The 576,716-nt window shown below is 44.9% G+C and overlaps 1 protein-coding gene across 1 annotated transcript; it reads right to left on the reverse strand.

Moving 5' to 3' along the window:
- Positions 1–183,962: 183,962 nt before the first annotated feature.
- glra3 (glycine receptor, alpha 3) lies at positions 183,963–436,722 on the reverse strand. The gene is made up of 11 exons (XM_078557604.1): positions 436,443–436,722; positions 364,556–364,683; positions 352,848–352,915; positions 320,650–320,873; positions 314,525–314,607; positions 250,534–250,671; positions 223,266–223,480; positions 208,274–208,414; positions 208,120–208,128; positions 207,744–207,863; positions 183,963–184,842 (listed from the first exon to the last, which is right to left on the reverse strand). Exons 1-11 carry the CDS (start codon positions 436,511–436,513, stop codon positions 184,567–184,569), a joined length of 1,473 nt encoding a protein of 490 aa, XP_078413730.1. The 5' UTR covers positions 436,514–436,722; the 3' UTR covers positions 183,963–184,566.
- Between the last annotated feature and the right edge of the window lie 139,994 nt (positions 436,723–576,716).

Below are 576,716 nucleotides of genomic sequence, written 5' to 3' on the forward strand. Positions count from 1 at the left end.
CTTAACATAAATTGCCAGTTCACTTTTGCTCACTCTGCTTTCATGCCCTAATAATTCCCCTCATTTAAGTTAAAATGCTAGCCTTAGACCCAGTTTTCTCTCCCTCAAACTGAATGTAAAATTCAATCGTATTATGATCACTGCTATCTAGGGGCACCTTCACTATGAGGTTATTAGTTAACCATATCTCAATGCATAATACCAGGTCTAGTACAGCCTGCCCCCTGGTTGGCTCCAGAACATGCTGATCTAAGAAATTATCCTGAAAACGTTCTATGAATTCATCATCTATGCTACATTTGCCCACCTGATTGTTCCAATCTGCATGTTGATTGAAATTCCCCCATGATAATTGCTGTACCTGTCTGACAAGCTCCCACTATTTCTTCTTTGACACCCTGTCCTACTGTGTGATTACTGTTAGGGAGCCTGTGCACAACTCCCACCAGCGACTTCTTGCCCTTATCATTCCTCATCTCTACCAAAGTCGTTTCTGTATCCTGGTTTCCTGAACTTAGGCCAGCAATCTCTATTGTGTTAACTTCCTATCCTTCCTAAAAGTCACATACCCTGCAATGTTCAGGTTCCAACTGATGCCATCTTGTGTCCATGTCTCTGTAATGGCTATTGGATCATACTTACTTATCTCTATTTGCACTATCAGTTCGTCTGTTTAGTTTCAAATACTACATGCATTCAGATACCGAACCTTAAGTTTTGTCTTTTTGGTATTTAGAAACATAGAAACATAGAAAAATAGAAGCAGGAGTAGGTCATTCGGCCCTTTGAGCCGCTCCACCATTCAATATGATCGTGGCTGATTCTCTATCTCAACGCCTTACTCCCACAGTCTCCCCATACCCCTTGATGCCTTTAGAGTCTAGAAACTTATCTATTTTCTTCTGAAATATATTCAGTGGCTTGGCCTCCACAGCCCCCTATGGTAGGGACTTCCACAGGTTCATCACCCTCTGAGTGAAGAAGTTTCACCGCATCTCAGCCCTAAATGGTCTACCCTGTATCTTGAGATTGTGACCCCATGCTCCAGACCACCCAGCCAGAGGAAATATCATCCCTGCATTCAGTTTGTCCATCCCTGTCAGAATTTTATATGTTTTAATGAGATCCTCTCTCATTCTTCTAAACTCCAGTGAATACAGGCCTAGTCGGCCCAACCTCTCCTCATACAACAATCCTGCCATCCCAGGAATCAGTCTGGTGAACCTTTGCTGCACTCGTTCTATGGCAAGTATATCCTTTCAGGTAAGAAGGCCAAAACTGTACACAATACTCCAGGTCTCACCTAGGCCCTGTACAGTTGCAGTAAGATATTTTTGTTCCTGTACTCAAGTCCTCTTGCAATAAAGGCCAATGTACCATTTACCTTCTTCACTGCTTGCTGCACCTGCTTGCTTTTGCTTTCAGTGATTGGTGTACAAGGACACCCAGGTTCCTTTGTACATCAACATTTCCCAATCTATCACCATTTAAATAATATTCTGCCATTCTGTTTTTCCTACCAAAGTGGATAACTTTACACTTATCCACATTATACTGCATCTGCCATGTATTTGCCCACTCACTCAACTTGTCTTGCCTTGAAGCCTCTTAACATCCTCCTCATCATTCACATTCCCACCTAGTTTTGTGTCATCAGGAAACTTGGAAATATTACATTTGGTTCCCTCATCCAAATCATTGTTATATATTGTGAATAGCTGGGGCCCAAGCACTGATCCCTGCGGTACACCACTAGTCACCACTCTAAAAAAGACCTATTTACTCCTCCTCTGTTTCCTGTCTGCTAACCAATTCGCAATCCATGCCAATATATTACCCCCAATCCGAAGTGCTTTAATTTTACACACTAACCTCTTATGTGGGACTTTATCAGAAGCTTTCTGAAAATCTAAATACACCACATCCACTGGTTCTCCCTTATTTGTTCTGTTGGTTGCACCTTCAAAAAAACTCCAGCAGGTTTGTCAGCTTGATTTCCCTTTCATAAAGCCATGTTGATTCTGTCTAATCCCGCTGATATTTTATTAGTGTCCTGTTATCACATCCTTTATAATAGACTCTAACATTTTCCCTATCACTGCTGTTAGGCTAACCGGTCTGTAATTCACTGTTTTTTTCCCTCCCTCCTTTTTAAAATAATGGAGTTGCATTTGTCACCCTCCAATCTGCTGGGACTGTTCCAGAATCTATAGAGTTTTGGAAGATGACAACCAACGCAGCCACTATTTCCATGGCCACCTCCTTTAGTACCCTGGGATGTAGATTATCAGACCCTGGGGATTTATTGGCTTTCAGTCCCATTAATTTCACCAGCACTCTTTTTTTAGTAATACTCATTTCCTTCAATTCCTCCTTCTCACTGGATCTTTGCTTCCCTTGTATTTCTGGGAAGTTATCTGTGTCTTCCTCCGTGAAGACAGAACTAAAGTCGTTGTTTAATTGCTCTCTCATTTCCTTGTTCTCTATTACAAATTCTCCTGTTTTGGACTGTAAGGGACCTGCATTTGTCTTCACTAATCTTTTTCTTTTTACATACGTATAGAAGCTTCTACAGTCCTCTTTTATGTTCCTTGCAAGTTTACTCTCATACTCTATTTTTCCTCTCAATCAATCTTTTGGTCCTCCTTTGCTGAATTTTAAACTGCTCCCTATCCTCCCAAAGGCTTGCTACTTTTTCTGGCAACTTTATATGACTCCTCTTTGGATCTAATACTATCCTTAATTTCCACCTCTAGCCTTATCTGTTGGTTTACGCATACACTCTCTCTGATCCTTCCTGCCATGGTCTGCTGCCTTGTCTCTGCTCTTTCATATACCACATCTTCCCACATTTGATCCCTTGCCCCCACATTTTAGTTTTAAACTCTTTCTACTTCCCTAGTTTTGCGATTCGCAAGAACACACATTCCAGCACGGTTCAGGTATAAACCGTCCCAACAGTACAGCCCCCACTTTCCCCAGCACTAGTGCCAATGCCCCACGAACCGGAACCCTCTTAGCCAACAACATTCCTTGAGCCACACATTCATCCCCCTAATCTCATTTGCCCTGTGCCAATTTGCACATGGTTCAGGTAATAATTTGTTATCTAGCTCTTCATACTGAATATGCAGAACCTCTTTTCTTGTCCTGCCTATGTTCACCAATGCCATGTTCAAAAGGGCTGTTTCATTTGTGACGTTCACCACAGACCCTGAAAGCCAGGCACCCAGAGCTGTTGGATTCGGCTTCACATAGCTGGATTTCATCAAGTACAAGGGACAATTGATTGTTCAAATGTGGCATTGAGAGCACCCTGGGAGCAGCCAGCAGCATTCATAAACTGAAAGGGGATTCATTCCAACAATGTTTGTTTGTGACCATCGCAAACAAATTCTCCAGGTGTGTGCTCACTTCCTAGGGAGCTGTGATGACCTTTACATTCTCAGTCACTCTCAGGTGCCACAACTGTTTGCTCCCCCTAGCAGCTTCAGGGGTGGCTCCTGGGTGATAGAGATATCCGCAGAAGACCTGAATGATGACACCTGCGGAACCCACATAGCCCAGCAGAGCAGAGTTATAATGCTGCCCGTGCCTCAATGAGGACAACAATAGAACAGACATTTAGACTGGTGAAGATGAGGCTTTGCTATCTGGACTGCCCAGTCAGAATGCTGCAATACATGTCACAGAAAGCCTCCTGGATCACTATGTCCTGCTGCACCCTACACAACCTCGCACAGCACAGAGGTGAAGAATTGTCAACTGAGGAGATGGGGGAGCCGGATTCAACCTCAAATAAAGATGAAGGGGAAAAATCAGGAGACCCTGAGGTGCAGCTCCTGCTGCAGATGCCAGGGCAGTGGGATGACATGCCAGAGAGGCCCATGATACACTCATTGAATTCTGATTTCAGTCAGATTGAGGCCACTCAAGATCTCTTGACCACCGGCTCAAGAACATCGCTGTTGAAGTAACACCAGATTGAGCACGCTCCCTCTATACTAATGTCTGGCAACTAGAAGGGAAATGGCTGTAGACCCTTAGTATAAATATGCCCAAATTCCTGGTCCCGTCAAAGCCACACACACTTCTGACATGTCCGTGAATGCTTCAGTCTCACAAGCTCCAAATCCTGGAAAGACCTCCTTAGGAACTCCATGCGTGCGCCTGCAAATGATGGAATGAAAGTGTTATTTTCAGATAACACCTTCTGAGGGGTGAGAAGGGGGTGGATACCATATGCTCACTTGCCACCAAGTCTCCAGACTTAATAAAGGTTTGACAAACAGAAAAATCTCCATCTCTCAATGAACGCAGACTTGCCATTACTTCCAAGGCACCAGAAAAAATGCTGTGTTCATAAACCCCAACTCAACAATCATTGATTGTCAATGATTTGGCAAGACCTTGCACGCCACTGTCTGTCTGGAAATTTCCCAATATGACCATTCAACACATAAATAGGGGAGGCGGTGGTGCAGTGGTATTGTCAATGAAGTAGTAATCCAGAGACCCAGGGTGATGCTCTGGGGACCAGGGTTCAAATCCCATGATGACAGATGGTGAAATTTAAATCCAATAAAAATCTGGAATTAAGAATCTAAGGATGACCATGAAACCATTATCAATTGTCGTAAAAACCCATCTGGTTCTTTAGGGAAGGAAATCTGCCCTTACCTGGTCTGGTCTACATGTGACTCCAGACCCACAGCAATGTGATTGGCTGTTAAATGCCCTCTGAAATGGCTTAGCACTCAGTTGTATAAAACCGTTACGAAGCCTATGAGGAATGAAACCGGACGGACCACCCAGCATCGACTTAGGCACTGGAAACAACAATGGCAAACTCAGCCAGCCCTGTCAACCCTGCAAAGTCCTCCTTACTAATATCTGGGGGTGAGTGCCAAAACTGGGAGAGCTGTCTCACAAACTAATCAAACAATAGCCTGACATAATCATCCTCACATACCTTACAGATAATGCCCTAGAAAAAAGCATCACCATCCCTGGGAATGCCCTATTCCACCACCAGAGGTGGTGGCACACTGGTATATAATTGGGAGAGGGTTGCCCTGCGAGTCCTCAATACTTTTTTTTTATTCATTCATGGGATGTGGGCTTTGCTGGCTGGGCTAGCATTTAATGCCCATTCCCAGTTGCCCTTGAGAAGATGGTGGTGAGCTGCCTTCTTGAACCGCTGCAGTCCATGTGGTGTAGGTACACCCACAGTGCTGTTAGGAAGGGAGTTCCAGGATTTTGACCCAGCGACAGTGAAGGAATGGCAATATATTTCCAAGTCAGGATGGTGGGTGACTTGGAGGGGAACTTCCAGGTGGTGGTGTTCTCATCTATCTGCTGCCCTTGTCCTTCTAGATGGTAGTGATCATGGGTTTGGAAGGTGCTGTCTAAGGAGCCTTGGTGAGTTCCTACAGTGCATCTTGTAGATGGTATACTCTGGTGCTACTGTGCGCTGGAGGTGGAGGGAGTGAATGTTTGTGGATGTGTTGCCAATCAAGTGGACTGCTTTGTCCTGGACGGTGTCCAGCTTCCTCAGTGTTGTAGGAGCTGCACTCATCCAGGCAAGTGGGGAGTATTCCATCACACTCCTGACTTGTGCCTTGTAGATGGTGGGCAGGCTTTGGGGAGTCAGGAGGTGAGTTACTTGTCGCACGATTCCTAGCCTCTGACCTGCTCTTGTAGCCATAGTATTTATATGGCTAGTCCAGTTCAGTTTCTGGTCAATGGTAACCACCAGGATGTTGATAGTGGGAGATTCATTGATGGTAATACCATTGCACATCAAGGGCCGATGGTTGGATTCTCTCTTGTTGGAGATGGTCATTGCCTGACACTTGTGTGGCACAAATGTTACTTACCACTTGTCAGCCCAAGCCTGGATATTATCCAGGTCTTGCTGCATTTGGACATGGACTGCTTCAGTATCTGAGGAGTTGCAAATGGTGCTGAACATTGTTCAATCATCAGCGAACATCCCCACTTCTGACCTTATGATGGTAGGAAGGCCATTGATGGAGCAGCTGAAGATGGTTGGGCCGAGGACTCTACCCTGAGCAACTGCTGCAGTGATGTCCTGGAGCTGAGATGACTGACCTCCAACAACCCCAACCATATCTTCCTTTGTGCTAAGTATGACTCCAACCAGCGGAGAGATTACCCCCTGATTCCCATTGACTCCAGTTTTGCTAGGGCTCCTTGATGCCACACTCTGTCAAATGCTGCCTTGATATCAAGGGCAGTCACTCTCACCTCACCTCGGGAGTTCCGCTCTTTTGTCCATGTTTGAACCAAGGCTGTAACGAGGTCAGGAGCTGAGTGGCCCTGACGAAACCCAAACTGGATATCAGTGAGCAGGTTATTGCTAAGTAAGTGCCGCTTGATAGCACTGTTGATTACTTTCTATTACCCTTTCTATTACTTAACTGATGAAGGAGAGTAGACTGATGAGGCAGTAATCGGCCGGGTTGGATTTGTCCTGCTTTTTGTGTACAGGACATAACTGGGCAATTTTACACTTAGCCGGGTAGATGCCAATGTTGTAGCTGTACTGGAACAGCTTGGCTAGGGGCGCAGCAAGTTCTGGAGCACAAGTCTTCAGTACTATTGCCGGAATGTTGTCAGGGCCCATAACCTTTGCAGTATCCAGCGCCTTCAGCCGTTTCTTGATATCACGTGGAGCGAATCAAATTGGCTGAAGACTGGCATCTGTGATGCTGGGGACCTCTGGAGGAGACTGAGATGGATCATCCACTCGGCACTTCTGGCTGAAGATTGTTGCCAATGCTTCAGCCTTATCTTTTGCACTGCTATGCTGGGCACCTCCATCATTGAGGATGGGGATATTTGTGGAAGCACCTCCTCCAATGAGTTGTTTCATTGTCCACCACCATACATGATTGGATGTGGCAGGACTGCAGAGCTTAGATCTGATTCGTTGGTTGTGGGATCGCTTAGCTCTGTCTATCACTTGCTGCTTATGCTTATGCAAGTAGTCTTGTGTTATAGCTTCACTAGGTTGACACCTCATTTTTAGGTATGCCTGGTGCTGCTCCTGGCATGGCCTCCTGCACTCTTCATTGAACCAGGGTTGATCCCCTGGCTTGATGGCAATGGTAGAGTGGGGGATATGCTGGGCCATGAGGTTACTGATTGTATTTGAGTACAATTCTGCTGCTGCTGATGGCCCACAGCACCTCATGGATGCCCAGCCTTGAGTTGCTAGGTTTGTACGAAATCTATCCCATTTAGCACGGTGGTAGTGCCACACAACATAATGGAGGTTACCTCAATGTGAAGGTGGGACTTCGTCTCCACAATGACTGTGCAGTGGTCACTCCTACTGATACTGTCATGGACAGATATATCTGCGGCAGGCAGGTTGATGAGGATGAGGTCAAGTATGTTTTTCCCTCTTGTTGGTTCCCTCACCACCTGCCGCAGACCCAATCTAGCAGCTGTGTCCTTTGGGGCTCGGTCAGTTCGGTCAGTAGTGGTGCTACCAAGCCACTCTTGGTGATGGACATTGAAGTCCCCCACTCAGAGCACATTCTGCGCCCTTGCCATCCTCAGTCCTTCCTCCAAGTGATGTTCAACATGGAGGAGCATTGATTCATTAACTGAGAGAGGACGGTATGTGGTAATCAGCAGGAGCTTTCCTTGCCCATGTTTGACCTGATGCCATGAGACTTCATGGGGTCCAGAGTCGATGTTGAGGGCAACTCCCTCCCGACTGTATACCACTGTGCCCACGCCTCCACTGTCTTGCCGGTAGGACAGGACATACCCAGGGATGATGATGGTGGAGTCCGGGACATTATCTGTACGGTATGATTCAGTGAGAATGACTATGTCAGGCTGTTGCTTTACTAGTCTGTGAGACAGCTCTCTTAATTTTGGCACTAGCCCCCAGATGTTAGCAAGGAGGACTTTGCAGGGTCAACCGGGCTGATATTGCTATTGTCGTTTCTGGTGCCTAGGTCGATGCCGGGTGGTCTGTCTGGTTTCATTCCTTTTTTGTGTCTTTGTAGTGGTGTGTTACAACTGAGTGGCTTGCTAGGCCATTTCAGAGGGCATTTAAGAGTCAACCACATTGCTATGGGTCTGGAGTCACATGTAGGCCAGACCAGGTAAGGACGACAGATTTCCTTCCCTAAAGGACACTAGTGAACCAGATGGGTTTTTACAACAATTGACAACGGTTTCATGGTCATCATTAGACTTTCAATTCAGATTTTTATTGAATTCAAATTCCACCATCTGCTGTGGCGGGATTCGAACCCGAGTCCTAAATATCGACTTCGGACCTCATGAAGTCTCATTGCATCAGGTCAAAATGGGCAAGGAAATGTCCTGCTGATTACTACGTACCATCGCTCCTCAGTTGCTGAGTCAGTACTCCTCCATGTGACAATGATGAAGCTACAACACATGGCTACTTGTTTGCCAAACAGCGTAGGCAGCATGCGATAGACAGAGCTAAGCGATTCAACAACCAATGGATCAGACCTAAGCTCTGCAGTCCTGTCACATCCAGTCATGAATGGTGGTGGTGAACAATAAAACAACTCACTGGAGGAGGAGGAAGCTCCCAAAATATCCCGATCCTCAATGATGGGGGAGCCCAGCACATCAGTGCAAAAGATAAGGCTGAAGCATTTGTAACAATCTTCAGCCAGAAGTGTCAAGTGGATGATCCATCTCGGCCTCCTCTGGAGGTTCCCAGCATCACAGATGCTAGCCTTCAGCCAATTCAATTCACTCCACGTGATATCAAGAAATGGCTGAAGGCACTGAATACTGCAAAGGCTATGGGCCCTGACAATATCCCAGCAGCAATGCTGAAGACTTGTGCTCCAGAACTTGCTGCACCCCTAGCCAAGTTGTTCCAGTACAGCTACAAGACTGGCATCTACCGGCTATGTGGAAAATTGCCCAGGTATGATGTTATGTGTTTTTTCTGCCTTGCAGGTAGATAGAATGATTAAGTGTCATCTTAATGAGCACCTGACCCCTTTATGAGCATGCAGCCCTAGTGCTAATGGCTTCTGCCTGATAAGTGATCTGTGCATGCACTGTTCTGTAACTGGTACAACATTCTCAACATGAACTGGCTCCCATACATTCAGTCTACCTGCCTGGCATACCTCTCCAATCGCTCATGTACATTGATTGATGCTACCTTGAGAGCTACTTTGCAGAAAATTCAGCCTTGTGGAATGCAAGACCTTGGTGAACCTTTTCCATCATTGCGCCAGTTTCGCTTGTGGACTCCACAGTTGCTCACCTCCTTTGCAATCTCCGTCCAGGCCCCCTTGGTCAGGCGGGAGGGTCTCTTGCTGCCATCACTGGGAAACAGGACATCCTGCCGTTCCTGGACAGCCTGGGGGAGAACCTGCACTGAGAAATTTGTGACATCCTGGTGATCGGGATGGGTAGTGGCTGGCAGCAGCTCCAGGGATCCTGAGGGTGGCGGATGGGGAGGGTGGGTGGGTGGGTATTCGATGCTTACACAGAATTCCCCCTGTTGTGACAGGAATAGTTAAACAAGGATAGGCTAGTATTACAGAGGACCAGGCTAATATACTGCGGACATGGGTTCAAACCAATGGCAGCTGGTGGAATTTAAATTCAATTGATAAATCTGGAATATTTAGCTAGTGTTAGAAATGGTGACCATGAAATTATCATTGATGGTTGGAAAAAAAAAATTGATTCACTAATGTCCTTTAGGGAATGAAATCTGTCTGGTCTACATGTGACTCCAGACCCACAGCAATGTAGTTGACCCTTAAATGCCCTCTGAAATGGCCCATCAAGCCACTCAGTTTCAAGGGCAATTAGGGATGGGCAACAAATGCTGGCCTTGCCAGTGACAGCCAAAACTCATGAAAGAAATAAAGAAAAACTTCTGGGGCCTTTGAAAGTTTTTGAAGAGGCCCAGAGAAAACCTCCTGATGTGAGGTGCTGAAGAACCATGATCGCACCACTCAATAGCGTGCAATCAATGAACAGGTTCTTTTACACTGTCTGAAATCCTATCTTGGTTAGTGGAACTAGTTTACCATACTTCCTCTTTTACACCCCATTAGGTGCCTGTCTCTGTGACGCTGCTCTCAATGCTCAAAGCTTCTTAAATAGGGTTCTCACATCTTTGAACAAATGAAAATGATGGGCTGGAAAAGACCAGTTGGCCCATCAATCCTGCTCTTTGCTCATGGTGGCTGCAGCATTATGACTGGACCCTCCTACCACCTGCCAACCCCAAAGAACCCCACACCCCAACCCTCAACCCTCAGGAACTCAATCACCTGTGAGAATGAAAGGAAACCTGTGAAAAAAGGAACGAGCACCCTTAACCTGGCAGCCGTTATAGAGTCACATTTTCAGTCATCTGTAGTTCTGGGCCATTTACACAAACAAGTGCAAAGAGAAAGTATTTGTCTTTACGTAGCACCTTTCACACCCTTGGGATATTCCAAATCCATTAAAGTACTTTTGAAGTGTAATCACTTATTGTAATGTAGGAAACACAGAATCATGGAATTACAGAATCACAGAATTGTTACAGTGTAGAAGGAAGCCATTCGACTCTGTGTCTGCACCAGCTCTCCAAATGAGCAAGTCACTTAGTGCCATTCTCCCTTGCACGTTCTCCCCTTTCAGATAACAGTCTAATTCTATTTTCGATGCTTCAGTTGAACCTGCCTCCACCACCCTTTCAGGCAGTGCATTTCAGACCTTCACCACTGGCTGTGTGAAAAAGTTTTCCTCATGTTGCTTTTGCTTCTTGTGCCAATTATTTTAAATCTGTGCCCCCTCATTCTCAATCCTTTCAGAAGCGGGAACAGTTTCTCCCTAATCATTTTGTCCAGACCCTCATGATTTGAATACCTCTTTCAAATCTCCTCTCAGCCTTCTCTTCTCCAAGGGAAACTGCCCTAATTTTTCTAATCTATCTTCATAATTGTAGTTCCTCATCCCTGGAGCCATTCTCATGAATCTTTTCTGTGCTCTCTGTAATGCCTTCATATCTTTCCTAAAGTGTGATGCCCAGAAGTGGACACAGTACTCTAGAAGAGACCAAACACGACAGCCAATTTGTGCACAGCAAACTCCCACAAACAGCAATGTGATAATAACCAGTTAAATCTGTTTTTGTGATGTTGATTGAGGGATGAGTATTTGGTCAGGTCACAGAGGATAAGTCCCTTGCTCTTCTCCATGGGATCTTTTAAATCCATGTGAGGCCTCTGTTTAACATCACACTTGAGAGGCAACACCTCCAACAGTGCTCGCCTCCCTCAGTACTGCAGTGGATAGTCAGCCTTGATTTTTTTTTGTGCTCAAGTCAAGGAGTGGGACTCAAACCCACCGCGTTCTGACTCAGCAGTGAAAAGTGCAGTCATCAGAAAGTCCACACTCCTTTAACATAGGTGTGATTAAGCACCCAGAACTGATCTCTACTCCATCAAGAAACAAAGATGACATCATTTATGTTGGTGTACACCATGGAGAGAAATACTGTGAGTGCTGTACAGTTATGTTGAGCTTTCTTACTGATTGAGTGACACAATAAATGAAAGCTACATTTAAAGATCTTAAAGGGGGAAGATTTTCCACACTTCATAGCAGAGGTGCTGGTGCAGAATGGATGGAAAATTGTAGGTCCACCTGGTTGGATCTTTGCCCACTTCACACATTGCAAGATGCCTGGCCATATAGAACACACCTTGTTAACATGGTGCCTTGTACAACACTGCAGTCTATATGAAACCTTCAGTGTAAAGCCAAGTTCTTAGTTTGCGGGAAATAGAGACAGTAGAGATAGTAAACTGTAAGGGTTTATGAGCAGAATCCAAGTAGATCACAGGATCATCAGGTTTATGTCCATTTTTCAAATGCCTGTCATTTTTCTGCATTAATTCTCGGGATTACAACCCCATTAGCAAGGCCAGTGTTCATTGCCTGCTCCGGTGCATCTTGAACCCCTGCAGTTCGTGTTGTGAAAGCGCTTTCATGGCGCTGTTGGGTAGGGATTTCCAGAATTTTGTCTCAGTGATGATGAAGAGCATCTCTGACTGCTTCCAGATCAGATGAAAGGTCATCGACCTGAAATATTAACTTTGTTTTTCTCTCCACAGATATTGCCAGACCTGCTCGGTGTTCCCAGCATTTCCTGTTTCTGTTTCAGACTTCCAGTATCCATTATATTTTTGCTTTTGGGAATGTGTTGTTTCTGCTGCTGTTTACCGTACTAGGGGGAAAAAAAGAATCTGTTTTGGCAATGGCGGCTTGGTAAATTTGGAGAGTGTTCCCAAATGGCATTATGCAGTTGCTGAATTTTGCCACTTGATGGTGTGTAATCTGGATTAACATTTCCAACCACACTCAAAATCCAATTGGAGGAATCCCAGACACTCCATGTTTTTCTGATTTAATTTTTCTTTTCATGTTGCAGGCAGTTGGCAGTGTAATAAGTGATCCACATGCGAAATCATCGTATGCAACTGGCAGATTAATCTGACGTGAATTCTGAATTATTTTATAGTTAGCAACATGTTCTAAAAATATAATCAATACGATAGTGATAATAATTCATTTGATGATGATAGCTTTGGGTCTATATTTTTATAAGCAAAAGCTTTTCAGGGTTATGGGGAAAAGACCAGGGACGTGGGGCTAATTGGATAGCGCTTTCAAAGAACCAGCACCAGCACGATGGGCCGATTGGCCTCCTGTAGAGCTACAGGCTGTAGGAAGGAAACCATTGCCCTTTTCTCTCTTTTGTTTGTTTCTGTTTAAATTTTACATCAACTATTTGCATTTCCATAATGCACAGCAGAATGTCCCCAAACACCCTACAACAGGAGAATGGCACGAGCAAGAACTAAGCAGGAGGACTTGAAGGAAAACTGGAGAACATGAGGGAGGAAACTGAGGACAAAGCTAGGTGTTTTGAGGAGGTTTTTACATAGAAGAGAGGTGGCAAGGCAAAATGAGCAAACATATGTACAGAGAGTTCCATAGGGCAGGAACGAGTGTTTTATCCAGGTTTAATCATAACGTCTTCGCCCTATTTATAAACCCCTGGATCTTGTATGCTTTTTTGACCACTTTCTCAGCTTGCCCTCCCCCCCACCCCACCCCCCCACCCCCCCCAACAGTTTGTGCGCATATCCATGTCCCCCACCCCTCCAGCAACCCTTTAGAATTGTACACTTTGTTTTCTACTGCCTCTCCTCATTCTTCGTGCTTCTCGACATTAAATTTAATCTGCCACATTTACTCATCTCTGTGTCACAATACATCCAAGCTTTGTGCCATCAGCAAATTTTGGAATTGTGCCCTGTCCAAGGTTTTTTAAAATTTGTTCGTGTGGGCATCATGTCAGTATTTATTGCCCTTGTTCAGAGTCAACCACATTGTTGTTATATGTCGGCTAGCCGATTTCCTTCTCTAAAGGACATTAGTGGACCAGATGGGTTTTTACATTATCAGACTTTTAATTCCAGATTTTTATTGAATTCAAATTTCACCATCTACCATGGTGGAATTCAAACCCAGGTCCCCAGAGCATTACTCTTGGTCTCTAGAACACTAGTCCAGTGACAATACCACTATACCACCACCTCCCCATTAACGTAGATCAAGAAAAGTGGTCATGTGTAGGCCAGGCCAGGAAAGGATGGCAGATTTCTTTCCCTAAAGGGCATTAGTACATCAGATGGGATTTTACAACAATCAATAACTGTTTCATGGCTGCCATTATTGAGACTAACTTTATATTCCAGATTTTTATTAATTAAATGAATTTAAACATCAACCAGCTGCCATGTGTTTTAAGCCCACATGATTTCTTCAGAGCTCCGAAGAAGAGTCATACGGACTCGAAACATTAACTCTGTTTATCTCTCCACAGATGTTGCCAGATCTGCTGAGTTTTTCCAGTATTTTCTGTTTCTATTTCAGTTTTCCAGTATCCACAGTATTTTGTTTTTATCTTATTGTAGATAGTACACACTGCTGTGTCACTGTGAGCTGGTAGTGGAGGGAGTGAATGTTTAAAGTGGTGGATGGGGTGCCAATCAAGTGGCTGCTTTGCTCTGGATGGTGTCAAGCTTCTTGAGTGTTTTTGGAGCTGTATTCATTCAGGCAAGCAGAGAGTGACTTGTGCATTGTAGATGGTGGACAGGCCATGCGAAGTTAGGTGGTGAGTTATCTGGTGCAGAATTCCCAGCCTCTAATCTAATCTTGTAGCCACTGTATTTATATGGATGGTCCAGTTAAGTTTCTGAGCACTGGTAATCACCAGGAAGTTGATAGTGGGGGATTCAGTGATGGTCAAGAGGAGGTGGTTAGATTCTCTCCTGCTGGAGATGGTCATTGCCTGACACTTGTGCAGTGCAATTGTCACTTGCAACAAAAAGCAGGACAAATTCAACCCAGCCAATTACCGCCCCATTAGTCTACTCTCAATCATAAGAAAAGTGATGGAAGGGGTCATCAACAATGCTATCGAGGGCAATTACTCAGAAATAACCTGCTCACTGATGCTCTGTTTGGGTTCTGCCAGGGCCACTCAGGCAATTCTGCAGTGAGTAACTCACCTCTCCATGCCCCAAAACCTGTCCATTATCTCCAAGGCACAAGTCAGGAATGCGATGGAATACTCTTCATTTGCCTGGATGAGTGCAGCTCCAACAACACTCAAGAAGCTTGACACCATCCAGGACAAAGCAGCCCGCATGATTTGCACCCTATCCACCACCTTAAACGTTCAATTCCTCCACCACCACCGCACAGTGACAGCTGCCTGTACCATCTTCAAGATGCACTGCAATAACTCACCAAGGCTCCTTCAACAGTACATTCCAAACCCACAAACTCTATTACCTAGAGGGACAAGGGCAGCAGATGCATGGTAACACCACCACCTGCAACTTCCCCTCAAAGCCGCATACCATTCTGACTTGGAACTATATCGCTGTTCCTTCACTGTCGCTGGGTTAAAATCCTGGAACCCCCTTCCTAACAGCACTGTGGATGTACCTACACCACATGGACTGCAGCAGTTGAAGAAGGCAGTGCACCACCACTTTTTGAAGGGCAACTAGGAATGGGCAATAAATTGTGGCCGAGCCAGCGAAGCCCACATCCCATGAAAGAATAAAAAAATCATCTTATCAGTCCAAGTCTGAATGTTGTCCAGGCCTTGTTGTATGTGGACATGGACTGCTTCATTATCTGTAGAATTACAAATGGTAGGAAAATTGTGTAGTCTTTGGCAAACATTCCCACTTCTGACCTTGTGATGGAGTGAAGATCATTGGTGAAGCAGCTGAAGGTGGTTGGACCTCGGACACTACCCTGAGGAACTCCTCCAGCGATACTCTGGAGCTGAGATGATTGGCTTCCCACAATCACAACCTTTGCAGATGCTCTCTTTCAGATGAGATGCTAAACTAAGACTCTGCCTACTCCTTTAGGTGGGTTTAAATGTGGCTTGGTACTATCCAAAGAAGAGCAGTGGAGATCTTCTTGGGTGTCCAGACCAATATTTATCGCTCAATCTACATCACTAAAACAGATTGTATGCTCATTATCATATTGCTGTTTGTGGGATATTTGTGGGAGTTTGTTTTGTGTAAATTGGCTGGTGCATTGCCAACATTACAACAGTGGCTTCACTAAAAAAAGTACTTCATTGATTCTCAAACTTTTTTCAACATCCTGAGGTCCTGAAATGCCCAATAGAACTGATGTTTTATCTTCATTCTATTTTTGCTCTATGTGAAGGTAAGGATGAAAGGGCTTCCCTTTGCTCTTTATATGTGAGAGTAAGCCATTCTTTGTACACTCTTCCCTTCACTTTTATTCTTAGCGTTTCCTTTTTAAAAGCTTTAGCAGCAGCTCTGTTAATAAATGCTAATGCATCTCAGAGAATTCTGCTGCTCGTCATCGCCAATTGGCAGCCTGCCTGAGTTGGATTGATTAATAGCATTTGTGAGCACTTTTAGATCAAGGTCTTCTCCAGTTGCTGCTGCCTACTCCCCCCATCATATTTCCCCCACACCCTTGGCCTTCAGCTAGATGGGGGTTAGTGAAGGACAACCCTTGACGCAGGACATCAGTCAAGCAAATACAGCTGTTGATCGTAAGGAATGCCTTTGGGCAGGATTTCATTATGCTGTGTTTGTGATAATGTCTGCTCTGATTATGTAATAAGGGTAGCAGTTTGCCAACTTTATCTCTTTTCGCATCACAACATGCATGTTCACGCCTTATAAGGAGCAAAGTCTGTCTTAGCAGCATCGACCCCATTAATTTTATTGTTTTGGCTGAATGATTAATGAAGGACGTTTTGATCTCCCATCATGGTGTCTTATTTTGTTCTCATTCATTTTCTCTTCGTTTTAACCACCTCCAAAATGAAAGGCTACACAAAAAGATCATCGCAAATACATCCAATAAAGAATTTGGGAGGCACTTGAAGGCCTGATTTTAACTCATTCAAAACCCATTCGCTGCCAGAGAGAGTGGTTAGAATGAAGAGCCTGCAACCCTACGGAGGAATGGATGCCTTTAGAGGGAAGCTAGATAACTAAACGTGGGATAAAACAATAGAAGGATATGTTGATAGGTTTAGGTGAAGTAGGGTGGGCAGGTGCTCTTGTGGGACATAAAGACTTGTTCAGGACTGTTGGGTAAAAGGGCCTGTTTCTGTGCTGGAAATTCTATGTAACTTTAAAAAAAAATTCATGTGGCTGTCACTAACAAGGCCAGCATTTATTGCCCTGATGGCCCTTCAGAAGGCTGCAACCTTGAACCACAGCAGTCAGTGTGGCAAAGGTACTGGTGCAATTATGTAGGGAGTGCCAGGTATTGATCCAGTGATAATGAAAGAATAGCTCCAAGTCGGGATAGTGTGTGACTTAGAGGGGAATTTGCAGCTGGCGGTGTTTCCACGCATCTGTTACTCTTGTTCTTCAAGGTGGTGGAGGTCACGGGTTTGGAAGGTGGTGAAGGGAGTGAATGTTGAAGATGGTGGATGGGGTGCCAATCAAGCGGGCTGCTTTGCCCTGGACGGGGTTGAGCATCTTGAGTGTTGTTGAAGCTGCACTCAACCAGGCAAAAGGAGAGTATTCCATCACACTCCTGACTTTTGCCTTATAGATGGAACAGAACAGGCTTTGGGGAGGTAATTCAGCCTCTTGCATCTGCTCTGCCATTCAATAAGATCAAGGCTAATGATTTTCTACTTCACTTTCCCATCCTATACCTGTGAAATAATTTGTATTATAGTCACTGTTGCTATGTACACCGATGTGACAACATTTCACATCCACCAAGAACCCTCTGACAGCATTGACCAATTAACTTGGTTTAGTTAGTGTTGGATGGAGGAGAAATCATGCCCTGGGCATGAGATGAACTCCCTGCTCTTCTTTGGCTTGCACTATGAGACCTTGAACATGGATCTGATTACAAAGTTTTAGGTCAGGCCTCCAAGAAAATCTTCCACCAGAGGCCTACATCTCCAACATTGCTGCACTCAAATGTCATCTCGGTTATGCATTGAAGTTTGGGAGTAAGGCCTGAAGTTACAATGTTCTGACTCAAAATAAAAAAAGACTTACATTGATATTGAACCTTTCACAACCTCAGCGAGTTCCAAAGCAGTTTACTGCCAATGAAGTACCTTTGAGGTTTTGCCAAATGATGTAGCCAATTTGCACAAAGCAAGAACCACAAACAGCAACAAGATCACATGTTCTAGTGATGTTGTTGCATGGACAGATGTTGGCCAGGCACTGGTGATAACTCTGCCATTTTACTTCGTATAGTGCCGTGGGATCTTTAATATCCAAATGAGAAGGTAGATTCGGCTTAATGACTCATCCAGAAGATGGCACCTCTAGCGGTGCAAAACACCTCAGCACTGCAATGGAATGTCTGCCTGGATTTTGTGCTCAAGCCCCTGGAGCGGGACTTGAACTCAGACCTTTTCGACCCAGGTGTGAGAGTGCTACCATTGTGTAATTGCTCCAGCATTCAGAGGAGCTAGAAGCAGATGAAGAAGCTAATTATCGGCTTGGGGATATAAAGGCAGAAATAAGAATGTACAGATGTTCTCTATATGAAATAGAATGCAAAATATCAATATCTTTTATAGAATCTGTGAAGGGAGGTAGAGAAGGGTTCAGCAGTAACTTATAAAAGGGAATTGCATATATACTTGAATAGCAAATTTTTGCAAGACTATTTCCATCCCTGTTGGCGTCGGGCGTCATGGCGGGCATGAGCGAACAATAAGGCGAGAAGGCCAAAAATCGGTTTCACGGCTTCGTTAAACCAATTTGCGACTGTCCGCTCCGCCCGTCAATGGCAGGCCACGTTTCTCGCCCCTGCACATCTGGAAAGTCATATGAACACGTCTGCGTCTAATTAAAAGCCCTGCTTGGCGGAATCATCCCTCTACGTCAAATTTACCCCCCACCCCCCGCTGTCCCAGAACACGTCTTTACAAGTATGACGTACAGAAGTTGGGACTTACCACCAGGGCCTTGCTCACACTGCGGATATCCAAGGAGCAGAAGATGCTGGAGCCCGACAGCAATGCAACCCTGGAAGAACGTCCATCGCATGCTGGGTGGATTCTTATGGACAGGGCTCGGCCGTGAAGCAGCCCGAGGAAGGTGGGAGGTCTCCTTTGATGTCTGGGGTCTGCTTCGGGACCTCACGGTCTTGGCCATGGGCTGCTATGGATGATTGGTGAAACGGGGGTTGGGAGGTGGGGGGGGTGGCGAGGGAGGTCCAGCTGTGAGTGGGAGAGGAAGGTGTACCAGGGTGGGGGTGAGGGGGAACGGTGGGGGAAGGAAATGTTTGACTGGGAGAGGAATTTGCACAAGGTACAAGGTGGGGGTAGGTGGCGGGGTGGTGAGGTTGGGAGAGGGGGGACAAAGGTGTAGGGTTGGGGGTGAGGTTGCAGGGGGTACCAAGGGTATTGGGAGGGCAGACGTTGGAAGGCGGAGAAGGAGTGCGGGGAGAAGGAGGGTGTAATGGGCGGAGAATACCTCAACTGGGGAGGTAGGTGTAAGGGGGGAGGGAGGTGTAAGGGAAGGAGTTCAGAGGGGGCAAGGAGTTTAAAGGGGGCAGGACTTCAGGTGGAGGAAGGAGTTTGGAGGGGGAAAGGACTTTGGGGGGGAGGAAGGAGTTCGGAGGGGGAATACATTTTCAGATTATAAAGTGACAAAATGTGTGCACCTGTGCAATCACGTGATCAGAAATTCTTAACTTTTCTAGTCTCACCACTTCTTCTAGGTGCTGCCCTGACATCCGCAGCAGGGGTGGAGACAGCCTGTGCAATGGTTGGCCCTGTTGCCTCTGATGAGTTTGGCGTGGGTCCTCTGGGGATCCAAGGCCTTGAGGGCCCCGGCTTGCTTTGGCTGTCCTCCTGTGGGCCAACTGTAGTCTCTGCAGCAACAGAGGATGAGGTTGAAGGGGTCACAGGCAAAGGGGACTTGGAGGGAGAGGACAGCCTCTGAGGTTCCTGAGTGGATGGCCCAGGGGTGTCCAGCTGCCGCTCCTCCTCCCTGTGGTTGCCCAAGGGCCCCTGCCTGACTCCTGGAAGGAGCACCTGGAGGGACGTCAAGCTGCCCCATTTCCCTCTTGCATTGCCACTGCAGGAACTCACTCATGGCTACCGCGATGGAGTGCAGGTCTGCACGCATCTTCGCTTTCTGCTGGACCAGTGTCTCCGTGGTGTCTGCCGTCCTTCCCATGGAGGCCTCCATAAACGCACATGTGGGCACCACTTCATCAGAGAGCAGGCGGATGCACTCCTCCGAGTCACGTGCAACTTTTTCGAGGGCTTCCAACAGCTCTACGTGACTCTCCACAATGAGTTGGAAGGCTGAATCTGGAGGTTTGTCATCTGGCTTGGACCTCACAGATGCCTCTTCCCCGGCAGTCCTCCGAGTGTCAGGGAGCTCGGCTGAACCTGCCTCCTCCTGCTGCGGACACGTGTCCGTGTGATGACCACCAGATTGTGAGCCTGCTCTAGATCTAGGTCCCACTGAGCTGTGTATCTCTGTGCTGGTGGAGGGTGTGGGTAAGCGCTGTGACAGGCCTTCCAGGTCACTTATTTCCAACTCTTTGATGGAGGAGGTGTCCTCTTGGCTGGAGGCGAGGACCTGGATGGAGCTGAGGGACCGGCTGGCTGAGGTTGTTCGTCACTTCGCAGAGTTCTCTGTGAACCAAAGTAGGGATAATTAGTGCATGGCAGCAGAGTTAAAAGCAGGAGAGAGAGCACTCACATTTACGTTGAGGGATGGATGATGTAGTACAGGATCCTCACATGGATGTTCGCTGCTGACCTCGTCGTCACCACAGGCAGGGTCCACACCCTCAGCAGTCAGCGTGATGGCACACTCCTCAAAATGAATGAGGGGCCTAATGTGGGCAATTCCACCCTTGGTCTTAGACCTCTCCCTGCTGTTGTGAGCCAGCTTCTCCTGCATGAAAACAGGTGGAGAGGATGTGACCAGGATGCATGTCACTATGTGGAATGTTTGTGTGGTGAGCAGAGCCACAGATAGCTTGAGGAGATGAGCCTGATGGAGATGTGAGGGTGTGTGTGAGAGTTAGTGGTGTTGTCTCTTGAATGTGTGAGATCCCTGTGGATGTGTGATGGGTTTGTGAGTGTGAGAGTTGAGAATGATGAGAAGAGTGACTTACCCTGGTGGAATGGATGAGAGCATTCATCCTCTTCCTGCACTGGATGGCTGTCCTCTTTAACAGGGCGTTGGCACTAACCACTGGTGCTGCCATTGACTCCCATGCTGGATTGGTGACTTTGCTTGCTGGTATTCATCCACAGCAATGGTAGAGGACATTGTGGCAGGCCTCCACTGCATTCAATAGGCACTCGAAGAAGGCATTGCTAAATTTGGAGCCAGCATGTTTCCTCCCTGGGGCAGCCAGCGACTTCCTATCCCTTGGAGAATGCTTGCTCTGTGCAGGGGCGACCTTTAAATATGGTGCCTGGTTGACTGAAGGCCTGAGGTGATGGAGGGATGGGAAAATCAGGGGCCAGCAACCCGGCGTGTTTTCTGGGAATGAATTATTAATAAGGTGGGACACGCCAGGAATGGGATGAAAGTTAAAACTATAAATATCGGCGTAAAGCTAGACTCAGTAATGGTGGCCATGATAACTACCATCGATTGTCATAAAATGAACTCATCTGGTTCACTAATATCCTTTAGGGAAGGAAATCTGTCATCTACTTGCTTGGTAGTACAGAGCTTGACTATTGCTGAAAAAAGAGGCATGCTTTCGAAGCTTTTCATCTTACACTCCTCAGGACAATTCATAAGAATACCAATTGTAAAGGGAACAACAATTTATACTGCTTGAGAAGGGAGTGCTGATTGGTTGGCATGTGGTCCCTGATTGGTAGAGGCATTTCCGTGAAGAATGCACCAGGGAACAGTTAACTGCCAAGTTTTTTGTTTAAATTCAAACCAGGCAGGTTGACTCTGATTGATCAAGGTTCTGCCTTGGGTAATGGACCAGGAAAAGAACCAGGGAATGGTTGTCTCCCAAGCTTTTGTTTAGTTGAAAAAGGCGCAATGCATGAGCATGCTCCTTCTGTTTGCAAAGGGCAGGGCCTCGTGTGTGAACATATGCATCTTCTAGCACGTGTTAAGTGAGCCACACTCCAAACCCACCTGATAATCTTACATTGATTGTCAGTGTAATTCTTAGCATATTCAGAGTTGTTTATCAAGTGCTATCTAAGATTGGTAAATCCAAGCACTATCTGAAAATTATTGGTACAGAGGGATCTGGGAATCCTGGTACATGAATCACACAAGGTTAGTATGCAGACACAGCAAGTGATTTGGAAGGCAAATGGAATGTTGGTGTTTATTGCAAGGGGGATGGAATAGAAAAGTAGGGAAGTTTTACTGCAGCTGTACATGGTCTGGGTGAAACCACATCTGGAGCACTGTGTACAGTTTTGGCCTCCTCATTTGGAAAAAAAAAGGTATAATTTTGTTAGAAGCAGTTCAGAAAAGGTTCACCTGACTCATTCCTGGGATGAACAGCTTATCTTGTGATAAGGGGGTAAGAATAAGGTCTCCCTTTTAAGGTGGGGATAAGGGGAAATTTTTTCTTTCAGACGGTCGTTAGTCCGTGGAATTCTCTTCCTTAGAAAGCCATGAAGGCTGGGTCATTGAATTTATTTAAGACTGAGTTAGATAGAATTTTGATAGACAAGGAAGTCAAGGGTTATAGGGGACAGACAGAAAAATGGAGTTGAGACCACAACCACTGGTGTTCAACCACAACCACATCAGCCATCATCTAATTGAATGATCAAGCAGGCTTGAAGGGCTGAATGGCCTACTCCTGCTCCTAAGTCCTATGTTCCTATGCTTAGAGGCAATGGGAAGAGTGCAGCCCATTCTGCAATAATATCACCCTTCTCTTGTTATTTTTTTGTCTTACTCACTCTCGCACAAGCATACATGCCAACACAATCCCATGACACATTGTACATTGTCATGTAATCACTATTTGATAGGGTAGTCAGCATTCAAACATGTCCATCTTCTGTTTCTATTAGCAATCCCACAAAGCAAATACAAGGTGTGTGTGCATTTATTGTATGTGCTGGGTTGGATGTACATTTAGGTGGTAACAATAATTTCGAAGGTCATCCCAAGGCCGTATTGTATTGCCAATCTTGATTTGTCAGAAATATAAAGTTTTGCTTCAAGACAGTTCAAATATGCACAATAATAGTCTCATTGGTCAAATGGACCTCGGTATATCTGTGTTCGCCTGGTATATGTGCCTTCTGGAAGGGTTTCATGCTACTGGGCTTTAGAGTGTTCTAATTTCCTTCCTGTTTCAAATAACCCAACTCTGTCAGTGTATGAACACACAGTATACTCTTATCAAATTCCTATAGTAACTATGATAAATATGTTAACCTCTCTGCTATAAATAGTTGGGGGAGGAACGTGAGGTTAACCTTCAAGTGTTCTCTGACTACAATCTCACAGCATAATTTCAAGGCTATAGTGGGTCTGATTCAATAAAAGGGGTGGCTGCTATTCTGATATCTAGTTGGTGAAATTGACTTGCTCTCCCCTTCAGCTCTTCAACTGGGATATATTTAGAGCATGGTTTAATTACAAAGACAGACCCATTTCTGTTTATCAGATCATGCCAGCCAGTTGTAAGTGCTCAAGTTGAGCTTTTAAGTTCATGGTTTCACTCACAGGGAGAATTTGCAGGGAGGATTGACTCCTTCATTACATTGTGATATTATAGCCAATATGCATTTTTTTAATATTAAGAAATTTCATGGATTTAATGTTGACCCTCAGGGGCAGGCAGAGTTGAAAGAAAGAGAATAGGGAACACCTTGATGTGGCAGACCATAAGACCATAGGACCATCAGACGTAGGAACAGAAGGAAGCCACTCGGCCCATCGCGTCTGCTCCGCCATTCAATGAGATCATTGCTGATCAAATAATCCTGAACTCCACTTCCCTGCCTTTTCCCCTCGGCCCTTGATGCCCTTACTGATTAAAAATCTGTCTATCTCAGCATTGAATATACCAAACAACCCAGCCTCTACAGCTCTCTGTGGTAAAGAAATCCACAAATTGACTATCCTCTGAGAGAAGAAATTCCTCCTCATCTCTGTTTTAAATGGGTGCCCCTTTACCCTGAGATTATGCCCTCTGGCCCTAGACTCTCCCACAAGGGGAAACAACATCTCAGCACCTACCCTGTCAAGCCGCCTAAGAATCGTATATGTTTCATTCTCATTCTTCTAAACTCCAATGAGTACAGGCCCAACCTGCTCAACCTTTATTACTTTTTTGGTCATCTTTTGTTGGTTTTTAAAACTTTCCCAATCCTCTGGCTTACCACTAATCCTTGCCACATTATCTGTTTTTTCTTTCAATTTGCTACTGCCCTTAACTTTCTTGGTTAACCATGGTTGGCTTATTCCCTTCCTTGAATCCTTCTTCCACACTGGGATATATCTTTGTTGACAGTCATGAACAATTTTCTTAAACGTCTGCCATTGGCCATCAACCGTCTTTTCTGCTAAACTGCTTTCCCAGTCCACTCCAGCCAACTCTGCCCTCATTTCTTTGTAATTACCCTTATTTAAGTTTAGCACAGTTGTTTCCGACCCAAGTTTCTCACTCTCAAACTGAATGCTAAATTCTACCATGTTATGATCATTGTTTCCTAGGGGATCCTTTACTCTGAGATCATTTATTAAACCTGCCTCATTACACATTTCCAGATCCAGAATAGCCTGATCCCTGGTTGGATTCACAACATATTGGCTTAAGAAACTGTCCTGAATATAATCTATGAATTCTTGCTCATGTCAACCTCTGCCAATTTGATTTCCCAATCTAAATGTAGATTGAAGTCGCCCATGATTAATGTACTGCCTTTTTTACATGTCCTCATTATCTCCTGATTTGTCCTCTGTCCTAAATTATAGCTACTGGCGGGGGGCCTATAGACTACTCCCACCAATGTCTTCTTCCCCTTATTATTTCTTACCTCCACCCATATGGATTCTACATCTCCCGATCCAAGATCCTTTCTTGCTGATAACTCTGAAATTTGCGGCGGAATTTTATGGCCATGTTGTGGCAGGAGTGGGGTTGTAAAATGTGGTGAGCCGTTCAAAGGTCCATTGTCTTCGGCGGGATTGTAAAATCATGCCGCTGTAAAATTCCGTCCTTGGAAAATCACCACAAATGAACATGTGTTTGTGTGTGTGTGCATTTGTACATGTGTGCATTCATGTGTGTGTGTTTGTGTGTGTACACATGTGTGTGAGTGTGTGTGTGTGTGTGTGTGTGAGTGTGTGGGTCTGTGAGTGTGTGTGAGTGTTTGTGTGTGTGTATGCATGTGTGTGTGTGTGTGTGGGTATGTGAGTGTGTGTGTGTGTGTGTGTGTGTGTGTGTGGGTATGTGAGTGTGTGTGTGTGAGTGTGTGTGGGTATGTGAGTGTGTGTTCCCTACTCCTGCCACAACATGGCCGTAAAATTTCGCCGCAAATTTCAGAGTTATCAGCAAGAAAGGATCTTGGATCGGGAGATGTAGAATCCATATGGGTGGAGATAAGAAATAATAAGGGGAAGAAGACACTGGTGGGGGCAGTCTATAGGCCCCCTGACAGTAGCTATAATGTAGGACAGAGAACAAATCAGGAGATAATGAGGACATGTAAAAAAGGCAGTACATTAATGTATGTGTGTTTGTTTGTGCATGTGTATTTGTGCGTGTGTGTGTGTGTGCATCTGTCTGTGTTTGTGTGTGTGTGTTTGTGCTTGTCTGTGTGTGTATGCGTGTGTGTGTGAGATGAGAGGAGCCTAGCCGATGCTGCCTGTGAGATTCATTATTTGATTCGAACTGACAAATTATAGAGCCAAACTCACAGGCAGCATCGTCTAGGCTCCTCTCTAACATTTGACACTCCAGAGTGACGCTAGTTCTGGAAAATGGAGCAAAGTGTTAATATGAAATGATAATTGCAGTTGTTTTGAGTGCTCTTGAAGTAAATTGGCTGAACACCGATGTTCAAAGAAGTCATATTATCACCAGAAGGAAGAGTTACATTTATAACACATTCATGAGCACTAGACACCTCAAAGCGCCTTAAAGCCAATTAAGTGCTTTTGAAGTGTAATCACTGTTATATGGAATGTGGGAGGACCCTGGAGATAATTCCCCTGCTCTTCTTTGAATTAGTCCCATGGAATCTTTTACATCAACCTGAGAGAGCAGACAGGGCCATGGCTTAACATTTCATCCGAAAGGCATCACCTCCGATAGTGCTGCACTCCCTCAGTACTGCACTGGAGTGTCAGCCTTGATCTTTGTGCCAAGCCCTAGAGTGGATTTGAACCTGGAACCTTGTAATTCAGAGGGGAGAATGATGGCAACTGAGCCACACCTCCACAAAACCAAGGCTGCTCATTGGTTTCTGCCTCATTTACTCCAATGGGATGCCAATTTGGTTGAATCTTTTTACAAAGTTTGTTGACCGCTTTAAGCCCCATTAATGATTTTAACTCGAGCCTTATTTGATTTCCCATTCTGGATTTCTCCAATGTCCTTTTGCTAAGCTTTCCACTTTGCATCTTCCATAAACCTGAGCTCGTCCAAAGCTCTGCTCATCCCTACTTGCACCATTTCATTTACCCACTGGCTCCATGTTCTAGGTTGTTTTCAAACCCCTTCATGGCCTCGACGCTCCTTATCTCTGCAACCTCCTCCAGCCTGCAACCCTCTGAGATATCTTTTATTCCACCATGTGATGTGGGAGTCACTGGCTAGGCCAGCGTTTATTGCCCATCCATAACTATCTTTGTTCAGAGGCCATTTAAGAGTCAACCACATTGCTGTGGGTCTGGAGACACATGTAAGCCAGACCAGGTAAAGATGGCAGATTTCCTTTCCTGAAGGCCATTAGTGAATCAGATGGGTTTTTGCGACAATCGGCAATGGTTTTGTGGACATCACCAGACTTTTAATTCCAGATTTTTATTGAACTCAAATTTCGCCATCTGCCATGGTGGGATTCGAATCCAGGCCCCCGGAGCATTACTCCGGGTTGCAAGAATACTAGTCCAGTGACAATACCACTAGTGTGCTCCACTAATTCTGACCCCTTCCCAATGTCTAATTTAATCACCCTATCATTGGCAGTCGTGACTTTGGCTGCTTAACTCTGTCTACCTTTCTCACTATCAAATAGTGTCTGATAATGGTACAGTGACGCACTTTGGCACATTTTGCTACATTATGTTGTACTGTGCATTTCAGGATTTAAGGGATAGCAGCATGACATCACTAGAAGGGAAGTGTGTCATGCGATCCGGTCTTAGTTTCACTTTTGCCTGTGAGCAGCACACAGCACAACTCTGATGTCTTCAAGCTTTCCCCCTTTATATACATATTCTCAAATGCCTAGTCTCAATAAGTGAGCCCACAACATGTTTACCCAAACTCTAATGAGTGATTGGTGTTTCGTATCATTATAACAACACAACATGGTGCTCAGCGGAGGTCAAACAGCCTGGCAGCAGAATTAAGCACAAGTACAAAACATGTCAGTTTTTCCTGTTGTTATATTATCACATATAGTTCATCAGTACATGGGGAAAGAAACTGTTACAATAAAGCAATGCTGTACCTTTAAGTGAATTGAGGTCTTAAGGTCCCATCAGCTTCAACATGCTGGAAATGTGATTGTGTAACCAACTTGCCTAAAGCACAATGCAGCCAATAGGAGTTAAAAACAAAAAGCTAAAAGCTACTGCGGATGCTGGAAATCCAGAACAAAAACAGAATTACCTGGAAAAACTCAGTTGAGTAGGAGTTGCTACTTAAAAACAAAAAGCTAAAAGGGCCATGAAGGCTCGAAACGTTAACTGATTTCTTCTCCGCCGATGCTGCCAGACCTGCTGAGTTTTTCCAGGTAATTCTGTTTTTGTTTAGGAGTTGCTACTTGTTCTGCCATATTGCACAATTGAAAGCGGTGGTGACAACACAGGGCATGACTGAAACTTCTGCTTTATAGTATAAATTTTCCATACTCCGAAGAGTACCTGCAATAGTTTCACTTTCACAATGTGAGCCTGATCCAGCAGCTTGCCTTGCTTTGGTAGCATTTTGTTAAATTGATGCCCATTGTTGCTTTGCTGAAGATTCTTCAATTTACATGGAGACAGTTACGATGAGCATTTGCAGCTCTGCAATTGTGTTAATGCCTTGTAAAGGTGTTGCAACCTTTTGAGCTCTACTGCTGCTGCATTGACAAGTGGGAACGAGACCAGAGCCTTTGATTACTTAAAAATAAAATAACCTATTTGAAGGGACAAGCTCCATTATAAAGGTTGAAAAGTGTCAGATGTGAAATGTTTACTGTCAGGAAATAATGGTTAAAAGCTTGTAGATTGTAGGTGGAAAGGCACTTGGGGGTTTGGTAGATTAGTTGACTCAATGGCTAGACTATAGTGCAAAATAACACCAACATCATGGGTTCGTGATCGCTCCTGAAAATACTCAAGCAAGTTAGTTAAACGTGACATTAAAGATCCCATTGGTTGTGAAAAATTTATAACACACTGAACAGGCTACATAAATTAAATGTTATTTTATTCACTCATAAGATGTGAGCATCAGTAGCAAAGGCAGCATTTATGGCCCATCACTCACGTTATTTTGTTCTAGACGGTGTCGAGCTTCGCGAATGTTGTTGAAGCTACACATTCTGTTTTTGGAGACAGAGTATTTATATGACTGGTTCAGTTGATTTTCTGGTCAATGGTAACTCCTAGAATGTTGATAGTGGGGGATTCAGCAATAATGATGCCATTGAATGGCAAGAGAAAGTGGTTAGATTTTTTTTCTTTTTTGGAGAGCATCTTTGCCTGGGTCCTGTGTGGTGTGAATATTGCTTGCCACTTACCAGCCCAGGCCTGAATGTTGTCCCAGTCTTGCTGCATATGAAAATGGGCTGCTTCACCATCTGAAAAGCTGTGAAATATACTGATCACTGGGCAATCACCAGTGAACATCCCCACTTCTGACTTTATTTGGAGGGTTGAAGCAGTTGAAGATGGTTGAGTTGACGATGCTACCCAGAGGAACTCCTGCAGTGATGTCCTGGGACTGAGATGATTGACCTCCAACAACCACAATCATCTTCCTTTGTTCTAGGTATGTCTGCAACCAGTGGAGACTATTTCCTCTAATTCCCATTATATTCAATTTTGCTAGGGCTCCTTGAAGCCACACTCAGCCAAATGCTGCTTTGATATCAAAGGCAGTCACTCCCACTCAGCTTGTAATTCAGCTCTTGTCTATGTTTGGACCAAGGCTGTAATGAGCTTTGGAGGTGAGTGGTCCTGTCAGAACCCAAACTGAGCATTTATGAGCAGGTTATTGCTGAGTAAGTGCTGCTTGATAGCTCTGTCAATGAAACCTTTCATCACTTTGCTGATGATTGAGAATAGACTGATGGGGTGGTGACTGGATGGCTTGGATTTCTCCTGCTTTTTGTGAATAGGATGCCCCGGGCAAATTTCCACATTGCTGAATCGGTTCCAGCGTTGTAGATGTGCTGAAACAGCTTAGCTATGGGTGCAGCTAGTTCTGGAGGACATGTCTTCAATGTTGCAGATGGGATAATGTCAGAGCCCATATCCTTTGCTATATTCAGTGCAATTAGTCATTTCTTGATATCACGTGAAGTGGCTGAAGACTGGTATCTATGATGCTGGGGGCCTCAGGAGGAATCATTCACTTGGCACCTCTGGCTGAAGATGGTTGCAAATGCTTCATCCTTGTCTTTTGCACATCAGTGCACTGGGTTTTGCCATCCTTGAGGCTGGGGATGTTTGTGGAGTCTCCAGTTAGTTGTTTAATTAGAACATAAGAAATAGGAGCAGGAGTTGGCCATTCAGCCCTTCGAGCCCACTCCACCATTCAATGAGATCATGTCCGATTTTTTACTTCAACACCATTTTCCTGCACTATCCCTGTATCCCTTGATGTTTTTTAATATGTAGAAACCTATTGATCTCAGTCTTGAACGTACTCAATGACTGAGCCTCCACAGCCCTCTGGGGCAGAGAATTCCAAAGATTCACCACCCTCTGTGTGATGAAATTCCTCCTCATCTCAGTCCTAAGTGGCCTACCCTTATTCTGAGACTGTGTCCCGTGGTTCTTGACTCCCCAGCCAGGGAAACACCCTTCCTGCATCTACCCTATTGAGTCCTGTAAGAATTTGGTATGTTTGAATGAGGTCACCTCTCACTCTTCTAAACTCCAGAGAATAAAGGTCCATTCTATTTAATCTTTTCTCATAGGACAATCCCTCCAGCCCAGGAATTGGTCTGGTGAACCTTCATTGCATTCCCCCTATGGTAAGTATATCTTTCCTTAGATAAGAACAGAACTGTACAGAATACTCCAGGTGCAGTCTTAACAAGACTCTATATAACTGCAGTAAGACATCTTTACTGCTATAATAAAATCCTCTAGTAATGGTCCACCCCAGCAATCACTCTTGAATGATTGTAGATGACACAAAGCTGGGTGGGAGGGTGAGCTGTGAGGAGGGTGCAGGGATGCTTCAGTGCAATTCCGACAAGCTGAGTGAGTGGGCAAATGCATGACAGATGTAGTACAATGTGGATAAATGTGAGGTTGTCCACTTTGGTAGCAAAAACAGGAAGGCAGATTATTATCTGAATGGCTATAAATTGAGAGACGGGAATGTGCAACGAGACCTGGGTGTCCTTGTACACCAGTTGCTGAAGGTAAGCATGCAGGTGCAGCAGGAGGCAAAGAAGGCAAATAGTATGTTGGCCTTCATAGCCAGAGGATTCGAGTACAGGAGCAGGGGCGGCTATACAGGGCTTTGGTGAGACCACACTTGGAATGTTGTGTGCAGTTTTGGTCTCCTTATCTGAGGAAGGATGTTCTTGCTATAGAGGGAGTGCAGTGAAGGTTTACCAGACTGATTCCTGGGATGGCGGGACTGATATATGAGGAGAGATTGAGTTGGTTAGGATTATATTCGCTGGAGTTCAGAAGAATGAGGGGAGATCTCATAGAAACCTATAAAATTCTAACAGGCTAGACAGGGTATATGCTGGAAGGATGTTCCCGATGGTGGGGGAGTTCAGAACCAGGGGTCACAGTCTGAGGATATGGGGTAGACCATTTAGGACTGAGAAGAGGAGAAATTTCTTCACCCAGAGAGTGGTGAGCCTGTGGAATTCACTACCACAGAAAGTAGTTGAGGCCAAAACCTTGTATGTTTTCAAGAAGGAGTTAGATATAGCTCTTGGGGCGAAAGGGATGAAAGGCTATGTGGAGAAAGCGGGAGCAGGCTATTGAGTTGGATGATCAGCCATGACCATAATGTATGGCGGAGCAGGCTCGAAGGGCCGAATTGCCCACTCCTGCTCCTATTTTCTATGTGTCCATGAGGCAGAACTGCTGAGCTTTGATCTGACCTGTTGGTTTTGGGATTACTAAACTCTGTCAACAGCATGATGCTTCCACTGCCCAACCTACATGTGTTGTCACTTCACCTCATTCTTACGTATGCCCTCTATTCTTTTTTTCTCTTTGTTTCTTTCTTTTTCTCCTTCTTTCTCTCTTTTCTTTCTTGTGACCGCACTTCAATCGTAGTGCATTGGCTAGTGAAGTTCTTTTGAGATGTCCTGAGAACATGATAGCAAGTTATAAAATCAGTCCTTCCTACATAGAATCTTTATACCTGTAGCTGCTTAACCTTTGACTGCTGGCAAAGGAATTCTTCCCTAGAGCCATCTTGGAATGGATCAGGAAGGAAATAGTTAAACCAGCTTCTTGAAATCAAGGCAAAGTGCCTTGTTATTTAGGCCTTGTTCTGCTTGCAGGCTGCCGAATTTGGTTGTTTTTACCACATCAGATTATCCATCCAGAAAGTCCACCACCGTCTGTTTTCAATAAGACTTCCTTGTCAAGTCTGCCAAATGTTATCAACACAAAATGGTTCCTGAAGCAATTAGTCCTCAGAAGTAAATGTGTTTGTCTTTATAGACGCATGTTCCAGTGATGCTATTTATTATTATTGGTAGGGTTTATTTACTTTGTTTAATCACTGAAGACTTTTGTCGATTAATTATTCCTTTTACAACAGGGTGCTTGGGTCAAAGGGCAACTTTACTTCTGAATATACTTCTCCAGGGTAGACAAACATGTTGGAAGCACTTTGCCAGTCTATTTATGTTAACCAGCTGTAAACGTTCCCTTCCTTCTGCCTTTCAATTTGGCCTCCTAAAATATTTGCATTGGCATTGGCAATATGTACATGTCACGTAAAGATTGACACCAGGCCAAATGGTGGCTGCTTTAAAACATGAAGGTTTTATCTTTGAGCATCTGAAGTGAACGGAAGCCCGATGCATAATTTTACGGCCCCTTCCGCCGAAACTGGGAAATAAGAGCACTGGTCTGAACTGTTTTTTCCTTCTGGGATTATAAAGGGATTAATGTCTATGCAAAACAAAAGCACAAACGGGATTGCTGTGCTGGGTGTTAAGCATTTGAACATGAGGCTTTCTTGATCAGAAGTTCCGATGTGTGTTCATGTACTGAGCAGCGGTGCCATTTGCCAACCTGACAATTCCAACTGTATTCACAAAGGATCTGCTGAGTGAGTTGTTACCAATCACAGAGAGTGACAGTATTGAAATGATGATTCAACTTGCCTGTGGCAATTCATAAGAAAGATATCAGTGTCCTTCAAAGGGTATGCAAGTGAAGGCGGATACAAGATGCCTGTTCAAAGCTTCCATGTCTCCCATTATTAGTTCCCTGTTGGGGATTTCCTTCTCACACCTTCACTGCAGCCCATCCAGAATGCGGACCCCCTTCAAATCCAATCAATACCATTGTCACCTTAAAACATTCTTATTTCCTTATGTCTGAGAGGATTCTAACCTCTTTTTTTATATATCAAAGCTGCATAACTGTCAGTAATTGTTATTTTGAAGTTAAAGTAGAAATGAGAACAATGACTCATTCAAGAAGTGTCTGAATGCTGTTATGTGACAGCAGCAAGTAGAGTTGATCTTCCGGGCGATCCCAAAAGGGACAGAAAGACATTTTTCATCTAACCTCATCTTTTCATTCTGTAAAAATTTAGAGGAAAATTTTGGGACTGTGCTACAATGATTGAATAGCCACCTCAATAAAACAGATGACAGCAACTTCCCAGAAGGAAACACCAATAAAACTAGGAAATAAGAATACTGGTCCAAGCTTGTACACAAAAAGCAGAGCAAATCCAACCCGGCACTTGTTTAGCAATAACCTGTTCTCTAAACCCCAGTTTGGGTTCCGCTCAGCCCCTGACCTCGTTACAGCCTTGATTCAAACACGGACAAAAGAGCTGAACTCCTGATGTGAGGTGAGAGTGACTGCCCTTGACATCAAGGCAGCATTTGACTGAATGGGTCATCTAGGAGTCCGAGCAAAACTGGAGTCAATGGGAATCAGGGGGAAAACTCTCCACTGGTTGGAGTCATACCGAGCACAAAGGAAAATGGTTGGGGTTGTTGGAGGTCAGTCATCTCAGCTCCAGGACATCACTGCAGGAGTTCCTCAGGGTAGTGTCCTCAGCCCAACCATCTTCAGCTGCTTCATCAATGACCTTCCTTCCATCGTAATGTTAAAAGTGGGGATGTTTGCTGATGATTGCATGATGTTCAGCACCATTTGCAGCTCCTCAGATACTGAAGCAGTCCATACCCAAATGCAGCAAGACCAGGACAATATCCAGGCTTGAGCTGACAAGTGGTAAGTAACATTTGTGCCACACAAGAATCAGGCAATGACCATCTCCAACAGGAGAGTATCGAACCATCGCCCACTTATGGCACCTCCCCATGCCCACGCAGAAGATGCAACACCTGCCCCTTCACTTCCTCTCTCCTCACCGTCCAAGGGCCCAAACACTCCTTTCGAGTGAAGCAGCATTTCACTTGCATTTCCCCTAACTTAGTCTACTGCATTCGTTGCTCCCAATGCGGTCTCCTCTACATTGGAGAGACCAAACGCAAACTGGGCGACCGCTTTGCAGAACACCTGCGGTCTGTCCGCAAGAAAGACCCAAACCTCCCTGTCGCTTGCCATTTTAACACTCCACCCTGCTCCCTTGCCCACATGTCTGCTGCATTGTTCCAGTGAAGCCCAACGCAAACTGGAGGAACAGAACCTCATCTTCCGACTAGGAACTTTACAGCCTTCCGGGCTGAATATTGAATTCAACAACTTTAGATCTTAAACTCCCCCTCCCCCCATCCCCACCCTGTTTCTTCCCCCTCCCTTTTTTTTTCAATAATTTATATAGATTTTTCTTTTCCCACCTATTTCCATTATTTTTAAATCTACAACTAATACCTTGTTAGTCTTTCCACCCCACCCCCACTAGAGCTGTACCTTGAGTATCCTGCCATCCATTCTTAATTAGCACTTTTCTTAGATAATATCACCACCTTCAACACCTCTTTGATCCTTTTGTCTGTGACATCTTTTGATTATCTGCTCCTACCACTGCTTGCTTGTCCCCACAACCACCCCACCCTCAACTTCTCTCTCCCCCCACCCCCCACCTTAAACCATCTTATATTTCACCCCTCTCCTAACTACCCTTCAGTTCTGTTGAAGGGTCATGTTGGACTCGAAACGTCAACTCTTTTCTTCTCCGCCGATGCTGCCAGACCTGCTGAGTTTTTCCAGGTAATTCTGTTTTTGTTTTGGATTTCCAGCATCTGCAGTAGCTTTTTGTTTTTACCTAAATAACATGTCCTGACATGTCTTTGTGTGTGTGGATCTCTGTTCAGTTAAACTGTATTTTTAAAAGGTCCAACGATGATGTCTTTGGTCAGGATGCTTCTCCTTTTGTCTCAATGTCCTCCTCACTCCATGTTCGTACCAGCCGGTGAGCTCCACAAGCTGGTCCACACTACAACTGGGTTACGTTTTACTTACAAACAGAAATACAAGGAACATTACCAATGCCTTATAGCATAACATAGATACAGGAGGTATCAAAATGCCTTCCACTGCTTAACTGTTAAACCATCAAGTTGGCCATTATGTCAAGTCTGAAGGTTGAGCAAGAAAAAGTCACCTCAATATGCATTTTGGGTATCATATGATATAACTCACAAAGAAAGGGTACCCTAAATATTTTTTTGTTATTTGTTCATGGGATGTGGATGTTGCTGGCTAGGCCAGCATTTATTACCTATCCCTAATTGCCCTCGTACAGAGGGCATTTGAGAGTCAACCACATTGCTGTGGGTCTGGAGTCACATGTAGGCCAGACCAGGTAAGGACGACAGATTTCCTTCCCTAAAGGACATTAGTGAACCAGATGGGTTTTTAACAACAATTAGACTTTTTAATTCCACCATCTGCTGTGGCAGGATTCAAACCTGGGTCCCCAAAAAATTACCCTGGGTCTCTGGATTACTAGTCCAACAACAATGCCATTACACCATCGCCTCCCCTAGGGAGAAGCTCCTCTAATGTCAGAACTTCAACATCACCTTGGGTCTGAAAGAAACCAGGTTGTATGAATCTATTATATAACCATAATATCTATTATACTATTGATGCCTGAGTGATAAACTTGCCTTTGGACAACACACTCGAGCATGAATCACAAGGAATCATTTAATTGAGTTTACGAGATTTCCCAACAGCCACACTTCCAGAAGTGTAGCACTCTCTCAGTGCAGTACTGAAGTATTAGCCTCAAGTCTCTGGCGTAGAATTTGAGCCCAAAGGCATTTTACCTCAGAGATGAGAATGCTACCAACAGACCAAGGTTGATACTGTGCCATCACATAAACCACATACTCAGTGAGTATCTGACTATTTGGCCTCTGTTGGCTGTTGTTACTTAAAAATCGTACTGTAACACTTGTCACTCTTTCTCTATTATCAGCCTGGAACTGAAGGTTGCCGGCAGTGTTAGCATGTCAGAACAACTCACTGCCTCACAATGCCTTGCCTCTCTCTTCCTAGCAGGTGTAAACAACCACACTGCTGTTGAGGGTGCAATCGGTGAGCATCAGAAGATAGCACAGAATAAGTCACAGGTGAAGAGGAGCAAGTGGCAGAGAAGTGATTGGAATCATCACGGTTACCCCACCCTCCCTACCCTGTACTTTGGGAAATGATATCCCTGTGGCAACCCTGGGGAGCAATGGATGGAACGAGGAAACTTGTGTACAGCAGATGGGGACAGAAGGTCAGAGGCAGCTGCAGCAAAGGTGAGTGAAGCAGCAAAATGATGCGTATGACAGATACCAGGTTGGCAATAGAAGTAGGAACCAGACTGAATGTAGAAAATTCAGAGGGGAATTGAGAACAGTCGAGAGGGCGGAATTTTCTGTGCCCGCTGGTGTCAGGCGTTGTTCAGCGTCATGAGCTGACAATTTGTCAAGAAGGCCAAAAATCGGTTGCACAACGTCGTGAAACCAGTTTACGATCGTCCGCTTAGCCCGTCAGTGGTGGGCCGCGTCTTCCGCCATCGGATGTCGGGAACCTCATTGTAATAAGCCTGCATATCATTATAAGGCCAGCCCACCGGAATCATCCCCCTGACGCTGGATTACCTGCCCTTTCATGTCGACGTATATATAAGGCGTGCACTTGGCAGGCTGCACTTTGCTTGGGACTTCAAGTTTTTTTTGCCTACTTTGCTTGGGGCAGCACTAACGGTCATCAGCGCCAGGCTTCACAGGCAGCACCACATCACTTTTAGGGGGGCTCACGGGCAGGTCTTTAGCTACCAGACCAGCTGTAAAGCGGAAGTGGCTTTTCAATGGCTGCTGGGCTAGGACTGGCTTGGGGAAGGGGCAGAAATGGCCTCAGGCAAGGGAAGAGGCTGCAGGGCAAGGGCTTTACTGGGGAAGGAGGGTATCCCAGGGTGTGTGTGGGGGCACATGTTGATCTGTGCATGTGGCCCCAAGATGGTGAGGGCTGAGGAGGCAGTCTCCAGAGGAGATGAGGCCAGATAGAGATGTGAGGGCGTGTTTGAGAGAGTGAATGATGATGTCCCTTGATCTGGCAGTGAGTGAGATGCCAGTGAATGTGTGTTGGGCTTGAGTGTGAGAGTTTAGAGTGATGAGATGGTTGCCTTACCCTGGCAGCATGGATGAGATCATTCATCCTCTTTCTGCACTGGATAGTGAACCTCTTCTGTGCAATATTGGCACTGATCATCACTACCATCGCCTACCAAGCCAGAGTGGTAATGTAGCTGCCCTCCTGCAGCCAGAGTGGGGGTAGAGGATATCACGGTGGGCCTCCACGGCATCCAAAAGGCGCTCAAGGGACGCGTCACTAAACCTGGGGGCTTGCAGTCTTTTTGCCTTTTGTGGACACCTTCCCTGCAGTAGTCCTGGGCTGGAAGCACTGAGAGGCACAGCTGGACTTTAAATGTGGTGCCCGGTGTGATGAAGCGGTGAGGTGACAGCTTGGCAGGCGAATCGGAGCCCACCCGCCATCCCCAGGAATGTATAGTTAATGCGGTGGGATTGGGATGATATGGCGTGAGAAGCTGCCATTGCAGTCGGGTAAAATGTCATTTTTCCTGCCCGCTGCCGCATTTAATACAAATCTGAGACGTTCTGCCCAGAGTATGAGAAGATACTGGAAGCTAACATTCAGGTAATCCAAAAGTCTTCTATAGGCATATTAATTAGTAACTGGATAGTAAAAGGAGGGGTGGGGCTAATTAGGGATCAAAAAGCAGAGTTATACTTGGAGACTGAGGTAATAAATGACTACTTTCTGTCTTTACCAAGGAAGAAGGTGTTGCATAGTCTTAGTGAAAGTCAAGATCGTTCAGCCAAAATTTGTCTAAAAGCTGATGAAGAGGAGGTATTAGAAAGACTGGATATACTTAAAAGTTGATAAGTCACCAGGATTGGATGGAATGCATCTGAGGATACTGAGGGAAATAAGGGTGGAAAATGTAGAGGCTCTGGCCATAATCTTCCAATCCTACTTCGATACTGTGGTGGTGCCAGAGGACTGGAGAATTGCAAATGTTACACCCTTGTTTGAAAAACAGTGTAACGATAAGCCCAGTAAGCCCAGGATCAGTCAGTTGGTGGTGGGAAAGCTTTTCAAGATGGTAATTCAGAGCAAAAAGAGCAGTCACTTGTACAAATGTTGATTAAGGAAAATCAGCACAGAATTTTTTTCAATAGCAAAGTGTTTGCTGATGAGGGAAAAGAGAGTTGATGAGGATAATGCAGTTGGATTGCGTTGTATGTTGATTTCCAAAAAGCTTTACTAAAGTGACACATAACCGGCTTGTCAGCAAAGTCAAAGTCTATAGAATAAAATGGACAGTGGCAGCATGGATATGAAGTTGGCTGAGTGACAGGAAATGGAGTAATGATGAATGTTTTTTTTTCCCAGACTGCAGGGAGTGGGTCTCCCCAGTGGTCAATACTAGGACCACTGCTTTTCTTGATGTATGTGAATGACCTGCACTGGGGTGCACAGGGCACAATTTCACACTGTGCAGATGTCACAAATCTTGGAAGTGTTGTGAACTGTGGGGAAGATAGTGATCGACTTTACGAGGACATAGACAGGAGAGTGGAATGGCAGATGAAATTTAATGCAGAGAAGTGTGAAGTGATGTATTTTGGCAGGAAGAAAATGGTGAGACTAAATAGAATAAACGATGCAATTTTAAAAGGGCTGCAGGAGCAGGGGTACCTGGGGTGAATGTTAAAGTGGCAGGGCATGTTGAGAAAATAGTTAACAAGGCATATGGGATCATGGGATTTATAAACAGAGGCACAGAGTACAAAAGCAAGGAAGCATTGGGGATTTTTTTCAAACACCGGTTCAGCCTCAAATGGACTATTGTGTTCAATTCTGGGCACTATCACCTTAGGAAGAATGTGAAGGGATGGGAGAGGTTGCAAAGAATGGTCCCAAGGATAAAGGACTTCAGTTGCATAGATAGATTGGAAAAGCTGAGACTGTCCTCCTTAGAGAAGAGAAGGTTGAGAGAAGGTGTTCAAAATCTTGAGGGGTCTGGACAGAACAGATTGGGAGAAACTGTTCCCATTGGCAGAAGCATAGGACACCGATTTAAGGTGATTGGCAAAAGAACCATAGGTGACATGAGGAAAAACATTTCTACCCAGCGAGTGGTTAGGATCTGGAATGCGCTGCCTGAGACTATGGTGGAGGCAGAGTCAATCGTGGTTTTCAAAAGGGAACCGGATCATTATCTGAAGAGGAAAATCTGCAGGACAGGAGGAAAAGGCAGAGAGTGGGATTAGCTGAGTTACTCTTGCAGAGAGCCTTCATGGACACGACAGGACAAATGCCTTCCTTCTGTGCCACAATCATTCTATGATTCAATGATAAATCACAGACTGGGAGGTAGACTAATCTTAGGGCCGCAATGCCCCGTTTTTCCACTGCGACCAGACAGAATCTTAAAGGAAAATCCTTCTCCGTGCTTAAACTGAAGGTGGTATCATTCTCCGATTACAAGTGAATAAGACATGCGATGGAATAGCTGCTGACAATACATTTTGAGCATGGGTAGCAGTGGAAGTGACAATAGCACTAGATTTGAAGGACACAGCCTGAAGATGTTGAAGGCACAGATAACCTTGTCTGCCACTCACAATGACATATTCCCTGTGACACAGATTAGTGGGTGATATAGTGACTTTAGAATACGTCTAGAGAGAGCAAGATGCATGGCTTCCAGCTTTGTATTAAAAATTCTCTTCCTTGTTTTCAAATCCCTCATTGGCTTTGAATCTCCCCATACAGTAACCTCCTGCAGCCCTATAATCCTCTGAAATCCCAATTTTGGACGCTTGCGCATCCCTGATTTTAATTGCCCTGTCAGTGGCGGTTGTGCCTTTAGCTGCCCAGGCCCTAAGCTCTGGAAATCTCTCCCTAAACCTCTTTATCTCTCCTCTTAAAATAACTCCTCATAATCTACCTCTTTGATCAAGCTTTTGGTCATCTCTTTATGTGGCTCAGGGTCAAATTTTATCTGATGAGGCTCCTGCGGAAAGACTTGGGATGTCTTTGCAGCATTAAAGATGCTGAACAAATACAAATTGATGTTGTTAAAGAGCCTTAGTTGATTAGTTTTACAATTATGAGCTTTATGAGATTGTTATTTTTTGGGACTGTGAATTTATTTTGAGGTAAAATGAAGAGGGTCAAGTGGCTTGGCCTGAAGTCTGTCTGACAGCCAGTCTGGGTGGTTTTGTTGTTAGATATTAAAAAGGGCATGGATTGTTTTCCTGGGAAAAAAGGTGCGAGATGTTTACATTTGAAGATAATGGCAGCAGCCTGGGTGTTAACAGTGGATAGGCTATGAGTCACCAAATTCCCAGAAAAATGTTGAAAAGGTTGAGTTGTAAACAGTTATGTTTTAAACTGTCCAGTTACTTCCAAGATAGAGAGCTGGGGTCTCAAGGATAACTATCAGCATTTCTACCTGGATACAAGGCCCTGTTATTCACATTACCATGGAGATGGGCTTTGAGAGGGGAAGGGTCTAAGATATCCCTGCAAACTTACAGACAAAGTCAGTCTGCCACAATCCAGGAGGGAGAGAGCAGCTGGAGGACGAAAGTCTTTATGGTTAACTGGGCAGAAATGCAAATGGGAATTTGCACTCGAATTGGAAAGACCAAATTCATTAAGTGTTAAAGTGAGGCTGGAAGATTCACCTAGCTTGCACTAGAAGAGGGGTCTCCAGGTAAAAACCCTCAGTGTGAGAGATAGTTCTGAGTTTCTAGGCTGAGAAAGGAAAAGAATAGAAATAAACCCTTGGGAGCTAAGAATTCTGGCAGAATTGAATGCCTACCTAAAGGACAGTGTAATGTCAATCTGTGAAGTGTGTTTTTTGGTTGTGTTAAAAGTTCTGTTCTGTAGTTTAATGTATAAGTTGCCTACAAAAATAGCATTTAGTCAATCTGAACATAAGCAACTGCTATACCTACAACTCACCAGTTTTATTAAAGAACACATGGAAATCACTGAATGGAGAGAATTCTGCTGGTGTGTATGGACACAGAGGTGCTGAGAGAGGCCTATGGAACTGTGCTCAGGCAATAGTCCGATCCTGAGAGTGGGAGCAGGGGATTGGTTAAGGCTATCCAATGGTCCTATATGCCTGCACCAACATGAAACCATTTCCACTTGAAAATAAATGCCGCAAACGTGGAGTGCCACAAGTTTTATTTGTGAAGACTGATAACTATAGTGACACGATTGTAGAGGTTTTGAACATTCACACAGATACCGCACTCTGCTCCTTAAACTCCACTTGCTCTGCACCAAGGAGAACCACACATCATTTCTATTCTGCGATTGCTGATGGTGTCTTCTTTTTAGATCTCAGTTTGAAGAGCGACCAAATTGCCACATTCCCTGTATATGTAGTTTTCATATAATTCGTCCTACCAGTGATGCTGTAGGCATTGAAGTACTTCGGAAAGCCAGTGGACTGGTGCTGACTCCCAGCAGCATGTCCTGTTATTCTCACTCCTCACACAAACCTCACTCCGCTGCTCACCGGATCCTTCAGAGGCCTTTGATCTTGTGTTACAGTGGAAGTCTTAAAATGTGAAACCTTGGAATCCTGTTGTGTTATCCTTTCAGCTATTAATTGCAAGTTTCATTTCTCTTTTTAAAAGTTATCGGTCTCTAGGGGGGATAGTAACTTAAGATAGGTTTAAAGAGCTGGGTCTATTTACTCCAGAGCAGATTAGGTTTAAAGGTATATAAAGGGCAGGATTGCATGTTTATTGACAGGTTATTCCAGTTTGACAGATTGGGGAGGACCAGGGGATATTTATTGTTCATTTGTTCTCACCATAGCATTAGTGGGGCCACTGACATTATCTTGCTTTCTTCCAGCCTCCCTCAGATGTGAGTCCACGTCTCAATGTTATCCACCATTCTGATATTTCTTCTTCTTCTGTTTTTACCCTCAATTTCTCCTCCACTTGTTGACAGGAAAAGGCTGTTGGGTCTTCCTTTCCAATGTCCGTATTTAGCTATCTTCCTGTTTTTAACTGTACATAGCAACCCTTTTAATTCCTGAACTCACATAAGAACATAAGAAATTGAAACAGGCCATTCAGCCCCTCAACCTGCTCTGCTGTTGGATATGACCATTGCTAATCTGATTGTGGGCTCAACTCCACTTTCTTGTCTGCACCCCACCAAAACCCTTGACTCCCTTGACAATCAAAAATCTATCTAACTTAGCCTTGAACATGTTGAACAACCCAACCTCTACTGCTCCCTGGGGAGCAGTAGACGAACAGCCTTCTGAGTGGAAAAAACATCCTCCTTATATTAGTTTAGGGGTCTCTTATTTGAGATTATGTCACCTGGTTCTAGACTCCCCGACAAGGGGGAATGTCCTCCCAGCAACCACCCTGTCAAGTCTCCTGAGGATCTTATATGTTTCAATCAGGTCACCTCTCATTCTTCTAAACTCCAATGGGTATAGGCCCAACCTACTCAACCTTTTCTCATCAGATAACCTTTTCAACCCAGGAATCAGTTGAGTGAACCTTCTCTGAACTGCTTCTAATGCAATTATATCCTTTCTTAAATAAGGAGACCAAAACTGTACATAGTATTCCAGATGTGGTCTCACCAACACCCTGTACAACTGTAGCATGACTTCTATTCTATTCTGCTTACAATAAATGCCAACATTCCATTTACCTTCTTAATCACTTGCTGCACCTGTATACCAACTTTCTGTGATTCATGTACCAGGACACCAGATCCCTCTGTACAGTGGAGTTCTGAAGTCCCTCCATTTACATAATTTGCTGTTTGTCTATTCTTCCTGCCAAAATGGACAAGTTCACATTTTTCCCATATTATACTGCGTCTGCCAAATTTTTTGCCCATTCACTTAACCTGTCTAAATTGCCTGTGGACTCTTTATATTCTCTTGACAACTTACTCTCTTACCTATCTTTGCATCATCAGCAAATTTAGATGTTATACGTTTGGTTGATGATATAGATTGCAAAAAGTTGATGCTCCAACACTGATCCCTGTGGAACTCTACTAATAATATCTTGCCAACCCATTTATCCTTGCTCTCTGTGTCCTGTGTGCTCCTCAATCCAGTGCTGGGACCTCAACTATTCTAGATCAATGGTTTAGATAAAGGGATTGAATGTCTGGTAGCTAAATTGCTGATGACACTAAATTTGCTAATGACTCAAAGATGGTAGGATTTATGTTGTCAAGAGGACAGTCTACAGAGGGATTTAGAAAAGTTAACTGAGTGCGCAAAAATTTGGCAGATGGAGTTTAATGTGGGAAATTGTGAGCTTGTCCACTTTGGCGGGAAGAATAGAAAAGCATTATGTTATTTGAATGAAGGTAGACTTCAGAACTCTATGACATAGAGGTATCTGGGTGTTCTGGTACATGCTCATATGTTACCCTCTACACCATGAGCTCTGTACTTTGAAGCTTCAGCTCACAGTCTGCAGACAGTAATCCTTATCGGGCCTGCAGCTTTCCGGAGGCCTCCATTTAGCCTGGGGGTATGGGTTCTGAGATCTCCACTGGAGGCAGCTCCTCTGAAGAGGAAGGCAGGACTAGAATAAGGAGGAGGCCAGGAATGGACGATCAAACTCCAGGGGAGCCACCTTTGGGAGGACAGGTACAGGCACAAGGGGTGCAGGGCCAAGAGGTAGTCCAAGGTGGAAGGGGCCGCATAAGACACCACTATCCTGCTGCCAGGGTATACAGGCGGCGAAGCAGCTACCTCAATATGACTCAGTAAGAGGTGCAGTGATGGAGGAGGCTCCGACTGTCAAGGCGGACAGTGAACTATATCTGTCAGATGATTGGCCCTGAGATCTCCCCTAACTGTGTGTGTGGACACCCCATGCCAGCAGCTCTGAAGGTCACAGTTGCCCTCAACTTCTATGCATCTGGATCCTTCCAGGGCTTGGTGGGTGATCTTTGCAGTGTCTCCCAATCAGCTGTCCACACTTGTGTCAAGCAGGTTACAGACGCTCTGTTCAGATGTGCATTGACCTTTATCCACTTCCGCTGTGACCAGGCAAGTCAGGCACAGCGAGCCAGAGGCTTCGTGGCCATTGCTGGCTTCCCCCGTGTCCAGGGTGCTATAGACTGTACACATGTGGCCATCAAGGCGCCAGCAGGTGAGCCCGGTGCCTTCGTCAACAGGAAGGGCTTCCACTCCATGAACGTGCAGATAGTGTGTGATCACAGGATGCTGATTCTACAAGTCTGTGCAAGGTACCCAGGCAGCTCCCACGATGCCTACATCCTCAGACACTCCCAGGTGCTGGGGCTCTTCAGTGCTCCGGCTCGGCTGGATGGTTGGCTGCTGGGTGACAAGGGCTATCCCCTCAGAAGGTGGCTCATGACGCCTCTCCGCCATCCAAGGACAGAAGCTGAGCAGCGGTACAATAGGAGCCACGCCTCCACAAGGGCTGTGGTGGAGAGAGTCATCGGTCTTCTCAAGATGCACCTCCAATGCTTGGACTGCTCAGGGGCCGCACTCCAGTACCCCCCAGATCGCGTCTCTGTGATAGTGGTTGCATGCTGCGCTCTGCACAATCTTGCGCTGGAAAGGGGGGACGCAGTTGACGATGAAGACTTTGATGCAGTGGATGAGGCTGCACATGGTGAATCCAGCAGTGGCTCAGAGGATGAGGAAGCACAGGGCGATGATGAGGGGCAGCACGCAGACCCGCTATTACACCAAGGAGGCAGGGACACTCGGGACACTTTAAACCTACGAACCTTCAGCTAGCTCCACACACATGGGTCAGCAGGACCAGCATTGCCTGGCGCTTCCACACGTGGCACTTTGGTGCCACATCTTCCACCTTATCAGTTGCAACTAAAGGCTTAGTGCATAAATATCAATGTCCACTCAAACACTCATGATATGTCTGTGAAACAGACAAATGCAGCACAAAGAAAACACCCTCAGCCATGGACACAAATGTGGACTTTATTGCCACCAAAAACATGACAAACGTCACTCTGACATTGACAAACAAACATTCCCTAATCTAGGGCCAACACAAAAGCACCAGTGACAAACCCGTGGAGTGCCTAACATGCCTTATGTTTACGTTTGCGGGTGCTACGTCTAGGTGCCGCCCCATCACTTGGAGTGGTAGCTGTGTGAGCTTGTGAGACAGCCTGCTGACTCTGCTGTCCTATTGGCCTGGATGACCTTGGTGGACGTCCTCTGGCCTGTGGAGCCTGTGCTGGCCCCGCCTGGGAGGGAGTGGCCAGTTCCAGAACTGGCACCTCCCCAATCGTCGCAGCCTCAACGGATGCAATGGTCACTGGCAGAGGGGCAGAGGAGCTGCTGCCCTCATCCGGTGCGCCCTGAGAGGAGCCCGCAGAGACAACAGGTAGCTGCTGCGCCAATGTGAGGTCACTTTGGACCTCCCTGCTCACCGTAGATGGATGGGTATTGAGCTGGGACACTTGGTGCCCAGAACATCTCCCACATTGCCAATGACCACCTGTGGCCATTAGCGCTGTGAGGGCTTGCAGGTCCGAGCGTAACCCAATCAGAAGAGTCTCAATCTGCTGGAAGCCCCTCTCCATGAGAGTCGCCAATCTCTCAATGGAGGAAGCCTGAAGCTCTGTGCTGAGGTTCATGCCTTCACTGACACTCTGCCTGGACTCCTCCACCCTCATGCAACCCTGCCAGATGCTCCTGCGCACCCGGCCGCTTGTCCTGCAGCTGCTGCATTGCTGACACCTCCAGAGGCACATCAACATGGCCCAACTCAGCATGTGCCTGGTCCCCTGCAATCCTCCGGCTGCTGGCACCACCAGCACTCTCTGTCCATGCCATCTCCTCCAGCAATTGTGAAGTTCCCTCTCCATTTTGCCCCGGGACACTAGTCGATGTTATATTCCCCACCGATGTGGTAGTCGCTGTGCTGGTGCCTGGCTCGCTGAAATGATGTGACGCTCATGCCAATTGACGTCCCTCAGGTGTGGAGGGGGGACTCTGGACGTCCTCCTGGCGGCCATGCGGTGGTGATGCTGAAATTAACAACAAGGACAGTGGATCAGTTAGTGTTCAGTCAGTAACACAATTCATCCCTTTCCCCCCCAGCCTCATAATGCTCTCAACCTTCAAGAACCTAAGGAGACCAACATTGGTGGTGTGGTAAGCAGTCAAGAGGAGGCCCAAACATTACATGCGCCTACAGACAGGCTGGTCAGATGGCCTAAGGAATGCCACATGGAATGTTATGTGGATAAGTGTGAGGTTATGCATTTGGACAAGACAAACAAGGTACGGGAATACAGGAGAAATGGTAGGACCGTGGTAAGTCAGAACAATTACAGGGACCTTGCTGGGCAGACCTGTTAAGGTAGCAGAATAGGAACATAAGGCATTTAACAAGGTAAAAGCCAGACGTGTCTTTATTACCCGAGGAATAGAATGTAGGAAAATGGAGGTCATTTTGCAAGTGCAGAAAATGCTGTCGAGGCCACAGCTACACTTCTGTGTTCAGTTGTGACCTGCGCTTCATGGGAGGGATGGCATTGGAGTGGGGAGAGTGCAGAGGTTCCTGACCAGGATGCATGCTGGCCTGGAGAGTTGGAGTGATGAGGAAACATTGTATACACTGGCGACTTTTGCCGTGGAGCACAGGAGATTGACAGGTCACATTATTGACCTTCATATCGTTATGAGGGGCAAAGACCAGGTGGGCAGAAGGCAACATTTCCCCTTGGCGCAGGGATGACTAACGTGGTGGCATTTATTTAAGTGCCATGAGGTTGACAGGTGAGGTGCTGAGGACCTTTTGGACAGAGTAATGTGGGACGCACTGGCTGAAAGGGTGGTGGAGGTACAAACTCTCTTAAGATGCAATAAGTATTTGAATATGCAGCAGCGATGCCATGGCATGTTAGGCCATGGGGATTGTGGTCAGAAATGTGATAAGGCGACTTTGGAAGGTGCTAGAGACGCGCATTCTCAAGGGGCCAAGGGACCTTTGTATATGACCCACACGTCTGACTGTATCAGTCTGTGAATGAGCAGTGTTGCTACATTAACCATTGCAGCAACCATCAGCGCTTTGGATGGTGGGGAGACAGAGTGGATGGGACTGTGAGCCTCAAATACCTGGCCGCTGCACCCCAGCTTCACCGACACCTGCTGACCTGGCCACTTGGCTCCTCCCCAACTCCATGGCCTGTTCCTCAAACTTGGTGACATGCTGCAGCATGGCCTGGCCACCACCAGTCCCCAAATGCTCCCGGCTATTGTGTTCTGTTTTTGCCTGCAGAACAGAGAACGCCGTTTATTGGGGCTGATCACTCATGTACTCTGCACGTGCACGCCGTACCCCAACCACAGTGGCCCATCTGAGGCCTCCAGCGGCTCCTGTCCACACTATTGGTGATCAGACACCAGAAGGTAGTACGGCTGCTCCCAACCCCCTCCCCCAACGGACACCTTGGACACATTCAGCGTCCATCACTTTCAATAACACATGGGTCTTAGTGCCCATGGCAAGGAGGCGCAACTAGGTGCGGCGCCGAGGCCAGCAGATGGCTCTTGGTCACGGCACCTTGAGGCTCCCCTTTCACCATCTCATCACCATCAATAAGACATGTGTTGGAGTTCTGAGTATGTGTCGAGCTGCCTCTCCTGAAGGTTGCCCCCAGAGTACTCAAATGCGCCAAACACCAACATATGCTGTGGGGAGAACCCATCTTCTCCTCAACCACGAAGGCTGATGTAAGCATGGTCACTATCTGTTTGCCCACCCAGCGTGTGCCAAATGCCCATTGCAGTAATGACACTAAGACATGGTGAGGGGGCCTCAAAGGCTAAGGCTACCTGCTGGGTTAAATGGCCAAGGCCGACATGGTACTCACCCTCCCAGAGCGCAACAAATTATTGAAGCGCTTGTGGCACTGAGTCCCTGTGCGCTGCACAGCATCTTGAGAGCTGATGACCTCCACCACCTCCTGCCAGGCTTGCTTCGTGACGTGGGGGGCCCTCCTCCTCCCATCCTCCAGAAACAAGTCCTCCTGACGTTCTGCCACCTCTTCGAGGAGGGCAGCAAGGCAGGCATCAGAGAACCAAGGGGCACATTAGCCCCCCCTGCTGGCCTACCCTGCAGCCTGCCCCCCTCCTCCTCTGTCCTGCCATCCTCTAGAGCCCGCTGTGCAGACTGGTCACTGGTCATGGCAAACAGCCTGAAGGAGGCTGCCTGGCCTTTCTTTATACGGACTGCTGGCTCCCCATTGGAACCGGCGGTCTGTACACGCCCGCCGCAGACTTGAAATTCCAGCTGTGCACGGGAGTCTGCAATGCGCTGGGCCTTAATTGGCCCGCCCGCGCAAAATGGCGGCGCGGCCCATTTCACCAGCAGAGATCAGCTACGCGCCCGCCGCTGATTGGGTTGGGCCCGCCCGCCCGACAAACATAAAATTCTGTCCGTTAGGTTTACTGGCCTAGCGTTTCCCGCTTTCCATCTCCCTTCTTTCTTGAACAGAGGTGTTACATTAGCAATTTCCCAATTCACTGGCACATTTCCAGGACCTCGGGAATTTTGGAAGATTGCAACAAATGCATCTACTATAAGCACTTCTTTTGAGACCCTAGAATGAAAGCCACCAGGTACAGGGGATTTGTCAACCTTTAGTTAGCTTCCCCAGTACCTTTTCCCTCGTTATTGTTTTATGTTCCTCCCTCCCTGTTACCTCTTGATTTTCAAACATTCTTGGGGCGTTTTTTGTGACTTCTGCAGTGAAGACAGACACAAAATATCTGTTCAACACTTCTGCTATTTCCTTTCTTCCCATTATTAATTCTACAGTCTTACCCTATAAGGACCAATGCTCACTCTTGATCTAACCCAATCGATTGTCTTTCTGTCCATCCATTTGTTCTGAGCATCCTCCATCATAGTCACATTTCAAAAACTGTCATCCTCCTCTCATCCTTTTTCATCAGTGTCCAACTCTTGCATGCATAGAGTACAACACCCCACACTAGCAAATATACTAGATGTTTTTTCAGCTTCATGTTGATGCTTTTGGATTTCCAGACACTACTTAAGTCACGGGTCACTCCTCTTGCCGTAGCTAATCTAATCTGGATTTCATTCTTGGATGTAACATTGGTGTTTATCATCGAGCCAATGTACTTGAAATGGTCCACTGTCTCTATCCTGATGCTTCAAATATTGACCTTTCCATGACTTAAAAAGAATTAGTAATAAGCCAGATGTTGTTAATTTCCTGGAGAGCAGTGAGCCTCTGGGTTGTAGTGATCATTGGTGTGGTGGGTGCTGACTATGTTGGCCTCCAAGACTGAGCTGGGCTGGTTCTTGGCTAGAGCAGCAGTCATGTCATGCCATGTCATATCATATCATGAAAGAATAAAATAAATTATAGATTAATAATAGATTATTTGAGAGATGACACTTGACCCCTGTGACCTCTTGAACCAGTTTTGAAAATAATTTTCCTCAGGGTTTTTTTTTCACTGCCTGTCCTCGGGTTTTTCTCTGTGTTCCTTGTTCCCTCTTCCAATCACTGCTAGAAGCCGCTTGGGCCACATTTGCTGTGAGGGGACTCAGATATTTATAATAATATTACGTCCATAAATGGTATTGAAGAGGAAGAGAGAAGACAGAGGTTATTCTCATATCTTCATTTTGCTTTTTGTTATGGAAATATCATCCTAGGAATCAATGCTGCTGATAGCACATAAGAACATAAAGAATAGGAGCAGGAGTAGGCCATTCAGCCCCTCAAGCCTGCCCTGCCATTCAATAAAATCATGGCTGATCTGCCCCAGGCCTTAACTCCTCTTTTGTGACAGCTCCTCATAGCCCTCAACTCCCCGATATTTCAAAAATCTATCTACCCCCCCCTTCAAATGCTTTCAGTGATTTAGCTTCCAAAACTCCTTGGAGTAGAGAATTCCAGGCATTCACTACACTCTGAGAGGGTACACAGTACTCCAGGTACAGCCTCACCAACACCCTGTACAGTTGTAACAAGACTTCCCTATTTTTAAATTCCAACCCACTAGCAATACAGAGCAAAATTCCATTTGCCTTCTTAATTACTTGCTGCACCTGCATGATAACTTTTTTGTTTCATGCACAAGAACACCCAGATCCTCAGATCCTTCTGTGCTGTACTTTTTTGGAGTCTCTCTCCATTTAAGTAATAGTCTGCCTTTTGATTTTTTCTTCCAAAGTGCATGACCTCACATTTATCTACATTGAACTCCATCTGCCAAACTTTTGCCCACTCACTCAACCTATCTATATCTCCTTGCAGATTCCTTATGTCTTCATCACAACATGCCCTCCCACCTATTTTTGTATCATTAGCAAATTTGGATACATTACACTCTGCCCCCTCCTCCAAGTCATTAATATAGATAGTAAATAATTGAGGCCCTAGGACTGATCCTTGTGGCACTCCACTAGTTACGTCTTTCCAACCTGAAAAAGGCCCATTAATCCTGACTCTCTGTCTTCTGTGTGTTAACCAATCCTCAATCCATGCTAATACATTACACCCAATACTATGAGCTCTTGTGCAGTAACCTTTTCTGTGGCACCTTATCAAATGCTTTCTGGAAATCCAAATACACTACATCTACCAGTTCTCCTTTATCAACTCTGCTTGTTATATCTTCAAAGAACTCTAGCAAATTTGTCAAACATGATTTCATTTTCACAAAGCCATGTTGGCTCTGTTTGATTGTGTTAAGCTTTCCTAAATGTCTTGCTATTTCTTCCTTAATAATGGGCTCTAGCATTTCCCCAACAACAAATGTTAGGCTGTTTGGCCTCTAGTTTCCTGCTTTTTGTCTCCTTCCCTTCTTGAACAGGGCCGTCACATTAACAGCTTTCCAATCTGGTTGGACCCTCCCGGAATCCAGTCCTGGAATATTTCGACCAATGCCTCCACTATCTCTGCAGCCACTTCCTTTAATACCCTTGGATGCAGGTCATCAAGTCCTGGTGACTTGTCTGCCTTTAGTCCAATTAGTTTGTCAAACACTTTGTCTCTCATGATAAAGGCTGTTACAAGGTCTTTCCTTCCATTAGCTCCTTGCTTATCTGATATCTTTGAGATGTTTATTGTGTCCTCCACCATGAAGACCAATACAAAATATTGGTTTAAATTATTTGCCATTTCCCTGCTCCCCGTTATCAATTCTCCAGTCGCATCCTCCAAGGGTCCCACTCTCACTTTAGCCACTCTCTTTTTATATACCCACAGAAGCTCTTGCCGTTTGTTTTTATATTTCTTGCCAATTTACTTTTACAATCAATTTTCTCCCTCTTGTCATGAAGCTATTAATGTATATAATATTGTTGAAAAATATTTTTCTTTTAAAATAGAGATTTAGCCTGTGGTGTGTCTTAATTGGATTAAAGCCAGCTAGTCTGGGTGCTTTGATGTGTACTAGTTTTGATATGTGGGAGAAATAGCAAAAGATTTTTTGAATAGAGCATTCAAGAACTGAGGTGAAAACTGACACCTAACTAACAGAGACCAAGCAATATGTTTATATTACTAATAAAATTGGTACTATGAAAGGGGTTTTATTGATAGAGAGGTTTAGTTCAGAGGTTATTGATACAATGAGAATTTTCATTCAATGGGCTGGGCGAGGTATAACTTCAGCAGTGTTGTGTGTGCAAGGCATAGGCAATGTGAGATAAAAAGGAAGCTGTAAGCCTCCAACTGTCTGCACAGGAACCAAAGTGAAAAGAACCTCATTTTGAATCCGTAAGGTGAAAATGCTTTGCCTGGTATCTGGTTAAGTTTATAGGTTGCTGTTGCCTTAATGGAGATTAGTTTGGGAATTTGTTAAAAGTTACGATAGTAGTAAATTGGTAGCCATGTGTATATACATTTTAGCCTGTGTAAATTAATACAATGTTTCATTTAGTTTAATGTAAAACCTCTGATTCCGGAATTTAGAGTTGTTTCTCAAACATAACACTTAAAATTATAGGCTGTGACAGTTGTTTAAAGTTTCCCTCTGGGAATTTTAAATAACTCAGCTGTACCAACTGTACCAGTCATAGCACTCTTTATTAGCTTTTTAGTCATTGGCTGCTGGTTCCTAAAACATTCACAATCCTCTGGCCTGCCACTAGTTTTCGCCACTTTGTATGCCTTAGTTTTTGATTGGATTCTCTCCTTGACCACCTTTGTTAACCATGTGTGGTTCATCCTTCTCATCAAGTCCTTCTTTTTGACGGGGATTAATTTTTGCTGAGTGTTATGAAATACCTGCTTAAATGTCTGCCAGTGCTCATCCACTGACCTTAGTCTATTTTCCCAGTCCACTTTAGACAGGTCTTTGTTCATACCTCTGTAATTGCCCTTATTTAAGTTGAGGACACTGGTTTGAGACTCGAGTCGCTCGCCTTCAAACTGAATTTGAAATTCTACCATGTTGTGATTGCTACTCCCTAGAGAATCCTTAACTACAATATCTCTTATTAATCCCACCTCATTACACATTACTAGATCTAAAACAGCCTGTTCCCAGGTAGGTTCTGCAACGTATTGCTCTAAGAAACAATCCCTGATGCCCTCTACAAATTTGTCTTCCTTGTTACCCCTGCCAATCTGATTTGTCCAGTCAATGTGCAGATTAAAATCGCCCATGACAATTGTAGTGCCCTTCTTACATGCCTACGTTATTTCCCGATTTATACTTTGTCCTACAGAGAGGCAACTCTTCGGGGGCCTATAGACGACTCCCACCTGTGACTTCTCCCCCTTGCTATTCTTTATTTCCACCCAAACTGATTCCACATCATGGTCTATTGCACCTACATCGCTACTCACCACCGCCGTGATATCTTCCTTTATTAACAAAACTACCCTACCTCCTTTTCCTTTTTGCCTATTTTTCTGGAATGTCGAATACCCTTGAATATTGAGTTCCCAGTCTTGGTTGCCCTGCAACCACATCTCTGTAACAGTTAGCAAGTCATATCCATTTCCTTCTATTTCTGCGGTCAACTCATCTATCTTGTTATCTGAGTGCATGCAGCATTTGGAAAGAGCCTTAAGCTTTGACTTTTTACCATTATTACTCAGTCTGGTTCTAACGTCTGCTGCACTCTTTTGCTTATATATTCTGTCCCTTCCTGCCACACTTTGATTATCAATCGCCTCTTCACTACCCTATACCTCTGCTCTCTTGTTTCCTTTTGATTTTTAAAATTTCCCTTCAATTGAACTCTCCCCCGGCTAATTAGTTTAAAGTCCTATATACAAACCTAGTTATGTGATTCACCAGGACATTGGCCCCAGCTTGGTTCAAATGAAGCTTGTTCCAATAGATCAGCTCTCTCCTTCCCCAGTACTGGTGCCAGTGCCCCATAAATCGGAACCCATTTCTCCCACACCAATCTTTGAGCCCCGCAATTACCTCTCTAACCTTATTTACCCTATGCCACTTTGCATGTGGCTCAGGTAGTAATCCAGAGATTAATACCTTTGTGGTTCTGCTTTTTAATTTAGCCCCGAGCTGCTCGTAGACCCTCAGCAGAACTTCTTTCCTAGTCTTACCTATGCCATTGGTAAGTACGTGGACCACAACAACTGAATCCTTCCCTTTCCACTCTAAGTTCCTCTCCCACCTAGAAGAGATGTCCTTAACCTTGGCACCAGATAGGCAACACAGCCTTCGGGTCTGTCTGTCTTTGCTGCAGAGAACATTATCTATTCCCCTAACTATGCTATCCCCTATTACTACTACATTTCTCTTTTCTTCCCCTACTTGAATAGTGCTCTGTACCATGGTGCTGTGGTCAGTTCGGTCACCCTCCATGTAGTCTGTGACCTCATCCACACTGGGAGCAGGAACCCCATACCCATTGGCCAACGGCACTGGCTGAGGTTCCTCCAAAGCTAAATTCTGGATCCCTATACCTGCCTCACTCACAGTCACACCCTCCTGTCCCTGACAACGGTCCAAATTTGATGTAATTAATCTAAGGGGTGTGAATGTTTCCTGAAACAAAGTGTCCAGGTAACTCTCTCCCTCCCTGATGTGTCTCAGTGTCTGCAGCTCGGACTCCAGCTCATCAACTCTGAGCTGAAGTTTCTCGAGCAGCCAACACTTGCTGCAGATGTGATCACCATGGATCGCACCGATGCCCACCAGCTCCCACATACTACAATTGCAGCACATTGCCCGCCCAGCCATCTCTATTCTATTTAACTAATTAATTTGGATGTTAAATATTTTAAAAAGTGAATTTATTAACAGTACTCTTCAGCTGTAATAACGTCTCCTGATTTAAACCACTTGGCCAATCAAAAGAGACACAGAAGAGATACCCACCAATTACCTACCTGTTTTCCTTTGACGTCACACTTTGACTCTGACAGGTAGAAACAGGGTGAAGGGGCTCTCTGCTGCTGGCTTTTATCTCCCGCTACCACGGCCCTTCTCACGCAGTTCCGCTCTCCTCTAGGTGCCACTGACTGCCCTGTCCAAGGGACCCGATTAATGGGACACATTTCTGCACACTACTCATGTACATAAGCGATTTCCTTTTGTAAACCGAGAATTCATTTGTTCGTTAACTTTAGGTATCCTTACTAGTCTGGTCCATGAGACATTGGACTCTAATGGTGGGTCTCCGTTCACTGTTTTTTTAGAATCGTACAACAAAGAAGGAGGTCATTCAGCCCATCTTGCCTGTGCCAGCTCTTTGAAAAAGCTATCCGATTACTTTCACACCCCTGCTCTTTCCCCATAGCCTGGACAATTTTAATACTGGCATCAATCTCTTCCTTCCAAACTAGTCCATTTCTCGACTGTACTGGCAGGCAGTGGAAAGTCAGATGGGAGCACTTATCTTTTGCCCACAAACTGCTCACAGCTACACATGGGCTTGTGTGAAGTGAAAACATGCAACACTGGCTTGAGGTGCAGGCTAAGGGTGACTTATGTGAAGTCTTTAAAATCATGAGGGGTAAACAGAGAGAAGATATTTCCACTTGTGGCGGAGACCAAAGTCATGGGCCATTAATCAGATAGTCTCCAATAAACACAACAGGGATGTCTGAAGAAGCTTCCTTTACCCAAAGGGTGGTGAGAATATGAAACTCACTTCCTGACGGAGTCGTTGAGACGAATAGCATGGGTGCACTTAAGGGGAAGCTAGGTAAGCACTTGGAGAAGAAAGGGATAGAAGGATATGTAGTGAGGGTGAGATGAAGCGGAATGGTTGGGGATTCATGTGGAGCATCAGCTCAGGTATGTTGAGCAGATTAGCCTGTTCCTGTGCTGTAAATTCTATGTAATTCTATGTAACTCCCTTCCCATTTGCTTTCTTGGGCTGTTGAGGGTTAGAAAAATATTTGGGGCTTTATGGTATTTTAGCTGCCTTACTTACCACCAGCAGACAAGAGCCAAAATGCACAACTCCTGAGTAGTTGAACGGTAATTCAGAACCACATAACTTCTGTTTGTTCCTAAAAGAAATCATTCATACACACTGAATTCTACTGAAGTCATTGTATGAAATCGTCTGGGGCCTAGAAAATGGCACAATCTGTTTTTCAGGCACTATCTGGCCTAGTGAGCCAGTAATAGCAGCCAGGAAGTACACGCACATAATGAGCTGGAACTCCATTGACTATCATATCACAGGCTTTGGAGACTGTTTAGGGCCAGAAAAATACTTTAACACATGGCCAAATATCTAAGCACCAGACTGCTTCAGACAGTTAGTACACTTCTAACACCCCTAGGGCAGAATTTTCGGTGGGGACGGGGCTGTAAAATGCGGTGAGACATTATAAACCCCATTGACTTGAGTGGGAATGTAAAATCCCACTGCCGTAAAATTCTGCCCCTAATGTCACAGGGCAGTTGGAGAGAGAAGGTCATGTGACAAACCAACCATGTGTGTGCTTAAGCACCTTTGCAGAACAGGACAAGCAACTGAGACGCTGAAGGAATGTGACCCTGAGTGGGTTCCTTCCCTCTCTCTTGCTCCACCCAACTTGTAAGTTCTGAACCATATCTGCTGATTTTGATATCTAGGTGCCGCGGACAGAGATTTTAAAAAGAACTCAACCCAGCACCCAACCCAACCCAGAAGAACAGCTAAATCATCTGTCTACATCTTTAAACTGCCTCGATGCTGAAAGCAGCAGGACCACCAAATTCAGCCTGAAGCCAGCCAGGTCACCAACCTTCATGAGTCGTATACCTTTAATTTTACTGGCCTCAAAATTACTTAATCTATTCCCCCCACTCTGCAATCTATTTGTATGTGTGTGTGTATGAGTGTGTGTGTGTGTGTGTTTGTGTGTGTACCAGTGTGTGTGTGTGTTGTGTGTGTGTGACTGTGTGAGTGTCTGTGTGTGTGTGTTTGTGTGTGTGTGTTTGTGTGTGTGTATGAGTGTGTGTGTGTGTTTGTGTGTATGCGTGTGTGTGTGACTGTGTGAGTGTCTGTGTGTTGTGTTTGTGTATGTTGTGTGTGTGTTTGTGTGTGTAAACAGTTAAACAATCACAGAATTGGCAAGTATATCCATTTTAAAAAAAATACCTTTTGTAGTCAAAACGAGGAGAGGCAAAAAAAAGAGCCATTTGACCCCCTCCTCACCTGATGATAACAACTAGCTGGGTAAAAACCGACATGGGAATAAATAGCTGTTTCACCTGTTTTTATTCTTTCACGGGATGTGGGCATCGCTAGCTATGTCAGTATTTATTCCCTATCCCTAATTGCACTTGTGAAGGTGGTGGTGAGCTGCCTTCTTGAACTGCTGTAGTCTATGTGGTGTAGGTACATCCAAAGTACGAATAGGCAGGGAGTTCCAGGATTTTGTCCCAGCGACAATGAAGGAATGGCGATATATTTCCAAGTCAGGATGGTGAGTGTTTTGGGGAGCATTTATAGGTGGTGGCGTTCCCATGTGTCTGCTGCCCTTGTCCTTCTAGATGTTAGCGGTCGTGGGCTTTGAAGATGCTGCCTAAGGAGCCTTGGTGAATTCCTGCAGTGCATCTTGTAGATGGTACACACTGCTGCTACTGTGCATCGGTGGTGGAGGGAGTGAACGTTGAAGATGCTGGATGGGGTGTATCCCATCACACTCCTGACTTATACATTGTAGATGGTTGACAGGCTTTGGGGAGTCAGGAGGTGAGTTACTCACCACAGAATTCCTAGCCTCTGACCTGCTCTTGTAGCCACAGTGTTTATATTGCTGGCCGAGTTCAGTTTCTGGTCAATGGTAACCCCAAGGACATTGATAGTTGGTGATGTTAATACCATTGAATGTCAAGGAGAGATGGTTGGATTTTCACAGGTTGGAGATGGTCATTGCCTGGCACTTGTGTGGCACGAATGTTACTTGCTGCTTAACGGCCAAGCCTAAATATTGTCCAGGTCTTGCTGCATTTGGACATGGACTGCTTCAGCATCTGAGGAGTCATGAATGGTGCTGAACATTGTGTAATCATCAGTGAATGTATGAACATACAAACTAGGAGCAGGAGTAGGCCACTTGGCCCTTCAAGCCTGCTCCGCCATTCAATAAGATCATGGCTGATCTGATTGTAACCTCCTACCTACCGCCGATAACCTTTCACCACTTTGTTAATCTAGCTCTATCTTAAAAGTAGAATATCCCCCCTGAATATCCTCTGACAGAATCATCCAATCAGATGTTGAGACAATTATTTGTTCCAATTGGCATTGGTAAAGCAAGGCATTATAAGGTGGAATACCTTGGATGATTAATAGCTGGCTTGTGGGCGCAGGGCAGTTGGAGGTTTGAAGTCAATAATGACCCCTTCAGGAATGCACTTGACCACAATTACATTATACTTTACGTAATGTCAAATTTGAAGTGTCATGTAATGTGCTTTTACAAATTTTCTGAACAAAGTATACTTTTGGGAAAAAAAAAATGTCAGTCTTGCCACATCCCGAGAATGAATTTTAAGAAAAGAATCTGAGTTAAATTAGACAGGGGGTTCCTTCCAGGGTGCCAGGCACTTCCTCAGGGTGCCCCAACCACAGGAGTCCCTACCGGAAATCTGACTGTTTGCTGTGTGAGGTTTTCTAACCACAGCCAGTATGTTGGGCACAGTGCTGCATGAATTTCTATTATGCATCTCCTGTTGTTGGGTCTCCATGCCAGAATCAGGAAGTCAGAAAATTACTAGATATAGCCTATATTTCCCTCGCAGATTTCAGCTTCATGGAAATTCAAGGTTTTTTTTTTTATCTTGCTTCAAACATAAGCCAAATAAATTCTGTACAAAAACTCTCACACACCAGCTGTACTGATTCCTGGAATCCACAAATGCACACGTTGACCATGTCCCAGAACTTCACGCACCGATTGTGTTCCAGTCTTTTGTATACTGAGCATGTCACAGGCCCTCAATTACTGAGCATGTCACAGGCCCTTGCGCACTGAGCGTGTCACAGGCCCTTGCGCACTGAGCGTGTCACAGACCCTTGCACACTGAGCGTGTCACAGATCCTTGCACACTGAGCGTGTCACAGGCCCTTGCGCACTGAGCGTGTCACAGACCCTTGCGCACTGAGCGTGTCACAGACCCTTGCGCACTGAGCGTGTCACAGGCCCTTGCGCACTGAGCGTGTCACAGGCCCTTGCGCACTGAGCGTGTCATAGGCCCTGGTATACTGAGTGTGTAACTGGCACTCGCCCACTGAGTGTGTCACAGGCCTTCCTCCACTTTAAGATCAGTAAAGAATGGGGACAGAATCGGCCTGGCTTGTGGTGCCCCTTGCAGTCACACAACCTGGTGACGCTCATTATCTGGACTCACACTGGGCCAAATGAACACAAGGGGCAGAATGTTTCGCTCGACGTGCGGGCCCGGCATGCTCGAGTGTAAAATAGCGTGCAATGACGTTGGGCGAGCATTCGCACAATGTTTCAGTGGGCGGGCGCACGCTGAACTCGGAAGCGTGCCCGCCAACAATTAAAAGGGCTGTTAAGCATGTGCTTAATTAACTGTGCAATTAACGGGGACTTTTCACTGCCCGTCCAATGTTAAAGTTGTTGGGCAGGAGAATCGGCCAGGCGGCCTTTGCATTTTTCAGGAAACCTCATCCAAGGGCGGGATGAGGTTTCCGATATTAACTTCAAAAAAATAAAAATACTCGGACAGAATTTTCATCATCCATATGTTCCGGTGACGGAGTCTGATGCATGGCCATTTTTTTCCCAGTTTTTAAACTCTTTATTTTTTTTGTATTTAAAGTCTTCAGCTCCCTGAGGCAGTTCTCCGCCTTCAGGGATCTTTCATCCCGCACACCTTCGCGCCCGCACTGACTTCAGTGCTCGCCTTCCTCCCGCGCCCCCCACCACCAGCCCCGGCAGAGCTGAGCTTTTCAACCTGCGCTTCATGCTGGCTGACCGTTAATTGACTAACCAGCGCGAAATCGCGGTTGGAGGCTGATCGTGGTCGGTGGTCCGTTTCCCAACTGCTCTCGGGCCTGCCGATTGCGCCCCGCCCACCGAGCTGAAAATTGAGGCCTAGGGTGAGTACTAAAGAGCTGTCGCTGCTACAGAGCTGTGTCGTATGGTCTCCACAGTAACTTCAGGAAAGCAGAAAGACGCTGATATTTCAGGCTGTAGGGCTATGGGTATCTTTTTAAGGGCGATTTGGCCTAATCCTGGATATTCCCCAAGGAATATTTTGCAGTTTGGCGGACAGCATTCATTCCTTTAATGCTGAATGCTGCGTCAAAGCTGTCTCCAGCTTCTCTCAGTAACACATTGTGAAACAGCGATGGCACGGCACGTGATTCAGGTCACATGCCGTGTTACAAAGTACATTTATTTAGTTTGTAATATTCAACTCAAATACCTCTTGTCATTCTTGAAACCAAAACAGAATTTAGCCTTTGGAAAATATCATGAGTCACAGTTCTTGTTGCTATAGAAAATGTACCTGTATCAAAAAGCAAACACTTCAAGACATTAATTGCTTTCAATTTTTAATCTTTGTTTACAATGAAGGACATTTTTGAAAATGCCTAACCTGATGGACCACTTTTTGGAGATGATCCAACTCCTGTTCCATTTGCCCTTTCATTGCGTCAGGACCTTCCTATGCCTTTGAGTGGAATATTTTCAAATTCTTTCATGGGATGTGGGTGTTGCTGGTGGGGCTAGCATTTGTTGCCCATCCCTAATTAATTTCCCTTCAACTGAGTGGCGTGGCAGAGAAATTCAGAAAGCGTTTAAGAGTCAACTACATTTTGTAGGTCTGGAGTCACATGTAGGCCAGGCCAGGTAAGGATGGCTGATTTCCTCCCTAAAGGGTGTTAGTGAACCAGACTTCTTTTTACAACCAATGAGAGTTTCATGGTCATCATTACTGAGATTAGCTTTCAATATTTATTTTCAATGCTCCAATGACTTTTTCACAGTCACCTTTGCCCTGACCTGCAGGAGTGTAGCCAATTTCCTGTTGAAAAACTTGGAATGCTTCCCCAATACATACTCACTTAGCCTATATAGTTCTCCCTTCAACATGGACCTCATATCTGCTAAGCTGCCTAGAGACTCCCACTTTAAAGGAATTAGAGTCATGGGGGAGGATTTTCCCCTCGCCGGGCGGGCGGGCGTGGCGGGCAGGCCCGGGAGCAGCTGCGCAACGGTCCACCGCCTGCGATCGGGCCTCAACCACGATTTCACACTGGCTGGTCAATTAACGGCCAGCCCCAGCGTAAACCCACACGCCGAAACGCTCAGCGCTGCCTGGGCTGGGGGGGTGGTGCGGGCGGAGGATGGCAAGCAGAGAGGTCAGCGCCTGCACACTGGTGCACCCAGTGAAAGCTCCCCAATGGCACAGAGCTGCCCTCAGGGAGCTGAAGATTTTCCACCTTAAAAACAAAGTTTTTAAAAGTGAGGAAAACATGTCTCCGCTCACGTGACTCTGTCACACGAGCGGGGACGTGTTGAAAATGTGTTTTAAAAATGTATATTTTACTTTTAATTAACATTTGGAAACCTCATCCCGCCCATGGAGGAGGCTGCCTCGAAAATCCAAAGGCCACTTGGCCTTTTCGCCTGCCCGCCAGCCGTAAGGTTGGACGGGCAGGGAAAAATTCATTTTAATTAATTTATTAATGGGGTTAACAGCCCTCTTAATTGTCGGCAGGCGCACTGCCAGCTCCCGCGCACACCCGCCAACCAAACTATGGTGCGAGTGCAAACGCCCGCACGCTGAGCTGAAAATGCAGCCCATAGAGAAGTGAGGGTGCAGAAAGAGGCCATTCAGCTCATTGTATCTGCGCTGGCCAAAAATGGAGAAAAATTAATACTGAACAATCTCTGCCTGGTAATATGTACTTTGTATGCTCTACAACATATAAACCAAGTTTACCTATTAAGTTAGCATATTGAACCTTGAGCTTCACCTGTCCAGTGGTTTGGTGCTTTCCCCGATTAACTGATAAATGACTTGCCTGCTTCGCCCATATGTAAATGAGCTGAGTTCACCTCATAGAAAGCCAAAGGTACTGTTGTTACATTGGATCTAGCGCCAACTTCCATAGAAACAACTTTACTCTCTATCTCTATTGGAGCAACTGTTGCCCCTTTGTTGAAACTTGCATCATCATACAACTTCAATATGGTATGGGCGTATTCATATGAACATACAAACAAGGAGCAGAGAAGGCCATTCGGCCTCTCGAGCCTGCTCCGTCATTTAATAATATCGTGGCTGACCCGGATAGTAACATCAAATCTGCATCCCGCCTACCCCCAATAACCTATCGCCCCCTTGCTTACCAAGAATCTATCCACCTCTGCCTTAAAAATGTTCAAAGACTCTGCTTCCACCACCTTTTCAGGAAGAGAGTTCAAAAGACTCACAACCCTCTGAGAGAAAAAATTTCATTGTTATCCTCAATCTCCCTCTCATTACCACCTGTACCTTCTTCTGAATGTATTTATTTGTATTTTTCTTCAATCTGTCTTTGTCCCTGATTACTTGCGTGATTCTGTTGTCTCTGTGAATCTTTCCTTGGGCTTCAGCATTTCCTCTCATTGTATCCAGTTTTTGAGCACCATCTGCAAGTGGCTGATTTAAACCAACACACGTCAGTGTGGTGATTCTTTCCACATTGAAAACGTGATTTTGTTTCGTCACTGCTCTTCTCCACGTCCTGCGAATTCTTTCACGGTTTTCCATGTAGAGTGTTTATCATGACACCTGATCCTCCCTGCTCGAACGCAAATCCCATCTGCAGTGGTCCAGTTCTCCAGTTCTCATCGCCCATGTCTCCACCGTTAATTCACTTGCGAGTATGTGGTTCATTGCTTCACAAGTCCTCACTACTCTGAGTTCCTCAGGCTGGTGTCCTAGGCCCAACCACCTTCAGCTGCTTCATCAATGACCTTCCTTCCATCATAAGGTCAGACTTGGGGATGTTCGCTGATGATTGCACAATGTTCAGCACAATTCGCAACTCCTCAGATACTGAAGCAGTCCATATCCAAATGTAGCGAAACCTGGACAATATTCAGGCTTGGGCTGACAAGTGGCAAATGCCATTCGCGCCACACAAGGGACAGGCAATGACCATCTCCAACAAGAAAGAATCCAACCATCGCCCCTTGATGTTCAATGGCATTACCATCACTGAATCCCCCACTATCAACATCCTGGAAGTTACTATTGACCAGTAACTGAACTGGACTGTGGCTACAAATATAAATACTGTGGCTACAAGTGCACGTCAAAGGCTAGGAATAGCGCAATGAATAACCCAACTCCTGACTCCCCAAAGCCTGTCCACCATCTACAAGGCACAAGTCAGGAGTGTGATGGAATACTCCCCACTTGCCTGGATGAGTGCAGCTCCCACAACACTCAAGAAGCTTGACACCATCCAGTACAAAGCAGCCCACTTGATTGACACCACATCCACAAACATTCACTCCCTCCACCACCATTGCACAGTACCAACAGTGTGTACAATGTACAAGATGCACCACAGGGATTCACCAAGACTCCTTAGGCAGCACCTTCCAACCCCACAATCACTACCATTTAGAAGGACAAGGGCAGCAGATAGATGGGGACACCACCACCTGGAAGTTCCCCTCCAAGTCACTCGCCAACCTGATTTGGAAATACCTCGCCGTTCCTTCACTGTCGCTGGGTCAAAATCCTGGAACTCCCTCTCTAACAGCACTGTGGGTGTGCCTACAGCACATGGACTGCAGCAGTTCAAGAAGGCAGCTCACCACCACCTTCTCAAGGGCAGCTAGGGATGGGCAATAAATGCTGGCCCAGCCAGCGAAGCCCACATCCCGTGAACGAATAAAAAAAAACAACCAATTGAGCACTGTTGTAATGAGGGGAAAGACAGCAGCCAATTTACACATAACAAAATCCCACAATGACCTGATAATCTGTTTTTGTGACATTGATTGCAAGGTAAACATTTGATAGAATAAACCCTCCACTGTTTTTCGAAATAGTGGTAGATGGGATCTTTTACATTTAGCAGAGAGGGGAGACAGGGCCTCAGTTTAACACCTCATCCCAAAGATGGCACCTCCAACAGTGAAACGCTCACTAAGCACTGGAAATGAGTTCAAGTCTTGGAACTTAAATCCACAACCATATGACTCAGGCGAGAGTGCTGAGTCACAGCTGACACATTGGGCTCTTTTTGTGCCGTCAATGCTGTAAATGTGGAATGAGCTATGGCCATTATAGCTTTAAGTGTTTTTTTTATATACACAACACATGGAAGCATGAATCAATCGTTTTGTAAAATAAAAATGCTTAGGGCTCACCCTGGTTACGTCAACAATCAAGTCCAGTCTCTGGCCCATATTTACCTCTTAGTCGCACCATGTGAGAACCCATTCAAATGAAGATCCATTTTACTGATCACAGCGTCATTTGCTAAGTTGCGGCTCTGGGTCAGAAAGGCATGGGCTTGCATTGCCATTCCAGAGTCTTGATTCAACATCTAGCCTGATTCTCCAGTGCAGTACTGAGGGAACCAGAGATTTTAGCTCATTGTCAGAATATAGCTGAGAATAGGGTGAGAGAAACCCTGAAAAAAAATGGTGCTGTTGGTGGTGGCACTGAAAATACTTGGAAGAGAATACATTAGCATTTTGAGGAGAAAACCCTCTCAACGTGTGAAGAGTAGAAAATATTGCGAGGGTAGGGCTGAAGGGGTATTTGTTCCTGGTGGGAATGAGAGATGCACCTTGCAGAATCTGGTATGCGTTGGTGGGAAAATGAAGAAACAGCTGCCTTTACCCCAAGGTCAGACTTGAGTTTGAACTTTGGTGACCGAACAAGACATTTCCTGTGTGTGTGTGTGTGTGTGTGTTTAATTTTAACTAGTGGTCCAGTCACAAGAGACCTTACAACATTGCCTAGTCAGGCTATGTGGTTTAACAAGTTTCTTATTTTCGATTCTCATGTGGTCTCAGAGACTGATGCTTTATGAGATCCCCACAGCACAATTCAATTAACTTTGCAGAGACAGCAGGAAGGGTTGTGACATGCCTGCTGCAGAGGGCCACACCACAGAAAATATTATGCAGTGGAATTACGTTCGTTTCGGCACACCGGCCTGAGATCTACTTCCTTGTTTGAAGTCTGGTCTTGGTGGATATATTTGTAAGAATCATCATATTCATAGTTCCAATCTTCATCATTCCAACCTTATGTCTGCGTTAATGGAGTGAATGCTGCTTCCCTCCAGTATTGAGTGAGTGGGCAAACGCATGGCAGATGCAGTATAATGTGGATAAATGTGAGGTTATCCACTTTGGTAGCAAAAACAGGAAGGCAGATTATTACCTGAATGGCTATAAATTAAGAGAGGGGAATGTGCGACGAGACCTGGGTGCCCTCGTACACCAGTCGCTGAAGGTAAACATGCAGGTGCAGCAGGTGGTAAAGAAGGCAAATGGTATGTTGGCCTTCATAGCCAGAGGATTCAAGTACAGGAACAGGGATGTCTTGCTGCAATTATACAGGGCTTTTGTGAGACCACATCTGGAATATTGTGTGCAGTTTTGGTCTCCTTATCTGAGGAAGGATGTTCTTGCTATAGAGGGAGTGCAGCGAAGGTTTACCTGGGATGCCGGGACTGACATATGAAGAGAGATTGAGTCGGTTAGGAGGGGTCACAGTCTTAGGATATGGGGTAGACCATTTAGGACTGAGATGAGGAGAAATTTCTTCATCGAGAGAGTGGAATTCACTACCACAGAAAGTAGTTGAGGCCAAAACATTGTATGTTTTCAAGTGGGAGTTAGATATAGCTCTTGGGCGAAAGGGATCAAAGGATATGGGGAGAAAGCGGGAGCAGGTTATTGAATTGGATGATCAGCCATTATCATGGTGAATGACGGAGCAGGCTCGAAGGGCCGAACGGCCTACTCCTGCTTCTATTTTCTATGTATGTTTCTATGACATATTAACAGGATTGACTTTGTGCGATGGTGTAACTATGACTTCTATGACACTATCTGAAGTAGGGCAGAAAGCCCTCCCCCTGTTCTGATTACGAATTCTCCCTCCATCAATGTCCTCCCCCCACCCCCTCCTGAAACAGATGAATTGGCCATCAATATTGTTTACTATTTGCAGGAACTTGCAATGTACCAAATGCCTGTCACCTTTGCGGGTGCAATAACCTCAGTAGTATTTCACTTGGAGCATCCTGAATGTGTAGTAAGGTGCTATATAAGTAAAATTTCTGTCAGTTAGTACATGAATCAGTATTGGAAAGACACTAGTGTCACATCCTTGATCAAAGATTTGGAATGGGAATCACTACAGCAAAGGAGGGAGAAAAATAGATTGATTGTGTTTTATAAAATATGGAACAGACTGGTGGGAATTGACAGAAACAAGAACCTGGTGCCCTCCAGGAATGACAAAATACGAGGTAGCCATCCACACAAATTACAAAGGCCATGGCCTGAATTTCACGCTCCCCTCCCAATGGATTTTTAGGGGGAGGGGGAGGATGAAATTGAAGGAACGGGATTCCCTCTGGACTCTCACCCACTCCCAGCCTTGCAGCCATTTTACACTGGGATGCGCAAGGCCTCAGATGGGATGCCTGCCCTTGCCCCTTAAGCTGAGGCCCTTAAGCAGCGACTTAATGGCCACTTAAGGGCTGTTTCCCACCTAGCCTCAATTTCTAGGCCGGCTGGAACATTTACCCAATCTGGGGAAGCCTGAAAATGAACAGGCTTAGACCTCGGCCAGGAAGGGGAGTGGCACCTCCATCAGAAGCCCCCTTCACCTCCCACCCCCCCACTTAAGGTCCGGAGGCTGCTGAGCCTCCCTTCCCCGCACCGGCCTCTCCCCTGACACCTCAATCACCCGCTTTCCAACCCTACCTTCCTAGCCTTCCCAACCCTCCCCACACTGGGACTCCTAAAACTTAGCTAAACCAGTCCCGGGACTTAGGTTCTGATGTGTTGAAGCTCTTCCTTTTCTGTCCACTGCAGCTCCTGTCAATCAGATTGGCCGGCAGCTCTCTAAGGCGGGACTTGTCCCGAGTGAGGAGTGGAAGTCCTGCCTGCAGCCAATTGACGCTCATTCGAGTGTGAAATGGCTGCAGAGGACTCGGAGCCGGAGAGGATGTGTTCCCTGTCGACTCTTTGGCCGACGGAATGGAAAACCCCGCCATCCAAAATATTCAGGCCCATTTGTTTCGAAGACGCCGAATCAACAATCTTTCTTCCCAAGGACAATCCCACAGTGGAACCAGCTATCAAATGAAATAGTCACAGCCCCATCACTTGAAATCTTCAAGACCCATCTTTAGCTTATTTCCATTTTTAAGTTTTCATTATCTGGTCTATCATCTCAGCAGGTCATGTCTGGTTTAGCTACCACCAACGATGTAAATATTGGTGGAATACGAATCTTTGTTGGCGATGCTGACACAACGAAAGCAGAAGATGAAACGGAAGAGAGGGAGCCACAGCACAGTATTTGATGACAGGGCCCTGTCGCTTTATCTGATTTGCACAGCCGACAGCTCAGACATTGGCACTGCAATCATATTGTTGGGATCTGCATGTGGTGAGTCACTGGGCATGAGTGACCTGCGACCAGGCCAGGGGTAAAGGATGGTTTGTGTGCCAGTTCAACCAGAGGGTGAGGTCACAGATGTGTTCTGCTTCAGGGGACTCAGATGAGATCTACATTGCGGCAGCCTACAAGGGAATGCTGTTTAACAAGCGCACTGAGATGCTCAGTGCATTGGCTGGCCTACGAGACAGCCTCCTGTCATTGTCAAGGGGGAGTCTGGCTCCAACTTGGCAGAGGGCATCGCGAAGAGTGTCCTCTCTACAATCTCTGCTCCATCTCCCTATAGGGCTGCAGGTTCTGAGGCGTTACATCTGCAGCCTTAACACCTGTTGCGGCCTATGTTTTGGGCAGGTTACAAAACCTTCAGCTCCCCCCCTCCCCGTGAGGATGCAGCAACACTCCCTGCCAAATACAGGAACTCATCACAGCACACCCAAAAGGACTCCACAGTACTTTCAGAGGGTTTGCAATAACAGAAGTTATTCTAAGTTACCTTACCTGAGATAAAAGCAATGATGGAAATACTTAAAAATAATGGATCTAGTGGGATAGAAAAATCTATATAGTGGTGGAGGAGGGTCTAAAATTGTTGAACTCAATATTCAGTCTGGAACAACAATTTAGTAGGGGTGGGGTAGGGTGAAGGAGTCGAAAAAGGCTAAAAGGTAGAGGTAAAACAATGTTGAACTTTTTAAAATTGTTGTTCCAGACTGAATATTGAGTTCAACAATTTTAGATCATGAACTCTCTCCTCCATCCCCACCCCCTTTCCGATTTCCCCCCTCCTTTTTGTTTTTTCCAATAATTTATATAGATTTTTCTTTTCCCACCTAGATCCATTATTTTTAAAAGTATTTCCATCCATTGTTTTATCTCTACCTTTTAGCCTTTTTCCATTCCTTCACCCCACCCCACCCCCACTAGGGCAATCTGTACCTTGCTCGTCCTGCTTTCCACCCTTAATTAGCACATTCCTTTAGATAATATCACCACCTTCAACACCTCTTTGACCTTTTGTCTGTGACATCTTTTGGTTATCTCCACCTATCACTGGCCCTCTATCGAGCTCTTCTTGTCCCAGCACCCCCCCACCCACCCCCCCCACCCCTTAAACCAGCTTATATTTCACCCCTTTTCTATTTTTCCTTAGTTCTGTTGAAGAGTCATGCGGACTCGAAACGTTAACTGTGTTCCTCTCCGCAGATGCTGCCAGACCTGCTGAGTTTTTTCAGGTATTTTTGTTTTTGTTTTACCGTACCTGAGAGTTGGTGATTGGACAGAGTGGATACTGAAGTCAGGTAGATAGTGAAAGAAAGATCAATACAAAGTAATGTCATTTCAGTGGTGCGTAGACACATTCCTGAACCATCCCTAGACCACAATGTTTAAACTGAGCGGCTTTATCCTTCCTCAGACATCCAGTGATCTATTCCAAAAAACTTTGATTTAGAAAGGTCACCATCCAACTTAAACGATGCCAATCAAACCTTGTGTCATACTTCACCATATTATGATCCTTCCGTCAATACTTTAAAATTTTGAACACAGGCAGTCAATTAAAATGGCCACAGCAAATCATGTAAAACTTTTGGCATTCTGAGCCAGACAGACCTGACCCTCAAGCAAATAATTAAATACAGGCATTTGTAGCCATCTGGGGAATTCACAAATCCCTTTGTTTAAGGATGGGCTGTCAACAAAAGAACTTTTGCATTCCAGCTGGCTTGTTTTTCTGTTTCAGCAGGGGAAAAGAATAATTGAAACAGAATTTTCCGGCTGACGTGCGGATGGTGGAGCCCGCACGTCAATGCATAAAATGTCGCGGGCTGACGTCGCGCGAGCGTGCCGACATCAGCGCGCGGCATCGCGATATTCCGGTGGGCGGGAGCGCTCAGTTCGCCCTGCCATTAATTGAAGGGCTCGTTAAGGCCCTTAACTTGCCAATTGTCCAGGATTTTGAGGTGCCCGTGCGAACTTCGGGTCGGCGCACGGGCCCAACGGGCAGGCGGGGAGGAGATTATTTAAGAAAACTTTTGCAATGTTGGGATATGTGTACTCAGAGGGGTTGTTCATGTTTTACATGAAGTTATAATTGATGAAAGTGTTTAAAACTTGTCTGTGTGATTGTTAGCAGTTCTCATCGATGTCCAAGAGGTTTTTGTGTAATTTGAAACCAGATTGCAGACAGCATTCTTTTTCAGCCTTGCAGCTGTCCGGAGGCCTCCATTTAGCCTGGGGGTATGGGTTCTGACTTCTCCACTGGAGGCAGTGCCCCTGAGGAGGAAGGGAGGGATAGAATCAGGAGGAGGCCAGGACTGGACAATCCGCCTCCAGGGGAGCCACCTTTGGGTGTCCAGGCACAGGCACAAGGGGCACAGGGCCCAGAGGTTGTCCAAGGTGGAAGTGGCCGCAGACGACGCCACTATCCTGCTGCCAGGGTATACAGGCGGCGAAGCAGCTAACTCAATATGTCTGAGGTGCAGTGCCGAAGGAGGCTCCAACTCTCAAGGGAAACAGTCAGCTATATCTGCCAGATGATTGGGCCTGAGATCTCCGTGAACTGTGTGGGTGGACACCCCATGCCAGTGGCTCTAAAGGTCACAGCTGTCCTCTACTTCTATGCATCTGGCTCCTTCCAGGGCTCGGTGGGTGATCTTTGCGGTGTCTCCCAATCAGCTGTCCACACTTGTGTCAAGCAGGTTACAGACACTCTGTTCAGACGGGTATCCACCTTCATCCACTTCCGCTGTGACCAGGCAAGTCAGGCACAGCGAGCCAGAGGCTTCATAGCCATTGCTGGCTTCCCCCACGTCCAGGGTGCTATAGACTGTACACATGTGGCCATCAAGGCGCCAGCAGGTGAGCCCGGTGCCTTTGTCAACAGGAAGGGCTTCCACTCCATGAACATGCAGATAGTGTGTGATCACAGGATGCTGATTCTACAAGTCTGTGCAAGGTACCCAGGCAGCTCCCACGATGCCTACATCCTCAGACACTCCCAGGTGCCGGGGCTCTTCAGTGCTCCAGCCCGGCTGGATGGATGGCTTCTGGGTGACAAGAGCTATCCCCTCAGAAGGTGGCTCATGACGTCTCTCCACCATCCAAGAACAGAAGCTGAGCAGCGGTACAATAGGAGCCATAGCTCCACAAGGGCTGTGGTGGAGAGAGTCATCGGTCTTCTCAAAGTACGCCTCCGTTGCCTGGACCGCTCAGGGGGCGCACTCCAGTACCCCCCCAGATCGCGTCTCTCTGATAGTGGTAGCATGCTGCGCTCTGCACAATCTTGCGCTGGAAAGGGGGGATGGAATTGATGATGAAAACCTTGACACCCTGGATGAGGCTGCACATGATGAATCCAGCAGTGGCTCAGAGGATGAGGAAACACAGGGCGATGATGAGGGGTAGCACGCCGACCCGCTACTACACCAAGGAGGCAGGGACACCTGGGACAATTTAATCCAAAGAACCTTCAGCTAGCTCCACACACATGGATCAGCAGGACCAGCATTGCCTGGCGCATCCACACGTGGCACTTAGGTGCTACATCTTCCACCTCATCAGCTGCAAACAAGGCCTTAGTGCATAAACATCAATGTCCACTCAAACACTCATGATAATTATGTGAAAAAGAAAAAAGCACCACAATGAAAAGACGCTTAGCCATGGTAACAAAGGTGGACTTTATTGTGTCCAAAATTAAAGCACACATGATTATTTCACAATGACAGAAAAACGAGTCCCTATTCTAAGGCCAAAACAAAATCACCAGTGACATAGTGTCTGGGGGGTGTGTAAGGTGCGTTATGTTTACGTTTGCGGGTGCTAAGTCTTGGTGCCGCCCCATTGCTCAGAGTGGCTTGTGAGACAGCCTGCTAACTCTGCTGTCCTATTGGCCTGGATGACCTTGGCGGGTGTCCTCTGGCCCATGGAGCCTCTGATGGCCCCGCCTGGGAGGGAGTGGCCAGTTCCAGAACTGGCACCTCCCCAGTTGTCACAGCCTCAACGGAAGAAACGTTGACTGGCAGAGGGGCGGAGGAGCTGCTGCCCTCATCTGGAGCACCATGAGAGGAGCCCGCAGAGACGACAAGCGTGAGGTCCACTTCGACCTCCCTGCTCACCGCAGATGCATGGGCTCCGAGTGCCGGCGCTTGGTGTCCACAACATCTCCCACAATGGGAAAGACCACCTGTGGCCAGAACCGCTGTGAGGGCTTGCAGGTCAAAGCGTAACCCAATCATATTTTGATCCATTTGGTGGAAGCCCCTCTCTATGAGAGTCACCAATCTCTCATTGAAGGAATCCTGATGCTCTGCCCTGAGGGCAGATTCTTCGCATGCTCTCTGCCTAGAATCCTCCGTCGCAGAGAGCAACTGAACCATTCCCTCATGCAACCATGCCAGATGCAAACACACTTCCTTCTGCCTGTCCTGCAGCTGCTGCAATTGGGACAACTCCAGAGCCACGTCATCAGTGCCGGACTCAGCATGTGCCTCGTCCCCTGCAGCCATCCGACTGCTGGAGCCATCGGCACTCTCTACCATCTCCTCCAGCGATTGTGATGTGCCCTCTCCACTGTGACCCGGGACACTAGCCAACGGTAAAGTCCCCACCGAGGTGTGTGTCTGCGCTGGTGCCTGGCTGGCTGAAATGGCAAGTTGCACATGTTGGCCCTCAGGTGTGGACGGGGGGCTGCGGTGCGGACGTGTTGGTTGCCCTGGTGGTGATGCTGAAATTAACAACAAGGACAGTGCATCAGTTAGTGTACAGTCAGTTCAACCTTTGATCCCTTTCCCCCCCCAGCCTCATAAGTCACTCACCCTTAAAGACCCTAAGGAGAAGAACATTTATGAGGTGGAAATGAGTCAAGATGAGCCCCAAACATTAAACGCACATGCAGACAGGCTGGTCAGATGGCCTCAGGAATGCCACATGGCTTGTTATGAACCATAGGAGTGGGGAGAGTGCAGGGGTACCTGATGTGGATGCATTGTTGCCTGGATAGTTGTGGGGCTGAAGAAACATCTCAAACAGTTGTGACATTTTCCGCCAAACACAGGAGATTGAGAGGTCATATTATTGCCCTTCATTCCGTAAGGAGGGGCATAGACCGGGTGGGCAGAAGGCAACATTTCCCCTTGGTGCAGGGATGAGTAACGTGGTGGCATTTATCTAAGTTGAGTGCCATGATGTTCACAGCTGAGGTGCTGAGGACCTTCTGGATAAAGTAATGTGGGGCGCACTGGCTGAAAGGGTGCAGGAGGTCCCAAACCCCCTAGAATGGAATAAGTCTTTGGCTGTACAGCAGCGATCTAATGGCATGTTAGACCATGGTGATAGTGGTCACAAATGGGATAAGGTGACTTTGGAAGGTGGTGAAAACGCTATTCCTCAAGGGGACGAGGGTCCCTTCTGTATGACCCACGTGTCAGAGTGTCTCGGTCTGTGAATGAGCAGTGTTGTAGCATTAATGATTGCAGCAACCATCAGTGGTTTGGATGGTGGGCAGACAGAGTGGATGGGTCTGTGGACCTCAAATACCTGCCCGCTGAACCCCAGCCTTGCCGCCCCCGGCCGCCCTGGCCTCCTGACTCCTGCCCAGCTCCAAGGCCTGCTCCTCGAAGGGTGTGAGGCGCTGGAGGAGGGCATGCCCACCACCAGTCCTCAGGTGCTCCCGGGTATTGTGGTGACTTTTTGCCTGCAAAACAGAGAAGAGGGTTTATGGGGCTGATCGCTCATGTAGTCTGCACGCACACGCCGCACCCCAACCACAGTGGCCCATCTGAGGCCTCCAGTGGTTCCTGTCCACACTACTGGTGATCAGTCACCAGAAGGTAGTACGGCTGCTCCCAACCCCCTCCCCCAACGGTCCCCGTGGGTTCGGCTCCCATCACTTTGAATAGCACACGGGTCCTAGCGCCCAATGCAAGGAGGAGCAAATAGGTGTGGCGCCGATGCCAGCAGATGAGACTTGCCAAAAAGACCTTGAGGCACCCCTTGGACCATCTCATTACCATCAATATGACATGTGTTGGAGTTCTGAGTATGTGTCTAGCTGCCTCCCCTGCAGGTTGCCCCCAAACTACTGAAATGTCACAGAAACCAACGTATGCTGCGGGGAAAGCCCTTCTTCTCCTCAACCACTAAGACTGATGGAAGCATTGTCAGTACCCATTTGCCCACCCAGCGTGCGACAGATGCCCTATGCAGTAATGACAGCCATACATGGTGGGGGTGGGGGAGGGGGGGCAAAGGCTAAGGCTGCCTTCTGGAACAAATGGCCAAGACAGACATGGTACTCACCTGTCCGGAGCGCAGCAAATCATTGAATTGTTTCCTGCACTGTGTGCCAGTGCACTGGACGTCATCATGGGTGCTTACAGCTTCACGCACCTCCTCCCACGCCTGGCTGGTGACATGGGGGGGTGCCCTCCTCCTCCCATCCACAGGATACAGAATCTGACTCCGGTTTCCCACCTCTTGCAGGAGGACAGCAAAGCATGCATCCGAAAATCTGGGGGCACAGTGGCCCCTTCACTGGCCTCTCCTGCAGCCTACCCCCCTCCTCCTCCACCTCCTCCTCTGCCCTCCATGCAACCTCTCTGAGTGGCCATGGTGCACTGCCTCAAGTAGGCTGCCTGGCCACTCTTTATACAGGCTGCTGTCTCCCCATTGGAACCGGCAGTCTGAGGCCGCCCGCCCCTGTGACTATTTTCCCGTTCTCCACGGGAGTCGCTTACCCACGGGGGGGGGCCTTAATTGGCCCACCGGCGGAAAATGGCGGCGCAGCCCGTTTCGCCAGCGGCAATCGGCCGTCCGCCCAACAAACGTAAAATCCTGGCCAATATGTATTCAACAAAAGTGAAATGGATCCCATCGATTTTTCGTTGTGTTATGATGACCTCACATCCAAACCAGGCTATGTGCATCTCCAGATGTCAAACAACAACACAGGATGTAGAATCAACACACCAGCCTTATTTGGGAAAAGGACTTTGGATTTGAAAAAAAGGTGACATGATGAGAAGGCCATACTTTCTGTCTAAAAATTCAGCAGGAAGCTCCCTGCAGATAGAGTTCCAAGGCAGGTCCATCGGAAGACCATCAGATCAACTGCAAGTCAACAAACCAGCCAAAGTAATAAACAGCAATACCCTTGGAATTTGGAGAAGAATTCTCCCCACACTATTCCAGCTTCATGTTCAGTTGAGAATCAACCTCCTGGAAGTTCAACTACAAGAAACCTCGCCACTTACTGAGAATCCTCTGCTTTGCAAGACCTTCACTTTAACTTAGGCATCAACTCATCTAAAAAAACTACAGGCCGGCCATGAAAGAGACTGAGATAACCCCAAACTATAACTGCATTCTTTTTTCTTCATCTGTATCTAATCTTTGCACATGAATAGCGTGTGAGTCGTGTGAATATTTTTTAAACATCACAAATGTTTGATAATAAAACAACTTTATTTTTAAACTCACAAAAAAGCTTGCTGCTGGAATTATTTAAATTGGGGCAATCACTCTGAGGGTAAGAAAACACACACTCTTCACAAACAAAACACACTGATCACAACCAGTAAGAAAGCATATAAATTCTGTCCGTGATACATGCATATCAGGACCTTCTTGGCCTGGGTGTTAGTCATGGCTTGTCAGAAGGCAATGGGTTCAAGTCCTACTTCAAATACTGGAACACAAAATCTAAGTTGAATGTCCACTGCAGGGCTGAGGGGGTGCTACACTGTTGGAGGCGCCATCTTTTGGGTAAGCCATTGAACTGAGGCCCTGTCTATCCTCTCAGGTGGATGTGCAAAATCACATGGCACTATTTCAAAGAAGAATAGGGAAGTTCTTCCCGGTGCTTTGGTCAATATTTACCCCTTGACTAACATCACTAAAACAGGCCATTGTCACTGCCTTGTTTGTGGAACCTTGTTGTGTGCAAATTAGCTACCACGTTACTTATATTAAAACAGTTCCTACTCTTCAAAAGTGCTCCATTGGCTGTAAAGCCCTTCGGGATGAACTGAAGCTGTGCATAATGCTGCAAAGATGTATATTTTTCTTAATATGCCTGTCCACACCAATGTCCAGTCTGTCAGATTGTAATGTAACTTGAAAAATCAGCTCATTAACACTTAGGGCAGAATTTTGCCGTCGGTGAGCAGGGGGCGGGGCCCGCTCTCCGCCGCGTAAAATGATGTGGGATGACATCGGGCGGAACCCCAACCTCATCCCGCCCCATTTAAATTTTCAGGAAGGCAGGTGCGCAGCAAAGTCAGCTGCGGGCCCGCTGACCTGTCAATGGGCAATTGAGGCCATTGACAGGATCATTTAAACAATTAAAGGAGCTCTCCGTCCAGCCTTAAGGTTGGCGGGCAGGCCAGGAGCCCCAGCGACTAATAGATAAAACATGAAACCTCATCCAGCGGCGGGATGATGTTTCATGCAGGGATTTAAAAAAATTAATAAAGTTTTACTGTAATTTATGAACATGTCCCATCTCATGTGACATTGTCACATGAGGGGGACATGTTAGGGAATTTTTTTTTTCTACTCTTAATCTTTTCAAAACCGTCAGTGATCTCCCTCAGGCATCACTTAGCCTCAGGGAGATGTGCGCTCTTTCGTGTGCATGTGCGAAAGAGCGCCCTCTTACATTTGGGGAATCCCCCCCCCCTCCCCAGCCGCACAGGAAGCACATAGCGCTCCCCGCCAGATGTTACACTAAAATGGCGGCGGGGCCCACTTCTCTGGCGAAAATCGGCTCCCCGCCCGCCCGGCAGGCAGAAAATTCTGCCCTTAGTATGAGCCTTATGAATGTTGTGGCTACACAAATGAATTATTGGTCATAGACAAAATGTTCCTTTCTGTCACAGGGTCTCTGGCTGATGGCCACTCCCACTGCATTTTTTGCTGATGATATATCATCGCATTCATGTTGAAAGGTTAGTTACTGCAAGCTTATCAAAGCTTAATTTGCAATTGATTGCTGGAAAGTCCTACTAGTTGTGTATATTGCAAGCGCTGCAATTATTTTTCTTTCCTTCCACAGGCAGCTATCAAGTTGTTGAGTGCACTTTTCATGCTTTACTGAAGACTTGTTGGTAGAGGAACTTATATTTTCCTAGCAAAGCTTTTAGTCATGAAAGGACTCATTCAGGAATTACAATCTATTAGAGTGAATACAAGTGCAATGACATGTGAATTTACACTCAACACTTACCTAATACACCTGTTGTACACTTCAAAAGGGGATGGGGTGAAACCTACCACTTGTATCTTTTTAGAGATAATTTCTATATCATTTGTATGACACCCTTGTGGGGTTAAGCCTACTAAAATCGATTTTACATTTCCTGTTTGATTTTTAAAAATAGACTTTCTATTACAGCCAGAGAAAGACATTTCAAACACGTGACTTTTGAACAAATTCAGTCTCAGCAGCAAGTGTAAATGTTCCTATAGTCTTCAACCTAGTGACAGTGGTGGTAAGTTGTGCTTTGCGGCAAAGAACCTGGACTCTGAACAGTGTTAGTTCATTTCTCCTTTATTTTGCATTGTGAACTGTGCCTCTCCATGGAATCTGCTGATTCTCTGTGTGCCTTCAAGGGGAAGTTGAACCAGCTCTGAACTGAGATAGCGAGCACATCATATAGGAAGCAAGTGTGTTTATCGATAGCACAGTCCATGTGACCTTCTTTTCTGTTTTTGATATTGAGTGAAGGCCAGAGAGAAATCTTGCAGAGTATTTTTTCCCTTACTGCCCTTGGATTTTTCCTTTGGTTTCCTGGCAGGAGATCACATGGCCGGATGGGGGCTGATTGGTTATAAAGGGAAGAAGTGTCTAATCATGACGTTTTGGCTATCCTGCTGTAGGGCAGGCTTTATGAACCAGCTCACTTTTTCTGTCATTTCAATTTTGTATATTTCTATGCTTGTAGTAATTAACTACATACAAGCAGCGTTGTAATTCAGAGCGTGCCTCCATTGTTCATTGAATAATCTATCTATAAAAAAAAAGGGCCTATCTAACTCTGTAATTATGGCTTTATCAGCCTCTTCCCGATTGCCAGTAATGCGATGATCGCAGTCAATGTGGACTTCTCACTGATATTTAGTTTAGGTTCTGCTAGCGCTTAGTTCCAAATTTCATTATAGCCATGATCCGGGTGTAAATACAAGAGCTGAATTCCAGAGGAGAGGTGAGACTAACTCCCTTTAACATCAAGGTAGAATTCGATCAGATATGGCACTAAAGAGCTTTGGTAAAACTGAGTTCAATGGCTAGATCAAATAGCAAACTCTCCAGTGGCTACAGTCATAGCTGACACAAGTGAAGATAGTCATGGTTGTTAGAGGTCAAACATCACAGTCCTAGGATGTCTCTACAGGAGTTCCTCAGGACGGCATCGTTTTTCTAACCATCTTCAGCTATTTCACCAGTGACCTTTTCTCCATCATTAGGTCAGGAATGGGCTGCTTACTGACAACTCCACGGTATTCAGCTGCATTCACAACCACTCCAATAAGGAATCAGTTCATGGCAGCCTACAGCATCTAAGATTGGGTCTATAAATGGCAGGTAACATTAGTGCAGAATAAATGACAGGCAATGACCAGCTCTAATAAGAAAGAGTCCAGTGATATTCCAATGATCTTCAATGGTATTACCATTATGGGCACTCCCCTCATCAACATTCTAGGTTTCACCCTTTACCAGAAGTTTAACTCGACCAGCCATAATAACAACATGGCTACATGAGCAGGGCAGAGGCACCAATGAGTGGCTCACCTTTCCACACCTCAAAGCTGCTGCGTCATCTACAAAACTTGTGAGGTGTATGATGAAGCTCTCAGCATTCAACTAATGGGTTCAGCTACACCAACATTCAAGAAGCTTGACACCATTCAGGACAGAACAGTTTTCCTGATCAGGCCCCAGCCAATGTACTCAATGCCCAGCCCTCTTGTTATCGGTACACTGTAGCTGCAGTGCATCCAATCTGCAGGGTGCACTTTAGTACCTCGTCAATGTTACTTCACTGGCTCCTTCCTTCCTTGAGACCTCTAACATAGACCAGGATAAAGGCTGCAATAAACACCATCACATCTGGGTTTCCCTCCAATTAACGTGTCAAATTAATTTTGTTGTCTATTGCTGTTCTTTCTCACCGCTGGGTCACAATCCTTGAACTGTCCAATTGACATCATTGCGGGAACACCATCACAACAGTGACAACAGCAGTTCAAGGTGAAAACAAACCCACACCACTTCCTCAGGATAAGGAGAGATGGCCAACAAATGCAACCTTGAAGGTATCAACCACACCCAACAAGCATTTTTTTTAGAAGAATAAAACACATGCAGTTTATGCTTGTTGGAATCATTTTTTAATCTGACCTGTGATGCACAGCCTACAGGGTGAACTCATTATGAACTCCTTGTGTGTAACATTTGTGTAACTTAGCTGTATAAAGTCAAATTCATCATAAAATATCATAAGAATTTGGTTAATCATCAACTGCTTTCATGACCAGAACGTCAACCAGGCTGCTTAAGTATTGAATTATTTCGTTGTGACGTCGTGAAAGCTAAAAGGGATGGATCAAGGTGTGCAGGGTGACACATGTTAAATATGTATTAAAGTGCTCAGAGAATTGTTTTGGATTATTGATAATCCTGTATCACATTCGTTCAAAAGCTGCTGTGTGAATCTGGTTAACTCTTTGCAACAAAATTAAAGAGGAGTTTAAGGAAGAAAGGATTTTATAGAGTGCCTTTCATGACTTCAGGATGTCTCAAAGCATTTTACAGCCATTGAATTCCTTTTGAAGTATACAGAAAGTGAACAGAATTACTGTTGTAATGTGGGGTGTTATCAGTGCACATTTTTCACAAGGAAAAGAGGAAACAAAAGCATGTGGCAGCACAAGGAAGAGACTGAAAATACTTTGCAAAGGACTTATTGCAAGGATCCTCTGAAGTATCTGGGGAAGATAATTATAAAATACGGAATGGGTGGGTGAGGTGGGGGTAGGGGTGTGGTGGGGAGCATCTTTTAAACATAGCCTGCACAGCAGGAGCAAGACAGGTTCACATTAGTCGCCTGCTTTACACCTTACCCAAATCTACTTTCCACTGACCTTTTAACTTACGACCTCTAGTCCTGGTTTACATTTAAACGGGTACCGATTTAATAGGAGCCTTCAAAAGGATATTGGATAAATACTTGATGAAGAGAATATGCCAGAGTTATGGGGAAAGAGCACAGAGTGGGATTAACTAGATTTCTCTTAGAAAAGAACCTGGTACAAGCTCGATGGGCCGAATGGTTTTATGATTCAAAATAGTAAAATAAATCCACATTATTTATGTTCTAACCATTTTAAACACACTGTTTACAGGAATCTGAGTCTGAGACTGGCAGGTTAAATGTTCTTTGGGTAGGAAGGAATTTCAACATGAATGCCTGGAATTGTTCACGGAGGCATGGGTCTGGCCTCCCTTGGCTGAAAAGTCGGGGGTGAACCTGCCTCTGCAGGACCTGGAAGTCATGATCTGATTTTATAGCCATCAGACTTCCATTGGTAAATGGATCTCTCCATTAGCCAGTACTTTTGATTAACCGGCACCCTCCATACCTTGTTCATGCCTGATAATAAAAATTTTAGTCTAATTTAGTTGGATTACACAGTTTGCACTCTTCCCCAGATACTTCAGAGGATCCTTGCAATAAGTCATTTGCAAAGTATTTTCAATCTCTTCCTTGTGCTGCCACATGCTTTTATTTCCTCTTTTTCTTGTGAAAAATGTGCACTGATAACATCCCCTTGTGTGTATTCATGAGTCTTGTATACCCTGCCAGCTGTGAACAACTTTTATATGTCCAGTCCTCCTGTGTTTGTATCTTAAAGCTGATCATTGATCTTGATTTCAGCTCAAATATCTTGAAACGGAGCCATTTGTATATTACTGCGTGAAAGGCCCAATATGTTCTCATCAAATTTGTGATGTTTTTCTGGCTTCACTACCTCAGAACGCCCCAAAGCACTCTGCAGACAATGCAGTGGTTTTGAAAGGCTGGCACTGTTTTATTGCAGGATACATGACACCCAAATCACACGCAGCAAGTCTGACAAACGACAACGTGGTACTGTCAGAAAATCAATTTTTTAATGAATGTTCCTTTATTCTTTCATGGGATGTGGGCATCACTGGCAAGGCCAGCATTTGTTGCCCATCCCATCTCTAATTGCCCTTGAACTGAGTGGCTTGCTAGGTCATTTCAGAATCAACCACATTGCTGTGGGTCTGGAGTCACATGTGGGCCAGGTCAGGTAGGGATGACAAATTTCTTTCCTTAGAGGAATTTTATGATAATCAACAATGGTTTCATGGTCACCTTTACTGAGACTAGCTTTTAATTCCAGATGTATTCATTGAATTTAAATTCCACCAGCTGCCATGGTGGGCTTTGAACCCATGTCCCCATAGCATTACCCTGAACCTCTAGATGACTAGTCCAATGACATTATCACTACACCATTGTCTCCCCCTGCTAGTTGAGGAGCAGTTATTCGCTAGGAATGGGGAGAACTTGATCTTCTTCCAACAGAGCCATGGTGTCTTTTATATCTGTCTAAGAAAGACCTTGTTTAGAATCTCATCCAAAAGGATGGAGGAGACTGTTGATGTTCTGGGAGAGGTAAATAGTTCGGAAAAATGTCTCCTCATTAATTCAATAACAGCAGCTCATAGCACTACCGGGCCATATTCTTCCTCTTCATTCCTCAGCTCTTCATTCATTTCTTCATCTTCCACCTCCAATTCCTCCCCCTCACGAAGTTCCAAGGCAACTCTCCTCCGTACTGCAATATTGTGGAGCTTGCAGAAAATGATTACAAATCTTAGCGTTCATACTGGGCTGGCCAAAAAGATCCTTCCCGATCTGTCCAGTCAGCAGAACAATTGTTTCAGGATGCTAAAAATACCTGGAGAAACTCAGCAGGTCTGACAGCATCTGCGGAGAGGAACACAGTTAACGTTTCGAGTCCGTATGACTCTTCAACAGAACTGTTCTGTTGAAGAGTCATACAGACTCGAAACGTTAACTGTGTTCCTCTCCGCAGATGCTGTCAGACCTGCTGAGTTTTTCCAGGTATTTTTATTTTTGTTTTGGATTTCCAGCATCCGCTTTTTTTTGCTTTTATCTTGTTTCAAGATGCTAATAGTTGATCAGTCAGAATGGTTGATGTTGCATGGTTCTCATTACATTGTCACTCTGCATCTGTGGCCAGGTTCCTGACAACAGGTACGAGCGGGCACCTTTGTTCCCCCCCCACCAGCAGCCTGCCTAACAACAGACTATGCAGATGGAACTGAAGTAGCTCTGAAGTCGCTGCAGAATATGAATGGCGCCAGGGCTGAGGGCCTTCACTTATATGGATAGATTGGAGAAGCTGGAGTTTCTCTTCTTAGAGAAGAGAAGATTGAGAGGTTGGTCTGATAGAGGTGTTGAAAATATTGAGGGGTTTTGACAGAGTAATAGGGGGAAACTTTTCCCATTGGTGGAAGAGTTGAAAACCAGAAGACACCGATTTAATGGCAAAAGAACCAAAAGTGACCTGAGGAAAACTATTTTTTTATGCAGCAAGTGGTTAGGACCTAAAATGCACTGCCTGACATTGTGATGGAAGCAGATTTAATCATGGCTTTCTATAGTAAATTGGATAGTTGCCTGAAGAAATAAAAAATTGTAGGGTCATGCGGAAAAGGTGGGAGAGTGAGACTGGATGAGCTGGAAATGAATGGCCACCTTCTATGCTGTAACCATTTTATGATTCGATGAAAGCATCATGACTACAGCCAGGAAACTGGGCACAGAACTGTGGCCACAAACAAGTTGTAAGGAACATCCCACTGGCGTGAGAGGCTGGAAAATTCTGGCCTTAGTCTCTTTATTATTGTTATCCTGTCTTAAGAACACAGCCTTTCCTGTTGATAAATAGTCTTTGGTTCTTTGATGTTGCAGTTTATCACACTTTGCACCTTTGCTATTCCAATAATGTGGTAAACCTCAGCCTTCTTTCTTCTTGCTTCTCCATGGGAAGGCTAATGAATAGCTATCCTCTTCATCAATGACCTGCCAGATGACTGTGCGCACAGCAAGCTGACTGATGTTGCTGAAGGCCCTCGAAGCAGCTTGGAAGGAGTCCACATATTTATGCCATTGTTAAGTTCTCCTATTTCCACCTATGTAACATTACCCATCACCAGCCGTGCCTCAGCTCATCTGCTGCTGAAATCCCTCTGCCTCCAATCCCTCATACCTCGAGACTTGACTAGCCCAAAGCTGGCTAACATCCCATCTTCTACCCTCCATACACTTGAGGTCACCTAGATCCCTGTGTTCTAACTCATAGCAAGTCCTGTTCACTGTCATCCCTGTGCTGGTTGACCTACATTGTGACCTCTTGAAGCAGCATCTGGATTTTAAAGTTCTCATCTTTATTTTCAAATCCACCCCCCCAGGGCCTTGCCCCTCCCTATTTCTGTAACCTCCTCCAGCTCCACAACCCTAGAGGGTTGTGCAAGATCAGGACTCATGGGGTTGGAGGTCATATATTAGAATGGATAGATAATTAATTAATGAACATCAGATGCCTAGGGGAAAGGATGTAACTTCTGACATGTTGGCCAATGTTCAGTTGTACAGCAAGGACAAAGGAAAGGTATGCCTTTCTTATATCCCTCTGGACATGTGTTCAGAACCTGTGGTGATCAGGGATACTCCCTGCAAAGTTAGCTGTGTGAGCGATCAAAGGGTGATGTAACCCCTCATGATCAGAGTCCCTATGAACTGTTTCAAAATGTTCTCTTTGACTCTTCGAAGACCCCCAAACATTCCACATGGTTGATACACATCACACCGGTGCACCTTCACACTGTTTAAAGGTTTCCCACTCCCCTTCCCACAATGATAACTGCGTGAAATCAGAGGCAGTTTCAAGATTTCCTTAATGTGATTCTTCCTGTCAGTGCCTTGATTTTCATATGTTTAGATGTCATTGGCATACTTCATGACCTTTGATAAATACAGACCTTTAGGCCAGAACTTTCCAGACCCCTGCAGTAGGTGGGGAATGCCAGTGAGGCATTGAAATCTCCATTCACATCAACAGGACCAGAAGATCCCACCAGTGTGAGGCGCTGGAAAATTCTGGCCTTAGTCATTTTATTACCTCTACCCTGTCTTACGAAAACAGCACACACAGGATACAAACATATACATGCATATGAGCATTCGAATTAGGAGCAGGAGTAGGCCACTCGGCACCTTGAGCCTGCTCTGCCATTCAATAAGATCATGGCTGATCTGATTGTAACTCAACTCTATATTCCCAAGTACCCCCGATAACCTTTCATCCCCTTGCTTATCAGGAATCTATACAGCTCTGCTTCCACCGCCTGTTGAAGAAGAGAATTCCAACGACTCACAACGCTCTGAGTGAAAAAAAAATTCACCTCACCTATGTCTTAAATGGCGACCTCTTATTTTTAAACAGTGACCCCTAGTTCTAGATTCTCACACAAGAGAAAACATCCTTTCCACACCCATCCTGTCAAGACCCCTCAGGATCTTATATGTTTCAATCAAGTCACCTCTTACTCTTCAAAACTCCAGTGGATACAAGCCTAGCCTGTCCAACCTTTCCTCATAAGGCAACCCTCACTAGGTATTAACCTAGTAAACCTTCTCTGAACTACTTCCAATTCATTTTTTTTTAACTTTCATGGAATGTGGGCATTGCTGGCCAGGCAAGCATTTATTGCCCATCCCTAATTGCACTTGAGGAGGTAGTGGTGAGCTGCCTTCTTGAACTGCTGCAGTCCATGTAGCATGGGTACACCCACAGTGGTGTTAGAGAGGGAGTTCCAGGATTTTGACCCAATGGCAGTGAAGGAATGGCAATATATTTCCAAGTCAGGATGGTGATGGGCTTGGAGGGGAACTTCCAGGTGGTGGTGTTCCCATGTGTATGCTGCCCTTGTCCTTCTATATGATAATGGTTGTGGGTTTGGAAGGTGCTGTCTAAGGAGTCTTGGTGAGTTCCTTCAGTGCATCTTGTGGATGGTACACACTGCTGCCACTGTGCAGCGGTGAAGGAGGCAGTGATTACAAATGGGGTGCCAATCAAATGGGCTGCTTTGCTCTGGACGGTGTCAAGCTTCTTGAGTGTTGTTGGAGCTGCACTCATCCAGGCAAGTGGAGAGTATTCCAGCACACCCCTGACCTATGCCTTGCAGATGGTGCACAGGATTTGGGGAATCATGAGGTAAGATACTTGCTGCAGGGTTCCTAGCCTCTGACTTGCTCTTGTTGCCACAGTATTTATATGGCTAGTCCAGTTCAGTTTCTGATCAATGGTAACACAGGAGGCTGAGATGGATCATCCACTTGGCCTGTAGCAGATGCATCTATCCATGAGAGAGTTGGTAGGAGTGACCACCACACAGATCTTGTGGAGACCAAGCCCTATCTCCACACTGAAGATACCCTCAATTGTGCTCTGTGGCATTACCACTATGTTAATTGGAATAGATTTCAAACAGATCTAGCAGCTCAAGACTGGGCAACCAAACAGGAGGCTCTGTGGACCATCAGCAGCAGCAGAATTGTACTCAAACACAATATATAACCTCATGGCCCAGCATATCTCCCACTCTACCACTTGCACCAAGCTAGGGGATCAACCCCTGTTCAATGAAGAGTGCAGGAGGGCATGCCAGGAGCAGCACCGGGCACACCTAAATTGAGGTGTCAACCTGGTGGAGCGACAACACAGCATAAGCAGCAAGCGATAGACAGAGCAAAGCAATCCCACAACCAATGGATCAGATCTAAGCTCTGCTGTCCTGACACATCCATTCGTGAATGGTGTTGGATGATTAAACAACTCATTGCAGGAAGAGTCTCAATAAATTGCCCAACCTCAATGATGGGTTAGCCCAGCTCATCAATGCAAAAGATAAGGCTGAAGCATTTGCAACAATCTTCAGTCAGTAGTGCCGAGTAGATGAACTCCTTTTGATAATTTCAAGCTTGTAGTCTAGCTGACTCCAATTTCAGTCATTTATGTCCAGTGTTGAAGTCTTAAATGTCCAGTTTCCTTTGAGCTTTAAGCTCCCGACAGTGTACCTGCAATTAGATTTTATTGCCCAGCACATGTACAATCTGTAAGTTAAACGGTTGCAGTAATAAACTCCATCTGAACAGTCTTGCACTTCCATCTCGAAATTTGTCTGAAAATTTCAAAAGATTGTGGTCTGCATGAGCAATCATTTCTGAAGAATTGCTTGAAACATAAACCTCAAAATGCTGCAATGCTAACACCAGACCCAGAGTTTCCTTTTCAATGGTTGAATATCTTCTCTGATATACATTCAGCTTTTGTGAAAAATATCCTATTGGTTTCTCAATTCCAGTGTCACCTTCCTCCAACAGTACAGCACTAATGCCTACATTGCTTGCATCAACTGCTAACTTAAATTGCTTGGCGTAATTAGGTGCTGCCAAAACTGGTGTCATAGTCAATACTTTTTTAAACTGTCAAATGCCTTCTGACACTCCTGTCTCCATTTAAACTTATTGTTCTTTTTTAATAGTTCAGTCAAAGGAGCAACCACACTGCTAAAATTTGGTACAAATTTTTGGTAAAATCCACTAATGCCCAGAAATCTCAAAACTTCTCATTTTGTTGTAGGCATGGAAACATTCATGATGGCTTTTACTTTCGTCTCTCTCTCTGTTCTACCTTACCATGTCCAATGTTATGGCCTAGATATGTAACTGGTGCTTTTGCAAACTCACTCTTAGCTAAGTTCACCACAAATTAGCTTCTTGCAGTCGGCAAACAGTTCTTTCAATGTTATAAATGCTCCTCCCACATTTGACTGAAAACTATCAAGTTGTCAATATAAACAGCACAATTGCACAGCCCTGCAATTACTTGGTTAGTCTTTGAAATATTGCTGGTGCATTTTTCATACCAAATGACATAACTTTAAACTGTCTATCTGGTGTTACAAAAGCCGATATCTCCTTTGCTCTCCCCGTTAATGGTACTTGCCAATATCCTCACAGCAAGTCAATCTTCATGATAAACTTTGATTGTCTCACTTTCTCAATGCAATCTTCCAACCGTGGTATTGGATATGAATCCGCTTTTGGCACTGCATTTACTTTTCGATAACCCACACACAGTCTTTGGGTTCCATCCAGTTTCAGTACCATCACAATAGGCAAACTCCAGTTACTGCAACTAGACTCAATAATGTCATTTTGATGCATGAATTTGATTTATTTCTGCACTTGTGATCATGTTGCTGGACTTAATTTATAAGGATGTTGCCTTATTGAAACTGAATCCTCCGCATGTACATCATGTGCAGCTAAATTTGTCCCCCCCCCTTCCCCCCCCCCGCCAGCTTATTCCCACAAATAGCTTGGTGTGACTGCAATAGCTTTTCCAAATCACTTTGAAATAAAAACAGAAAATTCTGGGAAAACCCAACAGGTCTGACGGCATCTGTGGGGAGAGAAACAGAGCAAACATTTGCTCTGAAGATGAGTCATACGGACTCGAAACATTGGGCAGGATTTTTCCTTCACAGGCGGGCCCAGGAGTGTCCACGAAACGGACTGCCGCCCGCGACCAGACCCCGACCGCGATATCATGCTAGCTGTCCAGTTAATGGCCAGCCAGTGTCAAACACGCGCTGAGAATCTCAGCGCTGCCGGGGTGGGGCATGGGGCGAGATGTGCACGAGTGCTAAAAGTGAGCGCACGCTGAAAGCTCCAGAAAGCACAGAGTTGCCTCAGGGAGATGAAGAATTTTACAATCTAAAATAGCGATTTTAAAAATAAGGGAAACATGTCCACACATGTGACTCAGTCACATGAACAGGGACATATTTAAAATGCTGTTTAAAAATTTTTATATTTTAAAATTACTGTTGGTCCCGCTCGTGGATGAGGTTTCCTAAAAAACCCAATGGCTGCTTGGCCGATTCACCTGCCTGCCAATCATAAAGTTGGACGGGCAGTGAAAAATATTACTTAATTAGTTGATTAATGGGCCAAATAGCTCTCTTAATTGTTGGCGGTATGACTTTCAGGCCCCTGTAAAATCCTGCCCATTAACTCTGTTTCTTGCTCCACAGATGTTTTTCAAGCATTTTCTGTTTTTATTTCAGATTTCCAGCATCTGCAGTGTTTTGCTTTTACCCGAATCACTTTGACACTTGCCTAGAAGATAACAATATGACATTTACATTTTTAAGTATGCCTTCTTTATCCAATTTGATTAGAGGAAAATTAATTTCAGAATATTGCATTTCTATCTCTTTTTCCTTTTCTACTACCACTAATACCTCTTTTTGGTCATCATCCCTGTCAACGTACTTTTTAAACATATTCACATGACCCTCTGCTTCTTTCTTCTATCTGGAGAACTTATTAATAAATTTACTTCAGTCAATTTCTTTTCAATCCAATAAGGCCCACAAAACATTGATTTAGCGGTTTACCTAATGCTGGTAATAAAACTAATATTTTTCTCACAGCAACAAAAATACGAATTTTGGCTCCCTTATCTGCTTTTGCCTTCATCGCCTACTGTGATATCATGAAATGTTCCTCACATGCCCTGTTCAATCTTTCTCTGAAGTTTTTCACATAATCCAGGAGAGTGGTTTCTGAGTTCTGATCCGTTAACTTCTCTTGCATCAGCTTAAGTGGTCCCCTTACCTTATGACCATCGACTATTTCAAAAAGACTAAATCTTTTTGGTGCATTAGGAGCATCCCTAATAGCAAATAACAAGAATGCAATTCCCCATCCCAATCCTGTGGACAATCTTGACTATAAGCCCTCATCATAGCTTTCAAAGTTTGATGCCATCTTTACAAAGCTCCTTATGACTCCGGATGATAAGCTGATGGCTTAAACTGTTTTATCCCCAAACTGTTCATTACTTCCTTAAACAGCTGTGACATGAAATTTGTATCTTGGTCCGATTGTATTTCTTTTGAGAAACCATATTTGGTAAAGAATTGAGTCAACTCTTCTACAACTCTCTTTGCTGTACTATTTCACAAAGGTATCACTTCCAGAAACCTTGTAGACACATCCATTATCATCAGCAAGTACTGATTTTCACTTTTAGTCTTAGGAACCAATTAGGACCCTCGTAAAAGGATTCTCAAATGTTTGAATTGGAATTAAGAGTGCTGGTTTAATCACTGCTTGAGGTTTCTCTGCCACCTGAAATGTGTGACACGCTCTACAGAATTTGACTACATTTTGTATTTTCGCCTGAGTCTTCTTAATTCCTAAATGTCCCCTTTTGGAATTTCATGAGCTACTCTCAATAACTCATTTCTGTATCCAGATGGTATAACTTTCTGATGCTCTTCCATCCATTTTTCATGTACTGAAGTATGAGCTGGTTTCCACTTCCTCATTAACACATTGCCTTTAAGGTAATAACATTCTGGAATACATTCTGCCTCTGTTTCTGAGTAAGCTGTCTGATATAACTGCTTTATTCATGGATCCTTCTGTTCCTTGATCTAAACACTTCAGCTTTATTCTCCTCCATTCTCTCTCCCTGGATAATCTTATCAAAGATGGTGTCAGCTAATTGGATATCAGCATCTTTTCCCATTCCTCCTCTTCCTGTTTTAATCTGTGAGTTTGTGATCTTGTTGCTACACAATCTGGAAACAATCAAGGTGTTCTTTCTGCAACACCTCTGTTGAATGCACCTACGCAGGCTGCTCGACTACAGTGGGCAATATCAACATCTGCGACCCAGTTATATCATTACTTAAAATAAATGTAGCCCCTGTAATTGGAAATTTTTCCACCACTCCAACAATCACCTCACCTGTTTTCTTACTTACTACTTACTCTTTAAATTCACCTTCCACAGTGGAGTACTTTTGTTTCTCCATGAATTCCCTTTATTATCACTTTTCCCTGCAATACTCCCTCTGAACAACAAATATCACTATCCCATAACATTAAGATTGACATTCCCACCTCTTTACTTATCACTGAATCTTCTTGCTTCACTTGTACACAAACCATTGGTTTTTCCTGTGCCTGGACCTCAGAACCCACAGTACCCTTATTTCCAGAACTTTTCTGCATTCCAATTACTGTAACAGATTTTCACTGTAACTTCCAGCATATTGACGTTGTGTGCCCAACCTTATTATAATGAAAACATTTAAGCTTTCTTACATCCCTTCCACTCTCAGCACCTTCCTTTCTGGCTTGAGAGAAAAAAAAACTTGCTGAGCATTTTTAACTGCTCCTTCTCCTCCTTGACTACCTACCTTCTTTTCACCTCCCCACTTTCTATCTTTACTCGAATTTAAAAGGGTGATAAAAAAGGCTTAGATCTATGAACTAACTCATAATTATCAGCTATCTCTGTTGCTTGTCTAGCTGTTTTAACCCTCTGTTCCTCCACATGAGTTCTCATTACTAAAGGAGTTGAACCTTTAAATCCTTCCAAAAGAATTACTTCTCTAAGAGCTGCATATGTTGTCTCTACTTTTAGTGCCATATCCACAAGTCAAAATTATTTTGTTTTACTCTCTCAAAATCAATATAAATTTGACCAGGCTGTTTCCTTATATTCCTAAATTTCTGCCTGTACTCCTCAGGAACCAAATCATATGCACTCAAAATATATTTTTTTACTGCACCATAATCCACCAATTCTTCTGCTTACAGTGAAGCATAAGCCTCATGAGCTCTACCTACCAACCTAAACTGCAACAGCAATGTCCAGTTTTCTTGTGGCCGTTTCGTCTGCTTAGCTATCTTCTCAGGGGAAATAAAGAATGCCTCTAGATCTCTTTCCTCAAACTTCAGAAGAACCTACACAAATTTAAACATCTCCCCACTGGGCATTAGATTTGAAGTGGTCATTTCATCCTCAGAACCTCCCTCAGCCTCTGAGATCTCTTTTTAACTTCCAGCCTTTTAAGTTGATATTCTCGCTCCCTCTCCTTCTCTCTTTCCTCCCTTCCTAATTTCCACAGTGCCAATTCCCTTTCCTGTTTTATGTTTTTCTCTTGCCTTTCTGCTTGCTCCCTTTGAAATGCCTTTTCCCTTTCCTTTCCTTTTTCCTCTGCCTCTAATTCCAGTTTTTTCAAAATTTCCATTGCTTGGTTATGTTCAAGCTTCTTCATTGGTAACTGAAGTCTCACTACCTCCAGCTGTGACTCACTAGTTTCAGGTATCCCTTTCAATTTCAAATGCTGTGCTATTACTTCAATTATGTCTGCTTTCTTTGCCCCCTACAGTTAACCTCAACTGCAATTTATCTACCAATTCTGCTAACTTGCCCTTAGATACTTTTTGTAGACCAATCAGAGTTATGTCTTCTACTCCCAGAAAAGTTTTAATTAAGGATAAAGCCATTTTCTGCAGTCTCACCACTTTAAAATCCCCCAACACCAACTCCTGAGTTCAATGTTCTTCTCGTACTCATAGCCTTAAGATTTACCAACTCCAAACCAATCAAGGAATTTCAAACATCCTGCAAAGAGCCCACAATTTTGTTATGACATGGCAGGTGATGTGTGCCAGGTGGACCAAATCCACAAGGGAAACTTGGCCACGCTATCACAATGATTTTGCAATTTGTATTTATTACGAAAAGATGTGTGCATTGGATTCAGAAGTGATGAGTCCGCTAAGATCTTTAGAGATTTAAAAAATTGAATTAATACATTTATCAACAAAAGAAAAGATTTCAAGCACATACATAAGATTACAATTACTTAACGCTATAACAAATCCTAAAATTCTTAATTAGCCAAACTCTCAACTACACACCCTCTTTAAGGCAACAGTCCAAAATAGATTTTAAATTTAAAAATCAAGCCAGCAAGTTACCATAGCAGCCACTCGCCAATGGAATTCCAAAGGCTTTCCTCCAACTTTAGTTACTGGACACAGCAAACTTTTGCAAAAATGGTTGGAGGCTTTCTGAAGGTTGTTTCACACACTTCTTTTATGTTATTTGCAAGTTTGCTCTCATACTATATTTTTCTCCTCTTAATTGATCTCTTGGTGCTCCTTTGCTGAATTCTAAACTGTTCCCAATCCTCAGGCTTGCTACATTTTCTAGCAACTTTATGTGACTCCTCTTTGGATCTAATAATATCCTTAATTTCTTTTGTTAGCCATGGTTGGACTGCTTTTCCTGTCTTTTATTCCTCTTTACATATGTTTCTCTCTATTTAATCTGTAAATTCCATTGTTCCATATGTCTTTGCAAATTTCTTTTCTGTATAATATAAAAATCTTTCATGTTACCAATAGGACCTCTTTACTTTCGGGAAAAATAAACACACTGCTTGGCCTTGCTTATCTTACCAGTTGTAAACATCATACCATCCCTTTGAAAGCCAAACAACTCCTTCACTTATCTAAAACTGCAAATTTCCTTCACACCTTATATGCCTCATCGATGTTTACTCATTAGCATTTCAAGTACCCTTCCACACTTAACTTCTTTTGATAATTTCAAGCTTGTAGTCTCGCTGACTCCAATTCAGCTAAAACACACACAAACAGAATCATCCATACTCCCCCCTGTAAACCTACTTTACAGTAACCCACAATAATATTATGAAAATTATTATATTTTCATAACGGTTGTCATTTCCGGTACCTAGTAGATGCTGGGCGGTCCATCTAGTTTCATTCCTTCTTGACTTTCTGGCGGTTTGATGGCTGCTAGGCTGTTTCAGAGGTCATTTAAGGGCATTTATGAGTTAACCACATTGCTGTAGGCCAGACCAGGTAAGGATTGGAAAGTGAAGTAGTCCTATCTGAAACTAGGGTCCTAAATTTTAACAAAGGAAACTACGAAGGTATGAGGCATGAGTTGGCTAAGACAGATTGGTGAACTTTATTAATAGACAATGGCTAATACTTAAGGAACGTATGAGTGAATTGTAACAGATATATATATTCCTTTGTGGTACAAAACCCACAAGGAAATGCAGCCCAATCATTGCTAACAAAAGAAATTAAGGATAGAATGAGATCCAAAGAGGAGTCATATAAAGTTGCTAGACAAGGTAGCAAGCCTGAGGATTGGGAGCAGTTTAGAATTCAGCAAAGGAGGACCAAGAGATTGATTTAGAGGGGAAAAATAGAGTATGACAGTAAACTTGCTAGGGACAGAAAAGTGGACTGTAAAATCTTCTATCAGTATGTATAAAGAAAAAGGTTAGTAAAGACAAATGTAGGTCCCTTACAGGCTGAAATGGGCAAGTTTGTAATAGAGAACAAGGAAATGGCAGAGCAATTAAACAACTACTTTTGTTCTGTCTTCATGGAGGGAGACACAAATAACTTCCCAGAAGTACTAGGGAACCAAGGGTCTAGTGAGAAGGAAGAATTGAAGGAAATTAGTATTACTAAAACAGTAGTGCTGGAGAAATTACTGGGACTGAAAGCCGATAAATCCCCAGGGCCCGGTAACCTACATCCCAGGGTACTAAGGGAGGTGGCCGTGGAAATAATGGATGCGTTGGTTGTCATCTTCCAAGATTCTGTAGGTTCTGGAACAGTCCCGGCAGATTGGAGGGTGGCAAATGTGATCTCACTATTTAAAAAAGGAGGGAGGGGACAAAACAGCGAATTACAGACCGGTTAGCCTAACCTCAGTAGTAGGGAAAATGTTAGTCTATTATAAAGGATGTGATAACAGGGCACTTAGAAAATATCAACGGAATTAGACAAAGTCAATGTGGATTTATGAAAGGGAAATCATGTTTAACAAACCTACTGGAGTTTTTTGAGGATGTAACTAGCAGAATGGATAAGGGAGAATCAGTGGATGTGGTGTATTTGGACTTTTGGAAAGCTTTTGATAAAGTCCCACATAAGAGGTTTGTGTGCAAAATTAAAGCCCATGGGATTGTGGGTAATATATTGGCATGGATTTAGAATTGGTTAGCAGACAGGAAACAGAGAATAGGAATAAATGAGTCTTTTTCGGAGTGGCAGGCAGTGACTAGTGGGGTACTGCAGGGATCAGTACTTGGGCCCCAGCTGTTTACAACATATATCAATGATTTGGATGAGGGAACTTAATGTAATATTTCCATGTTTGCTGATGACAACTTGGTGATATTGTGAGCGATGCAGAGGGCATTAAGATGCTTCAAGGTGATTTAGACAGGTTGAGTGAGTGGGCAAATACATGGCAGATGCAGTACAATGTGGATAAGTATGAAGTTATCAAAAACAAAAACAGAATTACCTGGAAAAACTCAGCAGGTCTGGCAGCATCGGCGGAGAAGAAAAGAGTCGACAGTTCTGTTGAAGGGTCGTGAGGACTCGAAACGTCGACTCTTTTCTTCTCCGCCGATGCTGCCAGACCTGCTGAGTTTTTCCAGGTAATTCTGTTTTTATTTTAGATTTCCAGCATCCGTAGTAGTTTTTTGTTTTTATCTCTATGAAGTTATCAACTTTTGTGGGAAAAACAGAATGGCAGAGTATTATTTAAATGGTGATAGATTGGGAAATGTTGATGTACAAAGGGACTGGGGTGTCCTTGTACACCAATCACTGAAAGCAAGCATGCAGGTGCAGCAAGCAGTTAGGAAGGTAAATGGTATGTTGGCCTTCATTGCAAGAGGACTTGAGTACAGGAGCAAGGATGCCATACTGCAGCTGTACAGAGCCTTGGTGAGACCACACCTGGAGTATTGTGTGTAGTTTTTGTCTCCTTGCCTAAGAAAGGATATACTTGCCATAGAGGTAGTGCAGTGAAGGTTCGCCAGACTGATTCCTGGGATGGCAGGATTGTTGTATGAGGAGCGATTGGGCCGACTAGGCCTGTATTCACTGGAGTTTAGAAGAATGAGAGAGGATCTTGTTGAAACGTATAAACTCCTGACAGGGATCGACAGGCTGGATAGGAAGGTCGCGAACAAGGGGTCACATTCTCAGGATATGGGGTAGACCATTTAGGGCTGAGATGAGGAGAAATATCTTCACTCAGAGGGTTGTGAACCTATGGAATTCTCGACCACAGGAGGCTGTGAAGGCCAAGTCATTGAATATAATTTAAGAAGGAAATAGATAGATTTCTGGACTCTAAAGACATCAAGGGGTATGGGGAGAGATAAGGAATATGGCGTTGAGATAGAGGATCAGCCATGACCATATTGAATGGTGGAGCAGGCTTGAAGGGCCAAATGACCTATTCTTGTTCCTATTTTCTATGGCAAATTTCCTTCCCTCAAGGGCATTAATGAACTAGGTGGGTTTTTATGGCAATTGAATTTAAATTCCACTAGGTGCCATAGTGTCATTCGAACCTGGGAGCATTGCACTGGGTCTCTCGATTACTTGTTCAATGACAATGACTTTGCCACCACCTCCCAATTCTTCTTTTTCATCCTTCTTTAAATACTGTAGTACTCCGGATGTGGTCTCACCAATGCCCTCTGTAACCAAAGCATAACCTCTACTTTTGCATTCAATTCCCCTTTCAATGAACTATAACGTTCTATTAGCTTTCCTAATTACTTTCTTTACCTGTACAGTCACCTTATTAACATTGGTCAATCGAATTTAATTTATCGTGCCTTTTGTGTAATCTCATAGCATAACAAGCAGAACTAAAGTCATAATATGCAAGCAAAAATTAATCAGTTACATCATCATTCCAATTTTTTTTAGTCCATGTTACAAAGCTTATAAGCTTTTGAAGGGGTTTGAAAGAGTAGATATTGACAGGTTGTTTCTCATGGCTGATGAGCCTAGAAAAATCGGGCGCAGGCTCAGGATAAACAGTCGATCATTTAAGACTGAAATGAGGAGCAATTTTTTCACTCAGAAAGTTGTTAACTTTGGTAAAATGGAGTGCTATGCACCTTTAAGAGAACGTAATTAGCTGACCATGTGACTGGATTGACCAATCGCTACACAGTGTGGGGATCTTGGAAAACTGGGAAGTTGAGAGCTGGAGGTGATTGAAGAAGCACACATGGTGTTAGCGCTCTGTTCTTAGTTCCAATAAACCACCAGTGTTTGCTCAGTTAATCGGTCTCTCTCTGCCTATGTTGTTTCAAGCACCAGCCTACGTGTTAATGTCAGGGGCGCAGCTAGTGTCCGTCAGACAAAGTGAGCCTGATAACCAACAATATAAAAGTAACCTTTGAAAGTATCTGCCCCAAGGCTGAGGTAGACAAAAATTTGAACTTAAGGTGAATCAAGGGATATGGGGAGCAGGCAGGAAAGTGAAGCTGAGGTCAAAGATCAGCCATAATCTTATTGAATGGCGAAGCAGGCTTGAGGGGCAGAGTGGTGCACTCCTGCTCCTATTTCTTAAGTCCTTGCGCTCTTACCTTAACCTTCCAACTCATCTGTGCCTCTCTAATTCTGGCCTTTTGAGCATTTCTGAATTTAATTGCCCCACTATTGGTAGCCGTGCCTTCAGCTGCCAAGGTCCGAAGGTCTGGAATTCCCTTTCTGAACCTCTCTCCCTCTCTACCTCTTTTTCTTCCTTTAGGACACTCTTTCAGATTTACCTCTTTGACCCTCATTGACCTGATATCTCCTCATGAGGCTCTGCGTCAAATTTTGTCCGATAAGGCTCCTGTAAAGCGCATTGGGATGTTTTTACGACCTTAAAAGCGGTATGTAATTGCAAGCTATTGCTGTTGACAAACACTTGGAAAAACAGCCGAAAACCTGGGCCGAAAAGATGTTCAGAAGGAGTCAGCTGCGTGAGAATTTAGAGCCACAATGCCCTTCACCGGCCAAAAGGCAGCTGAGAAACCGTCAATACCCAGCCAGAGAGTTACCCGAACGGAGGTAGAGATCACTTTAAAACTGCCTTTGAAGGCTGCTTGTTGACTATTCCTGCCAGGATTTACTGGGTGGGTTCAAGGGTTCAAGCACGTACGGATATTAACTTCACAAAAAATGTCCTGGTTCAGGCACAGTGCCCTCATTTAATTAACGCTTGCATCTTATTTAAAGTGGCGACTAGGAAAGCCATCAAGCCCCCAAAGCCATGTAGTATCGGATGCAGACCTGGTGCTATTCTAACACTGAGAAATTTGATTTCACCGCGGCCATTTTATATATGTAAAATGCAAACCAATTTCTATTCCCTTGTCTCTTTCAAAGGGGAAATGGTTAATTACGTGAAAAGGAAAAAACGCAGGACTGTAGGGAAAAGGCAGGAGCGTGGGACTAGCTAGGTTGCACTTGCAGGGAGTCAACGTGGACACGATTGGCTGAATGGCCTCCTTCTGCCCTGTAACCATTTTAGGATTCCACGACCGGGATTTCCTGGTTCCGCCAGCAGCGGGCATCGTCGCAGGTGAGACGGGAAAATTTGGGTAGCGGCCGAATGGACCTGCCGCTGGCGGGACCAGAAATTGCCGCTGTGTGATTCGAGGCAAAAATGCCTCCCACTGTGACAGCAATTCTAAATTGTTTTTAGTGCTTTAGGAGCAATTTGATTTTTAAATCTTCAGCCAGTGTGCAGACTTGTCCTTACGATTTGTCTGAGAAACAAAGAGAGATTGCAGCAAAACAATGGAAGAGGTCCAGCTGCCTCTCTCAGCATTTTTGTCTGTCCTGCGTATGTCACATATGACTAGGCACTTTACAGCCTTCCAGACTGAATATTGAGTTCAACAATTTTAGATCATGAACTCTCTCCTCCATCCCCACCCCCTTTCCGATTTTCCCCCTCCTTTTTGTTTTTTCCAATAATTTATATAGATTTTTCTTTTCCCACCTATTTCCATTATTTTTAAATGTATTTCCATCCATTGTTTTATCTCTACCTTTTAGCCTTTTTCCATTCCTTCCCCCCACCCCACCCCCACTAGGGCTATCTGTACCTTGCTCGTCCTGCTTTCTACCCTTAATTAGCACATTCCTTAGATAATATCACCACCTTCAACACCTCTTTGACCTTTTGTCTGTGACATCTTTTGGTTATCTCCACCTATCACTGGCCCTTTACCTAGCTCTTCTTGTCCCAACTACCCCCCCTCTTAAACCAGCTTATTTTCACCCCTTTCCTATTTTTAATTAGTTCTGTTGAAGGGTCATGAGGACTCGAAACGTTAACTGTGTTCCTCTCCACAAATGCTGCCAGACCTGCTGAGTTTTTCCAGGTATTTTTGTTTTTGTTATGTCACATATGTTTTGGGGACCGGGAAAATCAGCAAGTAAAGGATGAATAACTGCATTAATTAACATGTCATGAGTGGTCTAGAGGAAAAATGACCCCGTAGTGTGAAAAGGGAAGGTGATCAAAGGGACAAGTATAGAAGCATGCAGGAACATATTCAAAGTACCTTCAGAGTAGGAGAGGGAGCTCAGAGGTGAAAAACAACAGGAAACCTTTTTTTCAATCCTTTAAACATTGGTAGGGCTGTCAGAAAAAAGGTGGGAACTGTAAAACCAGCCCCACAAACAGCCCCTCTCAGGCACTAAGCGCCTTCACAACTCAAGGCTCCCACTGCCCCTACCCTCAAATCTTCTGCATCTCCCCCTCCCCACCATCGGGCCCCAATCTCTGCTCAACGTGAGGCTTTAGCTCTCCCCCTGCAACCACCCCTCCACCCCCCCACCTCTCCACCCATCCCACCCCCAGGCCTCCGATCCACCTCCCGGTATCAGCAACCTATCTGATCACCCCCCTCCTTCTCTCCTGCTTATTGACCTCCCCTCTTCTACCCCACCAAACTTCCCCCGCCCCCACCCCAATTAACCACCTCATGCTCTCCTCCCCCACTAGTAGACCCCACTACCCGCTCCCTGGCACAGATTTCACTCCTCCTGCAGCCTTCACTGACTGACTGGATGCCTAAACCTTGTCAGCTCGGCTGGCCTTCAGGCCAGGACATCATTATGCTCACTCTGAGGAGTTAAACCTCTGAATTCTTGGCTTCTCTGCGACTTTCTGACCAACCCGCTTCTTGCTGGTCAGGTAAGCAAAAATTCAACCCATTAATTTTATTTCCATTCCATGGGCAGGATTTTCAGGGTGACATGCAGGGGGCGGGCCCCCCACGTTCAGCGCATAAAATGATGCGCGGTGATGTCGGGCGAGCGTCCCGACGTCACCGCGCGCCATCGCGATATTTAGTTGGGCGGGCGCGCGATGAAGTGCGACGCGCGCCCGCCATTAATTAACGGGCTAGTTAAAGCCCTTAACTCGGCAATTGGTGCCGATTTCGAGGCGCCCGTGCGACCTTCGGCTTGGTGCACGGGCGCAACGGGGAGGCGGGTAAGCGACTTTTTAATAAAACTCATCCACGGGGTGGGGGGTGGGAAGAGGGCACAGTGGGGTTGTCAATCTGGCCTGTGAAGTAATTATTGCAGAAAGTTTTTTAAACTTGCCTGTGTGATCTGTAGCAGAACGAATTCTAACAGCTTTCTGCGTACTTTTAACCTTCAGTTCAGCACTCTGCAGTCAGGAATCTTTATCGGGCCTGCAGTTTTCCAGAGGCCTCCCTTTAGCCTGGGTATGGATTCTGACATGTCCACTGGAGGCAGCTCCTCTGAAGAGGAAGGGAGGGCTAGAATGAGGAAGAGGCCAGGAATGGACAATCAGCCTCCAGGGGAGCCACCTTTGGGAAAACAGGCGCAGGCATAAGGGGTGCAGGGTCAAGAGGTAGTCCAAGGTGGAAGGGGCCGCAGAAGATGCCACTATCCTGCTGCCAGGGTATACAGGCGGTGAAGCAGCTACCTCAATATGACTGAGGTGCAGTGCCGAAGGAGGCTCTGACTGTCAAGGGAGACAGTCAACTATATCTGTCAGATGATTGGCTCTGAGATCTCTCCTAACTGTGTGGATGGACACCCCATGCCAGAGGCTCTGAAGGTCACAGTTTCCCTCAATTTCTATGCCTCTGGCTCATTCCAGGGCTAGGTGGGTGATTTTTGCGGTGTCTCCCAATCAGCTGTCCACACTTGTGTCAAGCAGGTTACAGACGCTCTGTTCAGACGTGCATTGACCTTCATCCACTTCCGCTGCGACCAGGCAAGTCAGGCACAGCGAACCAGAGGCTTCGCGGCCATTGCTGGCTTCCCCCGTGTCCAGGGTGCTATAGACTGTACACATGTGGCCATCAAGGCGCCAGCAGGTGAGCCCGGTGCCTTCATCAACAGGAAGGGCTTCCACGTGTAGATAGTGTGTGATCACAGGATGCTGATTCTACAAGTCTGTGTAAGGGACCCAGGCAGCTCCCATGACGCCTACATCCTCAGACACTCCCAGGTGCCGGGGCTCTTCAGTGCTCCAGCCCGGCTGGATGGATGGCTGCTGGGTGACAAGGACTATCCCCTCAGAAGGTGGCTCATGACGCCTCTCCGCCATCCAAGAACAGAAGCTGAGCAGCAGTACAAAGGAGCCACGGCTCCACAAGGGCTGTGGTGGAGAGAGCCATCGGTCTTCTCAAGATGCACTTCCAATGCCTGGACCGCTAAGGGGGCCGCATTCCAGTACCCCCCAGATCGTGTCTCGGTGATAGTGGTTGCATGCTGCGCTCTGCACAATCTTGTGCTGGAAAGGGGGGATGCAGTGGATGATGAAGACCTTGACGCAGTGGATGTGGCTGCACACGATGAGTCCAGCACTGATTCTGAGGATGAGAAAGCACAGGGGAATGCTGAGGGGCTGAACAATGACTTGGCACTACACCAAGGAGGCAGGGAAACCCGGGAGACTTTAATCCAATGAACCTTCAGCTAGCTCCACACAAATGGATCAGGAGGACCAGCCTTGCCTGGCATTTCCATACTCAGCACTTAAGTGCTAAATCTGCCACTTCATCAGCTGCAACTAAGGGCTTTGGACATAAACCTCAATGTCCACTCAAACACTCATGACATGTCTGTAAAACATACAAATGCAGCACAAAGGAGACACCCTCAGCCATGGTAACACATGTGGATTTTCTTTTGATGCATCATATGGTCCAACAAAATGAATCCAAAACGTTTTTACAACTGCAAAAAATAATTATTCCCTAATCTAGGGCCAACACAAAAGCACCAGTGAGAAACCCGTGGAGTGCCTAAGGTGCTTTGTGCTTACGTTTACAGGTGCTACATCTTGGTGCTGCCCCATCGCTCGGAGTGGCATCTGAGACAGCCTGCTGACTCTGCTGTCCTATTGGCCACGATGACCTTGGCAGACGTCCTCTGGCCCATGGAGCCTGTGCTGGGTCTTCCTGGGAGGGAGTGGCCAGTTCCACAACTGGCATCTCCTCAGTCATCACAGCCTCAACGGATGCAACGGTCACTGGCAGGGGTGTGGAGGAGCTGCTGCCCTCATCTGGAGCGCCCTGAGAGGAGCCCACAGATCACAGGCAGCTGCTGCGCCAACGTGAGGTCACTTTGGACCTCCCTTCTCACCATAGATGGATGGGCACCAAGCTGGGACACTTGGTGCCCAGACAATCTCCCATATTGCCAATGACCAGCTGTGGCCACTGGCACTGTGCGGGCTTGCAGCTCCGAGCATATTCTCAGGAGGAGCTGGTTGTTCTCCTGGAAGCCTCCTCTCCAGGAGCGTCGCCACTCTCTCCATGGAGGAAGCATGGTGCTCTGACATAAGGCTCATGGCATCACTCATGCTCCGTGTGGACTCCTCCACCACAGACACCAAGCGGAGCATCATCTCATGTATCACTCCCAGATGTTCCCGCACACCTGGCCGCATTTCCTGCAGCTGCCGCCTCACGGACGACTCCAAAAGCACATCATCATGGCCCGAATCAGCATGTGCCTGGTCCCCTTCAGTCCTACGGCTGCTGGTGCCATCGGCACTCTCTGTCTCTGCCAGCTGCTCCAGCGACTGTGAAGTGCCCTCTCCACTGTGCCCCGGGACACTAGCCGATGTTCCAATTCCCACCGATGTGCTAGTATCTGTGCTGGTGCCTGCCTTGCCGAAAGGGCACAACGCAGGTGACAGTTCAGGGCCCTCAGGTGTGAGGGGGGGGGCATCTGCAATTGCTCCTGGCAGCCATGCTCTGATGATGCTGAAAATAACAAAAAGGATAGTGGATCAGTTAGCGTCCACACAGTGACACACTTCATCCCTTTCTCCCAGGCTCATAATGCACTCAACCTTCCAGGACCTAAGGAGACGAACATTGGTGGGGTGGCAAATAATCAGGAGGAGGCCCAAACATTATAGGCGGATACAGACGGGCTGGTCAGATGGCCTCAGGAGTGCCAAATGGAATGTGTGAGGTGATGTACTTGGGCAGGACAAACAAGGTACGGGAATACACGAGGAATGGTAGGACCGTGGAAAGTAAGGACAATTAGAGGGACCTTGCTGGGCATGTCGACAGGCCCGTTAAAGTCGCGGGACAGGTACATTAGGCATTTAAGAAGGTAAGTGCCATACTTGCCTTTATTAGCTGAGGACTAGAATGTAGGAACAGGAAGGTCATGTTGCAAGTGCAGAAAACACTGTCAATACCACAACTATACTTCTGCATTCAGTTGTGATCAGCGCTTCATGGGAGGGATGTGATTGGAGTGCAGAGGTCGCTGACCAGAATGCATGCTGGCCTGGAGAGTTGGAGTTATGAGGACACATAGCATATACTGGTGATATTTGCCGTGGAGCAGAGGAGATTGAGGGGTGGCATTATTGAGCTTCATGGCATTATGAGGGGCATAGATAGGGTGGACAGAAAGCAACTTTTCCCCTTGCCGGAGGGATGACTAACCTGATGGCATTTATTTAAGGTAAGGGGCATGAGGTTGACAGGTGAGGTGATGAGGAACTCTTGCACACAGTAATGTGGGATGCACTGGCTGAAAGGGTGGTGGAGCCAGAAACCCTCCTAACATGTAATAAGTATTTGGATGTGCAGTTGTGATGCCATGGCATACAAGGCCATGGGGAAAGCGGTCAGAAATGGGATAAGGCGACTCTGGAAGGCGCTGGACATGCGCATCTTCGAAGGGCTGAGGGACCATTGTCTATGACCCAGACCTCTGACTCTATCAGTCTGTGAATGAGCAGTGTTGCTACATTAACGATTCCAAAAATCATCAGCGCTTTGGATGGTGGGAAGACAGAGCGGATGTGACAGTGGACCTCAAATACCTTTATATATATTTTCATGACTCTTCCCGGTAGCCACTTCAATCGTAAATAAAAACAAAATGCTGGAATTAACAGCCAGCCAGCGTGAAAGGCACGCTGAAAAGCTCAGCGCTGCCAGGGTGGGGGCGGGAAGAGGGCGCGCGCTGACATCAGCGCGAGCGCGGGGTGTGTGTGCAACAAAATGGACAGCTTTCATAAGGCCACGATAAACTCTCCAATGTCCTCAACAGGCAACTGACTCCTTGTTCCAAACCAATAAATTTCTGCAATCTCCAACAGTTTTGGGTTGAAAAGCTGTTCAAGATTACACAAACTGTCCAACACTGGCATGTCTTTTAGCTTTACTATAGCAAGCAAATTCTTAAGCATTTCATACATTTCTGGGCCTCCTTCAGTCAAAAATATTGCCCTTTTCCTCCCCCTCTCCCATTACCCGATTGACAACTGGATTATCAGGATCCTTGAGGATATTGTTAGCAGTGAAAAACATCTCTAATCTCTCTTCATATAGACTCTCGGTCACGTCTGTACTCGCCCAGTCACCTGATAACACCTGTTGCCGTAGCCATCTTCGAAAGTCTGTACAACAGACTTTTATCTAGATCGGATTTTTAAGTTTTTCTCTCGCAGCAAGAAGCTCACAAGGTCCCCTGCTGGTGTGCTGGAAGCTTCTCCAATCCAAATTTATTTGGCTAGACAATCCTCAATCCCATCCTCATTGCCAGACTGTGATATCTTCACAGAACAAAAGCAATCGTGCGTACAGCATGAAGTCTGGTACAAAAGTGAAACTAGTTTAATCTGGTCGGATTTATGTACATACATACATGGATGGCCACAAGAGGTTGGTATTAAAGTCTCCTGGTTCCAGTAAGTTAGAAATAATCACATGTTAGAGTCAAAGTGCTGGAGATTTATCTAGTGTATTTCTTTTTGCATTCCATGTTGCTGGTAAACTGATATATAGTTATGGATCACAAGACTGCAATGCAGCAGTAAATGTTTCAGCCTGGGATATAATTCATCTAACAATCAGTCCCTATTTCTTTATGGATAATATAACAATATAACAGTCCCCCCTTTCGCCTCATGAGTAAACCACCCCTCTCCTTTTCTCAAGTGAACCACCCCTCCTTGCCCAATCGATCCCCTCCTTCCAACCTTCTCCCCACTTCTCCTCTTCTCCCCAAGCCCCCACCCCGGTGTAAGCTTATCTGCTTCTGTGGCCTACACCAACAGGCTTCTCACCTGACTGGAGGCCAAACCTGCCAATCAGGTGGGTCACCGATCAGAGTTGACATGCAGAAATGTGAGGGAATTTCGAATTGTGCGATCCCCTGTGCTCTGGTCAGTAAAACTTCAGCCAGTTAGTGCTATTTCAACCCATGTAAGATAATTGTCAGGAGCAACCAGTAATTGAATAAACAACAGGCAATAATGGGTTGGGAGGGGAAGATTTAAATGGTACAAATCATCTTCCTTATCAGCACTGATCTTGTGATTCTCAAAATTCATATCCTGAATGTGATTAGACCAAACATTGCGTCATTTCATGCAAATGTTGACATCTTAAATGGAGATACTATGGTTACCAGTGTCTATTCAATGCTCATTGAAAGCATCATGTAAAAACAGAATATTCAAAATACATGGAAAATTATGGAAATCCCTTTAACAACTGACAAACTGAGACAAAGCAGGCACAGAATTCTCCTACACAAACAATTGTGTTTGGATGGGTAGATAATTGAATCTGTGTCTTTTAACTGATACCCGTGAGTCAACAGCCCTCTGTGGCAAAGTGTTCCCTGGCCTAATAACTCTTTATTCTTCTAGTGAGAATCCTGAACCTGTACCCACTTTCTTACTGGTCCAACAGCTGGCAGAAATCCTCTTTCGTTTTTCACCTTCTCAGAATCATTCGTTGCTTTGAAAACCTCCACAAGGTTTCCCCCCTCTTAACCCTCTCTTCTCCAATGATAAAAGCTCAATTTTTGAGTCTGTCATAACCATAACCCGGTTATGTCCAATATTCTCATGAACATCCACTGTGTGCATTCCTTGGCACTAATTTTCTTCCTTTAATTGATACTTCTCTATGCAATATTCCATATCTGCCCCAATCAATGCCTTGTATAAATTCACTGTTGCTTCCCTGTTTTTACATTCAAGAACCCATTGCTGCAACTGAGTCAAGGCTGGTAACTAAGTGAATTGTAGGAGCTGCCGAGCCCTGCTTCAGGGGTGCCATCCTCTCCATCCTATTGTACTCTCTATACTCTGCCCAGTTGATGTCTTATGCGCCAATGAAGTCGAAAATTTACCCCATTGTCCCTGCATCTAATGGAACTCAATGGATGAACTAATGGATTAATATCTGCAGAGGTGTATTCAATATGCCAGAGTGCTTCAACAGTTTGCTGTAAAAGATTGGTGAGAGGTTGAACTGTACGCCAGTAGTAATGACTGCATTTACACATTCTTATTAAATTCCAGCATCAGACAAAGGAATTGCACATGTTTATTTCTAACATCACATGATGGGGTTCTAACCCCGTTAAAACTCTGAGGGAGAGTCACATGGACTCTGTTTCTCTCTCTCCACAGGTGCTGCCAAACCTGCTGAGTTTTTCCAGCAGTTTCTGTTTCTAGTTCAGATTTTCAGCATCTGCAGTATGTTGCCTTTATTTTAATCCTGTTAATTCAGGTCTCCTCACATTGTTGGGCTCAGTAGGAGCTGATTGGTACAGCTCCATCATCCCGCTGTCGTGTTGAACCGAGCAAGGGAGAATGGATAGAGAATCATCGGCTCCATCATCGGCTGCTGTAGCCTTATTCCCGTCCATCCCCACCCATCCTGTCACTGAAATGTGTTTTTACTACAAGCAACTGGGCTGAATGGTTTGTTTGTATGCCCTAAATTCTATGATGCCATTGTGTGCCCTGATTGTAACATAAATGCCTTTTTTGAATATTTTATCGAAAGAAACTTTGAAATTTTTGAATTAAGCATAACCTTGAATGCTTTTGCCTTACTTTAAGTTTCATTTTTGCATGGCATCACAACTTATAATACCACGAAAGGGACCAGAGAGAATGCTGAAAATTCTTTCTATGATATGTACACATTGTCCTGGGTCAAACTGATAACTCACTGTGGAACATATTCACAGACCATAAGACGTAGGAGCAGATTTAGGCCATTCAGCCCATCGAGCCTGTTCCGCCATTCAATGAGATCATGGCTGATCTGATAATTCTCAACTCCACTTTCCTGCCTTTTTCCCATAACCCTTGATTCCCTTACTGATTGAAAATCTATCTCAGCCTTGAATATACCTAACAACCCAGCCTCTACAGCCCTCTGCAGTACAGAATTCCACAGATTGACTACCCTCTGAGAGAAGAAATTCCTCCTCATCTCTGTCTTAAATGGGCGCCCCCTCATTCTGAGATTATGCCCTCTGTCCATAGACTCTTCCACAAGGGGAAACAACCTCTCAGCATCTACCCTATCAAGTTGTCTAAGAATCTTATATGTTTCAATAAGGCCGCCTCTCATTCTTCTAAACTCCAATGAGTACAGGCCCAACCTACTCAACCTCTCCTCATAAGAAAATTCCTCCATCCCCGGGATCGGCCCAGTGAACTTTCTCTGGACTGATTCCAAAGCCAGTATATATTTCCTCAGTTAAGGGACCAAAACTGTTCACAGTATTCTAGGTGTGGTCTAACTAGTGCCTTGTATAGTTTTAGCAAGACTTCCCTATTTTTATACTTCATCCCCTTTGAAATAAAGGCCAACATTCCATTTGCCTTACCTATTACCTGCTGAACTTGTATGCTAGTTTTTTGGGATTCATGCACAAGGACCCCAAATCCCTCTGTGCTGCAGCTTTCTGCAGTCTTTCTCAATTTAAGTAATATTCAGCCCCTCTATTCTTCCTGCCAAAGTGCATAACCTCACATTTTCCCACATAATATTCCATCTGCCACATTTTTGCCCACTCACTTAACCTGTCTATCCCTCTGTAGACTCCTTGTGTCATCCTCATCACTTGCCTTCCCACCTATTTTTATGTCATCCGCAAACTTGGCGATAATACATTCATTTCCCTCATCCAATTCATTAATATATGTTGTAAATAATTCTGGCCCCAGCACTGATCCCTGTGACACTCCACTAGTTACAGGTTGCCATCCTGAAAATTCCCCCCCTTATTCCAAATCTCCGCCTTCTATAGTTAGCCAGTCCTCTATCCATGCTAATATACTACCTCCAACACCATGGACGCTTATCTTATTGAGTAGCCTTATGTGTGGTACCTTAATGAATACCCTTTGGAAATCCAAATATAGTACATCTACTAGTTCCCCTTTATCTATCCTGCTTGTTACCTCCTCAAAGAATTCTAATAAATTTGTCAGGCATGATTTCCCCTTCATGAAGCCATGCTGACTCTGCTTGATTAGAGTATGCATTTCTAAATGCTCTGCTATTACATCCTTTATAATAGATGCTAACATTTTCCCAATGACAGATGTTAATTTAACTGGCCTATAGTTAACAAAAACAAAAATAGCTGGAATAACTCAGCAGGTCTGACAGCATCTGTGGAGAGGAAGACAGAGTTATTGGCCTTTAGTTACCTGTTTTTGCCTCCCTCCCTTTTTGAATAAGGCATTGGCAGTTTTCCAATCCTCTGGGACTATTCCAGAATCTAAGGATTCTTGGAAGATTACTACCAGTCCAGCCACTATCTCTGCAGCTACTTCCTTTAATATCCTAGGACGCAACCCATCAGGTCCAGGTGACTTATCGGCCTTTAGGCCCATTAGTTTCCCTGGTATTTTTTCTCTAGTGATAGTTATTGTATTTATTCCCCCCCCCCGACTTTTGCTCCATGTTTATTTAATATTTTTGGTATGCTATTAATGTTTTCTACTGTGAAGACTGATGCAAAGTATTTATTCAACTCCTCTGCCATTTCCTGGTTCCCCATTATTATTTCTCCAGCCTCATTCTCTAAGGGACCTTTGTTCACTTTGGCCTCTCTCTTCCTTTTTACATATTTAAAGAAGCTCTTCCTGTCCATTTTTATATTACTTGCTAGTTTACCCTCAACATTTATTTTCTCCCTCTTTATTATTTTTTTGGTCACCTTCTGTTAGTTTTTAAAACTTTCCCAATCCTCTGGCTTACCACTAATCTTTGCCACATTGTATGTTTTTTCTTTCACTTTGATACTACATTAACTTCTTTGGTTAACCAAGGGTTGTTCTATCCCCTCCCTAAAATCCTTCTTCCTCACTGGATATATCTTTGTTGTGAGTCATTAACTATTTTCTTAACCATCTGCCATTATTCAACCAACTTTTCTTGCTAAATTCCTTTCCCAGTCCACTCCAGCCAGCTCTGCCCTCATTCCTTTGTAATTACCCTTATTTACATTGAGCACAGTTGTTTCCAAACTATGCTTCTCACTCTCAAACTGAATGCGAAATTCCGCCATGTTTTGGTCACTGTTTCCCAGGGGATCTTTCACTCTGAGATCATTTATTAAACATGCGTCATTACACATTACCAGATCCAACATAGCCTGGTCCCTGGTTGGATCCACAACATATTGTTCTAGGAAACAGTTCTAAATACACTGTATGAATTCTTGCTCGCAGTTACCTCTGCCAATTTGATTTTCCCAATCTACATGTAGATTAAAGTCATCCATGATTAATATACTGCCTTTATCACAGTTCACATTAATGTCACCAACAAGCTGTTCTCCAAAGCGAACTTGGATGATATATATGAGTGTTCATTTGACCTTTTCATGCACCAGGTAACTGACCCACACTTCACTGTGCAGTGGGACTTCAAAGATTTTCCTTCACTCCCCATCTTTCTACAAGAAGTATTTGTTACCTTGCCCTAGTACTTACTTAGCCTGGCGCATTAGGAACATCACAACAGGAGTAGGCCATAGAGCCCCTTGAGCCTGTATCAGATGAAGACAAATCTGTGTCTTAACTCCATTTACTCATTTTGGTTCTGTCATGTTCTTTTTGTCGACCAGAAGTTTATCAATCTTTGTTTCAAAACTTTGAATTCACCAAACCACAACAGCTCTTGGGGAGAGAGTTCCTGTTCTTCACTTACCTCAGTATGAAAAAGTGCTCCCTGACGTCAACTCTGAACAGCCTACCTCTAATTTTAAGGTTATGCCCCCTTGTCCTGGATTCCCCACCATAGGAAATTGTTTTCCTCTAAATATACTAGCAAACCCTCGAATCATCTTAAAGTCCTCAAGCACACCCCTTACTCTCTTGTGCTCAAGCCTAGCCAATGCAATCTGCCCTCAAAAGTTAGCCCTTCAGCTGTGGCTCAGTTGGTAGCATTCCTGCCCATGTGTCAGGAGGCTATGAGCTCAACTACTCCCCCAGGATTTGCTGAAAAGGATTGCTGACATTGGAGTGCTCACTGTTGGAGATGCTGCCTTTTGGTGAGGCATGAAACCCAGGCCCCTTCGGCCCTCTGAGGTGGATATAAAAAAGATCCCATGGCGCTTTTTGAAGAGGAGCAGGGGAGTTCTCCCCAGTGTCCTGGTCAATGTTAATTCCTCAATCAATGTCACAGAAATACATTATCTGGTCATTATCACATTGCAAAGCACACATGTACTAACAAGGTCTGTATCAGAAACGTTGCCTAATTTTATCTTCCCATAACCCAGGGAAAAATTTAGCTCCCAATGAGCTTCCCTGACTGAGATCAACTGACTAACCTGGGATATCCCTGGTCCGCATTGGCTCAGTTATTAATCTGATTCCTTTGCGGCATCATCGTGTTGTAACAATTGCCCTCTGGCTGTGATAGGATGTGTTGCTGCCAGTGGAAACTCATAACCGACAATAATTAAGCTACAATAATAAATATTTTGCTACACTGTTTAACCCATAAAGATAAAAGTTTCAGCTCTGGTCAAATTTCATTTTGTGATAAGGTCAATGAACAAATCGTTGGAAGCTGGAGTCCGGCAGTCACTGTAACTATAAGATACCTTATCAAATAGGTAATTCACATTTCAACACTGATGTGTGAAAATGCAACCACTACATACGAACATATGAATTAGGAGCAGGAGTAGGCCACTCGCCCCTTGACCCTGCTCCGCCCTTCACTAAGATCATGACTGACCCGATTGTAACCTCAGCTCTATATTCCCACCTACCCCCGAAAACCTTTCACCCCCTTGGTTATCAAGAATTTATCTACTGCTACCTTAAAAATATTCAAAGACTGTTTCCACTGCCTTTCGAGGAAGAGGGTTCCAAAGACTGACAGCCCTCTGAGAGAAACAAATTCTTCTCATGTCTGTCTTAAATGGGCGACCTCTTATTTTTAAACAGTGGCCCCTAGTTCTACATTCTCCCACAAGAGGAAACATCTTTTCCACATCCATCCTGTCAAGACCCCTCAAGATCTTATATGTTTTAATCAAGTCACCTCTCACTTTTCTAAACTTCAGTGGATACAAGCCTAGCCTATCCAACCTCTCCTCATAAGACAACCTGCCCATTGCAGTATAGTGTAATAAAAATATAGTGGCTAGGGTGTCATGAGCATAACAACAATTTGCATTTATATAGTGCCTATATTAGTCATAGAGACATAGAGTTTTATGGCACGGAAAGGAGTCCTTTCGTGTCCATGCTGGTTATCAAGCCCCCATCTACTCTAATCCCATTTTCCAGCACTTGGCCCGTAGCCTTGTATGCTATGGCGTTTCAAGTGTTCATCTAAATACTTCATAAATGTTGTGAGGGTTCCCACCTCTACCACCCTTTCAGGCAGTGAATTCCAGAGACCTCCCCACCCTCTGGGTGAAAACATTTTTCCTCAAATCCCCTCTAAATCTCCTGTCCCTTACCTTAAACCTATGACCTCTGGTTATTGACCCCTCCACTAGTTTCTTCCTATCTACCCTATCTATGCCCCTCATAATTTTGTGCACCTCAATCAGGTCCCCCCTCAGCCTTCTCTGCTCTAAGGGAAACAATCCCAGCCTATCTAGTCTCTCTTCATAGCTGAAATATTCCAGCCCAGGCGACATACTTCTGAATCTCCTCTGCACCCTCTCCAGTGCAATTACATCCTTCCTGTTGTGTGGCAATCAGAACTGCACACAGTACTCCACACGTGACCTAACTAACGCTTTATGCAGCTCCATCATAACCTCCCTGCTCTTGTATTCAATGCCTTGACTTAATAAAGGCAAGCACCCCATATGCCTTCTTAACCACCTTATCTACCTGCCCTGCTGCCTTCAAGGAGCTATAGACATTGCCCATCCCCAATTGCCCTTGGGAAGGTGGTGGCAAGTTGCCTTCTTGAACTGCTGCAGTCGATGTGGTGTGGGTACAACCACAGCACTGTTAGGAAGGGAGTTCAGGGTTTTGACCCAGCGATAGTGAAGGAATTTCCAAGTCAGGATGGTGAGTGACTTGGAGGGGAACTTCCAGATGGCGGTGTTCCCATCTATCTGCTGCCTTTGTCCTTCTAGATGGTAGCGGTCGTGGGTTTGGAAGATGCTGTCTAAGGAGTCTTGGTGAGTTCCTGCAGTGCATCTTGTGGATGGTACACGCTGCTGCCACTGTGCAGCGGTGAAGGAGGCAGTGATTGTTTACAAATGGGGTGCCAATCAAATGGGCTGCTTTGCCCTGGACAGTGTCAAGCTTCTTGAGTGTTGTTGGAGCTGCGCTCATCCAGGCAAGTGGAGAGTATTCCAGCACACCCCTGACCTATGCCTTGCAGATGGTGCACAGGATTTGGGGAATCATGAGGTAAGATACTCGCTGCAGGGTTCCTAGCCTCTGACTTGCTCTTGTTGCCACAGTATTTATATGGCTAGTCCAGTTCAGTTTCTGATCAATGGTAACACGCAGAGGAGGCTGAGATGCATCATCCACTTGGCCTGTAGCAGATGCATCTATCCATGAGAGAGTTGGTAGGAGTGACCACCACACAGATCTTGTGGAGACCAAGCCCCATCTCCACATTGAAGATACCCTCCATTGTGCTCTGTGGCATTACCACTATGTTAATTGGAATAGATTTCAAACAGATCTAGCAGCTCAAGACTGGGCAACCAAACAGGAGGCTCTGTGGACCATCAGCAGCAGCAGAATTGTACTCGAACACAATATATAACCTCATGGCCCAGCATATCTCCCACTCTACCACTTGCACCAAGCTAGGGGATCAACCCCGGTTCAATGGAGAGTGCAGGAGGGCATGCCAGGAGCAGCACCGGGCACACCTAAATTGAGGTGTCAACCTGGTGGAGCTACAACACAGCATAAGCAGCAAGCGATAGACAGAGCTAAGCAATCCCACAACCAATGGATCAGATCTAAGCTCTGCTGTCCTGACACATCCATTCGTGAATGGTGATGGATGATTAAACAACTCATTGCAGGAAGAGTCTCAATAAATTGCCCAACCTCAATGATGGGTTAGCCCAGCTCATCAATGCAAAAGATAAGGCTGAAGCATTTGCAACAATCTTCAGTCAGAAGTGCCGAGTAGATGAACTCCTTTTGATAATTTCAAGCTTGTAGTCTAGCTGACTCCAATTTCAGTCATTTATGTCCAGTGTTGAAGTCTTAAATGTCCAGTTTCCTTTGAGCTTTAAGCTCCCGACAGTGTATCTGCAATTAGATTTTATTGCCCAGCACATGTACAATCTGTAAGTTAAACGGTTGCAGTAATAAACTCCATCTGAACAGTCTTGCACTTCCGTCTCGAAATTTGTCTGGAAATTTCAAAAGATTGTGGTCTGTATGAGCAATCGTTTCTGAAGAATTGCTTGAAACATAAACCTCAAAATGCTGCAATGCTAACACCAGACCCAGAGTTTCCTTTTCAATGGTTGAATATCTTCTCTGATATACATTCAGCTTTTGTGAAAAATATCCTATTGGTTTCTCAATTCCAGTGTCACCTTCCTCCAACAGTACAGCACTAATGCCTACATCGCTTGCATCAACTGCTAACTTAAATTGCTTGGCGTAATTAGGTGTTGCCAAAACTGGTGTCATAGTCAATACTTTTTTAAACTGTCAAATGCCTTCTGACACTCCTGTCTCCATTTAAACTTATTGTTCTTTTTTAATAGTTCAGTCAAAGGAGCAACCACACTGCTAAAATTTGGTACAAATTTTTGGTAAAATCCACTAATGCCCAGAAATCTCAAAACTTCTCATTTTGTTGTAGGCATGGAAACATTCATGATGGCTTTTACTTTCGTCTCTCTCTGTTCTACCTTACCATGTCCAATGTTATGGCCTAGATATGTAACTGGTGCTTTTGCAAACTCACTCTTAGCTAATTTCACCACCAAATTGGCTTCTTGCAGTCGGCAAACAGTTCTTTCAATGTTATAAATGCTCCTCCCACATTTGACTGAAAACTATCAAGTTGTCAATATAAACAGCACAATTGCACAGCCCTGCAATTACTTGGTTAGTCTTTGAAATATTGCTGGTGCATTTTTCATACCAAATGACATAACTTTAAACTGTCCATCTGGTGTTACAAAAGCCGATATCTCCTTTGCTCTCCCCGTTAATGGTACTTGCCAATATCCTCACAGCAAGTCAATCTTCATGATAAACTTTGATTGTCTCACTTTCTCAATGCAATCTTCCAACCATGGTATTGGATATGAATTCGCTTTTGTCACTGCATTTACTTTTCGATAACCCACACACAGTCTTTGGGTTCCATCCAGTTTCAGTACCATCACAATAGGCAAACTCCAGTTACTGCAACTAGACTCAATAATGTCATTTTGATGCATGAATTTGATTTATTTCTGCACTTGTGATCATGTTGCTGGACTTAATTTATAAGGATGTTGCCTTATTGAAACTGAATCCTCCACATGTACATCATGTGCAGCTAAATTTGTCCCCCCCCCCCCCCCCCCCCCCCGCCAGCTTATTCCCACAAATAGCTTGGTGTGACTGCAATAGCTTCTCCAAATCACTTTGAAATAAAAACAGAAAATTCTGGGAAAACCCAACAGGTCTGACGGCATCTGTGGGGAGAGAAACAGAGCAAACATTTGCTCTGAAGATGAGTCATACGGACTCGAAACATTGGGCAGGATTTTTCCTTCGCAGGCGGGCCCAGGAGTGTCCACGAAACGGACTGCCGCCCGCGACCAGACCCCGACCGCGATATCATGCTGGCTGTCCAATTAATGGCCAGCCAGTGTCAAACACGCGCTGAGAATCTCAGCGCTGCCGGGGTGGGGGGCGAGATGTGCACGAGTGCTAAAAGTGAGCGCACGCTGAAAGCTCCAGAAAGCACAGAGTTGCCTCAGGGAGATGAAGAATTTTACAATCTAAAATAGCGCTTTTAAAAATAAGGGAAACATGTCCACACACGTGACTCAGTCACATGAACAGGGACATATTTAAAGTGCTGTTTAAGAATTTTTATTTTTTAAAATGACTGTTGGAAACCTCATCCCGCTCGTGGATGAGGTTTCCTAAAAAACCCAATGGCTGCTTGGCCGATTCACCTGCCTGCCAATCATAAAGTTGGACGGGCAGCCAAAAATATTACTTAATTAATTGATTAATGGGCCAAATAGCTCTCTTAATTGTTGGCGGTCTGACTTTCAGGCCCCTGTAAAATCCTGCCCATTAACTCTGTTTCTCGCTCCACAGATGTTTTTCAAGCATTTTATGTTTTTATTTCAGATTTCCAGCATCTGCAGTGTTTTGCTTTTACCCAAATCACTTTGACACTTGCCTAGAAGATAACAATATGACATTTACATTTTTAAGTATGCCTTCTTTATCCAATTTGATTAGAGGAAAATTTTGACCCAGTGATAGTGAAGGAATTTCCAAGTCAGGATGGTGAGTGACTTGGAGGTGAACTTCCAGATGGTGGTGTTCCCATCTATCTGCTGCCCTTGTCCTTCTAGATGGTAGCGGTCGTGGGTTTGGAAGATGCTGTCTAAGGAGCCTTGGTAAATTCCTGCAGTGCACCTTGTAGATGGTACACACTGCTGCTACTGTGCATCAGTGGTGGAGGGAGTGAATGTTTGTGGATGTGGTGCCAATCAATCAGGTTGCTTTGTTCTGGATGGTGTCAAGCTTCTTGAGTGTTGTGGGAGCTGCACTCACCCAGGCAAGTGGAAAGTATTCCATCACACTCCTGACTTGTGCCTTGTAGATTGTGGACAGGCTTTGGGAGTCAGGAGGTGAGTTACTCATCACAGGGTTCCTAGCCTCTGATCTGCTCTTGTGGCCACATTATTTATCTGGCTAGTCCAGTTCAGTTTATGGTCAATGGTAACCCCCAGGATGTTGATAGTGGGAGATTCAATGATGGTAATGCCATTGAACATTGAGGGGTGATGTTTGGATTCTCTCTTGCTGGAGATGGTCATTGCTTGGCACTTGTATGGCGCAAATGTTGCTTGCCACTTGTCAGCCCAAGCCTGGACATTGTCCAGGTCTTGCTGCATTTGGACATGGACTGCTTCAGTATCTGAGGAGTCGAAAATAGTGCTGAACATTATGTAATCATCAACGAACATTCCCATTTTTGACCTTATGATGGAAGGAGGTTCATTGATGAAACAGTTGAAGATGGTTGGGCCTCGGACACTACCCTGAGGAACTCTAGCAGTGATCTCAAGGAGCTGAGATGACTGACCTCCAACAACCACAATCATCTTCCTTTGTGCTAGGTGTGGACAGATGCATCTGTGGCAGGCAGGTTGGTGAGGATGAAGTCAAGTATGTTTTTCCTTCTTGTTGGTTCCCTTACCACCTGCCGCAGACCCAGTCTAGCAGCTGTGTCCTTTAGGACTCGGCCAGCTCAGTCAGTAGTGGAGTGGTGCTACTGAGCCACTCTTGGTGATCGGCATTGAAGTCCCCCAACATTCTGAGCCCTTGCAACCCTCAGTACTTCCTCCAAGTGATGTTCTACACGGAGGAGCACTGATTCATCAGCTGAGGAAGGGCAGTATGTGGTAACAGCAGGATGCTTCCTTGCCCATGTTTGACCTGATGCTGGGGGCGACTTCACAGGGTCCGGAATCGATGTTGAGGATTCCCAGGGCAACTCCCTCCCAAGTGTATACCGCTGTACCGCCACCTCTGCTAGGTCTGTCCTGTCGGTGGAACAGGACATACCCAGGGATGGTGATGGTGGTGTCTGGAACATTATCTAAACATTGAACATGCTCACTGATTGATCTTCCATAGTCCTCTGGGGTAGAGGATTCCAAAGATCCACCCCACTCTGTGTAAAGAAATCCCTCCTCATCTCCATCTTAAATTGCCTGCCCCTTATTCTGAGACTGTGTTCTCTGGTTCTATACTCACCCAGCTAGGGGGAATATCCTATCTACATGCACCCTGTCATGCTTTGTAAGAATTTTGTAAGTTTCAATGAGATTACCTCTCATTCTTCAAAACTGGAGAGAATATAGGCCCAGGCTCCTCAATCTTTCTGCTTAAGGCAATCTTGCCATCCCAGGGATTGGTCTGGTGAGCCTCTGTTGCATTTCCTCCTGGGCAAATATATCCTTCCTCAGATAAGGAAGAGATTTGGAGTTATTTGAGATCAAAACTGTACACAATATTCTAGATGCGGTCTCATCGAAGGAGATGCCATGTTCTTGCCCATTTACTTAGCCTGTCCAGGTCCCCTTGAAGCTTCCTTGCATCCACCTCTCAACTTATAATCCCACCTAGTTTTGTGTCACCCAGAGAGTGGTGAGCCTGTGGAATTCATTACCACAGAAAGTAGTTGAGGCCAAAACATTGTATGCTTTCAAGAAGGAGTTAGATATAGCTCTTGCGGTGAAAGGGACCAAAGGGTATGGGGAGAAAGCGGGTGCAGGCTATTGAGTTGGATGATCAGCCATGATCATAATGAATGGTGGAGCAGGCTCGAAGGGCCGAATGGTCTACTCCTGCTCCTAGTTTCTATGTTTCTATGTGTCATCAGTAAATTTGGAAATATTAGGTTTGATCCCCACATGCAAATCATTTATAGTGATTGCACACAGTATGAGAATGGATGTTAAAATTTTAGAATTTAAAAAATATATTTTTGGGAATATTGTATTATTTTGCAAAGAAGGCTTTTTTTGTGTGTGTGTGTGTGTTTTTGATTTAATTAAGCTGGGCAAGAGATTGGTAGAGATCCGGTTGTCTGGGCTGGGGGTGGGGGGCTGGGATATGAAATATGAAAAGGATAGAGGTGTTAAGTTTGAGGTACAAGTAAATAGTTGAGATCTAATGTTTGCATTTTTAGATAAGTGGAGAGTTTGAATATCAAAGGGGAGTCAGAGGTACCAAGAAATGTTTGCATCTTGCAGGAGCTCCATAGGTAAATAGTAATGGGGTTATTATATCTTGTTGACCTGAAAACAAAGACAAGTTAGAGGCATAAAAGATTTCATATTTGGAAGAATTTGGATTTCAAAGGGGTGTAAGAACAATGGAACTGGAGATGAACGGGGGAAAAAGGTTATTTAGAGTTATTGTGGAGAACTTAGGATAGAGAAAGCTGGAGCTCTGGGCTGGGAGCTATTTGCTCTGGGCTTGGAGAAGGTGCAGTTTGAATCAACCATCTAGTCAAGCCCAAAAAGTCTTGGTCTGCAACAAGCAGTTTTATTCCATAGTGGATTCCACTGCAGAATGGATGAGGGTAGAGGTCATGCAGTATACCTTTATTGAAACTACAGTAGTTTGCCTCGTGCAATATTACTGGATTTCTTTGATAGTTAACATTTGTAAGAGAATGTTGCCTGAAGGTGTTTACTTGTGGTTCTGACCAAGTAGAGAGTCTTTTTGGGGAATGTTTGTAAGACTAACCTTACTTGTGTAGCTGTAATCTTGTGTGCATAAGTTTTCTTTAACTCTTGTTAATAAAGCTTTTATTTTTAATTTTTAAAATCCCAAAAGTGTCACTGGACCTCTTACTGCTGAGATCGGTATGTCTTCTTCTTGTTTTCAGAATGAAGGAAAAGGGTATGGCCTGTGAGCCAAGTTTCCCTCTGGGGTTTGGTTTGCACAGCAACTAACATCGGCTGTGGTCATAACAACAGCTGTGGCCCCAGCACTGATCCTTACGGCACTCAACTAGTAACAGCCTGCCAACCTAAGAATGACCTGTTATTTCCTACTCTCTGTTTTCTGTCTGTTAACCAATTCTCAAACTATAGCAGTAAATTACCCCCAATCCCATGTGATCTAATTTTATTTACTGACCCCCCTGTGTGCTACCTTATCAAAAACCTTCTGAAAATCTAAATACACCACATCCACTGGTTCTCTTTTATGTATACTATAAGTAACATCCTCAAAAAACTCCAACAGGTTTGTCAAGCATGATTTCCCTTTCATTAAACCATGTTGACTCTGCCCAATCATATCATTATTTACTGCTGACATCAAACTAACAGGTCTGTAATTCTCTATTTTCTCTCTCTTTCCCTTCTTAAGCCGTAGGGTTACATTTGCTACTTTCCAGCCTGCAGGAACCTTTCCAGGATCTATAGAATTTGAAAGATAACCATCCAACATCTCCATAGCCACTTCACACTCTGGTATGTAGCTCATCAGGTCCAGAAGATTTATCAACCTTCAATCCAATTAATTTTTTGAGTGCTATCCCTTTATTAATGCTAATTTCTTTTAGTTCCTTAGCTTCACAAGCCCCTTGGTTCTCTAATATTCCTGGGAGATTTTCTGTGACTTCTTCTGTGAAGACAAACACAAAGTGATTGTTTAGTGTTTCTGCAATTTCCCTATTCATCACTATAAGTTATCTTGTAATGATAATTATTATCTATAATGAACTGACATTTGTCCTTGCTAACCTTGTTCTGTTCATAAAACTCAAGGAGCTTTTACAGTCCGCCTTTATGTTTCTTGCTAGCTTGCATTCATATTCTCTTTTCCCTTTCTTTACAGTTTCCTGGTCCTCCTTTGCTGGGTTCTAAATTGCCCCCAGTCCTTGGGCTTACCAGTTTTTCTGGTAACCATATAACCCACTTCCTTTGATCGAATGCGATCTTTAACTTCTTTTGTTAGCCACGGTTGATGCGCCTTTCCCCTTTCCTTTTGGGCTTTTCTGTCTTAGAAGAATGTATTTTTTAGATCATGTAATACTTCTTTAAATACTAACTGTTGCCTTTTTACTATCAAATTTTTTAGTGTATATTCCCAGCCCACTATAGCCAACTTGCCCCTCATGCATTTATGGTTTCCTTTGTTCAGATTTAAAATCCTAAAATTCAGAATGAACCAAACCACTTTCAAACTTAATGTAAAATTCTATCATATTATGGTCACTATTTTCTAAAGGGCCCTTGACAGTGATGTTATCAATTAGCCCTTTCTTATTACATAATACTAAATCTAAAATAGCCAGATCCCTAGTTGGTTCTTCAATGTACTGCTCCAGAAGCACATTTCCTACACACTCCAAGAATTCATCCTCTACAGCATTAGTGCTAATTAGGTTTATGCAGTCTATATGTAAATTTAAGCTGCTCATTATTACTGTATTACCCATGTTACATGTAGCTCTAATTTCCTGATTAATACTATGCCCAATGTTACAGCTACATTTTGGTGGCCTATAAACAACTCACACCAATGTTTGCTGCCCCTTGGTGTTTCTTAGCTCCAAACTGATTCTACATCTTGATCCTTTGATCTAAGATTCTCTCTCACTAATGCACTGATCTTGTCCCTTATTAGCAGCATTACCCCATCACCTTTTCCTTTTTACCTATCCTTCCCAAATGACAAATGTCCTTGAATATTCAGTTCCCAGCCTCTGTCATCCAGTAACCACTTCTCCACAATAGCAATTCAATCATACCTATTCATCTCTATTTATGCCTTAAATCATCTACCTTATTGCAAATGCTGCAGGCATTCAGATAGAGAGCCCTTAACTTTGTCTTTTTAACATTATTCTGCATTCTGATCCTATTTGATAACTGCTTTTGCTTCATCTGCCTTTTAGTTTTGCTTATGCCTCCTCCACTTCCAGATGCCAGTTTTTCTTCCCCCTAATCTGAGCTCCTTGTCAGGTCCCCCCCCGCCACCCCCACCCCACCAATCTACTTTAAACCCTCCCCAACAGCGCTAGCACAGTCCCGGACCTGTTAAGGTGCAATCCGTCCATCTTGTCCAGGCCCCACCCGCCCCAAAACTGGTCCCAATGCCTCAGAAATCTGATGCCCTCCCTCCTACACCAATCCCCCAGCCACGTGTTCAAATGGTCAATCCTCCTGTTCCTATGCTCACTAACATGTGGCACTGAGAGTAATCCTGAGATTACTGCTTTTGGGATCCTGCTTTTTAATTTCTTTCCGGACTCTCTAAAATCTGCTTTCAGAATCTTATCCCTCTTCATACCTATGCATTGGATGGCTGTTCACCCTCCCCTTCAGAATGTCCTGCAGCCACTCTGTGACACCCTTGACCCTGGCACCAGGGAGGTCACACACCATCCTGGACTCATATCTACATCAGCAGAAACACCTGCCTGTTCCCCTAACTATTGAATTCCCTATCACTATTGCTCTTCCACTCTACTTTCTCCCTTCCTGTGCAGCTGAGCCATCTATGGTACAATGGACTTGGCTCTTGTTGTACTCCCCTGAGGAACCATCACCCTCGCCAGTATCCAAAATGGAAAACCGGTCAGCGAGTGAGACCGATTCAGAGGACACCTGGTGGTCACCCATTCTCCCTCTGTCTGCCTGCTGCTAATCTGTGGTGTGACCAACTCCCTAAACATGCTATCAAAGTAACTCTCTGCCTGGCAGATGCATCATAGTCACTCTGGCCGCCGCTTGAGTCCCGAAACCTGGAGCTCAAGCTTTTGAGAGCCGGGGGAATTCCTGAGCTTGGGGCTTAGATGCACTAAATGCACAGGAAGTAGATGATAAATAGGAGGCTTGAACTGGAGGAGTGCCAAGTTCTTGGCTTTTTTTAGAGCGGTAGGAGGTTACAGGTATAGAGTGAAGCAATATAGCAGTATAGAGGAATTTGAATACAAAGTTCAGCATTTTTGAAGTGTTTTTAATTCATTCACGGGGATGTGGGTTTTGCTGGTTGGGCCAGCCTTAATGGCCCATCCATAGTTGCCCCTGAGAAGGTGTTGGTGAGCTGCCTTCTTGAACCGCTGCAGTCCATGTGGTGTAGGTACACCCACAGTGCTGTTAGGAAGGGAGTTCCAGGATTTTGACCCAGCGACAGTGAAGGAACAGCGATACATTTCCAAGTGAAGATGGTTTGCGGCTTTCAGGGGAACCTCCAGGTGGTGGTGTCCCCATGCACCTGCGGCCCTTGTTCTTCTAGATGGTTTTGTAAGGGGGACTTTGCAGGGTCAACAGGAGTGAGTTTGCCATTGTTGTTTCCAGTGCCCAAGTCGATGCCAGGTGGTCCATCCAGTTTTGTTTCTTATGGACTTTGTAGCAGTTTGATACAACTGAATGGCTTCCTAGGCCATTTCAGAAGACACTTAAGAGTCAACCACATTGCAGTGGGCCTGGAGTCACATGTAGGCCAAACCAGGTAAGAACGGCAGATTTCCTTCTCTAAAGTGAACCAGATGGGTTTTTACAACAATCACATGGTCACCATTAGACTTTTAATTCCAGATGTTTATTAAATTCAAATTCCACCATCTGCCATGGTGGGATTCAAACCCAGGTCCCCAGAGCATTACCCTGGGCCTCCGGAATACTAGTCAGTGACAATACCACCTCTCCCATTGTTTTGAGGCATTATGGATTGGAATCCAATATAGGCCAGTGAGCAGAGGGTTGACGGGTGAATGGAACTCGGTGAGAGTTAGGATATGGCAGTAGAGTTTTGGTTGAGCTCATGTTTACATAGGATGGAACTTGGGAGGCCAAGAGAACTGGAAGAGTAAAGATGATGATTTCATTGAAGGATCACCATAATATCCTAAACCCTGACGGCAAAGGCTACAATCTTCAAATGCATTGTCTGAGGTTGCATTATAAACCTGTAATTAGTTCTTTCCCCATTAATTACCATATAAATAACAATCTTTGTGAATTCCCCATTCTGCTGCATGTACACATGTGGGCTTGGGAAACCCAACTTGTGCACTTTTGTGCCCCCTAAAATGTACACTCAACCCATGTGTGACTTTGCTTGGGATTTCTTGTCTTTTCACATATGAGACAGGATCTCAATGCATTTTGCAAGCTGCGATGGAGTGTGGGCGTAGAGGCTGACCAGTTAGTAGACCTGTCTTGGTTCTCTAACACAGCAGCCCAGCTACAAACATCATTTATAGGCCCCTAAACCTCACCCCTAACATTGCCACCGACCGCCCCATGCCATCTCATGCCCCCTCAGTTTGCCCATGCCACTCTAAGCTCTTCACCCTCCACCCAGCCCCATGCCACTCTGTGCCTCTCAGATGCCTATGCCACTTCCATGCCCCTCAGCTATCCCATGCCACCCTATGTCTCCTCAGACCCCCACACCACCCCTATGCCCCCATATCTCCTCCATGGCCATTCACCAAGTATCCACTATACAGAACTCTCATGAGTCATGCAATGGCAATGGGAATTTTCGTAAAAGCATTGGAAAAAAATAATTTAAACTTCTAATAACCTTATAAAGCCCTGAATTCCACACACCATTATTGATACTCGAAAAAAAAACTACTACTACAGTGTGTAAAAATGTAATGTTTTAAGTACCTGTTAGGAAACGGAAAGGGAATCTACATCAAAGGCATATTCTGTTATTACAACCTCTTAAAAGTGTCAATCATTCTAGGATAAATAGATTACCTGCTGAGCTGAAGCTATTATTAGCTTTTGAATTCCAGCTAAGCATTCATAATGGCTACAGCTGTCATAACAAAAGTTTCTAGCTGCATTGCCTGAAACTGGCAGAACAGAATGGTGTCCCATTTCGATTTCAAAGCAGAGTGGCTGTCAATGAATGGAGGGGAGCAGATCAGGGACTTTTGCCAACTTTCAAAACCAGGGTTTAAAAAAAAATGTCAGAGCTGTCAGTCAATTTAAATTACACCACAAAACATGAGAGCAGAAGCTGACAGGACTTCATGCATTAGGGCATTTTTGACAATTGGAAAAGTTTTGTAATGCATGACAACACTGGTTAATGTAAGGGTCAGCATACTTTGCAGGACAGGTCTCTGTGATGGATCACAGCATTAAAAACATATGTACATTACAATACAAGATCTAACAGTGACATTTGAAAATGTGTTAAGCCATGCTATCCTTTATTATGAGAGGGATTGAACGTAAAAGTAAGGATGTCATGCTTCAGTTATATAGGGCATTGGTGAGACCAATACTGTGTGCAGTTTTGGGCCCCTTAGTCAAGGAAGGATGCAAATGCATTGGAGGCAGTTCAGAGGAGGCTTACTAGATTGATACTGGAATGAGTGAGTTGTCTTATTAGGAAAGGTTGGACAAACTGGGCTTGTTTCCACTGGAGTTTAGAAGGGTGTGGGGTGATTTGATTGAAGTATACAAGGTCCTGAACGGCCTTGACAAGGTGGATGTCGAGAGGATGTTTCTTTTTGTGGGTGAGTGGAGAACTAGGAGGCACTGTTTTAAAATTAGGGGTTGCCCTTTAAGGACAGAGATGAGGAGAATTTTTATCTCTCAGAGGGTTATACGACTTTGGAACTCTCTGCTTTAGAAGGTGGTGGAGGCGGGGCCATTGATTATTTTTAAGGCAGAGGTAGATAGATTCTTGTTAGGCAAGGGAATCAAAGGTTATCGGGGGTAGATGGGAATGTGGAAATCGAAACACAAGAAGATCAGCCATGATCTTATTGAATGGTGGAGCAGGCTCAAGGGGCCAAATGGTCTATTCCTGTTCTTGTTTCTTATGTTCTTATTTTACGCTTACCTATTATAATGTCCCAGCTCCTCATTAGGCTTCCCCACTGGTCACGATCTCTCGAAAGAGATTTCTTTTAGAACTTCCAAAACCCCACACCACCGGCAGAAAATGGTGTGCAGTAGAGAAAACTATTTTCCTGTGGTCCTCATAATGGGCACCCCAAACTCGGAAGAGGTGCACGTTCCACTTCAGGCCTTCTTGACCCGCAAAAAGCCACAGAAAAATGGCACGGGATCGTGAAGGCGGGGGAAAATTCCTTTGCTCCCTGATTCCCACCCCCATTTCGAGGCGAAAATCCGGCCCACGGTGTCTATCGCACTTCCTGCGAGGCTACATGGAACAGGGGCAGCCCCAGGGAAATTCACCCTAAGTTCTTTTCACATCAAAACGATCTCAAGTCACTTTAATTCCTTTTTGCAGAACTGTGATCCTTGAAAAGCAGACAAACATGGCAGACATTCTGTGTCAGCAGAGTGCCACAAGCAAACACTGAAATAAATCTTAAATCTGCTCAAAGTGATATTAGCTGAGGGAGAAGGTTTCTATTGTGACTTCAGGGCATCACAAAACACCTGATAACCAATCAAGCACTGTTTCTGAAGGTTAGTCAGTGTTGTATTGTAGAAACCGTGGCAGCCAATTTGCACAGAGCCAGGTCCCACAAGCAGCAATGTGACAATGATCAGATAAATCTGCCTCTAAATGATGTTGGCTGAGGGAAAATTGTTGGTCAGGTCATCAGGGATAATTCTCCTGCTCTTCATCGAATAATGCCATCGCAATTTCTGCATCCACCTGAGAGGACCAACAAGGCCTTGTTTTAATGCCCCATCCAAAAGGCATCACCTCCAGCGTTGTAGCCCTCCCTTAGTACTGCACCGGAGTATCAAGATGGATTATGTGTCCGTGTCTCTAGGGCAGTTCTTGAACCCATAACCTTCTGTCTCATAGACAAGAGTACCGATACTGAGCTAAAATTCACCCTAGAAACCAGGAAAATTTCCTTCTCTCCTTCAAGTAGCATCTTAGAATCTTCAATGTCCACTAGAAGCACTGGCATGGGAAGATGGAACTTCAAGTTAACATCTCATCTGAAGGATGGCACTCCTTCAGTACTTCACTGTGGTGTCAGCCCAGGCAATGGGACTCACAACCTCAGGATAGCTATCACCTGAAACAAAACTATTTTTCAACACCTGATAGACCCTGTTGGTTGGCATTCTATTTTTGGCCTCACAGCATCTGCAAATTGTGAGCGGCGTTCCTGTTCTTTCCCTGAGATGCTCACATCTGTGCTCAAGCTACTGATAATTATAAACTTTCTCCTTTCTAGTAGTAAGAATTGGTCTGTTTTTCCAATTGCAAATGTCACAGTGCAGTTAGCGCTCAGGTACAGGTACAACTCTTCAAACTATTTACAAGTTATAAATGCAAATGGGTGGATGTTTTGCTAAAGTTGCATATGCCTTTTTTAGATAGCATCTGGACTATTGTGTTCAATTCTGGCACTGCACCTCAGGAAGGATATATTGACCTTGGAAGGAATGCAGCACAGATTCACCAGAATAATACCAGACCTCCCAGGGATAAATTATGAAAGCATGTCATACTCCCTTGAGTATAGAAGATTAAGGAACAACCTAATTGAGATATTACAAATGATTATCTGATTTGATAGAGCAGAGATGGAGAAACTGTTTCCTATTAAGCAGAGGTAAACAGAAACAAGCAAGCATGACCTTAAAATTTAAGCAAAGCCCTTCAGGGGTAAAGTCGGGAAGCATCTATTCTCCACCTGGAAATAAGGGGAAGAAATACTAGCCTGGAAACTTCGCTTCACAAATTGTTGGAACATTGAGAGGAGAAATTTTTCTCTCAGAGGGTTGTGCGACTTTGGAATTCTCTGCCTCAGAAGGTGGTGGTCATTGAATATTTTTAAGGCAGAGATAGATAGATTCTTGTTAGGCAAGGGAATCAAAGGCTATCGGGGTTCGATGGAGATGTGGAAATCGAAACACAGGAAGGTCAGCCAGGATCTTATTGAATGGCAGAGTAGGCTCGAGGGGCCGAATGGTCTACTTCTGTTCCTTTTCCTTGTGTTCCTATGTTCTCATAGGTAGATTTTCCTGGTTGAACATCTTGGTATATTGGATTGCCTGGGCAGATTGCATTCAAGAAAATCAGACAACGAAGTGAGAATGATGCTTACCGTGGCTGCCCGATTCTCCATATTCTAAATTGCTCCACCCTGTGCCTTTCCACCCAATTAAACAGCCCACCTGCCTCCCAGTCCACCCCTGGCGGGGCATTAAATTCTGCCCAATGTCTCAGGCCTGTGGCCTTTCAGAACCATGCCAAAAGGTTACGGAACTGAAATGCTAACTCTTATCTCTCTCTCTCCACAGATACTGCCAGGTCTATTAAATATTTCCAACAGTTTCTGTTTTTTTTATTTCATGTTTTAGAATAATGTGTTAACAAGAAACAATTGTTGGGACATTCGTTTGCTAAAATTCTTGCTGCCGCATTGGAGATTGAAAATCGTTTTACAGAACTCATTTAATCGGTCATTGAAACAGACAGTAAGGGCGGAACCTTCTGTGCCCAATGGTGGTGGGCGTGATAGGTGGTGTGAGCGGACAATATGGCAGGATCAGTTTCACGATGGTGGGAAGGCAGGTCACGGTTGTCTGCTCAGCGTGTCGACAGCGGGGCCTGACATTTCCCGCCATCGGTCGTCGGGAGCCTCAGTGTAATACATCAGCACATCATCATCAGGCCATCCCGCCAGGCTCTTGCACCCCCGCTGGATCGTCCGTCCACGTCGGCGTGCTTTCCCGCCGACGTGTTTCACAACAGCACAGGGGCGACACGCACTTGGCGGCCTCGCTTTAGGGGAACTGGATGTGAGCGCACAGCAACAGCAATGTTCTGCAGAGCTCATCAGGGTCGCCTGTTGCTTTGCAGGCTTCAGGGGCGTTGGGGGGTGGGGGGGGAGGGTCAGGATTAAGCGCCACCCTGCCTTGGAGGCGAATTTGAGGGTGAGGGGGGAGTGGGGGGGGGCAAATGCAGCCTTGCCATTGAGGCGGCTTGTGAGGGGGGTGGGGGGCAAGTGCAGCCTTACCGTTGAGGTGTCTGGTGGTGGGTGTGGGAGGATCGTGGTTAAGAGCAGCCCTGTCTCTGAGGTGACTGGTGGCAGTGGGGAGGGGGCAAGTGCAGCCCTGCTAGTGAATATAGTGCACACGCAATCAGGGTGGGGTGGGGTGGATGAGGGAAGTGGCCATGCATTAGGGGAACCGGTTGAAAGTGACAATTCCTCTGTAGCTGAGACAGGTCAGGCGCAGCCACATTAATATGATTGGAGTCGGACCTCTAGCTTATCTGCCCACTCAAGCAATGCAGAGGCATCCATGTGCCACCAAGTGCTCTCCATCCCCTCCCCCACCCGGCACAGACTGCAAATTCATGAGCACTTTAGTAGACTGCAGAGCAGTTGGGCTGCACACATTGTACAATCTCCTCGCTAAAGCAGGCCATGGAGCAATCATTGCTGGAGATGCTCACAGCCCCTTGCAATCTCAGCATCCCAGTTTGGATCAATCTCCCCCATGGTTCAAGCTAACAGTGCAGCGCACTAATCTCTGGCCATCTGTCATGAAACTGTTAATGTATAATGATATTGGAAAAAATGTTTTTCAATAGAGATTTAGTCTGTGGATGTGTCTGTGCGTGTTAGTTGAATTAAAGCCAGCTAGCCTGGGTGCTTTGACGTACAGTAGTTTTCAGGTGTAAACACAGAGATAAAGGACATTTTCATTTTGTTGAATAGAGCATTCAAAGACTGGAGGTGAATTCATGCACCTAGCTAGGAGAGACCAATCAATGTTTATATTACCAATAAAATTGGTGGAATGAAAGGGGTTTTATTGTTAGAAGAGGTGAAGTTCAAAGGGCCGGGTGATACAATGAGTGGATACAAAGGGGAGTGCTGGGTATAACAGAAAACAATTTTGTGTGTGCAGGTCAGAGGCATGTAACATCAAAGCAGCTATAAGTCTACAACTGCCTGCAATTGAACCGAAATGAAAGGAACCTCATTTTGAATTTGTAAGTTGCAAATGCTTTCCTGGTGCCTGCTTATGGGCTGTTGTTGTCTTAGTGGAGATTAGTTTGGGAAAATGTTAAAAAGTTATGATAGTAGTAATTTGTAGCCATGTGTACACGTTTAACTTGTGTAAATTAATAAATGTCTCATGTAGTTTGATATAAAAAACCTCTCGAGAACTGGTGGTCTGATTCCTGAATTTAGAGCTGCATCTCAAACATAACCACTTAAAAATATAGGTTATGACAGTTGTTTAAAGTTTCGCTCTGGGATTTTAAAAAACAGCCTTTACCAACTGCTGTGTCATAACAATTGGGAGCTCTTGCAGGATAAAAATATTTCTAATTCCTTGATTGGTTTGGAATTGGTGAACCTTAAGGTTATGAGTATGAGAAACACTTTGAATTCAGGAGTTGGTGAGGTATTTTAGAAGTGGTGAGACTGTAAGATGGCTTTGGCATTTGCTAAGGCTTGGTCTGGGAGTGGAAGATATAACTCTGATTGGGTTAGGAAAAATAACCAAAAGTAAGTTAACAGAGTGGGCAGATAAGTTAAAATTGGGCTTACATGAGGGTGCTAGGAAATCAGATATAATTAAAAGTATAGCACAGCATCTAACAGTTGGAAGTGAAACCTGACACCAGTGGGTCACAGCTGAGGTAGTGAGACTTCAGTTGCAAATAAAGACGCTTGAATTTGAACAAGCAAAGGAACTGAAAAAACTTGAATTAGAAACAAAGGACAGAGAAATGGCTTTTAAAAGGGAACAGGTAGAAAGGCAGGAGAGAGAAAGGGAACAGGAAAGGGAATTAGAAATTGTGAAGTTAGAGAAGAAGGAAAGAGAAAAAGAGAGAGTAAGAGAATTCCAACTGAAAATGCTGGCAGTTAAAAAAGAGACACCAGGAAACGAGGAAGGACTTATCTCCAGAGTAGAACCCAATGCGGAGATGTTTAAATTTGTACAAGCTCTTTCAAAGTTTGAGGAAAAAGATATTGAGGCATTCTTTCTTTCGTTGAGAAGCTAGCTAAACAGATGAAATGGCCACAGGAAAACTAGACATAATTATTACAGTCTAAGTTAGTGGGTAGGGCACATGAAGCATATGCTTTGCTATCAGAAGAAATGTTGGTGAATTAGGATGTGGTGAAAAAGGCTATTTTGAGTGCATATGTGTTTGTTCCTGAAGCACACAGGCAGGAATTTAGGAATATGAGAAAACAGCCTGGACAAACTTATATTGAGTTTGAAAGAGTAAAACAAAGTAATTTTGACTGGTGGATATGGGTGTTAAAATTAGAGACAAAGTATGCAGCTCTTAGGGAAAGCCTTTCCATGTGTACAGGGTGGAGTAAATAAAGATGTTAAAATGTTAAGAGACACAGGGGCTAGTCAATCCTTGATGTTGTGGGATAGTGATAATTGTTGTTCAAAGGGAGTATTACAGGAACAGGTAATAATAAGTGCCGTTCATGGAAATGCTAAGTCTATTCCATTGTGGAAGGTATATTTAAAGAGGAAATGGAAGACAAGGGCAAGTTATATTTTATAATTTTTCTTCCAATCTCCACCCCTCCATCATTTTCACATGGTCCATCTCTGACACTTCCCTTCCCTTCCTTGACCTCTCTGTCTCAATTTCTGGTGATAGACTGTCCACCAATATTCATTACAAGCCAACGACTCCCACAGCTACCTCGACTACAGCTCCTCACACCCCGCTTCCTGTAAGGACTCTATCCCATTCTCTCAGTTCCTTCGTCTCCGTCGCATCTGTTCTGATGATGCCACTTTCAAAAACAGCTCCTCTGACATGTCTTCCTTAACCGAGGTTTTCCACCCAAGGTGGTTGACAGGGGCCTCAACCGTGTCCGGCCCATCTCCCGCGCATCCACCCTCACACCTTCTTCTCCCTCCCAGAACCATGATAGGGTCCCCCTTGTCCTCACTTATCACCCCACCAGCCTCCGCATTCAAAGGATCATCCTCGCCATTTCCGCCAACTCCAGCATGATGCCATCGCCAAACGCATCTTCCCTTTACCCCCCCAGCGGCATTCCATAGGGATCGTTCCCTCCGGGACACCCTGGTCCACTCCTCCATCACCCCCTACACCTCAACCCCCTCCCACGGCACCTTCCCATGCAACCGCAGAAGGTGCAACACCTGCCCCTTTACTTCCCCTCTCCTCACTGTCCAAGGGCCCAAACACTCCTTTCAAGTGAAGCAGCATTTCACTTGAACTTCCCTCAATTTAGTCTACTGCATTCATTGCTCCCAATGTGGTTTCCTCTACATTGGAGAGACCAAATGCAGACTGGGTGACCGCTTTGCAGAACACCTTCCGTCTGTCTGCAAGCATGACCCAGACCACCCTGTCGCTTGCCATTTCAACACTCCACCCTGCTCTCATGCCCACATATCTGTCCTTGGCCTGCTGCAATGTTCCAGTGAAGCTCAATGCAAACTGGAGGAACAGCACCTCATCTTCCGACTAGGCACGTTACAGCCTTCTGGACTGAATATTGAGTTCAATAACTTTAGATCATGAACTCTCTCCTCCATCCCCACCTCCTTTCCGACCCCCCATTTTCCAATAATTTATATAGATTTTTCTTTTCCCACCTATTTCCATTATTTTTAAATGGATTTCCATCCGTTGTTTTATCTCTACCTTTTAGCCTATTTCGATCCCTTCCCCCCACCCCACCCCCACTAGGGCTATCTGTACCTTGCTTGTCCTGCTTTCTACCCTTAATGTCACCTATGAGCACATTTATTAGATAATATCACCACCGTCAACACCTCTTTGTCCTTTTGTCTATGACACCTTTTGGCAATCTCCACCTATCACTGGCCCTCTATCCAGCTCTACCTGTCCCCACCTCCCCCCCCCCCCCCCCCCCCCCCCCCCCCCCCCCCACCCCTCCACCCTTAAACCAGCTTATATGTCACCTCTCTTCTATTTTTCCTTAGTTCTGTTGAAGAGTCATACGGACTCAAAACGTTAACTGTATTCCTCTGCGCAGATGCTGTCAGACCTGCTGAGTTTTTCTAAGGTATTTTTATTTTTGTTTTTGTTGTGAAGGGGAAGTTATAGTTGGGGTGGTGGAAAAATTGCCCATTGCAAGGGTGTAATTAATTCTTTGCAATGATATAGCGGATTGCAAATGTGGGTGATGCCTATGGTGGTTGAACTGTGAAAGTGTTTTCAACAGAGGTGTTACAGAAGGAACATCTTGGACTGTTTCTGGACAGAGGTGTTACAGAAGGACCATACTGGACTTGTGTAAATCAATAAATGTCTCATGTAGTTTGATATAAAAACCTCTCGAGAACTGGTGGTCTTATTCCTGAATTTAGAGTTGCATCTCAAACATACCACTTGAAAATATAGGTTATGACAGTTGTTTAAAGTTTTCCTCTGGGATTTTAAATAACAGCCTTTAGCCACTGTTGTGTCATAACACCATCCAAGTTGCAGCCAGCACTCTCCGGACAGCATTAAGGGACCGTTACACTTAACCAGGACAGGCTCTTAGTACACTCATGCTAACCACGTGTCCCTCTCTCTCATCCTGCAGGAGGAGTACATCAGGATCATGGAGCCTGGTGAACTTGCTGTATGATTGATGGCCTACAGACCACAAAGAAGATGGAGGAGAGAGCGACTGAGGCTCCTGGCTGTGCAGAGGCAGGACCAGCAACATCAGGAAGAAGGGGCGGCTGGGGCTCCTGCACATGCTGTCCAAGTGCCACAGTGAGTCATCAAAGGCTGGTGCCTAGCGGCACTCAGGGTCTATAGACGACGCCTTTCATTCCTGCGGATGACTGAGAACGAATGTTGCTGAAGACTGCGAATGTCTAGAGAACTGGTCGCTTACATCTGTCTTTCACTGCAAGATTTGGCACCACGGGGACATGGAGAGCATCCACTGCCAGTGGCTGTGGAAGTCACCAGCTCAATTTCTATGCCAGTGGCCCCACTCAGGTCTCCACAGGTGACCGCTGTGGGTTCTCTTAAGCCTCCACCCACAAATGCATCCATGCAGTCAAGGATGCCATCTTTGCGAGGGCTTTATGCATTTCACCTGGGACCAGGACAGACATCGTGCAAGAGCGATTGCATTTGCCCAGATCTTGGGTTCCACAAAGGTGCAGGGTGCGATTGACTGCACTCATGTGGTGCTCAGATCTCCATCGCAACACATGGTCAACTACATCAAACGCAAGGGCTTCCATTTGCTGAATTTGCAGCTGGTGTGCGACCACCAGAAATGCGTCCTGCAGGTGTACACACAGTTTCTAGGGAGTATGCATGACATCTACATCCTCACAGATCCCTGGAGTCTTCCAGGGTCCACAGAGGCTGCAGGGATGGTTCCTCGGGGACAAGGGCTACCTGCAGAGGCTGTGGCTGATGACACCCGTGCAATGGCCTCAGACTGCAGCAGAGTGACACTATAATGAGGCTCATGCTGCAGCTCACACCTTGGTGGAGCAGACCATCGGGATGCTGAAGATGAGGTTCCGGTGCCTGGACCTGTCTGGTGGACTCTTGCAATACAATCCGCAGAGAGTGTCATGCATTACCATTGTCTGCTGTGCCCTTTACACCCTGGCACTCCATCGGGGAGACGAGTTGGTTGAGGAAAAGATGGAGGAGCTGCATTGTATGCTCTGATGAGGGGCACCCTGATGGGAATGAGGCTGAGATGGTCCTCAGAGACAACGATGACGGGGATGAACCCCTCTGGCTGGCTAGATGAGGCAGGCACACTCAGGAAGCCCTCTTAGCTGCTAGATTTGTGGAGGATGATGATGACATGCAGTGAGGTGACCCCGAAGTTCCTCACATCACATTTGTGAACGTTTGACTCCAGCCTGGCTTATGGCAGCGCCAATATCCTCTGTGAGAATGCTCCTGTCATGGAGATGCCTTGGAGGCCCTAATAGTTGCTTGATTGCAGGAGGATGATGATGACATGCAGTGAGGACACTCCATAAATCTTCACATAGCCTCTGAGAATGTCTACTCCTGTCTGGCTGATGGCAGCTCACTTGCGTTCCATGATCAGGGTCATATCATAGAGACGCAGCCATAAAACTTTAGAAGCATCTGATGCTTTGTCTGCCTTCAGCATCTGAGCCCTTCAGGAGCTGGATCACAGCATCAGTGGTCGCAGATGCTGAAGAGATGGAGGACAGCCCCTCCTTAAAGGTGCTGAGAGCACACGGAGAGAATGAGAGAACTCTTTGGAGCCTGCTCACTCCATTCTGGCAGCAATGACCAGCACCACTGAGGTGCAGGCATCAGTAATGCGTCCAGGGAGCGTGAAGCTGAATCATCACTTTGGTCTGAAGGCTGCAGAGCACAGGGAAGGGGCCCCGGACTGGGACACCTTCCTTTATCTTGTGCAGAAAGGTTTCACATCTGAATGACATGAACACTGCTCATCAGAACAAGGAGCCATAGGCAGGGAGACATTCTTGGGAGTTTATTGACAATAGTGAGCAATGTGTAAAAGTGATTAATATCCATGCCCAGGCTGTGCAACTAATTCTTTTTAAGCATCCTAACCCTGCAGCTACATCTTGGTGCTCCCCAGACATCCTCAGCGGAGGTGGAGGCAGCCTGCTGACTGCAACGCCCTGTCTCTGATGACCTTGATGGGCTTCCTCTGGAGGGCCGAGACTTGGGAGCCTGGACCTGCTTTTGGGGTCCTGCTGTGTGCCAGTGGCACCCTCCTTGGCCTGTGGAGCTGGAGCTGCTGCAGTCACTGGAAGAGGGGTGTTGGATGTGCCGGACATTCTCGGAGTTACCTGGATGGATGGGCCCGGAGTGTGCACCTGCAGATCCTCCTCCCTATGGGTGCCCAAGGGCCCCTGGCTGACTCCTTCAGGAGCAGGGGTAGATGGAGTGAGATCAACTGCCCTGCACCCCTCTCGCCTATACACTGTTGGAGGCCAATTATGGCATCAGCGATGGAGTTGAGCCCGCACAGAGGTGTAGGTGTGACATCCTGGACCAAGGTCTCCATGGTGGCCGCCATCCTACCATTGTTGACCTCGGTGTGTTGGCATGATGGCGCTATCAGCCTGAAGGTGGATGGACTCCTCCAAAGTGCCACGCAATCTGAGGAGTGCATCGGACACCCCTTCCTGATGTTCCCGAGCTTACCTTTGCAGCTGCAGCAACTGTGACATGATCGAGTCCAGAGCCCATCATCTGACTCGGACTCAGCAAAGTTCTGGCTTCCAGCAGTCTTCAAGTGCCAGACACCTGGGAAATCCCTGCCGCTGCCTGCTGTGGATCAGAAAGGGCGATGTGCCCACCAGATTGTAATCCCGAGGCTATTCTAAGGCTAGGTCCCACCGAGTTGTGTGTTTCTGCGGTGGTTGAGGGTGTGAGCGAGTGTGACAGGACTTCAGGGAGGCTGCATACAGATTCCTCTTCAGAGGTTTCTTCAGGGCTTGATTGGAGGCTCTGGGTCATGGGATCTGTCAGCTGTTTGGCAGATGTGCCTGCGAAAGCAAGGAGAAATATTAGTGAATGGCAGTGGCTTGTGAAAGAGGACACATTACTCACGGCATTGATGTTGCACTGCTGGATCCTCACTTGGTAGAGCAGCACCAACCTCACCGTCAGCACAGGACCGGTCCAGATCCTTGCCGGCCAGATGGATGGCTCTGTTTTCAAAGTCCGTGAGGACCTTGATTTCGAGCATTCTGCCACCACTCTGCGACCTCTCTCTCTTGTGTGCCAGCTTGCCCTGCATCGATAGAGATAGGGCGAGTGTAAGCAGGATGCCTGCCAGGCCAGGTGATAAGTATGCCTGGCCTGTGTAAGTGTTGAGTGGTCCCATGGATGGGGTGAGGACAATGAAGGTGAGTGTGAGAGAGTGAATGGTGATTTCCCTTGAACTGGGAGTGAGTGAGGGCCCTGTGGGTGTGTGATGGGTTTGTGAGTGTGTGAGTTGGGAGTGATGAAAAGAGTGACTGACCCTGGCGGAACGGAAGAGATCATTCATCCTCTTGCGGCACTGGGTAGCTGTCGTTTTCTGAAGGGCATTGGTGTTGACCACCACTGCTACCGCCTCCCAAGCCGGATTGCTCACGTTGCCGCCCATCCTGCAGCCAGAGTGTTGGTACAGGGCATCGCGGCGGGTCTCCAAGGCATCCAAAGGTCGCTCGAGAGACCCGTCATTAACCTGGGGGCTGCAGCCTTCTTCAGTTTCAGGACGATGTCATCCGTGCAGCAGCGGTGAGCTGGAAGTACTGAGATGCGTGCTTGCGGCTGGACTTTAACCATGGTGCTTGGTGTGATGTAGCGGCAGGGTGATGGCGCACAGCCAAATAAGAGCCCGCCCACCCGCCATGGAAACAGCGTGTTTCTTGGGAGTGCATAAATAACGAGGCGGGTTCGGGATGAAATGGCGTGAACACCCACCATCGCAGCCGACGGGTAGAACGTCGTTTTACTCACCTGCTACTGCGCTTAGCGCAAATCTGGGAAAATTCCACCCTATATTGCCTAGTTGGTAGGAGGTATGTCCTTGAAAGTCAGTCAGGCTTTCGTAAGGTGTTGTAGTTCTGGGTCACTGTTCACTGATAATTGAAACATGTTATGCTCCAGCAAGGCATGGTATGCCTTGGCAATGAACAAGGTATTATTATGAATTATTATGTATTTATTTAGAATTGACCATGCATGTTATTAATGCAAGTCCAAGTGGAAAATTACAAGCTGTTCCGGTACAGCTACAACACTGATATTTAGCCAGCAATGTGGAAAATTGCTCAGTTATGTCCTGTCCACAAAATGTAGGACAAATCCAATCTGGCCAATTACCACCCCATTGGTCACCAGCAAAGAGTTGGAAGGTGCCGTCAACAGTGCTACCAAGTGGCGCTTACACAGCAATAAACTGCTCATCTATGCTGTTTAGGTTGCGCAAAGGTTACTTGACACCTGACCTCATTACATTCTTGGTCCAAACATGGACAAAAGAGCTGAACACAAGAGCTGAGATGAGAGTGTCTGCTCTGGACATGAATGCTGCATTTGACTGAGCGTGGCATCAAGGAGCCATATAAACTGAAGTCAATGGGAATCAAGGAGAAAACTCTCCACCGCCTGGAATCATACCTAGCACAAAGGAAGATGATTGCGGTTATTGGATGCCAATTATCTCAGTCCCAGGACATCACCACAGGAGTTCCTCAGGGTAGTGTCCTCAGACCAACCATCTTTAGCTGGTCATCATTGATCTTCTCTCTAACATGAGGTCAGAAGTGGGGATAGAAACATAGAAACTAGGAGCAGGAATCGGCCATTTGGCCCTTCGAGCCTGCTCCGCCATTCATTATGATCATGGCTGACTCAATATCCTGCTCCTGCTTTCTCCCCATACCCTTTGATCTCTTTCGCCCCAAGAGCTATATCTAACTCCTTCTTGAAAGCATACAATGTTTTGGCCTCAACTACTTCCTGTGGTAGCGAATTCCACAGGCTCACCATTCTCTGGGTGAAGAAATTTTTCCTCATCTCAGTCCTAAATGGTCTACCCCGTATCCTCAGACTGTGACCCCTGGTTCTGGACTCCCCCACCATCTGGAACATCCTTCCTGCATCTACTCTGTCCGGTCCTGTTAGAATTTTATAGATTTCTATGAGATCCCCCCTCATTCTTCTGAACTCCAGCGAATATAATCCTAACCGACTCAATCTCTCCTCATATGTCAGTCCCACCATCCCAAGAATCAGTCAGGTAAACCTTCGCTGCACTCCCTCTATAGCAAGAACATCCTTCCTCAGATAAGGAGGCCAAAACTGCACACAATTTTCCAGGTGTGGTCTCACCAAGGCCCTGTACAATTGCAGCAAGACATCCCTGCTCCTGTACTCAAATCCTCTGGCTATGAAGGCCAACATATCATTTGCCTTCTTTACCGCCTGCTGCACCTGCATGCTTACCTTCAGTGACTGATGTACAAGGACACCCAGGTCTCATTGCACATTCCCCTCTCTCAATTTATAGCCATTCAGATAATAATCTGCCTCCCTGTTTTTGCTACCAAAGTGGATAACCTCACATTTATTCACATTATACTGCATCTGCCATGCATTTGCCCACTCACTCAGCTTGTCCAAATCACACTGAAGCATCTCTGCATCCTCCTCACAGCTCACCCTCCCACCCAGCTTTGTGTCATCTGCAAATTTGGAGATATTACATTTAGTTCCCTCATCTAAATCATTAATATATATTGTGAATAACTGGGGTCCCAGCACCAATTCCTGTGGTACCCCACTAGCCACTGCCTGATGTAACTCCTCAGGTACCATTTGTAACTCCTCAGATACTGAAAAAGTTTGTGTCCATATGCAAAAAGAACTGCACAACATTCAGGCTTGGGCTGATAAGTTGCAAGCAATATTCACAGCACACAAGTCCCAGACAATGACCATCTCCAAGAAGAGAGAATCTAACCATCACCCCTTGACATTCAACGCCATTATCATCGGTGACTCTCTCAGAATCAACATCCTGGGGGTTACCATTGACCAGAAACTGAACTGGACTAGCCACATAAATACTGTGGCTGCACAAGCAGGTCAGAGGCTAAGAATCCTGCGGTGAGTTACTCACCTCCTGACCCCCCAAAACCTGACCACCATCTACAAGGCACAAGTCAGGAGTGTGATGGAATACTCCCCACTTGCCTGGATGAGTGCAGCTCCAACAAGACTCAAGGAGATCAGTGCAATTCTGGACAAAGCATTCTGCCTGATTGTCAAGCATGCACTGCCTTGAACATTCATTCCCTCAACCACCAACACACAGCAGAGGCAGTCTCTACCATGTACAAGATGAACTGCAGTAACTAACCTAAGCTCCTTCAATAGCACCTTCCAAACCCACGACCTCTGCCACCTAGAAGGAGAAGGTCAGCAGACACACGGGAACACTACCACTTGAAAGTTTCTCTCCAAGTCACACACTTGGAATTGTATTGCCGTTTCTTCACTGTTACTTAATCAAAATCCTGGAACTCCATTCCTGACACCACTGTTGGCTTACCTATTTCAGATGGACTGCAGTGGTCCACCACCACCTTTTCAAGGGCAATTAGGGATGAGCAGCAAACGCTGGCCTTGCCAGTGACACTCGCATCTCTTGAAATTATAAAAGCATTTATAGTTCATACACAATGAATTTTATAAAGGGAGTTAATTTTGGAATGATCAATATGTTGTGAAACGTGGCAACATCAGCACTCATGAGATGAATGGTCTGTTTATTCCACATGTTTTCTTTGTTGGTTATGTCAGGTGGCTAAGGCCTCACTCTACATTTTTACAAAGTATATATATCATCATGGCTAATTTATAAACTTTTAAAAATTGGACAAAGAATTTCAATTGACTGAATCTATGACTGGTTATGACTCAAACAATAGCATTCAGAGAAGTTGCCACCTTGTTATTTCTAAAGAGACACTAATGACCCAATGGGTGTAGAAGACCATCTTCCAAGGGAATTATACAAAGGCCATTTACATTTCTTAAGCCAGGCCTGGCAAACGGAAACTACCAGTCTGATAGGGCAAAGGACCCTGACATCTCTTTTGAAATGAACAATCTCAAGAATCCAGACTAAGGAATATACATCCATATAGTCGTTTGGTAGCGCAGAACTTGAGTATCGCTGAAAAAAGAGACATGTTGAAGCTTTTTGTCTTGCACTCATCAGGACACTGCACAAGAACACCAATATAAGGGGAAAACAACAACACCTCCACTAGTTAGAGTCCACTTGCCATGGAGAATGCACCAGTTGATGGTGAATGATAGCTAACTGCCAAGGAGTGTTTGATATTTAAACCAGTCAGCTTCACCCTGATTAGTCAAGGCATTGCACTAAGGAATGAGTCAGCGAATGGCCTGTCACTTATTTTGTTTAGCTGAAACAGGTGCAATGTGTGTACATGCTCTTTCTATCTTCAAAGAACAGGGCCTTGTGTATTACTATATGAGTATACATCCTTTGTCAAAGCCGAAGTGGAGAGGTGGAAGTCACATGACTCTCCCCACCACCCCCACCAAGCTGGTGGAACCTGTAATATTGCCTTGTGGAGCTGCAAATCTGAATCTGTCATCTTCCATCAACAAGTAGCAGTCCAGAAAAAGGGCTCTGAGAAGATTTGAAGGCCTGGCCCAACCTCCACTGTTTCTATTGGAACTTCTGAACTTCCGTACCATCACCCAGAAGACTAATTTGTCTCTGCATGTCCATCGCATCTTGGAAGTCATCACTACTGGAAAAGTGGATTATCCAGCATTAATTTCAGCCTGCTGACCGATGAGAGAATACACCATTGGACTTTTGATTCTGGACTGGTGTGTGTAAAATGAATGAGCCCTTTAAGTTTATCCTAGCTCAAGTTTGCTGTGGGGTTATTAATAGAAAATTGGATCACACCAAAACCAAGGGGTTAGGAATTACACCACCTCTTAAAAAGGTGCTGGGCGTAGAGGGGGACAATCAAAATCAAGACACCTTTCTGTTTGTGGTTGGGTAGTGAGAGGAGAAATCAGGGCTGTTTAAATTAATTCTCCTCCTGTCTGTAACACATGAGATGTAATTTCATCCTTGATTTCCTTCAAATTGTTTGAATTGGTCAAAAGTGCTAATCACTTCCATTATGGTTGACTTCAAAGTTGTTGCTTACATCATGCTAAGCAGAGCATGTACTTTGGGCAGTAACACCTTGTTGCATTAATAGTTTGCACATATTTAAGGTGCACTGAATGTAAGAGTGTACCTAAGTAAAAAGTATCTTGTAAAGGTCTTTTATATCTATGTACTTTTTGCCCTTTGTATGACATAGTGTTGCACCATTCACTAAGCATTGACTGCAGTTCCTTATTTAACATTGACCTACTCCATTCTTTTTCAATAGTAGAGAACTGCAATAGTCCGGCCCTTTGAATTGTCCACCATGCACTGAGGGCAGATCACATTAGCACCCCCTATAAGTGTGCAGATTGTGATGCAATGGGTTCTTCAACATTTATACAAATCAGCCATGATCTAATGGAATAAGCATGAGGACCTAAATGACCTACTTCTGTTCTGTTGTTCCGTTGTTCCTATCCACTTGTATACCAAGGCAGGTGGACAGTGCCTCAGTTTTATTTTATCTCTAAAGGACAATGGCTCCAACAATGTAGTGCTCCCCCAGTGCTGCACTGGAACCTCAGCTTAGATTACACATGTGAGTCCCGATTCAGAGGCGACTGCAATACCCAATCAGTCAAGCTAATACATGACGTGCTGCGAGAAGGGCTAAGGAAACAGGATGGATTTATATAGCACTTTCCATCACCACAGGATGTTGCAAAATGGTTTACCAACGCGACTTTAATATAACACACGCCAAAACACAAAATGCTGGAAAATCTCAGCAGGTCTGACAACATCCGTGGAGGGAAAGACAGAGTTAATGTTATGAGTCCGTATCGGATTCGAAATGTTAACTCTGTCTTTCTCTCCACAGATGCTGTCAGACCTGCTGAGATTTTCCAGCATTTTTTGTTTTTGTTTCGGATTTCCAGCATCCGCAGTATTTTGCCTTTATCCAAGTTTAATATAAGTTGAGCAAACTGAAAAGCTTGACCAAATTTTATATACCATCATGCTTTGCAAGGCCAAAAGAGCTTCTTCAAAGTAAACCGTATTGCTGAATTCTGCAGGCTGTTTTTCATTGTTAAGAAAGAACCATTGGACCATGAAGGAAAACAAGACTGTCTGATGCTGTGAAACGTCTTGCTGTAAGGCCTACAGCCCTACATGTGAATTAAGAGATCTAAGAATCACAAACAACCATACTGCAAACAAAAACAAAAAAATGCTGGAAAAACTCAGCAGGTCTGACAGCATCTGTGGAAAGAAAGACAGAGTTAATGTTTTGAGTCCGTATGACTCTTCTTCAGAGTTTGCCTTTAACCAAACTTCAAGGTTGTGTTAAGTCTTTCAGTTAACCATGCCTAATTAAGCAATGTTTATTGGAATGTGAGTGTTAATTAGAGTGTAGGCCTTAGTGCAACAGTTCATGTTTCAGTGGTTTGATAAGAAATGAAAACAGGTGGATTTGGATAGCCAATATAAATAGTTCAGAGCGTAAATGAATTATAACAGGCCAATATAAACATTCAAATCCCTGAAAGCTGGTTTCCAGGCCAGAGCTGAGACACTTCAAGGACTTATAAATCCAGTCGTGGGGAATGGTACTGGATGAAATAAGGGTAGATGGTGAAAACCCAGATTGATTAAGGCTCTAGAAGCTCATAGAAGGTGAAGAATGTTAAGGTGAGCTTTCGCTCCATGGTTTAAACAAAGAACTTGACAAATAATTGGACTTTTTGTATTAAGGAGAACTTTTGTAGGACAATAAATTCTTGCCTATACAACAGCCAATGTCCACCACCCCCCCCCAAAAAAAAGGGTATAAAAGATGTTGCAAAACTATAAGCAGCACCGCAGTCAAGAGAAGTTGGCTTGGCAAATCATCTCGCTTTGTCATCAGCAGTCCATCAATTCGAGGGTGATGTTTACTCAGGGTCATGAGTTTCTGCCGTGGGTTTTCATGTGGCTGAACAGGCCAATGTTTTGAACCACAGATCTCTGGATACGTGCAGCAGGATTCCCTAAGAGGTAGTGGGATCTGGATACAGGATTTTCTTCCTTTTCTTTCCTCCATTGCTGCCGCTCTGGCTCATCATTAAGATATTGGGACTCAAAGCACGATGCAGCTTGATGGACAAGTTATAGCCATTCTGAATGATTTGTAGCAAGCTCCTCCCGGTCAATGCTGTCGTGCTTCAAGGAGAGCTGCAGCATGTCTTTGAAGTGCTTTCTTTGTTTTCATCTGGACCGCTGACGATTTGAAAATTGAGAATCGGCGGGGGAGATGGATTTTGGCCATCCAGACACAGTGTATGGTCCATCGTAGCTGATTTTGCAGGAGTTTTGCTTGAATGCCTTTGGAACTGACTTTAAGAAAGGTCCTCCCATAATCTGGAGGATGCAGCAGAGCTATTGCTGATGGAATTTCTCTCGCGCTCTTATGTGTTGCTGCTACACAGTCCAGGTCTCACTACAGTACAGAAGCATGGTGGTCACAACTTCTCTGTAACTAGGACTTTCATTGACTTGCAGATGTCTTTGTTGTCAAACACTCACTGCAGTAGTTTGTAGGGGGCTGAGCTGGTGCAGCTGATCCAGTTTTGGATCTCCTCCTCAATGGTGGCTTTTTGAGAGAGGTGGCTGCCAAGGTATGTGTAGTGCTCAACACATTCCAGAGTTCCTCCTTCAGCATATATGGGAGCTGGAATATTTGGCTGACCAGGTAGGGGTTGACATATGAATTTTGTTTTGGCAATGTTCAAGAACAGGCTGAGTTTCTTGCATGTAGAGTTGGAGATCGAGACTGACTTGCAAATCTGGTGCAGAGTGGGCAATGACACTGTAGTCATGTGCAAACTGTAGGTTACTCACCTATGAGGACATACATCAATGCTGAACTGATTATCCATTGGTGGTTGTATGTATGATCTTTTGTAACATAAAGGGCAGAATTTTCTGCCTACCGGGCGGGCGGGCCCGACCGAATCTCCGGCGGGCTGGGAGCCGATGCCTGCTGGAGAAATGGGCCCCGCCGCCATTTTAAGTGGGCGGGCCAATTAAGGCCCGCCCGGCGTGACGCCCGGCGGGAAGCGCTATGCGCTTCCTGTGCGGGCGGGGGGCGATTCCCCAAATGCGAGAGTGCGCTCTTTCGCGCATGCGCACGAAAGAGTGCACATCTCCCTGAGGCTAAGTGCTGCCGCAGGGAGATCGCTGACAGCTGTATAAACATTAAAAATAGAAAAAAAATCCTTACCATGTCCCCCTAATGTGACAATGTCACACAAGATGGGACATGTTAATAAATTTCACTAAAACTTTATTACACTTTTTTAAACCCTACATGAAACCTCATCCCGCCGGTGGATGAGGTTTCATGTTTTTTCAGAAGCCCGCCGGGGCTCCTGGCCTGCCCACCAACCTTAAGGTTGGACGGGCAGGTCCTTTAATTGTTTTAATTATCCTGTCAATGGCCTCAATTGGCCATTGACAGGTTGGCGAGCGGACAGCTGATCGAGCTGTCCCCCGGCCTTCCTGAAAATTTAAGTGGGCTGGGATGATGTCAGGGGTTTCCCCCGATGTCATCCTGCGTCATTTTGTGTGTCGGTGAGTGGGCCCCGCCCCCTGCTCGCCGATGACAAAATTCAACCCAATGAGTGCACTGCTACAATCTATACACAAGTGTGAATTGAATAGGGTTCAAGAGTGATTGTCATTTTGAACCAGCCTTATGGATAATAAAGTCTTGAACATGGAACTTGTGTTTTGTGTGTAAGTTTCTGTAACGCGCAGGTGTAATGAATCAGTAACCTGTCGGTCTCAGGATTGAGCTCCTACATAACCAATAAAATATCTTTTGAAGAGTAGCCACGTTTGCAATGTAGGAAATGCAGCAGCCAATTTGTTTATTGCAAGCTCCCACAAAAATCAATGTGATAATGACCAGTTTATGAGTTTTAGTGATGTTGGTTGAGGGATTAATATTGAATGGGGCTCTGAAAAACTCCCATGTTCTTCTTGAAGTATCACCTTCAGATCTTTCATGTCCATCTTGATTTAATATTTCATCTGGAAAATGACACCTCTATCTAGAATTTGTACTTAAATCTCGAGTGGGGCTTGAATGCATGACCTTTAGACTTGAAGGAAAGGCTAAAAAGGGAGCAAGACGATTGTTAGCTGTTCCCCATTACTTTTCATACATTTTAAAGGAACCAGCTTCATTGAATATAAGACCAGATATTAATCTATGATCTAGACAGCACCACATTTCAACAAGAATGGTAGGAATAAGTGAACGCTCATTAGATCAGTGAAAAGCGAAAAGAAACATAACAAGCTTGCACTTAACACCATTACTTTAATTACATTTACCCCGATTTCTTTTAAAAAAAATGTTGAGCTGCCCATTGCCCTTCCTGGTGCTTTAACAAGTCGTTTCAGCTGTGAGAAACTACCAACACTGCAAATTAAGTTAATGCTGAGTGAATTTGCATATTTCTCATTAGTTTCTGCTTAATAACACCTAATGCAGCAAAAAAAGGATACATCAAACCTGGACAGTTAACTGATCAGTGTTATGTGTTAATATAAAACCTAGATTGTATGCCTATTGCTATATTATTTCAGATTGAAAGACGGGAGGGTCAGGGCATATGCATGTGCAATGACTTGACGTACCGGACAGGTTTCGATCAGAAACACATAACTTTATCACAGAGAGCTTTTCAGATGCTACATGCTTGAACCAGGTCCTCAGCAAGATGCCCCACTGCCTCCCCCCCAGCACCAAATTACCCACAGGGCTCATTGGTCGGAGCCTCCAAGAACAATCACGTGACCCCCTGATAGGCTGTAGGAGATGCTATACCTTCAATTACTACATTTTCTCCACCTTTAGTTATTTTTACAGTTTCTATTTACAGAGAACACTTGAATATCCAACAACATATACATATATACAACTCAGGTGATTAAAGGTTAAGTTTCTGAGGTGCTTTCCTTATTCAGTTAGAGAAGCGTAGCTCTACCACTTGAGGTCCCTCCGCTGGATCGACATGATCAGGAACTGATACATCATTAGAAAGTGGCAGCTCAGAGTTTGGCAACTCTGCAGAGATATTGGGCATGTCTATCTCGGTCGATCTGTCACCTCAGGGATTGATGGTTCGACATTAATCACAGGCGGAATAACTTGTTGTTGGAATGTCTCTCTATTCCTAAGACGACCGGCATGTTTTCATACAATTCTGTCTTCCACTTCTACCTGGAAGGACAAGGGACCAGTGTCTGACGCAATTGTACCAGGAACCCAACAAGGTCCACTTCTAAAATTCTATGTGAAAACTGTGTCTCCTACTGTGAATCTTCAAGCTTTGCTATGAATATCATGATTCAATTTTTGATTATTCTGATTCTTCTTTGCCTTCTCCTTGAAGTTTGGAAACAACAGACTTAACCTTGTACATGGGCGATGTTTCATCAATAATTCAGAGGGCATTGAACCCGTAGTTGAATGAATCATCACACGATAACTGAGAACAAAGCGGGAAAGTCAAGTTTCTAGAGCCCCTTCTGATAACCTCTTTATTCGAGATTTGAAAGTTTGCACGGCTCTTTCAGCTAACCCATTTGATGAGGGATGATATAGTGTTGTTTTAATATATCTGATTCCATTTGAACTCATGAATCTCTGAAACTCTGTACTGGTAAAGACTGTACCGTTATCTGAAACCATGACTTCTGGTAGCATACTAAATGTATACTAAAACATTGACGCAGCTTTTCAATAGTTGCGTTTGAAGCCAGTGATCTGACTTCATACACATCTATCCATTTAGAATGTGCACCTATGATCAATAAAAACATGGCACCTAATAATGGTCCTACATAATCAATATGTAGTCTAACTCAGAGTTGGCCAAGCCACTGCCACAGCTGTAGTGAAGCTGAAACAGACAACTTCTGTTGTTGCTGACAATGGAGTCAGTGCTTGACCATGCTTTCAATGTCACTGTCATTGCCTGGCCACCAGACATACCTTCATGCAAGCATTTCATCTTTGATGTGCCTGGATACGCACTGTGAAGCTCTGTCAAGAGTGGTTCTCTTCCTTGCAAAGAGACGGCAACTCTTGATCCCCACAACAAGATTCCACCTTGACAACGTAACTCTGTTTTTCCGGCATGGAATGGTCTCATCTCTTCAGATGCTGGTGAATTTGACCACCCTTGCAATACAAGGCCTCGGACCTTCAACAAAATTCGATCTCTGTTTGTCCAATTTCTAATTTGCTTCGTACACATAGATGAAGAATCCAAGAAATTCAGTACAAGCACAATTTCTTGTGGCATTGGCACTTGTACAATGCTATCTGGTAACGGGAGATGACTGAGTGTGTCCACATTTGCAATACGCAAGCCAGAATGGTGCATAAAGATATACTCATACACAGATAATATCAAAGCCCAACGTTGAATTCTTGCTGATGCTATTGGCAGAATGGCTTTATCCTCACTGAATAAGCCTGTGGTAATCTGAGGTGTGATACACCTTTAAGAGAATGTGAGCAGATTGACCATGTGGCTGTAAGACCCAATAGCTGTGTAGCACAGGCTACCATGTTAATGTCAGTCTAGAGTCGGGTCTGGCTGGAGAAACACACATCATGTTAGTGCGCTGTTGTCTATGTAAATAAATAGCATGTGCTTCTTTTCATATTGGTCTCTGCATCTGCAGTATATTGTAAGCGACTCACCTGCTGACAGATAAGTGTGCACTCGGGTGCACTAGCAAAGCAACCCCGTAGTAGAACATAACAAAACCCATTAATGGTTTATGGTCTGATACAATGGTGAAAAGTCATCCATGCAGGTACTGGTGTAATTTCTTCACTCCGAATATCACCGATAAAGCTTCCTTTTCTGATCGGGAATAACCCTTCTCGGCTGTGGAGAGGGACCTGGAGACATAGCCAATTGGCCTTTCTGATCCATCTTCCATTCTACGTGATAACGCAGCTCCCACACCATAATAAGATGCACTACATGTTAATACTAATTATTTGATGGGCTGTAATGTACCAATAAACTTCATGAATGTAATATCTTCTTAACTTTCACAAAGGCTTCTTCCTGTTGTGAATTCCATGACCAACAATGAATCTTTTTTAACAACAACTGTAATGGTGCTAACACTGTTGACCAGTTTGGCAGGAAGCAGCTATAATAGTTGATCATGCCCAGAAAAGACTTGAGTTCGGTTACACTGGACGGAGTGGGTGCATCTTTGATTGCCTGAACTTTCTCTTCTACTGGATGCAACCCCATGGCGTCCATCCTGTGCCCCAGGGAAGTAACTTCAGGTGCTTAGAATATACACTTCTCTTTCTTTAATCGTACACTGGCTTCCCTGAATCTACTTACTACCTCTTCCACGTTGGCCAAGTGTTCGGATTCAGTTGACCCTGTGATCAGAACATCATCTTGGTGAGGTCCTTGCAAAAGACTCTGCATTATCCTTTGGAAGATTGCACGTGCAGACGATACTCCAAAGGGTAGGTGGGTACATTGACACAGGCCCTTGTGCATGTTGATGCTTACATACCCTCTAGACGTGCTATGCAGCTTGAACTGTTGGTAAGCATGGCTCACGTCCAGTTTGGTATAGGCTTTGCATATAAGTCACCTATCCTCACGATAGGATATTTATCTAGTTTGGCTGCCTTGTTCATGGTCAATTTATAGTCCCTACAAATGCATATAGTTTGGTCAGGCTTCACCATTGGGACTATGGGTACTTCCCATTCCAAAAATTGGACTGGTTGGATGATACCTAGCTTTTTTAACTGGCACAGTTCTGCATCCACCTTCTCCTTTAGGGCATAAGACACAAGTCTGCTCTTAAAGAAATGGGGTGTCGCCTGAGAATCCACATATATTTTTGTTTGCAAGCCTTTTAACTTTCCTAATTAATCATGAAATACACTGTTGTATTTACTTAGCAATTCAGGAACTCCTGTTCTCAAGTGAAATATTTCAGACCAGTTAAGCTTGATCTTTTCTAACCGGTCTCGGCCCAGAAGACTTGGGCCTTCACCTGTGATCACTGGAAGCTGGACTGTCTGTTGCCTATAAGACGGTGGTACTGTGGCGATGCCCTTTACCTGTATGGATTTTCCAATGTATGTCTTCAACTGAGCCGCTGTCCGCTCCAGATCCAGTGGCCTTCATTGAGCTATTGAAATGTGTGTTCTCCCACCATTGTGGTTGAGGGTCCCGTATTTACCTCCATTATTAGTGACTTCCTATTAACTTGGATTGTGACAGTAATAGGTTCGGTTTTTACTGCTGTGACGTTGTACAGGGAATAGATGTTCGTATCGGCAGCTTCAGGTTCTGTCGTATTATTCAATTCAACCATGTTGGTTTGCTACTTTACAGGCTATTTCAATTTTGCCCTGCATTGCTTTATTATGTGACCTTTCTTATGGCAGTATTTTTTTTTCATTCATTCATGGGATCTGGGCTTCGCTGGCTGGGCTGCATTTATTGCCCACCCCTAGCTGAGCTTGAGAAGGTGGTGATCAGCTGCCTTCTTGAGCTGCTGCAGTCCATGTGATGTAGGTACACCCACAGTGCTGTTAGGCAGGGAACGGCAGGATTTGACCCACCGGCAGTGAAGGAACAGCGATATATTTCCAAGTCAGGATGGTAAGTGACTTGGAGGGGAACTTCCAGGTGGTGGTATTCCCATCTATCTGTTGCCCTTGCTCTTCTAGATGGTAATGGTGGTGGGTTTGGAAGGTGCTGTCGAAGGAGTGTTGGTGGATTCTTGCAGTACATCTTGTAGATGGTACACACTGCTATTACATGCTTCAGTGGTGGAGTGAGTGAATGTTTGTGGATGTGGGGCCAATCAAGTAGGTTGCTTTGTCTTTCACGGTGTCAAGACTCTTGAGTGTTGTGGGAGCTGCACTCATCCAGGCAAGTGGGGAGCATTCCATTACACTCCTGACTTGTGTCTTGTAGATGGTGGACAGGCTTTGGGGAGTCAGGAGGTGGGATACTCACCGCAGGATTCCCGGCCTCTGACCTGCCCTTGTAGTCACAGTATTTATACGGCTAGTCCAGTTCAGTTTCTGGTCAATGTAACTGCCAGGATGTTGATAGTGGGGGATTCAGCAATGGTAATGCCATTGAACATCAAAAAGCAATGGTTGGATTGTCTCTTTTTGGAGGTGATCATTGCCTGACACTTGTGAGGCGTGAATGTTACTTGCTACTTGTCAGTCCAAGCCTGGATATTGTCCAGGTCTTGCTGCATTTGGACATGGACTGCTTCAGTATCTGAGGACTTATGAATGGTGCTGAACATTGTGCAATCATCAGCGAACATCCCCACTCCTGACCTTATGATGGAAGGAAGGTCATTGATGAAGCAGCTGAAGATGGTTGGGCCTAGGACACTATCCTGAGGAACTCCTGCAATGATGTCCTGGAGCTGAGATAGCTGATCTCTAGAACCACAACCATCTACCTTTGTGCTAGGTATGACTCCAACCAGCTGAGAGTTTTCCCCCTGATTCCCATTGACTCCAGCTTGAGGATGGGGATATTTGTGGACCCTCCTCCTCCAGTGAGTTGTTTAATTGTCCATCACCATTCACCACTGGATGTGGCAGGACTGCAGAGCGTTGGTTGTGGGATCGCTTAGCCCTGTCTATCACTTGCTGCTTTTGCTGTTTGGCACACAAGTAGTCCTGTGTTATAGCTTCACCAGGTTGACGTCATTTTAAGGAATGCCTGGTGCTGTTCTTGGCATGCCTTCCTGCACTCTTCATTAAACTAGGGTTGATTTCCTGGCTTGATGGTAATGAGAGAGTGGGGGATATGCCGGGCCATGAGGTTACAGGTTGTGTTCGAGTACAGTTCTGCTGCTGCTGATGGCCCACAGCGCCTCATGGATGCCAGTCTTGAGTTGCTAGATCTATTCGAAATCTATCCCATTCAGCACGGAGGTAACGCCACACAACATGACAGAGGATATCCTCAATGTGAAGGCGGGACTTCGTCTCCACAATGATTGTGTGGTGGTCACTCCAACTGATACTGTCATGGACAGATGCATCTGTGGCAGGCAGATTGGTGAGGATGAGGTCAAGTATGTTTTTCCCTCTTGTTGGTTCCCTCCCCACCTTGCAGACCCTATGCCAGACCCAGTCTAGCAGCTATGTCATTTAGGACTCAGGCAGCTCAGCCAGTAGTGGTGCTACCGAGCCACTCTTGGCGATGGACATTGAAGTCCCCCACCCAGAGTACATTCTGCGCCCTTGCCACCCTCAGTGCTTCCTCAAAGTTGTGTTCAATATGGAGGAGCACTGATTCATCAGCTAAGGGAGGGTGGTACATGGTAATCAGCAGGAGGTTTCTTTGCCCACTTTTGACCTGATGCCATGAAACTTCATGGGGTCCAGAGTTAATGTTGAGGACTCCTAGGGCAACTTCCTCCTGACTGTATACCACTGTGCCGCCACCTCTGCTGGGTCTGTCCTGCCAGTGAGTCAGGACATACCCAGGGATGGTGATGGTGGTGTCTGGGACATTACCTGTAAGGTATGATTCTGTCAGAATGACTATGTCAGGCTTTCGCTTTACTAGTCTGTGAGACAGCTCTCCTAAATTTGGCACTAGCCCCCAGATGTTAAGAGGATTTTGCAGGGTCGACAGAGCTGAGAATGCCATTGCCGTTTCCGGTGCCTAGGTCAATGCCGGGTGGTCTGTCTGGTTTCATTCCTTTTTTGTGACTTTGTAGTGGTTTGTTACAGCTGAGTAGCTTGCTAGGCATTTCAGAGGGCATGTAAGGGTCAACCACATTTCTGTGGTTCTGGAGTCACATGTAGGCCAGACCAGGTAAGGACAGCAGATTTCCTTTGCTAAAGGACATTAGTGAACCAGATGGGTTTTTACAATAATTGGCAATGGTTCCATGGTCATCGTTAGACTTTTAAATCCAGATTCTAGTAATGGCATTCTGCCTCCTTGAATCTGCAGGTGTCCGGTACGTGGTTCAGCCCCCACATCTACAACAAATTAACCTTTGGCTTGCTGCTGAAATGTTCCTACTAGGTCTTTACTTTTTTCTAACAGTGGACATTGCCTCTCACTCCACTGCTGTGTCTCTGGTTTTCACCCCACGCCTGGCATTAGGTTCCCACGCGACACGAAGAACAGCACCACGTTATACGTTCTGTTAAGCCTGCGGGTCTCTCAAAACCCTTTCCATGGCTAGAGCTATTTCCATGGCGCTCTTCAAATCAATGTTGACTTCTGCGAGTAAAGGGCGCTCAACGGCGTCGTCGTGAACTCCACAAACAAATCGGTCCTGCAACATGTCATTGAGTGTGTCTCCGAAGTCGCAGTGCTCAGTCAACTGCTTCAACTTTGCTACATAAGTTGCGATGGACTCTCCCAGGGCCCTCACTCTGGAATTAAACTTAAACCTCTGCATTATTATGGATGGTTTCGGCTGGAAATGCGTTTTCACGAGGTCCACTAATTCATTAAATGACTTGGAATTGGGCTGGTTCGGGGCCATCAGGCTGCAGATGAGATTGTATGTCTTGCTACCACATACACTTAAAAGGATGAATTTCTGCTTCTCATCCGTGGTAATTCCATTTGCTATGAAATAAAAACCAAAGTGCTCTACATACTTGCTCCAGTCTTCCATAGTCGTGTCATAAGAATCAATTCTGCTGAAGAGTGACATGACTGGTGAGTAGTCTTTTCTCTTTACTTAAGATTTGATGTACTCATGTTAACAAGGCGAGGTGCAGCGTCGGAGATATTTTACCCTCGTTGCCAAATGTAATGACTTGACATACCAGACAAGTTTTGACCGGAGACAGATAATTTTATTGCCAAGAGCTTCTCAGATGCTACATGCTTGAACCAGGTCCTCGACGAGAAGCCCCACCCCACCAAGATTACCCGCGCTCAGGGATCATTGGTTGGAGCCTCCAAGGATAATCACGTGACTCCTAATAGGGAGCAGGAGCGGCTATAACTTCAATTACAACACGTTTACACCACACAACAGCAGGAACTGACTGTACATCAGGCATATCTCCTTTTCCCAGAGAGTAGCAAACATCTGGAATTTATTATCAGCTGGTGAGCTGGGTGTAGTCTCTCTGCATTATCTTCAAGAGGGAGTTGGAGCGGTTCTTGACTGGGGCAGAGTTTACAACATATAAGAGAAACTAAGTGACTTCATGGAAAAAAACTTGGTTCATATGATTTCCTGAAATGGTTTCAATTGCCTAAGGGGGTCGAGTGGAATTTTTCAGATATTTTCCACTTGTTTCTTTCTTCTTTCTTTTTGTCTCTCCCAGTAGATTACATTTGTGTCAGGGGAGTAGTACATTCAGATCCCACAACCTCTACCACCTAGAAGGATAAGTGCAACAGATACATTGAGGACACCACCAAGTTCCCCTCCAAGTCGCTCACCATCCTGGCTTGGAAATATATTGCCGTTCCTTCACTGTCGCTGGGTCAAAATCCTGGGTCGCCCTTCCTAACAGCACTGTGGGTGTACCTACACCACATGGACTGCAGTGGTTCAGCACTGTCTTCTCAAGGGCAATTAGGGATGGACAATAAAAATGCTGGCCCAGCCAGCATTGCCCACATCCTGCGAAAGAATGAAAAAAAAAATTGCCTCATATTAAGTGCGTACACTAGTTCACAACAAATTGAAATTCCACATAATCACAGTGGAATTTAGTTATTGTAAATGATTTAAACAAGGTTTGTTCTGCAGCCCCACCCAAGCGTATACACTCCGTCACTTAGAAAAACAAAGGCAGCAAATGTTTATTCTATAATTGTGTAAGATCTGTTCTAACATGGTCTTTACTTAAGTGAAATTTCTGCATAAATATACCTCAATTCCCAGAGGTTATCCAGTTCATCTCTAAAATATTCATCAGTCCGGGCATCGATCCTTAGATCTCCAATATCCAAGCATGGTCCATCGCCTTCTGTAAAATAATTCCTGGGCAACACCACCACCCCCACCACCACACACACACACACACACACACACGGACCCCGCACCCCTCATCACATTTCCCTAGTTACAGCAATTCTCCTTCACCTAGCTATTGTATACCTAAGAGTGTTTGATTAACCTATCTCCATAACCTGTAATCCTACTCCCAACCAGATATTTGGGGCTAGAAATCAGACAGCCGTGTTTTTATGACCAACCTGGGTCCATTAAGCAGAATGCTACGGGAACCTGACATAAAAACAGAAGATACTGGAAGTATTCTGAATACTGAATGCTCAGCAGGTCATGGCAGCATCTGTGGAGAGAAACAGAGTTAACATTTCAGGTTGCCCATGCTCAATTGTCCTTGAACTGAGAGGCTTGCTAGGCCATTTCAAAGGGCAGTTAAGAGTCAACCACATTGCGGTGGGCCTGGAGTCACATGTAGGCCTGACTGGCTAAATATGGCAGATTTCTAGCACTAAAGTACATCCCCAAAGGACACTTGCTGAGTATTTCCCACATTCATAGTCAGGTGGGCAACATGCAAAGTTTGTACAACCACTGCAGCTGAATGATTGTAGCACTAGCCAGTGTGACTCCAGCACAGTGTTCTGCTCCTACATGCTGCTGGCTGAACTCTACATGCAGCAGGAGGCCCCAGGGGTGTTGTTCGTAGATTACATAGTGCAGCCAGCCAGCTCTTGTTAAATGCAGGTGGTATTCTAAAGAGAAACTGCATAAAAAGATAGCTGCACTGTAAATTCTTTTAGACAGAGGGATCCATAGTGAATGATGCACTGATAGAGGTGTTAAGCGTGCAGGTGGGCAGGAGAAGAGATGCCATGGTTTGGCAGGAACCAGGAGATCCTATAGGACCAGCGCCAGGAGCTGTAGGAGCAGGTGGCCAGGAGGGTAAACTCCCCGAGTCTGGATCCCAGGACCTGGCAGCAGTGCCACAAGAAGTCTAATGCCATCTCATGGGTGGTAAAGGTCAGTGAATGTATGTTTACATCACATCTCCTGTGTGCCAAGCACCAGCCCCTCACACAGTCCAATGTACCATAACTGCATCACTCACCCTGGCAATTAGGAGTCAGCCTAACATCCAAGTTATAAAAGCAGAAATACATAGCAGATCTGGCAGCATCTGTAGCGTGAGGAACAGGGTTAACATTTCTGGTCACTGACCTTTCATCAGAGCTGGGAATTCCAATGTTGCTGAGAACATTGATGGATAATAGTATGTTAAAGCCTCAGTACACCCTCTTCCTGCTATCTAGCATGATAAACAAGCTGCTGATTGTGTGGCAGCATCCGCACAATCTTGTATCCACCCCATTCCCTCTTTCCTCAAATCAACATTCCCTTTGAGTCCCTTCTTTCAGTCACCCAACATCCTAGGGGTTACCATTGACCAGAAACTGAACTGGGCCAGCACTATAGGCAACTCCTTCCCTAACAGCACTGTGGCTGTACCTACATGGACTGCAGTGGTTCAAGAAGGCAGCTCACCACCATCTTCTCATGGGCAATTAGGCATCACTGGCCAGGCCAATACTGCAACGCCCACTCCCCATAAATGAATAATAAAAACATAGATACTGTGGGTACAAGAGCTGGTCAGAGGCTGTGTTATGATACAGCAGTTGGTAAAGGCTGAGCTATTTAAATCCTAGAGGGAAACTTGAACAACTTTCATAACCTATATTTTCAATTAGCATGTTTGAGTTGCAGCTATGAATTATGGAATAAAACCACCAAGCCTCAAGAGGTTTTTTTTATATAAAACTAAATTAAACATTTATTAATTTAACAATAAATTAAACACATACACGTCTACAAATTACTACCATAATAACTTTTAAACAAATCCCCAAATTAATCACTCCCAGGTAAATCTTCACCAAGGCAACAACAACCCACAGCAGACACCAGGCAAAGCACATTTCACCTTAAGAATTCAAAATGAGGTTCCTTTCAATTTGCAGACACAGTTGTAGGGCTTACAGACTGGTTAGATCTTACACGCCTCTGCCTCACATGCACAAACTCCTTTCGCTTTATACCTAGCTTTCCCTTTGAATGTAAGTTTTTCATTGTATTACTAGGTTTTTTAAATTTTACCTCTCCTAACAATAATCCTTTCATTCCACCAATTTTATTAGTAATATAAACACATTGCTTGATGTCTCCCAACTAGGTGCAAGATTTTATCCATTCTTTTGAATGGTTTATTCAACAAATGAATTTGTACTCTTTACTTTCTATCCTTATGTTTATCTAATTAACATCTCTAACTACTATACATCAAAGCACCCAGACTAACTGGCTTTAATCCAACTAAGACACACGCAGACACACACATAGACATAGGCCCTACTACAAGTCCAATTTAAAAATAATTTCCAATAACATTATACGCATTAATATCTCTTCATGGCAGGCTGGGAATTCTGTGGTGTGTAACTCAGCTCTTGACTCCCCAAGGCCTGTCCACCATCTACAAGGTACAAGTCAGGAGTGTGATAGAATACTCCCCGCTTGCTTGGATGAGGGCAACTCCAACAACATTCAAGAAACTCGACACCATCCAGGACAAAACAGCCCGCTTGATTAGCACCCCATCCACTAATTTAAACATTCACTCCCTCCACCATTGACACACAGAGGCAGCAGTGTGTACCATCTACAAGATGCGCTGCAGGAACTCACTAAGGCTCCTTCGACAGCAACTTCCAAACCCACGACCACTGCCATCTAGAAGACAGGGCAGTAGATTCATGAGAACGCCACAATCAGGAAGTTCCCCTCTAAGTGACATACCATCCTGATTTGGAAATATATCACCCTTCCTTCACTGCCACTGGGTCAAAATCCTGGAACTCCCTTCCTAACAGCACTGTGGATGTACCTACACCACATGGAGGTACAAGTCAGGAGTGTGATAGAATACTCCCCACTTGCTTGGATGAGGGCAGCTCCAACAACATTCAAGAAACTCGACACCATCCAGGACAAAACAGCCTGCTTGATTAGCACCCCATCCACATGGAATGCAGCAGTTCAAAAAGGCAGCTCACTACCACCTTCTCAATGACAACTAGGGATGGGCAATAAATGCTGGCCTTGCCGGTGACATTCGCATGAACCAATAAAAAGAAAGACCTTCCATCTTCCCAGCCATGGACCCCAGGAGGAGAAAAGAGAGCAACAGCGCAGCACTGATGAAGTGACCCCACCATTTGAATTGGCAATTGCAGCAACGAGCTTAGATATTGGAACTGCATGTGCCTTCATTGGAGGCCAGTGTAGTGGGATCAGCATATGGTGAATCACATGGGCACGAGTGGCCTGTCTCTTTAAATAATGCTATTACAGGGCCCAGCTTGTGGCTTCATGCTTGTTTTTCTTCTTTTGTAAACGAGGCAGAAGTTGCCTGCACATTCATTGCCCAAATTGCCTTCGACAGGTGGTTGGGCTATGTGATGACAGGATAGCACCAAATCAAGTTCTTCCAGTTCATGTAGGTGATAGGTCTGCATGCATCCATAACCTTGCGGGGAATTGTACAGGCATGAATGCAACTGCTGGTGTATCATAGGAAAATGGGAACAGGAGTAGGCCTGTTGAGCCTGCTCCGCCATTTAAACAGATCATGGCTGATCATCTACCACAATGCCATTTTTCCCAGTATCCTTATATCCCTTGATGTCATTAGTATCCAGAAACCTATAGATTTGTCTTGAACATGCTCAATAATAGCGCTTCCACAGCCCTCTGGGGTAGAGTGAAGAAATTCCTCCTCATCTCAGTTTTAAATGGCCTGCCCCTTATTCTGAGACGGTGTCCTTTGGTTCTAGACTCACCAGCCAGGAGAAACATCCTATCTTCATCTACACTGTCACGCCCTGTAAGAATTTTGCATGTTTCAATGAGATTAACTCTCATTCTTCAAAACTCTAGGGATCACAGGCCCAGTTTCCGCAATCTCTCCTCAAAAGACATTACAAATATCCCAGGGATTAGTCAGGCGGACCTCTGTTGCACTCCATCTGCAACAAGCACATCCTTCCTTAGATAAGGAGATCATCGTTCTCCAGGGAAGCGAAGGAAGGAAGTGCTATGCTAATTGAGGGGAGGTGGTGGAGTGGTGGTATTGTCACTAAACTAGTAATCCAGCAACCCAGGATAATGCTCTGGGGACCTGGGTTTGAACCCCACCATGTCAGATGGTGGAATTTGAATTCAATAAGAATCTGGAATTAATGATGACCGTGAAATGATTGTTGTAAAAAGCCACCTGGTTCACTAATGTCCTTCAGTGAATTAAAAAAAAACTATTTAGTGCCCTCAAATTTTTCTTTTTTTTTTGGAATTAATTGTCACCAGCTTTGACTACTTTGTTGCTGGTGGAAGTTCATTCCACATACCCACTAATCCCTCATGGGAGAGCGAGCACGCAAGTTGCTGGAGCAGATATCATTTGGAACTTGTGTGCGCACAATCTGTCGGATGCTGGCTTTTCATTGTGCTGATGCCTGGAAAATGTTCTCCAAACTTGCAACACAAAGTGCAGGTTAATGACATAGAAGAATACATTATAGACGAATGCTCCTTGACACCATATCTTCTTATGCAAAAGTATGTTGTTCCATTTAAAAAAAAAATTCCGATTAAAATTTGAGAAAATATTTTGTCTTTCTATGGTGGGAAACTGTTACTGTTTTTCTACGGCAGGAAACAATTACTGAACAGAGGAGTTATCAAAATAATTGAACATCCTGTTCTTTGCTTATTCTAATCACCCCATTGGGCCTATGCCCAGATATTGGGGCATACAATTAAAGAACAAACACACATTAAAGCAGGACCTTCCAATCCATCTATATGCCCTGAATAAATTAACTGCAACATTAGCTGATGCCCATGTGTAGAGTATTGAATATTAGGAATGGTTGCAGGATACCAATTTTGTCACAGTTTTTTGCTCAGGGGATACATTGGGATTCAAAGTATAATTGTTTCTGTGCAATTGTCCTGAGGCTCCTAATGAGGTATTGACTTATTTTAATAAATTGATGATTCACAGTTTCAGACCAGTAAAAGCTTAAAATAGAACTAATTATTCGGTGGTTCTTCATTCAAAAAGTGATCAACACATCAACTAGGCTTCCAGATAGAGTACAATCAGTTATAAAACAGTTACCTATTGAAGTGAGGATTTTGTAGGGTGGCTCTGGATGGATGATTTAAGATAGGCCACATGACCTTCCCTGCTTCACAACCTGGTGAATTTTTACCCCCTACCATCCCACCTTACATAGATTACAATTCATCCAGAAGGATCTAGCCCTCTCCTCATCATTTTCGATAAGTGTGGATGCTGGCTGATGATTGCACAATGTTCAGCACCATTTGCAACTCCTCAGACACTGAAGCAGTCCATGCCCATATGCAGCAAGACCTGGAGAATATTCAGGCTAGGGCTGCTAAGTGGCAAGTAACACTCGCGCCACACAAGTGCCAGGCAATGACCATCTCCCAACAAGACAGAATCTAACCATCTCCCCCTGACATTCAATGGCATTACCATCGCTGAATCCCCCACTATTAATAACCTGGGGGTTACAATTGACCAGAAACTGAACTGAGCTAGCCATATAAATACTGTGGCTATAACAGCAGGTCAGAGGCTAGGAATCCTGCAGTGAGTAACTCACCTCCTGACTCCCCAAAGCCTGTCCACCACCTACAAGGCACAAGTCAGGAGTGTGAAGGGATACTCTCCACTTGCCTGGATGAGTGCAGCTCCCACAATACTCAAGAAGCTCAACACCATCCAAGAAAAAGCAACCTGCTTGATCCAGTCCAGTCCACCACCTTAAACATTCACCCTGCAACCTCCCCCCAACCACTGAGGCACAGTGACAGCAGTGTGCACCATCTACAAGATGCACTACATCAACTCACCAAGGCTTCTTCTAATCTGCGTCCAGCTTTAAAACAGGGGTTATACAGGCTCTGCCTCCAGCTGTTGCTGCAGCTGGTAAATTATTTAACTGGCTTAAACAGGTTTTCAGAAGCTAGATTCAGACAGTATAAAAGCAAGCCATCTACCGTGCTGCTTTTGTCTGCAATGAGTACTGCTTTGGGCTGCATTAGAGTGCATTACATTACATTAGAGGGTTTGGTGAGAGAGGAAGTTCAGTGAAGAAGGGAGGAGGTGATCCTTTCATTTTCTACTTTACCTAGTAAGAAGAGCAGCAGCCTTGGTAAGTTGGACCTGGTGAGTATTTCTTTTGTCCTTAATATTCTCTAAAACTTGAGGGAGCAAAAGTAAAGGGAGTAATTTAAGCAGAAGTTATGACAGGGCAGCACGGCCAAGTGGAATGCTCCTCCTGTGTGATGTGGGAAGTCAGAGACACTTCCAGCATCCAGGGTGACCATGTGTGCAGGAAGTGTCTCCAGTATAGCTACTCGAACTCCGTGTTTTGGAGCTGGAGCTGCACTTGGAGCCACAGTGGAGCATCCGCAAGGATGAGATCTTTGTGGAAATCACATACAGTAAGGTGGTCACACCGCAGGTAAAAAGTCCATAGGCAGGAAGGGAATGGGTCACCGACAGACAGAGTGAAAGTACTAGGCAGGTAGTGCAGGAATCCCCTGGGTCCATCTCCCTCTCCACCAGATTTTCTGTTTTGGATACTGCTGGGGGAGATGGTTTCTCAGGGGGTTTGCAGCAAGAACCAAGTCCATGGTGCCAGGAGAGAAGAGTGGGAGAGAAATAGTGATAGGGGATTCTATTGTAAGGGGAACAGAAAGACGTTTCTGCAGACGTAACACCAGGATGATATGTTGCCTCCCCGGTGCCAGGGTCAAGGATGTCACTGAGCAGGTACAGGACATTCTGAAGGAGGAAGACAGAGGCTGAGGTCCATATTGATACCAACGACATAGGTAAAAAGAGGGATGAGGTCCTAAAAGCAGAATATAGAGAGCTAGGAAATAAATTAAACAGAAGGACATCAAAGGCAATAATCTCAGGATTACTCCCAGTGCCACGTGCTGGCGAGATCAGGAATAGGAGAATAGACCAGATGAATGAGTGGCTAGAGAGGTGGTGTAGGAAGGAGGGATTTAGATTCCTGAAGCATTGGGACCAATTCTGGGGAAGATGGGACCTGTACAAGCCGGACAGGTTGCACCACAGAAGGACTGGAACCAATATCCTTGCAGGATATTGCAGGGGTGTTTGTTAGTACTACAGGAGAGGGTTTAAACTAAACAGGAGGATGGGAACCTGAGTGGGGGGACAGGAGAGAGGGAAACAAAGATAGGAATGAAAGACAGAAAAGTAGAAAGCAAAAGTGGAAGGAAGAGGAAACAAGGGCTAACAGCAAATAGGGCCATAGCACAAAAAAAGGTGTAAAAATGTTAAAAAGACAAATCTAAACGCACTGTATCTGAATGCACAGAGCATTGGCAATTAGGTAGGTGAATTAACAATGCAGGATGAGACATGGCTGCAGGATGACCATGGCTGGGAACTGAATATTCAAGGGCCCTTGATATTTAAGACAGACAGGCAAAAAAGGAAAGGAGGTGGCATAGCATTGTTAGTTAAGGATGAAATCAGTGCAGTAGTGAGAGAGGATATTGGCTCAGAAAATTTAGATGCACAGTCAGTCTGGGTGGAGCTAAGAAGCAACAAGGGGAGGAATACATTAGTGGGAGTTGTGTATAGGCCTCCACGCAGTAGTGATAAGGTGGGGGGGCGGGGGGCATTAAACAGGAAATTAGAGATGCATGTAACAAGGGCGCTACAGTGATCATGGGCAACTTTAATTTACATATAGACTGGGCAAAACAAATTAGCAATAATGCTGTGGTGGATGAATTCCTGGAGTGTGTGCGAGTTGGGTTTTAGACCAATATGTTGAGGAACTGACTAGGGAACAGGCTATCCTGGATTTGGTATTGTGCAATAAAAAAGGTTTAATTAATAACCTTGTTGTGTGATCATAACATTATAGAATTCTTCATTAGGATGGAAAGTAAAGTAGTCCAGTCTGAAACTAGGGTCCTAAGCCTTAACAAAGGAAATTATGAAGGTATGAGACATGAGTTGTCTAAGATAGATTGGGGAACTTCATCAAAAGGCATGATGGTGGATAAGCAATGGCTAATATTTAAGGAACAAATGTATGCATTGCAACAGTTATGCATTCCTTTCTGGTGCAAAAACACAACAGGAAAAGTGGCCCAACCATGACTAACAAAAGAAATTAAGGATAGCACTGATCCAAAGAGGAGTCCTATAAAGTTGCTAGAAAAAGTAGCAAGCCTGAGGATCTGGAGCAGTTTAGAATTCAGCAAAGGAGAAACAATGGATTGATTAAGATGGGAAAAATAGAGTATGAGAGTAAACTTGCAAGGAACATAAAAGCAGACTGCAAAAGCTTCTGTAAGCATGTAAAAAGAAAAAGATTAGTGAAGACAATTGTAGGTCCCTTACAGTCTGAAATGGGAGAATTTATAATAGAGAACAAGGATATGGCAGAGCAATTAAACAACTACTTTAGTTCTGACTTCATGGAGGAAGACACAAATAACTTCCCAGAAATACTAAGGAACAAAAGGTCTAGTGAGAAGGAGGAATTAAAGGAAATGAGTATTACTAAAACAACAGTGCTGGAGAAATTAATGGGGCTGAGAGCTGATAAACTCCCAGGGTCTGATAATCTACATCCCGGGGTATTAAAGGAGGTGACCATGGAAATGGTGGATGTGTTGGTTGTCATCTTCCAAAACTCTCTAGATTCTGGAACAGTCCCAGCAGATTGGAAGGTGGCAAATGTAACCCCACTATTTAAAAAAGGAGGGAGGGGAGAAAACAGTGAATTATAGACCAGTTAGCGTAACACCAGTAGTGGAGAAAATCCTTTGCAGCTGTAAGTGATGGATTCACACGCAAGGGGGCTTGGGATCAGCTGGACAATCTCGGAGTTACCTGGCTGGATGGGCCTGGGATCTCCAGTTGCTGATCCTCTTCCTTATGAGTGCCTGAGGGCTCCTGCCTGACTCCCTGAGGAGAAGGAGTTCCTGGAGGGAGGTCAAGGTGCCTCGATCCCTCTTGCCTAGCTCCTGATGGATCCCACTGATGCCTAAATCAATAGAGTGCAGGTTTGAGCGCATACTTGGCACAACTGCTGGACCAAAGTCTCCAAGGTGGCCACCGCCTTTCCCATGGCAACCTCGAGATGCTCACATGGTAGATCCATGTCATCAGCCTGAACATGGCCGGACTTCTCCATCTAGTCTGCTGTCTGCCTCTTGCAGCGCTACCTGATTTTCTGCCACCTGTCATTGCATCTCGAGCATGTTAGAGACAGCCGCTTCCAAAATCTCATCATCTGACTCAGTCTCAGCGGGTGCCTGATCTCCGGCAGTCCTTAAGCACAAGAGACCTGGCCTGTCACTGCATGTGACTGCTGAGGAGATGTGTCAGTAAGGCGTTCCCCAGAATGTGACCCTGAGCTTAATCTAGAACCATGACCCACCGGGGTGTGTGTCCCTGCCCTGGTGGAGGGTGCAGGTGAAGGCTGTAATGGTTCTTCATCTGGTGCATCCTCAGCATCGTTGTCCGAGGTGGTCTGGGGGCTATGGCTTATGGTTGGTCTTGAGTTCTGTCTGGGCCTGTGGGTGCCTGTAAGAGAGAGAAGATAGATTTAGTTCATGAGCAGGCAGAGTATAACATTGCATGTCACTCACTGTAATTATCAGGATGTGATTAACTCATGGAGGGCTCATCCATACTGGCTTGCTGAGAGAGGCTGATCTTATCTTTCCCACAGGAGCGATCTTTGTCTTCGCCTGTCAGCTTGGTGGCATCCTCCTCAAACTGGGATAGCTCCTGGACGTCTGCCGTCTCGCCTCCCATCTGGGATATCACCCTCTGGTTGTGGGCGAGCTTGGCTGCATGAAGATAAATGGAATGAAACGTTAAGAGGAGAGATGGAGGAGAGGTTGGGGAGCATGCATGCCCGCTGTGTGTGCTGAGCCCTCCCCAGTAAGGGCTGAGGATGGAGTTTGTGCAGCATGATGGATGAGATGTTAGTGATGTTAAAGTATCTGTGAGACAATCAGTGCTGATGTCTCCCCCACTAATATTGTGTGAGATACCTGAGTAGTGTAACCCTTTAAGTGCATGATGCCGTGGTAAGAGTGTGAGATTGGGATGAGCTGAAGGTTGACTAACCCTGGCAGTGCAGATGAGATCATTCATCCTCGTCCTGCAGTGGATGGCGTTTCTTGGGTAGGTGCCAGATGCAGTGGCCTCCCTTGCAATTGCCTCCCAGGCCAGTGAGGCAAGGTTGGTGGGCCTCTTGGAGCCATCCCTTGGGAGAAGACATACCGGTGCTGGCAGACTCCAAGGACCAGGGTCTTGAGGGAGTCACTGCTGAGCCTGGGAGCAGCCTTATCCTTCAGTGGAGCCACACCAAGAAGTTTCCTGCACACAGCTGGCCTGCTGAGAGTGGCATGTGTGTTTGGATGGTGTTTAAACATGGAGCCCGGACCTGCGATCCCATTAGGTAATGCCAGGGCGGGCTAATCAGTGCCCACCTCGCCATGTGGTTCGGAGAGCTACTCACACCGATGCATAATTAATTAGTTTCCAAGTGTGAAATTGGGCGTGATTCCCTGCCTCGATACCCAGCAGGAAAATGTGCCGTGAAACTCGCCCGCCACCGCACTTAAACTCTGGAACAGAAAATTCCACTCTTGGAGTTTGTCCTTCAAAGTGCAAGTGAAAAATGACCTTAAACTGGTTTCTCACAATCGTGCTGACGATGAAATTCATTCTCAAGGAATTCATAGGACAACAATAGCGTCCCTTTCACAGAACATTTCACACGTGGTAACAGCACTTCTCATTCATCAGCCAGGCCCACAGTTCATAGTCCTATTCACGGAACGTTATTTTGGGCGGGACTTTTTTTTTTAAGAACTGTAATTCATCAATTATTTTAATTACTCATTGGAAGAATAATTTCTCTTGAAGATGTGCTGAGGCTACAAATTACTTCAGAATGTTGGCCTTTATAGGATGCAAAACAGAATTCTGTGAACGTATTTAGTTTCCATATTGCAGAAAGGATATAAGGGCATTGACGAAGATGCGAGTAAAGGTTTACAAGAATGATACCAGAATTGTGAGGTTGCACTGATCAAGAAAGATTGAACAGACACGGCCTCTTTTCTCTAAGAGAGAGCTGAGAGATGTCCTGACAACAGTCTCTACAAACATGAAGGAGGCTGGTAGGATAGACGTGGAACTGTTTCCATCTATATGTGGAGCCCAAAGTCAGGGGCCTTAGATATAAGATAGAATCATAGAATAGTTACTGCACAGAAGGATGTCATTCAGCCCATGGTGTCTTAGCTAGGCCCACTACCCACCTTCTGTCCGTAGCACTGCAAATGTTTCTTCTCAGATAATTATTCAGTTCCCTTTTAAAGGTCAGATTAAATTTTCCCCCACCACACTCTCAGGCAGTGAATTCCAGATCTTAACCACTCACAGTGTAAAAAAAAGTTTTCCCTCATGTTGCTACTGCATATATTTCCAATCACCACAACACGGTTCCTCTGGTTTTCGATCCTTCTGCAAACAAGAGCTCTATCTACTCTGTTCAGAACCCTCATGATTTTTAACTCCTCTATCCAATCTTCCCTTAACCTTGTCTTCTCCAAGGATATGTACACAGGTGGAGTATAAAAACAATGCGCATAGACCAGTTGGTGAAAATTCCATGTAAAACGTTTTAAAGCTCTGGTCATGACAAAGCAAACCACAAGGAAAAATTGCACTCAGAAATACCAGTTGGACATTTCTATCATTAAAAAAAAATAATTGTTGGGGTATTGGTCCAGCTGCCCCTCTCCTGAGTGCCTGGGGACCTCAGACATCTTTTTATTCATTCACGGGTGCGGGCGCCGCTGGCAAGACCAACGCTTATTGCTCATCCCAAATTGCCCTTGAGTAGGTGGTGGTAAGCTGCTTTCTTAAACCACTGCAGCCCTTGTAATGAAGGTACAACTATGGTCCTGTTGTTAAGTAAGGAGTTCCAAGATTTTGATCCAGTGACATTGAAGGAACATTGATATGTTCTCAAACACTGAATCAAATAACTGGAAACTGGAAATATAAGCAGGTTCAGACTGGAAAGGAAAAAAAGAAAGGCTTGCATTCATATAGCACCTTTCATGACCACAGTATGATCCAAAGTGGTTTTATGGTTGTTTTGGTTTTATAGTTGTTACGACCAGGATGGGAGCAGTGTGCAGCTTCTCTAGCCCCACTACTCTACAGGTTGCACCATAAGCATAAATGTTGAATTCACTCACCAAAATGGCCAATTGTTTACTTTCACTATTATTAGACCCAGAATAAAGAGACTTTAACCAGGTTACTTTCAATAAAGCTATAATGATTGATTTATAATGAACAAGTTGTAAAAACTGGTTAACATGCAATTTGTAATCTGAAAATGTAACTATATACTCCTTTAAATCCTAACACACATACACACAAAGAATGAAACAAATAGGGTCTCTGCAGAGGTTGACATTTAAGGGAGAAACACCTTTTGGCCAATGGAAACATATTTATTAAAGGATAAAGTTTGAAGGGCTCAGCAGGTCTGGCAGCATCGGCGGAGAAGAAAAGAGTTGACGTTTCGAGTCCTCATGACCCTTCGGCAGAACTGAGTAAAGTTAGAAGAGGGGTCAAATATAAGCTGGTTTAAGATGGGGGGGGGTGGGGGGCTGGGGTGGGGGGAGAGACGTTGGTGGGGGGGGGGTGGTTGTAGGGACAAGCAAGCAGTGATGGGAGCAGATAATCAAAAGATGTCACAGACGAAAGGAACAAAGGGGTGTTAAAGGTGGTGATATTATCTAAGAAAATGTGCTAATTAAGAATGGATGGCAGACCTGCTGAGTTTTTCCAGGTGATTCTGTTTTTGTTTTGGATTTCCAGCATCCGCAGTAGTTTTTTGTTTTTATCTAAAGTTTGAAGGGTTTTGACGCTGTTGATCTGGCATTCCTGCATGCAAAGATGGATCACTGGTCACAGTAGTTGTCTGAAAGTTCTTTCTAAAAGAGCTTTGGTGTGGAGGAGAACAGAGTAGGATCAACGCCCTTGCGATTTCTCTCTTCTCTCATCTCAGCTTCTCAGGTTTCCAAGAGGATTTCTGACCGGACATTGATAATCACACTGTATTGCAGACAAGACAGGGACAGAGCGAGCTGGGCAACCTTTGCTCTCTTAGGTTTATCCCCAAGCTTAAGTAAACAAATAGTTATTTCTTTCCTCAGGTGCCTTGCTGGGCATTTAGCTGAAGGCATGTGACTTCCTGGAAAAGGCAACTTGCTCATAATCCAAAGTGAACTTATAACCTTTAAAAAAAATCCAGGCCAGTTCCCAAGCAAGTGTCTAAGTAACTCAATATCCTTCCAATTAAAAAAAAAGACACATAATTCTTAGCAATATGGATTCCTAACATCGTCAGCAAAGTACTTTTGAATTGGAAACACAGCAATTTGCGCACAGCAAACTCTCACAATCAACAGCCTGATAATGGCCTTTTTTTTTGTGTGATTAAGGGATATTGGCCAGAACACCCAGGAAAATTTCCCTTCTCTTCTTCAGAAATAACACCATGGGATCTTTTATGCTTATCTGAGAGGGCAGATAGGACGTCAGATTTGCATCTCATTTGAGAGACAGCACCTCCACCACTACAGCACACCCTCCGCATTGCACTGGAGGCCAACCTTGTTCTTTGTGCTTAAGGCCTGGAGTGGGACTTGAACCAACCCAATAGAAATGAGAAGAAATCTTTTCTCTTGGAGGGATGTAAGTCTTTGGAACTTTCTCCCCTGGACAGCGTTGGAGGCAGGGTCGTTGAATATTTTTTAGAGGTAAATAGATTCTTCACTGACAAGGGAGTTGTCATGAAACTACCATATTTTTCATAATATTATTGTGGGGTATTGTAAAGCGGGCTTATGTTTTGCCCATACAATTGATTTGATTGAACTAGAGTCGGATAGACTGCAAGGTTGAAATTATCATAAGAGTTAGGTGTAAAAAGGGTATTTGAAATGCTAATGAGTGAACTAGGGTAAAGTCAATAGTTAGGGTGCGAATGAAATTTGCATTTTAAGATAAGTGGGGAGGTGTTTGTATTTCAAAGCAACATGATAAAGTTTTACAACTGACAGGATGAATAGGGAAATGTTGTTACATATATTCATCACTAAAGGAAAAAAGGCCATACTGACAACATGAAAGGTATTTATAGTGTGAGAAAAGCAAATTCCAAAGACATATGCAAACAATGGGATTTACAGATTAAATAAGAAGGAATATAGTTAACAAAGGAGGGAATGTTGCATCAGGGGTGGCCCTGTAAGATCAAAAATATACACTGTGTGAAACTGACTTGGGGGAAACAGACTCTAGCCACTTTGCAGAAGTCTGCTGATCCAGTAACCAAGTTGTGTTAAAAAGCCTTTGGAATTCCACTGTTGTGTGGGTGCTATGGTAACCTTGCTGGATTGCCTCTCTACATTTAAAATATATTTTCGACTGTTGCCTTAAAGGGGGTGTGTAGTTGGAAGCCAGATTAATTAGGAATTTTGGGATTTGTTATAATATAAAGTAACAGTGTAACTTTAATCTTGTACATGTGTTTTAATTCCTTCCTTTTGCTAATAAATGTTTTTTATTTTTTTTTTAATCCCTAAAGATATCAGTGGACTCATTACTTCTTAAATCAATTCACAAACCTTCTCATAATAAACATAAATTTCCAAATCATTGTGATAGCGTGGCGAAGTTTCCCTTGTGGATTTCGTCAGCCTGTCAAATACCACCTGCCATATCATAACAGAGCCAAAGGTTGTCGGGCAAGACAGAATGTGGAGCTGAGGGCACAATAAAATCAGCCATGATCTTATTGATTTGCAGGGCAGGCTTGAGGGGTCAAATGGCCTACTCCTGTTCCTAATTTGTCTGTTCATTAGTTCATATATTCTGACTGAATGGTGAGGTGCTACCAACTTACTCATGGCTGGCATGCAAGCCTATTGTGTTTGTGCTTCACTGGACCTGAGCCCAAGCAGAAGAGGAAAATGGGCTTCAACAATAACCCAAATTGAAGAGAAAAATGCACCAACAATTCCTTCTTTGCATCAGCAGAAATAAAGCCCATAAATTTTGTAAATTGCAATAGTCACTGTGCTTCAAAATGGCATTTTTCCCATGGCAAGAATTTTGACATAAAAGGCCAGAATTTTTTCTCCAAATTGAGGTGTGAATCAGGTTGTAAAACACTGAACTGTAGGCAATTCCTACCACCTGGGTTTGCAGGTTTACTCTCGATACCAATAACCCAAAATTCGAGACTTCGCCCAAAACAACGACACTTTATTTGTTTTCTGTTACAGACAGTTCAATAATACTTATACCAGAGACTGCTCATCGCGGGCTTTAGTTGCTTGGTTTTCCCAAGAAACAAACAGGATTGGGTAGTCAATCTGTCTTTGTCCGTTCTCTGTTCAGATAGTTGACCAGTCTATCCCCCTTCCTTGTTCAGCTGCAGCAATGGCCTTGGGCTTAACAAACACTATGTTTAAGTAGCCTCTGCTTCCCGCCCTGCCATATACATACTTACAGATTGGCTCCTTTCTTTTAGCAATGATTCATGGCTGGCTCCTTTCTCTGCTAGCAACGGTCTATGTTTGGCTCATTTTCACCCCCGGCAACCTTCCCTAGAGCAGGAAGGTCCCGAAATCAAGCTTGGCCAATCTTTTCCTAGATCTGCTTGCTTCAGTGCCCCTCCCATCTGTCCCCAGTTCCACCAAGCAACTATTGTGTAAGGGTGATTACAAACTGCTGAATTTCTACTTATTCAATGACATCCTAAACAAACAGCAATCCTTAATTGCATTACATTAAGACATTAACTTTCGACCTTTGAGTTTTAAGCAAACAACTTTACATGAGATTGATAATAAGAAAGGTCACAATCTGGGAAAAAGAACAATTGTTGCCTGGCTTTTAACCATTTGTTGCCTGCCCTTTAACAAGTCACCTTCCAAGTATTAGCAAAATAACCATGAACACAGCATAAACATTCTCCGTTAATTCGTTTGCAGAAGTTAGGCTATGTTAGCCTTACAAGTAATGTTAAATAGTAATAATAATGTTAAACAGTAATTGTAGGCTTAGCTTCCACAATGTAATGACCCTTTTATTATACTTGAAATGCAGCAGCTGCCCACAGAACGTTGTTTTTTTCTGCTGGGAAAAACAATGTCCCTCTGCTTCCACATCCCACATCATTTTTGTGCGGCCATTTAATGGGTCGGGAAGGCCTTGGGTGCAAAATGGATACGCACCTCTTCCAGCATCAGAGTTCCCATTGTGAGGACCACAGGAAAATTGCATTTCCTCCCACACACAATTTCCATGTGCTGGTGTGGGCATTTGAATGCTCTAACTAAAGCACATCCTAGGAGAGTTCATGACTACTGGGGGAAGCCTGCTGAGGAGTGGGGGACACTCTGAAAGGTAAGTGTGACATTTTTGGCACCTTCAAGTAGCAGTATTAGACACTGTAACGTAATGCAGATGTGTTTTTAATAAAGTGATTTATCACAGGGATCTGTCCTGCAAGTCTAAGTTGACCTTTCGGTTGACCACCATTGTGTATGTGTTATCATGCATTACAGTACCTTTTTCATTGAAGTGCCACAATACATTAAAAATGTAAAAGAAAAAGTCTCTATCAGACTGTGCTGTCAGGTATTGTGCTGTGATTTAAATGGACTGACAACTCTGGTTGTTTGAAAAAACCCTGCTTTTGAATGTTGAAATAAATCTCTGCATTACTCCTCTCCATTGATTAATAGCTACTCTGCTTTGAAATGGAAATAGGGCACCATTCTATTGTGTCAGTTTGGTGCAATGTGGCTGAAATCGTTTTGTGTCATTTAGAATGTTTGTATGGGTTTAAAAAGCTGTTAATGGCTTCAGTATAGCAAGTGGTCAATTGATCCAAGAATAATTTGAAACCTTTAAGAGGCTGTAATAATATATGTTATAATATAAAGTAACAGTGTAACTGTAATCTTGTACATGTGTTTTAATTCCTTCCTTTTGCTAATAAATGTTTTTAAATTTTTTAATCCCTAAAGGTATGTGGACTCATTACTTCTTAATTCAATGCACAAACCTTCTCATAATAAACATAAATTGCCAAACCAGTGTGATAGCGTGGCGAAGTTTCCCTTGTGGATTTCGTCAGCCTGTCAAATACCACCTGCCGTATCATAACAGAGCCAAAAGTTGTCAGACAAGACAGAATGTGGAGCTGGGGCCACAATAAAATCAGCCATGATCTTATTGAATTGCAGGGCAGGCTTGAGGGGTCAAATGACCTACTCCTGTTCCTAATTTGTCTGTTCGTTAGTTCATATATTCTGACTGAATGGTGAGGTGCTACCAACTTACTCATGGCTGGCATGCAAGCCTATTGTGTTTGTGCTTCACTGGACCTGAGCCCAAGCAGAAGAGGAAAATGGGCTTCAACAATAACCCAAATTGAAGAGAAAAATGCACCAACAATTCCTTCTTTGCATCAGCAGAAATAAAGCCCATAAATTTTGTAAATTGCAATAGTCACTGTGCTTCAAAATGGCATTTTTCCCATGGCAAGAATTTTGACATAAAAGGCCAGAATTTTTTCTCCAAATTGAGGTGTGAATCAGGTTGTAAAACACTGAACTGTAGGCAATTCCTACCACCTGGGTTTGCAGGTTTACTCTCGATACCAATAACCCAAAATTCGAGACTTCGCCCAAAACAACGATACTTTATTATTTGTTTTCTGTTACAGTTTAATAATACTTATACCAGAGACTGCTCATCCTGGGCTTTAGTTGCTTGGTTTTCCCAAGAAACAGACAGGATTGGGTAGTCAATCTGTCCTTGTCCATTCTCTGTTCAGATAGTTGACCAGTCTATCCCCCTTCCTTGTTCAGCCGCAGCAATGGCCTTGGGCTTAACAAACACCATGTTTAAGTAGCCTCTGCTTCCCGCCCTGCCATATACATACTTACAGATTGGCTCCTTTCTTTTAGCAATGATTCATGGCTGGCTCCTTTCTCTGCTAGCAACGGTCTATGTTTGGCTCATTTTCACCCCCGGCAATCTTCCCTAGAGCAGGACGGTCCCGAGATCAAGTTTGGCCAATCTTTTCCTAGATCTGCTTGCTTCAGTGCCTCTCCCATCTGTCCCCAGTTCCACCAAGCAACTATTGTGTAAGGGTGATTACAAACTGCTGAATTTCTACTTATATAATGACATCCTAAACAAACAGCAATCATTAGTTGCATTACATTAAGACATTAACTTTTGACCTTTGAGTTTTAAGCAAACAACTTTACATGAGATTGATAATAAGAAAGGTCACAATCTGGGAAAAAGAACAATTGTTGCCTGGCTTTTAACCATTTGTTGCCTGCCCTTTAACAAGTCACCTTCCAAGTATTAGCAAAAAACCATGAACACAGCATAAACATTCTCCGTTAATTTTTTTGCAGAAGTTAGCCTATATTAGCCTTACAAGTAATGTTAAATAGTAATAATAATGTTAAACAGTAATTGTAGGTTCATCTTTTCCCTGTATCCATAAAAAGCCTCCACTATGTAATGACCCTTTTATTATATTTGAAAACCAACAGCTGCCCACAGAATGTTTTTTTCTGCTGGGAAAAACAATGTTCCTCTGCTTCCACACCCAACATCATTTTTGTGTGGCCATTTAATGGGTCGGGAAGGCCTTGGGTGCAAAATGGATATGCACCTTTTCCAGCATCAGAGTTCCCATTGTGAGGACTACAGGAAAATTGCATTTCCTCCCACACACAATTTCCATGTGCTGGTGTGGGCATTTGAATGCTCTAACTAAAGCACATCCTTGGAGAGTTCATGACTACTGGGGGAAGCCTGCTGAGGAGTGGGGGACACTCTGAAAGGTAAGTGTGACATTTTTGGTACCTTCAAGTATCAGTATTAGACACTGTAATGTAATGTAGATGTGTTTTTAATAAAGTGATTTATCACAGGGATCTGTCCTGCAAGTCTAAGTTGACCCTTCGGTTGACCACCATTGTGTATGTGTTATCATGCATTACAGTACCTTTTTCATTGAAGTGCCACAATACATTAAAAATGTATAAGAGAAAGGCTCTGTCAGACTGTGCTGACAGGTATTGTGCTGTGATTTAAATGGACTGACAACTCTGGCTGTTTGAAAAAACCCTGCTTTTGAATGTTGAAATAAATCTCTGCATTACTCCTCTCCATTGATTAATAGCTACTCTGCTTTGAAATGGAAATAGGGTGCCATTCTGTTGTGTCAGTTTGGTGCAATGTGGCTGAAATCTTTTTGTGCCATTGTGAATGTTTGTATGGGTTTCAAAAGCTGTTAATGGCTTCAGTATAGCAAGTGGTCTGTTGATCCAAGAATAATTTGAAACCTTTAAGAGGCTGTAATAACAGAGTTCTTATTAGCTCGGTTGGCTATATGGCTACTGTGTGATTCAGAATGATGTCAGCATGATTCACATTCTGGCTGAGGTAAACTTGCGGCCCCCGTCTTTACCTGGCCCCTGAAAATGGAAGGCAATGGCAAAGTACCTCTGACAAAAATGGCCAAAAAGAATTGCTCAAGATGACGCATCATCAGACAATTAACCAAGGACATGCCTTCAGGCATAACACAAATGGAGTTGAATGAAATAACAGAATATGCCTTTGATGTAGTTTCTTGTTTGTTTAAAAACCTAACAGGCACGTAAAGGATTGCAATTTATTTTTTGACCGGAGTACTTTTTTTCCTTTCCAAAATCAATAGTGTGTTTGAGTTCAGGATTTCATTAGATCGTTAGAGGTTTATTTTTTCCAATAACTTTAAAATGATGATTTCCATTGTTATTGCATGGCTCCCGAAGACTGCAAACAGCGAGTGTCTATGAAGAGTACATGGGGGGCATGGGGGTGGCATGGGAGTAGGTGGGGATTGAGGGAGCATAGGGTGGCATCAGGATGGGTGGGGGGGGGTGCGAGGGGTGAGGTTTATGGGGCCTTTAGATGAGGTTGTGAGCTGGGTTGCTGTGATAGAGCACTGTGGCCGGCCTTCTAGCTGGTGCGCCTCCCCACCTACACTCCTCAAGTACGCCATCGTAACTCGCAAAAGGTACTGTGAACCTGTCCCCCTGTGCGCAATGAGAAAAAGTTCAGGAAAAGTGACACATAGGTTGGATGTGCATTTTGGAAGGTGCAAAAATGCGCAAGTTTGGTTTTCTGGAGCCCACAGGAAAATCTGGCCTGAAGTGTTACTGTAAGTTAAAGCTCGAGGACTCGAAACGTCAACTGTGCTCTTCTCCGCCGATGCTGCCAGAGCTGCTGAGTTTTTCCAGGTATTTCTGTTTCTGTTTTGGATTTCCAGCATCCGCAGTTCTTTGCTTTTAAAAAACTCATTGTTGTTTTCACACCCTTCCACGGCTTTCACCTCTGAGACCTCTGTGCTCGTCTAATCCTGGGCACTTGCGTGTTATAGGTGGCTGCAGTAACGTCAGAGGCCCTAGGCTCTGGAATTCCCTCCCTGAACCTCTCTGTCTCATTAATTTGCTTTCCCTTTCAAGAAATGCCTGAAAACCTGCTGTGAGAAGGGGATATGGTACCTATATCCAGCATGCTTTGGGGCAATAGGCCAGTTGGCGATTAAAAACTACACCCACTTTTACTTTTTAACCTAGCAGCTTACACAATGGGTGGTAAATATCGGAGAGAGCGCTTCAACTTGGGGGTGTCTCCTCACCAACTTTGTTAAACTTTAAATAAAAGATGGTTCCCGTAGCAAGGCCACCAGCGGAGGGAAGGGTGTGGGGGAAATCCCATTACAGGCATGTAGCTGCTTTCGCACCCAGGCATGAATTACTTTGAGACATTTCAACGATGATAAGGTGCAAGTATCCATTTATTTGCTTTGTAAAACGAATCGCATCACAGGAGCAAACCGAATTCTGAAAAAGGTTTATTTGCATAAATTATACAACAAAGTATTTACAAATACATGTACACTGTAAATTGCACATTAATCACCGACTTAGCTTGCGTATTATTAAAATAGGACAAAATACAATAAAATTCACTTTGTAATATATTTCATGCAATGTTAATTCTATTTATGAATCAGTTACAACTATACACAAGTGAAGAAATATTTTAATTTCAGTGTTTGGCTGATTTATGAGACAATGTTCCAAAATCTTTGCCTCAAAATAATTTTCACCTATAAAGTACAGGCTAGAAGAACACCTCTTCAGAAATACTCAATATCCGCAATATAAACGTACTGAAAATATTAAGTCATGTTTGAACTAATGCAGCATTAAGATGATTTAGCTGTGCTCACCATTGCATAAATTGTATAGCTTATGGATGGCAATGTCTTATTGGCACATAGTCATTTTACAACACATAGTTACATTTTTTTAAATCATTGTTTCAGTGCATTATCATACATCTTAGGAATGCAGCTGCAGAGTACATTTAGGATGACAGACTTCCCAATTGCTCCACTGCTGAACTGTACCCAATAATACTCAATGTTTACTGAGGCCACTGTGTCCTATGCAGAAAATGCTTAATGCCTTCAGTTGACCTACATTTCTTTGTGGGGTACTTCATGTTGATTAACCAGCTTCTTCTAATAGTCACACTTGAAGTAATTTTAAGCCATTACTGAGTAGTGATCACCGTCCCCTGAAACTTCAAGCACAGTGTTGGATGTAAGTCTATTTCGCAAATGTTTGATACGATTAATGTTGTGCTGTGTTGTTAATCACTACATTGTCCTGAACTAGGGACCATAGAGGTTCGCAGCACAGAGAAAGGGCATTCAGCACATTGCTTCTGTGCCATCTTGTTGCAACAATCATTTTGGGTTTCTCGGGCAACTCAGTCTCTTCCATTCTGCTTCAAGCTTTTTTATTCACTCCTCCCTCAGAAGAAGCAATCGCTGTGTCAGGTATTCCCTGTGGCTAAAACATTTCATATTCCAACAACCATCTGCATCAAGACATTTCTCCCAGCCTTTTTGGTTAAACACTCGATATTATTGCATTGACTCTTTTAATTGTTTAAATATCTGCCCATTTATCTTATCTACATGGTTTGAATAGTGCTATGGTGAGAATAGTACCATGTCCTTTCCAATTCCCTAACTATCTATACAGCGTCTACACATTCCCAGGGCATTCCTTGGGTTCTAGCACTGTGATAGAATCCTTTATTGATAATAATCCCATGTTTCCCTCTCTTCTCTCCAGCTCAGTAAGAAATTGTGCACCAGCTAAAGTTGAGTTTGGGCATTCAGTCAAACTTAATACCTGATCAATCTCTACTCTCCATTGCATTGAAAACAGTGGCATAGAGGTAGAGTTGCTAGACTAATGAGGCTGAGGTTAGAGCTCTGTGGGCATAGGTTCAAATCCAACCACAGCAGTTGATGGAATTTAAGTTCAAGCAATAAATCTGGAATACAAAGCTAGTGTCAGTAATGGTGACCATGAAACTACCAGCGTTGCAAAAACCCATCTGGTTCACTGATGCCCTTTAGGGAAGGAAATTTGCTGTCTTTACCTGTGACCCCAGACGCACAGCAATATGGCTGACTCTTAACTGCCCTCTGAAATGGTCTGGCAAAGCCGCTCAGTTCAAGGGCAATTAGGGATGGGCAGCAAATGCTGTCCTTGCCAATGGCACCCACGTCCCATGAAAGAATAAAGGAAAACAAATTAAAAACTATGTTTGGGTGGTTTCTTTTTGTGAATGTTTGGAAGGGAAGAATTACTTGTCTCATTTTGTGTTCTTATCGCTGATGAGCACTTTGATAAAACGCAAGAACTGGAATGGGCCAGCCAGCTCTTTGAGACTGTTGTGCCATCCAACGAGATGATGGCTGTCTGTATCGTGACTCCATCTATTGGCGCAAAAGCAAAATACTGCTGATGTTGGAAATTTGAAATAAAAACAGGAACAGCTGGAAAACACTCAGCAGTTCTGGCAGTATCTGTGGAGAGAGAGAGGAATGGAGTAAACATTTCCGATCCGTATGTGTTTTGAAACATTAACCCTGTTTCTCTCTCCAGGCATGCTGCCTCACTTGCTGAGTATTTACAGCATTTTCTGTTTTTGCTCCATCTACTGGTCCTGCTCCACAAACATTCAAGATCAGAGGGTTGCGGCAGTGGATGTGTGACGAGGAATTGGATCAATATTTGCAGTGGGAGGCCTGGTCCATTTTGAAGGCTGGACCTTATTAGCAACATGCCCTGTGAACTGCGTGACATGAAGGCTGTCCGACCGCAACTCATCACCTCTAGGCTTGTGCAATTCTGGCCAGCTCCACAGCCCGGCTGGCAGAGAAACTCAAGAATCTTGACCCTATCCAGGCGAAAGTAGCCCGCTCGATCAGCACCCTGCCCACCACCTGGAACATTGACTCCCTTCATCACCGGTGCACAGTGGCAACAGTGCGTAGCATCTACAAGATGCACTGTAGCAACTCAAGAAGCCACCTTCAACAGCACCTTCCAAACCTGCGACCTCTACTACCAAGAAGGACAAGTGCAGCAGATGCATGGGAGCACCACCACCTACAAGTTCCACTCCAGTCCAAATACCATCCTGGCTTGGAACTATAGTGCTGTTCCATCATTGTCTCTGGGTCAAAACCCTGGATCTCCCTTTCTAACAGCACCGTGGGTGCATCTACTCGACGTGGACTGAAGAGGTCCTAGAATGGCAATTGGGGAGGAGCAACAAGTGCTGGCCTAGCCAGTGACATCCACATCCCATGAAAGAAGAAAAAAATCCACTTGAAGCTTCTAATTTCATTTGCGTCTTCACAATGAAACAAATGTACAACATTTGTGCCACACATTAAGATAGATTTCCAAAGGGTTCAGGATTAATGGGGGCTGATGCGATATGTGTGCAACCATCTAGATGAACGAGGCTGAGAAAAAAAAAACCTCTGTAGCACGAGGTTGACACCCATTTAGCAACCCAAGCAATTTCCCAGCTCAATTATGTACTGATGCTAGAAGTGTTTGCCAGTTTGAAAATTGAAAAATAAGACAAGCGAAATATCGGCGTTTACCGCAGCTAAGCATTCATATGCTGGCCCGTATAGAATGGTTGGCTGTGGCTGTTAGTATGTGCTGTTTGTAGAAAAACATTCAAAGTGAGCTTTAATAAGATCTCTGCCAGTATTTTGAGGCTATTTCTTAGTCTATATTTCCCTGTATCTATTTAGCTTATCAGTTGGCATTGTCTGGGTGGAATCTTTCATACCCGCTGGTGTCGGATGTGATCGGTGGTGTGAGTGGACAATATGGCGCGATCGGTTTTACGACGGTGGGGAATCAGTGCGCGATCGTCTGCTCAGCCCACCGACGGAGGGCTGCCATTGGGTATCGGAAACCTCATTGTAATACATTAGCATATCATTATCAGGCCAGCCTGTCAGAATCATCGCCCCTCCCCCTCGCCTGATTGTTCATCCAGGTCGGCGGGAAATCACGCCGACACATTTCACAACAGCATATATGCGACGTGTGTTTGGTGGCCTGCACTTTGAGGGGAACTCGGAGGTGAGTAGACAGCGCTCGCCAGGGTCGCCTGTTGGACTTCAAGCTTGAGAGGTGCTGGGGGGGGCGGGTCAGGATTAAGGGCAGCCCTGCCGGTGAGGCGACTTGTGGGGGGGGTGGGTGGTGAAGGCCAAGAGCCTGCCGTTGAATACAGCGCATAAGCATTTGGGGTGGGGGATAGGGTGGGCAAGGGAAGTGTCCACTCATTAGGGAAACCTGTAGAAAGTGATCATTCCTCTTCAGCTGAGACAGTTCAGGCGCTGAGTCCAGAGGCTCGTCATCTGACTTGGACTCGGGACAAATTTCTGGCCTCCAGCTGTCCTCCGAGTGCCAGAAACCTGGGAAGTCCCTGCCTCCGCCTGCTGCGGATTGGACTGTGCAATGTGCTCACCAGATTGTGATCCCGGGGCTACACTAAAGCTAGGTCCCACTGAGGTGTGTGTCTCTGCGCTGGTGGAGGGTGTGGGTGAGCGCTGAGATGGGACTTCAGGGAGGGTGCCTTCAGAATCCCCTTCGGAGGTTTCTTCAGAGCTCGATTGGATGCCTTGGGTCATGGAATCCGTTGGCTGTTTGGCAGATGTGCCAAGGAGAAATAATTAGTGCGTGACAGTGGCCTGTGAAACAGGACACTTTACTCACAGCATGGTTGTCTGATAGATGTTGCATTGTTGGACCCTCACTTGGTATAGCAGCGCCGACCTCACCGTCAGCACAGAAACGGTCCAGATCATCGCCGGCCAGCTGGATGGCTCTGCTTTCAAAGTCCATAAGGACCTTGATTTGGGGCATTCCACCGCTGGCTTGTGACATCTCCCTCTTGTTGTGCGTGAGTTTGCCCTGCATGAATAGAGATGGAGAGAGTGTAAGCAGGACACCTGCCAGGCCAGATGATAAGTATACCTGGCATGTGTGGTTGGTAAGCAGTCCCATGGAAGGGATGAGGACAATGACGGTGAGTGTGAGAGAGTGAATGGTGATGTCCCTTGACCCAGCAGCGAGTGAGGGCCCTGTGGATGTGTGATGGGTTTGTGAGTGTGTGAGAAGAGTGACTTTCCCTAGCGGAATGGAGGAGATCATTCATCCTCTTGCGGCACCGGGTGGCTGTCCTCTTTTGAAGGGCATTGGTGCTGACCACCGCTGCCACTGCCTCCCAAGCCAGATTAGTGGTGTTGCTGCCCATCCTGCAGCCAGAGTGGGGGTAGAGGACATCCCGGCGGGCTGCACAGCATCCAAAAGGCACTTGAGGGACACGACGCTGAACCTGGGGGCTGCAGCCTTCTTCAGTTTCAGGACCATGTCTCCTGTGCAGCAGTGGTGGTCTGGGAGCACTGAGATGTGTGTGCTTGCAGCTGGACTTTAAATATGGCGCCTGGCGTGATGCTGCGGCGAGGTGATGACAGGAGGGCAAATGAGAGCCCGCCTGCCATGGAAACGGTATGTTTCTCAGGAGTGCATAAATAATGTGGCAGCTTCGGGACGATACGGCGTGAAAACCTACCATTGCGGCCGGCGGGTAAAACACTTAAGTGCAAATCTGGGGCGATTCCGCCCATTGTCTTTTTTTTTAGCATGTCCACAATAGTGGGCCAATGGGTTTTTTAATTGTTCTTGGGAAGTGTGCGCTGTTGGCAATGTAGGATTAATTGACCATCCCTAATTGCTATTGAGAAGGTGATGGTGAGCTCTCTTCTTGGAACTATTGCAGTTAATGTGGTGTAGGTGCACCCACAATGCTTTTCTTCTGTTTGATACTACTGAATGGCTCACTAGGCCATTTCGGAAGGCATTTGAGGGTCAACCACACTACTGTAGTCACATGTAGGCCAGACCAGGTAAGGACGGCAATTTCCTTCCCTGAAGGACATTAGTGAACCAGGTGGGTTTTTAGTGACAATCCAGTAGCTTCATTATCGTTGTTAATGAGACTAGCATTTTATCCCAGATTTATTAGTAAATTAAATTTAAATTCTCCCAGGAGCTCTCGTGGGATTTGAACTTATGGGGATTTTACAGAGTGGCGGTGACCCAGTCCAAGTTGGGGGCAACCCGGCCTGCCTGGTTTGGGAGTGCTGATACGATTTAACATCTCGAAGGCAATTAACTTGACGGTATGCGGATGTCCCGTCTCTTTAAGAGATGGTGTCCCGCCCCGCAAGAGCTGCCATCCACTCAGTCCCAGAGGTGCCACCAGGAGTGGTGGCCACTGCTGGATCTGCAGGAGCAGCATCGATGGAGCAGGCACCAGAACGGAGGTGAGTGGGATTTTGCTGGGCCGCTCAGGAAGGCCCCTGGCATGGCAAGCAGCAGAGGAATGGTTGGTGTGGGCAGGTGGGATGAATGTCACAGGGGTGGCCCTTGTCACGAGGCCACTGTGGGAAACCCGGTGTCCGATTAGGAGGCTCCCTCCCGCTCCCCGATCCTGCACGGAGGCTGTCTGGGTTTACCTGGTGGTCTCCCCATTGGCTGGTAAAATATCAATGGCGGTAGGAAGTGGCCATTAATTGACACATTAGTGCTTCAATTGGGTCTCTGGGTTGGAGGGCTGGCCAATGGCAGACAGGAGTGATGGGCAACCACCCTCAGTTCTCCTACCAGATTTTTTTAGCTCCCTACCATCCCTCTCCTCAACGCTCTGTAAAACCCCTGCTCATGTCTCTGGAGCATTAGTTCAGGCTCTGGATTACTAGTCCAGTAACGTTGTCACTATACTACCATCCCTCTGCTCTTAATCAGTGACAGTTCAGTCTACCCTCAAATCTTCCTCCTCTGCTTCCAACCTGACATATTGTCCCGTGGGATGGGACATTTGGCAGCACTTGCACTTCACCAGCTCATCAGACAGGGAGCACGGTGCCTCGCCATAACCTGGCCAGAGACACATTTTCCTGGCTCTATATTGACTGTGGAAGCCACTGACATTACCATGCAACTCTGCTCCTCAACCAGCTGAAATAGAATTCTATTGTCCTTTCAATGTTTACCTCTGTAAAGGTAAATGACTCCACCCCTTTAAATCCATCAATCACCCTTTAAGAGCTGTCTGTGCAAGCGTTCCCATCGCCAGGGTGGGACCTCACCCACTCTATTTAATGTAGCTGTCTCTCCAAAAAAAAAATCATAACTGTCAGAGGAATGACAATGATGCACTTCCCAAATTAATGACCACTCTGAAAATGTACACAAACGTACACGAAACTAAAAGGAACGCTTCTGAAAAGCTGTAACATAAGGTCATGCAACTCTTCCATGGCAAAATTAGATCAGGTTGCATGCAACATTTTCAGCGTTCAAAGGTGCCCACATTAGATTACGTTCATCAATGAAAGGTTTAACAAGCATGTATATTAAAATATGTTTTGTTGCAAAAAGACTTTTCACTGCTGTGTCTTGAAGTTTGGAGGATTGGATGTCCACCTTAGTGGCCAAAGAAAGAAGACAATTTGTCTGCATAACTTGCACATTCTTTCTCCTACAACACTGCTGTTAACGCAACTCTGACATTTCTGTCCAGCTTTCATTGTTCTTAAGTTGAAGAGTGAAGGAAGATACCTCAGCAACTTGGTTGTATTAGTGACCTTGGGCAGAATTTTACGGCTCCATTGCGGCGGGGGTGGGGCTGTAAAACGCTGTGAGCCGTTCAAAGGTCCACTGACTTGGGTGGGACTGGAAAATTCCGCCGGCGGGAGTGGCCGTAAAATTCCATCTGAAATTAAATCTGAAAACTGACACAAATACCCAGCAGGTTTACCTGAAAAAGGACGACAGGTTAACGACTCATTGTAACCTTTATCAGAACTGGAGGGATGCCTGACCCACTTTTGTTTTTCAATCCATTTCTATGTAATTGCTCCTTCATCGTTTACTCAAGCCTGTTCTGCCATTCTATGGCTGCCAACGGCGTTTGGACCTATTCTTGGACGTTACACCACCTCCTGCTTCCAACTGTCCCATCCAGCCAAACAGCCTCCTTTCTCATCTCCCATATAACCACCTCCAATATTTTTTATAACTAATGAGCTAAATGTTCAAAGAAAACTAAAGCAAAAGCACACTTTTGTTTTGCTTTAGTGCCTTTGCAAATTGTCTCCTGGTTGCTCGCAGCGGAGTCCAGGGCGTTAATCTTTAATTGTTGGAGGGTTGGCAACCTTAGATTCCAGGGGATTTTTCAGGCCGAGTGTCTGATGAATGGCCACACCATAAACATTAACCCATTTTTCTCTTTCAATTGCTGATCCACCTGTTGTGTATTTCCTGTTACTGATTGCCATTTACAGCGTTCCTTTGTGTATTGTTAAATCAGTGCTGTACAAAATCGGGCCTCTTCAATGCAATCAATCATTTATCAATGCAGTATTTTCACCTCTAAATAAGGGCCATTGGCACCAGATGCACAAGTGTTCTTACTGAAGCCACATACAGGCAACCTTAATGATGGCCCTCGGAATCTGTGCAGTATAGCAATTCTCATACAAAATCTTACAAAGAGATGAATGCTTGTCTGGTGAACGTATTAAGTATTAACTTTTAAAAAAAAAGCAATCATGAAATTACTGAGGCTGTAAACATTTTTGGACAATAAATCCCTTTCGGGTGACTCAGCTGTTTGAAAATAACATTGTGCGAATGCCTCAAGCCTTCACCTTGAATTCCTCCCCCTGTAATTTTAACAGGGATTTATTTTTTTAATGGCGTGAGACGCCATAGAGTTGTGACAGAAATCCCAGCACAGTGGGAGACTATTTGGCCCATCATGTCCCCAGTCAGTGATGGTTCTCCTCCTGGAGCTATTTGTTTAATCCCATTTCCGTTCCCTTTTCCTTCTTAAAATACCGAACAATTGAATTTGATACAAACAAGGGAAGTATTTATAATGCAATATTACACAGTATTATTTCCACACAGCCTAACATGACACAAATGTCGTGCTTTCATCTGCCAGGAAGCATGTTTGCTCAAAAGGTTCTCCTCGTGCACGGTGTGACAAGCAGCATCACAGACATTTGTTCTTTTAAATTGTCACTAAGAAAGTACCATTTACTGATGGACAGAAATAAAACTGACTTTAACCTCCAATAAGAAATAACATGCAACATCCAGAGAAATATATAAAGTAATTGTGGACAAAATTTCTTCTACTGAAAAAGACACCCCGCGGCTGTAGAATTTAGAAAAAAGTAAAACGCCCACTCTGCTACTAAATTTCAGACTACTTGTAAAACTGTTGGATGAAGATTCATCTGTTTTGTACATATTTTGTTCCCTTAAAAGTAAAAAGTCTTTGCACACGTGCAAGAACTAAGGGCACACTGGCCTTCAATACGGAGTTCTAAGGCTTGACTTCAATCAGGCCAGGTTGGCTTTTACCTGACGAGTCTGGCTGACTGGAGGCCTATCTATAGACAGTGGGACCTGCACAGAGCATAGCGCGAGTGTGGTCTCAGGAAACTTTGATTCAACAAATCCATCATCATCTTAAGGCCTCCTGTTCCAGGAAAGTAAAAGACGAGAGCCTTTCTCTTGGCACGTAACCCCTGGGGAGGGAGTGATTTTGACTTTGGGCGAGGATATGAAATGGGTGATGTTAGTTGAGCCAACACATCGCTCCTGATTTTCATCCCTATTGACTTTCATCAGAATGCATAAGGGCAACTGATATGATACCACCCATTATACACTGTTACCCAATGTCAAAATTGCCCCTCTGCCCCACCTTCCCGCCCAGGGCTCTCTCTACATTACACAGCACAGTGTGACTAACCAGCTCTGTGCCAAATGTGAAAATTGGAGCGTGTTGCTTGGAGCTCATTCTCCCCAAACGGGAAATCCCCAGCAAGTGTGAAAGTGCCTCTGATTATGATCCTGCAACACCTATCCCTTGAAAGCACTTTATTGTGGGTCTCATCAATGACTTTTGAGAAATTCTAAGTAAGCTGGAATGGATAATCCATAAGGGCTCATCAAATACTGCCCAAATAGTTTTGAGCTTCCCGAATAAACTTCTATTTTTGCATAGCTGACCCCATCTGGAGTTGTTATGTCACTTGCTTAAGGTCTCTACGCCTACACTGTGGTAGCAATCAGTAGCAAGCCAGGAATGTCAGCAATGGCATTAGAAACAAGGCTCAGACCTTGAACTCTTCACGTCTGTCAACTTTTTTCAAAGAATCTACTCCTTCTGCGCTCTTCAGCTGGTGTGAAGGTGGCTTGTGACAATGGAAGCCAGGTATAAATGAAGACATAATATTTGTGGGCATGATGCTGTTCATCGTTCCCTCATATGCAAAGCCCAAGAACCAGAAATGGATAACAGTCAACTTACCTTGTGTCATTAAATATTTTAATCTGGAGCACAGATGGTGCAACAGGGGTCTCAGCATCAATGAATGTAATACGCTGCTTATGCATGTAATACATTTTACATGGAAAAAACTGCATCACCAGAGTTAAGCAGTAAAGCTTTAAAATGCATGTGCTGGTTCTTATAATAGAAACACCTTGAAAATTTGCCGTGTGTTACCTGGTATCATTCACAGGTGATTTAGGAGCTCATTCAGCATTTTCACACAATCACAGGGAGTACTTTCCTGTATCTTCCCTAAACATAACAGTACTGGTCCAAATATGTTATATATATATATATATATAAAACATACAAGTAAAAATTTAAAACAGATACATCCCTAATTTATTGAAGTTCAGGGTCAGCTCATAGGCTCCAACTCTCCTTCATTCTTTTGCAGGACTCCAAAATGATTGACCTTCTCACCTCCCCCCAGCCTTCCTTTCCATTGACAATCTACAGATCCAAGTTTGGGCACTCCTGTTTTACTTTGCTTTCTCTTCTATTTTAATTCAAGCCTTGGTGCTGCGGTGCAATAGTCCTGGATCCTTGACCTAACTTTCTCCATTAAAATTAAATTAAACTTGATTGGAAAGTACGCACAATGTGCCATCAATTTCACATTTCCCTTTCCCCTCATCGTTCCTCCTTCCTGAGAACCAGTCCTTTAGACATTGCACTGATCTAGTCCCAGGTCTGTTATAGAGTTCTAATCTTTATCCTTAAGTAGATGTCCCAATGACAATTTGGGACAGGTCAGAGGTGGGAGATCTCAAAGCGTGCTCATCATTTGACGGGCAAGACTTCATTTTCATTCCATTTACATAAAGTGTTTGCTTAACAAAGACAGTTATTTGAATACGTAGAAAAGGAAGCCCTCTACAACCCCCGAAAATCCACTTCATCACTGCCAAATGTAAAGAGTTGATTGGATAAGGAAGAGCTGAGACATCTAACAAGAAATGTAGAAAAAGGGCAAAGGGGTGGAATTGGATGGGTGAACACGGACGTTATCTTGTTAGCTGAGAAATTGCTTTCTCGTTCTCCGTTTGAATTAAATTTGGATGATAAAAAGAAAATGGATTATGACTGGAAAATATACTGTGAGCTTCCAATTACTTGCTCTCTCTCCCAGATAATTGTTTTTTTCCACAACAGTTCCCTTTAATATGTCTGCTGTAATTTATTTAGTGCTATCTTCAAATTGGAAGCAGTCAAGTCAAAACATTAAAACAAGAAAGGAGAACTATTAACATATTTATTTCAGTCAATATTTTACTTTATCATATCTTCACCCATGTGAAAAATCCCTTCCCCAAGTACTCTTTGCGATGTGAAAATGCAGAAAGCATCGGATAACTAATCTATTATTATTCATTTGGGTTCCTCTTTAGATTTGCATAGTTCATCCAATATCACAGCTCAGTGTATTTAAAATTAATTCTGGCCCAATGTGACCTTATTATTACACTAAGATCCCTTTCAGTGTTACTTTTGTTACTGACGTATGCTGTAAATGATCTCTGCTTGAGGCCTACGACTATTGCTGTTGGTGTATGTCCTCGTGTCTAAGGATTTTGTAGATGACCCAATAAAAAATATTGAAAATTAAAAAGGCTAAAGGAAAACCAGCTCGTGCTACTGTATCGATCTTCTTGGCTCTGTCAATGAAGAGTTTTCTCATATCATCTTGGTTTTTCGGTGCAGGCTGGGATGTGTTGATTGCACCTTTAGCAGTGACGCCGTCTTTCGCTTGTAGGCAGGGTCCCACTCCATATGCGGTGAAGCTAAAGCGACTTTCTCTCACCTCATCGTCCTGCGAAGGTAGCAAAGTGTTCAGGTTAACTCCAGAAGACCACGTGGAATATAAACAACAGCGTTATTGCCACAGGATGCCGTTCTACAATTCTGAGCTACTTTTTTCCCCCAATGGAAGTACAGAAATATTGAACTAATATATTTCTATTTCATTGTGTTTGTTTTTTTTAAAAATTCAATCCATCAATAATTCAATCCGTGGGACACTTTACCCTGTCTTAACTCGTGCGATGTATAATTTGCGCAAATCATTCAGACAGTGTGATATTGCAAACTGCTCTTGCCTGTCATATTGGCACATCTTGCCCATAGTCTTCACCCAAGAATTTTATATTCCATCTTATTGATGTTTCTCAGTGGCATATTTCAGTTTAACACTTCAATTCTTTTAGGCAGGCTACCCTCCACTTATATTTGACACTGTTTATTATGTTTGCTTTTAGTCTCAGCATTAATCAGTGGTTAGAAGCAACAGAAAATCAAATTATCTCAAGTAGTTTAAATGTTGAGTCTTTTCAATTTTTTGATTGCCTGTGTATTTATTGAAGTACAGATGAAACCTTGTTGGAAATTCAGTTGCTAAATAATGAAAATTATTCTCGAGGCTAGGTACAGTACAGTTCAATGTTGACATTGTAGTGATGCAACAAAAACCCAGACACAGAGAGTATCTCTCAACTGCACCACATTCCCATCTCACCTACTCCTGCAAGCTCTATTGAGAGAAACTGGCTAGTGGTGTCTATTGAATCATGTAGAAAGCATTCTAGCACCGGCCCGAGACCCATTTCACTGAGGATGTTCAACAGCCATTAAAGAAACACAAATATTTCATTTGGCTGCAGAGTCTACAGAGTCAACAGAGAATAACCTTAAACTTAGAGTTGGGCCAGGTGCCATGGAGCACCTTCTTCTGGCAAAGGATAGTGGAAATTTGGAACTATCTCCACCAAAAAGTTGTTGAGGCTGGGGGGGTGGGCTGTTAACTGAAGCTGTCAAAATCACGATTGAAAGATTTTGGTTAGGCAGGGGTATTAAGGGTGACTGAAATCTGCACAGTTAGGTGAAGCTAAGATGCCGATTAGCCTTGATCTAATTGAATGCTGCATGGCCTCCTCTCGTTCCTATATTCTTCCCTCTCTGTTCTGCCTTACCTTGACTGAAACCATGATTGGAAATTCTTCTCAAGGTTAATCAGGGATGGACAATAAATGCTTGCGCAAATCCCAGGAATGAATGAAAAAAAAATTCTTGTCAAGTTTTGACTTAAAAAATGAAGCGATTTAATTAATAATCCAGGGTATTTGGCAAATTTATGATATTTATAACAGATTATTCATAAATCTAAATAGCTGGAGAGTAGAAGTAGGTTTTACAATTTCTAAATGGTGCAGGTGTCTTTATTTTACCCTTATAACTTTAACTTCCACTTATCTCCTAGGCTACCAGCTCATTCATGTTTTCTAGTTCCAAGGCAGTGATAGAACACCAACTCCACTCTTCATATCACCCCGACTAAGATTAGTTAAAACTCAGTACAGACCGAGGACCAAATCAGGCCTTCCCATGGCACTGTAAATGTGACCCATTTACCTATTGGTCTGGGCCCAAGGGTTTTGGTTGTTCACAAAGGAAAAGAAATGAAGGCATCGGAAATAGGTAAATAGAAAGCTATAGAGATTACTTCCAAATTTTAAGTGTTGGTGTAGTTGGATGTTAAAGGCTGCTGGAGCTCTTTTCCCTAGAAAAGTGATGGCTGATGACTGACCTTTAAGGTTATGAAGAGGTTTGGTCAGGTAGGTTTTAAGGAAGACGTTTTCACTTGCGGGAAAGTCCGAAACCAGTGGTTATAAGCATATGGTAGTTGCTAATAATTTCAACTGGGAATTCAGGAGATTTTTTTTTTTAACCCAGTGAGCGGTAAGACTGTGGAACTTGTTTTCACAAAGAGGGGCAACATAGATGCATTAAAGGGGAAGCTAGATAAGGAGAAAGGAGCAGAAGGATATGCTGACAGGGTTAGATGAGAAAGAGAGGGAGGACGATTGTGTGCAGCATAAGGTATAGAGCAATTGGGCCAAATGGCTTGTTTGTGTGCTGTTAATTCTATGTATTTCCTCAGAGTGGTTTATACATCATTCTGTTGCATCCCAAGGTGGCATGAGGGAGATCCACAGTTTTCAGCCAGACTGTGCTGAGTAGGCCCAGTCGGTATGGGGGGGGGTTGGGGTGGGGAGGCAGATGAGTCACCCAACAATGCAGTAGCATACCTCCGACCGTCTAGTTAGAGAGAGTGGACAGGGGGCTACGAGCTGTCTTCCTCCTTGATTTTGGAGAGGTTGATGGCACAAACAGGGTGCAAAGGCCGAGAAATAAATGCAGGGGAGGAAAGTCAGTGATGTGGAAGTTGAAATGCTGCTGCGTCGCAGAGCGACGAATGTGATAACACATCCTTATGAACTCTATGTTATTTTAACATGCTCATTAAAATAACAACAATAAATTCAGATAAAGATGTTGTTATCACACAAAGCCTTCAATCTCAATGTCCCCTGCCACATTGTTCACATAACCCGAGACTTTGTTTCCCAGACCCAATGACAACAGCTCTATGTTGATTTAAATTGAACCAAAATGACAGTGTGGCTGCTGACTAAACTAAAAAAAAATAGTGTATTTAAGTTCATTACTTCATATCAGAAAGAATTAAAATCATTTTAACAAAATTACTGGTGGACATTTTTTTGTTTTCAATGACTTTTTTGTTCCCCCCCCCTGTTAAAATGTTTTTTTTTTAATACTTGTCAGAATTGATGCCGGGTCCTTTTACATTGCTGACCACTGCAGACTAAACCGTACTTTTAAAGCACTCTCAACAGGAAAGCAAATGTTTTTTTTTTGTATGAAATCAGTACCAACAGTCACATGAATCGCACAGCCCATGCAAAATCGGAGGAGCTTCAGTCAGATAACAAAAACGATTTGAGAGCATAAAATGAGTTAGTATTGACACCGAGACACTTGACAGGGGGACACGTACAGAATGAGTTGACACAGGGAATCTACCACATAGTTCACATTGGGTAAAAAATCTCATATTCTGCTCCTCAAATCAGACACAATTCTAAGGTACCTCTCCTGTCACCAGAAATAGGTGGCCCCAATGCAGGGTTCAAATTACATTCGCTGATGACTGCAAATTTAAGTACATTTTTCCATGATCAGTGATTTTTTTTTGTTTGCTCGTGGCCTTAGATTTTAGCGAGCTGCTCGCTGCCTCTTTGGGTTGTACTGATCTCAGACAAAGCTATATCGCCCTCTAGTGACCCCAAATAAAATGTCCCAGATGTTGAGGGCGACAATGGGAAAAATAATTCATTCAGTCGTGCCAGGAGGCATTATTCGAACATGTTCAAATCATGCTGCATTTTATTTTAAATAGAAGGAATTAAATTAGTAGAAATTTTTGGACTATATGTGACTCATCTTGATTGCTCTTTTTTTTTTACAAATATAGTCTAAAGTCTTTGCCTTTTGAAGACAAAATAGACTTTGGGCTTTATAGCTGGATATCAGCATGCAAAGCCTTGGTGCACTTGTGTGAACTTTAAGCTGTTTTACCAGCTTCATTTACTTTGCGTAAGAACTCAAGAAAATCCAAGATGAGAAAAGGCCATTTAGCTCTTCAAGCCCCCTCTACCCAAAGCACCTGGTTAATTATCCTGACATGGACTCTCCCCTCCCAACCACACCTACTTCTGACTCCCCCCCACCCCCCATCCCCCCAATTATAGGGAACTACCAAATTAACTACCTTCTCTGGGAGCCTTGCACAATATCACGTTGCACAAATTCAATATCTTAGGGACTTTCCTTGGCTCTTGGCTGTCAATTTAGACACATTTGAAGATCTCCCCTCACTGATTAATGGAAAATTGGAGCAGGTCCCTGGAGATTTTTATACACAGTTTATTTAACAGGTATGAACGAATCGCTGAAAAATAAAAATAAGGGGATGACACATTAAATTTTAGTAACGCAAACTGAACCACGTTGCATGTTGCAAGGCAGTGCAGGGGGTAAAACAACGGGGCTGTGACCATTTTCATTATTGAACTCAGTGCTTATCAACGTGAGGAGGACCAGCAACAATTATCCCCTTAATTAAGCGACCTTAAGGTACACAAACAGCTATGAAATCAATTCCTTTATTTGCTGTGTCGATAAGGTTGTTGAAGCAAGGTTAGGAGGAGGCTCGTGCGGTGTGTAAACAGCGGCATAGACCAATTGGACTGAATGGCTCGTTTCTATGGTGTAAACTCAGTGTGAGGTGTCAGCTGTGGCTCAGTTCATAGCACCCTCGCCTTTGAATCAGAAGGTTGTGGGTTCATGTCCCACTCCCGGAAACCAAGAACTGTGAATGTACTCGAAAGAGTTACAATCTGTGACTGTTGATAAAAGAGGTAAAACTCAATGTCATCCGAATGGTTTGAAAAGTCAGCTTGAATGAATTAATTGGAATTCAGTGCCGACTGGTGAACTCAATCAGGCTTGCTAATGGTGGGAAACAGGACAGGTTCACACTCAGTAAAGGGGAACCATTTGGAAGGATTGGGTTAAACTCCGCTTTGAGGGCAGAGCCATAGGAAATTTAATCTTGCACTTGCTGCTAAGCGTACGTATGATCTGACAGTGCTCAGTGGGCTGAAATCAAAAGAAAAATCTTCATTCCCTGGCAATGTCATAAACTCACCTCAGCGCACGAAAGGAGCAACCAAAAATATTCGGCAAGCTGCAGAATACAAATGAACAATTCTGAGATGCCAGACCCGACCTTCTTTATCGCATCAAATAAAAACAGAAAACGCTGGAAAGGCTCAGCAGGCCTGGCAGCGTCTGGGGAGAAGAAGGACGGGGTTAACAGCCAGGACTCTGCTCGGCTGACTGGGGTCTCGCCTACCGGTCGGAGGTCTGGCAGGGAACCCCTGGCAGTTCCGTGGGGGAGGCCCAATGGAATCAAATGCCCTTCAGAAACCTAAGAGGCCAATATCGGGCCTCCCCCGCGATTGGGGTCCCTGGTGGCGAAAGTGCCACCAGCCAGAAACTGACAGCTCCCCCCCATTGCAGCCGGCGCCAATGGGATCGGTGGTAGCTGACGGCAATGCTCCCACCAGAGGCCTGGGATCATCGTGGAACCCCAGAGCATAGCTGAGTGAAGGTGGGATGGGGGGTTCGCAGGATGGGGATTGGGTGGGGGGGAGGTGTGGTGGTGGTTCGGGGGCAAGGGAACGGAGGTGGTTTTACCGCAGCGCCGCCTTCCCGATGCTGGGTCCTTCGTTTTCAGACACATAGAATGCCTGATAACGACAGACCCCACCCCTCCTCCGCAGTAGGCCTCAGGCCGAGCACAGGGAAGCCGTGAGGACCCCTTTGATCCATGAGGCACCACTGAACTTCGGTGGGCTCAGGGATAACCTGGCTCAATCCCGTGTCAGCCCCTTCCGCCCTCCGACTTCACCGGGAGGGGGTAGGTTTGCCGCTGACGGGAGACTGTCCCGGGACCTCTCCTGTGACTAACTGGGCTCGGCCACCATGTTTCCCATCGCCATGCACTCCATACCCAACCCAACATTCCGGGTCTGCGACCAGCTGATCATTTCCAAAATGTTCTGTTTCCATTTCAGATTTACCAGCGTCTGCAGTGCTTTGCTTGTGCATGACTGATCTTCTTTAGATCGTCACACGCATATCAAGTTTGCCCCAAGTGCTTGCATTTTCTCCTTGGACATGTGACGGCAAGGGGGTCCCTCTCAAAGAGAACCAGAACAGTTTGGTTGAACTCTGAAAGCGGTTAGAGCCCCAACCTCATCCAGGCAGGATTGAACTCCTGATGGTTTGAGTTACCTTTCCCTGCAGGTGCACTTCATGCATTGATGCCAAAAAGAAAAATCAAAAACTAACTTTGTGGCACCTGTAACACAGATTATATCAGCTTTTGGAGTCCAGCAATCAGCTTGCTCATTGATTAATAGCCAAACATTTACATGTGGTTCCCAACTTCAAAACAGAACAGAGGACCCAGAAAGCAAAGTGAGGGGGAAAAATAAAAGGAATGAAATCTTTCCCTGATGGCTCAGACAGCTTAAGGCAGTGAGTAGCTGAGCCATGCCAGCGAAAGGTTAAACGAAGAGGGATGGTTGGCTTGTACCTCTTTGTATTTTGAAGGTTGATGGGGTGATCTCATCGAGGTGTCTTAAGATAAAAACGTTCATACAGAAGACACTGAGGTTTGCTCCGGTTAGGGAATGCAGAACAAGATAGCTCCACCTTAAAATGAAATACAGGCCACCTTTCAAAGTGAAATCAGGAAGCAGTTTTTCACACAATGAGTAGAGAAAATCTAGGCTTCACTTCCCTATAAGACTGTGGATTTTGGGCCCATTGCAGCTTTCAAAACTGAAACTGATAGATCTGCCTGAATGATAGAACATGCTCAAGGGGCTGAATAGCCTCCTCCTGTTGCACACCAGGGAGGCCAAGGTTGTTCCTACTTGTGCTGAGTTATCTGATAACCACATCTGAGATCATACAGTTAGTGTTGGTGTTCCTGGAATAGCTGAGAAAGTGGGTGGGGATTTGGGAGGAAGAGTAAATAATCAACCAGATCTTAATTTCTCCTTCGTGGTGTGTGTGTGTGTGTGTGTGTGTGTGTGTGTGTGTGCTCGCATGTATGTGTGTGTGTGTGTGTGTGTGTGCATGTGTGTGTTTGTCTGTGCGTGTGTGTGCCTATGTGCGTGTGAGCGAGAGTGCTTGTTTATGATTGTGTGTTTGCATGTGTGTGTGCGTGTGCGTGTGCGTGTGCGTGTGTGTGTTTGTCTGTGCGTGTGTGTGTGCCTGTGTGCGTGTGAGCGAGAGTGCTTGTTTGAGTATGAATGTATGTGTGTATGTGCCTGTGTGTATATGAGACTGTGTTTGAGTTTGTGACCGTGTGTGCGCGTGTGTGTGCACGTGCGTGTGCGTGTGTGTGCATGTGTGTGTGTGCGCACGTGCATGTATGTGCGTGTGTGTGCATGTGCGTGTGTGTGTGTGTGTGTATGTGTGTGTGTGCGTGTGCGCGTGTGTATGTGTGAAGTCAGGACCAGCTCAAATGTGATGATCTGTGGTTGAATGGCCAATCAAAAATCAGTAGTGAGGCTTAAATAAGGAATGGTCACTTGAGTGAGATACCTCAAGGCACCCTGAGAACCGTGTGCTAGTGAGGAGTCAATGGGTGGAACCTTGTGCCCTCCCCGTGACAATTTTGGTGGCAGGGGCATTTAAACAGACGGAGTGGTGGCGAGTGGGATTCCCACCTCCACCCCAATTATGTCCATGGTGAGAAGGCTTGTGGATGGCTTTCCTGCCCTGCCACCAACTGAGGCCCTTAAGTGGGCAATTAATGCCCGCTCTAAGGGTCTCATTGCCCTGCTGCTGGTATTAATCCAATGGGAGGGGGTTGGAGGACGTGCCATGCAGGGAGCACGAAAAGTAAATCCTGTTGTGGTTGCTTGTGAGCTCCTGCAAGGGCTGAGGGGGCTGGTGGCACTTTAAGCAAAGGCATCAATGGTCTTGGCATTGGGAAGGCAGGGGGGGTTGGGGGAGGGGGAACCGCTGACCTTGCCCTTACTGTTGACCCTCTTCACCCTCCTCCCCCATGAACCGCACCACATGGCATTCCCCCTCCTGCCATTACTCACCTGTGGCCTTGGATCCGGCAATGGTCCTCGGCCTCGGGTGGGTATTGTACCAGCAGCAGCCCCACTTGGTGCTGCCATTCAATAGCTCTGCTTGGCCGGCAGCACTCAGTTGGTGGGACTTCTGCCCCTGGGGTCTTCAATCCTGGGGATAGCCTGCCATTGGCCTGTCCAGTGCCTGAGTGGAAGAAGATCAAACGCGGTGAAAAGTGGTGGTGCGAGATTTATCCGTTCTTCCTACCAAAGTGGATAATTCCACACTCCCCCACATCGTACTCCATTTACCACCTTCTCGCCCAATCACATAACTGACCTTAAGTGTGAAATTATCCTATTCGGTAGGAAGGATGGAAAAATGAGAGACTAGTAAATGTTGGATTGCAGATCAAAGGATTTGTACAAAAACACAAGGCTAACATGCAGGTACAGCAAGCACCTAGTAAGGGAAATGGTACGTTAGCTTTTATTGCAAAGAGGGTGAAGTATAAGACCAATGAAGTCTCCAGTTATGTCGGGCTTTGTTGCAAGCACACCTGGTACACTACTGGTGGACAGTTTTGGTCTCCTTATCTAAGGAAGGACAGGAGCTTTAGAGGGAGCGCAACAAATGTTCACTAGGTGGCTTTCTAGGTTGAGAGAGCTGTCCTGTCCTGAGGAGCAATTGAGTAGAATGGGCCTACATTCACTTTAATTGGTTTCCTTTTTACCTTTTCTGCTCTAAAGACAACAAACCCTCATTACGCACATTGCCAATGAGAAGAAGAATTGGGTGAAGGGCATAATCGATGGCTAACCTGTCAGGAAGGAATATTGGGAAAAGTTTGCTTGTCATAATAAGAAAAAAATTAGTAGACAGAGTCAATGATGGCATGGACTCAACTGACTTATCTAACAGTATTACCAGGTCAGATAAAGAAATGATGGGCCTAGGATAAGCTGAAACAATGGGGATAATGGAGGGTGGAAAACTGATGACTCTGGCCACACTAATATCTGGAGCAGGAGTAAGATACTTTATGACTTACTAGAGCAACATTAACCAAACAAGGCTAGCATATTACCAAAAAACTGTACATGTGAACAGGGATTTAGTGTTCATGCCACCATGAACATGGTGTGGAACGTGACTATAAAAAGGCTCTTCAGTCCTCCTCAGGGCTGCAGTCAATGGTGAAAAACTACCCCCTGAGAGGCAGAGCATGTCAAGAGGCAAATTACTTGGACACCATGGGAATTGAGTGCTGAATGGCCTATTAATCATTGCCAATGTTGATCAAGGTATGGTTACAGCTTGCAATGAGAATTGCTTTGTGTCTATGACTGATCTTCCCTCTCCCCCAACCCCCACCCCGCACCAAGAAAATTGGTACAGCTTTCCAGGAAGGAACTGAGGGCATCCTGGCTAAGTTTGTAGATGATACAAAGATAGGTGGAGGGACAGGTAGTATTGAGGAGGCGGGGAGGCTGCAGAAGGATTTGGACAGGTTAGGAGAATGGGCAAAGAAGTGGCAGATGGAATACAGCGTGGGGAAGTGTGAGGTCATACACTTTGGTAGGAAGAATAGAGGCATAGACTATTTTCTAAATGGGGAGAGAATTCAGAAACCTGGAGTGCAAAGGGTCTTGGGAGTCCGAGTCCAGGATTCTCTTAAGGTTAACTTGCAGGTTGAGTCGGCATTTAGGAAGGCAAATGCAATGTTGGCATTTATTTCGAGAGGACTAGAATATAAAAGCAGGGATGTGCTGCTGAGGCTTTATAAGGCTCTGGTCAGACCACATTTAGAATATTGTGAGCAATTTTGGGCCCCATATCTCAGGAAGGATGTGCTGGCCCTGGAGAGGGTCCAGAGGAGGTTCACGAGAATGATCCCAGGAATGAGCTTAACATATGAGGAACGTTTGAGGACTCTGGGTCTATACTCGATGGAGTTTAGAAGGATGAGGGGGGATCTGATTGAAACTTACAGAATACTGAAAGGCCTGGATAGAGTGGACGTGGGGAAGATGTTTCCATTAGTAGGAGAGACTAGGACCCGAGGGCACAGCCTCAGAGTAAAGGGAAGACCTTTTAGAACAGAGATGAGGAGAAACTTCTTTAGCCACAGAGTGGTGAATCTATGGAATTCATTGCCACAGAAGGCTGTGGAGGCCAGGTCATTGAGTGTATTTAAGACCGAGATAGATAGGTTCTTGATTGGTAAGGGGATCAAAGGTTACGGGGAGAAGGCGGGAGAATGGGGTTGAGAAACTTATCAGCCATGATTGAATGGTGGAGCAGACTTGATGGGCCGAATGGCCTAATTTCTGCTCCTATGTCTTATGGTCTTATGGTCTTATCTGTGCTGAAGATGAAACTGACCCCCACCCCACCCCCAAAATATATTTATCTAAAATTCCTTTCACTGCTATTTGACAGGAAATGTTAATTATTTAAAGGAAAAGGCTGAGCAACTTTGCTAAAGTACATGAGAGAAAAATTCCAGACAAATATTTGATCTGTTTGAGTGTATCCCACATCATAATTCTGAGGAGAATGAAACAGAGTGAAGAAATCTCATTGTCACCTACATGTGGTTGGCATGGAATCCTGCACAAAGAACACTTTTGGACAGTTCTCATCGCTGTGAATCTATCTGGTAATGATGTAAGTATTGATTGATTTCACTGGCATTCATTTATAAATCTGATAATTGGCACTTCAGAAATGTGTTGTTAAAGGGTAGAATACCATTGTGACATCCCTGCTGACTTATTTGGTAATATCCAATAAAGCGCTGAACTGTAAAGATTTAGAAGATTCTAAGATCCAATTAAAAGGTGATTGGATGTGAGTTGGGACCTTCAGAATTGGCTTTTGTACCATCGATTTAGAGAGAGGTAAAATCAGCTGGGGTTCTCCATTTTGATCTCAAGCACTTCCAATGCAAATTGCATCAAGCCTCCTTGACAGCAACACCCAAACCCATGGCTTCTCTCACCCTGGAAGGTTGGTCAAGGGGGACACCTGTCACACACTTGGAAATTATATTCATTCATGATGTGGGAGTCACTGGCCAGGCCAGCATTTATTATCCATCCCTAGTTCAGAATCGCATGTAGGCAGATTTCCTTTCTTAAAGGGCATTAGTGAACCAGATGGGGTTTTACAACAATCAACAATGGTTTCATCATAAGGCTTTCATCTGCCGTGGTGGGATTTGAACCCGGGTCCCCGAAGCATTACCCGGGGGTCCCTGAATTACTAGCCCAGTGACAATACCACTACGCCATCGCCTCCCTAAATTAGCATTAATTCGTCAACACTGTGTCAACATCTTTGAACTCCATAGAGGGGTTGCTTCAGCACATGGACTGGAATGGTTCTCAGGGTTAACTATCGATAGGGAATAAATTCTGGCCTCGCCCACATCCTGAGAATTAAACAGAAATTAAGCTAGGTTGTGATGGCTGCCCTTGGAGGAATAATCTGCTAGCGCCCACTCTCTTGGCTCAAACACAAGGGACTTCCACTTAGATGAGATGCTGAGGTCCTGGTAATGCCTCTGGAACCATAAAGCGGCAGCACTTTCAAGAGAGGAAGAAAGCAGAGTTGATAAATGAATTTCAAGTCCTTACCCTCCCAGTCAGTTTCTGATCAATTGTACAATCAGGCCCAAACTCTTCTGTTCCCCATTGATCCCCACTGAAGCTAACACCCTGCTTGGAAATTGTGATGGGCATTATCACCTCAATCCTCTAACTGCTGCTCCCAACTGACTGCGGCCCCCAGCACAGAATCAGCAATTTAATTCTCAGCTCAGATAAAGTTCGCCTCACAATAACTGTAATGTTTTCTTATTTCATCGCTCGTATCAAAAATGGACAAGGAATTACCGCCTTTATATTCCCATCAACAATGCAAGTTTACCCAAAGAGACTGCAGATCGTGAGTTTATAAAATGAAAAATGTTTGTATATTGTGTTAAAAACCCCCTCACTCAGACTGCATTTTCCATGTGTTTTCAACGGTTAGCATGAGATAAGTAATTATCTCATTGACATCAATGTCTTCCAGAAATTTGCACAATCTGTTAATGGGTCAACAGGCTTCAAGATGCAGGCTCTGAATGTGATGAAATGGGACATTCATAAGTCAGCATGAAACCCCATCATCTGGAATCCCTCTGCCTGCTATTTAAGCAGAGGCATGAAGGCACTCATTTTAAGCTGGTTAACCTTGGCTAAGATAACACAGTGGAATTTCAGGGGGAACACTGTAAAGTTAGTAACAAAAACAAAAATACCTGGAAAAACTCAGCAGGTCTGGCAGCATCTGTGGAGAGGAGCACAGTTAATGTTTCGAGTCCGAATGACCCTTCAACAGAACTAAGTAAAAAAAAAAGAAGAAAAATAAAAATTTTCCTTAGTTCTGTTGAAGGGTCATTCGGACTCGAAACGTTAACTGTGCTCCTCTCCGCAGATGCTGCCAGACCTGCTGAGTTTTTCCAGGTATTTTTGTTTTTGTTTTGGATTTCCAGCATCCGCAGTTTTTTGCTTTTATCTTACTGTAAAGTTAGTGTCCCACGGTGTGATAGCACAGCCCCTGATTTCATTCCAAGTCACTACAGAATAGGAACAAATTGCTGGATCAGACAAATGAACTATTTACTCAGGTTTATTGAACTTATTTCACAGGCTCGAAGAGCCTGAGAAGTTTTATTTAATTCTGGTGGACACAAACCATTATAAAGCACCTCTTACTGCAATTGTTTCAGTTCTGAGAAAAGAGACTTATAAGATAGCACCTATACCACACAGACTGCAGCGGTTCAAGAAGGCAGCTCACCTCCACCTTCTCAAGGGCAATTAGGGATGGGCAATAAATACTGGCCTAGCCAGCGACGCCCACATCCCGTGAATGAATTTGTAAAAATGTGAAAATGTCATCAGATGTTGCTACAAATGCTAGACTTTATAAGGTGATTATGTTTTATACTGTTTCCGATTAATTCAAAGTAAATTGGAATAGCTTGGAGAGGGGGATGTGACCTCTTACGAAATCTGCCTGGAGACAAGCCCATGTGACCTCATACTAAATCTGCCCGGAGACAAACCCATGTGAGCTGATTGTGATGGAGACAGAACCTCAGATCAAAACTTATTGAAACTAAGATTCCAGTTTACCACCGGGACATAAAGGAGGTGGCAGCTCACCTTGCTGGGTAAAGACTCAAGGCCAGAATTTTTAGTTCGTTAGGAAGGGGCGCACGCCTGACCTGAATGAATGTAAAATGACGCGCGACGACATTAGGCGAGCGCCCCGACGTCATTGCGCACTCGCGCGATATTTCAGTCGGCGGGCACGTGCGGGAGTCAGCAGCACGCCCACCCACAATGGACAGATCTATTAAGGCCATTAAAGTTCCAATTAAATGTAATTTTTCACTGCCCATCCAACCTTATGGTTGCGCGCATGCATTAAGTTCCCCACTCGCCCTCCTCCCCGCCTCTCCCTTCCCCCCCACCCCCCACAGTGTTTCACACTGAATGGGCCTTAATTGGCCCACCAGCGTGAAATCGCAGTCTGGCCCTGACCGGGCAGTGGTCGGCTTCCCGGCCACTCCCGCCCGCACCTACCGAGCCCGCCCGACAAGGGCAAAACCCTGGCCAGACACTCTCAGAGTCAGTCAGACAGAGAGATTTGAGGAAGAAGACCCACAACAAGTGCTATTATTCCAGGCGGAAGGAAAGGACTGTTCTTGGGTTAATCACCGAGCGGAGTGCTGGTGAGGACGGATATCCGGTCAAAGAAACAAGGCTTGTGGAGAGTTAAAGACCAAGGGACGACCAGAGGATGCCTTGCCACTGGAAGTCCATTTGAGTATGCTCAGACAATTGAGTGGAGGAACTTTGTTTTAAAAAGATGCTGGAGAAGAGAGCTGATTAAAACTGGGAGGGCTTGGGACTTTATAGACAAGGCTACATTTCTGCGGAGAGCATGGTGTAATGTATAAGCGTGGTGGAAGGTTTTTGTTTGTGTAAAGAATTTGACAGTGAATACGTTTTCTATAGTTTAGTGCATTAGTTGCTTTCCAAGCAAGGTTTAGTCCGTGATGATTTTAGTTTGTTACAGTAAAAGTCTTAAAATGTGAAATCTTACAGTGCGATTAATTGGGAAATTCATATTTCCTTTTAAAAGTTATTGGGCTCTATGGTGATCGAACAATGTAGCAGTGGTCACTCTTTTGAAGCTGGGCGTTTCTTTCCTAACCGAACTGTCAAGACTCATTCAAGAAAGCTCGATGCTGCAATGAGAAGATTAAAGGATGTGGTCAAATATCTTGAGGATGATGTCGCTTATCCACGTTTTCCGCAGGTAATAGTGTTTGATATATCTGCCAATATGAAATGAAGTATAACTTCCATTACCCTCACCAATGAATGTTTAACCCTTTAAGTACTGTAACCAAGGGTTAATGGGGATGTAAATAGCCTGGGTGGTAATAGAAAATGGGTGACAGTGAATCCGCAGTCCCTTTAAAATCAGCTTGATTGCCTTTTCAATTAAAGATAATGGAAATTTAAACTGCACCAAACTTGCACCCTCACATGTGTACCTCTCACCTACTACGCCTGCAGCGGCACTTGATACACAGTGATTAACTACAAACATAACCACATTCTCTTTTCCCTTTACAGGACAAAATGGCACACAGTGCCCATATGAGGTAGACCACAGGATGTTGATGTTGTGTGGAGGAGGGTGGGGTGTAAGCATTCTGAAAACACTGACCACTCGAGAGGTCCTTCAGCTCCTGTGACAGTCAACGTGCAGTGGTAGGTGGAATTCTGCCACAGCCAGACCATTACTTAAGCTCCTACTGCATCTCTGTCTGCACTGATAGACACAGCCAGTCTGCTACCCCATCTTGGATATGTCCTGCATGCCAAGGGCAACGTGGTCAAATCTCGATTTTTCCCACACATGCAGTGTGGAGCAACTGAGGAGGGCATGGTGGCAGGGGGGGGGGGTGGGGGTGGGGGGGAGAGATGGCTACAGCTTAAGAAGAGGTGGAAGAGGACCTGCGATTGCACTTTTCCGATGATAAGGTGGAGGCAGATAACCAGTACCGAATTCTTCTGTCCTCCTCTAAGAGTAGGGCATCCTCAAGAACCTAAAGGCCCCCACCCCACCCACAACCCCACCACTGCCATGTCACTCCACTCACCTGTTCTAGGCACAGGGGCAGACCCTGGCATAGCGGGTGGCAGTGAGTTTACAAGGGTCAGGGAAAGCAGTGAGACACAAAGCAGGGGTGGGAGAGGGCGTGGTAGATCCCGGAGGAGCGACAAATGTGGGCGATGTGGCCACTTCCGGATAGAAGGCAGCCAAGGACTGTGCCTGAGTGTTTCTGGGTGCTCCCTTCAAAAGACACCTGTATTGAGGGTTTTGGGGATGATCGTCCAAGATTTTCAACATCTCACAGGTGCGATGTGGAGCCCGCAGCTCTGATGTGCAGCAACATGATGGGGGCATTGCTTGCCTTGCAGGGACCAATATAAAGAATGGCTGTTGAATTCAGGTCTGCAGTAGGTCGCCAGGTTAGATGTGGCCAGGGTCTCCAGCTCCATGGAGGCATGACTGAAACTTTGGCGACGGGGACAAATTGGAGGGCACTGTTAATCGGTGTTTTCCAGTCCATGGCTAATTCAGTGATTCAAGGACTTTCAGCGTTTGGCGCTAACCATCACAACTGATAACTAGAGTTGTGGAGGGTGGGGGGCGGGGGTGGTGGTAAGGGGCGGCAGAGGTGGCCACAGATCTGGGGTCAAATAGTAGGGCAGTGGTTGCCATTCCTTGGGGAGGCAACTCATTCCAGTCTTTGGCCATTTGTGTCGAAAGGTTCAATGTGCACTTATTCTGTCCTACAGAGCCTGACTTGTATTTTGCCACTAATATATTCAGGCTGAAAGTGCATTTACTCTTTGGTTTCTTAAGTATGCAGATCACAATCGTACAGGAATGGTGCCCTCATCATTTGCTCAGGTGATGATAGTTGGCATAGTCAGGTTGGGCAAAAAGAGGGCCACTGTGCTGTCAATTGCTTGGGTGGTTATTGATAATCTTTACTGGCAAAGTGAGGGGTAAAAAATGGACAAGATGTGCTCTTGAGTGGAGGCAATCAGCTACTGAGGACCTCTGTATAGCGTTGCCCTTTGACAATCCGGGAAAATTCAAGTGACAACACATCTGAGCGAGCACCATCCATGAATCCCAGAGCCTGCATCTCAAAAGCTTCTAGTGCAACAGCTTCCTCACCAGCTAAATCCATGTTGCGGTGAGCCCAAAAGAACGCAATGGGTCTGTTATTAATGCCGCTCTCACTCCCACTCTCAGCGGCAAGATGACCACGGGCTGGTCCAGGCTCCAGAACTCCTATGGTCTTCTGCAGCAAGGCCGTGGTTGCTGTGTGGGCTGATGGTACTGCTCTTCCCTTTCGGCACAGGCATTTAAAAAAAAATTTTCATGAATGTGATGGTCGCTGGCGAGGCCAGCATTTGTTGCCCATCCTTAATTGCCCTTGAGAAGGTGGTGGTGAGCCGACGTTTTGAACCGCTGCAGTCCATGTAGGGTAGGTACACCCACATGGGTGTAGGGAGGGAGTTCCATTGACAATGAAGGAACAGCGAGATATTTCCAAAGTCATGATAGTGATGAGTGACCTGGAGAGGAACTTGCAGGTGGTGGTGCTCCCATGTGTCTGCTGCCCTTGTCCTTTTAGGTGAGGTTGCAGGTTCGGAAGGTGCAGTCGAAGGAGACTTGGTGAGTTGCTGCAGTGCATCTTGTAGACAGAATCATAGAATTACAGAATGGCTACAAAACAGGAGGACATTCAGCCCATCGTGTCCGTGCCAACTCTCTGCAAGAGCAACTCACCTAGTCCCACTCTCCCACCTTTTTCCCAAAGCTCTGCATCTTTTTTTCAGATAATAACCCAATTCTCTTTTGAAAGCCTCAGTTTAGTCTGCCTCAACCACACTCTCAGGCATTCCAGATGCTAACCACTTGCTGCAGTAAAAACGTGTGTCCTCATGTCGTCATTGTTTCTTTTGCCAATCATCTTAAATTTGTGTCCTCTGGTTCTGGATATTTCCACCAATGGGAGCGGTTTTTCCCTATCTTTTCTGTCCAGACCCCTCATAATTTTGAACACTTCTATTAAATTTTCTCTTAATCTAAGGAGATGGTACACACTGTGGCAGCTGAGCATCGGCGGTGGAGGTTTTGAATGTGGTGGTGGATGGGGTGCCGATTGATTGGGCTGCTTTGTCCTGGATGGTGTCGAGCTTCTTGAGTGTAGTTGGAGCTACACTCATCCAGGCAAGTGGGGAGTATTCCATCAGACTCCTGACTTGCGCCTTGTAGATGGTGGACAGGCTTTGGGGAGTCAGGGGGTGAGTTACTTGTCACAGAATTCCCAGCCTTTGACCTGGTCTTGTAGCCACAATATTCATATGGGATTGTCCAGTTAAGTTTCTTGTCTGTGGTGACACCCAAAATGTTGATGGTGGGGGATTCAGTGGTGGTAATGTCACTGAATGTCAGGGGGAGATAGATAGACCCTCTCTTGTTAGAGATGGTCATTGCCTGGCACTCGTGTGGTGAAAATGTTACTTTCAACTTATCAGCCCAAGCTTAAATACTGTCCAGAACTTACTGCGTATGGACACAGGCTGTTTCATTTTCTGAGGAGTCGCGAATGGAGCTGAACATTGTTCAGTCATCAGTGAACATCCCCACTTCTGACCTTATGATGGAAGGAAGGTCATTGATGAAGCAGCTGAAGATGGTTGGGCCTAGGGCATTAGCCTGAGGAACTCCTGCAGTGATGTCCTAGGACTGAGATGCTTGGCATCCAACAACCACAACCATCTTCCTTTGTGCTAAGTATGACTCCAACCAGCGGAGAGTTTTCCCGCTGATTCCCATTGACGGCTGTAAGAAGGTATGGAGTAAATTTCACTGAGAAAAGGTGAAAAAAAAACCTTAGAAACTCACAAGCAAGCTACAGAAATCTGGTTAAAAATATCTGAAGAATGTACAGTGCTCAAACTTCTCAGCTACATCGTAATCAGATGACAGGGTCCTGTGCTGCATCTCTGCATGTGAATCTATGTCTGCACGCTGGTGACATTAAAGCATGAAATATGCATCAGCTGTCACGTTTAATGGGGCTGTGGAAATGACGGGTGCAGGGCTTCGACAGGCAGGTGAACAACCAAAAGTGTGAGGGAGCGTGAATTTTTCAATGAAAAACGTGGCGCAAATCAGTCACATGCGTTTTCTCACTGAGAGCCGCCACGACGGCACTCCCACCCTGAATTCATGGTGAGGAACATGAGAAAATTCCTGGCCTCTGTGTTGGCAACTGCAAAGCAGATGTGCAAATCTTCGTGTGCTCCTGGTTGAGACAAGAAGCAGGATTGAAGAAGACAGGTGGAATAAGGAAGACCTAAAAGAAAGGGGTGGAACCAGGAAGAGAGGGGGGCGTAGAAGTGGAAAAATATTTTAAAAAAAAGACAATGCATTGAATAGTCTTTGAATCCAGATTTCTTCTCCCCTCATCTCCTGCCCGATTTTTTTTTGTTTTCAATCCTATAAATGCTCAAGCAGAAGGTGAGGTCAAAATAGCCCAGTGGAGGTGAGGCTCATAATTACTTAACAACTTGACATCTGTCAGAAACCACACGAAAAGCAAGCACTGATGAACTGGGTTTTGATTTGCGTGGATGGAGATGCCCCATCACTACAGATCAGAATCATCCAGTGATTGTGGAAGGAATGCAAACCATCAGGCCCTGAACCGAACCTGGTGTGAGACATTTGGACAGCCACCAAATGTTGCCTTGGCCCATCAGTGTGCTTTTATCATGTACCAGACTAACAACTTAAAAAAAAAAAGAGGATGAAAGAAAATGTTGGGTTGCTCGAAGAAACTGTGTGAAACCCCAGAGAAAATGAAAGCAAAGCACAGCTTAATCCCCAAAGAGAATGGGGCGTGTGTTGGAAAAATATTTTCTTGAATGCGTTTTTAGTGTGCAGTTGTTTCTTTACTTTCTTCAACACATCAGTCTTCGTATAGATGTGTTTTGTTTTGAGCCTGCAAAACCTATTAAACATGGGACTGTTTGAAGTGATAGATCATTTGACTAGATTCCCTGGTACAAGTGAATCATATTGTAAACAAATATGTCCCAGACAACCACATTGGCAGAAAGACGATGCTTGCTCAGGGCTAATACAAATAGAAGAAAAATATTATATATCAAATGTATAATCGGTTGTATAAACTGTGGCAAAAAACTACCATCTGTTCACAGCATATGTGGTAGCTGCTTAAGGCTGCTTCTGTCTGAACAGCTTACAAAGGTAAAGGTTCCTCAGATAGGTTGATTTTGTGGTCCTTTAAAAATTTTTATAAAATACGGAACATTCCAGAACAAATTGCTACAGCAAATTCGACAGCACAAACATTCAGTTCTTCTGGTATTCAATTATTAGAGTTCGTAAAGTGCTTCATTCAGGCTCAAGTCAACTTACATTGCCTCAAAACCTTTCTGATGTTGTGTAACTTATTCCCTTAAAGCAGTTCCCCAAATGGCTCATTTTCAATAAGTAAAATCCATCTGACTGAACCTCTAGATGACTTTAACTGAGATTATCCCAAATGTCAATTTATAGCATGCAAAGGTTTGACAATCAACTGTAATGATTGGATGCTGTAATATATATATCAAACTCTTTTTCTATCTTTATCTGTAACTGCCCATCAGGATCTGTCTACCTAGGCATAGATGTATTTCTATCCAACTTTCTCTGCCTGTCTGTCTGTCTATCTGTCTGTCTGCCTATCTATTTATCTACATTGTGATTCCTAGTCCGGCCTATCATTCATTTTCCTTCAAGCTGTCTACTATATTTCTTTTCCGCACTTTCCATATCTCCAATAAACCAATGTGAGTGAAATAAAACAAAATAATTTCTTTTTGTATTTTATGTTAGAAGATCAAAGCCAATAGATGCATGGGAACAACATCCAAGTTCCCCTCCAAGCCACGCACCATCCTGACTTGGAAATATATTGCCGTTCCTTCACTGTCACTAGGTCAAAATCCTGGAGCTCCCTCCCTATCAGCACTGTGGGTGTACCTACAACAGGTGGATTGCAGCATATAGGAAGGGGGCTCATCACCAACATCTCAAGGGCAAATAGGAATGGTTAAATATACTGACTTTGTCAGCAATGTCTACAGCCTATAGTTAACAGTCTCCTAAATGTTTAATATTAAATTCGGGACATTGATCTGACTGGGTCACTTGATTCCTTTGATTGGGCTGATCTTAAACATCACCTACAATTTCCTTATTTTCATTTTCCTTTTTTCTCTTCCTAAAGCCAAACCCATCACATTCATATTACTCTGATGTGAAAATTGGCAGAAAATAATCGCTCCGCTATACGTACAGCCAAGTTATCTTCTAGAGTTGGAGCATCTAGTCTTATAGATCCCACTGCATTATCTTTTGTAATAGGGAGATTGGAGCGTTCACTGTATGTGTTTACAATGCTTCCAGTTATTACGTTTTTATAAATGGGGTATTGGTCTCTTAGGAATCAAGGGATATCAAGGGTGGGAAAGTGGAGTTGAGGCAGAAGATCAATCATGATCGTATTGAATGGCAGAGTATGCTTGAGGGGCTATATTGTCTACTCCTGTTCCTATTTCATAAGCTTTAAAGCTTGTGGGCTCCTCAATTCGGAGAGCTGGAGTATCCACTCCCTGGTCCTGCCACATTTACTTCCTCAGACAGGGGAGTTAGAGTTTCACGCAATATGGACTCATCTTCATTTAGGAGAATTTGAAGTACCAGGTCTAAAAACCTACCTTGTAATTTTCTTCCTTTGAAAGCATTTCAGCCTTCAATGGTACAGAGGTCTTCATTGACTTTAGCAGCTTCCATGTTTGTGAACTACCTGGATGATGCATTTGTGCAGTGTGCTAACCTTTCTCTAAATGACTTTACTTAAACTACAGCATGTAGCCTGGACTCCTGTTAAAGACTAAGGCCTAAATTTTCACCCCTATGTTGGGAGTGCAGAGTTGGGACAATTCCTCGCTCCAGAAACCCAACCTGGGAGGAAGTCCCCCAGCTGTTCAGATTCTTAGCGGAGGTGGAGGTTGGTGGTGGTGTGGGTATTAACTGGGCTCGGGTCCGCCTCTCCCCGGACAGCGAAAATGGCTGTCAGCTGTGGAGGCTGGCTGTGGGAAAGGACCCCCTCAGTGCTTTGGCAATTTGTCGCAGCTGTGAAAAAAAGAATACAACAACAAAAAAAATCCCTCCAGCCCTCACCCCTCACACTCCCTCATGATCTCACACACTCCATCTGCCCAATCCATGTGTCAACCCATGCCAACTTATAGCACCACCTACCCCCAAGGCCCTTTATAGCCCTTATGCCAACCTATGCACCTCTACTCACACCCAATGGCCTTTTATAGCCCTTATGCCAACTCATGCCAACCCATGTCCCCTACACACAACCCTTTGTCCTGATGCCTTCAATGCCAACTCACTCCGTATCCACCACTAACAGATCTCAGGACCCTTGCTGAAATTAAATAAAGTTCTTAAGTGTCTAGTGATGAATTCACTATTAATAAAAAAACACTCTCATTGATAATAACCTATTTGCCATATTTATATTTCTTTAGTCCTTTATAAAAATAAACTTTTGCATCCATAGTACCACTTCAAAGACTTAATAAGCACTTGGAGCTGTCGATCAAACTGTGAATTGATAAACACCCCACTGTGATGATAGGTTTTGAAATCAGTCATGTAGCAGTAATCCTATAATGATAAACTGAAGGTTTATATCAGAGTGAAATAGCAAGCACTGATTTTTTCCAACTTTTAAAGGCAGGAGATTTAAATGCCTTGACAACTCCCTGGAGAGTTCCCTTGACAGCTTCCTTGACAGTTCCAATGAGCTTGACAATTCCAGTGAGTTTATTCACTTTTACACACATTCATGCCTAATTTTAAAAATCCCAAATGGCATTTGACTGCTCTCAAAGGGTACCTAACATCCCCCAAAGGGCTCCTGTCCTCTCCCAAAAGTGTCCCAGAACCATATCCAAAGGGATACCCTACCTCACCAAAGAACTCCAGTAAGTTCTTAGCAGATTTGATGTGTACAAGTCATATTTACCACTCCCTCCTTGTGAAAATCAGATCAAACTGAAAGCAGCTGCAGTTTTAAACGTGCAGCCACTTCTGTGAAATGTGCATGTCCAAAGTGTGACCCACCCCCATTCCCCCCTTGCTGTGAAAATGGTAAGGGCCAGACTCAGAGGCGGGACTTCCAGATTCAGGCCTCTCGCACCATTTTGGCTTAGCTGGGGACCCTCTCCATCTGTGCAAACGTTCAGGCCTAACACTCTGGTGATGAGTATAGGCTTTCTTTTTGCAAATTTCAATTAATTTTAAAATTTTTTAATTAAGAATGTTTTCTTCCTTCCATCACTACTGTTTCTAATGTTCATGGTTTTTCCCTTCTTTTCAACACTGAATATATTCCCAGATATTCCCTGAATTGCTACCAAACCTGAACAAAATGTTTGGTTCCTTGACAAAGGCAGAATTCAATTCCTAATCCCTTTGCTTAAAGAGATTGCTCTCAAGGTCCAGTCTGTACGTTCTGGATGTAGCTAAACTCTGATAAAAGATTATGTCAGAAATATCAAAATTTGCCCCTTTCAGATGCTGATGGCCTCCTCTGCATGTCCACCAATTTCTATTCTTAATTTGCTTTGCAGCTCACCACTTCTCAAAAGTACTGCATGTTCTTTGTTGGATAATATTAAATACAACTTATCTTTTGACAGTTGTAAACTGTTATATTTTTGGGGGGGTGGTGGGAGATTAAATATGATCTAAATAAATGTTTCAACAAGACAGGTACCTTAAGATGAGATTACGTTTTACCACATATGAACAGTAAACAGACTACAAGGGGTGACAATTCCTACTCGATACAGACAAGAGGTTAAACAGAAGGACAGCTCCTCTATTTATTACTGCTCATCACATGACAAATGGGACATCTGCTTGTCATTTTACCCCAAAATTTGAACTGTAGATTTGAGCCAAAGTCCCGTATATTGGTTCGTTGCTTCTCAAGCCATTGCTACGTCGCATCGTTTCTATGTTTTCATTTCCATCAAGCACCCCCTCAACATTCTTTCATCAAAATGGTTGAGCAAACAAGAGAAACAAAAAGTAATCTATTAAGATAAAACACATGTACAAACCACAAGGGCTTCAAAGACCTCTAACTTTGTAAATATTTCCAGCTCTTTAAATTACGCAAGAGAAAACGTTACTTGTGACAGAAGTCATACTTAAGTTCACTAAGTATGGGGCTTAAATATGAGACTTTCCACCAATGTTTCCTGTGCACCACGACCTTTTGAATTGTTTCTGTACGCGTTGCAACGCGACCATTCTGTTTGCAAATGTGTTCTGGTTGGACATTGGGCCAGTGCAAAGAGTAATTAATGATCAAGGTGGTGATATATCAGTAATTGTTACAGTGAGGAGCTACTGTGTGCAACCTTATCCAGCTTCAAATTAAGAAGATGGTTTCTGACCTTCCGTTTCCTTCTCCGTAGTCGGAGTAGCTCTTTATGTTGTCTCGACACAAAATTCACAGCTGCATACTCCAGGAGAGCAGAGAACACAAATAGCAGGCAAACTGCCATCCAGATATCAATGGCCTTAACATAGGACACCTGTAGTGAACAGAATGAAATGTCAGCCTATTGCAAGCATATTAATGGATGAACAAGCCAGGGATGAAATTCTGGGTTATCTTTAAATTACACAAGAAAAAACTTTACTTGTGGCAAAAGACGTACTAAACTTCATTAAATAAGGGTCTTAAATATGAGACTTTCCATTAATGTTTCCGATGTATCTTAACGTTATAAACTCTTCCAGCCCTATAACCCTCTGAAATCTCAGTGCTCCTCCAATTCTGGCCCCTTGTGCATTCCTGATTTAAATAAATCTACCATTGGTTGCTGTGCCTTCAGCTGTCTTGGCCCTGAGCTCTGGAATTCGCTCCCTAAACCTCTCCACTTCTCTACCTCTCTTTCCTCCATTTCGATGCTCCTTGAAATCTAACTCTTCAACCAAGCTTTGGGTCAGTCATTCTAATATCATTGTTGCTTGATGTCAAACTGTGTTTGAAAACGCACGGAGGAGCTATATAAATGCAAGTTGTTGTTGTTGTCAGACCTTCCTATGTCAAGTGGGCCTCCAATTAGGGACTTGGGCTTACCTCAGGGGTTTTTTGGAGCCTTGTAAGGGGTGGGGAGGGGGGGAGCCTTACATGGCCAGAGGTGTAAAGAGGTCAGGTTCTAGGGGAGGGTTGGTGGTCTGTGAAAGTGGGCACACAGGTATTCCCAACACTGAAAATGTATATGTCCCTAGCTTCCCAATAGTTGGCTGCATCATGGAAAACAGTGTGCCTGAAGAGATCAGGCTCCACCTAAAGGAGGCTATGGTGCCCATCTGGAGATTCAGGGCTGAGGAACATGGGTGGCACCTCTGACAAATTCAGCGCCAGTAAAAAAAATAGTAACTCCCTCACAAAGGGGGTGGAACCAGCAGTTCTTTCAACTTTCTGCATCATGGGAGTTGGGGTGGGTGTGGGGGGGTGGTGGGGGATGGAGGGGCGTGGGGGAGGGCTGGTGGTGGGGGTTGGTTTTGGCTGTCGTTTGTGGTTTAAGAGGGGGAAGGCCTAAAACCCTCACCCTCATCATGGTCCCAGCATGCATACCACAGTAGATAGTGTTTCAGCTGCCAGGCGTCTCATGGGGGCCCTAAATTGGTACTCACTATTGCAAATTGGTGAATCCTGAGGCAGGGGAGTGTGGGCTGGGGAGAGCCTATCATGGCACATCATGATTTTATCATGCTACCTGTTACCTCACAACTCTTACATGTCCTAGGGTCTTTAAAGATATTAGAACAAAGGGCAAATGTATGCCAAAAATTTCAAGAATGCAAAGTGCATAGTTTTCAGTCGATATTTTCTTTAAATTGACATTGGGCTAATACAGTGAAGAACAGTTCATATGCTGTTTTGTCAGGAGCACCTACGGTCTCATCTTATATATTTCAATTCTTCATTCAACCCTGTGTCAAATGCAAATGCCTTTGATCATCATTTTGCAAAGGAAAATTACTCCCCCAGCTGTTTGCTGTAGAGTTGCATCTTGTTTACTGACTACAACAGACCAAGATCAACTGCAAAGCAGCCTCTTGAGGAGCAAAGCTAAAAGGGAAAATCCTTGACATTTTGTCAATCTCGTCCGTCTTTCAAACATAATGGTCTAAAAATTACACTTTGCAATGTTGGTACAAAAACACTTTTTCTTTTAATCGAAACAGGAGGTTTAACCCCCTCTAGTCTGTTGCACCATTCATAAGACCATAAGACAGAGGAGCAGAAATTAGGCCATTCGGCCCATCGAGTCTGCTCCACCAATCAATCATGGCTGATAAGTTTCTCAACCCCATTCTCCCGCCTTCTCCCTGTAACCTTTGAAAGAGATTGTGTCCCCATATCCCTTAATACTTTTGGCTAATGAAAATCTATCAAACCTAGATTTCAATAATCGATCTAGCTTCAATTGTCATTTGTGGAAGGGAGTTCCAAACATCTCATGTGGAAATGTTTCCTAACATCACTCTGGAAAGGTCTGGCTCTAATTTCCACAACTTGTCCCCTTTGTCTTAAGATGCCCCAGTCAGTGCCAATAGTTTCTCTCTATCTATCCTATCGGTTCCCCATAATACCTTGAAATCTTTGATCAAACCATTCTTCAATCTTTTAAACTCCTACATTAAAATATGACTAAATTTCAAAAGTACTTCATTGGCTTAGGCGTCCTATAGTCATGAACAGATTGGCCAACTACCCTGGATTTTCCAGGACCACCCCATAATTTGGCCTTTTGTCACATGTCCTGGGTCAAGCGTTCCCAGGATGCATTTTGCCTCGGATTTCTTCTGTCTCTACAGGCGTTGTGTCAGTGCATGCGTTGGATGCTGGTTCGTGCTTCAGGGTTGTAGCGGGTGTCTGCAGGTCGGTGGGGGAGGCGGTGGTGGAGTCCTTCATCTGATGAAAGATCATCGACCTGAAATGTTAACTCTGTTACTCTTTTCACGGACACTGCCAGACTTGCTGAGTATTTCCAGAGTTTTCCATTTCTATTTCACGATTTCCAGCACCTGCTGTATTCTGTTTTTCACACAGTTTGTGTCATCTTTCCTTGTAATTTAACCCTTAGAGTCCAGTTATCATTCTGGTAAATCTATTCTGCATTCCCTTCATGGATAGTATGTCCTTCCTAAGGCATGGCACACAGAATTGAACACAGTACACTTGGTGTGTTCTCACTAAGGCCATGTACCACTTTGGCATAACTTCTACCCTCTTGTATTCTAGTCCTTGAGAAAAAGAAACCAGGATTTGCCTTTTTGATTATTTTCTGTACAAGTTCATGACATGTGAACAATCTATGTATATGGCCCAATAAGTCTCTGGACCTCCAATGTTCATATAATAATCTTTTGTCACTATTTTAACAGTGGAATTCTGCTGCTTATTTCAAACAAATTAATATTGCTATTAAAATAATGGACAAAGGATTATCTTGCATTAATGTAAGGATTTCCATGGAAATATTGAGCAGCAGAATTAATTTCAAGGTCCACATGTATAGGCAGACCAATTACCTAATGTAACTGCCCCATACCCACCTCAAAAATAAATTAAAACAAAAAATCCTGGGAAAAACGCAGCATGTCTGACAGCATCCGTGGAGAAAGAAAGTTAACATTTCGACTCATCACAACTTTCCTTCAGCCATGCTGACTCAAAACGTTAGCTCTGTTTCTCTCTCCACAGATTCTGTCAGACCTGCTGAGTTTTTCCAGCATTTTCTATTTTTATTTCATAGTTCCAGCATCTGCAGTATTTTGCTTTTATCAAAAATAAATTATTTGTATATGTACTGGAAAAAGAAAATCTTGCAAGGTTGGGAAAAGAGCAGTGTAGGATAGGGGTCTAGCACCTAAAGGGTTAATATGGGATTAAGAACAGTAACGCCAACACAGTAAGAGAACACGTGACCTGCGCTTAGAGGCCAGTGTAGTGTTGGACAGAGCTGTGTGTAGAACCAAGCATGGAGACAGATCCTAGCTTGGATCCTTTACTGTACCTATGTATATAGTTTCTAGTAGCTAATAAATGCTACCTAAGACTACAAATACCTTGGTAAGACCTATCGAACTACACCCAATACCTTATAACATGGTGGCAGCGAATGGAACAACCCAAAACCTTGCAGAGATTGCAGGAGAAAATTCAAATCCTGGAAAACTAAAGCAATCATCAAAGAAGCATTCTGACCTGGAGGAAAGCTCAAGAAGCGAAGGCATAGAAGGGAAAGCTCAAGAAGCGAAGGCATAGAAGGGAATCACAAGAGGAAACCTCCAAAGAAAGGCTTGGAAGCTGAAGGCAGAAATTAAATTCCTCATTGCAGCAGATGACTCCTCTGAACCCTGGGAAAGTCCAGCTTCAATACAGAGTGTGCAGAGTCAGCAGACCTAGCAGGGGTGGGCTAAAAGTTTAACATTTCTGGACAACACAAGTCCTGAGAAATTTAAATGCTCCAGTGGTTGGAAATTGCAGTTTAAATCACAGTCCTAGAAACCCCAATTCCCCAGTTAGCACCTGAACATGTGGCGGCCGAGCTCGTTCTGAACAAAGAAAAAAAACTAATTAAAAATTCACCGCAACTGAGCAGGCAGCTTAAAAAAACCCAGCAAAGGTCGGGGCTCGACCCTTCCACGACCTAAGAACATTGCTTTACAGCAGGGAAGGTTCTAACCAGTCAATCCAGGCAGCCATTGTTGAAACAATTGAAAGACTGAGGTCATGTATGCCATTACTGTGGGAGTCCTCCAAAACTGGCAAGAGCAGGAAAACCCTTTGTGCAGAATCGTACGCTGGCACCATCTCGGATTTCCAAAAACCTCTTAAAGTTGAACCTGCAATTTATAAATGTTAACCATGGGCCAGAAATCCACTCTTCCAGAATGGTTTGGACTCATACAAGAGCCAAACCTGACATGAAATTGGGCCTCCTGGAGAAGAAAAAAATTTAAATTACCAGAGTACATTAGGTCTAATTAGGAGATCAGAAGAAGCCCAGATTAATGCATTTTTTACTCATACGGTGAATTTGCTGATGAAGTAATCCTAATGAAATGCATTGATAAAGCCTCAGCCAGCTTCAATGAAGCATTAAAAGCCTTTGACAAATACGTTAGCCTTCAGGTTGCGGAGCAAACAGAGCTTAAAAAGGGGGATGGAAAACCCCCAGTAAAGCTGCAAAAGGGAAAAAGACACGACTCAAACAAACCACACAAGCACGCCAAAAAGGCAGGGAAACTTCCAGAAGCCTTAAAGATAAATCTTTTTGAAAATGCTGACACATTTCCCATACTACAACAGCAGGTGGCAGTGCTGGGCCAGCTGGCTATGTTCGAGGGGAAAGTTGTGGACTATTCTACGCTGTGAATGGATAATGAAATCACCATTACAGAGCTGGAACAAGTTCAGACTTCACCAGGGGCAGAGCTGACTAAGACAGAAACTGAAGTGAACGACAAGAATAAAGCTCTGTGACAGGCAGAGAAATTAAAAAGGCAGAAGTAAGATCAGAAAACTTTTGTATCAAAGCTGAACTGGAAGATTGAAACACAAGATTCGAGCTGATTATATGCCTTTGGAAACACATGATAAACTAAGGTCTTCAATAAACCAAACTCTTCAAGATCTGAACAAACACATTTCTGAGGTGTCACAAAGGTACGAGGAGGCTTTGAAAGAAACAAAAAGGTTGAAGATTGAGAAGGAATTGCTGATGAATCAGAACTGTTGCTTGAATTGCCAAGCAAAATTAATGAAATTCTTGAACTTGGGTTCAATCTGAGGAACATGAAAAATGTGCAGCATGGAAGAGAAAATCCAGACTTTGAAAGCAAATAAGGAAAATTCTAAGAAACAGGTTGAAGATCTAACGAATGAATGACAGAGTCTAAGGAGCAGTCAGTGACCATGGAAGAAAGATTCCAAAAGGAACTGAATGCCCAGGTGAAGTTTTTAAGCCTACATAAGAGACCTGCAGATAACTCGGAGACAAAGGCAACCGAACTTACCCGAGTAGTTGCTCAGCTGAATGAAAAGACTTGCAAGCTGGAAAAACAACTGGGAAGTAAGAGACTCATCCAACATTGGGGTAAAATTGTGAAATGAGCAGGAATGAAGGTTCCATCTCGGAGACGCAAACTTCCACATGCACCATGGCGAGCCGCACTTAGGAAGAAAAAGAAAACACACTGTGTAGGCGACCTGAGAGTTCATTCTCTCCGTAAAGAATGGGATAAACCAACAACCATCCATAACAAAAAATGGGGAATCGACAGTAGTGAGAACAAGATATGGAAGGGTTATAAGGCCCCAGATCACTTGAAACTATGTACTCAGAGACCTGAGTTGAACTCAGAGACTTAGTAATGATGTAAATACATGGGATAAGCTGGGATATATTGTAACTACATTGCATAATGACTTGGGAGGCAGGTGTAGTATAAGGGTCTGGCACATAAAGGGTTAATGTGGGACTGAATACAGAAATGCCCACACAGTGCTGTAAGAGAACACATGACCCGCATCTAGTGCTCAGTGTAGTGTTGGACCAAGCTGTATATAGAACCAAGCATGGAGACAGCTCCTAGCTTGGACCTTTACTGTACCTATGTATATAGTTTTTAGTAGTTAATTAATACTCACTTTTGAGCTACCTAAGACTATGAATACCTTGATAAGACCTATTGAATTACACCCAACACCTTACAACAAGCAGGGGAGTGGAATTAATTGAATAGCACTTTCAAAGAACCAACACAGACATGATGTTCCAAATGACCTCCTTTTGTATTTTAAGATTCCATAATTCTATGATAATAGAATGAGACTTAAATGTCAGTGCATTAAATGATCAAGGTTACTATTGTAGACAGCAATGAAATTTAATACAGAGAACTGGGAAGCGATTAATTTTGGTAGGAAGAATGCAGAGAGACAATATAAAATAAAGAGTACAATTCTAAAGGGGATACATGGATATGTGTATAAGTCATGGAAGATGGCAGGACAGGTTGAGAGCGCGGTTAATAAAGCATACAGTGTCTTAGGCTTTATCATTAGGGACATAGAGCTATGCAAGCAAGTTATATTAAGCCTGTATAAAACACTGGTTTGGCCCAACTGGAGTATTGCATCCAGTCTCGGCACCATACTTTGAGAAGAATATGAAAGTATTGGTGAGGGTGCAGAAAGGATTCTCGAGAGTGGTTCTAGGGATGAGGGAATTAGGTTATGTAGGTAGATTGGAGGTGTTAGGACTGTTCTCCTTGGAGAAGAGAAAGTTGCGAGGAGATTTGGTGGAAGTATTCAAAATCATGAGGGGTCTAGACAGATTGATAGGGTGAAACTGTACCCTTGGTGGAAGGATCACGCACCAGAAGACACAGATTTAAGGTAATCAGCAAAAGAAGCAATGGCGATACGAGGAAACACCTTTCCATGCACCGAGTGGTTAGGATCTGGAATGTGCTGCCTGAGAATGGGTGGAGATTGCGTCAATTGAGGCTTTCAAGAGGGAATTGGATTATTATCTGAAAGGGAAGAACATGCAAGGCCAAAGGGAGAAGGTGGGAGAAGGTAGGAAAATTGCACAAGACTAATTGCTTCTTCAGAGAGCTGTTATGACGTGGCAGGTGATGTGTGCCAGGTGGACCAAATCCACAAGGGAAACCTGTCCACGCTATCACAATGGTTTTGCAATTTGTATTTATTACAAGAAGATGTGTGCACTGAATTCAGAAGCAATGAGTCCACTAGGATCTTTAGAGATTAAAAAAAAATTAAAATATTTATTAACAAAAGAAAAGATTTCAAGCACATACAAAAGACTACAATTACTTCCTACTATAAGAACTCCTAAAATTTCTAATTAACCTGACTCCCAGTTACACACCCCCTTTAAGGCAACAGTACAACATAGATTTTAGATTTCAAACAAAACCAGCAAGTTAACACAGTACACACTTGACAGTGAAATTCTAAATGGTTTTCCCAACTTCAGTTACTGGATATAACAGAATTATGCACAAATGTCAGGAGGCTCCTTGAAGGCTGTATCATATACTTACATGGCCCTCACCTCACATAGCCTTTCATTCTCCTTTATATATGCTTCTCTCTCTTTTAATATGCAAATTCTATTTCCCATATGACTTTGGAACCATACCTTCCCCATAATATAAAAACTTTCATGCTGTCAATATTGTCAGTAACCTTTGGGAAAAATAAACACACTCCTTAGCCTTGCTTATCTGGCTAGTTGTAAACAGACTAACATCCATTTGAAATCTAAACAATCCCTTCACTTATGTAAAAATGTAAATTCCCTTCACACTTTACACACTAAGCCAGCATTCATATTTACTTATTAGCATTTCAAACACATTTCTACACCTAGCTTCTTTTGATAATTCCAAGCTTGCAGTCTACCTGACTTCAAATCATACACACAGAACCAACTATACTCACCCCTATAAACCTACTTTACAACAAACCAGAAAATTATTATGAAAATTATTATACTTTCATAACAGAGCCAGCACAGGCACAATGGGCCAAATATCCTCCTGTGTTGTAACCATTCTATAATTATTTGAATCATTAAGTCAGGTTCAGAGGAAGGATTATGAACTATGTGACTAGGTGGAGAATAAGTCAAGATAAAACCAGTTTTCACACTAAATTTTCACTCAGATTAGATGATAATGCTAGTTGGAAACTTCTCACGTAATCTTCTTAGGAACTTTCTTTTAATCAGCGTAATGGACATGCTGGGGGTTGGCGATCTTCTGGAATAAGCAAATTAGCCCTGTGATGATCCATTCCTGACATGGAACTTTGCTGGCAGCCTGTGCAAAGGTCAAATGTGTCTTTTCATTGCTACTGAGGCTCAGTGCCAAGATCAGTGCTTTGTAAAATTATCACACAAATGTCAGTAAACTGAGGCCTGTTATAGCATAGCTATGTGCAGAATAAAATTTCCTCTATTTCACTTCATAGAACCATAGCAAATTTACAATACAGAAGGCTGCCATTTGGCCCATCATGTCTGTGCTGGTTGACAAAGAGGTATTCAGCCTAATCCTACCTTCCTGCATTAATAGCCCTGCAGGTGGTTCTTCAAGTAGATATCCAAGTACTTTCTAAATGTGGTGAGAGTTTCTTCCTCTACCACCCTCTCAGGCAGTGAGTTCCAACTCCCTATATCATTCTGGGTGAGAAAATGTTTTTTCGCCTCCCCTCTAATTTTTCTACTAATTAGTTAAATCTATGCCCCCTAGTTTTTGGCTCCACTGCTTTGGTAAATTGGTTATCCATATTTACTCTATCTAGCACTCTCATTATTTTATATACCCCAAGTAAATCATCCCTCAGCCTCCTATGTTTCAAGGAAAACAACCCCAATCTTTCCTCGTTGCTAAACTTTTCTAGCCCTGGCAATATCCCTATAAATCTCCTCCATACCCTCTTCAGTGCAATCACATCTTTCCTGGAATGTGGTGACCATGTATTTACGACTGGGATAGACACATTTTTGGTCTTTCAGGGCATCAAGGGAGCAGGTGGGGAAGTGGAAGCCCCAAGATCAGCCATGATCATATTGAATGGCAGAGCAAGCTCAATAGGCCATTAAGTCTTCTCCTGCTCCTGTCTCTTGTGTTCTTGTTACCAGAGCGCTACATTAGTATTCAAGCTGTGGTCTAACCAATGGTTCCATGGAATATAAAGCACAGAAAAACATCATTCAGCTTAACCAGTCCACAATGGTATATATACTCTTTTAAGTATAACAAATAAAACAAATGGTCAAATTAACAAAAGGGGACAAATTAACAAATCAACACATGGGCAGATTAAAGGGGATAGCCCCTTAAAGGAACACTGTAACCAAAAATAAAATCACAAAGGAAACTTATGTAACTCAAATCAAAATGTGGTTCTGGGGTAATGATGCAGCCCAGCTCTCGTGGTGGCCACTGGTCGTGGAAGGCCTCAAGTGTACTGGTGGACACCGCGTGCTCCCTTTCCAGGGACACCCCACTGTGAACATAGCCGCGGAAAAGAGACAGACAGTCGGGCCGGATTACCCCCTCCACTGCCCGCTGCCTGGACCTGTTGATGGCCAGCTTGGCCAAGCGCAGGAGCTGGCTTACGAGGAGGTCCTCCTCCCTCTTTGACACCACCCCCCCCAACCCCCCTCCCCCCATCCTCCGCACCGGGTGCCCAAAGATCAGGAGTGCGGGGCTGCAGTGCAACCAAAACTGAAAAGAAGCCCCTTCAGAAAACTAAAGAGGGGCTGTAGCCTAATACAACTAAGGATAGACATGGTCCAGGGACTCCACAAGGCCGCAAGCATCTTGAAAGTCCTTGAACTGATGCAACCTACAGTTGTATGGGACTGCTGTGTGCGACACCCTCCACCCAGATCCCTGCTGGTAAGGGGTAGGATTCCCGTGTAGAGAGCCCTCACTGGGAACCTCCGCCGCCAGATGGTAAGACAGCATGCCAAGGTGTATCTAGATGGCGGGCAAAGGTAAGGAGGTGAAGGGTGTGCAGCAGCAGCCCGTCCAGGAAATCCCTCTGCGCCATGTGAAAAGGCACGGAGGGAATTGCCACAGGATGACTGAAGTTGTGAGGCTCCAGCTCCTGAGAAAGGTTCCGGGATTTGGGGCCAATGTGGAATTCTGTCTGAGCAGGGGTATGCTCAGACAGGAGTGCACCACACATTAGAGCTGCCTCTCACCCATGTATGCCATTGAGGCTAAGCACCACTGTTTTAAGGTGTTGGATGACATTGACTGAGAGCTGGACACCCACACATCAGTGTTTATGGTCTACTTAAACCTCTTCCCATTTTTCCTCTTTGTTGGTTAATTAATTGAATTCAAATTCCACCCACTGCCTTGGGAGGATTTGAACTCACATCACCACAGAATTAGCCCTGGCCTCAGGATTGCTAATCCAGTAACATTACCATCGCACCACCTCACCACTGCACCACCGCACCACCGCACCACTGCACCACCACACCACTGCACCACCACACCACCGCACCACTGCACCACCAAACCACCTCACCACTGCACCACCACACCACCGCACCACCACACCACCGCACCACCACACCACCACACCACTGCGTGACCTCACCACACCACTGCACCACCACACCACCACACCACTGCACCACCACACCACTGCACCACCACACCACCGCACCACTGCACCACCACACCACCACACCACCGCGCCACCTCACCACCACACCACTGCACCACCACACCACCGCACCACTGCACCACTGCACCACCACACCACCGCACCATTGCACCACCACACCACTGCACCACCACACCACTGCACCACCACACCACCGCACCACTGCACCATTGCACCACCACACCACTGCACCACCATACCACTGCACCACCGCACCACTGCACCACCACACCACTGCACCACCACACCACCACACCACTGCACCACCACACCACTGCACCATTGCACCACCACACCACTGCACCACCACACCACTGCACCATTGCACCACCACACCACCACACCACTGCACCACCGCACCACCACACCACCGCACCATTGCACCACCACACCACTACACCACCACACCACTGCACCACCACACCACTGCACCACCACACCACCACACCACCACCACCGCACCATTGCACCACCACACCACTGCACCACCACACCACCGCACCATTGCACCACCGCACCACTGCACCACCACACCATTGCACCACCACACCATTGCATCACCACACCATTGCACCACCACACCACTGCACCACCACACCACCACACCACCGCACCACTGCACCACTGCACCACCACACCACTGCACCACCACATCACCACACCACCGCACCATTGCACCACCACACCACCGCACCACCTCACTACTGCACCACCTCACCACTGCACCACTGCACTATTGCACCACTGCACCACCGCACCACTGCACCACCACACCACTGCACCACCACATCACCACACCACAGCACCATTGCACCACCACACCACCGCACCACCTCACCACTGCACCACCGCACCACTGCACCACCACACCACTGCACCACCGCACCACTGCACCACCACACCACTGCACCACCACACCACCGCACCACCGCACCACCACACCACTGCACCACCACACCACCACACCACCACCACTGCACCATTGCACCACCACACCACTGCACCACCACACCACCGCACCATTGCACCACCGCACCACTGCACCACCACACCATTGCACCACCACACCATTGCATCACCACACCATTGCACCACCACACCACTGCACCACCACACCACCACACCACCGCACCACTGCACCACTGCACCACCACACCACTGCACCACCACATCACCACACCACCGCACCATTGCACCACCACACCACCGCACCACCTCACCACTGCACCACCTCACCACTGCACCACTGCACTACTGCACCACTGCACCACCGCACCACTGCACCACCACACCACTGCACCACCACATCACCACACCACAGCACCATTGCACCACCACACCACCGCACCACCTCACCACTGCACCACCGCACCACTGCACCACCACACCACTGCACCACCGCACCACTGCACCACCACACCACTGCACCACCACACCACCGCACCACCGCACCACCTCACCACTGCACCACCGCACCACTGCACCACCACACTACTGCACCACCGCACCACTGCACCACTGTACCGCCGCACGACTGCACCTCCGCACCACCACACCACTGCACCACCGCACCACTGCACCACCACACAACTGCACCACCGCACCACTGCACCACCGCACGACTGCACCTCCGCACCACCACACCACTGCACCACCACACCACTGCACCACCACACCACCACACCATTGCACTACCACACCACTGCACCACCACACCACTGCACCACCACACCACCACACCACCGCACCACTGCACCACCACACCACTGCACCACCACACCACTGCACCATTGCACTACCGCACCACCGCACCACCTCACCACTGCACCACCGCACCACCGCACCACCGCACCACTGCACCACCATACCATTGCACCACCACACCACTGCAGCACTGCCCCCCAAGTATTGTATATAGTTCCAATAATAACCTCCCCGCTCTCACATTCTTTGCCTCAGCTAATAAAGGAAAGCATGTCAGCCTCCTTAACCCCCCTTTCAATCTGTCACGGATGCCTTTAAGTATCTGTGGACATATACTTCACATTACTCAGTGTCGTCCCATTTATTGTGTATTCCCTTGCCTTGTTGTACCTCCCAAAATGTATTAACCCATACTTCTCCGAATTGGATTCCATTTTGCACTTTTCTGCCCATCTGACCCGACCATCTAGATCTTCCTGCAGTCTAAAGCTTTCCTCCTCACTATCGACGACATGACCAATTTTTGAATCATCTGGAAACTTTTTTTTATCATGCCCCCTACATTTGAGTCTTAATTAATAATATAAATGATAAAAAGCAAGGAACCCAGTACTGGGTCCAGCAGAGCCCCACTGGTAACGGCCTTTGAGTTGCAAAAACACCCATCAACCATTACCCTTTGTTTCCTGCCAGTAAGCAATTTTGGGTCCAATTTTTCACTCTCGCTTAGATTCTAAGGGCAGAATTTTGCCGTTGGCGAGCAGGAGGCGGGGCCTGCTCGCCGACGCGTAAAATGACGCGGGATGATGTCGGGCAGAACCCCTGACGTCATCCCGCCCAATTTAAATTTTCAGGAAGGCAGGGACGCAGCAAAATCAGCTGCGGGCCCGCTGACCTGTCAATGGCCAATTGAGGCCATTGACATGATCAATTATACAATTAAAGGACCTGCCCTTAAGGTTGGCGGGTCGGCCAGGAGCCCCGGCAGGCAATAGAAAAAACATGAAGTCTCATCCACCGGCGGGATGAGGTTTCATGTAGGGTCTAAAAAAGTTTAATAAACTTATTATGTACATTATGAACATTTCCCATCTCATGTGACATTGTCACATGAGGGGGACATGTTAAGGGATTTTTTTTTCTATTTTTAATGTTTTTTGAAGTGTCAGCGATCTCCCTGAGGCTGCACTTAGCCTCAGGGAGATGTACGCTCTTTCGTGCGCATGTGCAAAAGAGCGCACTCTCGCTTTTGGGGAATCCACCCCCGCCCCTACAGGGAGCGCATAGCACTTATAGCACTTCCCGCCGGATGTCACGCTGGGTGGGCCTTAATTGGCCCGCCCACATAAAATGGCGGCAGGGCCCGCTTCTCTGGCAGGGATCGGCTCCCCGCCTGCCAGAGATTGGGTCAGGCTTGCCCGCCTGACAGGCAGAAAATTCTGCCCTAAGAGTTTTGACTTTTATGACTAGTCTGCCATGTGGGAACTTATCAAAAACCTTGCTAAAATCCATGTAGACCACATCCACCACACTCATCATTAACCCTACTTATCATTTCTTCAAAACATTCAATCAAATTAGTCAGGCATCACCTTCCATAAACAGATCAATGCTGATGTTCCTTGATTAATCCATACCTTTCCAAATCAAAGTTTATACTGTCCCGTAGAATTGATTCCAATAATTTGGCCTCAACCAAAGTTAAGCTAGCTGGGCAATAGTTATCCTAACTATCCCTTTCTTTCTTTTTAAACAATGGTGCAATTTTAGCGGTCCACCAACCTTCTGTAGCCAGAGAGCATTGAAATATGATGGTCAGAGCCTCTGCAATTTCCTCCCTTGCTGACTTTAACAAACTGGGATACACTTCTCCTGGGCCTGGTAATATCTACATGCAGAAACTTCAAGCCCTTTAATGCTTCCTCTCTTTAAAATGTGTATCCCTCTTTTGCAAAGAAATTGTGAAATATTCTTTGAGAACCTCACTCACAACCTCTGCCTCTGACACAGGTAACCTTTCTGGTCCTTAATAGGCCCTACTCTTTCCTTACTTTCCCCTCTTGCTCTTTATGTATTTGTAAAACATTTTTAGGTTTTCCTTGATTTTACTTGCCAGTATTTTCTCATGTTCTCTCTTTGCTTTCTTAATTTCCTTTTTTTAAATCTCACGCTTGCTTCAAAGGAAAATAGATTGATGAAAGGTGTTTAACAAATGCTCCAGCTGACATTCCACGTGGTGTCCTTAATCCTGATCTCAACTCACTGGAGAGATGCACCATGCCTTTGGTTTATGCTTCTGATCAATGGGCAGTCAAGATATGGAACTTGCCAAGGGGACGAGCATAGATGGACACACAAGCTCCAACTCACTTAATATATTACCACGATGAAAAATGATTCACTAATACCATGCAAATAATTCAGCCTCCTACCTTGGGCAGTGAAGCTCGAGATCCAGAGCTTTGCGTAGTCATAGTGAGCACTGTTGTAATACCTAAAGCTACTCTAGCAGGAGCGGCATCCATGTTTATCCAAAATGACACCCAGGATAGAATCACAATTAGAAGACTTGGAATGTACATCTGAATTAAATAATAGCCCATTTGTCTCTCAAGATGGAATCTTACTTCAATACATGTGAATTTTCCTGCGAAAGATATAAAGAAACACAAGAAAAGAGGGGAAGACACGTTAGACATATATTAATGTATTGTTGGGTTGGAGTAGTTTCAAAGATTCCCAAAGAATGCTAGCTATAAAGATTTATTTTAACATATTTACAGATTATGGAGAACACTCTTACCAAGTTCTGATCATGTTTGCTTGCTTTTCTTTTACTTTGACTTTAGACTTTCCCAGAGCCTCACATCACATTAGTATGCCATTCCCTTCTATGACGTAACATACTATTATAGTTAAACCTTCATGGAACTTAAGTCTAACATATTCCATTATACTACATCTCCCCTCAAGTCTCTGTTCAGACTTCAACTGTAGTATAAAGGGCTAATACCTATTATGCAAGCGGTTAGAATGAATAATCAGTGATGTCAGATGATGTCAGATCACATATAACTGGAAGCTGAGGGAATAGAGGTCTAATAGAGCCCTGCTAAAGCCTGTCTCTGTAAATAGTCACTAAATGTTCACTAGTTTGCAACTGTATGGTTTCCAGCTCTCTTCTACTAAGGACAACTGGAGCCCAGAGCTCAGTTGTGATAGTGATAATACATGGTGGCAGCGGTCTGTGAACCATTTTTTAAGGATCCTTGTCGATGGTGAGAAAGGCGGGAAAGTGAAATAGTAGTCAGCTCAGCAGAGCACACTTGAAAAATGCCTATAGCAGCAAACGGAGTGAAAAATTGTTACTGGAGTCCTGCAACAACCGGAGATAGGTGTAGAGAGATATGGAGAAAGCCTTACCCCTTCCTGAGCCCCTGGGTGATGCAGAGGGCCTCGACCAGGCCGTGCACTGGATCAACTGGTGTCGCCACTTAAACCACTACGGTATTGCCTCCAGACTCGCAGAGAAGCCAGATAAGGATTGGGTCAGTGTGCTATCATACACAATTAGCAACAGAACCAAAGACATTTAAATATTGCAGCAGGTCGATGGGGAAACTGCTGGATATACAGAAGTCCTTAGTGCCTTTGACTCCTACTTTAGTTTGAAACGCAATACTGGTACTCAACAGAGCCACCCAAAAGTTTGCTGTAAGCATTGATCCCTTTCAAAATCTTTGTTATAGGCTGCCAGTTCACAGGAGATATGACAGGGCACCCAGAGTGCCTGCCAACAAGCAGAGCGGGAAGAGATAAGGTGCAGTCGTGGCCATTGTTAGATGTTTCTGTTGTAGCGGCAAATGATGACATTGCCACCACACCAGTCCAGCCATTAACACAGAGTGCCACTTCTGCCACAGGAGGGGGCATTTTCAAACAGTCTGCCATGACAGGGAGCTTTCAGCTACGGGTCAAAACTTTAAAGGCACACTACCCTCAACAATAGCTTTTTAAGCACAAGAAAATCCTCATGAGTATCAACCACTTTTTTTTAGTTGAGGTCACAGCATCCAAAGGGCATTTTTGGATCGCTGAAATAATGGTTAGTGACCGCAAGGTGACTTTTAAATTAGAGTGGGAGTGTCCATTTGCTCTGATAACACACCCTGGCTGAAACCTGGGTTCCTCCAGCCTGCAACCACCCGATTCCATAGCTCAGGGGGCATTTCACTGAAGGTACAAAGCCAGGTGACTGCGACTCGGTTAAAATGGAAGAGAAATTACTGAAGCCCTTTACATCATCCACAATCAGGCATGCTTGCTACTGAACTGCAGAGCGTGCGCTGACTTGTGCCTTATTTGCAAGTAAGGTGAGTAGGTCAATCAAGATAGACCTGACAAGTTCAAGCGATAATTCCCTAAATTGATCACTGGGCTGGGGAAGCTACAAATAGCATACCACATCTACTTGAAACCAATTACTAAGTGGGTGTGCTTACTTATCCTGTGGAAGGTTCCTCACCCTCACTTATCAAAGGTCAGGATGGAGATAGATGTCACGCTACACCAGTGGGTGATTTCACCTGCCACCCAGCTCAACTAATGGTTCTTTGTGTTTAGTGTGGGCCTTACACAATTGAATAAGGTGGTAGAAAAATAAATTCACCCCATGTTATCCGTTGACAAGAGTTTGGCGAAGCTCACGGTGAGCTCAGTCTTCACAAAATTAGATGCGAACAGTGGCTTTTGGCAGCTTCCACTGGACAAAGAGTCCAAGCTCGTAGCTACATTGATCAGTCCTTTGGAAGTTTTAATGGCCTCCCATTTGGAAGCACCTCAGCACCCAAAATCTTCCAATGTACTATGACAGCTATCTTAAAGAGCCTTGAAGGTGTCATATGGCATATGTCATCCCTGACTCCACCAGGGCAGAACAAGATACCAGACAATGGGCAGTACTGTGACGTCTGAAGGCTGCAAGTCTCACACTAAACCACAAGTGTGCATTTTCCAAGCCCACCGTCAACTCACTGGGCCACATTGTTGATAGCTCAGGAGTGATGGCAGATCCCCAAAATTCAGCGGCCATCAGGAATTTTCCACCGCCCCTTAACGTGACCGAACTTCAATGCTTTCTGGGAACGGTTAACCAGTTGGGCAAGTTTGGTGCATATCAACGAACCCCTGAGATTGCTTTCAAAACAGGACCTGACTTGGTATTGAAACACACATCAACAATGGGCATTTGATACAATCAAGCACATGCTTACATCTACCCAAACTCTGGCCTACTATGACCTGGTACTCCCCACTATTCTCACAGCCTACACTGCTCCGTTGGCTTAAGTATGGTTTCATTTCAAATCCAGTGCAAAGCTCCCTATCGTCAGTCTACTACACCTCCAGGGCGCTAACAGATACTTAATAGCGGTACACTTTCATTGTGAAAGAGGCCCTGGCAGTCTCATAGGCCTGTGAGAAGTTCCCTGATTATATCCTCAGACTCATGGTGATCCATTCACCATGTAGATGGATCTTTAGCTGTTAGTAACCCTCCTCAATAGCAAGGAGCTGGCAAAGATGCCTACCCCAATCCAGAAGTTCTGATTGCACCTTATGCGCTTTCATGCTGCCGCAGAATACCTTCAGGGCAAACTCCAGACCATAGCTGATGCTTTCTCCTGCATCCCTGTGGGGAAGCCAGCACAAAATGATGTCTCCTTTGTTCTGGACGTAGTGTTCCATGCCTCTTTCTCAACGCGGTTTCTCCCAGTGACCGCTCAAAAATTAGAAGAAATTTGCACAGTTCAGAATGCCGAAGCTGAATGCATGTAAATTCGGGAGGACTGCATCACTGGCTGGTCTGTGTCTGTTCCCACTAACTGCGTTTTAAAGCAATACTTTGAACAACACCATCACCTTAGCTTAATGGGTGACCTGCTCGTCTTTTGCAACCGCTTAGTTATTACCAGGCTCGTCAGGCTGGACCTTCTCCAACACTTACACCACGGACACCTGGGCATTACCAACTGTCGGGCACGAGCCCATAACTCCATCTGGAGGCCTGGTATCGAAGGCCATTGAAGTCAAGGTCTCTAATTGTCCAAGGAAGCCTTGATGGCCTCATAACGTTCCCATCTCACCCATGGGAGTGCCTCAGGATGGATCTGTTCATCTTCAGGGGTAAAAAATTTCTCATTGTCATTGATTACTATTCCTAGTGGATTAAGGTCAAGCGATTGCAGGGCCACATCTCGGTTATCACTATACTTAGAGGTTTTGCCACACATGACATCCCAGGTATGGTCATTTCGCATAATAGCCCACAGTTCACTTTCGCTAATGATTGCTTCAAACATTTCACTGAATAGTACAGCTTCTTACATGTCACCAGCTCACCTAGATACCTACAGGGCAGTGCCGAGGTCAAATGGGTGATCTGTATGGTCAAGGCCCTGTTAACGAAAAGCAATGATATTGAGTTGGCCTTGCTTAGTTTCCAGTCCACACCTTTACACAACAGTCTGACTCCTTTGGAGTTCCTTTATCTTATTCTTTCATGGGATGTGGGCATCGCTGGCTGGGCCAGCATTTATTGCCCTTGAGAGGGTGGTGGTGAGCAGCATTTTTGAAGTGTTGCAATTCATGTAGTTGGATACACTTGCGGTGCTCTTAGGAAGGAAGTCCCACGATTTTGACCCAGCGATAGTGAAGGAACAGCGGTATAGTTCCAAGTTAGGATGGTGTGTGGCTTGGAGGGGAACTTGCAAGTGGTGGTTTTCCCAAGCATCTGCTGCCCCTGTCCTTCTAGATGGTAGTGGTCGTGGGTTTGGAAGGTGCTGTCGAAGGAGCCGTCGTGAGTTGCTACAGTGCATCTTATAGATGGGACACACCGCTGCCACTGAATGTCGGTGATGGAGGGATTGAATGTTGATGGTGGTGGATGGGGTGCCAATCAAGCAGGCTGTTTTGTCCTGGATGGTGTCGAGCTTTTGGAGTGTTGTTGGAGCTGCACTTAATTATCAAGTCAAGAGGAGAGTATTCCATCACACTCGATTTGTGCCTTGTAGATGGTGGACAAGCTTTGGGAAGTCAGGAAATTAGTTACTTACTGCACAATTTCTAGCCACTGACCTGTTCTTGGATTCAAAGTATTTATGTACTTTATCCAGTTCAGTTTCTGGTCAGTGGGAACCCCCAGAATGTTGATAGCGGGGGATTCAGTGATGGTAATGCCATTGAATGTGAAGGAGAGATGGTTAGAATCTTTCTTGTTAGAGATAGTCATTGCCTGGCACTTGTGTGGCGCGAATGTTACTTGCCACTTTTCAGCTCAAGCCTGAATGTTGTCCAGGTCTTGCTGCATTCGGACATGGACGGCTTCAGTACCTGAGGAATTATGAATGGTGCTGAACATTGTGCAATCATCAATGAACATCCCCACTTCTGACTTTATGATGGAAGGAAGGTCATTGATGAAACAGCTAAAGATGGTTGGATCCAGGACACTACCCTGAGGAACTCCTGCAGTGATGCCCTGGAGCTGAGATGACTGACCTCCAACAACCGCAACCACAACCACCTTCCTTTGTGCTGGGTATGAGTCCAGCAGCGGAGAGTTTTCTCCCCGATTCCCAATGACTCCAGTTTTGCCAGGGCTTCTTGATGCCACACTCGGTCAAATGCTGCCTTGATGTCAAGGGCAGTCACTCTCACCCCACCTCATAATGGGTAGGAGGTTACCTACTCAGCTCCCGAGTCTCCCGCATGCTCTTCGACCAGGTATCACAGAGACCGACTTGGATAAGGTCCGGAAGAAGGAAGAATGCTGTAGTGCAAACTAAGTTGTCATCTTCGACCCCCATCATAAGGTGCAATAACTGCTAGCACTCCATCCTGGAGAGACTGCCTGGACCTGGGACCAGAACCAACCTATCCAGGGTTTGAGCCCTGGGTTCATCCTCTTTCTTACTCAGTCGACACTGATTACGCCGACCTCGCAACAGATCGGCATTTGGTGTCTACCAGCAAGCGGCACTTGCCGGCCTGAATTGACCTCCCAGACGAAAGCGATGATGCCCCAAATGCCTCAGTGGACCGTCCACATCCTCCCTTGCAGGATGCTTGTGTTCCTTCCCCTCCCCCAAAAGAAATGAGGACATGGTCTTTCTCTCTGACATGGAGGGCCTGATTTTGGTGGGACGTGGGGTTGGGGGCAGGGAAGAGGAGGATAACAATGTAAACAGTTTATGAGTAGAAGGAAAGACTTGGGGAGAGGTGTAATATAAAGGGTTAATAGCTATTATGCTAATAGCTATGCTCATAGTTAGAGTGCACCGTCAATGATGTCAGGTGATGTTAAATCACATGTAGCAGGAACCCAAGGGGAGAAGGTTCTAATGGAGTCCTGCTAAAGTCAGTCTCTGTAAGTAGTGTAAATAGTCAATAAATGTTCATTAGTTTGCAACAACATGGCTTTCAGATGTCTTCTATCAAAGAGATCCAGAGCCCGGTCATGATATTAATATATCAACGTTCTTTGGTATTCCTGGAAAGCTAATGCTTCAATCTCCTAGTTATTCTGGACATTTTAGTGTTTTGAAGCCTTATCAGAAATGTAGCCTCTTTTTGTTCTCTTAGGTAAATTTTATTTCTTTCGCTCTTCATGTTCTCTTGTTCTCTCTCCTTCCTATATTTTTTTGAAGCTCTCATCTTCGCTGACACCAATAAGCATTGTGGTGCCTTCACTAGTCTATCGTTCCCCTCTCATCTGTAGGGAATAAGGCATTCTCATTCTGTTGTTGGTCCTCTGGATACAGTTGAACAGAATTCAAGCTAATAGATAGTTGGGATCAGCTGCTTCAGCGTCTCCTTTCATTTCTGATGATTGTGGTCTCTGGTCTCTGATTTTCACTCTGTGGTTCAATTACAATCAAAACTCTTCTGTTTCTTTTTACTTTTTTTTAATTCATTCATGGCATGTGGGATTCGTTGGCTGGGCCAGCATTTATTGCCCATGCCTAGTTGCCCTTGAGAAGGTGGGCTGCCTTCTTGAACCGCTGCAGTCCATGTGGTGTAAGTACCCACAGTGCTGTTAGGGATGGTGTTCCAGGATTTTGACCCAGCGACACTGAAGGAACGGTGATATGTTTCCAAGTCAGGATGGTGAGTGACTTGGAGAGGAACTACCAGGTGATGGGGTTCCCATCTAGCTGCTGCCCTTGTCCTTCTAGGTGGTAGTGATTGTGGGTTTGGAAGGTGCTGTCTAAGGAGCCTTGGTGAATTCCTGCAGTGCATCTTGTAGATGGTATACCCTGTTGCTACTTTGTGACAGTGGTGGAGGGAGTGAATATTTGTGGATGTGGTGCCAATCAAGCAGGCTGCTTTGTCCTGGACAGTGTTCAGCTTCTTGAGTGTTGTGGAGCCGCACTCATCCAACCAAGTGGGGAGTATCCCATCACACTCCTGACTTGTGCTTTGTAGATGATGGACAGGCTTTTGGGAATCAGGAGGTGAGTTTCTCGTCGCACAATTCCTGGCCTCTGACCCCCTCTTGTAGCCACAGTATTTATATGGCTAGTCCAGTTCAGTTTCTGGTCAATGGTAACCCCCAGGATGTTGATAGTGGGGGATTCAGTGAAGGTAATGATATTGAACATCAAGGGGCAATGGTTGGATTCTCTCTTGTTGGAGATGGTCATTGCCTGACACTTGTGTGGCGCGAATGTTACTTGCCACTTGTCAGCCCAAGCCTGGATATTGTTCAGGTTTTGCTGCATTTGGACATGGGCTGTTTCAGTATCTAAGGAGTTGCGAATGGTGCTGAACATTGTGCAATCATCAGTGAACACCCCCACTTCTGACCTTATGATGGGAGGAAGGTCATTGATGAAGCAGCTGAAGATGGTTGGGCCGAGGACACTACCCTGAGGAACTCCTGCAGTGATGTCCTAGAGCTGAGATGACTGAACTCCAACGACCACAACCATCTTCCTTTGTGCTCGGTACGACTCCAACCAGTGAAGAGTTTTCCCCCTGATTCCCATTGACTCCAGTTTTGCCTAGGCTCCTTGATGCCACACTCGTTCAAATGTGGCTTTGATGTCAACGGCAGTCACTCTTACCTCACCTCTGGAGTTCACCTCTTTTGTCCATGTTTGAACCAAGGCTGTAATAAGGTCAGGAGCTGAGTGGCCCTGGTGGAACCCAAACTGGGCATCAGTGAGCAGGTTATTGCTAAGCAAGTGCCACTTGATAGCACTGTTGATGACCCGTTCCATTTCTTTACTGATGAGGGAGAGTAGATTGATGGGGCGGTAATTGGCCATGTTGGATTTGTCCTGCTTTTTGCGTACAGGACAATTTTCCACATAGCCGGGTAGATGCCAGTGTTGTAGCTGTATTGGAACAGTTTGGCTAAGGGTGCGGCAAGTTCTGGGATTTCTGGAACTATTGCCGGAATATTGTCAGGGCCCATAGCCTTTGCAGTATCCACTGCCTTCAGTCGTTTCTTGATGTCGTGTGGAGTGAATCGGATTGGCTGAAGACTGGCAGCTATGATGCTGGGGACCTCCGGAGGAGGGCGAGATGGATCATCCACTCGGTATTCTGGCTGAAGATTGTTGCGAATGTGCCCTGTTCTGTCTGGACAATGTAAGATCCCGGGTGTGCTGATTTCTCCAATACTTCTCCAAATCTCGAATGATTTCTTATCCAAACTTGTGCACCCCTGTCAAAGATCTGATGATGTTCTTACTCTATGAATTGTACATGTGACACATCTGGACATTATTTATTCTAGTGACTTTGATAGATCCAGCCACCAAACTGAATACCATGCTCCAGTCTGCACTTGGTAACACCAGGTGACCTTGATATAGGCATTGTAAGATTTCTAGTCTCAATGCACTTGGGATTACTATCCTATCATTGTATACCAGTAAATCATCGATCACTGCCAGATGTGCTCACTGCTTGAAATATGGTCTCAAGATAGGACTATGTTGTATATATGCTGGCCATCCTCTGAGGCAAAATTCTCTGATCTGCTTACACTCCTCTTCTGATTTTTGAGCCTCTTTGATTTCACTCAATCTTCGTGTAGTTGGCTGTAATGTCTGGACTTTCATAGCAAATTTCTCGGCTTCTTCTACAAATTCAATGTCACATTTTTTTGGATTCTCTGCTTCAATGTGTGATAACATTGTTGTTTCCCTTGAGCAGATACTGTATGAGTATCAAACTTCATCAATGTTAATTTAAACCTTTGAACTCTTGATGGCATCGCTGCAAGCTCTTTGGAATTCAGCAGTGTGACCAAATGCTTACGTTTCATTTCTAGCATAATGTGAAGAGCTAAGACGTGGTCGGCAAATTTCCCGTATGCCCACAAGGCTGCTAATGCTTGCTTTTAGTTTACTGCGTATCTCTTCTCTGTGATACATAATTGACTGGTCTGCATTTTCCATCTCATTGTAACTGTGAAAGTGTTGCAGCCAATTCTGGAGATAATGTTTCTGCTGCGATTGTTGTAGGTACCTCCAGGTTGTAATGTGCTAATATCTCTGATGACATCAACCTCTTCTTTATTTTGTTGAATGATTTCTGATGCGATTCTTCCCAACACCATTCCTTGTCTTGGCATAACAACTGGTGTTGTGGCTCATTGAGCTCTGTTAAGTTTGCTTTTAGAAATTTTGCCAATGATTGACCATTCACATGAACCTATGCAACTCTGTGATGTTCCTTGGGGCTGGAAATTCCTTTATGGCCCTAGACTTCAGTGCATCAAACTTTATTCTTGATGCACTCACTATGTGACCAAGAAACATGATTGGTGGCTATGCAAACTCACACTTACGGTTTAGTATCAATCCTGCCTTTTATAGTCTAGTTTGAGTGGACCCATGTATCAGCACATCATCCATGTGGCAAACAACTCAATGTAAACCCTCTAAAAGATTTGACATTATTATTTGAAAGATCTCTGGTGCTGATGTTGTTCCAAAGGGCAGTCTGGGAAGAGTGTCCTCTGCAGTCACCGTCACCATGAAGCAGTCTGGGAAGAGCGTCCTCTGCAGTCACCGTCACCGTGAAGCCGTCTGGGAAGAGCATCCTCTGCAGTCACCATCACCGTGAAGCAGTCTGGGAAGAGAGTTCTCCGCAGTCACCATTGCCGTGAAACAGTCTGGGAGGAGTGTCTTCCGCAGTTACCGTCGCCGTGAAGCAGTCTGGGAAGAGTGTCCTCCGCAGTCACCGTCACCATGAAGCAGTCTGGAAGAGCATCCTCTGCAGTTACCATCACCGTGAAGCAGTCTGGGAAGAGAGTTCTCTGCAGTCACCATCGCCGTGAAGCAGTCTGGGAGGAGTGCCTTCCGCAGTCACCGTCGCCGTGAAGCAGTCTGGGAAGAGTGTCCTCCGCAGTCACTGTCGCCGCGAAGCAGTCTGGGAAGAGCGTCCTCTGCAGTCACCATCACCGTGAAGCAGTCTGGGAAGAGCATCCTCTGCAGTTACCATCACCGTGAAGCAGTCTGGCAAGAGAGTCCTCCGCAGTCACCGTCGCCGTGAAGCAGTCTGGGAAGAGTGTCCTCCGCAGTCACCGTCGCCGTGAAGCAATCTGGGAAGAGTGTCCTGCGTAGTCGCTGTGAAGCAGTCTGGGAAGAGAGTTCTCCGCAGTCACCGTCGCCGTGAAGCAGTTTGGGAAGAGTGTGCTCCGCAGTCACCGTCGCCATGAAGCAGTCTGGAAAGAGAGTCCTCCTCAGTCACCATCGCCGGGAAGCAGTCTGGGAAGAGTGTCCTCCGCAGTCACCGTCGCCGTTAAGCAGTCTGGGAAGAGTGTCCTCCGCAGTCACTGTCGCCATGAAGCAGTCTGGGAGGAGTGTCCTCTGCAGTCACTGTCGCCGTGAAGCAGTCTGGGAAGAGAGTCCTCTGCAGTCACTGTCGCCGAGTAAAAAAAAAACAAAGAGTGACATCACAGGAAAGCCGTAAGTTCATTGGTTGGTAAGAAACTGCTAACTTGAACTACCTATTCTAAGTTGACTTCAGATTAAAGGTGACTCCTGGGGCCAAGGATGAGAGGCTAACACTTCAGCTTTAACTCAGCAGAGAGACCGAGTTCCAGTTGATTTTAAAAAGTATATTTTGAATCTCTATTCCAACTTGCTTTCAGATTAAAGGTAAATAGGAGAAATATTTTACAGATTGATAAATTACAGATCAGTAAGATATATAAAAACGAATTGAAAAACTAATTAAGTAAAATAGAGATGTAGAGCCAGGCGATGTGATGTAGCTGCATGACGTGGGAGCTGACGGACCCCATTGTGGTTCCTAGTGACCACATCTGTAGCAAATGTTGGTTGCTTGAGAAACTTCGGCTCAGAGTTGATGAGCTGGAGTCTGAGCTTCGGACACTGCGCCACATCAGGGAGGGGGAGAGTTACCTGGACACTGTGTTTCAGGAGACAGTCACACTCCTTAGATTAACTACCTTAAATTCGGCCAGTGGTCAGGGACAGGAGGGTGTGACTATGAGTGAGGCAGGTAGAGGGATCCAGGAAGTAGCACTGCAGGAGCTCAGCCCTTACCCTTACCCAACAGGTTAGAGATTCATGCTCCCTGTGTGGACACGAGTGGGGACTGAAGGGAGGATGAGCAAACTGACCATAGCACCGTGGTACAAGGAGCCATTCAAGTGGGGGGAAAAATAGAAATGTAGTTGTAATCAGGGATATTATAGTTAGGGGAATAGATACTGTTCTCTGTAGCCAGGATCGAGAGTCCCGAAGGCTGTGTTGCCTACCTGGTGCCAGGGTTAAGGATATCGCATCTGGGCTGCAGAGGAACTTGGAGTGGGAGGGGAAAGATCCAGTTGTTGTGGTCCACGTAGGTACCAACGATATAGGTAGAACAAGGAAAGAGGTTCTGCTGAGGGAATATGAGCAGCTAGGGGCTAAATTAAAAAGCAGAACCAAAAAGGTAATAATCTCTGGATAACTACCTGAGCCACGAGCTAATTGGCACAGGGTCAATAAGATTAAAGAGGTAAATGCGAGGCTCAAAGATTGGTGTGGGAGAAGTGGATTCGAATTCACGGGACACTGGCACCAGTACTGGAGAAAGAGGGAGCTATTCCATTCAGACGGGCTCCACTTGAATCAGGCTGGGACCAGTGTCCTGATGAATCACATAACTAGGGTTGTAGATAGGGGTTTAAACTAAATAGTGGAGGAGAGGGTTCAGTTTCATGGAAATATAAAAAATCAAAGATTAAGGAGAGGGTAAGAGTGCAGGTTAGTGATGAGGCTGATTGTTGCTAAAAAGTGAAAGGAAGGGACAGAGTGTGTGAACGCCGTATTGCACCAAAGAATCATATAAGAGTAGGGAAAATTGACAATAGGGCAAACGTAAAGGCTTTATTTCTGAATGTGCGTAGCATTCAGAATAAAACTAATGCATTAACAGCGCAAATAGAGATAAATAGGTATGATTTAGTGGCGATTACTGAGACATGGCTACAGGGAGAACAGGTTTGGGAGTTGAATATCCAAGGGTACTCAGTGTTTCGGAAGGATAGGCAGGAAGGAAAAAGAGGTGGTGTAGTTTTGTTAGTAAAGGAAGAAATCAGTGCTATAGTGAGGAAGAGCAAGACATAGAGTCAGTCTGGGTAGAAATAAGAAATAGCAAGGGAAAGAAGTCCCTGGTGGGAGCAATCTATAGATCCCCAAACAGTACTTCAGCAGCATGGCACTGTATAAACTAGGAAATACCGGGAGCATGTAAGAAAGGCACAGCAATAATTATGGGTGATCTTAATATGCATACAGACTGGACTAATCTAATTGGCAAGGGTAACCTCAAGGGAGAGTTCATAGAGTGTATTAGAGATTGTTTCTGGGAGCAATATGTTGTGGAGCCAACCAGGGAGCAGGCTATTCTGGATTTGGTTTTCTGTAATGAGATAGGATTAATAAATGATCTCATAGTAAAGGATCCTCTAGGGAGGAGTGATCATAGCATGCTAGAATTTGAAGTTCAGTTTGAGAGTGAGAAACTTGAGTCCCACACTAGTGTTCTGAAGTTAAACAAAGCTAACTACATCGGCATGAGGGTAGATTTGGCCCTAGTGGACTGGGCAGGAAGACTACAGTTGGTGAACAGTGGCAGATATTTAAGGAGATATTCAATTCCTCCCAAGTAAAATATATTCCAAAGAGGAAGAAAGATGGTAAGAGGGGGAAAAGCATCCATGGCTAAGCAAAGAAGTTAAAGATAACATAAAGGCAAAAAATAAGGCATACCAAATTGCAAAGGTCAGTGGCAAGCTGGAAGATTGGGAAACTTTTGAAGATAATCAAAGGATTACTAAAAATAAATAAAAAGAGCAAAGGTAAATTATGAAAGAAAACTAGCGCAAAATGTAAAAACTGATTTAAAAAATAGCAAAAGCTTCTACAAGTATATAAAAGGAAAGAGAGTAGCTAAAGTGAATGTTGGTCCCTTGGAGGATGAGACTGGGGAGTTAATAGTGGGGAACGCAGAAATGGCAGAGATGCTTAATCAATATTTTGCCTCAGTTTTCACAGTGGAGGACACTAGTGCCACTCCAATAGTAACTGGTAGTGCAGAGAGAATAGAGAAGGAGGGACTTAGAACAATCACCATCACTAGAGAAAAAGTACTGAGCAAACTATTGGGATTAAAGGGTGACAAGTCCCCAGGACCTGATGGCCTACATTCCAGGGTCTTAAAGGAAGTGGCAGTGTAGATAGTGGATGCATTGGTAATAATATTCCAAAATTCCCTGGATTCTGGAAAGGTTTCAGTGGATTGGAAAAATGCTAATATAATGCCCTTATTCAAAAAGTGGGGAGGGTGGGGGGGGGAGGAAGAAAGTAAAAATTTAGGACCAGTTAGTTTAACGTCTGTCGTTGGGAAATTGTTGGAACCCATTATTAAGGAAGTAGTAATGGGGCATTTGGAAAGTCAAAATGCAATCCATCAGAGTCAGCATGGTTTTATGAAGAGTAAATCGTTTTTGACTAATTTGCTAGAGTTCTTTGAAGATGTGACGAACAAAGTGGATAATAGGGATCCTGTAGATGTAGTATATCTGGGCTTCCAGAAGGCCTTTGGTAAGGTGCTGCACAAGAGATTAATACACAAGATAAGATCACATGGAGTTAGGGGTAATATATTAGCTTAGATAGAGGATTGGCTAATCAACAGAAAGCAGAGAGTTGGGAAAATGGGTCTTTTTCTGGATGGCAAGCTGTAAGTAGTGGGTGCCACAGGGTTCGGTCCTTGGGCCCTAACTATTTACAATTTATATTAATGACTTGGATTCAGGGATAGAAGGTACTATAGCTAAATTTGCAGATGACACCAAAATAGGTGGGAAAGTAAGTTGCAATGAAGAAATAAGAAATTTACAAATGCATATGGACAGGTTAGGGGAATGGGCCAAAATTTGGCAGATAGAGTTTAACGTGGATAAGTGAAGTTATCCATTTTGGTTGGAAGAATAAAAAGGTGACTTATTATTTAAATGGAGAGAAACTTCAGAATGCTTCAGAATGCTTCAGTGCAGGGGAATCTGGGTATCCTCGTGCATGAATCGCTGAAAGCTAGTATACAGGTACAGCAGGTAATAAGGAAGGCAAATGGAATTTTGACATTTATTGCAAAAGGAATAGAGTATAAAAATAGGGAAGTGTTGTTACAACTGTACAAGGCATTGGTGAGACCACACCTGGAGTACTGTGCACAGTTTTGGTCCACTTACTTGAGGAAGGATGTAGTTGCATTGGAGGCAGTTCAGAGGAAGTTCACTAGATTGATTCCAGAGATGCGGGGCTTGACTTATGAGGAGAGAATGAGCGGTTTAGGCCTATACTCGTTCGAGTTTAGAAGGATGAGAGGAGATCTAATTGAGGTATATAAGATGCTAAAGGGGATAGACAAAGTAGAAGTGGAGCGGATGTTTCCCCTTGAGGGGCATTCTAGGTGAGAGGCCATAGTTTTAGGCTAAGGGGTGGTAGGTTTAAATCTGAGATGAGGAGGAATTACTTTTCTTAAAGGGTCGTGAATCTGTGGAATTCACTACCTCAGAATGCAGTGGATGCCAGGACGCTGAATAAATTTAAGGAGGAGATAGACAGATTTTTAATTAGTAACGGGTTGAAAGGTTATGGGGAGAGGGCGGGAAATTGGAGTTGAGGCCGAAATGAGATCAGCCATGATCGTATTGAATGGCGGGGCAGGCTCGAGAGGCTGAATTGCCTACTCCTGCTCCTAGTTCTTATGCTCTTATGTTAAAACAGAATCTTCCAAATGGTGTTATGAAATTCTGAGAAGCTCGGACTCCTCTTCTAGTATTTGCCTGAATCCACTGCTAGCGTCTACTTTAGAGAATGTTGAGGTCTTCCTTAATTTAGCTAAACCCTGATATACTGATGCCATTGCATGGGCTTCTGTTACTATTCCAGCTGATGTTACTACTGGATAAGTCAGATCGCAGAGAGAAAGCTGGCTTGATAGATTCTGATATTTTTTTAGAAACTGTGGAGGTAAGTTACAGAACACATTTACAAGAGTCTGCTGAGGAACATTTAACACAAAGAATAAAACTTTTATTGAACAAGAAAAATGAAATATATTACACCAGAAAAAAAGATTGGAAAGATCTCAATACAAACACAAGAAAATGATTCAAACATTCGCTCTTCCTTCACCCTATCTATATCTTTATAGACACATACAAATGAATTTGGAAAGATAAAACAATTTACCATATCTATCTTATATTCTAATATTTAGGGTAAGTATGGGATATATGTGAATTAACCGGTGAACTCTCGTCAGACACACCACACTCCAAAGTAAATGACAGATGCGACCAAAGCAGATTCCATTGATTTCTCAATAACCTAGCCAGATGCTTGTCACACCGTAAGCCAGCCGGTCTCACGGGAACTTGGGCCGGGATTTTCCGGCCCGTTGTGGCAGAACCCTCCACGGGAGATTCAGTGGCCCAGCCAAAAGTCCATTGACTTTTGGCGGAACCGGGCGACCCCAGTGGCAGGCGGGGACAGAAAATTCCGCCTTGTGTCTTTCTCACGAGGGTTTCCAATCTCCACATTTGAGGAACTCACCTTGAAATTCTCTCCAAACATTGCGCCTATGCGGGCGGCTTTAACACGGATCCACCTGCAGGGTTTCAATCACCTTCTGAGATTCCTTCCCTCTGGCTCTCCGCATACACTCAAGCTTCGCCTTCCAAACACACTGCCAGATCTTCAGTCACGTCAAGCAGGACACCTCTGCTTCAAAAGGGTACCTATGCCCTTATGGCCCGCAGCATGGAATCACCAACCTTTGTCTGCCCACTCGAATCTTCATGGCTTCCCTTGAGCCCACTTTGCTTCAAGTCTGCCCTCCTCAGTTTTTTATTTAACTTGGAACCTTTCACTCTGGTCCTGTTGTTTATTTTGATTCAGTGGGATCTACCGCTGATCCCTGTCTTCATCTGTGCCTGGGACTTGCTTCTGGGACTTCTTTCTGTCCCATCCCCTGGTTTGTGACCTTCTCCCTGTCCGCCTTCCCGTGTCCTGCTCCTTGGGACACCTTCCTTCCAATGGTGCTCCATTTCAACTCACCTGACCTGCTTGTCCTTCTGTGTATGTGCGCAGGGCTGGTTCCTGCCCTAAAAACGGTAAAATCAATGAACTGCGCATATGCGGTCATATCCTGGTTGATGTATGCGCAGAAGTCCCAGGGCCTGCCTTCTGAGATGCGACTTTAATTTAAACCAAAGATGGGTATTGGATCTCATTTGGCTTCGCTTTTCACAACTTTATTGAGTGGTGTGAGGTCAACACATATTCTTGTGGAACTGTTTGGCTTTGGAATCAGTCCCATCCCTGAGCACCAACTCATTGGCTTTTTTTTACGGGTGATATGACTCCCTGTCTTACTATTGATTCGATATCTTTCTTTACCTTTGGAAGTAAAGGGTGTATATAAGCAAATTGGTTTCGCTTTGGGACTTAGTGTGATACAATATGCTGTTTTTACCTCTTCCGATCCTGTAAATAGCTTCAGGGATGTTGCTCTGAAGTCTCCTGATTGACCTTCACCATTCTTTATTTCTTCTATTCTGTGGATTAGATTCAATTCCATACATGCCTTTCTACTTAAAAGTGAAAATCTCTGATCTTAAATTCTGTGCAGTACTGCAGTAATTACTTTCGCCCTGTGCTGTAAAGTAGCTGTTTAATCTCTCAGCACTATCAGCTCAGTTCCTCCTGGTCCATATAGCTTCTTGTAGGATGGTCGAAGAACTCTCTTGTTAAACATGGTTCAGCATCTGAAAAGACTAAAATTGCTGCCCCAGTATCTAATTTAAAGTGTATCCTGTGACCTTCCACCAGGAGATCTGCACTCCAATAGTTTCCAGTTACTTCTTTAATCTCTCTTAAGAGGGGTATCTCAATGTCTTGTGAGTCTTCAACTTCATGGACTCTGTTATTCTGGAGTGTTCTGCCTGTATTTTCTACTGTGACATACTGCCTGCAAATGCACCATCTTGTTGCACCAATGGCATTGTGCATCTTTGACAGGACAATCCCCGCACCAGTGGCTTTCTCTTCCATGCCAGCAACAGCTAGTCTGAGCTTCCGGCATTATTAATTGCTTTTCATGCCGTATGCGTCTCCTTCTCTCTATTTTCCCTGTTTTTATGTCTGACGAATGCAACTGTATCTGTTACTTTAAGATTCGGGCTGTCTCTCTCCCTCCTCTGGCTACTGAATGGTTCTGCCTCCTGATCTCAGCTTGCCTGCATTGAATTCATTGAATTGAATTTGCCAGGGTCAAGTCTTCTCGGGACTGCAAATTATCTGATAATGCATCAACCATTACTCTAATAACTATTCTGCAGTGAATTAACTCATCTTTTAGATTATAACACTTGCAGTCTTCTGTTAATTGGTACAAATCAATAATAAATACATTGATGCTTTGCCCAAGTCTCTGGGTACATTTATTGAACTTTGTGCTTTCCACCATGCTGTTCTTGCTGAGATTGAAATCGGTCTCCTTTGCATCAATAACTTCAGTATATGTGGCATTACCCTCATCAATCCCAAGGTAACTAAAATGTCATCTGCACTGTTGCCCAATGCATACAAAAGTGTGCTGACCTGCTCACAGTTTGGCTTCACTGCGAGACCCGATGCAGTGTGAAATCGAGCGAAACTCTTGTACCACTTTGGCCACGCTTCATTTAGGCCTGCAACTTTCTTGATACTCTCCGGGAGAGGTAGAGAGTTTTCTGTCACCATCTTTTTACCGCTTGCCACCATTTATTATTGTGTTTTTGGTCTGGAGTTGTTTCAGTGACTCCCGAAGACTGCTAGCTATAAAGACTGTAATATTTATTTTAACATACTTATATATTATGTAGAACACTCTTACAAACTTTTGACTATGATGGCTTTCCTTTTCCTTACACTGAAGTGTGTCCCAGAGTCTCATATCACATGAGTACATTATTCCCTTCTATGACATCACAGATTATGACAGTTAAACCTTTATTGGACTTAATATAACATACTCCTTTATGCTACAAGTCTTAGCATGCATGGTATTTCAAACACTATTTATTGCTTTTCTGCAGATTATAGTGCACAGCGGCCAATTTCCTTTGAACTGGTACCTGTGTAACTATGTGTAATTTTTGAGTATTAGTATATTTAAGAAAAGAATGATAATTTTTCTTACAAAATTGGCCAAAAATAAACAAGTATAGTGCATGTTAACAGTCTCAGTGATGGTGACCATGACAACAATCATCAATTATTGTTAAAACCTATCTAGTTCACTAGTGTCCTTTGGGGAAGGAAACCTGCAGTCCTTACCTGGCCTGGCTTACATGTGATTCCAGACCCATACAATGTGGTTGACTCTTAACTGCCCCCTGATATGGCCAGTTCAAGGGCAATTAGAGACGGGCAGATTTAATATTTAATGGGAAAGATGACTCCGGGCTATTAACTCCTGCTCAGCTGAAGCCTATGCTTTAATCAGGTTAAGCCATCGTGGTAATGGCAGTTAACCTCATCCTTGACTGGCACAACAGTGAGATGCGAGAAACACACGCGACCCGGAGGCGGCCTCCGGGCAGCAGATGGAGGTCCAGCACTCCAGGCAGGCTTTAAGGCCCTCCCCACATGCCGGGCTCCAGCTGCAGCCACAGGCCACCCAGTGGAGGAGCTTCCCCTCCAGGTGGCTTAGCTGATAATGGCGTTTTTCTTTTAATTTTAAAGTTTAAAACATGGGAGAGAAGTTAGAGGGAGGGTCTTCATTTTGAGATGGCCTCTTTATTTATCCGAAAAGACAGCCTGCTGTGTTTTCAGTGCTGGAGGGCCTCCTATTGGCCCTCCCTGCCCACCGTCCTTAACTGCCCACTTTGGGGAAAATCACTGTTGGGTGACTGTTTCCCCCACAGTGTGGGGGTTGTGACCTTGACGTTGGGGTCTTGACCCAAAGGGCAAAATCCTGTCCTATGGTGTTTAATGGTCAACCATATAATATTTACCTTCATCCTAAGCGACACAAGCATTATTGGAAAGGCTTTAGACAGATACCCTCGATAACTCCATTCAAACATGGTTACTTTTACTGTCAACAGTTTTATTGAATGGAATTCCAATTGCCATGGTTGGAATTAAAACTCAAATTCATCAGCATTGTTACCCTAGGCCTCTGGATTACTATTCTTGTAATGTAACCACTATACTATGGCAATAAAATCAAAATACTGCAGATGCTGGAGATCTGAAATAAAATCAGAAAATGCTGGAAAAACTCAGCAGGTCTGGCAGTATCCGTAGGAGAGAGAAACAGGGTTAATGTTTCGAGTCTGTATGACTCTTATTCAGAAGGAACAAACCAATGCTTTGTTCCTTTACCATTCCCACTCTCTTTGCCTTTTGTTCCATGATATCTCTGTAATTTAATCTCTCCCGCTCTCTAACTATCCCTGACCTTCTGTTTTTGCTTTGCCTGACCTTCCCCCCACTTTATAAACAGCATAAAAACCATCATATTTCTGCCTCTCTTCAGTTCCAAAGAAGTCACATTGGACTCGAAATGTGGGCCAGGATTTTCTGCTCCGGGTCTAAGTCCGGTGGCTGGAGCAGGAAGTCGGAGTGATTCCCGCTGGAGAATGGGGAGGGTGAGTACATCGAATCGTGCACTGCCCACCTAGTGAATTGTTATGCAGCCAGGAGGATTACATGGAATCATGGGACGGGGCAGGCAGGAAGCCGCACATTCCACCATCAAGTCCAGGCACTATATTTAAAAGGCAGCCAGACGACCAGTGATACATCACACCAGGAGTCCAGGACCTCGAGATGGCTTCCAGGAAGCAGCAAGCACTGGCCCCATGGTTCAGTGAAGACTCTTAATAAAATGTTTCATTTAGTTTAATATAAAAACCTCTCAAAAACTGGTGGTCTGATTCCTGAATTTAGTGCTGCATCTCAAACATACCACTTAAAATATAGGTTATGACAGTTGTTTAAAGTTTCCCTCAGGGATTTTTAAATAACTCAGCTTTACCAACTGCTGGGTCATAACATTGTGCCTTTCCCCCATACTCATGCACTTGTTTCTATTCAATTAATCATCTAATGTCCTCTTGTGTGTTTCAATTGAACCTGCCTCCGCCACACTTACAGGCAGCACATTCCAGACCTGAACCACTTGTGTGGAAAAGCTTTTTCTCCCATCACGCTTGCTTCTTTTGCAAGTCACTTTAAATCTGTGCTTTCTCATCCTTGATCATTTTATGAGTAGAACAGCTTCTCCCTATCTACTCTATCCAGCCCTCTCATGATTTTGAACATCTCTATCAAATCTCCTCTCAGCCTTCTTCTCTCCAAGGAGAACAGTCCCAACCTCTCTAATCTATCCTCATAACTGAAAAGTTTCTCATCCCTGGAACCATTCTTGCAAACCTCTCCTGCACTCTCTCCAACGTGTTCACATCCTTCCTATAATGTGGTGCCTAGAATTGTACACAATACTCCAGCTGAGATCTAATGAGTGTCTTATATAAATTCAGCATAACCTCCCTACTCTTGTACTCTCTGTCCCTATTAATAAAGCCCAGGATACTATATGCTTTATTAACTGCTCTCTCCACCCATCCTACCACCTTCAATGATCTATGGTACATATACACCCAAGTCTTTCTGCTTCTGCACCCCCTTCAAAATTTCATCCCTTATTTTATATTGTCTGTCCATGTTCTTCCTACCAAAATGCATCACCTCACACTTCTCTGAATTGAACTTCATCTGCCATCTATCTGCCCACTCCACCAACTTGTCTATGTCCTTTTGAAGTTCTACACCATCCTCCTCACAGTTCACAACACTCCCAAGCTTTGTATCATCTGCAAACTTTGAAATTGTCCCCTGTACACCAAGATCTAGAATATTAATGTATATCAGGAAAAGCAAGGGTCCTAATACTGACCCCTGGGGAACTCCACTACAAACCTTCCTCCAGCCTGAAAAATATTCATTGATCATTACTCTCTTCTTCCTATTTTTCAGCCAATTGTGTATTCACGTTGCTACTGTCCCTTTTATTCCATGAGCAATAACTTTTCTCACAAGTCAGTTGTGTGGCACTGTGTCACAGTCCATTTCATCACATCAGCAGCATTACCCTCATCGACCTTATCTGTTACTTCTTCAAAAAACTCAAGCAAGTTAATTAAACATGATTTCCCCTTTAGAAATCCATGTTGGCTCTTCCTTATCAACCCATATTTTTCCATGTGACTACTAATCTATCCCAAACACTTGTTTCTAGAATCTTGCCCACCACTGAAGTTAAACTGGCTGTAATTGCTGGGCTTATCCTTACAACCTTTTTTGAACAAGGACGTAATGTTTGCAATTCTCCAGTCCTCTGGCACCACCCCTGAGTCTAGGGAAAATTGAAAGATTATGGCCAGTGCCCTGCAATTTCTATTCTCCCTTCCTTCAATATCCTTGGGTGCATCTCATCTGGCCCCAGTGCCTTGTCAACTTTAAGCAATGACAGTCTATTCAACACTCCCTCTTTATCAATTTTGAACCCTTCTAGTGACAGAGTCTCCTTGTCTGTCACCATGACCTGGGTAGCATCTACCTCCTTGGTAAAGACGGATGCAAAGTATTCATTTAATACCTCAGCCAGGGCCCCTTCATCCATGTGTAAATTCCCTTTTAGGTTCCTGATCAGCCCTACTCCTCCTTTTACTACCCTTTTACTATTTATATGCCTAAAGAAGACTTTGGGATTCTCCTTTATGTTGGCTGCCAGTCTTTGCTCAAAATGCCTCTTCGCTTCTCTAATATGTTTTATCACCTCGGCTCTGTGAGGTTATCCATTTTGATCAGAAGAATAAAAAGGCGACTTATTATTTAAATGGAGAAAAACTTCAGAGTGCTTCAGTGCAGAGGGATCTGGGTGTCTTCGTGCATGAATCGCTGAAAGCTAGTATGCAGGTACAGCAGGTAATAAGGAAGGCAAATGGAATTTTGGCATTTATTGCTAAAGGAATAGAGTAAAAAAATAGGGAAGTGTTGTTGCAACTATACAAGGCATTGGTGAGACCGCACCTGGAGTACTGTGCACAGTTTTGGTCCCTTTACTTGAGGAAGGATGTAGTTGCACTGGAGGCGGTTCAGAGGAGGTTCACTAGATTGATTCTAGAGATGCGGGGCTTGTCTTATGAGGAGAGGTTGAGCAGTTTAGGCCTATGCTCGCTAGAGTTTAGAAGGATGAGAGAGGAGATCTAATTGAGGTATATAAGATGCTAAAGGGGATAGACAAAGTAGAAGTGGAGCGGATGTTTCCCCTTGTGGGGCATTCTCGAACGAGAGGCTATAGTTTTAGGCTAAGGGGTGGTAGATTTAAATCTGAGATGAGGAGGAATTACTTTTCTCGAAGGGTCCTGAATCTGTGGAATTCAGTACCTCAGAGTGCAGTGCATGCCGGGATGCTGAATAAATTTAAGGAGGAGATAGACAGATTTTTAGTAAGTAACGGGTTGAAAGGTTATGGGGAGAGGGCGGAAAATTGGAATTGAGGCCGAAATGAGATCAGCCATGATCGTATTGAATAGTGGGGCAGGCTCGAGGGGCTGAGTTGCCTACTCCTGCTCAATGTTCTTATGTTCTTATGATCTCTGAACCTTCTGTATTCCTCTTGGTTCTCAATTTTATTTTCTACCTGGTATCGGTCATAAGCGCACTTTTTCTTCTTTATTTTAATTTCAATCTCCTTTTCCATCCCGAGAACTCTGGATTTGTTTGCCCTATCTTTCCCTTTCAATGGAATATACCTTGACTGTGCCTGAACTAATTCTTATCTGAATGTAGCCCATTGTTCAGCTACAGATTTTCCAGCCTATCTGGCCCTGCTCCGTTCTTGCCCCATTGTAGTCAGCTCTTGTCCTATTAATTATCCTTACTCTGCATTGCCTATCAACCTTTTCTATCATCATCCTAAAACATACAATACAATGATCACTGTCTCCTAAATGTTCCCTCACTGACACTTAATCTGCTTGGCCCACCTCATTTCCAAGAACCAGGTCCAACACTGCAGCTTTTGTTGTTGGATTGGACACACACTTCTGTAGAAAATTTTCCTGACCACAAGCTAGGAACTTTTGCCCCTCTCCACCCTTTACACTACCACTATCCCAGTCTACATTCAGGTAATTTAAGTTCCCCATTATAACTTCTCTATAATGCCTGCATCTCTCTGTAATTGCCCTGTGGATTTGTTCTTCTACGTCCTTCTCACTATTTGGTGGTCTACAGACTACACCGAGCAATGTAATTTCACCCTTTTTGTTCCTTAGCCCGAGCCAAATTGATTCTGTCCTTGAACCCTCTGGGACATCCTCTTTCTCCAGTGCTCCAGCACTTTAGACCTGGTCCAGCAGAACACTCAGTTTCTGCCGGAGATGGGCTCAGATCTGCACTCCACCGCTATAGCCATGGGTGAGCTTTTGCAGTGGCTATGCAAGAGGGGCATGGGGCACCTCTACTTCCATCCAGATGCTGCTTGTCTTCAAGGATCAGGGAGGGCCCCTCCGGTGCACAAAGCGAGGAGAGGTGTCAAGCGAATACTCCTGGCTTCCACCCAGGACTCTCCAAGGATGTCCATCCATTCCAAATCACCTCTGCCTGTGACCCCCTCAGCACCAGCCTCTGAGATCAGGATGCACCTGCCCCAGAGCAAGAGACCCAAAGAAGGCTGGGGCTCTCCAGGCCTCATGCCTCCAGTGGACACCTGCCAAAGTCACCAGAGGCAAGTGGGCATAGTGTCAGCAAGCTGCCTCCACCACTGGTGCAGATGTTGGGGAAGCACATAAACATAGTGATAGGGTAAGAAGAATTGAGAAGTATTAAGTTCACATTGGTAGCATGGGTGTACACCCATTGTAAATGTTCTTTGCACCTTTGTAACTATATTAATCATTGCACTTCACAGAGGTCCTCTGGGCTTTTCTTGCTGTTGTTTGTGTTATTGCCTGTGCACACCCCACCCCTCCCCACTTCCAGTGGTGGGGATGAAGGGGGTGCCCAAGCTGGGTCTATGTCCCCCTGAATCATGCCTGCGCATGGAGGCATCACTCTTTGCCAAGGTTCTTGTGAGCCATGTGCGAGAACCCTCCAACTCACACTGTTCCCCTTCACTCCACTGCTCTTTGGAGCCATAGAGAGACCTTTGCCTTGTCGGGATATATTATTAGAGTTCTCCTTCAGCTGTCCAGTTGAACTGGCCTTCAGCTCCGCCCACCTGATGACCCTCCTCCCACTTGGCATCTTTTCTGTTGGACATCGAGGACACCCTGATCTACCTACACATTAGGTTGGTGCATGTCACATTCCAAACTTTCTTCAACATCTTCTAGCCTCCTCCTGTAACCCAAGCCCTCCCCTCCCCAGCACCATCAACCCCACCAGTGTTACCTTTACCATCCCATTGCGCTGGAGCCCATCACCGTCAACCTTCAAATGCCATTCCTCCCCAATGAGCCTTTCACAGTCCCCATGCCCATTCTGATCCTGCCCACTCCCAAGATCCGTGTTAAACTTCTTGTCCCCTCGAATGACCCAGATGAGACCTACTCCTGCCACGCTCTGACCCCAACCCTCCAACCCTACCACATCCCACCACCCCCTCTAACAGTTACAGTGCCCTTCCACCACTAGTACCCTCAGTTTCCCCCCAAGATACTGGAATTGGCAGCACAGACCCTTCCCCCTGAACATTCCCCCTCCCCGTACCCCACCTTCAAGGCTCCTTGGTTACCACAACCCCTTCAAGGTCTGGTTTCTCTCCCCCTTCAAGGTCTGGTTTCTCTCCTCCTTCAAGGCTCCCTGGTTTCGACCCCCCCACTCCCCGCCTTTAACTTCTGGAACCCCACCTTTGTCTTCTGACCACCCCCCCAACATTTGTCTTCCAGCACCCACCCCCACCCCAACCCCCCAACCCGGCCATCGCACACCACACCTCCATGTGGTCCTCCGGTGATCCAGGCTGCAGCTTTTCAGGTAAGTGTTGTCTCACCATGTGAGCACCACGTTGAATCCGGTCGTGAATTGGACCGGCGTGAATTGCCGCTGGCGGGGCGGAGGGTATGCCGGGGGGGTGGGAGGAACATTTCGGCCTGCTGCCGATTTGAATACAATTGATGATAGGCTAATCTGCTTCCCGGCGACTTTCAGCGGGAATGGCGGCCCGCTCACGGTTGGGAAACCGGAATTCTTTTCCTCTCCTCATATTCTCTGCCCCCGCCCACCACGAACCCTGCCGCTGGCGTGAAGGGGAAATTCCCGCCGTTTCTCTCTCCACAGATGCTGCCAGACCTGCCGAGTTTCTCCGGCACCTTTTGTTTTTATGACTGAACGACGGTGCTGAACCTGTAAGATCGCATGAGCCAGCCTCACAGTGGAGGGGAAGGTGAGAAAATTGGAAGGAGAGAAGATGCATTTATCTATTGATTGTGACTTTAATTATCTAAAGTAAGCCACAACATTAGCTTATACAGGTCAACTGAGAAATATATATACCTCAGAATGAATGATGCCAGTGCTGCAGATGGAGACAGTGCATATTTTAACGAGCTGTTTGGACAGTCCACAAAGGATAGTGGGATTCTACTGAGGTTTGCTATATTTGTGGTTGGAATGAGGTGTCAAATGCTGGATTTATTAGTTAAGAACCTCATACATTATTGAAAAGGTTCCACTATACAAGGATATTGCTGCCTCTACCACCAATAATGATGCACAGTTGAAATTCTGGTGAGGGAATTTAAACTCACTGGCGGTTCTGTGGGCTGCACGTTTAATAATTTAAAACTGGTGCATCTAGGCTGAAAGAAATCTTGATTTAAAACCACATGCGGCTGCAGAAAAATGCTCGATGTTCTCTCGCTGTTTCAGCCTGCAGGACAAGTGTTTCTCTTTATCTGCGAACAGCAACTTTCTCAAGGCCTCGATCCTAATCGTTGATGGACAGGGTAAACAAAAGCGACCCCAAAACTCAACCCTGCAGAACATCACTCGCCATTTCGAAACAGGCTGATAAACATCCCTTTGATTCCTACCCTCTGTTGAGGAACTTTAGGACAGGAGTACACCATTCAGCCCTTTAAGCCATTCTATTAGGTCATGGCTAATCTGCATCTCAACTCCGTTTACCTACTTATGTTCACACTTCCTTAATATCCTTGCTTAACAAAAACCTATCAATCTCAGCTTTGAAATTTTCAACTGACCCCCAGCAACAACTATTATTTTAAGTGGGGTTGTGATGAATGGGGTGAAGAGTTTCAGATTTCCACTAACCTTTCTGTAAAGAAGTGCTTCTTGATATCACCTCATGAATGGCCTACCTCTAATTTTAAAGTTATGGCCTCTTGTCCTGGACGACCCCACCAGAGGACATAGTCTCTCTCTATCAAATCCTAACAAATCCTTCATTCGTCTTAAACACCTCAATTGGATCACCTCACATCTCCCATACTTAAGGGAGTACAATCCTAGCCTGCGCTACCTGTCTTCATAAACTAACCAATTTAACTCTGACTCCATTTCGCCCAATGTAATTAGTTTTATTCTAATTCACTACCCCCTTTCTAATTCCAAATGCCTTAATCTTTTCCAATAGTTCCCTGTATGGAGATTAATGACCAGCTGAGGGAGGAATGTTGGCCAGGAGATGAGGAGAACTCCTTGCTGATTTTCTATCATGTCAATGGGACTTATGACATCCCATCGACAGGCCAGCAACATTTGTGTACTTCCTGAGGTCCTGAGATAGGGTCTGAGCTCACAAGCTTGTGAGTGCCAGAGTGCAGCCAGTTGAGCCAAGCTGCCATTTTAGTTCCAAGTTGGGGGCTATATTAGGGGCAGTTTTGTTGCTGTAGCTAATGACACATCCTGACTGAGATCTGGATTTTTAAAAAAAACTCAAGACCACTTCCCAAAGGATGAATCGTGAAGCTTTGCATATTTCTAATGCAAGTTGATGGTTTGCAGCACACGTTTAAATTCGACAGTGCGTTTAAATTCGACATTTTCCTTTTACTAGGTGAAGGTAAAGCCGTACCTGTATTGTAATGTTTTGTACAGTAACGTAAGTCTTTCTCTTCTTTAAGGAGAAACTGTGGTAAGGTTAGTCCATCTGCAGTTTGCACTGGTTTATTTTCATCCCATTCAAAGATCAGGTCATTCATTGTGTAGCCAACTGAAGAAAGAAAGCGAGAGTAAATTTCTGTGATAGCAATAATCCGCAGTTGTTAAACTTACTTTCTTGTGAGTGTATAAGAAACACAGATAGACAATAAGTTGGTCCCTAGCCTGTGTTTATACTAAGACGTACTATCTTCTAAAAATAACATAATTCCAATTGCAGTCATGCGTTAGCTGGCAAACCTGACTCTACCTCACAGGTAAGTGGGAGTTTGATGCTAGTGGAAGACATTGAGAAAGGACAATTGAACCAGAAACGGGAGAGCACAGGAGGCAGGTAGGAAATGGAAGAACATGTCTGGGAAAATGGAAAGATATGGGAACCTGTGGAAAACAAGCAAAAAGAGTCATTGAACAACTGAAAGGAACTTAGGCCAGGATTTTACACTCCTCCACCGACAGGTTTTTAGGCAGGGGTGGGGGAAGCGGGAAATTGTTGGGCAGAATTCTCTCTGGGTTCCCGCCTACCCTGACCACACAACGGTTTTACACTGGGCTGGGCGAGGCATAGGATGGGAATCCCGCCCTTGCCCTAATTAAGGCCCTTCAGTGATCAATAATTGGCCACTTTAAGGGCCTTTCCCGCTGAACCTCAGCCTTTAGGCTGGCGGGAGGATTGAAGTTGTGTAGGGGGAGGTCGGGGTGTGGGGCACCTCCATCAGAAGGACCCTTCTGAAGCTGGGTTCATTAAGGTTCAGTGGCCTCCGGACTTCCACCCTCCCGCCGCGCCCCCCCCCCCACCACCCCCCCTTCCCCCCCGCCACACCCCCAGCCTCTCTCCCGAGACCTCGATTGTCTCCTTCACCTTCACCACCCCCCGCCCAGAATTTCCCTACCCTCCCTACCCCAGGACCCCTTAAAATTATAAGGCCCTTCAGGGCCCGGACTTAGTCTCAGGCGTCCTCCTGCATTTCCTCAGCAGTCCACTGCAGCTCTTGCTGCAGGGACTGGAGAGCTGCCGGCCAATCAGATTGACCAGCAGCTCTCTGAGGTGGAACTTCCTCCCGAGTGAGGGGTGGAGGTCCTGCCTGCAGACCCTTAACGCTCATTCGGGCTCGAAATGACTGTGGGGCAGTCGGAGCCAGCAGGTTTGTGTTTCCCACCAACACTTCTGAAAAATTCAAGAGGCATTTTACACTAATGGAAGAGAGAAATGGTGCCAGTGCTAAGGGTTTGTGCAGCTAATGATGGGACAACCAATCGGTCTTGTTTTCAATATTCTCCCTTTCCCACCTGAGCAGGAATGTGAACAATGGCACAGTCATGGGGCAGGAGCTTTCCCTCATCAGGCGGGCGCTCGCCCGATGTCATCGCGCACTCTCGCGATATTTCGCTTGGCGGGCGCATGCGAGAGGTGGCAACGTGCCCGCCGACAATTAAGAGGCCTGTTAAGGCCTTTAATCAATTAATGAAATCAAATTTTTCGCTGCCCGTCCAACCTTTCGGTTGGCGGGTGGGCGAATAGGCCAAGTGGGCCTTATTATTTTTTGCGAAACCTCAACCACAAACGGGATGAGGTTCTGACCACTGATTTAAAAAAAACGTCTAAAACACATTTTTAACATGTTCCTGCTCATGTGACGGATGAGGGGACATGTTTTCCTTATTTTTCAACTCTTTCAATCGCTGGAGATCAGGGAGAGAATCGCTGGTGATAACGGAGAGAATCTCTGAGGATTAGGGAGAGAATCACTGAGGATCAGGGAGAGTTTCACTGGAGATCAGAGCGAAAATCACTGGAGATTGAGGATGGAATCACAGGGGATCAGGGAGGAAATCACTGGAGATTGAGGAGAGAATTGCTGGGGATCAGAGGATGAGAGAATTGCCAAGGCTCAGGGGAGAGACTCACTGTGGAACCTAACTCCAGTTTATATATTCATTCTTATGAGAACATCTGATTCATTTAACGCTGTTTTGCTGAAAGACGCATTTTTAAAGAACACAACCAGGATATTTAGTGAGGAAGCAATGTAGAAAAAAAGTTTTCTACAATAAAAAAAGTATTTTTCTATTTTTTCTTAGTTCTGTTGAAGAGTCATACGGACTCGAAATGTTAACTGTGCTCCTCTCCGCAAATGCTGTCAGACCTGCTGAGTTTTTCCAGGTATTTTTGTTTTTGTTTTAGAAAAAAAGTTTTATTTGTCCGATGAAGTCTGAAATTTTACTTTAAACAACTTCAGATAATAGGCCAATACTCAAATGGTTGACTGGTGAAGTGAAAAAAAGTATGGAAGTTATAAAACAACGGTGTTTTGGAAAATACCAGGAATCCTCAATAAACCAAGGTATAGTCTCAAAGCAGATTTAAAAATTTCATGAAATTTGTTTAGACAATTTGATTTTTAATCAAATCATAGAGTTATTTACGAAGCTACTGAACTACATGCAGCTTTATTCCATCAATATTGATTTACAAAATACAGAAAATACAGATTTACAAGAGTAGGATTCTTTACAACATTTATATGCTGAAGTCCTGAAAGCAAAGCCAATATAGAAAAGGCAATGGGGGCTCTTAGAAATGGATGCAAGGGAATGTAATGCAATTGAGAAATAGGATCTTAGTTGTATCCATAGGTAGAAGAAAAATAAAGAACAAGCTGATTGCCTGAAGAATGAAAAAAGGCTTCCTAATCATTCAGTTCTAGGAGGTAGCTGAGCCATTACATCAATTCTTCACAACAATTTCAAAACGAGTGGAGCGTGGGAGGCTTTTCAATCTGTGAACAAAGTGTCTGAGCTATAAAATGAGCTTTAATGACTAAAGAGTTCAGTGAAAGAAATCACAAAGGATGAGGTGTGATTTGAAGTATTAGGCCTGAGCCTCTATGAGATAAACGCAATAATATCTGAATTTTTTTTTATTCACGGGCTGGCTGGGCCAATATTTACTGCCCATCCCTAGTTGCCCGCAAGAAGGTGGTGGTGAGCTGCCTTCTTGAACCATTGCAGTCCATGTGGTGCAGGTACACCCACAGTGCTGTTAGGAAGGGAGTTCCAGGATTTTGACCCAGCGACAGTGAAGGAACGGCGATATATTTCCAAATCATGATGGTGAGTGAATTGAGGGGGGGGGGGGGGGATCTTCCAGGTGGTGGTGTTCCCACATATCTGCTGCCCTTGTCCTTCTAGATGGTAGTGGTCGTGGGTTTGGAAGGTACTGTCTAAGGAACCTTGGTGAATTCCTGCAGTGCATCCTGTAGATGGTACACACTGCTGCTACTGTGGGTCGGTGGTGGAGGGAGTGAATGTTGATGTCTAGGGAACGGGTCGGTCACACCTGCCAGCTACTGCAGGATTTGGTGCCACATGGACATGAAGGGTATCCACTGCCAGTGGCCGTGAAAGTGACAGCGGCGCTCAATTTTTATGCCAGTGGCTCCTTTCAGGGCTCCACAGGTGACCTCTGTGGGATCTCACAAGCCTCCATCTACAAATGCATCCATGAAGACATGGATGCCATCTTCATGAAGGCACACAACTTTGTGCATTTTGCCCAGGACCAGAAGAGCCAGGATACAGGAGAGCTGGGATTTGCCCAGATCTCGAGTTTCCCACAGGTGCAGGGTGAGATCAACTGCAGTCACATGGCACTCAGATCTCCATGGCAACAAGTGGTCAATTTCATCAACCGCAAGGGATTCCATTCGCTGAATGTGCAGCTGGTGTGTGACCACCACAAACACAGCCTGCAGGTCTCTGCACGGTTTCCAAGGAGTGTGCAAGACTCCTACATTCTCAGTTGGTCACAGATTTCTGACATCTTCCAGGGACCACAGAGGCTGCAGGGATGGGTCCTCGGGGAGAAGGGTAGCCACAGAGGCCGTGGCTATTGACACTTGTGCGGTGGCCTCAGACTGCAGCGGAGCGAAGCTATAACGAGGCTCATGTGGCAACCCGCAACTTGGTGGAGCAAACCATCGGGATGCTGAAAATGAGGTTCTGGTACCTGGAGCAGTCTGGTGGAGCCCTGTAATATAGTCCGCAGAGGGTGTCATACACTGTCATCGCCTGCTGCGCCCTTTACAACCTGGTGCTGCAGCGGGGAGAAGAACTGGCTGAGGAGGTGAGGCAGGAGCTGAAGGCTCCTCTGATGAGGAGGACATCGACGATGATGAGGGTGAGGAGGTCCTCGAAGGTGATGATGACGGGGATGAGGCCCTCGCACTGGCCAGACGAGGCAGGAGCGCTCGGGCAGCCCTCATAGCTGCTAGATTTGTGGAGATTGATGATGACATGCAGTGAGGAGACACCATAAGATCCTCACATTGCATCTATGAATGTTTGACTGCAGTCTGGCTTATGGCAGCGCAAATACCCCTGTGATAATTCTCCTGTCATGGATACGCAGTGGAGGTCCTAACAGATGCTCGATTGTAGGAGGATGATGACAACATGCAGTGAGGACACTCCATAAACCTTCATATAGCCTCTGAGAATGTGTGACTCCTGTCTGTCTGAGAGCAGCTCACTTGTGCTCTGTGATCACAGTCACATCAAAGAGACGCAGCCATGAAACTCTAAATGCATCTGATCCTTTGTCCGCCTTCAGCACCTGAGCCCTTCAGGAGCGCAGCATCACTGGCCACAGATGCTGAAGAGATGGGGGCCTGTCGCACCTCAAAGGTGCTGAGAGCACACAGAGAGAATGATGGAACTCTGTGATGCCTGCCCATGACATTCTGGCAGCAATGACAAGCACCGTCGAGGTGCAGGCATTAGTAATGTGTCCAGGGAGTGTGAGGCCGGACCATGGATTTGGTCTGAATGCTGCACAAAACACAGGGAAGAGGCCCTGGACTGAGACACCTGCGACACCTGAGACATCTTGTGCAGAAAGATTTCACATCTGAGTGACACGAACACTGCTCATCAGAACAAGAAGCCATAGGCAGAGAGACATTTTTGGGAGTTTATTGACAATAATGAACATCATGTACAAGTGATCAGCAACCATGCCCAAGGTGTGCAACTCCAACTGGGCCTTTTAATCACATTTTAAAATGTAAGTTTCCTTCAATCTTTGTCCTTGGTTTTACAGCTGACCTGACTTAGGGGCTGTGTTTATTTTATCCCTTATTTTGTTAATTTAGTTTAATTGTTTGGCTCTGAAAGAGTTACCATAAGACCATAAGACATAGGAGCAGAAATTAGGCCATTCGGCCCATCGAGTCTGCTCCGCCATTCAATCGTGGCTGATAAGTTTCTCAACACCATTCTCCCGCCTTCTCCCCGTAACCTTTGATCCCCTTACCAATCAAGAACCTATCTATCTCAGTCTTAAATACACTCAATGACCTGGCCTCCACAGCCTTCTGTGGCAATGAATTCCATAGATTCACCACTCTCTGGCTAAAGAAGTTTCTCCTCATCATTGTTCTAAAAGCTCTTCCCTTTATTCTGAGGCTGTGCCCTCGGGGCCTAGTCTCTCCTACTAATGGAAACATCTTCCCCACGTCCACTCTATCCAGGCCTTTCAGTTACATCTGGGCCTTTCCTTTATCGACCCCCTTAATCACATTTTGATTTGATGTTTGTAAGTTTTCTTTAAACTTTGTCCTTGGTTTTACAGCTAACCTAATTTAGGGGCTCTGTTTTATTTTATCCCTCATTTGGATTATTTGGTTGGCTTTAAAAGAGCTACATCTGGGCCTTTGTGAATAATATAATGAAGGTTGTAGACATAACTCTAAACTAATTAGTAGGGGAGGGTTCAATTGAAGGGCAGTTTAAAAAAATCAGAAACAAACAAGAGAGCAGAGGTGCAGGGTGCTGAAGAGGTGAACAATAATCTAAGTGTGACAGGAAGGGGTAGAAAATATAAGCAGAAGAGTGCAGTTGAAATTAGAACCAGAATGAGTGATAATAGTAAAAAGTCAAAGATTAAGGCTCTTTATCTGAATGCACGCAGCATTTGTAACAAGATAGATGAGATGACAGCACAAATAGAAGAGTTGCCTCACTGTAGGACAAAGCATAAGTCGGGAAATAATGGAGGCGTATAAGAAGGGCGCTACAATTGTCATGGGTGATTTTAATCTGCATATTGACTGGACGAATCGGATTGGCAGGGGTAACATGGAAGACGAATTTGTAGAATGCATCAGGGATTATTTCTTAGAGCAATACGTTGCAGAATCTACCCGGGAACGGGTTATTTTAGATCTAGTAATGTGTAATGAGGTGGCATTAATAAGAGATATTGTAGTTAAGGATCCTCTAGGGGGTAGTGATTACAACGTGGTAGAATTTCAAATTCAGTTTGAGGGTGAGCAACTCGAGTCTCAAACCAGCGTCCTCAACTTAAATAAGGGCAATTACAGAGGTATGAAGAAAGAGTTGTTTAAAGTGGGCTGGGAAAATAGACTAAGGGGAAGGTCAGTGGATGAGCAGTGGCAGACATTTAAGCAGATATTTCATAACGCTCAGCAGAAATTTATCACGGTCAAAAAGGACTTGATGAGGAGGGTGAACCACCCATAGTTAATAAAGGCGGTCGAGGAGAGAATCCAATCAAAAACTAAAGCATACAAAGTGTCGAAAACAAGTGGTAGGCCAGACGATTGGGAATTTTTTAGGAACCAGCAGCAGATGACTAAAAAGCTAATAAAGTGGGAGAAAATTGACTATGAAAGTAAATTGGAAAGAAATATAAAAACAAACAGCAAAAGCTTCTATGGGTATCTAGAAAGAAAGAGAGTGGCTAAAGTGAGCATGGGACCCTTGGAGGATGTGACTGGAGAATTGATAACAGGAAACAGGGAAATTGCAGATAATTTAAACCAATATTTTGTATTGGTCTTCACGGTGTAAGACACTATAAACATCCCAAAGATGTCAGATAAGCAAGGAGCTAATGGGAGGAAAGTTATTGAAACAGTCACTATCATGAGGGACAAAGTATAAGTATTTGTCAAACTAATTGGACTAAAGGCAGACATGACAAGGACCTGATGACCTGCATCCAAGGGTTCTAAAGGAATTGGCTGCAGAGATAGTGGATGTATTCGTCGAAATATTCCAGAACTCACTGGATTCCGGGAGGATCCCAGCAGATTGGAAAACTGCTAATGCGATGTCCCTGCTCAAGAAGAGAGGGAGACAAAAAGGAGGCAACTAGGCCAGTCAGCCTAACATCTGTCATTAGGAAAATGCTAGAGTCCATTATTAAGGACAAAATAGCAGGACATTTAGAAAAGCTTAACGCAATCAAACAGAGTCCACATGGTTTTGTGAAAGGGAAATCTTGTTTGACTAATTGCTAGGGGGTTGGAGTTTAAAAATAGGGAAGTCTTGTTACAACTGTACAGGGTGTTGGTAAGGCTGCACCTGGAGTACTGTGTACAGTTTTGGTCCCTGTATTTAAGAAAAGATGTACTGGCATTGGAGGCAGCTCAAAAGAGATTCACTAGGCTGATTCCTGGGATGAAGGGGTTGACTTATCAAGAACGGCTAAAAAGGTTAGACCTTTATTCATTAGACTTTTGAAGAATGAGGGGTAATGTTATTGAAATATACAAGAAGATGTTGAGAAGATGTTTCCACTAGTGGGGTAATCTCGAACTAGGCATCAGTAATGTGTGCAGGGAGTGTGAGGCTGGACCATGAATTTGGTCTGAAGGCTGCACAAAGCACAGGGAGGAGGCCTTGGACTGAGACACCTGCCTTTATCTTGTGCAGAAAGATTTCACATCTGAGTGATACGAACACTACTCATCAGAACAAGAAGCCATAGGTAGGGAGACATTCTTGGGAGTTTATTGACAATAATGAACATTATGTACAAGTGATTACCACCAGTGACCAAGGTGTGCAACTATATCTGGACCTTTGTGAATCGTATAACGTAAGGTTGTAGATATGACTTCAAACAAATTAGTGGGTGGGGGCGGGGGGGGGTGGGTTTGGGGAGGGGAGGAGGGGTGGGGGGTGGGTGTGGGGGTTCAATTGAAGGGAAGTTTAAAAAATCAAAAAGAAAGCAGAGGTGCAGGGTGCTGAAGGGGCGAACAATAATCTAAGTGTGACAGGAAGGGACAGAAAATATAAGCAGAAGAGTGCTTATACTCAGAACCAGAGTGAGTGATAATGGTAAAAAGTGAAAACTTAAGGTTCTTTATCTGAATGCACGCAGTATTTGTAACAAGATAGATAAGTTGATGGCACAAATAGAAATAAATGAATATAACTTGATAGCTATTACAGAGACGTGGTTGCAGGGCAACCAAGACTGGGAACTAATATTCAAGGGTATTCGACACTCCAGGAAAATAGGCAAAAATAAAAAGGATGTGGGGTAGCTTTGTTAATAAAGGAAGGTATCAGTGCAGTGGTGAGTAGCGATATAGGTGCAATAGATCATGATATGGAATCAGATTGGGTGGAAATAAGGAATAGCAAGGGGGAGAAGTCACAGGTGGGAATTGTCTATAGGCCCTGGAAGAGTTGTCTCATTGTAGGACAAAGTATAAATCGGGAAATAATGATGGAATGTAAGGAGTATGCTACAATTGTCATGGGTGATTTTGATCTGCATATTGACTGGACAAATCAGATTAACATGGAAGACGAATTTGTAGAGTACACCAGGGATTGTTTCTTAAGAGTAAAACGTTGCAGAACCTACCCAGGAGCAGGCTATTTTAGATCTAGTAATGTGTAATAAGGTGGGATTAATGAGAGGTATCGTAGTTAAGGATCCACTAGGGGGTAGCGATCAGAACATGGTAGAATTTCAAATTCAGTTTGAGGGCAAGCAACTTGGGTCTCAAACCAGTGCCCTCAACTTAAATAAGGGCAATTACAGAGGTATGAAGGAAGAGTTGTTTAAAGTGGGCTGGGAAAATAGACTAAGGGGAAGGTCAGTGAATGAGCAGTGGCAGACATTTAAGCAGATATTTCATAACGCTCAGCAAAAATTTATCCCGGTCAAAAAGAAGGACTTGTTGAGAAGGATGAACCACCTGTGGTTAACAAAGGTGGTCAAGAAGAGCATCCAATCACAAACTACAGCATACAAAGCGGTGAAAGCTAGTGGTAGGCCAGAGGATTGGGAATTTTTTAGGAACCATTAGTGGATAATTAGAAAGCTAATAAAGAGGGAGAAAATTGATTATGAAAGTAAATTGGCAAGAAATATAAAAATAAACAGCAAGAGCTTCTAGGGGTACATAAGAGAGTGGCTAAAGTGAGCATGGGACCCTTGGAGGATGCAACTGGAGAATTGATAATGGGGAACAGGGAAATGGCAGTTAATTTAAACCAATATTTTGCATCGGTCTTCATGGTGGAGGACACTATAAATATCCCAAATATATCAGACAGGCAAGGACCTAATAGAACCATGGAACCATAGAAAAGGTACAGCACGGAAGGAGGCCATTTGGCCCATCTTGTCCATGCCAGCCTGAGGATACCCAGGTGCCCTTTCTAATCCCACCTTCCTGCACCCGGCCCATAGCCCTGCAGCTTACAGCACTTAAGGTGCAGATCCACGTACTTTTTAAAAGAGTTTAGAGTTTCTGCCTCTACCACCAACTTGGGCAGCGAATTTCAGACACCCACTACCCTCTGTGTAAAAAAGTTCTTCCTCATGTCCCCCCTACACTTCCTGCCACTTATCTTGAATCTATGTCCCCTGGTTCTAGAATTCTCCACCAAGGGAAACAATTTTATCCTGTCCACTCTATCTATTCCCCTCATAATTTTGTACACCTCAATCAAGTCACCTCTCAGCCTTCTTTGTTCCGAGGAAAATAACCCCAACCTATACAATCTCTCCTCGTAGCTACACTTTTCTAACCCTGGCAACATTCGTGTAAACCTCCTCTGCACTCTCTCCAGAGCTATTACATCCTTCCTCTAACAGGTCTGCCATTTATTTTCACTGTTACAAATATTGGTTCTGTCTTTCCAACTTTCAGATTAAACAACGAGTAAATGTCTGAATTTGTTGTTTCAGGGTCTTCTATATTGTAGCTCTCACTGGGTTTTTGTTTGTTTAAAAGCCTGCTTGAATCTTTCCTTGCACTGTCTCATTGTGTGTCATGGGAGGAAAGATCTTGTAACAGTCTCTGTCACAAGTGACCAAGTTTTGGGAATAAAGGCAGACAAGCTGCCTGGACCTGATGACCTGCATCCAAGGGTTTTAAAGGAAGTGCTGCAGAGACAGTGGAGGCATTGATCACCAGTAGATGTAGGGTATTTGGATTTCCAGAAGACATTCGATTCGGTGCCACATAAAAGGTTGCTGCACGATATAGGAGCTCACATATTTGGGAGTAACATATTAGCATGGATTGAGAATTAGTTAACATAGAGTTGGGATTAATGGGTCTTTTTCAGGTTGGAAAGACTTAACTTGTGGAGTGCCACAAGGATCAGTCCTGGGGCCTCAATTATTTACTATCTATGTTAATGACTTAAGGGAGGGGCAGCGTGTAATATATCCAAATTTGCTGATGATACAGAAATAGATGGGGCGGGGGTCATGTTGTGATGAGGACATATGGAATTTTCAAGGGGATATAGATAGGTTGAGTGAGTGGGCAAAAACTTGGCAGATGGGGTATACTGTAAAAAAGTGCGAGGTCATGCACTTTAGTAGGAAGAATGAAAAGGCAGGCTTTTAGTTAAATGGAGAGAGACTCCAAAAAAGTGCAGCACAGAGGGATCTGGGTGTTCTTGTGCATGAAACGCAAAAAGTTAGCATGCAGGTGCAGCAAGTAATTAAGAAGGCAAATGGAATTTTGGCCTTTATTGATAGGGGGTTGGAGTTCAAAATTAGGGAAGTCTTGTTACAACTGTACAGGGTGTTGGTGAGGCCACACGTGGACTATTGTGTATAGTTTTGGTCCCCGTATTTAAGAAAGGATATACTGGCATTGGAGGCAGTTCAAAAGAGATTCACGAGGCTGACTGATGGGATGAAGGAGTTGGCTTGTCAAGAACAGCTAAACAGGTTAGGCCTTTATTCATTAGAGTTTGGAAGAATGAAGGGTAATACTATTGAAACGTACAAGATTCTGAGGGGGCTTGACAGGGTAGATGCTGAGAAGATGTTTCTACTAGTGGGAGAATCCTGAACTAATGGATATAGTTACTGAATAAATGGACACTCATTTAAAACTCAGATGCCAAGGAATTTCTTCTCTCCGAGGGCAATGAATGTCTGGAATTAATCTGCCCCAGGGAGTTGTGGAGGCTAGATCACTGAAAGTACTTAAAGAGGAGGTAGATAGATTTTTGAAGTATCGGGGAGTTGAGGGCTATGAGGAGCTGGCACAAAAGAGGAGCTTTTAAAATGATCTTATTGAATGGTGGGGCAGGCTTGAGGGGCCAAATGGCCTACTCCTGCTCCTATTTCTTATGTTCTTATGTTCATGGCTCCTTGCAGGCATTGCCCATCTTTTACCAGGACCTGGCCAAAGTCTGGAACATGGTTGCCTCGCGACGCAGCTCTCCACCGTCAGGAGTGCTCAGGGATCCACACCTACGCCACTTTCGTTGGCTGGCGTAGAGGAGCGCTATGGCTCCCGGGGTGACCAGGATAGGGGATGGCCTGGGTGGCAGAGGAGTGGACAGGATGATTCCACAGGAGTTGGTGCATCGCACGTCGGTGGGCGCCTGGCTCGCGGCCAATGCCAGCCCTGACCTTAGGGCAGTTTTGGTCGGCCCTGACGTCATTCTTGGGTTTGAGGTGGTGCAGTTGGGTGGTGGCCTTCCGCCCAAGAGTACCTCTGTTCGGATGGAATTCCACAATGGCCCCAAATTCCGAATAGCTGGAGCCCCACAACCTGAGATGCCTTGTGGAAGTGCCCTCTGTGCCCTTTAGCACAGCGCGGAGGGGTTTCCTGTATGGGCTACTGCTGCACACCCTTCACTTCCTTGCCCTCACTCGCCGCCCGGACACGCCCTGGCGTGCCTTGTTGCTGTCCGGTGGCAGAGGTCCCCAGTGGAGGGCTCTCTACACGGGTGTCCTTCCCCTCTCCTTCGGGGACCTGGGGTGGAGGGTGTTGCACGCAGCAGTCCCATACAACCGTCGGATGTGTCGGTTCACGGACTCCCAAGGCGCCTGCATTTTTTGTGGCCTTGTGGAGTCTGTAGGACACGCATATGTAAGTTGCTGTAGACTACACCCCCTTTTTAGTTACTTGAAAAACCTTTTACTATTTTGTTTGCACTTCAGTCCCACGCTCCTGATCTATGGGCACACAGTGCAGAGGGGGCGGCGGGGAGGGAGGAGGACCTCCTCATGAACCTGCTCCTGGGCCTAGCCAAGTTGACCATCAACAGGTCCAGGCAGTGGGCGATCGAGGGGGTCATTTGACCCGACTGTTTGGCCCTCTTCCGCCAATACGTTCATGGCCTGGAGAGGGTTTATGTGGTGTCTGCTGGCACTGTCGAGGCCTTCCGTGCTCGGTGGGCACTGCGGGGACTGGGGTGTTTAATCGACCCTCTTAATCACATTTTGATTTAATGTTTGTAAGCTTCCTTTGCATTTTGTCTTTTGTTTTTGCAGTTTCCCTTTAAGGGACTGCCTTTTACTTTGTCCCTGATTTTGTTAATTTAATTTATTTGTTTGTAACGCAAACAGTTACATCTTCTTAACTTTTCTAACCTTGCTGCTACGTAATGGTGTTCCGCGGACATCCAGAGCGGAGGTGGAGGCAGCCTGCTGATTGCTACGCACTGTCTGTGATGACCTTGACGGGCGTCCTCTGGAAGGCCAAGACCTGAAGGGCACTGGCCTGCTTTCAGGGTCCCGCTGTGTGGCAGTGGCACCCTCCTGGATCTGTGGTACTGGAAGCGCTGGGGTCACAGGAAGATGGGATACGGATGGGCCAGACACTCCCGGAGTCACATGGATGGATGGCCCCGGGGGCTGCATCTGCTGATCCTCCTCCCTATGGGTGCCCGAGGGCCCCTGGCTGACTCCTTGAGGAGAAGGGGTAGCTGGAGTGAGATCGAGCTGCCCCGCACCCCCCTCATGTGCACACTATTGGAGGCCAACTATGGCATCAGCCATGGAGTTGAGACTGCACAACAGTGTAGGAGTGAAGTCCTGGACCAAGGTCTCCATGGCGGCCGCCATCCTACCTGTGTAGACCTTGGTGTATTGGCAGGCCGGCGCTATTACCTCAGCCTGAAGGTGGACACATTCTTCTATTGTGCCTTGTCGTGGGCTGGAAGGGCTGAGTGGTGTACAAGTGGCTGGGCTTTAAACATGGTGCCCGGTGTGATGAAGCAGCGAGGTGATGGCGTGGTAAGCAAATGAGAGCCCGCCAGTCATGGAAATGGTGTGTTTCCCGGGGATGCATAATTAATGCGGTGGGTTTGGGACGATACGAAGTGAAAAGCTGCCATTGTGGCCACCGGGTAAAACATCATTTTGCCCGCCCGCTACCGCATTTCGTGCAAATCTGGGACGATTCCACCCCAGGATTTAATATGTGGCAGATTGGCTTTTATGAGAGTTGTGCACATGTTGAAAGTACCACATCAAACACATGGGCCTGGATTTTCACCAAGTCGGGATGGCTTGGGAGCCCTTTAAAAATGGCAGGCCTGTCTCGATTCCGGGATTCCTGAGCCCATTCCTGGGCTGTCTGATTTTCGGGAGCGCCTTTAAAGAGCGCAGGCTCATTCCTGTCAAAAATCCACATCCGGCACTCCTGACCTGGCCAGCTCCGTTGTAGAGATGGACATGTCCTACTCCTCCTCAATTTTCATGGAGTCAGGCCAGGTTTTTAATGAGTCTAGGTTCACAGCCCCTTAGAGGAATCATGGACCCTAGTCTGCATGAGGGGTCTTCTTAGAAAGTAATCAAAAGGTCATCTGCGTGCCCCCTATACTAAGTTATGACCCCCTCCATCCACCCTCCTTGGCATCTCATGCCCCCTGTGCCAAGCTATGCCCTTCCACCTACCCCACTCTACTTCTGTACCCAAATCCTCTTGCGGTAAAGGCCAACATTGGCCATTCCAAGCTGCTTGTTGCTGTATGCTAGCTTTCAGTGACTTTGGAACAAGGACAGCCATGTCCCTTTGGACATCAACACTTCCCAATCACTCACCTTTGAAAGAATTCTCTGTCCATCTGTTTTCCCTGCCACTTCACATTTTCCACATTATATTCCATCTGTCGTGCTCTAACCCGCTCACTTAACCTGTCTAAATTCCCGTGAAGCCCCTCCTTGCATCCTCCTCACAACTCACATTCCCACCTAGTTTTGTGTCATCAGTAAATCTGGAAATACTACATTTGGTCCCCAGGTCCAAATCATTTATATAGGTTGTGAACAGCTGCTGGACCAGCACGGATCCTTGCGGTACCCCACAGGCTGCCAACCTGAGAATGACCTGTTTATTCCTACTCTCTGTTTTCTGTCTGTTTACCAATTCTCAATCCATGCCAGCATATTACACCCAATCCCAGTGTTCTAATTTTTCTTACTAATCTTCTGCGTGGGACCTTACTGAAAGCTTTCTGAAAATCTAAATATACCACATCCACTGGTTTATCCTCATCTATTGTACTAGCTACATCCTCAAAAAACTTAACAGGTTTATCAAACATGGTTTCCCTTTCATAAGTTCATGTTGACTTTGCCCAATCCTACCACTATTTTATAAGTGTCCAGTTGTCGCAATCTTTGTAATTCTAGAATTTTCCCTACCACTGATGTCAGGCTAACAGGTCTGTAGTTCCCTGTTATCTCTCTCCTTCTTTTCTTGAATAACGGGGTGACATTCACTACCTTCCAATCTGCAGGAACTGTTTCAGAATCTATAGAATTTTGGAAGATGACTAAATATGAATCCACTATCCCTGCAGCTACCTCTTTTAACACTCCGGGATGCAGATCATCAGGACCCCAGGGAATTTATTTACTTTAAGTCCCATTAGTTTCTCCAGTACTACATTTTAATAATACTAATTTCAGAACTGCTGAAAAAATAATTTTTCTGTTGAAGTTTTTGTCTTGTGCTCATCAGGACAATTTGCAAGAATACCAAATGTAAAACAAACAACAATTTGTACTGTATGAAAAGAGAGTGTTGATTGGTTGGCAAGTGGACTGTGATTAGTAGAGGCATTCACATGGAGAATGCAGTAATTGATGGTGACTTACAGTTAACTGCCAAGCATTGTTTGAAATTTAAACCAGGCAGCTTGACTCTGGTTGGTCAAGGCATTGAGCTGAGGAATGACCCAGTTAATGGCTGTCACTTATTTTGTTTAGCTGAAACAGGTGAAATGTCTGTACATGTCCTTTCTGTCTGCAAAGAACAGGGTCCTGTGTGGTAATATATTTTGCTTCCAGTACACACAAATGCACCACACTGCAAGCCTGACTGACAATCTTAAACTATTTGTCAGCATAATCCTTAATACATTGAGGATTATTCAGTAAATGCCCAATTGCGGAATCACATTTAATTTTGGATATTGTGTTTTGAGTTTTGCAAGCAGAGGGATTGGGTACAGTCTGTATCTTACCCATTGCGAAGAGTGGAAGGGACATGCTGTTTGATATGATCTGCCAGACTTTGGGAAGTACGGCCTATCAACTGGTCACCTGAATTTTTTGGATGGCGGGGTCTCCCTTCCTGCCATCTGATGTCATCCCCGGCCGACTCCAGGTGCCTCGCAGCCATTTCATGCTCCTCCCTCGGGAGGAAGTCCCACCTTAGAGAGTCCCTGAAGTGACAACAGCAGCAGTGGACTGAAGAGGAAGTACACCAACATGCCTGAGCCTAAGTCTCGGAACCAGAGGAAAAAGTAAGTTTAAGGGGTCCCAGGGCGGAGAGGGTGGGGAAGGCCTTATGGCAGGGCGTTGGGGTGGGGGGGGGGTGTGGTGGGTGGCACAAAGGAGAGGGTGTCAGGAGAAAGGTCGGGGCTGGGGTAGGGGTCCAATGGCCACTGGACATTAAGGGGGTGTGGGGGCGTCTGCAGTCAGAATGGGACTTCTAATGGAGGACCCCCCAACAACCCCCTTCCCGAGAACTAGGGTAGGGCTGATATTTTTCGGGCTTCCCCCATGGCAGGTGAGTCCTCCCGCGAGCCTAATAATTGAGGCTGGGTGAGAAACGGCCCTTAAGTGGCCGTTAATTGGACACTTGGGGGCCTCAATTGGGGAAAGGCTGAGCTTCCTGTCCGAGGCCTTGCCTGCCCCAGACCAGGAAATTACAGCCAGTTAGATTAGCCTTGGTGATGGTAAAGTTACTAGAAAGAATTCTGAAGGACCGAATATGTCTGCACTTGGAGAGACACGGATTAATTAGGGATAATCAGCATGGATTTGTTAAGGTAAAGTCACATTTGACAAATTTGATCAAATTTTTTGAGGAGGTAGCCAGGAGTATGGATGAAGGTAATGCATTTGATGTAGTCTACAGAGAAAACATTGCTGGAGCTCTGGCTCTCTGACCTCTGCTGTCAATAACACAATATTTATTTACACAGGGTTAAGAGGTTTCAAGTGCTTGCAGTTTTAGCTATTAAAACTTTTCAAAAGCCAGGATGATTGGCACTTCTATTGCCCTGGAGTAAAAGGCCTTTTTTAAAATAGTGGAAATTTATGAATAAATGCCTTTTGTAAAAGCTGTTTTTACATATTCTATTATTGCTTTAGGGGTCAATGGTTCTATATAGGGTATGGTGGGTCAAAGGGCATGGAAGTGCTACAGTTTGACATAGAGGGCATGAGAGATCATGAGAGGCCATGGGGAGTGGGTGGATGGAGGGAATGGCTTGGTTTATGAGGTATAAGGGGCCATTGGGGTTTTTTGGGAGGTACAAGAGGCCGTAGGGGGTGGTGAGGGGCATGAGGTGGCATGGACGCGTCATGGGGAAGGAATGGGAACGTGAGGGTGTGTGAGGGGTGAGGAGTGGAGGGCCTTTCTGTTTTTATTTTAACTGGGATGAGGTCCCACAGCACCAAGGCAGGCCTTTTAGACAGACCGCCTCTGCTCTCAGCAGCTCTTGTGGCTGCCTCCAAACTTTTTCCCAGGTTGGCTGGCCCGACAGCAGCCCCCACCCACTCCCCACAATGAAAATCCCATCCTGGCAGGCACTTTCTCCCAAGGCGGATGGGCTGGCCCTGGAATTTTTCCAAACTCTCGCCGCCCACCTCGGGGATGAAAATCCAGGCCAAAGATTTGCAAGAGAGGTACCTGGAAATCAGACGAGGATGCAGAAAAAAGTGAGATTGCAGGGGAGAGCAAAAGTATGGGTGAAAAGATGAAGAGGTTGTTGCTATTACTCCTTGAGTTATCAATAGAAGGCCGACAGTATACAATATCTCAAAACTGTCTTTAAAAATAGTCAGGTTTTACTTGCGTACTCAGACTTGACTTCCAATTGCACGTTATATTTTAAACATTGGGAAGAATTTTTAGCTCGGCGGGTGGGCACGCGCCTGACCCGCTGAGCGTAAAATCGCGCGCGATGACGTCGGGTGAGCGTCCCAACGTCATCGCACACTCGCGTGATATTTCGGTCAGCGTGCGCGCACCAGAGTCAGCAGCGCCCCTGCCGACAATTAAAAGGCCTATTGGGGCCATTAAAAAGGTAATTGAACAATATTTTTCGCTTCCCGTCCAACCTTACGGTTGGCGGGCAGGCGAAAGGCCAAGCGGCCTTTGCATTTTTTAGGAAGCCTCATCCACGGGCGGGATGAGGTTTCCAACAGCAAATAAAAATAAAGTAAAAAATTTTAAAATTTAATTAAAAACATGCCCCTGCTGTTGTGACAGGGGGGCATGTTTCATAACATTTTAAAAATCTTTAACTTGTATTTGGAAAAAATGTTCATCGCCCTGAGGCAGCTCGATCTCAGGGGACCTTTTCCAGCGCGCACTTGCGTGCATGGGTGAAGTTCACGCTCACCCTCCTCCTCCCCTCACACAGGCAGTGTGCTGAGCGCTGCCGCTCACCTTTCACGCTTGGTGGACCTGAATTGGCCCACCAGCGTGAAATCGCATCTGGCCCTGATTGCGGGCTGCGGTTGGCTTCACGACTGCCTCCGCCGAGCCTGCCCGGCAAGGGAAAATCCTTCCGATTAAGTTAATAAACATCTATTGATTTCACAGTATGTAGAAAGGAAAAGAAAATGTTGCATTTATATAGTGCTTTTCATGACCACCGGATATCTCAAAGCACTTTACTACCAATAAGGTATCGTATATATTCATGTAAATGTGTAAATGTTGACCCCATAACTTTTAGCTTAAAAGAACGGAATTTTTCATATACTCAGTGGAAAAGTCAACCTTAGTTTCTTCGGAATTGTGATTATTAATTACTTACTGGTAATTACTACAGTTCATTAATTTAAAGACACACACTGCAGCCTTGAGATTTTCCCTCCGCCAACTCAAGAGGCAGCCTCCCAGCAAATCAATAAGACTCTTGTGTATCACATGGACCTATCACGATGCCTTCAAGAAAGAATAACAAGTTCGCAGCTCAGTTTAAGCTGGAGAAAAATAGTGGCAGAATGGATTAACGAGCATTGGTGAAATGGTCACCATATCACCTACAAAGCCACCCTCGCCCTCAGTGAACTGAAGAAAGATGGTATTTCAGAATTCCAATCCAATGCCAGGTGGTGTAAACAGTTCCTGAAAAGATGCAATTTAGTACTCCATCAGAAAACGAAAATTTCACCGTGTCTGCCGCCTGAACTTGGTGATAAAAGCGTTAAATTCCACCATTTTGTCATCCAATAGCGAGAGAAGAATGTGAATGGAAAATATGGATGAAACACGGATGAACATCGACATTTCAGCAAACAAGGTGGTTATAAAGATTGGCGAATAAACTGTCCTTATAAAGACAACTCGCCAGAAGAAGACATGTTTCGTATTTCACGGTGGTTCCACCTTGTATGGCAGATGGATAAAATTAAAGCCAATGGTGATATTCAAGCATAAAGCTGGAAATTCCAGAAAGGCGTTGCCCTCCATGTACATGGGAAAGGCTTGATGGATGAAGGCAGTTGCAAGAAATGGATTAACGAAGCGTGGAATTTGAGACCAGGGGGACTATGCAAAGAAAAAGTTTGCTCATCCTCGAAATGTTCAAATCCCACCTTGTCGACGATGTGGTCCATGATGTGAAGCCAAGCAACGCAGATGTGGTAGTTATTCTCGGTGGCCTCACGATTGTTGTTCAGCCCTTGGATTTGTGTATAAACAAATCTCTCAAGGACAGCATCCAAAAGATGTGGAGAAATTGGATGTTGGAAGGTGAAAAAGACATTAGTCAAAGGCAAGAAATATCCGAGCACCCTCACTAGCGACATTGTGCCGATGGGTCATAGTCAAGTGGAGTGAACTTGATCCCAATAATTTCAAAGATAATTTCTAAAGTGTGAATATTGAATGCGCTCGATGGTACAGGGAGTGATTAGTTATGGAATGATGATGCTGAAGTTACCGGTACTACCGATGATGATGATGAAGATGAAGAAGATCCATATGATGATGCTATACAACCAGGCTACTGGGACGAAGTGTTCAGTGATTCAGATCATGAAGAGAATGGTTTTGAAGGATTTCAATGTGAAGTGTTGTATATAGTATATATAAGTGTTATAGCATATATTTATATTATCTTGGATGAAATGTATACATTTTGTAATGTTATAAAATAAATAAATGTTAGAAAATAGATCCAAATTTTTTGAGTTGTTTGTTTTTACTTTGTTCCTTTCCAACGGTCTTCTTTGGCCCAACTAAAGCACACATCAATCTCGCAAAAACATTACCCATGAAAAGTCAACCCCATGACTTCCGGCCCCTAAAATTGGCCTCACACATTTGACTTTTACCGAAGCAACACAGGATATTTGCAAGTATATAAGATACTTTTGAAGTGTAGTCACTGTTGTAATGTGGGAAACGTGGCAGCCAATTTGGGCACAGCAAACTCCCATAAATAGCAATGTGATAATGACCAAGTAATCTGTATTTTTGTGATATCCATTGAGGGATAAATATTGGCCAGATGACCGGAGGATAATCCCCTGCTCTTCTTCGAAAAAGTGCTGTGGGGTCTTTTGCATCCAGCCGAACAAGGAGATGGAGCCTTGGTTTAACATCTTATCTGAGAGTGGCTCTGACAGTGCAGTGCTCCCTCAACACTGCATTGGAGCATTAGTGTAAATTTTTGCATCCAGAGCCTTGTGACTCGGAGATGAGAGTGTTTCCAACTGAGCCATTGCTGATACTTACAGTAAATTGCAATTAATGTTTTCTAGCAGTTTACAATAAAAAGGTGACTGTTTTCATTTAAATAGTGAACAAGTATTCTATCCGATTGTTACCAATACCACATAGCACAAATTCCAGGTTCTAACCCTTTTATCATTTTTCTTTGCCATGATGTTACTTTTGGGACAATTGTAGAAGCTGTTGCCTCTTCTGGCTCTAGTTCATAGCCAATTTTTACAGCAACATGAGATATTTACAGTAGGTTACAATTCCATGTGCTGCACCCAAAGCAAGCTGAGGAAGATTGAAAGCACATGTATGCTGACACCCATTGCTCTGACACAGCATTGTACTTTTAGAGAGCATACGAATTGAGAGTGTGTTTGGATTTAGCAAAACCTGACATTAATCCTATAAGTCAGCAACGAACAGGAACTAGAAGCTAGCTGTAAATTAGCTCCCAGGGAGTCCGATAACTGATTTGAGCTTCCAAAAATTCAGCCTAGGGAAACAACCAAGTCATTAGTCAAGGAAAACGGACTCTTCATGTTGAAGGAGTATGTAATTATTCTCTGCAGATTGTGTTAATACTATTAATTTTAATTAATCTTTATAGTTAAAATGAATAATTATTTAACAACATTTTATTTCACAAAATCTGAAAGCAGGAAAAATATTAGAGAATTACGTAAAGGCATTTTGGACAGTTTTACCTCTGTTAGCTGCATGCTCTTACTGACAACTCATTGCCAGTCAGGCAAAAAATCTCATAAGAGGAAAGGAGCAATATTTAAAATTTAGTAGCTGAAAGTGTTTACACCATTTCCTAAACCTCTCTGGTTTACCTCTGCTCTCTCTCCTCCTTTAAGATGCTCCTTAGAACCGACATCTTTGACCTAGTTGTTGTTCATCCATTTTAATGTCCTTTGGCTCTGTCTCAAGTTTTGTCTGATGACACACCTGTTAAGCATCTTGGGAAATTTTACTCCGCAAAGGACACTAGATAAATGCAAGTTGTTGTTGGAGCCCATATACACTTCAATCTAGTGAAAATACCAGCAGAACTGTTCAGTTCAGAACTGGAAGCAAAACATGTAGGAGGCCAAGGCTTATGGAAGAAAACCATTCCTGTTCAGGCAGGGCATTTGCTCTTTGTTGGAACTGGACTGAGTTACCTTTCAATCCACACAGCAGCATTGGTCCCTTGGAGGATTGGGGTGGACGGCAGCTAAAATCAAAATTAAGAGGCTCGAAGGGATGGAAATAGTGATGGTGGGAAAAGGGGTAAGGAGGGAGGGAAAGAATTAATGATGGAGTGGACAGTTCGGTGTCCTTCAGGATGAAGAGAACAAAACCTAGAAATGCTGAAAATCTGAAACGACAATTGAACAATGTCTTTCCTCTTTTATAATGCTGACAGATCTGCTGTGTATTCAATTCCATGGTCAGCCCCTACGTCTGTGTTACTGTCACTATTTGCGATGGATTACCAGATAGGATACATTCTTGGCTGGCACTTAAACATCACTTCTGTAGCTTTTGAATTGTGTTTTATTTCTGTCTATTGTTGTACGTTGTTCAGGAATTCTGCGGTAACTCACCGCCGGCCTCCCCAAAGCCTGCCCAACATCTTCAAGGCACATGTCAGGAGTGTGATGGAATAACCTCCATTTACCTGCATCAGTGCAGCTCCAACAACATTAAAGAAGCTCAACACGATCCAGGACAAAGCAGCCCATTTGATTGTTTCCCCCTGCTTGACTCCCCCACCAACTTAAACATTCACCCCCTCCACCAATAACGCACAATGGCAGCAGTGTGTACCATCTATAAGATGCACTTCAGTAACTCACGAAGGCTCCTTCAGCAGACCCTTACAAACCTACGACCTCTATCACCTAGGAGGACAAGAGTAGCAGATAGATGGGAACACCACCACCTGGAAGTTCCCCTCCAAGTCACTCACCATCCTGGCCTGGAAATATATTATCCGTCTTTCACTATCACTTGGTAAAAATCCTGGAACTCCTTCCCTAACAGCACTGTGGGTGTACCTACACCACATGGACTGCAGCGGTTCAAGAAGGCAGCTCACCACCACCTTCTCAAGGGCAATTAGCAAAGAGCAATAAATGCTGGTCTTGCCTGTGATGCCCACATCCCATGAAGGAATAAAAAATAGTAAAGATGAAGTCACAGCCCTTACTGGTGATGTGTGCTTATAGCAATGTATTAGCCTGAAAAATGACAAATAAACAACCTCAAAGCACAGGTATATGATATAACTTGAACTAATGTTTGTTAGCCTGACTAGCCAATGTATTTTTCAGGATGGTCAACAAGACTGGCTATTGTCATAGACATTTTGTAAAGCTGTCCCATCATGCAAGTATTAGGCCAATTTAATTCTCCATTCAGCCTTCATGATGATCTCTCTTTCCTCGGCCTCCTACACTGTTCCAATGAAGCTCAGTGTAAGCATAAAGAGCATTCCAGACTTCACAGTGCATTCATGTCAGTCAGGAGGCACAGGTATCAGATCTGCTGCTGTCATTTACAGCTCTCATAGACCCGTCTTTTGTTACTTGTCTTGTTATCACATCCTTTTGCTCTGTACCCTTTCATCATTTAATGACTTTTTCCCTCCTACACTATCAAAAGAATTCCATTTTGTTCCTTCTTCCATTACCCAGCCCACCCACTGGCTCTGTGTTTGCTTGAAAAATGTTTAATCTCTAACTGTGAATGAAAGATCACTGGTCTGAAATTTTGGGCAAAATTTTTCCAGTCATAAGACCCTGCTGAAACAACAGGACTTAAGTCCATAAGGCCAGAAGATGTGGGAGCAGAAGTAGGCCATTCGGCCCATCGAGTCTGCTCCGCCATTCAATGAGATCATGGCTGATCTGATAATCCTCAATTCCACTTTCCTGCCTTTTCCCCATAATCCTTGGTTCCCTTACTGATTAAAAATCTGTGTATCTCAGCCTTGAATATACTTAACAACCCAACCTCTACGGCCCTCTGTGGTAAAGAATTCCACAGATTCACTACCCTCTGAAAGAAGTAATTCCTCCTCACCCCTGTTTTAAATGGACGCCCCCTTACTCTGAGATCGTGCCCTCTGGTCCTAAACAATCCCACAAGGGGAAACAACCTCTCCGCATCTACCCTGTCAAGCCCCCTAAGAATCTCATATGTTTCAATAAGGTTGCCTCTCATTCTTCTAAGCTCCAATGAGTACAGGCCCAACCTACTCAACCTCTCCTCGTAAGAAAATACCTCCATTCCCGGGATCAACCTAGTCAACCTTCTCTGGACTGCCTCCAATGCTGGTGTATCTTTCCCTAGATAAGGGGACCAAAATTGTTCAAAGTATTCTAGGTGTGGTCAGTCTAGTGCCTTGCATATTTTTGGCAAGACTTCCCTATTTTTATACTCCATTCCCTTTGAAATAAAGGCCAACATTCCATTTGCCTTCCCTATTACCTGCTGAACTTATATATTCGCTTTTTGGGATTCATGCACACGGGTTCCCAAATCCCTCTGTGCTGCAGCTTTCTGCAGTCTTTCTACATTAAATAATATTCAGCTCCTCTATTCTTCCTGCCAAAGCGCATAACCTCACATTTTTCCATATTATATTCCATCTGCCAAGTTTTTGCCAACTCACGAAACCACTCTATATCCCTCTGTAAACTCCTTGTGTTATCCTCACCACTTGCCTTCACACCTATTTTTGTGTCATCTGCAAATTTGGCGATAGTACATTCACTTCCCTTGTCCAAGTCATTAATATATAAAGTAAATAATTGAGATCCCAACACTGACCCCTGTGGCACTCCACTAGTTACAGGCTGCCATCCCAAAAATACCCCCCTTATTCCAACTCTCTGTCTTCTATTAGTTAGCCAATCCTCTATCCATGCTAATATACTACCCCCAACACCACGAGCTCATATCTAATTAAGTAGCCTCATGTGCGGTACCTTATCGAACACCTTTTGGAAATCCAAATATGTTACATCTACTGGTTCCCCTTTATCTATCCTGTTTGTTACCTCCTCAAAGAATTATAATAAATTTTTTGGGCATGATTTCCCCTTCATGAAGCCATGCTGACTCTGCTTGATTAGATTATGCATTTCTAAATGCTCTGCTATTACATCCTTTATAATAGACTCCAACATTTTCCCAATGACAGATATTAAGCTAATTGGCCTATAGTTGCCTGTTTTTTGTCTCCCTCCCTTTTTGAATAAGGGTGTTTATGGATCGGGGAACTCTTGGTCTGTCAGTGGGCTTCGCCGTGGCTCTTAAACTGAACCAAGGCATTGGCATCCTGCTTCTGGGTTATCCAACCAATCAGAGAGGGGGCGGGATGACCTGTCATATTTGTAAAGGAAGGGATTCTAATTTAAGAGAGGTTGCCAGGGGTCAGAAAGGCTCAGCTGCACGTAGATTCATGAACCTGCAGCAACCACAGGAATGAAGAGCAGACCTGGGGGTGCTGCCCCCTGCGTCTCCCACTCTTATCTGGAGGTCCTGCTGTGGGGTTTGAGGGGCTGCAGTGAGGTGAGCTCTTCCAAGGACAGGAGGAGGTGTGAATGGAAGTGATCGAGGGCACGAGCAGTAGGAGTGTGGTCCCTCCAAAAGGATCAGGGACCGCAGGACAGAGGGAAAGGTGAGTGCCGGAACAGTTTCCGAAGTTAAGTCCCCCTTTCTGACTTGCTCAGCATTCTCCTCATAGCGCTCCTCAGTCCTACAAACCTTGCAACTCCATTTATTCCTCTCTCCAGGCACCTCACATCCCTACCTAAGCAACCAACACTGGTGCTCATCCTTTTCCTATTGGTCTCTCACACCCATGTTCAGTCACTCTCCCAAATGGTGTCCTTCTCTCATCTCCACACAAGCCATTTCTCACACCAGTAAACTCTCTGAGTAGAAGAGAGCACACAATTTAGGGGAGAGGCAGAGGCCTGGTATTGGAGGGGGGGGGGTGGGTAGTCTTCCAGTTCAAGCACCTTATTGGCCAACTGCATGCCCAGCTGGTCAACAGGAAAGAGGTCTTGCTCCAGGAGGCTGAAGATGTCAGCAATGCGGTTGGCCAGAATTTTCTAGCCCTGTTAGTGTCGGGCATCATGGTGGGGGCAGGGGGAACAATATGGCAAAAAGGCCAAAAATCGGTTTCACGCCGTTGTGAAACCAATTAGCGATCATCTGCTCCACTCATCAATGGTGGGCCGCATTTCCCGTCGCTGCATGTCGGGAGCCTAACTTCAGTACTTTAGCTTCTCATTATAAGGCCTGCTTCCTGAAATCACCCCCGCCCCCCGCCCTGCACCCACCCCGGCCAGGGCAAATGTTACTACCCACGTTGGTGTGACTTCAGAACGGCATGCTTCACAGCTGCTATTAATGGGTGTGCATCCGGCGACCTGAACTTCAGACGGAACTCAGGTGAGTGCGCACAACCTTGTACAGCGCTTGTCAAGCATTGCTCATAGGACACCAAGAAAGAGGCACTGGGAACTCGCTGGGGGCACAGGCAAGTTGCTTTCTCCCAACTGGCTTTCAATGCGGTGCCAAGGCAAATGCTCCAGTGCAGGTCAAGCCGGGGTAGGGGGGAAAGGCAGCACAGGCTGAAGGGAGTATGCAAGAACATGCCAGGGGGGTGGGGGGACCACACACATGGAAAATCTTGTCAAAAGTGAGCATTCGTCCACAGCTGAGGCTGTTCAGCAGCAGCTCCATTGACACGTTTGGAGTCGGGCCTCTGAAGCTCTGAAAGTGCCACCGAATGCTTCAAAACCTTTCACTCCTCAGGCGCAGACTGCAAATTAATGTGCGTTTTAGGGGATAGCAGAGCAATCGGCCGACTGGGCTTGCGAAATGTGGTCATTGCACAGTCACTGGTGGAGGCACTCAGAGCCCTTTGCAATGTCTTTATTAAGGTTTGGACCAGTCTCCCCCATGGTTCAAGCCAACAGTGCAGCCTTGCAGTGTGGGTTAGGAGAATGCCTGTGCCTGAGCTGAGAGCACAGCATGCAGGGCAATGGGCAAAGCTACTGCCAATCGGTCAAGTGGAGTGAGCCAGAGGTGGGTGAGGCTTCAGATAGCCAATGATCGCACTACACACTGGCCATCCAAGTGGTGGCCATCACTCGCCGGCATGCGTGAAGGGGCCCTGAGACGCAGCTGGAGCTGGTGACTTAACAAAGAGAGGTTCTTAGGACGTAAATGCTAATCCCCGCATCACTCTCTTTGATCCTGCAGGAGGAGAACATTGGGATTATAGAGACTGGTGATTTAGCGGTATGCCTCATGGCTTATAGAGAGCAGAGAAGAAGAAGAAGAAGAAGAGTGCAGTGAAGGCACCTGGCCTGGCAAAGAGATGTGCACCTCCTTCAAGATGAAGGGGTGGCAGGGACTGCTGTGAACACAGTTGAAGATCCACCAAGAGCTGTCGCTCGTGGGCGCCTTGCTAGTCCCAGGGTCTATAGGCAGCGCTTGTCATTCCTGCAGATGACTGAAAGCCAGTGTCACCGAAGACTGTGCATGTCTAGGGAGCTGGTCGGTCACATATGCCACCTGCTGCAGGATTTGGCACCACTGGGGCTTGGGGGGCATCCATTGTGAGTGGCCATGAAAGTGACTGTGGCGCTGGATTTTTATGCCAGTGGCTCTTTCCAGGGCTCCACAGGAGACCTGTGTGGGATCATGCAAGCCTCCACACACAAGTGCATCCAAGAAGTCATGGGCACCATCTTTGCAAAGGCACAGAACTTCGTGCATTTTGTTCAGAGTCTGGAAAGCCAGGAAGCAAGAGCGCTGGGATTAGTGCAGATCTCAGGTTTTGCACAAGTGCAGGGTGCCATCGACTGTACTAAAGTGGCACTTAGATCTCCATAGCAACAAGCAGTCAAATACTTCAACTGCAAGGACTTCCATTCACTGTTTAGCTGGTGTACAACCACAATAAACTCATTCTACAGATCAATATACTCCTAGGGAGTGACCATGACCCCTACATGCCGGCGCTATCACCTCAGGCTGAAGGAGGATGGACTTTTCCATTGTGCCTTGCAATCTGAAGAGTGCAGCGGACATCCCTTCCTGATGTTCCCGAGCTTGCCTTAGCAGCTCGAGCAACTGAGGTACCTCATCTGACTCAGACTTAGCAGATTTCTGGCCTCCAGCAGTCCTCCGAGTGCCGGAAAAGCTGGGAAGTCACTGCCTCCGCCTGCTGTGGATCAGACAGTGCAATGTGCTCACCAGATTGGGACCCCAAGGCTATTCTAGAATTAAGTCCCCTGCAAGGTGTGTGTCTCTGCACTGGTGGAGGGTGTGGGTGAGTCCAGTGACAGGTCTTCAATTAGCGTGTCATCAGATTCTTCTTCTGAGCTGTCTTCAGCGCTTGATTTGAGGGCCTGGTTCATGATCCCCCTAGGCTACTTCCCATATGTGCCTGTGAAAGCAAGGAGAGATAATTGGTGCATGGGCAGGGGACTGCAGAACAGGAGAACTGACTCACAGCATGGTTGTCTGATTGATATTGCACTGCTGGATCCTCACTTGGTTGACCACCATTGACCTCACCGTCAGCACAGGAATGGTCCAGGTTATTGTGGGCCAGTTGGATGATTCTATTCTCAAGGTCTGTGAGGAACTTGATGTCGAGCAATGCTCCACCAGGCTGCGACCTCTCCCTTTTGTTGTGTGTGAGCTTGTCCTGCATGAAGACCGAAGGAGAGAGCGTAAGCAGGACGCCTGCCAGGCCAGCTGAGAAGGATCAAACCAAAATATTGCGGATGTTTGAAATCGGAAACAAAAACAGAAAATTCTGGAGAAACTGGCATCATCTGCGGAGAGAGAATCAGAATTAACGTTTCGAGCCCATGTGACACCCTCTTCACAGCTAAAGAGAAGTGGAAATGTGATTAAATTTATACTGTTTAAGGGGAGTGGGGCAGGTGGAGCTGGACGGAAGGCCAGCAATAGATGGGCACAAAGGAGGGATAGACAAAGATGTCATGAACTACAGGACAAAGGGAGTGTTAATGGTAAGGGTTAGTGCTAAAGAAGGCACTGATAGGCATAAAGGTAAGAAAGCAGAATGTGAATATAGCAGAACAAGGGTCGCATTGTGTGAAAGAACAACATGGAACAAGTAACAGATGACCCTGTGGGGGATGGGGTGGGGGGAGGGGGCAGTGGTGAAGAAAAGAAAGGATTTATGGCTTTGGTGTTGATGTTGCTCCTCCTCTTTTTCCTCATCAAGGTGGAAGGTGGAGCTGCAAAAGCTGCTCTCGTACTGTGATGAAGGCTGGCAGCAAGGAAGTGCATTCGAAGATGGGTGAAGTACAAGACAGGGGAATTGACTTCCAAGAAGTTGGCAATGAGCTGTTAAGCAGTGAGAGCAGTCTCTCAGAAGGAGTGCTATGAGCACCAGCCTCTCACCTGGCCATGGCTGCAGCTCTTCAGTTTTAATGTTCTGGGCTGTCAGTTCCATTGAAGAACCGATCCCCACTGTGCACTCTGAAGAAGAGTCATATGGACTCAAAACGTTAACTCATCCTTTCTCTCCACAGGTGCTGTCAGACCTGCTGAGTTTTTCCAGCAATTTATGTTTTTGGCCCACTCTGCACTTGCCTGGTTTACCCTGGCAAGCTGCTGACTGCTCAGGAAATAGGTGCACTGGCTGTTAGCACTAAAGCAGTTGGTTAAGACAACAGGTAATGACCTTTTAATTGCTTACCCGACAGCTCAAAGGAGGATCCCCACTTGTCAGATAACCGGTCTCAGTGAGCCCCGGAAATGGACTGAAGGATGATGGGACACTGACCCAACCTCACTTTTAGGTGCTTAACTCTCTGCCTGCACTCAAACTCTCCTCTCTTTGCCTGGAAAGATTCCCCCATTAACTCTGTTTCTTTCTCCACAGAGGGTGCCTGACCTGCTGGGTGTTTTCCAGCATTTTCTGTGTCTATTCCCATCAGAACTGAGAGAAGATTACTTTTGAGACAGCAGCAAGTGACATTGAAATGTAGGATAGCTTACTCTACATGCCCATTTTAATTTGCAATAAGATGCTGGCAGTGGTTTTTGCCACACGTCCCCAGACTGAAACATCAAAGCACTTAAGAATTTATGAGATATCTTCTGTCCTTCTACCAGCTCTGGGGCACAAGTCTCTACTCCCTTACTCATTTACAATCCTCAGCATAGAATCTTACAACACGGAAGGAATATCAACCATCATGGATCAGCACTGAGTATTTAACAAGCAGGATTATTTTTAAAAATGTTTCTAATTATCTTTTTAGCACATCACTAAAGTGATAAAGGTAACATTTTTTTTTTTGCAAAGCATGTCACAGCCTGATTGGCATATTGATTGGATGAGATATTTGAAGTATAGTATATCATGACATAAAGCTTCAAACTATTGCTTCAGTTATAGAATAAAGTTACTGAGTTCACTTGCAGCAGCTTGTGCATTAGATCTCCCAGGCCTGCAAGGAGTTTGGCCTCACAATTCATGTCAGGAAGACCAAGGTTACGGGCCAGGACGTAGAGACTGCAACTTCCGCCAACACTGACAATCTCACTCTGCAGGTCATCAACAGCTTCACGTACCTTGGCTCGACAATCAGCTACAACCTGTCTCTTGATGCTGAAGTCAGCGCCAGGATTGCCAAGGCCGCAGCTGTCATGTCAAAATTATGAAGTCGAGCGTAGACCAACAGCAAACTAGCTGAAAATACAAAGTTCTGCTTGCACCAGACTTGCATTCTCAGCACCCTCCTTTACAGTAGCAAAGCATGGGCAACTTATGCAAGCCAAAAAGAGTGGCTGAACAACTTTCACCTCCTCTGCCTCTGATGGTTATTGGGCATTACCTGTCAGAGTAGTGTGCTAAATACAAAAGTGCACCAGCGTGCAGGGATCCCCAGCATGTTTGCCCTCTTGATTCAGCGATGACCCTGTTGTCTGTTATAAGACTGCAGTTTGGTAAAGCTGAGTTACTTAAAAATCCCAGAGGGAAACTTTAAATAACTGGCATAACTTTTAACAAATTCTGAAATGAATCTCCATTAAGGCAACAGCAACCCATAGCTTTTACCAGGCACCAGGCAAAGCATTTTCACCTTACAAATTCAAAATTAGGTTCCTTTCACTTCAGTCCCTTTGGAGACAGTTGTAGGCTTACAGCTGCTTTGATCTTACATTGCCACATGCAAAACTGCTGAAGTTATACCTAACACAGCTCACTGAATGTAAATTATCATTGTATCAGCAGCCTCTTTGAACTCCACCCCTTCTAACAATAAAACCCCTTTCATGGTACCAATTTTATTAGTACTATAACCACATTGCTTGGTCTCTGCTAGCTAGGTGCCAGATTTCACCCCACTTCTTGAATGCTCTATTCAAAAAATGCAAATGCACATCTACTTCTTTGTTTTAATCTCAAAACTAGTATACATCAAAGCACCCAGACTAGCTGGCTTTAATCCAGTTAAGACACACCCACAAACTAAACCTCTAAAAGGAAAATATTTTCCAATAATATTATATACATTAATAGCTTCGCGGCATGTCTTTGTCATGTGAACCAAATAGATGATGGCTGCATTCCCAAAGACATACTCTATGGCGAGTTTGCTATCGGCAATTGACCAACAGGCCACCCACATCTATGATAAGAGGCCTTAAGTTGACTGGGATTGGAGCCAATGCATGGGGAATCCTTGCTGCTGCCCAGCGAGCCTTGGGAAATGCAAACAGGATGGGCGTAGAAAATGCAGATAATAAAAGTAACGATCAGATGAAGGAAAAGAGCCTAGCAGAAGAAAAAAATACTCAGCTGAAGTCAGGTCAACGTTATTCATCTGTGCCAGCTGTGGAATGGGCTTCCACTCATGAGTCGGACTCTACAGCCGCAACAGGCGATGTTCAATTGAGGAGTGTCATATACCCCAGGCGCAATCCATCGTCTCCCGAGACAGATGGATGCCTGCTACAAGGAGTGGTATTGCTATTCGGCATCATGAGTTATTCACAGATTCTAAACATGACACCCAAGTAGATAATCAGCCACCAAACCCAATAATTAAAATGTAAACCACCTCCAGTTAATCAAACTAAAGCTTAGACTGCTGAATCTGGCTCATGTTAAGGCCCAATTTAAACCTGTCTAAGAGAAAAAAATGAGGTTCACATTTGTCATTTAAATTCCTGCTAGGTGAAGACCTAGAAGTAGAGATGTCTTACTGCAGTTATACAAGGCCTTGGTGAGCCCACACCTGGAGTATTGCGTGCATTTTTGTCTCCCTACCTAAGAAAGGATATACTTGCCATAGAGGGAGTGCAGCGAAGGTTCAATAGGCTGATACCGGGGATGGCAGGACTGTCGTATGAGGAGAGATTGGTTTGAATGGGCCTGTATTCACTAGAGTTTAGAAGAATGAGAGAGGATCTGATTGGAACGTATAAAATTCCAGCAGAGCTAGACAGACTAGATGTAGGTAGGATGTCTCCCCTGGCAGGGGAGTGTAGAACCAAGGGCCACAGTCTCAGAATATGGAGCAGGCCATTTAGGACTGAGATGAGGAAAAATTTCTTCACTCAGAGGGTGATCAAACTGTGGAATTCTCTACCACAGGAGGCTGCGGAGGCTGGGTCACTGAGTATATTCAAGAAAGAAATTGATAAATTTTTGGATATTAGGGGCATCAAGGGGTATGGAGAGAAAGAGGGAATATGGCGTTAGGATAGAGAATTAGCCATGATCATACTGAATGGCAGAGCAGGCTTGAAGGGCCGAATGGCCTACTCCTGCTCCTAGTTTCTATGTTTCTCCCTGACATCTTCCTGAGGCTAATTAAAAATCTACATAATGACCCAAGGATATGTGTCCAACTGGGAAACCACAAGCCTGAGATGCACTACACCATGGGCTGGACTTTCAATGTAGGTCCCTGACACATGGATGAATTCTGCTTGTGTCTGAGCTGTGTCACTCTCAAGACACTGTGCTTTTTAAAATTGATTCTTTCACGGGATGTGGGTGTCACTGGCAAGGCCAGAATTTGCTGCCCATCCCCAATTACCCTTGAAAAGAGTAGCTGGCTGGGCCATGTCAGAAGTTAGTTAGTTAAGAGTCAACCACATTCCTTGGGTCTGGAGTCACAGGTAGGCCAGACCAGGCAAGGACTGCAGATTTCATTTCCTAAAGGCCACTAGTGAGCCAGATATACTTTTACAACAATCACTGATAGTTGTCATGGTCACCATTACTGAGACTAGCTTTCAATTCCAGCTTTCATTAATTGAATTTAAATATCATCAGCTGACATGGTGGGGTTTGAACCCATGCCCCCAGGGCATTGGCCTTGGCGCTCTGGATTACTAGTCCAGTGACATTACCACAATGCCAGCAGCGCCCCCTAAAGCTCAAATGCAAATGGTTTAATTAGCCAGGAGGCAAGCTGGGTGCCCGGTTAGAGGTGCTGAGTGTCTCCAGGAGGTGGGAGCGGCCTGCCTAGTACCGGCAGTAAAGGTGGCAGCCATGTTGAGTCTGATGCTGCTTTGCCGATTGGAGGCAGCTTCTTGGTGGATTGTGGAGGAAAGCTGCCATGGATGAGAAAAGCAGGGCCAGCATTCAAGCCGATGCTCATTGGGTCCACAGAGTTGACTAACGTGAAGCAATTTAACCCGTCCCCGTGGCGAACCCGACAGCTGTGCACCATCACGCAGCAAACTGTTCGGGCTCACCAGAAAAAGCATTTAAAAATTCCAAACCCAAACTGACCGGCCACTTAACCAGCTTCTTAAGGAGCTTAATGGGCTGTTGATTGACAGCGGCCACATTTCTTACCCCCCTACCCCCACTCCACCCAAATTCAAAAATGCCCCAGAGGCATTGGGTTACCAAGGCGACCTCCAGGAATGTGATTGTTAATTCCCACCCACTTCGGGTCCCGACCCCACAGCCCTTTGAAAATGCGGTCCCATTCCTGGACCAAAACGAAGACTTCCTTGATCTAACTCTGTTCTGTTGTGGAATAGATCAGATCCTTGACTACATCTCTACAAGTATCACCATTACCATTGACCACACCTCTGGCCTGCCATTGGTGCAACAATATAACATAACTGGTCCAGTTAGGCTTCTAGCCAATGTTGATAGTGCGGGTGATTGGTGTCAATGGTGGTGTATTAGGTCGGGGGAGATGGGCACTGATTGCTGGCTACCCATGTAGCATAAATGTATGTAGACCAAAATTAGGGCTCAGATCACCACTAAAATGGGGCAACTGCTTGACCCGAAGGATGGTTAGAAATTGGAACTCACTACCACATAGATTAGATGCGGTGAACAGACAGATGCATTTAAGGGGAAGTTAGATAAGGACATGACGGAGGAAGGAATAGAAGGATGTGTTGATAGAATTTGATGAAAGGTTGGGGGACAATGGGCTGGAGGCTTGTATGGAGGATAAATACTGACACAGATGAGTTGAGCCAAACATCCTGTTTCTGTGCCATAATGTACAATGTGTGTGCCTGTCATTAGTCAGTCCACATCTAGATGTTGCTCGGCTCCTGCTATAGGTCTATTGTGCAGTTTCATTATTGTGGGAGACATGAATAGACTCGAGCACTGCAACATTAACAACTAACAGCCGACCCTTGACTTTATGATGGAGGGAAATCAGCTGAAGTTGATCCCAGTTGGAGTCTCTGCTTGATCAGAAGTGGCAATCCAAACTAATTTCCCACTCCCAGAGAAGTCAAGGCCAATTATGGCTATCTTACTGCTGCCCTGGTTTACCAAAGGCCATTTTGGTCAGGATAGCTCAGCAAATTACTGAATAAATTAGCTTCATCCATCAGAGGAGCCACAAATAGCTTGTTTAGGGAAAAAAAAGGTGAAAGAGTGATGAAAAGTGAAACATTACTCAGATGAAAGATAAAATGCCTTGAAATATTAACATGGTTACGAGTTGACCATGCTACTGTTTATAAGTGGAGAAAAGGGGCAGTTCTGCTTTGACTGGAACTTTGGAGTGAGTGACCGCTGCAAGGATCAGCTGCAGCCCAACTTAAAGTTGCCCAACAATCCCAGAGGACCTGCTGTCAAAAACTCAAATGGGGTCAATGAAATATCTGCGCAGAGAAAGGGAGAAGCTGATGGAGTCAGCAGACTGACAACAGAAACAATTGGTTTAGCTAAGTATTCCCAGGCAGTTTACAGTTTTATACATGGATACAGATGTCTCTGCACAACTGTTCAAAACTTGGATTACACAGCATTCACCACCACGACTACTTTGGAGTTTGTCTGATGCTCCCTTTCACCTTACTGTCTCAAAGGCTGGCGTTTGTGAGATCAGGCACAAGACTCCAGATTTGACTTTTTCGGCTTTTTAGATGTAACTAAAGTCAACTTCTTTTTGTGAAGTCACCTTGTTACAAATCAATTTCCCTACTGCCAGTTATGATTCTCATGGCAACAACATGGTGCCAGTGTTGTCCATCCCATCCTCTTCCTTAGCTTCGAATCATCATCTTCACCTTGTTCCTCAGATATGCCATTGAGAAGAAACAGATGTAGCTCTAAATAAATATGAACCATTTATGTAATATGAAAGTGGGAATTGCAAACATAATAGGAACATAGGACTTAGGAGCAGGAGTAGGCCATCTAGCCGTTCCAATCTGCTCCATCATTCAATAAGATGATGGCTGATATGGTTGTGATCTCAACTCTGCCTTCCGTTGGCCCCCGTTACCCTTGACTCCGTAATCTATCAAGTATCTGTCTAACTCTGCCTGAAATAAATTCAATGACCCAGCCTCCACTGCTTTCTGGGAACAAGAATCCCACATAGCCGGTGATGGTGTAGTGGTATTGTTGCTGGAATTGTAGTCCAGAGACCCAGGGCAATGCTCTGGGGACCCAGGTTTGAATCCTGCCATTCCTGGTAGAATTTGAATTGAGCAAAAAATCTGGAATTAAAAGTCTAATGATGACCATGGTACCATTGTCTATTGTTGTAAAAACCCATCTGGTTCATTAATGTCCTTTAGGGAAGGAAATCTGCTGTCCTTATCTGGTCTGGTCTACATGTGACTCCAGAACCACAGAAATGTGGTTGACTCTTAAATGCCCTCTGAAATGACCTAGCGAGCCATTCAGTTGTGACAAACTACTACAAAGTCACAAAAAAGGAGTGAAACCGGAGGGACAACCCGGTATCGACCTAGACACCTGAAACGACAATGGCAATCTCAGCCCTGTTGACCCTTAAATGTACTCCTTACTAACATCTGGGGGCTGGTGCCAAAATTGGGAGAGCTGTCTCACAGACTAGCCAAGTAACGGCCTGACATAGTCATCCTCATGGAATCATACCTTACAGATTATGTCCCAGACACCACCATCACCATCCCTGGGTATGTCCTGTCCCGCCGGCAGGACAGGCCCAGAAGAGGTGGCGGCACAGTGGTTTACAGTCAGGAAGGAGTTGCCCTGGGGGTCCTCAACATTGACTCCGGACCCCATGAATTCTCATGGCATCAAATCAAACATGGGCGAGGAAACCTCCTGCTGATTACCACGTACCGCCCTCCCTCAGCTGATGAATCCGTGTTCCTCCATGTTGAACACCACTTGGAGGAAGCACTGAGGGTGACAAGGGTGCAGGATGTACTCTGGGTGGGGAATTTCAAGGTCCATCACCAAGAGTGGCTCGGTATTACCACTACTGACCCAGCTGGCTGAGTCCTAAAGGACATAGCTGCTAGATTGGGCCTGCGGCAGGTGGTGAGGGAACCAACAAGAGGTAAAAATATACTTGATCTCATCCTCACCAACCTGCCTGCCGCAGATGCATCCATCCATGACAGTATCGGTAGGAGTGACCACCACACAGTCATTGTGGAGACGAAGTCTGGCCATCAGATTGAGTATATCCTCCATCGTGTTGTGTGGCACTACCACCATGCTAAGTGGTATAGATTTTGAACAAATCTAGCAACTGAAGATTGGGCATCCATGAGGCGCTGTGGGCCATCAGCAGCAGCAGAATTATACTTGAACACAATCTGTAACCTCATGGCCTGGCATATCGCCCACTCTACTGTTACCATCAAGCCAGGGGATCAACCCTGGTTCAATAAAGAATGCAGGAGGGCATGCCAGGAACAGTACCAGGCATACCTAAAATGAGGTGTCAACCTGATGAAGCTATAACACAGGACTACTTGCGTGCCTAACAGCATAAGCAGCAAGTGATAGAACTAAGCGATCCCACAACCAATGGATCAGATCTAAGCTCTGCAGTCCTTCCGCATCCAGTCGTGAATGGTGATGGACAATTAAACAACTCACTGGAGGAGAGGCCTCCACAAATATCCCCATTCTCAATGATGGAGGAGCCCAGCACATCAGTGCAAAAGATAAGGCTGAAGCATTTGCTACAATCTTCAGCCAGAAGTACTGAGTGGATGATTCCATTTCAGCCTCCTCCGGAGGTCCCCAGCATCACAGATGCCAGTCTTCAGCCAATTCGATTCACTCCACGTGACATCAAGAAATGGCTGAAGGCACTGGATACTGTAAAGGCTATGGGACCTGACAACATTCGGGCAATGGTACTGAAGACTTTGCTCCAGATCTTGCCACACCCCTATCCAAGCTGTTTCAGTACAGGTACAACACTGGCATCTACCCAGCTATGTGGAAAATTGCCCAGGTATGTCCTGTACATGAAAAGCAGGACAAATCCAACCCGGCCAATAACTGCCCCATCAGTCTACTCTTGATCATCAGTAAAGTGATGGAAGGGGTCATCAACAGTGTTATCAAGCGGCACTTGCTTAGCAATAACCTGCTCACTGACACCCAGTTTAGGTTCCACCAGGGCCACTCAGCTCCTGACCTCATTACAGAGTGTTGGTTCTTGACATCAAGGCTGCATTTGACCGAGTGAGGCATCAAGGAGTCCTAGCAAAGCTGAAGTCAATGGGAATCAGGGGAAGACTCTCCACTGGTTGGAGTCATACCTAGCACAAAGGAAGATGGTTGTGGTTGTTGGAGGTCATTCATCTCAGCTCCAGAACATCACTGCAGGAGTTCCTCAGGGTAGTGTCCTAGGCCCAACCATCTTCAGCTGCTTCATCAATGACCTTCCTTCCATCATAAGGTCAGAAGTGGGGATGTTCGCTGATGATTGCACAATGTCCAGCATCATTTGCGACTCCTCAGATACTGAAGCAGTCCATGTCCAAATGCAGCAAGACCTGGATAATATTCAGGCTTGGGCTGACAAGTGATAAGAAACACATATCGCTGTTCCCTCACTCCTGCTGGGTTAAAATCCTGGAACTCCCTCCCTAACAGCACTGTGGGTGTACCTACACCACACGGACTGCAGCGGTTCAAGAAGGCAGCTCACCACCGCCTTCTCAAGGGCAACTAGGGATGGGCAATAAATGCTGGCTCAGCCAGTGATTCCCACATTCCATGAAAAAAACAGAAAAGAACCACAATTGATTACCTTGAAGGTATCAATCAGATCAATCAGCACCTTCTCAGCTGCCGTGAGAAAAACCCAATATGTGTGAGTTCCTCTCCATAGCTGTAACCACTTATTCTTGGTAACATCCAAAAGAATCTACATTGCCCTTTTGTCTTTCCGCCTAAGCAGATTACTATTTAACTTTCTTTATACTAGTAATATTATTTTAAAAATTATGATTTTCTACATGGCATAACAAAAACTGAATGAGGAAAATAATCTTCGGTATATGCACATTATACCTTCATTACAATATCAAATGCTATTAAATTCTGCCAAAAACAAGATTTAAAAAAGGGTCTGCTGTACACAATGAACAGAACTCAACCCTATAGGGACACTATTACTTCCAATCACTCCGAGAAAGCTCCCTTAATTTCTACTGGTTGTTTCCTCCTTTTCTAACTAATTTCTAATCCAATTTTTTTAACCCTTTCTCCAATTCCATAGCCCTTATTTTTTCTTTTTATTCATTCATGGGATGTGGGCTTCGCTGGCTGGGCCAGTATTTATTGCCCATCCCTAGTTGCTCTTGAGAAGGTGAGGGTGAGCTGCCTTCTTGAACCACTGTAGTCCATGTGGTGTAGGTACACCCACAGTGCTGTTAGGAAGGGAATTCCAGGATTTTCACCCAGCAACAGTGAAGGAATGGTGACATATTTCCAAGTCAGGATGGTGAGTGACTTGGAGATGGTCATTGCCTGACACATGTGTGGCGCGAATGTTTCTTGCCACTTGTCAGCCCAAGCCTGGATATTGCCCAGGTCTTGCTGCATTTGGACATGGACTGCTTCAGTGTCTGAGGAATCGCGAATGGTGCTGAACATTGTGCAATCATCAGCGAACATCCCTCCTTCTGACCTTATGATGGAAGGAAGGTCATTGATGAAGCAGCTGAAGATGGTTGGGCCTAGTACACTACCCTGAGGAACTCCTGCAGTGATGTCCTGGAGCTGAGATGACTGACCTCCAACAACCACAACCATCTTCCTTTGTGCTAGGTATGACTCCAATCTTTCTGCATAACCTGTTGTGTGGTAACTTGTCAAAGGCTTTCTGTAAATATTCACCATCTACTTTAACCTCATCATCCTAGAAAGCTTTTTCAGCTAACATATAATTCAATACATGATGCTGTGTTCTTTAACAAGAACTCTCTTATTTTATATCTTGTTTTTTTTTTAATTCATCATGGGATGTGGGCTTCGCTGGCTGGGCCAGCATTTATTGCCCACCCCCTAGTTGTCCTTGAGAAGGTGGTCGTGAGCTTCCTTCTTGAACTGCTGCAGTCCATGTGGTGTAGGTACCCACAGTGCTGTTAGGAAGGGAGTTCCAGGATTTCAACCCAGCAACAGTGAAGGAACGGCGAAATATTTCCAAGTTAGGATGGTGAGTGACTTGGAGGGGAACTTCCAGGTGGTGGTGTTCCCATCTATCTGCTGCCCTTGTCCTTCTAGGTGGTGGAGGTGACAGGTTTGGAGGGTGCTGTTAAAGGAGCCTTGATGCGTAGTTGCAGTGCATCTTGTAGATGGTACACAGTGCTGCTACTGTGCATGGGTGGTGGAGGGAGTGAATGTTGAAGGTGGTGGATGGGGTGTATCCCATCACACAACAAAATAAAAACAGAATTACCTGGAAAAACTCAGCAAGTCTGGCAGCATCGGCGGAGAAGAAATCAGTCAACGTTTCGAGCCCTCATGGCCCTTCAGCAGAACTGAAGCATAGTTTCAACAAGGGAGAAATATAAATTGGTTTAAGGTGGGTGGGGGGGAAGAGACACATTGAGGGTGTGGTGTGAGCAGATAATCAAAAGATGTCAGAGACAAAAGGGTCAAAGAGGTGTTGAAGGTGGTGGTCTTTGTCTGAGAAAAGTGCTAATTAAGAATGCAAGACAGGATATTCAAAGTACAGCTCTAGTGGGGGTGGGGTGGAAAGACTAAAGGTTTTAGTTTTAGATTTAAAAATAATGGAAATAGGTGGGGAAAGAAGAATCTATATAAATTATTGAAAAAAAAGGCGGGTGGGGGGGGAAAAGAAACGGGGTGGGGATGGGGGGAGGGGGGTTTAAGATCTAAAGTTGTTGAATTCAATATTCAGCCCAGAAGGCTGTAAAGTGCCTAGTCGGAAGATGAGGTGCTGTTCCTCCAGTTTGCGTTGGGCTTCACTGGAACAATGCAGCAAGCCAAGGACAGACATGTGAGCAAGAGAACAGGGTGGAGTGTTAAAATGGCAAGCGACAGGGAGGTTTGGGTCTTTCTTGCGGACAGACCGCAGGTGTTCCGCAAAACGGTCGCCCAGTTTGCGTTTGGTCTCTCCAATGTAGAGGAGACCGCATTGGGAGCAACGAATGCAGTAGACTAAGTTAGGGGAAATGCAAGTGAAATGCTGCTTCACTTGAAAGGAGTGTTTGGGCCCTTGGACGGTGAGGAGAGAGGAAGTGAAGGGGCAGGTGTTGCATCTTCTGCGTGGGCATGGGGAGGTGCCATAAGTGGGGGTTGAGGAGTAGGGGGTGATGGAGGAGTGGACCAGGGTGTCCCGGAGGGAACGATCCCTACGGAATGCCGTCAAGGGGGGTGAAGGGAAGATGTGTTTGGTGGTGGCATCATGCTGGAGTTGGCGGAAATGGCGGAGGATGATCCTTTGAATGCGGAGGCTGGTGGGGTGATAAGTGAGGACAAGGGGGACCCTATCATGTTTCTGGGAAGGAGGAGAAGGCGTGAGGGAGGATGCGCGGGATATGGGCCGGACACGGTTGAGGGCCCTGTCAACGACCGTGGATGGAAAACCTCGGTTAAGGAAGAAGGAGGACATGTCAGAGGAGCTGTTTTTGAAGGTAGCGTCATCAGAACAGATGCGACGGAGGCGAAGGAACTGAGAGAATGGGATGGAGTCTTTACAGGAAGCGGGGTGTGAGGAGCTGTAGTCGAGGTAGCTGTGGGAGTCGGTAGGCTTGTAATGGATATTGGTGGACAGTCTATCATCAGAAATTGAGACAGAGAGGTCAAGGAAGGGAAGAGAAGTGTCAGAGATGGACCATGTGAAGATGATGGAGGGGTGGAGATTGGAAGCAAAATTAATAAATTTTTCCAGGTCCCGACGAGAGCATGAAGCAGCACCGAAGTAATCATCGATGTACCGGAGAAAGAGTTGTGGGAGGGGGCCGGAGTAGGACTGGAACAAGGAATGTTCCACATACCCCATAAAGAGACAGGCATAGCTGGGGCCCATGCGGGTACCCATAGCCACACCTTTTATTTGGAGGAAGTGAGAGGAGTTAAAGGAGAAATTGTTCAGTGTGAGAACAAGTTCAGCCCAACGGAGGAGAGTAGTGGTGGATGGGGATTGTTGGGGCCTCTGTTCAAGGAAGAAGCTAAGGGCCCTCAGACCATCCTGGTGGGGGATGGAGGTGTAGAGGGATTGGACATCCATGGTGAAGAGGAAGCAGTTGGGGCCAGGGAACTGGAAATTGTTGATGTGACGTAAGGTGTCAGAGGAATCATGGATGTAGGTGGGAAGGGACTGGACAAGGGGAGAGAGAAGGGAGTCAAGATAACGAGAAATGAGTTCCGTGGGGCAGGAACAGGCTGACATGATCGGTCTGCCAGGACAGTTCTGTTTGTGGATTTTGGGTAGGAGGTAGAAGCGGGTCGTCCGAGGTTGGGCGACTATCAAGTTGGAAGCTGTGGGAGGAAGATCTCCAGAGGAGATGAGGTCAGTGACAGTCCTGGAAACAATGGCTTGATGTTCTGTGGTGGGGTCATGGTCCAGGGAGAGGTAGGAGGAAACGTCTGCGAGTTGACGCTCAGCCTCCGCGAGGTAGAGGTCAATGCGCCAGACAACAACAGTACCACCCTTGTCAGCGGGTTTGATGACAATGTTGGGGTTGGACCTGAGAGAACGGAGTGCAGTGAGTTCAGAGAGAGACAGATTAGAATGGGTGAGAGGAGCAGAGAAATTGAGACGGCTAATGTCACGCCGACAGTTCTCAATGAAAAGATCAAGAGAAGGTAAGAATCCAGAGGGAGGGGTCCAAGTGGAGGGAGAATATTGGAGGTGGGTAAAAGGATCCGTTGAACGGGGAGAGGACTTCTGCCCAAAGAAGTGAGCACGGAGACGAAGACGGCGGAAGAAGAGTTCAGCATCATGCCGAGCCCGAAATTCATTGAGATGAGGGCGTAAGGGTATGAAACTAAGTCCTTTGCTGAGCACTGAACGTTCAGCATCGGAGAGGGGAAGGTCAGGGGGTATAGTGAATACGCGGCTGGGGCTGGGATTGGAAGATGGGGTGAGGACGGAGGGACAAGCAGGGGTGGAGGGTCCCCAATGGGTGTTGGAGTCGATGAGTTGTTGGAGCTTGCGTTCCTTAGCACTTGAGAGAAAGAGAAAAAGTTTCTTGTTGAGGCGACGGATGAGGCGAAGAATAAAATGAAACTGGGGGCACGCGCAGCTTTGAAAAAGGGTGCGGCGGTGCTGCTGGAGGGAGAGGTCGAGTGTGTTCATATGGCGGCGCATGGCACTGAGTGTAGATCTCAGAATCCCATCACACTCCTGACTTATACATTGTAGATGGTTGACAGGCTTTGGGGAGTCTGGAGGTGAGTTATTCACCACATGAGCTGCTTTGTCCTGGATAGTGTCAAGCTTCTTGAGTGTTGTGGGAGCTGCACTCATCCACGCAAGTAGGGAGTATTCCATCACACTCCTGACTTGTGCCTTTGTAGATGGCAGACAGGCTTTGGGGAGTCAGGAGGTGAGTTACCCGTCACACAATTCCCAGCCTCTGACCTGCTCTCGTAGCCACAGTATTTATATTGCTAGTTCAGTTCAGTTTCTGGTCAATGGTAACCCCCAGGATGTTGTTAGTGGTGGATTCAGGGATGGTAATGCCAATGAATGTCAAGGGGGGGATGCAGTTAGATTCTCTCTTGTTGGAGATGGTCATTGTCTGACACTTGTGTGGGACGAATGTATGCTAAAAATAATGAGGGGCGGGATTTTCTGGCCCCACCTGCTGCCAGGATCAGTCGGTCCCGTCGAAAGCCAATGGACATCTGGCTGGGCCGTCAAATCTCCCGCAGTGGGTCCCACAACGGGGCCGGAAAATCCCGGCCTAGGCTTTTAGCACAGTAGGTTGTAATGAAAAGGCACAAGCTGAACAGGGGGTTTAAAACACTAGCCACAAAATAACTCAGCTCCAGAGGCGCTCGGTGGCTGGCCAATGGAGGAATATGCTGCGGGACTTGGTTTGTCGAGTCTCATTCCCTTTCTCAGGATTGTAATTCCACATGAAACAAAGGCTGGAGTTGCAGGATGGTGAACAGAATTCCCATTAGTTCTGGCTCTCTTTCTTCCCAGAGCTCTATAGGACCATATGAAACAGGCATTGTAGCGTTCCAGGGCATTCTCCAAATGCTTGAGAGGGTGGTTGCTTTTCAAAGGAGGCTTTTCCTCCGATCGTGGGTAAAGCCAAGGTGGCATTTGAAATTGGAGCTTTTTAAGATATTCAGCTGGCATTTACTGTGAAAGGTTGCCTCAGCAATAACCCTTTTCTGCCTTTAACGTGCGCACCCTAGCTATACCAAAAATAGCATGGCTGACCATCTAAACTGTGGTAACAGCTTGAGCCCATGGGTTCAAATCTAGGACAGACTGACATTCCAATCTTTCATGGATCTGTTCCCAGGAGGCTGCCACAACGATTTCTCTGCTAATCTGTTTAAGTGGTTAGGATGTAGAATTGTCTGCCACAAATCACTACTTGTGACGGAGCCCATTAATATTTTTAGAAGGGTCAGTCAGACAAGAAGAACACTGAAAGTGTATTGCTGAAAAACGAGACATGTCTTTTTGGCTTGACTTTTTTGAAGTTAAACAAAAGCTTGGGGGTCAAGCGTTCCCTGGTGCATTCGCCATGGCAACACCTTGACTAATCTGAGCCCACGTGTCAACCAATCAGCACCTTTATCTTATGCGGTATAAATTGCTGTTCCCTTTGAAATCTGGTATTCTTGCATCTGTCCCGATGAATGTAAGACAAAAAACATCAACGGTATGCATCTTTTTACAATACTTAAGTTCGATGCTAAAAGGGCTTGGAGACTGAGCAGGAGTGTGACAAACTTGATAGGCCAAATGGCCCATTTCTGCCTTGCAAACATTCTTTGGTTTTAAAACTGATCTGACTGAAGGTGCTAATTTTTAATTATTCTACTGATTGTAATAATTCATTCTCCATCCGTTTTAATTTAAATCAAGATTTTAAAAATGGAACCTCGTTACCAGCTCAGTGGGGAAATATATCGCAGTCCTGGAAGACCCCAGGCTTGTTCTCTAGTCTGCATAGAGATAACCTCCAGCCAGAGCACTCCACTGAGCTGAAAAAAAACCCGGTATTTGAGGGAACGCTGGAAGAGGGAAGGGACAGGCTCAGTTGTGATTCCTCTGTGGTTGATGACACCTGGTGACACCATCTAAGCTCAGGCATGAAGAATGGTCATTTGAGCAAGGTGCAAATGTGCCGCTCACTGGCTCATATCCTAGGGCAGAATCATCTGGTCCCCCTGGCTTCGGGTGTCATGGTGGATGGTGGGGTATAATATGGCGAGAAGGCCAAAAATCAGCTTCGTGCTGTCGGGAAACCAGTTTGCGATTGTCCGCTCCACACATCAATGGCGGGCCACATTTCCCACCACCGCACATCAGGAACCGAATTTCAATACTCCTCATTAAAGCATCTCATTAGAAGCCCTGCTCGCCAGAATCATCCCCCACGTCAAATTTGCCACCCATGTCGGCGTGACCTCAGAATGGCGTGCTTCACTGCTGCCTTTTCAAAAGCATGCGCCTGGTGAACTTCAAGGGGAATTCGGAGGTGAGTGCGCACAACCTTGTGCAGCACTCATGAGCATCGACCGCAGGACATCAAGGAAGAGGCATTTGCTTCTTCCAGGATGGCTTTCAGTCTGGTGTCGGGGCAAGGGCTCCAGTGTGGGTGAGGCCGATGGGGGGGAAAGGATGCTTGAGTGAGTGCTGGGGGGGCTGGTTGAGGCGTGGTGAGGTTGGGGGAGGGGAGGGGTGGTGGTGAAGGAAGCGGCCACGCACCTGGAAAAACTTGTGAAAAGTGAACATTCTTCCGCAGCTGAGTCCGTTCAGCAGCGGCTCCATTGACACGTTTGGAGTCGGAGCCTCTGAAGCTTTTCTGCCCACACAAGCAACATAAAAGCATGAAAATGCCACCAATTGCTCCAGGACTTTTCACCCCTCAGGTGCAAATTAATGTGTGTTTTAGGGGGCAGCAGAGAAATCGGCCGACTGGGTAAGTTGTAGAATCCCCTTGCGAAAGATGGTCATGGTAGAGGCAGAAACTTTAAACTCTTTTAAAAAGTACCTGTACCTGCACCTAAAGTGCTGTAAGTTGCAGGGCTATGGGCCAGGTGCAGGAAGGTGGGATTAGAAAGGGCACCTGGGTGTCCTCGGGCTGGCATGGACAAGATGGGCCAAATGGCCTCCTTCTGTGCTGTAACTTTTCTATGGTTCTATGGCACAGTCACTGGTGGAGGTGCTCACAACCCCTTGTCAATGCTCTTATTAAGGTTTGGACCCATGGTTCAAGCTAACAGCCTTGCAGTGCGGGTTAGGAGAATGCCTGCGCCTGAGCTGATAGCGCAGCATGCAGTCCAATGGGCAAAGCTGCCGCCAATTGGTCAGGTGGAGTGGGGCGGAGGAGGGTGATGTTTTGGACAGCCATGAAACACACTACACACTGGCCATCCAAGTGGTGGCCAGCACTTTCCTGCATGCATGAAGGGGCCTTCAGACTTAATTAAGAGAGGTTCTCAGTACATCCATGCTAACCCACACATCTCTCTTTGATCCTGCAGGAGGAGAACATCAGGAGAATGGAGCCTGGTGATTTAGTGGTATGCCTAATGGCTTACAGGGAGCAGAACAGAAGACAGAGCGCAGTGGAGGCACCTAGCTCAGCAAAGGTATGAGCATCTCCCTCAGGTTGAAGGGGCTGTAGGGCCTGCTGCGCACACAGCTGACGACTACAGCGAGCCTTGCTGACCCAATGTCTATAGACGGTGCTTTTCATTCCTACAGATAACTGAGATCCAGTGTCGCTGAAGACTGCACATGTCTATGGAACTGGTTGATCACATATGCCACCTGTTGCAGGATTTGGCACCATAGGGACATGGAGGACATCCACTGCCAGTGACCACAATGCTGAATTTTTTACCCAATGGTTCCTTCCAGGGCTCCACAGGTGACCTGTGCTGGATCTCGCAAGCCTCCACACACAAGTGTTTCCAGGAGGTCACGGATGCCATCTTCGTGAAGGCACAGGACTTTGTGCATTTCCACCCGGATCAGGAAAGCCAGGAAGCAAGAGCGCTGGGATTTTGACAGATCTCTGGTTTTCCACAGCTGCAGGGTGCCATCGATTGCACTCATGTGGTGCTCAGATCCCCATGGCTACACGCAGTCAACTGTGTCAACTGCAAAGACTTCCATTCGCTGAATGTTCAGCTGGTCTGCAACCACCAGAAATGCATTCTACATGTCTGCGCATGATTCCCAAAGACCGTCCATGGCTTCTACATCCTTAGCAGGTCTCAGATCCCTGACATCTTCCAGAGTCCAGAGCTGCGGCAGGATTGGCTCCTCAGGGGCAAGAGCTACCCACTGAGGACGTGGCTGATGACATCAGTGCAGCAGACTCAGACTGACAATATAATGAGGGTCATGATGTGACCTGGACATTGGTGGAGCAAACGTTAGGTGTTTTGAAAATGAGGTTCCGGTGCCTCGACAGGACCAGTGGAGCACTGCAGTACAGTCCCCAGAGGGTGCAATGCATCATCGTAGCTTGCTGCATGCAACACAACCTGGTGCTGCAATGGCGGGAGGACCTGGCTGAGGAGGAGAGGGAGAAGCTGCACATCTCTTCCAATATGGAGGATGTCAAAGGGGATGAGGTTGATGAGGTCCTTGAAGGCAAGAATGCAGGCAACGAGGCCATTGCACTGGCCAGGCGAGGCAGGCGCGCTCAGGAGGCCAGCATAGCCGCAAGGTTCATGGAGGGCAATGACGAGAGGCAGTGAGGACAGTCCTGACATCCTCACCTTGCATTTGTGAATGTTTGACTCCTGTGTGGTTGATGGCAGCGCACATACCCTCAGTGCTCAAGCTCATGTCATGGAGATGCAGCAGAGGCCCTAATAGTCTCTAGGTTCCAGGAGGATGATGATGACATGCAGTGAGGACACTCCATAGATCTTCACATAGCCTCTGTGAAAGTCTGACTCCTGTCTGGCTGAGGGCAGCTCGCTTGTGCTCTGTGATCAGGGACATGTCATGGAGATGCAGCTGTGAAACTTTAAATGCACCTGATCCTTTGTCTGCTTTCAACGCCTGTCCCGTTCAGGAGCACAGCATCACTGGTCACAGGCGCTGAACAGATGGGGGGGCCAGCCCCACCTTAAAGGCACTGAGAGCACACAGAGAGAATGACAGAACTCTGTGATTACTGCCAGCAACATTCTGGCAGCAATGACACGCAACATCGAGGTGCAGGCATCAGTAAAGTGGCCAGTGAGTGTGAGGCCGGACCATCACTTTGGCCTGAAGGTTACACACTGCACAGGGAAGAGGCCCTGGACTGAGACACCTGCCTTTATCTTGTACAGGAACCAAGTTTCACATCTGAGCGACATGAACACTGCTCATCAGAACAAGGAGCCATAGGCAGGGAGACATTCTTGGGAGTTTATTTACAATAGTGGACAGTGTGTACAAGTGATTAACACCCGTGCCCGGGCTGTGCAATAACTATGTGTCTTTAATCATTCATTTTCAAAATTTGACCAAATCCCTTTGGGAGGGTCATGCCTTACGTGGAATGATATCCCGCAGCTACAAACAACAGGAGTTGTTTTTAACCAGGATCGGGGACGTGCTGGGTGGTGGAGGAACGGGCTGGGTGATTCCACAGGAGTTGGTGCAATGCACGTCAGTGGACATCTGGCTTGCGGCCAATGCCATCCAACGTCATTCTGGGGCTCGACGTGGTGCAGGTGCGCGGTGGTCTTCCGTCTTAACGTACCCATTCAGATGGAATTCCACATCGGCCCCAAGCCCCAAACCCTCCCTCAGGATCCGGAGCACCGCAACCTGAGTCGCCTCGCGGAAATGGCCTCCGTGCCCTTTAGCACAGCGGAGGTGGACGCCGCTTATGTGGGCTGTTGTGGGCTGCACCCCCTTTTTTTGTTTCTTGAAAAAACTTTTACTGTTGTTTTGTTTGTACTTCAGTCCCACGCTCCTGATCTACGGGCACCTGGTGCGAAGAGGAGCCGGGAGGGAGGAGGACCTCCTCGTGAACCTGCTCCTGGGCCTGGCCAAGTTGGCCATTAACAGGTCCAGGCAGCGGGCGATCGAGGGGGTCATCTGACCCAACTGTCTGCCCCTCTTCCACGGCTATGTTCGCAGCCGGGTGTCCCTGGAGAGGGAGGACGCGGTGTCCGCTGGTACCGGCAAGGCCTTCCGTGCTCGGTGGGCACCGTGGGGACTGAGGCATTTTATTGACCCCTTTAATCACGTTCTGATTTAATGTTGGTAAGTTTCCTTTAAATTTTGTCTTTTGTTTTTGCAGTTTCCTTTTAAGGTGCTGCCTATTAATTTGTCCCTTGATTTGTTCATTTACTTTATTTGGTTTTGACTCGAAAGAGTTACGGCTTCCTGATTGGACACAGATGCGGCTTCCTGCTGCAGTTATGTGCTGGGAGCTGCTGCTGGCTGTGGTGGCTCTTGCTCTCGCTGCTATTGACCTTTTGAATTCTGCTGTCGGGAGTGTGGAACCTGGAGCCACTGCTGCTGCCCTGGACCGTGGGGAGGCTGGGACTGATTTCTGTTGAACTGCCTTTGGCTGCTGCATCGTACAACTCTACCTCCCGGAGAAACTGCTGCTGCTCACCTGGAGGGAGGGGCCTGAAACCTGCCTGGGGCCTGGGGTCTGGGGCCTGGGGCCTGGGGCCTGGGGCCTGGGGCCTGGGGCTTGGGGCCTGGGGCCTGGGGCTTGGGGCCTGGGGCCTGGGGCCTGGGGCCTGGGGTCTGGGGCCTGGGGCCTGGGGCCTGGGGCTTGGGGCCTGGGGCCTGGGGTCTGGGGCCTGGGGCCTGGGGCCTCCATCTCAGACAGAGGGAGAAGTGAGACCAGAGACCGGAAGGCAGGGAAGGACTGAGCTGCAAGACACTCTGTACTGAGGCCACCCCCTCCCTCACCGTCTCTCCCAACATGGTAGCACCCACTCACCCCCCATTGCCTTCTCTGTCCTACCTCCTGTGTCTCTCTCTCTCTCTCCTTCTGGGTGGGGAAAACAGCAATTATCTCTCTTTTCTTCCTTAGTATTATATACTCTATACCGAAAAAGAGGGGTGGGTGGAGCTCTCCAAAGATGGCGATACCATCTTCACCTGTGGCATCCACTGCCGCCTCGGCTCCTGCTGCTCTTGTGGCCCCATCACCGTTCAGGCCTCTCATGAGACAGTTTGGGGTAAAGAGCTACACCCATCCCGAAATGTCGATCGAGGCCTGCGTTAAGGCGATGGCTGGGGTTGTCGGCCCCCTCGGCCATCGTCACAGCCTCGAGGGTGTAAGGCAACGCCGTATTTCTCTTGAGGCCTGAGCGGGCAGTGCACCTGGCCCTACAAAAGGGGCTCACTGTGGGCAGGACTTTTCTGGCGGCGGTCCCTTTGGAGGCCACCGCCCAGAGGCTGGTGCTCTCTAACGTCCCGCCATTTATTTCCAGTGAGCTCCTCCTTCCCCACCTCCACCAGCTCGGGGGGGTGTCAGGTCAGGGATTGCAGCCATCACGCTCGGCCTCAGCAGGCTAGCCTCTGCCATGTCTGCTCCTTCCGAGGCTAGGTCTTTGTCCCGGGAAGGGAGTGTGGACAGGGGCTTCACCATCAAGTGTGAGGGGGCCGCCTACTGGGTCTTTTGGATGGCGGATGGGGTGCGGTGCCACGCCTGCGAGGAGGTAGGGCACGTCAGGAGAGATTGCCCTGTCGCCAAGGCCGCCGGTGTGGCCAAGGCAGCCGAGGCTGGCAACGCCCCACCTCCCCCCACCGCCACCACTCCATCTCCTCCCCGATAAGAGGAGGCCTTGCCAGCAGCTCATACCACCCCAGCTGCCGGTAAGGCAGGGGCAGAGCGCCCACTGGGCAAGGGGGCCTGAAGAAAGGGCAGGCGTGCCGAGGTGGCCCCCCACCCCCCAACACTCCACCTCTGACCCAAACTGAACCTAAGACCCCAGAAGATGGAACCGGTGTTGTGGTGGTGGGCGATCCTGGGCCCGTTGGCGATCAGTACCCTGTGCTGGGCCTGTCGTCGGTTCTGCACAGTGTCCTGGGTCCGGCGCGTGCCCTTGAGCCAGTAGTTTTCGCGACACCAGAGCAACCAAAATCCCAGAGGGCAGAGTACCTGGGTTGGGGGTGAGGGGGGGTGGGGGTTTGTGGCGGTGATGCAATGGGGGCCTCGCATATGGGGGTCTCCCCCAGCCCTAAACCTCCCCCAAGAGAGCTGCTACCCCTCTGAGGGTGAGGGCCCCACGGCCCAGGAGGCCGAGTGTGACTCCTCTCCCGCCCCGTAAGGCCCTGTCCTGCCCTCTGGGAGGGATCGCCCAATGCACAGGCACGCTGCCGTGGTCCCCTGAACTGGGCCTCCCGGAGGGGGTAGGTGAGGGTATCACCCCTGCGGTGGTACCCCATCCTGATACATCAAAAACCCCCGAGATACCATCTGGCCTGTCGAGGGACTGCGGCCGCCCACTCACTGCCCCAGATGCTGGGTCATCGGGCAGCAGCAGCAAGGGAGGCCTCCCCGCTCCCCCTCAGCCTTTGGCACCGGGTGCCACCCTCCTGGGTCCGGAGATCTTCCCGGACTCGCCGGGCACTCCGGTGCCAGGGGGGTGGGTGTGCGTTCTGAGCTGCTGCCTCCCTGTGATCCAGCACTACATGAGGAGAAGCGAGAAGACTCCTCTGGCCTCGATCTAGGGGGTGTGAGTGGGGTAGGATCAAGGAAGAGGTAGAGCTGATTGGCGGCTCCCAATCAGCCTGACACTCAATGCGGGGGAGGGGCCGGAAGCCTGAGGCGATGACCCAGAGGGGTGCATGCAGTTGACAGTGAGCATCGCCGATGACCTCGAGTCGTTGGAGCCAGGTGAGGTGATGGGGCCCTGGTGCCCGTCATTGACCACCCACCCGCCCCCCACCCAATCCCCATTGGGGGACTCCGGGATTTTCTGGGGAACAATTCCAGTCGCCGAGACAGTGTCCAGTTGTTTCCACTGGTGTTCTGGTCCACCCGTGAGGCCCTCAAGGCCCCGGGATGGACCAGAATGCCAAGCGGAGGGTCCACACGTTTCTCACTGGGCTCCTGAAGGAGAGTAAGGATAGTACTCTCCTCCTTGCACTATCTAAGGCGTTGGTGATGGGTAGCAATACTCTTGACAATGAAGACAACCATAGATAGCCTCATGGCAACCAGGATGCTGGGTCCTCAGGGACGGGGAGTATGTGGCCTGCTTCCTACAGGAAACCCATACCGTTCCGGGGGACAAAGCTATGTGGCTCCTGGAGTGGCGAGCGGGTGTCTACAATTGTCACCTAGGCTCCAATTCTGGTGGGGTGGCTATCTTGTTGGCCCCACATTTTCAGCCGGAGATCTTGGGGGGTCAAGGAGCCGGTGCCAGGCCGGTTGCTGCACCTTACTCTGCACTTAGTGGGTGCTGCATTTCCCTTTGTGAATGTGTACGCTCCCCTGGGCGCGCAGCAGCAAGCGAGCCTCTTTCAGGAAGCGTCCACTCATCTCAGTTCCATTGACGCAGGTGAGTGCATCACCCTCGGGGGGGATCTCAACTGTACCCTCGAGGCCAGGGACCGCCACGGTGCCCAGCACTGCCCGCTAGGTGTGAGTAAGTTGAAGGACCTGGTCGGGTCCTTCGACTTGGTGGACGTCTGGCGACATCTCCATCCTGACTCAAGTGTTTTCACTTTCGTGCTGCCTGGGATGGAAGAGTGCAGACTCGGCCACCTTTACTTTTCCAAAGCGTTTGTGTCCTGCATTCCGTCAGCTTCTGTGCGGCAGGTGCCATGCTCAGGCCACCGTCTGGTGTGGGCAGAACTCGTTCCATTCTGCGCTCAGACGGGGTCCGCGTACTGGCACTTTAACATCCTGCTGCTGTAGGACGAGCGGACCTTGGACGCGTTCTGTCATTTCTGGGCCGGCTGGAGAAGGAAGCGGGGAGGCTTCCCCTCCTTGAGGCTATGGTGGGGCGTGGGCAAGACTCATGTCCGAGTTTTCTGTCAGGAGTACGTGAGGGAGTCGACAAAGTGGCGGAAATCCAGGGTCGAGGAGTTGGAGAAGGAGGTGCTCAACCTGGAGGCACATCGCTGTCAGTCCAACGCGGACCCGGCCCTGCGGTCGGTGTACGATGAGAAGAAGGCCGCGCTGCGGGACCTGCAACTCGTCGGGTCCCGGGGCGCGTACATGAGGTCGCGGATCCAGTTCCTTCGGGACCTGGACCGCGGTTCCCCTTTCTACTCGCTGGAGAAAAGGCACGGGGTCCGTCAGCAGCTCTTTACGCTGCTGGCTGACGACGGATCCCCTGTCTCGGATCCGGAGGGTATCAGGGCCATCGCCCGAGACTATTACACTGCCCTGTTCTCTCCGGATCCGTCCAGCGAGGATGCTCACAGAGTTTTATGGGAGGACCTGCCACAGGTCGGCCTGGAGGGCACCAGAACGCTTGACTCCGCTATAAGTCTGGGGGAGCTGACTGGTGTCCTCAACAGCCTCTCCAGGGGCAAGACGGGCTGAGCGTGGAGTTCTTTGTGGTGTTCTGGAACGTCCTGGGGAACGACTATGCGGGGGTCCTGGGGGAGAGTATCATGACCGAGTAGATGCCCCTTTCATGGTGCAGGGCCGTGGTTGCCCTGCTGCCAAAGAAGGGGGATCTCCGCCACCTTAAGAACTGGTGCCTGGTCTCCCTCCTCAGCACGGACTACAAGATCTTTGCCAGCGCAATGTCTTCTGGCCTTGGTGCCGTGCTGGACCGCATGATCCACCCTGACCAGTCCTACACTGTCCCGGGCTGTACCACGTTTTACAACATCCATCTGGCGTGGGACATGATCCGCTTTACCCAGAGAACTGGTCTGTCGAGCGCCTTCCTGTCTCTTGACCAGGGGAAGGTGCTCGACAGGGAGGATCACGAACATTTATTCAGGACTCTGCGAGCATTCAGATTCAGGACACATTTCGTCGCCTGGATCCGACTTCTGTACGCTGCTGCAGAGTGTCTAGTTAAGATTAATGGGTCCCTGAAAGTGCCCCTTTGCTTTGGGAGAGGAGTGCGTCAGGGCTGCTCCCTGTCTAGCCAATTGTATTCCATCTGTATGGAACCTTTCCTGTGCCTCTTGCGGAGGAGGGTGTTGGGATTGGTTCTGCACGGACCGGGCATCAGGGTGGTCCTCTCAGCTTACGCTGATGATGTGCTCCTCATGCTCACTGACCCAGCTGACCTGCAGAGGATGCGCAAATACCAGGAGGTCTATTCCGCCACGTCCTCTGCTAGGATCAACTGGGGCAAGTGTTCTGGACTCTTGGTCAGTTATTGGCAGATGGATACCCTATCCAAGGAGCTTAGACCTTTCACCTGGAGCCAGACCAGCCCCCTCTACCTGGGGGTCCACCTCTGCCCTGCTGAGGAATCCTGGCCGGTGAACTAGCAGGAGCTGGAGACCAAAGTCACCACTCGCCTGCGGCGCTGGACAGGACTGTTCCGAGTGCTGTCTTACCGGGGTCGAGTAGTGGTCATAAAGCAGCTGATTGCCGCCTTGCTGTGGTATCGGCTGGTCACTTTGACCCCTCCCCCAGGCTTTGTCACGAAATTCCAGAGAATGCTCATCGACTTCTCCTGGGACAAAAGGCTGCACTGGGCCACTGCTGAGGTTCTGAGTCTCCCGCTTAGGGAGGGTGGTCAGGCACTGGTGAGCCTATGCCCCCAGATGCGACATTCCGCCTTCAAGCCCTGCAGCGATACCTTTACGTTGAGCCCCCTCCGAGATGGTGTGTCCCTGGCGACATATTTCTTCCGCCAGGTGCATGGCCTGAATTATGATGTGCAGCTCCTGTTTATAGACCTGAGGGGCCTTCATGGCTCCTTGCAGGTGTTGCCTGTCTTTTACCAGGACCTGATCAAAGTCTGGAACATGGTTTCCTCGCGACGCAGCTCTCCCCCGTCAGGAGTAGCGGCTATCGTCAGAGAGTTACTGCTCAGGAATTTGCCCCTCTGCCCTTTTCAGTGGCTGGTGGAGAAGAGGGCTGTAGCTGCCAGGGTAACCCAGATCGGGGACGTGCTGCATGGTGGAGGAGTGGGCTGGATGATTCCACAGGAGTTAGTCCATCGCACATCTGTGGACGTCTGGCTCGCAGCCAATGCCATTCAAGACCTTAGGATGGTCATGCTCAGCCCCGGTGTCATACTGGGACTCAAGGTCAACAAAGATCTGACTGCACTAATCCCATTTCCAGCGCTTGGCCCATAGCCCTGGAGGCTATGGCAATGCAAGTGGATATCTAAATACTTCTTTAATGTTCCGAGGGTTTCTGACTCAACCACCCTTTCAGGCAGTGAGTTCCCAACTCCCACCACCCTCTGGGTGAAAAATTTTCTCCTCAACTCCCCTCTTAGCCTTCTACCTCTTACTTTAAATCTATGCCCCCTGGCTATTGGCCCCTCTACTAAAGGAAAAAGTGCCTTCCTAACCATCCTACCTATGCCTCTCCTAATCTTATACGTCTCTATCAGATCCCCTCTCAACTTTCGCTGCTCCAAGGAAAACAACCCCAGCCTCTTATCTCAGACCCTCCAGCCCAGTCAGCATCCTGGTGAATCTCCTCTACACCCTCTCCAATGCAATCACATCCTTCCTATAATGTGGTGACCAGAACTACACGTATTACTCCAGTTGTGGCCTAACCAGTGTTTTATACAGTTCCAGCGTAACCTCCCTGCTCTTGTATTCTATGCCTTGGCTAGTAAAAGCAAGTATCCCATTTGCCTTCTTAACCACCTTATCTACCTGCCCTGCTACCATCAGGGATCTGTGAATATGCACACCAAGCTCCCTTTGATCTTCAGCACTTTCCAGTGTCCCACCATTCATAGTGTAATCCCTTGACTTTTTAGCCCTCCCGAAGTGCATTACCTCACGTTTTTCCGGGTTGAATTCCATCCTGTATGAAACTGAATAGTCCAGTTTCAGGGGTGGCTAACTAGTGATTTCGTGGAATTAAAATTGCACATCTCCGGTCCACTTTGCAACTCCTGCAGCAGCTTGAAGAAATACGCTTGAGTGTGATTTGCATTGATACAAGCAGGACAATCTGCATGTGCATGATTGGACTCATCTGTGCCTGTTCATTCAGCTTTGATTCTTAAGATGCTACATCACATCTGGCCACATACCAGGCAAAACTAACAGCCCTATTTTTTAATTCATTTGTGGGATGTGCTGGCTAGGCCAGCATTTTTTGCTCATCCCTAATTGTTCAGAGGAACATTTAAGAATCAACCACATTGCTGTGGGTCTGGAGTCACATGTAGACCAGACCAGGTAAGAACAGTAGATTTCTTTTCCTAAAGGACATTAGTGAACCAAATGGCTACTTACAACAATTGGCAAAGCTTTTGTAGTTGTCATCTGACTTTGGATTCAAATTTTACCATCTGCTGTAGTGGGATTTGAACCCAGGTCCCCAAAGTATTAACCTGTTTCTTTTTGGATTACTAGTCTAGTGATAATACCACAATGCTACCACCTCCCCAATGATCAGAAGCTTATACCCACTTAAGAGAATATCCTTCACTTAAGCCAAGTGTAGCTAGAGAGCAGTGGCCTTGGAGTGTGTCACTCCCTTCCCTCACCCCTTTCAGCTCAGAAACCAACTCTTAACTTTGGTGCATTGGTGTATAGCGGACAAAATCAATTCGGAATCTATTTCACACCTCTCCCCATTTAACCTTCAGGAAAACGGAGATAAAAATTGGAGAGGGACATTAAAACAGGCTACCTATTTACTATGCACCCATACCCATGCAACCGCAGAAGTTGTTACACCTGCCCCTTTACTTCCCCCCTCCTCACCATCCAAGGGCCCAAACACTCCTTTCAAGTGAAGCAGCATTTCACTTGCACTTCCCTCAATTTAGTCTACTGCATTCACTGCTCCCAATGCGGTTTCCTCTACATTGGAGAGACCAAACGCAGACTGGGTGACCGCTTTGCGGAACACCTTCGATCTGTCCGCAAGCATGACCCAGACCTCCCTGTCGCTTGCCATTTCAACACTCCACCCCTGCTCTCAAGCCCTCATGTCCATCCTTGGCCTGCTGCAATGTTCCAGTGAAGCTCAACACAAACTGGAAAAACAGCACCTCATCTTCCGACTAGGCACTTTACAGCCGTCTGGACTTAACATTAAGTTCAACAACTTCAGATCATGAACTCTCTCCTCCATCCCCACCCCCTTTCCGATCCCCCTTTTCCAATAATTTATTTTTAAAATATATTTTTCTTTTCCCACTTATTTTTAAATTTATTTTGATCTATCGTTTTATCTCCACCTTTTAGCCCATTTCGATCCCTTCCCCCCACCCCACCCCCACTAGGGCCATCTGCCACTTGTTTGTCCTGCTTTCTACCCTTAATGTCACCATTAGCACATTCCTTAGATAATATCACCACTGTCAACACCTCTTTGTCCATGACATCTTTAGCAGTCTCTTCTTTGCCTCAACCTATCACTGGCCCTCTATCCAGCTCTACCTGTCCCACACCCTCAACCAGCTTATATTTCACCTCATTTCATATATTTCTTTAGTTCTGATGAAAAGTCATTCGGACTCGAAACGTTAATTGTGTTCCTCTCTGCAGATGCTGTCAGACCTGCTGAGTTTTTCCAGCTATTTTTGTTTTTGCTTTTACCTATTTACTATTGCTTGTTCCCAGACTATTATCCTGGGCCTCTACTAGTCCAGTGACATTACCACTGCACAACCATGATGTCAAGATCATCCCTAATATGTGGAGAGGTAGAGGAAGCCAAAGCAACATAGTAAAACCTTTAACGTTCAAGCAAAATTCATGTCACACAAGTGCCAGGCAAGGACCATCGCCAATAGGAATGAATACAGCTGTCTCCCCTTGATTTTCAATGGCATTAGCCATAACTGAATCCCTCACCATCACCATCCTGGGGGTTGCCATTGACCAGGAACTGAACTGGACCAGCCATATAAATACTGTGGCTACAAGAGCAGCTCAGAGGCTGAGAATTCTGTGGTGAGTAACTCACCTCCTGACTCCCCAAAACCTGTCCACCATCTACAAGGCACAAGTCAGAAATGTGATGGAATGCTCCACACTTGCCTGGATGAGTGCAGCTCCCACAGCGCTCAAGAAGCTTGACACCATCCAGGACAAAACAGCCTGCTTGATTGGTACCTCATCCACCATCTTAAACATTCACTCCCCCACCACCGGCGCACAATGTCAGTAATATGAAGCATCTACTGGATACATTGCGGCAACTCACCAAGACTTCTTTGACAGCACCTTCCAAACTATGACCTCTACCACCTCGAAGAATAAGGACAGCAAACATATGGGAACGCACCACCTGCAAGTTCACCTCCCAGTCACACACCATCCTGACTTGGAACTACGTGTTAGTTTGTTCACTGTCACTGGGCTAAAAAATCATGAAACCCCCCATCCGAACAGCACTCTGGTTGTATCTCCACCACGTGAACTGCAATGGTTCAAGAAGGCAGCTCGCTACCGCCTTCTCAAGGGCAATTAGGAATGAGCAATAAATACCGGCCTTGCTTGCAATGCTCACATCCCGGGAATGAACAACAAAAAAACTTTGGTAACATTCTGATACACCTCAATAGAATATGTTAGCCTTCCCTTGTGTAGCAACTGACAATGTGGATCAAAACATTTCACTGTTCATAAATCACTTAGAGACATTTCTGAGGGACGGATCAGGTGCAAACCAACTTAAAACCTTTCTTCCTGAAACGAATGTAACTATGGAATTCCAGGAGCTGGTGGATGGAAGCTGAGCTGCTTATTTAACGCATGTTTTAACTGTTTCCACAACACACCACCGCTTGTACATTGTTTGACAGATGCTGGTTACGGAAGTAAATCTTAGGGTAACAGTGGTCTGCTGCATATGCACACTCATTCCAAATCCTGCCTCTCAGCCAAGCATCTAACATCAACCCATAAGCCTGCCACAGGCTACTGCTCCATACATCAACCGCACAAAGGAAGAGGTTTTGAAAGAGGTTGGAGCTGCCTGTCATGTGTTATTATTTTAACAGATACAGAAAGTATCTCTTTTCACGCATGATGTAGCAGAAAAGGATGATCTTGGTCATCAAGGATGCAATTTCTCCCGAGCCCCGTTGTCAAGGGACCCTTTGATGGGTTGAGGCTATGAAGAGTCCTAATTAATAACCTGCAGTTTCCGAAATTTAATGTTATTGTGCCTGAGGTAAGTTCCCTCACAGCTGGGAACAGTAAAGTCATAAATGCACGGAAATGTCCATGAAATATTAATTCAAACGCCAAGGGTTTGCATATGTGCTTCATGTACTTGACATGTAGTTTACACGACAGGGAACTGTACAGTACATAATGGGCAGAGCTTTGCCCTCGATGGGCGGGCCCGGGAATCGCGTGCTGCAGTGCTCAGCGCTGCTGGGGCGAGGGTGGGAGGAGCACGAGCGGGTAAATTCGCGCATGCGCCCCCGTGCGCTCAGCCAAAGCTCCCTGAGGCACAGAGCTGCCTCAGGGAGCTGAAGATTTTGGGCAATAAAAATAAAGAAATTTTAAAATAATGGAAACATGTCCCCTCATGTGACTCTGTCACATGAGCAGGGACATGTTAACATGAATGCAAAAAGCTTTTTTTTCAAATCGCTGGGCAAAACCTCATCCCACCCGTCAATGAGGTTTCGCCAAAAAATGCAAAGGCCGCTTGTGCTTTTCGCCCGCCCGCCCACTGAACGGTTGGATGGGCATTGAAAAATTCCAAACAGCCAGTCGATTAAGGGCCTTTATAGGCCGCTTAATTGTCAGCGGGTGTGCTGCCGATTCCCACATGTGCCTACTGGCCGAAATATCGCATAATAAGTGCGCGATGGTGTTGGGATGCTCGCCCGACGTCATTGCGCGTGATTTTACGCTCGTTCAGATTGGGCGCACACCCGCCCGACGAGCACAATATTCTGCCCAATGAGTGTGCCAGCGTTCCTCTATAAAGTCATAGGCTGGAATTTTACCAGGGCCTTGGAAGACAGGCTGCCAGGTGGGAAGGATGGCAAAATGGCAGAGGAAGACATCGGGTAGTTGTGCCCAATATCTTCCCCACTGCCTTGCCATTTAGCTAGCAGCAGCAAAGTTGACAGATTGGCTGCTCGGTCAGAGACCAGTTGCGCCTTGCTTCCTAGCCCCGGCGACCCTAGCCCCATTTGCCCCTCTCTGAGGACATGCTATTGAGGCACCCTCTCCCTGCAGCTGCAGCCACGGCCTCAGCAATGGCCACCACCAGCGGTGGTGCTGCTGAGGCTTTTGAGCTGACCTCCAATTGGTTGGGCTGGCAGCTCTTGGGGGCAGGCTGCCTTCCTTAATCAGGACAGCAGCCCCAACGACAGCCACTTCATTGGCCACCACCAGGAGTCTGCCTGCCCAGGTCCCCTGCAGTGGACAACTCCAGCCTATGGAGTCATTACGAGACAGAAGGAGGCCAATTGGCCCATCGAGCCCATGCCGGCTCCCTGTAGAGCAACCTAGTCTGCTCCATTCCCCCGCTCTGCCTCTGTAGCCCTGCAAATTTATTTCCCTGAAGTGTCTGTTGTTGCGATTATCTGATTTCATAATTTGTGTATTTTAGGTGGACAACTTTTATTTTTAGGAATATAACTTTTAGGTTGGTGATTAAAATGTTAAAAGTAAGATAAAGAGAAAAGGCATGATTAAAAACCTTGTAAACAACCCTAAAGTGAATGCAAATCAAATAAGCCTGAGTTAGTTATAGTTCAGAGGTAACCTATGTTTATTCAATAAGGCCAGAGTTGATAGTGAGAACATTAAACAATAAATGATGTATCATTGAGCTTTTGTAAAGTCAGAAGATCTACCCCTGCCTCAATAAAAGATTTGACTTCTTTATGTAGCTCCCAGATGAAAAGAAGCTACTGGCAGTTTGTAAACATAGAGGTTTCTTGATGGACCCAGCAAGTCTGGAGAGAGGGCAGTCATATCTATGAGGGATATAAATTATTCATATGGGTCACAGAGTCAAAAAGTTGTGTTGAAGGTAAAAATAATTAGTTTACATCTCTGTTTGGGGTCATCCCAAAACATGGAAAGTTATCATGGAGTTGGGTTGTGGGGGTTAGATGGTTTCTTTGTTTAATTTATCTCGGTCCTCCTCACAAAAGGCAGTTGCAGTTTTAGTCTGGTGTCAGCTGCAGCTTACTGAGTCCAGAGAGCAAAAGGAGATAAATATTAGTCAGACCTGCACCTTAAGCAGAGAAAATAATAACCGTATCATTCACTGCGTGGAATGCAGGTGGGGACTCAAGTCCAATTTTTTTCATTCTTTCACAGAGTGTAGGCATTGCAGATTAGATCAGCATTTATTGCCCATCCCTAATTGCCCTTGATAAGGTGGTAATGAGTCGCCTTCTTGAACCGCTGCAGTCCATGTGGTGTAGAGTACCCACAGTGCTGTTAGGAACGGAGTTCCAGGACTTTGACCCACCAACCGTGAAGGAACGGCAATATTGTTCCAAGTTAGGATGATGTGTGGCTTGGAGGGGAAATTGCAGGTGGCGGTGTTCCCATGCATCTGTTGCCCTTGCCCTTCCAGGTGGTAGAGATCATGGGTTTGGAAGGTGCTGTCAAAGGAGACTTGCAATTTGTGTGTGGGGAAACAAAGCTGGAAAATTTGCCTGGCTTGAAGCTTGAAGAAGAATTCTACAGGGGTCCTCACAGTGAAAGGAATTTAGCCCTGTGGCAGAAAGTCAATCAGTTCGGAACGAGAAGGCATCTGCTAGGAGCTGCGAGTCAGCTGTGGGACCAGCAGTTATACTGAAGCTATGGGAGCTGATTGGGAAACACAGTCTGTATTGTTCTAAAGCCAGGATAAGGAGCTGAACAGTCCACAGTGGTGAGGTCTTTCAAGAAATGAAGGATCACTTCGCCAGAAGCTAATAGAAGGACCTCCATGAAAATCTTGTACCTTGAAGAATAGCTGGAATACTGAAGAGAATTAAAGTGAATTCCAGATGCCTGTGGCATATCTTTGAGTTGGTCCCAGGAAAAGTTACTGAGACCTCAAGATTTTGTAAGATTAGATAAGTCTTGGGGGTTGAGGGGGAGGGTGGTGATGGGCAGCTGGGATGTGCGGGGAGTAGAAGTAAAGCTGGATTCATAGCATATGTAGTTATAAACTATTGTATTAAACATCATTGTGTTGAAGCACTTTTTCTGCTTAATTTTTTTTCTGCATACAAGAAAGTTCTTTTTTTATTAAAAAACATGACATCTTGTGGTGTAATTTCTATTAATTAAACACTGGGTGTTTGAGTTTCTCTTTAAATTTTAACAGTTTCTACTAGCATCATAAACCCATAAAATTTCCTACTGAAATCATTCTTAATCTTCGCTTCCATCATACTCGTAGGCAACCAGTTCCAAGTCATTACCATGTTGCATAAAAAAAGTTCCTCCTCGCATCCTCCCTGTATCTCTTGCTCAAAACCTTAAATCTGTGTCCTGTAGTCCTTGTACTGTCAACTAATGGGAACAACTTTTCTTTGTCTACCTTAGCTTTAGAATTTGTTTTCTGTCTTTAGCAATGCTGCCCCAAGGGTGAATGTGTATTGTCCACCCTGTTAGACCTCACCATAAAGAAAACTGTCGGGAATGGTTAGTTCAGCTGGCTAGCATATGACTCAAACCAACACCAACAGTGCGGGTTCAATTCTCGTTCTAGCTGTGGGAGACTTGAGACCTGCCTCCTCACCCTGTCCCTGAAAGTTAAAGGCAATGGTAAACCACCACTGACAAATTCTGCCAATAAAATGGCTCAGGATGAAGCATCAGCAGACAATGAGCTAAGGGCCTTCAGGAGAGCACACATACCATACCATAAAGAAGGAACTTGCATTTATATAGAGCCTCAGGACGTCTCAAAATGATGTGCACTCAATGGAATACTTTAGGGTTGTGATCATTGTTGTAGGGAAATACAGCAACCAATTTGCACTTGTCAAGCTCCCTGAAACAGCAATGAAGTAAATGAGGTAGTGCCCAGATAATCTGGTGTTGTTAGTTGAGGGATAAACACTGGCTACAATACAGGGAACAACTCCTCTGCTGTTCTTCAAATAGTGGCTATCGGATCCTTTACACCAAACTGACAGGACCTCAGTATAACATCTCATCCAAGAGATGGCACTTCTGACAGCTCAGCACTCTCTCAGTGTTGCACTGAAGTGTCGTGTTGGATTATCTGCTAAAGTTTCTAGGGAACTTTAAGCCATGACCTTCTAACTGAAGTGCTTCTCACTGAGCTAAGGCTGTCAACATGAAACACTGTAGAGGATGCTGGGAGCTAGCTTTTCAAATTGATGCTGGTTCAACTCCCAGTTAAGTCTTAAGTCTATTTAATGTAAGTGGCATAAACACAATGGGCTAAATGGTCTCCTTAAATGCTGCAAATTCTATAGGTTAATGCTGGTGGTTAAAAAAAATATAACTGGCAAACCAAAGCTTAGGTGTCCATGAATGGATTACAGTCTTAGCCATAGTAAGGGTCACCCAAGTATACATAGTTCCCTTTTCTGAGTTAGCAGTCCAGGCCTGAATCTTGTTTGGTGGAAGGGCTGCTCATCCATCAGGAACAGAGATCAAAAGAAAAGTCATACTGGACTCAAAACATTAACTCTGTTCCTCTCTCCACAGATGCTGCCAAACCAGCTGAGTTTTTCCAGCATTTTCTGTTTTTATTTCAGAGATCATCATGCCTGAATCCTAAAGCCCATCCAGGATTCAATAAAATGTTTCCATTTTAATGAAAAAACTTTTTGTGCACTGTGGGGTCCTGATGACTAGTTGTGTTGGATCCTGGTCACTAGTTTAGTTGGACTAATGGATCCGGGTTGCACACTTGTTTTGGGATGACCGAATTTGTACCATAGACAGAGTAGATCAGCAGACAGTTCTTATGTAGAACACATTCTATTTATTTACAAAGGAACTCAGCAGCTACATTTGTGTGCTTACAGCTTAAACTCTGTCTCTACATTACAGACTCTAATTGTAGACCACCGACCACTAAGGTAGCCAGTACTACTCTGCTATTAGATACTAAGATCATATGATCTTCCATTACAACATCCTTTTTAAAGGTATATTACACATCAGATTACCACATGCACACTGGGATATTAGGAAATGAATAGGAATTTACCCAGACTGTGCTTTTTTTTTTAGCACAATTTGCCTGTAGTTGGCTATACCAGCACAAAAGATCTCAGCTATTTTAAGCTGAAATTGCATTCAGAGTAAATCTAGTTTCTGCACTCTTTTGCATTAGTTTAAAAGGCAGCCCAGCCTACAAAGCTGTCAAGAGGAAGGCAGAAATGTAGCAAGGGAAAAAAAGCAAAGGCACTATGCTATGCTAATGTCTTGAGCTATGCCTAACCCTGTGGTATCATTCCCACATCATATATGAAATAGTCTTCTTGGCATCTTTGGCATGGTTACATTCAAGCTGATGATTGAAATGAACTAAGGGACTTGCTGCATTTGTGGTTAGAGGGAGAACATTCTTCATCAAACACAATGAAAGGTCAGGTAACTTCAGATAATGGAACAGGCTACTTACAGCTCTCCAGCTGCATTATGCAGGTTTGAACATCCATCGGGAAATTCTTTAGATCCATTGGGCATGAAAGGATTAAAGTCAATCTGAAAGATTAGATCAGTAATGTTGGACAACATTATTTCTTAGGTACAATGATTTCACAAAATGAAATAATTTCAGCAAACAAATCAGTTTGAAATATAAAATTGAAATGCAAAAGATATAAACCTAATCAACAATAGGTGTAATATTAGAACAGCACTGCCTAATGCATTTCACTACTCTCAAACAAAGTAATTTCTCATTCATAGCCAGCCCACTGATGCACAGAGTGCTTTTTCTGCACATTTAAATAATATAATGAAGTGTAACATAATTACTTCCTAATGAATAATTTGGGTAAAAGCTACATAAAAATGTGCGATAGTTACTCATAATGTTTGTGATTTGGCTTAATAAGTTGTGGTCAAGTTGATTCCTATTGCAAAGGCAGATTTAGTCTCAATGCTCAAACATTATGAAAATTAATTGAGATTGTAGATCATTAAAGAGATCAGAGCATTATCTCAACAGGACACTTTGTGCATATATAACAAAAGAGTTCAGCAGAAAAGTTAACTTTCAGAAAACAAATAAATCTTTAGCTTGAGCCAAACGTGCTGTACCTCTTACAGAGACCAAAACTACAACACCAATGGCAGACATGCAGCAATACATAGCTCTAACCGTCTTAGACTTTCAGGCACAGTTTTGCCTGTGTACTTCTCTGCAAAGGCATCCAATAAATACTTAGCATGTTAAGCAGTAGAGTTATGCAGGCACCAATTTTTATAGAGGCGAATAGAGTTTCTGCTGGGTTGGATTGGTGTTTTCCAGTGCAGGCTGAGATAAATAGGGACTGCCTGTTACCTTAGCAGATGGGTCAAAAATCAGGGAGAATAGATTTAAAGTAATTGGTGGAAGGATTAGAGGGGAGATAAGGAAACATTTTTCCATCCAGTGAGGTAGGTGCTGGGACTCACTGCCTGAAAGGGCGGTTGAGGCAGAAATTCTCACCACATTTAAAAGGTACTTGGGTGTCTACTTGAAGAGCCATGACCCACAGGGCTACGGACCTAGTGCAGTAAAGTAGGGTTAGGCTGGGTAGGTCTTCATGGACCAGATGGGCCGAGTGGTCTCCTTCTGTGCTGTAAATTTTCTATGATGCCAATCCACCTAAAATCGGCCAAACCACCGTAAAATATCAAGGAATTTCAGACACAAGATACATCCAATGAAAATCTTTAATTCTGGTGTTAAAAAGCTGGTTCTTCCCCTTAAACTGACTGTGCCCCAGGCTGAATTAATTACTTTGGTGAGTTTTCACTTATTGTGCCTACTTGTGGCCCCTCAAGAGGCTCATAAAATTGATTTTTGTAGGCACTAGGGCACTAACATATTAAAATTTTTGAAATATTAAAATAGATTAAGTTTACTAAGAAAGTGACTACTGTACACTACAGGAAATGACCAGACAATTCTTCATAGCTTTTTTAAAGTCATTTTCAGAGATTTAAAATAAGATTACTCACTGGCTAGACACTCTTCTTAAAAATGCTAATTTTCTTGTAATGCATTTGCAGCTGAAGTATTAAATCTGCGCCAGATTACAACCCTTCCATTCGTCAAATGAATATATTGTAATGCAAAAACTAAAAATAAAAAGCAATTACTTTTTAAAGCACTGCCTGATTGTGGTGATTCGTGGAAGATTTTAGGTATGTGATTACACAAACGAATTTGAGCAGAAACTTGAACCATAAAACCAATTTGCAAAACTAGCGCAGTTTTAAATGAAGCTTGCAGCTGGATTGTCCATTGTGCGCAAACCGAAAACTCTAACCTCTAGATACTGGAGAAGGGAGGGGAAAGAGATCAATGTATGCTGACTATCTCATTCCAACCTGGGGGGCTGCTGAAGTTTTGCAGGGGTAATGTGCTTGAAAATGGCTCAAAATCATTACAAACGATTCTCTGGTGCAATGCTGAGCAACATGTTTTTATTTGTTCTTGGGATGTGGGCGTCGCTGCCTAGGCCAGCATTTATTGCCCATCCCTAGTTGCCCTTGTTCAGAGGGCATTTTTAAGAGTCAACCACATTGCCGTGGGTCTGGAGTCACATGTAGGCCAGACCAGGTAAGGACGGCAGATTTCCTTCCCTGGAGGACATTAGGAAACCAGATGAATTTTTACAGCAATCGACAATGGTTTCATGGTCATCAATAGACCTTTATTGAAATATTAAAATAGATTAAGTTTACTAAGAAAGTGACTACTGTACACTACATGAAATTATCAGATAATTCTTTATAGCTTTTTTAAAGTCATTTTCAGAGATTTAAACTAAGGTTACTCACTGGCTAGACACTCTTATTAAAAAATGCTAACTTTCTTGTAATAAATGCATTTGCAGCTGGAATATTAAATCTTCGCCAGATCACAACTCTTCCACACATCAAACGAATATATTTTAATGCAAAAACTAAAAGAAGCAATTACATTCTAAAGCACTGCCTGATTGTGGTGGTTTGTGGAAGATTTTAGGTTTGTGATTACACAAATGAATTTGAGCAGAAACTCAATATTTATTGAATTCAAATTCCACCATCTGCCATGGTGGGGTTCAAACCTGGGTCCCCTGATCATTACCTGCTGGATTATCAGTCCAGTGACAATACCACCCTACCACCACTTCTAAAACTATATGATTGGGCAGTTAGAATTAGTTTATCTCCTAAATTTTCTTTTTTGTTTTTTTTACGATAGGCCAGGTCGACAGCCTGTTCCCAAGCTGCTGCCAATATCCCTTGTATCCAGCTTCCAAAAGGTACCAGCCAGGGACTGTCGAAGCATGAATCTCCCCTCCAACTTCCCCTGCGCCATGAACAGATATTGCTATCTCTGCTCCACAGCTCCTCAATTGGCATGGTTCAAAATGGAAACTCAACAGGGTAGGACTTGAGCTTGTGCGCTTGGCCACTCTGCTGTGGCTCTTGAGCATAAGTGCTCTGATGATCAGAGCCATCGTGCCAGCATTCTTGAGGTCTTATGGATGGGTTGATTCACCAGCAGGAGGCTGAGCTTGATTCAAGAAGATGATGCAAGGGCCACCAAAGATCACCACCCCCGCCTTTGTTCAATTGACCGTGACACAGGAAACATAGGAACAGGAACAAGCCATTCAGCCCCTCGAGCCTATTCTGTCATTCGATTAATTGTGGCTGATCTGTGTATTAACTCATCTTAATACTTTTGCCTAAGATATCGATATTGATAAGATATTGCATGCATGGATCCCTCACACTCAGAATACTTGATGGAGTTTATAGATATTAGTAACATAGAGTTATATAACATGTAAGAAATCCTCTACTTTGAAATGGAAATGGACCATCTATGAAGTTAGTTTGATCGGGGGACATGGTGGTTTAATGGTAATGTCATTGGACTAGAAATCCAGAGACCTAGGCTAATGCTCTGGAGACATGATTTCAAATCTAACCATAACAGCTCATGAATTAATTTTTTAAAAATCTCAAATTGAAAGTTAGTCTCAGTAATGGTGACCATGAAACTATCATTGATTGTCATTAAAAACACATTTGGTTGGTAATGCCCTTTAGGGGAGGAAATCTGCCAGCCTTACCTGGTCTGGCCACATAAGACACCAGTAATGTGGTTGACTCTGAAATGATCTAGTAAGCCTTTCAGTTCAAAGAGCAAATAGGGATGGGCAACAAATGCTGGCCTTGCCAGCGATGCTTACATGCCATGAAATAATTTTTAAAAAGCTAATCAATTATCCTTCATTCATTGGAACTCCAGCTCTTAATCTCAGTTCTCTCGTCTGAAGCTCATGGTGGGGGAGGGGTGCTGTGGTTAGCCAATGTTTTGACTGGTGCCATCAGTTTTCACCCTTCAATGTGTTAAAAAAGGATGTGCTCATGGTTCTTTGGGACACAACAGAATCTATACTCCAGGTTTGGCAAAGCTCATTTAATCCAAGTATCAATAAAGCTTTCCACCCCACCCCTCCCTTAAAAATAAATTGCAAGTGCAGTGCAATATCTCAGCTGGTTGAGCTTATGATGCCCAAGTATAAAACTGAATTCTGTAACCTGTCAGTCACATCTGAGTATGCTTGATAAGCTTCCAAGGTTGTCATGCGGCTGTCAGATAGACGGGCTGCATATCAGCAAGATGTAGAGAGCAGGAGGCTAACATGAATCAGATTGAACCACTTATGCTGTATCTCGTGGAAATCAAAAGCATCACACTAATGGTAATCACAGAGCAAAGTGTAGCTCAGACCATTCCACATTCCCAGCTACGGCCTAAAGTAACTTCCTCCCACCTCCTTGTCCCTCTCATTGCAAATTGCTTCCCATTATGAAGTGTTGCCAGCTGGTGAGAGCCTTTTGGTGCTATGGGCACCCTGCTGCTTAATGTCTCCTCCTGACATTTGGTGATGTTGATTGACTTTTAAGCTTTGTAAAGGGCCAGTTGTCACTACACCAAGTTTTCTGCTAATCTGTTTGCTGGCATTTGGGAATTGCCTCCCTTCACCTATTCTAAGACCCATTGTGCAATCGGGCTGTCATCCGGTTTCACAATATAATTCATTTTCTTTTTGAAGTTGCAACAGTATTTACATAATGGCTTCAGCACTATGGAAACTATGGAGAGAGGAGCAGTCACCATGATCAGAAAGGCCAAACCAATCAACAGCTCCAATAGGGTATGTCATGGTAAAGGGCAGGTGGTGTCACAATGCATTCTGGATGGAAAGTGAGGGCAGGTCTGGATAGAGAGGAGCAGGTCAACAATGGAGAACAGGGGATGGTCTGGATGGAGAGAAGAGGGGGTCTGAATGGCTAGGAGATGGCATTTGGATGGAAGAGGGGTGGAGTCTGGATGGAAAGAGGGGGTGGAGTTTGGATGGAGGGGGAGGGGTTTAGATGGAGAGAGGGTGTGGTCTGGATGGAGAGTGGTGTTGGGTCTGGCTGGAGAAGGGGTGGGATCTGGATGAAGGGGCAGGTGTCTTGATGGAGGGGTTGGGGTTTGAATAGAGAGAAGGGGTAGCGTCTGGATGGATTGAGGGGGAGAGGTCTTGATGGAGAGAGGGGTTGGGGTCTGGATGGAGGGAGGGGCTGGAGTCTGGATGGAGGGAGGGGCTAGGGTGTGGATGGAGCAGGTGAGGGGTCTGGATGGAGAGAGGCATTTCTGGATGGCGAGCTGAGGTGTATCTGGATAGAGAGTAGGAACTGAATGATGGTAGCGGGTTACTAATGGAAACATCTCCTCCACGTCCACTCTATCCAGGCCTTTCAGTGTTCTGTAAGTTTCAATCAGATCCCCCCTCATCCTTCTAAACTCCATCGAGTATAGACCCAGAGTCCTCAAACGTTTCTCATACGTTAAGCCTTTCATTCCTGGGATCATTCTCATGAATCTCCTCTGGACCCTCTCCAGCGCCAGCACATCCTTCCTGAGATACGGGGCCCAAAATTGCTCACAATATTCTAAATGTGGTCTGACTAGAGCCTTATAAAGCCTCAGCAGCACATCCCTGCTTTTATATTCTAGTCCTCTCGAAATAAATGCCAACATTGCATTTGCCTTCCTAACTACCGTGTCAACCTGCAACTTAACCTTAAGAGAATCCTGGACTAGGACTCCCAAGTCCCTTTGCACTCCAGATTTCTGAATTCTCTCCCCATTTAGAAAATAGTCTATGCCTCTAGACAGTCTGAAAGATGGGTTTGTAAGCACAGATTCTACTGCTTAACATCTCAGTTTGTTTTCAATCAAAATAAATTGAGTTGTGATTGGGTTATTAGGAATACTAACAGCATATTACACAAAAATAAGGCAGTCACATTGCCATGTCTGTTCAGAATAGTGTAAATATCAATAAATCGAGAGTAGACCATGACATTCACTCTACCACCTGGATAGAACTTGGTTAAGGTTTGCATTAAGACCAGATTTAGGCAGAAGATAAATAATTGTTCACACAAATAATGCGTGGCAGATATAAGGCACAGAAAATCAAGTATGGGAGAAATGCTATTCACTTACATCATTCAGTGGCTTGGAGTGCCTACCTTATTGAATAAAGGACAAGCCCATCTTTAAAAATTCTCAATAATTTGTTCTCTGTTGTCACCTCGTGGAAGTTGGCTCCTTTCTCATTGGCAAAGAACAAATCTGGTTTCCAGATTGAATCCAACATTGATGGGTCCAAGTCTAGAGAATCATCTGGGTATTCACTGTACGCCAGTCTGGGGTCATTCCATTGCTGCCGCAGAAAGATGTTCAGACGATAATCCTGCAGAGAATAAACAAGATGAAAATCTTGGCCTACCTTTGAAGTTAATGGCCACTTTGGAACTGAGGACTTACGCGCTTGATTCTGAAATGGGAGATTATGAGTTGAAGTATCGCTCTTACAAATTAAGTACATAAACGTAGTATGCATTCCAGTGCAATACTTTCTTAGTCTGGTAATGTTAGAGATGCTGTCCAATGGGGAAGGGATGAACTGAGGCCCATTCATCCGCTTGTTTGACTGGCTAAAAGCCCAGATATCCATTACTCTGTTGAGACAGCTGCACCCCAGAGAAATCATTGCTTGATTGACAGCTCTGACTCTCTGATCTCTAGGATCAATTTCACAATGTTTATTTACACAAGGTTAATTGGTGTCAAGGACATGTGTTTCTGTTATTGATACTTTAAAGTGTCTGTGTGATTGACACTCTTATTGCTCTGTATTGAAATGTCTTTTGTTTAACATAGTAGAAGGTTATGAATGGATTACTTTTTTTAAAGCTTTGTTTTTTTTACACATCCTACTGTCATTCTAGCATTCACTGGCTCTGTACTGTGTATAGTGGGTCAATGGACTTAAAAATGCCATAGCTTGGCATTGGGGGTATGATGGACAATGGTGGGGTGGATGGAGGGGCATAGCTTGGCATGGGGGGCATGAGGAGGACCTTTTGAACTTATTTATTAGAAGATCCCCTCATGCAGGCTAGTGCTTATGACTCCTCTCAGGGACCGTGAACCACAACTCTTTAAAAACCTGGCCCGACTCCATGAAAATTACAGAGCAGTATGTTATGCCTATCTCTGCAATGAAGGCAGCAAGTCGGATGTGGGCTTCTGAACGGAACCAGCCCGTTCCCTTTAAAGACACTCCCAAAAATCCAATCCGGGAATGGGGTCAGGAATCTGGGAATCGTCCATCACTTTTAAAGGGCTCCCAAGTCATCTGGACTCTGTGAAAATTCAGTCGAAATATTTTTGACGCTTGCAAGTGTATCTCTTCAATTCTTCTTAAAGTAAGTATTTGGTGATGCAGGGCTTCAAATGAAGCATGAAACTGTTTTATTTCCCATCAAATAAACATACAGAAGAACAATTATGATCAGATTCATCGAGTTCAATCTGTGCACTCATCTTTGTGTCATGATACAAAATACAGAATATGCCATGCTTCCCCATCTCAATGGTTCATTTAACTTGACTAATGCAGGATTAATTCTAACTATCCTCTTGCATCTCTGACCTCTTCACCTTAAAAAAATGCATTTGCAAATCCTTTTAGCAAAATTGACTGCTAACATGCTAGCTTGCTTTGTCTAACAGGAAACTTGCACTTTGTTCTTGACCTGTCCTTCTGTACAGCAGGGGCCAATCAGAGGAGATGCAAAACAAGCTGGTACTCTGTCACTTTGAAACAAACTTCACACAAAGCTCAACAGACTTTTCAACGCTCCGTGGTGTGAACGTTTGTTGGAAATCTGGGGGATGAGATAAATGGCACAAATATTTTCTCCAATCATTCTTAAAAACAATTATTGAGTTTTCTTATAATTATACATTCATGCAATCTGGTCATCACTGGCTAGGACAGCACTTATTGTCCATTCCTAATTGCCCTTCAGGAGGTGGTGGTGAGCTGCCTTCTTGAACTGCTGCAGTCCATGTGGTGTAGGCACATCCGCAGTGCTGTTAGGGAGAGAGTGCCAGGATTTTGACCCAGCGATAGTGAAGGAACGGCGATATATTTCCAAGTCAGAATGGTGAGTGGCTTAGAAGGGAACTTCCAAGTGATGTTCCTATGCATCTGCTGCCCTTGTCCTTCTATATGGTAGTGGTCATGGGTTTAGAAGGTGCTGCCTAAGGAGCCTTGGTGAATTCCTGCAGTGCATCTTTTAGATGGTGCACACTAGTCCAGTTCAGTTGAACAGGAGGGTTCCCCTCATTGGACCTGCAATCAGGCCAACATGGTATAGCAGACAGCCTTGCCATGTGGCATGGGCCCCCAACCCTGCCATGGGTAAAATACCAGCGGTGGTGGGAAGAGACCCTCAAGTGGTGACTATTTGGTCACTTTGGCTGATAAAATATCAGTAGAGGTGGGTGGGTGATGGGCACGGCACCACCCCCATCTTACTCTACTTTACAGCATCTCCCACTCTCACGTGGCAACCTGCTCCCGGGAAGCGAGGCAAAAAAATTCCCACCAATAATAATACTGAGAGATCGTGCACAGCCTGTAAATCCATACAGCTGGTGGCTAGTCTTCTCAAACATGTGGAAATAGACTTTGTTTTAAAATCTAAAGCTTACAACAAACTAAATTTCCAAATAATTTCTCTGGAAAATAGTAAAAAATTCATAATGGGATGGTGGGTGGGGTGGAGGGGTGGGGCAGTGTTGCGAGAGATACTGACTCCATCCACTCAATGCCGGATCTATTGGAAGGCCAACGAGATCGCACTGGAAGCCCTAAACTATGATGGAATGTGCTGTATAAATGCAGGATCTTGCTTTGCTATTCATTAATTCACCGGGTGTGGGCATCACTGGTAAGGCCACTCGTTATTGTGTATTTGTAAGCGCTCTTGAGAAGCTGATGGTGAGCCATCTTCTTTACAATTGAGATCCAGAGTCACCGCTTGGTCAGACAAGGTAAGATCAGGGCTTTAGCGAGCCAGATGGGTTTTTACGACATTCTGTTAGCTATATGTTCACCATTCCTGTACAAGATTTTAATTCTAGATTTGCTTAATCAACTAACTTAAATTCCCTAGCTACTGTGCTGAGGTTTGAACTTGTGTCTCAGGTTCATTAGTCCAGGTCTCTGCACTGCTGGTCCAGTAATAAAACCGCTATGGTATCATTCCCTACAGTGAACTGTGAATTGGTTTGATCCTTCAGCATTTTAAATCCAAAATTTTTTTACCACAACTCAACTTTACCTCTTGTTACTGCCTGATCATTTCTGGGGACGGACCCCATGTTGCATCAGCACCAACGATATGGCGCAATTTTAAAAAGGCCCTATGTGGACTGGAGGCATGTTCCGCAGCCTAGCATTACCTGGAGGTGGGAACTAATTCTGAAGGGTGATTTTCAAAGGCAGACGACAGTCATGGCTGGGTTTGTCGATGGCTGGAGGAATGGAGCAGACTGGAGGACAGAGAGTTGGCAGGAGAGCAGAGGCTCAGCAGTGTCATGGTTCAAACAAGTGCCCTAACGCTCACTCATCAGGTATTTAATCCGCTTTGCTCAAGTGATGGAAACTTTGTCTCACCACATGAACACCTCAGTTTGACTATTCTTTTTAATTAAATGCGCTTTTAAATCAGCAGCCAGGATAAATAATGCCTCCGCGCTCTGTTCCTGACAGTTGTGTATCAAAGAACCCTTATTGCTCACTCTTCTTGTTCTTACCTTTGAAAGTTTGATTCTGTCCCTCACCAGCTCATTAATGAGCTCTTCAAAGAGCTTAACAGCAAGTTTATTGGAGGTGTGCAGGTGGCCGGCTCCCCCCAGCCTCCCCATCCTCTCTTTAAACATGGCAGCACATCCCAGGTGCTTCAGAAGGCTGACCCGCCATCCGAGAGCGCTATTTTCAAAGTGTGCCCGCACCCAGCCTCTAAGGGTGATTTATAATCCAACCCTATACTCCACACTGCACCAGCCACCATGCTTGTATCCCCCTCCATCCCCACTGCCTGTCCCCCCACCCCTCAGTCCCACAACCATCACCACATTGCACTGGTCAGGGCCAACAGCACAAAGAAGGAAAGGAAAATCTTGTATTTAAATGTAATGTCTTTAGGGGGAGGTGGTGGCGCAGTGGTAATGTTGCTGGACTAATGAATCCAGAGACCCAGGGCCAATGCTCTGGGGTCCCATGTTCAAATCCCACCACAGCAGATGGTGGAAGTTGAATTCAGTAAAAATCTGGAATCAAAAGTTTGATGATGACCATGAAACCATTGTCAATTGTTGTAACAACCCACCTGGTTCACTGATGCCCCTTTAGGGGAAGGAAATCTGTCATCCTTACCTGGTCTGGCCTACATGTGACTCCAGAGCCACAGCAATGTGGTTGACTCTTAAATGCCCTCTGAACAAGGTGAATTAAGGATTGTCAATAAAAACTGGCCTAGCCAGTGATGCCCACATCCTATTAACGCATGAAAAGAAATATAGTGCCTTTTGTGATCTCAGGACATCCCAAAGCACTTTTCAGCTAGTGAAGTACTTAAGAAATGTAATCACTGTTGTAATGAAGGAAACACAGCAGCCGGTAGTAATGGTAAGGCTCTATTATACCCCCTGGGGTCAGATCCCATTAGGAGTCCTGTGTACAGACCTGGTACTGCTACGAAAGAACTGACACATGTCAAGGCCCTGGGGAGGTATAAAGAGATCGATTGCAAGTGTGAAGGGGGTGAACACAAAGGAAAGATCAAAAAAGTTCAAGATCAGCAGGGTAGAAAAAAAGATTAAGGCACAACCTCATTAAAGCACATAAAATATTAACTAGAATAGATAAGCACAGAATATTACTTCAAAGTAGGTCAGGAATGTAGAACCGGTGGAATATGAAATAGCAAAAAGGGAATTTGGAAACATTAGGATGAACTTTATTTAAAGAGTGTCACATGATTGAATAATCTGTAAAACGGGTTAATAGAAACAAAAATGTTCAGGACATTTAAAATACAGTTTGATGCTATAATGGGGAAATTAATGTAGCTGAAAGGTAGTTTCGATGGCTGAATGACCTTTTTCCATCTTAGACTTTTTTGAAGCAAACAAATCAGGAAGGTTTTCTTTTTTTTCCATGGGGTGTGGGCATCGCTGGCTAGGCCTGCATTTATTGCCCATCCCTAATTGCCCTTGAGAAGGTGGTGGTGAGCTGCCTTCTTGGACCGCTGCAGTCCATGTGGTGTAGGTACACCCACAGTGCTGTTAGGGAGGAAGTTCCTGATTTTTGACTCAGCGACGGTGAAGGAAAAGTGATATATTTCCAAGTATCCAAGTCAGGATGGTGTGTGGTGTGGAGGGGAACTTACAGATGGTGGTATTCCCATGAGTCTGTTGCCCTTGTCCTTCCAGGTGGTAGAGGTCATGAATTTGGAAGGAGCTGTCAAAGGAACCTTGACAAGTTGCTGCAGTGCACCTTGTAGATTGTACACACTGTGCATCAGTGATGGAGGGAGTAAATGTTTAATGTGTTGGATTGGGTACTGATCAAGTAGGGTTTGTCCTGAATGGTGTCAAGCTTCTTGAATGTTGTGGGAGCTGACTTATCCAGTTAAGTGGAGAGTATTCCATCACACTCCTGACTTGTGCCTTTGATGGTGAATAGACTTTGGGGAGTCAGGAGGTGAGTTACTCAGTGCTCTTGTAGCCACAGTATTTATATGGCTGGTTCAGTCAAGTTTCTGGTCATCGATAACCCTCAGGATGTTTATGGTGAGGCGTTCTGTGATGGTAATAGCCATGGGTTCAACTCCCGATTTGTCTTTCTTTGCAGTGTTGGCTAACTTCTAAGTCAGGGTGGCAGTAGATGTGAAATAGGACATCATCCAGGCTGAGGAAGGAGGGAAAAATTCCTGCTTTGCATCAAAATCAAACAAACTATTTGAAACTGAAGTACGCATGAACCTTTAGTGAGGACATGGGGCAGAATCTCCTGCCAGCAGCAGGATGTTTGGCCGCTGGGGGAACGTACTTTGCCGGGAAGCCAAAAATCAGTTTCCCAGCCGTGGGATGAACATTAACGATTAAGTTCCTGTGACTTTAAAGGTGGGTTAAGGCAAGTCGGCTCGATCTTCTTGACCAACAATGTCAGGGAACAATGTTGCATGCGTTAGCTTGTCGTGCATGCTCATTAAATGCCCACCCCGACCCCCGCACCACCTTCACCACTCCCCCCACCCCAGATTGAGTTCCGCCTCTAAGTTCCCCACCAACAAGAAATTAGAATGTTCACATTCACAACTGTATTCCGGCTTGTGACTGGCGAGATTGAGTTCTTCCATGAATTTAAGGCGCTACTTTGGCCTTCTTGTGGACCGCTCACAAACCTCAGCCTTTTGTCTCAGGATAGGTGTCAGAGGCCCAGCTGCGCGCTGGATGTGGGAGGCAGGCTAAGCGAGGGAGGGGTGGAGGGGAGGCTGTCGGGGGAAGGAAGACAGACTGTCCGGGACAGGGAGGGAGACAGCGAGGGAATGAGACGGTGCAGGGATGTGGGATGGAAGGAAGGGCCGTGCTTCTTAGGTCTGAGCTCCTGTGGATGGGTTGGGGGAGGGTTTTCTGCGCAGGGATGGTGGGACAGAGCTGGTCCTCGAGGGCAGGGTCTGTGCTGCCTGCGGCGGGTTCCTGGGGGTTGAACTGAGGGTACTGGGCAGTGGAGGGAACAGTCACAGTGAGAGGTGGAAGTGGGAAGTGGTGGGGTGGCAGGACCAGGGTAATGGTCGGGTAGCTGAAGGTTTAATGGGGCAGGTCACAGAAACAGACAAAACAGGTGGCTTGGATAACATGAGGGGTCAGAGTCAGGATGGGCATGGGGGCAGTAAAAGGTGTAGACTCAGAGGGGAGAGAAGGCATGTGTAGGGTGATGGTTAAATGTGCAAGGTTAAAGGTAGGGTGGGGGCAAGGTTCAAGGGTGACAGAGGAGAGAGAGATGGGTATATTGGATTGGTCGAGGGTAAGGGGGTAGATTGGTGGGTGATAGGGGCTGGGTAGAAGGTGGTGGAGAAAGTCTTGAATGTGATGTGTATCATTTTGGTATTCTCAGCTATGCAATGCTGTCACTTTGAAACTCTATTCCCTCAAAGTGGGAGGAGGGTCTTTTTGGGTGGGAGGAGTTGAAGGTGACAACAATAGGCCAACTAAAGGGACACCCTAATAATCATGAGGCAACTGGATGAGAACTGCGCTCAGTTGTGTTCTCCTCTCTATGGTGAGGCCCACATGGCAGCAGGTTTGTTCCTGACTCATGGGTCTCTTAATATCGAGACCCCAGCACGGTCTGGAGCTGCCATTTATTGTGGGCAATTTGCCATCTGCTGCTATCAGAGGCAGGGATGAAGGGAGGGAGGGACGTGAATGCCTCCAAGGAGCATGGCTGGTGGATGGCAACAAAATCCCGACTCCAAACCTCCATCCACCCAAGTGAATGGTCATGGCTGACAAGGGCTTATGTGGTTAGTTTTTCTATGCTGCCAAGGCAATGGTCTCGCTATAGAGTCTTGAAGGAAGTGGAGGTGAGCTGAATAGTGTCAGAGGGAGGGTTCTCGCACATGGCTGACATCACATTGGTCAAAACCAATGTCCCCACGCGCAGTCATGTATGAATGGGAGTAACACCCATCTCTGGTCCTCCAGGACGTCCCTCAGTGCTTGGCAGTGACTCGTTGGCTCTGAGATGGAGGTAAATTTGTGAAAAATATGCTCACTAGATTTATTACTTCAATTCATTCACAGGTTCACTGAGGCCTAGGTGATGCAGGCTCCAGGCAACCCTGCCTTTCCATTGGTTCTTGCCCAGATGAGGTGGAGGGGGGACCAGTGCAGGTTGGCACAGGGCCAGGAGGAGCAATAGCCTGAGCAGCAGGAGGCAGCAGGGCTTCAAGAAGGCCAGGATGCTGGTAACTACTGCAGCAGTGAGCATTGGTCCTACCATGGGTATATCGCAGGTGGTGCACCTATCTACGGATGAGCAAAAGGCAATGCTGGAGGCACCTTCATATGCCCTGGAATGTGGTTGCACACATTTGCCAGCTTCTCCACGATGACCTGCGGCTGCAAGGAATTGGAGGCAATCCCATGTCGGCGGGATTAAAATTCACTGCTTTCATATTATTATAATGAGTTAAATCCTTGTGCTTATTTGCTGTATAAGACACAAGAGATAAGAGACTGGGGAAGATGTTGTGGGTTCATTTATTAAGACAAGGCACGTGAGAAGTTATACATAGGTAGAAAGCTTGAAGACATCAGAGCTGTGCTGTGTTCTGCTCAAAGCAAAAGTGAAAGGAAGACTACTACATGATACACTTCCTCTCTAATGATGTCATGCTGCTATCCCTTAAAGGCATATTACAACAACCGCCACCTTAAACTTCGTTGCCTGTGGCTCTTACGAGGGCTCCATAGGAACCTATGTGGCATCTCCCAGTCAGTGATGCACAAGTGCATTCTGAAGGTGACAGATGCCCTGTCCAGGAGAGCACACCAATTTATCCATTTTCACCTGGATCCTGATAATCGGCTTGCAAAAGTGTTGAGCTTTGCAGCAATCATAGATTTCCCAGAAGCACAAGGGGCTATTGACTGCCACTTGTGACCTTGAGAGCTCCCTGGCAACAGCTAGTCACATTAATTAATAGGAAAAGTTTCCACCCTTTGAACTTGCAGCTGAAATGTGATCACAGAAGACAAATCCTGCATGTTTGTGCTCAGTTCTCAGGAACCCGCACAGCACCGACATTCTAACCCACTTCCAGATCCCACAAGTTTTTGAAGGGTGTCAGCGATTGCATGGTTGGCTCCTTGGGGACAAGGGATACCACCGGAAGACCTGACTGATGACACCAGTTCGCCATCCACAGAGTGCTGCTGAGGAGAGCTACAATGCTGCACGTGCCTCCACCAGGTCTGCAATTGAGCAGACAATAGGTCGCCTAAAGATGAGGTTCAGATGTTTGGACCACTCAGGCGGGGATGTCCAATACTCACCACAGCGTGTGTCCCGCATCAACACTGTCTGCTGCACCCTGCACAACCTCGCACTACAAAGGAGGGATGTCTTGGCTGAGGGAGGCATGGAGGACCAAGATGTCTCCTCTAACAATGAGGGTGGTAAACGGGTTGGAGCTGACGTGGGCCAGGATGTCACGGAGGAACATGCAAAGTCCATTGCAAGGATACAATGTGGCAGACAGGCCTGTGACAAGCTGATAGTTAACAGATTCCAGGCACAGTAACCTCTCAATACATTTCCATTACTATCTGATTTTCTACCCTCTGCTGGTTGGCAAGCCCCAGCCTCTTTTTTGCTAACAGACATTATACTTTGCTCTAGTAAACTTGCTTTATAATAGCTGAATTAAATTGCACTTTTTAACACCTGTCCTGTTGGTGGTTAGATCCATTTCATGCACCAAACTGTACTGATATACAAAGCCCGGGCGCTAAATGTGTGCATTAGAACCTGCACAGCACTCCATTCTCCCGTGACCTCAGGCACCTGTAAATCGAATTGAGATTTTCCCTATGCCCTCACAAAGCCTGTGCGCATGGCAATGTGGAAGCAACATAAAAGCTTACCTTGGCAGGAGGGCACTCACCTCACCCTCAATCCTTCTCCTGATGAGGGGGCAGAGAGCTCTTTCAGGCAGAACCAGATGGATGGGTCCACAGGGAGGAGCAGCATGAGAACACCATTTGGCTCCTCAAGATCACTCCTCCATGCAGATTGATCAGTGAAGACTGAGCTCCTGCACCCCCACCCCGATCACCACCCACCCATGGTAAACTCATATCCCTTGACATTATCATGCCGAAAAGTTTTGAGGCTACTTTGGAGTCCACTCACTGAGAGTGCCTCACCTGCACTAAAGGTTGCTGAGTAGAAACCACTTCGGACCCTCCAATTGCAGAGACCCCTACAAACCTCACTCCTAGATGGCTTTCATGCGAAACTATGACACATCAGTGTGGACTCTCCATGGACCCTGCAGAGGTCTGTTAGAGCTGGTCTTGTTTCACATGGATAGCCTCATAGCCATTGGCACACTCCAGCACACAGACCCATTCAATTCTCTCTCACCCCATGGACTAACGCCCCTGTCCTTCAATGATGTCTGATGCATTTTGGTTGCAAACCCTTTATGCAAGGTCCACTGCCAGATAAGGTCACAAACAGGCCAAACAAGTCTCCTTGTAAGGCCTCACAAAGGCTTCAGTCAACTGCACACACACCTCTTAAGTCCTATACTTAAATCGCTCTTACGAACATACGAATTAGGAGCAGGAGTAGGCCACTCGGCCCCTCGAGCCTGCTCCGCCATTCAATAAGATCATGGCCGATCTGATCCTAACCCCACATTTCTGCCTACTTCTGATAACCTTTCACCCCCTTGTTAATCAAGAATCTATCTAGCTCTGCCTTAAAAATATTCAAAGGCTCTGCTTCCACTGCCTTTTGAGGAAGAGAATGCCAAAGGCTCATGTTCCTCAGAGAAAAAAATTACTCTCATCTCTGTCTTAAATGAGCGTTGCCTTATTTTGAAACAGTGGCCATTACAGTCAAGGCTAACTTGCCCATTGCCTCCTTACTTGCAGCTTTCACATGCATGTTACCTCAAAATGACAGATCAACAAGGAAGGCCATTAATGATTGGATATGCCCACCACTGCTTTCTCCAGACGTTTAGGGCAGCCTCTTGTTTTCTAATGTTAAAAAGACAGTGTAAAGCTTCACCCCCTCAGCCCTGAAACTGCATCTACAGTGTTCCTTGCCACACACATAGCATGTTTAACTCCACTTGAGTACTCCTTGCATCCACCCACATCTCACATCAGGGCAACAGCAGCATGAGATACAATAACCTCGCTGAACACTCTGTGCAGACATCACTTTCAGAGGTCAGAATTGGTGATCTGTAAGTAATGGCTTGCATGATGTATGGCCAGGCCACACACTCACAACTGATGGCCAGTGCTTAATCCTGCACATGTGGGATTATTGAGTAATCACCATATTGACGATGTGAAAGAACTGAGTCTACAGGAGTCCATTATTGGACTCTGTTGGGGCACAAATTCCACACCCTTAAATACCTGTGACCACTGAAGCAACTAGCAGCAAGATGGAATCCAGGATGCTTCTGTAGAAACGTGCTCTGGGAGGCTTCTTAGTCTTATTATTTACTCAAGAGCTTCCATGGCTTCTCGTATCCAGCCAGCCCCTCATACAGCTATCTTTTTCCCCAGGAAGCCCCTCCCTAGAATTTATTCCCCCATGCTAGCCACACATTGGTTGAACAAATCACGTGACCCCGACTCAGCTGAACCAATCTTAAAGTGACAGTCATCACAGCTTCCAAGCTGTGAAAGTGAACGTATGTTTACAAGTGCCACAACTGCATGCAATGGTTGTACACCTGCTCCATCTGTGTGACTTCATCTGCAGTTGAGGTGGGGGCATCATGACTGCTTTGCCCTGTGACTGTGATGAATTTAGCGGGTGTCCTCTGGTGGCCTGAGGCCTGCAGGGCCCCAGCCTGCTAAGGGTCTCCTGCTCAGGTGGAGGTGCGCCCTCCTTGGGCCTGACTTGCTGGAGGCGATGGTGCCAGATTCAAAAGGGAGGTGGAGTGGCTGGGCACCCATGGAGTATCCTGAGATTAAGCTCCCAGGGTGCCTGCATGGCTGGCATTCCTGCTCCCTGTGGGTGCCCGATGGCCCCTCCCTGACTCCTTGAGGAGAAGGGACACCTGGAGGGAGGTCAAGGTGTCCCGTCCCTCTCTGGCCTAGCCATTGCTGGAACGCACCCTTGGCTAGAGCGATGGAGTGCAGGTCTGAGCACATGTCCAGCAGTCACTGTGCGTTCTGCTGGACCTTGGTCTCCAAGGCGGCTGCCGCCCTTTCTGTGGAGCCAAGCACTCACATGCCAGAGCCAAGATAGCAGGCAGAACGTGGACGGTCTCCTCCAGCCTTCGGTCTCGTCTCTGCCAGTCTCTGCATCTCCAACATGTCTCTTATGGTCGAGTCCAGAGGCTCAACATCTGCATGGGGCTCAGCAGGAGCCTGGTCTCCAGCAGTCCTCCGGGCATACTTACTTAAAAACTGTTCATATTGAACATCTTCCAGCCATTGACCCAAAATGTTAGCTTTTGTTTTTCTCTCTCCACAGGTGCAGCCTGACCTGCGAGGTGTTTCCAGAATTTTCTGTTCTTAATTTCAGGTTCCCAACATTTTGCTTTGGTTACAGTGATAGGTCAGACTGACACCGCCCAGTAAAGTGTTTTCTGTGTTCAAAATGTGCGAGACCAATGGTGATTGTACCTGTTATTGGCTCTGACGATCTCTGTGCTGGAATAGTACACTGAGAAGGGACACGTGGGGAATGAGTGAAGGACCCTAATGTCTGTGAGAGCCTGTCGAACTGTCGATCAAGTCTAGGCATTATTTTTAAGGGTGAAGGGGAGAGAAACAGGTGGGGAATGTTAGAGGAAGTGACTAAACAAAAATGGTCATGAAAGGTTTGTGGATCTGAACCATCTGACAGAGTGTAACATGTTTCTCTGAGTGTGACTCATGAAAAGAGCACAATTATTAAAAGGTGCAGTGACAAAATCATTTTAAGGGCTATAAAAGGTGTTCATGAATACTATCTCAAAGTGTTTTCTCTTCACTTAGCAAAACATCAGGCTTCAGAAATTGCAGGACAGGGACACTGCACTGAGGTAATTTCATACGGGCCAATTTATATTTGCACAATAATATCTAGGCTTAGAAGGTGATTGCTTTAAAACACGTGCAGCGCTATCGCACACAATGTAAAGAGACCAGTGGACATCACACAAATGGCTGGGTTCATTTCCAGGTAGGTTTTCCCGAGCCTCCTGATTGTCTCATATTTCCCGAGAGTGCATCAGGGTGTAGCAGTTGTATCCCTGTCCTCTCCCCTGCACATCACTCTGGTTCCCAGTCGAAATGCCTTCATTTTGAAAGCACAAAAACACATATGTGTCGCATTGCAGCAGATCTTACAGTGTCGGTTTTGAGGCTCCACTGAAATTTTAATGAAATGTGACCCTGTTTGTGCAGTTCATTATACTCCTACTTCTGAAGGAAACTTGTAAAAACCAAACTTCTGTGGAAAATAATCTCAGTCGAGTCCATAGCATTTAATCGGTTTCCTCCCCAGGAATCTTCTGGAACCCGAATGTGCTTTTGCTGAAAGTTATTTGGGAAACTTGCAATACTTAACAAGCTGAACTTAGGGCAAGTTGGGTTAATTGGGCTTTTTATTTCGCAGATGTTATCAGTTAATTGTTGTTCTGCTGTTCGAAGAACAATATTTGGCCTTTCTGGAATTGCTTTTACCTTTTACCAATACCAAAAAAAAAATTAGTATGTCCATAATGACACTGATCAGTCCAAATCTCAACTACTGCACAGATTACTATGTTCTGGGTCTCCACTCAACAGTCTGCAACATGAATGTACCATTTCAAAATGGTAGGGCCAACTAAGGTCCCTTATCTGCTGGGACTTGGTTCACGATTGGCACTGAATGTGCTTGAATCACAGTTTCATTTAAAAGGACACTTTCCAAATTAAAAAAAAAGTAATTGTTAATGGCTTATCAGTTGGAATTCCTGAGGCACAATGGGTAGTGTACCTGTGTCTGAGCCAGAAGCTCTGGGTTTGAGTCCCACTCCAGGACTTGATGACCAAGGGAGATGTGCTCATAACATGGCCAAACCAGTGAAGTATCCACTAGTAAACACTTCCTATACATGTCAATGGCAGGAAGTAAGAGTGGGAGAGATTCCTGGTCAGCCACATGACGGAAAGAAAATGTGACCCTTTACCATCACTATTTACAGCTGCGGACTACAGCATGCATACTCCTTGGGTGAGGCTGGGTGGTGGGTGTGGATCAGACCGGTCCCATCACCATGGGGTTTCATCTCTGTTTTGACTGGGGTAGATTCAGGACTTGTCTCCTTGCCTACCGGCGATAGACGTTGTGGTCCTGTGGGTCAAAAACTGAAGAAGAAATGGTTTACCATTTGAGCAGGAAATCGTGGAATCTTTGTGCAAACCTGGGATGATTCCACCCTAAGTGCGGCAGCGAGCGGGAAAAGAGTCGTTTAACCCTGCCGGCCGCAATGGCGGGTTTTCACTGCGTATCATCCCATTCCGCCTTAGTAATAATTCTTTCACGGGAAACGCACCGGGTCGCTGGCGGGCGGGCTCGGCTTTGCCCACCTCACCGTGACCTCAGTGTATCCTCGTTCTAGGCGCCTTATTTAGAGTGCACCAGAGCGCAAGCCTACTTTATATCTACTGACTAGGACTGTTCCAGGCGACAGACGGTCCTGAAAACAAAGAAGACAGCAGCCCCCAAATTTAGTGACGCCTCTCTGGAGCGCCTGTTGGACGCAGTGGAAGGTCGCCGCGATGTCCTCTAGCCCTGCTCTGGCCGCAGGAGGCCCACCAGAGTCACCAATCCGGCCTGGCAGGCGATGGTAGTGGCAGTCAGCACTAAGAGAGCACAGAGGAGATCAGCCTTCCAGGGCAGGAAGCAGATAATGCCGTCATCCATTCCGCCAGGATAAGTCAATCACCTCTAGCAATCACTCTGAACACACACTCCCAAACCCATCACACATCCACAGGGATCTCACACCTCAGGGGACAGCACCACTAACTCTCCCACACACCCTCACATCTCCATCAGGTTCATATGCTCTCGAGCTTGTGTCCCCATCCTGTCCATGGCTCCACTCACCACACAAACATTCCACACAGTGCCATGTGTCCCGCTCACACTCTCTCCATCAGTTTTTAGGAGAAGCTGACTCACAATAGCAGGCAGAGGTCTCAGACTGGGGGTGGAGTGGCCACCGTTAAGCCCCTCACTCACTTTGAGGAGTGTGCTATTGCGCTGATTGGCGAGGATGTGGACTCTGCCTGTGGCAATGGCGAGGTCGGCAGCAAAAACCCACATGAGGATCCTGCACCACATCATCCCTCTGTCAGTGCAACCGTGAGTGCTCTCTCTCCTGCTTTTGACTGTGCTGCCATGCACTCACTATCTCTACTTTGATGCCCAGGGAGCTCTGCCAAGTGACTAATGCCCCCAGCCAGCCAGTCCCTCAGCTCCATCCACATCCTCACCTCCAACCATGAGGACACCTCCTCCATTGAAGAGCTGGAAATAAGCAGCCTGGAAGACCCGTCACAGCGCTTACCCACACCCTGCACCAGCGCAGAGACACACACCTTGGTGGGGCCTAGCTCTAGAGAAGGCTCGGGTTCACAGTCTGGTGGTCACCATATGGACGTGTCCGCAGCAGGAGGTGGAAGGTTCAGCCAAGGTCCCCAGCACTCAGAGGACTGCCAGGGAAAAGGCATCTGTGAGGTGTCACAGAGTGGCGTGTGAATTGGAGGAGTGTGTCCACCTGCTCTCTGATGAAGTGGTGCCCACAGGTGCATGTATGGAGGTCTCTATGGGAAGGATAGCAGACACCATGGAGACCCCGGTCCAGCGGAACGCGGAGATGTGTGCAGACCTGCACCCCACCGCAGTAACCATGGGTGAGTTCCTGCTGTGGCAACGCGAGAGGGAAACAGGGCATCTCGACGTCCCTCCAGGTGCTTCTTCCCCTCAAAAAGTCAGGCCAGGGCCCCTGGCACCCGAAGGGAGAAGGAGCAGCAGCTGGACACCCCTGAGTCATCGACTCAGGAATCTCAGAGGCTGTCTGCTCCCTCCGAGTCCCCTTTGCCTGTGACTCCCTCAGCCTCGGTTTCTGTCACTGCAGAGGGAGCAGCTGGCCCACAGGAGGACAGCCAAAGCAAACCGGGGCCCTTAAGTCCTTGGTTCTCCAGAGGATGCACACTGAAGTTATCAGAGGCAACAGGGCCAACAATTGCACAGGCTGTCTCCACCCCTGCAGCCAGACCCTGGAGGAACACGTGCATTGCATGCTGGGTGGATTCTCAAGGACATGGCTCCACCACGAAGCAGCTCACGGAAGATGGAATGTCAGGGCAGCACCTAGAAGAAGTGGTAGGCCTAGAAAAGTTAAGACATTTTGATCACAAGTGGTTGCATTGGTGAACACATTTTTTGCGCTTCATAATCTGAAAATATATTCCCTTTCACTGATTAATGTGCGATGTTGTCTTTCAGCTTCATTGACAGGCTTCACGAGTCCTCCTGCTGTATCCCCCCAACCTCCAGCAGTTCAGCTGCACACAGCCAGCCCACAAGTGATTCTGGAGAGAGAAGTGTGTGTGGGGCAGGGTCTTTCGGAGCCTCTTGCAAGCCTCTCCCACGCACGCAGATCCTTCCTCCATCACACTTATCTCAGTGGCCTGAGCATTTTCAATGCTGCCTGATGGGGTTGTCCTTCAGTTGTCCATTTGAGCTGACCTGCAAATTCACCTATCCACTGCTCGCACTCCCATGCAGCACCTGTGCCCGTCCAACATGAGGCTCCGCTCACTTTCGCCAAAGATGGTCGTAGTCAGATTTTTGCTCAACTCCCCTGTCCTTTCCCCTCCCCCAGTCACCCACATCCTTTCCCCCATCACTGGCATCACCTTCCACCTCCCCACCGTCACCTACCAACCCGTACCCTTGTCTTTCCAGGATGCCCAGGTGAACTTGCACGTTCCCTACCTTCCTTGAGAACCCCACCCCCAACCACAGTGACCTCCCTGACCTCCTCCTTCTCACCCCCAAGGTCTGTGCTTGCCTCCGGGTCCCCACCAACCACACTCACTGTCCCTTCTACCGCTACTGATGCACCCTCACCCTCCCACCCTTCCGGTTCCCTCTGCCCCCTCTCAGACTTACCATTCCCTTCTAACACACCCACCCTCAGTTTGCTCCCCAGGAGATAGTCATTGGCTCCACAGACCCCTCCCATGCACATTCACCTGCACATCCCCAACACCAACTCACTCCCCCCTCTGAATTCCTTCCCCCACTGAACTCCCCCCTCGCCGCATTCTCCCCGCCCCAACCTCACCCCTCCTCGACACCTTAGTTTCCCCACCCCCACAGAACCTCACCACCCCCCCGTACATCTTCCCCTCCCAGTCAAACTCTGACCTTCCTCTCACACCTCACCCCGGTACACCGTCCTCTCCCTCGCCCCTCAACGATCATCCGTAGTAGCCACTGGCCAAGACCGTGTTGTTCCAAAGCAGTTCCGGGACATCAATGGAGACCTCCCACCTTCCACAAGCTGCTTTGTGGTGGAGCCATGTCCGTGAGAATCCACCCAGCATGCAATGCATGTGTTCCTCCAGGGCCCGGTAGCTGTTGGGCTCCAGCATCTTCTGCTCCTCATATGTCTGCAATCTGAGCAAGGCCCTGATGTTAAGTCCCGGCTTCTGCGCGTCACACTTGTCCAGACGTGTTCTGGGCTGGCGTGTTTTCCCGCTGGCGTAACGGTAAATCTGGCGAGGCGGGCGGGGGGAGTGATTCCGGTCAGGCCTTACTTTGCGTCCCATTTGCGGGATGCAAAGCGGGTTCACGCCGGCCACCAGCGGGATTGGCGTTCCACCACGGCGGACACCATTGGATAATCCCACTGTGCTTTCACGGTGGCAAGAACATGATTTTTGGCCTTCTCGCCATTTTGCCCTGCCTGGTGCCAATGGTAAATTCTCGCCTTATAGCACAGGTGGCAGCCACGGTGGCTCATTGTGCCTGCACCAGCTCTTTGAAAGTACTATCCATTCAGTCCCAAGGTCCTGCTTCTTTTCTCATATCTCTGAAAGATTTTCTCCATCAAGAATTCACCCAATTCCCCTTGGAAAGCGATTGAGGCTGTTTCTACTACACTATTAGAAAGTGCAGATTATACTAATTGCTGCCCAAAACGAAAATTCTCATCTCCCCTCTGGTCCTTATGCCAATTACCTTAAATCTGTATCCTCTGGTTACTGGCCTTTCGGTTACTGGAAATATTTTCTCCTTATTTACACTATCAAAACCCTCCTGATTCTGAGCACCTCTATTATCTTTCCTTAACCTTCCTCTGCTCTGAAGAGCAAAGTCCCAGCTTGTAGTTTGCCACACAACTGACGTGCTCATCACTGTTATCGTTCCAATGAATCTCCTCTGCACCCTTCCAAGGCCTTAACATCCTTCTTAAGGTGTGGTACCAGATTTGGACACAATGGTGGGAGGAACAATGAACATACGAACATATGAACTAGGATCAGCCTTAGGCCACTCGGGCCCTTGAACCTGCTCTGCCATTCACCAAGATCATGGCTGATCTGACTGTAACCTCCACTCCACATTCCTGCCTATCCCCAATAACCTTTCACCCCCTTGTTAATCAAGAATCTATCTAGCTCTGCCTTAAAAATATTCAAAGACTCTGCTTCCACCACCTTTTGAGGAAGAAAGTCCCAAAGACTCACTACCCCCTGGGAGAAAAAAAATCTCCTAATTTCTGTTTTAAACGAGTGACTCCTTATTTTTAACCAGTGGTCCCTTGTTCTAGATCCTCCCACAAGAGGAAACATCCTCCCCACATCCATCCCCTGTCAAGACCCCCCCAGGATCTTAAAGGTTTCAATAAAATTGCCTCTTACTTTTCTAAACTCCAATGGGTACAAGTCTAACCTGTCCAGCCTTTCCTCATAAGACAACCTGCCTATTCCTGGTATTAGTCTAGTAAACCTTCTCTGAACTTATTCTAATGCATTTACATATTTTCTTAAATAAGGAGACCAGTACTGTACACAATACTCCAGATGTGGTCTCACCAGTGCCCTATATAACTGAAGCATGAACTACCTACTTTTCTATTCAATTCCCCTCACAATAAACAATAACGTTCCATTATCTTTCCTGATTACCTGCTGTACCTGCATACTAACCTTTTGTGATTCATGTACTAGGACACCCAGGTCCCTCTGAATCTCAGAGGTTTGAAATCTCTCACCATTTAGATAATAAACTTCTTTTTTATTCTTCCTGCCAAAATGAACAAGTTCACATTTGCCCACATGATACTCCATTTACTGGCTCTTTGCCCACTCACTTACCCTATCTGTGTCACTTTGTTGCCTCCTTATGTGCCCTCTTCACAACTTACGTTCCTACCTATCTTTGTGGCATCAGCAAATTTAGCAACCATTCCTTTAGTTCCCTTCATTCAAGTCATTTATATAAGTTGTAAAAATGTGAGGCCCCAGCACTGATCCCTGTGGCACATCACTCATTACGTCCTGCCAACTAGAAAAAGACTCATCTATGGCTACCCTGTTTCCTGTTAGTTGGCTGATCTTCTATCAGTCTGGATGGGGTATGTTAAGTCTGCATCCAGCTGAACACAGCTCAGAGCACTTTGTGGTCTCTCCATTGCTCACCTTGACTCCACCATCCCCTCTTAAGATGTGTGAATCATATGGTGATGACCCAACTATCAGCCTCTACAGCTGTCAGTTCAAGATTACTGGAAGCCCACCTCTGGTTCTCTGCACTCCATTCTGCCAACTCCAAATTGCATCAAATGACACGTTTGCAATGTCTCTTTAACTGCTGTAGCTGAAATTAGATGACACTCAGTTGGTCGGGAGACCTAGAAACAATGGTAATGTTGGGTTAAAAAGCCACTGACCAAATGGCTGAATTGGTTTCCTGAGTGCTACTGTATTAGAGAGATCCCCATACATTAAGGCCTACCCACAGTTTCTATAGCACATGACATGCAATGCCATTTCCACACCAAGCCCCCTATCACACAAAGGTTCCCAGCTATCCATTCTTTACCCTGGCTACTTGCCTTCCTTTCACTCTCCCACTTTCTATACTTTTCAAATTTAAGAGGGTGATGGAAAAAAGGTTTAGTTTTATGGATCAGCTCATAATCGTCAGCCACTACTACTGCCTTCCCATCAGTTGCAAACCTTTGGTATTTCACATGGGTTCTTATTACAGAAGGTAGGGAGTTTTTAAATTCCTCCAAGAGAATGGTCTCTCTGAGAACTTCATAGGTAGTTTCAACTCCCAATGCTCGTAACCACCTATTGAAACTATTTTGCTTAAGCCTTTCAAATTCAACGTAAGTTTGCCCAGGCTGTTTCCTTAAATTTTGCAACTTTTGTCTATATTCTTCAGAGACCAACTCATATGTACTCAAAATGGCCTCTTTCACCACATCATAATGCCTAGAAACTTCCTCTGACAGTGAGGCATACATTTCCTGTGCTGTACCTGTCAATTTACTCTGCATGGGCAATGTCTAGCTTCTCTTTGGCCAGCTCACCTGTTTAGCTATCTTCTCAAACGAAATAAAGAATGTTTCAACATCTCTTTCTTCAAAGTTTGGAAGAGCTTGTACAAATTTAAACATCTCCCCATTGGATTCTGATCTGGACATCAGTCCTGCCTCACCTCCTGGTGTCTCTTTTTTAGCTGCCAGCATTCTAAGCTGCAATTCTCTGTCTCTCTCTCTCTCTCTCTTCTCTTTCCTCCTTTTTTAACCTCACCATTCGAATTCCCTCTAGAGATAAAGTTTTCACATTTCCATTTCTTTTCCTTTCTCTCTCCTGCCTTTCTGCCTGTTCCCTTTGGAATGCCCTTTCTCTTTCTGCTGCCTCTGGTTCCAATTTTTTTTATTTGCAACTGATTTTGAGCCCATTCCAATAGTTCACCCCTTGGAGAACTTGTTCTCTCAGGTATTCCTTCCAGTCTTAAGTGCTGTGCTATCTCTCAGATTATATCTGCCTTCCTAGCTTTGGCAGGCAACCCTACTCTTAATTTACTTGCCAATTCAATTAACCTGGCTTTTTGGTATCCCTTGTAAAATTGTCAGGGACATCTCTTCCACTTGTAGAAAGCTTTAGCAGTTTCCAGTGCCATCTTATTTTTTGATAGCGCAAACCTGGTGTTTCCTATTTAGCTTTTATTACTTATTAAATCTACACCCGCATCATCAATGTCTTTTGTTCCAAAATATCCCGGAAGAGCCCCCAAACTTTGTCACGACTCACTGGGGATAGTGCGCTGTAAGATTAAGCCCCACTGTTCCCTGAGCCGTGACAAATGTGAAAAGTTTGACCAAACCACCAGATTGCCCCAATTCTACCTCACTGTTTAATTTAGGTTAGCATAATGCGAGCACCAGGTTTGTAAACTTAATAAGTAAATAACTGTTTGTTGAACAAATTATCTTTAATCAGTGGCAAAAAAAATATGAACTGCTAGCCTCTAACTCAATAACTTAACCCTACCCCTTCTTAAACCCCTTTCCACAAACACAAGACACACAAAACATGGATTTTAAGGGTGAGGTAAAACAGTTCAATGGCACGAATCTGGAATACGGGATTCGACGGGTTGATTTTGATTGATGTCTTCCCAAATTCCTTGCAGTTCGTTGTTAATGACATGAGATGGTCTTCCAGCACTTTCAGCCTGCAGTTCACTGGCTTTTTTATGCTTTTTTAATGTCTCTACTGGCGATTTTCCTCTTTTCCTCTTGACAGGTGGTTTTTCAGAGACAGCAGGTTACAGAGCGATGAAGAAAACACCACCTTGCAGATTTACTGGAATCTTTCACACACAGGAGAGAGAGGTTCTAGGTGTGTTCTCTTTGCAGGCTAAGATCTCTCTGCTCACTGCTGTCACACAAAACCTTGGTCATCTGATCAGGAGCCAATTAAAATGCTGTCGTCAAGCAGTTCCCCTTAGCCCAGAACCTCTTTCTGGTACCATCTTGTTCCCTTATGCCACCCTATGTTCCAGGATAGCAACACTGTAGATATTCCCCATCCTGCTACAGTGAACATGTCTTTCAACTGCAGCCAAGGTAGTTTTTTAAAACCAAAGTCCAAGAAAATAAAAAATATAGGTTCTTTAAAAAAAGCAAGATTTTGCAAGTTTATTTCCTTTTCAAGGAGACAGTAGCCCTTTAAATCTAACTTTAGAACATTTTGAGTGTGAAGCAGTGGGCCACGCCTGGAAAACATATCCATTGGCTGGACTGCGCCAGGGAGTTGTCCGCTATTTTCCCAATCCCATCCACCTCCAAGCCCACCAGCCCAGTACTGGGAAAATTCAGCCCAAGATATCTGATCCATGAAGTGCATGATTTGCAAATATGGGGGTGTGGTGTGCATGGTATTTCATACACGATCGCCCAATCAATCATGCCAGGAGACCAGTGGGAGAGGACTCAGGATCGCTCTGAGTGTTTACACATATCCCCAGCCGGAGTCTCCCCTTCCTGATGAGGCAGTGACTGAATGGGACTTCCTGCCAACCCACAATGGGTTACAGTGGGAATACTGGAGTGGGCTGGAGGTGGAACAGGAAATGCAGTGCAGGCTCCCAGCTTCTTCAAAGGAAATGAGAGATGTATGCTAGACTTCATCTCATTGGTTCATTTGTGTAATTAATGAGGCTTAAATGGGCGACTGAATCGATATCTCTGGTTTTGCATTGCATTCACGTTATTAGGGGGAATGACGGTGGCATAGTGGTAATGTCACTGGGCTGGTAATCCCGAGATAAAAACAGAAAATGTTGGAAAAGCTCAGCAAGGCCTGGCAGCATCTGTGGTGAGAGAAACAGAAGGTGGAATCATCCCAGATTTGCACTAAGTGCTGTAGCGGGCGGGAAAAAGAATGTTTTACCCGTCGACTGGAATGGCGGCTTCTGACGCCATACTGTTCCAATCCCACCTCATTAATCATGCATTCCCCAGAAACACACCGTTTAGGTGGTGGGCGGGCTCCGATTCGTCCGCCACACCGTCACCTCGCCGCTTCATCAAGCCAAGAGTCACATTGAAAGTGCAGCTGGGCGTGCACCTCTCACTGCTGCAAAGAAGAGATGGCCTCGAAAGGCAAGAAGACTGCAGCCCCTATGTTTAGTGATGCGGCCCTTGAGCACCTTTTGGGTGTCGTGGGAGGCCCGCCATGATATCTTCTACCCCGGCTCTGGCCGCAGGAGGGGCAGCTACATTACCACTCCGGCTTGGGAGGCGATGATAGTGGGGATCAGTGCCAGTGGTGCACAGAAGAGGTTGGCCATCCAATGCAGATAGAGGGTGAATGCCCTGCCAGGGTGAGGGAACCATCTTATCATTCTAAACTCACACTCAAGCCCATCACACATTCACTGGCGTCTCACTCACTACCAAGGGGCATCACCACTCACTCTCTCACACACACCCTCACACCTCCATCTGGGCTCATCTCAACTGGGGACTGCCTCCTCAGCCCTCACCATCTTGATGACACTTGCAACAGATCAACTTGTGCCCCCACACACACCCTGGGATACCCTCCTTCCCCAAAACAGCCCTCACCCTGCAGCCTCTTCCCTTGCCTGAGGCCACTTCTCCCCCTTCCCCAATAAAGCCCTAGCCCTGCAGCCGTTGAAAAGCCACCCTCACCTTACGGCTGGTCTGGTAGGTAGAGACCTGCCCGTGAGCCCCCCTAAAAGTGATGTGGTGCTGTCTGCGAAGCCTGGCGCTGATGACTACGAGTGCTGCCTGAAGCAAGGTAGGGAAACAAACCTCAAAGTCCAGAGAAAAGTGCAGCTCACCAGGTGCACGTCACTTCTGTTCAGTTGTGAAACAAGTTGGTGTGCAATCACGCCAACGTGATTGGATGATCCAGCATGGCCGGGTGCTTCCGGTGAGCTAGGCTTATACTGATATGCAGATGTATTACAATGAAGTTCCCGATGTCCGACGGCGGGAAATGTGGCCTGCAATTGACGGGCAGAGTGGACGATTGCAAACTGGTTTCACAACATCGTGAAACTGGTTTTTGACCTTCTCACCATATTGTCTGCTCATGCCATCGAACACACCCGATGCCAATGAGCACAGAAAATTCTGCCCAGAGTTAACATTTCGTGTCCATATGACTCCACTTCGGATTTCCAGCGTCCACAGTATTTTGCTTTTATTTTGGTAATCCAGAGGGTCAGGACAAACGGGTTCAAACACCACCATGGGCAGCTGGTGGAATTTAAATTCAGTTAATTGGAATTAAACTGGAAATGGAAGCTAGTCTCAGTTTTAGTGACTATAACTTTATCATTGATTGCTGTAAAAACCCATCTTGTTTATTAGTGCCCTTTAGAGAAGGGAATCTACTGTCCTTAGATAAAAGAAAAAAATACTGCAGATGCTGGAAATCTAGAACAAAAACAAAAATACCTGGAAAAACTCAGTAGGTCCGACAGCATCTGTGGAGAGCGATACAGTTGATGTTTCGAGTCTGTATGACTCTTCATCAGAACTAAGACATATAGAAATGAGATGAAATATAAGCTGGGAGAAGGGGGTGGCACAGGAGAGCTGGATAGAGAGCCAGTGATAGGTGGAGGCCAAGAAGAGACTGCCAAATATGTCATAGACAAAAGGACAAAGGGGTGTTGACGGTGGTCATATTATCTAAAGGGTGTGCTAATGGGGACATTAAGGGAAGCAAGCTAGTGGCAGATGGCCCTAGTGTGGGTGAGGTGGGGGGAAGGGATTGAAATGGGCTAAAAGGTGGAGGTGAAACAATAGATCAAAATAAATTTAAAAATAGGAGGGAAAAGAAAGAAATACTGTCTACTGTCCATACCTGGCCTGGCCTACACGTGATTCCAGACTCACAGCAATGTGGTTGACTTTTAACTAAGCCATTTAGTTCAAGAACAACTAGATATGGGCAACTAATGCTGCCCTTGCCAGTGACGCCCATACCCCATAAAAGAACGAAAATAAAAAAAAATCACCCAGAGTCAAATTACCACCCCCTCCCCCAGGCATTTCCCCTATGGAGGGGCTTGGATGCAATATGCACAGAAGCAAATCACTGTAAGGGTAAACACCGTCTCCCAAAGCTCCAGAAAAGATTATCAAGGCGATAACATCCTTGAAGGAATTTATGGAGGTGAACCAATAGCACAGTCATGCCACGTTGTTAGATGCAAGGAAATAATTTCTGGTAAGTGTTAAATCCTGTAACAAGCAGTCACTTGTGACGGCAGTTACCTGGATCTTTGCATAATAGATGCAACTTAAAGGGTGAATGGGACCCTTTGGGTGTATGGTTTACTTACAAATATTAAGCACTTTAGGCAAAGCGTGTACACAGGCGTTGAGGCTTCTCGCGATGAATCCAAGTTATGAAATTCCAGCATGCAGGGTTCCTCAGAAGCTGTGCCACCGTGTGACACTTTTACCATCCCTGCATTATTATTCTGCTGGCAGGAAACGATGGTGTTTAATGATAAGGTGCAACTCCAGATCTCTCCTTTAAGGCTGTCACATTTGAGATAATTGGTTAGAAGGGTACAATCTGCACTGAGGATGGAGAAGTCAGCAGCTTCCCCATAGCTCAGGACTAATCCGTGATGTTCACGACAGGTAATGTTGCCCTAGGGTGACATGAGCACACATGAAACTTCAGTAATAATACAGAGAATATCACACAACGCAAGCAAAGGCAGAAAGTGGTTGTTTGAAGCAGCATGTGGATAATTGGCTCCCTGCTTTGCTTAGATGTGAAAGGCGCCCGCCACACAAAGTATCCTCGAGTATGCCAGAATTTACACCACTGTTGTTTGATTCCATTCTCCTCACCGGATATTGTAATTTATTCTACATCTCTAGCACTACTGCAGCACGACTGCACACATCCCAGATGTGTAGACAGTGAAGCTGAAGCAATAGTACAGGCAAGTCACAGTGCACAAGTTGGGAGGGGGAAGTGGTAGTGTTGGCAAAGATCAATGAACCTGCTAAATAGACATCCAGCATATTTCCTGCCTCTGCCGCAGCAGCTGTAGATTCAGACTCCTCACAAAAGAAGATTGCTATCCAGGGATGATCATGAAAGTGAACCCTTTGTATCTGTGCAGAATAATGGGAATGGAAGAGTCCATTAGCCAGAGCTATAAACAAGGATGGATAGCTGTCTGCACTGCAGTCTGTATGAAGCACGTGGGAAATTCTGTGACATTTGCAGCAAAGGCCTATGTGACACAAGCCATTGGCATAAATGTCTCAAATACTTCTCCAGCTGCTATTGAAGCCTTGGGCTCCGGTTTTAAAAGCTGTTTTCTTGTTTGGCTTCGACCTACTGCAAGGTCACAATAGAGACAACCTTCCAGCAGGGCTCACAGGTCTCTTGGCTGCCACCTAAATTCATGTTTCACACAGGTCAGTGGACATGCTTAGGGACTGCCTGGAGGTGAAGCATGACTACAGAAGGAATGAACTGGTTTACTATCGAGGATTCCATGGAGCAGGTGGACGCAACAACAGTGGGTAAGGTTATTGCAAGGCGCCCACAGGATGCCTTTTTATCAAATTCATTCTGGGGGTATGGGCGTCAACCTTAAGGCTGGCATTTATTGCCCATCCCTGGCTGCCCTTAGAAAGTGTGCCTTCTCCTTGAATCACTGCAGAAAATTTGGTGAAAGTACTCATATTGTGCTGTTAGTTAACCATGAAAGAATGGTGATATATGCCCAAGTCAGTGTTTGATTGGGACATGATTGTGTTGCCATGTACCCACTACCCTTGCCCTCCTGAGTGGTGAAGGCCACAGGACTGGGAACTGCTGTCGAGAAAGCTTTGGCAAGTTACTGCTGTGCACCGTGTAGATGGAACACACTGCAGCCACGGTGAGCTGACGGTGGAGGAAGTGAATGTTTACGGTGGTGGATGGGGTACAAATCAAGTGGACATCCTTGGATGGTGGTGCTGCAGCTACACTTATCCAAGAAAGGACAGAGTATTCCACAACACTCCTGACTTGTACCTGGCAAATGATGGAGATTGGCGAATAAGGAGGGGTGTTACTCGCTGCAGATTACCTTACCTTTAACCTGCTCTAGTAGCCACGGCATTTATGTGACTGGTCTAGCTGTGTTTCTAGTCAACAGGATCCCAAGAAGTGGATGGCAAATCCCTTTACCTGTCCAACTTAGAGGAAGCAGTAAGTTTGGTATTAATTTTACAGGCATTCCACTAGCACAAATTGTTCAATTTGATAGACTAGAAAAGCAGAATATTTTGTTCACAGTGACAGGCAAGTAAACAAGTAAATGTTGATATGCTGAGGTCTTGTTGCAATTATATAGGGTGCTGGTGAGACCACACCTGGAGTATTGAGTACCTTGGTCTCCTTACCCAAGATATACTCACCTAGATGAGGTGCAACAGAGGATCACAAAACTGACTCCTGGAATGAAAATGTTGTCCTACAAGGAGAGATTTGTTTTTAATTTATTCCCTCATGGGATATGGACATCACTGGCCAGGCCAGCATTTGTTGCCCATCGCTTGGTACTCTTGAACTGAGTGGCCATTTCAGAGGGCAGTTAAGAGTCAACCACTTTGCCTTGGGTCTGGAATCACATGTAGGGCCAGAGCAAGTAAGGCTGGCAGATTTCCTTCCCTAATGGGCATTAGTGAGCCAGATGGGTTTTTATGGGATTCGATGATAGTCGTCATGGTCACTATGACCGAGAAATGCTTTCAATTCCAGGTTTGTTAATTGAATTTAAATTCTGCCAGCTGTCATGGTGGGATTTGAACCCGATTGGGGGGAAATTGAGTACATTAAGCCTGTTTCGAAGAATGAGAGGAGATCTAATCAGAATGTACAAAGTTCTTAAGGGTCTTGACAGTGGAGATGCTGATAAATTGTTTCCTTGGCTGGACAGTCCAACACCGGGGGCATCATCTCAGGATAAGCAGTTTCGCACTCAGATGAGTAGGAATTTCTTCTCTGAGGATGGAGAATCTTTGGAATTCTTTACCCTAGAAGGCTGTGGGTATGATCATTCATTCAGTTTGTTTAAGAATGAAATTGCTAGGGAATCAAGGGATGTAGACTTAAGGTTGGAAATTGGACTTGAGGTAGAAGACGAGCTATGATTTTATTGAATGGCAGAGCAGACATGAAGAGCCATTTGACCTATGCCTGCTCCCATTTAACACAAAGCGAAACCACAAGGGCTGATCCTGTGGAGAACATTCACAGAACATGTAATGCTTTGAATAAATATCTTGCACTCGATTTGTACATTGGGCTGAGTATTCATGTGGGAATGCTCAGAATAATTCAGCAAAAGATAGGCATTGATGATAGTTGAAGAAGGGTGCAGGAAAGTGTGGCAGAAGGCAGGTTAATCTGCAATTATGAACAAGCGGTTTTAGATAAGGCAATGCATCAGAACGAATCTTGTATTAGTGCCCGGAGCACCAGTCATACAGGGACATTTCAACAGTCACTTCCTCAATGTGACTGTTGCACATTATGTATCCCCTTTAATTAGTTGCTATCTTGGCAATAACAAACTCACCTAGCTTGAGGCATAGCTTTCAGTACTATAGCATTCTTCTGAGATTATACCCTACTCTGCACTCTTAAAAGCTGCACGTTAACTCTCAGAGAGCTGGAACGACAGTCATGCCTAGGCTGAATTATTTATTTATTTCCTAGGAATTAATTAAAAAGTGTAGTCTTTCACTGTCTGTGAGTGAACCTTTCACAAAGCTCTTTACAGTTCTAATGTCCTCCACAGAAGGGAACATGCCACTATGACTCAATCTGGCCTACAGACACGTGACTCCAGTCCCACGCTACTTGGTCAACTCGTGATGTCCTTAGGGCAAGTAAGATGTGATGAGTAAATGCTGCCCTGTCAGTGTCACTCATATCATAAGATCCTTCAAGTGGAAGTGTGTGCCCAAACATTTCAAGCTAGGAAACTGTCAGAAGTGGATTATTACCTTCCAGGTACAATGCACCACCCCCCGCCCCACCCCCCCACCCCCCCACCCCCCAGCATCCCCAACCCCCACAGCTGACTACTGAATGGCTGTCCTGAATAGGTATCGATGACACGTGATTACCAGTAAAATGCAGAAACACACTTATAACTCAAGCTGTAGGTGCACATAACATCCTTTCATTCCTTTAGAGAGGAAATGAAAGACACAGGACCACAATTTGCATTTATATAGCACCTCTAACATAGCAAAATGTCCCAAGGCACTTCACGGGGCATAATCAAAAAAAAAATGACATGAAGGCACATTGCGGGGGATTAGGACAGATGACCAAAAGTTTGGCCCAAGGAGAAAAGAGAGGAAGACAGGTGAAAAAGTAAAATAGGGAGGGAACTAGAGTTTAGTACTGTAAGTTTTTTTTTATTAGCTCATGGGATGTGGGCGTCACTGGCTAGCCCTTGGTCAGAGGGCAGTTAAGAGTCTGGAGTCGCATGTAGGCCAGACCAGTTAAGGATGGCAGATTTCCTTGCCTAAAGGACATGAGTGAACCATCTGTATGTTCTCTTCCAAACCACTCCCCATCCTGACTTGGAGATATGTCGCCGTTCCTTCACTGTCACTGGGTCAAAATCCTGGAACTCCCTTCCTAACAGCACGGTGGGTGTACCTACACCACATGGACTGCAACAAGAAGGCAGCTCACTGCCACCTTCTCAAGGGCAATTAGGGATGGGCAATAAATGCTGGCTTAGACAGAGATGCCCACATTGCATGAATGAATACAAAATAGGGCATGAAGGTCTGAAGTGGGCTATAAGGACTAAAAACATATGATTTCTCTTCAAGTTGGTTTCTAGGCACATGAATGACTAAAAAAATTGAGTTTTTGACATTATCCATTTATCCATTATGCATTTTCCAGTATTTTGGAATTAATAATAAAAATGGACATTGCTATTCTTTCCACCTGAGAGGAACAGTGGCCAAAACCTTGGGGAACAAACACCCCAGGGTGTGCCCATTGGTGACCTCCAGAGAAAACCCAGAGGACATCAGTTAATTTGTCGAAAAGCAAAATACTGTGAATGCAGGAAATCTGAAACAAAAACAAAAATTGCTGGAAAAACTCAGCAGGTCTGACAGCATCTGTGGAGTTAATGTTTCGAGTCCGTATGACTCTTCATCAGAACTAAAGAGAAATAGAAATGTGGTGAAATATAAGCTGTATAAGGGGGGGTGGGACAGGTGGAGCTGGATAGAGGGCCAGTGATAGGTGGAGGCAAAGGAGAGATTGCCAAAGATGTCATAAACAAAAGGTCAAAGAGGTGTTGATGGTGATGATATTAGCTAAAGGATGTGCTAATGGTGACATTAAGGGTAGAAAGCAGGATGAGCAAGTGACAGATGGCCTTAGTGTGGGTGGGGTAGGGGAAGGGATCGAAATAGGCTAAAAGGTGGAGATAAAACAATGGATGGAAATAAATTTTAAAAATAATAACAGAAATAGGTGGGAAAAGAAAAAAGATATATATAAAAAAATATAATAATTATTAGAAAAAAGGGGATCAAAAAGGGGGTGAGGATGGAGGAGAGTTCATGATCTGAAGTTATTGAACTCAATATTCAGTCCGGAAGGCTGTAAGGTGCCTAGTCGGAAGATGAGGTGCTGTTCCTCCAGTTTGCGTTGAGCTTCACTGGAACATTGCAGCAGGCCAAGGACGGACATGTGGGCATGAGAGCAGGGTGGAGTGTTGAAATGGCAAGCGACAGGGAGGTCTGGGTCATGCTTGCGGACAGACCGAAGGTGTTCTGCAAAGCGGTCACCCGGTCTGCGTTTGGTCTCTCCAATGTAGAGGAGACCGCATTGGGAGCAGCGAATGCAGTAGACTAAGTTGTGTAACCTGGCACGAGAGGTGTATTTGGGGCAACTGCCCGTCAGCAAAGCTGTTGATAGGAGTAGCCAGCCAGATCCAGGGTGGGTGGGGCAGGGGCGCTGGTTCCCCTGTTGGAAAAAAATTTCAGCTGTCCCTGGTTGTCTTCGTCCATGCGCTGATTATGGGATTCAAAAGCAAGTCACAAGCCAGGCCTCAACTGTACAGGTGGGTCTCACTTCTAATGTGAAGGCACATTCACAAAGGATACCGCCGCCAACGGCACACCTGGTAGCTTCAAGAGCTGATGGTGGGGGGACTCTTATTGTAGAGAGCGCCCATTCCTTCCACCCCTTATTAGGCTCTGGAAAACTCCAGGTCCAGGCCTAAATTATGGCCCTGTGGCACACTCCTGTTGGTACTATAGTGAGTGGGAAGAGAGAATTTGGTCCCCAGAATAATCAATTCCTATGCTGATCTCCACTCCCATCAGCTATCAATATGGAGATTCTTCAAATTCATGTTCCATAAGGTGCAATTTCTTACTCAGCAAAACACTCTCCTGTTATTTGATACAATTTTTTTACGGCTGGGGTTTTCAATCCAGGTACCGATCCAGCACAGCACGTTCCGGTAATGCCTGCCCAGGTTTTTAAAGGGCCAGGCCAGCTAATGGTAGGGAGCGGGTTCGCCATCTATTTAAGGATGGCGGGCGGGCTCTCGAGATTGAAGGGCCAACACTGCCAGCAGTGACACATTGGCCAAGGTGGGAGTTAAGGGTTGATAATGAAGAAGTGGTCAGTCTTTTTTTTTTCGTAATTTAGAGTTGCCTGGCCATGGGCCTGAAGGGACAACCTCTCCCCAGGATAGCCAGTGACCACAGCAGTGGCCCAGCAGTCATAATGGGTCAGGGGTGGGGTCCCTCACATGATCCATTTCCTCCCCTTCACCTCTACTTCCCAGCCCAAGCCCACCTTGTTGGCCTGGACATGGGCCACCCACACTGCCGACTAAAAATCTCTGTCTGGGCAAAGACAGGGCCTTCATAACTTTAACTTTAAGTACCCTGAATTGGTTGCACACCGGGCAGTCAATCCCACCCTCAGCCTCCCTTATTGAAAATGGTGGCTCGGGATGGGGATGGTGCTAGGGAATCAATGCAAAATTACCCACCTGCCCACCTCCAATTGCGGCTCTGGCCCATTTGAAAATTGGGCCCTCTGTCTCTATTCCTTCTATTGTCATTCATTATATCCTAATGTTAGAAAATAATCATTATTATTTTCTTTGACTTGCTACATCTTCTTCAAAGAGGTTCTACCTGACAGCTCCATGTAACATTGCATAATTGTTTTATTTAAACATAAGGCCTTAAAGTAAAACAGCAGCCCAGTGAATAAAAAGCTAATTGAGAAAGCAAACATATATATTGACATATATATATAGTTCCATCTACTGAATATATATATGTAATATTTATCATATATATAAATTATATATATGATACATGTATATATATACCCATATAGATATGTACACTACTATGAGGCAGCTGACTGAGCAAAGGAAGAAATAAATATTTCTACTCACCATAGTTGTTTCTGCAATTGAGCCAAAACTGTTGATAAATATGTTGCAGCTGACATTAACAGGAGGGCCTGCAAAAATAATGAGCAAAACAGTGAAGCACAAATATTCTCTCCAACATGCAGTGAAAGATCGAAAGCAAAACGTCCATATGAATCACTTTCACTCTTGACATTGTACAGAGACACTGAGAGCCTGCTCACAGCTTCCTTTCCCTTCCGTTTTTTTTTGTATTTCCTTACTCTGCGTCCCACCGTCATGCCTCTGTTTCTCGCTGGAAGGGGCACGTGCCGCAGGCCCTTGAGCGGCGGCTGCTAAGGGTAGCCTGGCTTGTGAGTGGTAATGAGGCCACAGGACAGGGCTGCTCAGGTCAGTTCCTGTTGTGAAGGCGGACTGGGGCAGGGACTGCATCAAACATCATAGAGGACGTTAGATCCAAACCGTGGAACTCCCTCCCGAACAGCACTGTGGGTGTACCTACACCAATTGGACTGCAGCGGTTCAAGAAGGCACCTCATCACCACCTTCACAAGGCAAATTAAGGATGGGCAATAAAAATGCTGGCCTAACAAGTGACCCTCACATCACGCGAAAGAATAAAAAATATTACAGAAGGCAAGTGGATAATCAGATAACATGTGGTCCCTTTGATCCCCTGGGCTGGTTTTGATCACTTGATGGGATCAGAGAGCAATTTTTCAGAGGTTTTCCTCTCCATATTGGCTGTAGATTTTCACTTCTCCCAGTATGTCTTTGGGGGTGGGAGGGGGAGATGTCTAAACATGATGCGGCGGCATCATGGGTGTGAGCTACGCTTGATGGACCACCAGGTCTTTTCCTGCCTATTATTTTTTGTACACTAATAGCTGTTTTCTCTCCCAATGAAGGAGATTGCCAAATTCCATTCACCTAATTTTCACTGGGGTTAAGAAATGCCATTGTCCTCGAACTTTGGATGCAAACTCCTCCAGTCCATTTGACCTCATCCTTCCAGGATACCAACTTGACTGTCTCCTCATTATAACTATTCGCATTCACTTGAGCAAGCAGCCAGGACATCAGCTTAAGATCTTGCCTAAAGGACACTACCTCAGGCAATGCAGGGAGTCAGCTTAAATGACATACACCCATGTTCTAATGTGGAGTTTGAACTCATAGCCATGTAACCCAGAGGTAAAAGTGCAACCAACTGACTACTTCATTAGATGGCGAGGTTGTTGTTTATTGTGTGATATCTACAATGCAAATCCAGGATTAAAGGACTTGCATTAATATATTCACAACCTCAGGACATCCTACAGCTCTCACCCAATGAAATACTGTAGTCAGTGCTGTAAGGCAAATAAATGCTGCAATCTGATTTCACACAGCAAGATGTCACAAACAGCAGGGCACTAAATAACACACTAATTTATTTTGGCTGAGGGTTAAATATTGACCAGGAGACTGGGAGAACTCCACTCCCTTCTTCAAATAATGCCATAGGATCTTTTACATCCTCCTGAGAAGGCAGACAGTGTTCACAGTTCAATTTCTCATATATATGGTGGCAGCTCTTCCTCAGCACTGGACTGGAGTGTCAGCCTAGATTACGGGCTCAAGCCTCTGGAGTGGGACTTGAACCCCCAACTTCTGATTCTGAGGTATGAGTGCTATCAACAGACCTAGGCCAACACCTATTATGGTGCTTGTGGGAAGTGATTATTTTCACAGAATCAGAATTCTTACAGTGCAAAAGGAGGCCGTTCGACCCATCATAACCGCACTGGCTCTCTGAATGAGCATTTCACCGAGGGCCCTGCACGTTGTTTCTTTCCAAATAATTATCTAATTCCCTCTTGAATGCTTCGATTGAACCTGCCTCCACCACACTCTGAGGCAGTGCATTCCAGACCCAAACCAGCCGCTGAGTGAAAAAGTTTGCTCTCATATCGCTTTTGCTTCTTTTACCAGTTACCTTAAATCTGTGCCCTCTGCTTCTCGATCCTTCCGCTAGTGGGAACAGCTTCTTCCTATTTAGCCTGTCCACATCCTTCATGATTTTGAATGCTTCTATTAAAACCTCCTCTCAGCCTTCTTCTCTCGAAGGAAGAGAGTTCCAACTTCTCTAATTTTCCAGGACTGAAGTTTCTCATCCCCGGAAGCATTCTTGTAAAACTCTTCTGCACTCTCTCCAATGCCTTCACATCCTTCCTAAAATGCAATGTCTAGAACTGTATGCAGTACTCCAGCTGAGGTCTAATTAGTGTCTAATAGAAGCTCAACATAACCTCCTTGCTCTTGAACTCCAAGCCCCTATTAATAAAGCCTAGGATGCTGTATGCTTTACTAACTGTTCCCTTAACCTGTCCTGCCACCTTTAATGACTTATGCACATCTGCACCAAGGTCCCTCTGCTCCTGCACCCCCTTTAGTGTTGTACCTTTTATTTTATACTATCTCTCCATGTTCTTCCTCTCAAAATGTAACACCTCACAATTCTCCCCCTCAGAATTCATCTGCCGCTTCTCTGCCCATTCCACCATTCCATTTTGCATAAACACTTCTTGTAAGATTGTTAGAAATAAACTTATTTGAAAACTCAGTTCCATGGTAACTGACTAGAAAATATTGCTTTACCGCCATGAAATATCACCATGCTTTTCATGTGCTTAGTTCATTTTTTAAGCCATTTTAGGTAAAGAATAATAGTGGACTATTATCAGTGATGGAATAATATTGGGTTACGAAATTGCTTTATTACACATTTCTTTGATTCTCCTCCCCGCCCCCCCACTCCCCGGGCAGAATTACCCTTAATCATCCCATGTAGAAATTATAAACATGTTTGCACAATCAAACCCAAACTGGAGGTTTTTTTTAAGAAGTATCTGTGAGATTCAGGACTATTTCAGTGTGATGCTAAGAATAGCACCAGAACAGTGAGCATCACCCAACATCAGTGACTCAACATCGCCATAAAAAACAGTCAGGTATATCATTTAGCTGCCTGCAAAGGCACTGTGAATTAGAGCAAAACCTGTCCAGTGATGTTTTGAGACACTATCTCAATGGGTGTGAGAGAGAGTTCAGCAAGAAGGGGATTTGAATTCTTGCTCCATTTGGGAGGCACAAGGGGGGTAATTTTAACCGACCCCTCCCCATAAAGACCATTTTGGTCGGGCAGGAATCGAAAATGTTGAAAATCTGAAGCAGGGACCCTACCCTCCTTGAACCCACTCACTTCAGGTTTCAATGGAGGTACAATGAGATGTGGTGATAAATCTGCTCTGGGGAGGCTGCTACACTATTAAAACTTTTTAAGGAGTGTGCACGTTTCTATTTTTATATGGTTTATATTTTTAACTCATGTTGTTTGGGTTTCCCAGACCTCAAGAAACCCGTCAGGTGAAAGGACAAGCAAAGCATTGGATCCATGCGGTAAGTGCCTTCACAACATTGCTTGTGGGTCAGGAGGAGCAGGAGTGTTTCATCCAGCCAGCAAGCTAACCTGTAAACCCTTCTGATCTCCTCCTTAACCCTTCTCACCCTGTGATCTCCCATCCCTCTGCAATCACCGCCCATTCACCACCAACTCTCAACCTTCCCTGTGATCTCCAATTCTCTCCTGATCCACCATTCCACCATTTCCTCTCCTGGAGCTATGACCCAACACGCTTCCCCAGCACCTCTCCCCTCCCCAACACTCTTTCAATCCTCCTGGAGACTACTGACACCCAGCAATCACTGACCCCCCCAATTCCTAATTCCAACTCCCATCCGCCCGCACCCCACCCAACCACACCAGCAATTCCCCTGTTATCATCAATCCCCCCCAATAAGATCAGCAGCCCAAGGTCTCCACAAGGTCTCCAATTCTCCATCAATCTCTCATCTACTAAATCCACAATCCTCCTAATCACATGGTGCTCACTCCTACATCCACCACTCCCCCAATCTCTTGCCATCTCTAACCCCAACAACCATTAAAACTATCTGCTCCTGCACTGCAACCCTGTGCCTCAGGATATCCAAGCCTGACAGATAGGTAAGCTTGTCAGTCGAGTTGGTTTGCGGTAGGGAGTTTATATATTAAAAAAAACACATGTATAGCAACAACCATGAATGACAATGAATAGCCAAAACAAGCTCATTTTACAAGCAGTTACTTCAGAAACTTTCACGAGCATTGCTAGGTATCTATGAAATAACCCTGATATTCTGATACTCAATAAGGGAACTATATAGAGGCTGGGAATTGTGGAGTTAGAATCTGTTGCGCTTTGCCTTTTTGCATTCATCGAATAACCAGTTTTGACCTTCACTGCATTTAAAAGCTTAATAACATAAGAAATAGGAACAGAAGCAGGCCATTCGGCCCCTCGAGTCTGCTCTGCTATTCAACAAGATCATGGCTGATCTGCTTGTGCTTCGATTTCCACATTCCCATCTAACCCCGTTGGCCTTTGATTCCTTTGTTAACATTCAACCTTGATAGCATAATCCCTTCAACGTTACCTGTCCATCAGCCAGACAGAATGATCATAAAGCAATAGTCTTAATACAATAAACATTGTGCTGAACATGATGGAGCAGCCATGTGTGGACAGAAAAACGTAATTGTCATCTTAAATTTATTGACTTATATCGTTTTGTTTTTTTTCTTGGGTCTGCATTTTCCTCTCATTCTCTTCATGTTATTTTTGTTCACTTTGTTCCGCTGCTCCACCACCACAGGCTCGAAAGGATTACCATACATGCGAACAATATCACATCTAATCCTTTCACTTCTGTGCTTCCCATCTGGCATTATGCTTTCCTGTCAGAAGATGTTACTCTGGATAAGTTACACACAAGATGACCTTAATTTTGACAAAAAACAAATTCAATGTGTATGAGCACGCTGTATTTGCTGTGCACGATGAGGCCTTCGCAATACTGGGGAGACCAAACGCACATTAGTTCATCGCGTTGCAGAGTATCTCTGTGGAGTCCTCATGCTTGATCCTGAGCTTTTGGTCGCCAGGCATTTCAATTCTCCACTCCCACTCCAACCCCTCTGTCCTTGGCCTCCTGAACTATTCCAATGAAGCCCAATTCAAACTCTAGGAGCAGCACCTCATCTTTCTTTGCAGAACACTCAACGCGGAGTTCAACAATTTCAGATCATAAACACTGCTCCCAATTTACAGATGGCAGCTGTTAGCAAAGCTTCCACTTTACATCTCCTCTAGACCCATCTTTTTGCTTCTTTACTTAACCCATTACCATTTCCTTTTGCCTTTTCCATCATCCTTTTGGTCATTGAATCTCTCCTGTCCTCCACCCTATCACAGGCCTTCCCTTCTGTTCTTTTCCCCTTGTCCTCTTTATCTGCCTCTCTATTTGGCCTTGCCAGTTCTGATGAAAGGTCATCAACCTGAAATGTGTTTTCTGCCTTTTGATTCTGCCCAACCTGCTGAGTATCCAGCTTCTCTGTTTTTATTTGTGGACAATTGAAATTTTGAGAATGCAGAATCTAGGGGAGGCTGGGGTTCTTCTCCTTAGAGCAGAGTTGAGATTTGTTAGAGTAGTTCAAAATCATGAAAGATTTTGATAGTGTTAAAAAAAGAAAAAAACTGCTTCCAGCATTAGAAGGGTCAGTCACCAGAGGACACAGATTTAAAGTGATTGACATGAAGAAAAATGTTTTACACAGCTAATTGCTGTGTTCCGGAATGCATTGCCTGAAAGGGTAGTGGAAGCAGATCCAGTAATTACTAACAACAGAAACTGGGATAAATACTTAAAGGGAAAACGTTCAAAGGGGTTTTGTAAAAGAGCAAGGGAATGGGATCAATTGGATGGTTACAAACAGGCACGATGGGCTGAACGGCCTCCATCTATGATTGTTGGAATTAAGAATTCTGTGAATTGGAGATGGTGAGTGACAACCCATGTCGAACCACTCTGTAGCCCTGTATACTGTCGCCCTGTATGTTGCTGTAATGTGCCGCGCTATTGTAATTCTTTCCAGTTCTTTTAATATGTGTATCATATTACAGGGCATCTTCAGGCACTGTACTATTTGCCTTTAAGATTGAGAAATTTCCATTTTGGCCATAGAGATGTGAAAGCACTTTCTGTTTTCTACAGCATTGTACATACCTGCACAACTCCAACATTACCTATCCAACGTGCAATTCAATGGAAAAGGAGGATAGGAGCTTGCATTTCTAGAGTACCTTTCACATTTTAAGGGTAACCCAAAGTGTCTCACAACCAAGGAATGATGTTTCAATTGTTATCACTATTCACATAAAAGTCATGCAGCACACAGTAAGATCAAACAGTCAATGAGAGCAATGACCAGGCAATCTATTTCTGATGCCATTAGTTGTGAGATAAATGTTGACCCAAACATTGGGAGAACTCCCCTGATGCTCTCCAAATAACGCCATGGCATCTCTTGTGAACAGACGGAAGGGGCCTCAGTTAGACATCTCACCTGAGAGTCGGTGCCTCCGATACTGCAGCGCTCCTGTGTGTGTGGTCTTTGCAAATTAGATTTGAATTTAGAGAGTTCTGTCCGCTAACATGTCAAGGCGTTGCTTAAATATTTTTTTACAGAAAAGACCATCAAGGTGACCAGAGGAGGAGAGTTTCATTATGTAAACGTGGGCTGTGACCAAACCTAGGTTCAGAGGGGGAATGACAGTGATCGGTACCCAAATTCCTAGCAGATTTTAAGGTTGGAAAGGAATGATTTTTTTTCTGTGTAACATATCGCATGCTGCACAGTGAGATCAACAAGATTTTGAATTAGAGAGTCCTGCAGAGAGCTCACTGTGTAACTGGGACAGCTCCGCTAATCCACCCTTGGCAGTTCAATACACTGACCCGATTACTGTTCTGATTCTCAGTTTCACTGAACCATAAATGTAATCCTTCAGAAGCACAGGGCTTGTGCCCTACTGCCACAACCACTACCGAATTTATCAAGGGCTGCAAATCCACATTCACTAGATGCAAAATCAAGCTTTCCATCATCTCTAGAATGAGGGCTCTCCCAAAAACAAAATCCAGCACTATGCAAATCTATCCCCGATGAGGACATTTTGCCATGATGTACACTGAAAGTGAATACCTGAAGTGCTCTGTAAAATACAGTAATTGTTTTTAGATACAAACACTGGTGCTGTACTGTGCCAATGCTCATCATAGTCAAATTCCTTTGTGTGTGGTCTTAATGCAGGCTTAACCTAGTGAAATATATATTGTTTTAAATATCCCAGTGTATGAAAGAATAGCTGGATAGTTGATTATGATTTTTCATTTGGGTTTCAGAGGCCTTTCATGTGCTGTACAAGCTTTATTCTGACAGTTAATGATATTAATGGAAGCCACTGGCACTGATACGTCACTAATACCAGGGTTCCTGTATCATTAACTGCAAGGACATGCAGCATGTACCAGTCCAATTTTTCATGCATTTGGTCAATTGGATCCAATGGAGGGGGCTGACAATGCGCTTTCCAAATCCACAACCTCTACCACCTAGAAGAACAAGGGTAACAGACATATGGGTAACCTCCACCTACAAGTTCCCTACCAAGTTACACATCATCCTGATCGGCTGTTCCTTCACTGCCAAGCGGGTGAGAATCTTGGAATTCCCTTGCTAACAGCACCTTGGGTACAAATAAACCATATAGGCTGCAATGATTCAAGGTGACAGCTCACAGCAACCTTCTCAAGGGAAAATAGGGATGGGCAATAAATGCAGGTCTTGCCAACAGTGTTCAAATCCCATGGTCAAATACTAAAGAGAACTGGATGGGCCTGTTTCTGCACTGTAGCCTCTTTAGTATAAAGGGTTAACAAGTGGGATATGCTAAGGTATGACGAAGATGATGATGGACTACTGACATCAGTCCGCCATGTATTAGACTCTTGAGAGAGAGGTTGGAATCATGCCTAGGGGCATTGTGCCTACGCTGTAACCTGTTTCATTGTAGTACTAATAAACAAATGTTAAGCAGATACCAGAATATGTCTATGGTCTGTCTATGAGCCAAGCACCATGCCTGGAGTCTAAGGTAGAAGAATCCATCTCAGAACATGGTGGCAGCTGTGGAGACATTGATATAAAAAACATATCGATGTTATCGAAGGAACCACAGAGTGAAGAAACTTTTGAAAGCAGCTCGGGCTAAGGATGCATACTGGAGAGAGGTAACGATGACCGTACCTGGTCAGCAGTCCCTGCCCTCGCCCCGCCCAGTTGACTGCCCCGATGGCCCGCAGAAAAGCCAGCAGTGGGAATTATGGAATCACCATTTTCTCTGGTACTGAGCGGCATTAGGTCTTCATGAAAAGAAGCAAAAGCTTCAAGTTAGATACCTTTCATTATGCAGGAGGCCCAGTAGCAGGTACCGTTCTCATAAGGTCGGGTATGCAGGAGTCTACCATGGGCTTTTGAGTCCAAATCCAAAGCAAAATTTAGTAATTAAGCAAGCACATTTTAACCAGAGGCTGCAACGATCTGGGGAAATTAGCTGAATTATTTCTAACCAACCTATATCACCTAGCTAGTCCTTGCAAATACAGGACACTGAAGGATGAGCTAATCCCTGATCACACAGTCGTGGGTGTCTGAGATGAAAAACTCTCCAACTTTCTGCAGGCCATAGATGATCTTACCTTGGATCAAGCGGCTTCACATGGCTCTGTAGGGCCCATGGGCAGTGGCCCCACCCACAAGAAAACCCAGCAAGCCAGGCCAAAGGGTGGGAAACACCACGATGACAGCCATTTTGAGATGCCTGCATTGTGACATGAAAACTCAGCGTAGACATCAAGGCTGCCCAGCACAGGGCATGGAATGCTTCCAGGGTGGCAAAGCTGGGCACTTCAAGAGTTTCTGCAAATCCAGCAATTTTAATCAAAGTCGAAGATATTTATGAAACACATTCTTTCCAAGAAATGGAAAGTCAAGGAAAAGACAGAATTCCTAGGGGAACTAGATAATCTTAACCCTGGCTATTTCTCAGTCACAGTGCAAGTTCAAGGCTTTGATACTACTTTTAAGATTGATACTGGTGCTGCTGTTGACATATTAGCAGATGACCTGGACTGGCTTCAGCCAATGACCCTTCATCCATCAGACATCAAGTTACAAGGTCCAGGTAGCATTGACCAAAGGCAGGATTCTTGCTCCTCTCAGCTATAAGAGGCAACAGATAGTTGATTCTCTCTATGTTCTTCATAATCAACATACATCCTTATTGAGTGGTAATGTTGGCATACTTCCAGAAATCCTAGAAAAAGCAGATGATGCTTATCATTTGAACGACTCACCGTCTTTCATGCAACAATCTTAAACCTTTTAGAAGCAGTGGAAATTCAGCCTTCAGAAGCTGAGAAATTTTATACACTCAGCAATAGGTTCCTTTCTTTCACAGAGATATCATTCATTAGACCTGGGGCAGAGATTGAAGTTATGAATCTCTCCGTTCATTATGATGTAAGGGCAGAGGTGGTGCATCCAGAAGGCACTACGGCAGACAGTGATCGTCCCCGTGGAGACTTGGTGGACCTGAATTGGATCTTCCTAGAAAGTGATGTGGAAGAATTCCTTGCAGTACTGAGTGATCTCTTGGAGTTTGGGGTCCTGGGGAATGATTCACTTTTTCCGTTCATCGATGCACATTATGAAGCCTCTGTTGACTTCTTCGAGGAGTCAGCTATATTTTTAGTGGCTGAACAGCATTCAGATCTTTGTTCCACTGAACCTACCGATGTATTGCCTACTTTATCTCCTGTTGTCCACGAAGGGTCTTCCACAGAGAATGTTTTGCCAGAGTCCAGGTCAGCATCCATAGAGCATAACACTGCCAAACAGCTGGTACCTTCTCAGGGTGAAAGTCAATTTCCACCCATACTTCAGTCCCAGCGGAAAGTCTTCTTCCCTCCAGAAGCTGCGGAAGAACCTTTAGCGCTTCTGAAGCTGCAGAATCCTGTGCAACAATCTTGTTCACGAGTTAATTGTCTACTGGAAATTCATCTCACTACAGAAGATGAAGCTGTCTTGTCTCTACACCCTCTGCAATTCTTCCCATTGCCCATAGTGGAGCAACCTCATAGAGAGAGAAATGTAGCTCTCTTACGACTGCCTACAGAAAGTAGATGACCCTCCCGTGATGTCAATGGGAAATTATATCTTCTTATTTTCCTGACAGTCTTACAGGAAGTTGGTCATGTTTTCTCTCACCATCTAAGTTCATTGAAATCTCAGATCTTCAATCCCTTTTCAGTCATCAATACAGCGGAGGATACAGTTCTGATAGTCTTTCTTGGTGTTAAAGATCATTGCTCTTCTGAAACTTATTCCCAGAGTCCTTCAAGGGAGCAACAAGTTTCTCAGAGTGTCCTGAGTTTATCCCTTCTAGTCCCAGAGGGTCCAAAGTTTGATGCTCCTCAGTCTTCGCTTTTGGATCAGTCTTTCGTTGAAAGGTGTTTGAAGTCCTTGCAGTCCAGTCATCCTGTAACCTACACTCAGCTTCCCAGCTTTGCTGACAATAATGCTGCTAAAGTTCTGCCCCATTCTGCAGATGATGATGTCCTACCAGATGTAGAAGGAAGCCCTCGTGTCTCCACGAGGTCTTCCCTAAGAGCCGGGAATACTGTGGGAGATTGAACAGCCAGGACTCTGACTTGGGTAGGGGAAGAGCAGGAGTCAGAGTTAACTAGAACCTGTAGCAGTAAGAAGGGTGTTACAGAAATGCAATTTAAATAGTTAAATACATAGTTTCATGTTCTTGTTAAAAAGTAGGATAGTATACTTGGGGGAAGTTGCAGTATAAAGTGTTAACAGATGGGTTATGCTAACGTATGATGTTGATGATGGTGTACCACTGATACTAGTCAGTGTTAGACTCTCCTGAGAGAGAGGTTAGAATCATACTTAGGAACAACATACGTACTTTGTAACCGGTTAGATGTAGAACTAATAAACAAGTGCTAAGCAGATAGCAGAGTATGTCTACAGTCTGTCTACAAACAAAGTCCAATGCCTAGAGTCCAAAGTAGAAGGACCTTTGTCAGGACAGCTTCTAGTTATTTCTAGGAGTGGGGGGGGGGTCTCCCTTTCTGTAGCATTTTTTTTCTAAATACATTTACAACTTTGTGATTTTCTCTCTGTACAACGTGCAGCAATCACGCATGTTTAACTAAAAGCTAAATACCAAGGATGCTGGAGATCTGATACAAAAACAGAAAGTGCTGTTTCATCAGTATGCCTGGCAGCATCTGTGGAGAGAGAAACAGAGTTAATGTTTAGACTCCAATGTGACGCTACTTCTGAACTCTGAGTTCTGAAGAAGAATCATATTGAACTTGAAACGTTAACTCTGCTTCTCTCTCCACAGATGCTGCAAGACCTATGCATGTTTAACTGCCGTTTCTATGGTGACCTCTTTCTTTATTTGGCAATCCAAGGTAAAAGTCTGATGTTGGGTCTGCCGATCTTTCAGTGCTAAGAGGGCCTCCTATTTGCCCTGCAGCCTTGGAAACGCATCCGCCATCCTTAATTGGATGGGCTCCTCCAAGATTGTTTCCAGGATCCCGCTACCAGCATCTCAAGGTTCCTGACGTCAGGGTCCCGACCCACAAATGAAAATTCAGGCTGATGGCCTTTCAAATCCAGTCCCCAAAAACAAAATGCACATTTTTCCTTAGTGCCGTGTAAGTACCTTTAAAGTTGGGTCTAATTCTTGCGTCATATCCTGACGTCCTTCCCATCAATTTGTCCAGAAAGTCCGATGGAGACATTGCTGGAGCACGAGATCTAGAACCTTCTATTTCTTTAGTTGTCACCAAGCTGAAAGCAAACACACAAAATATGGCATGAAAGGACACAGGTGATAATGTATGAAAATATAAATACCAAGTTATCTGAAGAGCATAGGAGTTTGAAAAAGAAAACAGATGAATTAAGTTGAACTGTTTACAGACATGTCTGCTAGTAGGGTTAAAATGTGAAGGGGAGACAATGGCATAATGGTATTGTCACTGGACTAGTAATCCAGAGACCTAGGGTAATGCTCTGGGGACCTGGGTTCGAATTCAATAAAAAAAAACGGAATTAGTCATGAAACCGTTGTTGATATTGTAAAAACCCATCTGGTTCACTAATGTCCTTTAGGGAAGGAAATCTGCTGTCTTTACCCAGTCTGGCCTACATGTGACTCCACAGCAATGTGGTTGACTCTTAAATGCCCTCTGGACAAGGGCAGTTAGGAATGGGCAATAAATGCTGGCCAAGCCAGTGGTGCCCACATCCTATGAACAAATAGTAAAACTTTGGATTTCCAGGAAATGGATGAATGAATATTTCTCATCCCAGAACATTATGTAACTAGGTCCAGCTGACTGTACAGGTGATGAGGAGCATAAAGAAAGAGAGATCTTGAATTTGTTTAGCACCTTATATCACTTTGGGATGTGGACAAACATTTTACAGCCTTCAAAGTACTTTTGAAGTATAGTCGCTATTGTCTTATGGAATCAATAGAGTTCAGCTGATAGCTCAGCTAGTCAAAGCAGAATATTGCAGATCAGGATAATGCCAGAGTTTTGTTAATTTCAAATGAGGCGGCAGTCTGGTTGGTACAACTGGTGTCGGTGCCTTAGAGTTATTGAATCATAAATAGGGCCACTTTCTAGCTCCTGATTGCTATTTGGCAACCTGCTAGTACCGAGGGACTATAGATGCTAGTTGGCAGCGATTTCTCCCAGAGGTCAAAGAGCATTTGACATTCATGTTGTAAGGTTAAATAGGCTTTGGTACACAAATATGCAGCCCTTTCAAAATACTCCTGCAGGAATGCGTCAGAGCGGCTGAACCCAGAGACCAGCTTCCAACAAATTCAGATCTTCTAGGATGGTTCATTAGTGATGGAGAACCAGCCTGCCTCAAACAAGACCACTGGAGTAAAACAAGGTGGGATGGGGGTGGGGACTCACTATGGTGGGTGGGCGTAACCATATCTTCAACCTTCAAAGGGGTCTGGCCAAAGTCTTGGGAAGGTACGCTTGGTAAGATCATGCTGGTAATCAGTGAAAGTGGTGGTCACCTACTCGTTCAAATCAGAATGTGACCTGGACATTTTGGAAGGCCATTTAGTTCATTTTTTGATAAAGGCAAAATACTGCAGATGCAGGAATTCTGAAATAAAAACCGAAAAAAATCTGGAAAATACTTTTCCAGCATTTTCTGTAATTTATTTTCTTGGTTATTTGCAAAGTGAGCTGCAAGGGTCCTGGGAATCTGTTAACCACCTCAAAGGAGTTCTGGGTTTCATCAGACTTTGCAGGCTTGTGAAATTGGCAGAGGCTTCCATTTGCGTGTGCGGAGTCTAAAACTAAAAGCAAAATACTGCAGACTCTGGAAATTTGAAATAAAAACAGAAAATACTGGAAGTACTCGGCAGCAGCTGCGGAGAGAGAAACAGTTAGCGTTTCAGGCCTGTGGCCTTTCATCAGAACCATTCATTCATATGATTGCCACTAATAAATCCAACAAGGAATTCAAAAGAAGCTTCTTTACCTAGAGAGTGGTTAGAAGTAATTGAGTCAACTGGCATAGATGCAGATGAAGGGGAGTGAGTTAAACTCGTAAGGGAGAAAAAGGATAGAACGGTACGCTGATAGGATTAAATGAAGCAGCATGGGAGGAGGGTCAACACCAGGTTAGACAGGTCGAACTGAATGGCCTGTTTCTGAGCTGTAAATTCTAAGCATCACAAATAGTGGAATCACAATCACCCCTCAATGCATATCCATCTACAAAGCTCATTATAAAAGGGAGATGGAACATTCAGGACTCTCCTGGATGGGTTTGGCCAGAATAACACTCAAGAACTTTGGCACATCTAGGACAACACAGTTCCCTTGATCAGCACCCAAAGCACTGAATTCAAAACCCACTCCCTCCATGACTGACGCACAATGGCAACAGAATGTTCGGTCAACAAGATGTACTTCAGCTTGCTTCAATAGCACTTTGCAGCGGCTACCACCAAGAAACACAAGAACAGCATTTTTAACACTTATTGATGGGATGTGGGCATCGCTGGCCAGGTCAGCATTTATTGTCCATCCCTAAAGAGCCAGCCACACACATTACTGTGGATCTGGAGTTACATGCAGGCCAGGCAAGGTAAGGATGGCAGATTTCCTTCCCTAAAGGACATTAGTCAACCAGATGTGTTTTTACGACGATCAACAATGGTTTCATGGTCACCATTAGGCTTTTAATTCCAGATTTTTTTTCTCTATTTAATTTGAATTTCAACATCTGCCATGGTGGGATTTGAACCCAGGTGCCCAGGGCATTACGCTAGATTTCTGGATTACTAGTCCAGCGACTACACCTCCCTCTTAATATCATTGAATTACCTTCTCATCCTGGACATATCTCATCATTCCCTCATTGTCACTGAGCTAATATCCTGGAATTCCCTATCTGATATCTTTGTGGGAGCAGCATTGTGGCAAGGACTGCGGCAGTCAAAAGTAAAGGCCCACCTGTACCTTCTAAACTCAACTGCGGATGGGCAATAACTGCTGGCCTTGTCAACATTGCCCACATCCTATGAACAAATCTTAAGAACAGTTACAAAGAGCTTGGGAGTTAATTTTAATGGGCACGAAATCATGTCATGAGTTGGACAATTCTCCCACATGTATTCCCGGAGCACCTCCAAGCAAAGCCTGCCCTATGATAAAGACCTAAAATAAAAGAAGTTGCATTTATATAGCGCCTGTCATGACCACAAGATGCTTCAAAGTGTTTTACGCTCACTGAAATCTTTTTGAAGCAGAGTCGCTGTTGTAATGCAGGAGACGCAACAATTAATTTGCACACAGCAAGATCCCACAAATAGCAACAATCTAGATGGCCAGATGATTTGTTCTGGTGACTTGGGCTGGGGGTAATTGTTCTGCCAGGACACAGTGGAGAATTCCCCTGCTCTCATTTGAACTAGTGGCACAAGGTATTTTAAGTTGATTTGGGAGGGAAATATATTTGGTGCATTGAATAAGCCATGTATGAAATCGATGTTCATCTCATGCACCTGATAACATAGAAATGCATGGGTCACATCCTCAGTACAATTATATCATATGTACGTCTGCAAATACTGTAAAAATAAAACATCCACATTAACACAGAACCCAAAATGCAACATTTTAAGAGAAAGGCAAAAAATAGAACTTAGCCATTTAGCAAAGGTTTAGAATTTAGTAAGGAGAATATGCATTAGCTTTAATTCTTGGAACAACTATGTAAATATTGCTTTATCTCAAATAATTATCACCAATAAACCTTCTCATTTTAAAATAAATACGTTAGTTCCTTTGTTCTGTGCTCTGCACACATCACTCAAACAGAAATCCTTCAGTCCAATTCGAGGATTTAGTTTAATGTTGAGTTTCTATTTGAAGAGTTCGAAGGAGAGGGAAGGTTATTGCTGGGACTCATTTTTCAATCTAATATCCTTTAAGTGACTTCAGTCTATCAGGGTGATTCATCCCATTGATTTTTTTTGATCTGTCTCTTTTTTGTTTAATGGGTCAAATCTGCCTGTTCAAATTTTCCAGCACTTAGTATGTTCTCAGTCTATTGTATAAATCACTTACTGTGTTGCCAGTTCAGCGAGTAACTAAATACATGGATTGGGGATATCCCCAAGTTTGTTCTCATAAGAAATTGGAGCAGGAGTGGGCTGTATGGCTTGCTCTGCCATTAAACCGGATCTGCGGCTAATCTACCTCAGCTACATTATCTCGCACTATTCCAATATCTCTGAGTATCCAAAAATCTACCAATCTCTGACTTGAATATCTCTCCCTGAGCATCCACAGCTCCCTGGGGTAGAGGATTCCAAAGGCTCACAACCCTTTGAGTGAATGAATTCCTCCTCATCTCAGTCCTAAGTGGCCAGCCCCTTATTCTGAAATTATGACCCCCTAGTTCGAGATTCCCAGCACCTACCCATCAAGCCCCTTAATAATTCCATGTGTTTCAATTAGATCCTTGAGTTAATGGTGTGGGATCAGAAAGGAAACCATTGCAATGATACTCTGGCTATGGTTAGATAGATAAAATAAACAGGCTCCACTCAACCAACCTTTAATTTTGGATGGAGCACTCTCCACTTGCCTGGATGAGTGCAGCTCCAACAGCACTCAAGAGGCTTAGCACCAGTCAGAACAAAGCAGCTCACTTGATTGGCACCCCATCCACAAACATTCACTCCCTCCACCACCGACGCACAGTAGCAGCAGTATATAATATCTACAAGGTGCACTGCAGAAACTCACCAAGGCTCCTTAGGCAGCACTGCCCAAGCCCACAACCGCTAGCATCGAGAAGGACAAGGGCAGCAGATAGATGGGAACACCACCACTTGGAAGTCCCTCTCCAAGTCACTCACCATCCTGATTTGGAAATATATCGCCTGCCACTGGGTCAAAATCCTAGAACTCCCTTCCTAACAGCACTGTGGGTGTACCTACACAACAGGGACTGCAGCGGTTCAAGTAGGCAGCTCACCACCACCTTCTCAAGGGCAATTAGGGATGGGCAATCTTGAATATGCCATGCAGAGCAAATAATAGGTTGCAAACAAAAAATGAAAAAATTGATGGAACATTGGCGCCATGACAAGTAGGCTTGCTCCAGGTGCTCAAGAACCTTCTGGGGTGGACAGCATTAAAGCCCCTCAGTAATTATTTTGCCTTTCTGCACAGGCATCAAGGTATAGCAGTTGAAGCTACTCTGAACCGTAAGCTGAGTGTACAGAAACAGCTTTGTCACACAATATTTTCCAAGCTTTATATTTGGTTCCACGATTAATATTTCTCATACATACCTCTACTTACACATAATAAATTACATTGATATTGTAATCCCCATTCTGTGATTGATTGCTTTGTAAAAATCACACATCAATGACATATACTGTTCCCCTGTTAAATGGATGAAATACTTTTGGGTAAAAAAAAAACAACCATGCACTGAACAAGATTTATGTAAGAGGCATAAGTAATCCATTTTAAATCTGAACTTCAAAGGAGATTATCACAGAGTTTTAATACTTTTCCTGCCACAAATTTGTCGAAGGCCAGCTATTTGAGTTGTAGAGCTGACCAGCATGGTAGGCCATCAGCTACTGATGATTTTCATTAGTAAAGCGCCTCAAGGTGCTTGGTTATGCTCAAGAAGAGCCAAATAAGCTGATATTAGGACATGCTTGGTCAAAGAGGTAGATTTTAAGAAGCGTCTTAAATGAAGAGTTATAGATAAAGAGGTGGAGCGATTCAATTTATGAACTTAAATTCCCTCCCTGAATCATACCACCTCTGTATCTCCAACTCTTCATTTAGCACCAAGGCACATGAAGGAGGAGCACAGAGATATTGAGTATTTCAGTGCTGGACAAGGTTACAGAGATAAGAAGGGGCCAGACTACAGAGAGATTTGAAAATGGGGAGAATTTATCAGGCGAGAATTTATGAGACTGGGAGCACAGGACTAATAGGTGAACAGGATTTGATGTGAGTTCGGACACAGGCAACAGAGTTTTGGATGAGTTGAGGGTGCATGGCCATCCAAGAGTAGCTCCTTACTGAGTACAGTATAAACAGAAGTGGGAGGCACAGCAAGGTCCATCTCCCCATTTGGCCCCTGTCCCCCATCACTCCTGCCTCCCCTGAATTTGGATTGTCACCACTTTTCAAGGCAAAAACCAGATAGGGAGATGAATAAGAGCAGGTCAGGTGGCATCATTAGGCTTAATTCTCTAACGCCGCTCAGACCTCCTACACTGGTCCAGTGAAGTTCAATGTAACCTTGAGAAACTGCACCTCATCTTTCGATTGGTCGCTTAACAGTCATCTAGACTCAACATTGAGTTCAACAATTTCAGACAATAGTCTCCGCCTCCATTTTGGGTTTTTAAAATTTTTGAATGGTAGCTGAAGATGATTATGCTGTTCCCATTTTCACCTGCTGAAAATCCATATTTTGCCTCTCTACTTGTTCCATTACCAACTCCTTTTGTTCTGCACATCATTGTTCTGTCATTTTATCTCTCCTGCTTTCCACCCTATTACATTGTTTCCCTTCTGTTCCTTATCATTCCCCCCAGACATTGTACCTGCTTAAATCCCATTACATCTCTCACTGTTCCCAGTTCTAATGAAAGGTCACTGACCTGAAAGGTTAACTCTGTTTGTCTCTCTACAGATACTGCCAGATCTGCCGAGAATTTCAAGCCTTTTCTCTTTTTATTACAGATCTCCAGCATCTGCAGTATTTTGCTTTTATATCATTCAGCTTGGGTTCTGAGCACTAATCTGAAACCTTAACCTTGGACCATTTTTGTCCCACAAATCAGGACTCAGATATGGAAAATTTCCAATTTCCAGTTTTCTCACAGTTTTACATCATCCTACTTGTGACTCTTCCTTTTCTTGGCTTCTCTGGTCTGAATTTTCAGAGTTGGGGAAAGTATTTGTATTTTTAGTCCCACATCAAAGACTTTATAATCACTTGGAGCCATCAACCAAACTGTGAGCTGACAGGCACAACACTGTGACAATGATAGGGTGTGGAATCAGTCATGCTGCACAAATCCTATAATGGTGACCCTCTGTCTTTTGTCAACAACGTGAAATAGCAAGCACTGACCTTTTTTAACTGCAGAATGGCTTTATTTAATTTAAAGGTCAGGAGATTTAATTGCCCAGAGAGCTTGACAATTTCAGTGAGCTTATTCACTTTTCACATACTTTCATGTCTAGAACAAAGAACAAAGAAAAGTACAGCACAGGAACAGGCCCTTCGGCCCTCCAAGCCTGCGCCGATCATATATCCGTCAACTAAAACATTTTGCATTTCCGGGGTCCGTATCCCTCTATTCCCATCCTATTCATGTATTTTTCAAGCTGCCTCTTAAACACCACTATCGTACCAGCTTCCACCATCTCCTCTGGCAGCGAATTCCAGACACTCACTACCCTCTGCGTAAAAAAACTTGCCCCGCACATCTCCTCTATAGTTTTCTCCTCTCACCTTAAATCTATGTCCCCTAGTAATTGACTCTTCCACCCTGGGAAAAAGCTTCTGACTATCTACTCTGTCCATGCCACTCATAATTTTGTAAACTTCTATCAAGTCGCCCCTCAATCTCCGTCGCTCTAGTGAGAACAATCTGAGTTTCTCCAACCTCTCCTCATAGCTAATAACCTCCAGACCAGGCAGCATCCTGGTAAACCTCCTCTGCACCCTCTCCAATGCCTCCATGTCCTTCTGGTAATGTGGCGACTAGAATTGCACACAATATTCCAAGTGTGGCCTAACCAAGGTTCTATACAGCTGCAGCATGACTTCCCAGCTTTTATACTCAATACCCCTGCCAATGAAGGCAAGCATGCCATATGCCTTCTTGACTACCTTATCTACCTGAGCTGCCACTTTGAGTGACCTGTGGACCTGTACACCCAGATCCCTCTGCCTATCAATGCACTTAAGTGTTCTGCCATTTACTGTATAATTCCTGCCTGTATTAGACCTTCCAAAATGCATTACCTCGCATTTGTCCGGATTAAACTCCATCTGCCATTTCTCCGCCCAAGTCTCCAACCGATCTATATCCCGTTATATCCTTTGACAATCCTCTTCACTATCTGCAACTCCTCCAACCTTAGTGTCATCTGCAAACTTACTAATTAGCCCAGTTACATTTTCCTCCAAATCATTTATGTATACTACAAATAGCAAAGGTCCCAGCACTGATCCCTGCGGAACTCCACTAGTCACAGCTCTCCATTCAGAAAAGCACCCTTCCACTGCTACCCTCTGTCTTCTATGACCAAGCCAATTCTGTATCCATCTTGCCAGCTCACCTCTGATCCCGTGTGACTTTACCTTCTGTGTCAGTCTGCCATGAGGGACCTTGTCAAAGGCCTTACTGAAATCCATGTAGATAACATCCACTGCCCTTCCATCGTCGATCATCTTTGTCACATCCTTGAAAAGCTCGATCAAGTTAGTGAGACACGACCTCCCCTTCACAAAACCATGCTGCCTGCTGCCTCTCACTAATACTGTCTGCTTTTAACAATCCCAAAAGGCTCCTGACTTCTCCCAAAGGGGTACCTGGACTTCTCCAAAAGGGTCCCTTACCTCTTCAAAAGGATACACTGCTGATCCAAAGAAATCCAGCAAATTTAGACTTTCTCTTAAAAAGCCATAAAGCTCACAAGTTGTGTTTTGGACATCCCACTAACAAAAATTGGGCCTGTTTGAAGACAGCTGAACTTTAAAATGTAAGGATGAACACGGTGGGTGCTGGGTTTGGGAGTGGGGCTTCTGGATTCGGGGCTCCAGCACCATTTTGAATAAGTCTGAGACCCTCAACATTGTTGTAAAAATTCAGGCCGCTGTCTCCATTTCTGGCAATAGGCCATCAACTAATACTCAAAACGTCAACTGTATCCCTCTCCGCAGATGCTGTCAGACCTGCTGAGTTGTTCCAGGTATTTTTGTTTTTGTTCTAGATTTCCAGCATCCGCAGTATTTTGTTTTTATTTTAATTCATTACTAGCCCACTGGCACCACAGCTACCTTCCACTACACTTCCTCACACCCTGCACCCTGCAAGGACAAGTGGGAAGTCATGGACTCTTTCTGTGGTTTAGATGACCAGATGTGCAGGAAGTGTCACCAGCTGCAGAAACTTGAGCTCCAGGTTTCAGAACTTGAACGATGGCTGAAGTCACTTTGGTGCACCTGAGAGGTTGAGAACTATGTGGATAGCATGTTTAGGGAGGTGGTCACACCGCCGGTTAAGAGAGTGCAGGCAGAGACCATAAGACCATAAGACATAGGAGAAGTAGGCCATTTGGCCCATCAAGTCTGCTCCGCCATTCAGTGAGATCATGGATGACCTGATAATCCTCAACTCCACTTTCCTGCCTTTCCCCCATAACCCTTGATTAAAAATCTATCTGTCTCAGCCTTGAATATACTTAATGACCCAGCTTCTACAGCCCTCTGAGGTAAAGAATTCCACAGATTGACTACCCTTTGAGAGAAGAAATTCCTCCTCATCTCTATTTTAAATGGGAACCCCCTTGCTCTGAGATTATGCCCTCTGGTCCTAGACTCTCCCACAAGGGGAAACAACCTCTCAGCATCTACTCTGTCAAGCCCCCTAAGTGTCTTATGTGTTTCAATAAGGTCGCCTCTCATTCTGCTAAACTTCAATGAGTACAGGCCCAACTACTCAACTTCTCCTCATAAGAAAATACCTCCACACTCGGGATCAACATAGTGAACCCTCTCTGGGTTGCCTCCAATGTCAGTATATCTTTCCTTATATAAGGGAACCTAAACTGTTCACAGTATTCTAGGTGTGGTCTAACTAGTGCCTTGTATAGTTTTGGCAAGACTTCCCTATTTTTACACTCCATTCCCTTTGACATAAAGGCCAATTTTCCATTTGCCTTCCCTATTACCTGTTGAACTTGTATGTTAGCTTTTTGGGATTCATACACAAGGACTCCCAAATCGCTCTGTGCTGCCGCCTTCTACAATCTTTTTCCATTTAAATAATCCTCTATCCATGCTAATATACTACCCCCAACATCACAGGCTCTTATCTTATTAAGTAGCCTTATGTGCGGTACCTTATCGAACGTCTTTTGGAAACCCAAATATATTACGTCTCATGGTTCCTTTTATCTATCCTGGTTGTTACCTCCTCAAAGAATTCTAATAAATTTGTTAGGCATGATTTCCCATTCATAAAGCCATGCTGACCCTGCTTGATTAGACTGTGTATTTCTTAATGCTCTGCCATTACATCCTTTATAATAGACTCCAACATTTTCCCAATGACAGATGTTAAGCTAACTGGCCTATAGTTACCTGTTTCTTGTCTCCTTCCCTTTTTGAATAAGGGCATTACATTGGCTGTTCCCCAGTCCTCTGGGATTTTCTAGAATCTAAGGATTCTTGGAAGATTACTACCAGTGCATCCATTATCTCTGTAGCTACTTCCTTTAATATCCCAGTATGCAACACACCAGGTCCAGAGGACTTATCGGCCTTTAGCTCCATTAGTTTCCCTAGTACTTTTTCGCTAGTGATAGTAATTGCATTTATTTCCTACCCCACTTTTGCCCCTTGATTATTTAGTATTTTTGGAATGCTATTAGTATCTTCTACCGTGAAGACCGAAGCAAAGTATTTATTTAACTCCTCTGCCATTTCCTAGTTCCCCATTATTATTTTCTCAGCTTCATTCTTTAAGGGGCCTATGTTCACTTTGGCCTCTCTCTTCCTTTTTATATACTTAAAGAAGCTCTTACTTCTGTTTTTATATCACTTGCTAGTTTACCCTCAAAGTTTATTTTCTCCCTCTTTATTTTGTTTTGGTCATCTTTTGTTGAGTTTTAAAACTTTCCCAATCCTCTGACTTACCACTAATCTTTGCTACATGGTATGTTTCTTCTTTCAATTTAATACTTTCCTTAACTTCCTTGGTTAACCATGGTTAGTTTACCCCCTTCCTTGAATCCTTCTTCCTCACTGGGATATATATGTTTATTGAGAGTCCATAAGACCATAAGGCGAAGGAGCAGGAATTAGGCCATTCGGCCCATTGAGTCCGCTCCGCTATTCAATCATGGCTGATAAGTTTTTCAACCCCATTCTCCCGCCTTCTCCCCGTAACCTTTGATCCCCTTACCAATCAAGAACCTATCTATCTCGGTCTTAAATACACTCAATGACCTGGCCTCCACAGCCTTCTATGGCAATGAATTCCATAGATTCACCACACTCTGGCTAAAGAAGTTTCTCCTCATCTCTGTTCTAAAAGGTCTTCCCTTTACTCTGAGGCTGTGCCCTCGGGTCCTAGTCTCTCCTACTAATGGAAACATCTTCCCCATGTCCACTCTATCCAGGCCTTTCAATAAGTTTCAATCAGATCCCCCCTCACCTTTCTAAGCTCCATCGAGTTTAGACCCAGAATCCTCAAACGTTCCTCATACGTTAAGCCTTTCATTCCTGGGATCATTCTCATAACCTCCTCTGGACCCCCTCCAAGGCCAGCACATCCTTCCTGAGATACGGGGCCCAAAATTGCTCACAATATTCTAAATGTGGTCTGACCAGAGCCTTATAAAACCTCAGCAGCACATCCCTGCTTTTATGTTCTAGTCCTCTCGAAATAAATGCCATGAAGTCATGAACTATTTTCTTAAATGCCATTGTTCCTCAACTGTTTTTTTCTGCTAAACTCCTTTGCAAGTTCACTCCAGCCAACTCTGCCCTCATTCCATTGTAATTACCTTTATTTAAGTTTAGCACAGTTTTATCTGACCCAAGTTCCTCACTCTCAAACTGAATGCTAAATTCTACCATAATATGGTTACTGTTTCCTAGCGGATTCTTTACTCTGAGATCATTTATTAAACTGCCTTATTACACATTACCAGTTCTAAAATAGCCTGATCCCTGGTTGGATTCACAATATATTGTTCTAAGAAACTGTCCCAAATATAGTCTACGAAGTGTTGCTCTTGTCCACCTCTGCCAATTTGATTTTCCCAATCTACATGAAGATTAAAGTCACTCCTGATTAATATGCTGCCATTTTTACATTATCTCCTGATTTATTCTCTGTCCTACAGTATAGCTACTGTAGAAGGGGGCCTGTTGACGGCTCCCACCGGTGTCTTCCACCTCTTGTTATTTCTTATCTCCACCCATATGGATTCTACCATCTTCCGATCCAAGATCCTTTCTTGCAATCATACTTATTCCATCCCGTACTAACAAAGCTACCCCACCACCCTTTCCTTCCTGCCTGTCCTTTCGAAAAGTCACATACCCCTGAATATTTGGTTCCCAGCTTTGACCTCCTTGTAACCATGTCTCCGATAAGATCATACCCATTAACCTCTATTTGTTCCATTAATTCATTTACTTTGTTCTGAATACTATGTACATTTAAGAAAAGGGCCAATAGATTTGGCTTTTTACCATCTTTCCCCCCTTTGACCCTATTTGCTGCTGATTTTTAATAGAACCATAGAAAAGTTGCAGTACAGAAGGAGGCCATTCAGCCCATCTTGTCCATGCCAGCCCGAGGACACCCAGGTGCCCTTTCTAATCCCACCTTCCTGCACCCGGCCCATAGCCTTGCAGCTTACAGCACTTTAGGTGCAGATTCAGGTACTTTTTAAAAGAGTTTAGAGTTTCTGCCTCTACCACCAACTTGGGCAGCGAATTCCAGACACCCACTACCCTCTGCGTAAAAAAGTTCATCCTCATGTTCCACCTAACACCTTCTGCCACTTGTCTTGAATCTATGTTCCCTGGTTCTAGAATTCTCCATCAAGAGAAACAATTTTATCCTGTCCACTCTATCTATTCCCCTCATAATTTTGTACACCTCAATCAAGTTATCTCTCAGCCTTCTTTGTTCTAAGGAAAATAACCCCAACCTATCCAATCTCTCCTCGTAGCTACACTTTTCTAACCCTGGCAACATTCTTGTAAACCTCCTCTGCACTCTCTCCAGAGCTATTATGTCCTTCCTGTAATGCGGTGACCAGAACTGCACACAATACTCCAGTTGTGGCCTCAACAGTGTTTCATACAATTCCAACATTATATCCTTACTTTTATATTCTATGCCTCTGCCAATGAAGGACAGCATTCCATATGCCTTCTTTACAACCTTGTCTACTTGAACTGCTGCCTTCAGGGACCTGTGTACTTATACGCCAAGATCTCTCACTTCATCTGCCCCTCTTAGTATATTCCCATTTATTTTGTAATCCCTGTAACTGTTTGACATCCCTAAGTGTCTGACCTCACACTTCTCTATGTTAAAATCCATCTGCCACTTTAACGCCCACTCCACCAACCCATCTATATTGTTTTGGAGATTATGGCTATCCTCTGCACTATCCACTACTCAGCCAATCTTTGTGTCATCTGCAAATTTCCCAATCGTGCCCCCCCCCATTCACATCCAGATCATTGATATATAACACAAATAGCAAGGGTCCTAAAACTGAGCCCTGCGGAACACCACTTGAGACAACTTTCTATTCGTAAGGGCATCCATCGACCATTACCCTTTGTTTCCTGTTACAAAGCCAACCTTTTATCCAGTTTGCCACATTACCCTGAATCCCATGGGCTTTTACTTTCCTGACCAATCTGCCATGTGGGACCTTGTCAAATGCCTTGCTAAAATCCATGTACACAACATCCACTGCACTACCTTCGTCAACCCTTTTTGTCACTTCCTCAAAGAATTCAATCAAATTTGTGAGGCAAGACCTTCCTTTAACAAATCCATGCTGACCATCCCTGACTAGTCCATGCCTTTCCACATGACAGTTAATACTATCTCTCAGGATTGATTCTACTAATTTGCTCACCACCGATATAAGACTAACTGGCCTATAATTGTTTGGCATTTCCTTTGATCCCTTTTTAAACAATGGAACTACGTTTGCATTTCTCCAGTCCTCCGGTACCTCCCCTGTATCTAGTGAAGATTGGAAAATCATCCTCAGAGCATCTGCTATCTCCTCCCTGACTTCCTTCAGCAGCCTCGGAAACAATCCATCTGGCCCTGGTGACTTATCAACTTTCAAGGATTTCAACTGTTCGAGTACTTCCTCTCTCTTTATGGATATCCCGTCCAATATCTCGCAGTGTTCCTCCTGGACTACTATACCTATATCCTCCCTTTCCTTTGTAAACATGGATACAAAATATTCATTCAAAGCCCTTCCCACAGCCTCTGCATCCACACACAAGTTTCCATCTTCATCTCTGATAGGTCACACTTTTTCCTTAACTAACCTTTTAGCATTAATGTATTGGTAAAACATCTTTGGGTTATCTTTAACTTTACTTGCTAATCTTTTTTCATGCCCTCTCTTTGATGTCTTTATTTCCTTTTTTACTTCGTCCCTGCACTTCCAATATTTGTCTTGGATATCTGCAGTGCTTAGTTCTTTGTTTCTATTGTACGCTTTCTTTTTCTGTTTGATCTTCCCCTGTATTCCTCTAGACAACCAGGGAGGTCTAGATTTGGCAGTACCACTCTTATTTTTGTAGGGGACATGTCTACTTTGTACAATTAGGATCTCACTTTTTAGTGCTTCCCACTGGTTTTCCACTGTTTTATCCTCCAGCAGTGCTGTCCAGTCCACCTCAGCCAAGTCCCTTCTCATTTCTGCAAAATTTGCCTTCCCCCTGTTCAAGACTTCCACTCCTGCCTTATCTCTGTCCTTTTCCATGGTAATGCTAAATCTAATTGAATTGTAATCACTGTCCCCGATATGGTCGCCAACTGTCACTTCACCCATTTGCCCTTCTTCGCTCCCCAAGACTAGGTCTAGAATTGCATTAATGTTTGTACACTCTATCCCTTCCTGTCATACTCTGGGTAGCATTACCTAAATAGCTGCCCTGCAAGGCTGCCATATCCTTTTGCTTTGTATGCATAAATATCCCCTTTCCAGAACCCTCCCACCCCCCCGCCCCCGCCTATTTAGTTTAAAGCCCTCTCTAAAGCCCAGTTATTTGGTTCGCCAGGACACTGGCTTCAAGTGAAGCCCGTCCCACCAGAACAGCTCCCTTCTACTCCAGTACTAATGCCAGTGCCCCATGAACTGAAACCCATTCCTCCCACAATAATCTTTGAGCCATGCATTTAACTCCTTGACTTTATTTACCCTATGCTAGTTTGCTTGTGGCTCAAGTAGCAATCCCGAGATTATTACCTTGGAGGTTTGCTTTTTAATTTAGCTCCTAACTGTTCAAATTCTTTCAGCAGAACCTCCTCTATAGTCCTATCAACGTCGTTGGTACTAACGTGGACGACAACAACTGGATCCCTCGCCTCCCACTCCAAGTTCCTCTCCAGCCCTGAGGAGATGTCCTTAACCCTGGCACCGGGGAGGCAACACAGCCTTCCGGACTCACACTCACGGCTGCAGAGACCAGTATCTATCCCCCTAATTATACTGTCTCCTACCCCTACTATATTCCCATTTCCTCCCCGCAATTGAATGGCTCCCTGTACCACGGGTGCCATGGTCAGTTCGCTCATCCTGCCTGCAAAGTCCCCGCTCTTGTCCACACAGCTTGCAAGAACCTTGTAACTGTTGGACAATTGCAGGGGCCGAGGGTCCTTGAATACTACCCCCTGGGCCCCCATACCTTCCTCACCTGCAGTCACACCCTCCTGTCCCTGATCACAGACCAAGTTTGAATTATCTAATCTGAGGGATGTGACCGCCTCCTGGAGCAAGTGTCCAGATAACTTCCCCCTCCCTGATGTGGTGCAATGTCTGCAGCTCGGACTCCAGCTCCTTAACTCAGACCCGAAGTTCCTTGAGCTGCAAACACTTGGTCCAGATGTGTTTGCTCTGGATCATCTTGGTGTCCAGCAGCACCCACATGCTGCAGCAGCAACACATCACCCATCCTGCCATTGCTATCATATTTTATTCAATTTATTAATTAATTACTTTAGTATCCCCACTCTTTATACTTTATTATGTTTTTTTATACACACCAGTATTGATCTTATACTTAACAAGCTAAATTAAGAAAAAGGAAAAAAAGACTAGAAATCTAAACACAAACTAAAGACATTACTTCTACTTTAAAGACTAGAAATACTCAACAATCCTACTCACCAATCAGCTGCTCTCCACACTCTTTTTCCCTCTCGCGCTCTTTAATGGTCTCACACTCTTCACTCACTCTCTCACTGTTAAAGGCCCTGCTTTTCTCACACTCTCTCGCTGTAAATAACCACGCTGCTTCTCTCACACTCTCTCACTGTTAAAGGCCCTGCTTCTCTCACACTCTCTCACTGTTAAAGACACCGCTCCTCTCACACTATCTCGTTGTAAATGGGCCTGTTGTTTCTCTCACACTCTCACTGTAAATGACCACGCTATTTCTCGCACACTCTCTCGCTGCCAATGGAGATAGGGAATGAGTGACCAAGCAGGTACTGCAGGAGTCCCCTGAGTCCACTAAACAGTTTTACATTTTGGATACAGGTGAGGGTGATGGTTTCTCAGGGTAGTGCAGTCAGATCCAAGTCCATGGCACCATGGGTAGCTCGACTACACAGGAGGGGAGAAAGAAGAGTGGAAGAGCAATAGTGATAGGGGATTCATTAGTTTGGAGGACAGACAGGTGTTACTGTGGCCATAGAGATGACACCAGGATGATGTGATGCCTCCCTGGTGCCGGGATCAAGGGTGTCACAGAGAGGCTGCAGGTTATTCTCCTAGGGGAGGTTGTAGTTCACGTCTGTACCAATGGCATAAATGGAAAGAGGGAAGAGATTCTGAGAATCGATTTTATAGAAGCAGGAAAGAGTTTGAAATGCAGGACTTCAAAGGCAGTAATCTCAATTACCCCCAGTGCCATGCGTTAGCAAGCACAGAAATCGGAGGCTAGGGCAAATTAATGTGTGGCTGGGGAGACATTGCAGCAGCGAGGGCTTTAGATTTTTGAGGCATTTGGACAGGCTCTGGGGCATGGGGGATCTGTACAATGAGGGCTGGTTACACTTTAGCTGGACCAGGGCCAATATCTTCACAGGGAGATTTGCTAGTGTTGTTGGGTAAGGTTTAAGCTAGCTATCTAAAGTGATGGGAACCTGAGAGGGAATCCAGATAGGAGAGAAACACACTTGTAATGGTAGGAAGAAAAGTAGTAAGCAAAATTGAAAGGTTGCAGAAACAAAGACCAGCATCAAATCGAGTCAAAATACAGAAAACAAATAAAAAGGCAAAATTAAAGGCACTCTATATGAATGCATGTAGTATTCACAACAAAGTAGATGAATTAACGATACAAATAGAATTAACGAGTGTGATCTAATTACCATTACGGAGACGTGACTGCAGGATGATCAAGGCTGGATCTGAATATTCAGGGTATTTGACATCTAGGAAGGATAGGCAGAATGGAAAAGGACGTGGATTGGCACCGGTAATGAAGGATAAGATCAGTATATTAGTGCGAGAGGATCTTAGATCAGAAGATCAAGATGTAAAAACAGTTTGAGTTAAGCTAAGGAACAGCAAGGGGCAGGAAACATTGGTGGGAATTGTTTATAGGTCACCAAACAATAGTGGCAATGTAGGGCATGGTATAAATTAGGAAATCAGAGCTGCATTTAACAAGAACATTACAGCAATAATGGAGGACTACAGACTGGAAAATATCAAATTAGTACTAATGCTGTACAGGATGAATTCCTGGAATGTGTACATGATAGTTTTCTCAAACAGTATGTTGAGGAGGCAACTAGAGGACAGGCTATTTTGGATCTAGTATTGTGGAATGAGAAAGGACTAATTAATAATACTGTTGTAAAGGAGCATTTAGGGAAGAGTGCCCATAAGATGATGAAATTTTACATGAAGTTTGAAAATGATGAAGTTCAGTCTGAAACTAGGATCTTAAATCTAAACAAAGGAAACTACAAAAGTATGAATGGCAAGTTAGTTGTGGTAGATTGGGGAACTACATTAAATGGTAAGACAGTAGATAGGCAATGGCTAGCATTTAAAGAATTAATGCATAGTTTACAATAAATTTACATTCCTTAAGACACAAAACCCAACAGGAAAAGTGATACAACTGTGGTTAACAAGAGAAGCTAAAGATTACATTAGAACAAAGGAAGAGGCTTACAAAGTTGCCCGAGGATTGGGAGCATTTTAGAATTTAGCAAAGAAGGACCAAGAAACTGATAACAGGAAAATAGAATATGAAAGCAAACGAAGAAGGAACATAAAAACAGACTGTGTAAGCTTGTATAGGTATGTGAAAAGGAAAAGCTTAGCAAAGACAAATGTGGACCCATTACAGATAGAGGTAGTAGAATTTAGAATGGGGAATAAGGAAATGGCAGAGAAGCAAACCAAACATTTTGTGTCTGACTTCACGGAAGGAGATAAAAGAAGCCTGCCGTACTAGAAATACTAGAGAAGCAAGGAACTGTTGAGAATGAGGAAATGAAAGAAATTAGTGTTAATTAAAAAGTAGCACTGGAGAAATTAATGGGACTTCAAGTTGGAAAAATCCCTGCTGATCTACATCCCAGAGGGCAGGATGGAACGTTCCACAGGTGGGCATGCGCCTGACCCGATTGGAAATAAAATGGTGTGCAAGATTTCAGTCAGTGGGTGCGCGCGGGTACCGGAGCCATGCCCACCATTAATTAAGAGGCCATTTAAGGCCCGTAACGGTCCATTGACAGCGATTTCTCCTTGCCTGTGCAATTTCACGCTCGTCGCATGGGCAAAATGGGCAGGCGCTCATCCATGGGCGGGATAAAAAGGGTCATCAGCATTGCCAGTGTGAGCAGTGGGGTGGTTTCCAACAGCAGTTAAAAATAAAATAAAAATTTTAACTTTCATTAATAACATGTCCCTGCTCATGTGACAGAGTCACATGAACGGGGACATGTTTTGTAACATTTTAAAAATCTTTATTTTTGATTTTTATACATCTTCAGCTCCCTGAGGCAGCTCTGTGCCTCAGGGAGCTTTTCCAGTGCACACTTGCGCGCATGTGTGAAGTTCCCCGCTCGGCCTCCTCCTGTGTAGGGGATGCAGGCAGCGCTGAGCGCTGCAGCATGCATTTCACATTGGGCAGGCCTTAACCGGCCAGCCAGCGTGTAATTGCGTGCGGGCTCCAATCGTGGGTGGCAGTCGGCTTCCCGCCTTCCCCTGCTGAGCCCGGCCAACAAGGGCAAAATCCAGGCCCATGTCTCTGTCTTTCAGCAACACTCAAATTTTGTATTATATCAATATGGTGCAATCAATGACATGTTATGTTCAAAATTATGCATGTAGCATAGGTATACATTTTGTTGCTGAGTTAGCATTAATATTTTCAGACAAGTACATAACTGCAACTCTCCATTGGGTTGGTGGCTTTTGATGTGTTCGTAGAACTTTGTCAATGACCCTATCACTTCAGGTAGGGTCCAGTGTGCTCCAGGCGCAAAGCAATCAATCCTTACTGCTATAAACTAGTCCCCGCAAATCACGTTCTCACTTCAGTCCTCTCATGGTGTGACTGCGCTGGTGCCATAAATCCAACATGCATTAGAAAAATATGCCATATCAGCTGTTTCATGCAAAAAATGGGGTGAACCAATAAACAGCTTTCAATTGTTTATATAAAACCCAGAACAAGGAGTTGACAGATTGAGTCCACTTCATTATATGTGAGAGCGTTGAAAGCCATATATCTATGTTTGGGTTGTATGCAGCATTCGCCTTCTGACAGTTATTAGTACAACCAATAATACCCTCTTACAATAGCTGAAAGTAAGTCAGTTGCCAGTAAAAGGATGTGCTCAGGCTATGGCCGGGATTTTCCGGAGGTGGTGCCCCAGCCTGAAGTCCTTTGACTTGTGGTGGGACTGGAAGATCCCAGTGACGGGCGGTGCGGAAAATCCCACCCAGAGCCTAATTCTTGCTTTCAAATCCCTCCACGGCCTCTCATCTCCCCAACTCTATAACCTCCTCCAGGTTAGCCATGTCTTAGTTGGCAGCACTCTCACCTCTGAGCCAGAATGTTGTTGGTTCAAGTCCAACTTCAGTGACTTGAGCACAAAAATCTGGGCCGATAATTCAGTACTGCACCGATGGAGATCTTTCACATGAAGTGTTTAACTGAAGCCCTTCTGCTCTCTTTAAGTCAGTGTAAAAGATCCCATGGTACTATTTTGAAGGCGAGCAGGGGAGTTATTCCTAGTGTCCTGCCTAATACACATCCCTCAATTAAATTCATTAAAAGAATGAGATCATCTGATCATTATCACATTGCTGAAAAAAAGACATTTTGATCGCATGCCGGACTTGTGTTAAAGCGATAAGTTGCCGTGTGATATATATGACAGAGTTCGTCCTCACGGCTTGTTGCATTCGTGTATTTATGGGCTGCCCAAAACACAGAAAGTGATGTCCCTTTACGCCCTATCTTATCTCTAACCAGTTCTGCACAACATGAATTGGCCAAATGGTTGGGTGAACTATTACAACCAGTTTTGAGCAAGTTTTCTACATACACGATGAGGGACTCCTTCACATTCGCGAAGACCATACAGGACCTGCATATAGATAGCAATGCTGTGTCCATGTGCTCATTTGACATTTCTAGCCTATTCACCAATGTTCCACTTAAGGAAGCCACTGATATTTGCGCTGCAGCATTATATCATAGCGATCTAGACCTGCCAACATTGTGTAAATCAGTATTCATTGAACTTATGAATTTGGCAACTCAGGCAGTTGAGTTCAGTTTCAACAACACCATGTATGCCCAAAGAGCTGGCGTTGCCATGGGATCTCCTCTAGGTCCAGGTCTTGCAAACATCTTTGCTGGGTTCCATAAGAAACGTGTCTTTGATGGAATGACACACAAGGGGTTTCCTACCCCTTGCATATTGCCAAAATGTAGATGATATATTAGCTATATTTAAATCTGCAGCTGTGTGTAATAATTTCCTTGCATGTTTTAATGGGCTCCATCCTGTGCTCAAATTCACCTTTGAAATGGAGCAGTCAAATGAACTTCCTTTCCTTGACATACTAGTTGAGAAGCCTGCCGGAGGTTCTCTTCCATGGTCTACTGCAGGCCGACGTTCACTGGTCAATACATAAGTTGGGACTCTTATAGTTCTATGCGCTATAAGATTAGTCTTATTGACAACCTCGTAAATAGGGCCCGAGCCATTTGCTCACCATGCAAGCTTGATGCTGAAATAGGGCTCATCAAAGACACCCTGCAGGATAATGCCTACTCTGATCAGGTCATTTCACGTCGAATATCACACAAACTCAAGAACGGGCCTAAGGCCACCACTTATGGCCCTGAAAAGTGCCCAGCCTAACTCAGATTACAATGGAAGGGTAAGGTATCTCAAAAATTTGAGCATCAGGTGAAGCTAGCTGTTTCATGCTGCCACTATGCAGTAGCAACATGAGTGGTTTTCACCACTAACAGGATGCTGCTGTCAAGCCAAAAAGACATTCTGCATATCACACAAATTAATAATGTGGTATATAAATTTCCATGCCAGTATGATGCTAGGTATGTAGGCCACATGTCCCAAAGACTGGCGGATCATATCAAACAACATATCCCTCCCGCTGTTTGCAATGGGCAAGATACAGACTGTATCCCACCAGCCTGTACTTGCATAACTTAAAACATAGTGCCCAACATTATATGTGACTCCATGATTGGACAACATTTGCTAAATAATCCCCAGTGTGCTAAGAATTATGCTGACAACCAATTTAAGATAGCCAGTCAGGTTTGTAGTGTGGCGCATTTGCATGTACTGGAAGCTACATATTAAATCATAGGGTCCTGTTATTTGCAGACAGAAAGAACATGCACACACATTGCACATGTTTCAGCTAAACAAAATAAGTGACAGCCATTCGCTGGTTCATTCCTCAGGGTAATGACTTGGCCAGAGTCAAACTGCCCGATTTAAATTTCAAATAATGTTTGGCAGTTAACAGTCATTCACCATTTACTGGTGCATTCTCCATGTCAATGCCTCTGCCAATCAGAGTCCACTTGCCAACAAATCAGCACTCTCCTCTCCTACAGTATAAATTTATTGCTTCCTTGACATTGGTAATCTTGCGATTCCCCTGATGAGTGCAAGATGGAAAGCTTTGACAAAATTGTCTCTTTTTTTTGGCAATACTCAAGTACTGTACTACCAAACAACCACTATCACATTGCTGTTCGTAGGGCCTGTTGTGCGCAAGCTGGCTGCCACACTCCCTACATTGCAACAGTGACAACATTTCCAAAGTACTTCATTGGCCTTAATGCACATTGGGATGTGCTGAGGTTGTGACAGGTGGTATATAAATGCAATTATTTCCTTTTTTTCACCCTATCGAGCCCTACAATCCTTCAAGATCTTTGCACCCTTCTAATTCTGGTCTTCTGCGCATCCCAGGTTTTCACTGCTGCACTGTATTTTCAGCTGCCAAGTCCCTAAGCCCTGGAGTTCCCTCCCTAAGCCTTCCACCTCTGTCATCCCTTACGGCACTCCTTAAAACCGACCTCTGTAATCATATCTCTTTATGTAGGTAGCTGTCAGGTTTTGTTGGCAGCCCTTTTGCCAAGTGCCTTTGGCAGTTTTACTGCGTTAAAGGCATTATAAGGTGCTATATAAATGCAAGCTATTTTTGTTATATATCAACCTTGAGCACGCTACCGATCACATGTGTACAATTCCTCCTGAGGTTTGAGAGGGAAAGAAAGGTAATCCTTCTAGTAGGTTACAATTCAGTACATGGGAGAGACCAACAGATTGTAACAGTTAATAAGATAACTGACATTTAGTGCTCTTTTGATTTCAATTTGGAAACGAGCTGTTAATTCCCACCAAGGGTATAAAGTATTGCCCAAGCGTTGATGCAAATAATTAAGAACAATCTACCGCTGTTCCTTTCTTTGCATCAGATGTGCACTTTCTCGGGAATATTTGGTGGTTTCCTTTCGGTCATCGTCATATTGAAGGAAAAGGAAAATATTTAAATTACTATCTGGATATTCATTTGCATGCACATCATTTCATCCCATGGTGACAAATTAAATCGAACCTTGGCAGCACGGTGCTGCAATGCTTATTAGCCCTACCTTGCCACCTATTAGCGAATGCCTTGAAAGGCAAAATCAATTGGAAAAAGTCAATTAAGAACCAAAAGTACCACTAGCCTGAAAGTATACATGGAAGTAATTAACAACAACAACTTATATTTATATGGCGCATTTAAAGTAACAAAATGGCATAAGGCGCTTCACAGGAGCATTATAAACATTATATGACACTGAGCCAGGTAAGGAGATATTAGGCCAGATGAACAAAAGCTTGGTCAAAGAGGTAGGTTTTAAGGAGTGTCTCAAAGAAGGAAAGTGAGGTAGAGAGGCAGAGAGATGTAGGGGGGATAGTCCAGAGCTTGGGGCCTAGGCATCTGAAGGTATGGAGCAATTGATGGAGCAATTATAATTGGGAATGCACAAGGGGCAAGAATTAGAGCAGCTCAGATATCTCAGGGCTGGAGGACATTACAGAGATGGGGAGGGGCAAATCCAAGAGGGATTAGAAAACAAGGTTGAGGATCTTAAAGGCAAGACATCGCTATACCGGCCACCAATCTGAGTCCGCAAGCACAGGGGTGATGGGTGGGTGGGTTGGGGGAACAAGACTTGCTGCAAGTTAAAACATGGGCAAATGAATTTTGGATGACCTCAAGCTGTCTTAAGGTAGAATGTGGGAGATCCACTAGGAATGTGTTTTTTTTTAATTCATTCATGGGCTTCGCTGGCTAGGCCATCATTTATTGTCAGAATAGCTAAATCTAGAGGTAATGAAGGCACAAATGAGGGCTTCAGTAGCATGCGAGCTGAGACAGGGATGAAGACTGGTGATATTACACAGGTAGAAAGAGGTGGTCTTGGTGATGGCATAAAGAGGAGGTCGGAAACTCATCTCAGGGTCGAATGTGGCACCAAATTTGCGAACAGACTGGCTTAATTTCAGGCTGCTGCCAGGAAGAGGGACACAGTTGGTAGCTAGGGAATGAAGTCTGACTGCTTCATGTAGAAGATTGACATGACATTTCTTCTTTTTTGTATTCTCCCTCAATTTCTCTCTCTCTCTGGAACTTGCTGATACATCCAAAGTGGATGAGGAGAATGAGCGACCTAATTGTAGGCCTCTGCCAGGTTTGTGAAAAAGGGACGGTAGCCCAAACACAACTGTGTTTCTTTACCATATACTCTTTGTAACCGGGCGAGCCAGACGCTGATGTTCCCTCTGATCTTCCCAGGTCTAAGGAAGCACATGTGTTCTTTCCTGGGCCACTGCATGACAGCTGAGATTCACTAGTTCTCGTATGTTACTGTAGTTATGAAGCCTTGCCTGCAGCCAAAGGCTACTCTTTGGCGTCTTGCAGTTTCCCTTGGTGATTTCATTAAGATTCCTGGGTGAGTATTGCATCGATTTTCTAACGCAGACCTGAAGAATCATTTAAAAGGCAATCAGTAAGCTAGCTGGGAGAGTCTGGTGGAGCAATCTGAACAACAGAAAGTGAAAGAAACTGCTTTTCATCAGTTGCATTTACAAATAGTATGGAGCGAAGACCTGAAAGTTGAAAATTGCCTCTGCTTCTCCTGATGCATTAGGCAAGGATGCAAGTACATTAATAATTCTGTGGAGTTCTTTTTTAAATGATCTTAATTAAGAGTTTAATGAGGCAATATCACGCTTGGATGAAGTATCAGGAAAGTTCATGGTTAGAGGCCAGAGATCATATTTAGCTGCTGAAGCAAGCCTGTGCTAAAGTGGATTCTTCACCTGCTGCTGCTTTCCAAAATGTATTCAAAGTCAAAGGTTTCAAATTTTAACCCCCTTCACCTGCATGAAAATAGGAAGATAGGAACGGGGGTTTTGTTGTTCAATAAAATCGTGGCTGATCTGTATCTTTACTCCATCTCCTCGCCTCTGTTCTATAACCCTTTAATACCCTTGCCCAACAAAAGCATATCTCCGTTTTTAACATTTTCAATTGGCTTTGTGTCAGCAGCTTTCTGAGGAAGATAGTTACAGATTTCCACTAAAAGTTGTCTGAATAGGCGCTTTTTGACATCAGCCCTGAACAACCGAGCTCTGACTTTAAGGACAGGGGAGATCATTTCTCTTGATCGATCCTATGAACTCATTTGGACATTTTAAATATCTCAATTTGATCACCCCTTTAATCTTCTGCAGTCAAAGGAATACAAAAATACAGAAGCAAAATACTGCAGAGGCTGGAAAGCTGAAGTAGAAACAGAAAGTCCTGGAAAATTTCAGCCAGTCTGGCAGCATCTGTGGAGTGAGAAACAGGGTTAACATTTCAGGATGATGACCCTTCACCCCAGTGCATGGAACCTGTCCTCATGAGTTTATCCTTTCAGCCCTGGTATCATTCTGGATATCGGTGCTGCACCCTCTCCAAGGCCAATGTAGCCTTTGTGAGGTCCACTGCCCAGAACAAAATACAATACTCCAGATGGGATCTAAACGGAGCTCTGTACAACTGTAATAGAATTTCCACCCCTTTGTATTCTAGTCTTCTTGAGATAAAAATAAAGCCAAGAAAATCTCCTTGAGCCTTTGGAACTCTCTTCCTCAAAAGGCGTGGAAGCAGGGTCTGTATATTTTTAAGGCAGGGATAGATAGATTCTTGATAAGCAAGGGGGTGAAAGGTTATTGGGGGCAGGCAGCAATGTGGAGTTGAGGTTATAATCAGATCAGCCATGATCTTATTGAATGGCGGAACAGGCTTCAGGGGCTGAATGGCCTACTCCTGCTCTTAATTCGTACATTCATATGTATAACGGCCAAACATTCCATTCGCCCTTGTGTTTTTGTACCTGTCCACTAGCTCTTCGCAATTTCTGTGCTTGGACTTGTAACTCTATGCTTGCTCACAGTTCTGAGCTTCTCACCATTTAGAAAATCCTCCAATCTATCTTTCTTAGGTAGAAACTTGATGACCCCGCACTTTCCCCACATTGAACTCTACCTGGCGCTGTTTTTGCTCACTTACTTGATTTACTCAATGTTTCTTTGCAACTTTCTGCTCCTATCTACGTTATCTACTGTGCTAACTTAGGTTTGTTAGCAAATAAATATATTGCCCTCTATTCCTTCAACCATAACTCACAAACATGGTGAAAAACTAGTGTCTTGGGGACACCACTAGTCATATTCTGCCAATTTGACCCATTATCCCCACTGTTTGTTCCCTATCCTAACAAACTCTCCATCCAAGCCAATAGGTCGCCTCCAAGTCCATTTTTGTAAACTATCTTTAAACGGACCTTGCCAAATTTTTCCTGGAAGTCCATATATATAATGTCCAAAGAAACTTTCTTCATTAACAGGTTTTTTACCTCCTCAGAAAATTCAACTAGGCTTGCCTGACATGACTTACCCTTTACAAATCCATGCACCTCTCTGATCAGTTCATGTATTTCCAAATATCGAGTCACTCTGTTCCCAATTTGCAGATTGTATTAACTTCCCCAAAAATGACATTAGACTAATAGGTTTATCATTTCCAAGTGTCTCTCCACCTTCTTAAGTAATGGAATAGCATTGGCAGTTTTCCAAAATAAGGTGACAACTCCGGAATCAAGTTTTGGAACACATCAGTACTTTCTTCATCTACGTATTTTAATAAACTGGGATGAAAACTAACAAGTCCTGAAGATTTATCTACCTTTAGCCTCATTAGTTTCTCCATCATTGAATCTAGCAATTTTTTTTCCCTTGATTAATTTTTATTTTTCCTTTTTATCTCTGGTATTTTATATTAATCCTGATTTGAAGACCAACACAACTAACTAGTGGGTAAGCCATTGTTTAATTTTCAATTACAATATCACGTGAGTCTGTTAGTAAAAATGTCCATATTGCTCTTCACCATCCTCTTTCTCTTGACAGGCTGAATTTTATGTAATGGGTGGGGTCCTTGTGCCCCCAGCATGAAAGTCAGGGATGAGCCGCTTGCTTTCGGTTGGCTTGCCCTACAGACATTTAACAACCACCGGGCCTTTAATTGGCTTGAGGAAGGCCTTCTGCACCCACCGGGAGCAGTGGTCACTGTTGGGACTACAGCTAGTCCCGTGAAAAGGAGGAATCAGCAGCCCAGAACAATTTAATCTGGGGCCTCTCTGGGGCTAGGTTGGCAGGGATGGGGGCCAGGATCGACAGGGTGGGTGGGGAGTGGATACACCAGGTGGGAGGCAATACCTCAGGGGTGCCCAAACAGGGGGGACCCACCCCAGCATAGCCAGGATGCTGCTAGGTTTCACCTGGTGACTTAGATACTTGAGCATCCATCTCCTAGCTACGGGTAAAATCCCAGTGGCAGCAGGAAGAGGCCCTTCAGTGGCCATTAATTCATCAGTTAAGGGCTTCAATTAGCCCATGGGCGACTGCGCCACCTGACACCTCCCCCGTCATGGGTAAGACAACCACGGTGGGTATGGGGGTGGGCAGGCAATGAGCACATGCTGTCATGGCACCCCATTTTACACCCAACCACCACCATCATCCCACCCCAGGGAACTAAATTCAGCCCATTGTGTTTGTTACCATGGCAGATACAGGGAATTTTTAATATCCATTCAGTAATGTTGTTTGACATAAGCTCTAAGCTATAATTCACAATGAACACATTATGTACATTTCTGTGTGGATAATTCTAACTCTCGCCATTAATGTAGAGTTCCATTGAAAATTGTTTTCTGATTTCTACCTCTTATTTCCTTGAGAAACAATGTCACATATTCAACTGTAGGTCAGTGTTATTAATTCAACTCATTATGCCTTGGGTGTTAAATTAGCAGTTTGTGGAGATTGTAACATTTAAAAGTACAGGATGTTCCAATGCTTGTTACATTGGCTCCTGCCTTGTAATAAGGGCGAGATCCTCTGGGAGTATTTTGATAGGTCCCCAGATCAGTTCAAGGGAAAAGCTCTTCTTGAGGAAGTCAGTTTTGGGGACTCTGCTGGCCAGAAGTGTCGCAGACACAGGGACAGAACCAGGTCACAATTAAGTTAAAGAAAGAGCTGTGGGGAGTAGGCTTTAAGTAGAGGGCTGGCTGGGACAAAGGTACTCCTTAGGAGCAGTGGTGCTCTGCTTGGCTTGGCTATAGATCTGGAAAAGTATGCTTTAAGCTAGTGTTGAGTGTACTCAGGAATCCAGGGAAAAGGAATCTCGGAAGGTGAGATCAAAACCCTGTGAGGTGGGCCACTGTCAAAACCATCCCAGTGGGAGCAACCTTTGGAGAGAATTCCAAGGAGAGACCTCTGAAGGTGAAGCTGGGAATCCCTCATGAGATAGAGTTTAACAACGAGATTGTTTGACTTGGTGCTTACCGATGTCTGGGCGGGTTCTTGAGAAATCCACGGACTCTGTCTTGGTTGCATCTGTCATTTACTCTGTGGCACGATGTGCTCAACCACAGTCCGTCTGTTAATTCACATGTGCCTCATACTTACCCTGAATGTTAGAATATAAGATACATATTGTAAATTGCTTTACCTTTCTGAACTTGTATAGTGAATTTTGTTTTTGTTTGTTTGAAAGCTGTGGAATTTCTTGGCTTTATTCCAAAAGCAGGTGTCTTGAATCTCAACGTTTATCTACTTTAAACAGAACATTATAGGTCCCTAACTAGGCCTCCCCCCATGTTCCGGGGTCTGGCCAAGGATCATAACAACGAGCATCATAGCTCTGCATCACTAGGGCCTGAAGTACCAACGTGTTACTTGGCAGAAGCAGAATTTGAAGATTAACAAGTTAATTGGCAGTTAAGCAAGCAACATTCTGGCAGCAAAAAAGGCACATGGTTAATATTACCTTGTGACCTATCAAGTGCAGTTGTTGTTTTATTCTTTATGGCAGCAGTTATCTCCCCTTTATTTACATATTTTAGACTTTCTGCTTTGAAGTTGCAACCAATTGAGTTAAACACTAGTGGGATTCAGGTTCAGCAATGCACTTCTTATCTTTCCCATTATATCCTTTGTAAAGGGATTTGAGTCAAATGAGACGCTTCTGCCGCTCACAAGCTCGTAGAAGGATAGAATCATGGAGTAGCACAGGACGAGGCAATTTGACCCTTCAATTCTGCAGCGGCTCTTTAAAAAAAAAACAAGCCAGTTAGTTCCACTTTCTAGCTCTTTCCCCATGTCCCTGCAATTGTTTCTCCTTCCAAGTATTTATCCAATTCCCTTTTGAAAACTACTATTGAAACAGTATCCACCACCCATCGGACAGAGCATTGCAAATCCTAACCAGTCACTGCATAAAAGAGCTTTTCCCTTTTTGTGCCTTTTTATTTGTTGAATACATAACACACTTCCGCCATTGAAAACAGTTTCACTTTATTTGCTCCATCTAAATCCTTCATTATGCTAAATGCCTCCATCAAATCTCCACTTCTCTGCTCTATGGAGAACAACCCCAGCTTCTTCAGACTCCTCATGTACTCCCTCATCTCTGTAAAAAAATTGCATAAATCTCTTCTGTACCTTCCCCAAAACCTTCATATCCTTCCTAATTTATGGTTCCCAGAATTGGACACACTATTCCAGCCAGTGATGCTAATGTTCTATACAGGTTTAGCATGATTTCCTGGCTTTTATACGCAATGGGGAGAATTCAGTGCCCTTCCCCATGGCGGGTTTGGCGATGGGCGGGTGCATCTAATCAGGGGAGAGGGTGGCAGATCAGGACCCTGCCGCCATCCCACCTCCGCCCTGATTAAGTCCGTGGTGGCAGTCTAGTGGATAGCCTTCTCACATTGCACCTATTGAGACCCTTAAGTGGGCAATTAATGCAATTAATTAAGGCCTGTCATTTTCCTCCAAGCCACATACACCATCTTGAACTTGTAATGATTGTGGGTAAAACCTTTCCTACTCTTTTAGGGGCCACGTGATTGTACTGACAAATCAGACCTAAGCGCAGGTAATCTTAGGGACAGAGCTTCCTAGCCATTGATCTGGTTCAAGCATGCAGCTTCTTCAGGAGCTCTGCAAATCAAGTTATCTGTTTCAAGTAAGAAACCTGTCTGGTACATCAAGTTTATGACAGAAATATATCGCCATTCCTTCACTGTCGCTGGGTCAAAATCCTGGAAATCCCTTTCTAACAGCGCTGTGGGTGTATCTACACCACATGGACTTCAGCGGGTCAAGAAGGCAGCTCACCACCACCTTCTCAAGGGCAATTATAGATGGGCAACAAACAACTGGTCTTGCCAGTGATCATAGGTTAAACTTGCCCTCCCCCACGTGTTCTAAGAATCCTCTCTGAAACCAGTTTAGTCAGTCTTAAGCTACTTAAGTGAATGCAAGTTTCCTAGCATCTTTTTTTGGCTGAAATTGGCAGTGCTGCTCAGAGGGGCCACAGAGATAACAAATGTGAGAAACAGGATCACCTACGTACTCTTTTAAGGTTGGAATTGAGACACGGTTCTGATGTTGCTTTGTACTGCCACCACAATCTGTGGACTCTTGGCACGGTTCTCAGTTACTGGCATGCATGACCTATTTTCCCCAGACAGACTGTAATCTTACTCTGGCACTTGCTTTAAACTGATTGATGAACACTATACATAAGCAGGTTTTACAGTGTAGGTGTGTTTCTCCTGAGTACAGTGTGTTCCATCCTCTCTCTTGAAAGTCTAGCACATGACTACCTGATATCACTGAAATATCATCATCTACATCACTCATTGGCATATCATAGCGTAGATCATGGGGTATAAGTCCACCCTTGAATCACAGAATCACAGTGCAGAAGAGGCCCTTCGGCCCATCGAGTCTGCACCGACACGTGAGAAACACCTGACCTACCTACCTAATCCCATATCTATTCTAGTAACACATTACAGTACAGAGGGGATGAAAATTAAGCTTTATTCTCTGCCCAATTTGTGAGCCAAATGACCAGGCTTGGAACATTAAAAGAGTTACCTTAACAGAGGGTACACACCTCTCAAAAATATTTCTCAACACTTCACCTGAGTTAATTAACTATTAGACATAGTGGGTAGATGGGGGAAAAGAGGGTGGCATGGTGCAATCTGCTATCCTTCTCTGCTCTGGCCTACATGCCACTCCAGACCCACAACAATATGGTTGACTCTTAACTGCTCTCTGAAATAACCTAACAAGCCACTCAGTTCAAGCAACAATGTTGATCAACAAATGTTGGCCTTGCCAGCGATGCCCACATCCCATGAAGGAATAAAAAATTTGCACATGTACCAGCCAATTTGTGCGTAGCAAGGTCCTGTCAATTAGATGAATGACAAGTTGACTTGGTGTTGGCTGAGGGAGGGATATTGGCCTGGGCACCAGGTTGATGACCTCTTCTTCTTTAAAGAATGGCACAAGATCTTTAGCATCACTTACATGGATAGAGCAGAGATAGGGAATGGTATCTTCATGGTTATGTTGCTGGGTTAGCACTTCAGAGTCTTAGACTAATGATCCAGCGGCATGAGTTCAAATCCCACCAGGATAGCTGGGGAAATTAAATTCAATATAAATAATGCCCTTGACACTATTGGTAGAAGTGGCCACTGAACAGTCCTTGTGGAGACTAAGTTCTATCTTCACGTTGAGGAAATCTTCCATCATGTTGTATAGCACTACCACCATGCTAAATGGGAATTCAAACATATCTAGAAACTCAAAACTGGGCATCCATGAGATGCTGTGGGATTTCAGCAGCAGCGGAATTGTAGCCAACCACAATCTGTAACCTCATGGCCTGGCATATCCCCCACTCTACCATTATTATCAAGCTAGAGGATCAGCCCTGGTCCAATGAAGAGAGCAGGAGGGCATGGCAGGAGCAGCACCAGGCATACCTAAAAATGAGGTGTCAACCTGGTGAAGCTACAACACAGGATTACTTACATCCAAACAGCAGAAGCAGTAAGCAATAGACAGAACTAAGTGTTCTCACAATCAGTGTGAGTCCAGTCACATCCAGTTGTGAATGGTGGTGGACAATTAGACAACTAACAGGAGGAGGAGGCTTCACAAATATTCCCAACCTCAATGATGAGGGAATCCCAGTACATCAGTGCAAAAGACAAGGCTGAAGAATTTGAAGCCATCTTCAGCCAGAAGTGCTGAGAGGATGATCCATCTCGGCCTCCTTCTGAAGTCCCCAGCGTCACAGATGCTAGTCTTCAGTTAATTCGCTTCACTCCATGCGATATCAAGAAACAGCTTAAGACTGGATACTGCAAATGCTAAGGGTCCTGATAACATTCCATCAATAGCACTGAAGACTTGTGCTCCAGAACTAGCCACACCCCTAGCCAAGCAGTTCCAGTACAGCTACAGGTATGCCCTGTATACAAAAAACAGGACAAATACAACCCGGCCAATTACCGCCCCATCAGTCTACTCTCGATCATCAGCAAAGTGATGGAAAGTGTCATTGACTGTTCTATCAAGTGGCACTTATTCAGCAACAATCTGCTCACAGATGCTCAGCTTGGGTTCCTCCAGGGCCACTTGACTCCTGACCTCATTACAGCCTTGATACAAACAGTCCAAACATGGACAAAAGAGATGGACTCCAGAGATGAAGTGTAAATGACTGCTGTGGATATCAAGGCAGCATTTGACAGAGTGTGGCGTTAAGAGCCCTAGCAAAACCAAAGTCAAGGGGAATCTGGGGGAAAACTCTCCATTGGTTGGAGTCCTACGTAGCATAAAGGACGATGGTTGTTGGAGGTCAATCATCTCAGTCCCAGGACATTGCTGCAGGAGTTCCTCAGGATAGTGTCCTAGACCCAACCATCTTCAGCTGCTTCATCAATGACCTTCCCTCCATCATAAGGTCAGAAGTGGGGATGTTCACTGATGATTGCACAGTGTTCAGCACTATTTGCAACTCCTCAGATACTGAAGCAGTCCATGTCCAAATAGTGCAAGACCCGGACAATATTCAGGCTCGAGCTGACAAGTGGCAAGTAACATTTGTACCATACAAGTGTCAGGCAATGACCATCTCCAACAAGAGGGAATCTAACCATTGCCCCTTGATATTTAATGGCATTGCCATCGCTGAATCCCCCCACTATCAACATCCTAGGGGGTACCATTGATGAGAAACTGAACTCAACCAGCTATATAAATATTGTGGCGATGTGAACAAGTCAGAGGCTAGGAATCCAGTAACTCACCCTCAACTCCCCAAAGTCTCTCCATCATGTACAAAGCACAAGTCAGGATTGTGATGGAATATTCTCCACTCGCCTGGATGACTGCAACTCCAATAACACTCAAGAAGCTCGACACTATCCAGGACAAAGCAGCCCTCTTGACTGGCACCCATCCACCACAATAAACATTCACTCCCTCCACCACTGACACATAGCAGTTCAGTGTGTTCTATCTACAAGATGCACTGCAGAAATTCACCAAGGCTACTTTGAAATCACCCTCCAAACCCACAACCACTACCTAGAAGTTCCCCTCCAAGTCACTCACCATCCTGACTTGGAAATATATCACTGTTCCTTCATTGTCGCTGGGCCAAAATCCTGGAACCCCCTGCCTAACAGCACTGTGGGTGTACCTCACCACATGGCCTGCAATGGTTCAAGAAGGCAACTCACCACTACCTTCTCAAGGGAAACTAGGGATGGGCAATAAATATTGGCCTAGCCAGCGATGCCCACATCTCATGAATGAATAAAATAAGATACCCAGTGCACCAATATGAACAACACTACCTGGGAGTAATTCTTATCCTACCCATCTGGTAGAAATCAGGTCAGCAGGCAGTTTAAAAATGCCTGGGTCATCAAGGCCCCAAAAGTTAACCATTGCCACCAGCTGTTAGTCCACTCTATTGATCAGCCAGTAAGAATGAGGCCCAAAACCAACAGAGTCTTTTTTTATATAGGCCAGCAATGATATCAGGACCAGCGTGCAATTTGAGTCTGAGCAAAAAGTAGTCAGGTGAGGACACTGGAGGAGCGACTGCTGGAACCAGGAGGTGACCTGATAGTTTCTTTTATTTCCGTGGTGGGTCAGGATGAGCAGGATTGCTCCTTCAGACCCTATGAGGAAAGTACAGGCCTCCTTTGCTGTGGACTCCCTCTCCTCTTCCCAACTGAGAGATGTTAATGATGCGGCCTCACAGGCTGATCCTGCCATTTAACTTCAGTTGTCAGGCAGCCTTCAAGCCATGCGACCTTCCACTGCTTCCCACAGATTTCCCACCTGGAATGGGTGAAATATTGCTGGCATGATTTGAAATGAGACTAGGGAATTAAAATAGCTTGGCACTCATTTCTGGAGCAGCAGGTGAATTTTCAACTTGTCTCGCTACCTACATGCCCAAAACTATGCCCGGAGTTAAAATTGAGGCCACAACTGGTTGCGGAATAATCATCGGAAAACTGAGCACTGTACATAAATGCACATTTGTGCATCTCCAATTCTGGAGTCCGCTAGTAATCATTATATAAAGCAGAGGTTGTAGTGACCTCTCAAAAGTCCCTTGGACTCCTCCAAAATTCCAATTATTTTAGACTTTCGGTGTAAACAGTGTTGCATCCATCAATAGGATCTATTGATCTACAACCCTTTCAATTTGTCTTCTAGGAGTCGTGGCAGAGCGACTTCTAGTTCGAATTGAATTGCTTCTCTATGTCATCAGCATGTTCACCATTATCTTCCAGTTGCTAAGGAAATAGCTTAGTCTGCACATAACACATACTCTCGACATTTAAATGTTCGAATCCACCCAGATGTGGACTCCTACCCCCAATTACCACAAATACTGGAAGCCCACAGCCTCAGAGCTTCTTCCAAAAGCTTCCAAGATTTCAGGGTGTGGGTTGTATATTACAGTTTTAGGTTTTTTTCCTCGGTGAGCAGAATCACTTGTAATAACCCTCTCTGCTGACTTTAGAAAGTTGGGCTACTTTGATTCAGAAATCCTGTTCTCCTCCTTGCTTTACACTTCTCCCAAGGCTTGACAGTGTACAATAATTAATGATTGCAGAGCAGCCTTGAAGGGCTGAATGGCTTACTCCACATTTAAGGAAGGATATACTTGCATTGGAGGCGTTACAGCAAAGCTTCATTAACTTGGTTAAAAGCAAAAAAACTGCGGATGCTGGAAATCCAAAACAAAAATAAAAATACCTGGAAAAACTCAGCAGGTCTGGCAGCATCTGCGGAGAGGAACACAGTTAACCTTTTGAGTCCGTATGACTCTTCAACAGAACTAAGTAAAAATAGAAGAGAGGTGAAATATAAGCTGGTTTAAGGGGGGGTGGGACTAGTAGAGCTGGATAGAGGGTCAGTGATATGTTGAGATAGCCAAAAGATGTCACAGACAAAAGAACAAAGAGGTGTTGAAGGTTATTATCTAAAGGAATGTGCAAATTAAGGATAGAAAGCAGGACAAGCAAGGTACAGATAGCCCTAGTGGAGGTGGGGTGGGGTGAAGGAATTGAAAAAGGCTAAAAGGTAGAGATAAAACAATGGATGGAAATAGGTGGGAAAAGAAAAATCTATATAAATTATTAGAAAAAAAAGGGGGGGATCGGAAAGGGGGTGGGGATAGAGGAGAGAGTTCATGATCTAAAATTGTTGAACTCAATATTCAGTCTGGAAGGCTGTAAAGTGCCTAGTCGGAAGATGAGGTGCTGTTCCTTCAGTTTGCGTTGAGCTTCACTGGAACAATGCAGCAGGCCAAGGACAGACATGTGGGCATGAGAGCAGGGTGGAGGGCTGAAATGGCAAGCGACAGGGAGGTCCGGGTAATGCTTGCGGTCAGACCGAAGGTGTTCTGCAAAGCGGTCACCTAGTCTGCGTTTGGTCTCTCCAATGTAGAGGAAACCGCATTGGGAGCAACGAATGCAGTAGACTAAATTGAGGGAAGTGCAAGTGAAATACTGCTTCACTTAAAAGGAGTGTTTGGGCCCTTGGACGGTGAGGAGAGGGGAAGTAAAGGGGCAGGTGTTGCACCTTCTGTGGTTGCATGGGAAGGTGCCGTGGGAGGGGGTTGAGGTGTAGGGGGTGATGGAGGAGTGGACCAGGGTGTCCCGGAGGGAACGATCCCTGCGGAATGTTGCCAGGGGGGTGAAGGGAAGATGTATTTGGTGGTGGCATCATGCTGGAGTTGGCAGAAATGGTGGAGGATGATCCTTTGAATGCGGAGGCTGGTGGGGTGATAAGTGAGGACAAGGGGGACCCTATCATGTTTCTGGGAGGGAGAGGAAGGAGTGAGGACGGATGCGTGGGAGATGGGCCGGACACGGTTGTGGCCCTGTCAACCACCATGGGTGGAAAACCTCGGTTAAGGAAGAAGGAAGACATGTCAGAGGAGTTGTTTTTGAAAGTGGCATCATCAGAACAGATGCGACGGAGGCGAAGGAACTGAGAGAATGGGATGGAGTCCTTACAGGAAGCGGGGTGTGAGGAGCTGTAGTCGAGGTAGCTGTGGGAGTCAGTAGGCTTGTAATGGATATTGGTGGACAGTCTATCACCAGAAATTGAGACAGAGAGGTCAAGGCAGGGAAGGGAAGTGTCAGAAATGGACCATGTGAAAATGATGGAGGGGTGGAAATTGGAAGCAAAATTAACAAATTTTTCCAGGTCCAGATGAGAGCATGAAGCAGCACCGAAGTAATCATCGATGTACTGGAGAAAGAGTTGTGGGAGAGGGCCGGAGTAGGACTGGAACAAGGAAATTTCCACATACCCCATAAAGAGACAGGCATAGCTGGGACCCATGCAGGTACCCATAGCCACACCTTTTATTTGGAGGAAGTGAGAAGAATTTAAGGAGAAATTGTTCAGTGTGAGAACAAGTTCAGCCAGACGGAGGAGAGTAGTGGTGGATGGGGATTGTTCGGGCCTCTGTTCGAGGAAGAAGTGAAGAGCGATCAGACCATCCCGGTGGGGGATGGAGGTGTAGAGGGATTGGACATCCATGGTGAACAGGAGGCGGTTGGGGCCAGGGAACTGGAAATTGTTGATATGATGTAGGGTGTCAGAGAAATCGCGGATGTAGGTGGGAAGGGACTGGACAAGGGGAGAGAGAATGGAGTCAAGATAGCAAGAAGTGAGTTCCATGGGGCAGGAATAAGCTGACACGATCGGTCTGCCGGGACAGTCATGTTTGTGGATTTTGGGTAGGAGGTAGAAGTGGGCTTCTCGGTGGAGCAGACTATCGGGATGCTGAAAATGAGGTGCCTGGACCGTTCTGGTAGAGCCCTGCAATATAGTCTGCAGAGGATGTCACACATCATCGTCGCCTGCTGCACCCTTGACAACCTGGCGCTGCAACGGGGAGAGGAGCCGGCTGAGGAGGAGATAGAGGAGCTGGGGGTCTCCTCCGATGAGGAGGATACCGACAGGGATGAGGGTGAGGGAGTCCTTGAAGGCAGCGATGATGGGCATGAGGATCTCCTAATGGCCAGACGAGGCAGGTGCGCTCGGGAGGCCCCCATAGCTGCTAGATTTGTTGAGGATGATGACGGAATGCAGTGAGGAGACAACATATTTCTTCAGATCGTATCTATGAATTTTTACTACGGTCTGGCTTATGGCAGCGCAAATACCCTCTATGAGAATGCTCCTGTCAAGGAGACACAGTGGAAACCCTAATAGTCACTTGAATGCAAGAGGATGATGATGACATGCAATGAGGACACTCCATAGATCTTCACCTCTGAGAATGTCTGACTCGTGTCTGGCCGAGGGCAGCTCGCTTGCGATCTGTGGTCAGGGTCATATCATGGAGACACAGACATGAAACTTTAAAAGCCTATGATCCTTTGTCTGCCTTCAGCACTTGACCCCTTCAGGAGCACAGTGTCACTGGCCACAGATGCTGGTGTGATGGGGGCCAGCCCCACCTTAAAAGGCGCTGAGAGCACACAGAGAGAATGATGGAGCTCTGTGAAGCCTGCCCACAACATTCTGGCAGCAATGACAAGCACCCCTGAGGTGCAGGCAGCAGTAATGTCTCCAGGGAGTGTGAGGCTGGGCCATCACTTTGGTCTGAAGCCTGCACAGAGCACAGAGAAGGGGCCCTGGACTGAGACACCTGCCTTTATCTTGTACAGAAAGATTTCACATCTGAGTAACACGAACACTGCTCATCAGGACAAGAAGCCTTAGGCAGAGAGATATTCTTGGGAGTTTATTGACAATAGTGAATAGTATGTACAAGTGATTAACACACGTGCCCAGGCTGTGCATCTACATCTTCTTAACCTTACTAACCCTGCTGCTATGTCTTGGTGCTCCCTGGCCATCCACAGCGGAGGTGGAGTCAACCTGCTGACTGCTATGCCCTGCCTGTGATGACATTGGTGGGCATCCTCTGGAGGGCCAAGACCTCGAGAGTCCCGGCCTGCTTTCAGGGTCCTGCTCTGTGGCAGTGGCAGCCTCTTCGGCTTGTGGAACTGGAGCTGCTGGGGTCACAGGGAGATGGGATTCAGATGGGCCCAATACTCCCGGAGTCACTTGGATGGATGGCCCCGGGGGTATACCTGTTGACCCTCCTCCTTTTGGGTGCCCAAGGGGCCCTGGCTGACTCCTTGTGGAGAAGGGGAAGCTGGAGGGAGATTGAACTGCCCCGTATCCCTCTTGCATATCCGCTGTTGGAGGCCAACTATGGCATCAGCAGTGGAGTTCAGCCTGTGCAACAGCACAGGAATGACATCCTTGACGAAAGTCTCCATGGTGGCTGCTATCCTACCAGTGTTGACTTCGGTGCATTTGCATGCCAGTGCTATCACCTCATACTCAAGGCAGACGGACTCCTCCATCTTACCTTGCAGCGGGCATCCCTTCCTGGTGTTTCTGAGCTTGGCTTTGCAGCTCCAGCAACTGTGACATGATCGAGTCCAGGGGTTCATCATCTGACTCGGACTCAGCAAATGTCTGGCCTCCAGCGGTCCTCTGAGTGCCAGTCACCTGGGGGACTCCCTGCGGCTGCCTGCTGTGGATCAGACAGTGCGATGTGCTCATCAGATTGTGATCCCGAGGCTATTCTAAAGCTAAGACCCACTGTGTGCTCTGCGCTGGTGGAGGGTGTGGGTGAGCGCTATGATGGAACTTCAAGGACGGCGCCTCCAGATTCCTCTTCAAAGGTTTCTTTCAGGGTTGATTGGAGGACCTGGGTCATGGGCTCAGTCGGCTGTTTCCCAGGCAGGCTTGCGGAAGCAAGGGGAGATAATCAGTGTATGGCAGCGGCCTGTGAAACAAGAAACATCACTCACGGCATGGTTGTCTGATGGATGTTGCACTGCTGAATCCTCACTTGGTAGAGCACCGCCGACCTCACCGTCAGCACAGGACCGGTCCAAATCCTCACTCACCAGCTAGAAGGCTGTTTTCAAAGTCCGTGAGGACCATGATTTCAGGCATTCCTCCAGTGGTCTGCAATCTCTCCCTCTCATAGACTCAGATGTTTACAGCACAGAAGGAGGCCACTTAGCCCATTGTGTCTGTACCGGTCAGCAAAGATCTGACTACACTAATCCCATTTCCAGCACTTGGCCCATTGTGTGCCAGCTTATCCTGCATGAATAGAGATGGAGAGAGTGTAAGCAGGATGCCTGCCAGGCCAGATGATAAGTGTGCCTGGCATGTGTGGGTGGCAAGTGATCCCATGGATGGGATGAGGACAATGAAAGTGTGTGTGAGGGAGTGAACAGTGATGTCTATTGAACCGGCAGTGAGTGAGAGCCCTGTGGATGTGTGATGGGTTTGAGATATGAGGATTGAAAGTGATGAGAAGAATGACTTTCCCTGCCGGATCGGAGGAGATCATTCATCCTCTTGTGGCACTGGGTGGCTGTCCTCTTTTGCAGAGCATTGGCACTGACCGCCACTGCCACTGCCTCTCAAGCCAGATTAGTGAGGTTGCTGCCCTCAGAGCGGGGCTACTGGACATCACAGTGAGCCTCCACTACATCCAAAAGGCGCTCGAGGGATGCCTCATTGAACCTGGAGACGCCAGTCTTTTTGCCTTTCAGGGCCATATCTTCTTAGCAGCAGTCCTGGGCTGGAAGCACTGAGAGGTGTGAATGCAGCTGGACTTTAAATGTGGCGCCCGACATGCTGAAGCAGCAAGGTGATGGTATGGCGGGCGAATGAGAGCCCGCCCACCATGGAAACGGCGTGTTTCCCGGGAATGCATAATTAATGCGGCGGGTTGGGACGATAAGACGTGAAAAGCCGCCATTGCGGCCGGTGGGTTAAAATGACGTTTTACCCGCCCGCTACCGCACTTCATGCAAATCTGGGACGATTCCGCCCATTGTTTCCGATGGTTGGGAAACCAAAAACACAAGGATACAGTCTCAGAATAAGGGGCCAATGAATACTGAGATGAGGAGAAATTACTTCACTCGAAGGTTTGTGAATCTTTGGAATTCTCTATCCTATACGACCATGGATGTTCCATCATTGGATACAGTTAATACTGGGATAGACAGATCTTTGGTCTCTGAAGGAATCAAGGTATATTGGGAATGGGCAGGGAAGTGGAAGTGGAGTTGAAGCCCAAGATCAGCCATGATCATATTGAATGGCAGATTATAGAGATAGTTAGGTAGAATCCATATATAGTTAGAACATTATACTTTAGAATTGAATAACATTTTTTTTTATTCACTAACAGGAGGTGGGCATCACTGGCTAGGCCAGCATTTATTGCCCATCCCTAATTGCCCTTGCTCAGAGGGCATTTAAGAGTCAGCCACATTGCTGTGGGTCTGGAGTCACATGTAGGCCAGACCAGGTAAGGAGAGCAGATTTCCTTCCCTAAAGGGTATTCATGAACCAGATGGGTTTTCACAACAATCCACAATGATTTCATGGTCATCATTAGACTTTTAATTCCAGATTTTTATTGAATTCAAATTTCACCATCTGCCATGGCAGGATTCAAACCCTGGTCTCCAGAATATTACCCTGGGTCTCTGGATTATTAGTCCAGCGACAATACCAATACGCCATCGCCTCCCCTTACAGGCAGAAAAAGGACCTTTTGTCCCCAGAAGCCTTTCACACACACAGGGACACAACTGAATTTAATTAAAGACAGGTGAACATTACTTCATGCTTGTAGAATTCACTGGAATTTTAGAAACCCCCCTTTTTTGGACACAGGTATCGATAAGCACTATCTTTTCACGATTTGAATGAGTTATTCCTTACTAATGGAATGTTAAATGATAGTCCAGTCTGGAACTTGGCATCATTAACTATTAAGAAAGGATTCTTAAAACCTGGTTTAGGGTACCATGAAAGACTAATTCTAACGGTCAGAATTAAACATTATCAAACACCTTTCACAAAGGACAGATGCTATGAGAATGTAGTCTTTAAATTACCTAAAAGAAACACATTACAAACATTTATTGACCAGATAAATGCTCACAATGTTCACATAATAAAGGCAATTCTCAACAATTAAATAATTATCAATCAATAAATGTAATTACAAAGCTAATCAAAAAGGAGCAGCTTAAATAAAGAAGCAATACCCATAGCTGCTTAGGATAAAATAATTTAGTTCAACGGTGTATAAAGATAAAGGCTTTTTCTACAGAAACTCAGTGTTCAAAAGAAATCTAAAGTCAATACTTCTGAGCAGCTGAACACTTTAATTGAGGAGTTTGTTGTCCGGCTGGTCAGACAACTAAACTGCTTGGGAATTTGAGGTAACGCTTTGCTTTAAATATTTGATGGAGATTCTAAGGGATTTCACAGAATCACAAGATTGTTATGGCACAGAAGGAGGCCACTCATCCCCCTGTGTCTACACCGGATCTCCAAGTGAGCATCATTAGTCTGTAGCATTTTAAGAGTTTTTTTTTTACTGGATTCTATATTGGAACTAAGATTGTGTTTTCCATCTTCCTACAATCTTTAATGTTGCGATGTACGTATCCACTTTAAAGAACCGTAACATGCAACACGCTTTAATAGACTTCTAAATAAGTTAGTAAAATATAACATCTCACAAAGTATTCTGTTTGCAACTTTAAGAGCCCCCTCTCCTCTATATTCCGAAAGTGGGGAGATACATTTTTTTGAAGGGAGACCCCCAGACCCTTATAATATCTGGGTAATTATAACGTAGCTGATCATTTTAAAAGGCTACCTGGAAGAAGGTAATATCTCTTGATGGTTATCTTTCTTGAGGGAGAAATTATTCACCTGCTTAGACCCAAAACAAGTACCTGCAGGAAGTGATTATTTTAAACTCACATGAAGGTGATTACTCGGGGAGTGCTCCTGATCTGGGATAGCCCCAAATGGGATTAGGGTTATAATTCACTTCAATATGGCCCCCTCCTGCTCCTATTCCTTGTGTCCTTGAGTTCCTGCTCCTAAATCCTTTAATAATGATTCACAGGATAAACAAAGAACTTGTATTTATATAGTATGATCTCACGCTGTCTCAAAGTGTCTTAGAGCTACTGAAGTATGTTTGAAACATATGAAATGCAGCAGCCAATTTGCACACTTCACGTTCCCACAGACAGCAACGTGATAACAAATTGATTGCCTTATTTCAGTGATATCGGTTAAGAGATAAGTATCACATTGGAATGTCAACCTATATTTTGGGCTCACATCTATTAAAAGAGAAATGAACTAACAAACTTCTGACTCAGGGGAAGAACGCTACCTCTAAGTCACACCTTTCCTCTCAATCGTTATCTGCATGATGTTTGTATGTGCTGCATATTAGAGTCCACTCAGTTCACACTATGTAGTATTATATCATGGGATTGGCATTTTTGTGCACTAGCTTGGCTTGTTAATTTGCACATTTGAAATCTCTAACAAAGATTGAAACGTCACAGGAGGAGGAGTTGCTTCTTTGCTGTTTGGATGTATTTAAAAGAAAGACGCACACTTGAAATGTTGCTAGCCAGCAAATTTAGGCAGCAGGAGAGCCAGCCCAAGGCAATTCCTGACCAGGAAAAATACTTCTCTTGAAGATGATAAATTGTTATTTATTATTCGGCAGTGGTAATCATTTTGCAACATGTCATGTTGCAACGAGGTCTTAAGCTTTCCTAATGTAAACTGTCTGTTAATAAAGCGCTTGACGTTGAATCTTTGTAACTATGTTACTTTAGAGCAATTTGTGGCTGAAGCACAGGCCAAGAATCAGAGATATTGCTAGACTGAGCGGATGTTCAGGTATCAATGACCTTGAAATATCATAGGGTCCTATAGGTGGTCTGCCGTAGCACCATTGGGAGAAATTGGCAGAACCTCAGAAACACAGGGCAAAATTTTTAGCTCAGTGGGCAGGCACGCGCCCGACCTGCTCGAGTGTAAAATGACACGTGTTGATGTTGGGCGAGCGTCTCAACGTCAACGCACAGTCGTGCAATATTTCTGTGGGCAGGGGCACACTCCAGAGTCGGCAGTGCACCCACTGATAATTAAAAGGACTATCAAGGCCATTAAGGGATCAGTTAAATAGAATTTTTCACTGCCTGTCCAACCTTACGGTTGGCGAAAAGGCCAAGCGGCCTTTGCACTTTTTAGGAAACCTCATCCACGGGCAGGATGAGGTTTCCTAAAGCGAATAAAAATAAAATAAAAACTTAAAAACTTAATTAGTAACATGCCCCTGCTCATGTGACAGTCACATGATGGGGATATGTTTTATAACATTTTTAATTCCTTTCTTATTTTTTTAAGCTCTTCATCCCCTTGAGGCAGCTCTGTGCCGCAGGGAGATTTTCAAGCGTTCACTCACGCGCATGAACGAAGTTCGCACTCACCCTTCTCTCCCCCGCCCCGGCACAGGTGGGGCTGAGCGCTGCCACTCACATTTCACGTTGGGCGGGCCTTAATTGGCCCGCCATAGCAAAATCGCCTTCTGGCCTCGACCATGGGCAGCGGTCAGCTTCCGGACCACCCCCGCCAAGCCCCCGCCGAGCCCGCCCGACAAGGGCAAGATTCTGCCCAAAGTGTTGATGGTTTACGTTGCTGTTCACACTCTGCCCTGCAGGGTTCCAGGACCTGAGGAATGTCATGGCCCAGAGTTTCCTGTCAATAATTGTGGAGTATGGCCAATTTGTGGCACCGTAGATTAAGGAAATTAGGCTTGAATGGCTCTCTACGTTACACCTGAATTTGCTCAAAATTTTAATGTTGATTCCGAGGGTTGAGAAAGGCTCTTGTGAATGCAAGTTCTCTCATAACCACCATTATAAGGTATCGCCCTCTTGTGGCTGGGAGCCCTTTCCCATGTGGGCACGGAAATTTTATATTGCTTATTATATAGGCATGCTTTGTGGTTATATGAAAGCTTGATGCTTCCACCTAAACGCCGTTAACATTTTGATCCAGTTTATGTGTTTACCTGGAACCCACTGGCGAACGGTAAAATTCTTTTAAGAGTAATTTCAGCAACAGGTTTTCATTGATATTATGTGACTAATATGATAGTGTCGGGCACCACAACATGCATGGATGGCTGCCTAGATCACTGCGCACACAAAGATACTGCTTATGTTGTTTACCTTCCAGTCATTGCTAGTAGTTGCTGCAGCTGTCACAAATTATTCATTGCACTGTGGTTCCTGTGGTTTTGTTTTTTAATTCTATGTTGAGACGCGATATGAAGATGCACCGCTAAAACACAACAGGTGTGGAATGAACAGAATGTCCAGCCAGCCCTAGACGAGAATACTAATCTGTCATATTTGCACTTTGGCTCCATCATGTAATCATTGTCTATTCTTAAAATTAATTAGGAATTAAATCCAACCAATACAGTTCTGTTTCAAAGGATGGACTAGAGTTGGGCTCAAGATTGATGGCTGTAATGGATCAAACACTATCTTTCAGTATTTTAATTAATGGCTCAAGAGGAGATCATTTTAAAACATGTGAGGCACTTCATAAACGCAGGAAAAACATAACTTATAAGGTTGCTGTCCTGTCTCCTGGGTGATTAGAGTAGCAGTGCTCAGAGCTTTACGATAGAACAAAACGACCTAACGCTGCCTCGGTAGATGCTGTCAGCTGTGGTTCAATGGTAGCACACTCATTTCTGAATCTGAAAGTTGTGGGTTGTAAGTCCCACCCCAGAGACCTGTGCAGAAAATACAAGACAGACACCCCTGTCCAGTACTGAGGGAATGCCACACTGTTTGAAGTGCTCTCCACTGAATGAGATGCTAAACGGAGTTCCAATGCACCCCTTCAGATGATCCTATGGTACTATTTTAAAGAAAAGCAGAAGAAATATTTATTCCTCAACCAACGTCATGAAAACAGGTTATCTGTTGATTATAATATCAGTGCTTGTGGGACCATGTTTTGTGGAAATTGACTTCTACATTTCCTACAATACAACAGTGAGTTCATTCAAAGATAAGTAAAGAGGGCACTCAGTAAAGAACATGTCTCTGCCATGCTCTGTTAGCTCATTGTTATCATAGTTACACAGTTCTTCCTTGAGATTTTTCCCTGCCTGGTTGATGGCCTGTAACTACAGAGCTGAAAAAAAAATACTTTTATTAAGAGCTTCTTTCTCATCGAGGAGGCTTCAGGCCAATCACATCCAATAACCTGCTCTGAAAACTCTGCTCACATTTTGACAGCTGTGCCAAATTGCACCATAGCAATGGAGAAAATCCACTATATTCTAAAACAATCAACAATGCCCTGAATAAAACAACTCGTGACATTCCTAAAAAAGACAATTTGCCAAATCTTCCAACATTAAAGATCCAGATCCAGGTCCACATCTTTGCCAAAAACTATAGTTCTTCCTTGGGCCATACCCCATCTATGTGCCAAGTTTCACTGAAATCTGTTCATTAGTTTTTGAGGTATATTGCTTACCTAGCGCAAAAAAATGATAGCTGTGGTTGTTGGAGATCAATCATCTCAGCTCCAGGGTATCACTGCAGGAATTCTTCAGGGTAATATCCTAGACCCAACCATCATCAGCTGCTTCATCAATGACCTTCCCTCCATAATAAGGTTAAAAGTGGGGGTGTTCACTGGTGGTCACATAATGTTCAGCACCATTTGCAACTCCTCAGATACTGAAGCAGTCCTTTCCCATATGTAGCAAGCCCCAGACAACATCCAGGCTTGGGCTGACAAGTGGCAAGTAACTTTCATGCCACACAAGTGCCAGGCAATGACCATCTCCAACAAGAGAGAATCTAACCATTGCCCTTGACATTCAATGGCATTACCATCATGGAATGCCCCACTATCAACATTCTGGGGATTACTATTGACAAGAAGTGGACCAGCATATAAATACTGTGGCTGCAAGAGCAGGTTGGAGGCTAGGAATTCTGCTGTTAATAATTCATCTCCTGACTCCTCAAAGCCTATCCACCATCTACAAGGCACAAGTCAGGAGTGTGATTGAATACTCCCCACTTGCCTGGATGAATGCAGCCCCTACACTTAAGAAACTCAACACCATCCAGGACACAAGCAACCCTCTTGATTGGCACCCCATCTACCACCTTAAACATTCACTCCCTCCACCACTGATGCACTGTGGCAGATGGTGTGTACCATCTACAAGATGCACTGCATCAATTCAGCAAGGATCCTTCGACAGCACCTTCCAAATCTGTGACCTCTATCATCTAGAAGGACAAGGGCAGCAGATGCATAGGAACACCACCATCTGCAAGTTCCCCTCCAAACCACACACCATCCTCACTTTTAAAAAAATATATATTTCATGGGATGTGGATATCGCTGGCATGGCCAGCATTTATTGCCCATCCCTAATTGCCCTTGAGAAGTTGGTGGTCAGCTGACTTCTTGAACCGCTGCAGTCCATGTGGTGTAGGTACACCCACAGTGGCTCAAGAAGGTGTGTGCGTGCAGGGTTGGTGGAGACAAGGAAAAATAGCAGAGAACTGCATTGGGACAGCTCCTGATGCAGTCCTACCACAGGGTAAATTTCCCAGCATTGGCACCTGTTGTATATTTTATATATTTGATTTCCCTTAGAGCAATCTAGAGATGACACACGTTTCAAAGTGTTCAACAGGTTTTATTCAGAGTACTTTAAATTATCTCTGAAGCCACAAAATGTCTGCTCTCATGCTTACAGCTCAGTTTCTAGTAGCGTCTCGTAGCTCTGTTTACTTTGCTCCGAGTCAACGACCAGGCTTAACCAATCAAGCACAGTGAGCATAGATCAGTTACCATACTCTCATAACCAAGCATAGAAGCATTGAGCAATTGAACACTGCATGGCCGAATACATATTGGCTGCCCGCTGAACAGATAAGACAGCCAATTTAGATAATTAGCGGCCCTATTAAGGACAATTTTCCTGGTGGTAGAGTGGCATCCCACTGCATGGGGACACCAGCAGCATCATTGACACAGCTACCCTGTGGAAATCCGGGAATCCGTTAGAGCTGGAGGTACAAATGCCACCACCCATCCCCCACCAAAGAGGGAGATGCAAGTATGAAAGGCTCACCCCTATGTATCCAATGGGCCATCTGAAGTGGCCTTCCATCTTGGGATTAAACTTTGTTTATTTAACCTTACCTCTCCAAGGACCCCTCCATGTTACAACATTCTCCCGATTTCCGACCAGCCTCAGCTGTGCCCACCTCTCCCGGTGGGGCTGCCTAGGCTCCTAAGCTGCCAGCCCTTTGATTGAAAAGGCAGCATCTGCATCCTACATGCCGTCCTTAGGAATATAGCTCCTTTGCCCAGGGAATGGTTAGAATGTGGAACTTGCTACCACAATGGGTGGTTAAGGTGAATGGCACGGATGCATTCAAGTGAAAGTTAGATAACACACGAGGGAGAATGGAATAGAAGGACATATTGATGGGATTATATGAAGAGGAGTGGATGGAGTCTCATGGTGCATTCCTGTGGGTAGTGCATTCTGTAGTCACAGTGTGTTGGTGGCAGAGGCATGCTCAGATACTGAGTTCAGTGACAGGGCACTAGCCAAGCAGATTGCTCTCTCCTGGGTGATGTGGATTTTTTAAAATGTTGTTTAGCTGCACCCATCAAACTGAGTGGTTCAGAGTTGAACCTTGTGGATGGCAATGAGGCATTGAGGAGTCAGAAGATGAGCCATTTGCTACAGAATCCACCCTACTCTACCTACCACAACGCTGAGCTGGCAACATCATGCTCTTTCCATGCTTACCTTTGCCTAGAAATGTTCTTTCACTCAGATTTTGCCCAGTTCACCTTATAAGCAGAACACCAGCAACATTGATAATGCTATATCAAGGGGAATAGATTAGAAGAAATACCTAGCATAGAGTGACATGCTGTAGACTTCCGATGAAAACCATTTATGTTGGAGTACTCAACATGTTTTGCTGATGGCTCCATAGGAAGGAGAAAAGCAGAGACAGATAGAGAGAGAGAGAGAGAGAGAAAAAGAGAGAGAAAGAGCGAGAGGGGCACTGAATTTTTGAAGGTTGTGACACAAAAAAGCAGTGCTACCAATTGAAACAAAGAACTTGGGGTTCTGCAGGGAATCTGACAATTGAATTAAGAAAGTTGCCTTAATTCCAACTCAATGAAGAGTGTAGTGCCAATGTGACTATTCCATGAAATCTAAGGAAAGTGCAGTTTTAAGAATAACCATGTTTCAAAATTCAATCAAATAATGTCTGAAGAAAATCACTCCTTCACAAAGCATGTGGAGTTGAAAATCTCCATAGAATGCAAAATGCATATTGCCATGAAGGAAGACCTTTCTCTACTGCTGTCTTTCCAATAATATAATACTGTAATGGCACCAATTCCCCAACATAATGCCACATTTGTCAATTTAATAATTCAATTTAAGTTCTTAGTTCAGGTTGAGAAAAAAAGGAAAAAAAAAACATTTCTGACAATGATTACTATGCTTTTAGCCTTTGTTCAATTTATAGCACAACATATCTCTGTCTCTTCAAAAAATTGTTTTCTACATGAAGATTTGCTGCATGTTTATGCAATACTGGCTCTGATAGTGGTGGAGATGAAACACAAAAAATCAACCCTCACCCTCCGGAAATGCAAAGCACATATCACACATCTTTTGAGCAATTGACAGCAATAAGGATTAACTTGTAACTGATACAATGAATGATAGAAGAGGTCAATTAGCTCACTGTGTCTGTGTTCTGTGTTCTTCACTTGCAGCTAGTGGAAGAATCTACAGTGGTCCTCACAGAGCCTTGTGGCAGGAAGCAGTCAGCAGAGTTACCTTGGAAAGCTGTGGGAAGGGATGTCTGCTGGCAACCCAAACAAGAGACTGAGGCTCCCACAATGGTGAGGTTTGTAAAGGAAAATGGGGAGGGTTACATAGCCAAAAAGCTAATGGAAGAACCCTAAAGAATCTAATCTTGGAGGAATAGCTGGAATAGCAAGGAGAAGTAAAGAAATTTTCAGAGGGTTGTGGCATACCTTTTGGGTTGGTCACAGGAAAAGAGAATGAACCTTCAAGATTTTGCAAGACAAAGGGATGAAGTAAAAAGTCAAACTGTGCTTATAGCAAAAAGTCTTTATCAACTTTGGTGTTAAGTTAATAGTGCTTGCTTTGTTTAATTCTTCTTGTATACAATAACGTTTGCTTTGTTCAAAAATCTGAAATCTTGTGGCGTAGTTCTGTGGATTCATTTCTATTTGGTCCGATGCCTTCTTTAAATGTTAACGGTCCCCAACCGAATCATAACAGCTAGTTCATGGGTGTGAATCTTGGATTAAGGGAGGGCAAGATCTGGAGATCCATGGGTGTGAACACCTGGTGAAGGAAAGACAGGCTTTGGCACCATTTGAGTGCCCTGCGCACTCAGGTAGCTTGCTGATACTCACTGCCAAAACTCATACATGTGTAACGGCTAACATGACAAAACACTGAGTGACTGTTCCATGTGGAACTGTACACCAGTCAGAGTCAATGCTTTCAGTGAGAGAGAGAACATTGCAGAAAAAGAAGTAAGTATGTTTACTGCAGTGGTTGGGTCTCCACATGCATCCAGGGCTTAGACAAAATGGTTCCCATTCAGTAAGTGCAGCAGAGAAAGCAGTGCTCACAGCCTGCAATTGCAATTTACATCATCAGTACAAATGAGCATTTCAAATATTATGCTACAATATTCGTATAATACTCTATCAAGAAAAGATTGTTTTTGTTATGCTGTTGTCTCTTACTAGTACTGCTGGCAGTTAAATGTCACAATAAGGAATTGCTGTATGAATTTAGCTATTGCACATTTTTAAACACGACTTACTCTGATTTTATATTGGTGCTGAAATACATATAATTTAATAAAACAGAACATTATTCAGAATTAGACCTCTCACTGCTTCATTGTAGAATTATAAAATACTGCAGTGCAAAAACAAGCCATTTGGCCCATGAGGTCTGTATTGATCTTTTTACCCACATGATCCATCTATTCTGATTCACCTCTCCTGCTTGCTCAATACACCCATTAACATTCCTCTTTTTCAAGAAACTATCTGTTTCCTTTTTAAAAGAATTGCTTGTGTCAAGACAACTCCACATCTGAACACTCCTCTGGCACCCAGCTTTGCAAAATTCAGAGCTGAGACGAATCCCAAAGCACAGATCACTTGCCTACACTGTGAATAAGCATGGATCCAACACAAACCCCTGTCCAGAGCCATTCACCACACCTTGCCAGTCCAAGAAATTTCCCTTTACACTGACCCTTTGTTTTCTGTCTTACAAGAACACAGATACACAGGACTTAGGAGCAGGAGCAGGAACAGGCCATTCAGCCCCTCGAGCCTGCTCCAGCATATGATACGATCATGGCTGATCTGATTGTGGTCTCAACTCCACTTTCTTGTCTGCCCCAGAACCCTTGACTTCCTTGTCTATCAAATATCTATACAACCTAGCTTTGCATAAATGCTTTCTGAGGAAGAGAATTCCACAGACTAATGACTCTCTTGAGAGAGAGAGAAAAAAAAATCCCCTCATCTCCATCTTAAAAGGGAGACCTCTTATTTTTAAACTGTGTCTCCACAACAAGAGAAAATATATTTCCAGTATCCACCCTGTCAATTCCCCTCACGATCTTATATGTTTCAGTAAGATCACCTCTCATTCTTCTAAACTCCAATATGTTTGGTTCAACCTGTTTAACCTTTCTTCATAAGATAAGCCCTTCATCCCAGGAATCAGTCAAGTGTACCTTCTCTGAACTCTTCAAAAGCAATTATATCCTTCTTCAAATAGGGAGACCAAAACTGTACACAGCACTCCAGATATGGTCTTACCAAGACCCTGTACAGCTGAGGTAAAACTTCCTATTTTTATATTCCATTCGTCTTGCAATAAATGCTAATGTTCCATTTGTTTTTCTAATCACTTGCTGTATCTGCAAGCTAACTTTTGTGATTCATGTACTAGGGCACCTAGTACATATCCCTCTGTACCACCAAATTCAGCAATCTCTCTCCATCTTCCAACGATCTTTCTCTCTCCTTATGTTCACCTTCCCTTTAGCTCGATAGGCTTGATTCTATTATCAGGTGTTCCCAGTGAGATGGCACTTTCCTGCTGACCAGGAAACGACAGGCCTGTAGCTTTTGAATCTTTCTCTATTCATTTAAACGGACAGAAAAACCATGCCATGACCTACAATATCCTTTTGAGTGCTACTCCAGCTTGCAATAACCAACGTGGTACTAGCCCATACATAGCTTTAACTTTGTTTTAAGTGCTGCATGTGGTACCTTACCCAACACTTTTTGAAAATTCCAATCGACCACACCCACTGCACTTCATTTACCTACATAAGAACGTAAAAAAATATGGGCTGGAGTTGGCTAATTTTCTCTTCAAGTTTGTCCCGCCATTCAATTCGAAACCTGTTATTTCTTCACAGAAGGTCGATACAAGTATGACCTACCCTGTTGAAACCATGCTCACTATTCCTGCTTGGACCTATTTCTCTAGATGTTTAGTAACTTCACCCCATATTGCACCCATGCTTAGATTTCCACCCCCAACCCCCTTGATTTCACCTGATTGTGGCTGCTGGAAGTGAAAAATGGGCAGAAATGCCATCTGACAGCAATAGGCTCCACTTTAATCTGTGACACCTTTTCGAGTGAGTGAGGCCACTGGCAGAGGAAGTGCCCGCCTCAGCAGAAGGGTGCCTCATTTAAGTATTAGTTTGCATGCCAATCCCACCATTTTGGGCAGCAGGGACTGAACTGTTAATTGAGAGGCCATTGGGAGCGAATAGTTTGGGGGCATTAGATTGCGTAAGATGGAGCTAATGGAAGAAAGTGAGATAGTGGCATGGTGGTATTGTCACTGGACAGGTAATCCAGAAGCCCCCAGGGTAATGTGCTGAGGGCCTCAGTTCAAATCCCACCACAGCAGATGGCAGAATAAAAATCTAGAATCAAAAGTCTAATGATGGCCATAAAACCATTGCTGATTGTCATTTAAAAAAAAAACCTCTCTGGTTCACTGATGCCCTTTAGGGGAAGGAAATCTGCTGCCATCACTTGGGTCTGATCTCCATGTGACTCCAGGCCCACAGCAATATAGCTGACTCTTAAATGCCCTCCAAATAAGGGCAATTGGGGATGGGCAATAGTTAGGGTGAATAAAAAAAAAAATCTCAGAAATGTTGTGGGTTTCAATTGAGTCTTGATTTTATTTTGTATTTTTATAAATTCTTAGGTCTGGTTTTCTGTTCCTCACAAGCATGTTTCCTGGGCTGCACCGCGTTTTTCCTTTGGAGTCTGGTTAAAATATAGTCATTCTGGTGTATTCAAAGAGGAAAATCAAGACTTAGTAGCATATCAAAGCCACGGTAAGGTTAACTGGGAATAATATCACAGCTGAAATGGGAAACTTGCCCTTTGAATATTCAATCATTCAAACGCATCAACTATAGATGGCTAGGATCCAACAGGATTGCTTTGTATTTGTGCACAAACTATGCGCTTTGCAATGAGAAGGCAAGTCATACAAAATCCACAGCATGAGTTGTTTATGCGAAAGGGCATAAATATTCAAGCATTCGGCAAGATGTTGGTTTAATATTCTAATACCACATCTTGCTGTTCAGAACAACATTGCTCAGAATAGCGTCTAACAAAATCGTGTCACACTATTTGACTTTCATTTGATGTATCATACTGAGATTATAATTGAAATGATGTATAGATAAATGCTATTCCACAACATGAGGCAAGACTGTGCTATATTATCTATTATTGCAATATAAAATCATGTCAGCAGTGCTATCCATCATCATTGTTCTGCTTCCAAGTGTGCTCCTTAATATCAACATGATGTATAGTTGTGCCATAAAATGGAACATTTTCTTCACTGATATCTTATGATTATGTTTAGAATTAATGGATCAAGGTAGAACAGTCCATTTTTCATGGTACATTTCCGCTACATAATTTCTGACAGCTTCAAAGTAGTATACACCCTATTGATGCACACACCCACAACGCTCTCGCAGCACATGTACGCGCACGACATCTGTAAATAAAATGCACAGGCAAATAGCTATCAGACTCAAAACAATCTCTGCACACAACACCATACCCATTAACCACTTGTAGAACCCTCACACATCACCATGCGCACACAATATTTTCAATATACATACATACACACATCACACTGCAATCACCACACACAGTTACCATAAAACATCACATATACATCGCTGACATTCAGCACACATGCACACAGTCAAACATAGAGATACCTTACACCATGCCATTCCACATATTCCTTTCCGTGTACACATAGATAAACAACATCATATATACTAACTACTCACAACTACTGCCCATGCACACACACATATACACAGCATACACAAACACACACCCACCACAAACACAGGGCGACAAACTTTTATGAAGTAAAATAAGGGACACTTTGACCTTTGAACCATGGAGACGGGGTTGATGGTGACCATGATGTGGGGTGGGGTGGGTTCAACATGAGAGGTGTTTGGGGGAAGGGGGTCTTGGAGCCATAAAAGTAGGGGGGGGGGGGTGGGTTAAAATTAACAAAAACATACAATTAATCTTGTTCAGTCACAATGTTCTCTGCTGGCCGACCCACTCACTCAATTGCTGCCCCACTCAAGTCACTCAAGTTCACCCTGGAGACTCCAAGAATCAATCTCCCATAGGCTGTCCTTAGGAATAAAGGGACAAAAGGAGTCCCTTAAGGGACACAAGGCAAACAATCAAAATAAGGGACAATCCCTTAAAATACGTGACAGTTGGTCACTCTGCACATAGGCTACATCTGCACACACAGCATAAATAAACAAACACCACAAAGTGCACACACTGGGGTCAATTTTCACTTTCACACACATTTTTACATTTGATTTGCATGTTTCAGCACTATCCTGAATCCAAGTGCGAATAGCACACATCAATTTATCTTTCCAAGATTGTGAACAATAAAGTAGGTCCTGTTTCCCCATTTTTGAATGTAAAATGGGTTAGAAAATTGTTAACTTTGAGAGGCTATGTCTCAAGCCCCAAAGACATCAGAAATGCCTGACACCATAATGGTCTTCCACCCATATTGAGGCATCCGGGACGACTGCCTTAAATAGGCATTGAGGTTCCTTGAATATGCTAAAGAAAAGCCAAATGCCTCTTTAAAAACTCATCGGTAACACCAGTCAACAGTGAGCAGAGTACCCATCAGTCAAGCTCTGTCAGGTTTTCCAATGGTTACTGTGGTCTAAGCAATGACCATCAACAAAATAAGGTTTGTTTTTATTTTCATTTTACTTTTGCGTGAACCAAACAGTGCTCCTCCTAGCTTCATGGAACTTCTGAGGGTCACTTCCAGTCTGAAAGCATTCATCCCTTCCTGCTCTTCTCCCTCCTCAGGGCCACTGCCAGGGAGGCAGCCATTTCAAATTGGTCCTGATTAAACCAGCAAGCTGACCCTTGATACCTGATTGGTGGCCGCAGATCGCAGGAAATGTGCTGCTGAGATGTGAGACCTAGGCAGAACCTTCTGTTCGGTGTGCGGGGGTGGGCCCTGCGTACCGATGCATAAAATGACACGCAGTGAAGTCGGGCGTGCGTTCCGACGTCACCGCGCGTCATTCCTGTCTTCCGTTCAGCGAGCATGCACCGGAGTTGGCTGTGCGCCCGCCAAAGGCCTGTTAAGGCCATTAATCAACCAATTAAACTAATTGTCAGGGCTGCCCGTCCAGCCTTAAGGTTGGCGGGGGGGGGGGGGGGGGGGGGGGGTGGGGGGGTGGGCAGGTGAAGAGCCCAGGCGGCTTTCACATTTATCATGGAACCTCATCCACGGGCGGGATGAGGTTTCATGAGGGGTTTATTCGTTCAGTAAAAATTTTCATGACAATTCGTAAACATGTCCCAGCTCATGTGACACTGGGGGCATGTTTGAATAATTTTCTTTTTTTCTTTTTTTCAATGTTTCATTTTAGTCTTAATCTCCCTGAGGCAGCTCCATGCCTCAGGGAGATTTCTGCGCAGGCCCCGACTCTCCCTCCTCCCCCGGCCGCAGGGCGGGCCTTAATTGGGCCACCCACGTAAAATGGTGACGCGCAGCCGATTGCGGGCGGTGATCGGCTCTGCATCCGCCCGTGCCCGCTCCCAATTGGCCCACCCAATGGGGAGAAAATTCTCCCCCTAATTTCGGATGAATGTCAGGCCTAGCTCATTCTCAGTGCACCATCTATTCTGTCCCTGTTTTCGGCTGGAGTTGGACTCTAAGAGGGGGAATAATTAAAGGCTGAAATGCAAAGGAAAATACGAAAGTTGCTAGAATAGTCAATGAGCTTGGTCCATGGTTTTTCTTTATATACTTTAAATATAAAGGAGGATGTATCATGTTACTTGAACAATTCAAAACATTATTAAAGTGCTTCGACAAAATAAGCAACTGAACTGGTGAAACCCCAGTCATTCCTGATGCCTAAGAGTACAGTCATGGACACAATGTGGCACAGGGTCACTGTCCACCCCATTTACACTGACACTCCTCGTCATCATCACCTTGAGCAGGGCCCAGAGGAGTGGCTGGAGCACCTGCTAGTTTCAGGTTGGGAAGCCACTTGTAAGATGCAAATTGGATTCCTATGACATGCAGAGGACATGAAGATACAAGTGGGCTGACTGCACACGTTCGGCCAGTTTGTACCAGCGCAGAGTAGCTTAACCTGTGCTAAGTAAAGGGATCACCAGAGGCTGTTCAGTAAACAGCCCAAAAAAATGATGTTTTAACTTTTACTTTTCCTGGTCTTGGAAGAGAAGAAATGGCCACATTGAGCCCACAATAAAACCTCAGTTCACTATTGGCCAGCGCAAGGCCTCCCCCGCCTGGAATCACGTTTCCCTGCCCCAGGCTCGGACTGTTAGTCTGCTCATTATGGGAACTATCTGATCTCACATCCCCTCAAAATGGTGGTGCCTCAAGCTCTCTGGCCTGTAACTGAGGCCCAGGCTTCGAAATGGCTCAGGCCTCACTGCGGTAACAGTGGACTGTCATGCTCCTCCTGTTGTGTGCCTCAAGTTAGAATGACTCCCCTTATCCACTTATGAACTCAAATGTGATCTTTCACAGTGGATTCATGTTTATCACATTGCCTGTTAACATGTTGTGGAGCTGCTGTACGTTTAATAGTATGGGTCTGTTCTATGTTTAAAATGTGGACCTGCTATACATTGAAAAGGTCAAATTGCTGTAAGTTTAAAAGGTAGATCTGCTACACATTTAACATTATGTGACTAAGGGGAGGCAGAGGCACAGTGGTATTGTCGCTGGGCTGATAATCCAGAGACCCAGGGTAATGCTTCGGGGACCTGGGTTTGTATCCCACCACGGGCAGATGGTGGAACTTGAATTCAATAAAAAAAAATCCGGAATTGGAAGTCTAATGACGACCATTGCTTATTGTCATAAAAACCCATCTGGATCACTCATGTCCTATAGGGAAGGAAATCTGTTGCCCTTAACCTGGTCTGGGCTACATGTGACTCCAGATCCACAGCAATGTGGCTGACTCTTAAAAAATGCCCTCTGAACAAGGACAATTAGGGATGGGTAATAAATGTTGGCCTAGCCAGTGATGCCCACATCCCATGGATGAATAAAAAAAAATAAAAGATTAAGATGGTACGTCACTGCGGTGACACAGGATTTTACATTGCTCATTGTATCAGTTTACTGCCTTCAAGTTCTTCATCAGTTTTTAACATATCTTATGAGAGCTAATGATATCAGTGAATTACAAAAAACACTCATGAAACTTGTGACTGTTGGTTTTGGTTTGTCTGCTAATGATGTAATTTTTCTTTATCATTTTACGTGATTTTTAATGAACAAGCAATGTACCTGCAATGAATTGCCAAATATATTTGAATCAAATTGAATTGATCTGAAAGTTTTGTGCGATTAAACAATCTACTAATGTCAACTCACAAATTGCTGAGTAAAATGCAAGATTGTAGCTGGGAACTCCCACGGAGATGCTCTGCTACTCCAAGGTCACTGAGCATGGAACGAAAACCTTGTTTCTAGGTGTAGGTAAAAAATTCTACTGTGACGAGTAAAAATGTGTTAAAGTTAGCTGGGAAAGTAAGCTGTGAGGAGGATGTAAAGATGCTACAAAGAAGTGTAGGTCAGGTGGCACAGCATTGTCACTAGACCAGTATTTAAGAGACCCAGGGTAATGCCCCGGATTTGAATCCCACCATAGTACATGGTGAAATTTGAATTCAATAAAAATCTGGAATTAAAAGTCTGATGACATTGAAACCATTGCTGATTGCTGTAAAAATCCATCTGGCTCACTAATGCCCTTTAGTGAAGGAAACCTGCTGTCCCCTGTCTGATCTAACCTACGTGTGACTCCAGACCCACAGCAATGTGATTGACTCTTAATGTAAAACGCCCACTAAACAAGGGCAATTAGGGATGGGCAATAAATGCTGGCCTAGCCAGTGATGCCCAAATCCCATGAATGAATGAAAAAAAAATTAGGAGGGCAAGAAGGGGGCAGATGAAGCATAATGTGGAAAATCCTGCAATTATTCATTTTGACCAGAAGAATGGGAAAGGTAAGAGACTAGTAAATGTTGGGGTTCAGAGGCAGCAGACACAGACAAGGCAAGGAAGCCAAGTAGTTTGCCAGTCTTTGTTACAGGGAGTCGGAGTGTAAGAATAAGGATATTGTGCTGCAATTATATATATCGGTGACGCCACCTTTGGTGACACCACATACGGGGCAGAATTTTCTGCCCATCGGGCGGGCGGGCCGGACCCAATCTCTGGCGGGCGGGGAGCCGATCCCTGCCAGAGAAGCGGGCCCCGCCGCCATTTTAAGTGGGCGGGCCGATTAAGGCCCACCCAGCGTGCCGTCCGGCGGGAAGCGCTATGCGCTTCTTGTGCGGGCGGGGGGGTATTCCCCAAAAGTGAGAGTGCGCTCTTTCATACTTGCACACAAAAGAGCGCACATCTCCCTGAGGCTAAGTGCAGCCTCAGGGAGATCGCTGACATCTGCATAAACTTTAAAAATAGAAAAATAAAAGAACCCTTAACATGTCCCCCTCATGTGACAATGTCACATGAGATGGGACATGTTAATAAATTTCACTGAAACTTTAATAAACTTTTTTAAACCCTACATGAAACCTCATCTCGCCAGTGGATGAGGTTTTATGTTTTTTCAGAAGCCCGCTGGGGCTCCTGGCTGACCCTTAAGAGGTTGGACGGGCAGGGCCTTTAATTGTTTTAATTGTCCTGTCAATGGCCTCAATTGGCCATTGACAGGTCAGCGGGTCCGCAGCTGATTTCGCTGTGCCCCCACCTTCCTGAAGATTTAATAGGGGGGGGATGATTTTGGGGGTTCCTCCCGATGCCATCCTGTGTCATTTTTGTGTCGGTGAGCGGGCCCCGCCCCCTGCTCATCGACAGAAAACTTCAGCCCCATGGTATACACTGTATAATATGGTCTCCTTGTCTAGAGGATGCAAAAAAGGTGCATTAGGTTCCTGGTATGAAAGGGTTGTCCTATGAGGAAAGATTAATTAGAATGGGTTTATATTTTCTAGATATAGAAGAATGAGTGGTGATGTCATTGAAATGTATAAACTTCTTAGAGGGCATGACAGGGTAAATCAGTGAGAGATTGTTGGATAGTCTAGAATGAGAGGTGATAATCTCAGGAAAGGGTCAGCCATTTATAACTGAGGTTAAAAGAAATTTCTTCACTCAGAGGATCCTGATCTTCAGAATTATCAACCCCAGGGGGGCCATGGCTACCCAGTTGTTAAATCTATTCAAGGAAGAGATCAATAGACTTTTGGGCACTAAGTGAATCAAGAAATATGGCAATATGGTGGGAGAGTGGAGTTGATGTAGAAGTTCAGATCAGCCTGTATGGCCTACTCCTATTTTTTGAGGAGATAACAGAGAGCAAACAATAGCAATGCAGTAGCTGTAATTTATCTGGATTTTCAAAGGCCTTCGATAAGGTGATCCATAATAGATTAATGAATAAAGTCAGGGAATGCAGGGTCAGAGGACAAGTGGCAGAATATGCTACTAGCTGGCTTCAAGACAGAAAGCAGAAAGTGGGAGGAATGGGTAGTCATCCAGGGTGGCAGAAGATGGGGAAGTGGTGTTCAACAAGGATCAATGGTATTCATGATTTACATTAAGAACTTGGACTTTGGGATCAAAAGCATAATTTCCTAATTTGTGGATGACATCAAATTGGGATGGAGCGATGGTCAATATTGTGGATGACTGCAACAAATTACAGGAGGACATTAGTAAACTTGTAGAATGGGAAAATAATTGGCAAACTATATAAAAAACAGAAAATGCTGGAAAAACTCAGGTCTGGCAGCATCTGTGGAGAGAGAAACAGAATTAACGTTTCGCGTCCGTATGACCTCAGAGATAAAGAGAAGTAGAAATGTGATGGATTTTATGTTTAAGAGGGGATGGAGCAGATGGAGCAAAATAGGAGGTTAGGGATAGGTGGGAGCTAAGGACAAATTTGACAAAGATATCATGGACACGGGACAAGGAGTGTTCATGGTAGTGTTAAAGACTAAAGAAGGTGCTGATAGTGGCATAAAGATGGGATAACAGAATGTGTTAATAGCAGAACAAAGGTCAGCGCTCTGTGAAAGCAAAACACTGTGGAGCATTGCAGCAGGCCAAGGGTGGACATGTGGGCATGAGATCAGGGTGGTGATTTGAAAGGGCAAGCGACAAGAAGGTCTGGGTCATGCTTGTGGATTGAGCGAAGGTGTTTACATTTAATCTCCCCAATGTAGAGGAGACCACTGCTCCCAATGCGGTCTCCTCTAGCAGCGAAAACAGTAGACCAAATTGAAGGGGTGCAAGTGAAGCACTGTTTCACCTGAAAGGAGTGTTTGGGCATTGGATGGTGAGGAAGGAGGAGGTAAAGAGGCAGATGTTGCACCTTCTGTGGTTGCATGGGAAGGTGTTGTAGGAAGAGGATGAGGAGTTGGGGGTGATGGGCCAGGGTGTCACGGAGGGAATGGTCTCTACAGAATGTTGATGGGGGGGTGGTGGCAGGGAGGTGGGTGGGGAGGGGACGAGGGGAGGATGTTGTTGCAACATGCTGGAGTTGGCGGAAATGGAGGAGGACGATCCTTTGAATATGAAGGCTGGTAGAGTGAAAAGTGAAGACAAGGAGGGTCCTATCTTGGTTCTGGGGGGGAGGGGAAGGTGTGAGGGCAGAAGTGCAGGAGGTGGGTCAGACATGGTTGAGGGCCCTGTCAACCACAGTGGTGGTGGGGGGAATCCTCAGTTAAGGAAAAAGGAAAACTTGTCAGAAGTGCTGTTTTGGAAGGTAGCATCATCAGAATAGATGCAACGAAGATGGAGGAACTGGGAGAATTGGATGGAGTCCTGATAAGAAGCAGGGTGTGAGGAGCTGTACTCGAGGTAGCTGTGGGAGTCGGTGGGCTTGTAATGAATATTGGTAGACAGTCTATTACCAGAAATGGAGACAGAGGGGTCAAGGGAGGGGAAGGAGGTGTAGGAGATGGATCATGTAAAAGTGAGAGAGGGGTGGAAATTGAAAGTAAATTGATAAATTTTTACAGGCCCAGATGAGAGCATGAAACAGCACTGATACAGTCATAAATGTACTGGAAAGAGAGTAGCTGGAGGGGGCCTGAGTAGGACTGGAACAAGGAACATTCCACATACCCCATAAAGAGACAGGCATAACTGGGAACCACACGGGTACCCATTGCAACTCCTCATCCCCTTCCCATGAAATCGCAGGAACTGAAACGCCTGCTGTTTTACCTCCCACTTCTCACCATCCTAGGCCCCAAACACTCCTTACAGGTGAAGCAGCACTTCACTTACACCTCCTTCAATTTGGTCTACTGTATTCGCTGCTCCCAATATGGTCTCCTCTACACTGAGGAGACTAAACACAGACTGGGTGACTGCTCTGCGGAGCACCTTCACTTAGTCCACAAGCATGACCCAGATCTTCCTGTCGCATGCCACTTCAACTCACCATCCTGCTCTCATACTCACATGTCCATCCTTGGCCTGCTGCACTGTTCCAGTGAAGCCCAGTGCAAACTAGAGGAACAGCACCTCATATTCCGACTAGGCACTTTACAGCCTTCCATACTTAATGTTGAGTTCAGCAACTTCAGACCATGAACTCTCTCCTCCATCTTTACCCCCTTTAAAATCCAATTTTATATTTGTTTATTAATTTCCCCAACCCCACCCCACCCCCCTCCACAGGGCTATCTGTCACTTCTTCTTATGTTTTGCTTTCAGAGTGCTGACCCTTGTTCTGCTATTAACACATTCTGCTATCTTACCTTGGTGCCACTATCAGCACCTTCTTTAGTCTTTAACACAACCATTAACACTCCCTTTTTCCATGACATCTTTGTCAAATTTCTCCTTAGTTTCCACCATCCCTCACCTTCTATTTTGCTTTACCTGCTCCACCCGCTCTTAAACACTATAAAACCTGCCACATTTCTTCTTACCTTTAGCTTCAAAGAGTTATACGGACTCGAATGTTAACCCTGTTTCTCTCTCCACACAAGCTTCCCGGCCTGCTGAGTTTTCCCAGCCATTTTCTGTTTTCATTTCAGATTTCCAGCATCTGCTGTGCTTTGCTTTTATATTAAATTGGCAAGTGGTGTTCACCACAGATGAATGTGAGATAGAACATTTTGTTCAGAAGGTTAAGCGAGTCACTTGTTACGTGGAAGGTGCAGCTCCAGGTGGGGTAATGGAACAAAGGGATCTCAGAGCATAAATACATTAATCACTATAGGTTGCACCATATATTAACAAGGCCATTAAAAAAATAAAACCAAGCACTGGACTTTTTTCTTGAATAAAGGCTGAAGGGTGACCTAGTAGAGTTGTTTAGAATTATGAATCGTTTGATAGAGAGGGTGCATCCTCTTCAGAGAATATTTCATCTTGTGGGGGACAGCATAACTAGAGGCCATCAATATAAGATAGTCACCAAGAAATCCAATAGGAAATTCAGAAGAAACTTCTTTATTCAAAGATCGATGGGAGTGTTGAACTTGCTACCACAGTAAGTGATTGAAGCACATGGTACAGATGCATTTAAATGGAGGTAAACAAGCATATGAGGGTAAAGGGAAGAGAGAGTTAAGATGATATATTTAGATGGAGGATAAAATTGGAAGGAGGCTCAAGTGGAGCATAATCACCAGCAATAACTGGCTGGGTCGAATGGCCTATTACTGCGTCATATATCCTATGTAATATATGATTTCTTCTTATGCTTTTATGCTAGCCATGTGGAACTCGCTCCAAGGAGATTACTGATATATGGCAGTCAGTAGCTCCTCTCCTAGCCCACACACTATTGATCATCACTTTTGTCTTCAGCATCCCCCTCCTTGTTACTCTGACATTGGTGCAGCTGGATTGGCTTTGATAATGCTCTACTCAAATGATTAAGTGGCTATTTTGCCAGTTTAACAAACTGTTGCAGACACCCGAACCCAGTGGAGTTGGCAGAAAGTGCAATAATTAAACTTTGCATTTTGCACTCAATTTCCTCGGCACACAGGCAATAGTAGACACATTTCAAATTTTTTATTTCATAGCAAAAGTATTTAATTCACTACAAAATTAACCAGTGTGGTCAATGTAAATAATTAAATTGTAAAGCATAGTGTTTCTTTAAGTCATTTTCAGTGACTTTCAATGAGGTTACTGATTAAGTATCAATGTGCTACCTTGGGAGTATTGTCTGCAACGCACCACGTTGAATGAAGAGATCACCCATCGCCTAGCAAGCTCAGCGTTCGACAGGCTCACCCACAGGCTTTACCGAGAGAATAGAGTTTGTCTCAAAACAAAGATTAAAGTCTACCAGGCAGTTGTTTTCACCTCTTTCCTATGGCTGAGAGTCATGGACAACCTACTGGTGTCACAGAAAGCAACTGGATGCATTCCATCATCACTGCTTCAGGTCTCTCTGCAGTGTCAAGTAGCAGGACAGAATCCTTAGCACCAATGTTCTTTTGCAAGGTGCTGCATGCCTGCTATTGAGAGCACGATCATCAGATCTCAGCCCCAATAGGTCGGTCATATTGCTTGCATGGAGGATTCCAGCAGTGTGCTACAGCCTGCAGCGAAAGGGAACCCGCACCAGTCCCAAACTTAGATACCAAGATATTCTGAAAGCCAATCTCAAGCTTTTAGGTTTGGCCCCACTACATTGGAAAAACAATCCTGGCCAGATACAAATGGAGAAGTCATTAAGCAATCTCAACCTTTTAAGGGGAAAGAGTCAGGTCCCTACACGCCAAACGAGTATACCATAAAGTCAATGTCTTCACCCACCCCTCCAATAGTGACTTCATATGTAATATTTGCAGTTGGATCTGCAAATAAAGATTTGGTTTAACATCACATATGAGACGACATGAACTTAGATGGCGAACAACTGGACTCCTTGCAGAACACTCATCTGTCGAATTGACGGGAGAATCCATCACTGATAGGTGGGGAATTGGACAAACTTATTAAAAATGCTTATTATTGGTGATAACCTCATTTTCCCCTGTATAATAAAATGGAACCTGGTGGCTAACTGAAATTTATTGAGGAATGCTATTTAATGGAAAGCAGAGAAAGAAGCAATTGCATTCTATTACACTGTCTGATTGCACAGGTTCATAGCAGACTTTACATTTGTGATTATGCAAACAAATTGTATCGGATACTTGAACTGCAGTCTTGTGGCACAGTGGGTAGCACGACTGCCCCTGAGCCAGAAGGTCCAGGTTCAAGCCGCACTCCAAAACTTGATGGCCAAGGAAGGTGCAGTCCTAACATGGCCAAACAGCTTTAGTATCAACTTGTAAATTCTTCCAACATAAGTCTGTGGCAGGCAGTAAGAGTGGGAGAGGTTCCTGAGAAGACCATGATAAACCACTAAAATACCTTGCCAAGCTTAACCATGGCCCAACGCATGGAAATCCATGGTCACCAATGCCTTCTTAGGACATGGTACCTAGAGAGAAAGGCTTAAACTGCAACCTAACCAGCACAATTTCTCAATCATGCCCAAAGCAGAAACTCCATTGCCAAATATTTTAAACATTCATTTAGCTCTCTGTGTACCAAGCAGAATTTTACCACAGTGAGTATTAATGAAACATATGAAAACATTTTCTTTCATGGAAGCCATTCAAACCTGGAATTCAAGGCTATATGATTGTAACACATGCATATTTCATATAAAATAAATAGAGTATAAACTATGTTTATGATCATCGTTATCAATAATATCATAAAACCGTCAATACAAATCACAATTCATCACTTTTAGGTCATGTTAAATTGATTTTCAGTCATTAAATTGCACAACTCTTTGTCCAATCCCAAATTTATCACTCCCTGTAGACTTGCTGTTATTTTTCCCTCAGTTCCCACTGTGCACATGCCTTCCTTGTCAGTTTGAAGTTGCTGAAGTTGCAAGGAATACAGAGGAACCAAGAGGAACCATGCCATGCCAGCGATATTTTGCAGAGCTGAGATAGTTTTTAGGTCTCAGCACCGATGGTTAGGACATGGGCAAGGGTAAGCAAAACAGCATGGCACTGTGGAGCAAGGTGTCGCCAATGGGAAGAAGAGAAGCACTAATCATGGGAATAGGGGGGAAAGAATTGTGGGGAGATTCTGTGATTGGAGGGAGTGGATGATAGCGGGTTTGAAACTCCCAATGCCACGTGCTGAACAAGTCAGAACAATAGATTAGACAAGTAAACACACAGCTGGACAATTGGTGCACAAAGAGGTTTCTCAAATTCCTAAGGCACTGGGAGTACCTCTGGGGCAGGGGATGCTATTGAGATTGGAGAGGCATTAAGTTGAATCAAAATAGGGCCAATGCCCATTCAAGGAAGCTAAGTGATGCAGTGTGCAAGGACTTAAACTAACAAGACAGGGGATGGGGTCAATATTAATATCCTGGTAATAGGGAAAGTAAAATGTGCTGGCAGTCGAAAAGGTACAGAAGATGCAGAGGTGCAGAGCAGAGGCTGGCTAATGACTGTTCAAGTGCAGACACTGATACAGGTAAGTGTGCAGAGTTTGGAGCTTTTGTAGCAGCAAGTAGTAATTAATACTATGATGTTGCATGACTTCGTTACACTCACAGTGAGCATTTCTGTGTCAAGAGCATAGCCTTGCAAAATTAATTCATAAACTAAACAACTCTAGCCTACAACACAGGAAAAGAAATGCTTGCATCTATTTTGTGCCTTTCATGACCTCAAGAAATCCCAAAGTACTTTGCAGCCAATGAACTCCTTTTGAAGTGTTGTCATTGTTGTAATGTAGGAAATATTACTCAGAGAAGTTTAAGATCATTGGTGCTAATCGTGAAATCTTTATCCATGCCTTTGCTACCTCTAGTCTTCGCTATTCCAACACATGCCTGGTTGACTTTCCATGTTTTACGCTCTGTAAACATGTTGGCAGGACCCACCACAGGCGATGCGGTAGCCCAGCCAAAAGTCCATTGACTTTTGGCAGAACCGGACGATCCTGGTGGTGGGCGGGGCCAGAAAACCTCGCCTGTTGTCATCCAAAACTCTGCTGCCAGTGTCCTATCTTTCATCAGATCCCATTCACCCATCACCCCTCTGCTCACTGACTCACATTGGCTCCCGGTAAAGAAACGCCTTGGTTTTAAAATTCCCTTGTGCCTTCAGTTATCGTGAGAAATGTAGAATAGAATTTAAAAAGCCCTGCAGCCCTCGGAGGTATTTGCAATCCTTCAATCCTGGCGTCTTGCGCATTCCTGATTTTAATCACTCCAACATTCAAGACCACATTTTCAGCTGCCAAGGCTACCTGAACTCTGGAATTCTCTCCCTAAATCTCTCTATCTCCTTTAAGATGCTCCTTACAACCTTCCTCTTTGGCCAAGCTTTTGGTTATCTTCCCTAATATCTCCTCATATGGCTGGGCATTAAATTTTCTTTGATAAGGCTGCAGTGAAGCACTTTGGGATGTTTCATTATGTTAAAGGTGCTTTATAAATATAACAGAATCACAGAATTATTATGGTGCTGAAGAAGGCCATTTGGCCCATCATGTCTGCACTGGCTGTCTGAGCATTTTAACTTAGTGCCAATCTCAGGCCTTTTCCCCGAAATCCTGCACATTGTTTCCATTTAGATATTCATCCAATGCCCTCTTGGATGCTTCAATCGAACCTACCTCCAAAACACTTCCCGGCTGTGCATTCCAAACCCTAAATGCTTGCTGTGTGAAAAAGAATCATTTGCTTCTTTTCAAAACACTTTAAAACTGTGCCCTCTGGTTCTCAATCCATTTACAACCGGGAACATTTTTCCCCCTATCTACTTTGTCCAGGTCCCTTATGATTTTGAAAACTTTTATCAAGCCTCCTCTTAGCCTTCTCCTCTCCAAGGAAAACAGTCCCAACTTCTCCAATCTTTCCTCATAACTCAAGGGTCTCATCCCTGGAACCATTCTCGTAAACCTCTTCTGCACTCTGTCCAATGCATTCACATCCTTCCTATAGTGTGGCATCCAGAACTGTACACAATACTCCAGCTGAGGTCTAACCAGTGTCTTAAATAAGTTTGTCAAAACCTCCTTACTCTTATACTCTAAGCCCCTATTAATGAAGCCTAATCTACTCTATGCTTTAGAAACAACTCTCTCTATTGTCCTGCCACCTTTAATGACTTATGTATATATACACCCAGGTCTCTCTGCTCCTGCATACCCTTTAGAATAGTATCCTTTATTTTATACTGTCTCTCTATGTTCTTTGCACCAAAGTGTATCACCTCACACTTCTCAGCATTGAACTTCATCTGCCACCTATCTGCTATACCTTGTTATACCTACAGATGGCTATCCACTTTATTAATTTCAGTAAATATCACTTCCTATTGAATCCAACTTTCAGCTTCTGTAACAACTGACATCATTGTTTAAATTATACATCAATTTATTTCTAAACCACTTCAGCTATACAAGGGACAATGATCAAGAAATCAACCTAGGGCTTAAATTTAATTAACACATCCAGTATTGTGAAAGTAATGAATTTCTCTAATATGTATTGCACACATGGCTTAATGTTTCTGGTTGAATTGCATAGGCATTGCTTGCACAAAGAATGTCTGGTTGGTGCTCTTTGTTGGAGGAATGTGTGAAATCCAGTTTCAGTAGTGTTCACATATAAGAGTTGCTTGGTGCTGAGCTGTCAGGTTTCAGCAGGTCATCAGACAAAGCACTAAATAGGGAAGTTGAACCATCAATGGGGACTTCAGCTTGGATCACATCTCATTATTCCCCTCTGGTTAAGGACAGAAGGCATTTGCAAAGTTAATAAAGATTTCTGCAGGTGCTCACTTGTTCCCTCAGTCAGACCTCAAAATACAAAGGCTAGGAAGCTACAGACATATAAAATATAGGAAACTAAAATAAAAAATGTTAAGGGAAAGGTGTAGGCACAATGGCTTGTGTTAATCATTTTGAAGGACAGGTGAGAAGATTTGTGAGAATGGTTCCAGAGGTGAGGAATTTCAGTTACGTAGATTAAGTGGAGATGTTGGGACTGTTTTCCTTGGAGAGGAGAAGGTGGAGTGGAGATGTGATCGAGGTATTCAAAATCTTGCTGTGCTTGGACAGAACAGATTGGGAATAATTGTTCCCACTGGTGGAAGGATCAAGAACGAGAAGGCACCAGATTTAAGGTGATTGCCAAAAGAAGCAATGGTGACACGAGGAGAAACTTTTTTTTCCCATAGCGTGTGGTCAAGCTATGGAATGACGCCGCACAGTGGCGATTTGGGATTTCTGAACCCACAACAAATATCCAAATGGACAATAACATTTGAATTGAATTGAATTAAGAGCATGATGAAGGCAGGTACAATTAAGACATTTAAGAGGGATTTGGATTATTTTCTGAAAAAGAAGAATGTACAGGTTTTGGGGAGAAGGTGGGGAATGGCACTAGGTGATATGTTCATTCGGCACAGACACAATGGGCCGAATGGCCTCCTCTTCTGTAAAAATTCTGTGATTCCTCTTTTAAAGTATTTCTACCATTTGATTTGATCTCATCACATTATCTATTCGGCTTCAACAAAAACTGTTAAAACCAAATACTGAGAGGTCATGTAATGGAGTCATAGGATCATACAGCACTGAGGGAGGCTATTCAGACCATTATTCCTGCACCTGTTCCGGCTCTTTGAAAGAGCTATCAAAGCAGTCCCAAACCATGCCCTTTCCCCACATCCCTGCAAATGTTTCATTTTCCAATACCTATCCAACTCAACTTTATAAATTACAATGGAATTTGCTTCCAATAGTTTTTCAGTTTGTGTATTCCAGACAATAACAATTGAATACGTATCAGATCAACTTCTCCAAACCAAGCAAAAATAAAGGCACATGTAACTTTGATGTGTTGCATACATTTGATGTGAATACATTCACTATATGCTCAATTCGATCATATTTATAATGCATGATAAAGACACCACAGCGCAGACCATCAACTACTCCATCACTGTTTCCACATTTACTGCTTAAGCTCCAATATTTGACTCCTAACGTTGTTCAGTTCTAATGGAGTCTTGGTTTCAAATTCTGATGTAACATTAATGTAAATCAGTTTAGCTGCCCAAGTTAGACTTCAATATTTTTAGTAGAATATATACACTAACCAATGACTTCAAGTCCATGTTAGCAGTGGTGAATACTATAACATTGTATCATTCCTCTTGCAACTGATTAAGAATCATTCACGTGTGCCTTGTGTCACACCAAAGACATTGTGAATGTTAACTTGGATAAATACTTGTAGGGCTTTGGGGAAAAAACAGGGGAGTGGGATTAATTAGATAGCTCTTTCAAAGAGCTGACACTGCCATGCTGGACCAAATGGCCTCCCTCTGTGCTGTAAGACTCTACGATTCTACAAACTATATAAAATCCAGTACCCTAATTTAAAAAAAAATCTAAATATTGAAATGCCTTGTTCAAAACATTTACTGTGAAAAGTGTAAATAAAATAACTTTGTCAATATCAACAAATAAGGTTTGTGACATTATTAATTATTTGTGCAATACTGAGGCTGTTACACACATGATCCATGAAATTGACTTACACCTTTGATACTTATGGGCTACACAGGCCAACCATTCACAGAATCAGACATCCATGTACTATTTTCTTCACAACGGTGCCAACACATTAGTCAACTTGTGCTAGATGCATTTTCAAGGGAATTCAAATCAATTACAATGATCATAATGTATGGAAGAACAAAGAGAAGCCATCATTGTAAGCTATGAAAATAATTTTGATTTCAGAATATTTTCACACTCAACAATTGCTCAATTATGCTAGCTGCCACAATAAGTATTAAAGTATTGGAAACATTTAGCAAGCAAATGAACAGGGAACTGAGCTACAGTGGCAAAGCAAAGAAAGGGACTGCAAATAATCTTCACAAATATGAAACAAAACCTAAATAACAGGGTTGTTTTTGAATGATCTTTTTTCAGATACATACCCTTTGGCTATTAAGAATTAATCCATCTGCAGTATAATATTGTCCTCTTTTCATGAGAATAATAGGGAATACATTCTAAAGGAACCAACTTTCGTCAACATTTCCAACTTGGCCTTTAAGGCTTATTGGCCATGGTAAGTTATGTTGTTTTCATCTCTTGTCAAACACACACATATGCTGAAGGATTTTCTGAGGGGTTGTAATTTTGCAAGCCACATTCTGACTACTTAGTACATATGACATAGGAGCATAGGAGCAGAAGACTATTCAGTCCATCAAGTCTGCTCCGCCAATTCAAATAGATCATGGCTGACCATCTACTTCAACACCAGTTCCACGCATTATCTCTCGATGTCATTAGTTTCCAGAGATCTATCATCTCAAAGATTGAGCTTCCACAGTCCTCTGGAGCAGAGAATTCCAAAGATTCGCCACCCTCTGAGTGAAGAAATTCCTTCTCATCTCAGTCTTAAATGGCCTGCCCCTTATTCTGAGACTGTGTCCTCTGGTTATAGACTCACCAGCCAAGGAAAACATCCTAGGTACATCTACGGTGTCACGCCCTGTAAGAATTGTGTAAGTTGCAAGTGCTAGAACTCCATCCTATTGGATCTCTCCAGGGCCAAGGGATGGAAACTCCATTTCTGGTGATTGTTCCTCATTCTGATCAAACTTAAATACATTTTAATTTACTTACCAGCTGATTATCATTCCAAACAAATACGCAAAACCATCAGTTAAAGCTGCAATTCTCACAAATCTCCATTTTGTACTTAACCATTGACCAGCCAAAAGTGTTTTGTGACACTCTCTGTAAAACTGATAAGAAAGATCCAAAATGAGATCGATGCCAGCCGGTGAAATTAACTCCATGGCCACTAGTTGGTGCACAGTGTGAGGCAAGTAAGTCCAACTGGACAAAAATAAGAGGGGACCCCAATAAACACCTTATGACGGTGTCTCCACTGTCTATATAAAAAGGCACAACCGATTTAAGTGTTAATAGGTAATAGCTCAGTCCCAGGCTTTTTGTCGGCAGAAGGAATTTAATTAGATTCTGTTCATGGTGGGCTGACTGTTCTGCGTGGAATTAATGCAGATTCTTACTTTGGATTTTGTACCACGTTGCTTTTAGATTTTAGATGCGTGTTCAGTCAATAACGGGATCCACAGAATCTTTACCAATATGAGTGCAATACCAAACTCGCCGATTGAGAAGTGCTCGCTATGTTTGTCTTCCTGTTGCATTTTCAACCTGTGACATTACAACATTGATTCCTAATCGCATTACTCGTATATCGCCCGTTTGGTTTTAGTTTTCTGCTGGCGTTTTTAAAAAAAATATATTTGAAAATCGACTTTAAAATAAACAATTATAGAGATGACGAAGTTACAGAGATAAGATTGGGGGAAGACAAGTTTAAGAAAGGGAGTCTCAGCTCGCATGACAATGTAAAACTATATTATGATTTGTTGATAATTTTCAGCACTATCAAGTCCATGCAACTTCACATTCCCTCAAAAAAAATGCCTTTACATCCAGACATGTTTTGAATCGGTTCGTTAACCGCAAACGCGAGGCTCACAGGCACAACATGAAACAACAGGCTGCATACCAGGAAACATCAGCGCAACATGTCTGTGGGTGAGAGACTCGAGGAGGAGGAAGCCTTAAAACAAAGTAACTTGGCTCTTAAAAGTAAGATGCTCTTACCTGAGAAACACAGCTATTCCCCAGAAGTAAACCCACAAAGCAGCTACCGGGCGACATTTGCCTTCGATCATATTGGCTTTATAACCAGGTCGTGTGGAGAATTGCCGTTGAAATGAGTTCTTCTCGCTGGCTCGAATCCCTTAGCTTCCAGTACCATGGACAGCGCTCGCTTCTCAACTGCATGAGATTTTCCTTATTTCTTCCCTACCCTTTGCATGCAGGCAAAAATCTTATTAATGTTCTGCAAATATTTTAGTATTTGTTTCTCTCTCTCTCTCTCTCTCTCCCGGCGGTTAAAGGTCCCAGGATCACGTCTTCAAAGTCAAGGGCATCGCTGAGCTGGAGTGACTGGAGCGGTCGCTCCTACTGACCGCTCGCTTCACCAGCAACATTTTCCACCAAATGATCTGCCAGGAGCAGGGAGGAGGAGGAGGGGAGTGGGGGTGGGTGGGGAGGGTGGAAAGGGGGAGGTGGCGGGGAGTGGGTTGGGGGGGGGGGGGGCAACTAAACTTCACGTTGCGAAGTGGGAGGGACAAAGGCTTTGGTAGACAGAGCAGCTGACCAGTCGGATCTCGATGCTACCGAAGCAGCAGGCGGGGATCTGAGCTGTGACAGGCTGAGCCTGGCCCCGGGGAGGTTCATGGATGAGAATGACAGATTGACAGGGCGGAGGATCACGCGCAAAATTTAGGAGCGAAGATTTGCTTTTTATTGCCAGATTATAATGCGTTGAATGCCCTAACTGTGTGTGTATGTATGTGTGTGTGTGTTCAAATATTAAAATACCGACCAAAATAGGGGAGACAGCAAATTCTGATACATCCTTCTTGCGGTGAAGCCATCCTTTCTCCTTGCCATGCATTAGGAGGCTGGTTGCTACCTACAATTAAACTTATGACAAATGTGGCCTTTGTTTCGTTAGTTTAAAAATATATACGTTTAGTCCGACAGCAGAATTATGACGAGAATTGGTTGCTTCATGTTAAGCGGTTGAAAGGGACCAATTATATGTTTGCAGCCCAGTTTAACTGGTATTGACGGGGTGGGGGGTGCGCTAAAGGATAACTCGAATTTGAGGGCAAATGGGATTTGTTGCGTTTCAACTTTTCCCGGCAGTGCACAAATTCGGTCTCCTCCAGCTATGCAACAACTAGGCTTCGACTGTTTAAGCTAGTGAGCTTCACGGATTAGTTTAGTTTCCGGTAAAATCAATGACATGTGAAGACATTTCACTTTTTAAAGAATCCACTACTTTTCTCTCGGTTAATTGCACACCAAGTATTACCTCCTGAAGGGTTTCACCTCTTAATTGTTCCAGCCACACAACCTGCCGATTTATAAGTCATAATGATGGCTTCGAATTATAAATTGGTTATTTACTTTTTTCTTTCTTATTTGACTGATGGAAATGTTTAGCTGCAACGTGCTGGATTTGAACCGCTACGCCATAGGTCCCCTGCTTTAAAGGGGGCGCCTCAGCAAATGCCCACAGACATCATTCCCAGTGGTGTTAAATGCTTTCGTCTCTGTCTGTGTGCCCATCTTCCCTTTCTTCCTGGTTAGGAGAAAAAATATGATCTACGCGAGCAGCGCCCAAGGTAGCAAACCCACCATATGGCTCTTAACTGTTGCCCCTGTCAAGTCGCTAAGGCGAGTATAGATTCCTGCACGCCTTCGCATAAGTTTCTCGGTGAGTGTGGGGGAAATAATGAAGTCATCGATCACTGTCAGTTGTCTGCTTAACCTTGAACTTCTGCTAGTCTGAGCGCATATTACGCGATGCATTGAGTGCTGTCGCGCTAATTTATTATTATTATTTTCGCAACTACAATGTAAGCATATTAAAGCTGCGACGGTTATGCCAAAAAGCCTGACATTGGCTTACAGGTGGGTTAACAGAATAAAACACCCGTTTCCAACCTAATGAAGACGATGCGACCTGTTGCACATTACTCCCGAATAACGAGCTTCGCAGGATCAGATTCAACATAAACTACCACACTACCTCTGTTCTGTTTTTATCTCGGTTTCAGGTCTTTGAAATGTGTGCTCCCTCTCTTTAATCAGCCCGCATAATCTTTCACATTGACGATACGGCGGCTGGAGTGACATTGTCCTGTCATGCAGAAGGAGGCCCACTTTAGTGATAGTGTATCTTAAGGTGGTGTGGAAGCGGTCCAAAATATCGGTTTAATTTCTCTTTTCACTCGAGTGACAAAAACTTGCATGGCTTTTAAGACGCGTTTCTCTCCAAAATCAGTCGAAACACTTCCTTTTTTTTTAACTCGCTGTCTGTCCTGGCCACTGATTAAGCTTCAATCTCGATTCTGAAGCTAGGTGACCCACCGGGATATGGCCATTGTTAGCAAGGCTAACACTTATGGCCACCCCAGCTTCCCTGGAGAAGGTGGTAGTGGACCTTGTTCCTGAACCACTTGCAACGCCTGTGATGAAGGTTATCCCGCAGCGCTGTTAGGAGAGTCCAAGGTTTTGCCGCATTTGTGAAGCGAGGAACCACGATGAAGATAGACCCCCACCCGCCACCCCCCCTTAAACCAGCTTATATTTCACCCCTTTCCTATTTTTACTTAGTTCTGTTGAAGGGGCATGAGGACTCGAAACGTCAACTGTGCCCTCCTCCGCCGATGCTGCCAGTCCTGCTGAGTTTTTCCAGGTATTTCTGTTTCTGTTTTTGTTTGGGATTTCCAGCATCCGCAGTTTTTTGCTTTTAACACTTGAAGGACTTGTTCGAACGAAAGGTCAGTTGCAACAATAAAATGAAGGGTTCTGATCCAGTTGCATATGATCCAGTGGCGTTTGATCCAGAGACTAGGCTAATCCTCTGGTGACATGGGTTCAAATCCCACCAGGGTGGCTGGTAGAATTTAAAATTCAATTAATAAATCTGGAATTGAAAGCTACTTTCAGTGATAATGACCATGAAACTCATCAATTGTTGTAAAATCCCATCAGATCACTAATGCTCTTCAGAGAAACATAGAAAATAGAAGCAGGAGTAGGTCATTTGGCCCTTTGAGCCTGCTCCGCCATTCAATATGATCATGGATGATCCTCCATCTCAACCCCGCACTCTCCCCATATCCCTTGAGGCCTTTAGAGATTTTTAATTCTTTAACAGGATGTGGGCTTCTCTGGCTAGGCCAGCATTTATTGCCCATCCCTAATTACCCTTGAGAAGGTGGTGGTAAGCTGCCTTCTTGAACTCCATGTGGTGCAGGTACACCCACAGTGCTGTTAGGGAGGGAGCTGCAGGATTTTGACCCAGCGACAGTGAAGGAATGGTAATATATTTTCAAGTCAGGATGGCTAGTGACTTGGAGGGGAACTTCCAGGTGCTGGTGTTTCCATTTATTTGCTGCTCTTGTCCATCTAGATGGTAGTAATCATGGGTTTGGAAGGTGCTGTCTAAGGAGCCTTGGTGAGTTTCTGCAGTGCATCTTGTAGATGGTACACACTGCTGCCACTGTGTGTCAGTGATGGAGTCCAGATATCTATCTATTTCCTTCATAAAAATATTCGTGATTTGGCCTCCACAATCTTCTTTGGTAGAGAATTCCATAGATTCACCACCCTCCTGAATGAAGAAGCTTCTCCACATCTCAGTCTGAAATAGCTGACCCCATATCCTTAGATTGTGACCCCTTGTTCTAAACTCCCCCAGCCAGAGGGGACATCATCCCTTCAAACTGTCTGTCCATCCCTGCCAGAATTTTATATGTTTCAATGAGATCTCCTCTCATTCTTCTAAACTCCAGTGAATAAAGTCCTAGTCAGCCCAATTTCTCCTCATATGATAATCCTGCCATCCCAGGAATCAGCCTAGTGATTTTTTGCTGCACTCCCTCTATGGCAAGTATATCATTTCTTTGGTAAGGAGACAATAAACTGCACACAGTACTCCAGGTGTGGTCTCACCAAGGCCTTATACAGCTGCAGTAAGGCATCCTTGCACCTGTACTCAAGTCTTCTTGCAATGAAGGCCAACTTACCATTTGCTTTCTTCACTGTTTGCTGCATCTGCATGCTTGCTTTCAGTGATTGGTGTACAAGGACACACGGGTCTCTTTGTACATTAACATTTCCCAACCTGTAACCATTTAAATAACACTCTGGCATTCTGTTTTTCCTACTGAAGTGGATATCTTCACACTTATCCATCTTATCCACATTATACTGCATCTGCCATGTATTTGCCCACTCACTCAACTTGTCTAAATCACCTTGAAGCCTCTTAACACCCTCCTCATCACTCACATTCCCACCTAGTTTTGTGTCATCAGCAAACTTGGAAATATTACATTTGGTTCCCTCATCCAAATCATTGATACATAGTGTGAATAGCTGGGGCCCAAGCACTGATCCCTATGGTACCCCACGAGTCACTGCCTGACACTCCAAAAAAGACCTGTTTATTCCTACTCTGTTCCCTGTCTGCGAACCAATTCTCAATCCATGCCAATATATCACCCCCAATCCCATGTGCTTTAATTTTACACACTAACCTCTTATGTGAGACTTTATCAAAAGCTTTCTGAAAATCCAAATACACCACATCCGCTGGCTCTCCCTTATCTATTCGGCTAGTTACATCCTCAAAAAACTCCAGCAGGTTTGTCAAACATGATTTCCCTTTCATAAATCCATGCTGACTTTGCCTAATCCTGTTGATATCCCTACCTGGTCGGGTCTACACGTGTCTCCAGACCCACAGCAATGTGGTTGACTCTTAACTGCCCCTTGAAATGGCCAAGCAAGCAATCCTGTTAAAGGTCAATTAGGAATGGACAACAAGTGCCAGTGACACACACATCCCATCAAAGAATCAAAAAAAGTAGGAACAAGTGGCTTTGCCTTACTCTGCAGCTGTCTGATAATTGCATCATTCCAATTCTAACATCAAACAGGAAGCCAAAAGAAGTGAAGAACCATCAGAAATGTATGGAAAATGGGCTGCAGCCTCATGTTGACCTAGCTGAATCCTCCTGAAGCAGAAGGTTTGGGCGCCTGGAAGCTACTGTTACTGGAGTATGAGTAACTTATGAAAGCCCAAAGCAACGCCTAGCTCACACATAATCAAGAGAAATATAATAAATGAACATGATGTTTAGAATAAAGGAAAAAATGCAACTCAACTCCTTTCACAATCTCAGGAGGTCCCAAAGCGTGTTAAGTGGCAACTAGGTTTGTGCGCAGCAAGATCCCATGTAGCACTGAGATAAGTGGCCAGATTGAGGCTATTTGTCCTGTAATGTCCATGCCAACTCTCTGCAAGCATAGCTCAGCTTGACCCATTCCCCACCCTTTGCCCATGGCCCTGCAATTATTTTCCCTTCCACTGCTCGTCCAGTTTGCTTTTGAAAGCCACGACTGACTCTGCCTCCATCTTATTATCGCACTATGCATTCCAAATCCTAACCAGTCACTGTATTAACAAGAAAGATTTTCCTCATGTCACCTTCTGCCACTCAACTTAAATCGGTGTCTCAGGTTTTTGGACCTTTCATCGAAGGCAATAGCTTCTCCCTATCTACTCTGTCCAGACCCTTCATGACCTTGAACACTTCTATCAACTTTCTTCTCCACCTTTCCTTCTCTAAGGGGAACAGCCCCAGCCTCTCCAACCTAAGTGAAGACAAACTAACTGAAGTCTCTCATCCCTGGAGCTATCCTCTTAAATCTTTTCTGCACCTTCTCTAAAGCCATCACACCTTTCTTAAAGTGCAGTGCTCAGAGTTGAACACAATACTTCAGTTGAGGTTGTATCGTTATTGTAAAGGTTCATCTTAACTTCCTTGCTTTTGTAATCTATACCATTATTTATAAAGCCCAGAATCCCATATGCCTTTTTAACCACTTTCTCAATTTGCCTTGCCAACTTTAATGATTTGTGCATACATATCCCCGACTGTCTCTTTTCCTGCTTTTCCTATGGAATTGTCCATCTGAAAGGATGGATGGGGACTTGATTATAAAGTATCGAATTGAAAGATAATGTACAGTTCCTCAAGCTTCTGTTAAACTTCATTAGAACAATAGGAGGATGAAGATAGAGTATTCAGAGTGGAAGTGGGAGGCTTCACTCACACACTGACCTCCCTGTCCTTGACCTCCTATACTTACAACCTTCCAAACTTAATATTGAGCTCAACAATTGCAGGTCATGACCTCTTATCCCATTTTTTTGGGACAGCAACTGTTGGTAATGATCCTTCAATTCTCATTTATACCTCCTTTAGACATTTCTTTTGTTTCTTGTATCATTGCCATGTCCTTTTGCCTTGAACAAACATCCTTTTGGCCATTTCATCTCTCTGCCTTCCATCCAATCCCAGAGCTTCCCTTTTGTTTTTTTATCAGCCCCCTTTCCCTGCATCCCTGCATAAGTACTTGCTTATAACCTGTATTTGATCACAAGTTTATTGTTCAAAGTTTCTGTTTAAACTTTCTTTCTTTTAACTTAGTCATTCATGGAATGTGGGCTTCACTGACTGGCCCCTAGTTTCCCTTGAGAAGCTGGTGGTGAGCTGCCTCCTTGAACCGCTGCAGTCTACTCACAATGCTGTTAGGAAGGGAGTTCCATGATTTTGACCCAGTGACAGTGAAAGAACGGCAATATATTTCCAAGTCAGGATGGTGAGTGACTTGGAGGGGAACTTCTAGGTGGTGGTTTTCCCATCTATCTGCTGCCCTTGTCCTTTCAGATGGTAGTGGTTGTGGCTTTGGAAGGTGCTTTGGAAGGTGCCTTGGTGAATTCCTGCAGGGCATCTTGTAGATGATACACACTGCTGCTACTGTGCGTCGATGGTGGAGGGAGTGAATGTGTTGTTATTGAAGTAATTAAATGGATATTTGAAAGAAAGATTTGAATTTATATAGTGTTTTTCATGACTTTTGATGTATAATTACTGTTGTAATGTAGGAAATATAGCAGCCAATTTGCACACAGCGAACTCTCACAAACAGCAATTTAATAATGACCAGTGCCACACCCATGCAGTTCTACCGATGAATTGGTGGAAAATAGATGTCCCTCCCTGTCTGCTAATATACAAAAAACTTCACAAGGCTGACAGTTAGCCTACTTGTCTGGACAAGACATAAAAAATGCAAACAATCTTTTGGGACATTCCATTAAAATGCAACAGGTCCTTCCTGTGGATTTTGATAGCTGCTATTGTTCAAATACCTGCAGAAACTAGTGCAGAATGGCCCTACGAATGTCTTGGCTGCAGGTTGGAATTTCACAGAATGGAGGTGAGGAGATGCAAATGGCTGAAACTCAAACCCTATTGTGTGTTGATGCTTAAATTGTCAGGGACCATTTGTGTGGACAATGGAAACACAGATACTATGGTCACCTGACAGAAGCCAGATTACGATAAGGACACACATTAAAACACATTTTGAAAGCAGCCTCAGTCAGTCAGTCTGGGAGACAAGGACACTCAAAGGGAGGAGATCCAGCCCAGCAAAGGAAAGACCCAACCTAAAATCGAATAACGGGCAGAGGAATGGGGCTAAGCTTTTACCTTCCAATTTGAAGGACCAAGCCACTACAGGGGTTTGATTGTACCTCGCTTACAGCTAAATCAGAAACCTGCTGCTGCAAGTAGTAAACCATTGTGAACTCATTGTAAAAAACTTCCAACTTCCATTTCTTCAGTGAACTAAAAGGAAATCATTAGGCCTGCAATGTTTCATACTTCCACCCAAAAGATTCAAGTGTAAAAGTGAACGTTTGGACTTATTGAAAACCTAAACGCATGGTACCTTTTTTGCAATCTCCTTTTCTTGATTATAAGCATGTCTGTGCATGTGTGTGTGAGTGAGTGTTGTTGCATGTACATCCAGGTCTTGAGAAATAAACATTTATTCTTCCTTTTTTTTTAACTTATGAGAAAATCTATCTTTTGCCTGTTCTCCACAGCACAGCAATCAAGGGGAATGCTTCTTCTTGAAGGCACATCTATCTGTGGTCAGCCAAGAGGTGAAAAAGAGGGAACGATCCTACCATCTTTTCCCTGTCCATAACACCAGGTGTTCTGGTTTTTTTTGTGTGTGATTTTGATTCAGCAATAAATATTGGCCAAGACACTGGGCTCTTGCTCTTTTTCTAAATAGTGCCACAGAGTCTTTTCCATCCATCTGAGCAGGCAGATGTGGTTTAATGTTTCATTTGAAAGACGGCACCACAGACAGTATAGTTCTCCCTCAGTACTTCACTGGAGTGGTAACCTTGATTTTGTGCTCAAGCCCTGGAATTGGATTTGAACCTGGATACTCAGAGGAGAGAGTGCTAACAACTGAGCCACTGCTGACACCTTGCAATGGAACATGACCATCCACCGACTGTATCAGCCAAGACACACACAAGATTGTTTTAATAGCCCAACTCATAACAAAACAAAATAATTACTGCAATAGAAATTTCATAACTGGGAAATTTCAAGGCTGGGAACTGAGAGTTCAAGGTTATTCCACATTTAGGAAGGATAGGCAAAAAGGAAAAGTAGGTGGGGTGGCAATGTTAATAAAAGATGGGATCAGCACATTAGTGACAGAGGATCTTAGATCGTAAAACCAAGATGTAGAATCCATTTGGTCATGCTAAGAAACAGAGGCAGCAAACTTTGGTAGGAGTTGTTTATATGCCACCAAATAATAGTGGTAATGTGGGACATGGTATAAATCAGGAAATTAGAGGTGCATGGAACATACATACAAACATACAATTAGGAGCAGGAGTAGGACACTTGGCCCCTCAAGCCTGCTCCACCATTCAATAAGATCATGGCTAATTTGATTTTAACCTGAGATTCATGCCCTGCCCCCATAACCTTTCACCCCCCTTGCTTATCAAGAATCTATCTACCTCTGCCTTAAAGATGTTCAAGTGACCCTCCCTAAAATAACATTACAAGTGTAATACAGTGATCATAGGGAACTTCAATATACATATAGACTGGAGAAATGTAATTAGCACTAATGCTGAGGGGGACAATTCTTGGAATGTATAGGCAATGGTTTTCTAGAACAGTATGTTGAGGAAGCAGCTAGAGAACAGGCTATTTTAGATCTAGTATTGTGCAATGAGAAAGGGCTAGTTAATAATCTTGTTGTAAAGTAGTCTTGAGGGAAGAGTGACCATAATATGATAGAATTTTAGTTGAAGTTTGAAAGTGATGAGGTTCAATCTGAAATTAGGGTCTTTCTCAACATAGGAAACAATGAAGGAATGAGGGGCAAGTTGTCTGAGATAGATTGGGGAGCTATATTAAAACCTATGATGGTAGACAGGCAATGGCTAGTATTTAAATAATTAATATATGATTTGCAACAAATTCACATTCCTTCAGGGTTCAAAAAGCCAGCAACAATAGGGATCCAATCAGGGCTAACAAGAGAAGTTAGGGATTCTATCGGATCAAAGAAAGAGGCATATAAAGTTGCCCCCCACCCCAAAAAAAAAGTAGTAAGGCTGAGAATTGGGCACATTTTAAAACTCAACAAAAGAGAACCAAGAAATTGAAAAAGAAAATAGAATATGAAATTAAACTAGCGAGGAACATAAAAAACAGACTGTAACAGCTTCCATAAGTACGTGACAAAGGAAAGGTTGGTAAAGACAAATGTGGGCCCATCATAGGCAGAGGATGGAGAATTTATAATGGGTAATAAGGAAATGGCAGAGAAACTAAACAAATATTCGTGCCTGTCTTCATGGAGGAAGATGCAAGAAATCTCTCTGAAATAGTGGGGAGCCAAGGGACTAGTGAGATTGAGGATCTGAAAGAAATTTGTATTAATAAAAAAGTAGTGCTGAAGAAATTAATGGGGCTGAAATTTGATAAATCCCCTGGGCCTGATGAGTATTGAAAGAGGTGGCTGTAGAGATAATAAATGCATTGGTGATCATCTTTCAAAATTCTATCTGGAATGGTGTCTCTAGATTGGAAGGTAACAAATGTGACCCCACTATTTAAGAAAGGAGGGAGCGAGAAAGCAGTGAATTACAGCCTAACATCTGTAGTGGGGAAAATGCTAGAATCTATTCTAAAGGATGTGATAACTCAGCATTTAGAAAGGAATGGTGAGATTGGGCAGAGTCAACATGGATTTAAGAAAGGGCAATCATTTTTGACAAACCGGCTGGAGTTTTTTTGAGGACGTTACTAGCAGAATGGAAAACCAGTGGATGAGGTATATTTGGATTTTCTGAAGGCTTTCAATAAGGTCCTACGCAGGAGGTTAGCAAAATTAGAGCTCGTAGAATTGGGGGGAAATATACTGGCATGGATTGAGGATTGGTTAATAGACAGAAAACAGGGAGTAGTCATAAATGGGTCATTCTAAGGTTGATAGGCTGTGACTAGTGGGGGACCAGTGCTTAGGCTCCACCTGTTCACAATCACTATGAGTGACCTAAGTGTGGGGACCAAATGTAATATTTCCAAGCTCTCTGATGGCACAAAATTTGGTGGGGATGTGAGTTGTGAGGAGGATTCAATGAGGCTTCAAGGAACTTTAGACTAAGTGAGTGGACAAGAATATGGTAGATGGAATATTATGTAGGAAAATGTGAAGTTATCCTCCTTGATAAGAAAAACAGAAATTTCTTAAATGGGGAGAAATTGGGGAATGTTGATATCCAAAAAGACCTGGGTCATAAGTCATTGAAAGCTAAAATGCAGGTGCAACAATTGGGAAGGCAAATGGTATGTTAGCCTTTATTGTAAGGAGACTTGGGTATAGGGATAAGGAAGTCCTACTGCAGTTGTATAGAGCCTTGGTGAGACCACACCTGGAGTATTGTAAGCAGTTTTGGTCTCCTTACATAAGGAAGATATACTGGCCATATAGAGTTTGCAATAAACGTTCACCAGACTAATTCCAGGGATGGCAGGATTGTCCTGTGAGGAAAGATTGAGAAGATTGGGCCTGCATTCTCTAGACTTTAGAACCATAGAAAAGTTACAGCACAGAAGGAGGCCATTCAGCCCATCTTGTCCATGCCAGCCCAAGGACACCCAGGTGCCCTTTCTAATCCTACCTTCCTGCACCCGGCCCATAGCCCTGCAGCTTACCGCACTTAAGGTGCAGATCCAGGTACTTTTTAAAAGAGTTTAGAGTTTCTGCCTCTACCACCAACTTTGGCAGCGAATTTCAGACACCCACTACCCTCTGAGTAAAAACGTTCTTCCTCATGTACCCCCTAGACCTTCTGCCACTTATCTTGAATCTATATCCCCTGGTTCTAGAATTCTCCACCAAGGGAAACAATATTATCCTGTCCACTCTATCTATTCCCCTCATAATTTTGTACACCTCAATCAAGTCACCTCTCAGCCTTCTTTGTTCTAAGGAAAATAACCCCAATCTATCCAATCTCTCCTCATAGCTACACTTTTCTAACCCTGGCAACATTCTTGTAAACCTCCTCCAGAGCACTCTCTTCAGAGCTATTACATCCTTCCTGTAATGTGGTGACCAGAACTGCACGCAATACTCCAGTTGTGGCCTCACCAGTGTTTTATACAATTCCAACATTATATCCTTAATTTTATGTTCTATACCTCTACCAATGAAGGACAGCATTCCATATGCCTTCTTTACAACCTTGTCTGCCTGAACTGCTGCCTTCAGGGACCTGTGTACTTGTACGCCAAGATCTCTCACTTCATCTACCCCTCTTAGTATATTCCCATTTATTGTGTAATCCCTGTAACTGTTTGACCTCCCTAAATGTATGACCTCACACTTCTCTATGTTAAAATCCATCTGCCACTTTACCGCCCACTCCACCAACCCATCGATATTGTTTTGGAGATTCTGGCTATCCTCTACACTATCCACTACTCGGCCAATCTTTGTGTCATCTGCAAATTTCCCAATCTTGTACCCCACGTTCATGTCCAAATCATTAATATATAACACAAACAGCAAGGGTCCCAACACCGAGCCCTGTGGAACACCACTTGAGACAACTTTCCATTCGCAAGGGCATCCATCGACCATTACCCTTTGTTTCCTGTTACAAAGCCAACCTTTTATCCAGTTTGCCACATCACCCTGAATCCCATGGCCTTTTACTTTCCTGACCAAACTGCCATGTGGGACCTTGTCAAATGCCTTGCTAAAATCCATGTACACAACATCCACTGCACAGAGGTGATCTCATTGAAGTGTATAAAATTCTTACAGGCCTCAACTGGGTAGTTGCAGGAAGGATGTTTCCCCTGGTTGGGGGTGAGTCTGAAGCCAGAGTGCACAGCCTCAGAATAAGAGGTAGGCTGCTAAGGACCAAGATAAGTGGAATTTCTTCAGTCAGAGGGTTGTGAATCTTTGGAATCCTCTACCCCATAGGGCTGTGGAGGCTCAGTCAAAGCATGTTCGAAGCAAAGGTTTATAGATTTCTAGATACCAAAGACATTAAGGGAAATGGGGTTGGTGTGGAAAGATGTCATTGAGGTAGAAGATCAGCCACGATCTAGTTGAATGGTGGAGCAAGCTCGAGGGGCCGAATGATCTACTCCTGCTCCTTGCTCCTATGTGCCTATGTTCCTATAACTATAAGGCAGAACCATCACACCCATCTGTCATTTGACAATTAATGGAAACTCTTGGAAAAAGGATAGCTATTATTAACGTTGTTAACTTGCCACACAAGACTGAAAAAGCAATTGAAATTGGTATAGCTTTAACTAACTTGTCAAATTCAAGGAAGGCAGCTGAGGGCTGAATGGCAGAATATTTTTTTACCCAAAAAAAAAAGGTCAGAAAAACAAACTTAGAAATATCAAATATCTGTTGCAGGAAATGATTTTAGGATGTGGTACATGACCAAGTGAAAAACTGTGATTTGTTAAGGGACAGTTAGCATTTATTCTTAAAGGTAAAGTCATGTTTAACTAACTTGCTGCAGTTTATCCAAGACGTAACTGACACAATGGACAAGGAAATGCCATTGAGATATGTCTGAAATTTCAGAAAGCTTTCAACAAGGTTCCACATCAATAAACAATAGCTAAGGCAACATCATAGAACGAGGAGTATAGTGCTGAATATAAATGTATATCGACAGATCTCATAGTGGCTACCATCTATGGAACTCAAAAACAACTAATTGAATTAATATGTAAAACACCAAGATTTTAGAACATCACTTCTCATCAATGAATAAACTCTAATGACTTTTAAACTTTGAATAATGTGTAGCCCCTAACCTAATGAATACTTTTTTTCAATTATTCTGTGGGATGTGGGTGCCACTGGTAAAGCCAGCATCCCTAAATGTCCTTGAACTGAGTTCTAGGCCACTTCAGAGCACAGTTAAGAGCCAACCATATTGCTGTTGGTCTGGAGTCACATGCAGACCAGACTAGGTGAAAACAACAGATTTCCTTCCCTCAAGGATGGTAGTGAACCAGATGGCTCTTTACAACAATCGCTGATAGTTGTCATGGTCACCATACAGAGATTAGCTTCAATTCCAGATTTTATTCATTGAATTTAGAATTCAATCAGCTACCATGGTGGGATTTGAACCCATGTCCCCACACCATTAGCCTGGGCCTCTCGCTTACTCATCCAGTAACAGTAGCACTTCACTACCATCTGGCCTGCCCTTTTGTATTTTTATATGTGAAAAATGATTGATTGTAAAATTTACCTCATTTGGCCCTTGACACAACAGAAGTTGATTTTAAATAAATGAATCTTTGATGAAATAAGCCTTTGATGAAAAAAGAACTGCCTTAATATAAGGAACAGAGGGAAGCTATTAATGGGAACTATTCAGGTAGAAAATATGTACCCCAGTGTTAGGAAATAGAGATAGCTTAAGTAAGTTATACTTATCTTTGTGGCGTTAGGTGTGCGGAATAAGCTTTAGCTTTAAAGTTTAAGTTTGATTTGTATTCCTGTATCTGTGTCTGAAGAAATTTCAAATAGAGTATTAGATTCACTTTAAAAGGCTGCTTGTATTTCTAATGAGACATTTATGATCCCTATAACGTGAAAGTAAACACACAAGAGTAGGAAGAACAGTGTTGTTGCCTAGCAATGGGGGGGCGGGGGGGTTGGGGGTAGATAGGCAGGTTCTTCCCACAGGCACACACACACAAACACACACACAAACAAGCAGAAAGACAGTAGTTTGTTTTGGAAGCTGTTTGAGTTCAGTTGGTTTGAAGCAGGACCCAGAGAGACTGGACACTGGGAGAGGGAACTGCAGATTTCTCAAAAGAACAAAAAGGCCCCAAGTTAAGAAAAACCCCAAAAGTCCAGGGGAGTGGGAGAAGAGAAAGTCCAAAGAAGACCTTCTAGTTAGGGGAAGGACAGGAACCTGGGAAAAGGCACTGTTAAGTGAAGTTAGAGTGAGGGGCAGGGAGAAAGGCTCCAAGCTTCAGATCTAAAGCGAGAGCAGCCTGCAAGAAGCAAGAAGATTCAAAGAGACAACGGAAGGACTGTAATTCTTTGCTATGGGCATATGAAGCATGGTGTACTGCTAAGGCTGAGTCGGTTAGAGAGAGTGCATGGAAGACAGCTTGAGTGCATGTGGTGACTCAGGGAAGAGAAACATCAGAAGAAGAGTTTGAAACCCTGGAAGTGAACCCTTGTGGAAGGCACCTGAGAGAAAGCGCTGGTTTGGGAGAAGATTCCAAGGCGAGGTCCTGGAGATTGGAATCACTCGTGTAAAGGACAGAATTCAGTGAGACTAGTTGGCTCACAGTGTGACAAGAGTCTAGGGGGAGTTGAGGAGAGACCCATAGCATCTGGTTGAGGTGGCATCTGTCACTTGGTTTCAGAGTGTGTCTGACCACAGGGTGCCATAGGTTTACATGGACTATGTACTTACTGTGAACATTAAAGTATAAGATAAGCTTCTGTAACTTGTGTTATCCTTACAAATCTGTATACATCTGTAAAAATACAATTCTGGGTGAAAGAGTATTGTAATATAGTTAATCTTTTCTTGTTGAATAAATGTTTTATTCTTTTGTTAAAAGCTCATCAGCTGACTCTTGTGTTTCTGATCAGTAACTACTCTCCACATATCTAAACAAACAAAAATAAAAATTAGGATCTATTAAGCTGGGTTCCACTCTGGGATCAGGCTTGTCCAGGGGTAGCCTCACCTGTGGATCATAACGCCCAGTAATTTATTTTAGGATCCTTGTTATCTTTATATTGATTTATGAGTTGGGCCAGAGTATTAATTGCAAATGATGCACAAAGGCAGGATAAATAATGAAGAATGCAACCAAACCCAGAGTGAGCTATGTTTTGTAGGCCGTTGGTGCAGTAGATGGCAGATGAAACTCAAGAATGGCATGCAGTCAGAAAAAAATGTTCATTCTCCATTAAACTGTTACCAGCCTGCACTGCTTACAAATCAACCACAGAAGGTACCCATGTTTAAAAAGTAAATGATATATTGTGAGACAAATTGAGAAGGCTGTTGAAACACCATTTGGCATCTTTGGCTTTATTAATAGAGGCATAATGTACACAAGCAAGGAAGTTATACTAACCCTTTACAAATCACTGGTTAAGCCTCAGCTGGAGTATTGTCTCTAATTCTGGGCATTACATTTTAGGAAAGCTGTCAAGACCTGAGAGAGGATGCTTGGATTTACTGTAATAGTACCAGGGATGTGGAACTTCACTTATGTGGAAAGACTAGAGAGGGTGGGCTTGTTCTCCTTACAGCAGAGAGGGTTAAGGGGAGATTTAATCTGAGGTGTTCAACATCATGGATAGCTTTGATAGGGTAAATAAGGGGATGGTTGGTAAACAGCAGACACAGATTTAAGGTGATTGCCAAAAGAACCAGAGGGAAGATGAGGAGTGTTTTTTTACACAATGAGTTGTTAAAATCATGGGCTGCCTGAAGGGGCAGCAGAAGCAGATTCTGAAAAGCAATTGGATGAATACTTGAAGGGGAAGAATTTGTAGGCCTGGGCTGGATTTTACATGCTGTGTCAGGAAATTAGCTAGGGAAAGTGGGGGGCATGGGGTGGGTGGTGTGGGGTGGAGTGCCCATTGTCTTCCTACCGCAATGGCGGGGAAGGGGGATGATGGCCCTCCCGCCCAGAGGTCAATTGAACTAATTAAGTGGCCAATTAAGGACCTCATCCCACTGTGACTGGAATTAAACTGCTGTTGGGTGGGCCCTGCCCTGTGTGGGGGGATTGACTGCTGAGCTCTGACGGCTACCCTGTGGGCTGAGGTGGGGTGGGGGGCTGCTTCCTAATTGGGCAATCTCTGGCCTACGGGGGCTATGGCTGCCCCCATGCCAACCCCACCCCGCCATCACCAACAACTTCCCATCTCACTGGAGCCCCCCTGACTGCCCCCAGCACTGCCAGACCCATACTTAATGGATTGGAAGGGGTAGCCTCTCCCTAAGTGTACTCTCAGCTAGGTTCAGTTTCAGCTGTGGCCACCACTCGCAGTGGTGCTGCTGAGACAAATGAGCTGACAGCTGTCCAATTGGGCGGCTGTCCTTTAAAAGGATGGGAGCCTGGAAGGTAACTATTGAGTTGCTGGACAGCCAAAAAGTGAAGCTGGGAGTCCCACAAACAGCTGAGGAGGGGTTGATGTGGCATTTGGGCAAGTCGTCAGGGCCCCTGCTGCACTGACACAAACCCAGCCATGGGGAGAGGGAAGGCGAGTGGCCTCTTCTGCACTTGTTGTGACATGGTGGTCGAGCTGGTACTATTGATAGAGTTGACCAGCAGATACTTCTTGGGTGGAAACTTTTTTGTTTATTACCAAAGGTACTCAGCAGCACTACACGCGTTCTTTCACTTCAAACTCTATCCCTACACAGCCAACTCCGACTACAGACTTCAGCCCACTGACGACTGAGGTAGCCCGTGCTACTGTCCTATTGGGTATTAAGGATCATGTGATCTTCCATAACAAGCAGTTTTCTTAAAGGTAAATAAAACATCTGATAAATCCATAATTATCACAGTGCTGTATCATTTTATGATGTTATGTTCAAGTAGTAATGTACTAAATTAGATTGAGAACTGCAGTCAATATTTATCAGTAAATTGCTGCTTAAGTTGCAATGCCCTTGTATGTCATTAACTTACAATTTCCCCAAGCAGCAAATGCAAATATTTATCATGCTGTATTTTATTATTTTACCACTACAGAATGTACATACCAGATTTCAGGAAAGCTAATTTTTAGGCAGTGAGAAGAATTAAAACGGAGAGAATCAAGCAAAAGTGGAATATTTTTAAAGAATACACTGGAAGGTGCAAATCAGACATGTGTCACCTTGGATTGATTTCAAACCTAGATTTAAGCAATTAAGTAGGAAGATTTGAATAAGCACAAATCGGTCTTTGTCAATATGCATATAGAAATCAAAATTGTTTATACTATATATTAAAAATCTTATATCTGCATGTGCCCCCATACCTGCTGTTGCCACATTATTGCTGCACCTTGTCAACATTTACCTTATGAATTCCCATGCCCAAATTTGCACACAACTGCCCATGTATTCTGCTCCCAGTTGTGCTGGAGTTCCCAGGTTTGCATCTCTCAGCTGCTCATCCATTGCTCGAGGAGGTCTTGTGGCTCCATTGGTGGTGCTTCTGCCTCTGAGCCAGAAGCCACCCCAGTTTAAGTCCCACTCCAGGTTTTGGTAATGGCCATGGAAGGAGTGTTTGCGGCATGGCCGTCCAGGTTGCCAATCAGCCTTTCAATACTCCACACCACTCTCCAAATAAAAGAGTGTGAAGATATAAAACAAATAATCCTAAATTCCAGAGGAATGCTGGTGCTCCAAGCAACTCTGGCTCCAAAATTGCTGTAGTTTTTTCTGTCCTATAAATCATATCATGAGGTCAAAGTACGAAGTAAAGTAAGGACAGAATGTATGACAGTAAAATGGGGACTGATGTCCATAGTGCGGCCTGCTCCAATTATCCACTCCTGCCTAAACCCAATTTGCTTAAAGGCCACATTTGGAGGGCAGAGATTTGGTGTCAATGGGGTGGTAAGTCTACTGATCCCATAAGACTATAAGACGTAGGAGCAGAAGAAGGCCATTCGGCCCATCAAGTCTGCTCCGCCATTCAATGAGATCATGGCAGATCTGCTAATCCTCAACACCGCTTTCCAGCCTTTTCCCCATTACTTTTGATTCCCTTACTGATTAAAAATCTTTCCATCTTAGCCTGAATATGCTTAACGACCCGGCCTCCACAGCCCTCTGCGCTAAAGAATTCTACAGATTAACTACCCTCTGAGAGAAGAAATTTCTCCTCATCTCTGTCTTAAATGGGCAATCCCTCACTCTGAGATTATGCCCTCTGGTCCGAGACTCCCCCACAAGGGGAAACAACCTCTCAGCATCCACCCTGTCAAGCCCCCTAAGAACCTTATATGTTTCAATAAGGTCGCCTCTCATTCTTCTAAACTCCAATGTGTACAGGTCCAACCTACTCAACGTCTCCTCATAAGAAAATCCCTTCATACCCAGGATCAACCAGGCGAACCTTCTCTGGACTGCCTCCAATGCCTTGAAGTTGTTACTGCCCCATTAATGACAATTTTGGGAATTTAAAAACGCTCTTCCCCCAAGTGTATACATCACCATTGCATATCAAAGTAACATTAAAAACTTGTGCATTGGTACATTTTATATTCATAAACACTTCCGGTTATCATGATTTTTGGCCGCACATTTTATGTCAACATTTACCTCGAAAATGCCTATTCAACCTGTTATAATAGGAATTCTAAATGTAAACAGGGCCCGGTGACACTGTAGTTGTAGGCTATAGCCACTAGATGGTAATGCATCTCTATAGTATCTTGTACCACTTGCTATGATCCCCGAAGAAACCAACACATTTTAAGAGGTTAATTGCCCAGTGACCAATAGAAATGACTGAAGGACAAGATTTCAAGCTTTAAGACTTTTACTGTAACAAACAAACTAAAATAAACATAGGCCCAGACCTTCCGCCAAGATGTATTCATTGTCGGATTGCTGCTCCACTCAAACTTTTCCATGCGGAGATGCTGCTCTGCATTTCTTGACGGGCCTTCTGAGCCCAGCTTCTCCAGAAATGTGGAGCACAGCATCCCTCGGAGAAGTCCTGCCATTGGAGCATTGGGGGAAGATGAGACGTGCCCCCCTTTTTACAGGACTAGCTGCTGCATGGTACGTTCAGAGGCCTAGTGTGAATGTTGGTGAATGGATGAATGAGTGAATGTGTAGCATGGTAGGGTGAGTGAGGTAAGTGGATAAGGAGGGGGAGGTAAGTGAGCAGGTGGGTAGGGTGGAAGGTGGGTGAGGTAGTAGGTGGGTAGAGTGACAGGTGGGTGTGGTGGCAGGTGGGTAGGCTGATAGATGGATCGGGTGGCAGGTAGATGGCAGGTGGGCAGGGTGGCAGTTTGGTAGGGTGGTAGGTGGATGAGGTGGCAGGTGGGTAAGGTGGTAGATAGCAGTTTGGTAGGGTGGTAGATGGATAAGATGGCAGGTGGGTGAGGTGGAAAATAGGCAGGGTGGCTGGTGGGTAGTGTGGCAGGTGGGTGAGGGGATAGGTGACTGAGGTGGCATCTGTGTAAGGTGGTAGGTAGGTCAGATGGTAGTCAGGTGAGGGGCCAGTCAGGGGGTAGATGGGTGGTGGTAGGTAGTCAGATCTGGCCAGGGGGTGTTGTTGGGTGGTCGGGGATGATTGAAGGTTCAAATGGAATGCCAGTGTGGCATCGTCCATCCAATGAGAGAGCACTGTTCCCCCTCTGTAGGGAGACATGTCACATGTCAGCACCAATTCTTCCGTCTGGTCATAATGCAATAATAGATTGGATGAATGTAACAATCATTTCACCTTTATGAAAGCTTCTTTCTGGGGCACCTCCCAAGACCAACATTGGTTCTTTTTGAGTAGAGAATGCAGGGGGGCCAGCACTGTAGACAAATTGAGTAAGAACCACCCATAATAGTTGATCATTCCTAGGAATGATTTGAGCTCTGAGGCAGTTTTTGGTGCAGGTGCCTCTCTTATGGCTCTCTCTTTCCCCTCAACCGGTTGGAGGCCCTGTGAATCTACCTGGTGATCCAATAGATTACCTCTTTTGCTTGGAACGTGCACTTTTCTTTTTTTAGACGCACTCCAGCTTGCAAGAAATACTTTAAGACTTCTTCTCATTTTGCCAAATGCTTTTTTTCAGTGAATCCTGTCACCAATACATCATCTAAATAGACCACAACTTGGGGCAGTCCTTGCAGTAAACTTTCCATTGTTCTCCAAAAGATGGCGTAAGCTGAGGAGACACATAAAGGCAATCGTGTATATTGGTACAACCCTTTGTGGGTATTAATTGTGCCAAATTCCCTGGAAGCATTATCCTTGTTGTTGATAAGCTCTGAGTAGGTGCTTCTTCACGCCAGCTTTGCATACAGGTCTTCGATTTTTGGAATGGGGTGCCTGTCTAACTTAACTACTTTATTAACAGTCAATTTGTAGTCTCCACAAATTTGGATGGTTTGGTCGGGTTTAAGGACAGGGAACTATGTGTGCTGCCCATTCTGTGAACTGCAAAGGTTGTATAACATCCAGTTTCTATATTCTGTCCAGTTCAGTGTCGACTTTTTCTCACAGTACGTGTGATACCGATATCGCCTTCATGAATTGAGGGATTGCTTCTGGATCCACATGAATGTTTGCCTGCAGCCCCTGGATTTTCCCAAGTTCGTCCTTGAAGATGGTGCATACTTTCTAAGTAGCATTGGTGGCCCACTTGCTCTCAACTTAAAAATTTCAGCCCATTATAATTTAATCTCCTTTAACCAATTTCGTCCCAGGAGGCTTGACATTTCACCTGTTATCACCATCAAGGGTAGCTTTGCTGATTGGCTTCCATAATGCACAGATACTCTGCTTATGCCTCTTACTTGAATGTCTTCACCCGTGTATGTTTTGAGTTTGGCAGCTGTTTCGTCTAAACTTTATTGAAGTTCACCATTATTCAAATATCTGAAGGTATGTTCCCCAATTACTACAGTGGAAGCTTCCGTGTACATTTCCATTCTAACAGGTTTGCCATTTACTTTCACTGTGACAAATATTGATTTCTGTCTTACTAACTTTCAGATTAAACAAGGAGTAAATGTCTGAATTTGTTGTTTCAGTCTCTTCTACGTTGTAGATTTCATTGGGTTTCTTCTTTTGTTTACAAGCCAGCTTGAATCTTTCCTTGCATTGCCGCATCATATATCCATTTCTGTGACAAGAGGAGCATGCAATTGTTTTAAACTGCCAATTGCCTAAAGACTGATTGTTTCCATCTCTATTAAAATTATTCTTCAATTTCACCACTAAGTTATTTTTCTTTACTCTTCAGCTAGCGGGGGCTGTTTCCCACTTCTCGGCAGAGTCTTGCATTTTTGCGCCCTTTTCGGCGGTGGTTTCCCAACCAATGTGGAGGACGGCACCCTTTGAATCTCTTACTGTGCTTTCCATGGGCAGTGCTGTCTCTAGTGCCTTCTTGAAATCCAAATTCACTTTAGACAATAATCTTTTCTGAATAGTGTCCTCATTCACACTACACACTAAATGATCTCTGAGCATGTTGTTCAGAGTTGTACCAAACTCTCAATGTTCTGTTAGCTGCTTCGAATTTGCCACGTAGCAGACAGCTGTCTTACCAGGGGCCATATTTTGCGAATTAAACCTGAACTGCTGCATCGTTACTGAGGGCTTAGGTTGAAAGTGACCCTTCACGATGTCCAGCAATTCATCAACATTTTTCAAATCTGGGACACTGGATGCCATCAAATTTCGAATCAAACCATAGGTTTTGCTCCCACATGTGCTCAAGAAGATCGCTCGCCTCTTCTCTTCCCCCGTAATCGCGTTCGCTTGAAAAAGGAACTTGAGGCGTTCTATGTGATGAGACCAATCATTTGTGGATGGTTCAAAAGGATCAATTCTCCCACATTGTAGCATTTTGAGAGGGGATAACTTCTTCAATTTTAACGGAGCTTCCTACTTACAATCACTGGGTGAGTTCAGTGCCGATTTCTTTCTAATTTGATTTATTCTATTCAACCCTGTTTTACCCTCAGCGCCAGTTTCTTGTAGGGTGGCCAAGTTGTACTATTAGTAATAGAGTTGATCTGCAGACACTTCTTAAGTGGAAACATTAAGTTTATTTACAATATACTCAGCAGCAACTACACGTGTGCTTTCAACTCCATCTCTACACTGTCCACTGAGGTAGCCTACACCACTCTCCTATTGGCTACTACAGATCATGTGATCTTTCTTAACAAGCATTATTCTTAAAGATACATTACACACTAAATAAAACCATAATTACTGCAGTAGCATTACAACGTACATTGTCACATTGGTGGGAATGCATCTGACTTTAGTGAGAAATTGGTGGTTAGCAATGATGTTGAAAATGAGCTGGCATATTTAAAAGGAGAAGCACATTAACCTGAAATACACCTGAGAACACTAAAAGAAACAATATCTGTGGTCGTGGGAAAGCTCCAAATTGTACTAGGGGAGGCAGTGGCATAGTGGTATTGTCACTGAACCAGTAATCCAGAGGATAATGCTCTTGGGACCCAGGTTCAATGTAAAATTCAATAAAAAAATCTGGAATTGAAAGTCCATTACCATTGTCAATTGTTGTAAAAACACTAATGGTCTTTGGGGAAGAAAATCTGCCATCCTTACCTCTGACGCTGGACCCACACGCAATATGTTTGACTCTTAAATACTCTCTGAAATGGCCTCAGCTTTCCAGCTGGCCCAGCCAGTAATGCCCCATCCCATGAACAAATAAAACAAAAATAACTGTTATTGGCTTTGAAGTTAGTTGAATAAATGATTCAAATGTTTTTTGTTAATTTACATTAATTTGAAATCCAATTTCTGCCCTGCACCCAATATCCTAGCAGACTGCAAAGTCAGTGTAGCAAAGGTCTTTGAAACCTTTAAAGGGACATAAGGCAAAGGGATTCCAACGGTAAAATTGCAATCGGGTTCTGAAGAACAAAGTGAACATTTGCAAGAGACTGACAGTTGCCATGGTGGAGTTATCCGGAGCTGAGGGCAGAAAGTGAGGAAACATAGTACCAAGTGTAAAAATGAAGATAAATCTGACCCAGGTGAAGATTAACAACAGGTCAGTAGTGGAGCTTGCTCTAAAGAGCAGCATGGGTCCAGGTATGTTAGGTACTAGAACATATGAATATAACAATAAGAAAAAGTCTACTCCCATGTCATTTAAGTGCTTCAATAGAGCTTAAACAAATATTTTTTATTGTTATGTTCTCTTGATCACAACCTTATACTATTTTATTCTCCATTGAAAGAAAAATTTACCTCAGTTACTTTTGAATGCTTCAGTCAAGACCACTGGAGTGAGTTGCAGCCAGTTCCATAAATTGAAAGCAGTAAGCAAAAGTAATTGCTCCATGTGCAGCTTGTGGTCTCTTCATGCTGCCTGTTTCTTTTATCACCACAGAGACATTTTCTAGATCGAACTCACAGGGGATAATTTTCACCATGCCAGCATGGGCAGTTGAACCAAGGAGTCAGATTTCCCACACATTATTGAACCAGGCCAATTGTCACCTCCATTGCTTCTATAACAGTGGGTGATCCTCTCTACCAGTTTACCATCCAAATACTGAAGGAGAAAATCATCCCACCCCTGCCACGGGTTTTCTGAATATTTAGATCCCCCTCCATTCCCTTTTCTCAGAATTTTCCATTATGTAAGCAGATTTAATTCTCTTCAACTCCAATTTCGCCTGCAGACATAAGAAAAGGACAGGTTAAGACCATCATCTCCAAATTCCCAAGGTAACCAAGCAAAGGTACAGAAGGAGCGCCCCACCCCTTAACTCCTAATTGCAATATTTCCAACTAGCTTGTAACATATCCTCTCAACAGACCATTCAATGACTGCCCCATTTAGGCATGAAGAAATGACGTACAGCACTGGCTGTGGGTTCAAGTCCCACTCAAGGACCTGATGGCCACGGACCACGCACCGTTCATAATGTGGCCAAACAGATTAATTTTAAACCTGCAAATCCTTTCACTGTGGACTATGGTTGTTACTAAGGGCAAGAGAGTGCCCTGGTCAGGCAGAGCCTGTGAAGGCAATAGAAAATCTCTGCAGTGTCTTGCCAAGAGGCATGGAAGTCCATGGTCACCAACGCTATCTTAGCACATGGTACCTGAAGAGAGAGAGAATCCTAGCCTAGAATATTTCTGCAGTTACTTTGATTAGTTTCCCACCTATCCAGTACTACTCAGATTATATCATCACTTTCGACAGTGGAGATTGATGCAAAGTATATATTTAACTCATTCATTGTGTAAGGCAATCCGGCTGCTTTTTAAAGTTTATTTATGCCATGAATTGAGTGCTGCATCTGCTCTTATTGATATGGTGTTTTGTATTTTGAATGTAGATGTATCTCATGAATTGTTCCCACTAATTCAGTGTTTTTATATTCATCCAGTGTTTTATATTTTTTAACTGTAGAATAATGTGTTGTGGTGTGTACCCTGTATACTACAAGTGGTAGTGACATGGAGTACAGAGGACAAAGGGTGGAGAATCCTGACCAAAGGTATCATTAGTGGGGCTCAAAAGGTTTAAGGACACAAGAATACACACACACTGACATGCCATGGTATGTCATTAAGTTGGTGGCCCAGACTGATTACACCACCAGACACCCTGTCTGTAACAACCCACAAAGACCATGACTCCCCCAGGAAGATGTAAATGGCTTTCTTCCTGCCTTATCTGAGCAATGGTATCTCAAACGAAGGACATCCATTACTGGTATTCAGCTGGAGGCCCCACCTCTCCCCCTGTTGAGGACAGGAAATGGCCATACTCTAGCTAGTCATGAAAGAGGTGGTGAGGTGGCATAGATGAATCACCAAGGTACCAAAGGCCGATCAGGTGACCCGTTTCAGAGTTTTGAGGGTAGTGAAACCGCCCCCTACCCTGTTTAAGAGTCTTACCATAGAAAAGCTACGGTGCAGAAAGAGGCCATTCAGCCCATTGTGCCTGCCCCGGCCAAAATGAGAAAAACGAAATTAGCCACTCATTTTAATCCCACTTTCCAACATCTGATCCATAGCCTTGCAGGTTACAGCACTTCAGATCTAGATCCAGGTACCTTTCAAGTGAGTTGAGCGTTTCAGCCTTCACCACCAACTTGGGCAGTGAATTCCAGATGCCCACCACCCTCTGGGTGGAAAAGTTTTCCCTCATGTCCCCTCTAATCCTTCTACCAATCATCCTAAATCTATGTCCTCGGTAATTGACCCATCAGCGAGGGGAAACAAGTCCAGGCAACAATCTTGTAAACCTGCTCTGCACTCTCTCCGCTGCAATTATGTCCTTCCTGTAATGCGGTGACCAGAACTGTGCACAAAATTCCAGCTGTGGTCTAACCAGCGTTTTATACAGTTCCAGCATTATATCCCTGCTTTTGTATTCAGTACCTTGCCCAATAAAGGAAAGCATTCCATTTGCTTTCTTTACCACCCTGTCCACATGTCCTGCCACCTTCAAGGACCTGTGAACATGCACTCCAAGACCTCTCACTCCCTCAATCACCCTCAATAACTTTCTGTTTCTTCTGCATTCCCTTGCTTTGTTTGCTCTCCCCAAATGCATTACCTCACACTTTTAGAAAGAAAGAAAGAAAAGTACAGCACAGGAACAGGCCCTTCGGCCCTCCAAGCCTGCACCGATCATATTGCCTGTCAAGCTAAAACATTTTGCACTTCCGGGGTCCGTATCCCTCTATTCCCATCCTATTCATGTATTTGTCAAGCTGCCTCTTAAACACCACTATCATACCTGCTTCCACCACCTCCTCTGGCAGCGAATTCCAGACACTCACTACCCTCTGCGTAAAAAACTTGCCCCGCACATCTCCTCTAAAGTTTTCTCCTCTTACCTTAAATCTATGTCCCCTAGTAATTGACTTTTCCACCCTGGGAAAAAGCTTCTGACTATCTACTCTGTCCATGCCACTCATAATTTTGTAAACTTCTATCAAGTCGCCCCTCAATCTCCGTCGCTCTAGTGAGAACAATCCGAGTTTCTCCAACCTCTTCTCATAGCTAATAACCTCCAGACCAGGCAGCATCCTGGTAAACATCCTCTGCACCCCAATGCCTCCATATCCTTCTGGTAATGTGGCGACCAGAATTGCATGCAGTATTAAGTGTGGCCTAACCAAGATTCTATACAGCTGCAGCATGACTTCCCAGCTTTCTGGATTAAATTCCAGTTTTTAAAAAAATTACTCATGGGTTGTGGGCTTTGCTCACTGGGCCAGCATTTATGGCCCGTCCCGAGTTGCCCTTGAGGAGGTGGTGGTGAGCTGGCTTCTTGAACCACTGCAGTCTATGTGATGTAAGTACACCCACAGTACTGTTAGGGAAGGAGTTCAAAGGTTTTGACCCAGCGACAGTGAAGGAACGGCGAAATATTTCCAATCAGGATGGTGAGTGGCTTGGAGGGGAACTTCCAGTTGGCGGTGTTCCCATCTATCTGCTGCCCTTGTCCTTCTAGATAGTATTGGTTGTGGGTTTGGAAGGTGCTGTCTCAGGAGCCTTGGTGAATTCCTGCAGTGCACCTTGTAGATGGTACACCCTGCTGCTGCTGTGCATCGATGGTGGAGGGAGTGAATTTTGTGGATGTGGTGCTAATCAAACTGGGTCCTTTGTCTTGGATGGTGTCAAGCTTCTTGAGTGTGGTTGGAGCTACACTCATCCAGGCAAGTGGGGAGTATTCCACTATACTCCTGACTTGTGCCTTGTAGATGGTGGATGGGCTTTGGGGAGTTGTGTTGGGTTACCCGTCGCAGGACTCCTAACCTCTGACCTGCTTTTGTCGCCATGGTATTTAAATGGCTAGTCTAGTTCAGTTTCTGATCAATGGTAACCCCCAGGATGTTGATAGTGGGGGATTCAATGATGGTAATTCCATTGAACGTCAAGGGGCAATGGTTAGATTCTCTCTTGTTGGAGATGGTAATTGCCTGGCTCTTGTGTGGTGCAAATGTTACTTGCCACTTGTCAGCCCAAGCCTGGGTATTGGCCAGGTATTGCTGCACTTGGACATGGGCTGCTTCAGTATCTGAGGAGTATCTGTGAATGGTGTTGAACATTGTGCAATCATCAGCAAACATCCCCACTTCTGACCTTATGATGGAAGGAAGGCCATTGATGAAGCAGCTGAAGATGGTTGGACCGAGGTAACTACCCTGAGGAACTCCTGCAGTGATGTCCTGGGGCTGAGATGACTGACCTCCAACAACCACAACCATCTTCCTTTGTGCTGGGTATGACTCAAACCAGTGGAGAGGTTTCCCCCTGATGCCCACTGACTCCTGTCTTGCAAGGGTTCCTTGATGCCATACCTCTCACCTCACCTCGGGAGTTCAGCTCTTTTGTCCATGTTTGAACCAGGGCTGTAATGAGATCAGGAGCTCAATGGCCCTGGCAGAACCCAAAACCCAAACTGGGCGTCAATGTGCAGGTTATTGCTAAGCAAGTGCTGCTTGATAGCAATGTTGATGATCCCTTCCATTACTTTACTGATGATTGAGAGTATTCTGATGGGGCGGTAATTGGCCGGGTTGGATTTGTCCTGCTTTTTGCTTACAGGACATACCTGAGCAATTTTCCTCATAGCTGGGTAGATGCCAGTGTTATAGCTGTCCTGGAACAGCTTACTTAAGGGTGCAGCAAGATCTGGAGCACAAGTCTTCAGTACTATTGCCGAAATATTGTCAGGGCCCATAGCCTTTACAATATCCAGTGCCTTCAGCCATTTCTTGCTTTCACGTGGAGTGAATCGAATTGGCTGAAGATTGGCATCTGTGATTCTGGGGACCTCCGGAGGAGGGCAAGATGGATTATTCACTTGGCTCTTCTGGCTAAAGATTGTGGCAAATGTTCCAGCCTTATCTTTTGTTCTGGGCTCCTCCGTCATTGAAGATGGGATATTTGTGGAGCCTCCTCCTCCAGTGAGTTGTTTAATTGTCCACCAGCATTCACGTCTGGATGTGGCAGGATTGCAGAGCTTAGATCTGATCCGTTGGGATCGCTTATTTTTGTCTATCATTTGCTACTTATGTTGTTTGGCACGCATGTGTTATAGTTTCACCAGGCTGGCACCTCATTCTTATGTATGCTGCTCCTGGCATACCCTCCTGCACTCTTCATTGAACCAGGTTTGATCCCCTGGCTCGATGGTAATGGTAGAGTGGAGGATATGCCGAGCCATGGGATTGCAGATTGTGTTTGAGTACAATTCTGCTTCTGCTGATGGCCCACAGCGCCTCATGGATGCCCAGTCTTAAGTTGTTAGACCTGTTCGAAATCTAACCCATTTATCACAGTGGTAGTGCCACAAAACACGATGGAGGATATCCTCAATGTGAAGGTGGGACTTTGTCTCCACAACAACTGTGCGGTGGTCACTCCTACCGATAATGCCATGGACAGATGCATCTGCAGCAGGCAGGTTGGAGAGAATGAGGTCAATTATGTTTTTTCCCGTTGCTGGTTCTTCACCACATGCTGCAGACCCAGTCTAGCAGCTATGTCCTTTAGGATTCAGCCAGCTCAGTCAGTAGTGATGCTACCGAGCCACTCTTGGTAATGGACATTGAAGTCCCCCACCCAGAGCACATTCTGCGCCCTTGCCACCCCTGGTGTTTCCATGGAGGAGCACTGATTCATCAGCTGAGGTGGTACATGGTAATCAGCAGGTTTATTTTCCCATGTTTGACCTGATGCCATGAGACTTCATGGGGTCCAGAGTCAATGTTGAGGACACCCAGGGCAACTCCCTCTCGGCTGTATACCACTGTGCCACCACCTCTGCTGGACCTGTCCTGCCAGTGGGACAGGACATACCCAGGGATGTTGATGGTGGTGTCTGCAACATTATCTGTAACTTATGATTCCATGAGGATGACTTTTGTTGCTTGACTAGTCTGTGAGACAGCTCTCCCAATTTTGGAGTTAGCCCTCGGCTGTTAGGAAGGGGAGATTGCCAGTATCATTTCCAGCACCTAGGTCAATGCCAGGCGTCCGTCCAATTTCATTTCTTTTTTGTGACTTGTAACATCTGAGTGGCTTTGCTAAGCCATTTCAGGGCGTATTTTAAGAGCTAACTAATCACATTGCCCTGGGCCTGGACTCAAGTGTAGGCCAGCAGATTTCCTTCCCTTCCCTAAGCAGGGTTGAAAGGTACATAAGGCCCTTAGGGTATTAGTGAACCAGATGGGTTTTTATAACAAACAACAATTGTTTCATGGTCAGACAATGGTTTCATCATCAGACATTCATTTCCAGGTTTTTATTGAATTCAAATTCCACCATCTGCTGTGGAAGGATTTGAACCACAGTTCCCAGAGCAATACCCCGGGTTTCTGGATTACTAGTCCAGCAACAATATCACTGTGCCATCACCTCCCCCATTTACTATACTCTTTGCATTTACATATGTACCTTTTAACACTGCCAAATTCCTGTGCTGTACACTTTTTAACCTGTGCTGCTTCTGTCTTTCAGAGTCACTCACTAATTCTCCATCTCATGATCCCTGCTCTATATTTGCCCTCAGGTTCCCATCCCCCTGCCAATCTAGTTTAACCGCCCTCCACAACAGCACTAGCAAATCTCCCTGTGAGGATATTCATCCCAGTCCTGTTCAGGTATCGACCGTACAGCTTGTACAGGTCCCACCTTCCCCAGAACTAATCCCCATGCCTCAGAAATCTGATGCCCTCCCTCCTACACCAACTTTCCAGCCGCATGTTTATTCGCTCAATTCTCCTATTTCTATACTCGCATGTGGGATTGGGAGTAATCCTGAGATCACTGCCTTAGATGTCCTGCTCTTCAACCTCCTTCCTAGCTCCCTAAAGCCTTCTCTCAGGATCTCGTCCCCTTTCCTACCTAAGTCATTGGTACCAACGTGGACCACAACCTCTGGCTGATCATCCTCCCCCAGAAGAATATCCTGCAGCTGCTCCATATCTTCTTTGACCCTGGCACCAGAGAGTGAACATACCATCCTGGAGTCATGTCTACAGCCACAGAAACGCCTGTCTGTTCCCCTAACTAATGAATCCCATATTACTACTGCTCTTCCCCTCTTTTTTCTCCGCTCTTGTACAGCAGAGCTGCCTGAGGTGCCATAAACATAGATCTGATTGCACTCCTCCGAGGAACCAATACCATCACCGGTATCCAAAACAGAAAGCCGATTGGTGAGTGGGATCCCAGGGGAATCCTGCACTACCTGTCTAATTTTCTTGGACTGCCTGGCAGTCATCCATTCCCTTTCTGCCTCTAGGCTCTTAAGCTGCGGTGTGGCCACCTCTCTGAATATGCTATCCACGTAGTTCTCAGCCTTGCAGATGCCCCACAGTGACTCCAGTTGCCACTTGAGCTCCAGAACCCAAAGCTCAAGGTTCTACAAGGTGACACTTCCCGCACGTATGGTTGTCTAGGACACCGTTAGCGTCCATAACTTCCCACATATTACAAGGCATGCATTCCACATTACCGAGCTGTTCTGCCATGGTTTCAACTTACTTCCCTTACATTAACTTTATTTTACTTTGGTTTACTTGTGCAACTTTATTTTAGCTGGCCTTGACTTAATTTTATTTCCCTATTGCTTGTGTTTCCTACCCAAATGTAAGTAGCCTCTTCTTTTAAAAAGAATGTGTTTTCTAATTCTCAGCTACTTGATGACACTCCCTAACAGCAGTTCCCCATCAACCGATAAGCTTATGTTTCTCCTGTGATGTTTGGTGCTAGGTGTTGCTGACTATCTGTCCCAGGGTCCTCCTCTCGCACTCTCCTCTAGGTGCTGCTGACTACCTGTCCCAGGGTCCTCCTCTCGCACTTTCCTCCAGGTGCTGCTGACTGCCTGTCCCAGGGTCCTCCTCGCACTCTCCTCTAGGTGCTGGTGACTGCCTGTCCTGGGGCCTTCCTCTTGCACCCTCCTCTAGGTGCTGCTGAGCGCCTGCCTTGGGGTCCTCCTCTCGCACACTGACAGATTTAGCAGATGAGGCTTGATATTCGGTTAAAGGAGAGTGTGAGAGAAGGATTCTGAGCCAGGTAGTCAGTAACACCTAGGGAAAAGGCAGGAAAGTGGATTTGAGGGTTATCAGGTCAGCCATGATCACATTGAATGGTGGAGCAGACTCGATGGGCCAAATGGCCTCCTTCTGCCCCAACATCTTATGGTCTTATGGTTACATAGGGCCTTGGTTTAACCTCCAATCTTCAAGACGGTGTCTACAACAGCACAGTGCTCCCTCGGTACTGCCCCGGAGTGTTAGCCTATTTTTAGCACTCCAGTCTAAGAGACTAGTGTGCTACTATTTGACACGCCACAGCATAGTGAGACTGCTGTATTTTTTATCATGCACCTTACCAATACAGAGAACCTGTAAGTTTTCCATTGTTGCTGGTCCTCCCATGAATGTCCTACCTGTTGTAGCACAGGCTTGCTGTGGAACAAAGTGGGCAAATGCCCACTCTTGGAGATAGACCCAACCCTCTAATTATCATTGACAATCCATGTTGGCTTGTCACAGCAACCTAGAATACTGCAGATCTGCTTCCAATAAGCATCGGATTATTGATGCTATGATAACAAAGTAACACCTGAACTAGAAACAGAAAATGCTGGAGATTTTCAGCAAGTCAAGCAGTATTTGTGGAGAGAAAAACATTTCAGATTAATGACCTTTCATCAGAACTAGAAGAAGTTAGAGATATAATAGGTTTCAAACAAAGAGGCAGGGGAGGAAAGAACAAAGACAAAAGCTTGTGATAGGATGAAAATTAGGTGGGGGGGTTACCCTGATTAAAGTGGGGGGGGGCGGAGGGGCAGGATGGTACAAGGCAAAAGGGAATGGGAATGAGATAAGTAAAGAAACAAAAGATGGATCGAGAGGTAGTGTAACTGGGAATAGCAGAACCATTATCAACAGCTGCTAACTGAACAAATGGAGGCAGGTGTTGTGACCTTAAATTTTTGAACTCGGTGTTGAGCCGGGAAGGCTGTAAAGTGACTAATTGAAAGATGAGGTGCTGTTTCTCCAGCTTCCGTTACACTTCATTGGAACATTGTAAGAGACTGAGAGGTCAAACTGGGAGAGAGGCGGTGAATGAAAAAGACAGACAGCCGGGAGCTCAGGGTCACTCTTGCGGCCCGGTTGAAGGTGTTTATATACGATGGAAGGACCATTGTGGTACAGTGAAATGTACCCATCTCCTGCCTCCTCCTTAAAATGCCAGCCTTCTACTTACAAGGCAGCCTTCTTGTATGGCCTGGCGTTGTATCTCCTCAGGTGGCTATCCACTGTTTTCTACTGTTGATGCATTTTCTTCTGCAAAAGAGGAGGAAAGGGGAAAAGAAAGAGATGAGTATGTCGGTGGGTTTGGGTGAAAGTGCAGTTTTAGGATGGAGGGGCTGACGACAGAAGGAGTGGTCAGTCAATTCGCTTTCGATCTTGTTTAAAACTTTGAGCTGACTAGAGAGAGTTTAGCGGGCAGTGATAGAAAGGTGCAAGGAGAGGGAATGAATGGAGAAATTGGATACACAAGGAGAGATGGTAGCATTTAGCACAAAACATAGATAGCAGGAAATGTGGCCTCTGCCAACTAAACAACCTCCCTATCAGCTTGGTGCAAATTATTCAGGCAGCTAGGCCATCTGAACTGTGCTGGAGGCATTCACTACATCTGCCAGCTGCTAGCAAGCCTGACTTCCGCCTGATGTGATAATCCTGCAGCCATACCGGAGAAACAGAATGTTGTGCCCGGGCTCTACTTTGTCAAGTGGCATCTCACCAGTTCTTCCAAAGCAGGGGCCCCTTACCTCTTCCCCGCCCACTGCCACCATGTTGCATGCCATGCTTCTGCTGCAACAGCTCTGCCAAATCCTAGGGATCTGACTGACGTTTAGCCAACAGCAAAAATACAGATATCAGGTTTTCTCACACTACAATGACCACAGCTCAGGTTCTATTACAACTGGTCCATACAGCTAGGAGAGCCTCCTCAGAAGCTACCAAGCAGCCAGCTGGTGCAACTTTAAAGCAGTTTCAGGTCTTGAATAACTGCAATCCTAGGGAATCCTAGGATTTTTAGGGAATCCTAAAATCCCTCCACCAATCTGGTGTATCCCACGCACCCCCCAGCCCTCCAGCACACAGCACTGTGTGCATCCAACACACACTCACCCTATTTAAATCAGCCCCTGCATGAAATTTGGTCATCACCATCCACTTTTTTGATGCATACTATTAACTTCAGAAAATTATCTGGCCGCTAACTTTCAAAAATAGTCAAATAAGCAAATATGAATAATATAGCTTGCCTGACAAAATAATAAATCAAAAGAACTTGATTTAATCCTCTGCTTTATTGTGGATCTCAAAAAATGTCTCAAAGCATTTCATTCATGAAATACTTACTGGAGTGCCTTAACTGTTGTTTTGCAAGAAAAGACACTGAATAATCAAACAAATATCAGCAAAGGCTCTGCTCAGCCTTGTTTTTTTAATCTTCACTTCTGGGATGTTAACATCATTGGCAAGCCTATCATTCTTTGCCCATCCCTAATTGCCCTTGAGAAGGTGGTGGTGAGCTGCCTTCCTGAACTGCTGCAGTCCATGTGGCATACGCCCATGGTCCTGTTAGGTAGGGAGTTCCGGGATTTTGACTCAGTCGCATTGAAGGAGCAAGTACAGTACCAAGTCAGGATGGTGTGTAGCTTGGAGGGGAACTTGCAGGTAATGGTGTTCCCATGCATCTTTTTTAATATTCATTCAAGAGATGTGGGCATCACTGTTCAGGCCAGCATTTATTACCCATCCCTAGTTCAGGTGGCATTTTTAAGAGTCAACCACATTGCTGTGGGTCTGGAGTCACATGTAGGCCAGACCGGGTAAGGACAGCAGATTTCCTTCCCTAAAGGACATTAGTGAACCAGATGGGTTTTTACAACATTCGACAATGGTCATCATCAGGCTTTTAATTCCAGATGTTTATTGGATTCAAATTCCAGGTCCCCAGGGCATTACACTTTGTCTCTGGATTACTAGTCCAGTGACAATAGCACTACACCATCACCTCCCCTACTGCCCTTGTTCCTTGAGGTGGTAAAGGGCATGGGTTTGGAAGATGCTGTTGAAGGGCCTTTGGTGAGTTGCTGCAGTGCATCTTGTAGGTGGTACACACTGCTGCCACTAAGCGTCGGTGGTGGAGGGAGTGAACATTTAAGGTAGTGGATGGGCTGCCGATCGGGTGGGTTGCTTTGTCCTGGACGGTGTAGAATTTCTTGCATACTAAGACCTGTCAATTGAAAGGTGATGTATGATTGGATAGTGATACAGGGAGTGTTTTGCCACAGGCGTTTTTCTGCTTGTCAGATGTAACTTCAGATGAAGAGCCAAGGGAAAGTTTAAAGCCATAACGGTTCTTCTGCAGCATCCTCCTCAGATGAAGTCTGGGGGCTCGCACTGTTGATGCTGGACTGGCTTGGGGGCCTCAGTCTGCTGGTGCCTAGAAAATAGAAAAGAGAGTTTCAGCTAATGAGCATGAGCAAGATAAGACTGCATGTGACGCACTGTGAATGTTTAAAGGCCATTTATGCTGCTTTTGTGGGTTTTCGGTGGCTTTCCACTGAAGTTCGGTGGTTGGATGGGATAACTTTCCCACAGTGTATTACCACCTCAAAATGTCTCAGTCAGTCATGCAGTCAGTCAACTGCAGTACAATGATTGTAATATTGGCAAATGCAGCAGCGATTCTGTGACAGGAATATTCACAACCAACTATGAGATGATTGACCAGTTAATCTTTTTTTTTTGGGTGGCATTGATCGATGGAGGCATCGTACAAGAGCCAGATCCCAGTGCTGCAGAACAGATGAACGTTTCACAGCACCCTGTGCTACGCTCTCCATCTGTCGCAGGTACTAGCACAGAGATTTAAACAGTCACAAGCAGAATATCAATGCAAATAAACCCAGAAGAGACGCAAAGCAGGCTAACAATTCACTTGCACCCATTTTACACAATGCCAAATGACCCATCTAAAACTGTCAGATATCAACATTTGAATAAAAGAAACACACTTCCTCATCTCATTCTCCTCAACATCATTTCTGCCTAATATCTATTCAGTTCCTTCTTGAATATGATTATTATTTTCCTGGGCAGAATGTCTATACATTCCTCTGTAAAGTAAATAAATCTATCTATAAAGATTAAAATAATTTTAACATGTATTTAATAATTTTGTTTAATGGTCATAAATTATAAACAACATTTTTATTGCACTGAAAGTAAATGTAGGATTGTTGTAGTAGGAATTTTTAGTGCTGTCCTGGTGTATTATTTGGCTTAGAGCTATACTGTCAAATGCAGAAAATTCTTGTTGGAGGGAAATATTGCACAAGGTTGTGAATCTGGAGTAATAGGAACATTGGGTTGAATTTTCCCAAAATGAAACTAAGTGCAGTGTCGGGCATTTCAGCAGTGCCCAGCCCGCTGCCCATATTGGCATCAACTCGTGCCCAATCCTGTGCTTGGAGCCTCATTAATTATGCAAAGGCATGTATTGGTTTGAATCACCTGGCGGGTTGGGAGTTGAGTCGTGTGGCTGCCTTCAGCTGGTAGGTTGGCAGGTCCAGGGGGCATTTTTAAAGGCCAGTCCAACACACATTCTCACTCTCTCCAGCCCACCAGAGATGTCTGGCAGCCTGTAGAGGAAGGCCGAGGACCTGAACAGGAAGGCAGCACCCCGCTTCACACACCAGGTCCTGTAGGCCTCGATCAGAGGGGTGCTCAGGCAAGTGCTCTATCTCAGGGATAGCTGCCAGGAGCGCAGCAGCCTCACCCCTCCAGCCTGAGAGACCATCACAAAGCAGGTCAGAGTGGCTGGCACCCGCACCAGAAGTGTCACCTAGTGCAGGAAGAGGATGAACGATCTCATCCGCTCCGCCAAGGTGAGTCATCCTTCAACACCCTCCAATATCAAACTCTCATCATGGCATCATGCAGTCAAACGGCTACTCTCTTCAAGGATCTCGCGCAACTATTAGCGGGGGATACATATCAACACTGGTACTTCCGCCAAGATTTTCACATCACCACCATCCCATCTGTCATGTTGCTCACACTCCATCCTCTGGCCCTTCTGGGGAGGGCTCACCACACACAGGGAACATACATCTCACCCAACCTCTGCTCCATCCCTTCTCATCACCTGCCTTTCTTTCTTCTTCATACAGGCCAAGCTGGTGCAGAACAGGTGCGAGAGAGCGCAGACCGGGGGAGGGACAGCCAACATCATTGCCCACTGAGTCTGAGGGGACTGCAACCCAGCTGGCTGGGGAGGACAGGGATCGCTCCTGTGGGAAAGGGGAGATTGGCCTCTCCCACCAACCCAGTAGGGATCACAGCTCCATCACTTCATCAAATCCTGACATTCACAGTGAGTCACATGCAGTCTTATTTAGCTCATGCTGATTAGGTGAAACTCTCTTTTCTATTATCTAGGCACCAGCAGATCGAGGCCCCCAAGCCAGTCCAGCGCCATTGCGAGTCCCCAGGCTGCATCTGAGGAGGAAGCTTGAGAAGAACCGTTCTGGCACTCCACCAGCTCAGAGAAACATGTGTTGGCGAGGCACAGATGTGGATTAGGCTTTGGGCTCACTTTCTGGGGAACACCTAACTGACAGCCCAGGTCTCCGGCACTCGGAGGGCTGCTGGGCAGCAGCCACACACTAGGCCCGAGTCCAAAAGCACAAAAGCCCAAAGTACAAAATCACAATGCCTTCAGTTGACAGGAACATTCACATAACCATCAAACGTATTAACAAAGGTGCAATTTATTTACACGCCTAGCACACCCATGACCCAAAAGAGACATCAATTTTTCTTCACTTTCCTAACTCTGAAGCTATGCCCGGGTGCTGCCCCGACATTCACAGTGGAGGTGGAGGCAGCTTGCTCACTGCTATGTCCTTTGGAACCGGCCACCAAATCTAAGCTGAATCTGCAATGACAGGTGATGGAACATCAGGCAGAAGTTCGGCAGTCACTCAGCAAACTAGACCGAATGATGGAGGATTCCTTCCACATTCTGCCTGATGCCATGGCTCCAACATGCCAGCACCCCGAGGTCACCATGGGAAGGCTGGCGACCACCATGGAGACCTTGGTCCAGCAGGTCTTGCCCGCTTTGTGCTCAGCCCTGCACTCCATGGCCACACACCCTGGTGGGCTCCATCAGGATGTAGGCAACATGGGGATGAGGCACCTTAAACCCCCTCCTGCACCATCTCCTGCTGGAGTCAGGACAGGGCCCTCGGACACCCAAAGGGAGAGTGAGCATCCTGGGAGCCTCCTCTCAGGACACTCCAAGGGTGTGCAGCCGTTCACAGCCCCCTCTGCCTGTGCCCCCATCCACTCCAGCTTCTCAGGCCGCCGAGGGTGCTTCTGCCCCTGAGCAGGTGACCATTCTCAGGCCGGGTCCCTCCAGGCCACGGGCCACCAGAGGGCGCCCACCAAGGTCATCACAGACATCAATACGTAGCAGTCAGCAGGCTGCCTCCACCTCTGCTGCTGATGTCAGGGCTGCACCCAGGTGTAGCGCTACAGTTAGAAAAGTTAAGAAAAATTGATGTCATTTTTGGGTCACGGGTGTGCTAGGTGTGTAAATAAATCGCACTTTTGTTAATATGTTTGATGGTTATGTGAATGTCCCTGTTAACTGAAGGCATTATGATTTTGTACTTTGGAATCCTCTTATTTCGAGGTTCAGTCTTCCTCCCACTCAGTGTCAGTGTCCCACTGTGAGATTCACATTCCTGTGATGTCAACCTCAGTTGAACGTGTATCCGCACCCCTTGTGATGTCAGGGAGATGTGTTTAAATCTTTATTGGAAGTGTGTGATGTAAGCATTTCTTACCCTTCCTCCTCAAAGAACACCATTGAGTGAGGGCAGCTCATCAGCAATGATATTCTAGCATCATTTGTGTCTCCTCAATGGTAGTGGGAGGAGGAGATCCCTAGGCATGCCCACATCTTAGTTGCAGCAGTGTTGGCATCATTAGATGGTGGCAAAGGCTTCAAGTCTTCTCTCGCATTGCTCTTGTTCCTAAGTGGGCTCTCAGTGCCCAGGGTGAGCTCACTCACAGGGCCCCATGGACCAAAGCAAAGATCATGGCCTGGTGATTCATGAGGCAAGTATGAATGTGGGATTCATTCTCACTGCAAGTGGGTGGACAGCCTCTGAATTGGAAGAGAATAGATTGGAGCAGTTGGGACTGTTCTCCTTGGAGAGAAGAAGGCCTATAGGAGATTTGATAGAGATGTTCAAAATCATGAGGGGGCTGGACAGAGTAGATAGGGGGAAGCTGTTCCCGCTCGTAAAAGGATCAAGAATGAGAGGGCACAGATTTAAAGTGATTTGCAAAAGAGATGTGAGAAAATTTTTTCACACAAGTGGTTCGGGTCTGGAATGCACTGCCTGGAAGTGTGGTGGAGGCAGGTTCAATCAAAGCATTCAAGAAAGCATTAAATGACTATTTAAATAGAAACAATGTGCAGGTGTATGGGGAAAAGGCAGGGCAATGGCACTAGGTCATAATGCTCATTTGGAGAGCTTGTGCAGACATGATGGGCCGAATGGCCTCCTTCTGTGCTGTTAAAATTCTGTGATTTTTGTGAAAATGGCAACTGGAGAGATGTGGCCATATTCCCTCATTTGACTTTACTCTTCCTGGAACCTGTCAGCGATTAATGTATCACGTCTCCCACATCTTCCTTCCTCCATGGTGTGATCGTGCCCATACTGACCCTCAGCAACCTCCTGAGATTCCTGGACATCCGGATCTTCATCCTCCGATGAGCTCTCATCCTCCTCCAGGTGATCCACTGGCAGGGGGCCACCTCTTTGCTTAGCCAGATTGTGAAGGGTGCAACACACTATGATGATACAGGAAACCCTGTTGGGAGTCTACTGGAGTGAGCCACCTGAGTGATCTAAACATTTGAAATGCATCTTCAGAAGCCCTATGGTCTGCTCTGTAAGGGAGCGTGTGGAGCTGTGAGCAGCATTGTACCTGCCCTTGGAATGACTCTGAGGGCGACACACTGGTGTCATCAGCCAGCGTTTCAGTGGGCATCGCTTATCCCCAAGCAGCCATCCCTGCAGATATAATGGCTTCTTGAAAATCTACGGCACCTGGGAGTGACTCAGAATGTAAGAGTCATGGCAACTCCCAGGGGACCGTGAACAAACGTGCAGTATGTGCTTCCGGTGATCACACACCAGCTGTACATCGATGGAATGATAGCCCTTGCAGTTTATAAACATTAGGGCCTGCTGCCATGGAGCCTGTATAGTCTATTGCACCCTGTGCTCCTGGGAAGGCTGAGGTGGCGGCGAAGCCGGTGAACCTTGCAGCCTGGCTATCTTCATCTAGAGCAAACCTGGCAAAATGATGGGCCTTCCTGTAAAGGGCATCTGTGACCTCCTTTATGCATCGATGCGTTGGGGACTGAGAGATGCCATACAGGTCACCTGTTGATCTTTGGAAAGACCCAGAGGCCAAGATATTGAGTGCAGTTGGCAGGGGATACCCCTCAACTCCTCGTGGCATCAGGTCTCCACAAAGAATGTGGCATATGTGATATACCAGATCTTGGGACAAGCGCAGACGTGCATGGCACTGCCTCTCACTCATTTGTAAATAGGAGACTCTTGGACGATAAACCCTAAGTCTAGCGAGTTGCCACCATTGTCTGGGTCTCTCCTCCTGACCCTCCACTTGACCACGTCCATCCTGCTGGAGCTGTGCGCGGAGTCGTCTCTCCCCACCTTCACTCCCTCCATTGTATTAGGACACTGAGAAAGGCAGCATTGAGCCCTGGATCCAATCTGCTTTTGCCTTCTCTCTGAAAGGAAACATTGAAGACATTAATGATTCAAGGGGTAAGAAAGCAAAACTCACATTTGGAGACTGTAGGATCCATAGTTTTCCCTGCCCTACCTACATGGTGGCTGATGACACCCCTGAGGCACTAGCACACACCAAGATGGCATTGCAAACATGTAACATCTTGTGCCCTGTGTGGGATGCTAAAGTGAGATGTGTGACCCAACCTAGCTCTGTGCTCCAATCTCTGATGTGGTATATTCTGGCCAATCAGTTGGTCAATGAATGGATGCCCTTTGGCCCATTAGGAGTGTCACAACTGGTGAATATGTGACAGGACTTAATTGATGGAATGCCACATATGATACAGCTGTGCCTCTTTCACTGCTACCTGCATTCCCAAATTCTACATTCCACTTGTTGCTCTTGAGGTGCAGCGACTGTGATGTGAAGCCATTGAGTAGCCCTTGAACAGTGTTAATGAAGCTATTGTCTTTAAGTGGCTTTCATCGCAAGGTATTCCTCCTTTCTTTCTAAGCAGACTCCTGCTCATTCCTGCAGCAACAAGAGGTTAGAGAGCGACCCCAGAAAAGCCCCCGTCGTGTTCACCCTTCCCTCGCACTGCCATTCCACAGTGTTCGCTCTCCGTTGCCCCCATAGTGTTCATCAGCCCAACCCTCGCCTCACAGCCCACCTTTGGTTGATGTGCTAGTCTCTGAAAGTGGAGGCCTGCATGAGTACCACAGCACAGTGGCGTTCCTCGGGACAATGAAAGCAAAGAGAAGGAGCAGTCCAACCCTACAGCCCCAGCAGAGTGGCATTCATTGCAACAAGATCGGCGTCACCCTATGGCAGGTACGTTCCACTCACCTCGTAGTTGCCAACGAACTGAGGTCCGACTTATGCATGCCTTTGATCTGTATACTATTCATTGTTTCTGAGTTTAATATGTATACTATTCATTGCTCCTGATTTTTTCCCTCTAGTGGTTTAAGGGAAACTAAGCTTTGATGAGTTTCCTTTTCAAAAGGTTTTGAGGCTGGCGTAATTTCCTGCTGACAAGATTGGAAGGCATGGCAAGATTCCAGTGAGCAGCTGTTTTAATAAGCATTCGTGACATGCTAATGAATGCAAATAGCGTTTGCGCCACTAGTCGGCAGGATAACTGACCCATCATGAACACACCATCGGGAGAATTGTGACTTGTTTTGATTGATGGCGGATTTGCGACTTTTTGCCTGCCGCTGGATTCTCCGCTCCTGCCCGCCACGAAACCTGCTGTGGACAGAATGGGAAAATTCTCTAGCCATACAAACAGAAGTAGGCCATCCAGCTCCTCAATCCTTTTCTGCCTTTTAATTAGATCAAGGTTGACCTGTACTCCAACTGCATTTACCTGCCTTTGTTCTACATCCTATGATATACTTACCTAAAAAAAATCCTATCACTCTTAGTAATTTCAATTAACTCAGCTTCCACTGCCTTTCAAGGGAACAGAGTTTCAGATTTTGTGTGAAAAAGTTACCTCCTAATTTCATTCCTAAACGACTTTCTCTAATTTTATGATTATGCCCCCTTATTCTGGATTGCCCTGCATAGGCATCAGTTTCTCTATGTCTACCCTATTGAATTTGTTATGACATGGCAGATGATGTGTCTCAGGCGGACCAAATCCACAAGGGAAACTTGGTTGCGCTATCACAACGGTTTTGCACTTTGTATTTATTACAAGACGTATGTACTAAATTCAAAAGTAATGAGTCCACCAAGACCTTTAGAGATTTAAAAAGTTAGATTAAAATATTTATTAACAAAATAAAATATTTCAAGCATATACGTAGGTCTATACTTATGTACTATTATAGCAAATCCTGAAATCCCAATTGACCTGACTCCCAGTTACACCCCCTGTAAGGCAACAGTCCAAATAAGGTTTTAGATTTAAAACCGAACCAACACATTAACATAATACCCACTTGACAATAGAATTCCAAATGGCTTTTCTTCAACTTCAATTTTGTTACATAGCAGACTCATGCACATATGGTTGGAGGCTTCATTAAGGCTATTTCACACAACCCTGTTAGGTCTTACAGGGCCTTCTGATGCACAGCCTTTCATTCTCCTTTATATATGTTTCCCTCTTTTTAATATGTAAATTCTATTGTTCCATGTGTCTTTGAAATGGTATCTCCCTTATAATTTAAACATGTTCATGTTGCCAATATTGTCAGTAACCTTTGGGAAAAATAAACACACTCCTTAGTCTTGCTTATCTGGCTAGTTGAAAACAGACTAAGATCCCTTTGAAATCCAAATTTATCTAAAAGTGCAAATTCTCTTCACACATTACATGATAAGCCAGCATCCATGTTTACACATTACCATGTCAAGCACCCAGCTTCTTTTGATGATTTCAAACTTGTACTCCAAATGTAATTAAATCACACAGACAGACCCCATAAACCTACTTCAGAATAAACCAGAAAAATATTATGAAAATTATTATACTTTCATCACAAGTTCCTTTAACATTTTAAAGATTTCAATCAGATTACCCTTTCAACCTTTTAAACTTAAGTGAATACAAGCAAGGTTTAGGCCAGCTTTTTCATGATTGGACCCTTTAAGTTCTGATATCATTCTGATGTATTTGCCCCTACCTCCTTTATGAACAATATATCTTTCCTGAAGTTCAGTGCTCAAAACTGATCACAGTTTACCAGATGGTGCCTGACCATGGCTCTGGATGACTGAAGCACAACTTCCTTTCGATTGTATTGCAGCCCCTTTAAAATAAAGGACAACACTCCATGAGCCTTTTTGAATGCGTTTGTACCATCCACTATAGCTTTACTGATTTGTGTACCTGGACAAGAGTCCCTTTGTTCCTCTATGGTCCTTAGTCTTTTACAAGCAAGAAAATATCAAGATTTATAGTTCTTGGATCCATCGTGCAACAACTCGCATATTAAACCCCATTTTCCACAGCTCTTCCCACTCACTTAATCTATTCATGCCCCATTCTAAGTTCTTGCTTTCATCTAAAGAACATACTGCACTTCTAAATTACAGTCATCGGCAAGCTTGGATACAAAATGCCTATTCCTTTATCTCAGTCATTGATACAGTGAAAAGTTGAGGCCTCAGTACAGCAACCACCAATCCGTAATCTCGCTCCCTCCTACACCCAACCAATTACCAATCCATGTCACAAGGTTACATCCAAATCCACATGCTTCCATTTCCATAGAAACAGATTACATAGACACTCTGCTACCCACCAAGTTAGCGAGCTCCTAAAAAACTTTAGCTAAAAATATCCATCTTCACTCTCATTGATCAGCTGATACTTGTCCGATTGCTCAAACATCCGTTTCTGATGATAGATTCCAGTAGCTTGCCCACAACTGATGTTAAACTGACAGGCCTGTAGCTTGCTGGTTTCTTCATCCCTCCCTTCTTAATAATGGAGTGACAGTTGCAATTTTACAAAGGCACAGATTCCTTGGCCAATTTTTAGATTCTCTTGTAAGGCTAGTGTTTTATCCTTTTCATCTACTGTGAAAAATAGATTCAAAGTATTCATTGAAGAAGCCTGTCATTTTCTTCTTGCCCATTATTGTCTTGCCTATCTCCGTCTTTAATGGATCAACCTTTCCCTTGGCCACTACTTTTCTCTTAATATATTTGTAAAAACATTTGTTGGTAATTTTGATATTGTTACGAAAGTATAATCATATTTATAATATTTTTCTGGTTTGTTGTAAAGTAGGTTTATGGGTGTGAGTGTAGATGGTTCTGTCTGTGTGATTTAATTACATTTGGAATCAGGTAGGCTGCAAGCGTGAAAGTATCAAAAGAAGCTAGGTGTAGAAATGTACTCAAAATGCTAATGAGTTAACATGGATGTTGCCTTAGCATGTAAGGTTTGAAGGGAATTTGCATTTTTAAATAAGTGAAATGATTGTTTGGATTTGAAAGGGATGTTAGTATATTTACAACAAGCCTGATAAGCAAGGCTAAGGAGTGGGTTTATTTTCCCCAAAGGTTACTGAAAATATTGGCAACATGAAAGTTTTTATATTCTGGGAAAGGTACAATTCCAAAGATATATGGAACAATTGAATTTACATATTAAAGAGAGAGAAACATATATAAAGGAGAATGAAAAGCTATGTTGGGGGCCATGTAAGATCGAACAGGAGTGTGTGAAATAGCCTTGAAAAAGCCTCAACCCATTTGTGCATAAGTCTGTTGTGTCCAGTAACCGTAGTTGGAGAAAGCCATTCGGAATTCCACTGTCAAGTGGGTGCTGTGTTAACTTGCACTTTTTTAGAATCTAAAATCTATTTTGAACTGCAAATTGCAAAACCAATGTGATAGTGTGGCCAAGTTTCCCTTGTGAACTTGGTCCACCTGGCCCACATCATCTGCCACGTACAATATAATTTGCAAAACATTTTATCATCCTTTTCTCAACCATTTGTTTATTTTTATAGTTCTCCCAGTACATTTGATTTCCCACTTTTCATTTGCATATGCATAAACCTGTTCCTCCCCTATGATATTGACTCTATCCTCATTCATTGGCCACACTTACTTAACTACCTAATTGAAGCCAGTGCCTTCAGGGCTATAAACTGGTTTTATAATTTATATGATATCCTATTATCAAAATACTTCTTTGAATGCATGCCAGTGTTGCTTTCGCCATTAATTACTCAGCCCAGTTTACTGTGGCCAAATAACTTCTCAACCCTTCAAGGTTTGCCTCACTTAAATGCAGTTGTCCCTTCTCTCTCTCTCTCTCTCTCTTTCTCTCTCTCTCCAAAAACCCTAATAATCATCAAATTCAGTCACATTAAGGTCACTACTTGTAAGGTATTCCCTTACTGTCAGATCTATAACAAATTCTGGCTTGTTATTCATTACTAAATCCATTAAAGTGTTTTCCTGTGTTGGTTCTAAAACATACAGTTCTAAAATAGCATTCACAAATTCTTTCTAAAAATCGGTTATATTTAGTAATTGAGCTGTTGCGCTTCTCCCAAAGTATCTGAAAAGTGAAACTGACCATGTTAACAACATTGTTTTTGCTAGCTTCACTCATCCCTGTATTTACATATCCAACCATTACACCACTACCATAAGGAGGCCTGCAACCAACTCATACAGAGTTATGCATCCTTTGCTGTTACTTAATTCTACCCAGTTTCCATTGCCCAATTATCCTCACTGAAATCAGTTCTTTCCACTAAAGCAAATGTGTCTTTCATTGATATTGCTACTTTGTTCCAGGATTCTCTATCCTTTCTAAAGATCCTATTGACTTGAATATTTAGCTCACATCATGCCAACGTTGTAGCCTCGTCTCTGTAATAGCTATGATACTATACCCTTTAGGCTGACGTTATGCCTCAAACTCACCTGCCTTATTTCTTTTATGTTGCATGCATTCTTTTCATGGGCAACTGGGAACGAGCAACAAATGCTGGTCTTGTCAGTGATGCTCACATCCCATGAAAATTTTAAAAAAAAAATCTACAGGGTTCTTATTTGGGTAACAGGCACCACCCTGTCAATAATCCCTGAAGGTATTTTCTTGCACTTTTTGGCTTAGTGTTATTTTCCTTGCTAATGCTCTGTGCATTGATATATAGACAATGGCTCCAATTTTTCATTGTTCTTGTTTTCTTTTTAACGTGGACTTTGCTATTATTCCTTACAATCTTGTCCAGTTATAGAACCATATAACCATAGAATAGTGCAGCACAGAGGGCTGTACTATTTGGCCCATCGAGTCTGTGTTACCTCCTCCAAAGAGCAATCCAGTGCGACCCACTGCCTGGCTCTTTCCCCATTCCCTGCAATTTTTCTTCTTCTTCAACCATTTATCAATTTTCTGGTTCATTAATATTTTGGTTACGTTCATCACTTTATGTAATCGGAACTTTGCTCTGGACTATTTTCCTTGTCTTTAGGCTACCATTATTTCCATTTGGACACTTTTTCTTTACTGTTGGATAAACGTGATACAACTGCATGCGTGCAATATTCTTTAAGATAATAGATGACATGTTCCTTTTGATGTGATTTTGTAAATTTTATTTCAGTGGTCTTATTAGGACTATGTAGGGAAGAAAGACGTGCCAGCTTGTGGTTTGTGTTTACAAAAGCTAATTAAATGCAGGGCTGCAATTCAATTGATATGTGTGCTGCATATGTACAGAGAATAATCAGTCTTTCCTGCAGCTTTTTTTTAATTACAAATTGAAAAATCAATTGTATGATACTGGCAGACTATAAAATTGCACCACTGTGTCCTTCATTGGAAGGAAAGAAGACATATTAACCCTTTAACATGACTGTGGTTTGCAACATGTTGTGCAAAAACCCTGCCTTTTAATTTCTGTTTGAAAGACACAGGGTTGAGCTTCCTCACAGTGTATGAGAATTGTCAGGAAGGGCATCTTCACAACGAGGGTATTGAAAATGAGTATTGCTGAAAAAAGAGACATGCCAAAGCTTTTCTTCTTGCACTCATCAGGACACTTCGGAAGGATACCAATACAAGGGGAAAACAACTGAGAGAGAGAACAGAGTGCTGATTGGTTGGCAAGTGGACTCTGATTGGTAGAGGCGTTGCCATGGAGAATACACCAATTGATGGTGACTGACAATTAACTGCCAAGCATTGTCTGAAATTTAAATCAGGCAGCTTGACCCTGATTGGTCAAGGCATTGCCCCGAGGAATGAGTCAGCAAATAGTTGTCACTAATTTTATTTAGCTGAAACAGGCGCAATGTGTGTACATGTTCTTTCTGTCTGCAAAAAGCAGGGCCCTGTGTATTAATATATGTAGCTTCTAGTACATGCAAATGTGTCAAACTGTGAGCCTGACTGACTATCTTAAATTAGTTGTCAGCGTAATTCTTAGCACACTGAGGATTGTTTAGCAAATGTTGTCCAATCATGAAATATAATCGAATGTTGTACGCTGTTTAGAGTTTTGCAAGCACGGGCCGGTTGGGTACGGTCTAGAACTTGCCCGTTGTGAACAGTGGCTGAGACATGCTATTTGATACAATCTGCCAGTCTTTGGGAAGAAGAGCCTATGTACCTAGCATCACACTGGTACTGAAATTCTTATTCCACATTACTCATTTGTGTGATAGGCAGAACATCTTTTTGGCTTGACGGCAACATCGTGTTAGTGGCGAATACCGCTCGCGTCGCTACTGCATAGTACCAGCGTACAACAGCTAGCTTCACTTGTTGTTCATATTCTGGAGATACCTTGCCTTTCCAGGGTAATCTGAGGTAGACTGGGCACTTTTCGGAGCCGAAACTGATGACTTTAGGCCCGTTCATGAGTTTGTGTGATACACAGTGTGAAATGATCTGATCAGGGTAGCCATTATCCTGCAGGATGCCTTTGATGAGCCCTGTTTCAGCATTAAGCTTGCATGGTGAGCAAATGGCTCGGGCCCTAGTTACAAGATTGCCGATAAGGCCAATCTTATAGCGTGTGGAACTGTAAGAATCCCAATGTGTATATGGGCCATTGAAGGTAGTTTTGGGGTCGACCATGGGAGAGAATCCCCAGCAGATTTCTTAACTAGCACATCAAGGAAGGCCCTCTAGGCCCAGCTCTCGCAAACATCTTTGTTGAGTTCCATGAGTAATGTGTCTTCGATGGAATGATACCTAACCTCCTACCCCTTGCATATATCCGATATGTGGATGATACGTTAGCTATATTTAAATCCGGAGCTTTGCGTAATAACTTAATTGCACACCTAAATGGGCTCCAGCCTGCGCTCAAATTCACTCAAATGGAACAGTCAAATGAACTCCCCTTCCTTGACGTGATCATTGAGAAATCAGCCAATCTTATCAGAAATCTTATTGGCAACCTTGTAAATAGGGCCAAGCCATTTGCTCACCAAGCAAGCTTGATGCTGAAATAGGGAGCATCAAAGGCATTCTGCAGGATAACGGCCACCCTGATCAGATCATTTCGCGCTGTATATCGCGCAAACTCACGAACGGGCCTAAGGCCGTCACTTTCGGCCCTGAAAAGTGTCCAGTCTACCACAGATTACCCTGGAAGGGCAAGGTATCTCAAAAATGTGAGCAACAGGTGGAGCTAGCTGTTTCACGCTGCTACTATGCAGCAGCAACACAATTGCTATTCGCCACTAACAGGATGCTGCCACCAAGCCAAAAAGACAGACTGCCTATCACACAAATGAGTAATGTGGTGCATGAATTTCGGTGCCAGTTTGAGGCTAGGTATGTCCCTAGCTGCATGTCCCAAAGACTGGCAAATCATATCATACAGCATGTCCTAGCCGAAATTCGCAATGGGCAAGGTACAGACCATACCCAACCAGCACGTGCTTGGAAAACTTATAATGCAGTGTTCAACATTAGATGTGCTTCCGTGATTGGACAACATTTCCAAAAAAATCCTCAATGTGCTAAGAATTACGCTGACAACCTATTTAAGGTTATCAGTCGGGCTCACAGTGTGGCTATTTATATTAATACACAGGGCCCCGTTCCTTGCAGAAAAAAAATGTGTACACGCATTGCGCCTGTTTCAGCTAAACAAAGTAAGTGACAGCCGTTCACTGACTCATTCCTCAGGGCAATGCCTTGACCAATCAGGGTCAAGCTGCCTGATTTAAATTTCAAACAATGCTTGGCAGTCAATTGTCAGTCGACATCAATTGATGCATTCTCCATGGCAACGCCTCTACCAATCAGAGTCCGCTTGCCAACCATTCAGCACTCTGTTCTCATAAAATATAAATTGTTGTTTTCCCCTTGCATTGATATTCTTGCGAAGATTCCTGATGAGTGCAAGATAAAAAGCTTTGGCATGTCTCTTTTTTCAGCAATAATCAAGCTCTTTACTGCCAACCGACTATTGCTATTGAACATCTGAGGCTCTTGCCCCCGACAAAAAAAAAGCTATTGAGACAAGCTTAATTGAAAATTTCAATTTGGCATTGATGAGTTTTTGTTAGGCAGTGGAGGTGGAACCAAGGTGGGTAGATGCATTTAAGAATAGCCATGGTCTAATTGAATGGTGGAACAAGTGGAATGACCTGTTCCTGTCCTTATATTCCTCATTAAATTCCCAAATGCAAAGGCTTGAATTATGAAACTCTGCTGCCAGTAAATTAGCTTCTTAAGAGCAGATGATGAACTTATATTGTTAATTTTCTTAAAATCAGACATAATCAGGCGCAAGTGTGACTATTTTTTAAAGATTGCATCAATTGTAATGCGTGTAGGGCTACTGATTATATTTCGATTCCATGATGATTGTACAGGCATTTAATAAGATATTCAATGGTAAGTGCCCATGGGATGATGTGGCACTTTCTGAGACACAGCAGCTTAATTTGCTGTCAGTCGTAAATTAAGATGCCCAATCATCACTTAGGTGCGATAATTAATGATTTCTAATTTAACAAGCAGAAAGTGACCCTCTCGATTCCCAAATGATGCAGACTTCTGAGACACCAGTTGCAATATTTCAAATGAGTGCCACAGAAAACAAGAAAGACAATGTTTGGCGGGCCTCCTCTCCCCTTGCCTCCAACAAATCCACAATCCTGGAAAGGACTGAAGACAATAACAAAACAGTTAAAGTCCAGCTAGACCGAGAGGAGGGTTTGGCACCAATTTTTGAAAAGGTGTGCCACCTCCATAGCAGGAATGTGAGTACAATGTTTAAACTGGTGCTTCAGTGCAATGCAGGGGGAGTGCTGCACAGTTGGAGTTGACGTCTTTTGGATGAGGTGTTAAATTGAGGCATTGTCTGCCTGATCAAGTGGTTCAGACGAACAGTAATAATCCAAAGGCATTAATTAAAGAAGAGTGAGAATTCTCTGGGTATCCAGGCCCAAGCTCCTCCCTCAATCAATGCGGTCAAAGGAGATTATGAGGTCAATCATCTCATTTGCTGTTTGTGGGACCTTGCTGTGCAGCATTTGCTAGTGTATTTGTCTCTAATTTCAAAAATAATTCATTGGCTGTAAAGAGTTTTGAATTGTCCTGAGGACATGATAAGTGATTTTGGCCTGGAATGTGCCGGAGCAGGGATCCTGCAACATATCCGGTTAGTTTGACTTTTTCCTTCACCCTTCAGCTGAATAGTGTTTTGCCCTGGAAGTTTAAGTGGACAATGGTACAATGCGGGCAACAGGGCATCTGGGACCAGGGTGAGGGGTGTATCTCCTTAATCAAAGAGATAAAAGGATGAAGAAATAAACAGATGAAGGACTGAGAAGTAAGTGAGTTTGAGAAGGTGAATCCCAATGTTCAATCACACACAGAAAAAAGAGGGAAAGAAACATTGGGTGAAGAGGGAACAGAAAAACAGACAAATTGGAGAAGTAAGAAGAAAATGTTAAAAAGTTAGTTATTAAAAAATAACTATGTAAACAATTTACTACTTGCAGAAATGAGACTCTACAGTTTCATCATGGTGGATTATAATCCTGGCCCCTTCTTGGGATAATCCCAGGTCAGGTGTATCTCTCAGATTCCTCTTGACATTCAGTTTAGAAAGACAGAGCCTAAAGATGCTAAATGGGTCTGAAAGACTGAATCATCTCTCCTGAAAGGAAATGAGCCTGCAGAGAGTATTACCGTCCTCCAAATAGCCTCTTTGACAAGTTTTAACCAGATGTTAATAGGTGGAATTTTCTGTGCCTGCTGGTGGTGCTCATGATAAGTGGTGTGAACGGACAATATGGCGCGATCGGTTTCACGACGGCTGGAAGGCAGGTCGCGATTGTTCGCTCAGCCCGCCGATGGCAGAGCCGCGTTTCCCATCGTCGGTCATCAGGAACCTCATATGCTTTTTTTAGCATATCATTATCAGGCCATCCCACCAGGCTCTCGCACCCCCACTGGATCGTCTGTCCACATCAATGGGAAAGCACGCTGACGTGTTTCACAAAAGCACAGATGTGAAGTGCGCTTGGTGCTTTGCAGGCTTCAGGGGTACCGGGGGGGTGGGGGTGGGGGTGGGGGGGGGGGGCGTCGGGGTTAAGTGCCGCCCTGCCTCGGAGGTGACTTTTGAGGGTGAGGGGGAGTGGTGGGCAATTGCCACTCTGCCTCGGAGGCGACTTTTAAGGGTGAGGGGCAGCGGGGGGCAACTGCAGCCTTGCCGTTGATGCGAGCTGTTAGCGGGGGCAAGTGCAGCCCCTCCTTTGAGGCAACTGGTGGCGGGGATGGGCAGCCCTGCCATTGAATATAGCGCAAAAGCATTCAGGGTGGGGGTAGTGTGGGCGAGGGAAGTGGCCATGCATTAGGGAAACATGTATAAAGTGATAATTCCTCTGCAACTCAGACAGTTCAAGCGCAGCCACACTGATATGATCGGAATCGGCCTTCTAGCTTATCTGCCCCCTCAAGCAACACAGAGGCAGGAGCAGCATCCTCAGGAAGAAGAAGCAGCTGGGGCTCCCAAACACGCTGCCCAAGAGCCACAGTGAGCCTTTGCTGGTTGCCACCTAGTGACATCCAGGGTCTATAGACGCTGCCTTTCATTCCTGCAAATGACCGAGAACGAGTGTCACCGAAGACTGCGCATGTCTAGGGAACTGGTTGCTGATATCTGCCACTTACTGCAGGATTTGGCACCATGGGGACATGGAGGGCATGCACTGCCAGTGGCTGTGAAAGTGGCCACGGCGCTCAATTTCTAGGCCAGTGGCTCTTTTCAAGGCTCCACAATTGAGCTCTATGGGATCTCCCAAGCCTCCACCCAAAAATGAATCCATGAGGTCACGGATGCCATCTTCATGAGGACACACAACTTTGTGCATTTCATCCGAGACCAGGACAGACAGGATGCAAGAGCAATTGGATTCGCCCAGATCTCGGGTTTCCCACAGGTCCAGGGTGTGATTGACTGCACTCATGTGGCATTCAGATCTCCATCACAACACATGGTGGACTAGATCAACCACAAGGGCTTCCATTCGTTGAATGTGCAGTTGGTATGAGACCACCAGAAACGCATCCTGCAGGTGTACGCACATTTTCCAGGGAGTGTGCACGACACCTACAACCTCAGTCGATCACAGATCCCTGGAGCCTTTCAGGGCCCACAGAAGCTGCAGGGATGGCTCCTCGGGGACAAGGGCTACCCGCGGAGGCTTTGGCTGATGATACCCGTGTGGCAGCCTCAGACTGCAGCAGAGCGATGCTATGATGAGACTCATGCTGCAGCTCGTAACTTGGTGGAGCAGACCATCGGGATGCTGAAGATGAGGTTCCGGTTCCTGGACCGGTCTGGTGGAGCCCTGCAATATAGTCCACAGAGGGAGTCACACACCTTCATTGCCTGCTGCGCCCTTTACAACCTGGTGCTGCAACGGGGAGATGAGCTGGCTGAGGAGGACATGGAGGAACTGCACGTCTCCTCTGATGAGGAGGATGAGGTGAAGCTGAGGAGGTCTTCTGAAGTGACGATGACGGAGATGAGGCCCTCTCACTGGCTAGATGAGGCAGGTGTGCTTGGCAGGCCATCATAGATGCTAGATTTGTGGAGGATGATGATGACATGCAGTGAGGTGATCCCATAGTTCCTCACATTGCATTCCTGAACATTTGACTCCAGTCTGGCTTATGGCAGCGCGAATACCCTCTGTGAGAATGCTCCTGTCATGGAGAAATGGTGGAGGCCTTAATAGTCGCTCGATGGCAGGAAGATGATGACGACATGCAGTGAGGACAGTCCATAAATATACACAGCCTCTGAGAATGTCTGACTCCTGTCTGGCCAATGGCAGCTCACTTGTGCACCGTTATCAGAGTCATATCATAGAGACACGCCATGAAACTTTAGAAGCATCTGATGCTTTGTCCTGTGAAAGACGACACATCACTCACGGCATGGTTGTCTGATAGATGTTGCACCATTGGATCCTTACTTGGTAGAGCAGGAATGGTCCATACCCTCGCCGGCCAGCTGGATGGCTCTGTTTTCAAAGCCATTGAGGACCTTGATTTCAGGCATTCTGCCATTGGTCTGCGACCTCTCTCTCTTGTGTGCCAGCTTGTCCTGAATGGATAGAGATGGAGAAAGTGTAAGCAGGACACCTGCCAGGCCAGATGATACATATGCCTGGCCTGTGTGGGTGTTGAGTGGTTCCATGGAAGGGATGAGGACAATGATGGTGAGTGTGAGAGAGTGAATGGTGATGTCCCTTGCACTGGCAGTGAGTGAGGGCCCTGTGGGTGTGTGATGGGTTTGTGAGTGTGTGAGTTGAATGATGAGATGAGTGCCTTACCCTGACGGAACAGAGGAGATCATTCATCCTCTTGCAGCACTGGATGGCTGTCCTCTTTTGCAGGGTGTTGGCATTGACCGCCACTGCCACCACCTCCCGAGCTGGATTAGTGCTGTTGCTGCCCATCCTGCACCCAGAGCGGGAGGCAGAAGACATCCTGGCGGGTCTCCATGGCATCCAAAAGTCGCTCGAGAGACGCGTCGCTGAACCTGGGGGCTGCAACCTTCTTCAGTTTCAGGACTGTGTCTTCCATGCAGCAGTGGTGAGCTGGAAGTACTGAGATGTGTGCTTGCAGCTGGACCTTAAATATGGCGCCTGGCATGATGCAGCGGCGGACTGATGACGGGTGGGCAAATGGAAACGATGTGTTTCTCGAGAGGGTATGAATCATGAGGCAAGTTCAGGACGATACCGTCCGCGATGGCGGGTAAAACATTGTTTTAGCCACCCGCTACTGCACTGAGAGCAAATTTGGGAAAATTCTGCTCAATATCTTGGACATTATTAGGGCCCGGGGATAACCCCTCAGGAATGTGCTCCCTCACCAATGAGGGTGTGGAGTCTGGCTCACAAGTTAGTGATACAGAAGGCTATGTGAGACAATACAAATTCTAAACCATACAGCAGTTTATTAAAGAACCAAACATGTAATCTTCAATGAAGTGAAAACAGTCTATCACAACATTACAGAGTTCTAGGAAAAGACAGAAAATACAATCTTATTTCCAATAGAGAATCCAGTTTTTAAATTCAATTATTGTTACTGTAAAATATTTTATGTAGGACATCCATAAATTATTAAATGAGCATTGATCTTAATCCCTGAGTGAGGACTACAGAATTAGTGAGATGACTCTGCTCTAGTTAAGGAGAGAATTATCATCGCCTTTCTGTAGTAGCCATGCCTTTACCTTGAGAGACAGTCAAGTGAGTTAGCGATTTTAAAAAATCCAATGTACGCTTCAGTTATTATTGTGTTTCTTGAGGCTGTGCAGCTAATTTCTTCCATATAGGGTGGTATTTAATCTAATTGGGCTCTGCCCCTTTATGTTCCAAATATGGTTTTGATCACTGCTAATTTCAAAGTAAGGGAAGCCCTTGCTGTTTAAAAGAAAGTTTATATCATTCTTATTTTTCATGTAATAGTCTGGGTCTCAATTGCTAGTGAAGCCACACTGCAAGGACTCATGTTGGTTTCATGAGTTATGAATTTATTTTTTCATATTAGTTGAGATGGGTTGTAAAAATTCTAGCTGACTGTGGCTTAGGATTATAAATATGAACTCATCTAATCAAATGTTACACTGTGCTGCCTTTCCCGACAGTTTACAAAAAAAAAACATGTACTACTCTGCAACTTTGGGATCGTATCTCTATTTTGCAGAGATTCTCTTATTTCTGTAAAGAGAGACCCTACATGTAGAGTCTTGTGGTCAGGCAACTTTATTTTAACTATAGTCGCTTTGTAGTACAAAACGTGAGTAGTGCTGAAAAAAGGGACATGTTGTTGAAGCTTTTCGTCTTGCACTCATCAAGGCAGAATTGTAAAGATACCAAATTTCAAAGGGAACAGCAATTTATACTACATGAGAAGAGGGTGCTGATTGGTTTAATCTTTTTTTTTAAATTAAGTTTTCATTTATAGCAAAATAACTCTTTTAACTTTATAGCACATTATTATGGCCGGATTTCTTTACATGGAATCCTTCACATCAATTGTTCTCTTTCTGGGATGGAGAGGTTGGGTGCCCTGGCACAAACACGTCATTAAAAGGGTGCTTATGCCATTAAGTACCTGCCCTAACACTCTGCAATGAGTTTAGATGGGAATTAATATGCAAATGCAGAAATTTCTTAACACTCACAGGGCCGGGGGTTGGGTGGAGGTGGAGATGAGGGGAACTTCCTGTTCACTTCCTGTTTTAGCAAGGTTAATGAAGGAGTGGAACAAATTGCCTTGTTCAGAAATTTATCAATGATTTGCAAAACATGGCGTATCTCTTCCTTGCCACACTTAAACTCGCCAAAATAATTCTGGCCCATGGATAGTTACAGTTTTCACATATCATGCCATTATCAAAAAAAATGTGATCACTTACTGATATCCAGTATGTGCTTCAGGTCATGGCCTTACCCTTCAACAGTCAGAGTAAAGCTGTTAAGCTTGGCTCATTGATAGTACTCTCTGAGTTCTGAGTATCTCTGAGGTTATGAGCTCCACCCCTAGTCCAGAGACTAGAGCACATTATCTTGGCCATCTCTAAGGTGCGATTGACATTAAACTGAGGCCACATATGCTTGTTCCAGAGGAAGTAAAATGATCTTATTCATAGAAAGAGTTGGGAGTTCTCCTAGTATCCTGGCCAACATTCTGCCTTCAACCAACAACACCAAAAGCAGATCTGTGGGACATTGATGTGAGAAAATTGACTACTCCATTTGCCCATAAAAACAGCAACACTGCAAAAGCACTGGAGAATGCGATAAGACTTGATGTAAATGTAAGTTCCTTGTTTCTTCATTCAGAATTTTCCTCCATAAACCTAGCCATCCAAACCTCTGCTGTCCTTATCTTAACTTGCACCATGCACCATTCATTCATCCCCCACTGTGTTCATGGACTTACGTCGGCTCCCAGTTCAGAATTACCTCTACTTTAAACTTCTCGTCTTTGTTTTCAAGGAACTTACATTTACATCAAGTCTTATCGTATTCTCCAGTGCTTTTGCAGTGTTGCTGTTTTTATGGGCAAATGGAGTAGTCAATCTTCTCACATCAAGGTCCCACAGATCTGCTTTTGGTGTTGTTGGTTGAAGGCAGAACGTTGGCCAGGATACCAGGAGAACTCCCAACTCTTTCTATGAATAAGGCCATTTTACTTCCTCTGGAACAAGCATATGTGGCCTCAGTTTAATGTTTTTTGTTTTCAAAAAAAGGCACATGAGACCTTGGGCTTTATAAATAGGAGCTTAGAGTAGAAAAACTGTAACCATTCTATGGATCATGAATCCCTCCATAGCCTTGCCTCTCCGAATCTCTGTAACCTCCTCCAACCCATGCAACTCTCTAAGACCTTTGTGATTCTCCAATTCGGACCTTGTGCACAACCCCAATTGTCATCTCTCTACCATCAGCAGTTGTGTCTTCAGCCAGCTGTAGGCAAATGCACGCTCTGGAATTCCCTCTGTAAACCTCTGCATCTCTAGCTTTCTCTCCCCATTTAAGCCTTCTCTTTAACCTTACCTCTTAGAAGGACCTGTAACCAAAACTTTAATCAATCCCCTCATAATAACGCTCCTGTGAAGCACCTAAGAATGTTTCACTACATTAAAAGTGATATATAAATGCAAGTTGTTGTTGTAAAGCCTGGCGGAAACAGTGTGCTCTGCATCTGAAAAGCAGCACTAAGGTTGAGCTTACGGTGGGCAATTTCCCCAACCCTTACATATCTGAAGACATAATGGGCCGTAACTTCCTCGGAGTGGCAATCAATGTCGGATTGCCAGTCCATGTCCACTTACCTACTCTAAATTTCTTCTGTGTCTGTCCTGCCTGACCTTCCAACTCAGGCTGGGTGAGATCCAGGCAGCACACCTGTCTCCAAAGTCCAGCACCATCAAATTGAAGGAGGCCCCGCCCCCTTTTTACAGCACTAGCTGCCATAAAGCAGGTAAGGTTAAAAGTCTGATTGAAATCGACAGGCCAGGCAGGAGGTGAGTGCTCAAGGGAAGTGAAAAGGATTTTGGGGTGTGGGGGTGTTTGGAGGTCGGGTGGGGCTGGGGGTTAGGGGCTCGGACATCAGGGTGGTGTGGGGGGAGCCGGACATTGGGAGGGGGTGCAGTGGGCTGAACATTCGGGAGGGTTTGGGGGGGTCGGACGTTCGGGTGGGTGGGTAGGAGTTTCGGACATCGGACATCAGGAGGGTGTGAGGGGGCCGGACATTGGGGGGGCAGTGTGGGGGATGGGGAAGTCGGACATTGGGAGAGGGTGGAGCAAGCCGGATATTTGAGGGGCTGAGGGGTCGGACATTGGGTGGGGGTGGGTTGGGAGGCTGGGGGGGTCGGACATCTGGAGGAGCTGGAGGAGCTGGAGGGGTCGGATATCGGGGGGTTGGACTGGGCAGGACGTTCGGGGGGCTGGGGATTTTGGACATTGGGAGGAGGTGGGAGGGAGGCGGACATTCGGTGGGGGGCTGGGGGGGTTTGAATTTCAGGGGGCAAGAGTCGAGCCTGTGGGGGGCGTTTTCAGTTGAGGAGCCCTGTGCGGGTTGGGGGAATCCCATGGAGGGTCCTCGGATGGGGAATACTGTGGGGGGTGGTGGTTAGTCAGGGGTAGGGCAGTCCCCTGGGGGGTCGGGGCTGTGGAGGAGTCCCATGGGGGGATCGGTCTGGGTCTTTACCATAGTTATCCAGAAGTTAGAAGAGGCTTTAATTCTTCTAAATTTTTCTGGGTAACTATTAGTATAACCATGGCAAAACCATCCAAAGTTTGCGGTTTAAGTGGCATTTTCAGATGGTTCCCAGCGCAGCACAATTGTCCAATGGGTGTCTGCACTTCTGGGCAATTGCCGTGTAAAACTTTACTTGGGAACTTCCCGGAGGGATTCCCCAGCGCATCTTTGGGGTACCCCTCAAATCCGACGCCGGGGAGCTCAGAGAATATGGTCCGATGAATATTTAATGGCTGTAAAATGTATGTTGCATAATGCGGACATGTAATATTAGCATGTGTAACAAGCGCTGACAATTCAAATCAGGTTAGGAAAAAGAACATTGTTACGCTTTGAGATGTCAGTGCCTTCAGGTAAAGAAAACAGAGGGGGGAGCATCTAGCAATAAAATCGACAAGGTAATTAAAAATAACATGCTTGGTTCATTAGCACGATAATGTTCCATGTAAAAATAAATGCAGGCAATATTGAATTCTTCTTAAGATGCCAGTGCTAAACAACACAGCTACCAAAGCACCCATTAGAGTGAGATGATAAAGAATGAAGATCTTTAAACTATTGTACAGGAAATCTTTGATGAATAATGTGCTAGAATTTCACTTGTAGCATTAGGCAGATTCCAAGCTTGCCCTGGGGCTGCTTTACTAATTAAAAATGGCATTCTAGTTGTCTTGTATTACTCATGCACAATCTGAAGAGCAAAGGCACATTGAACACAGTTTGCAATTTGCACCATTATTTAAAGTCTTTTCTTTTTCATTTCTAATCTAGTTGCATTACAGTTTGTTTTTCTTGCCCCTGCGTTGCCTGCTGACAAACCCGCCTGTGTGCCAGTGAGTGCTGCTTTCCTGTTTCTGAAGAACATGTTAATGAGAAGTAGGCCATGGAGGTGGGCCAGGGCACCCAGTCTGTCCATTCCAGAAAGCGAACAACTGCATTGTAATCTCCCCCTACTCAACTCAGCCAGCTACGAATTGTGAGGCATCTCCCATTCATTAAAGAATGTTTTACCTTTGACTACAATGGGTCAAAATCCTGGAACTCTCTCCCTAACAGCACTGTGGGTGTACCTACACCACATGGACTGCAGCGGTTCAAGAAGGCAGCTCACCCACCACCTTCTCAAGGGCAACTAGGGATCGGCGATAAATGCTGGCCCAGCCAGCGAAGACCACATCCCGTGAATGAATAAAGAAAATGAATTGATTTATTTCCGATTTGCAACAATGGGGGAGTAGTGCATGTAAAATATCTGACAATTAACTGCAAAATGAAACATAAAAACTCCATTAAAATAAAAGGCCTTTTGATTTATCTCTTTACTTCCTAGTTGATTTTTATTGTTGAGTCCTAGCTTAAGCAGGCAAACAGATACATACGAAATATAAAAGCGAGTGGTCACACTGCTCTTTCTTTTCAGAGGCCGTCACTTCTCCTACATTACAACAGTGACTACACTTCAAAAAGTACTTCATTGGCTGTAAAGTGCTTTGGGGCATTCGGAGGTCTTGTTGGAGTGGAGAAGCTGAAGATGATCTGAACATTTAGTGCATTGCCTCTGCCTAAAGTCTTCAGATAGGGGTGGGAATGGTGTGGGGTGTTGTGGGATGGGGGAGGTGCAGGACCAGCTATGTTAAGCTTTAAAAAGACTGTATATATTTTGAAAATTTAACGTGGCTCAGAGTGGCCAGTGACAGCCAATATCCATTTGGAAGCAGAACTGAAGTCCAGTGATGGGAGTGGGGCAGTGCTCAAACTCTCTCTTATATAACCGGTGAAATGGAGAACCCGCTGTTTGTTGAGAACTGCCTTGTTTGGAAACCCAGGACGTTTCCATTGGATGGAAGAGCAGCAAGCCTCGGATCTGAGTGTGCCTCCACCTGCAGGACCTGGGCACAGAAAGGAGATGGAAATCTATAAGGTGCCAGGCAAGGTAAGGTGAGGTAGCACATCAACTTTCCAAGCACATAAATCACAAGCCATTGCTAGGCAACCTATCACACATTCGTTGATTAAAGAGTGCTGCATCTTCGAAAAAGAAAGACCTGAAGTTATATGCAGCCTTTCACAATTTCAGGACATACCAGGGCGCTTTATTGCCAATTAAGTATTTTTGAAATGTTGCAGTGCAGGAAATGCAGCAGCCAATTTGAACACTACAAACCTATCTATCCCAGAGGCCTGTGGAAGCTCAGCCATTGAGTATGCTCAAGACAGAGATGGATAGATTCCTAGTTATTAAAGATACCAAGGGTATACGGGCATAGTGCGGGAAAATGTCTTTGGGGTAGAAGATCAGCCATGATCTAGTTGAATGGCAGAGCAGGCTTGAGGAGCTGAATGGCCTACTCCTGCTCCTATTTCCTATGTTCCCACAGAAACAATGTGATAATGAGCAGATACTCTGTTCTTTTAGTGATGTTGGTTGAGGGATAAGTATTGGCCGGGGCACCACTGATAACTGCCCTGCTCTTCTTCAAGATTGTGCCACGGGACTGTTTGTGTCCACCTCAGAGGTTGTCATTTTTCGGTTGAACATCTCATTCAAAAGATAACACCTCTGACAGCACGACATTCTGTCTGTACTCCCCTGGAGTGTCAGTGTAGATTTCTGAACTCATATCCCTGGTTGAATCTTACAACTTTCTAAGTCAGAGCTGTGAGTGTTACCAACAGAGCCATGGCGCCAGCTTCTCATAAATTGGCTGCTGCATTCTCCACAAGGCAACAGTGGCTACTTTTTCGGCTGTAAAAGCAGCAAGGATTGTCTTTCCCCTTCCCAGCAACAGGCCCAAAATATGCTGAGTACGTGGATTACATGATAAAAATTAAGCTGGGCTCATGAGGTAATATGTAAAGTGGCTGCAGTTTTTCCTTAGCCAGTAAACGTCACTAAATTTTGACATAGTTCCCTTCATGAAAAGTAAATTGAAAGAAAGACTTGCGTTTAGTCCTGACCACAGAATGTCGCACAATACTTTGCAGCCAATGAAGCACTTCCTTTGAAGTGTGCTCCGTGCTTTGAAATTGTTTCTAAGCCTGGTAAGGCGATACAAGCATAAATCTTTTTCCGTAGAAAACAAAAAAGAATTAGCATTTAGTTACGCCATGCCTTTCATAGAATCATAGAATGGTTACAGCGCAGAAAGAGGCAATTCAGCCCTTTGAGTTGGTGACGGCTCACCGTGAGAGCAATTCCGCTAATCCGACTCCCCTGTCCTTTTCCCTGTAGCCTTTTTGGGATGTCTTGAAGCTGTGAACAACACAATATAAATGTAAGTCTTTCTTTTACTGCTGGTCAACACGTTTGCATACTCATGGGGCACGCGCACTCGCTGTAAACTACAGTTCAATGTCTTATGTATACTCACACCTACAAAGGAAATCACTTTAGAATTTTATCCTAATTTAGCTGTGTCACTTGTCTAAGGCACATGACGTCTGCCATTGATTATGTGCTATCTCAACCCGCAATATATCAAGTCAGCTATGAGTTTGCGACAAGGTGACACCTGGAACAAAGGATCGAACCTAAACAGCAGGGGAGCATAAAAATGACAAGCTCTTTTGGGGAGGCCACCTTGACAATAAGTGAAAGCATGGAGCAAGTAAAACAATGAACACGCCTCATTGTTTGAACTAGTTTGAGCTAAGAGGAGGTGCTGGCATAATGATATTGTCACTGGGGACCGGGGTTCAAATCCCAACACGGCGGATGGTGAAATTTGAATTCAATATAAAAAAATCTGGAATTAAAAGTCTGATGATGGCCAAGAAGCCATTGCCAATTGACATAAAAGCCCATCTGATTCACTGGTGTCCTTAAGGGGAGGAAATCTGCTGCCCTTACCTGGCCTGGCCTAAATGTGACTCCAGACCCACAGCAATATGGTTGACTCTTACATACCCTCTGAACAATGGAAGTTAGGGATGGGCGAAAAAAATGTTGGCCTAGCCAGCGAAGCCCACATCCCATAAAAATGAATAATAAAAAAAATACCTCCAGACTAGCGTGGGGTGGGTTCCAAATCTCAGGAGATGGTGGGTGGTGGTCTGATCCTGGAATAGGGAAGTGGGCATCTTGGAGGGGAAAGGCATATTAGCTTGGGGACTGGAAGGAAGCACTCCTGCTCCTACAGTGAGTGCCGGAAGGGCACTTACCTCTTCCACACAGCGGTCCTCCTGTCCTTTGAGTTGCTGGCTTTCCTGAGGCCTAGGAAACAAGGCCAATCAAGGCCACACATGGAAGATAGATACAATTTTAGGCACACAATTTCCTGGTAATAATTAAGTGAGTGATCAGCCTCCTGCGAGCAGTGCTGGTTGTCTGTCCGGTCCTTCCCCGGTTAAAACTGGAAGTGCTGGGCTTGAGGCAAACTCGCTTAGGCTTTGAAATTTAAAAAATTTTTAAGCCCCATGCAACCAAAACACACAGGGCTAAAATTTGCTCCAGTGTTTCTGTGACACTGGTAACAATCTTCTGGCAGCTGCCTTCATTACATAAACATTTTCTCCATCAATTGATCATGAAGGCTTAGGGAAACTCATCAAAATGTTTTAATCAACAGAAATTCCCCTTGGTGCATCTTAAGTACAGATAAGGAAATCAATGCTGAGCTAAGAAGGGAAGAGTAGGGTTGACCAAAAGCATGCATAATGGATGGGTTTTGAGAAGGTTTTTAAAGGTAGAGAGAGAGAGAGAAAGAAATGAAGAGGCAGGGGGGTAGAATGAGGTAATTGAAGATTGAGACTGAGGCAATTGAAGTTTCAACCACTAATAGTGGGTAAAAGGGAGAACATAAGAGCATAAGAAATAGGAACAGGAGTAGGCCATTCAGCCCCTCGAGCCTGCTCCGCCATTCAATAAGATCATGGCTGATCTTGTGTTTCAAATTCCACATTCCCATCTACCACCAATAATCTTTGATTCCCTTGCCTAACGCAAATCTATCTCGCTCTGCCTTAAAAATTTTCCGTGACACCGCCTCCACCACCTTCTGCGGCTGAGAGTTCCAAAGTCGCACAACCCTCTGCGAGAAAGAAATTGTCCTCATCTCTGTCCTAAAAAGGTGACCCCTAATTTTAAAACAGTGCCCCCCTGTGGTTCTGGATTCACCCACAAGAGGAAACATCCTTTCTACACCCAACTTATCAAGACCATTCAGGATCTTGTATACTTCAGTCAAATCACCCCTCACTCTTCTAAGCTCCAGTGGAAACAAGCCCAGTCTTTCCAGCCTTTCCTCATAAGGCAACCCACTCATTCCAGGTATCAATCTAGTAAACCTCCTCTGAAGTACTTCCAATGCATTTACATCCTTCCTTAAATAAGGAGACCAAAACTGCACACAGTATTCGAGGTGCAGTCTCACCAATGTCCTGTATAACTGAAGCATAACATCCTTACTTTTATGTTCAATCCCTCTCGTTATAAAGGATAGCATTCCATTAGCCTTCTTAATTACTTACTGTACCAGCATAGTATCTTTTTTGTGACTCTTGTACTAGAACACCTAGATCCCTCTGCACCTCAGAATTATGCAGCCGTCCTCTATTTAAGTTATACTCTGCTTTTTTGTTCTTCCTGCCAAAGTGAACAACTTCACATTTTGCCACCAGAAAACATAATCAGAGGAATGGAACTTTCTGGAGGTGACATGGGGTTGGAGGAGGTTGCAGATATCAGGCCGTGATTTATAGACTTGGGCAAACGTCGGTTTTAATTCAGTGCCCAGCAAAGCTGTTACAGATTGGCTCGGATAGGTGAGGAGAACCTGGTGACCTGCAAACTTTTAGATAACTTGAAGTTTATGGAAGTTGTCAGATAAAATCTAGGATACATCAAAGTCACAGTGACACAGATGTTTGTCAGGGGCTTCAGCAGCAGAGATGTTCAAGAAAGGGAATACAAGCAACAGGTGGCATAGGGGAGGCAGTGGCATAGTGGCATTGTCACTGGGCTGGTAGTCCAGACACCCAGGGTAATATTCTGGGGACCTGGGTTTGAATCCCACCACAGCAGGTGGTGGAATCTGAATTCAATAAAAAAAAATCTAGAATTAAAAGTCTGATGATGACTGTGAAACCATTGTCGATTGTTGGGAAAAAACCCATCTGGCTCTCTAATGTCCTTTAGGGGAGGAAATCTTTACCTGGTCAGGCCTCCATGTGACTGCAGACCCACAGCAATGTAATTGACTCTCAAATGCCCTCTGAACAAGGGCAATTAGGGATGGGCAATAAATGTTGGCCCAGCCAACGATGCCGCACATCCCATGAACAAAATGTGGAGGTGGGAATGTGGGAGAAAAAAGTCAACATCAGCAGGATGGACAGCAGCAGAACAACTTCTTGATATGCACCCCATCTGAATTTCCTTCAATAAGTGAATAGAATGCATGTAGCCAATCCAACAGTGCTCATTTTACACCCCCCCCCAACCAACGATGAATTTTACCCCTATCTGATTCTAAACAATGGGCAGGAACTGAGGTTTAAAGCTCCGTTCAAGGTCAAACAGGAATGCCGAGGCTGTGAACAGTTTGCTTCAGCCTGGAAGAATGGTTAAGAAGGGAACTGGAATCAGAGGAAAGAAAGTAGAACCGGTGCTTTTAGTTCACCTAATGTTAAGAAATGGAGACTTGCCTTTTATAACACTTTTCACATCCTCAGTAGATCTCAAAGCCAATCAGAGCCAATACAATACTTCTGCAGTGTAGTCATTGGCTTAGAAATTAGGAAGCACTCATTTTGGGTGAGGACCGAGGTGCCTCTGATATTGGGCCTCAGGCCTCCTTGCCAAATAGTTGGCATATGGTGTGGCGGCCTGGCGGTGAAGACAAGAGTGAAGAAAATCGCTCGCTGCCAATGATTCACAGGCAAGTGGTCCAGTCGGAGATGGATGGTGTGGTGATGGTGAGAGAATACAGTGTCATAGGTTGGGTCAGAGTTCAAACCGGGGATCCGGATTGAGCTGGGGCCTAGGGTCATGATGGCAGAGCAGGAGTTGCGGGGATTGGGAAAATTGCAGTATATTTTGTGAGAAAATCTAACTTCAATTCTTCGTCATTTTTTATGGAGCAATTGGAATTAACTGTTTACAATTGCTGTGTATTAATTAACACCTCCCCCTAAATGCTATTCCACAATATGATGAAATGCACTAAATGCAATCCTCTACTCAAAATGTGCTTGGCGGGAGAGGTATGCTTCCAGGGTCCCTTAGAAATCTCACAATTTAAGTACTCACTCTGACATCCCTATGTCCCCCTCCCCACCCCGCCTCCCCATTCAACACCTTCCTGGCTGTAAACACTGCCAGGCACCTTTTAAAGTGGGATAGGCTGTGTTGTGTTATCTTAACCTCTGTGATAGCTATTACCATGCACAAGGCACTGACCACTCAAGACAGGATCAGTAACACAATAATGTGGATTCTTTATTCATTATTCTCATTTTCATACAGGTACCTTTTTCAGATTGCTGACATACAGAAGTCACAGGGAGTATTATATCACATTCCTTGCACTGCTGTACACTATGAACATAACCACACCTCCTAAAGGTGTACTACAGTAGACTACCCACAGATTTCTCAACAAGATTAACCAATGGCCCAGATCGTCTGGTCAGTGGTGGAATGGGTGCACCTGCTACTAACTGTGGTTTAAACTGCCCACTTACCATTTTACACTGGAGCTTTTGCATCTTCTGGTCTCGACTCTAGTTTGAACCCAACAATGAGCAGAGTGGGGAGGCCAAGTGGTGAGTATATCTCTAGTGAACCCACACCCACTTTTTTCATCATAAACTGAAGACACACCTCTTAAGGTCTATCTTCAGTTCATTGGCTTACACTGTTTTTAACTGGAACTGTCAACCTCAGCACTGCATAACCTCCAGACAATCTTCAAACTCTCCCCAACAATGCTGACCCCATCAATGTTCACCCCACCGACAATGCTCACTGCCTCACCCCCAACGATGCTCACCCCCTTCACCCCCAATAATGTTCACCCCCACAATGATACCCACCTCAGTCCCTGATAATGTTCGCTCACCCCCCTCACCCCTGGCAATACTCACCTCCCAACATTGTTCTCTCCCCCAACAATGTTAACAGCCCTCACCCCCAACAATGCTCATCCACCTCACCCCAACATTGTTCACTCCTGGACAATGCTCACACCCCACACCCCCGACAATACTTGCCCCTCTCACCTCCTGACAATGCTCACCATTCTCAACCCCAACAATGCTGAAACCCAGCGACAATGCTCAGCCTCTCACTCCCCCCGACAATTCTCACCCTCCTCACCCCCTATCATTGTTGACTACACCCCTCCCCCAACAATGCTCAACCTCTCTCATGACAGGCTTCACCGGCCCGATAATCTTCACCGCCCAAACAATGCTCACCTTCCTCACCCCCACCAACATTATTCACTCCCCCCAAACAATGCTCACCTCCCCTCCCTCAGACCACCCTTGGCTCCTCCTTCCCACTCATGGCAAACAATGCTGAACGCCTCCCTTTGCACTCCCCTATAATGCCGACTCCCTTGACATTGGCTGGACGGGAGCCAGGGATTCCAGAGGGTGAATCGGGACAGCGGGGTGAACATTGTCAGAAGAGGGTCGTGAATATTGTCAGTGTGGATGAACATTGTCGGGGAGGGGGGACGGTGATATTGTCGGGGCAGGGGTGGGTCGTTGCTAAGATGTGTCGGGGCTTAATTCAGCAAGCTGATTTGCTTAGAGATGAGCTCCTGAGCAGTATTACACCAGCTATGAAAAGCTTTAAGTAAATCAGTGTAAAACCCAGCGTAAGTATAGGGCAAGCAGTCCAAGTCTGTGTGGCTGCGACTATCTCATCCCATTGTGGTAGGGAATCGTGCAGCAATCCGGACAGGGTAAAACTGACAATTGGAAGCTTAAAAGTTCCATGTAAGTACCACACATATGTGAACGTTGGGCCTCCCTCAGGCTCCTGAGATGCATCAGCAACTTGAGTCATTATCTTTTCCCAATACCGGAAGATTGAGGTCACCATTTTTACTTTGTGCTTCTCCTCTTCTCCCAGAGTCTCCAGCTCTATTTCTGGCCCACTATGAGCAGCTCCTAGGCATCTGCCTTTTCCACTGCAGTGATGTTTTGAAACCTTTCTCTTTGCTGATCAGGTTTGACTCAAAGTCAAGAGCTCACTTCACAACTGAACTCTGCATCTGTAGAATTCTCCATTCTTTCGTTAATATTGACTTGAACAAGACCAGATCTTTTTCTTTTCCCTTGCTGACCTGTTTTTGGATGGGTAAGGAAAATTCTAAGTACAAGCGATTAATCCCTTTACACTTTCTGCTTCCATTGTATTATTCATGCCTACTCTGGCATTAAAAGGCAGGAATTACATCCTTTTGAGCAATTAAAAAGCCTGGAGTGCAGCAGAGTAATTGTCCCACCTTGCTGTGCTGGTGGGTGCTCTAAACTGCAGGGAGTAGATATCATAAATTTGCGCAGGCACAACAGAGGCTTGGTCCTGAATTTTTCCTGTGTCGAGCGGGCTCCTTGTCAGGAGCAGGCGGGGAGCGCCCGCGATCAGCTCCGCACCACGATTTCACGTGGGTGGGCCAATTCAGGCCCATTTTACACCCACCTGCTATTTTGATTGAAATCAATGGAACTGAGAATCCAGTGAGGTGCAAAACAAGAGGCTCAGCGCTCCCTGTGCGAGTGGGGGGGGGAGGAGGGAGAGTGGGCCTGGCGTGTGGTTCGCGCACGCACGCGAAAGAGCGCCTCAATCTCCCTGAGGCGTGGAGCTGCCTCATGGAGATTGAAGCACTTTTTTGAAAAAATTTAATAAATGCAAGAAAAGTTCAATGAAACATGTCCCTTGACGTGACTGTGTCACATGAGATGGGACAGGTTTTTAATTTCGAAAGGAAGTTTTTATTTAATTTGTATTAGCTTTAGGGAACCTCATCCCGCTCGTGGATGAGGTTTCCTAAAAAAATGTAAAGGCCGCTTGGTCTTTCTTCCACGCCCACCAGCCGCTAGGCTGGACGGGGAGCGTAAATTTCAACTTAATTACCTCGTCAATGGCCTTCGTAGGCCTTTCAATCATTGGCGGGTCCGCAGACGACTCTGACGCGTGGGCACCACAGAATGAAATATCACAATGGTGCGCGGTGACGTCGGGATAAACGCCCGACGTCACCGCCTGTCATTTTACGCTCCAGCTTGTCGGGCGCGCACCGGCACGTCGAAGGTACAATTCTGGCTTCGGATTTCCAATCTGCTCTCCCCAGTGGTCAAGGCCGCTTGCTGGTCGTGTGAGCTTGGAATTTCACCTCTGGGAACTGGGGCGTCAGCCATTTTATTTTCCAGTGTCTAACATCCAGTGCCATTCCAGTGTAAAATTTCAAAGTAGCCGGGCTTTCACATTCTTGTCTAGATTGAACAAGCAGACAGAGAAACTATTCTGGGTGGCTGTGACTGAAGGCTGGATTAAATGGTAATCACATAAAGCGATCATAAAATGCTTAGTTTCACCTTGGGTAAACCTGCTCACCCAGAGGTGACAAAGCTATGTGCTCTGCGTTGGAAGGTGGCATAATGTGAAGTTGCCAAGGGCAAATCTGCTGACTGCCAAGCACAGTGCTAAGAACTATGGTCTTGTTTGGCCATCAGTCACTGGTAGGATGCTTGGGTAAACTGCCTGCAGAGTTCTATGTCTTTTATAGAAATGAATGGTTTAATTTACACTGCACTATTTCTCACCGCATCATGACCTAAGGAAAGATTTATTCCGAACCTCGAAAGTTAATACCTAACCGAAAATGAAGCCCATCTACTAGCCAGATGTTGCAAGTTCATGGCTAGTTCTTGAACAAATTCATCAATATTTATTTCATTGGCGCTTAAAATGTCAGCATTGTAACATTGTTGCAAGAAAAAGGATTGTTCTCAGTAGAAATAAATTTTTTGAGGATTAAACTGTGAATTTCTTGTTGATGCAAGTGTAATTACCGCCCTAATCACTAATCCATTTGCCGAGGCTTCAAGAATAGAGGATACGAGAAAGCGTGGGGAGTATGCAAATTAGGTTACTGTAGGTAGCTCCAGTTAGTGGTGACACATTGGGCTGAATGGCCTTCTGGAGAAAACGCCATCCTAGCCTGTGACATAGGGAACGTATGGCTGAATTATTCTTCATTTTTACCATAGCATTAAAATTGGCCTCTTGTTTTGCACATCACTGGATTCTCAGTTCCATTGGCTTCAATCAAAACAGCAATTGGGTGTAAAATGGGTGTAAAATCATTCTGCTACTGCTACTGCCTGATTTCCAAAATGTAACAGTTCACTCACTTGAGTTATATTGTCACAGTGAGCGCTGGGTTGTGGTTTCAGAAACATAATATAAGTATTGACAATAATGTAGTAAAGGAAAGAGGAAATGTCTTGCATTTATATTGAGCCCAATCACCCCCACAAGTCGTCCCAAAGCACTTTACAATCTATGGATTCCTTTCAAAATCTTGCTATGTTGTTGTGCAGGCAAGTGCAATGGTCAGGTTGAAGACAGCAAAGACACAGAAAGAACAACTAACCGAAGGGGGGGACTCCAAAAATTAAAATGGCCTAATTGTGCCAAGGGCGAATGATGTTCGTCAATGCTGCTGCTGAAATGTGTTTTCTAGTTGGACAAATTACTTATACTTAGGTCAATCAATTTTCTCAGTGGCTGCTTTGAAGGATGGGAGTGAGGGATGTGGTAAGTGTTTACCCTGCGAAGTGGATTTGTATGTCATTGTATTTATGGTATATATGTTTCTACAGCCCTCATTGTTATGATGATCTATTTGTCACTAATGTACCAATCATATGACAAGGATTGGTAAAAAAACAATATGGGTTCTTTATTTAAAGATGAAACTTTATACATACAATGTAGGGCTATATAGGCACACCTGACCTCTACTCTGCTACTGTATATTGATACAAAGTCTTGGGCTTAAACATCACATTCCGTTTAGAATTGGGTAATGATTGACAGCAGTTTAAATTACATGTACATCATATCACAACACTCATGTCCTGCATTGCGGACCTTGGTCCCTTATGTTAGTTAATCAAAATGCAGGTTTACTTATTGCTTGTGTAATGTTTGTCAAAATAAATAAAAGACAATACAAACCAGGAAGGAGTGATTAGATGCCCTCAAGCATGGCTAATTTGAATGTTTAATGTGAATGGACAGTGCGACATGCAAGTAGAGTAAAAATTCATACCCACAACAAGTTTCCATCACCAGCAGGTCAGGAGTGTGATGGAATAGTCTCCAATTGCCTGGGTGAGTACAAACTCAGCAACACTCAAGAAGCACAACAGCCCACTTGATTAGATCTACCTCGTTAGACACTGGAAAGTATTTTCCCCCCGTTGGGGGGGATGTGCGGGAGCAGGCGCGGGCGGAGGTACACCGGCCATTTTACATGGGTGGGCCAATTAAGGCCCGCCCAGCGTGACATCCGCTCAGAAGCGCTGAGCGCTCCCTGTGTGGACGGGGGGGGGGGATTCCCCGAGCCAGGAGTGCTATCTATTGTGCACGTGCGCGAAAGAGCGCACAGATCTCTCTGAGGCAAAGTTATAAAAAAATTTTAAAGGGTACCAAAAAATTTTCCTAATATGTCCCCTCATGTGACACTGTCTCATGAGCTGGGACATGTCCATCACTTTTATTTAACAATATTCTGGAACTTTTAAATACCCTCATGAAACCTCATCCTGCCCGTGGATGAGGTTTCATGCTTTTTCTGGAGGCTGCCAGGGCCCCCGGCCTGCCCGCCAACCTTAAATTTGGATGGGCAGGTCCATCAATGATTTCAGTTACATTCCTAATGGCCTTAATAGGCCGTTGACAGGTTGGCGGGCGTGCAGCCAACTCGGCTGCGCGCCTGCTGAACTGAAAATCTAAATGACCCGGGGAGACGTCGGGACACAAGCCCAACGTCAGCCCGCATCATTTTACGCATCAGCGAGTGGGCCCCGCCCCCACTCGCCGACTGGAAAAAGCTGCTCATTCAGTCCCTCCATCATTGATGCACAGTGGCAGCAGTGTGTCACCCTCTACAAGATGCACTACAGCAATTTGCCTAGTCTCCTTCGACAACACCTTCCAAACCCGTGACCTCTCCCACCTAGAAGGACAAGGGCAACAGATGTTTGGGAACACCACCGTCTGCAAGTTCCCTTCCAAGTCGCACACCATCCTGACTTGGAAATATATTGCCATTCCTTCATTGTCAATGGTTTAAAATTGTGGAAAAAAACCCACCTAACAGGAATGTGGGAGCACTTTTACCACACAGAATGATACGGTTCAAGAAGGTAGCTCACCATTATCTTCTTAAAAGGCAATTAGTGATGGACAATAAATGCTGGCCCTTTCAGCATTTCTCATGTCTCATGAATGAATATATTTTTAAAAAAAGACTACCAGACTGGTAACAGTCCTGGTTCCTGCAGGAAAGAATTCCTTTAGATGTCTTGGCTGCTGTTTCATTGGAATCCTGGCCCTTCTGCCCCAGGTGAGATGACTGCACACGTGTGGGGTGCCAAATTGCATACCAACAACGGCAAGAATGGAAAGCATTGATAGAAGGGCCTTAAACATAGTCAAATGTCCCATTGTGCTTCACAGGAGTGTTATCAAACATAAGTTGCCACCAGCTACATAAGAAGACATGTAGCAAAATCACATTTTTCATTCCATGTTAGGCCTGCATCCTGTAAGACTCTCAGGACTGCACATAGAAACATAGAAACTAGGAGCAGGAATTGGTCATTCAGCCCTTCCAGCCTGCTCAGCCATTCATTATGATCATGGTTGATCATCCAACTCAATAGCCTGCTCCCGCTTTATCCCCATATCCTTTGATCCCTTTCACCCCAAGAGCCATATCTAACTCCTTCTGGAAAACATACAATGTTTTGGCCTCACCTACTTTCTGTGGTAAAAAAATTCCACAGGCTCACCACTCTCTGGATGAAGAAATTTCTCCATCTCAGTCCTAAATGGTCTACCCCATATCCTCAGATTGTGACCCCTGGTTCTGGACTCCCCACCATCGGAACATCCTTCCTGCATCTACCATGTCTAGTCCTGTTAGAATTTTATAGGTTTCTATGAGATGCCCCCTCATTCTTCTGAACTCCAGCGAATATAATCCTAATCGACTCAATCTCTTCTCATATGTCAGCCCTGCCATCCCAGGAAACAGTCTGGTAAACCTTTGCTGCACTCCCTCTATAGCAAGTACATCCTTCCTCAGATAAGGAGACCAAAACTGCACACAATATTCCAGGTGTGGTCTCATCAAGGCCCTGTACAATTGTAGCAAGACATCCCTGTTCCTGTACTCGAATCCTCTGGCTATGAAGGCCAACATGCCATTTGCCTTCTTTACTGCCTGCTGCACCTGCATGCTTACCTTCAGTGACTGGTGTACAAGGACACCCAGATCTCGTTGCACATTCCCCTCTCAATTTATAGCCATTCAGATAATAATCTGCCTTCCTGTTTTTGCTACCAAAATGGATAACCTCATATTTATCCACATTATACTGTATCTGCCATGCATTTGCCCACTCACTCAGCTTGTCCACATTGCACTGAAGCATCTCTGCATCCTCCTCACAGCTCACCCTCCCACCCAGCTTTGTGTCATCTGCAAATTTGGAGATATTACATTTAATTTCCTCATCTAAATCATTAATATATATTGTGAATAACTGGGGTCCCAGCACCGATCTCTGCGGTACCCCACTAACCAATGCCTGCCATTTGGAAAAAGACCTGTTTATTCCTATTCTTTGTTTCCTGACTGCCAACCAGTTTTCTATCCATCTCAATACACGACCCCCAAACCCATGTGCTTTAATTTTACACGCTAATCTCTTATGTGGGACTTTGCCGAAAGCCTTCTGAAAGTCCAAATAAACCACATCCACTGGCTCCCCCTCATCAACTCTACCAGTTACATCCTCGAAAAATTCCAGTAGATTTGTCAAGCATGATTTCCCTTTCGTAAATCCATGCTGACTCTGTCCGATTCTGCCACTGTTTTCCAAGTGCTCAGCTATTAAATCTTTTATAATGGACTCTAGAATTTTCCCCACTACTGACATCAGTTTGACTGGTCTATAATTCCCTGTTTTCTCTCTGCCTCCATTTTTAAATAGTGGGGTTACAATAACTACCCTCCAATCTGTAGGAACTGTTCCAGAGTCTATAGAATCTCGGAAGATGAGTCAATATCAGGAAGAGGGTTTTCTTTGTTCTTCTGGAGACAAGATAATGTTTTGTAATCCACAAAAGCGATTTGGAAGTCATCTTGAATTTCAGTCTTTTAACGTGCAGTTTTAAAAAATGTAGCTTTTTAAAGAGCCACAATGTTACCATGCCAATACAGCCTTGACAATACGGCAATTCAATTTGGGTACATTGCTCGTACATTAAAAAATACATATAAATGAATGATACCAATAAAAGAAGGAAAGTTACACTATCACAGAGATCTAAGATCTATTTAATTAAAACATCTATTAAAAGCTACTCCAAAGCATTAAAACAATCAATCAATGAATTCCACTCTGAATGTATATCCTCGTCCATACATCAAACACCTGTTAAAAGTTCTAATAAACAAGCGCGCAAACAAACTCAGGAACTGGTTTGTCCTGCATCTGAGGGATTGTAACCTTTTCCCTGAATGCATCCAAATGTAATACTGAGACAAGGAGTGATTCTCATTGTTCATGATACTCTTTCATTTCACCAAAATTCTTCAAGAGCAGATTTCATCAAGAAAGACCTGTTCATCAAATACTCTTCTTGTCAGGTTCAATAATCTCTGTACCCTTAAAGAGTATGCTCTCCTAAGACAATAATACCAGGAGAGACATCCAAAAGGGATAGCATCCTCAGCTACAGCCATGCAGAAGAATTAAACCCTTGTGGATCCAGTTGAAAGGATTTTAATTTTCTGAGGTAGTATAATCCTGTATGCCCCTTGGCCACCACATCTGTACACTGTTCCCTACAGTTCAACTTATCATTCACTTTGACACTGAGGTACTTGTAATTAGTAACTAATTCAATGTCCACATCAGGAATCATCACAGGAACAATATCATTAACTGGCTTTTTCCTAAAGTCTATAACAAGTTCTTTGATCTTGTTTTTGTTCAGCTTAAAAGAATTGTTATCACACCATTTTACAAACTTCTCCACTGTTTTCCTATAGCTTACTTCATTATTCCTTATGAGACCCACAAGTATATATCATCAGCATACTTCAGGATCGTTATGACTTCGTATTCCGATTGATTATTAATTGTATAGAGGATGAAAAGTAAGGGTGACAGTATACAGCCTTGAGGAGATCCAGTATTCATTAACATGGGTTCTGAGTAAATCCCAGAAACTATCACCTGTTGGGTCTTGTTGTGAAGGAAACCTCCGATGCAAAGTAGAAAATTAGGATTAACATCAAGGTTTTTCAATTTTTCGACAAGCTTGAATTGTTTCACATTGAAAGCTGGAGAGAAATCAGCAAAGATAGCTCCAGCATAGCTGCCTAATCTATCCATGTGCTGGTGGATCAGATGGACCAAGGTTAGAACAGTGTCATCAACCAATGTAGAGGTATCTCATTCACTTTGGACAGTTCAAATATTTTGGATTTTTTTTCACTTGATCGAGTCTCCAGTTGGCAGCTTGAATCATTGATGAATCCTAGAATGGTTTCAGTGCAGAAGGCGGCCATTCAGCCTGTCATGTCCATGCTGACCCATTGAAGAACAGTTCAGCTATTTCCACTCCCCATCCCTTTTCCCGTAGCCCTGCAACTTTTTTAACTTCAGGTGCTTATCCAGTTCCCTTTTGAAAGCCACAATTGAATCCGCCTCCACCACACCTCTCAGACAGGGCACTCCGGATCCTAACCACTCGCTGCATAAAAAAACCCTTTTTTCTCATGTTGCTTTTGGTTCTTTTGCCAATCAGCTTAAATTGGTGTTCCCTGATTCTCGACTCTTCTGCCAGAGGGAACAGTTTCTCCCTGTCCACTCCGTCTAGACCCCTCATGATTTTGAAATCTATCTTTTATCAAATCTCCTCTGAAGCTCCGCTTCTCTGAGAAGAACAACCCCAGTTTTTCCAATCGATCCTCATAACTCAAGTCCCTCACCCCGAAATGATTATAAGCCATTTTTGCAGCCCTTCTAATGTCTTTGCACCCTTCCTAAAACGCAGTGCCCGGAATTGGATACAACACTCCAACTGAGGCTTAAATACTGTTTTTATAAAGTTTTGTAATACCTTCCTTGCTTTCGTATTCCAGCCCAGGATCCCACATGCCTTTTTAAGCACTTTCTCCATCTGCCCTGTAACCCTCGAAGACTTGTGCACATTTACCCCCTGCCTCCTGTTCCTGCACCCCATTAGAATTGTTCCCTTTAGCTCATATTGTCTTTCCTTCTTCTTCCTATCAAAATGTCTCACATCACATTTCTCTGCATTAAATTTCATCTGTCACGTGTCCATTCATTCCACCAGCCTCTTGTCCTCTCAAAGTCTTTTGCTGTGCCCCTCACAGTTCGCAACGCTTAAAAATTTTGTGTAATTTGCAAGTTCTGAAATTGTGAAATAATTCATTTATATATATCAAGAAAAGCAGTGATCCTCACGTCTGGGGAATACTGCTGTATCCCTTTCCTTCAGTTGGAAAACAACCATTCACCACTACTCTCTGTGTCCTGCCACTCAGCCAACTTTGTATTCATGCTGTCTTGTCACTTTTATTCCATTGACTTCGCCTTTGGAGGCAAGCCTGTTCTGTGGCATTTTGGAAGTCCATATGCACCCAACATCATCCTCTTTACTTGCAGTAAACCTAAGCAAAAAGCTCAATCAGGTGAGTTAAATAATGATGTACCTTTAATGGTTTGCCTTAATTTATGCACGCCTCTCCAAGTGACTGTTAATTCTGTCCTGGATTGTCATTTTTGAAAGCTTTCCTACCACCGAGGCCGAACTGACTGGCCTGTAGTTGCTGGGTTTATGCTTACACCCTTCTTTGAACAAGGGAGCACCTGAAGATTCTTCGTATTTGTTCTCGCGATATGGGCGACCTTGTCAAGGCCACATTGGTTGCCCATCACTAGTTGCCCTGACAACTGAATAGTTTACTGGACCACGCTAGAAAACCCTAAGTGTTAACCAGATCACATGGATTAGTCTCCAATATAGGCCAGACCAGATAGGGATGACAGGTTCTCTCCTCTGATGGGGGTTAGTTAGCCACTGGGTTTGTTATGACATCCCGGTCAGTTTACATTTTCATTTCTTCCCTGGTGCAAACCCATGGATTAGCTACACCAGCATAACATAGATCAGAGGGGCAATAATGAATAGCTTGACTCTTTGAAAGGTCGGGCAGTGGTATAAAATCAACATGCAAAATTAACAATAGTTTATGTTGCCAACTAAATTTTCACACAGACTTAAATGATTTACTGTGATTATTCATCAATCCAAAAAGAAAGCTGTAGGGAAAGAGCAGGGGAGTGATAGCTCTTTCAGAGAGTTGGCACATTCACCATGGTTCGAATGGCCTCCTTTTGTGCTGTAAGATTCTGGGCGGAATTTTCCATGCCCGCTGGCGTTGGGCACGTTCGGCGGCGTGAGCAGGCAATATGGCGAGAAGGCCAAGACTCGGTTTCACGACATCGTGAAACCAGTTTGCAATCGACTGCTCAGTTCGTCGATGGAAGGCTGTGTCACAGCATCAGACATCAGGAGCCTCATTGTAATATATCTGCATATCATTATAAGGCCAGCCTGCCGGAATCATCCCCCCTGCTCCGTGCTGGATCGTCCGCCCACGTCAGCGGGAAAACACACTGGTGCTGAACACGCCTTGACAAGTGTGACGTGCGGAAGTTGGAACTTACCGCCAGGGCCTTGCTCACATCGCGGACATCCGAGGAGCGGAAGATGCTGGAGCCCGACACAATGGAACCCTGGAGGAATATCAGTCACATGCTGGGTAGATTCTCAAGGGCATGGCTTCTCCACGAAGCAGCTCACGGAAGGTGGAAAGTCACCGTTGAGGGTTTGCTCACAATGGATGATTGTCGAGGGGATGGAGAGGAAGGTACAGCTGTGTTTGGGAGAGGAAGATGTATGAGGGGGTGGGAGAGGATGGTCTATGATCGACTGGGAGAGGAAGAGATGCCAGGGGGGGTGAAGTTGGGAAGGGGGGAATGAAGGTATCAAGATGGGATGAGGTTGGGAGGGGGTTAACGAAAGTGTCGGGGGGGTGGGTGAAGTTGGGTGGGGGGAGGAGCTACGGGAGAAGGGGGGGATAATGAGGGAGAAGGCAGCAACTGGGGAGGTAGGTGTAAGGGGGGGTGAAAGGTGTAAGCGAAGGAGTTCGGACGGGGTGAAGGAGAGAGGGGAAGGAGTAAGGATAAAAGAAGAAGTAAGGGTGGAGGAAGAAGTGAGCCTGGAGGAAGGAGTTGGGAAGTGGGAAGGACTAAGGGTGGCAGAAGTAGTAAGGGTATCTGAAGGAATCAGAAAGGGGGAAGGACTAAGGCGGTGGGTGGTAGTCTGGAGTGGGGGAAAGGACAAAAATTGCGACGGGGTCTGAGTTCCGGGGGTGGCGGGAAGGCGTTCCAGCTGGGGGGAGAAGGGTTCCAAGGGGACAAGGGGTTCAAAGGGGGCAAGGAGTCTGGAGGGGGGATGTCCAAGGTGAACATGCAAGGGAGGGCTCTGATGAGTCCATGGCTGCCTCCTGGGGAGCGAACCGGGAATGGTGAGAATGACTGAGGGCAGAGTGAGGTGGTAGGGTGGGAAGGGGAGGGTTCAATGGTATTGGTAGAAGGGACTGCGAAAACATAAGAATTTAAGAAATAGGAACAGGAGTAGACCATTCGGCCTCTCGAGCCTGCTCCGCCATTCAATAAGCTCATGATTGATCTTCTCGTGTTTCAATTTCTACAACTCCATCTAACCCTGGTGATCATTGATTCCCTTGCCTAACAAGAATCTATCTACCTCTGCCTTAAAAATATTCAATGACCTCGCCTCCACCACCTTCTGAGGCAGAGAATTCCAAAGTTGCACAACCCTCTGAGAGAAAAAAAATTCTCATCTCTGTCCTAAAAGGGCAACCCTAATTTTAAAACAGAGCTCCTTAGTTCTGGACTCACCCACAAGAGGAAACATCCCTTCGACGTCCACCTTGTCAAGGCAATTCAGGGTCTTGTATACTTCAATCAAATCACCCCTCAATCTTCTAAACTCCGGTGGCAACAAGCCCAGTCTGTCCAACCTTTCCTCATAAGACAACCCATTCATTCCAGGTATCAATCTTGTAAACCTCCTCTGAACCGTCTCTAATGCATTTACATCCTTCCTTAAATAAGTAGCCCAAAACTGCACACAGTATTCGAGGTGCAGTCTCACCAATGTCCTGTATAACTAAAGCATAACATCCTTACTTTTATGTTCAATCCCTCTTGTAATAAAGGATAGTATTCCATTAGCCTTCTTAATTACTTGCTGGAGCTGCATACTAACTTTTTGTACTCATGTACTCATGTACTAGAACACCTAGATCTCTCTTAACCTCAGAATTATGCAACTGTTCTCCATTTAAGTAATATTCTGCTTTTTGTTCTTCCTGCCAAAGTGAACAATTTCACATTTTCCCACATTAAACTCCATTTGTCATATCTGTGCCCACTCACTCAACCTATCTATATCCATCTGAAACCTCCTCATGTCCTCTTCACAACATACTTTCCTACCTACCTTTAAGTCATCTGCAAATTTAGCTACCACGTCTTCACTCCCCTCATCTAAGTCATTGATATAAACCGTAAAAAATGGAGGCCCCAGTACAGACCCTTGTGGGACTCCATTCATCACATCCTACAAATCAGAAAATGACCCATTTTACAGAATCACCGAATCACAGTTCAGAAGAGGCCCTTCGGCCCATCGAGTCTGCACCGACACGTGAGAAACACCTGATCTACCTACCTAATCCCATTTACCAGCACTTGGCCCACAGCCTTGAATGTTATGATGTGCCAAGTGCTCATCCAGGTACTTTTTAAAGGATGTGAGGCAACCCGCCTCCACCACCCTCCCAGGCAGTGCATTCCAGACCGTCACCATCCTCTGGGTAAAAACATTTTCCCTCACATCCCCCCTAAATGTCCTGCCCCTCACCTTGAACTTATGCCCCCTTGTGACTGACCCTTCAACTAAGGGGAAGAGCTGCACCCTATCCACCCTGTCCATGCCCCTCATAATCTTGTACACCTCGATCAGGTTGCCCCTCAGTCTTCTCTGCTTCAACGAAAACAACCCAAGTCTATCCAACCTCTCTTCATAACTTAAATGCTTCATCCCAGGCAACATCCTGGTGAATCTCCTCTGCACCCCCTCCAGTGCAATCACATCCTCCCTATAATGTGGTGACCAGAACTGCACATGGTACTCCAGCTGTGGCCTCACCAAGGTTCTATACAAATCCAACATGATCTCCCTACTCTCTGCATACTTTCTGTTTTTTGCCAGCCATCCAATCTTCTATCCATGCTAATATATTACCCCCTACACCACACACATCTATTTTTATTAAAAATCTTTGATGTGGCGCGCCTTGTCAAATGCCTTCTGAAAATCCAAGTACAGTAAATCTACAGGCTCCCATTTATCCATTGCGCATGTTACTCCTTCAAAAAACTCCAATAAATTGGTTAACATGATTTTCCTTTCACAAAACCATGCTGACTCTTCCCGATTGTCTTGAGCGCTTCTAAGTGCCCAGTTCATTTTAGCTAGCTCTGCTTTCATCCCCACATAGTTTCCTTTCTTTAAGTTTAAGATACTAGTCTTAGACCCACTCTTCTCCTTTACAAGCTGGACGTAAAGTTCAATCATATTGTGATCGCTGCTACCTAAGGGTGCCTTTACTCTGAGGTCATTAATTAACCCTGGCACATTACACAATAACAATTCTAATATAACCTGCTCTCTGGCTGGTTCCAGAACATGCTGCTCTAGGAAACTATTTCGAAAGCATTCTAGCAACTCCTCATCCAGGCTACTACTGCCAATCTGATTTTGCCAGTTTATGTGTAGATTAAAATCACCCATGATTATTGTCGTCCCTTTATCACAAGCACACAATAGTTTTTCTTAAATTCTTTGTCCTACACTGTGGCTACTGTTAGGGGGCTTGTAGACCACTCCCACTAATGACGTTTTTCCCCCACTATTCCTCACCTCGACCCAAACTGATTCTATATCCGGATCACCTGAAGCACGGTCATCTCTAACTATTACACAAATGCCCTCTTTGATTAACAGTGCTACCCCTCCACCTTTACCTAGCTTCCTATTCTTCTTGAATGTCAAGTACTCTTCAATATTAAGGACCCAATCTTTGTTGACTTGCAGTCACGTCTCTATAATTGCTATCAGATCATATTTATTTACTTCAATATGGGCTATCAATTCATTTACTTTATTATGAATGCTACATGCATTCAGTTAGAGAGCCTTCAGTTTTGTCTTTTTGTTACCTTTGTAACATTTAGTCTTGACTGTTGATGCATTCTTAGGCTTTTTCCCTCTGTTCCTTCCTGCCCCTCATTTCTCATGTTACTATTTTGCTCTCCTGTCTTGACTCTACACCTTCAATTATTACCTCTACCCAAGCTTGATCCCTTACCTCTCTTGTTTAGTTTAAAGCCCTCTCTACTTCCCTAGTTATGCGATTTGCGAGGACACTCATCCCAGCACGGTTCAGGTGTAAATCATCCCATTGGTACAGCCCCCACTTTCCCCAGTACTGATGCCAGTGCCCCAAAAACCAGAACCCACTTCTCCCACACCAGTCTTTGAGCCACACATTCGTCTCTCTAATCTTATTTGCCCTATGCCAATTTGCACGTGGCTCAGGTAATAATCCAGAGATTTTTACCTTTGAGGTTCTGCTTCTTAATTTGGCACCTAGCTCCTCATACTGACTTTGCAGAACCTCTTTCCTAGTTCTACCTATGTCATTGGTACCTACATGGACCATGGCAACTGAATCCTCCACCTCTCGCTGCAAGTTCCTCTCCAGCCCTGAGCAGATGCCCTGAACCCTGGCACCAGGCAGGCAATTTAGCCGTCTGGACTCTTGCTGTTTACTGCAGAGAACTGTGTCAATCCCTCTCACTATACTATCCCCTACTAACACTACATTCATTTTTGCTCTCCCCGCTTGAACTGCTTCCTGTACCACAGTGCCATGGCCAGTGAGCTCACCCACCTTGCAGACTTTGTTTTCATCCACACAGGTTGTGAGCACCTCAAGCCTGTTTGACAATTGCAAAGTCTGAGGCTCCTCCACTGCTGTCTGTTTGGTCCCATTACCTGCCTCAGTGACAGTCACATCCTCCTGTCCCTCACTGCTGACCAAAACAGATGTCCCTCTTATAAGAGGTGTGACTGTCTCCTGGAACAAAGTACCCAGGTATTTCTCCCCCTTATTTATGTTGCGCAGTGTCTGCATTTCGGCTTCCAGTTCAATAATCCTGATCCGGAATTCCTCAAACTGCTTACACTTCCTGCAGACGTGTTTGTCATGGATCGCTTTGGTGTCCAAAGATCTCACATCCCACAGCTGCAATACAACACCTGTCTCACCAGTCTAACTTATGTTATTTAGTTAGTTTACTTTAATTACTTTCTTCTTATGTATGCTACAATATACTGTGTTTATTGAGTGCTACTACCACTGACAACTAAAGGCTATATGCTCCTTAACTACACGGTATGTGTTTTAGACATTTGTTTAAATTTCTTTATTTTTATTGCTTATTTTTATCTTTATTGTTTTATTTTAATTTGAAAGTTTTCAAATTTTGGTTTATTATTTGAAAGTTTTAGTTCTTTTTATTTATAGATCTACCTGAACTCGCCTGTCCTAAGCTGGTTTCTCACACACTGTCCCTTAGACCGAGCACTTACCGGCCAATGAATTTACTAGCTTCGTGTGACATCACAGTTGCTTCTTTCCCCCCACATCCTGCTGCCTCACAGCAGCCGAATCAGCCTGTTCCTCAGCTCCCGACTGTCTCCTGCAGGTCTGCTCCACTCCGACTCCCAGCAAGCTAGGCTGCTCTGCAATCCCCAGTCTTTATTTATAGGCGCTGCTCAGCTCCTGCTTGTCTCCTGCAGGTCTGCTCCGCTCCGACTCCCAGCAAGGTAGGCAGCTCTGCAATCCCCAGTCTGTATTTATAGGCGCTGCTTAGCTCCCGACTGTCTCCCGCAGGTCCGCTCCTCTCAAACTTCCAGCAAGGCAGGGAAGTTGGTGGGGGCTCGGAGGCAGACACTGACCCTGGGGGTGGGAAGAAGGAGGTCTGGGAGGTTAATGTGGATGGGGATGGGATTTTTGGGAAGGAAGCGATACATTCACCTGTATATCCCCAAAAGAGAAGTGTTGTGGCTGGTATGTCACGGAGGGGAGGCGGAAGGTGATGCTGGGGAGGGTCAACGGTGATGGGGAAAGGGAAATGGGTGACTGGGGGAGGGGAAAGGACAGGAGAGTGAAACAAAAACTGTTACTACCATGCTGGCTAAATCGAAAGTGAAACGAGAGTCGTGATGGGCCAGATCAGGTGTTGCATGGGAGTGTGTTCAGTGGGTGGGCGGAGATGCGGGTCAGCTCAGACGGACAACTGAAAGAGAACCCCAGCAGGCAGCATTCAAAATGCTCAGGACATTGAGGTAAGTGTGATACGGGAAGGATCTGTGTGCATGTGAGAGTGCTTGCATGAGGTTCTGAAAGGCCTGGCCACACACACACTCCTCCCTCCAGGATCACTCGAGCTGAATTGCTAGTGTGGGGATATGATGGGAGGACCCACGAAGCCTGTCAACAAAACTGAAAGACACCATTACACATTATTCAGTGAAAGTGAATATATTTCCAGATTGTAAAGTGACAAAATGTGTTCACCTGTGCAACCAACTGTGATCAGAATTTCTTAACTTTTGAATGCCTTGGGCGTCTAGGTGCAGCCCTGACATCTGCAGCATGGGTGGAGACAGCCTGTGCAATGATCGGTCCTGTTGCCTCTGATGACTTCAGCCTGCGTCCTTTGGAGAGCCGAGGCCTTGGGGAGCCCCAGTTTTCTTTGGCTGTCCTCCTGTGGGCCAGCTGCTCCCTCTGTGATGCCAGAGGATGATGTTGAGGTGTTCACAGGCAAAGGAGAGGACAGCCTCTGAGATTGTTGAGTGGATCACCCGGAGGTGTCCATCTGCCGCTTCTCCTCTCTTTGGGTGCCTGGTGACCCCAGCCTGACTCCTTGAGGGGAATGAGCACCTGAGGGGGACATCTAGGTGCCCCGTTTCCCTCTTGTGTCACCGCTGCAGGAACTCACCCATGTCTCCGGCAATGGAATGCAGGTCTGTACACATCTCCGCCTTCTGCTGAACCAGGGTCTCCATAGCATCCGCCATCCTCCCCATGGAGACCTCCATACACGCACCAGTTCAGCAGCTGGACACACTCCTCCAACTCACGTGCCACTCTGTTAAGGGCTTTCAATAGCTCTGCATGATGTTCCCACGCCTCCTGCTGACCCTCCATGATGAGTTGGAAGGCCAAATCCGAGGTTTGTCATCTGACTCGAACCTCACAGATGCCTCTTCCCCAGCAGCCCTCCAGTGCCGGGGATCTCAGCCATACCTGCCTCCTCCTGCTGCAGACCAGTGTCAGTGTGGTGACCACCAGATTGTGAACCCAAGCCTGCTATAGATCTAGGTCATAACAAGGTGTGTGTCTCTGTACTGGTGGAGGGTGTGGGTAAGCGGTGTGACGAGTCTTCCAGGCTGCTTATTTCCAGCTCTTCAATGCAGGAGGTGTCCTCTTGGTTGGAGGTGAGGACGTGGATGGAGCTGAGGGACTGGCTGGCTGAGGGTGTCGGTCGCTTGGTAGAGCTCCCTGTGAACCAAAGTAGAGATAATTAGTGCATGTCAGCAGAGTCAAAAGCAGGAGAGAGAGCACTTACGTTCATGTTGAGAGAGGGATGATGTGGTGCAGGATCCTCACGAGGGTGTTCGCCGTTGACCTCACTGTCACCATAGGCACGGTCCATGTCCTCATCAATCAGAGTGATGGCACACTCCTCAAAGTGAGTGAGGGGCCTAATGTGGTCCACTCCACTCCTCATCTGGGGCCTGTCCCTGCTGATGTGAGCCAGCTTCTCCTGCATGGGAACAGATGGAGAGAGTGTGTGCAGGACACATGGCACTGTGTGGAATGTTTGTGTGGTCAGCGGAGAAATGGACGGAATGAGGATGTGAGCTCCAGAGGATATGAGCCTGATGGAGATGTGAGGGTGTGTGTGAGAGTTAGTGATCTTGCTCCTGGAGGTGTGAGATCCCTGTGTGATGGGTTTGTGAGCGTGTGAGTTGAGAGTGATGAGAAGAGTGACTTACCCTGGTGGAACGGAGGAGATCATTCATCCTGTAGTGGCACTGGGTGGCTGTCCTCTTTTGCAGGGCATTGGTGCTGACCACCGTTGCCACCGCCTCCCAAGCCAGGTTGGTGATGTTGCTGCCCATCCTGTGGCCAGAGGGGCGGGTAGAGGGCATCATGGCAGATTGATATTGTCACTCCTTTGTATGATGATAAAGTGCTGTGCACAGCACACAACGACAATCTGTGACACCTTTACTAGATCACACCGGAGGCAGCAGAAGCCCATCTTCCGCCGATCGATGGTTTGCTCTATAATGTTCCTTTTCATTTCATGATTTTACACTAAGCCAGAAAAATATTTTGCAAATTATTATACCTTTATCACATGCAGTGCTGTGTGGCTGCTTAGGAGATGCTATAAATGTCACCTGTAGACTCCTGGAGGGAACAGGTTGCATGGAAGTTAAGAGCTTCAATAACCTTCAATGCCACTAGCATAGGGTCCCCTCCCGAGGGTCCCCTCCCGATCCCTGTGGACACAGCTCATCTTGTATTAGGGCACAGAGTTCCGTGATGGTCTCCCTGGAGAGGCATAGTCTCTTCAGGCACTGTCTCTTCGATATTTGTAGGTACACCATCCTGGCCCTGTAAACCCTCGGACGCTCCGGAGCTCTGCGTCTGCCTCTGCCTCTGCCTTGTTACCAGGCCTCCTGTCCTTGTGCTCCCTCATGTTGCTGCTGCTTTGTGAGATTTTGATGGTTCAGGACCACAGATACCTAAGTAGGCAGTCGAGTAGCCATATGTAACTCTAGGATGAATTACTGAGTTTATTAAGAAACAACAATTTAGATATGATACATTAACTAATTAGACAGAAAGCATATATGACCTGTGACGGTTGTGGTTTACAGGCTCCAGATGACAGGCAAATAATTGGCACAGAATTTGTTGATCGCCATCCCCCTCCTCTTCGTTCACTGGTCAATCCTCCATCTGAAGAAGGCAGCTGCCCAATGAGGACTGCCACCTCAGCAGCCCTATACCACCAGTATGATACCAATATATTTATCCTTTTTGGGGGCTGGTAGCTTAACCTGTGTCAATCATCTATCTAACTATTCTGACCAATGCATACAGGACAGGTACTCCAAATGTCAGATAGATTACCACCTCCCCTGTTCTTCACACTGCTCGAGGTTAGCTTTTAGTTTACATCAGGCTGAGAGTCATATCTTAGTCTTTTTTAAACACTTGGGAGATATGGGGCTACTCAGGAATTTTAACATGGCAGTCTGAACTACAACTGCTTAAATGTCAAAGTGTTTGGAAATCCTTTTTCCAGAAAGTAAATCAATGTTGCTTAGCTAATCCCGTAAAATGCAGAAATTGTCCACTTATTAAAGACCCCATTTTCTTACAGCTGGGCTGCCTGTGGTTCCTGTGTAGTGCTGGTCACTCCTGTGTTCGAGGATGAAGGAGTACAAGGTGAATAATTCCGATTGTGCAACACCCTCTCCCTTCCTTTCAAGGCAGCCTCTGAAGTGCCCTCCCCTTGGGATTCAGATATGCAATGCCACTTTAATGAATGGCCTCTCTATCCTTAGGCTATGCATGTCCCTTTAATTTTTGGAACCAACACTTTAGGCTTAATCACTTCCTACCTCAGACTCCTCCCCTCAGAGCGTCAGATAATCACATTCGAATGCAGCAAAAAATTCTCCAAAGACAATGCAGCTCCCTGAGACTCACTCTCCTGTAAGACAAAACAGCTCTCACAGTGAATCAAGTCAGCCACATTTAAGTGACCAGCATTCAATGGGCAGGATACTGAAGGCATGGGAGACCCCTATCAGTTTCATTTAATTGGGGAGGTTGCATTAAATCCTGGCGAATTACATTTAAATTGCATGCAAATGGTCGGTTTTGAATATTTTTGAGGCTCCCACTGATAACAGGAGAGCTTCCTCCTTACTTACCTGTCTGCAACCGACATGTTTGGGAGGCGTTTTCCTGCCACCAGGGTTCTGATGTGTGGTCTCCCGTGTGATTCTTCGAGCCCGCCCACCATCTTGCCCACTCCAGCGGGCTCCGCAAAATCCAGCCCACTGGATCTCAGTGGTAAATGAGTGAGGTGTTAAGGTTTTCTTTAAAATGGGGCTGAAGGGCTGGATACAACTTTTCTGTGAAAACTATCATATTAAATATCGCAATATTTATTTGCTTTACGTAAGTGTTCTCAGGAGGAAGAACAACTTGCCCTTTGAATTACAATTCTTCATGAGCGGTTTCATCAATTTTTCCTGGAATGCAATCACATAAATATTTACCAAGATGTCAGCACATTCTGCTTAATATAAGGCTTATTTCCTAGCTTATTTCTGATTCATCAAATCTCAATTTCAGACATGGACTGTTTGCACAAAGTGGCAGCACAATATTTATTTGTTTCAATAATTCAGGAGATATTTTCTGCTGCCACTTAACGATGGGTATACAACCTTGTTCTAACTCAGCTATCGCCACAAAGATTAGAATTTCGTGCAATCAACTCTTTTTGGGTGAGCAGAATGTTTTTGTGGAAAGGATGTTTCTTCTTGTGGGTGAGCCTAGAACTAAAGGGGCACTGTTGTAAAATTAGGGGTCGCCCTTTTAGGTCAGAGATGAGGAGAATTTTTTTTTTTTCTCTCAGGAGGTTTGTGCGACTTTGGAACTCTCTGCCTCCGAAGGTGGTGGAGGGCGGGGTCATTGAACATTTTTAAGGCAGGGGTGGATAGATTCTTGTTAGACAAGGGAGTCAAAGGTTAATCGGGGGGTAGATGGGAATGTGGAATTCGAAACACAAACAGATCAGCCAAGATCTTATTGAATGGCTCGAGGGGCTGAATGGCTCCTTCTCCTCCTATTTACTATGTCCATTTGTTTGTATGAATATAAATAAAACTCCTACACAGCACTCAGTGACAGTTTTATTGCCAATTACAAAAATGATATTTTGTTTAAGTGCTGGTGTCTCTGTTGATTGCACCTGACACTCTGTACTGGTTGGAAATATTGCACTTGGGGGGAATCAAAAAGAACTAATAAAGTTTCTATGGTGCCTTTTTACAACCCCAGGGCATCCCAAAGCATTTTACAGGCATTGAAGTACTTTCAAAGTGTGATCGCTGCTGTAATGTAGGAAACGCATCAGCTAATTTGCACACAGCAAGGTCCCACCAACAGCAGTGTGACAGACACCCGGTGATCTGTTTTAGTGACTGAGGATACAGGGAATAACTCCCCTGGTCTTCATCAAAGAAGTGAAGTAAGATCTTTTATGTCCACCTGTAAGACCAGAAATGGCCTTGGTTTAATGTCTCATCTTGACGGACAGCATCTCTGACAGTGCAGTGCTCCCTCAGAACTGCACTGGAGGTCATTGCGCTTTCTGAAGAGGGACTTGATCCCACAACCCCTCTGTGTTGTAGGGTGGCTGAGTTACACTACTAATGATAGAGTTGAACTGCAGACACTTCTTGGGTGGAAACATTAAGTTTATTTACAGTACACTCAGCAGCAACTACCCCTGGGGCAGAATTTTCACCTCGGAGGGTGGGTGCATTTCCGACCCGCTCAAGTGTGAAATGACACGCGTTGATGTCTGATGAGCGTCCCGATGTCAACGCGCAGTCGCACGATAGTTGGGTCTGCGGATGGGTGCGGGAATCAGCAGCGTGCCCGCCAACAATAAACAGGCCTGTTAAGGCCATTAAAATGATCAATTAGGTTACATTTTTGACTGCCCGTCCAACCTAACGGTTGGCAGGCAGGCGAAAAGGCCAAGTGGCCTTTGCATTTTTTTTGGAAACCTCATCCACGGGCGGGATGAGGTTTCCAACAACAGAAACAAAAAACAATAAAATGTTTTAAATTTCATTTATAACAGAGGGGACATATTGTGTAATGATTTTGCAATCTTTATTCTTTTTTGAAAAATCTATCTCCCTGAGGCAGCTCTGTGCCTCAGGGACACTCTCACGCGCACACTCGCGCGAAGTTCGCACTCGCCCCGCTCGTCCTCCTCCCCGCCCCCCCCAACTGCGAAGGCAGTGCTGCTGCTCAAGTTTCACACTGGGCAGGCCTTAATTGGCCCACCAGCATGAAACCGCCCTCTGGCCTCGATTGCAGGACGGTGTTCAGCTTCCCAGCCACCACAACCCTCCTCTGCCAAGCCCGCCCGCCAAGGTCAAAATTCTGCCCCTGTGCTTCCAAATCCAACTCTATCTCTACATTGAATGCTGAGGTAGCCCACTCTACTCTCCTATTGGTCACTACAGATCATGTGATCTTGCTTAACAAGTATTATTCTTAAAGATACATTATATACTAAGTAAAATCATGATTACTACATTCCTCCCCCTTTAATTCAGCTTTACATATATTTACAAGTACACATTTTTCAAGACAACATAATATTTACATTGGGTAAGGAATTTACGAGTTCAGTCTTCCAGGTGGTTTCCTGGTATGTGTGGAACGTCGCAGCTCCACAACTTCAGATTCTTTGTCAGGAACCTCCTCTTCCGGAGTTACCTGAACATCAGGTACCTCAGTGGGCACTTGCAGTTCTGTATCCTCAACTCTTACAGGAACATCAGACATGTCAATCCTGGGTTGAGTATCCTCAACAGGAAACGCAGACCCGGTCATGATCATTGGTGGAACCAAATCTTGATGATTTGTCTCTCTCTTCCTTAAATAGTCCACATGCTTACAGATAATCCGGCCTTCCACCTCCACATGGTAAGATAGAGTCACCGCACTCATTTCACCCATTAACCACTTTGGTCCTTCCCCCAAGTTCCTCACGTATACTGGCTCTCCCGCGGTAAATTTTGTCTTGCAACTATGCCAGTCGTGTCTAGTTTTCTGGTTTTCCTGAGTCCTTTCCACCTTCTTCTCTAAATTCGGCATTATTAAGCTCAATCTCATCCTGAGACAATGTTTCAACAATAACTCCGCTGGTGTGACATCTGTTGTTGTGTGAGGGGTAGTCCTGTAATGAAAAAGAAAGCATTCTAGTTTGGTTGCCAAGGAATTGTCAGTTAACTTTTTCGTGCCTGCCTTGAACACTTGAACCGCCCTTTCAGCCAGTCCGTTTGAGGAAGGGTGGTACGGTGCAGTTTTAACAGTGATACCATTGAGGCTGATAAACCATTGAAACTCAGCACTCGTAAATGCCATGCGGTTATCGGAAATGACTACTTCTGGTAGTCCGTGAATGGCAAAACTCTGACGTAGTTTCTCAACTGTAGCGGCCAACATTGGTGACTTCACCTCATATTGAATGGGCATTGACAAAAAGCAGAAACATTGTTCTCAGGAAAGGTCCAACGGAGTCAATGTGTAGCCGCACCCAGGGTCTACCTGGCCACTCCCATGGGTGTATTGGAGCTGTCACTGGCAACTTTTGCAGTTGCTGACATTGCACACAGTGCTTTACTAAACTCTCTATTTCACCATCCATCCCAGGCCACCATAGATAGCTGCATGCTATGGTCTTCATTCGGGAAATTCCTGGATTTGCGCTGTGTAGTTCAATTAAAAGTGGCTCCCTTCCATTTGGAGGAACTATCACTCATGTTATCCACAATAAGATGCCTTCCTGGCTGGTTATTTCATGTCTTCTGTTGAAGTACGGTTTCATTTCATCAGCTACAGGCTGCCGTGACCAACCATGTAGCACTTGTTCTCGTACTTGAGATAGGACTGTGTTCCGACTTGTCCAGTCTCTGATCTGTCGAGCACACACCAGCAAGGAATCTAAGAAATTTAACAGTAAAACAAGTTCCTGTGGAACTGGGACCTGCTCATCATTTTCTTGTAAAGGCAACGACTGAGGGCATTGGCATTTGTGATTTGTTTGCCAGGCCTATGTACGAAAGTGTATTCATATACTGCCAGAATTAAAGCCCACTGTTGTATTCTTGCTGAGTCTATAGACGGTATAGACTTTTCCTCACTAAACTATCCTAGCAATGGTTTGTGGTCTGAAACGACTATAAAAGAACGGCCGTGTACATACTGGTGAAATTTCTTGACACCAAAGATGATGGACAGGCATTTTTTCCTGTCTGCAAGGGCATAGGGATCAGATAAGGCATGATGGAAATAAATGGCAAAACAAGAGGCTGAACCGACCCACTCCTGTTCCTATCCCCCTTCCTATGTCTGTGATCACGTAATTGTACAACTATGTATAAATCATAGAAGCAGACTCTAATTGCCCAATATGCCAATAGGGGCGCTACAAACACTAAGATACTTATCTCACTCCACCTGCCATAGTAAAGATCCAAAACACGATGCTGATCTCTGTTAATCAATTACGTGTGCAATCTGATCATGCTTTGTGGGTGAAACAAAGTGATTATGATTATGACTGCCAAAAGATTCTGTTCAGTCAAAAACCTTTCACCTGGTAAGTAATGAAAATGATATTGGCAAACGAATTCTTGGTGCATTCAATTGACCTTTGGTATTTTAATAAAACTGTTAAATTGGTTCTCAATGCCACTAAGATAGTGGACAGATGGTGCCCTATGAGACTATGAATATCTGAAAGTATGATTGTCCTATGCAAGTGTTCCCCCACGGACATCGGCAACATTAGGATTTGATAACGATTTTGAACTTATACTTTAACATAAAATTTACTAAGGATTAGAGGCATCGAAGTGGCATCAGGAAGTCCAGGATTTCAGTGTTAAACTGAAAAATCATCTGGTACTAGTGTGGAGTGTTGCACTCTGTGGATGTGAGAGCTGGACTACGGAGAAAGAGAATGAGAGGGGGTGTAGTAATTGTAAGTTAAACCGTTTCTTACTGTTATGGGGATCATTTGATTGTACAGATGAATCAGCCCTAAGTGCGGGGAATCTTAGGGGCGGGTCTTTGTAGCCTTGGTCTTGGAACAAGCACGTAGCCTCACCTGGAGTCTGTAAATAAAGTTTACTGTTTCTTACAAGAAACCAGCTCTGTGTTCCAAGTTTATTACAATTGGCAACGAGGATAAATAGCACCGATACAGCACCTTACCTCGCGACTATGAGTATTTTAATTTTTAAGGGAAGAAAAGAAGTATACTCACCAGCAATGCCTTCCTTTGGCAGAATTGACCTGCCAAGGACTGGAGTCAATACATTGAGTGATTAGGTTTCTATTTTGAAGCTAACAAAATAACGGTGGGGGAGAAACAGAAGGTAATTCTCCTAAGTGTTGACGGGAGCAAAACACATAACCTAATCCATAGCTTGATAGCTCAGAATGCGCCAAATTCCAGATCCTTCACTGAGCTAGTTGACCTCATGAAGGGGCATTTTCGGACTAAACCCTCAGTGATAATGCAAAGCTCCAAGTTCAACTCTTGAGTAAGGGCCCCCGGCGAGTCAATCACAATGTACATCATGAAGTTAAAACAGTTAATGGGGCACTGTCATTTTGGTGATACTCTAGATGGCATGTTGTTAGATTGTTTCATTTGCAGTGTACACGACAATGCCATTCAGTGCCATTTGCATGCAGAGGTTAAGATGGACCTGAAGCATGGCATGGAGATAGCACTAGTAATGGGGAGCACTGAGAGGAATTTGCAGGCTTTACAGAGTGTGCAACATAGCGTCGTTTTGCTGTTAGGGTGGGAACCTGCCGCCGGGCGTGGCATGAAGACCAGGCAGGCTACAGCAAAGCAGGACACGGCCCCTACTAACAAAAATAAATACTGGAAGCAGCTCACCAGTAACCCAGAAGTTAAAGTGTTCAATTGTGGGGTAAATAATGCACCCAAAGTCTGCAGATTTAAAGAGGCAGATTGCCACTATTGCCACAAAAAAAGGGCATGCTGTTAAACAGTGCAGGACTAGATCATGACAGCCATTCAGACAGCAGGTCAAGTTAAATAATTCCATAAGGCATAGGAGCAGAAATAGGTCATTCAGCCCATCGAGTCTGCTCCGCCATTCAATGAGATCATGGCTGATCTTATAATCCTCAACTCCACTTTCCTGCCTTCTCCCCATTACGCTTGATCCCTTTACTGACTAAAAATCTGTCTATCTCAGCCTTGAATATACTTAACAACCCAAGCTCTACAGCCCCCTGTGGTAAAGAATTCCACAGGATCACTACCCTCTGAGAGGAGAAATTCCCCCTCATCTCTGTTTTAAACAGGAGTTCCCTTACTCCAAGATTATGCCCTCTGGTCCTAGACTCTCCCACAAGGGGAAACAACCTCTCAGCATCTACCCTGTCAAGCCCCCTAAGAATCTTATATGTTTCAATAAGGTCGCCTCATTCTTCTAGACTCCAATGAGTACAGGCCCAGCCTACTCAACCTCTCCTCATAAGAAAATCCCTCCATCCCCGGGATCAACCTAGTGAACATTCTCTGGACTGCCTCTAATGCCAGTATATCTTTACTTTAATAAGGGGACCAAAACTATTCACAGTATTCTAAGCGTGGTCTAACTAGTGCCTTGTATAGTTTTAGCAAGACTTCCCTATTTTTATACCCCATTCCCTTTGAAATAAAGGCCAACATTCCAGTTGCCTTCCCTATTACCTGCTGAAATGAAGTGCACAATATAGATTAACCAGAAGTTACTGAGGCTGATGTTTATTCCGTACACAACCTGAAGGCCAGGAAAACTGACTCACTCACTGTTACACTTCAAGTAAATGGAAAACCTCTAGTAATGGAGGTTGACACAGGAGCATTGACCACAGTGGTGAGAGAACACACATTTAAATACCTTACAGAAGGTACAGGGGGAATTCCAGAGTTGCTGAAAAAGTATGACAGGGTATCCTGGGATGAGTTGGGGAAAATCAAAGGTCTACAAGCTAAAATATGTGTGGATCCTGAAGCAACACCCTGGTTTTTTAAGACAAGACCTGTGCCTCACACTCTAAAAGAAAAGGTAGATGCGAAATTATGTCATTTGGAGAAGTTAGGAATAATACAGCCAGTCCAATTTTCAGAATGGGCAGCACCCATAGTCCCTGTGCTAAATCTGGGCCAAACTATTCGCACCTGTGGAGATTATAAATTAACGGTAAATAAGGCTGCGAAATTAGACAAATACCCAATCCCAAAGATTAAAGATCTGTATGCTAAACTTGCAGGATGAAGATCCTACTCTAAACTGGAGATGAGTCATGCATATCAACAGCTCAAGCTGGACAACACCATCAAGGAGTTATGTCACTATAAACGCACACAAGGGCCTGTACCAATATACATGTCTACCCTTCGGTGTGTCACCTGCCTGTGCAATTTTCCAAAGAAGCATGGAAAGCTTACTACAAGGACTTCCCTGAGTTATAGCGTACCTGGACAACATCCTAATCGCAGGACCCACAGAAGCAGAACACTTGGCAAACCTGGAAGAGGTTATGAAGAGATTTTTTGGAGGATTGCCTTCATTTAAAAAAAAGTGTACTTTCCAAGCAAAGGAAGTTGTGTATCTGGATCATCGAGTGGATGCCAAGGGTTGCATCCATTTGAGGAGAGAGTCATGGCAATCAAGGAAGCACCTTCTCCTACCAACGTCACGGAGCTCAAGTCTTTTGTGGGCATGGTAAACTATTACGTTTGATTTTTGCCTAATGTATCTACAGTGTTAGCCCCTTTCACTTATTATTGAAGAAGAACCGCAGGTGGTCCTGGAAGGTAGGGCAAGAGGAAGCCTTCATAAGAGTCCAAAAGCTTCTACACGCATTATGTCTGCTAGTGCACTGTGACCCATTTAAGGAATTGATACTCATTTGATGCATCACCCAACAGAGTGGGAGCAGTATTACCACACAAGATGGAGGGTGGATCTGAGAGACTGATAAGATATGTATCCTGAACCTTTACTGCAGCTGAGGAAGGTTACGCTCAAATTGAAAAAGAGGCCTTATCTATCGTTTTGGAGTAAAGAAGCTCCAACAATATTTGCACGGCCGATACTCCACCATAGTGTCAGATCACAAACCACTGTTAGGTTTGTTTACTGAAGATAAGGCAATCCCATGGATAACCTCTGCTAGAATTCAAAGATGAGCTTTAATTTTGTCAGCATATGAGTACATTTTTATGCACGGTTTGTGTATGCATACAGCAAATGCAGACACCCTCAGTCATCTCCCTTTGCCAGATAGTATTACACACGTTCCAGTACCTCAAGAGGTAGTATTTGCGTCAAATTTCCTGGACTCCTCACCAGCCTGTGCAAGACAGATAAAGAATTGGACAAATTGGGATCTAATTTTAGCAAGAGTCTGAACAAGTATTACAAGGATGGTCAAATGCACGAGTCCCTGAAGAATTAAAACCGTTCTTTGTACGTAGATCCAAACTGAGTTGTCAAGGTGGTACCTTGTTATGGGGAGCAAGAGTAATTGTCCTTGTGCAAGGAAGAGAACCATTATTGCAAGAACTTTATGGTGTGCATCCTGGTATTTTGAAAATGAAGATGCTCGCACAAAGTTATATCTGGTGGCCAGGTATAGACAGTGATGTAGGAAAAATGGTGAAACACTGTCTCCAGTGTCAACAACAGCAGAAGTTGCCTGTTTCAGCTCCACTGCATCCGTGGAATGGCCTGGTCAACCCTGGGTTAGACTACGTATAGACTATGTAGATCCATTTCTAGGTACCATGTTTCTTGTGATTATCGATGCACATTCCAAAAGGATGGACTTGTTTGAAGTGGGATCACCTACTTCATCTGCAACCATTGAAAAACTGCGCCTGACTTTCAGTGTTCATGGTTTACTTGACGTCATTGTGCCTTTCACTAGCACTGAATTCCAAAGATTCGTGAACCTAAATGGGATTAAACATGCCAGAACAGCACCATATCATCCCTTGTCCAATGGGTTAGCAGAAAGAACAGTACAAACCTTTAAAACAGGCATGAAGGAACTAACAGAGGGAACAGGAACACGAAACATGAACTTCAAAATTCCTGTTCAGCTATCGCACAACTCCTCATGCGACCACCGGTTTAATGCCGTCAGAATTGTTAATGAAGTGCCAACTTCGTACAAGATTGAGTCTAGTAGCCCCTAATTTAGAGGGGAAGGTGGAGAGAAACCTGAGTAGTCAGAAAGTGAATCATGACATTCACAGTAAAGGTCAAGAGTTTACTGTGGGAGAGACAGTTTTTGTCTGAAATTTTGCAACTGGACTGAGATGGGTCCCTGGTACAATCGCCTCTGAAACAGGACCATTATCTTATCAAGTCGAGGTGGAAAACAGAATTGTTAGGAAACACATGGATCGTCTCAGAAGTCGGAAAACCCTCCAACAGCCAGTTAATCCACCTGAAATCAAAGTCAAAACTTCAACTCCTGAGGTGCTAGGTCGACAAAGAGTAGACATACCTGATGTATTTGTTGAAGTAAACAATTCTGAATGGCCATTGTCTAAGGATGTCCCTGATGCTGCAGTTCCTGAGCAAGTTGATCCAATGGAAGAACCTCCAGTTGTAGAGTTGCGACACTCTGCTCAAATCCAAAAACTTCCTCCTCCTAAATTTATAATGGCATGGATTGTATATAATTATATGTAATATGGGGTAAGTTTTTTTGTAAGTATGAGGGTGAAAAAAAAATTAAAGGGGGAGGAAAGTAGTAATTGTAAGTTAAACCATTTCTTACTGTTATGGGAATCATGTGATTGTACAGACGAATCAGCCCTAAGCGCAGGGAATCTTAGGGGCGGAGCTTTCAAGCCCTGGTCTTGGAACAAGCACGTAGCCTCATCTTGAGTCTGTAAATAAAGTTTCCTGTTTCTTACAAGAAGCCAGCCCTGCATTCCAAGTTTATTACAGGAAGATAATAGCTTTTGAAATGTAGGTATGTTGAAGGGTGCTTAGAATCAGCTGGATGGACAGAAAGACAAATGAGTTCAAGAATCAAAAGGGTTGTTAAGTACAGTTAGAGATAGAAAAACAGCCAATGAATGTCAAAAGGACTTTCACTTGGAGGCGGGAGAAATAATGGAGGTATAAAATGAATACAAAGGAAGAAGATACTACCCAGGCCAAGATGAGAGATGTGTTAATTGGTACACTAGAAGAATTTACAATTGAGAAGGTGGAAGTATTAGAAAGGATAACTTTACTTAAAAGAGATATGGTACCAGGACCAGACGAGATGCATCAAAGGGTACTGAGAGAGGTGAGAGTGGAAATTGCAGAGGTACTAGTCCAACAGAGGGCGGTAGTGAGAAGTGACTGAGAAGCATTCTGGGAGAAGTCAGCGCAGTCACCGCAACTCAGAAGGAGATCGAGGAGGACCCACTGTCAAAGAACGGAATAGCCCCAAACATTATATTGCAGTAGTGTTTCCATCCCTCCCTCCTCCTCAAACCAAAAAAAGAGAGAGAGAGAGAGGGACAGGCAGTACATTCAGGAGTGCACCAGACCTGCGAGGGACACTCTTCTGAAAGTGGATTTTTTTTAAAAAGCAGCTGATTGGTGAGTAAATCCTGATGAGTTTTTTTTTCAACCTATTAAAGTAATTAATTGCTTAATACTGAGGTAGGAGCTAAAAAAAAGTATAGAGTAGTACTGTACAAGTATAATTAGTCAAGAAACAAGGTTCCTTGCTAACATAAATAAGGCCCTGAGCTAGCGTATTTTTTAAGGGAGTAACTAGTTTAATCGAAAGGGATGTCATGGCAGGAGAACTCAGACTCGTGACATGCTCCTCCTGCAGGGTGTGGGAAATGAGGGACGCTTCCAGCATCCCTGGTGACCATGTGTGTGGAAGGTGTGTCCAAATGCAGCTTCTCGCTAACCGGATTTCGGAGCTGGAGCTGCGGGTAGACTCATTGTGGAGTATCTGCAATGCTGAGCAAGTCGTGGATAGCACGTTTAGCGAGGTGGTCACACCGCAGGTGAAGATTACACAGGCAGAAAGGGAATGGGTGACCATCAAGAACAGTAAAAGACTCAGGAAGGTAGTGCAGGAATCTCCTGTGGTCATTCCCCTCTCTAACAGATATACCGCTTTGGATACTGTTGGGGGGGATGGCGTCTCAGGGGAAAGCAGCAACAGCCAAGTTCATGGCACCATGGGTGGCTCTGCTGCTCAGAGGAACGGGAGGAAAACAAGTGGCAGAGCTATAGTGATAGGGGATTCAATAGTTAGGGACACAGACAGACACTTCTGTGGCCGCAAATGTGAATCAAGGATGGTATGTTGCCTCCCTGGTGCCAGGGTCCAGGATGTCATGGAGCGGCTGCAGGACATTCTGGGGAGGGAAGGTAAACAGCCAGTGGTTGTGGTACACATTGGTACCAACAACATAGGTAAACTAAGAGATGAGGACCTGCAAGCTTAGTACAGGAAGTTAGGACATAAATTAAAATGCAGGACCTCAAATGTAGTAATCTCAGGATTACTCCCAGTTCCACGTGCTAGCGAGAGCAGGAATAAGAGGATAGACCAAATGAACATGTGGCTGGAGAGATGGTGTAGCCAGGAGGGATTCAGATTCTTGAGGCACTGGGATCAGTTCTGGGGAAGGTGGGACCTGTACAAATCGGACGGGCTGGACCCAGGCAGAGCTGGGACCAGTGTCCTTGCGGGGGCTTTTGCTAGTTCTGTTGGGGAGTATTTAAACTAGTGTGGCAGGGGGATGGGATCCCAGGAATAGGATCATTAGGTCAGATGCAGATCAGGAAAATGGATGTAGAACATTAGCTAGGCACATTGTGATAGACATGGGGTTACAGGAGAAGCAAAGTTTACGAAGTGTCCAGCAAGGGAAATTGATGGGGTTAAACTGTTTATACTTCAATGCAAGGAGTATTACAAACAAGGTAGATGAGTTAAGGGCACAGGTAAACACATGGCAGCTGGATGTCATTGCTATAACGGAGACCTGGATAAAGGAGGGACAAAACTAGCAGCTTAATATCCCTGGTTATAGAGTCTTTAGACACGATAGAGTAGGAGATCAAAAAGGAGGGGGAGGGGGGTAACACTAATGGTTAAAGAATCAATTCCAGTTGTGGGAAGGGATGATATACTAAATGGGTCAACAAACGAGGCTTTATGGATTGAGCTTAGAAATAAAAAAGGGGCAGTCACACTACTGGGAGTATACTACAGACCCCCAAACAGTGAAAGGGAGATAGAAGAACAAATATGTAGGCAAATTTCTGCTTGTAAAAACAAGAGGGCAATAATAGTAGGAGACTTCAACTATCCTAATATCAGCTGGGATTCAAACAATATAAGGGGCACTGAGGGAGAAAAATTCATGCAGTGTGTCCAGGAAAATTTTTTCAATCAATTAGTGACAAACCCAATGAGAGAAGATGCAATTCTAGACCTAGTCTTGGAGAACGAAGAAGGGCAAGTGGGTGAAGTGACAGTTGGCGACCATATCGGGGACAGTGATCACAATTCGGTTAGATTTAGCATTACCATGGAAAAGGACAGAGATAACGCAGGAGTAAATGTCTTGAACAGGGGGAAGGCAAATTTTGCAGATATGAGAAGGAACTTGGCTGAGATGGACTGGACAGCACTGCTGGAGGATAAAACAGTGGAAAACCAGTGGGAAGCACTAAAAAGCGAGATCCTAATTGTACAAAGTAGACATGTCTCCTACAAAAATAAGAGTGGTACTGCCAAATCTAGACCTCTCTGGTTGTCTAGAGGAATACAGGGGAAGATCAAACAGAAAAAGAAAGTGTATGATAGGCACAAAGAACTAAGCACTGCAGATAGCCTAGACAAATATAGGAAGTGCAGGGACGAAGTAAAAAAGGAAATAAGGAAATCAAAGAGAGGGCATGAAAAAAGATTAGCAAGTAAAGTTAAAGATAACCCAAAGATGTTTTACCAATACATTAATGCTAAAAGGTTAGTTAAGGAAAAAGTGGGACCTATCAGAGATGAAGATTGAAACTTGTGTGTAGGTGCAGAAGCTGTGGGAAGTGTTTTGAATGAATATTTTGTCTCCATGTTTACGAAGGAAAGGGAGGATGTAAATATAGAAGTCCAGGAGGAACACTGCGAGATATTGGATGGGATAGTCATAAAGAGAGAGGAAGTACTCGACCAGTTGAAATCCTTGAAAGTTGATAAGTCACCAGGGCCAGATGGATTGTTTCCGAGCCTGCTGAAGGAAGTCAGGGAGGAGATAGCAGATGCTCTGAGGATGATTTTCCAATCTTCACTAGATACAGGGGAGGTACCGGAGGACTGGAGAAATGCAAATGTAGATCCATTGTTTAAAAAGGGATCAAAGGAAATGCCAAACAATTATAGGCCAGTTAGTCTTATGTCGTTGGAGGGCAAATTATTAGAATCAACCTTGAGAGATAGGATTAACTGTCATGTGGAAAGGCATGGACTAGTCAGGGATGGTCAGCATGGGTTTGTTAAAGGAAGGTCTTGCCTCACAAATTTGACTGAATTCTTTGAGGAAGTGACAAGAAGGGTTGATGAAGGTAGTGCAGTAGATGTTGTGTACATGGATTTTAGCAAGGCATTTGACAAGGTCCCACATGGCAGATTAGTCAGGAAAGTAAAAGCCCATGGGATTCAGGGCAATGTGGCAAACTGGATAAAAGGTTGGCTTTGTAACAGGAAACAAAGGGTAATGGTCGATGGATGCCCTTGTGAATGGAAAGTTGTCTCAAGTGGTGTTCCACAGGGCTCGGTGTTGGGACCCTTGCTGTTTGTGTTATATATTAACGATTTGGACGTGAACTTGGGGGGCACGATTGGGAAATTTGCAGATGACACAAAGATTGACCGAGTAGTGGACAGTGTAGAGGATAGCCATAATCTCCAAAACGATATAGATGGGCTGGTGGAGTGGGCAGTAAAGTGGCAGATGGATTTTAACATAGAAAAGTGTGAGGTCATACATTTAGGGAGGTCAAACAGTTAGAGGGATTACAAAATAAATGGGAATATACTAAGAGGGGTAGATGAAGTGAGAGATCTTGGTGTACAAGTACACAAGTCCCTGGAGGCAGCAGTTCAAGCAGACAAGGTTGTAAAGAAGGCATATGGAATGCTCTACTTCACTGGCAGACGTAAGGATATAATGTTGGAATTGTATAAAACACTGATGAGGCCACAACTGGAGTATTGTGTGCAGTTCTGGTCACCACATTACAGGAAGAACGTAATAGCTGTGGAGAGAGTGCAGAGGAGTTTGACAAGAATGTTGCCAGGGTTAGAAAAGTGTAGCTACGAGGAGAGATTGGATAGGCTGGGGTTATTTTCCTTAGAACAAAAAAGGCTGAGAGGTGACTTGATTGAGGTGTACAAAATTATGAGGGGAATAGATAGAGTGGACAGGATAAAATTGTTTCCCTTGGTGGAGGATTCTAGAACCAGGAGACATAGATTCAAGATAAGTGGCAGAAGGTGTAGGGGGGACATGAGGAAGAACTTTTTTATGCACAGGGTAGTGGGTGTCTGGAATTCGCTGCCCAAGTTGGTGGTAGAGGCAGAAACTCTAAACTCTTTTAAAAAGTACCTGGATCTGCACCTAAAGTGCTGTAAACTGCAGGGCTATGGGCCGGATGCAGGAAGGTGGGATTAGAAAGGGCACCTGGGTGTCCTCGGGCTGGCATGGACAAGATGGGCCTCCTCCTGTGCTGTAACTTTTCTATGGTTCTAGTGATTATCTTTTAGTCTTTCTTAGACACAGGGGTGGTGCCAGAGGACTGGAGAACTGCAAATGTTGCACCCTTGTTCAAAAAGTGGGGGCAAGGATAAAGCCAGCAAACAGACCAGTCAGTTCCCTTCGGTGGTAGGGAAACTTCTGGAAACTGTAGTTCGAGATGAAATCAATAGTTACTTAGACAAGTGCAGGATAATTAAAGAAATCTGGCATGAATTTACTGAGGGAAAATCATATTTAGCTAACTTCCAGGAGTTTTTTGAGAAGGTTGATAAGGGTAACACTGTTGATGTGGTATATATGGATTTTCAAAACATATTTGATTCAGTGCTACACAACAGACTTGTGAGCAAATTTCGAACTCATTGAATAAAAGGGCAAGTAGGCACTTGGATAAAGAAATTGGCTGAGTGACAGGAAACAGAGAGTTGTGATGAATGTTTTTCAGATTGGAGGAAGATTTGTAGTGGAGTTCCCCAGGGGTTAGTGTTGGGACCCTTGCTCCTCCTGATATGTATATAAATGACCTAGGCTGTGGTGTGCAGGGCATGATTTCAAAATTTGCAGATGTTGCGAAGATTGGAAATGTTGTCAACTGTGAGGAGAATAGCCTTGAACTTTAAAAGAACAGAGACATGTTGGTGGATTGGGCAGACAAAAGGCAGATGAGGTTCAATGCAGAGAAGTGTGTAGTGATTCATTTTGGCAGGAAGAATATGAAGAGACAGTACAAAATAAACGGAGAAACTCTGAAGGAGGCGTAGGAACAGATGGACCTTGGTGAATATGTACATAAGTCATTGGAGTTGGCAGGGCACATTGAGAGAGCAGTTAATAAAGCAGATTGTATGTTGGTCTTTATTTTTAGGGGCTTTGAGCACAAGAGTAAGGAGGACATGTTGAACTTATATAAGACCCTAATTAGGCCTCATCTAGAGTACTGTGTCCAGTTCTGGGCGCCACACTTGAGGAAGGATGTGAAGGCATTGGAGAGAGTACAGAGGAGATTCACAAGTATGATTCCATGGATAAAGCACTGTAGCAATGAGGATACATTGGAGAGGTTGGGACTGTTTTCTTCGGAGAAAAGAAGTCTGAGAGGAAGACTTGATAGAGGTATTCAAGATCCTGAGGGGTATGGACGGGGTAAATAATGAAAAACAAATAAGACAGCATCTAGAACTAGAGAGTACAGATCCAAAATAATTGGCAAAAGGAGTAAAAGTGATGTGAGATTTTTTTTTTCACCCAGAGGGTGGCTGGAGTCTGGAACGAACTTCCTGAGAGGGTGGGGGAAGCAGGCTCAATCGAAATATTTAGAAAGGAATTGGATTGCTATCTGAAAAGAGAGAATGTGCAAGGTTACGGGATAAGGCAGGGGAGTGGGACAAGATAGAATGCTCTTTCAGAAAGCCAGTGCAGACTCGATAGGCTGAATGGCCTCCCTCTGCACTGTAAAGATTCTGTGATTCTGAGCCAAGTATAGACATGGGAAATGAAGACCCAACAGCATTGTCCTGGCAACAATTGAAGGAGAAATTGAGAATAAAAACAGAAGAGGAAGAAGAAAAATTGGACTGGTGGATAACATTGAGATGTGGACTGAGGGAGGCTTGAAGAAAGCCAGGGAAGAAGCAAAACAATGTCAACAGCCCCACTAAGGCTATGGAGGCAACAAACACATGAACTAAAGAATCAACTACAGTACAACATATCTTATAAATGAGTCTGTATAGCTTTATAAAGTCATTTTTAGTTAGGTTACTTGCTGGTGTTGGACTCGGCACTGATTGAAATGCTTATTTTTTACAATAAACCTATTCTTAGCTGCAACTATTATGACTGCGCCAAGCTATTGTCCTTAAATTATATCAAGGAATGTTTTTTAAAGCTATAACATTTAAAACAAAATTGCATTCTAAAATGCTGCCTGGTTGCATTGGTTCACCACAGACTTTTTTGCTTGACCATGCGCAAATGGGTTTGAGCAGGAGTTCAAGAAAGCTTTACTTCTCAAAGCCTTTGCAATTTTCACCTGGATTGCTGATCACCCCAGAAGTAGAAACTTTACTCTCACCATTACATCTACTTTTATACACCTATGTACATATTTTGTTGAGATGATAATGGAGGTTCCTCCTGTGGTAGGGTATGGACGCTACTCGCCTGCAACTGTTTTGCTGGAAATAATTGATTGAGTGGGCCCATAGATGCATCCCCTGTTATTAAATGGGCAGCGTTTTCATGAAAAATAGGATTCAGGAACCTTATTTTGTGGTCGAGGGAGGAAGAGCTAACTGTTATTGCCATCACTGTGACCTTCTGGGCAGGTGATATGTGATGCATTTGAATTATATCTTGACGCTGTCCAGTGCAAAACCAAATCACTCTTTCATGAAGAAGGGGCCTCTTTAAATCGACAAAAGGGAGGTCATGTGATGCCACCATGGTTTTGTGGGTAAATGCATTGCATGGCACTGGTCCTGAGCTATATGCTCTAGTCCAGCCACATGTTTGATCCCTGCTCTCTGTGAAGATATTCCAGTGTCCCAGCCACCTCTTTGGTGCAGATTAATTTATATAATGGACAGCTTACAGCCCAGGTAGTTCACAGATTCAATCCCTGCTCTGTGCTAAATCAGGGTAGTTGCTGGAGAGCTGCTATTGGTGACAATGTCTTGGGGGGGTTACAAAAGGAGACGTGTGGAAAAAGTCAGCCTGTTGATTGCTAGTCAGCAACGTTGGCTGGATATCAGGTGTGAATGGGATCAGGTTTGGCTGCGATGCCCTCCAGAGCCTGCTAACAGTCACCAGCTGGGGTAACAGAAGGAAACTGGCATCTAGATTGGCAGAGAATTAATGCCTTCGGGGGAGAGAAAATTGGTGAGGCTGAGGATCAATCTGTATCTAAAAGCAACAGCGCTTGAGAGAATTGTAGTGCCTCAGCCTCAAACAAATTCTTGTCATATTGCAATAACAGCTGATTAGATCTGTGTGAGTAGCACTACCTCTCCAGGAGAGCCAAATTAAACTGGATAAACTACTGGCAACAGTTAATCCAGATCATGTGAGCAGAGCATTTTGAATCCAGATTAACTAGCTTCGCCACCACAGGGCAGGGAAGGTTATGAAAAATTGTGCAAGAGAAAAAGTCCGAACTTGCTACTGACACTCTCAAAATACCGATCAGGGAAATGTACATGGATTTCAATTTAGAAACAAATGATCAGCAGCAACAGTTGGAGGACAATAAAAGGAAAGAATTTCTGACTCCTGATCAATCTCTTCTGAAAAGATGACTAAGTACTGAAGGAACCAGCTGCAGTTAATATTTAACTTCACTGAATCGAATTGCTTTGAATCTCAGTAGCCTTAAAGGGCCATCAGTTTTCAAAATAGGAGCTGGAGTAGGCCTTAATTGCCTCCTCGAGTCTGCTCTGCCATTCAGTAAGATCATGGCCACTTTCCTGTCTTTTCCCTATAACCCTTGACTCCCTTACAGTTGTTTATCGTTCTTGCAGAGTGAAACACTACTTGCCAGCTCATTTTTTTCGAATGGCACAGTATATATTTATGAGACGCCAGTCCCTATGATGGCACACCAGCAACAATTTATATTTATATAGCAACTTTAACACCTTGTACAACTGTAGTAAATCTTCCCCACTTTTATATTCCATTCCCCTTGCAATAAATAACAACAGCCCATTTGCCTTCCTAATCACTTGCTGTACCTGCATACTAACTTTTTACGATCCATGCCCAGTCATTCAACACAGGATGGCTAACTGTCCCTTAATTGAGGCTTTTCTCTCATGTCCTGGGTTAGCCCTTCCTGGGATGCATTTTGTCTTGGCAGGCCTGTTTTTTTTTTGAATGCGTCGGGCACTATCGGTTCACAGCTTGTGTTTGGGGCTGTTCTGCAGGTGTTGAGGGGATGGATCCAGTAGGTGGCAGCATCATCATCAGGGCAGGTGCCGGGCCTATGGATCCCCTTCCTCCCACCACCCACTCTGAGGATTTTGCTAACAACCACTCCCCAACCTCACAAGTTTGCCAAACCCACCCTCCACCGGTTTGTGAGCACATCCTTTCCCCTCCCACTCTGACTTAACCTTCACAATTTACTCTCCTGTCTTTGTGTCATCAGCAAATATAGCAACCATTCTTTCCGCCCCTTCCTCCAATGTAGAATGTGAATAGTTGAAACCCCAGCACTGATCCCCATAGCACTCCACTCATCATATCTTGCCAATCTGAAAATTACTCATATATGTCTACTCTCTGTTTCCTGTTCACTAACCAATCCTCTGTCAATGCTAACCTGTTATCCCCTACACCGTGAGCTCTTATTTTGTGTAGTAACCTTTGATGTGGTGCTTTGCAAACGCCTTCTGGAAATCTAAGTACAGCACATCCACAGGTTCCCCTTTTATCCACATTTCTTGTTACTTCCTCAAAGAAGTCTGGTAAATTAGTCAAACATGATTTCCCTTTCAAAATCATGTGGATTCTGCCTGATTGCATTAAGATTTTCTAAATGCCCTGCTATAAACTCCAAAAATAATGAATTCTAGTGTTTTCACTATGACTGATGTTAGGCTAGCTGGCCTGTAGTTTCTTTTTTCCTGTCTCCCTCCTTTCTTGAAAAGAGAAGTTATATTTTCTATTTTCCAATTTGCTGGGACCTTTCAAGGGAATTTTGGAAAACTAAACAATGCACCTATTATCTCCATATCCACTTAAGACCCTAGGATGAAATCCATCATGACCTGGAGACTTGTCAGCTTTTAGTTCAAACAATTTTCTCAGTGCTCTTTCACTGGTGATGGTAATTGTTTTAAGCCCTTCCGTCCCTTTCATCTCTTGGTTTACAATTATTTCTGAGGTGTTATATGTATCTTCTATAGTGAAGACAGACACAAAGGCCGAGGTTTTCGGCAGTGGATCCGGCGAGCAGCCAAAAGTCCTTTGACTTCGATGGGACTGGAAGATCCCGCAAGCAGGTGGAACTGGAAAGCCCCGCCCAAAATATCTGTTCAATACACCTGCCATTTTCTTTCTTATTTCCCATTATTAGTTCCCCAGACTCAGTCTGTGGAGGACTCACGGTCACTTCAGTTACTCTTTTCCTTTTAAATACCTAGAGGTAGAAACTCTTCCTACCTGTTTCTCTTATTTTGAGCCAGCTTTCTCTCATACTTTAATTTCTCCCTCCTTTTTTGTCATTTTTTTTTATATTCTGTCCAATCTCCTGACTTGCTACTAACCTTAGTAGAATTGTACACTGTTCTTCTTTCAATTTGATACTATCTTTAGCTTCCATCGTGAGCCACAAATGATGCATCCTTTTCCTCGAGTCTTACTGCAATGTATCTTTGCTGAGTGTTATGAAAGCTGAGACCCCATCTGCCCTCTCAGGTAGACTTAAAGATCCCACAGCACTAGTTCTAAGGAGATCCTGCTCTGATGCCCTGGCCAATATTTCTCTCTCAACCAAATTCATTAATGTAGTTTAATTGGTCATTGCCTCCCTTGTTGTTTGTGGGAACTTTGTTCTCTTGTTTGTTGCACAGAAACAGTGACTATACTCCAAAACTATTTTATTGGCTGTAAGGCACCTTGGGCGTGCTTGAGGTCATGAAAGGTGCTAAATAAATGCTGTCTGTAATGCCCCCTACATTCTCAGCTCCTTTTTTCATTGAAATCATCAGAAGTGGAAGTTGAAGGCAGGACATGGGTCTTTATGGAGCACTTAGATGCTGTGATGATGATAAGTTGGCATTTTGGAGAGGAGAGATCAAATGAACACAGAGGCCTGAAAATGTATCAGTAATTACATTGTTTTGAATATTTTTCAGTCCGTTGTGGGGTTTTACTTGGAGCTGGTGTACTTGGTCACCGCCTTTGTCCCTTCCGACATGGCGTGCTTGGCCAGTTCCCCGGGCAGCAGCAGGCGCACGGTGGTCTGGATCTCCCGGGAGCTGATGGTGCTGCGCTTGTTGTAATGGGCCAGGCGATGAGCTCGAAAATATCGCTCACGAACGAGTTTATGATGCTCATGGCCTTGGAGGAGATGCCGGTGTCGGGGTGAACCTGCTTCATCACTTTGTAGATGTAGATGGCATAACTCTCTTTCCTCGACTTTCGCCGCTTCTTGCCGCCCTTTGCTACCGGTTTCTTTAAGGCTTTCTTGCCTCCCTTCTTGGGAGCTGGTTTCTTCTCATCAACCATCGCTTCTTTCAGACACAGAATTGTTATTGTACCTTGACAATCTTCTTGTTGACTGACAATTACATTGTTAAAGACAGCTGCTTGTTAAAACAGGTGATGGGGATTAGTTCTCCCATCAGAATAGTATAAATAGGTACAACTATGATATTCTGGTATGGAAGGGATTAGCAAGTTTCTTATACTGAGGAGTTGGTGTTAGAATAAGCCATCTTGAGGTACAAGATGAGCTTTGGACTCATTCTTCCATGACAAGCACTTATTATGATTAACAAGGCATGTTTATTCCAATCAATCTTGTTAAGTAAACACATGCTTTCATGTTCTTTATGAAATGGTATAATGGTGATAGCCTTAAAGTGAAGGTGACAATTGAAACTATGAAATAAAGGCAGAAGTTACTTGGAAATGGATAGCTGGTGTGTGAGTGCCTGTAGCAGGAAAGACAGGCTATTTTTAAGATGGTCTTCATCACAGCCCTAGCACTCCGATGAAATACCCAGTCAGATGTGTTAGCCTTTTACTTGTAATTACTGCTACAAATACAAATTTTATATATATTTTTGGACTGTATCTTTAAATTAGGGATAAAATGGAAGAGTAAAGGGGTTCATGTGACTGTCCCTTAAATAGGCTCTGAATTCACCTGGTACCAGAGTGAAGTATTTTTGTAGTAAAAATGAAAGGGACAAGTTTTCTGTGGTTTGGAGCATAAGTTGCTTATGAAAATAATGTTTAGTCAATTGCTTTTAATTTGTTACAGTAAAAGCCTTATCATTAAATCTTACTGTGTTGTCCTTTTAGCTATTCATTGGAGTTCAAATTTACCTTTCAAAGTTATTGGTCTCTAGGAGCTTCATGTGTATTACTGGTCATTTTCGAAGTGGGAGAGTGACGGGTGGGGAGCTAATGTAGAAGGTTGTTTGCCTTAAAATATTTTGTTAAGGATTGAACATTTCAAAATCATCCCTTGTCCACAAGGAACCTATTATACTCAATTTCTTGTGGATATCCTTCATCTTGACACTGTAACAAAAATTATTCAAGCAATTGCTATTAAATGTTAACACAGATCAATATATTTTGAATGATTTTTGTGCTGTTGCCCTGCATTGAATGATGAATGCTGTTCCATTGATTTAATGGCCTCAATGGATTTGGAAGTGAAGTCCTCTACATCTTCAATACTTTCAGCAAAAGCTGCACAGTTTTTGTCAATTCTTTTGTTCAATTGTCAATTTGCACAAAACCATTTATTCCTGCTCTTCTAGGCTCCTTCACACAACACTGATTGGAATGTGTTTATTTGAAATGGGCTAAGGGTCTGTAAAGTAGCACTGGAAGATCATAACACTAAATTGAGGATTGATCACATCACCAACAGATTTCTAGGCTGGAGTTTAATGCCTCCCCACCCCTTCTCCCCCCCCACCCTCCGATGTGTTTGGTGGTGGGATAGCATTTAAGCAGGCAGGAGGGTCTGGAAGGGGACTTCAGATTCCCCTCCATCCTGATTAAACTGTGGTTGGAAGGCCTGTAGAGAAATATGAAAAGATTTCCTATAGTTTGCCATCTATGTTAAAACAGATTGTTAGGGCCAGAATGTTTGGCTAGGTGAGAGAGGGGCAGGGCCCGCTCACCGAGGTGTAAAATGACGCGTGGTGATGTCGGGTGTGCGTCCTGACGTCACCGCGCATTATTTAGATTTTCAGTTTGGCGGGCGCTCAGCGGACTCCACTGCACACCTGCCAAACTGTCAAAGGCCTATTAAGGTCATTTAAAAACTAATTAAACTAATAAACCGAGCTGCCCGTCCAACCTTAAGGTTGGGGGGCAGGCGAAGAGCCCAGACGGCCTTTGCATTTTTCATGGAACCTCATCCACGGGCGGGATGGGGTTTCATGAAGTGTTTATAAATTGAATAAAAATTTTTATAAAAATTCATTGACATGTCCCAGCTCATGTGACATTGTCATGTGAGGGGATGTGCCTTAAATTTTTTTCTTTTCTTTATTTAGCTTTTAAAACTTAAACTAATCTGCCTGAGGCAGCACTGTGTTGTGCTTCAGGGAGATTGCTTCGCTCTTTCGTGAAAGAGCGCAGTCCCCCCCACCCCCCGCACAGGGAGCGCTCAGCGCTTCTGGGCGCATGTCACGCTGAGCGGGACTTAATTGGCCCACCCACATAAAATGGCGGCGCGGACCCAATTGGGGGCACTGATCGCGTCCACGCCCGTCCCCGCATAACCCAACGGGGGGAAAATTCTCCCCTAGGAGTTTCTGAAAGTGCTTCTGGATGATGGTCTATACGTTGTGCATTTCATGGGCATGCTTCCCACAATTACCCAACATGCAGACTTGTGTTGCTCCTTACCATGAGTGCACATTCATAAAGTTGGGTTATAAATGTAAATGTGAAAGATGGATGATTGTGATATCAACATACAAACACTTAACACATTAATTTAAACATTCACTGCCTCCACCAATGCACAGTGGCATCAATGTGTCATCTACAAGATGCACTTGCAGAAACTCAACAAAGCTCCTTTGACACAAATTTCCAAACCCATGACATCTATCACCTAGAAGGTCAAAGGTAGAGATGGGAACACCACCTGCAAGTGCTAAAGATAAGGCTAAAGCATTTGCAACAATCTTCAGCCGGAAGTGCCAAGCGGATGATCCATCTCTGCCTCCCCCACAGGTCCCCAGCATCACAGATGCAAGTCTTCAGCCAATTCGATCCACTCCACGTGATATCAAAACTGCTGAAGGCACTGGATACTGCAAAGGCTATGGGACCTGACAATATTCCGGCAAGAGCACTGAAGGCTTGCGCTCCAGAGTTGCTGCACCCCTAGCCAAGCTGTCCCAGTACAGCTATATCATTGGCATCTACCCAGCAATGAGGAAAATTGCCCAGGTATGTCCTGCACACAAAAAGCAGGACAAACTGAACCTGGCCATTTACCACTCAACCAGTCAACTCTCGATCATCAATAAAGTGATGGAAGGGGTCATCAGCAGTGCTATAAAGCGGCACTTGCTTAGCAATAACCCGCTCATTGATACTCAGTTTGAGTTCCACCAGGGCCACTTGGGTCCTGACCTCATTGCAGCCTTTGTTCAAACATGGACAAAAGAGCTGAATTCCAGAGGTGAGGTGAGAGTGACTGCCTTTGACATCAAGACAGCATTTAACCGAGTGTGGCATTAAGGAGCCCGAGCAAAACTGGAGTCAATGGGAATCAGGAAAAACTCTCCACCGGTTGGAGTCATACCTAGCACAAAGGAAGATGGTTGTGGTTGTTGGGGGTCAATCCTCTCAGTTCCAGGACATCACTGCAGCAGTTCCTCAGGGTAGTGTCCTAGGCCCAACCATCTTCAGCTGCTTCATCAATGGCCTTCCTTCCAACATAAGGTCAGAAGTGAGGATGTTCATTGTGCAATGTTGAGCACCATTTGCGACTCCTCGGGAACTGATGCAGTCCATGTCCAAATGCAACAACATCCAGGCTTGGGCTGAGGAGTGGCAAGTAACATTCATGCCAGACAAGTGCCAGGCAATGATCATTTCCAACAAGAGAGAATCTAACCATCACCCCTTGACATTCAATGGCATTAACATTGCTGAATCCCCCAGTATCAACATCCTTGGGGGTTACCATTGACCAGAAACTGAACTGGACTAGCCATATAAATACTGTGGCTACAAGGGCAGGTCAGAGGCTGGGAATCCTGTGGCAAGTAACTCACCTTCTGACTCCCTGTCCACCATCTACAAGGCACAATTCAGGACTATGATGAATACTCTCCACTTGCCTGGATGAGCGCAGCTCCCACAACACTCAAGAAGCTTGACATCATCCAGGATAAAGCAGCCCACTTGATTGGCACCACATCCACAAACATTCACTCCCTCCACAACCGGCACACAGTGGCAGCAGTGTGTACCATCTACAAGATGCACTGCAGGAACTCACCAAACCTCCTTAGACAGCACCTTCCTAACCCAAGACCACTACCATCTAGAAGGACAAGGGCAGCAGGTAGATGGGAACACCACCACCTGGAAGTTCCCTTCCAAGCCACTCACCATCCTGACTTGGAAATATATCACCGTTTCTTCACTGTTACTGGGTCAAATTCCTGGAACTCCCTTCCCAACATCATTGTGGGTGTACCTACACCACATGGACTGCAGCAAGAAGGTTATTTATCATTACCTTTTTTTCAAGGGCAGTTTGGGATGGGCATTAAATGCTGGCCAAGTCAGTGATACCCACAACCTGTGAAAGAATAAAGTACATATTTCAATAACATATCTTTATCTGCCATTTGCAAAATCATGAAAATGTTTGAGGGAGCGAATGGTTGTTTCCTTTGATTTGTGAACTATATCAAACAGGTGGGGGAATATTTAGTAATGCTGGCAGCTTAAAGGGAACCAAATGGTCATTTAAAAGATGGAATATGTTTTCACAAGGGATTACTGAAAATGAATCTTTTCAAGCATGCTTCCATTGGAGTTTAGGAGAATGACAGAACATATAAGACCCTGAAGGGGCATGACAGTATGGATGATATGAGGATTTTTCCCTTGTGGGGGAGTCTAGATCTCGGGGACACTATTTAAAAATTAGGGGTTTCCCATTTATGACTGAGGTGGAGAGCTTTTTTTTCTGAGTCTCGATACGTCTGTGTATTCTCTTCCTCAGAGACCAGTGGAAGCTCGGTCATAGAATATATTCAAGGCTGACTTAGATAGATTTTTGTTAGATAAGGAGGTCAAGGGTTATGGGGGGCAAACAGGGACGTGAAGTTGAGGCCACAATCCGATCAAGCACAATCTTATTGCATGACAGACCAGGCTTGGTGGGCTGAATGGCCTACCCCTGCTCTTAATTCTTTGTTCTTGTGAGTATGAAGAGGGAGTTTGATAAAGACTTGAAGAAAAACATGTAGAAGAAGTATGTATGTAGAAGAAGCAGATGAAATAAATATGCCTAATGTGGAATCAATGCTGCTGGCATTGTAACTTGACCAGCCTAGCTTTCTATAATTCTCTTCAATGGGGGAGTTAATTAATTTAACAAGTTTTCTTGTTGTAAAGGTCCTTGTAAATTAGGAAACAAGTTTGAATCCTACTTGAGCATTGAAGCCCCTCATTTAACTCACAAATTGATGTTCAATGATTGTTTCCCACATGTACAATTCCTATGCAAAAAATAACAGAACACAGGAAATTCATAATGGATTTTGACAGATAACTCAATAAAGTGTAAATACTGGACAGAGATGCTGTATTGAATAGCTTCCTCACATGCTGTAATTTCAATAATTTAATGACTCTTAAATGACGTGTGAATATGTATGCTCTTTATTTTCAACATTCAAGTGGTTGAGCCTTTTGTCAGACTGTTCTTCAATGTGTTATTGTGTAATCACGGCTTTAAACATCTTCAGAGGATATAGGAAGGACTGCATTAATAAAACACCCTTCAAGGACTGAGATGAAGAGAATATTTTTCTCAGTCGTTGGTATTTGGAATTCTTTTCTCCAGAAAGCAATGGAGGCTGGGTCACTGAATTTATTCAAGGCTGAGCTAGATTCTTGATAGGCAAGGAGAATCGAGGGTTATGGGGGGGGCGCAAACGGGAAAGTGCAGTTGAGACCGGATCAGCCATGATCTTATTGAATGGCAGAATAGGCTCAAAGGACTAACTGTCCTAACTCCAGCTCCTGAGTCCTATGTTACTATGTTCACAACCCTGTCATATCCTAAAGCATATTGCTTGCAGCTAATGAAGAATTGTTGGAATGTGCCAATGTGGTGATGCAAGAAGTGGAGCCAAATTGCACACGGCAAACTCCCACTAAGAAAAAAAAACTGCAGCAAAGAGAAACTTTTGCATAACTTTTTCCAACAATCCGAATTGGAAGGAGGCAAAACATTGAGAATACTACTCTAAAGGCTCAAGGTCATTTGTGGAATTTTTCTGCATCGTGCATTCTTTATTGAGTGACACAACAAAGTGGGTGGAGAGCAGTGTCATGGGCTCTTCAGATAGGCTCTAACTCTCTTTTGGTAGTCAAAATCAAATAATCAACAACAATTTGTACTTATATAGCTCTTTTACATAATAAGATGCCCTGATGCATTTCGCAGGAGCATTACAAAACAAAGTTTCGTGCTGAGTCGAATAAGGGGTGATATCAAGACAGATAACCAAAAGCTTGATCAAAGGAAGAAAGAAAGATTTAGGATGGAAATTCCACAGCTTTGAGTTCAGGCATCTGAAAGCTCGCCCACCAATGCTGGAGCTCTTAAAATCGAAGGTGTGCAAGGGACCAGAATTAGAGGAGAATAGAGACCTCTGAGGTAATGAAGGGGTGAGGCCATAGAGAGGCTTGAAAACACCGATGAGAATTATTAAAATTGAGACATTTCTTAAATTGGAGCAAGTGTAGGTCAGTGAGCACAGGGATGATAGTTGAACGGAACTCATTGGGCAGAATTTTATGAGTTGGCGAGTGGGGGCGGGGCCCGCTCGCTGACACGTAAAATGACGCGCGGTGATGTCGGGGCGAACTCCCGACGTCACCGCACCCCATTTAAATTTTCAGGAAGGCGGGTGCGCAGCAAAATCAGCTGTGGGCCCGCCGACCTGTCAATGGCCAATTGAGGCCATTGACAGGGTCAATTAAGTAATTAGTGGACCTGCCCATTAAGGTTGGTGGGCAGGCCAGGAGCCCCGGCGGGAACTAGAAAAAACATGAAACCTCATCCATGGGCGGGATGAGGTTTCATGTCGGTTTAAAAAATTTTAATAAAGGTTTTGTAAAAATTATGGACATGTCCCAACTCATGTGACATTGTCACATGAGGGGACATATAAGGGAAATTTTATTTTTCTATTTTTATCTTTTTTACATTTACAGATGATCTCCCTGAGGCTGCACTTGGCCTCAGGGAGATGAGTGCGCTCTTTTGTGCGCATGCGTGACAGAGCGCACTCTCGATTTTGGGAACCCCCCCCCCCCCCCGCACAGGGAACGCATCACACTTCCGTGCGGACGTCACGCTGGGCGGGCCTTAATTGGCCTGCCCACGCCTCCGATCAGGGGCGCCGATCGGAAGCATGCCTTTACACGCCCACCCTTCAACTTCCCCCACGACGGTGGAAAATTCAGCCCATTGTGCGTTCATCCTGGAATGCTAGCATTGGAAACAAAGGTTGATAGAGGGAATAATGTTTCAAAGGCATATAAGATAAACTGACAATACATCAGTGTCAAAAATTGTTCTTCTGCTTCTGAAGGTGATACAGCTCCCAGTTTCTCTTTGGCAGGAAGTGCGGTATCATGGGATTGCTGTGCTGACAAATTGGCAATTGTTAGTAGCAGCATGGTATAGAGACCCTCTGTTAGTGCTACCATGGCAATATGATCTGCAGCCATAGGATTGACCCTGCTGTTTACTTCACCCAGGCTCCTGAACTACTGGATTTGCCCTTTTTTGTACTTGCCTTCCTACTTGCCTCGCCCCCATTCCAACCACAAGGGAGGGAGGGAGGAAGGACTTTTCATGACCTCAGCATGTCCAAAAACACTTTACAGCCAATACACAATGTAACGCACTTGCAGTTCTGATGGGGAGAATCACTTGATCCATTGACACATCCTCTCTATCTTGTACACAAAAACAGAAAATGCTGGAAAAGCTCAGCAGGTCTAACAGCATATGTGGAGAGAAAAACAGACTTTACGTTTCAAGTCCGTATGACTTTTCTTCAGAGCTAAAGAGAAGTAGTATTTTGCTTTTATCTCTCTATCTTGCAGATATCTTTTTTTTTAACTTGTCATTCTCCCACCTGATGTCACAAAATAATATAAGCTCTACCATTGAATCATCTCCTGTTTTCCATTCAACCAGTTTACAGGTAATTCAATTTCTTAACCTATGTTTTTTACCTCCTCCTTTCATTCTGTTCTTTTTTTTAAAGATCTGAAACATCTTCCAGTTCAAACAAAGCTGCCAGCCAACGTGTCATCAACTTGCCTGTTTCTCTCCACATATGGTGCCTGATCTACAGTTTCCAAAATCTCTATTTTTGTTGAAGCTTTTCATGTGCCTGCGTCTAAACTGAGAATTTGCATGTGACAACAAAACCTTAGTAGCTTAGAAACGATGATCTCCTCTATTGGTGTAGGAAGGGCACATAAGTTTCTAATTAGTTTGTCTCCTATTTTTCTACTCAAAATAAACAAGTATCCATTAAAATAGTGCATAAAATTAGATCACACAAATGCACTAGGTTTTCACACACTGAGATTGCATATAATCTATTCCAGTTAAATGGCTGCCTAAGGTAATAAAAGGTACAAGGTACAAATGTGTGTCTATGATTAAATGCTCAGGTACTTTTCAGGGGTAGATGCTTTCTTTGATTATCTTTCAAGAATGGTATTCAAGACGGAGCTGGATTGAGGCAGAGATTGCATCATATAAGTACCTGTGTTTTAAAAAAAAAAAATGTGTCCATGTGATCTCCTGGACCGGCTTTATTACCCAAGGGGGCTGAAGAAGAATTCTCCGGGGTATCTTTTTCTCTTATTGAGCCATTTTGCTGCTTTGCCCAGGAGATTACATGGTACAACCAGGCCGTTGGGTGGGGGTGCTGGGGGTGACATGTTCCGTCATGATGCTCCAGCCATCAGGGTATGGCAAGTCAAGGTGGTGGCATTATGGTATTGTCACTGGTCTAATAATCCAGAGACCCAGGATAATGCTCTGGGGACCTGGGTTCGAATCCCACCATGGCAGACGGTGAAATTTGAATTCAATAAAAATCTGGAATTAAAAGTCTGATGATGACCGTGAAACCATTGCTAATTGTCGTAAAAACCCAATGGTTCACTAATGTCCTTTAGGGAAGGAAATGTGCCACTGTTACCTGGTCTGGTCTACATCTGGTCTCCAGACCCTCAGCAATGTGGTTGACTCTTCAATGCCCTCTGATATGGCCTAGCAAGCCACTCAGTTCTCAAGGGAACTTACAGATGGGCAATAAATGCTGGCCCAGCCAGTGAAGCCCCCATCCCATGAATGAATATAAAAAAAAAACTTGATTGAACAACTGCTTTTTTAAACTTTGTATATTCATAATTTAACTTATTTGTATGTTTACTTATATTTCAACACTTGAAAAAGTACTCAATTGGCTGTGAAGAACTTTGAGACGTCTGGTCATTGTGGAAAAACATGATATAAATGCAAATCTTTCTCTGTCTCCCAAAAGGACTGGTGTTAATAAATTCAAGCATATCGATGTAATTATTAACTCTAATGCCTGAACCTTCAGTATCATTTTCAAGGGCTGCATGTATACTTCTAAATTGAAGTTACAACACAAATAAAGATCAGTCAGTCCAATCTGTCTCTGTTGCTTTTCCCCTCCACAGAAGCAAATAGTCCTAATCATGTTTACCTGCCATTTTCCCATGCTCCTTTTAAGCCCTTTTCCTGCATCCACTGGTCCAACATAATCTTGAATGGTGACATAGGCCCAGATTTTCATTCCCGGCCCAGCGAAACCGCCCTTCAAAAATGTCCACGTGCAGATAAGATTCTCAGTCGGGGGAGGTGGGCTGAAACATGAGTCGGGTTGGGCGACCCCATAACAAATGAGCAGGCAGCCAGGGGCACAGGTGCAAGGCCTGCCTCTGTGCCCTGGCATTGCGTTTAGGAAATAAAAAATAATAATAAAGCAAAAATTTCTCCAGCCCTCACCCCTCAATGCCTACACAGTCCCTATGCCCCATCAATGCCAAACCATGTCCCCCACCCACTCCCATGGCCCCCATGCCAGCTTAGTGCCCCTCTAACCACCCCATTGTCCCATAACCCTTATGCCAATTCAAGCCAACCCATACCCCACCCACCACATTTTGCCCTCACCACATCCATGCCAACTCATCTAGTATCCTTGGATAGTTCCTTGACAGCTTTGATACTTCCTGGATAACTTTGACAGCTAGACAGTTCCTATGATTTTGTTCATAAAAGTGCCTAATCATGTTCACTTTTGACAATCCCAAAGGGTACCTTACCTCCTCAAAGAGGATCCCTGGTTATCCAAATGCACCCACCAATTTCAGACTTCCTCTTACTTGTTCTAATCTGCACACTCCAGATTCTACACCCCTGTTCTTCCAAAATCCCGCTTCAGCAGAGGCAGCTGATGATATAAACGGCCAGCTTCTTCCGTGAATGGCGTATGCATGGACCTTGGCCTGAATCCAGCCCCGCCCTGGCAAAAATGGGAAATTCTGAGTTCAGGGGTGTGACTTGGAAATTTTGGCCATTTCTGGTACCTCTGCCACAGCCACGTTGGAGGAACTCTCTGCCGGCGTGCAAGTCCGGGCCATAGTTTCTGACTCAACCAGTATTCTCAGATGTAAATTTCAGTCTCAGAACAAGAGGTTTCTTTTTCCCTCTTTTGTAAATGGGACAGACTTTCCCATGGATTTCTGCCATTGCAATGGCACATCTATGTTTCTGAAACTCTTGAATGGAGCAAAAGAATGGGAATGATACAGTAAATGACTTATGCTATCACTCTATAACTATCTGAGATCTCTGCATTCCACCAACATTGGCCTCTTACACATCTCCAAATTTCATCACCATCACTGGTCCCCCAGCCCTCAGCAGCCGAGGTGCTAAGTTCTGCAATTCTCTCTTTAAATCTCTCAACTTCTATTTCTCAATCTCCTCCTCTAAAACTCTTCTTAAACCTAACTCTGTGGCTAACCTTTGGGTCATCTCGTCTACTATCTACTTAGGTGTCAAATTATGATTGCTAATGTTCGTGTCAAATGCCTGGAGATGTTTTATTATGTTAAAGACTCAATAAAGTACAAATTGTTGCTATATATATTCCTGAGACATTTGCAGTGATCTGCCATTACCCCTTGTCAAGAACTGTTGGAAGGTGCTTTTCATAGCTCTGCCCTCCTGTGGTTAGAAACAACAGTGAAAGCAATTAGAGTTATCACCAGTTTTTACCCTGTTGCCACTTCGACTGAAGTCGAATGGCAGTAAGCGCATTGTGTGAATGTTTACTCATAGATCATTTTCTTTGAAATTTGCTCAGATAGTCATAGCATGAGTTTGAAAACGGATCACCTGCTATTCACAGATCGGCAGCTGCATTTCACTACATTACAACAGTGACTACACTTCAAAAGTATTTCAGTGGCCATCATGTGCTTTGGGATGTAAATGCTGTGAAAGGTACCGTATAATTGTAAGTTCTTTCTTTCCATGGCGACATTATCCCGTCTTTTACATAGTTTAAAATTCATGGTTAAGTGTCACTTTGCTAGTTAGATAGCTGATGCCCACATTAAGTTAGTGGAAATCCATGATCTGTCCATATGGCATGATTTCTCCACATTTTCCTTTGCTCACAACTCCCCTGAGAATCAAACCTGTCACACATCACAATCAAATCTGATTAAACACAATTGTTGTACCAACACCATTAAAATGGAAGAGCTGGTCGTTAATAAATTGCTGTTTGTGTGAATGTGCCTTCCACAACAACCGTGCTTCAAAATATTACTCTATTGGCTGTTCAGCACTTTGGGACATCATGAAAGGTGCTATATAAATGCAAGGCATTTCTTTCTTTGGCTTGTTTCTGTACTTGAATACTATCATCAGTTAACGATGATAAATGGTTAAATTCTACCGCTGGACAATTTGGACATTGACTGTGAAGGACTGCTGAATCTATGAGATATTTTGAAGGATAGTGACTATTGTAATATTTAATAGTGCTGTGGATCGAATTGTGCACAGCAAGGTCCCAGAAATAGTAATAAAATGAAGGAGCAGATAATCTGTTTTATTTCTGTCTGCTATGCAAATAGATTTCTCTCTGCATGCAAGTGGCAAGCAGTTATGTGGTGTTGATGTGGCAGAAACCCAGCTCGTCATTGGCTTGACGAGGCCAACCATATCGTTGTTGATGCAAAGTGCTTTCAGCTTCAGAATAAATCAGGATTGAAGTTGGCAGGATCTAATTCTGGAATGCGCTGAGGCCACTTCCAAGGAGATAGTATCACAACTACTTTAGCATCACGCTGGCTACAGTATAACTGCAACTGCTGGGACAAAAAAAAAACACCCCAACTTGTTGTTTATTTATAACCTTTTTAACGTGGATGCTGACACTCCCATTGAGCTTGAATTTCAGCTCACTCCAGTTGGTTTCACCCTCGTTTTGCATCCCAGCCCCACTCCAGGACAAACTAATCCCTTGCTACCATTTGTAAAATTTGATCTAAAGGAGTTATTTTTAGATTCAATAGGGGATATTTAATAAACCTTTTCAAAATTATGTAGGATTTTGATAGAGTAGATGAGAAATTGTTTCCACTGGCAGGACTGTTGATAGCAGAGGATGCAGACAATTCCAAAAAAAATCTATGGAGCATATGAGGAATTTTTTTTTTACAAAGTAAGTTGCTATGACATGGAATGGACTGCCTGAAAGGGCAGTGGAAGCGGATTCAATTGTAACTTTCAGAAGGGATGTGGTTAGATATATAAAAATCAAATATTTGCAGAGCATGCAGTGAGGATAATTGGATAGCTGTTTCAAAGAGCTAGCCCACGGATGATGGATCAGATGGCCTCCTTCTGTGCTATATGTTTATATGATTTTATGATAACTTAATGAACTTTTCCATGTTTTCTGGCCAAGAATAAAATAATAGTTTTGGTCTTAAAAGAGCAAAGGATCGGCAGGGACTAAATATGGCTGAACCATCTGGCTTCCAGTTTTAAGTGCCATGTGATACACAGTTATAGATTATAAAATGAGTATTTATGTTCCATGCATGGGGAGGAGGGGGAGATAAATGTGACGCACAACTCAAAGCACATCTGTGATACATAGCGTAACTGTGTGGAAAGAGATCACTGGAGAAAGGCTTAAATGTTTTCAACACTTCACAGCAGTCACTCTGAGATTTTCTGTTGCAGCTGAGCGTTGGGCAGCTCCCTATTCTAGAGAGACGTTTAGGTCAATGTTAAGTTTGCTGTCTAGTTAAGATACACAACTGTGTCTTTCTTGAATCTGGAAAATAATGAGAAATGAAGTTCCCTCCCCCACAGAAAATTGGGCAATGAGGAGCTCCTTGGTGACCATTTGGGTTGGCTTGACCTTACTACTTATGCATTCATAAGCAAACATGTTGCACTCTCTTTGAAATGGAGACCCAGATGGGAGTGGAATCTTTCTGCCTTGGTGTAGGGAAATATGGTGGCTGTGCATTTGTTGGCACTGTTCCGTCAGAAAATCCAGCTGCAGGCTTCACTCTGAGTCCACTGGGACTTTCAGGTTTGCAGTAATAGGTTCCAGATGCCACCACATGTGCTGAGGGACACAACTCCAAGTCCCTTCTCTTGAAGGTAGCCCTCAGCAGATGATACAACATCTGCTCAGAGACCCTCCTATTCTGAAGACAGGAACAGATTAGTTGCTGAAGGCTATTTGCAACTTTCAGTTCTTAAAACAACACAGTTACAAATCACAAACGACTGTTAATTCGTTCCCAAAGTTATTTAATTTCATTCCTTTTTCACTCCTTTCTCTTCTCTCCTGAAGACACTGACTCTTGTTGGAAATATGCAGGCTTCTGCTGTCTCTTCCATTCTTCATCTTCAGACTATTTGATCCTGATGGTGAGCCCAGTCTTGAGCTTGCTTAGGGGCTAAATACTTATTTTCCAACAACTTAATATGGCCCTCATCCAAAATTTAATTGTGGTGGCTTAGGAATTCGACACTATTTTTGGTATAATTTCAGTGTCTTATGTGCATTTATTTTGTAGCTAAGCAGGTTGGAAGTCATTTCACCGTGGATCACTCCCAGAATCTCCTCACTTTTGTTGGCTCTTCCGCCATCCACTCTGCTGAATCCTGAGTGCTTACATACCTTACTATCAGAACCAGCAGGTACTGCCGATAAGTTAGCCTTCACTCAACGGACTCCTCAGTGAATGCTGGAGGGAGCATCTGAGCAACTCCCATTGAAGTGTTCTCTTCTGTTCACATGGTCTATCCTTAACTCCAGAGCATAGCTTCTCATCCTCTTCCTTCAAAGAAAGGAGCAATCCTTCAATCCAGCACCCATCTTATATACAGAGGAACAAATTGGTCACCTTTGCCATTACATGACCATTCCAAATATCATCATCATCATTTGGTTGACTAAGTCCTTGTTTCTCCCCTCTGGATTTTTTCCCAATTATCTTAAATCTGTGTCCTATGGTTACCGACCCTCCTGCCAAAGGAAACCGTTCGTTCCAATCTACCCTGTTAAAAATCGTCTTAATTCTGAAGTCCTCTAAGGCTCCCCTTAATCACCTCTGTTATAAGAAGAACAATCACAGTTTCTCTATTCTCTCCACATAATTTAAGCCCCTCATCCCTGATATTATTCTATTAAACTGTCTCTGCATCCACTCCAAGGCCCCGAAATCCTTCCTAACTTGTAGCATCCAGAATTGGACATAGTTCTCCCAGCTGAGACCTATACAAGCGATTTATGAAGGTTGAGTATAACTTGCTTGCCATACTTTCATACCCTATCCCTCCATTTATGATGCCAAGGATCCAGCATTTTTAAGAAGCAGTTTGTCCAGTCATCTTCAAAGATTTCTGTATCTGAGACTTCCAGGTCTGTGTTCCTTCACTCACTTTGAAAGATATTTTACTATTTTCATTCAAGTAACAGAGGAATTATCTCATATGTGACGAATAATGGCAGCATGACTTGAATTCCATGTTAAATAGAAATGAATACCAAGGCTGCTTCGTGCTATGTAAGTGTAGAAATATCAGGCCTGATTTAGCTTGTGCAAATGCACAATTTACACAACCTGAGAAGCTACGAGCTGATAAAAGTTCCGACGGACAATTGTGGTTTTCTGTGAACTGTATAATTCAAAACAAGAAAGGAGCGGTCATTTAGAATAATTAAATCACTCTTTTGATCACATGAGTGGAAACAAGGAATCTGCTTCTCCAGGTTGAAGATATAAATAATACAGACAAGGAAAACGACAGTGCAGTGTCTTACAGCTGAATAAACCCCTGTTGGCCAAAATGGGAAATGATAGTAACAAGAAGCCTCTTATTAGCAACTGTAAATGATTGTGGTCGCTTGAACGGTTTCGTTTCCATGGTTGCCAGCCATTACATTTATTTATAATTAACTCCAATCAAAGCGAGTCTATCCTGTTTTGTGCCTGCTTAATTTCGAGCACACGTAGAAGACTTTCGCCAAGGGCTTGTTCGAGAAATAAGAAACAAAAATCTCTTCTTGCTCATACGCTGGTAGTAAGTGGGATTCTAGCCAGAAACCAGGTTTTGGCAATTCAATCTGGGTATTGATTCCCCACAAGTGTGAAAAGCAACAAAAAGTAGTTCATTATTGAAATGATCTCAATTCTTCTACAGGCACTTGTCAGAAAAATATCTTTTGTGCTATTAGTAAGCAAAATTAACTAATTAGTATGCAGTTGCTTTATGGCAACACCCCACAACTCTTTCTCCGGTACATCGATGATTACTTCGGTGCTGCTTCATGCTCTCGTCGGGACCTGGAAAAATTTATTAATTTTGCTTCCAATCTCCACCCCTCCATCATCTTCACATGGTCCATCTCTGACACTTCTCTTCCCTTCCTTGACCTCTCTGTCTCAATTTCTGATGATAGACTGCCCACCAATATCCATTACAAGCCTACCGACTCCCACAGCTACCTCGACTACAGCTCCTCACACCCCGCTTCCTGTAAAGACTCCATCCCATTCTTTCAGTTCCTTCGCCTCCGTCGCATCTGTTCTGATGACGCTACCTTCAAAAACAGCTCCTCTGACATGTCCTCCTTCTTCCTTAACCGAGGTTTTCCATCCACGGTCGTTGACAGGGCCCTCAACCATGTCCGGCCCATATCCCGCGCATCCTCCCTCACGCCTTCTCCTCCTTCCCAGAAACATGATAGGGTCCCCCTTGTCCTCACTTATCACCCCACCAGCCTCCGCATTCAAAGGATCATCCTCCGCCATTTCCGCCAACTCCAGCATGATGCCACCACCAAACACATCTTCCCTTCACCCCCCTTGACGGCATTCCGTAGGGATCGTTCCCTCCGGGACACCCTGGTCCACTCCTCCAAATCCCCCTAAACCCCCACTTATGGCACCTCCCCATGCCCACGCAGAAGATGCAACACCTGCCCCTTCACTTCCTCTCTCCTCACCGTCCAAGGGCCCAAACACTCCTTTCAAGTGAAGCAGCATTTCACTTGCATTTCCCCTAACTTAGTCTACTGCATTCGTTGCTCCCAATGCGGTCTCCTCTACATTGGAGAGACCAAACGCAAACTGGGCGACCGTTTTGTGGAACACCTGCGGTCTGTCCGCAAGAAAGACCCAAACCTCCCTGTCGCTTGCCATTTTAACACTCCACCCTGTTCTCTTGCCAACATGTCTGTCCTTGGCTTGCTGCATTGTTCCAGTGAAGCCCAACGCAAACTGGAGGAACAGCACCTCATCTTCCGACTAGGCACTTTACAGCCCTCTGGGCTGAATATTGAATTCAACAACTTTAGATCTTAAACTCCCCCTCCCCCCATCCCCACCCCGTTTCTTTTCCCCCCCCGCTTTTTTTTTCAATAATTTATATAGATTCTTCTTTCCCCACCTATTTCCATTATTTTTAAATCTAAAACTAAAACCTTTAGTCTTTCCACCCCACCCCCACTAGAGCTGTACTTAGAATATCCTGTTTTCCATTCTTAATTAGCACTTTTCTCAGACAAAGACCACCACCTTCAACACCTCTTTGACCCTTTTGTCTGTGACATCTTTTGTTTATTATCTGCTCACACCACACCCTCAATGTGTCTCTTCCCCCCCCCCCACCCACCTTAAACCAATTTATATTTCTCCCTTGTTGAAACTATGCTGCAGTTCTGCCGAAGGGCCATGGAGGCTCGAAACATTGACTGATTTCTTCTCCGCCGATGCTGCCAGACTTGCTGAGTTTTTCCAGGTAATTCTGTTTTTGTTTTGTTTTGGATTTCCAGCATCCGCAGTAGCTTTTAGCTTTTTGTTTTTATACTAATTGAATCATTGTTCCATGTAATGTAGGTATGTTGACATATGTGCTAAAATAGGCAAAGGAATTTCATTATAATCCATTCAGAATTCACTTGCTAATGGCACACACTGTAATCTCAAATCCATTGTGCTAATCCATTGTAAATAGGGCCGTCCTGCACTAATGTAATGCACAGATGCTTGGATCATGTTTCAGAAGTGTAACATCTACAAGAGCAAACGTCTAGTTTTTATTCACTCATGGGATGTGGGCATTGCTGTCTAGGCCAGCATTTATTGCCCATCCCTAATTGCCCTTGAGAAGGTGGTTGTGAGCTGCCTTCTTGAACTGCTGTGGTCCATGTGGTGTAGATACACCCACAGTGCTGTTAGGGAGTGAGTTCCAGTCACAAAGTCATGGGGTCCACAACTTGAATACAAAAATCTTTGCTGGTTAGAGTCATTCTTAGCACAAAAGAAAATGGTTATGTTTGTTGGAGGTAAATCATCTCAGTTCCAGGACATCACTGCAGAAGTTCCTTAGGGTAGTGTCCTAGGCCCAACCACCTTCAGCTGCTTCATCAATGACCTTCCTTCCATCATAATGTCAGAAGTGGGGATGTTTGCTGATGATCGCACAATCTTCAGCACCATTCGTGACTCCTCAGATACTGAAGCAGTCCATGCCCTTATGCAACAAGACCTGGACAACATTCAGGCTTGGGCTGACAAATGGTAAGTAACATTTACACAAGTGTCAGGCAATGACTGTCTCCAACAAGAGACAATCCAACCATCTCCCCTTGACGTTCAATGGCATTACCATCGCTAAGTACCCTACTATCAACATCCTGGGGGTTACCATTGACAAGAAACTGAACTGGACCAGCCATATAAACGCTGACTACAGGAGCAGGTCAGAGGCTGGGAATCCTGTGGTGAGTAACTGACCTCCTGACTCCCCAAATCCTGCCCATTATCTGCAAGGCTAAAGTCAGGACTGTGATGGAATACTCTTCACTTGCCTGGGTGAGTGCCACTCCAACAACTCTCAAGAAGCTCAACACCATGTAGGTTAAGCAGCCCGCTTGATAGGCATCTCATCCACCAACTCCAACATTTACTCCCTCCACCACCAACGTACAGCGGCAGCAGTGCATACCATGTACTGCATCAACTCACCAAGGCTCCTTCAACAGCACCTTCCAAACCCTACCTCCACCACCTAGAAGCACAAGGGCAGCAGATGTCTGGGGACACCACCTGGCAGTTCCCCTTCAAGCCACGCATCAGCCTGACTTGGAAATATATCGCCATTCCTTCACTGTCACTGGATCAAAGCCCTGGAACTCTGTCCCTAACAACACTATGGGTGTACCAACATCACATGAGTTGCAGCGGTTCAAGAATGCAACTCACCACCTTCCCAAGGGCAATTAGGAATGAGCAATAAATACTGTCCTAGACAGAAATGCCAACATCCTGTGAAAGAATAATATACAAAATTCTTGTCTTTGACAAGAAAAGAAGATACACAACAATGAAAAAAAATGCAATTATACATGTCTCAATTCAAATCCATTGTCCTCACCCATCCCTTCAAAAAAATGCTATTTTGTCCCTTTGCCCTTGCAAACTATTGCCTCATCTCTAACCTCTTAACTCTCCAGGTCCTTGAATGTGTTATCTCCCAAATGTATGCCCATCTTTCCCTCAATTCAGTGTCTGAATTTCTCCAATCAGGTTTTCAACCCCTCCACAGAATGGAAACAGCCCTATCACAATCACAAATTACGTTCCTTGTGACTGACTGTGATAAGCTATCCTTCTCAGTTTTCATGAATTCGCTGCAGTTTTTGACACAGTTCATCACACAATCCTTCTCCCACGCCTCTCTTCTGTCGTTCACCTGGGTGGGAATTGTCCTTGTTTGGTTCTATTCCTATCTATCGGATCCTCGTTTTTGAAAAAAATATTCTGAGGATATGAACACTGTCGAATAGGGGGACATTTATTGCCGCTGCTTTGAATCACAGCAGCCTGTGTGTTGAAAATAACCTCCTCTTAAGTGCTGTTAGATAAGGGGGTTCCAGGATGACGAGGTTCTGACATTCCCCTCTAGCTGCCTATCAGTGGAATTTTAAATAGTGACATGACAGTCCTGAACACGCAAAGACTATGAGGTTGTCTCAAAAGTATGTACAGCACATTGTTCACTGTCATGACAAGCTCTCCATGTGACACTGAAAGATTTGATTCTCTCATGTCTCTACATATGAGGTTGAACCCCTGCTGCCCAGCCTTCACAAGATGCCCTGGCCTCTGATCAGCTCTGCAGAACTGTGCAAAGCTTTGGGACAAATGATCTTCCTTCAGACAGTTAAGAAGAGTGTGCTTTGTTTTTTTTAATGATACACTTATTTACCATCCAGTTATGCTGTACTTTGCATCAATTTTACCTCGATCTAGCAACGTACCTCATAAATTGAACCCAAACCTGCTGATATCTATCTTGAGGGGCTTAAAAAATGTTCAGTAAGGTGCCTCACAAAGTGTTGATATATAGGATAAGGGCTCATGGAGTTGGGGGCAATATATCAGCATGGGTAGAGGATTGGTTAATGGGCAGGAAGCAGTGAGTAGAAATGAATGGGGAATTTTCAAGTTGGCAGGCTGTGACTAGTGAAATGCCGCGAGGATCAGTTGTTATGATCTGGTTAGAAACCAGTAACATTTTGTTTAAAATAGACAGAGTTTGAAACTGCTGTTACTCACTTGGAGAATAAAGCCACACGATTGCACGGTTTTAAACAAACAAAATAAACTTTACTATTCAAAATCAGAAAAGTAAAACAATTTACAATATTGATCTTATACTCTAACATTCAGAATTAACATGAAGTACGTATGAATTAGCAGGCAAACCGTGGTTGAACACACCGCACTGCACGCTAAATGGCAGATGTGACAAATTTCTCAGCAACCCACCCAGACGTCAGTGACTACTGTGAACCACAATCTCATTTAAAACTCTGCCTCTCTCACAAGGGGTTTCAACTCTTCACTTTGAAAGATCTAGCCTCTGAATTTCCCCATAAGCCGCTCTGACTTGGACTGCATCAATGACTGCTCACCTCCTGATGATTCAATCTCTTCACCTGAGACTGCGTCCCATCGGATTCGCAAAGCTGGACCTCCGCCTCTAATTATTGGTACAATTCCAGCTCTTTCATAGATCACTAGCTTCCACTAAGCTGCCACTGCCCCGGGTTTGTCTGAACCCCAGTCTCTCGGCTGCAGCAAGTGCTATGAATGGCTCTCAGTGCTTCTCTGAGCCCCACCTGCCTGTAGCACAGAACCAGTGACCTTCTACTGCCTTCTCAGCTCCCCAGGACTTCTCCTGAGCCTTAACTGCACTGAACAGCTCCCAGGGATCACCGATCACCTCAGCGCTTCTGCACTCCAGGTGCCATACTTCCGGGCACAGCCTATTTCATGTCCAGAGACCAGGACTGCTCCAGACCACGGATGGCCAGGAAGACAGGAAGACAGCAGCCTCCAAATGTAATGACAGCTCACTAGAGGGCCTCTTGAATGCCATTAATGCCCACTGCAATGTTGTCTACCCCCACTCTGGCCGCAGGGGGTCCACCAGCATCACCGATCTGACCTGGGAGGCGGTCAGTGCCAGTGAGGCACAGAAGAGGTCAGCCGTGCAGTGCAGGAAGAGGATGAATGATCTCATCTTTTCCACCAGGGTACATCAACCACTTCATCACACTCAACGCACACCCCTAAACACATCACACATCCACAGGGATCTCACACCTCAAAGGACAACACCACTAACTCTCACACACACCCTCACATCTCCAGCAGGCTCATATCCTCCGGAGCTCATGTCCTCATCCCGTCCATGCCTCCGCTCACCACACACATTTGCACGCATCCTTATCTGCCGTGCCATGTGTCCTGCTCACACTATCTCCATCTGTTTTCATGCAGGAGAAGCCTGCTCACAACAGCAGGGAGAGGTCCCAGACTGGGGGTGGAGTCGCCCACATTAGGCACCTCTTTCACTTTGAGGAGTGTGCCATCGTGCTAACCGGTGAGGGTGTGGACTGTGCCTGCGGTGATGGTGAGGTCGGTGGTGAACATCCATGTTAGGATCCTGCACCAGATCATCCCTCTCTCAATGCAACTGCGAGTGCTCTCTCTCCCGCTTTTTGACTCTTCTGCCATGCACTATTATCTCTACTTCAGTTCACAGGGAGCTCTGCCAAGTGACCGACACTCTCAGCCAGCCAGTCCCTCAGGTCCTCACCTCCAGCCAAGAGGACACCTCCTCCATTGAAGAGTTGGAATTAAGCAGCCTGGAAGACCCATCACAGCGCTTACCCACACCCCCCACCATTGCAGAGACACACACCTTGGTGGGACCTAGATGTAGAGCAGGCTTGGGTTCACAATCTGGTGGTCACCGCACAGACACATGTCCGAAGCAGGAGGAGGCAGGTTCAACCGAGCTCCCCAGCACTTAGGCGACTGCTATGGAAGAGGCATCTGTGAGGTCAGAGCCAGATGACAAGCCTCTGGATTCGGCCTTCCAACTCATCGTGGAGAGTCAGCAGAAGGTGGGAGAACATCACACAGAACTGTTGGAAGCCCTCAACAGTGGCACACAAGTCGGAATGCGTCTCTCTGCTCTCTGGAGTGGTGCCCACATATGCATGCATGGAGGTCCCTATAGGAAGTATGGCAGACACCATGGTGATTCAGGTCCAGCAGAGCATGGAGGTGCGTGCAGACCTGCATTCCATCATGTTAGCCATGGGTGAGTTCCCTATGGTGGGTGAGTTCCCTACAGTGGCTACACAAGAGGGAAACGGGGCACCTCGACATCCCTCCTTGTGCTCCCTCCCCTCAAGGAGTCAGGCTGGAGCCCTTTGGCACCCAAAGGGAGGAGGAGCAGCAGCTGGACATCCCTGGCTGATCTGATCTGGAATCTCAGAGGCTGTCTGCTCCCTCCAAGTCCCCGTTGCCTGTGATCACCTCAACATCATCCTCTGTCACCGCAGAGGGAACAGCTTGCCCACAGGAGGACAGCCTTATCAAGCTGGGGCCCTCAATGCCTCGGCTCTCCAAAGGACTCATGCTGAAGTCATCAGAGGCAACAGGGCCAACCATTGAACAGGCTGTCTCCACCCCTGCTGCAGATGTCAGGGCAGCACCTAGAAGAAATTGTAGGCTTAGAAAAGTCTACAAATTTTGGTCACAAGTGGTTGCATGGGGCCACACATTTTGTCACTTTATAATCGGAAAACATTTTCATCTTCACTGAATAATGTGTAATGTTACCTTTCAGTTTCATTTACAGGCTTCACGAGTCCTCCCCCTGCATTTCCACCCATCCCTCCCCCCGCCCACCCACCCCAGTATCAGTTCAGTTGCACACAGCCAGACCAGGATTGAATCTGGTGGGAGAAGTGTGTGTGTGGGGCAGGATCTTTCGGAGCCTTGTGCAAGCACTCTCCCATGCACGCAGAGCCTTCATCCATCACACTTTCCTCACTGTCCCGAGCATTTTCAATGTTGCCTGCTGGGGTTCTCTTTCAGTTGGCCTGCATTAGTGGGATGCAAATCGTCTTCACACCGGCCTCCAGTGGGATTTGCGATCCTCCATGGCGGAAACAGTCAGATGATTCTGCTGTGATTTCATACCGAATTAAAACCGACTCCTGTCCCTCCCCTCAAATCCTACCCCTTGCCCCCGCTCCCCCCAACCTGTCATGACACCATGCAAACGGGAGTGGAATATTCCGCCAGTGTCTAAACCACAAGATAGTGCCTTCATGGAAAGGAAGAGATGCAATCTTCAATAATATTTTAACAACCTACCTGTCATGAAACTATATATGTAATATTTTGGAAAATATTTTTCTTTTAAAATAGAGGTTTAGTCTGTGAGTGTGTCTTAATTGGATTAAAGCCAGCTAGTCTGGGTGCTTTGATGTGTACTAGTTTCAGATGTAAACAGCGAGAGAGCGCCAATTTGCATTTTTAGAATAGAGCATTCAAGAAGTGGGGTGAAAACTTGATGCCTTTCTAACAGTTATCAAGCAATATGTTTATATTACTAATAAAATTGGTATTATGAAAGGGGTTCCATTTTTAAAAGGTAAAGCTCAAAGAGGTTGTTGATACAAAGAATTAACATTCAATGGGGCTGGTAGATATAGCTTCAGTAGTTTTCGGGTGTGCAGAGCAGAGGCAGTGTAAGATCAAAAGGCAGCTACAAGCCTTCAACTGGTCCAACTGGCTCCACAGTGGAAAGAACCTCATTTTGAATTCGTAAGGTAAACATGCTTTGCTTGGTATTTGGTTAAGTTCATGGGTTGTTGCTGCCTTAATGGAGATTAGTTTGGGAATTTGTTAAAAGTTTTGATAGTAGTAATTTATAGCCAGGTATATATATTTTAACCTGTGTAATTAATAAAACGGTTCATTTAGTTTAATGTAAAACCTCGAGAACTGGTGGCCTGATTCCTGAGTTTAGAGTTGAATCTCAAACATAACACTTAAAATTTTAGGTTATGACAGTTGTTTAAAGTTTCCCTCTGGGTTTTTTAAATAACTCCACTTTACCAACTGCATGGGTCATAACACTACCACTAACAGAAGTTAACCTAATTCTGACTAATTCACCATTTTCAATATTGACATCACATGGGCCACTCTCCAGTGCATGTGAATAATCTTGGAATCAAGCAAACTCTTAAATATGTGAGCCAGAAGGTTCACAGAGCATGGGCTCCATTTCTTTGCACATTCACAGGTGAATGCTACCTGTTTTGCAGCTCCTTAATTTAGCCAGAACTTTATCCAGGTTAACATGGGTCTTAGGAGCACGAGTAGGCTATTCAGCCCTTCGAGCCAGCTCTGCCATCCAATAAGGTCATGGCTGATCTGGCTGTGGCCTCAACTCCACTTAAGGGCCTCATCCCACTCTGCTGGTACTTTACTCATTGCGGGGAGAGGCCACGCTATGGGGGAAGCCAGGCAGATTTAGATGTTGCTGGTGTTGGGCAAGTTGCAGGGGGGACTTCCTTGGTGGGTCCATTGGGCCCATCAAAACATCCCCTCCCCAGGTCCTACTTCCCCCTTTACCAGGCCCCAGCCCCCTCAGTGACCTTACTGGGGCCTTCCAGCCTGACCGCAATAATACCCCAGTCTTTCCCCCTAATATTTGCAGCACTATAAGCCTCTAAGAATCTCATACTATTCTGCAGCTCCCGAGAACCCACAGATGGATCTTTCTGGCTGAGTGTTTGATTTTTTTTTAATAGAACATATTTTTGTTGAACATTTTGAAGCATTAATTTAAGTGTTTCTCATTGTTTATTTACTGCTATGCCTTCCGGCCTATTTACTCAATCAAACTGAGAAAGCTCTCACCTTTATACCTGTGCGATTGGATTTATTTAAATTTAAGATTCCTGCTTGGGGCTGGAAAACGTCACTCTCAAATATTAATGTGTAATTCAATTATATTGTGATCATTTTTTCACAGAGGATCTTTTCTTGTGTGATTACATATTAGCCTTGTCTCGTTGCACAATACTACAGCTAAAATAACTCTCAATGGTTCAAGGAAGTTGTCATAAAAGCATTCCACAAACTCACCATCCAGACTACCTTTTCCAATTTGATTTGTCCAGCCAATATGAATATGGTTATTATATTACTTCAGCTACAAGCTTCAGTAAATTCTTGCTCCATGTTCTTCCCAACAGTATAACAATTTTTAGGACGTATAACCTATTAATACCAAATGTTTTCTGACTCTTGTTATAAGAACATAAAAAATAGGAACAGGGAGTAGGCCATTCGGCCCCTCAAGCCTGCCCACCATTCAATAAGTTCATGGCTGATCTGCCCCAGGCCTCAACTCCTCTTTCGTGCCAGCTCCTCATAGCTCTCAACTCCCCGATATTTCAAAAACCTATCTACCTCCTCTTTAAATACTTTCCATGATTTACCTCCACAACTCTCTGGGGTAGAGAATTCCAGGCATTCACTACCCTCTGAGAGAAGAAATTCCTTCACATCTCAGTTTTAAATTAATGTCCCCCTTATTCTGTAACTATGTCCCCTAGTTCGAGATTCCCCCACTAGTGGAAACATCTTCCCAACTTCTACCCTGTCAAGCCCCCTCAGAATCTTGTACATTGCAATAAGATTACCCCTCATTCTTCTAAACTCTAATGAATAAAGGCCTAACCTGTTTAGTCGCTCTTGATAAGCCAACCCCTTCATCCCAGGAATCAGCCTAGTGAATCTCTTTTGAACTGCCTCCAATGCCAGTATATCCTTTCTTAAATACGGGGACCAAAACTGTACACAGTACTCCAGGTGCAGCCTCACCAACACCTTGTACAGTTGTAACAAAACTTCCTTATTTTTAACCTCCAACCCCCTAGCGATACAGGTCAAAATTCCATTTGCCTTCTTAATTACTATTTGCACCTGCATACTAACCTTTTGGGAAGAACCTTCGGCTTGGCGAGCGGGGGCGGGTCCCGCTCGTCAACGTGCAAAATGACGCGCGGTGATGTTGGGCGTGTGTCCTGACGTCACCGCACGTCATTCAGATTTTCAGTTTGGCGGGCGTGCAGCGGAGTTGGCTGCGCACCTGCCGAACTGTCAAAGACCTATTAAGGCCATTTAAAAACTAATTAAACTTATTAACTGAGTTGCCCGTCCAACCTTAAGGTTGGCGGGGGGGGGCAGGCGAGGAGCCCGGGCGGCCTTCGTATTTATCATGAAACCTCCACGGGGGGGATGAGGTTTCATGAAGGCTTTTAAAGTTTAAGAAAAATTTATAATGAAACTCATTGACATCTCCCAGCGCATGTGACACTGTCACATGAGGGGACATCTCTTAATTTATTATTCTCTTTATTAAAATTTTCAAAAATAAAACTGATCTCTCTGAGGCAGCCCTTTACCTCAGGGAGATTTCTGTGCTCTTTTGCATGCATGCGGCAGTGCAGGCTGCCTGACAGGCAGGAAATTCACCCCTTTGTGTTTCATGCACAAGAACACCCAGATCCCCCTGTGCTGCACTTTTTTTGGAGTCTCTCTTCATTTAAATAATAGTCTGCCTTTTGATTTTTTCTACCAAAGTGCATGACCTCACACTTTCCTACATTAAACTCCGTTTTCCAAGTTTTTGCCCACTCACTCAACCTGTCTATATTCCCTTGCAGATTCCGTTTGTCCTCATCACAACATACCCTCCCACCTATTTTTGTTATTGCCAATCTCCACCCGTACTGATTTTCCTTCCTGATCCTATGAGCCTGGATCCTTTCTTACTACTTATCATTATGCTATCATTTATAATGCTCCTCCTCCATTTCCATTCTGCCTTGTCTTTTCAAATTTGTGTGTATCCTGAATATTTACTTCCCAGCTTGGTCACTTTGCAGCCATGCTTCTGAAATGATGATCATATCAGACCCATTTATCTTCATTTGTGATGCTCGTTCGCCTGTCTTGTTATGAATGCTTCAAGCATTCAGAAAATGAGCCTTGCATTTTTTTTTAACCGCTATTCTTTGCATGGGCCTTATTTGCTGATGCACTGTTAACATTAAACTCTCAGCCGACAGCTGTTCAGCCTTGCTTGTCTTTATCCAAATTGCTCTGTTGCCTCAACTTTTCTCTTCGGAAATCCCTTCCCCGAGCCCTCACACCTGTCCCCACCCCTTTATTTTAATGCCCTAGCCACAGCCTTAGTTATATGATTTACCAAGGCACTGATCCCAGCTCGTTTAAGTGGACCCCATCTCAAAAGAGCAATTTCCTCATTCCACAGTACCGGAGCCATTGCCTCATGAACCAAAAACCCTTTTTTCCCACACCACTTTTTGAGTCATGTATTTCATCCTCCAACCTTGTCTCCAGGGAGCAAACTCGGAGGGAGGAGCACCGGAGCAATGAGTATAAATCTAACTTACCTCGGGGATTCGCGGCCTTGTCTCCAGGGCGCAGACACGGAGGGAGGAGCACCGGAGCGGTGAGTATAAATCTAGCTTACCTCAGGAATTCATGGCCTTGTCTCCAGGGAGCAGACTCGGAAGGAGGAGCACCGGACCAATGAGTATAAATCTAGCTTACCTTGGGGATTCGCAGCCTTGTCTCCAGGGAGCAGACTCAGAGGAAGGAGCACTGGAGCGGTGAGTATAAATCTAACTTACCTCGGGGATTCGCGGCCTTGTCTCCAGGGCGCAGACACGGAGGGAGGAGCACCGGAGCGGTGAGTATAAATCTAGCTTACCTCAGGAATTCATGACCTTGTCTCCAGGGAGCAGACTCGGAGGGAGGAGCACCGGAGCGGTGAGTATAAATCTAGCTTACCTCGAGGATTCGCGGCCTTGTCTCCAGGGAGCAGACTCGGAGGGAGGAGCACCGGAGCGGTGACCTTGGGGCACAGAGTAACTGAAGCCAAAACTGAAAAAGTGACATCACAGGAAAGCTGTGACCTTGTTGGTTGGTAGGAAATCTGCACCAAATTTGAAAAAAAAACACTGCAAAGCTAATTAATAAATTAATTATCTAAGTCGAGATGACTGGGCAGGTGATGTGCTGTAGCTGTATGATGTGGGAGCTGGCAGACCCCATTGCGAGCCGCAGTGACCACATCTGCAGCAAGTGTTGGTTGCTGGAGGAACTCTGGCTCAGAATTGATGAGTTGGATTCTGTGCTCTGGACGCTGCAGCACATCTGGGAGGGGGAGATTCACCTGGACACTTTGTTTCAGGAGGCGGTCACACCCGGTAGATTAAGCACCTCAAGTTCGGTCAGTGCTCAGGGTCAGCAGAGTGTGACTGCAAGTGAGGCAGGTAGAGGGATCCTGTGTTCAGGAACAGAGGAGCCTCAGCTCTTGACCTTGTCCAACAGGTATGAGGTACTTGCTCCCTGCGTGGATGAGGAACAGGGCTGTAGGCAGGGTGAGCCAGGGAAAGGGTAGGCCCACTCAGGGACAGAGGTGGGAATCTGTGTGTGGAGCCAGAAGAAATGGGAGAGATACTAAATGAATACTTCTCATCAGTATTCACCAAAGAGAAGGACTTAGCGGTCGATTTGTCTAGGGAAGAGTGTGTAGATAGCCTGGATCATGTTGAGATCAAAAAAGAGGAGGTGTTAGGCGTCTTGAAGAATATTAAGGTGGATAAGTCCCCAGGGTCAGATGGGATCTACCCCAGAGTACTGAGGGAGGCAAGGGAGGAGATTGCTGGGGCCTTGACAGAAATCTTTGTATCCTCACTGGCTACGGGTGAGGTCCCAGAGGACTGGAAAATGGCCAATGTTGTTCCATTGTTTAAGAAGGGTAGCAGGGATAATCCAGGAAATTACAGGCCAGTGAGCCTTACGTCAGTGGTAGGGAAATTATTGGAGAAGATTCTTCGTGACAGGATTTACTACCATTTGGAAGCAAATGGGCATATTAGTGAGAGGCAGCATGGTTTTATGAAGGGGAGGTCGTGTCTCACTAACTTGATCGAGTTTTTCGAGGAAGTGACAAAGATGATCGACAATGGAAGGGCAGCGGATCTTATATAAATGGATTTCAGTAAGGACCTTTGACAAGGTCCCTCATGGCATACTGGTACAGAAGGTAAAGTCGCACGGGATCAGAGGTGAGCTGGCAGGATGGATACAGAATTGGCTTGGTCATAGAAGACAGAGGGTAGCAGTGGAAGAGTGCTTTTCTGAATGGAGAGCTGTGATTAGTAGAGTTCCACAGGGATCAGTGCTGGGACCTTTGCTGTTTGTAGTATACATAAATGATTTGGAGGAAAATGTAACTGGGCTAATTAGTAAGTTTGCAGACGACACTAAGGTTGGAGGAGTTGCAGATAGTGGAGAGGATTGTCAAAGGATACAACGGGATATAGATCAGTTAGAGACTTGGGTGGAGAAATGGCAGATGGAGTTTAATCTGGAAAAATGTGAGGTAATGCATTTTGGAAGGTCTAATATAGGTAGGAATTATACAGTAAATGGCAGAACCCTTAAGTACATCGACGGGCAGAAGGATCTGGGTGTACAGGTCCGCAGGTCACTGAAAGTGGCAACGCAGGTGGATAAGGTAGTCAGGAAGGCATATGGCATGCTTGCCTTCATTGGCAGGGGTATTGAGTATAAAAGCTGGGAAGTCATGCTGCAGCTGGAAAGAAACTTGGTTAGGCCACACTTGGAATATTGCGTGCAGTTCTGGTCACCAAATTACCAGAAGGATATGGAAGCATTGGAGAGGGTGCAGAGGACGTTTACCAGGGTGCTGCCTGGTCTGGAGGTTATTAGCTATGAGGAGAGGTTGGAGAAACTCGGATTGTTCTCGCTAGAGCGACGAAGATTGAGGGGCGACTTGATAGAAGAAAACAAAATTATGAGTGGCATGGACAGAGTAGATATCAGAAGCTTTTTCCCAGAGTGGAAGAGACAATTACTAGGGGACATAGATTTAAGGTGTGAGGAGACAACCATAAAGGAGATGTGTGGGGCAAGTTTTTTACGCAGAGGGTAGTGAGTGTCCGGAATTCGCTGCCAGAGGAGGTGGTGGAAGCAGGTACGATAGTGGTGTTTTAAGAGGCAGCTTGACAAATACATGAATAGGATGGGAATAGAGGGATACGGACCCCGGAAGTGCAAAATGTTTTAGTTGACGGGCAATATGATCGGCACAGGCTCGGAGGGCCGAAGGGCCTGTTCCTGTGCTGTACTTTTCTTTGTTCTTTGTTCTTTGAGCCAGCTGACCACGGCACCGTGGCACAGGAGGCCATTCAAGAGGGGGGAGCAAAAAAACAATGGGTAGTTGTAGAGGGTTCTATAATTAGGGGAATTGATAGCATCCTTTGTAAGTAGGATCGAGAGTCCGCATGGTATGTTGCCTGCCCGGTGCCAGGGTGAGGGACATCTCTGACCAGCTTGAAAGGATATTGGAGAGGGAGAGGGAGGATCCAGTTGTTGTGGTCCACGTCGCGACAAATAACATAGGTAAGTCTAGGAAAGAGGACCTGTTTGGGGATGATCAGGAACTGGGAACTAAATTAAACAACAGGACCTCAAGGGTTATAATCTCTGGATTACTACCTGAGCCACGTGCAAATTGGCATAGGGACGCGAGAATAAGGGAAGCAAACACGTGGCTAAATGAGTGGTGCGGGAAAGAGGGGTTCCATTTCGTGGGGCACTAGCATCAGTATTGGATTAGGAGGGATCTGTACCGTTGGGACGATCTCCACCTGAACCGATCTAGGACCAATGTTCTAGCGAAAAGGGTAAATAGGGTGGTCAACAGGACTTTAAACTAGAAAGTGGGGGGGAAGGGAAGGGTAAAATTCCAAGAAGTATGACTAATGGGAAACAAAGCAGCAGGTTAGCGTGTAGGGGGGTGGATTCAACTTCATGGAAAATTATGAAAAAACTGAAAAGAAAGGAGAACCCAGGAGAGGCTATTGAATTATCCAGAACACAAAATAGGACAGAGTGTTTGGAAGGGGCTAGGAATCTAATTTCAAGCACATCAGATAAAGGGACGACAATGAGAAGGGGGACAGGAAATACAGCACTGAAGGTGTTGTATCTGAATGCACACAGTATACGAAATAAGGTATGTGAACTTGTGGCGCAGATTGAAATTGGCAGGTATGATGTGGTCAGCATCACAGAGACATGGCTGCAAGGGGATCAGGACTGGGAGCTAAATATCCAAGGATATACATCCTACCGAAAAGATAGGCAGGTTGGCAGAGGGGGTGGTGTTGCTTTGTTAGTAAGAAATGAAATTAAATCGATAGCAAGAAATGACGTAGGGTCAGGTGATGTAGAATCTGTGTGGGTAGAGTTGAGGTACCAGAAAGGTAAAAAAACCATAATGGGATTTATGTACAGGCCTCTGAACAGTAGTCAGGATGTGGGGCACAAGATACACCAGGAGATAGAAAAGGCGTGTAAGAAAGGCAAGGTTACAGTGATCATGGGGGATTTCAATATGCAGGTAGACTGGGAAAATCAGGTTGGTAGTGGATCCCAAGAAAAGTAAATTTGTGGAATGTCTACGAGATGGCTTTTTGGAGCAGCTTGTGGTGGAGCCCACTAGGGAACAGGCAATTCTAGATTTAGTGATGTGTAATGAAGCAGATTTGATAAGGGAGCTTAAAGTGAAGAAACCCTGAGGAGGAAGTGATCATAATATAATAGAATTTACCCTGCAATCTGAGAGGTAAAAGCTGGAATCAGATGTAACGGTATTACAGATGAATAAAGGCAACTACAGAGGCATGAGGGAGGAGCTGGCCAGAATTGATTGGGAGATGAGCCTAGCAGGAAAGACAGTGGAACAGCAATGGCAGGAGTTTCTGGGAGTAATTTGAGAGACACAGCAAAAATTCATCCCTAGGAAGAAGAAGCATACTAAAGGGAGGACGAGGCAACCATGGCTGACAAGGGAAGTCAGGGACAGCATAAAAGCTAAAGAGAAAGCATACAATGCGGCAAAGAGCAGTGGGAAGCCAGCAGATTGAGAAGCCTACAAAGACCAACAGAGGACAACTAAAAAAGAAATAAGGAGGGGGAAGATTAAATATGAGGGTAAACTAGCCAGTAATATAAAAGAAGATTGCAAGAGTTTTTTTTAGATATATAAAGGGTAAGAGAGAGGCAAAAAGTGGACTTAGGGCCACTGGAAAATGACGCTGGAGAAGTAGTAGTGGGGAACAAAGAAATGGCAGAGGAACTGAATAGGTACTTTGCGTCAGTCTTCACAGTGGAAGACATGATTAACATCCCCAAAGTTCAAGAGAGTCGGGGGCAGAGGTGAGTATGGTGGCCTTTACCAAGAAGATGCTAGGAAAACTGAAAGGTCTGAAGGTGGATAAATCACCTGGACCAGATGGCTTACACCCCAGAGTTCTGAAGGAGATAGCTGAAGAGATAGTGGAAGCATTAGTGGTGATCTTTCAGGAATCACTGAAGTCAGGGAGGGTCCCAGAGGACCGGAAAATCGCTAATGTAACCCCCCTGTTTAAGAAGGGAGTGAGGCAAAAGACGGGAAATTACAGGCCGATTAGCCTGACCTCGGTGGTTGATAAGATTTTAGAGTCTATTATTAAGGATGAGATTTCAGAATACTTGGAAGTGCATGGTAAAAAAGGGCAAAGTCAGCATAGTTTCATCAAGGGGAGGTCATGCCTGACAAATCTGTTAGAATTCTTTGACGAGGTAACGAGCAGGTTAGACAAAGGAGAGACAATGGATGTTATCTACTTGGACTTCCAGAAGGCCTTTGATAAGGTGCCGCACAGGAGGCTGCTGAGTAAGATAAGAGCCCATGGTGTTAAAGGCAAGGTATTAGCATGGATAGAAGATTGGCTGTCCGGCAGGAGGCAGAGAGTGGGGATAAGGGGGTCCTCCTCAGGATGGCGGCCAGTGACTAGTGGATTTCCGCAGGGGTCAGTGTTGGGACCACGACTTTTCACTTTATACATTAATGATCTAGATGAAGGAACTGAGGGCATCCTGGCTAAGTTTGCAGATGATACAAAGATAGATGGAGGGACAGGTCGTATTGAGGAGGCGGGGAGGCTGCAGAAGGATTTGGACAGGTTAGGAGAATGGGCAAAGAAGTGGCAGATGGAATACAACATGGGGAAGTGTGAGGTCATGCACTTTGGTAGGAAGAATAGAGGCATGGACTATTTTCTAAATAGGGAAA

Source organism: Cetorhinus maximus, chromosome 2 (assembly GCF_964194155.1).
Source record: "Cetorhinus maximus chromosome 2, sCetMax3.hap1.1, whole genome shotgun sequence".
Taxonomy (NCBI): domain Eukaryota; kingdom Metazoa; phylum Chordata; class Chondrichthyes; order Lamniformes; family Cetorhinidae; genus Cetorhinus; species Cetorhinus maximus.

Coding starts and splice junctions, on each gene's coding strand:
- glra3 (XM_078557604.1), bottom strand. CDS start 436,513: ATGATCGAAGGCAAATGTCGCCCGGTAGCTGCTTTGTGGGTTTACTTC. Junction 352,916..364,555: donor AATTAGACCCAACTTTAAAG/GTACTTACACGG, acceptor TTATTTTTGCAG/GCCCTCCTGTTAATGTCAGC. Junction 184,843..207,743: donor TCTACAGTTCAAATTTTGGG/GTAAAATGACAA, acceptor CTACCTTCGCAG/GACGATGAGGTGAGAGAAAG.